General features: G+C 40.8%; 5 protein-coding genes and 1 long non-coding RNA gene across 19 annotated transcripts; 5 read left to right on the forward strand and 1 right to left on the reverse strand.

Annotated features, from left to right (window-relative positions):
* Nucleotides 1–22,130: 22,130 nt before the first annotated feature.
* On the forward strand, nucleotides 22,131–349,516 carry TNIK (TRAF2 and NCK interacting kinase). Of its 11 annotated transcripts, none has more exons than XM_020793810.3 (32): nucleotides 22,131–22,175; nucleotides 85,208–85,273; nucleotides 179,612–179,668; nucleotides 188,027–188,152; nucleotides 195,481–195,591; nucleotides 202,269–202,359; nucleotides 204,074–204,204; nucleotides 215,243–215,297; nucleotides 216,575–216,653; nucleotides 229,092–229,267; nucleotides 232,064–232,130; nucleotides 235,813–236,017; nucleotides 257,520–257,630; nucleotides 260,585–260,671; nucleotides 263,158–263,367; nucleotides 275,984–276,148; nucleotides 278,933–279,172; nucleotides 285,361–285,467; nucleotides 291,357–291,520; nucleotides 292,005–292,102; nucleotides 307,886–308,070; nucleotides 317,088–317,214; nucleotides 322,449–322,613; nucleotides 328,051–328,165; nucleotides 331,268–331,438; nucleotides 332,268–332,411; nucleotides 335,665–335,799; nucleotides 339,392–339,492; nucleotides 342,169–342,318; nucleotides 343,936–344,095; nucleotides 344,371–344,510; nucleotides 346,611–349,516. In XM_020793810.3, the coding sequence occupies exons 1-32, from the start codon at nucleotides 22,146–22,148 to the stop codon at nucleotides 346,692–346,694; spliced, it is 4,053 nt and encodes a 1,350-aa protein (XP_020649469.2). In that variant the 5' UTR covers nucleotides 22,131–22,145; the 3' UTR covers nucleotides 346,695–349,516. The 11 variants fall into 11 exon arrangements, with proteins under 11 accessions (XP_020649469.2, XP_072852289.1, XP_078245781.1 ...); XM_072996188.2 differs by lacking the exon at nucleotides 22,131–22,175 and adding an exon at nucleotides 23,119–23,319 and having other exon boundaries at nucleotides 257,523–257,630; XM_072996187.2 differs by lacking the exon at nucleotides 22,131–22,175 and adding an exon at nucleotides 23,120–23,319.
* On the reverse strand, nucleotides 311,081–315,584 carry LOC144587939 (uncharacterized). The gene is made up of 2 exons (XM_078389659.1): nucleotides 311,383–315,584; nucleotides 311,081–311,200 (listed from the first exon to the last, which is right to left on the reverse strand). The coding sequence occupies exons 1-2, from the start codon at nucleotides 314,606–314,608 to the stop codon at nucleotides 311,193–311,195; spliced, it is 3,234 nt and encodes a 1,077-aa protein (XP_078245785.1). The 5' UTR covers nucleotides 314,609–315,584; the 3' UTR covers nucleotides 311,081–311,192.
* Nucleotides 349,517–363,556: 14,040 nt separating the features above from the next.
* Nucleotides 363,557–388,412, forward strand: SLC2A2 (solute carrier family 2 member 2). 2 transcript variants are annotated; one of them, XM_020793813.3, is made up of 11 exons: nucleotides 363,557–363,887; nucleotides 376,027–376,122; nucleotides 377,747–377,937; nucleotides 378,849–378,973; nucleotides 380,398–380,513; nucleotides 381,091–381,253; nucleotides 382,085–382,275; nucleotides 382,970–383,074; nucleotides 385,040–385,141; nucleotides 386,769–386,972; nucleotides 388,106–388,412. In XM_020793813.3, exons 1-11 carry the CDS (start codon nucleotides 363,855–363,857, stop codon nucleotides 388,307–388,309), a joined length of 1,530 nt encoding a protein of 509 aa, XP_020649472.3. In that variant the 5' UTR covers nucleotides 363,557–363,854; the 3' UTR covers nucleotides 388,310–388,412. The 2 variants fall into 2 exon arrangements, with proteins under 2 accessions (XP_020649472.3, XP_020649475.3); XM_020793816.3 differs by having other exon boundaries at nucleotides 363,879–364,018.
* Nucleotides 388,413–409,926: 21,514 nt separating this feature from the next.
* On the forward strand, nucleotides 409,927–420,616 carry EIF5A2 (eukaryotic translation initiation factor 5A2). 2 transcript variants are annotated; one of them, XM_020793806.3, is made up of 5 exons: nucleotides 409,927–410,063; nucleotides 412,705–412,884; nucleotides 414,993–415,097; nucleotides 416,631–416,762; nucleotides 417,548–420,616. In XM_020793806.3, exons 2-5 carry the CDS (start codon nucleotides 412,720–412,722, stop codon nucleotides 417,605–417,607), a joined length of 462 nt encoding a protein of 153 aa, XP_020649465.1. In that variant the 5' UTR covers nucleotides 409,927–410,063; nucleotides 412,705–412,719; the 3' UTR covers nucleotides 417,608–420,616. The 2 variants fall into 2 exon arrangements, with proteins under 2 accessions (XP_020649465.1, XP_020649466.1); XM_020793807.3 differs by lacking the exon at nucleotides 409,927–410,063 and adding an exon at nucleotides 410,518–410,695.
* Nucleotides 420,617–423,428: 2,812 nt separating this feature from the next.
* Nucleotides 423,429–428,984, forward strand: RPL22L1 (ribosomal protein L22 like 1). 2 transcript variants are annotated; one of them, XM_020793791.3, is made up of 4 exons: nucleotides 423,429–423,536; nucleotides 426,025–426,117; nucleotides 426,885–427,006; nucleotides 428,656–428,984. In XM_020793791.3, the coding sequence occupies exons 1-4, from the start codon at nucleotides 423,528–423,530 to the stop codon at nucleotides 428,798–428,800; spliced, it is 369 nt and encodes a 122-aa protein (XP_020649450.3). In that variant the 5' UTR covers nucleotides 423,429–423,527; the 3' UTR covers nucleotides 428,801–428,984. The 2 variants fall into 2 exon arrangements, with proteins under 2 accessions (XP_020649450.3, XP_078245786.1); XM_078389660.1 differs by lacking the exon at nucleotides 423,429–423,536 and adding an exon at nucleotides 424,102–424,290.
* Nucleotides 428,985–446,518: 17,534 nt separating this feature from the next.
* On the forward strand, nucleotides 446,519–454,735 carry LOC140706067 (uncharacterized). The gene is made up of 2 exons (XR_013543202.1): nucleotides 446,519–447,163; nucleotides 447,732–454,735. It is a non-coding gene; the product is annotated as an uncharacterized LOC140706067 (long non-coding RNA).
* The last annotated feature ends 59,444 nt before the right edge of the window (nucleotides 454,736–514,179 follow it).

Here is a 514,179-nt window from a genome sequence, read left to right on the forward strand (position 1 = left end):
CAATCCACAACCAATATGGAATGATTGTTAGTCTTGCCATGACCCCAGGGTTTACAGAAAAATAAATATTTAGGCAAAAATTAGGCAGAGTGCATGTTCAGTGACAACAGAATTATGATTTTTAGGAGCAGAGAATGGAAAACCAGCAGGAAGGAAAAGTTGAATGGAGTATCCTAAAGGAAGAGACTTCTGGCTGAATGGAACCCTGAATATTTTTGTCTCGGGTTCCAGCCACTGCAGCTGGATGGTGTTGCTGCCATAGCACCATAGCACCAGGACTAAGAGGGCTTCAAATGAAGGAACTCTTAGGCTGTCACACAACCTCCCATTCACCATTGCATGTCTCCATTAACAAAGTGACAAACACAAGTTATGACTAAATTTTACTATTTAAGATCATGTCAGGATTTGTCTGTATGTGTGTCAGAGAGAGAGAGAGAGAGAGAGAGAGAGAGAGAGAGTCTTGGAAAAAACATCCATTTTGTGAAAGAAAAAGAGAATCGGATTATTGCTAAGCAACACATTACCTGCTTTCTTTGATCTCTTAGTTTACTCTGTTTTCTGCAGATGACATTCATATGGTACTTCGGCTTCTCATATCCATCAACTATGAAGAACACAGATTGGCAGACACCCCCTTCCAGGATGACCAGTCCCCCCATTCTGCTATGGGTGTGTCTCCAGTATGAAATTAATTAAAAATGTGACAAAATGGCACTTACTCAGTTCAGTTTTAATTCATTTGGAAACACATCCAAGCAAAACAAATGGAAATGAATGGGTTTAGTTTTCATTATCCAGTTTTTACCAGTGTATGACTTTCACTTTATGACTCAATGACCTATTGGGAGAGAAATGGCTGCCCTTTTTGTAGGATTCTCATATCTTTACCCTGAAGTGGAAAAATCCAGTTTTCTACCTCGTGACTCTGCCTTATTCTCCTATAGGTTTAAATCTGGGCCGATTAGAAGACCTTAAAGCTGTGGGGTCATAATGTCATAATGTACAGGAAACACACCACAGAATCATAGAGCTGCACAGCGGGGAGGGAACCCAAAGGTCATTAAGTCCAACCCCTACCAAAACAGGAATGACATAATGCTGTAAATCAAAGGCCTACGCAGTTCAGCATTCTGTTCACAGAATGGCCAACTGGCTGTGGATGGGGAAACCTGTTAGCTGAGTATAAATACAACATCACTGTTTGGTTTGTCCTGTCTACCAAGTGATACACAGAGGTACTCTGCTTTTGCTCACATTGATGACACAGAAGTCCTGACAAGAAGCCCATTACAGTACTCTTGCTAAAAATCTTCTATAACTTGGCTTTAGCAAATGACTCCAGTATCTAATGAGAAAGAAAGCAAAGTGTTTCCCCTTATTTGCCTTTTTTTCTCCTAAGCAAAACAACTCCAAGCACACAGGAGTTGCTCCGATATAATTTGGGTTGCCTCTTTCTGATTCTTTTCACAGGTCATTGTGTCATTGTGTTTGTGCCTCATCCACCCACCCACCCACCCACCCACCCACCCATCCATCCATCCATTTATTCCACCCAGTAGCCATGCCCCACTACACTGGGTGGCTTACAACAAAAGCATCCACAATGCAAAGCAAGATTCAATAATAAACAGCAACCAAGCAATAAAACAAAAAAGTAGACAAAACCTCAAATTAAATCTATAAGAAGATACACAATGGTGACAGACTAGCCATAAAAATGCAGGTCATCAAAAGTTAAGAGAGACAAAAAGAAAAAAATAATTAAATTAAACATATTTGTATAAAGAAGTCAGAGAATGAGGAAAATAATCCATTTGAGGTTGGATCTGCTTCTTCTTGTAGGAGATTTGACTATGCTGTGCCTTGAAGCTAGCAGTTTAAATCGTAATATCTCCTTACTAGATTGTTCTGCACTTCTACTTTAAAAAAATAAACTCTGCATCCCAGCTACCTGAAGATATTTTGTTAAAGTTTAATTTGTTTTAAATGTCAAATCTATGCATTGAGAAGGAAGCATCACCCCATAGTTTGATTGTGTGTACCCTAAATAATGCACAGGAGTGCCATTGTATTATGTGCTTAATTGTGAGTGTTTGGATGCTGGTGTTTTATGACAGAATTTTTAATTTGAGAGTTAGCTCCTATATGGGAGAAATAATAGTAAAAAAAAACCTAGAAGCAGGTAAATCTGCCCTGAGGTGTTACAACGGATTATCCAGGGAAGGGATGGCTATGAAGGTTGGCACTAGGACCAGTGTTTCAAAATTTTATTTATTTCACTAAAATTCCCGGAAACCCTCAGTTAGCATGAAGAGTGTCTGCCTGGCTGTCTGCGTTTTGGGAGTTGTAGTCTGCAGAAGTAATTTAATGATAATATTTACTACTATAGTCAGTGTGTGTTACCATGTAATCGTCTTGAGCATCCCCAGATTAAAATGCAGTATAAGAATGCACTGAGCATACATTTTTCCTTAAAGAAAGCTCACATCCAGGTAAATGCGTTCGTGATTGCTTGATGGTTTATTTGCATTAGAAAATGCATCTGCAACATGAGATGAGATCAGATCTCATATCTGGGAATGCTGCTGGGAAGCAATTACGATCTCTGAAGACAGTTGCAATTGTTCGTTCCACGAATATAAAGTGTGAGCAAGCTTTTGCAATGCTATTTTTCTAACATACTTCCTTATATAAAGAAGGGCTCATTATTTATGATGAAATGCGCCATATAACTTTCTTGTTTGATCTTAAATACAGTCTTTAAATGCTCTTCCCAGAAGACTGGATTCACTCTCAGATTATGAGTCACTGGAATACATAATTCTGTGCCCTACATACACACACATCAAAGCGTTCTTAGGGCCTACAATATTATGACATCAGTTTTATTTTAAAATATTCTCACAAACCTGTTTTCTGCAATGGGATCATCAAAGAAGGAAGTAAGATCTCCTGGGACTGGGCCTCATCACATGAGGGAAATTTCCCTAGTTATATTCCAGTTAGATCATTGTATAAATTTCAGGTTACACAACATATGGCCATTATTGTATCATTTTCCTGGCCAGTAGTGTAACAGTGGTTTATTTCCACTTCACTAGTTGTGTTATTTAGTTCTGATGCCATATCAGACAATTCCTTACCAGTATTGCATGTGTGAACATCAAGCCCACTAGGGATTTCCTTCTTTGAAATGTTGTGGCCGGCTACACTATAGGACTGATTTATTTTCTGTCTTGTCTCCTGGGGTAGCACAGCCCCTTACTTTATACATTTTTAAAGTAAATATATATATATTTACTTTATATATATATATACACACACACACACACAAACAAACACACACACACACACACACACACACACATATATACATACATACATACAGTGGGGTCTTGACTTGAGAACGTAATCCGTATTGGAAGGTGGTTCTCAAGTCAAAAAGTCTGTAAGTCAAGTCTCCATTGACCTACAGTGCATTGAAAACCGATTAATCCCGTAACAAGCCGTTTTTGTTCCATTTTGTTTTTTTTCTGGTCTGTAAGTCAATTCTCAGGCTGCAAGTCAAACATAAATTTTGCGGCCAGAGAAGTCTGTAACTCAAAAAGTCTGTAAGTCAAGCTGTCTGTAAGTCAAGGGTCCACTGTACATAGATAGATAGATAGATAGATAGATAGATAGATAGATAGATAGATAGATAGATAGATAGATAGATAGATAGATAGATAGATAGATAGATAGATAGATACATACATACATACATACATACATACATACATACATACATACATACATACAGCGGTGCCTTGCTTTACAATTGCCCTGCATTACAACAAAACCGCATTACGATGATCTTTTTGCGATCGCCATTGCGATCGCAAAACGATGGTCTGAATGGGGGTTTTTTGCTTTGCAATGATCGGTTCCCTGTACTGTATATGTATGTATGTATGTATGTATGTATGTATGTATGTATGTATGTATGTATGTATGTATGTATGTATGTATGTACATACATACAAAATAATTGTTTTGTGAACAAATGGTTCGTGAAGCAAGGACCTAAAGCGAAAAATCCCCATAGGAAACATCGTTTTGCGATTGCTATAGTGATAACAAAAAAGTCATCGCCCTGCTGTTTCATCATTTAGCGAGGTAATCGTCTAGCGGGGCACCACTGTATACTGAAAACGTGCAGGGTCTCCTTAAAGTCATATGCGCACACATACACTCCTGAAATCCACCAAGCACAGTCAAATACTTTTCTTATATTTACACTAAAAGAACAACACTAGTCAAGCAGTATATAGTCCCCCGCTATCAATCCCGTTAAAGGGGAGCACCTGGTTCTACTATGTCCGTTATCTCTTTTTCCTTGTTTCCCTCTTTGGCAAGCAGGTGCATAGTGGCTGCTGCCACCCCATTCACTCAAAAGACCTGAAGGAGCACCCCTTTTAATCAACTAATTGTGGGGTATCTCTTTCCCTTCCTAGAACTAGGAGAACCAATAACCCAGTTAATAAAGGCCGGCTTCCCACCTTTATTAGCTGGAGAAAATCTTGATACATTGATACATATGCAGAGCAGATAAGGAAATGGGCAGATTTACTTATGCCCTTGAGGCTGTTTTGTCTTCTGCTGGCCATTTTCATAGTATCTTCTCTTCGTCCTGACCTACTAAAAAAGAGAAAGAGGATAAGCCTGCATTAGCAATATCATTACCTTTCTCACGACAGTAGGCCTTTCCTGGCATGTCACAAGCCTGTAGCATGAAGAAGAGCAATTCCTTCTGTTCATGTTGCCACATAATGGTATGGCTGAATCTGTTCCAAAAACGCATGCAAGAGATGTTTGAAGAGAGGTTCCTATAATCAAATTTGATATCGTTCTTCTTGCGTGTAAGGTCTGGGCAGGAACAGGAACCTCACATCTTCAGACTCATAATTGTTTCTATGGAGAAAGTACCAATGAAGGAGAGGGGGTGAGGCTTGGCATTCCCCTGTAATCACATTGACTATACTGGATCTGTAATGTAGTCGGACTAATTTTGAGCCTGCCTTCAGATCACTGTTTACCTTGTGGGTCATCATAGTTTTATTAATTTTGTATCCAAACTTTTCATCAGGGCAACACTCACAACTATCCTCCCTACTACGTACAACTATATTCACACAACAGCCCTATGAGGTAGGTCAGGCTGAGGGAGAATGAGGCAGGTGTGCCTTTGAATAAGCACTTTTGAAAGGTGGGCATACAGAAGAATCCTTCACATCCTGGAGATGGATAGAATAAATTATTTATTTGTTTGTTTGATCTTATCTTTATACCACCCATCTGACAAGTGATTGCTCTTGGCAGTTCGCAGACAATAACAGTAACAAAATGAACGTGACATAATAAAGTGCACTCAATTAAATTAACAAATTAAACTGAACAACAGACATTTAAAACAAAGCTATAGCCAGGCAGCAAATGGGAAAAGAGTGATGCTCTTAAGTTGGCAAATATTGAAATACCTGACAAAATAAAAACGTTTTTAGACGTTTCTTAAAGGACATTAGGGTGGGGGTGGGGAAATCAGGTTAATTTCGGAGGTAAGTCATTCCAAAGGTGGGGTGTGACCTCTGGTAAAGGTAAAGGTAAAGGTTCCCCTTGACAATTTTTGTCCAGTCGTGTTTGACTCTAGGGGGCAGTGCTCATCCCCGTTTCCAAGCCATAGAGCCAGCGTTTTGTCCGAAGACAATCTTCCGTGGTCACATGGCCAGTGCGACTTAGACACGGAACGCTGTTACCTTCACACCGAGGTGGTCCCTATTTATCTACTTGCATTTGCATGCTTTCGAACCGCTAGGTTGGCAGAAGCTGGGACAAGCAACGATGCTCACTCCGTCGGGTGGATTCGATCTTACAACTGCTTGGTCTTCTGACCCTGCAGCACAGGCTTCTGCGGTTTAGCCCGCAGCGCCACCACGTCCCCCACCATGTGACCTCTGAAAAGACCCAATTCCTTGTCCTCTCCCTCTGGGCCTCCCTCAGAGTCAGTGCCCTCAGCCATCTAGCCATGGAGATGTGGGTAAGGCGGGCGGTCTCTTTTGGGAGAAGGCGTTCAGCCATGTACTGAGATCCCAAACTGTTCAGTGTTTTATAGGTCAAAACCATCAACCTTGAGGCTTGAAGAGATACTTATTTGGTCAGGAACACAAAAAGAACTAGAGCTGGTTATTAAGAAACGCAAGCTATCATATCTAGACACATAATTCATCATGACAAATATAATACATCGCAATACATCAATCAATGAAGGGAAGATTAAGGTAAACATGGAAAAGACAAAAGACAGATTTCTTGGATGAATGACATCAAAGACTGGCTGGGCTTTAATAGAGGAAAACTAATTCACATACGTAGTGAGAGAAAAGTGGAAATATGCCATGATGGTAGACACCCTCAACCACTGAGACAGCACCAAGAGACAAATGGTGGTGTGCAAGACTGGATGCAATCTATTTCAGTTTCCTGTGTTTTTAGCTTTCTTTTGTAGTCTCTGCAAAATCTGTTTAACAAATATCTGTTATCTTTTGAATTGTATAAAGCTGGCATGCAAGCAAAGAGGACACACAGAAAAAAAGGAGGTGGGTGCATTATCCCTGCTGATATGAGAGATGCTCAGATACTTCTTGTATTAAAGTCACAAGGATCTAATAGACAGCACCTAAAATTAAAACACACTCCCCACTCTTAATACAATGTGCCCTTTCTAGGAATGTGTACTATTCAAAACTTTTAAGTCAAAACTCAGTACTTTTGAATTGCTTGTTTAGTCTAATATTTACCCAATCCTATGTTTCCAGAAAAACATGTACTTCTGCTTCATTGACTATGCAAAAGCCTTTGACTGTGTGGACCACAGCAAACTATGGCAAGTCCTTAAAGAAATGGGAGTGCCTGACCATCTTGTCTATCTTCTGAGAAACCTATGTGTGGGACAGGAAGAAACAGTTAGAATTGGATATGGAGCAACTGATTGGTTCAAAATTGGGAAAGGAGTACAGCAAGGCTTATTTAACTTATATGCAGAATACATCATGTGGAAGGCTGGACTGGAGGAATCCCAAGCTGGAATTAAGATTGCCGGAAGAAATGTCAACAACTTCCGATATGCAGATGATACCACTCTGATGGCAGAAAGTGAGGAGGAATTAAAGAACCTTGTAATGAGGGTGAAAGAAGAGAGTGCAAAAAACGGCCTAAAACTCAACATCAAAAAAACTAAGATCATGGCCACTGGTCCCATCACCTCCTGGCAAATAGAAGGAGAAGATATGGAGACAGTGACAGATTTTACTTTCTTGGGCTCAATGATCACTGCAGATGGAGACAGCAGCCACGAAATTAAAAGATGCCTGCTTCTTGGGAGGAAAGCGATGACAAACCTCGAAAGCATCTTAAAAAGCAGAGACCTCACCTTGCCAACAAAAGTCCGAATAGTCAAAGCTATGATTTTTCCTGTCTTGATGTATGGAAGTGAGAGCTGGACCATAAAGAAAGCAGACCTCCGAAGAATTGATGCCTTTGAATTGTGGTGCTGGAGGAGGCTCCTGAGAGTCCCCTAGACTGCAAGGAGAACAAACCTATCAATTCTAAAGGAAATCAACCCTGAGTGCTCACTGGAAGGACAGATCCTGAAGCTGAGGCTCCAGTACTTTGGCCATCTCATGAGAAGAGAAGACTCCTTGGAAAAGACCTTGATGTTAGGAAAGTGTGACGGCAAGAGGAGAAGGGGACGACAGAGGATGAGATGGCTGGACAGTGTCATCGAAGCAACCAAGATTAATCTGACACAACTACAGGAGGCAGTGGAAGACAGGAGGGCCTGGCGTGCTCTGGTCCATGGGGTCACGAAGAGTCGGACACGACTAAACGAACGATGTTTCTCTGGTTAATCCATGCTCTCTTTTCATGAATTTAAAAGTCTCATGCCCCCTTAGAACCTACCTCCTCCTGAAATATAATTATGCATACATTCAATTATACTTGAAATCATTATGCTTGACATTTGAAATATTATAACATGTGTGAACTTAAAAATATGAATTTAATACTTTATAATATTATAATTGCAGTGCAATTCAGAATCAAGAAAGAACAATCAGTTAACTATCGCATATCACAGGAAGATGTTATAATTTGTACAGTAAGAAAGCAGGAGATATACTCTTTTTCTCCTGTTTTTTGCTAAGTAAAATAAATAAATAAATAGCCTGTCTTCTCCTAGGCCCAGTGAGAGTAGATCTATTAACTCAATAGGATTTGTACAAGTAATGAATTGCCATTCAACAATTGATTGAATATGTCTGCTCTTAGTTTTCACTAGCAATAGGGTACTGGCCTGTATTGCAATACTGGTCAAAATTGAGTTGCTTAGTGTTGTGAATAGCACCAGAATAGGCCCATTGAATCAATGTGGATTTAGTGAGATCATTCCTCCATAGGTTCAATTGACTCAAATGGGCCTACTCTAATGGTGACTTGCTATAGGAAAGCAAAGCAATGACTTGAAATGACTTTTAGGGTAAGTGAAAGGAAAAAGTGTAAAAGCAAGACTGCAGGTGAACACTGAGAAAACAAAAATGACTATAGAACTACATAATTTTAGCATTGACAATGAAGAAATTGAAGTTGTTAAATAAATTGTACACTGTACCTTGATTCAATCATCAGTTCAAATGGAGACTGCAGCAAAGAAATCAGAAGACTTCAAACTTGGAAAGGCACAATGAAGGAATTAGAAAAGATCATAAAGTATAAGGATGTGTCACTGGAGACCAATTACTGTATTCCCAATTACTATATACAGGTGTGAAAGCTGGACAGCGAAGAAAGCTGACAGGAAAAAAATTGATTCGTTTGAAATTTGTTGCTGGAGGAGAGTTTTGTGGATACCCTTAACTGCCAGAAAGACAAACATGTGGGTCCTAGGTCAAATCAAACCCAAACTATCTCTAGAAGCAAAAAAGGCTGAAACTGAGGCTGTCCTACTTTGGGCACATAATGGCAAGATTCTCTGGAAAAGACAATAACACTGGGAGAAGTGAAAGGAAACAGGAAAAGAGGAAGATAAGATGGACTGACACCCTAAAGCAGTGGTTCTTAACCTTTGTTACTCGGATGTTTTTGAACTGCAACTCCCAGAAATCCCAGCCAGCACAGTTGGTGGTGAAGGCTTCTGGGAGTTGCAGTCCAAAACTCCTGAGTAACCCAAGGTTAAGAACCAGTGCCCTAAAGGAACCACAGGCTTGGGTCTACACAAGCTGAGGACACCACATTTTGGAGGTCTCCCATTCATGGGGTCAGCATGTAACAATAACAATGTGCCACCAAGACTTTCACAATTTCCCTTAAGGGCGCATAAATCAGCAATATGATTTGGGCCATTTATATAGCCCACTTCAGATCCATGGAATCTCACTCAGAATTCAGAGATATTCTTGATGCCTGTCACTGGAGGTGTGATTGTAAACAGTGAGGACAGACAGTAATCCAATGCAGAAATTAGTCACTATGTAAGTTAAGTTACACATGCAGGATGGTAAAAAACCTTCATCTTGAGTCAGGCCTCTGGTGATAGACAGAAATCTCTTAATGAATTGTAGCTCAGCAATGCAGTACCATATTGGCCGGGCTTGTCCCTGGAAATTGATTATCCATTAATACTCTCCACTATGAACTGTGCCCTTGTTTTCAGCAGGAAGAAGCCAGAAAACAAATACAGTCAAAATGGCCAGAGTAGCAAAAATATCAGGCAAAGTCTGTGTTTGACCTTTTCTCCAAGAGAAATGGCGGTTTGTGTTTCAGTGGGCACAACAACGGCATGAGGCAACCCATCATTTCAGCTCTACTGCTGCTCAGTTTTCGCTCCCTCAAAGTGGCTTTCAATCAATGTCAGACGAGCTCTCCCCTCTTTCCATCATTGTTTGTGGCCTTGTAAATCAGGCCGGTGCATGGCGGAGTATCAAACGCTTTCTCCCGATCCAAATAAATTATAGCCACAGTTTCATCACTTTCTGCCAACTGCTCCGTGTGCACGCCTGTGCATTTTGTTACATAAGAATTTCCTTTTAATGCAATGAGGAGAGCAGTACTTGACTAAATTATAGCAGATATTTCTCAGTATTTAGTAACCTAAATCCGCCAGCTGTACTTTTTCGGGCTCACGATAACTATAGATAAAGAGGATTTTGTGGCTTGTTCCTCAGCATTAACACATCCAAACCTGGCCAGAAATTGTATTCTCTCAGTCACACTGATGCTTTTGCTGCTGACAATTCTTGTGTCTTGTTTTAAGTATCTGCTTACATTTTTTGCACTAAGGCTGCAATTCTAAGAGGGGATTTAATATCAAAGTCCCAAATCTATCCAAAGCCTTGTTAGGTCATGGCTAGCAGGACAAAAGAGTGGATAGAGCTTTTTTGATCTTTCATACACACGCACTTCACCATGGGCCACTATTTTACTTATTTAACAAAAACAGCACTGGCAAAGCTCTCCCACTATAGTCATTTAGAATGGTCCTTCCTATATGGGAGCATGATTTGTCCCCAACATGTCACTTTTCTTGCAGCCTAGAGATGGAGCCACTGTGGAAACTTCTGGTGACATGGAGGGGACAGATGTTTGGGTAACCAGAGATCACAGCTTGTTTAAGAGCCAAACTATATTCTACAGATAGCAAGTCAATGGAAGAGGGAATTTCTTAAATGCTGAAAACATCTCACAGCTGTTTTGTATCTCTTCTAGTTTGGAACTTGCCTTCTTTTGTGATTGGTTATAGGTTTTATCTTATTTATTTATGAATTCATTCATTTGACTTCTATAATGCCCATCTTGCTGCCGAGGCCACTGCAGGCAGTTTACACATTACACATTACGGTTTACACATTTCCAAGTATAATTCACAAAAGTCTGCCGCAAATCACTTGACCTGAGCTTCTAATGACATCCTCTGTCCAACATACAGTATGACTCCAGGATCTTGAAGCAGGAGTTTCCTTTTACTAATACGGGCTGAGAGACCACATGATGACTCTCTAAAATGTTTGCATTTGTGTCGTTCAGTTAAATGTTACTGGGAATAGCTTGTAAGGTACAAATAAGGCAGTAAAAACAGCCATCCATGAAAAACAGCGTATCTAGCAGCTGTAGCCTCTACAAAAGGAACTAAAAGCCATTATAAAAACAAGAGGGTTTTGCAAACAGTGCATTAACAGTGCAGACTGTTTCTCCCTCAATACTGTATTCCATTCTGCCATTGCCAAAATAAGCACCATACTGTGAGGTTTCTGAAAATTTCCAGTCGTCATTCAGCTATTTTTTGTGTCTCTGTATGGTCCCCTTAGATACCCTCATCCCATAATTTGTTGGACCTCTGCATTTGTACATCTGCCTCGTTTAAAACAACAACAACAACTCCCAAGTGATTTTCCAAGTCAGAGCCATTGAGGCCTCTGTGAACAAGCCTCTTTTTAATCTGCTATGACTGATCTAGTCTTTATACAAAAGACACCTGTGTGACCCATTCATAGAAGCAAAGTTGTGTCTTACACAACACTTTTCATTTGGATGACAACACAGCTACAAATAAAGTTTTTAGTTCTCCAGAACTCTGCTTCAGGCAGTGATCGTGTAAAACTTGGGATTCAGGAAGAAAATCCAAAAGCTGGGCCAGATAGGGTGCGGATGGCTCATGTAATAAGGAGGCAAAATAGAGTTGCGGGTTGGGCATGAGACTGAGGAGACAGATTATGTGAGGAAAACAGGTTGGGTAAGACCTTAACCATTAAAGCCATCTGGACTGCATGCTGTCTTGATGTGTACTGGGGAAGAAAATCTAGCGTTTCAGCCTTCTGTAGGCTTTCTTGTTCCAAAGTAAATCTAGGGAACAGTCTGGCTGAAACCCAATGCCCAGTAAACACCTATTAAAGAACCTCCAAATTTCCCCCCAGTTCATCTTAGGACAGCATGCAGACTACATGGGTTTAACATCAAGGCTCTTCACCGTCTTCCCTTGCTGCTTGGTCTTCGCCATTTCCTACCTTAATAAGAGATTTATGGTTTCAAAAGCTTGCACAGAAAACTTTGTCACTTTTTAATTGAACCAATTGCACCAATTGAGAACCAGTGTGGTACAGTGATAGACTCAGGAGACCAGGGCTTGAATCTAAGTGTGGTCATGAAAACATGCCGGAGGGGGAGGCAATGCTAAAACCACCCTTAAATATCTGCTTGCCTTGAAAGCCTTATCGAGATCTGCAACAGAGTTGGACATGACTTGAGGGAACAACACAACAAAGGTATGACCAAAACATGGGTTTCTGGATTTGTCTTCTGGCAAATACAGACATTCCAACACTGTCAATAATACATTCTAATAGTACTGCTGTTTATTTTGTGTTATTGTTAGGAGTGCCTTCCATTTTCTTCTGATTGTTTGCATTCACATATGAATAAAATATGAATATAGAATGTTTGCTTCAAATGCTAAACTAAACCAAAGTACTATATTGATTAAAGGTACAGGAATACACAGCACACCAGGCTAGCTCAGTGGCAACCTGATATCTATTGCCCTTTGTCATGACAATGGATTCATCTGTGTCATTAGGTAGCAAAATATGTCAAGAGTCCTAATACAGTGTACTAGAGGCTTACAACATACATATCTGGAAAGGATGGAAAGAGTTAGCATATGTCTGAAGAAGTGGACTTGTGCTTGAAAGACTACAGTTTAAAATACAACAGTCTTTAAGGTGCCACAATGTCGGTTTCTGTCTTTTTAATTTTTGATAATTTTTTTGATTTTGCCTGATTTACATCCAAATAAAGGAGTAATTGAGTTGGAAGGTGCCTATAAGGCCATCAACTCCAACCTCCCCTGATCAATGCAGGAATCTGAATCAAACCAGATCCGGCAGAGGGTTGTCCAATTTTCTCTTGAATGCCTACAGCGTTCAAGGGTAACACCATGGATGACTCAAGAGGCATCAGCCAACCAGACTGATTGCAGGATTCTTAAGTATCTCATGAAAGTCTCCTTTCTCCTCCCTTGGATTTTCCTCTTTCTCTCTGCCCATGTGGGAGAGTGGATCCCCAGAATAATAGGAGCTGAGGCACAAGGATATCTTGTGAGTAGAATCAGGGCTATTCAGAGTGACTCACATTAAGGATTATGATTTGGTTTGGCTGCACTGACTCTCCAGAATGCCTACATGCATTTTCTTGTTCTTATGCCATTTATGCAAATGCTAAGTTTTTGCCCAGAGACCTGTCTCTGTGACTTTTCTTCCTTGCACACTCTTTTTATTTTAGGAACTACCGTAATAAAGATTAATTCCTTCATAGAAATAATCCAGCTTGACTATTGCCTTCTGCTTGGATCATATACCAGAAAATTCCTGAGTTAAGGAGTGGAAAAACAAACCCTTGGCTTGGACTATTTTTGGCTTGTGCACTACACTTCCTCATAGCCTTGAGTTTACACGAGATGAGCAGGGCTGTGGAGGACAGGACATTTTGGAGGTCACTCATTCATGGAGGCACTATAAGTCAAAGGGGATTTGATGGCAGGTAACAAGAACATTCCTGTATCCAGGTAAGGAGACAGATCCTCAGCAGATTTCCCCCCACCTGCTTGAAAATGAGGGGCTCTGTTCATTTTGGTTACATGAAGGAAGGGGAAGAGGTGGCAGCGAATAATTCAAGTTTTTATTTTACATCAGAAAACTTCCCTGTCAGCTTTTCACACAAGCTGGCCAAGAATATAAACTTTACAGCCTATTCAGATATTCTCAGCATTGCTTTAAGGAGCACCATTGCTCCAAAGGTCCATTCAGTTGATCTCTAGGAGGTCTGGGAATATCTTTTCTCGGCTCTGCATTTCACTTTCTTCCAAGCTGTACGGCAACAAAAAAGTTCACCCGAGAGCACAGTTGGAAAATGTGACTTCCCCCTCCTTTTTTGTTTTCTTCCTGTTGCACACAAAGGCAATGTTTTTGAACTCTGAGATGTATGCCAATAAATCCCCTGGCAATCATTTAAAAAATGTCTGAGAACCGCTGGGCTAACAGATTATTTGGCGATGAAAAACCTGCTGGGAGTGAAGGTTATCTCAGGTTGGCTCAAGTATCATGAAGTCAGGAAATGGGAAATTAAGGCTGATGCTTTCACAACATAGTTCTTTCAAATTTAGTACAGTATCTGAAGTCCTATACAGTATTGTCATCCTGTATCACTTTATCAAAGAAGCAAAATACCCAGAGAAGGAACCTTATATTTTTTTACAAGCATTCTGTTATTACAGCTATCATTTTCAGTAACTTGGTAGGTCATTAGAAGAGGGGATTAGGAGCAATACAACTGGTTCAAAGTTATTATTAACCTGCCAGAAAATCATAGACAGCTAATCCCTGGCAGGTAAATTTACTAAATTTAGACTACTTTGAATTGGAAGGCCTTATCAGTTTCCAAGGAGATTTGGGGGGAAGGGAAAAAATGTCTTAGTCTCTTTCTTTCTCAGATTGCTTTCTTCAGGTGAGTCCAGACCAGTGATGAAATAGGTAAGTTCAAAAAGATACTGATCACTCAGGGATGAAACAGGCAGCGTTGTCTGCAGTTGATATCAAAATGTGTCTCACTGGAGAGGAGGAGGAGAAAGAGGAGAAGGGGATAAATCAGAGATCCAGTGGCAAGTTTCGATCTATCCCTCTTCCATCAGCAGATCTGAGCTTTGATGGGCTATTTCTCTCTCTCTCTTTCCCTCTCTGGAGAAGAGGCATCATGGCAGGGAGGTTAATTGACTGAGCTACGATGCCTGTGTTGCTAGTGTAGTTTGCTTCTTTTTAAAAAGCATGGAAATGTGCTATCTGATACATAATGCATAAGGCCTTCTAATGCTAGGCACAATGTAAGAGGAGGCTATCAAAGATGACATACATGTCAGCCCTCACATAGGAACCAAAGGAGGGCAGCTATGTGGATGTAATTCAAGGCAGGCCCACAGTAGCAAAACACCATGCGTGCTTCTTTCAGCCTTCTTTGCCAGATGGCAATCTGGCTCCCACTTCAAGGGCCACTTAACAATCTTTTGGTCTTGGGCAGAGGAAAGCATCGTTTAAATTTCCAGAGTGAGATCAGGAGCCTAATCTACACGAGGCAGCAGAAGACAGACATGTTGTTTCCAAGTTGTTGGTGCAAAATTCTGGATTGGGTAATAAATGTACTGCCTAATTTAATTATTATTATTATTATTTTTTAGAAAAGTGAACTTTGGGGTTTTACAAAACATTTCATCTTCAGGTATACTGTTTTCCCAAAAAATAAGACCCAACCTGAAAATAAGCCCTAGTATGATTTTTCAAGATGCTCATAATATACGGCCTACCTCAAAAATAAGCCCCAGTTAACTGAAACCCCGCCCTCCACCATTGTGCAGCAACTAGAAGAAGATGACATGACTGTAAAATGAAACAACCCCTGGATTTAAGCTCTAATATGTTTTTTAGAGCAAAAATTAATATAAGACCCTGTCTTATTTTTGGGAAAACACAGTAGCCGGGTTTGAAATGGGATAGAGGTAGTGGGAGAAGAGGCAAAAAGACTCAATTGTATTTTGCCTTGAATCAGGCCAAATTTTGGGAGGGACCTTTTCCCTGAGCTGATGCATAGAACTTGATTTTGAATGGGTATTTAAGACCTCCTGGCTTTACAAATGCCCTGACCCTGTCAGAGATAATACTGCTAGGACTGATTTATTGATATGGATGAACACAACAGGCTCTTTTTTCTTTTTTTTTTAAACTTTTCTCAGAGTATGGCTATGGAAATGCTTGTGATCAACACCTGTACTTCAAACTGTACCACCTAAATGTATCACCCTGCCTTTCTCAATCTGGGACATAAGAACATAAGAAGAGCCCTGCTGGATTAAGCCAAGGGCCTATCTAGTTCAGCTTCCTGTATCTCACAGTGGCCCAACCAGATGCCTCTGGGAGCACACAACTAGCTACCTGTCTCCTGATACCCTTCCCCTGCATCTGGCATTTTGAAGTACCTTCCTTTGAAGCCTGGAGATCATACATCCCCATCATGGCTTGTAACCTGCGATGGACCTTTTCTCCAGGAATCTGTCCAAAACCCTTTTAAAGACATGCAGGCCAGACTCCATCACCACATCCTGTGGCAAGAAGTTCCAGAGACTAATAACACACTGAGTAAAGAAATATTTTTTGTCTGTTCTCATTTTCCCAAAACTCAATTGGAGTGGATGTCCCCTGGTTCTGGTATTGCATGAGAGGGAAAAGAGCTTCCCTCTATCCACTTTATCCATCCCTTGCATCATTTTATACGTCTCATAATTTAATACCCTAGAGAGCTGTAGCCAGTCAGAGTAATAACTTTGGTGCAAAGGGCCTGAACTGATTTAATGCAGCTTCCTGCACCACAAGGTTTGGAAACGTCCCAATTTGGCCAGTGGCTGGCAAGTTCTGGCATTTGTAGTCCAGAAGAAGAACCTTCCCTAGCTCTAGCTAAGATGAAGCTCTTAACTCTTTTGCACTTTTCTCATTGCTTGGTAACCTATAGCTGAGTTTAACCACAGTTCAGCTCATTCTGTATTTATTTAATTTAGTTATTTATTTCTTTATTAAATTTGTATCCTGCCCATTTAGACAGCGTCTACTCTGGGCGGCTCACAATAAAATGGAATAAAAATAATCCCGAGGAAGCACTTGTTACAAAAGTACCAGGGCCCAGTGGCATAGCTTAGGTGGCCAGCAGACAAGGTGAGCATTGCGGGGTGTGGGTCATGTGCCGGCTCTGTGACACAAGGCGTGGGTGGGATGGGACATGGGGGAGATGTGTTTGTGGTGGTGCCATGAAGTGGATGCAGAGCTGCTCGAGGTCCGCAATGGTGGCACTGACGGCAGCAGGGGCCCCAGGACCCCAGACTGTGACTGCCAGGAGGGGGAAGAGCACGAGGAGTGGTGCAGCTTGCTTGCCCCCAATAACTCTGCGCCCGGGGTTGACTGCCTTTGTAGCCCTCCCCCACACTATGCCACTGCTTTGCACCTCCTAAAATTTTTGCACTTGGAGCAACCACCCATGTGCATGCGCCCCCCCCCCATGCTATGCCACTGCCAGAACCTGCACTGATAGTTTCACAACATCCATGCTCTGGAAGGCTTGTAATGATATGTCCATTGCTTTTTTCCTGTGCTTTGCCGTGTTTTTTTATTCTACCTGAAGGCATGGTTTATTTTGCCCTCGGGTTGTTTTCTGGAGGATGGCACTTCCTATGAAGTGTATTTTGCATGTCAGTGCTTTCCAGCTGGAAGCTTTTCATTAGCACAACCTTATACACTACAGAAAAGAAGTGGATTTCTAACAATGATTTCAAAACTCTCCTGCAGAGAAGCAGTTGCTAAAGACATGGCTTTTAAAAGTTCAGTTTGGATACTGATCCTGGTAAGCCCCCAAATCCTTCATGACCAGCATGGAGAAAACAGGAACCAAGGGAGGTGGAACTTTTGCCTCATCTGGAAAATTACAACAAGGACAGCTTCTCCATGGTCATGTACTTAGGCTGACCGCAGAAACTGCCTGACACACAGAGTCAACCTGATAAAGTTATCTGAATAACTTCTCTCCCCATGCCAGAGGTCAACTAAACCCCTCTCAGAACCTGCTGTTAAAAGCACAGAAATCAGAATAGGCTACAAAACAAACAAAGAAAAAAAACAACACACAAATTCCCGACAACCAGAATATTCTGGATTGCTCAAATGCTCAACAACCAAAATATTCTGGATTGCCCAATTAGTATGTAATTGATCGACATGCTCGTACCCTATCTCTCCGTCATTCACAACTTGCTAGATTTCCAGAGCACAATTCTTGGCACAGACTGCAGACTTGCAAATACAGTATTGTTAAGTGTGCCTTATCGAAAAGATGTCTTCTTTTCAATGGTGTGTATAATCTTGAAGAGATAGGCCCAAAAACCCACTGCTGGGATGCCGCTGTTGGTCAGCGGCTTCTCTCGGTGACTCAGTGATCAGCACTAATGACCATAATAAGATGCTGATTCAATCCCAAGGTTTGCAAGAGCCTGCCCTGAAAGCTAACACAGATACAATACAATTTCCAAGAGAAGGGAAAAGACTCGAAAGAAATGTTTTAAAAAAACAGCTTCTGTTCTTTCTGTCTCTGCCAGATTATAGATGACATGACTAAGGCAGAAAAAAAAAAACCCAGAGATCAAAGTGCTAGCTCATAAGGACGTCACCGCCATTTAAATTCATGTATGGGGACTGTCTTAACTATGACCAGTAAAAATGCTCGTAAAATGTGCAAGCTTCCAAGTTCTCCAGAACTCTTAATCAGGCTAGGTAATAAAAAGGTGGGTGGGTGGGACTGGTGTATTACCCCCCCCATGCCAGTTTTGGAGGCACCATGCTAAATCTAAAAGCATCCCCCAAGGTTCAGAGTGAATGTGCTGTACTGCAAAGCAAAAACAAGAACTACCTAGTTACACAGTGCCACCACCTTAATAAGGCATTTCATGGCCTTGGCTGTCACTGGGAACTTCCATCTCTTGGATTCCTGTCTTGTCTTCTCATTATGTCCCCAAAGTAGGACAGCTTCAGTTCCAACATTTCTGCCTCCAAGGAAAGTTGAGGTTTGCTTTGATCTCTAGGACCTACTTGTTTGTCTTTCTGGCAGCCTAGGGTATTGACAAAGCTATCTTCCAGCACCACATTTCAAACAAATCAAATTTTTCCATGTCAGCTTTTTACACTGTCCAGCTTTCCTATCTGTACATAGTAAAAAGAATGCCATAGTGTAGATTACCCTCACGTTGGTCTCCAGCAACACATCCTTGCACTTGAGGGGGGTGGGTTTGGGGCTCCTTCATAGCCATCCTTCTAAGGTTGTCACCACCAAGCCGAACTGGAGGGATTCAGCTTTGCTGCGGCTTGATCTACAGCCTATTTTACGCTTCCGTTCGAATTGGGTGATCACGCAGACAACACAATGCAGATTGTTTTGGTCTTTGTGGCCACAGTGGCCCTTCGATCTGATGTGGTTTGATCTGTGCCACACAGCCCCTTTTTCCTTTGATCCTGCCCTTTGCTGATCCCTGGCTCTCCTTTTATGGTTCACTGTAGTGGTTCCCAAACTATGCACCACAGTGCACCGAGGCACAGACAAACCCAGTCACGGGCACCGCAGAATTCTTGGAAGTATTTTTGTGGTATCCGTGGCCCCATCTGGCACCACTGTCCTTGCAAGCAGCCAGCCGGGATGCCTTGTGTGTGTGTGTGGGGGGGGGGGGGACAGGGGAGACTGAGAATGGCCCTGTTCATTTTTTCCTTCTCTCCTCCGCCCCACACAAAGAGATCATTCCAGCTTTCCTGTTCCCTCCTTTTGCAAAAGAGGCTCCCCTAAAAACAAAACAAACAAACAACAACAAAACAAAGTAATACCTTCCAGGCTCCTCCATCCTATCTGAAATATTTTGTTAGGCTATCTCTATTCAATGGCCTCCCTGAGGCTGTGCTAATGCACCTGCTGCTCGGTGTTAAGATCCACCTTCCCCTCTTCCCAGGACCCACTGGTGGATGAAGGGAGAGAGGGAGGGAACATAAAACAATCTGTCATAGTCTCCCCAGTCTCTAGGGAAGGAAGGAGGCTGGGTAATGTGGCTGCAAAGTAGGAGGGACATGGCTTTTCTCCGACAGGGTGGTGGCCCTCTAGGCTTCAGGAATCTGCAGAAGTACTATTTAGGCCGGGCCTCCCCCTCCTCACCCAGAGAATTGCCTTGGGGGAGCCACAGTCAGTGGCTAGTAAGTCAAGGGAGCCAAAAGTCAAAAACATTTGGGAACCATTGGTTCATTGTAAAACAACTGGGTTGCTCTTCAATGGCACTTGGGAAAGGGGATAGTTTTCCAAAATTCTCTTTTGTGTACGAACACATACACATGTCACAGAAACATGGTCACCTGCTGTAGTTCATCAGAGTTGTTTCTATCTATCTTTCTATTTATCAACACATATATTGCTCTATGCAGAGGTAATCTAGCACTAAACTAGTACATCAATGTTGTGATAAGGTGATCTAGCGCTAAAGTAGAAGGGGGAAGGAGGAAACTGGGGAGACTGACCTGACTAGTGGTAAGTCAATTGTACTGTATCTTTGTTCACCTCCACTGATATTGCCAACCAAGGACTGTTCCAGATTATATGCCAGCCTGATTGGCATGGGAGGGCAGCCCACAAAAGCTTAATATGACCCATCAGTGCAATGTGGCTGCAAAAAAGGCAAACACTATTTTAGGATGCATTAACAGAAGTGAAGTCTCCAAATCCAATGAAGTAATAGTTCCCCTCTATTCAGCACTGCTTAAGCAGAGTTTTGAGTACTATGTCCCATTGTGGACACAGCACTTTAAGACAGATGCTGATAAACTGGAACAAGTTCAGCAAAGAGCAACAAGGATGATCAGGGGACTGGAAACCAAGTCCTATGAGGAAAGATTGAAAGAACTAGGCATGTTTAGCCTTGAGAAGAGAAGACTGAGGGAAGATATGGTAGAACTTTTCAAATACTGTACTTGAAAGGTAGTCATACAGAGGAGGGGCAGGATCTGTTCTTGATCATCCCAGACTGCAGGATACATAATAATGGGCTCAAATTGCAGGAAACCAGATTTTGATTGACTATCATAAAAAACTTAGCAGTAGGGTAATGGGACCAATTACTCTGGGAGATGATGAGGGCTTCCAAGAGAAGACTACTTCCTGTCAGATATATTTTGACTCGGATTCCTGCATTGAGCAGGGGTTGGACTCAATATCTTTATAGGCCCCTTCCAACTCAATTATTTTATTATTCGGTATCATAGACGTTTACATTATTTTGCAATTCTTTATCATAGAAGTTTACAATTCTATGCACACTTCCCTTAGAATAAGCTCCACGGACCTCTCTGGATTTTCTTCCAAGGACTGTGCTATAAATATAGGTTGCAGTATTTAAGAATAAATTCAAATTTAATTTAGATTTCAGCTTATAATGTCTTTAGTAGTTGGTGCTTCGGTTTACAGATAAGTATTAAACCTTTCTGAATTATAATCATGCACTCAGGACTACATTAGAAAAATAAATAATTTGCACTCTTTAAAAATCGATTCTGGCTTCTCTCTCTCTCTCTTTTGGCTCATGGAAAAAGCAGAAGTACTGTAATTATGTTGCTTATTTTTATTTAATGGCATCTATTGTCTGATAAAACCTCTGTCCTTCCCCCAGCAATTCCTATCAAAAGTTGAAAGTGGCTGCTTTCCAGTGCATAGTGTTGGCATCTCCAAGTAAATTTATAAAATAACACAGGGAGAGGGGGAAAATGCAGCTGGAGCGAAGTTGATTTGTTATTCAAATCAGAAAAGGTCAGTTTGCAACCGTTGACAGTTTTGAGAAATTTAAGAGTAAACTGGAGGGCTGGGATTAATGAAACGGTTGCTTGTTTTCCCCCCTCCTTTTCGCTTGGTCTTAATTTGAATTTCATAACTCGCCGCCTCCTACACATTTAAGACCTATCCTCTCGCATGCAAGGCTCCCAAAGCAAAAAGGGGAGGGAAGCAGGCTGCTATTAACGTGAAGCATCTAGGCAAATCAACAAGCCTAATCCCACGGGTCTACTCGGAAGTAACTCCTGAGAGGAGTGGAAACTATTTGTAAATAAAGATTGCAGCTTTAGCCTATTCTTGGAAGTTCACTCCGATCGGTCAGCAGAACTTAAGCTTGCTAACAGCGGCTGTAATGTATATGGCGAAGCGGCTTGGGAGTAAGTCTCAGTGACTCTGCACGGAGCCTCCTTCCGAGTAAAACCGTTCTCGGCGTTATGCTCGGCCATGCCGGGCTCTGGGCGTGGAGGCTCCCTCCAGATCCACGCCCCGCGAACGGACTCTCTTCGCTTTGGCAATTCGATGGTTTCAGGGCCAAGATCTCGGATGTGTTCACATGTATTTGAGCATGACGTCTCCTTTTTTTGGACCATACCACGGCGACTCAAAACCCGGATTCTGTTGCCATGTCTTGCGGTTTCAAGGCGACGCGGCAGGTAGTATCGTTTCCAATCCCACCCTATGTTACATTTGGGTACAACCGGGACACCTCCACAAAACACGACGCGCTCGGGCTCCGTTTTATTCATTCCCAAGATTTTTTTTTTATTTTTACTATTCGCCGCCCTCGGACAACATCCCCCCCCGGCTCCGCAGGCTATTTTACCTTCCCATGAAAGAGCATGCCCCACAAACACACAGAGAGACATGCACACACATGCACCCAGTTGCCCGCAAAGAATTGCACAGCACCACCACGGCCGCCGCCGCCGCCGCCGCCGCCTGACTCTCTCGCGTCTAGAGGGAGGCGCAGGCGCCGCCCCTCGAGCGGCTCTTCCCTCCTCCCAGGAAGGCGCCGCCGAGAGAGCGAGGCGGCGGCGGCGGGTGGCTTTCCCGGCGCTGCCTCCGCGCGAGTCAGTCGAGGAGGAGCGGATGCGTGCGCGCGCGCGCGCCTCGTGAGAAGAAGGAGCCGAAAAGCCGCCGCCGCTATCCGGGGTCAAGCGGGCGAGGAAGCATGTCCTATTTAAATACACCCCCTCCCCGGCGTCAGGGCGGGCACCTTTAGCCCCGGGGGTTGTTGCTGCTGCTGCTGCTTCGCGTTGCCTCCGCCGCCTTTCTTTCTGACACCTCCCCAAGGAGGACACCCAAGCTCCGGGTGGTCGTGGGGAAGCGACAGCGCGGGGTCGGCTTTGCATCCTTCGCCCTCCACCGGGAAAATATAACCCACCCACCCCCCTTCGAGGTTATTCAGCTCTCCCCACATCGCTTTCTGCCTTTTTTTTGCCGAGGGACTGCCGGTGAAGCAAGGAGGGGAGGGGTCGTGTCTCCCCCCCCCCTTTCCGTGGCCATCGAGCGCATGAAGAGAGGAGTGAATTAGAAGAGGAGGGTGGAGGAGAGCCATTCTTCCCCCCCCCCCAAATACTTCTTTCTCTCGGCCTCTCCCCTTCCATCCATCCACCCACCCAGTTGGGAGCCAAAGACGGACGGCGGGGGCCCAGGGTCGGGCGGAGACGACGGTGCTGGGGCTGGGTGGGCGCTTCTCCCGAGGTCCGCTTCCCCATCGGCTGAGAAGTCCCCGTCAACATGGCGAGTGATTCTCCGGCGCGGAGCCTGGATGAGATCGATCTGTCAGCCCTGAGGGTAAGCAAAGCAGGACGGCGGGCGGAGGGGAGAGGAGGGGGAAAAAAACAACACCACCCTCCCTACCCATCGCCCTTTCCCCCTTGTGCCCCATCATCCGACACGGGTTCCCGTTTCCACGTCCACCTTGCGCCCCCGTCGCTTCGTTTTCGGAGCAGCCGAGAACTTGACGAACGGGGGAGCTGCTGGTGGGTATAATACGGACATTTAACGCTACATTATTGGTGCTGAGCATATATATATTTTCTCACCAAACGCACGCCGATGTAGGTTTGTCTCTGCTCGCTGAAGAGTTCTGGGGGTGGGGGACGGTTAAGTGTTGATGCTCTTGGGGAATTAAAATTGGTGGCCGTGGTGGGGCTAAAACGGGAATAAACCTAAGATAGCTGGAGCAAAGACCGACTCTTATCTGGTGTTTTTCCTCCTTTGGTTCCCTGGCTGCACATATGCCAGATGTAAAATGGATGGAAGGGTGGTTTGAAATGCAGCCTGTTCCAGGCATTAATTTGTCACCTTTTGCAAATTTGGAAGGCAGTTTAATTTAACGCTGTACTTATGAATCCAGTTTTCTCCCCCTCCCCCCCCCCCCGCCCCCATCTTCCACTATGGCTCAGCACCAATAAGCTCTGGATTTGAATTAAGACACATGTGATGTTTCTAGGCAGCGTTTTTATTTTAAGCGGGTACAAGCACAATGTAACGTTCTGTCACTTGGAAATGCTTTTAATTCCCTGTTAGCCTTGGTTAGCTTCCCCAGTCTCCACCACTCTCTTGACTGTTGCATCTTAAGCTTATTTGTGAAAACAAAAGGAAAACAACCCTCTCCATAATAGATAAAAGGAACACAAATGTGTATTCCTCTGTGGGGCTAAGAGACATGCCATTGGTTTAATTTCTCAACAGTCATGCATAACCATAGATTATGGTGTGTGCAGTAGCATGCTCAGATGCTGTTGCTCCTGCGTGAACCTTCAAGACTGCTGTAGTGTCCATTTTGATGGTATTGTGAAATGGGATGCTATGAACCTATTAATGATCCTTTTCCATTTCTCTTGAGGGGAGGGGGTGCCCCTCCTGGCTATTCTAGCCACCTGACATACTGCATACATCATATTATGGGCTGGGCAGAATGGATTGAATCAATATATTGTCACACAGGCATCAGATTGATGTTATGCACAACCTTTTCTGCAATGGTCAGGCTGCTCACGACTTCTTGGCTCTTTAAAATAGAACAGGACCATAAGTGTGTGGTCCTCTGTTGTTAAGCTTGATGCATCCACCTCTCTCCTTGCAGGACACTTAAAGGTGCTTAGGAAAGGTGCTTAGGAAGGAAGCTGCCCTATGGGTCCACTGGTTGTCCAGGGTGCCAATTCTGACTGGAAACAGTTATTTGGGATTTCAAGCAGAATTCTTTCCCAGCCATGAACCTTCTGCATGCAAACACATGCTCTACCACTGAGCTACAGCTTCTGGCTGGCTTGATAATCAAGTCAGACCATCAGAGCATCCAGTCCAGTACTATGCACCTTGGACTTTCCGGATCCACTTTCTTTTCTTACTAGGACCACATGTTCTGTTAACTGAAACCTTGTGCATAAGGTGTACCCTTTAGCAATAAAGGAACATGTCCTGCTCTTTTGTAGTGTTTTGTTTTGTTTTCAGATTACGTACTGCAACTAATGGCACAAAATTTTGCTCCTTGTTAACGAGATTATAAAGAAAGATACAAAGGCAGGGAAAGGGTTAATTTGTTGCATCTATTGTGAAAACATCGATCTTTGCTAATATTCTGCACATCATCCCCAAATCTGTTAGCAGATCCAGATCTTCCGTGATCCATCACTGTTATTTGTTCTTCATTGGCTGAAAGTGGTTTCATAGGGTTACAGGGAGAAGTCCCTCCCTGCCCCCCGAAGTGAGGAAATAAATGTGGGACCTTCCGTGTAGAAAGCATACGTTCTACCATGGAGCAGAAATGCTGTTCTTACTCACCCTTCTAAAAATAAATACATAATGTGAATTCTTCATTTGTAGAATTATCTACATGTGATGGAGGAAAGGAGGTTTCCATTCTTTGGACTTCTGACTTTTCAACGACGTCACTGAGCCCTCTGGTGTTTACTTTCAATGGAGGGTTTGGTCTGGTTTCAGCCCTGGAAATATGTGGAGTAAGGAATGCACACAACATGTGTATCCCTATTCCCTGCCCTATAGGATTAGAGAGAGGATTTAGGGGGCACATTGTTTGACTGCAAATAAGGTATGGTCACTTTTGATCAAGTAAATGAATGGACCAAGTTTTGAATTTATTTATTTATTTATTTATTTATTTATTTATTTATTTATTTATTTATTTATTTATTTATTTATTTATTTATTTATTTATTTATTTATTTATTTATATATATCCCACCTATCTGGTCAGTTAAGACCACTCTTAATAACTGCGTCATCATGGCATTATGTCCTGTTTGTGACTGGTGTTGGTCTAGTGCAGGGGTTCCCAACCTTTGAGTCCCCAGACTCCCAGGATCCTTCATCACTAGCTGTGCTGGCCAGAATTTCTGGGAGTTAAAGAGTCAAAGAACATCTCGGGACCCAAGATTGGGAACCGCTGGTCTTGTAGAATGGAGGAGAGGAAGTGCTGGTGGAACTGTTTCTTGAGACATGGTTCCAGTCCTCCTGCATTGTGATTGCGCAACCTTATACTGGGGTTGATTTCACAGTGAGAAGTGGGGGCCGGGGATGCAGATAGAGACTGATATAGAAAAACAGATTAAAATAAATGTAACAAAACTGTGATGTAGTTGCTCCCCTTCCTGCCCTTGGTGCTGTTGTTGTGCTTTGCTTTGTAATGCAGAGAACCTCGCTGGGATATCAAATCTTAATAAGAGTTTCTTCTTCTGCACTCCCGAGTGCCATTGTGTTACTTACGTTCTCTTCGTTGTGCAAAAAGGAAACAAATGGGAAAGGGTTTGTGCGGTGTTTCATGTTTGTAGACCACACAGACCATTGTTTGTTTGGAATCTTATTTCTTCTTCTGTTTAAGCAAACTATATTTTGTCCAGATGTAAAACAAAAATGTACCTTGTGTGTGAAGTGCCATATGTATTCTATTATTATCAAACACATTTTTATTTATGATGCTATCTGTCTTCAAACGAGTTGAATGATGACATTTTCTTACCTCAGTGGTTTTTCAAACGTGCCTTAGAAATTACCTTACTGCTTATATAGTTCCACCCATTTTATACATAGGAACTCTGTCATATACCAAGATAGGCAATATATCCCAGACACAGATTCTTCCTATTATCCAGATTTTGGGAGAATTGCTTTTTTTTTTAACTTAAAGCATCCATTGACTGTAAGTGATTCTGGGAGTTTTGGTAGAGCACAAGTAACTTTTCCAAGCTCTGCTTTCACTAACTGAATCCTTTTAAAATGGAGAAGCAGAGGTTCAAAATGGGTGTTTCTGATATTTTCTGCTGAAATGAAGGAGTAGGCCTTAACGAGATGGTTTTTTGGGGCCAAGTTGTGGATCAGTCAAGATATGAATGATCCCAAGTCACAGATACTGGCACTCCAGAAGGCAAGTAGACAACATCTCTGCCATTTATACAGAAAAATCTTCCAAATAGAAGGCTTTATTGGGAAACAAATATTTAACTGCATACTTTCATATATTGTAGCTGCAGGTGCTGGTGTTGCATTTCTTCTTGCTACATGACAGGTGATAAAAAGCTATTCCATAGTGAGATATGTTTTGTTGTGAAAAGGTATTTTTATTTATTTATATATTTATTTATTCGATTTATACCCCACCCATCTAGACCAATGGTCTACTCTGGGCGGTAACCGGCGGTTTGCATCTTTTTGGTAGTGGGGAAGCTGGTGGTAACTCAGATGTTACTTACTTAAATATGGTTTTAGTTTGCTTCTGAGTAACCGTTAAGCTGGAATTCAGAAGTAAAGCTAAAGGCAGTTCAGTGGGACAAATCTCAGATCTGTAGCAATCCCCCCCCAACAATTTTAGTTAATTCAGGATTGTTCTTTTTTCTCAACAGCTTTTTGATGGAATTATGCTAGAGTTTTTGACACTAAAGTATGTGCACCATTCTGTTGATTTTTTTGAGGATATAATGGTTAAAAAAATCTGTGTTCTTGTTTAGCCGGCTGCAGACCTTGAAGGTTGCCAGTGTGCTACAGTTACGTAAATGTGATAATTGTGAGCCTTGAAGTTGATTCAGACTTATGGCAGCGTTTCTTTGGGTTTTCTAGATATAAAGTACTCAGAACGTATGTACTAATGGGTTCAAGTTACAGGAAGCCAAATATTCAGTTGAATATCAGAAGTGGTTTCACCAGTTCCTTCTTCTTGGGATGATCTGGAATCATGTAGTTTTCTCAGGGCCACACAGAGTAGCTTTCTTTCTTTACAAGGCATAGCGAGGAATCAAACTCCCATCCTCTGGTTTCACTACATCCAGCACTTGTCTGTGTAAACTTCTATTGTGTTAAACTTTATTTATCTTTCCTTTTCTCCGGTGAGTTCAGGCAGTGTATGTGGGTTTTCCCTCAGTTTATCCTCATAACAAATTTGTGACATAGATCATGTTGTGGATGGTGTGGGGTACTCAAGAAAAATTGGCTCAGAGTCAGGCATGAGAATTTTGGATTTATTTATTTATTTTTACCACAAATTCTATAATTCTCTATTCTGGGTACTTAGCCTGACCAGCCTGTGCCTTTAGACACCTAAATCTGATTCACCTGGAGAAGAGGCCTAGTTGGGAAGGCTTCAAGGCTTAGCATAAACTTAGCTCCCACCTAGTATTAGGCAGACTTCTTTCTGCACAAGAAGCTAGAGCAGAGCTAGGCCTTCCCTAGGTTCTGACCTTTCTAAACCTTTTCTCCAAGTGAGCCACATTTAGGTAGGTGGGGTTTGTCACGTGGAACTCCCAGAACAGAGTACAGTACTGTATTGTGTTGTTTGTAGTTAAAAAAAAGAGATATACCTATTCATCATTGAGGTCTGTGGCTTGGTGGGAATTTGAGTCTGTATCTTGCATATCTCCATTTACCCCTTCACTACGTTTGCTGTTCTTATAGCAGATTGGGATATTTGTGAAAAAAAAAAGATTTAGCGTATATAGCAAAAGCAAACTCCTGGATATTCTCAAGGCTGTGACAAAGGGTGGCCTTCTCAGTTGGCACATACCAGGAGATGGTAACAAAGAGATGGCGCAGACCGCTCTATAACCTGTGTCTTCTAAGTGAACCCCCAGCCTTGAGGAATGATGGAAAATGCTCTTCCTATCTTAGTGTAGACCAGGGGTGTCCAACCTTCCCTGGGCCACATTAGAAGATGAAAATTTGGTTTGGGCCACACATAAATTTGGTTTGGGCCGCATGGGGGGACAGCCCTGGCCGTCCTACACAGCCCCGCTTCAAGCGTGCATACCGGCAGCTGCGACCTCAGACAGCAAAGGCTTCCAGCTTCGACTCTGGTGGCTTTATAGGGCTGGGAGGGGGTCCACCTATTGACAGGGACAGCACAATGCAGTCACGCAGCCCCCTCTCCCCTCCCCTCCTACTCCTTCCTTTCTTTCCTCTCTCACCCCCCTACCGTTGTGACATGCCCCGGCCGCATTCCAGCCGCAAGCGCCGGCAGTGTAACTTGAAACTTTGGAATTTCATTAAAAATAGAAAAATTGCACTGGGCTGCATTACGAGCTGACCTGGGCCGCATGCGGCCCACGGGCTGCAGGTTGGACAAGCCTGGTGTAGACATAAGGTCTAACTGCTGCTTGTACACCAGTGTTGAAGTAACTTTGGAGTACTGGTCTAGCCGCCCTGCCTACATGGAATTGAAGTCCCATCTTAGGTGTTTGCCTCAAGTAACAAAAAAAATTCTTGGCTTGACTTTGTCCTCTTGTCACTGACCTGTAAATGGCTTAGCACCTGGCTGGCTGTGGCAGTGATTCCCAGCCTTCCTTATCTTATTTCACACAATTCTTTCTCTCAGAGAGCCTGGCTCCCACCACCTTGATAGAATTGTTAAAGAAGTCTACTCTCCCCAAGGAATGACTACAGGCATTTGATTATTATATTTATCATTTACCGTGAAGTTGAAGGACATGAAATCCAGTCATATCGTGTGGAAAAAGACAATAGTTCTGTTAGTAGGTGAAAACTGTAATGGTACCTTTGAGTATAAATTTTACTGCTGTGGTAGCTATAAAATGCAAATATAATAAATGTGTACTAATTGATATGAAAACCTAGCATCCCATCTGGACTGTTTTTGTGTCTCACTGACAATATATTCCTCACTGGTTAAGAACCACTGACTTAAGAGACTGTCTGTCTTCTTATGGATCAGCCCAGTTGCTTGGATCTTCAGTGGAAACTGTCTGGAGGAGAGCTTTGCCTGCAGAGGCTCTTGTAGTGGTGGACAAATAGAATATAGGACTTTATTCTTTTGTTGCAATCAGATTATGGAATGCACTATATTCAGTTTACAGTCAGTTCCTGCACTTGGTTCTTGTAGGAAAAATGTCAAGGTACATCTTTCCAGCCTACCAATTTGAATTGTTTTAATGTTTTTATTGTTCTGAATTTGTCTTAGTGTTTAATGCTGTCTGTCTATTGTTACCTACCTTGGGTACTGTTTTTCTTTGGAAATACAAGAGTACATGTACCATTAATAAATACAGTGGTGCCTTGCTTGACGATTACCTCGTTAGACAAGGAAATTGCTTGATAATTAGTTTTTTACGATTGCTATTGCGATGGCTAAACAATGATTGAATGGGTTTTTTCGCTTAACGTTGATCAGTTCCTTGCTTCGGGAACCGATTTTTCGCTTAACGATGATCAAAAACAGCTGATTGTTGGGTTTCAAAATGGCTGGCCACTGGGCAAAATGGCTCCCGCTGTGCTTTAGGACGGATTCCTCGCATTACAGGCACCGGAAAATGGCCACCCCATGGAGGATCTTTGCTGGACACTGAGGTATTTTGCCCGTTGGAACACATTGAACCAGTTTTCAGTGCATTTCAATGGGCTTTTTCATTTCGCTTGACGAGGATTTCGCTTAACAGCTATTTGAATGGAACGAATTATCCTCATCAAGCGAGGCACCACTGTAGTAATAAATGTAGCATATTGTTAAAGTATGAGACATCAAAGGATTAGAACTAGCAACTCCGCATGATCCATTTCACCATATATAACCTATAGAATTATATTTTTATAAGCAGAAACCAGTGACTACTTCATGACACTCTATTGCAAAATCTTTTCTTTTGAAGAAAAGTACAGATTTTGAGATATATGAACATAGTACCATAAAATAGTGTCTAGCTTTCTCCAAAAAGAATGTGGCTTTGTGGTTTAAGTGTGATTTGTATGAGTTTTATTGTGAGATCAGCCAGCTGGATCAATAATTTTCAATTCTGAATCTTTCTCTAGGGAAGAAAGGTAAGGGAAGAATAGGCCTCTAATCTGTAAGAGTATATAGATTGGCTTGACTAAACTCACTTAGCACTTATAATAATTGTTGAAGGTGTTGTATGTGTATGGTGAAGTAATCCAATCATTTTTAGAGCTTTGCAATCAGAAATCAATAGCAAATTCACTGCCTGAGCACAAAAGCATACAGCTGGGAGGAATGTTATAAGTAAAACAAATTTTGGTTATTAGAAAAGTGGAGCAGGTCCACAGGGCTGTTTGTCAGGTGTGAAACTGAAAATAAATATGTCACCAAATCTGAAAAAAAAACAAAACAGAAAACAAGCCATGCTGACGAAAATGTTTGCAGTCTAAAACCTGAACAGGAAAACCAAAAAGGAATTGAGTGGAAGATGTTTACATCAGGTTTCGTTTCTTAGAATCTAGTTTAACGATCCCATAGTCATATGAGTGAGACTTTCAGCTCAACCCCTGCACATTTATTTACTCACAAGTGGGGCTCACAGAATTTAATGGGTCTGGAGTGGCAAGGATTACAGTCTTAAAATGATTAAAAGAGGTGAATGGGATGCTGGAGGTATCTCAAAAGATGGCAGGATTGCCCTTTAATGATCCCTGAAGGGGATGAGAGAAGATTTTGGACCTGAAGTTTTGTTTTCAAAAGAAATAAAACTGAGGGGCTGGGAGATGCGTGTTGCACACCCATAGTTTATGTATCAAATATCAAAGCAGGTTGCCTCATTGTGAGTCCGACTAATGGTCTGTCTAGCTTAATTTCCAATACTTCAGACCCTGGTGCATAATCTGGCCCTCCTAGCATCTTAATCTTGTCCTCTGGAGTACCCAAATTCATACCTCCTTCATTTAATGAAACCCTACCTATTCTAGGCAGTTGCAGTGCCTCAAAGTTTACTTACTTTCAGTAAAAGCTTAATGCTTAAATATGCAGCACCCATTTGCTGAAATGAGGCCCCCAAACCTTCTACAGTTTTGACCAGATAAATGTTGTCTCATTGTATAAAAATGCTTCATATATATAATATATAACAGCAAAACAAGCTTAATCTTTTGGGGTACTAGCCGCCTAGAGTGGTCTTATAGATCGCATGGGCGGGGTACAAATCAAATAAATAAAAATAAATAAAATGTCAACACTTTCTGGAGAAAAAATAGATTCCTTTGAAATTGAACATTAGACACCCATTATCTTCAGCAGTTTATGAAATGTCTGGCCTTTTTGCATTTATTCTAGGCAGTGTGTGTGAAGCTGAATGTTGCTATGGGTTTGTCATGTACCCGGGAGTTGGATGCTATCCAGCAGTGTAGCAGTGTATCCCCATAGCCCTGCATCTATAGGAACAGTAAATTTTTCAAAGGCCATTTGTTTATATTATAGCTAATCCTTTTCAATTAAGATAAGATGCTTGTGGGCTAAACAGAATGCAGCTCTTGCACTGTTGCCAATGCTCCATCAGTTCCATCTGAATGACAAATATATTTAAGATGGAAAAGATGTAGGGACGAAAAAGAGGGAGGGGAATTTAGTGCATGTTGCATTCTTGCTGCATTTACCCTGGGGCAAAAGCTTTCTATTCTCAGATTGTGCTGAGGAGAAACTAAAAGCCCAAGCTGAGCCCCTGGCTGGCTTTCAGAGAGCTGCTCTCTAGTCTGCATTGTAGAGGTGCAAATTTAGAGACAAATGTGGCCGTTATGTATTGAAACTGTAATCAAGGCCCTGGAGTCCTAGCTAGACCTTGGCCATAATCACACTGCTGGCTTCAGTCGAGTTAGAGCTTAGCGCCATGTTTCATGCTGATGTTCTCATCCATCAGGTTGGAATGAATTTTAAAGAATGGGGAATTGGTTGTTAGATATCACATTAAGTTTTTTAGTTGTCATTTTCAGTGTGGAGCCTGTTGCTCAGAGTGTTTTTTATGGTTTATATAAATAGTAACATGCGATAAATGTTATGTGTGCATAAGATCCCCAGAACGCTTTGGAATGATATACATTGCTGAAGGCTGATAGCAGCTGTTTCAACCCACTGCCCTTGTATAGTTCAACAAGGGACTGCCTGCCTTTTTAAAATTTCATTTGCCGGATGAAAAATTTGCTTGCCAAATGAGAATTCCCCTCACTATATTTTATTTAAACTTGCCAGTTGAAGACCTGTGGGTCCTCTGAGATTGTCTGATCCATAAATCAAAGAAACATAGAAAAGGGGGGGGGGGAGGAAGATGCTCCTTTCGTAAGCAAGCAGATTTACCTCAGTTTCATTGAACAGAAGAGGGACAAGTTTAATTGTCAAATCAGTTTGTCAGTAAAATAGAACACCCATTGCAAACTGTGAAAAGTGATTTATCATAGTACTACTGGTTTGGTGAAGGTAGCTTGATAAGTGAAGTAAATGTAAAAAGCCAATCCTCTTTTTTTTTTTTTTTTTTGGTGTGTCCCTGAGTCCTGTTTGGCACTCTGGAGATGCTGCCCTGCTTTGTCTTCATCATCCATCCCCTTTCTCTTCCATTTTCCACGGTCAAGGACCAGATCCTCAGAGAGCTCAGATGAGGCCTGAACTATTTCACATTGTGAGCCCCACCCTAACCCAACCCAACCCATTTGGGAAGAGGGTACAAATTATTCTGATGTAATGAATGCCATGTAATTTTTTTTTTAATTTGTGGAATGCATGGGCATATAATTTTATTTAGCTTTACAGTATTTTTAGGCTTTAAGCTGAGGTGAGGGTCCCTGTGAGGGTGAGGCCTAGTCAATGGATGAGGATTATGGAAGACATAGTCTACAACTTTGGAAAGGCCCTGTGTTCCCTTCCTGGTTCAGATGATGCACATGCAACCCCACATCTACATTTTTTGAAACAGTCCAAATTGGATTTTTTTTAAAAAAATTTGAGGTATAATTTAAATTATTTTAAATGCTGAAGTGCTAATTATTTTAATACCAAAGTAGCAGTGATTAAGAACAAATTTTACAATTTGTTGGGTACCTCCAACAGTTTTTCAGGCTTCTTGGAGGCTCTCCTGGCATTGTAGAATTTTCTGCTGGTTATTGCCACTTTGATATTTAAAAAGATTACTTTTTAAAGTAATTGGAGTGATTCCTGCAAGTAAAAACTCACTATCCTTTCTGGAATATTTCAAAAATGGTCTCAGGGCGGCATGTAAATCTCTGGATCAGTTTACGTGTTAGAATAGGGTCTTTGGATAAATAGTGGAGGAGAAAGGTCAGCTGTTTCCTCTGCTGTGATACTTCATGCCTAATGTGAACGGTATCTGTGCGTTTTTGTAAAGCCTTGTTGCTGCTGCTGTTGCATGTGTAAGATGTTATTGCAGATATGAGCATTTCCCGGCCTTTTTAATTTGCTAAATGATGGTTTTGTCCTTGAGTACTACTGCCAGCACAGTCACCAAAGCCAAATTCGTAAGTGCTAACACAGAAATTGAACATTTTTTTTTAAAAAAAAAATGCTGTCAGGAGTATGATGTCTACTAGTGAACAATACCCTATCTTGAGCAAAGGATTCCTGAATTTAGAATAAAGATTTAGGAGTTTTGAGTGACTTCTGCTGAAAATGGCAGCTGTATGCCTCTCTCTCTTTTCCCAACTTTTCCCGTGACCTCTATTATAACTTTGATTCCCATTTCCTTATCATTTGGCTGCCCCAAGGCAGAAACATTCATGGCTTGATGTCACAACATTGTGCAACTTGTAAAGTACATGTTTTGCATCCGGTTTGATTTCCGATACTTGAAGTTAGATAGAGATGGTCTTGGGTAAAAGGACTGGGAGAAACTCGTTGACCTAAGATCCTGGATTTGACATGATCTGCTAGTTAGAGCAGACGATACTGGGCTGGGTAGATCAATGATCTGGCTTGGTGTAAGATAACTGCATACCTTACTGCATGTTGATAGTGTAGATATTGCGGAGAAGGAGAAGAATAAAAAATGGAATGGCAAATGAAAGATTTCTGATTGATGAACCATGTTTGCTTCTGATGACCATTTTATTTTACTTGGTATGAAACTGCTGGTGCAGCTTTCTTTGAGGAGGTGTCTCAGAGGGAAAAACGTACTGTGTATAGATTTGTGAGTTTGAGTGTTTTCCCTGTAGTTATTTATACACTGGATAGTACAACATTCTTTTTCCACAGTGTGGAAATTTCAACGGAAAGGCCACAACCCCAAACTAAAAACCCAATGAACAAACCAGTATTTCTCTTTTCTTTCATCTGGGTCTTGGGGATTAATAAAGAATAACCAGAGACCAAACCTGCTAGTTTCTGGAAGATATCTTTCTGGATTTTCCCTCTCAGATAACACAGGCCTGCTCTGAATGCTGTGGAGATATGAAGTAATGGCTTGAGCCAAAGGTCATTGCAATTTATAGAAGCAGTTTTGCCAGATTTTGTATGAGTGGCCTAATTATGACTTCCTTTAAAGGGACAAGAAGACTGTTGGGCTTGCGGAAAAGACATTTATCAAAGGGAACACATCATAGTTCGGTTAATCTTCTGTGCCTTGTCTCTGTTTAATTATAAATGTTCTGAAAGCAACTGCCATTAAAAAAAATCTCTTCTTCCCTTTGATTTCCCTTTCTCTAATCCAGAATTTGATTGTTAATTTCCTGTATTACTCACACTTTCCCATACATGCTGGTTTTGCCAGCCCCTTGATCTGTGTTTATAACAGCTATGTAGGGAGCCATGTAACTAAAAAATAAATAAATGAAGTGGCCATTGCTGTAGCAGCTGAAACGATTTATAGTCTGTAATAGCTCAGCAAATATTCTGTTGGTCTTCTGCCTACAACTTTAAGCGGTGGAGAAATGAGTCAAATACCAATATTTCTATATCCCCCCCCCCCCGCATAGCACAACAGAATTTTTTTATTGGCACTGCAGTCCAGCAGCTGCCCTCCCAGTGGACTTGTATGCAACACTTCAGTATCACCATGTTCTGTGGTAGTCTTGTCTTGGTCTATCATTGCCTTGTAGTTGTAAAGCATTATAGAAAATGACTGTTGTAGTTCCAGGTATGCACAGGTCTGGGTTTAAATTCACACTTGGCCATGACGCTCTGGGTACCACCCAGGGACCAGTCGTACTCTCCTAGTCTGACATACCTACCAGGCTTATTGTGAAGAAAAGGTGGGGAAGGGAGGAGAACTATGCCTAGTGCTTATTGGAAGGAATATGAAATGTAAATATAATTAATAAATAAAATAATAAAGTGTGCTGCTTATTCACCACCCCATAGCACTTAAAGCACTCTCTGGGAGATTCTGTGTGAACCCTCAGACTTGATTAGATCACTTTAATTAAGCCGGACAGTTCCAAAGCGGCCTAAGCTTGCTAGCTCCCGGCTTGCTAATGTAGCAGCTGCACTCAATAGGCTAGATAGAAACCCTGCGGTTTGAAAGCATGTAAAAATGTGAGTAGATAAATAGGTACCACCTCGGTGGGAATGTAAACAGTGTTCCGTGTCTAGTCACACTGGCCATGTGATCACAGAGGATTGTCTGCAGACCAACGCTAGCTCTATGGGTTGGAAACGGAGATGAGCACCGCCGCCTAGAGTCGGACACGACTGGACAAATTGTCAAGGGGAACCTTTACCTTTAGGCCATGTCTAGTCGCGCTGGCCATTTGACCACAGAAACTGTCTACGAACAAACGCTATCTCTACGCCTTGGAGACGGGGATGAGCACTGTGGCCTAGAGTCGAATACGACTGGACTAAATATCAAGGGGAACCTTTACCTTTACTAGGCCAGCAGAGAAGGATGCTGTCAGGTTGCCATGGATACAACTTGGCTTTTGTGTCTTCCTGCTCCTTGGATTCTTCGTTCTTAACTTTTTGATTTGTTGGTGCTGGGCTTTAAGTTTGGATTGTATCTTGGAAAAGGTTACTTTTGTAGTCTAAACCCCTGTTCCTCTTCTTTTAAAATGGTGTAGGCTGCTTTTAAATGATTTAAAACTATAAATTGGGTATTTATCTTCATTTCCTAATCCCACTTTATAGTGTTAAATCATTTAATCCCTTCATTCTAGTTTTACTTCCTTTTTGGTGTGTTTTTCTAGGTATAGCTGTTTTAAATGTATTTTGTAATCCTCTACATCCCGTGAGAGAGCAAGGCAGGAGATGAATGAATGAAAGAAGATGATGAAATAAAATTCAGGTGTGACAGAAAGAGTTCTGCCTCTGCTTTAGCTGTTGTATAAATATGGTGCCATTTGCGGTCTCGCTGTTGCTAGCAGCTTTTGCTTAGCTGGACATTCCACTTCTAAGTTGATCAGAGTTTGGAAAAGTTACTTTTTTTTACTCCATCTTTGAGAACTACCCAGCCAGCATGGCCACTAGTTTATTTCTCAAGCATTCGCCCCACTTTGCACAGTGTTTTTTTATTTCAAAAAAAAAAATAGAGTGTATCATGGGTATTCTAGCAGATTAAAAAAAGCAACTGTGGAAGATAGAAACCAGCCCATCTAGATAAGGTGTCGCCAAAAGGCTATAAATTGTTTCATCAATGGCACTGAACAGTACACCTGTGATGGCTTCATAGAGTTTCTTGGCTTTTGAGTACACTGAACACGAACACATTGGTTCTTGTATGTTTTTCAGGCATTGTTCAAATGTTCGTCATTACTGCCTTTTAACAGAGCTTGGAGAAGTTACTTTTTAAGGCTGTAGATCCCAGGGCCATGATCAGTAGGGAAGTTGGAACTTGTAGCTCCAGAAAGTAACTCTTCAAAGCTGTGCATTTTATGTGCTGGTATCTGGCTGTTCAAGGGACATGGTAGTGCTGCAGGCTAAACCGCGGAAGCCTGTGCTGCAGGGTCAGAAGACCAAGCAGTCGTAAGATCGAATCCACGCGGCGGAGTGAACGCCCGTCACTTGTCCCAGCTCCCGCCAACCTAGCGGTTCAAAAGCATGCAAATGCAAGTAGATAGAGGGACCACTTTAGTGGGAAGATAACAGCATTCCGTGTCTAAGTCGCACTGGCCATGTGACCACGGAAGATTGTCTTCGGACAAAACGCTGGCTCTATGGCTTGGAAACGGGGATGAGCACCGCCCCCTAGAGTCAAACATGACTGGACAAGAAATTGTCAAGGGGAACCTTTACCTTTACCTTTTATCTGGCTGTTCAGCCAGAGGCTGGGAATTTGTTTCCCCACTGTGCTTCCTGTGAATAGAGCCAGCCTGTGTGGCCTTGGGCAAGCTGCACAGTCCCAGGGTGTCCCCAGAAGAAAAGAATGGGAAACCACTGTAGCGAACAGCCCTGCCCTCACCTGTCCGTCACAGCTGAGCAGTGGAGAAGGAGCCAATGAGTGGACGGAAGGCGGTGCCAAGGGGGGAGGGGTTTGGATATAAAGGCTGGTGTATGGAGTATGACAGGAATTCAGTGAGTGAGAGAGATTCTGGTAGTGAGAGACTGTGTGAAACTTAAGAGTGAACTAAGAGAGAGTGAGAGATCTGTGAGAACGCTGAATGGTACAGAGAGTGGATAGAGCTTTAAAGTGAAAGTAGTACTGATTCAGATTAAAGTGATTAGCAACCTGTGATTTACCTACTGTATATTAATCAGATGTTACCCTCCCTGATCAAATAAATAAGTTAAGTTTCAAAAGTACACATGTCTCCTTGAGTGAATGATATTGAGACAGCAATACCTGGTGGCAGCGAAGAAGGAAGAAGAGCGAGAACCTCGTGAAGGCCTGGGGGAATAGGGGCTTCAGAGGAGATTGCCACAACCACTTCTGATTATTCTCTGCTTGGAAAACCCTGAAAACGGTCTCCATAACTCAGAATTGATTTGACAGTGCACACGTGTGTGCACGCACACACACACATTTTAGCTATCTAAACTACCTTTCCTCTCTTCAAGATGAGTGCTTGCTGAGACCATTTAATTAGGTTTTGCTTGTAATCATCCCATCATGTTTCTTTGATTTTATTTCTGTTCTACCTTTCGCTCAGTGTGGAAGCTCAAGGTTGCTCACCGTAATGGATAAATTGGACTGTTTCCAGTCTTTGTCAGTTTTTTTGTGCGTTAGTTCATAAATCTTTTCTGTCTTATTCCTTCATCAACTGATAATTTACAGTATTTTATATAGATTGTCACTTATCCATATATGCAGTTTTCCTGAAAATACGAAAATATCTCAGTAGGAGCATTTTCAAAATAATTTCGTCTGTGCCTTTTTTCTATGCATTTTTGAGCCAAAAGTTATATCACAAAGCTTGGAAGTTTTCTGTGGAAAAATAGCAGTGTCTTCTTTAGAGGCTGAAATAGTCATTTTTATTTTGGATGACAGCTCCCAGAATTCATCAACCAGCATGGAGTTATGATCTAAAAAAGTAGCATTTCTAAGTTGTTTCTGATCAGTGTAGAAAATGTGATTTAGGTCAGTTTGCTTGAAGAGGTTGGCCAGGCAAGCATGCAAGCAAACAGTAATAACATGACCTGGAATTGGGTCTTGTCCATAGCAGCACCCCCATTAGAAAATTCTTCCACCCTGAAGTCTTGTCAATGAAAACCCTTTGCTCAGCCATTTCTCTTAGTAGGTTTATTTGCTTTATAAATACATAAATGCAGCTTAGAACATTTTACTTTGCCGATGAATAAGCAGATGATGGGCAAATGAAATTTCCCATGTTGAGTATATTGAATCCCCTGCATGTTTCTTCCTGTGTTAATGGTCAGAATTCTGTCATAAAATTGAAACTAATATTGTTTGAGCTTTTATGTGCACCAGTTGTGCTGTGAAGATGGAGCAGTTTGAAGGACAGAAATGAATGTGTGAAGGTAGAAACAGGTCCTTTGGTTCCAGATTGTTTTAAAAAAATCTTTATTGCGCCTCCTTTCTCCAACAGAGCCTTCTTTATATCATATTATCAGATTACACTGAAAGTTACATATGAGGTTGTCAGTGCATTTATTAGTGGATCCTCTTTTGCCCTTGGCAGCAGCTACATCTGCTGACCTTGGCACGTGCTAATAAAACATTGTGAAGGGATGCCTTTCCCCCCAATTTAGGTTGATGATAGAGGCCTGGTTAGGCTTTAAGACAGGGGTGTCCAACCTTTCACCTTCCCTGGGCCACATTAGAAGATGAAAATTTGGTTTGGGCCGCACATAAATTTGGTTTGGGCCGCATTGGGGGGGGCAGCCCTAGCCATCCTCCGCAGCCCCGCTCCAAGCGCGCTTACTGGCTGCTGCAATCTCAGACAGCAGAGGCTGCCAGCTTTGACTCCAGTAGCTTTATGGGGCCGGGAGGGGGTCCACCTATTGACAGGGATGGCGTGATGTAGTCACACAGCCCTCCTCTCCTGTCCCCTCCCGCTCTTTCCTTCCTTCCCTCTCTCCCCCCCTACCGTTGTGACGTGCCCCGGCCGCATTCCGGCTGCAAGTGCCGGCAGTGTAACTTGAAACTTTGGAATTTCCTTTAAAATAAAAAATTTCACTGGGCCGCATTATGAACCTACCTGGGCCACATGCGGCCCTTGGGCCGCAGGTTGGACAAGCCTGCTTTAAGAAGAGCCTTTCTGGTGGCGACGTGGTGGTGTTGCGGGCTAAACCGCAGAAGCCTGTGCTGCAGGGTCAGAAGACCAAGCAGTCGTAAGATCGAATCCACGCGACGGAGTGAGCTCCCATTGCTTTTCCCAGCTCCCGCTAACCTAGCGGTTCGAAAGCATGCAAATGCAAGTACATAAATAGGGACCACCTCGGTGGGAAAGTAACAGTGTTCCATGTCTAAGTCGCACTGGCCATGTGACCACGGAAGATTGTCTTCAGACAAACGCTGGCTCTATGGCTTGGAAATGGGGATGAGCACCGCCCCCTAGAGTCGAACACGACTGGACAAAAATTGTCAAGGGGAACCTTTACCTTTACCTTTTTCTGGTGGCACTGGCTGAGCTGTGGAAACTCCCTTCCTTAGAAAATATGATAGTGTCTCCATTGGCATTTCTGTCATTTTTCTAACACTGTTTGATCATACGCAAATATCAGTAACAGAGAATAAGTGGCCCTCCAGAAGCAGTTGGACTGTCCATCATCCCCACCATTGACTATGATGACCAAGGCTGATGGGAATCAAAATCTGATGGTTCATACCATCCTGTCTCCTGGTACATATTTATGTTGTCAAAATTCAGCAGTGATCTGGTGTGTGTGTGTGTGTGTCTGTGTCTGTGTGTGCATGCATGCATGTGATGTGTGTATGTTGGTAGAGGTGGCTGACAAAGTTGGTTCCTGAGAACTGCTATTTGCTGTGTTGTTATATTTTTATTTCTAGGGTGGGGAGAAATGCTTGTGGGAATTTTTCACCAGTGTGCCTGGACATCTTGGTTGGCTCTAAGTATGATGCCTCTTGACTTGGGTGAGTGGCAGGAACTATTTGCTTCTCTGGCTGCAAAGTATCTTGGAATCAACCCGCAGGTGAATCCTGAGCCTGTTTTGTATTTGTTTTCTGCAACGTATTTGTCTCCTCCGACATTTTGCCGTCAGCGCTCTCCTTTTGCTGCTGGGTTCCTTTCTTTTTATCACAACTGGCCCATGCTTTCACAGTTTTGCTCCTCTTGTCTTGAAGAGCCTCGCTAATGAATGGAGGAAAGGAGAGCCTAGTAAGCAGATAATCTGAGAATAGGCATCTCTTTGTTTAGAGGGGCAATCATGTAGTGGTTTGAATGATGAATTGTAAAAAAAAAGCACAAGACAAGCAGCATGTGCTAAAGATTCCACTAGTTAAGGTTTGGAGGCTATGTCAGAAAGCCAAAACAAAATCTCAGAAGAGCTCAAGCCTTAAAGTCATGTTCAGAAAATTAGAAAGGCATGGGCATATTTAAACATATGCACAGTGCCCTTAAATGGGCTTCCTTGTTCTTCATGGTCAGTATGATATAAATCAGGTTGGAGATCATAAAGTCCACAAAATGTTGTTCAATTCCTGCCAGCCGTAGCCGCCTTTCCCCATTTTCATAGCTGATGAGAATTGTAGTCCAGTTTTATTTGTTTTTTGCTTTAAAGTTCCAGTAACAAATACAGTAAAATCTGTAGCTAAATGAATGGAACAATAAAAACAGTAAAATTCTTTGAACAGTTCATTTTTTTAAAAGGGTAGCTTACAATGTTAACAATTAGGAAAGTAATAAGCAAATGCCTGCATAAACAAAGAGGCCAGGCTTCTTTTGGGGTAGTGGAGATATTCAAGAGTGGAGCCTACCCAATCTGGAAGGCGCCAAAATTTTTAGTTCTGGTTCAGACGAACAGTTCTAGTAATGCACTTTTTGTTTGCTTGTTAGATGCATTTGCCACCCTTTTGCCTCACTTGTATCACAAGGAATTCAAGACACTGTATAGGGTTCTCTGCATCTCTACTCTTTTTACACTCGCAGTTACCTTGTGAGGTATGTTGGGCTGAGAGACTAGGCTGATTGAATTCCTATTCAATCAACAAACTTGTTGATCGAATAGGAATTTTAATCAGGTCTTCCCACATTTGGTTGGGCACTGATCCACCATTCTGTGTTGGAAATAAAACAAAGCAAGGCTGGCTAGATAGCTCAGTGGTTTAGGTATCTGACTGTGGAGGCAGAGGTTGTGAGTTCAATTCCCACTGTGCCTCCTGTGAGAAGAGCCAGCCTATGAAGTGATAGACAAGCTGCAACATCTCAAAAGAAGGGAATGGAAAATTATTTCTGTTTATTAACTACCTAGAGGACCCTCGAAAGGGTTGCCATGAGTCAGAATCGCCTGAGTGGCACATGATTAAGCTGGTTGGATAGCTCAGTGAGTTAGGTATCTGGCTGCGGATCCACGGGCTGGGAGTTCAATTCCCTACTGTGCCTCCTAGGAGACGAACCAGCTGGGCAAGCTGCACAGTCCCAGGATGCCCTCAGAAGAAAGGAGTGGTAAACCACTTCTGAGTACCATCCACCTGTAAAACTCTGGAAAGAATCTCTGTAAGTCAGAAATGATTTGATGGCACACAAGACTTTGTACGGTTGGGGTGGTGTTCTGAGACAGTGTGAAGCTCTGTCTTACTTTCTTTAACAGTTATTGTCAGTCTTCAAGGCTTGCTCAAGGTTTTGTACTTTTTGAGGTAGGATAAGAGCATCTCAAAGTCTGTGTGATGTCGTAAAGGATTCTGGACTGACATGGTGGCTCTGAATAATGGGAGGCGGCACAATCTAATGAACAGATTTGCATCGGTGGATCTCCCTTGTGGTAAGTTCTGCATGCAGCAAATATAGAAGGGCATAAAGAGCTTGCTCTTCTAGCAGTTTTCCTTTGCGGAGTGTGGTAAAGGTAGAGATACAAGGTTTAAGGAAGGCAAGAGGCATGAAAAGCATAGACGTCTTTTTTGTCTCACATGTAAAAATGTCCAGACAGTGCCTCACTGGTATGATGTAAAGAAGTCTGTTTCCTCTTTTGAAACACAGGTTTCACTTGGCTAGGTCTTAGGCTTCTGTTGTTCACATGAGAGCCAATGTCCTGTAGTAGTAGGATTGGGAGACCATTCTCCCTCAGCTATAAGCCATAAAGCTCAGTGGGTTTACCTTATGCCAGTCACTATCTCTGTGAAATAGAGCAATACAACAGTGAACTGATTACCTCAAGAGGTGGTGAGTATTCCAGTTTCAAGAAAAACTGAGACAACCACCTGGCAGACATCCTTTGATGTGTATTCCTTCATTGAGCAAGGAGTTAAACTCAATGGACTTATAAGCCCCTTCCAAATTCGTGATTCTATGAGTCTATGAAATATACCTATCAGGCTTGTTGTGAAGATAAAATGGAGGGAAAAGACCATGTTATTCTTTGGTGGTAGACTTGGGAGTTGGAATATAAATGTAGTAAGCAGCATAAAAACTTGAACTCTAGTGCAGCTTTGTGTATCCTTTGAATTGTGCTACTGGATCAAGAGTGGGCTACTTTGGTGGGCCAGGGTCACAAATTTCTACCTTTAATACTTGCCACAGGCGACAGTGGGATCAGAAATAACTCCAAACATACTGACAACATCTTAAAAAATCCACCTGTGCCTTCCTACATAAATTCAGTAGAGATGTGGGGCTGGACTCCTGATTTACGTTCTGGTCAGTGATGCTCACTTGCCAGCAAGTAGGTTCAGGTTACGATATAATCAGACAGCTAATGATTTTGCACTCAGTCTGTTCCCATTTATCTTTCTTGCTTAGCTTTATCTATGTTCTCTGTCCCTCACTCCACCCTTTCCCAGTAAAGGACTCTGTTCTTTCGATATTTTACTCTACCATTTCAATGTTACGTTTAGTAAACAACCCTCCACAGTGTATGAAAGGCTTGCTTTTCCAGGTTCTAAGAGACAGGAAATTCCCCTCTTGAAGAAGTCCTCGTAAAACATTATCCTTGTTCTTGCACTGCTGTGGCGATTTCATTGAAAATGTTATTGCTTCTCCAGCCAACCTATTTCTGCTTGTATCAGAAATGAGCCTCTCCCCGCTGGCAGTGGTGGTCTCCTCTATGCATCCAGACTAACAGATTTTTGTATTGCCTGCAACCAGTGTGCAGTGTACACAAAAGTGGACTTGCAAATACCCATCTTTCCACAGTGTGCTGGCCTTTGGTGGCCTTTAGAACTCCTATGCCCTGAGAAGCATAGGAAAAGAACTGAGCTTTCTGTCTGAGGAAACTGATGCAGAGATGCAAGGAAATACGAGGAAGAGAGCAGGCCGACAGAAAGAACCAAACCATGGGTGTCTAGACTTACAAACAAGGAAATCGAAAGAAAGATTAGGGAACTATGTTGACAAAGCAAGAATATTACTGTTACCTAGCCTGGAGCTTCTCTGTGTAAGGTCAAAGAGAACCATAACTTCAGTTCTTTGTATTAACGTGCAGCGTCTGGATATTGTCCTTGTACGTTGTGCGGAAAGGCGACACTATTGCTGCTGGGGTCTGTCAAGTGCTGATTGTGTTTTTGGCTTTAAAAGAACGGAAATGTAAGCAGCAAAAGTGCTGGTAACTGCTAGAAGTGCTAGAACTCTTTGATGGCAAACTACTGTGCAATTTGTGGTTGGCAGGAAAGCCCCACTTGCATTACATTTCCTAGCAATCGCAGCACATGTTTTGTGCAGGCTTATGCAAATAGGAAATGGTGCGGTTGCAAAACATTGAGACATCCTTTCTAAAGGCTCACGTTGGTTCCTGTCGCAAGCAAAGAGCTTTGTTTGTGCTCCAGCATCTTAAAACACTTGTGTTCCATACTTCCAAATGGAACTGGGACTTTCCTACGGGATTCCACCTTAAGTGGCCACTGGAATTCAGCCGTGTGTTTCAAGCCTGTATAACTTTTGTTTCAACCCCTTACCCCTTGTCTGTCTCTTAACATTTGGATGCAATAATCAGGAAATATTTACAGTACATCCAAAGTAAAGTATCATTCCTTAGAACTGGCATTGCTTAAAGAAGCAGCCCTTCAGGCGTGGATCCCAGTGTTCCCATCATAATATGACCATCAGAACCAAATACTGTAAGTCAAAGGTGGTAAAAATGGTTCATTTAATGTTGCAATTGCCTTTGTGTTGAAATTTGGGTCACTTGCAGCCAGTAAATTAGCAGAAGGAGTATGTTGGGGCAGAACTGTGTGAGTAATTTGGTTTCAGCCAAGGTGTCTGCCTGTCACCCATATCAGTTTGGTCCACCTGGCAAATCAAGCAGAGATCTCCCAGTAGGTCCATGTCTGTCTTTTGTACAGTATACTTATGATAAAGGTCACATAAAAATGTTATAAGAACATTGTGGCATCTTCCGGAGGAAAAATATAAAAGAGGTGAGTGAATAGTGGATAATCCAAAAGACAAAATGCTTAAATAGCCTGTGTCACAGAAAATTCCTTTGATTATGAAGTGAAGTGCTCTGGCTGCAAAGGGATCAAGGCTGCAAATCACTCACCCACCCTGTCCCTCTTCCAGATTCCCATTGCTGTAGCTGTGGGCACAGAAGGAGAAGTAAAGCAGGCAGATACACTTCCATTGTGCCTATTCTTCTGGAAACCAGGCACTGAACTTATTTTTCCCCACCTCTCCCCACATACTTTATTCTTTCTGTGGCTTGACTTACATTCTTAGATTAGGGTAAGCAAAGTATGGCCCTGGGGTTGCAAATGACCTGCAAAATGGTTTTTCTGTCTGTCCACCAGTCCCTTCTTTTTTTAAACAAAACAAAACAAAAGAGAGAGAGTTAAAGTTTTGTTTCTGGGAGCCTGCAGGGGTGGCAATTCACTTTTTAAGCAGGTCACTTGATGTAAAGTTCAACACATGATCTTGGAATTATAGAAAAGTGAAGTTGAAAGGAGGCTACAAGGCCTTCCAGTCCAGTCCCCTGCTCAATGCAGGAATACAATCAAAGCATATCTGCCAGGTGATTATTTTAAGTTTTTGTTGAATGCCTCCAGTGTTGGAGCACTCACCAACTCCCAAGGTAACTGGTTCCACTGTCATACTGCTCTAACAGTTAGGAAGTTGTTCCTGATATTCAACCGAAATCTGGCTTGCCTTAACTTGAGTCCATTGTTGCGTGTCCTGCACTCTGGGATGATCGAGAACAGATGTTGCCCCTCCTCTGTATGACAGCCTTTCAAATATTTGAAAAGTGCTATCATATCTCCCATCAGTCTTCTTTTCTATTCTAAAATACCACCACCACTCCACAGACTTGTAGCTATTTCCATTTACAATTTTTGTGGGTAGTAGTTCGGGCAGTTTGAACAGTTTTAGAGGGTTCTGAGGGCAACATTTGAACCTATCCAAGTTGCCCAACCTAGTTTTGGACTGTAACCTTGAAGCAGACGGTCATATTACCGATACTGTAGGTCATTTCAGGATCCTTTTTTTAACTGAAGGAGAGTTTATGAATGTAGCACATAAACAAATAGCACACTAAACTGATGTATTATTTCTGATTAGTAGGCAATCATTTACAAATTTGCATATTTTAAAAGCATCTTACCTTTCTAGAGTTTAACCACATTGAGAAAAAACCACTTGCAAAACTTTACACCAGTGTAATCCAGATTAGATGCCAAAAACATTTAATTCAAATTCATAGAAAGTTTCCTATCCCTATTTTGGGAGATTCCATAGGGCTTCCTTTTGTCCTAGGGAAATCTCAGAACTTCAGGATAGGGACTGTTCCATGCTTGAAAGTCACTTGTGGATCACAGCACCAGCAATATGGCAGTGATTTCAGACTTTTGAAAGTAGCCTTCCCATCCCAAGACTCCCACGGGTTTGTCTCTGTGCAAAAGGGAGCCTTAGGGAGCCTCAGAACTTCTGGAGGGGAGAGTCATAGGAAGCTTTCGTTTGAATTAATTATTTCTGGTGCCAGATCTGTGCAAGCTATGCCTATATGTCAAAAGGATGTTCCCTGAGCAAAATCCTATTGTGGAAAGCCACATGTTTAAGTATAATTGCATATGCAGTTTTTGTATTTTGCCAGCTGTCAGTCATGCCGTTGATTGCAAAACCAGAAGACGACAAGGTATGGGAGAGTCTAGGAAATACCTCCAAACATGCGTTTACATGATTATGTAACCCAGTGTTTTCCAACCTTGAGTAACCCATGTATTTTTGGACTGCAATTCAAAAAAAGCCTTCGCCACCAGCTGTGCTGCCGGGGTTTCTGAAAGTTGTGGTCCAAGAACACCTGGATTACCTAAGGTTGTGAGAACCACTGACATAAGCAAAAGAATTCTGGCTTCTGAATTTACATGTTGGTTGATATATTTTCTCTTTTTATTACTACCTGGTAGTTACCTTTTAAATATATTTTTGTGCTTGGAATGGACGCTTGTGATTTCATAGGCGTTCGTTCATTTTATTTTCCCCTTTGGGGCCGCTTTCTTTGCAATCATGTGCAATCCCTAATTGGATAGAAACACTGAAACCATAAATTTAGAAAGGACAAAGAATCTGCAACTAGCAGAGACACTGGTACGAATTGGAATGTGTTTGGTGCACCTTCTCTGTTCATCCAAACCTTCAACTATGGCACCAAATGCTCTGTTCATTCCAAGTGTTAATGAACAAAAAAAATTCATTAAGCAAATGCATGTACTGTACCTTTGCCAAGGTGTAGAGAAAGCTGTGAAATAAGGATGAGCAAGCTCTCAGTAGGAGTTCCAGATTCCCAGCTGGAGGAGGGGAAGGTGCCTGTTTGTTAGGATTCCTGGCACGATATAAGGAAATAGAAGTGGAAATTCCTATCCAGGACAGCTAAGTGAGACAAAGCGCTTAAAATCACTTCTTGTACATAATGATTTGCACCCAGATGCCACTTACTTGATTTTCACCATACATGGGGAATAATTTGGTTCTTATAACTGATGTGACATAAACCCACATCCTTCTAACTGCCCGCTTCCTCCTGTTTTGTTGTGCCTAATGATTGCACTGTAGGTTTTTGAGAGGGCCCCAGATATATTATGAACTCATCTCAGAGAGGATCTAGAACCTTGCAAAAAAAAGGCTGTAAACAATGAGTCAGTCAGCTTCAGCTGCTACATGTCACCCTTGGAAACCTTCTTACATTTACAGTATGCTACATATTCGGAATCACCTAAAATGCATAATTTTGTTTGGAATTGTCCCTGCATGGTAAGGAATCTGGATAATTATGAGAATGGACCCTGCCACCGTAAAGTAATATAATAGCTGGCTGTATAGCACAGTGAGCTCGATGTCTCGCTGCAGAGCCAGAGGTTGGGAGTTTGATTCCCCACAGTGCCTCGTAGGCGAAGAACTGCTCTCTCTATCCTTAGTCAAGCTGCACAGTCCTAGGGAAACCCCAGAAGAAGGGAATGGCAAACCACTGCTGTATATTTTATGCCTAAAAACTCTGAAAATGGTCACTATAAGTCAGAATTGACTTAATGACACATACAGTCGTGCCCCGCTTTATGATTGCCCCGCATTACGACAAAACTGCAATACGATGACGTTTTTGCGATTGCTTTTGCTATCGCAAAATGATGGTCTGAATAGGGTTTTTTCGTTTTACAATGATTGGTTCCCTGCTTCGGGAACCGATTCTTCGCAAAATGATGATTTTCGGACAGCTGATCGGCGGTTTCTAAATGGCCGCCGGGTAAATAAAATGGCTCCCCGCTGTTTTCTGGGACGGATTCCTCGCAAGACAGCCACCGAAAATGGCCACCCTATGGAGGATCTTCGCTGGACGGTGAGTTTCCAGCCCATTGGAACGCATTGAAAGGGTTTCAGTGCGTTTCAATGGGCTTTTTATTTTCGCATTACGACATTTTCTTTCTACAGCGATTTCGCTGGAATGAATTAACGTTGTAATGCGAGGCACCACTGTAATTATTAGTACTGTAGGCCTATCCCTTAGATCAAATGTAGAGAAACTCAAGTTTCAAGAAAGTTCTCTGAGAATAGTACTCAAGTTGTAGGTAGAGTCATAAACAAAGAGAAGAGACTAAAATATTAGCATATTTTAGCTTAAACCTCTTACTGGCAATAATTAATAATAACTGTGTGTCATCAAGTCAGTTTGGACAGTAACCCTTTTCAGGGTTTTCTAGGTAGGAAATACTCAGAAATGGTTCCCTTCATCTGGGGGCAGCTTGCTCAAGGTCACACAGTTTGGCTCTTCTGAAATGCACAGGGGAGAACTGAACCCACAACCTCTGGTTCTGCAGCCAGATACCTAACTCACTGAGCCAATAACTAAGCCTGTACCAGAAACCTACACAAAAATGGGAAAAGTTGGGAAACCACCACATATGACCATGAAGAGAGAGGGAAACTGAGATTTGTCCCTAGTGGCCTTAAAGTTTCCCATCCTTGCCTCCTTTTATGGGAGCTGCCCTCTACATCTTGAATCTGGCCTTCAGCACACCTACAAACACTAGCAGGTGATGCCTTCTGCGCATGTGGTGTTTTCCATACTTGATGGAGATGGGTATTTATCTCAGTATAGCATTGAGCCAAAGTCAGCTATCTGCTAGTTGTTCAATTGCCTGAATGGACACAGGCTTGGCGCAGCTGTACTAGTGGTCATGTGCCACCAGAGATGACTTACACTATCAGCCTCACAAACTAATGTTGAACATGTAAGCGATGTGGTTGCTGGTTCCACTTCATTCGGATGGATAAAGCACTTGCCATTTTCCGTATTCCATTTCCTTGGGAAAGTATCTGCTGTCAGAGGCCATATCTGCTGTCACTGAATATTGTTTTGTGGAGATGATATCTGCTAGTGAGCTCTGTTATCTGCTACTGTAATTGTTTGCTTCTCTCTTGCTTGGCCCAGGGTGAGGAAATTGGTTGCATTGCTCTTTTGCGGAGTTTGACTTGGTCAAATTTAATAGTGACATTTTTCCGCGCGTGATACAGATTGACCTAGTATTGCAGAGGAAAATGGGGAACAGTCTACAGAAGTGTAATCGAGGAGTTCTAGGGCGTGATTTTACAGGGAAAAAGATTGCAATTTGGACCACTTGTGGAGTGGTCTAATGTGATCTGTTTCTCAGCAATCACATGATGCTCTCTAGCTTGACCCTGATCCCTGTAGGGTTTCTACTTTTGGGGAACCAGACTGGAAATCACTCCCATTTTGGTGACACTTTCCAGTTCAACCAGGCGCATTCACTTGCAGCTGTCCGATCAAAGCCTGAGTTTACTGTTCTATATGGCGTGCTAATGTCTGGAAGGCTCTAAATAGAAAACATTTAAAACTACTGTACTTCTTCTTTCTCTCTCTCTGGGGTTGAATTGTTTCCATATTTAGGAAACTGACTGGAAACCTAGAAGATGGTCAGAGGTCATCTGTTCTCAGCAGTAGATATCATCTCTAAAAAAAGTTCTTTTTAAATTCAAACTAACATTGCAACATTTCGTTGACTTAATGAAGTAAATTGGTTGTAAGAAGGTTATCTTACTTAATTAGGCAGATGACTAAACAACAACAACAAAAGCATTAAGCTTGAAGTAGTGCTGTCCAAATCAGCTTTTATTATTAGGTTAAAATATTCTGTTGCGAGTGTATCATCTTTGTTTAACTTTTACATAATATATGCACATGATTTTGGTAATCATCATCATCATAATTTAAGGTAAGCCACTACTCTTAGCCCATCATTTTGGGATGGGTGGTGATGTCACGAGACTGCTGGCTTGCTCCTAATCCCTCATAATCCCTAGCAAGGGTGTTGACATGTCTTTGGGTTAGAGTCCAAGTCTTTGGTACGGAAGTCCTGAGTCTGAAGCCCCAAGGCCAAGCCGCTACTAAAAACAAACTTTTTCCCCCCAGAAAAAAGGGAGGGGTGAGTGGGCTCTGAGTCACCAGTAAAAGTCATTGGGAGAAAAAAACACAACCTGAGTCAAGTCCATGTCACAGGTGTGACTTATGTCAGGCTTGACAGCAAATCTTGCAACTTGACTCCCCATCTCTGTCTCTTAGTGAGTTTTTTTTAAAAGCTGAAGTCAAATTTTGGATTACCATTTCATAGCTGAGAGGGCTGCAGTCAGTGTATGTTATGGCCAATGATGAGATGATGTGGTGCAACATTTTCCCCCTACGGTATGTAGGGACCGCTTAATTGCAAAAGGCCCATGATGTGACATTTGTTTTGGGTTGAAAGGGAGCACCGAAACACCTAGTGTGGTGTTGGTTCACTTGTTTTTAACTAATCGTGACAGAAGAACTGTGAAAATGGTAGCCCTATTTATAGAGAAAAGAAAAGTTGGGGTTCTGAACAAAAGATCACAGAAACCAATGGCCAGCAGAAGTGGCAACATGGCTAATGGACATGGGATTATGGGAGCTGTAGTTCAACCCACCCCCATATCTTTCCCATCTCTGGTTAGTTAGGGCAGTGTGTACTTTGTTCTTTAGCTGCCCTATTATATGCCAAATATTGAGATGGTAGAATGTCATGTACTGCTTTGGATGGTAGCAGGAGAGTCACATTTTTGAATGTCCTCTTTCATTAAAGAAAGAAAAGAACCTGTAGGTTTTATTTGTTTGTTTGTTTAAATCCCCCCCCCCCCCCCGTGCATCTAATAGCCAGGGCCACTTCCCTGGGTGGCTTACAACACCACGTCATATACAGAAATAAAACGGAATAGTGAAATTCAGTAATAAACATCAAATTAAAAGTGCAAACAACAGAGAACCAACCCCATGCTTAGTATAAACTATAGTAGGAAGAACCGCAGTAAGGAAAGGGCTGCCCTAAAGTTTTGTAGCCGTTGTGTAAATTTGCAGGATGTCTCTTCAGATAGTGAGCATGGAAAATGGCATCCTTCCTATTTAAAGCAAAGCAAAAGCAAAGCGTGCTGCTTATATACCGCCCCATAGCGCTTCAAGCACTCTCTGGGCGGTTTACAATTTAATTATGCAGGCTACACATTGCCCCCCCCCCCCAGCGAGCTGGGTACTCATTTTACTGACCTCGAAAGGATAGAAGGCTGAGTCAACCTTGAGCCGGCTACCTGGGATTTGAACCCCAGGTCGTGAGCACAGTTTTAGTGTTGTAAGTGTTCTGCAATCTCTTTCTGCTATAGAAGTATAAGCTGCTTTGTATCAGCTCAGTCCAGAGTCTTTTATTCAAGCAGTGGTTGTTTGGGGTCTGTGATGGGGTTTTTGACCATCACTGCCTGCTTGACCTTTTTTAACTAGAGAGCTTCGGGGTCAAAGCAGGTACTGTTGGCATGAAAAGTATCTGCTGTGCCACTCATTCTCTAAAGCAGGAGTTGGCAGCATAGAATGCAACTCTTACTGCCTTCTCCAGTGGTTACGCTACCTAGGGCGGAGAGGAGTTATAGCTGAACATCTGGAAGATTGCAGGATTCTTGCCTCTCCCCTAACACCTACTGTAGGTCGTAACCTATGCACCTCTGGACATAGCAGAATAGGTTGAAACATATTCTGGATCTGGCATTTACTTCCGGGAAGAGTTTCAAGGCTTCTGTGCCAGCAGCTTGTGGCTGGAGCGGGGCCAGAGCAAAGTATGCTTGGCCAACTGTATTGATTCAGACATTGTTCCGACTGTGTGAAGCACAGCTCAATTCTAGGTATATTCACTATGGGATAATCCCCAGTGTAACAGCTTTCTAGGCTGCAAAACTGAGCTTAATTCTAGGTATGTTTACTCGGAGGTCAGTTACCGCCTCCTTGGCTGCCAAGTCAAGTTGAATTCCTTGCAACAGCTGTCCAGGCTGCAAACAATAGCTCATTTTTATGGAACAGCTACCCAGAGTTTAAATACTTTCTTATCTCTGGCAACAGAAGCCTGCAAGCCGGATGGATAATGCCCACAGACCAAAGTTAATGCTTGGACTGGAGATTTTCCATCCCAGTTCTAGAATACATAGTCAGTTCACAATTTGTACTGACCAGACCGACTGAATCTCATGATGCAGAAATGATTGATAATCAGAATGTTGTTGGAGAGGAGGCAAAGCTGAGGCTTCCAGTTGTGCTGGATAGACTGAGTGATGGTCCAGGAGGCCTGGGGTCAAATCCCCACTCAGTTGTGAAAGCTCAGTGGGGTTTTGGAAGTGGAAAAACCACTCCTTAAATATCTCATTTACCTTAACAGCCCTGTTCAGGGTGCTGTAAGTAATTTTGTTTAGGTGTACTGTGTTTCCCTGAAAATAAAACAAGGTCCTATATTAATTTTTTTCTCCAAAACATTCATTAGGGCTTATTTTCAGGGAATTTCTTTTTTCATGTACAACAATCTACATGTATTCAAATGCAGTCATGTCATCTTCTTCTGGTTGCTGCACAATGGTGGAGGGCGGGTTTTGACTTAACTGGGACTTATTTTGGGGGTAGGGCTTATATTACGAGCATCCTGAAAAATCATACTAGGGCTTATTTTCAGGTTAGGTCTTATTTTTGGGGAAACAGGTAGTACTTGCTTGCTGGCTTCTGTAATTCTTATTTTATTTATTATACCAAAATTGTATGTTAATCTAGTAATTTTGCATGCAAAAGGACATGGTTTTGTAGGACGACCAAAAAGATTTTTTTAAAAATAAAATAAATATATTTTGAAAACCAGGGTCAGTTTTATCCATCAGATATACTTTTGTGATTGTCTACAAACATAGGAATGACATTTCCTGTCTGAGAGTACATTAATGTGAGAAAAACCCTGGAGGAAGAACAGTTGCCAGTATTGTAGAGGTGAAAAATGTCTCTTCTTTATTCAACATTTCCTTGAAAAAATATATATATATTTGTGAAATACTGGTGAAACTCTTGCCTTTAGGAAAACACATGTACACCCACAGCATGCAGAGTGTTGTCATCTCCTGCAAGGCAGTGGCGATTAATAAAAGATAAATATTCTTGTCTAGTAGCAGAGCACTTTTGTTGCGGGTATGGTTTGTCCCATTTTAAAGAAGTGATGATTTATGTTAGCTATCCCACCTCGGTGGCCTCTTTGAAAGGTCAAGTGTGATAGCAGCCAAGTGTGAAATACGAAACCATTTTTTACCCTGCACCTGCAGCTGATACTTTATGCTCCTCCTTCCCCCAGCATCTCTGCCAAAAAAAACCATCCCAAATTTGCTTTGGTATTCTTAGGGAAGATCTCTCTCTCTCTCTCTTTCTCTCATGTGTGTGTCTGTGTCTGTGTGTGAAAGAAGTTTTCCTTTCCAGAGAGACTAGTACAGTATTCTGAAAACAAGATAGAGCTGCCATTTATGCATCTGAGGCTTGTTTAAATTTGATAGAGCAATTTTATCTATCTATCTATCTATCTATCTATCTATCTATCTATCTATCTATCTATCTATCTATCTATCTATCTATCTATCTATCTATCTATCTATCTATCTATCTATCTATCTATCTATCTATCTGTCTGTCTGTCTGTCTATCTGTCTATCTGTCTGTCTATCTATCTATCTATCTATTTATTTATTTATTTATTTATTTATTTATTTATTTATTTATTTATTTAATATGCCGCCCACTCTACCCAAAGGTCTTTGGGCGGCTTACAACAATTAAAATTCAATCCAATAAAATTTAAAATGATTAAAATACAATTAAAATACGATTAAAATACAATTAAAATTGGCACCTTCAAGACCCACAGTTAATGTTATTTCAATTAAAAGCCTTCTGGAACAGGAAGGTTTTGACTTGGCGCCGAAATATCATCAGTGTCGGCGCCAGACGAATTTCAGTCGGGAGGGCGTTCCATAGTCTGGGGGCAGCTGGTGGCTCTTTCAAAAGGGCCCCCTGGCTAGATCTTAACAGCCCCCAAGAAGGCTTAACCTCAGGAGTGTTTAGCAAATCAAGTTACAACTTATTTGTTGTCTCATTTGTTGGCTGGTAAAAATGTCTTTTCTGAACCAAAACTGGAAGCCCATCTAATCTTATTTCTCGAACGCAGTATTGGGCAGTTGAAGTTTAAAGGGGTTGCGCATTCGCATCCCTGGACCTTGCAAGATCACACAAGCTCCTGCAATGTAATTTTTTTTAAAAAAAACCCAGGATGTGTGAAGTGTCTCAGGGTTGTTCCTTTGAAACACAACAAAATTGTCCTTCCTTAAGAACCGCAAGAAGAATTTTAAAACTAAAACATTTTAAAAATATTTTGGGTGCTGGTGGTCAAGGTTATGTCTTGAGCTCTGCATCTCTTTGAAAACTAGTCAGAACTTCGTATTGTTCAACATGGGGCAGCTGGTTTTGTTGGCTGCCCCCATCCCTTTTTGAGCCTATTACTTACTGTAGTGTATTTAGCTTTTCCTAGTTTCCATACATCATTCCTAGTGCTGGTTATTACCTGTAAGGCCATAAACACTAGTTTTAGGGTTAGATTATTTGAAGGTAAAATGTGCCTCAGACATATATAAGTCAATTGTCTTTTTGCTGTGTAGGTACAGAGATCATATTGTAGATAGTATCATTTTAATTGTTTGAAGCAATGCAGTTTTGTAGTATATGGCATTGTTGATAGAAACTGGAATTGTAAGCATTATCTCTGAGTTTTCGTCTAAGTTATGGTAATAAGAGAAACTACCTCAGACAGGTTCATTTGATGGCCTTATATGAAGTATTACACTGATATGCACAGTTTTTTTGTCTGTCTACTGAATTGTTATGCTGCCCCTTCTTTGTTTCTTTCTCAACATGTTGTAATAAGTCTTCAATTGCCATGTTCCCTGCTTGATCTGAACTCCGTGGTTATGATTGCTAAAAATGGCTTGGTTGGGATAAACCTAAACCAACTTAAACTGTCCTGGGTTTTTTTTTGGGGGGGGGGAATGCCTTCCTTATTGATCTATTTTGTTGCTGGCTTTTTCTTTGCTTAGTTCAACTGCTTCGTTCTTCTGTCAATAATCTTTTAAAGCCTCCTCTCTCTTGTGATGTTTCTCGTCTTTGTGCTTTCCCCCCCGTACAGCAGCGTTTTTTGTTTTAAAAGTCTGTTGGTTTCTTCCTTTGTTTCACTTTTAAGGAGCTTACTAAAAACTCATTTTTCCTGACTTAGTTTTTCATTCTGATGTACCGTACTGATGTACCCTTTTCTATTCTTAGGTTAAGTATTCTACTTTTTAACTTTCCTTCACACTCTTTCTCTCAGCTTGACCACCATTTCCTTTCTTCTTCCAGTTCTCATTTTCTCTCGATTCATGTTTAGATGCTAACTCTGAAGGCCAAAACTAATGCTTTGCTTTTTTGTTTCTTTGATTTTTGCACACTAGCTAGCATATATTCATTTCAGTATTAAGATACAGCTGCACTGCACAGTTATATTAGTTTGATAATACTTTAACTGTTACGTCTTCATCCTAAGGTATCCTAGGTTCTGTAGTTTAGAGATGGTGCCTATAATTTTCTGCTAGAGAACTCTGCATCTTCCTCTGAACTGCAGCTGGGGATTCTAAATATCTCATCAAACTACAGATGTGAAGGTTCCCTTGGGTGGATTCATGGTAGTTCAAGTGGAATCAAATCACTATACAGTGGACCCTCTACTTAAGGAATTAATCCGTATTGGAATGGTGGCTGCAAGTCGAAAAGTCTGTACGTCGAATCTCCATTGACCTACAATGCACTGAAAACCGATTAATCCCATAACCAGTGGTTTTTATTCTATTTTTATTCCATTTTGGGTTTTTTTTTTGGTCTGTAAGTCGATTCTCTGGCTGCAAGTCGAATCTAAATTTTGCAGCCAGAGAAGTCTGTAACTCGAAAAGTCTGTAAGTCGAGCTGTCTGTAAGTCAAGGGTCCACTGTAACTGTAGAGGGGCTTGACCCAATGATCCATAGGGTCCTTTCCAGCTCTACAGTTCTAAGATGAGTACAGATACATTTTCCTCTGTTGCAACAAAATCACTGTGGCAAGATGTTGTTTTTGTTATCATTCCTTTAAAAAGGTCTCTCCCAGGGGCAAAATAAGACCTGTGACCTTATGGAAAGGGATGGGGGGTAACATAATTGGTTGCAGATAAAGAGGGGACAAGTGACATATGTAAGAGTGCTATAGGGTGAGATACTGCCTTTTAAATGACCCACTTCCCACTGTAAGATGTAATCTGGGCAATTCTCCCTGGTAAGTTGAATGGCTCAGCTAATGGTTTTCGGAGGTCCTTTTCTTCCAAGTGTGCATCCCTTGTTTGATTCTGACTGATGTGTAGATTTGGGTTTACTTATTTATTTTTACTCTGTTAATTACTCCCTTCACTTGATTAATATAACTTGAGAGTTCTTTCACAGTGGGATTGCCTGGCAAGTGGGGCTGATGTTACTAAGGTCTTAATAGCTGCTACAGGGACCTTTAGTGACAAGAAAGGCAAGGCCAAAGATAAAATACAATGCCAGGAGGCTGCCTTCAAAGTCACAAGGTAAAAACTTTTCATTATATTCCAAGAACATAATGGGAATGATTCTGGCCTAGTGCTGGAGGTGACGAACATAGCCAGGATCAAATGGGGAGGGGGGCTGCAGGAAAGATTTTGGCCTGGGGGAGAGTTCTGTGTTGTTTCTTCCCACCCTCTAACCTTAAGAAATTAAAGTGTCATTTTTAAAAAAAGTATCATTTACCTACAAGGAAAATGAGCAGTCAGTCTTTCTGTGCATGTAACATAATTTTTTATTTTATTTCTGCCTAAGGTATATTCTACTAAACCGTTTCTTTGTTTACTAAAGACAGTTTGTGCTTTTCTGAGGTTCTGGAAAATAACTGGTATAGATTGCAACTATGTTATACAGTGGCGCCTCGACTTACGAACGTCCCTACTTACGACCATTTTGAGTTACGTCTATCTTCTGGAACGTATTATGGTTGTGTAAGTCGAGGCACCACTGTACTTGTTGTTACGTGCCCTCAAGTTGCCTCTGACTCATGGTGACCCTATGAATGAGTGATCTCGAAAATGTCCTGTCTTGAACCTCCCTGCTCAGCTCTTGTAAGCTCAAGATTGTGGCTTTATGGAGTCAGTCCATCTTATATTTGGCCTTCCTCTTTTCCTGCTGCCTTCCACCTTTCCCAGCACTACTGTCTTTTCTATAGAATCCTCCTTCTCATGATGTGCCCAAAGTCAGACAACTTGAGCTTAAACATTTTGATCTAGGACCCACTTGTTCATCTTTCTGGCAGTCCAGGGTATCTCTCCTCCAGCACTACATTTCAAACACATCAATTTTTTTCTTGTCAGCTTTCTTTACTGTCCAGCTTTCACACCCATACATGGTGATTGGAAGTACAAGAGTGTGGATGATGGTCAAATGTAAGGGACCCATCCTTACACTTGACCATTTTATCTAATCCCTTCATTGCTACCCTTCCTAAGCTAGTCTTCTTCTGATTTCTTGGCTGCAGTCTCCATTTGGATTGATGTTTGAACTAAGGTATATAAAATCTCTTAATTATTTCAATTTCATTGTGAAAGCTAAAGTTGGTTGTTCTGGGTTTTTTGGGCTGTTTGGCCGTGTTCTGAAGGTTGTTCTTCCTAATGTTTCACCAGTCTCTGTGGCCGGCATCTTCAGAGGACAGCAACCTGTGCACAAGCGACAGGGGCTCACTCCATTGCATGGATTCGATCTTAAGACTGCAGGTCTTCTGACCCTGCAGCACAGAGGCTTCAGCGGTTTAACCCGCAGTGCCACCACGTCCCCTTGGGATGTTGAATACGGACTTCTTATTTTGTCTGCATTCTGGAAAGCAAAGGGCCACTGTCAGTCTTCCTCTTGAGGAACCTTTCAGGAAGCACACTCACATCTTGGAATAAAGGGAGGTCCTGTACTGATGACTTCATCTCCGTGTTGATGTTTTTTGTGTCCCTGAGGTCCATCACTAATACATGACCTCCGTTTTATAATAGAGTGTGGTCATTCACAATGTGAACAGATCAGGATTGAGATCTGTTCTTTCACTGTAGGGGTTAAACTGGCTAGAAGAATTGTGACTGGCTGTAAGTTTTTTGGATTCAAATTGCCATCATCCCTGCTCACTGACCAGGGATCTGGAGCCCAGCAATATCTGAAATACTTTAGATTGTTCACTCCTAGTAGAGGCAGCCCCAGTAAAACAGTAACTGGTCATTTCTGCATTTAGCAGAGTTTGGGGATGTCAGAAATTAATTTGTTGAAAACCTCTAAAAAATTTATCAGCTTATGAGAAGAAAAGTGGATAGTCCTGTGAAATAAACTCAAGGCTCCTTGGAGGGAGATAAGGATGCATAAATAATGAATTTGGCACTAGATCATGATGTATCATAGCAATAACCACAATGATTAGAGACCTCTGTGCCCTGAAATGAGAAATTGAACCTGTTAATCCATCACACACACTTCTCTTTCCCCTTTCTGAGCATTTCCAAAAAAACAAACAAAATATTAATCCAGCCAACCCTGCTGTTTTCTCAATCCCGAATGCCACATGAAGGTTAAGTGACTCCAGCTTCATGCTACTCACTGACTGGAAGCCCCTTTCACTTTGCAGAGAACGGGGGCCTGTCTGAAGTGTCTTAAGCGCAGGCTTTGGATTTTGTTGAGGTTCAGGGTACATTCCTACTTTTAATGCCAGTGTAAATGCAGAAGTGTGTGGAACCTCTTTCGGTTAACATCCTGCTTTTCAATTTTCACACCTAAAACACCATTAATAGTTTAAGGAAACAACTCCCCCTTAAAAGGCCGCTGAAAGAACAGGCAGGTCAAGGAGGTCTTCCTGCAGGAGAGAAATGCACAGAGGGTGCTGTCAACAAATGCAGCCTTCCCCGCCATGAACAACACACTTATGGACATGCTACATTTGTTTAGTTATTAATGGCATAAGATCGCTTCTGTACCCAGCACGGATTCTTCCTCTTTATCTTTCAAGCTCTCCATGACCTTGGCCCACTTTCTTTGGGCTGTTGTTTCCCATGTATATCATTGCCTGTGACCTTTTTCCTTTCCATCTTATCAGCATTAGGAACCCACATGTCTCTTGTTTTCTGACTATCTCATCTATTCTCCTTTGCTTTTTTCCTGTGTGTGCAGTTTCTTCTCTGAAGGAGTCTCCCTCCCTTCCTCCTTTCACAGCCCCCATTTCTTCCCTCCTTCTCAGCTTCTCCCTCTCTTCACCCCCATCTTCCAACAGGACAGAATTGCTTTTTAAAAAAGCTTCCAATGGCATTTTCAGAACCTTAAAAAAGGGCTATTTGCTGCTTTGAATGGGGGCAGACTGTGCAAGAAACTGTTACCTTTCTAGTCATATCCCTCTCCTAAAAAATTATTTCATGTGTATGGAGATTGGCTGCATGCGAAGAGCAGAAAAGGGAAATTATATTTGTGCAGGCTAGAGATGCATGACGTCTGCTTTTTATCACTTGCTTTCCTTTGGTCTCTATTGCAGCCTAACCCCTCCCTTACTGAAGGCTTCCCATAATGGTTCTCCCCATTTGCTTTTTTTCTTCCCCAAATACCCCTCTTAGCATTCACATTTTTTCCCTTGAATCTCCCTAATATTGTTTCAACTGGAGAGTTACTTCCTGGTGCTTTCTATTAAAAGACAAGGTGTAACTATTCCATCTTTTTATCTTCACCAGATGTTCTATAATAAAAAGAAGACAGAGCTCAGTGAATGATACTTATTTCAGCATTCGGCTAAAATTGGGATAAAAAGCCAACTTAAGCCTTTGAGGGAGGGTATTCATGTGGCCCTTTTACTGTCACCGGCCTGTTTAGTGACAGTATGAGAGAGGTCCTTTTTAGTGGCTGCTCCCAAGCTGTGCAACAAAGGAGATTAAGCCGCCCCTCTTCCATGTTGTCCTTCCACCTGCAGGCAGAGAATTCTTATTCAGAGAAGCAGTAGGCAATTGACTGGCTGCTAAAGAAAAGGCTTCTAATGGAAGGTGCTGCACTTTGTGTTTTGTTCTGTTTTGTATTTTAATGTTGCTTTTAATTTAGCTGTTTTAATGTGACAGTCTGTTTAATAGTATTATCATTTATGGTGATTTTAGTTGTATTTGTTTTTTAAATACATTATAAGCTGCTTTGAATCCCGAAGTTGGAAAAAAAGGCAGAGTATAAACTAAATAAATATACAGCACAATTGGCTTGCAAGCCCAACATGCAAACTTGTGCAGCTTTTCTGGTACGTGGTGGCGCTGCTGGTTAAACCGCAGAAGCCTCTGTGTTGCAGGGTCAGAAGACCGGTAGTCGTAAGATCAAATCCATGCGATGGAGTGACTCCCATCACTTGCCCCAGCTCATGCCAACCTAGCAGTTTGAAAGCATGCAAATGCAAGTAGTGGTGCCCCACTTGATGATTACCTCGTTAGATGAGGAAATTGCTTTACGATGAGGTTTTTGTGATAGCAATCGCAAAACGATGTTTAATAGGGAAAATGTGCTTTATGATTATCAGTTCTCTGCTTTGGAAACCGATTTTTCGCTTAACAACAATCTTTACAGCTGATCGTCGGGTCTTCAAAATGGCCGCCCGCTGTGCAAAATGGCTCCACGCTGTGCTTTAGGACACATTCCTCGCATTACAGGCACCTATGGAAAATGGCCCTGTGACAACCCCAGACCTACTGGGATATGTCACCCACTTTCACTAAGCTGCCACCAACCATTCCCTATAAGAAGTCACACAGACCAGGGATGGATTTTTAACAAATAAAAGAACAAGGTTTATTTACATAACACACAGGGAAAATAAAATGATCAAATGAATAAGATACAGTAACGTGGCTTAGTCTCAATCATACATACACTAGTTTGGTTCACACAGAACGCATTTAACTAAAGCCCAGACCCTGAACCTATCAGTTCTGGCTAACCCTACAGACACCTGAACCTATCAGGTTGGTACTGACTGACACACAGTAGTACCCTGTCTGACACACAGACTCCCACTCAAGCTTCTTCTCTCAGCTCTTCTCCAGCTTCTCCTTCACACAGGCTTCACATATATATACAGTACAGCCCCTCCTCCTGATGTCCCGCCTTCCACTCCCCATAGGCTGGAACTTTCCCTCCAAACCCATGACAGACAGGTAACATCAGTGCTGTATGTAACAGGCCCTATGGAGGATTTTCACTGGACGCTGAGTTATTTCGCCCATTGGAATGCATTGAACCGGTTTTCAATGCATCCAGTGGGCTTTTTTGTTTTGCTTGACAAGAATTTCGCTTAACAGTGATTTGAACGGAATGAATTAAACTCGTCAAGCGAAGCAACACTGTAGATAAATAGGTACCTCCTCAGTTGGAAGGTAACGGCGTCCCGTGTCTAGTCACGCTGGCCACGTGACCACAGAAATTGTCTATGGACAAACGCTGGTTATACGGCTTAGAAACAGGGATGAGAACCGCACCCTAGAGTCAGACATGACTGGAGTATATGTCAAGGGAAACCTTTACCTTTACGTACCTCTGGTATGATGCATGAATGTTTTATATAGTGAATAGTACAACTTTAAATATTAAACAACAGAAGATTAAACAATTCTGCGAATGAGGCAGAGTTGCTGAATAACAAACATCTCAGTTAAAACCACATCAAATGCATATATCTATAATTTTATTTACTTGCATTCTTCCTTTATGTCCTCCTATCTCTCTCCACACTTGTTACATTTCCTGTTTATCTGTAGCAATTTCCTTGCTAGTCTTCCTTCTTTCTCTGTCTCCCCAATTTATGAAACGCTGAAAAAAGTTATATGCACTGAGAAGGTGATAAAAGAATGCTATACTTAAGAAACTTCAACTTGCTTATGAAAGGTTGTAGTTTTCCTCGCTTTTGTTAAATTGCAGGAGTAACAAGGTAAAGCTTATAAAAGCCCAGTGGCAAACATTACTGTTTCATTAAGAAGGCTTATGAAATGTGATAAGGGGATATTGTGCCTCGCACACATATATTTAACCTCTAGAGAGACAGAATCATATTTGGTATTTATGTCAAATCTTAAAAATTGCTTTAATCATTTTGCAGCTTACAAGTTTAGGCAATAACATTTGTTTAACCTGAATTCCTACTCAACTTTATGCAACACAAAGAGTGTAGGTTGATCAATGACAGCATGGATGGCTTGTGTGATTTCCTCCAATAGGAAAAATATGGAAACTGTAGGTGCTTCTCTATATTTTCCATTTTCTGGACGCAATGGCAGATGATCACTGTTTTGTAACCTGGTGCTAAGGTGCTTGTTATGAACCAGCTGTTTCAGGGAATGATGAAAAGTGCTGAGAGGTATCTGGGAAGTACAAGAAATTTAAAAGCTGCCGTTTTCTATATGCAGACGATACAAGAGAATGTAACACTGTATTTGAAATATTTTTACTTCAAGGACCCAAGGCACATTACATCATTAAAAGACAATATTGAGAGCTAAAAACAATGAATATTCAAATACAGTGGTGCCTCGCTTAACGATGATAATCTGTTCCAGGAAAATCGCTGTTAAGCGAAAACAAAGTAATGTGAAAATAAACCCATTGAAACGCATTGAAAACTCCTTCAGTGCATTCCAATGGGGTCAAAACTCACTGTCCAGCGAAGATCCTCCACAGGGCAGCAATTTTCGCTGCCTGTCTTGCGAGGAAGCCGTCCCAGAAAACAGCGGGGAGCCATTTTGTTTACCCAGTGGCCATTTTGAAACCGCTGATCAGCTGTTTAAAAAACTTCGTTTTGCAAAGAATCAGTTCCCGAAGCAGGGAACCAATCATCACAAAGCAAAAAACCTCCATTTATACCATTGTTTTGCGATTGCAATTGTGATCGCAAAAAGATCATCGTAATGTGGTTTCATCGTAATGCGGGGCAATCGTAAAGCGAGGTACCACTGTACAAAAAAGAATCAAACAAATATCACTCTTAAGAAATGATGAACAAAAGCCATACTAAAAGCCTATTCAAAGCAGTAAGGCACAGCAATCCATTTAAAAATCGCACTCGGGCAGCCAGTCACTGAGAGAAAGCTCGCCTGAAGAGAACAGTCTTGGCCTGATTGTAGAAGGACAGCAAAGAGCCCCCCTCCCGCCTGGCCTCCTAGGGGAGGGAGTTCCAAAATCTGAGAGCAGCCACAGAGAAGGCCCTCTCCTGTGTCCCTGCCAAACATACCTGTGAAGGTAGTGGGGTTGAGAGAAGGTAGTCTCTTTTGATAGTAACACCTGAGCAGGCTCATAATGGGAGAATACTCTGCCATGGGAGATCAGGATGGCTCCTTCCCTGTCATCCTTCTGAAAAAAAAAAAGCTAAAGACCCATCTCTTCAGTCAGGCTTTTAACCGTTAAAACAGAATCCCTGAACCCCATTTCAGCAAATAATTTTAATCTTTCCCATGTTTTAATCTTTTAACCTTTTAATTTAATTCTTAAATCATATATTGTGTAATTTATCTTTTAATATTTAACTTACTGTGTTTCTAAATTGTGTGTATTTTTTAATGTTGTGAGCTGCTTTGGGTCCCTTGTTGGGAGAAATGCGGCATATAAATAAATCTACTACTAATAACAATAATGTGTCACTTTCTTATTTAGAAAACTTTCTTGAATTTATCAAGAAAGCGAACAGGTTAACTGCCTGTCTGCCCTGTTAACCCGCCTCTCATGGCTTTTTTCTGGCTTCAGAAATGGCATTGAAATTTGTCATAGAATAATTGCTTTGGAAGGGGCCATCAAGTCCAACCCTGTTTTCAGTAGAGCAATCCACATCAAATTGGATCTGACAGATGTGCAAGGTGTGGTTTGCCGCTTCTATTTTGCTTCAGCTACAGTAGTTTCCAAGACTAAGTGGGGTTTTGAACCTATGGCTTTTGTGTCCTCGTCTGACACTCTATCCACTATACCACACTGGCTGTCCTATACCTTTGTCAAAGTATTTTGTATCTTAGAAATGTAAATTTTTTGAATGTGTTCCACCAAAACTAATATTTTATGTAATTTGTTTTTAGGCTGTATAATAAACAAAGTTGTGAAACTCAGTGAATGATCTGGAGCCAGGGATTCTCTATCTCTTAGTCTGACCTACTTTAAGTTATGGTGGAGAAGCAACATTTACACCATCTTGGACTAATTCCTGGAAAGTTGGAACATCAACGAAACTAATAAAATGTAAATAAAATCCAATAATAAGTTGCAACTAGAGTAGACCCATTAAATCAGAGGAGATTTGTTGAGATAACAGCTCTGTAAGTTCCATTGACTCCAGGAATGTACTCTAGTTATGACTTACTACTAGATTTCACCCGATTATTTGTGAGATCCGTTCATGGAATCTTGTCTGCTTCATCAGATGTGTAGGTAGGGGTTGGGAGAGATATTTTTTTCCCTGTTGAACCAGAGACAATCACATTATTGCTTGAGTTTCTAGTTCCTTTTCAACACTGCTATAAATAACCTGTGTGTAATATGGGGCTTGAGAATAGCTGATAAGCAGAATACTTTTATCAATTGTAGTATGAGATGTTATCACTAAGGAGATAAACCAGTTTGCACTGCTGATATTAAATGATGGAGATAAAAGTGTAAACGAAGTCTGCTAGCATTTGCCAAACACAGCATTTGTTACCTTTTTAGAAGTAATGTTTTGCCATATAATTGCCAAATGTTAATAAGATGTTATTTCTTGACTGACTGTTTCTTTTTGGATCTGAAGACAGAAAAATTACACTTTAGAAGAAAACTCCTATTTACTATTCCATGTAAAATGTTGTGAACTTTGAGTGTCTTTTTGTGAGTGCTTGCATTGTCAGACTATTGTAGAAAATGCTGTAGGGAGAAGGAAAGGCAAAATATTCCATTTGAGGGAAATAAAAGCTAGAAATTGCTAGTCGGACACCTGCATATTGCACTGAGTTCATGTGCTTTCTGCTTCATTATGCAACGTACAGCCAAAGCAACATAGCAAAACACTGACATGAATCTATGCACAGGGTTGCCAGACGTCCGGCAAAAGGAGGACATGTCCTCCTTTTTATCCTAATGTCCTCCATCCGGCAGGCAAAGCTAAAAACCTTTAAAATGTCTGGCTTTTGTATCTCTGCCCCCCTCCCTGCACGCACGACAGGTATTCAAGGTAAGCGGCGAGCCTGAGAGTTACATGACACGCTAGGCTCTCTCTCTCCTTTTTCACATCAAGGCGCTGGAAGCTGGCCCCTGAGGGCAAATGTGAGGCACCGCTCAGACCACTAGCCCTTACCTGCCTGCATTCCATGTCATGTGTGTATCTCAAGTGGGGGATCAGCGATCTACCTCTGTTGCCTTCCTGCTGCCTCGATGTCTGAATGCTTGCCTGCCTTCACATGTGCATGCATACCCACTCTTTCCCATTGCCCCCTTTGGTTGTGCTAGCCACCCGTTGTGCATTCTGCGCTACCCCACAAGCACGGGTTGGTGCTGCTCGCATGGTGACGAAGCCCGATCCAAACAGAATCCCCGTGTGACAAGGTGGTGGCAGGAAACTGAGTTCTCCCAGCCATGGCTGGAGGGTGTGCACCCTTCCTTGTGCACCTTTTCCTTCTTCTCTTGCCGCTAACATGATTTTGGGGTAGTCTGAGGCTTACCTTCCTCCTCAGGCGTCAGCGGCTGGGGTGCACTTGATCTGAGAGACTGGGAATGATGCAAGTTCCAACCCAGCATGTCTGAAAAGCACAGGATTCGGAGGGCTGAGGGGAAGGGCAATTCTTTCCTGCAGAAACTCAAGCCTGGGGCTTTCCCAACCCCGTTATGTAGGATTCTTTTTAGCTGGAGATGGGGTGATACAACTGATCCTGCAATCTTCTTTATACAGATTGGCTCCGTTAACTCGCCCCATTACTCTGGACCCAGCCTCAGAAAGTCTCGCACTGGGTTTCGTGGGCACAACACGCCCCCACAAGCATAACTGGACCTGGACTGAAGTTACCTCAGTCAGGCACAAGCTAAGGGAAGCCATTTTAGAGACAGCCCTTCATCTCCAGAGCACAGTCATCTGAAATCTAATAGTTCTGAGGTAAAAGTTAATAAGGCCCTTCATTTTGGGCCCAAGGCCAGTAAACAATGTTATGTGTGTGGAGAGAAAGGTCATTTTTGGGCTAGGGATCTTAACCAGCATAAAGGTGGAAATTCCAGTTAGCCTAAGAAGGTGTTTTGTGTGCAGGCAGAGCACAGCAATTGGGAGTTGAAGTTGAGGCTTCTTCTTGCCACAGCATGGTTGCTAAGGAAACGGATTTGGCAGAGTGCCCAGACATTCCTGAAGCGAGAGTGATACAATGTTTCCTAATCCAATACAATCAGGATTTTTTTGAGCAACTCTGCAGATCCTATTTTCATTGATAAAATAAAGTATTTGGGTCTGAAAGATACTGTTCATGTTCCCGAGTTACTATTTGTCACTCAGATATCATTCCTGAAGAGAATATGTTAGAAAAAATCTCCCTCAAAGGCTCAGATGCCGTGGTGCTGCCAATGGCCAAAGTAGCAGTCAGATACCAGGGGTGGTCTGGTATATGGGAAGGTTGCAGTGTCAGACCAAATCCCTGCTCCTTGTTTGATTGGTTTAGATTTAGACAAGCCTTTGCAGAGTGTTTTAATAGTAACCTGCTCTTGGGAGGCAAAATAAAGCCTCTGAAGGAAGTGCTGAAACTCTTGATGAAAGACCCACTTTAAATGAGCATCTTGAAATGAAAGAAACAGCTGATTTAGTGCTAATGAGAAATCCTAGTAGTTCCTCCTTTATTAATGAGCAGAAGGAAGATGTTACCTTGAGTGATTGCTTTGGAAAAGTTAATGAGAATCCCATTCCACTGACTCCTGAACACCCAGAGAGGTATTGTGTGGAAAAAAAGATTTATTAGGTTTTTATTAGGTTTTAATGGCACCTCATTGGGGGAGAGGAGCCCACAACAGCTAATTGTCCCTGTTAAATACGGAGAAAAGATTATAGAAAAAGCACACAGAGGTGTATTTGGGACACACTTGGGAATCTCTCGCACCAAACGAAAAATGGCGCAGAACTTTCATTGGCCTGGAATGGGGAAGCAAGTGAAACAATATTGTCAGACGTGTGATACGTGCCAAATGAGTGGTACTGGGGATGACAAGACGAGGGCTAAGCTATGCCCATTGCCAGGGATCTTGATCTCTTGCCAATGTGTAGGTCTGCAAAAGTCCTTAGAAATACAGTAGCAAGGCAAAGCTTGAGGACTGCTCATGAAAAGCAGGGGCTGGCGTGATGAAAAGGCTCAGGAAAGAGCATTTTGTCCCAAGAACGTAGTGGAGATGCTGAGGGGAGTGAATTGCAGTTAGCAGGGTCAGGTCCTGTGGATTTGTTATGACAGCACCGGAAAGCTGAAGGGACTAGTATTGGTAAAGCTCCACATGCAGTTGCAAAAATCCTGAGAATCTTGCAGAAAAAAACCCCTACCTGAGAAACCAGAGATTAAAGGGATAGAACCAGATGATAAAAATCTCAATACATCCGAAATAAACCAGGTGTTTGAGATTGCACTTAAAAGAAACTTGCCTGTGAATCTTGAGGTGCCCCATGATAGTGGTTCCCCACATATGGAGAGCTTTGCGACAAAAGTATCTGTGGGCGAGTTTATGGGTGAGGGTAAAAGCAAGTGCAAGAACATTTCAAAGAAAAATGCAGTCATGGCTGTTCTGGAGGAGTGGAAGAAACTGCCTACCCTTTCCCCAGTTGAGAAAGTGAAGCCACTAGTAGAGTGGCTCTGAGCCGCCCAGAGTAGAATATGTCTAGATGAGCGGCATATAAATGCAATAAACAAACAAACAAACAAACAAACAAATAAATAAATAAATAAATAAATAAATAAATAAATAAATAAATAAATAAATAAATAAATAAATAAATAAATAAATAAATAAATAAAAGAAAATGGGCTTCACCGGGAAAAGGCGAGCCGAGGACATCCACTGGATGGTTGTTGTAGGTTTTTCGGGCTCTTTGGCCACGTTCTGAAGGTTGTTCTTCCTAAGGTTTTGCCCGTCCCTGTGGCCAGCATCTTCAGAGGACAGGAATCAGAACTCTGTCTGTGCTCTGGTATAGTTTGTTTGGATAGTTGAATATTTATAGCTGTGGGATCAGCTTTTGTCCTTTTCTGGAGATTGGGTGATTATTATGATCCCTGTGTTTTTTGTTGTGGGTGTATTGTTGTGATAAGGGGGAGAGGTGATCTGTCACTGTGATTGATGGGTAACAGTTCATCTCCTGTGCACAGACACTGAAGAAAATTATCCGTGGCAGAAATGGCAGTAACACGCTTCTGCTGACCTTTCTTCTGGGTTACAGCTCTCTTTTGCACGCAAATAGCTCATAGACTTGTTATGTTGCCATTAATTTATAAGTGGCAACTGTTCTGTAAAATGACTTGGTTTGCCTTACATGCCTCCCAAATCAGAAGGCTGACTGCAGTTAAGGGATAAACCAGGATGTTTTTTTTTTGTCAAGGAGAAACAACTGGCCCTGTTTATTGGGGCTTTTAAGGAAGAGTGGGGGAGAAAGCAATAAAAAGGAATTGTATGTGTTTTTCCACCTTTGATGGACTTAACTGGCAATTGATTACAGGTTAGGTCATTTCTCTCTTTTTGCAGTGAGCTATTTAACGTTAATTGACAGTTTCTTTTGTGTATGAGAGACAGTGTGCTAGAATTGTTAAATGTCTTAGGCTACGTCTTCACATGTAGTGGCAGACTGAACTGGGCATAATTCAGTAGTAATATATTCTGACTTGTTAGATTCTTGCCAAACTCAGCCCTTTTGCAATCTAGAAAAGCAAAACAAGTGAGTGTTGTTTATTGAATTGCTAATGAGCTGGTACATAAGAGAGTAAGAAAGAGAGAGAGAATGAGAAAGAAGAGGTTCAGAACCTTTTATGAACTAAGGAAGGGATTGGAAATGCAACAGAATTGAGATTTAAGAGTTTTTATATGTTTAGTTTGGAAAGGATGATCTTCAACTGTGTCTATCAAGATACACATGACTGAGCTGGATTGTATCAATGACTTGATTTTTCATATGGCTAATCCATATGCTTTTGTGAGCACACCCTCATTTATCCCATTGATTTAAGTGGTTTTTTCTTTGTGTGTCTGCGTCCTTGCCCAGTCCAAGCAAATAGACAGCATCACAACAGTTATTCATGAATAAATTCACAGGTAGAATGTGCAAACTTTATAAGGCAGGCAGTAAATATTCCCTGCAAAATCAATGAGCTGCTAGCGATGTTCATGGATGCTGGACTGCAGAACTTTTTCTGGACACAACAGTTCCATACCATCATTATTGGAGTCATTATTGGAGTTTGCAGTCTTTCTACTCACAGGTAACCTTTCCATACCAGCTGGGAAGATCTGCCATATATTGGAATGTACACAACCCCAGACTTTTTAGGGGCTGCTGGACCATACCGTTGTCAGAAGAGGGAATGAAAGGAGGAAAGGATTGATATGTATGGGCTGTTATTGAACCTATTATGGTATCCGCATACAAAAGCACTATCCAGATAATCAGAAAATTGTGAGGAGGGAAGGTGGAGGATGGACGGTCAGAAGAGGAGAGTCTCTCCTACATAAGGAGCTTCCCCATCCCCACCTTCTCTTTGTTGGGTGGGGGAGGAGGGTCCAGCCTTTCCTTCCTCCTCACATGTTAAAATTAGTACTTTTCTCAGTGCTTGAACACAGCTAAATTGAGGCCGGAATTTACTCAATTTTTTTTCTGCAGCTGGATATTGTAGCAAATGGTTTGGTAATAGTGGACATGGTTTTTAGAAACCTAAGGGAACAAGCAGTTTGAAAACTTGCTATTTAGAAAGTCTTACTGAAGAGTGACATTGATGTAAACCTACTTGAAGCTAAAGCAGATTGTAGAGGGCAGGTGGATTTAGTGTGCTGTGTAAGGGAGTAGAAGTACAAGCCTGAAAGAAGGGGAAACCCTTCCAATGGGTTTAGTTTATTTGTGAATGTGTATTTGCAAAACATCAAACTTATTAATATAGTGGAATGTGTACAGAATCAGTTGCAGAATCAGTTTTTCACACTGCTCCTCTTCAATTCAGTAATAACAATATCTAACTGAACACCTGCGCCTGTTTGCCATGGAGTTTATTTAGTTCAGGATGGAGTTGCTTCCCTGTATACAGAGGGCATATCTGAATCATTATTTAATGAACCAGTAAGTGAACAAATTGGCTTTTTCAAGTCTCTTAATGAAATTTTGCTTCATCATCTCAGGTGCCTGTTCTTTTCCTCAGAGGGCAGAGCATTGTTCACAGTAGCCCTTATCCTGGGTCTTTCTAGTAAAATACCATTTGTTTTGATTAAAGCATTATACAGGGGAAAAATGCATGTGATTTATATTATTATTTGCATATGTATGCCTATGTTACATGCAGTCAATTTTATTATTATTTTGGCCTGGGGGTGGTCGGGATTTATTGCTTGGTTGCAAAAAAAATATGAAATGTTGCCACTATTACTGCAATATTTAGCTGTTTAAACGTTTCCCCAGAATCAGCTGTTGTGAAACAAGCCCGTCAAATGGTTCACATTGCTTTTCTTGGGATTTGCAGTAGTGAAACCTGCTGAGGATTCTGTCAGAGATTTGGAGCCTTATTAGAGAGCTTCAGGTGTTTCTGAAATAAGGAGTGTTGAGATAGATTTCAGACTGTTGTGCAGGTATGGCATAAAGGGTCAGGAACCTTTGGCCCTCCAGATGTAGTTGGACTACATTCTCCACAATCTCTTGCCATCAGCCATTACTCCATGTTTTTCTGCTCTGAGCCTAGCAAAGATTTAAGTAAGCATTGCTGTAAGGAGCTCTACGTAAGGACAGGGGTCCAGGCCAGGCTTTTATATGCAGATATGGTAGCTTCTTGCGGAACCTGAAAAAAATCCATCTGCCCTTGCTACAGTCCAGTTTCAAGAGCTGTGGGCATTACATCTGGTCCAATTTCGAGCTATTTACATTATAAAATAATATTCATGTGCTGCCAAGTCAATGCTCACTATGGCAACCTTTTTCAGGGTTTTTCCAGGGAGAGAATATTCAGAAGTGATTTACCATTCCCTTCTCCTGGGATTGTCCTGGGACTGTGTGGCTTGCCCAAGGCCACACAGGCTGGCTCTATTCACAGGAGGCACAGTGGGGAATCGAACTCCCAACCAGATAACTAAAGCACTGAGCTATCTAGCCAACCATAATCATATGCCATCAAGTCTAGTCTAATTTACGGCGGCCCTTTTCAAGGTTTTCCAGGTAGAGAGTAGTCAGAAGTGGTTTATCATTCCTTTCTTCTACCATAAGTCCATAATTTATACCAACATAACTTATACATTCCTTTCTTCTACCATAAGTCCATAATTTATACCAAAGAGTCCTTGAAGACTTAAAGCTCGCCTTCTTCGTAACTTTTCAGCATCCAACAAAATGATTACCCAAATCAGAATTTTCTTGTGGTAGGTATGCCCTCCATCTTTCTTCTTTGGTTGTAATAATGGAGAAGGTTGTCTACTTAGTGTTACATGTCTTCAAGTCAGAACCAACTTATAAGGACCCTAACAGGGCTTTCAAGGTAAGTGAGATATTTAATGAGTGTTTTTACCAATTCCACACCCCCATTTAGTTTCCATAGCTGTATGAGGATTTGAACTCAGACCTCTTAAGTCCTGGTTCATCACTTTGTCTAGAGCACACTGGTCTATTGCAGAGGTCATGCTAATCTCTTAACATTATTTGTTGGTTCTGCTGATCCTAAACCAGTTTAAATGTATTTTTAGTTTATATATTACACAGATATTTATTTATTTATTTATTTATTTTATTCAATTTATATGCCGCCCACACTACCCAGAGGTCTCTGGGCGGCTTACAATAATTATATAATTGCAATTTCGATATTTAGTTGATGGCATGAGAAGGAAGGCCTGTTGCTATATGCTGGCGTCATTTTAGATTTCTGCTTCTTAATTATTTTGACATGTTTTGGGATTCAGCTTCTAGAATCCCTGAACATTGCTGAAGTTAGTAATATCTCCTGGGAATTTAAGTCCAGAAAGAAAGCAAAAAGCAAAAAGTTGAAGACCAATAGCAAAAAATCCTGTTAGTTAATGCCTGCTGGCTTAATAGTAGCATTGTAACTTTTCATGGTGAATTGTCATATATTAAGATGTTAACATTGGCATTTCCTTTTGCACAGAATCATCTGCTTTGGGGTGTGATAGGAAATGCTTACTCTGATTTCTTGACTATGGGCAATTTTCACTGAAAGTTGCACTGCTGGTGTTGCACCAGCAGAAATATACAGTAGTATTCTGGCAACGGCTTTAAACGTATCATACGTTATGCATAGTATTTCCTCCCCTCAGGATTATAATGTATGACTGTATGTGTAAGTGATATTATGTTTATTGGGCAAAAGTTGTGTAGGAACAGAAGGTTTGATTTCTGTTTCTATAACATTTTAGGTCATAGGGCTTCTTCATGACAGTGGTTTGACAGGCAGCAAGAGAGAGAAAGGGACTGCATTAATTCTGCCAGAGTTTCCACTCAGTCCCATGCAGAAACCACTTTGTCCTGTTCATCTACCTATCCCATACACCAGTGGTCCCCAACCTTGGGCCTCCAGATGTTCTTGGACTTCAACTCCCAGAAATCCTGGCCAGCAGAAGTGGTGGTGAAGGCTTCTGGGAGTTGTAGTCCAAGAACATCTGGAGGCCCAAGGTTGGGGACCAGTGCCATACACCATCTCACCTTCTTCCCATGTGTTCTCTTGTGCAATTGTGAAATATATGTGACATTCACTGTGCAACTGAGGTGGCACGTACAAGTATCACGAGATTCCTAAGGATGATTCCTGAGATGGAAGTAGGAAACTGCACATTTCCTGCACATGACAGCTATACTGTGCATGAACAGAGGCATTGTATGAAAATATAAGACATAGTGAAGTGAGTGCAGTGGTGTAGTGGAGCCAGGCCTCACAGGATCAAACCCTCAAGACTTTTTGATGAGCAGGCAATATGACATCATCTGTCACCCCCTGCCCCCTCTGAGGTATACTGCAGTCTTACATATTGTTTCCTGCTGCCTCTATTTTAATGTAAAATATTTTGTGTAGCCTTTTTAATTTTGAATGGGCAATTAAGAGCCATTTGCTGTGCGAAACCGTTTAATAAAATTATCCTGTCATGATGAGCACTTGCACTTCCAAATTTACTGCTATGCCAATGAGTGAATGTGATATTCAGACCTAGGTAAGAAGGAAGTTGAGAGTTACATACTTTCACAGATATTTCACAGACAAAAATGTAGGCATGAATTTGAGACCTTTATTCTATTCAGCTTGGTGTGCTGTTGTCCTTTTTGTTTCTGATCATGGGGCGTTCTTGGCAAAGATACTGGAGTGGCATTGCCAGTTCCTACTCTAGGTGGATTGCGTTTAGTCGGAACTCTCCACTATGTCCTGTCCATCTTGGGTGTCCCTGCACGGCATAGCCCATAGCTTCTGAGTTACTCAAGCCCCTTCGCCATGACAAGGCAGCAATCCATGAACGGGCAGCAATCCATGAAGGAGGCAGCAATCCATGAAGGGGAGAGACATCACATTGCCAACAAAAGTCCGAATAGTCAAAGCTATAGTTTTTCCTGTTGTGATGTATGGAAGTGAGAGCTGGACCATAAAGAAAGCAGACCGCCGAAGAATTTATGCCTTTGAATTGTGGTGCTGGAGGAGGCTCTTGAGAATCCCCTGGACTACTAGGAGAACAAACCTATCAGTTCTAAAGGAAATCAACCCTGAGTGCTCACTGGAAGGACAAATCCTGAAGCTGAGGCTCCAGTACTTTGGCCATCTCATGAGAAGAAAAGAGTCCTTGGAAAAAACCTTGATGTTAGGAAGGCGTGACAGCAAGAGGAGAAGGGGATGACCGAGGCAACCATCATGAATTTGACACAACTCCGGGAGGCAGTGGAAGATAGGAGGGCCTGGTGTGCTCTGGTCCATGGGGTCACGAAGAGTCGGACACGACTAAACGACTAAACACGCACACAGTGCTGTTGTCCATTGGGTCGTGAAGAGTCAGGCACGACTTAACGACTAAACAACAAAAAGTTGAAAGATCGTGTCCTATGTTTCTGTGGAGAAAGTCTGGAAGAGGATTTTCATTTAATCTCTTTGAAGGGCTCAATTTTTTATTTTATTTTAAACCAACCTAACTTGGACAAGAAAGAGGTGTCCTTGTATCAACACTAGGACTGAGTCACCTATCTTCCCATCATAGTGGCTTCTGAGGATCAGATTGAAAGCTACCTGTTTTGTATTATTCTACCACCTAGAATTATTTGGTTTTTCTCTGATTTTGGAAGCCATGAAGGATTTGGCCTGATTAGTACTTGAATGAGTGACCGTCAGGTAAACCAGCAATCGATATATAGGCTAGTAAGATATAAAACTATGGAAAGTATAAAACCATGGAAAGCTGTTGCCAGTTATCATTCACAGTACTGTTATATGGGCTAGACAGCATTGTAAAAAGCAGAGACATCACCTTGCCGACAAAAGTCAGCATAGTCAAAGCTATGGTTTTTCCAGTAGCAATGTATGGAAGTGAGAGCTGGACCATAAAGAAGGCTGACCGCCAAAGAATTGATGCTTTTGAATTGTGGTGCTGGAGGAGAATCTTGAGAGTCCCCTGGACTGCAAGGAGAACAAACCTATCCATTTTGAGGGAAATCAACCCTGAGTGGTCACTGGAAGGACAGATCCTGAATCTGAGGTTCCAATACTTTGGCCATCTCATGAGAAGAGAACACTCCCTGGAAAAGACCCTGATGTTGGGAAAGTGTGAAGGCAAGAGGAGAAGGGGACGACAGAGGACGAGATGGTTGGACAGTGTCGTCGAAGCTACTAACATGAATTTGACCAAACTCCGGGAGGCAGTGGAAGACAGGAGGTCCTGGCGGGTCACGAAGGAGGATCTATGGGGTCGCAAAGCGTCGGACATGACTTAAAGACTAAACAACAAAAAGTCAAAGACAGTGTCCTATGTTTCTGTGGAGAAAGTCTAGAAAAAGATGTCCTAAAGGACTCCTGACACCCCCCCCCCAGTATTCTGATTCATAGCACAGAACAACCCATTCTGAAGGCAGTTTGCAATGTGCTTCTGCTATATGTGCATCTTAGTGGGGGATTTTAGTGGGTGGGGAGTATTTGGGGATTTTTTATGTGTGTGAAATGCAGGGAACAACAACAGCCACTCTTAGTGGCCTTCATAGACCTTACAAAAGCATTTGACTTGGTTAGCAGGGATGGCCTTTTAAAAATACTTCCTAAGATTGGATGTCCTCCTCGACTCCTTAGCATCATCAGGTCCTTTCATGAGGGACTGAAGGGCACTGTAGTTTTTGATGGCACAACATCAGATCCCTTTGACATCCGAAGCGGAGTGAAACAGGGCTGTGTCCTCGCACCGACTCTGTTTGGGATCCTTTTTGCTGTCATGCTGAAGCATGCCTTTGGAACTGCAACAGAAGGTGTCTATCTCCGGACTAGATCAGATGGAAAGCTCTTTAATCTCACTAGATTGAGAGCAAAGACCAAAGTTCAGCTGAAATGCATGCGGGACTTCCTCTTTGCTGATGATGCAGCCATTGTTGCCCACTCTGCCGAAGACCTCCAACAACTCATGAATCGTTTTAGCAAGGCCTGCCAAGACTTTGGACTAACAATCAGCCTGAAGAAAACACAAATCATGGGCCAGGGCGTGGACTCACCTCCCTCTATTACCATCTCCATGCAAGAATTGGAGGTTGTTCATGAATTTGTGTACCTTGGCTCAACGATCTCTGACACTCTTTCCCTAGATGTCAAGCTGGATAAACGCATTGGCAAAGCAGCTACCATGTTTTCAAGACTCACAAAAAGAGTATGGCTCAATAAGAAGCTGACAGCATACACCAAGATCCAGGTCTATAGCGCCTGTGTCCTGAGCACACTCCTGTACTGCAGTGAGTCCTGGAGCCTTCATGCACGGCAGGAGAGAAAGCTGAACACGTTCCATACGCGTTGCCTCTGATGCATTTTTGGTATCACCTGGCAGGACAAAGTTCCAAATAGAGTAGTCCTAGATTGAGCTGGAATTTTTAGCATGTATACACTACTGAAACAGCGACGCCTGCATTGGCTCGGGCATTTTGCAAGAATGCCTTATGGTCGGATTCCAAAGGATCTCCTGTATGGAGAATTAGTGCAGGGAAATCGCCCCAGAGGGAGACCACAGCTGCGATACAAGGATATCTGCAAGCGGGATTTGAAGGCCTTGGAAATGGACCTCAACAGATGGGAAACCCTGACATCTGAGCGTTCAGCCTGGAGGCATGCGGTGCATCACGGCCTCTCCCAATTTGAAGAGACCCTCGCCCAGCAGGCTGAGGCAAAGAGGCAATCACGAAAGCAGCAAAATCAGGGAGCTAGACGGGGCACAGATTGTATTTGTCCTAAGTGTGGAACGGATTGTCACTCTCGAATTGGCCTTCTCAGACACACTAGATGCTGTTCCAAGTCCTCCATGCAGAGCACGATACCATAATCTCTTGAGACTGAAGGATGCCTATGATGATGCATGTAGGTCTGGTCTCTGGGTTTCTGTGTGAATTTCATTGTATGGGTATACTATGTATATACTTACAATGACAATAATTTTTTTAATTTAATTGAGCCACCCTAAAGAACTGCCTGCATGGGGAGGGGGGGGAAGCACACGACTGCTTGGAGGAGATCATGCACAAGGCAGCAAAGCGTCTTGACACCCTAAATGACCAAAGTTGGTGTGAAGAAGCCTGCAGGAATATGACCTGACCTTGTGCTTCCCTCCCCTCCCTCAAATTTTTGCATAAAGGAATATCTATTTAAATCTTGGCTTGTCCATTTGACAATTCAAGCCTCAAAGTTCATTTTAATTAATTAATTCTGGATTAGTGGAACAGCAAATGCTATGGTTTCTAATAAGAACAGGAGTGGAGTTTTATGAAGGTAGTGGCTTCCTCAGCTGCTGGTCTGGATTGGAAGCATTATAGTACAGCAGCCTAGTCATTTCAGTATGTGAGTATAAGTCACTTTTTTGTATACTATTGATTTTATCTTCCTTTTTTCTTTCCTGGACAAAACACCTTGCTTTTTATTTTGTTGCTTCTTTGGAGTAATCGTGGCTACGTTGTAGTTTGGGTAGGGTTCCCAGGGCAAAGTCTGGACAGGGATATAAAGTACTGATTGATACTGATAGAATATCATAAAATACTTTGGAAGAAAGTAGAATTGTACTGCATAGTGTTAACTTAAAATGTGATGAATAATGAAATAAATAAATTTTGAAAAAAATGCACTTGTTTTCAGTGCAAGAGAGAGATTACCAAATACCACCTTGGTCAGAGGCTTAATGGAGGCAGGGTGGCCAGATGGAGGCCAGATAGAGTGTCCTTATAGTACGTATCTTCTCATTGGCTTCATTGTGCTTGCAGCCTAAGACTCAACATGTAGTCATTGATTACTGCTTCTGTGTGCATCTGTGGGGTTAATGTGGGCACTAGCATTTGACATGTTTTTTGCCCAACAACTTTGAGGTACCAGATTGCATCCATTCTGCTCTCAACCTGAACAGGAAGAAATTGGATGATGGGTAGTGAGGAAAAAATAATAGAAGTGTTGGGAATGGAAAAGTTGTCATGGTTTAATGTTATTCAGCTGGAATGTTGAATTAGAGAATGGGTGGAAAGAAAAGGTGAATGGTATTACAGAAAGCAAGAGAAAATGTGAGTAAAAGAATGAAGGGAATAATATGTAAAATTTATAAAATCTTAATAGCAGAGGATTAAAGAGGTTTAAAAATGTTAGGGGAAGCCGATTTGAGAAAGGAAATAAGTATTGAGAAATGGAAGAATATATGGAACAAAAGAATTAGAAAATGTATGTCTGTAAGAATAAAAGATTTTTTTACAAAGTAACACCAGTGAAATAGGATGGTATAGACAAAAAATATTCCAAGATATGTTGGAGATGTGAACAGGAAATTGGAACCTATTTCTACATGTGGTGAAAATGTGAATACAAAACAAAGTTTTGGAAGTTGGTTTTTAAAGAGAAAAGTGAGATGCTAATGCTAAATTTAGGAATACTGTATGTCCTAGTATAGCACTTCTGTTGATATTTGAGAGTAACAGTGGAATTCCTACAATGAAATAATTGACCACAAATTTAATATTAGCAGCTAAATTAGTAATATCAAATACTTTTAATATTAAGTGTGATCTCCAATTAAATGAATGCTTTAAAGAATAAGATTAATATATCTATTAATAATAAATTGATATGTAATATCAAAGTAAGGAAATTACTGTCAAATAAGAATATGTTTAGAGATATATGGGGAGAATGTATTGATTTTGCACTAAAAAAGGGAAGAGTTGTGTAACTTCACAAGAGTCGTGTATTTCTGGAAGGGGAATGGGACTCCATAAAAGGAAGAAAATAGAACATCTCCATTGTTTTTTTTGGGGGAGAGCATACTGTGTGTATGTACTTTCTGAAGTTTTGTTTTATTTTTACAATTTATTTATAATTAAAAAAGAGCTCTGTGGGGCCTACATTGCATTTGAATTGCATTTCTGTGCAAATGGGTGACTTTTCTTCTGGAACTTGAAACCTCTTGGTAGCGGTTCAGTGTTTTATTATTATTAATTACTACTGTATTTATACTGTGTCATTGCAGAATTACAAAGTCAAGTTGCTGCTTCCATGGAACTTGTGTTTTATAGTTGTGGGAGGGGAGGAAAGAGGAAGATGAGTGGGAAGAATATGGGCCAATGCTGTTACATGTACTTAACGTTTCCTGCAACCGACAGCGTTTTGTTAAGAAGGTGAGCTTAAGGCCATGTGGAAAAGGTGGGCGCTGAGTAAGGAATTATGTCAGTCAGAAGGAAGCACAAGACTTGTGTTTGTGTGAGGGGACCTGCTGTTGCAAATGACTTGTCACTGAGCTGGGGGTGGGATGGGGTGGGAGGATGGACCAGACATGGTTATGTTTAAAACATGTCCCTGTTTTGTGTTTTTGAGTGTGCTAGCTTTTGCAACTGCTATTAATGTGTCAGATCTCCAAGTCTTTTGGTGAAAAAACAAACAAAAATAAAGATATTATGCAAGCAAATGCAATGATAAGCTCAGCTGGACTTGCATGCAAAATGAAAAAGTTGTGGGGAGAAGGGGAAGGGAAGATTTGCTGAGTGGAGGATTGCACGTTTCTAAGCAGTTGGAGTCCTAAGTTCCATTATCTATAAAAGTGACTATATTTGGCCTGAGATTATGCGTTGCTTATCCTGCATTGGTCCCCTTTTAAGCTTTTCTGAATAATTTAAAGGATCCGTTCAATGCATTTTTATTTTGATTCTGAAATGTCAAGAGAGCTTTTCCTGAGCTATTTCGGCTCTCCACATCCCCATTTGGCTGAGCTCTATCTCCGCTGGTCTGGTCTCTGTAATTCTTGTTTGTAACATGGAGCAATTTTAAAAAAGTTCAGACAAAGCAACAGTGGATATAACTACCCACTGCTTCCATTGATAGACATCCTACTGGGTTATATGTTAAGATGCCACACTGGTGTGGCTGGTACTTTCTGTTTTATCTCTTCCTTTCTTAGAAGTGCAAGGGGTCTGTTCTACTTGATCATTTTCACCCTCCCCAAGACCTTAGAGGGCTGGGTATGCACATTTTTCAAAACTGGAAGCAAAAGGCACTTTAAAAAATGACAGTTCCAAAATAACCTTTTGTGTCTCCTGGATCTTTGGAAATACGATCATCTATTTTTATGCTGAAATACATTTTTTTTTAAATGAGGGGGTGTTGGGGCATGCATACTGAACTGATTATTTTTTATTGCATGAGAATGTGATATTGTTTAAGCAGGATAAGATGAATTGATGTGTCTTGTGAATGAACAGAACAGAAGGATGTGTGAGAAGAACAGTGTCTTCCATGTTCACAAAATTGCCATATTTATCTGAAACTTGGGTTAACAGTATTCCTTTTTATACACAGGGTATGGGTGGGGGAGGTTTAGGGTTCATAAGAATCATTGTTCCTTCTGCTAAATGCTGTGTTCATAAAAGCAGAATCAAGGACTGAGCCATTGTTGGTTTGAATGAAGACCATTTTTTTCTTTTCTTTTTTTTTAAGTTGTTAATAACTAGCATTCCATGCCGGTTGCCATGGCTTTGTTGAAATAGCAGCTGCTAATGCTAGCAGCAGAAAGAAATGCCAGTTACTGACATAAGCTGTTAGGCTACTTTGACTGACTGTGGATATGGAAAGCAGGAATAAATGATTCAAAGAGAGAGGGAGCGTGTACACAATGCAAAAGCTTTTTTCAAAATTGGCATTCAGTTCTAGGAAAAATGGATGCGTAGGTAGAAATTCAAAAAAGCTCAGTACTGAAGCACATGCTTTGCATGTGTTCAGTCCGTGGCAGCTCTAGTCAAGAGGATGTCTGGTCATTGAGGAAGGCGGTTAAACAACTGGTCAGCCACAGCTCGTGAGCACAAATAGTGAGCTAACTGGACCACTGACCAAACTCCCTATGGCTGCGCTCTTCAATTGAGTCACTGGTTCCGAATGTACATTTGACATATGAAAAAGTGGGCAGCCCTCATTGTATAGCCGAAAGCTAATGCTGTACACAAGAAGTCTTTGGAATGATGGTTTTTGGATGCTTACTAACAAAAATGACTACACATCTCTGTAACTTTTATTGCACCCTTTCCCTCCCTCCCCTGCACAGGTGGCATGTGCCAATGATAACATGTAATGTTGAGGAGCTGTATTTGTGATGACCATTGTTTGATTATTAATGTTGTTGAGTTTGGTTTGATCACAGGTAACTAGGTTGAAAGCCTTGACCAGGTATCAAGTTGGCTGGCAAGCCTTGGGTATGAGTCAAGGTTTTCCACTGGATGTCTTTATTGGACAGTAGGTGGAATGCTCACAGTGAACAATCAAGGACTGTGATAGGGACTGCAAGCCTGCTTTCTGCTGAAGATAGATTTCCTGTGGCAGGTTGTCTGGGCATTCCCTTAAAGACAACCGGATGCTTAACACACACTTGCATAAATGGAAGACAGTGAATGAGTCAAATGCTGAATCATATTCTTGAGATGCCCACATATATTCACAGGAACATAGGAATCTGCTCTACACTGAGTTAGACCATTGATCCATCTGGCCCAAGAATGAGCAATGTGCAGTGCCCTGCAGTCAGTTTTCTATACCACTGACAGGATACGAAAAAAAAGTAAAAAAAAAAAAGTCCTATACCACTAACTATGGTTGCCCTTCAATATGGACTGTGCACCTGTTTTCTCCCAGTTTTTATTCTCCTTTCTTACTTAGCTCTAGAACCAGCAAAGCCTCAAAACACCCCAACCGTTTTCTACTATGCATCAAGGCTTCTGCATAAGAGCGGTGTGCACTGACTCTTAGCAACAGCATCCTGTTGCTGATCTATATTTAGAAAGAAAGCCATTCTTTCCCTGTATCCATCCACTGGTCCTCAAAGAAGTGGATTTTTAGTCTCGTTTCTACTAGCCTATTCCTTACTGGAAAGGTATTCTACTGATCTGGATCTTAATAACAGATAGATAATAATCCATTAATTTGGCAACAATGGTTTTTAGTAGCTTTTTTCTGCCTAATCTATGTCTCGTGCAGCTAGATAAGCTACAACTTCACAACAAAGAGCTGCTGCTGCTTTTAAAAAATTGTTCCAACAACCATCTCTCTGCCAGTGGGAACCGGTTGCTCTAATGGCACAAAAATGCCTTTTAGGTTATAGGAGCATCCTATATCTTTGTCTAGGTTGAGCTGTGTTCCTCTGCATGAATGCTTCTGATCCAGCTGTGCTTTGCATTCTTCTCGGCCCTGCAACAGCTTTCCAGCTTGGAGGCACTTCGATATCTTTATAGTTTAATGTTTCAGCCAAGCCCTGAGAAACTGTTCCCCAATCTTATGGTTCTGCCGAATTTAAAAAGTTGGCCTGGGTACCCTTTGTTGTGACATGACACAGTGATGGCAGCTGGCACACAGGTTTGCCTTGGCAAGGCTGTACACATATCCTATTACTGTATTCCATAGAAGCCTAGAGTTCCTTAGAAACCTGTTTCACAAAACAAAAACAATAAAAATGAAGTCTAGTGACATCTTTAAGACTAATGGATTTGCTTCAATGAGAGTTTGTATTAAGCACAGTCTACTTGAGTGAAAAGGCTGCAAACTCACTACTTGAATTCACAGCCTTTACATACAAATAGACGCATTCATGGTGGGAAATAGTGATGCTGGAGGAAAACGAGTAATGTGTACATGTATTATGAAGACTTGTTGTTGTAGGAGCTCATCAAACAGTCTGAAAGCCTTGCTGATCCCTGGAAAATGACTCTCAGATTTATCAGTCAGTCCTGATCCACCTTCTGTGCACTCTTGTTCTAGGGTTCTTAGATTATGTGGGGTCAACAGTGATACCCCAAGAGTTCCAGTTGCCATTATTACTACCACGGCATAGCTGACAGAAAAGAAAAAGGAAATCTTTGCCTTTGAGCAGCGTGTTTCTGCATTAAAAGAAGGTGTATGAGGGCATCGGTTAGTGCTCTTGGGAGTATATGTAATTTTCTCCCAAGCAAGGCATGCATTTCTTAGCACTAAGGGATCTCCTGCTTTGAGTAAGTTTAATGTTATTAAGCATTTCTGTGCAGTTGAAGGATGGAAGGTGGGTCTAATTTTTTCAGGGGGGAGCAATTGCACTTGTAATATCCCATTGCTTTGCAAGCCCTGGTAGACAAAATACCAATAAACAAAGATTTTGGAGACATATATCTGTCATGTTACTTAACAATACATATTAAACACTGAATAGAATCCCAGCAGGGCAGTTTAGAAAGAACAGAGTCATGGCTCGATATCTTTGTTAGGTGCCATGTGATGGTTTTTCTCAAATACCTGTTCCTGATAGCCATTGTGGTCTAGTGAACAGAGTGTTGGACTAGGGTTGAGAAGACCAGGGTTCAGATTTCTGTTTGGCCATGGAATTCACAGGGATAGTGCTTCTGGTGGTAAGCACCTTCTTGAACATGTCAGCAATACTGCAAGCAACAAGGATCTTGGAGTCATTCTAGATCACAAGCTGAATATGAGCCAACAGTGTGAAGTGGCTACAAAAAAAGACAACTGCTTTTTAGGCTGCATTAAAAGAGGTATAGTCTCCAAATCCCTTTAAGTACTAGTTCCTCTCTATTTGGCACTAGTTAGGCCTCATCTTGAGTACAGTATCCAGTTCTGGATACTGCACTTCAAGAAGGGTGCCAGAAAATTGGAACACTTTCAGAGGAGGGCAACAAGAATGGTCAGGGGGCTGGAAACCAAGCCTTATGAGGAAGGCCTTATGAGTCCTTGTGGCTGAAATAAATGGCCATGTTTAGCCTTGAGAAAAGAAGACAGAGGAGAGATATGACAGAACTTTTCAAATACTTCAGAGGCTGTCATACAGAGGAAGGGCAGGATCTGTTTTCAATCATCCCAGAGTGCAGGACATGCAACAATGGGCTCAAGTTGCAGGAAGCCAGATTTCAGTTGAATATCAGTCCTAACTGTTAGAGCAGTGTGGCAGTGGAACCAATTACTTCGAGAGGTGGTGAGTGCTCTAACACTGAAGACATTCAAAGAGAAGTTTAGACAATTACCTGGCAGATATCCTTTGATCTGTATTCCTGCACTGAGCAGGACGGTTGGACTCAATGGCCTTACAGACCCAGTCCAAATTCATGACTATGATTCTATGAAATACCTGTTAATTGTACATATCTAATGTTTTTGGTTTCTTGTTCCTTCTCTCTTAGGATCCTGCAGGCATCTTTGAACTTGTTGAACTTGTTGGCAATGGTACCTACGGACAAGTCTATAAGGTAAGGAACTGGTGACATCCTGATACATGAGCTTGCCTGCCAAACATTGTTTGCTTATCTACCTTAAGTTTTTATTAGTTTTAGAATTTAAACAGCTGGCTAACTTAAGATTTCCCCTTCCTGGTAGTACTTGCTTTGAGATGTATGATAAAAAAAGAATATGTATGTCAATGTGTCCTTTTGTTACTGTTTCTCGAGAATCTTTTTTTACATTAATGCACACCTTTATTACAAGATGAAATCAAATCTTCCCAGGTTAATGGAGAATGTTTTGGTCTGGTTCCTGAACTGATAATAGTTACAACAAGCTGGAGAGCACACATGTCTATAAAAGTTTTGCAGATCTCAAAGATAAATACACTGTGTTTTTCGTCTGTCATTCCACCCGTTTCTGCATGTAGGGCAAAATGAGTCAGCCTTTCTCCAGGAAAATGGGTGCTGAAGGCAGACAAAGAGATCAAGATTGGGATGGAATAAAGCAACTACTTCACCTGCTCTTCTGGTGCTTTTAAGGATTCTTGCATTGTCATGTCCTAGTCTTAATGGCAAGTTGTTCAATATGTATTTATCCCAAAGGGTATAGAAGTCAAGGCATTGTTTTCTCTTACTGTGGCCATGTGTCCTACTTCATAGGCAGCGCACTAGTTGTCAAAGAAAGTCCTCTCTCTGAAGGCAGCCCCCCTATCAGGCAGCTTCCTGCCTTCCAGATGTTGTTGGACTGCAGCTCCCACCAGCCTTAGTAATTGGCTGCGGTGGCTAGGGCAGTTTGACAACATCTGGAAGACCACAGGTTACTTCTGCTTTATTTGAAGAGCAGTCTAGTCCGAGTTCAGTTTAAAGATTAAAAAAAGATAGGGCTTTGGTGTCTCTTATTAGCAAGTAGCACCTGGATAATGGACTAGATCCATTGGATTTCTGTTTAAATAACATAAAATAAATAGTTATATCTGAATTTCCATCTGTAAATAAGCTTATGGAAATCTGTGTCCATGATGTACTGCATTTCCCTTTCCTTTTTTGTCAGTTCATAGTTGGTGTCTGCCTTACCATTTGGTAGAGATCAGGTTACATGCCCCAACATGTGCAACACCCCCCCACACTTTTATATAGAAGAACCATGAATTGCATTGAAAACATTGACTTTTATGCAACATTGAAACCTTTGATTTTTTAAAAACATTCTGTGTATTTTGAAAAAAAAAAGCGTCAATATTTTCTATCCAAAAATGCAGTATTTTTTTTTATAACAAAACCATTTCCATTATCTTTCTTTTCTCTTTTCTTGGTGGCATGTAAAGGTCAAAGGGGTGGACACGTTTTCCAAAAGTGTGTCATGATTATTTTATGATGAAACTAATTGCACAATGTTAATAACCAGTAATCCATGCAGCCTCTCTTTTACAATTCTGGGATTTCCCCCACTTTCTTAAGGAGGTGTTTGTAAAGGTGATCTTTTCCTGTGTTCATCTTTTGAAGGTGAAGCAAAATTCCCCCTTCTCCACTCCACAAAGAGAAGAGAGGAAAGTAAAAGATGATGCTGATCTGTCAGAAAATATTTATTCTGAGTTCTGGTTTCTACATTTGTCCTATTGCTGTAGGCTATGCCTTTCAATAAAGATAATAAAAGAATACAAGTGAACCACAGTTGAATTGAAACATGTGGACTTCTCCAAAAGTGTGAATTTCCAAAGTAGTATTAAATCCTTGCTAAAGTTACATATCCGAAGAAGCTCCCTCTTTAAAAAAAAAAAAAATAAATCTTGGGACAGAATATGTTTCTACTGACTAGCTATTTCCCCCATTATATTGTTTAATTCCAAAACTGCTGTGCCCTGGTTCACTGAGGCTAAGAGCATTAGAACGATGTCTAAACAGTTCTCTCTGCTTGTAAAATAACTGCAGAGGTTGACCTAGTTCTAAACATGTGCATATTTCTAATAAGTACTGCTGGAAAATGTGACTACCGCGTCCTTTTGAAGGCTTAATGTTTCAACAGAAAAGCAGAATGGGAAGCCTTATCTCTCAAACCTTATGTTGATTTCCCCGCTTTATTGACATTTTGCTATTTACTGTCTGGTGAAATTTTGTTGGTATAGCTGCAATCAAAGTCTAAAACATAAAAAAATTAAGTGTTGCCTTGCTTGTATTGAGAGCTGCACAAACACACCGTTCCTTGTTTCTGGAGGGTGTATGTGTGCATGATTGTGTGCATGCACATGCCCTTTCCATCTCTGGTTGTGACAACACAACTTTGTTCTAAATGCATCTGTTACGACCACTGTAGCATGTTGCGGTAACATTTGCCAAGGGCATTTTTGGGAATGGAAGAAGATAATAGAATAGCTACCGCAATAGAAGTAGGATGTGGGAAAGGAAGATTAGTAGTGAAATTTGCAGAAGATAGTGCCTCTTTCATTCCTCAAAATTTCTTTCTGTCCCCATTTCTTTCTTTCTTTCTTTCTTTCTTTCTTTCTTTCTTTCTTTCTTTCTTTCTTTCTTTCTTTCTTTCTTTATTTATTTATTTATTTATTTATTTATTTATTTATTTATTTATTTATTTATTGAAAGTATTTTCATGCCACCTTTCTCCTTAAAAAGGACCTAAGGCAGCCTTTGAAAACTAAACAAACCCTTTTTCAGTGACAGTCTGGTGTTTCATTTACAGTGGGGTCTCGACTTATGAACTTAATCCGTATTGGAAGGTGGTTCTTAGGTCGAAAAGTTCTTAGGTCGAATCTGCATTTCCCGTTTAATCTGTATCTACTCTTTTCCATCCATAGAAACTAATGGGAATCTGCTATTCCGCCTTCTGCCACTGCAGGGGGATATATTTTTATTTTTTTCCCTTAGGTTCAGGAAACGAGGGGGAAGGCAGGGAACAGTTTGCAAAGCACTTTAGAAATCTTTTTTTTCAACGAAGCCAATTTTAAATCATGTTTTAAAGCATGTTGTGCTGATTTTTTCAGCACAAAGACACACAGGCAGGCTTTTAAGATGCTGAGCAAGCCTCCCCAAGCCTCTTCAGAGCCAGCCCATCAGCTGATAGGCGGGGAGAGGGGGGGAGCACAAAATGGCTGCCAGGCTCCCTTCTGGGTGTCGGCTTTTAGCTGTTTCCTGCTCTTTTTCCTGCTGTTTGGGGGCTACCAAGACCTGGTAAGTGGCTTTCTTTTATTTATTTTTAAGTTTCTGACCCTTTTTTCCTGTACGTAACTCGAGGGAAGTTCGTATGTCGAGTCCTTATTTCCCCTATAGGGTGGGTTCGTAAGTTGAATTTTTCGCAAGTAGGGTCGTTCGTAAGTCGAGACCCCACTGTAACCATTTGCAACTTGAAAGATTAAAGCCCTGTTTGTTTGTTATCTAAGCAAGTGGTGTCTACACGGATTGAGGAGACCGTGTTAGGCCTGCTCTCCTGTCCACCTTTGTTTTCAGTTAAAAAACCTGACAACCCGAAGTCTTTTTGTATCTACCAGGCAAAAGCAAAATAAAAATAAAAAATAAAGAAGAGAAAAATATTGTGACACCTTAAAGACTGCTATATGTTTATGTGAGCTTTCATGGACAAATCCACTTCCTCAGACATAATAGTGTGTCGTTTCTCCATGTGAGCCAGAATCTGGAAAAAAGTCTTACACCTTGTTTTGAAGGGATTTCACAAAACCAGGGAAAGAAATCTGGTCTTCCGAACACTTCGTTACAGAATTGGCTGAGCAGGTTAGACGGCTGGAGCAGTTAGATAGAAATTTGACTCCATTTAAAATCCAAAGGTTGCCTTGGATGTTGTATTTCATTTAACAAACCTAAGGAAATACTTTTCGACAGACATATGGAGGCACACGCAAACATGCTTCTTATGGCCTCAGTTTTACCAGCCAGAAGAGCAAGCAGGAAGGAGGACAGTCTTTCAAAAAGAGAATTAGTAACATACAGTAATTGCCAAATCGATCTGTCACAAAAAATAAAGATTAGATTGCTGATACTCAGTTCATACTGGAGATCAAAATACTTGCCTGATTGCTGAGGCAAATAGTATAATCAAACTGAAATTCATACTTTTGAATCCTAAGTATAGGCTCGTAAACCCTTTGGGGAGGACTGCGTTTCTTCTGTTTCTTGTACAGCGTTCTGTGTGTGTTGGAACAGAATAACTTTTTGTACATTTCCAAATATTTGCATTTTTACATTTAGTGCTCTTTTAATCAATTGTGTGCAGAACTGAACACCAGCATGGGGAGATGGGCCTTTCTCTGGAGCCTTTTCTCCAGTTTAGCCATGGATGCAGCCGGAAGAAAGACGAATTGTCCATGAATAGTAGGAAAAAAAATTCTCTCTTGGCTGGAGGTGATCCCTTAAATGCGTGGCTTAGCCACAGGTTGGCCATTTGAGATCGGATGAATGAATTCACATTCTTTCTTACAGCACAGCTTAATTGGAATAGTTTTTACTTGAATGAAAACAGAGATTGGTTGCTGCCTATCTTTTTTGAGTAAATGAAGCAGTTTTTTTAAAAAAAGTTGTGCATACATCTCTAATTTATTTATGTTAAATTTCCAAATTTTTAAAATTAATACGACAAAATTGAAGGAGAACACTAGGCTATATAAATGTTTTTGTTCGAAGAGGGGTTGGGCATATTTAAAACAGCAACAATTTATTGAGCCAGTTCACATTTTTTAAAAAATTCTGGATTAACTGAACCATGTTTGACCCCTTTTGATATGCTGTGGTGATTTTAGGGTAGCAAGTACATTAATTGCAGCTTGATATCCTATAGGCAGTAATTTTTGCTTCTTGTCTTTGGCAAGTGGGAGGAATTATTTAACCTTGGAGAGAGATTACTTGGGGTGTGTTCCTAGGATTGTGTTTGCTTTTCTTTGTTTCTTCTTCCTCTTTAAAAAGCCTTCCAGTCCCTTAGAACAAGTGTTCTCAAGCAATAATACAGGCCTCCCAGTGAAAAGCCTGGGCAGTTGTTGTAAAAAGGTCAGACTTACGGAGGGATTCCACTTTTCCGATTATTGTTGTGATTTTTCACAGGAGGTAGCAGCTTGTTTTGAAACATCATGTTCTTCATCCATCACCCACATACTCATAATTGGTACTACCTCAGTTCTTATGAGATCGCCCCCTTCATTTGCAACTACTGCTTCAGTTATTTCAGAAACCTATTTTGCTTTAAATAGGTTTTCTGAAAGGCTGGGCACGCCCAAGCCATTTTCCAGATATGCCAAACTGATAACGTAGGCGGTCCCTTGATTATTCTCCCTTTTCTTTTCAGTAGTTGGATCAGCAAAATTCTGTGTGATGCCTGTTCACTGAGGAGTACATGAGGCATGCTGTGAGGACTTCAGGAAGGAGAAAAGTGTTGTTTTTCAAGTCATCTGGAGCAACAATGCTTTTGAGCCTTTAATAGAGTAAAATAAAAATCCTCATGTGGTGAGGTCTAGAAACTTGTTTGCTGACAAATACCAAAACTGTCTTTTTTAAAAAATCTTGATAGCTAAAGCTAATACTGTAGTAAATGTTGACAACTTGTGTCTCTTCAAATTTGTTGGCCAGCTGCACTTTCGTGATACCTCATCATGGACTGTGTTGGCTTGGGGTAGTGGACGTTGTAGTAAGGTAACCTCTGAGTGCCACTAGTTAATGGTTGCAACTTCAGATGAGGACGTCTGAATGTGAGGAGGTGGAAGACTTGACTTTTGGGAGGGATGACACTTGCCAGAATCCCACAAACAACATGGCCCATCTGCGCATGTGTGAATAAATCACTGCGGATAACAATATCAAAGAAGCTTTTATGTCATGCTATCTTAGCATGTGTGTAATGCTTCTCGGTGAAGTCCATTCATGAAGTTGGCTGCCAGGGATCTGACACAAACAAAGCCAGCAACATCCGTGAATGTGTGAACCAGGTCTTTAGATAAGCTGTGTCTCCTCTCCCCCCCCCCCCCCCAAATAGTTCTCATTTGGGAATAGACATTGCAGATTGTTGATACTTATTAGCAGGACCCTGGGGAGTTTGAAAAGCAAAGATGGCATTAATTGTTTGAATAATCAGCTGTTTCATTATCTCTCTATCTGAAAGAGTGATGGTGAATAGTTTGCTTAATCACAGACTCTTTAGCTGACTGGAAAAAATAATTAAACTAAAAACATGGCATGCTTGTTTCCTGGGGAATGGTGGTTGAAAAGAATCAAGTGTGGCCTTCTGTTTTAAAACCTCAGCCTTCCACAATGTACAGCTGTGAGTTTTTAAGGGTGGATCAGATTCCAGTGCTTGTTAACATTATATACTTGATCTGAAAGCATCCGCAAACCCCATCTTTAGAAGGGAACTACAGTGGTGCCCCGCATAGCGACGTTAATCCGTTCTGGATTAATAGTCGCTATGAGGAAACATTGCTAAACGGATTGAAAAAACTCATAGGAATGCATTAAACTTGGTTTAATGCATTCCTATGGGGCCCAAACTCACCGATGAGCGAAGTTCCTCCATAGCGCCGCCATTTTCGCGCCCTCGGTAAGCGAGGGCAGGGCGCGAAAACACTTGCGGCGGCCATTTTGGGCCTCCGGTGGCCATTTTGGAACCGCCGATCAACTGTTCTAGGAACATCGCAATGCGAAGATCGGTAAGCGAAACGCTTACCAATCATCGCAATGCAATTTTCACCCTATCTAACCATCGCGATTCAGTCGCATTAGCGATCTAAAAAAATAGATCGCTATGCAAATTGTCGTTAAACGGTGCGCTCGTTATGCGAGGCACCACTGTATATCTAGTTCAACAGGTTAATTATTAACACATAGAGGATTTTCTTACCTTACTGTATTAAGACAACCATTATCAGTAGACGGACATTGAAATTATTTTACTGCACTAAAACAACAATGGCTGAAATCCTGTTGCACAGTTCTGCCTGTGCAATGGGAATGATGCAATTGACAGCAGCAGTTTGTCACATTGTGTATGAGCCATGACTCTGATGTTACAAAAGGAAGCCTTTAATTAGTGTGAAAGTTGCATGTACTCTGAAATCACAAAAAGAAGCTTTTGATCAAAAGCAATACGCCACTGCCATTGACCTAATTAATTCCTTCCCCTCAGATAGACCCTGCCTGACAGGATTTTAGCCGTTGTAAAATAGGACTAAAGCAACTCATAATATTTACGAGCATTGCTGTTTTTTTTAAAAAAATGTAGTTACATAGTGATGTATCCTCTGTCAATACTTTAAAATAATTTATTAAAACTTTATTTATTTTCATTTATTTATTTTTAATGCAAAGATTTGTACTTTTGAACTACAACTCCAGAATTCACAAGGCAGCAGAACACACACACCCTGCCCAGGAATGCAGGAAGTTATGATTCAAGAGCGAAAGAAAGAAAGAAAGAACAAATCTACATGAACTGGCACACTTCTGCGTTTAACTATGCCCCCTTAAAAGGAATCAAGCACCACTTGAAGAATTTGTTGAAAGCAATCCCTTTGATTTCAATATGCTTCTAATAGTTTGCAACATTATGGCTAGAATCTTAGTGGTGTTCACATGAGGCTGGAGTAATTTGCTGTGGCTAATTGATGAGAGACCTCACACATCTAAGTTGTGCAGTCATCCGTGTGATCATGCACATGACCGAGATGTGCCTTGGCATCCTGCCAATTAACTAGGACAAGTTGTTCAAGCCTTATGCCAAAGCCAGTAGGGTTCTGGCTGGTATCATTTGGCAGAAATGAAAAGCTGGATGGTTAGAAAAACTTATGTCAAAGACAGAAAACATGACTGATCAGTCCTGTTATTTCTGATCTCCATACATCTCCGGTACCAACTATGTTTGTCTGGAGATAATAGGCCAGATTGAGAACTGCACATTTTTTCTGATGGTATCTTTGAGTATTAGATTGAGTATTTAGGGAGATAAAGATTAATCTATGTGGTATCTTATGGAACTCCACAAAACTGAAGCCTCAGTCTAAGCACTATTTGGACTCTCTTTACAAACCCTTAAAAGAAGATTGTATGAATGTGTTGTCACATAATACAGAATTAGAATCTATAATTCGGTTTCTTAATGAGATATTTGAACTATAGAACCCTGGAGACTGATGTGTCATCAGCTTGTATCTGATTTATCATTAGGGAGGGCTTTTTGGGGGAAAAAAACAAAAATCATTTTAACAATCAAAGACAAAGAGAACTGCTGGATAGCTCAGTGGCGGGTTAAGTACTTCGATTCCCCACTATGTGCCTCCTTGATGTGGGCTGGACTCGATGATCCATTGGGTCTCTTCCAAGCTCTGCAGCTCCAAGATGATGACGATGAAATCCAATTTAGGTTTTTAAACAACTGTGCTTTTGCTTCTTCGTTTTAAAATTGAATTTGCGCGCACTCTGGTCCATGAGTGACATTAGGGGGAAAGTACACTTAGTTAGCGTGCGGGAATTACAGGTGGTGCAGAATGCGGTGGCCAGATTTCTTAGTGGTGTGAAAAAACACCAACATATTTCACCCACTCTGGCTGCATTGCATTGGCTGCCCATCCGATTCCGCATCGACTTCAAAGTGTTGATGCTTACCTATAAAGTCCTAAACGGTTTAGGGCCTCGATACTTGGTGGAACGCCTACTCCCACCAAGATCTACCCGTGTCACTCGTGCGAGCCAGGAGGTGAGGCTGAGGAGCCTAACGCCGAGGGAGGCCCGGAAGGAAAAGACAAGAAACCGGGCCTTCTCGCCGGTGGCTCCTCGCCTCTGGAACAACTTACCTCCTGAGATTCGCGGGGCTCCCTCGCTGGGTACTTTTAAGAAGCAATTAAAAACTTGGATGTTTCGGCAGGCCTTTCCATCACATAACTCATGACCTCTTACTTTCCTTCTTTACTGTTCTATGTTTTGTGTTTTGGCATCGTAATGTAGTGTTTTTATTATTTAGAACTGTTTATTTACATTGTTTACTGTATTATTTTTAAGGTTGTTAGCCGCCTAGAGTGGTCCTCGCTTGACCAGATAGGCGGGATATAAATAAAATAAATAAAATAAATAAAAAATTAGTGAGAAACCCAGGTTTGCTTTGGTATGTAAGGTGTGGAATGTCGTTTTTGTCTTCCTGCCTCCCTCTTCCAGGTTGTAAATAACCTGTAATTAAGCATATGCTATATCTCACTGAAAGATCTTGAAAAGACCAAACTTGTTTTTTAGAAACAAATAAGTTGCACATATGCTCCAGAACTGCTGAGTTCATAGGTAGCTAAATCTTGCCTTGGGAGAACTGTTCAATTGATATTTGAGAGAAGGGGGAGGGTTGTTACCAGAGCAACTGGTACATTGTGTGCTGCTTGATTTGTGTGAAAGATACAGCAGAATTCTGGATGCCAGAGAGAGAGGGGCAAAGAAGCCAACCCACACCCGCCTGCATAGCAATATGTCACACTAACATTTGTGCTTTGTGATCTCTTGGCGGGAAAGGTGCTGTTACCCTTCTGTCCTTTAAAACTGCCTCTGGGTTCTAGCTAAAAAGATAAAATAAAATGAGAGATATGTATCTGCCTGGCTCTTCTTGACCTTTCTTGAGCAGTCCGATCTTATTGGTGTCTTAGATAAGACTATGGCTGGACCACCTCTTTTGCTGCATCCAGGTTGCCACGTTCAGTTTCGGCTGTCATCGGCTTTAGTGTGTGTGATGCATGCCTCTGCGATGCAGTTTTTCACATCTTGTGAAGATGGCTGTTCCTCTTTGACATACTTCAGTTGTGCTTTTTCAATATGTTCATTTCTCCAATGTATTGGAAGTGCTGCTGGACTTTATAGTGTCAGTTTCAGTGTAAGCAGATTCATTTTACTTTAATTATATACATCTAAGTGTAACTAAGCAACAGGATTTTGGCCATATATGTAGGAAAAGCTGTACAACTGGCACACAGAAAGGCAAAGATGATCCTAAAGTAAGAAAAACAACAGAAATGTTTCTGTGCCAGAAGAAAAATCAATCCTTCCTTCCTTCCTTCCTTCCTTCCTTCCTTCCTTCCTTCCTTCCTTCCTTCCTTCGCCATCTTCAGAAATGAAGTCTGATCTGTGATTTTCAGAATATTGTCCTTTTGCTGCTTCTAATTGCTTTTATTTTGGAATGCCAGATTGGATATTGTTTGATCTGTTCATTGCTAACTTCTACTCTTATTGGAGTTTTTCAAAATCCCTGACAGACATGCATTGTAATTCTATACCAAATTGTTGCTGTTATGTACTGTCAGGTCACCTACATGTAATATGTTCCGCATACAGATTGAAAGATGAAATACACCCTTGTCTGACATATTTGCCTATTGGAAATCATTCTGTTTCTCTGTGTTCTGTACTAAGAGTAGCTGGATGTTCCTTCTACACAGAGATACGGTGTCTAGGATTATGTAATTCCCTGGAAACAAAGAATTGTCTTCATCATGTTGTTCATCAATTAAGAATATTATGATTAGCAACTTGGGAAGGACCAACCTTTAGGGGTGTAAGTGGAACAAAAAGCCACTATACTCTGAGAGAAGAGGCTTTCTTCCCTCAATCTTTTTCTGAAATCTTGGTTCCTGATCCCTTGCCACGAGAGAAGGATTCTTCCTCTCCCTGACCCAACCTCCTCTCAACAATTCTTCCTACTGAGCCTTTCTAAGATTTAGGAAGAGGTTCTTCTGTCTCTCTGCACCTATGGGAAGTAGCATTTCACATTTCTGTGTTGGATTGGGTAGTCATATGTTAATCATAGGGCAGTGGCTGTGTTAATTATATTTTGATTTGCAATCTTTGCTGCCATATAGTTGGGGATTCTAAAAGTCAGGAGTGGGAGGAAATTAAGTGCTGCCAGACACCACTTCAAGTGGCTGCTCATTTTATAAGTCTTGATTTTGCATGCCACAGAGAGTTAGTCTAAAAAGTTAATTTAGTTTGCTCAGGATCATATTTGTTTAGATAGCATCAGCGAGAGTGGAACCATGACTTACTTTTGCATGGGACGATTTCTGTATGTTAACAGTTGGTTTGATTTTGGTGAATGTTATTGTTTTCTTCATGGAATATTGCTCTTCTGATTTCTACTTGAACATGTTTAATCTGTTTTGAACAGATAGAAGGCATTCATAATTTCTCTCTGTCTTTTGTGTAAAATTTAAATAAATCTTATCATCAGTTGTACCTGTAAGTGGCATCATGTCATTTCTGGTTATGCCCTCCTGTTCACTGGGATTAAAAGGACCTCATTTTTCACCAGGTACCAAATTGTCTGGGAGAAAACCCCTTTGAACCTAGTGAAATGTATCACCTGTCTATGTGTTGTATTGCAGTGTGAGGGATGAAAATGGCCAGATAAATGATGGCTATACCAAAGAAAAAGCCTAGTGTGATTGGAAGGCATGTGACAGGTACTGGGGCTACAAGGAAACACTCTTACTTATGCCTCTGTGGAATTTGGTCCTTTACGGAGAGCCAGTCTGTATCTAGATAACCCTAAATGCTTGCCAGTTGTGGAGGGTCAGGTCCCTGCGTCTGTTCCCCTCCTGACAAACTCCCAATCTTTCTCTCTTTGAGTAGAATGGAATGAAGATGGTAGAAGTCACACAAATGTCTGAAGGAATACTTGTTCTAACCCACCCATGTGCCTATGCATGTGTACATGCATGTGCATGCACTCACATGGCCAGTTTTTGACTGGTGTTGCCTCTTGTACCCTTGGTTCTGCCCATCACTGTCTGCTATGCTTTCTGTCCCACTAACTGGAGAGGGAACGAGCCACCATTGGTATTTATCTTACAATTATTAGTCACTGTGCTAACAAGAAAAAGTGCTCACGGTGAAATTCAGGCTATCTAAACTGATCAGATAAGAACAGTAAAACAGCCAGAAAAATGTGCAACCCTTGCTGAGCAAACAAGCAGAGGTCTTGGATAGTACTATTTCCCAATCACAGAACTGCAGATTTTATCAACTTCTGGTTCTTCTTGTAGACAGGGTGGGGTATTTGTATAGTAAATAAAAAAATAAAATGGCAGTGCTAGGCATTGAACCAGCGGTGTCAGTGAAAACTGGAGTTGTCTCCATACCTCACATCCATTTTCTTGGAAATCTTGGCAACATGAAGGTCTCTGTTATTCTGCATCATTAGCTGGGGTTCAGATGATTACCAGCTTCTCAGGGTCACACATTTTTAGATGTGTACCTAATCAACCTCATCATCTTCACCATTTGTGACATATATGCGAGTTTAACAACAGTACTTCTATAGGAACATAGGAAATGCCTTGCACAGAATCTCGTAGCTTCATGTTATCTACTGTGACTGGCAGTGATTCCACCATTGTTTTAAAAAGAGTCCTTTCCATGGCCTCCCTTGAGATGATGGGGATTGCAGCTTGGACCTTCTGCATATAAATCATGCAAACATACACAGGGCTACAGTTCCCCCCCTTCCCCAAGTTTACAGAGTTGAGTCTAAAATTTTACGACTTACATTCTTTATGTATAGCTAAAAATTAGAAATAAATAACATCCCTTAATTTATCTTTCAGTGAGTTACGTCAGGCTGATTGATCATAATGTGTTTCCTATCCCAGTGGAGACTTAAATCTGGATTTCCCAAACCCCATTCTGATACTATAACAATTGTACATTATTGTATCCTTTTTTACACCAATCTGCAATATTTTGAGAAAGAGTAGCTAGTAATTATTTTTGCCTTTTTGTTCACATTTGTGAAAACCTCTACCAGCTGAGTCTACGAAGTGGCATGCAGTTTTCAAAAGGCCCTGGTACCCAGTGTGGTGTACTGGATGGAATGATAGTCTAGCAGAACCTCTGGAGACCAGGGTTCAAATCCCCTATCAGGCATGGAAATTCATTGGGCAAGTGGAACTGGTAAAACCACTCATTACATACTGTATCTCCCTTACCATTAAAGCCCTATTAGGGTAGTTATAAGTCAGTTCTGACTTGACAGCACATAACAACAATGATGGAAGGTCCATAATTTTTTAATCTGCAACATAGGAATTTCTTTTTATTTGTTCTGTGTGTAAGTAGATTGTACCATTTCTTAACCATTTCCCCTTCCTTGTATCCCTCCCCCTCCTGTCATTCTCTTTAAACAACAATATTGAAAAAAATACAGTGGTGCCTCGACTTACGAAAATAATCCATTCCAGAAGATGGACGTAACTCAAAATGGTTATAAGTCGAAGCCCCATTTCCCATTGAAATGCATTGGAACGTGATTAATCCGTTCTAGCCAAAAAAACAAAACAAACCAACATACAAACAAACAAACAAAATAAACCACACAGCATGCCCCATTGGAAGGTGCTGGGACTTAAAAAACACACCAAAAATAAAGCAGACAGCAAGCCCCATTGGAAGGCACTGGGGCTTTAAAAAATATAACCAAAAATAAACAACACAGCAATGGGGCTGAAAAAATAAATACAACAAAACACAGACAAAAATCACAGCACAGAAACATAATCCCCCCAGCCCAAACCCACCCTGCAAAGCCCTGTAAATGTACTTACTCAGAACTAGAAAGCAGCACCAGGCAGTCCGGTGTCCTCCAATGCACACTCTAACCATTGGGGTGAAAGAGCCACAAAGAAGCTCTTCGCCAACCAACAGTTAGCCCTCTAATTTGAATTCCCCACTTTTTCCCTCTGCCTCTTTTGATTGCAACTCGAAGCTCCAGCTGCAAATTGAAGCAAAATTTTGCACCCGAAGCTGGTCGCAACTTGAAATGGTCATATGTCAGGAGGGTCGTAAGTCGACGCACCACTGTAGAACATTTAAATACTGCAGGTACAACCCTGCCTAAGTTAACCTATTGACCAACTAAGATTGGTGCGCTGATGAACTCCAAAATCCAGTCCAAATCTTCTGTTCCTAACCTAATAAACTTCTAGTGCTGTGGCAAAAAAGGTTGGAAGGAGATGTGGGTTTGGCATTCTAGCTGTGTTTTCTGTTACAGTGGGGTCTCTACTTAAGAACTTAATCCGTATTGGAAGGTGGTTCTCAAGTTGAAAAGTTCTTATGTTGAATCTGCATTTCCCATAGGAATGCATTGAAAACCATTTAATCCGTATCTGCTCTTTTCCGTCCATAGAAACTACAGTGGAACCTCTACTTAAGAACTTAATCGGTTTTGGAATGGTGTTCTTAAGTTGAAACGTTCTTAAGTTGAAGCAAAATTTCCCATAGGAATGGACTGAAAACCAATTAATCCGTTCTGGCTGTTTTTTTGTTATGTAGAGGTGTGTTCGTACATTGAAGCGTTAGTTCCCATAGGAACTAATGCAAAGCTGGTTAATACATACTCTACCACTAGGGGGAGAATTTTTTTTAACCTAAGATGACCTAAGGTTAAAAAAAAGAACAGGAAATGTTTTTTTTCCTGTTCTATCTTGGATTTCTGTTCTCAAGTTGAAGCAAAATTTAGCAAATGGAGCTGTTCTTAAGTTGGGTTGTTCTTAAGTAGGGACATTCTTAAGTAGAGACCCCACTGTACTCTCTTTTGCTTCCTCCATTTGGGATGCAGGCAAGTTAATAATCTTGCAAAGATGTAGAGATAGGCTGAGACACTCTAATTGTTGAGGCAGAAAATCCAGAGGATCCCCTCCTTAATGTGGAGAATATATGACAATCAATTATTTACTTATCTTTCAGAATTTGCTCACAATGGACCCTTGGAAAGGAGCAATGTGTGATGGAGGATGGATAAAAATCAATGTTTTTTTAAAAAAATCTATTGATTTAAATCACTATTTAAATCATGATTTAAATGGAAAAAAACAACAACCTCTAGTGTTCCTTTTGGAATGGTTGTTCCAGTGAACTGATGGCTAATTTTAGACTTCTTGGTGAGAGAAGGTCCTCAGAGACTTACAGGGACTTCCTGCTTGTGCTTTGCCAGATATGGCAGCTCTGCAAACCCCAGAATTCCCAGAGAGCATGGCTGGGTGTGGCATTCATCATCATTATCATCATCTTTGAACTCCACAGCTAGAAGGGACCATATGGATCATTGAGTCCAGCCCTGTCAAGTAGGCACAGTGGGGAATCAAACTCCTAACCTCTGGCTCCACAGCCAGATGCCTAAGCCACTGAACTATCTAGCAGAGACTTGTAGTTTTATATGTGGTGGGCATTAGATTCAAATCAAGTTCCAGGTCACTTTCAGAGGAGACTGAACAAGCTGCTGCTGCTGAAGAGCCTCAGTTGAGAAGTTCTTTTTCCTCTTCCTCTTGTTGTATGGATGGGAGGACACTGCATCCCTTAGTATTGTTGGAGCCTATGGCATTAATACAATCGGTGGAGGATCAAACAAGCATTCATTTTTTTTTTTTTAAAGTATTTCACCTTTAGAGTAGATGTAGTCTAGATGGACGGGATACAAATCTAATAAATAAAATAAAATGATGGCACTTTCTTATTGTACTAAGGATGCCAACAGCAGCTGCAGTGAAGGGTTCTGCAATCCTTCTTTGCAGGAATTAACACCAGCTGTGTGCCAACAGTTTTATAACAGCTGCCAGACATGTTTGTGTAAGTGGGATTTCTGCAAGAGGCAACAAACTCCTAACAAAGATAACTCATTCAGATGTCTTATCTGAAAGTCACCTACTTGGATTGCATATCTCCAGCATGTAGCTGCCTGGTTTCTTATCTGCTTTATGTTAGGCAGACATGCACATGTGCACTTTCAAATGGCACCTGAAGCAAAATGTGGAGTAGTTTAGTCCAGGACGCTAGCCAACCAGCCATGCCCTTTCCCAGCATTCTCCGGCTTGCTATCCAGCCACAGGCAACATTCTGTCATCACTGAACATGCAACAGTCCACATTCTGCTACTTGACCCCTTCAATGCTACAGGGCATCCTCTCCTAAAGTTTTGTTTTTATACTTTTGCAAAATTAGGGAATCTGCCTCAAGCCTACAGTAAGTGTGATGCCTGACACTCAATGTGATGCAGTGGATAGAGTGACAGACTAAGGCTCAGGAGACCTGGGTTCAAATCCTGGGTTGGCCATGGAAATTCCCTGGGGTGTATACAGCATATGTGAAACTGGTAAACCCACTTCTTGAATATCTCATTTTGAAAGTTCAGTTGCAGTTGCTACAAATTGGTTCTGACTTGATGGCACGTAACACATATGTACATGCAAGCCTGCTGCTACCTCCCTTTTGTGTGGTTGATTGTATTTGGGCTACAAACATGCTTGTGTCTGAAAAAGGGAATTGCTGTTTGTATCCCAGAACAAAGGTAGGGAACCTCTGGACCTCACTGAAAATAAAGGTTCCTGAAGGGGAGCCATGAAATTTCACTAGACTACACTTCCTGTTTTAAGTTGTGCCCCCACCTCCTGACAGTCTAGCTGTTGCACTCCGTAGTTATTTTTCCAAGTTCCTCTGTTTGTCTTCATTGCCCATGACCGCTTTCTCTTTTCCTTGTTTTTCTGTGCAGGAGAGCTAGATAGAGAGATAGAGATAGAGATAGAGATAGAGAGATTAAGGTAAGCTGGCAGGCAGATCTGAAAGTTCTGAATGGCAACCATGAAATATGGCCGATAGAGCACTGAGAACATGCTAGCTGTTGTGCTTGGCTTTCTGAATTAAGGTCTGACACCTGGCGTGCTCTGTGGGTGTGCGTGAACCTGCTTCACTTCTTCTGGTCAGTAGTTATTTCCCTGTTTCTTTTTCTCAAGACAAAGAGGGAAGCAAGCACATGGGATTTTGCAGGGCAGATGGCTGGAAAAAAATAAAGCTTTAAGGAGAACTGATCTGCTTTCAGAATACAAGTGTTTGCTGTTATTAAATGTAGCCTGATAAAATAAAAAGTCCAAATGTCATCAGAATATTGCCTTCATTAAGATCAACCAAAGACTTTTATGAGTTTATTTTTATGAGTTTACTTTTATGACTCAGTAAACCTTGTGTCACTTTTCAGGATAGACAGACAAGAAGAGCAAAAGACGTAAGTAAGTGCCATTGTAGAAAAGGCCTACTGTGAGCCATGGTGTACTTCCAAAAATACGGACAATAAGATGTCTGAAATGAAACAGGTCTTTTTTATATATATCAACTGAAATTATATATATGTGGGAGTGGGGCCATGTTGCAAATTTGGGTGGTGTGCACCCCCAGAATTACTTTTGAGTGCCTGTTTGCTAGTAATGCAATTTTGAAGGTCTGGATCTTTAAAAAAAACATTGATTCCATGAAGTCTGAAATCACACTGAACACAGAAAATAAATAATTCCTTAGAAATGTATGACGTGGCTTCTGTTATGTTTTGCATATTTGTAAATTGTTTTATGATACTTTATTTAGCTAAGCAAGCAACTAAGAAAAAATCTTATGTCATCTTAGGAAAACACTGCTCTCACATAAATATTTTCAGCAGCAGTCAGAAAGACAACACAGCGATGGCAGCATCCAATTATCAGTCATAAATCACCTGTGATTAAGAAAAACCTTCAGAAATGATTTTAAAAATACCACTAGAAGCTGTACAGATGCCTGGCGGATCTTCTGAGCTGGGAATACTAATAGGGATTGTATTCAGAGGGAGGTGTAGCACTCTGATGATAATAGGAATTACTTTTCTACCCTGACTCTGCAAGTATCAGTGGAGGAAAGCTGGTGGGGGATTTATTGGGCTTCAGCTTTGAAAAATGTTGGGGTGTGGGAACACAACATATGCCTGCTTTTTGCAGTGAATAACAGTGGACTACAGTTTTTTACACTGCTTTTTAGCAAACAGGAAGTGGCTTGGAGTGTAGTTCAATGTATTGGGTGGTTTCCTATTGCACACAGTCTTGAGAATGCGGGGGTATGTTTTCTGCTTACATGCTTCAACCTACCCTTGGTAGGTCTTTTTGTACTTCTGGTCTGTCTGGCTTTCCCCCCCACTCCAATTTCAGAATCTTGCTTTTGTTGCACTGCAGCTATGTCTTCTAATTTCCTGCTTAATCTGAGTACTTCTTTAGTACATCTTATTCTTTCTCCTTGCCATTGACTGAGCATACATTCTTAATGATATGTCAGTAAAATGGTGTGGAGAACACAACTGACTCTGGGCATATGGCTCTAGACTTCAGTGCCATTTTCTGGCTTCATGATACAGTATATTTGACAGTGTGATAACATGGAAAAGGAGCATGGTTTTATCATGAATTACCACACCCTCTCACTACCACTTGATCAGCATTGGGATGAAAGAATGATTGTGAATTGCATGCAACACACAAAAGGGTAGAGATGCACTGGTGACTCTTAGGTGTGGCTTAGCTTGCCATGTCACTTAACATATGTACATGGAAGTAGTGGATGATGGAACAAAAATGCAGCAAGTTTTAGATAAAAATGCAGATGGGGTAAGTGGAATGGAGGGGGAACAAAGCACAGTGTGGTTGTAGTCAATCTCTACTGAAAGGGAAAGCAATTTGCATATGGCTGAAAGTGGAATGATAGTGACCAGTGTCTTTTTCCCCAATATCACTTTGGGAATGGGGAGCATAGGCAGTAGTCTTTTTTAAAAAATCCCAGGTTTGCATGTAGAAGTGTAGATATGCAACAGTATTAATCTGTTGTGTTCTTTTCTCTGTGGATGTACAATCCTGATTAGCAGAGTCCGTCTGGAAAAGAAAAGGATTTTATGTGGCTCATTGGAGCAATCAATCAATCAAGCAAACAAGCAAATTACCTGCAGGCACTATTGAAAGATTAATACAAAGAGAAATGCAAGCACACTGCCCTTTTCTTTTCCATGTTTGACCTACCTCTTTCAGTGAAATTACTCATGTTCAGAAAACCAGAGGTTGGATTGACCTCTATTGAAAAACAACATTTTTGTCAACAAAATAGTAAGAAATAAGCTCAAAGAAATAGTAAGAAATAAGCTCAAAGAACATTATTTTCTCATTGGCTGTTAGAACCTAGATTTAATGTATTAATGTATTATCTAACTACAGTGGATGTAGAAGCTCTCTGCACCAATAACCCATGCAGAGGTGAACTACAGGATGTAAGGAATACAGTTTCTTGTACAGTATCAATGTTTTCTGTGCACTGTTGGGCTCCTAGACAGATAACACTTGAAGCCAAGACCAAAGAAGTAAGCAAATGACCACATGTTTCTAAATCAGTATTTAAAAATACAGTATGCCAGATATTTACAATTCAGGCTGCTTTGGTCTTCTTTCAGTGAGCAGCTCAGATGACTAAATGCACACTTAGTATAATTGTGAAGCTGTATGTTTGAAAAAAACATTTTTTCTAAGAGCTCTACAGGAGGACTAATACCTTCTGTTGCAGTATCCAGAATGCAGGAGTAAGCTAAAGTGGTTTTGGTTGTTGTAGGTTTTTCAGGCTGTTTGGCCATGTTCCGGAGTGGTTTTGTTTTTAGAATTTGTTTCCCTGCAGCATTATGCCTATTCTTCAGGGGGCGGGAGTGGTTCTGTGCTAGCCAGTGATAGTACACGCTCAAATTGGAATTACAGCATTTTAGAGATTAAGGATCAGTCAGTTACAGCTCACTGGGTATGTATGCCATCTGCTCTCTGTGTCATTTTGATGGCAAAAGTTTAAAACACTAAAATGATAAATGTCCATCTCCTCTTACAACATTTGAATGCATAGCATACCAGTGCCAACTTCTCATCTAGCTGTCCGTCTGTCTGTCTGAACATTTTTGTTCACCAACTGCTTGTAAAATTGCTTGTTCTTTCCCATTGTTTTACTTTCATTTTTATTGTTGTTTTTTGTCTTGCTTTGTTCCTGTTTCTGCTTTTATTTTCTTATTTTTTTCTTCATAAGATTTTGCACACAATAAAAAAATAATGAAAGATGTAGACCATGACTGAAATCCAGCAGCATACAGTGGTACCTCGCTAGATGACGACCTTGTAAAACGATGAATCCACATGATGATGAGGTTTTGCGATCGCTATAGCGATTCACAAAACAGTAATTCCAATGGGGGATTTTTGTTGGACGATGATTTGATCTGTGCTTTCCGGACCGTTTTTTTTGCAAGACAACGATTTTTACAGCTGATTGGCGGCTTCACAAAATGGCTTCCCTGTGTTTTCGGGACCCATGCTTCACAGGACAGCCATTTTAACAGCTGATCAGTGCTCGCAAAATAGCTTCCCTATGGGCAATCTTCGCTGGACGACAACTATTTTCGCCATTGGAATGCATTAAACAGGTTTCAATGCATCCCAATGGTGAAACGGTTTTCGCATGATGATAATTTCGCTAAACAGCCATTTCTATGGAATGAATTATCATTATCATGTGGGGCACCACTGTATTTTACATCGCATAAAAGGGGGGACGTGGTGGCACTGCGGGTTAAACCGCAGAAGCCTCTGTGCTGCAAGGTCAGAAGACCAGCAGTCGTAAGATCGAATCCACATGATGGAGTGAGCTCCTGTCACTTGTCCCAGCTCCTGCCGAACTAGCAGTTCGAAAGCATGTAAAAATGTGAGTTGATAAATAGGTACCACCTTGGTAGGAAGATCACGGCATTCCGTATCTAGTTGCACCAGGCACGTAACCATGTAAACTGACTTCAGACAAACGCTGGCTCTATGGCTTGGAAACGGAGATGGGCACCGCCCTCTAGAGTCGGGTATGACTGGACTAAATTTATCTTAGCTTTTAAAAGCCACTGTGTGGCTTTTTAGAAATCAAAAAGGTTGCCACTTCTGAGGTCATTTCTTGGAAATTAAAAACTTTCTATCTGGCCCTTGGCTGCCAACAGCGAGGGGAATGGTTTAGGAATTTTTAATTTCTTGGGGGGGGGCACAGCTATGACATCATCAGCCATACATGGCATAAGTTACACTGCCTGGTTTCAGCCTGTTTCTTATATATATGACAATTCTACATCAAACTCCAAATAGTGTATGAATTGAACAAATCAAAGTTTAGTGTGGAGAGAGGATCATAAGATTTGCCTGTTCTTCCTGCTTTTAAAAGTTAGTGCTGCACCAATCTTTCTCTCTCTCTCTCTCTTGCTCCTCTCCTCCAGATCTGCCTTGCCTTTGCCTTTGTATTAGTCTCAGGCATGTCTACCTTTATCTGTCTCATGACACCTCTGAGAGTTGCCTTCAAAGTCCTCCCCCGTACTGTATCCATCTTTTCTATGGCACTCTTTGCTTTTTGCTTTAGTCTGCCCTGAACAAAAATAAAGTCTTAAGGGTATGGTCATAATGTGCTTTATCTAGCATTTTCAACCACTTTTCTCATGGCCAGGTTCAATTTGTTTTCTGGTGACTAAACGACAATAGTAATGGCGAAGCAGACCGAACCTTTTTCAGGATTATCTTCTCCTTGGATCACTTGCAAGGGACTTTTTAAAAAAAATCTTAGGACAATTAAGTTCACTCTGTTTTAGTTCAATTTCTGACATATGTGACCACTAGTACTGATTTGAAGGGAGAGGTGAGATATTTATGTTTATTAAAAGAATGACGTGTTTAAAATGTTTGAGAAGCATTGCCATAGATTGTAACCCCATCCATTTCCTTTGGTTTGCTTCTTTGGCCATGTACCATATCATTAATGATGCTGCAGAAATAACAACAACACAGAACTGTCAGTTTTCCCATTGAAACAAAATCTAGCATGCTGTCAGTGTGAGGCACAGTGCAAAATGAATATTTGAATACAAACATTGGGCTAAAAGTTGACCTGAAAATCTTGCCAATTAACAAAACATAATCTCTTTTCCCCTCTTGCAGATTCTAAATGGAAATAACTTTTTGGAACATGGTGTCCAAGCAAATCCTGGTTACCATTTCCTGTGGTCTGGCATCTGCGTAGCCCTGGCCATCTGCATGAGCTTCAACCATTTGCCAACTTTGATCTTACCCATCCACTAAATGAATTTGCATTTCCCTTTCTCTCCTGGTGCTTTGGCACTGAAAATGTGTTCTTCTGTGCTCTTCCACACTGTCAGATCTAATTTATCACTATTAGAGTATTGTTAAAGGTCTTTTGTTTTGCATTTTGCTTGGCTTTCTCCCTTTGCTTTGAGATCAGCCATCTTATTATCTCCCTCTCTACTCTAAGTCCCACATGCTAATTTCCCGCTTTATTAAAGAAATATTTGAAATGTTAAGACCTCTATGTTGGACAGAAAGAAGGCATTCCATGCTATGACTATAGGACCTGCCTTTAACATGGCTTTTAAAATTAGGCAGATCTTTTGTAGATTTTGAAGTTGTATGACTAGTGTATTTGTTAGTAGAGGTAGGTGGGACTGTCGTTTTGATCTAGTGTGGCAGCTATGTTCTAAGCTGGCTTTGTACTGAGACAAACTCTGGACGGCTTCCCCCTCCCAGCAAGAATCAGCGGGCACAGGCTAACCAAAGATACCTCACTCCTGTCCGCCTCACCATGAGAATGTTTTGTCTGTTTGTGGATGTTTGCTTGTCTGCTTACCTGGCTGTGTGTACCTGAGAATATCCCACTTTGTCCCTGGCGTTCTTTGTTGCCCCTGGTTCCACCCTCCTGCGCTGTGACTGCTGGCCCATCAATCAGAGTGGACACCATATTGGTTGGAAGTTCTGCTGCTGCCTCTTCCGGACCTTAACTAACAAAAACGAGCATTGAAATGCCACAGATGACGGTGAACTCTACAGATTACTTTACATATTGTAAAGGAACAGATAAATGGCCTAAGAATTCAGTAAAAGAAAAATCGGTGGATGGGAGAAAGGAGAAGTGTCAATTTCTGCACAGAAAAATAAAGCATTGTATTAATTTCACAGAATATGGGCACTCAAATTACTGTCTCTGCATGTTCCATAATAGATGCGGAGCAAATAGTCTTGTGGGTTAGTGATAAGATCTCCTGTGGATCTTTAATTAATGGAAATCAACATGTGTGGGAAGCTGTTGCAACCAGAATACATTTCACAGTAATCTAATTGTAACATTCTGGGAAGGACAATCTTTTGTTCATGATAATTTGTAGATCAGGATTTAGGGAGATTCTTTAGCTAAAATAATTCAGTGTTTGGTCACAGTGGCTAAAATCCTGTTGCTTAGTGTAGTAAGTCACACTAGAGTAGGCCTTTTGAATCATTGAGGATTTGGCATGTCAACTTCCATAAGCTCCATTAATCAAATAGACCTGGTCTAGTTGTGATGTACTGCAGCATGATAAGTTGCAGCTAGGGCGACCTATATCTACTCAATGTCCTGCTTTAATGTGGAGGTCCACATCAAAGCAGGACCTGTGAAACTGTGGGTTATGCGGAACGTGTAGTTCCTGCCTTTATTAGTCTAAAAAGATAAGTAATTGAGGACCTTAAGTGGTTATGCTGTGTTTGTGGGACGTTATTCCCAGAAGCTTGGATTCGTTTTCACATTGTGTGGAATATTTCTGTTTCACATACTCTGAAGTTCTAAAAGCACACGTTGGTTCTTTTTATCTCTTATTTACTGCTGTCCTGTTAAAAACATGTTTCCCATGTTGTGTGTTTTTACATGTTATATGGTTCCTTTAATTGTATACAACCCTGATTGTGAATAAATTTTATAAAACGCTTGAAAGAAATACCATTTTAAATAGGTATTTGGTTTGCTAGCTGCCTTTATGTTTTTGTTTCTTTTGTTTATTTGTTTGTTAGTTACATTTATATCACACCTTGCCTTCAAAAAAGTCAGCTGTGGAATATGCAGCTTATTCATTCATTCATTCATTTATTCATCCGTCCGTCCGTCCGTCCGTCCGTCCGTCCGTCCGTCCGTCCGTCCGTCCGTCCGTCCGTCTGTCTGTCTGTCTGTCTGTCTGTCTGTCTGTCTGTCTATACCCCGCCTATCTAGTTGAATGACCACTCTAGGGGAAAAAGAAAAAGAAAAAAAAAGAAAAAAGGTGAAATATAAATATATATAAAGAAAAATGAAATCAAGTACAGTATTAACTGGAGGGAAGGCCTGTGTAAACATCCAAGTTTTCAGTTGGTTTTTAAAGATGCTCAGTGAAAGGGCCACACGAATCTCCGGAGGAAGGTTATTCCAGAGTCTTACCTTAACAACAACAACAATTTTAAAATCACAGAGCTGCATATCTTATCTTATATTTTTAGTGGTCTTATGAACCTGAGGTAGAGTTACTGGCCCATCATCAGGCACTAAGTTTCATGACTTAATGGTGTTAGAAACCGATCCTCCTAAGAATCAGTCAAAAATTCTACTGTCACAATGGCTTTTATGAAACCCCCATTTCGGCTGCAATGACTAACCATGAGAACAGATGTGATGGCCTTTGCTTTACAACAAGTAGAGAACACCTAAGCATTATCATAGTATATTTATACAGTTGTGTTCTCACTACCTTGAAAGGTAGACAGTTTAAATCTGGAAAAAGCAACTGGAACCCCAGTTCCCAGACAAATTGATGATCTTAGGAATGGATGCAGCAGTTTATGAAAAGATGGCAAAATGGCAAAAGCAGCATCTAAAAGAGATTACTTATATTATGTAGAAGCCATTAATCTTGGAAAATTGGAAACGATACATAAGGCTTGAGAAGAAGCAATATTGGATTCACTCTCATTTCATTAAAATTAAATGCTATATGCAAGTCAGTAATGCCAGTGCAAAAGTATCCTAGTCTGCACGGCTGATAATCCATAAGCATTTAAATTCTAGTTGAGATAGAAAATATTTTAAGGCAAACGAATAAGAGGGAGGTTTTATTTAACAAAGAGAGTATGCATTCACAGCTTTGAGTGTGAAATGGGATAATTTCAAGAAAAGTGCTCTAAGTAGCTTTTGCTGCAGATAGCGGCTATATATATTTGAAGAAAAATGGTGTGACTTTCTGTTTCAGGATTCTTCTGAGATAAATCAAAATCCATAGGCAGTATGTTTTTCTAACACTTAACCTGAATGGGTTCCTTGAACATTCCAACTGGGATGTGACTAACCCTAGAGAAATATGCATGTGTTATTTTTGGATGGCAAGTCCCACAGTAGTGCAGCCATTGTGGCCTGTGGTCATGCTACCTGGGGCATGGTGGGATCCTACCCACACTAAAAAAAAAAGAGTAGCTCCTAACAGTGACCCCAAAAGTCATGAATAAGGATCACGCTGGCTCGCGATGGGCTGTATGTCACATGGTTGCTGGAAAAAGGAGCAAACCAACCTGTCCCCAAAGCAGACTAAACTCTGGACCAAATCTCTGCTTGATTACACCCTCTGACATTTGCTTCCTATCATGTTTTTGTTTATAGTGCCGGAACACAATATGGCCCAAATTCAGCAAATGGTATTAAAGATGAATGATATTCCCTGTGTCTCTTCTGGAAAGGCAGAGCCCCATTGTGGTTTGTTGAACCCCACTGTGAACTGAGCAGAGAACAGTTTATTGTATTTGCGAAGGCTTTCACGGCCGGGATCTAATGGTTGTTGTGGGTTTTTCGGGCTTCTTGGCCGTGTTCTGAAGAGAACAGTTTGCCCATGACTGGTGATTTAGGTTGATAGGTACTGGGAGATTAAATTTTACATCTGATTGAGTTCTCAAGGAAGAAGACCCTGGTTTCAAAAGCTTCTAGGACCGTCATCGGGACATAGCACAAGCCATGAAGACGGTCCTGATGGACGCTGATTGTGCAAAGTTGTCTGATGTGTTCAGGTCGCAGATGAACAAAAGGCTTTGCTTTCAAAATAGTGTGTAGCTGTTTAACAGCCATTGTCTGTTTCCAGACTTAGTGTAACCTAAGCTTTTGTAGGCAAAGTCTTTCTTTGTTAGATTGATATAATAGTCGAATTGAATATAGAAAAACAGTAAGGCAGCTGTGAGTAATGCCGTTTTTGGTGGCTGGAAGTATGAAATGTGCCAGGAGGATCAGGTGCATGCTTGATCTTTTGTTCATTCTGAATACCAGTGACCTGGAAAACTAAATGTGAAAAGACGCCATGTGCTCTCTGATAAGAAATGTGTTTAGGTGATACTGAGAGAAAAAAGAGAGGGAGAAAGAGGTTTGATTATGCAGTGTTGCTTAAGGCATGAGGAAGGGCTTTCTGTGGAGGGCCAGCTGATGAGGGAAAAATGAGGATCCCTCCGACTGCTCCAGTCTTTGGTCATGTGTCTCTGGTTATGTCTGCGCTCTGTATGAGAAAGGAGGCTACTGCCCATTTTGAGTGGCAAATGACAGATTATGTGAAAGTATGTGATGAAACCCAGATAATACTTTCCTTTAAAAAAAAGAAAAGAAGAAGAAGAAGTAGCTCAGGAAGCCTGCAAAATTCTGGGAAATTTAGACCAAAAAAGGAACTTTTCCAAGTTTTCCCTTTGACAGACAAATTCATGAAGGCTGAATTTAAACGCTGCAGGATGAAGTTTAAAGCCATCTAAATTGGCGGCCTTCTCCATACCTCAAGGCAGTGGATTTCATAAATCTATTATGTGCTGCTGTTAGCCTTTCATGAGTAAGAACTAAGTTCTCTAAGTTCCTTTTGAGAAATATGTGAAACCAAAGCCGCTGAGCCTTTAAAGCCTGCTTTTCTCGTGTGTTCTTCTGTTTTTTCAATGTAGCCTTTATTTTCTGCTTTACTCAGTTTGAGTCCTAAACCAGCAGACCTTGAAAAAGACATTCTTGAGAATTAAAATTTATAACCTTGTTAAAATATGATGAGTAATTACCGTAATAGAGATCTGGGGTTTCTGGGGTTATTAGAGCTCTTGATCATTACCTCTGGCTGGTTAATGTGTTCATACAAATCTATAGTGTAAAACATGAAAACGTTTATGAGACTGGTTTTCACCATTTTGTTTTTCTGATGAAGAGTTCTATGGAATTATTAAAGGGTTTAAAAGACAAACAAACCCCTGTTTAGGCTCTGATTTACCCATTCTAACTGACTTAAATTTCCTTGTCAGATAACAGTAAATTACAGTGGAAGGGAGAATTTGCCTCAGGTATGAGTGCTCATGCCAGTCACACCTGTATTTTAAATGTCCTATAAAAGCAGGATGGATATATTATAGTTTTTCCAGACTTTGCTCAATGAGTGTGATCCTCCTTCTGTCAAGTATATCATCTACAATAGTGTGTAGTCCTGCCATGTAGTGTGTACTGCATCAGCATATCATTGTGTTCATATCAAGCACAAAGAACAATGAGGATCCTCAGATTTACATCTAAGATAGAATCAGTAAGAAACAGCATTCCCCTCCAGGGATCAGGTTTGAATTTTGGAAATGCTCCTTCATCTAGGTCTGTTTTGCTTCATGATATTCAGATAGTGGTTATGGCCATGAGTTCCTTACCGTAGCTTCTCTGTTTTGGATTCAGTCCTGGAAAAAGTACATCTGTATGCTGTCACATGTACCTTCCTCTTATTGAGATGGGATTACTTCAGTCCACTCTGTATTCAGTTCTGGAATACGAAGCTGTGTTATTCAGTTCTGGAAACAGTACATTTGTCTGCTGTCACATATATCTTCCTCTCATCAGGATAGGATTACTTCAATTCATTCCTTGTGGGACTGCATCTGAAATATATTCAAAAATGTCATCTGTAGTAAAATGGAGGAATCACAAGATTATCTGAGGTCTGTTGCTAGGAGCATATAACTGCTGATATTGTTCTGTCTCAACTGATAGCTGTTAGCTTTGAAGTACAGTTAGGAAGCATTGTCAAAAATCAAATACACTTGTATTTCAATGGATTTGTAATGTGCATCATGTTGTTTTATTGCTGCCATTTTCAGTCTATTAATATCTTTCAGTCTTCTGTTGTTTTTTGTTTCTGCATGCTGGATATATCACTGCTGCTTTCAACATACAGTGGTGTCTTGCGAAATGCATTTCCCCATAGGAATGCATTGAAATCTAATTAATGTGTTCCTATGGGCAAAAAAGTCAAATTTGGTTTACAGAGGGTTTATTAAGTGGTCTTTAAAGCCATACATATTGTGCAGATGATTTCAAAAATTTCAATCAAAAAACTTTAACTTTTTAAACATCATAGAAAAACATTTAAAAATTAGCAAACATGAGGCAGGAACAAAAAATGGAAAACATTTGTCTTGTGAAGCATGGCCATAGGAACATTCGTCTTGCGAGTCATCAACCACATCATCAAAACCATTCATCTTGTGAGTTTTTTGTCCCACGAGGCATTCGTCTTGCGAGGCACCACTGTAGTTACATCTGCATTTCTGTTAGTTATACTGTAATTTGAGATTTCTTGGTTATGCTACATGCAGCTCTAAGAACGCTAGCAGAAGACTAGAATAAAATACGTTCATTATTTCTACTATTGTTACGCATGATGTCATTCCTGTTTGCTAGGACATAGGACCAAGATATTTGAAGAATAGCTTCTTCCTGTAAAAGCCTGGCCACTCATCTGCCATGATAGTCAGAGGCTGTGTATTATATCCCAATGCTATCAGCAGTTCTTTCAGACTAACATTTTTTTCATGATCCATGGTTGAAGTCTTTGCTATAGTCTGTTTCAGTCCACAGTTCTTCTTGCTCAGACAGACAGACAGACAGATGGACGGTTGGTGGGTCGATTGATTGATGATTGATTGATTGATTGATTGAAGAAACAGATCTTGGAAAAAAACTACTTTTCAGATTACAGCTCCCAGAATCCCCTAGCAGTAAAGCTTGCTGGGAGATTTTGGGAATTGTAATCCCCAAAGTAACATCTCCAATGTATTCGCGAAGGCTTTCACGGCCGGGATCTAATGGTTGTTGTGGGTTTTTCGGGCTCTTTGGCCATGTTCTGAAGGTTGTTCTTCCTGACGTTTCACCAGTCTCTGTGGCCGGCATCTTCAGAGGACAGCACTCTGAAGATGCCAGCCACAGAGACTGGCGAAACGTCAGGAACAACAACCTTCAGAACATGGCCAAAGAGCCCGAAAAACCCACAACAACCATAAGATCTCCAAACTCAGTCAAGGGAGGAGTGAACTTGTGTACTACATGAAAAGGGTCTCACTCAGAAAAAAAATAGAAAAAGGGAGGGGAGGTGAAAGGAGGAGTCAAGTGGAATATCCTGGAAAAGGGCATGGTCCTCTGGCTGAAATAGTAGCTAGAGCACTTCCTTCTCTTAGGACATGAGGTTAAAATCGTATATGAATACGAATATCCCTGCACAGGTGGCATTAATAAGGGTCCGGCCCCATTCACTGATCCGCTGCAGATGCGAATGGTGTGATTCTATGAATGGCTTCACAGCGCGTGATCCGCTCACCGATTCGCTCACCACTCCTATCAGGATGCGGGAGGACAAGCCTCACTGCAAGGTTGAAGAGTGGCAAGCGGATCGTGCGCTGCAGAGCCATTCATAGAATCGCGCCATTCACGTCCGCAGCGGATTGGTGAGTGGACTGTCTGGCCATATGGGGCTGGACCCTCATTAATGCCACCTGTGCGGGGATATCTGTATTCGTATATGAATACACATGCCCCCATCTCTTGTTAAAATCCAAGATGCTCAGTTTTCACTTTTAATGCTCTCAAATTAGATGTTTTGGGGGGCAAAATCTGCCCATTAAAATATAGCTTTTCTGTACTTTTCTTATGCTTCCCTGCTGTGGATTATTAAATCAAATGCTCCTCTTCCTGAAGGGTGAGCAGACAGCCTTTGCAAGAGCCTGTAATTGGCCGATGTGGCCAGAAAGAGGAGGACGCCTTTTGTATAACAATACAAGAGGGGAAACTTAAAAAGCCGGATGGGGAGGGGCATGCAGGATTTCTTGTACTATTAATATTGCTCATTTTTAATTTACTTTTGCCTTGTACCAATTCTTCTCTTAAATAATTGGCAGACAGTACATCTCTCTTTTTATGTTTCTCACAAACCTAGGTTGTCGTAGGATTGATGTGCTGAAGCGAATGGACATTGATTGGAGTTTTGAAATCACTGTAATTTTTAACAGTTGTTGCATGCAGAATATTTTCCTGATCAGAGAAGAACATTATTTGAATTGGCAATCCAGCCTTTTAGTGGGGCTTCTGGGTTGTGGCAGCGATCCTTTATGGGGTGAGATTTGGTTCAGAATTCAACGGTATGCAAATATTCATTTTTCTTTCTTTCTGACAGGCAAGTCTGATATATATTTCAAAAGTCTCCTTTCTACTAGCCAGGATTATGTAAATTCTTCTGCATTCTTTGCACTTCCGCAGTTTTCTGCAAAATGTTGGACTGTGACTCCCATCATCCTTGGCTAGCATGGCTGAGAATGACGGCACTTGTAGTCCAATGCATTGGGCAGTGTCCCGCCAAGGAAGGCTAGCTGAGGCAGAGTAGTAGCTATTGCTGCCAAGTCCTGTGTACAGATCAGCTTCTAACGTGGGCCTCTCGCCCAAACAGGTTGCTTATCCCTTCTTTGGGAACTGCTGAATCCGGCTGTCGCATAAACATTTCATAGTGGTTTCTATGCAAACCTACTTTGCTTCCTGCATCTCCCATCCTGGCAGATGAATGTGTTACACCACATTAGGTTATTGAGCAACCCTGAATGGGGAAACAGCTGGCCCGAGGCTGCATGTCAGTGAAGGGAGTAAGTGTGTGGGAAAGATAGGCTGCTGAAATAAAAATTGGAAATTAGTTTCTCCAATTACATTTGCTTAAGGTTCAGCCAGACCTGCTCATCTAGGACCCATGCAGTGTGACTAAGAACTATATCTAATGAGTTATTTAAAATCCAGCTTTTCCCCACTGCATATAAATTTTCTGCTTCCAAGCTATTGTCAGTTGTCCAAGTTTTTCTGAAACAGAGGAGTTATGCATGTGATTGAATTCAACGTGTGTTGCTCTGTGCAATCATGTAGTAATGTCTTCCCAAAAATAAGTCCCATTGAGTTCATTGGGGCTTATGCCAGGTAAATAGTTACAGAATTAAAGCTCTAGTGTTTCTCCAAAGGGCAAGGAAAAAGGTAAACAGCCCAGGACTACACAGATGAATGTTGTGGATTTCAGAGTTTCTGGTCACAAAATGATATGCATTTTCTCATGTATATAATTTGCTGAGATAACCCTATCAGAGCTTGGAAAAATTAGTTTTTTAGATTGCGGTTCCCAGAATTCCTCAAGTCAACTTCAATACTGTATTAATGTTTCCAAGCTGTGAAACGTTGCACAGTTGCTATGCAGTACAGGCATGTTGTGGGGACTGGAGTGGGCAATTTGTTTTTTCTGCAACATCCTGGACCTGTGCAATTTGGAGAGATTTTGCAGAATTAAAATGGCAACTACTTAGGTCAGTTCCCTAGTAACCCTCCTACTTTTTGATCAAGCAGTCAGAAGTATATCCCCAGCAAACAACTCCCAAATGAATTAACTTTCCAGATCTTACATCTTAGATACATGGATTTTTTTTTTTTAAAAAGAGAGTATGTGCTTTTTTGCATGCATATATAAGGACAAGTCTGCATTGGATGGCCAAAGGATATATTACAGATAACACATGTTCTGAAATCCTGTTGTTGCAGGTCCAGGTGCACTACGGTGATGATATCAACAGTAGCAGCAAATTGCCACTGATTAAAGGCTTCCTTTGGAGATTTCAGGGTGCATATGACTTCATCACATTGTGTATGATTTATGTGCGCCCTGAAATCTCCTGTAATCAGTGGTGATTTGTCATGGGTGATGACATAATCTCCAGTGTGCACACAGCTGCACAACAGGGTTTTAGCCATTGTTTAGAGATGAAGTCATGGTCCAAAGACATGATTTGGGCAGACATTGTTGTTTGAGTAAGTGCAACTGAAGATCAGTTTTTAACCCACAAAACCCAAGCATCAATCTTGTGAAGTCAGAAAAAATCAAACTCAGTTGCTTCCAAAGAACACTCTGTTCTGATATCAGATTAATACATGCTTCAGTCCTGATGTAGAAACTCTGCATCTGGTACCTACCTCCATTCCAGACAGGTATTGTGAGGTCATGAATGCCAAAATTGACTTCCTAGTTCTTTTTCACCAGAAGGATCTTCTAGCTCCTCTGCCTGGGTTGCTTAATTTTAGTAGTTTATTTTCCTGTGTTTGTGTTTATGTACCTTCATAAGCAACTGGAAGTCAAAACTTGTTGCAGTTCTGTTGGAAATCTACCAAAGATGTATTAGTAAATTCTCATCTACCATGTTATATGCTCTCAGTAGAAGTGGCCCATTGGCCATTCATCTTGTGCCATTATTGAGTACAGAATGGAAAAAAATGTATTGATGAATATATATATCTGGTAGTGCATAGGGCCTATATAATCTCTCTACAATGAGAGGTATACAGCAGAGGCTCTGTTAAAAGTCTTACCATGTTAAGAGGCTAGAATGATGAGTAAACAAGAGAGGGCTTTCTCTGTAACAACATCTTGATTGTGAATTCTCAGGAATTCGGTCTGGCTCCACCTCTATGGAATTTCAGACGGCCAGACAAGCTGATATTGTTCCATATAGACTTTGGCACAGTATGTAAAACTAGTTTTGAAATTAACTCTTGGAATTATTTTTGGTATGTTCTTCAAAAATGGTGTGTTGTTAGAAATGGGATGTGTGAAGTGCGATTAAAATTGTTTTAAATCTGTTTTCAAATAATGTTTTTATCTATTTTGTTGTACATTATTTTGGGAATCTTTGTGGGTGGAAAAGCATTCAATAAATATAGGAGCGGCTGCAATATGGAGTAGGGTTGTTTTGGGAGCCTTCTTTACTGTGGTTGGCAATAAAGATATAAAATGAGTGTGACTAGATCAGTTTGGAGGTTCATCGGAGTGAGCATTCAGACCAGTGACCAAGCGAAGTCTCTCCAGGAATCTTGTCCTCTTGCTGAGGGAAGCTTGGTCAGCATCCAAAAAATCCCAAGGTTATTTGAAGCAGGTTATTTGAAGGTTATATATTGGGCTAAATAAAGACTGGTGCTCAAAGATGTTCCACAAGAGCAAAACCTGGGCAGACACATCTACTTCATTAGTTTGGGCTGCTCATATTTATTTCATAATTTGCTACTTAATTTGTCATGCATATTATGAGAGCCGCAGATAGTGTCTTGTGCCACTATGTCAGTGTGTTCATAGAATTAGAAGTTTAATGTCAGAAGGGTGGGGAAGGTGCTTTTATCAGACAGCCATTGTGGAATTGGGTCCTTGGAGCACCAGATGCTTATCTAAAAAAGAGAGGGGGAAAACCTCTCGGAATGTAGGTCATGCTATAAAAATGAATTAGATCTTGCTTCATGTTTTATTGACTTTCCACTAGTCTTTCATCCAGACTAGCTTTTAGTTAGCAAAGGGTGTTTTGTCTTTTTAATGATATTTTAAACAAAAGGCAGATTGCAAAATATTCTTTTTGCTCTATGTAAGGTTTCATATTTTGAGTAATCAGAGCGCTAATGAATACTACTTTCCCACTCTGTGTCTCTCTTTTTAACCATTCATTATAAAAACTGTTTGAACCTGTGCCTCAGATATGCTATCTGAGAAGGCAGAATTCACTTGCTCATGTACATCAAGATTGTGAATGATGGGAAGGCTGCAAAACAGCAATCCTGGAAGCACTTGCTAGGAATCCTTGGCAGCTGGAGCATTTCTTGTAAAGGCTCTTAGGGTTATGACTTAATTCATTGGGTGCCATCTTGTGTTCTGGCGAATTCTGTGCTTCACTGGAAATTTTCAGAGGCTTCTTGATTAGTAATGGTGGACCAGTTCCTAGGAAGACATCTTTCTTACTGTTGCCAGTACACTTGTACTGTGTACTGTACACAGTCACTTGTTGTGTGATGTGCGGCCACAGGACAGGATTTGGAATATTCACCTGGATTAGTTTCAGTTCACTAGGCAGAGTATTGACGACAATGATGTCTAGTCAGTGCTTAACATAATCTAGCTTTATATACTTAGTTGCCTGCTAATGACCAAACAGAGATTTGTGGCAGTGGTGTGTATTCTCTTCAACCCCATTCTAATGATCACGGAGTATCTTTGTTTAGTTCTAAGATGTATTGGTTGACCTATAGCTTAAAGCTCTTGAGACAGTATGGAAGGGGAAACATAAGTAAAGCGTGTGGGAAGTCCGTTGAAGTCAAAGTGTAAAATAATTAAAATGGCATTCATTGGAGAGCAAAAGGAACTAAAACAAATTTCATAGGGAAGTTCTAAAAATTATTATTATTATTATTATTATTATTATTATTATTATTATTATTATTATTATTATTATTATTATTATTATTATTATTATTATTATTATTATTATTATTATTATTATTATTATTATTATTATTAATTTGATTTATACCCCGCCTATCTGGACCGATGGACCACTAAAAATAGAATAGATATCATACTCTTAAAAAACCACAAGCATAGCAGCAAAAATGGAAGAGTTTTGGAAGGCCAGAAAAAATAAAATGATCCTTGACACTGAATAGGAAATGAAGTGGATGCCCAAGAGATCTACAGTATATGAGGAGGATATTTCATAGGTGGTGGTTAGTACTGGAAAAGCTTGGTTCTGGATATCAACTAAGTGCACATGATCCTCCAAGTGCATCTGTTTCGTGGCTTAAACAGGATGTTTTGTAGATACTGTAACTAAAAGGTCACAAAGGGTGTTAAAGCTGTACTTTGAATGGGGCCAGGAAATTAACTAGTAGCCAGTGAAGAGAACACAACAGTAGTATAATATGCTCAGAATGACATCCCCCGTATGCTATCACCCAGATTAAGAAATTAAGTCAGTTTTGGCCTCTACATGAGGCCTTTTCAGTTAAAACAGATGCACCCAGTTTATGTAAGAAAATGGGAGCGGTTTCAAGAGTGCATATGGCCCTCTAAAATACTGTACAGGAATGGACGTATGCAGTCCCTAAACCTCCCTCCCCCCTACTGAAATGCTAGTCCTCGTTTCAGATAGTTTTCTCCACTTCTGTGTGAAGGCTTCAGTTATTTACCCTAAGTGGAAAGTCTGAATGAATGAATTTATTTATTACAGTCAGGTGACCCACTCATAAAATATATTTATGGCTAAAATATACAAATTGCAGTTTAAAAGTGTACAGCCAATTCATAAAACACATTATATGGTTTAAATATGTATGTATGTATGTATGTATGTATGTATGTATGTATGTATGTATGTATGTATGTATGTATGTATGTATGTATGTATGTATGTATGTATGTATGTATGTATGTATGTATGTAATATATGCTATTTTATATTGTCTTTTAAAATGTTTTTAACTGGCAATGGTGCGGCTAAAAATATTGTAAATAAATAAAAAGTATACAAGAACTAATTAATTGTGTACTGATCGTAAAACATGTGGAAAGTCAGTTGTTGCTCATGTTAACCATAGAAAGGCACTGTTTCTGCTGAGTTGTTCTGCAGTTTTTGTGTGTTTTCACACTTACCTCTCTGTTGTGTGTGTGAGAGAGGGATTCAGCATTTCTTACCATAGTATTGTTCAGTTTGGAAAGGTCAATGTTTATTAGTAATTTTTGCACCCTAGCTCAGGTATCTTGGCCTTAGAGAGATAATCCAGTAATTTGACTAATAATATAAGATTGCTGGTAAAAGCATATCAAAGAGAATTATTCTCCCCTCTATTTATTTTTGAAATATAAAAACACTGTTAGTAGTCTTGAACCCTTGAAGGTAGAAAGGCCACATATACCAAAATGAAAGACTAGACTAGCAAGCTGCTAACAGAAAAGCCGATGAATCTAAAAGGAGACTTTGAATCTTATTGATTAAACATATCTGGCTTCTAGCTCTCTCCTAAAGAATGTTTGGAGAATCTGCAATCCATCCTGCATTAACATATTTTTGTTGGTCCACTGAAGATGATAGCTGTTTTGTACTGAGAATTAACATTTCAGTAATAAAACTGAGTTTCCATTTTTTTTTACTTCGGTCTCCTCTAACACCTTTTCTTTCTTTTTGTTCGCTAGCACAAGCTTACTTCACTTCAGCACTAATGTATGAATCTGTATGACAGAAATGCATTCTCATTTTCTCTCTCTCAGTAGGAACACAAAACACAGATTTGCTACTAGTGTCATAAAACTTCCATAGCACAGCGGTACATCTGAAAATAAAAGGAGACTTTATACAGCTGACAGTAGTACAGTTCATTTAAATCACACACTCTATTTTCAAAGTCATTTCAGAAAATAGGAGAAAAGAGCAAAAGGGATAGTAGATATCTGTTTAGTAGGCAAAAAGCTATCTTACACTATGTAGGTCAGGATTATATCACAGTTCCTCATGCAAAACAGGGTGGGGGTGAGATAGATAGATAACAAAGAAAGGAGAAGAGATTCAGAGAACTGTATGAGCAGAAACAGTGAAATGCTGATTATTTTTCCTTCGGGGGCAGCATGCATTTTAAAAACCGGTCAAATTTATCTAAAATATTCCACCCCATCTTTCTTGTTAAAAAGAACACAAGGCAGCTTCCATCAATAAAGCTAACAACGATGAGAATAGAAATACAAAAAAAGGATCAGACAAATACGATACTAAAAAGAAAATAAGCAAAACCAAAACACATTCAGAGCAGTAAACCATCCATTAAAAACCCCTTCAGGCACAAAAACCTGCCTGCAGAGGAAAGACTTTGCCTGCTTGTGGAAGGACAGCAAAGATGATGCCAGCCTGGCCTCCTGTGGGAGGGAGTTCCAGTGTCTGGGAGTAGCAACAAAGAAGGCCCTTTCCTGTGTCCCCACCAAATGCACCTGTGAAGACGGTGGGACTGAGAGAAAGGCCTCTCTTGATGATCTTAACCCTTGAGCAGCCTCATAAAAGGGGAGATGCATTGGACGTATATGAAAATAATGAATAATCAGGGTGGATAAAATCAGCTTGATTTAAATCACAATTTAAATAATGATTTACATTTTTTAAAAATCTATTTTTTAAATTTAAATTGTCAAAAAAAAAATATCCTTTTTTGAGAAGTGATTTAAATCAATTTGGTTTAAATCAAATCCAACCTGCCTGTAGTTAACATGACCATTATTACAACATTTTTTCCCAGTTGGTTGTAAAGTTCAAATGAGGATATAATACTGTTTGCCAGATCCCACATTTATTGCTCTCATTTACAGCACCCCAGTCTATTTAGCCACCCGGTTCAGTGCTGGCTAATATGTCATCCAACCCATGCACAATGTCCTAGGTTGTTCATGTGAACTGGTGTATTCTGGGAGGATGTAATCCAAAGAAGTAACGTTTCCAAGTTATAAAACAAATGTGTAAGAGTGGGAAGAGGGTTGAAAACAGCCATATTTCACTATCCATTTGTAGGAATGTATTTTCTTTAGCTCTACATAGTTGTAAGGGAGCTTCACTCTCGATTTAATGTTAGTTTCAGGTAGTTATAAAAACTGCCCCAGAGTTTTGGGTTACAGCTATACAGAGTCACATCTGCTCCTATCTCCCAGTGCTTCAAAAACAGATGGCACTTTGGCAAGCAATAGGAGACTTGAAGGGCAACTACCATTTGGAGAATTTTGGACTACAGTAATATGTTCCAGACTGTAGTGAACACCAGGTGATATGAAAACTGTCCTCTTGAAGTCACCTACCTATATACATAAATTATTCCCTGCTATACCGTATTATCCATTTGTATTTGAATTCAAGATGGCAGGAACCTTATCATGTTGCAGTCTTTGATCTGGTTGTCAATGTATATTTCACTGATTTTTAAAATGCTGTTTGGAATCAGAGAAATAAGATAATTGGGGTGATAGAAGGGATCCCTCAACTCAGGGCTGGGGGACCTGTAGCTCTCCAGATGTTGATGTATCCCAAATACCATCAGCTCCAACCAGCATAGCCACTGGTCAGGAATGTTGTCCAGATCAGCATCTGGAGTACCATAAATACTCTTGTTTCTGCTTTTGGTTAAATGAAACTAAACTTTGAATTAGTTCTTTCCTATAACAAAAATAGATGCCTATGAATGAAAAGTGGAACACATTCATCAATGGAACATATATGGGAGAACATATGAAAGGGAAAGTAGGTTTACTTTGTGGAACATAATAGACCTGGAGCACAAAAGTCTCTTCAAAAAGAGACTCACCACAACACGTAACATACAGTTTGAACCAGGAAGCACCAGAACTTGCTTGTGATATTAAAATTATTCAAATTAATATGGTAAATTTATCCCTGTGCATTAGACCTATAAACTTTTCCATTTTGCCTAACCTAATAAATCAAGCAGCATTCAGACATAAATTTGTGTGTCTGTAGAAAATGCACATAGAAAAGAGGTATTTTAAAAGGTTTTTCACTCACCGACTGTTAAATGTAATCCTATGTCAGAGGGTGTCATCCTGGGGAGAATGGAGTGTTGAGAATGATAAATAATTCTCGGAATAAAATTGCCTGCATTCAAGATGGGACACAATAAATCAAAGCCATTATCTGAGAGAGCTTTGCCAGGCAAACCTCTGAAAAAACAATGCATGCTCAGCAACACAAGTACATTTGAGATTTTTCTTTGGGTGGTTGATTAGCCTCTTTTGTAAGAGACTGCTCAGAGTTGTTTCAGGTTTATATATATATATTTTAATTCTACTTTAATTTTTTTTAAAAAAAAATACAGTATATGATTATTCATTATCCTGTGATATAAAGTAAGCTTGACTGGATGGTGTTGTGTTTGTATGCATGTGCCTGCCTGCTAGCAGCTCAGTAAATTGCAACTAGATGGTCTTTATACTTCCATGGATGGAGAGAATGCATATTTTTCTTAAAACATGCATAGATGTTTGCATTTAAAGCTGATATGAACTATATTGATGCACTATATAGTTCTTGGTGCTCAGCCCGCCACAATGCCCTTTCTTATGGACGTGTATGTGTGTATGTAGAAGGTGGCTTCTGATTCTGAGCTTTTATATCCTAGTAAAATGCATGCGGCTTAATAAAATTTGACATGCCAAACCTTTTCTGGTAGCTATGTGATAAGCCAAATATTGAATTTGGATCTCCCATATCCAGTATAGATAGGTACCTTGAAAACACACATGCACACAAACACACACAAAGGCTTTATTGTTAGAAAAACTGTGAATATTTCATTCTTCTGGGTTTTGCCAGTTAATATTGATCTATCTTGTCAAACTTGACACCCTGTTGGAAGCAAGATTGCAGGTCAGGTTGGAGTCATATGCCTGTGATTCGTCATTCTCTCCCATGCACATGCAAATATATGTATCAGCAGTAGAGATGTCGGGATGAAATGGACCTCAAAAGTCCATTCAATGTATATCTGCACAATAGCCTAGCTAGGAACAAAGGAAAGGCCCCTGAGTTGAAACAAATTTGAGGAAGAAAACATGAAAGGGTATATCAAACGGGATGTTCATTATGGGTGTCAAAATGAGTTACTCTTTTATAACATTAGCTTCCTTTTATTCAGGGTGAAAAGAGAATAGATCTTGCCAATGTCTTTATTATTACATGTGGTCCTGTTTTCTGTATATGGGTGAAATTGGGTCTATTTCCTTTGTGTATGTAATCTCTCTTTGCCTTGTGCATATCAGCTTCCAAAAGCTGGTTTGATTCCTGAAATTTCATCACTTCCAGCCAATTCTATGAGTCTGAAATTGCATAATCTCTTACTGTAATAGTCCCTTCCATTGATAGCTCCCACGCCTAGACATAAATGAGAAAAGCTGAATAGATCAACTGGAGCTGTAATCCAGGCCTGTGAAGTGGAACTGGGTCACTGATTAGCATTTGATATATACAGGTCAGCGATTATTGGAGCCAGTGTGTCAGCTCTGATATCAGCCTCCTGTTGGTATGGCTCTCATGCTGGGGGGGGGGGAGAGAAAGGAAGAAAGACCTCTGGCAGTGGACAGAATGCTTTTGACTTGCCATTAGAAAAGGGGGAAATGGTTTAAAAGTAGCTATCACAAATGCAAGCCTAAAGCATATAACATGACCTTTAAGGAGGGTCAAGGGAAGATTCGCTCAGGATGTGCACTTTGATGAAAATCCAGGGTGAAGTCTTTTTTCTTTCTCTTCCCCCTTCCCGAATTAAGAGCAGATCCAAAATGGGTCAGGTAAATTGCCATGTGAACAATCCATTGTGACTGAAGTGAATGGGGACAGATCCTAAAGTTGTACGGAGCCAGTGGTAGGCTGGTGGGTCTGAGGCAGGCCAGAGGCTGGCTGGCAGGCAGCTAGAAGTCAAAAAGCTCAGAGGTAAGAATGAATTGCTTTTCTTCAGCCGTGTACTTGCCAAACTGAAGGATATTTATACATCCACTAGTCTTGATAGTGACACAGGATTGCTCTTTAGTGTCGCCAGGCCTCCCTGACCTAGAAGTTCCTGGGTTGCTGTGGGGCACTGTTATTTGAAATGGCAGATGTCCCAAACCCAGGTCTGGAGATGGTTTTGTACTACAACTCCCAGAAGGCCATACCTATGAGAGCTTCTGGGAGTTCTAGGCCAAAAATATTTGCATCCACAGGATTGACAGCCAACCACTGGGCTAGACATGCACAGTGTGGACCAAGAATGATGTGTAGTTGGCGGTGGAGAAATTGAGATGGGGTGGTTATGAGGCAGATTTTATTGAGGTTTGAGGCTAGATAGGTCTTATTTGGTGATTCTTCCCAGTGGCAGGTAGCTCCGACTGATTTAGGTGTTGGGATTTTAGAGATGTTGAGGTCTTTTATGAGGCCATATGATGGTATTCAGGCTGTTATTGAAGCCCTAGAAGTCTCCCATTGGCCCAAGAGCTTACAATATTACCTTATTATGCCTGCTTTTTTTTTTTTTTTTTTGGTGGAGCCAAACATGGCTTAGAAATGGTGCGGACATGTTCAGACTAGACTGTTGAAAGACAATGATTGTTTCCGTTAAATTAATAAGATAAATTTATCTAATTGTCTGGTGATAAAATTGTTAATTGTTTAATAACTAAATTTTTAAACAATGGAATGATTGAAATGCGGGAAAAGCCACCTTTGTAATTTCCCTGCAAAACTGATGCAGTTAAACAATGTAAAATGTTTCTCACTATTCCCAAAATCAATGGAACTTACTGACAAAATAGTCATTTAAAAAATTCTTGTTGAAATGAATTAGACAACTACCTACCCTGCTGGGTTGTTTTTAATATTATTCTTTGTTGATTTAATGGTTTTAATGTTTCAAGTTGATTTTAATGGTTTTTACTATAGGGTTGGTGTTGATTTAATGATTTTACAATTAAATGTAGTTTTACTCTTTTTTATTTCGAAGATTGCTTGAATGCTACTTTCTAGTAGAAAAGCAGGGTATAAATGTAACAAACAAATGGAAAAATAGTTTATTTTTAATAAACTGTTACCAAACTCTGAATAAGAGCTCTGGTGGGTGAGTTTGGAAGCCTTGGTTCAAGGACGTACATACCATATTTTCCCATGCATAAGATGCTCCCATGTATAAGAGACGCCACCCCACTTTTCTAATCCAAAATTAAGAAATATAAGTGGGGCTTAGCAAGTGTAGGGGGAAAGGGATCAAAGTGCTGCAGGATTGCTTTGATCCCTGCTTTCCTCTCCACTTCTTTTTGTTCTCTTCTCAGCTTACTTCTGTGTATAAGACGACCCTCAATTTTTAGTCTAAAGATTTTAGACAAAAGTATAGTCTTATACACAGAAAAATATGGTACTCCTAGACACAACTAATTGTTCCAAAATCTAATCAATAGGAAGCACCGTTAGAGCTCTTCCATAGTGCCTGATAGGAGTTTGGTGACTCGGGACCACAATAATCTGTCCTTGTGACACTGAACTAGCAGGCCAGTGTTGACTCTGACACATGGAGATGTAAATAAAACTCTCAACAGAGTGTTAAATCAAAAACACAACTAAAAAGACGGAATATAAGATATGTTTTCACATTGGTCTGTAATGCAAAAATGCAAGAGATACAGCTTTGGGCTTTTTGTGTGTGTGTGTGTGTGTGTGTGTGTGTGTGTTGTTTGTAAAACCTTTGAGAATGAAACTGTAACTTTTAGGGGCATGGGAAATGCTGTCTTTCAAGATAATGTTCTTGCAGCAGCAAATTGTTCCTAATATGTTGCTCTGCAGAATTAACAAGGGATGGAAAATTTTAACTGACTCAGACAGACAAAAAAAAGTGCACTGGAAAACCCAGAATTGCTGTTTCTGTTGTTCAAATATTGATGCAAAATAACTCCGCAGTACATTAAGTGTAGGAGTTCTGGGTTAGGCTAAGATATATTTGGGGAATCTCACTTGTTGCTGTGCTCTGTGCAGTGAAAAATGTGATTGTTTTGTAGACTTGATGCTTAAATTTCTATCATTGGACCACTTTGTCCAGCTTTGCAGGGTTTTGGTGTTCAGTGGGAAGATTAAAAGAAGTGGCAACACCAGTGGAGCTGTTAAACCTTACCAGAAAAGCATTGTGTGCTGATGTTGGGCACAAGCAGTGGTTGCACAATATAGTTGTTGTGTCTTGAAGATAGGTGACAAATCTAACATGGTTCAGTGATGTGTATGACTTGTGTACAGTTGCTGCCAGCCTTCTACAGCCTCTATCCTTCCTTACTGCCTATCAGTAATATAGTATCTGCAGTTCCTTTCCTCAGGTCAGTGAGATTTGTTATATTCCAGTATGTTCAGTCAATAGTATTCAGTGTGCATGCAATATAGTTTTCTGTTGAATGAGTTGCAGTTCCAGGTAAGAGGAAGACTATTTGACATTTTCAAGGGTGTGGTTACAACAACAGATGGCCAGTGGCCTCTGGAACAGGAGTAAGTGCTGTTGATTCTGCTAGATGTAGTAATCAAAGCATTGTAGAACTCCCTCCCGCCTCATGTTTTTTACTTGTTTATGTTGCCTGTTTCTATCTGACCTTAAGTGTAACAGGATTACATGTTGCAAAGGTACTCATGTGAATACGTACATAAACTTTCCAGTGAGTTCCCCTTGACACACATTTTCAGTGAGTCATGTCCAACTCTAGGGGGCGGTGCTCATCCGTGTTTTTTTTCAAGCCATAGAGCCAGCGCTTGTTCGAAGACAGTTTCCATTGTCACGTGGCCAGCGTGACTAGGGAACGCCGTTTTACCTTCCCACCGAGGTGGTCCCTATTTATCTACTTGCATTTGCATGCTTTCAAACTGCTAGGTTGGTGAGGAGCTGGGACAAAGCGACGGGAGCTACCTCTGTTGCGTGGATTCGATCTTACGACTGCTGGTCTTCTGACCCTGCAGCACAGGCTTCTGCAGTTTAGACCACAGAGTGAGTGTGGGTGGGGATAACGCTTATCTGGTTGGCCCAGGGTCAATAGATGTTATGCTTTTGTTGTGTTAAAATGCAATGAAAAATAAGTTCTTTAAATTTCGGACAATAGTTGTGTAATGCATTCTGTCCTTCCTCACATACTGCTGCAACTGCTATCACAATGCCATGGTGGAAGGTGTGACTTGTGTAGCCATACAAGGGACATATCCTTTGCCACACAGAAAAGTTCTTGTGGGATGTTTTGTCCACCTGGTGTTTATCACTCGCTCTTGTGCACAGCTTAGAAAAACTGTAACTTCCAGAATCCCCAGCTGGGCTGACTGGGTTGTGGAAGTTGTAATTTAGAGAAGCAACACTTACAAAGATATGTTTTATGACCCAGCCTTCCAGATTTTTTTGGTCTATGTTTTCTGAAGGTTCAAGAACATTTGCTGTTGAGAATATTCCTCAGCCCCACTGTTCAGCTAAGAAAATGTGTTTTCCTACATGCAAAAAGGTTAGGTTTCTGTGGTAAGAACATTTCGATACTGCTACTTGTGTTATAACTAATTACAGTATGCAATAATCTGTTACAAGCCACATTACTCCCTCTTACACTCTTGTTTCCCTGGGGAAATGGAACATGAGTATAGAAGGATGATTACAGCAGGAACAGGGTGACTTTGGCTGGAAGTGATTTTGCACACAGCACACTTCAGAAGTGCTGGCATAGTCTGTGATTCTTTTCTTTTGCGTCGTCTATTTTTAAAAAGCTTGGCTGCTATTTCTAAAATGTAGTGGTGCTGCCTACACTATCTAAGGGTTCAGCACTTGCCCCATCCTCTCCAACCAGGAACATTGAATTTCACAACAGAGCAGCCAAGGCTATTTTTAGCTTTGCTGGAATAGCCAAGAGTAAAGGACATCTTTTGCATTCCAAGGGCCTGCTCTTCACATAGTGCTGTATGTTGCTCCTTAGAATAGCTGATCTTTTTGAAGTGGGCTGAGCAACTTCAGCAGGGCCACTGGCTGGGCCCGCCTTTTCTCTCCTAGCACGCATGGTGGCCAGCATCAGCCCTGGCAAAGGCAAAAAAGTCAAACAAAATCAGACACACACAAAAATGAAATGGAAGGGTCTGCAAGTCCATTTTTAGTTTTGGTTTTTGAGCATTTAAAGGTATTTGTTACAGGAAAGACACACCACCTCCGGAGACACTTTTCAGGAACCTAAAAGCACATTAAGAGAGAGAGAAGCTGTATATCTCCCACAATCTTAATCTCTATATTTACTATATTTGCCTGTTGTAAATGACTGGCGAACCCTTACTGGTTATCCATTCCTTGCCAGACTATGTAAATACAGGAAGGGAATCTTGAGTTCCTGTATTGTATGGAATCGGGCATGCAGCTGTTGTGGCTCATGCTAAGTATAATTCGGACATCTAGTGCTGCAGGGCTCAGTGGAAGGATCTGGTAAGTTAGTCATGGAACCACTGGCATGTCGGTGGGCATCATATACCAGCCAATTAGTAGACCTGTCACTGTCTTGGATAGCTTTAAATGGGCTCAGACCAATTCACAGAGGCTATGAATGGCTACAGTCATGCTGAATGTATACTTTCTTCAGTACGAGGTATAGTATGTCTCTCTGTACAGCAGTTGCTGGCATGCACAAATGGGTGGGTGCCGTTGCGTTTACATATTGCTTGTAGGTTTCCCATAGGTAACTGGCCAGTTCCAGTATGAATAGAATGGAGTATCGAACTCCTTGGTTTGATCCTGCGTGGCTTCTGTTACGTTCTTATGGGCAGTCTCTCGCTTTTTTAAATGAAGGAGCTAGGTTTTCTGCTGTCTGCTATGTGCTTTGTAAACTGTAGGGCCTGCAGCTGTCTATATGCCTTGTTGCTAAGGGAAACCGTTTAGCTGCTGTGCTGGCTTTTGCAAGAGGTAGTTTTAAAACTTCCTGCCTACTGGAGCAGTCTTGTCTGTCACCGTATTTTGGACGTGTCTCCGGCGTGCGACAGGCTATGCAGGGAATTGATGGATAAGCTTGGTTTAGGCCACTTGGGCCTCACTGTGAACGCAGGGCTAAAATAAATGTTGGGATGCTTAACTGCAACCGCAGCCATCTTTGGTGGTGGGGTGCTGTTCAGATGTGTGGTCCAAGGTCAGGAGAGGTCTACTGTTGTTGTTTTTTTTCCTTGTGCAGTGTGTGTGGTAACACCCTGCCCGCTGCCCCCAGGCTGCCGTTTGCTCTGACAGCAGCATCAGTTGCCTGGAAAGGCTTTGCCCCAAATACCATATAGAAACGGTATCAATAAATTTTTAAAATTTAGAACATGTTATGTTTTTTACTTAAGGGGACGAATAGCCCTGGGAGACATTTCCATTTCATTTTGAATGCTTCGTGGCTGCTGTTAGAAAGACGTCCAAAGGGACTGAGAGGCATTCATGCATTTCCATTTTTAATGTGTACTTTGGACGGAACAGTGTATTTTGTGCACTTGGCCGTTCTCCTGTGGCAGCTTTTTCCAAGGGCAGGATTGGTGGTAGCAGGCAAACTGCCTTTCATGAGAGCAAATCTGGTGATGTGACAAGCTCCTAGCAAGTTTTCAAGGAATTCTAGAGTTTAGAAGCCACTCTGCTCTATCGGCCTTCTCTCGGTCTCCCAGGCCTAACCAGCTGCCTACTTTTGCTTTGTCTTGCTGCCTGGCTTTATCCCTAGTTGTCATTTTATGTTGCTGGCAAGTACTTTGGCCATTCACCCCACCTGCCACAGTCATCTCTCTGTCTGTCTGTAAGTGCCTGGCTTTGCAGAGGCCCAGGGAAAGTCTCTGTGACATGGCAGGTGTTTAAATCATGCTTGAAAGCTCTTGGTAAAAACATAAGCATCTGCGTGTGTCCATCTGGCAAAGTATAGTTTACACCAAAAATAGGAGATGTGTGCCTGCCAGATGTTGTTGAACCGCACACACATCCCATGATCCTTGGCTGGCTTTGGCTGGGGAGAGTTGCAGTCCAGCAACAGCTGAAAGGCTGCACGCTAGCTGCCCATGGTTTCCCCGCATCTAGAGCAGGCATCTTTCACATCATACTATAACTAGTCATCCAAGAATTACTGACTTCGTCAATTTGCTTTGACATCTGATTTGTTTACACATTCAGTGGATGAACTGACAATGAATTATAATTTTGTTTAAATAAAAAGTTGCAGTAGAGCATTCTGTTCTCAGGCTGTGCTGCACCCAATGTCATGCATGACGAAATGTTGAAGCTTTTCTTTTTAACCAGGAAATGCTTGCGCTTGGCAGATGAACCTGGGGGTGAGTTCAAGCTCTCTTGCCTGTAGTAAGCATTCCAAAGGTGCAGAGCTTGCCCTTCCTTCATCAGTCTAAAAAGAGACTTAAATACAGCTACTTTTAAGGACACTGCAAAATAATGTAGCAGGACTGTCAAAGTGTCCTTCTAATCTGGCAGTGATGATTGCTGATCTAAAATCTATTTATAACTCTTGCAGCATGAGCACCTCTTACTTCACATATACTTAACTTTGCTGGACGGACACCTCTTGCTTCATACAGATAGATGAATGAACACTGAGTGTAATTTGCTGTTAGTGGAAGAAAATAAGGCTATACAAGTTGTGAGCTTGTCAGGATTTATTAGGGAATGGCACTACAGAATTTCTTCTCCCCCCCCTCCCAGAGAAGGCACCCAGTTTATCTCCTAAAATAATTTTGGGGTGGGAAGCATAGTAGTAATGATAGAAGGATGACAAAAACTCCCCCACCCCATCCCTGCAGCCCACAACTAGAAAACTGTAGTTCAAAAGCTAGGATCTGAGATTTGAAGGCCATTTTGAACATTATAGACCTGGGTTTGCTAAAGTACAATATATATGAGAGGGAATGTTTCTGGATTAGATTCAACGCTGCAGAGACCCTTGGCAAACCGCCACCCATTTGGCTGCCTTCCTAAAATGCCCATGTTAACTGCTTGAGAGTTCTTGATATTGTAGTTAAAAAATTTCTTTCCCCCCGTAAACTCTTAGAGCTTATCAGTTGTCTTTAGTTAATTGATGATTGGCTGTCAATGTAATTTGGCAAACTTGTTATTGACTAGTTCATTAAATAAGCCATATGAAACTTACTATAGTTTCAGCTATTTTATTAATGTAGCTAGCAGGCTGAACATTGGTGTGATTAATGGTACCATTTGCATATAAATATTTTAAATAAATATTGGCATTGACTCTAAGACTGTATGAAACTGTAAACAGCTGTAAATGTTGAAAGTGAAGCAAGGTCATAATTTGGTGAATTGCATAACTTCTTGTGACTCAAGACCACCCGGTGAGTAAGTATTTCATGGGCCATTGGTCTGAACCTTCAGATCCTCTATTATGACACGAGTGCTCCCACCATCTAGTCACAAGTTAGTCTTGCGGTTTTCCTTTATGACTTTGCATTCTGGACAAAAATGTCTGCTGAGATGTCATCTGAATCTGCGGTTGTGTGACATTTGTGGTGTTTTGTAACATGGCAGACAACAGGCTCGTGAACCAAAACTAGTGTGGAAAGAAATACATCTTGGAAGCCTGTGGCTGGAAAACACGGGAGTCTCTGCAGTGGATATAGTGTTATGCGTGGTTATGGGAGATCTACAAAACTTTTTTTTTTACTTAGCTTTGCTTAGTCAAAGGCTCACTGGATAGCCCCCCTGTGTATACAAACTGAGCCACATTTTAATCCACATTTTGAACTGGATAGTAGTTTCATATATGGTACAGTAATTTATATTTAGTTCTTTGAATGGTTACCTGTAAATGTATGTAAGGCAATTACTGCAGAGCATGTCTATTGCTAATTTGCATTGTTGCAGAAACATCCATGTGGTTTTCACACTGCAGAGCAGTGACAGGCTGTCTCATCAGCTTTAAAATCTTCCTAAGTGAGTGCTGACACAGTGCACCACAAGGACCTTGATGTCATGCCAGGTCAAGGAAGGCCTTCCAAGTCAAGGCTCTTTCAGATTAAAGGCTCTGTAAGCTTCTGCTGAAACTGTATATGGCTCAGCTTTGAGTGTCCTGCTACATGGATCTTAGTCTAATAGGAACTGGTTGGGACTAAAATGAGTAAAATGACGGACGGACGGACGGACGGACGGACGGACGGACGGACGGACGGACGGACAGACAGACAGACAGACAGACAGACAGATAGATAGATAGATAGATAGATAGATAATCTCCCATTTTATTAAATGAGATATCAAATATTAGGCTGAATTTGCCCATAAAAGATATTTAAAAAGATAAGAAAAAACTCTTTAAACATAGATCCCATTCTAGTCAACAAATACACAGAGAGAGAGAGAGGGAGAGGGAGAGGGAGATGATTTTTCTACAGTTTGTAAATAGTTACAGAGCTCCTCTTTAGCTTCCCTTCTTCTCTTTTTCTTATTGGTGATCTTGTCATAGGTAAAGGTAAAGGTTCCCCTTGACAATTTTTGTCCAGTCGTGTTCGACTCTAGCGGGCGGTGCTCATCCCCGTTTCCAAGCCATAGAGCCAGCGTTTTGTCTGAAGACAATCTTCTGTGGTCACATGGCCAGTGCGACTTAGACATGGAACGCTGTTACCTTCCCACCGAGGTGGTCCCTATTAATCTACTTGCATTTGCATGCTTTCAAACCGCTAGGTTGGCGGGAGCTGGGACAAGTGACGGGCGCTCACTCCGTTGCGTGGATTCGATCTTATGACTGCTTCGTCTTCTGACCCTGCAGCACAGGCTTCTGCGGTTTAGCCCACAGCGCCACCACGTCCCTTGTCATAGAGTAAATAGCAAATCATTTGTTTGGAGTTTTGGATGGAAAATTTCAGCTGTGCTTACAAGGGAGAATGCTAGAAATTGCACCTCGCAGTTGACTTTACAACTTAACTCTGAATTCACCTCATAGCGGCAGACTGAACATGAACATCTGCCATGAATTTTAAAGATTGTAATCTGCAATAATGCTTATTTTTCTGCATTCCCCATTAAGTGGTGGTGACCAGCTTGAAGAAGTAAGGTTTACTCATGAAAGCTTACAATGTGTTTAGTTTTTTTTAGTGGTTCAATAAATGTATTCACTTACTCTTGAATTTGTTAAATGGTATTTTACTTTTTCTTACCTGTATATAAAGTAAAATACCATTTGCAAAACAATGAGAATTCTCCAGTTGTGTCATCGACTAATAAACCTGTTGGCTGAATATATTTAACAAAGCATTTAACCTTACTCTTCCTGATAGGACTACAATGGTGTCAATACTGATAGTATCTGGCACTTTTTGTTTTTCCTGCCAGCTGTACTGGGGTGCCTGCCTCCTGCTGAGGCTGGTGCATTGTGAACTTGGAGCCCTGCTGATCAAACACAATTTTCCAGGGTTGTTTGTCAAAGGAGGGAACTAAAGGCATTTCCACTTGTTGGGTTATCACCAAAATGTTCACCGATTCCCCATGCCCTGATTAATGTTCAGAAACTTCAGGGTGTCCTACATGAGTAGTAGCCGCCTAGAGTGGTCTTTTAGACCAGATGGACGGGGTATTAAATAAATAAATAAATAAATAAATAAATAAATAAATAAATAAATAAATAAATAAATAAATAAATAAATAAATAAATGTAATTTCTGCCTCCTTTGCTTGCTACTTTTTATGCATGTTCCAAGGAAAAATGAGTTTGGTGGTGGTGGTCTCTGGTGGGAAATTTATGCATTTTATTAATTACATTTTAGACCCTCCAGGGAGTTGAGGGCATCAGAAATGGCTTTCTCTCTCATCACTGTATGTTTACTAGAACCACAAGAGGATGGCCAGCCTGAGAAAGTATTTGTATGAATGGCCAAGCTCATCCAGTGACAAAGCTGTAACCAGGGTAGTGTGATGGGTGCTTTGATGTAGGTGCTGCAATTTAGATGGTGTAAAATTTGCTGCTGAAAGGGTGCCAGCCTGTCATTTTGTATTCGCTGAAGGGGCTTAAACCCACCCACCTGAGCACATACTGTATACTGATGCCAACCTCTCCTTTCTGACCAAAAGGAAGCTGAAAAACAGGCAGGCTCGGCTCAGAACTGATGTAGTTATCACACTGTTAGACCCAGGCATTCCACCCTGTTCCTCTAGCTTTCTATCATGTATTGCAATCTTGTGTGACCTCATCTTAACCCATAGGAAATCAAAGTCTTGGGTAACAACATTCCTTGTTACAGCTTTGCCCAGTGAGATTCATAGCTCAGTGGAAACTAAAGCCAAGTTTATCAAGTTCCAGCACTCTAACACACAGTACCACATTGCCTGTCCAATGATAATAAATATGCAGTCACAGTCTGAAAGAAAAGAAAGAATTAATAGTCGTACTGAATTTTAGTTCCATGGATAGAGAAATAATCAATTAAATAAATATCAAAGCTTAGAAGTGACTAGTTACTTTTGAATAATGAGTATTGTAGCTAGTAGTTACAAAGTAATTTCTCAGAATAAGAAGTGAATGAGAGCTGGTTGGATAGTTGTATAACCTGCAGAGCTGGAGACTCAGCATTCAGTTCCCCACTGCGCATCCCAAAAGAGCCAGTATGGGAGCATAATAATCAATTCAAATCAATCAATCTAATCTAATTTGTATTTTTATAAACATTTCCAAGGTGTAATATCAGAATTCACCGCTAAGAGGAAACAGAAAGTATTTATCTGTATTTTTTAAGTCTGTTGTTAATGATAGTGCAATCTATTACTACTGCATAAGCACAACAGATTATTCATGCAATTGTAACAATCTTAATGGCAATGTTGAATGAATGAATGAATATGGAACCCTTTTGAAATGTTGTATTCCAAGCTGTGATTAATATGTAATCAAACAATAACTTTCTGCCAACTGCCAGTAACCAACAGATAGTGTGATAAGGAGTTACCAATTACTGTAGATAGGAAAAGTGTTGTGGCAGAATTACCACGTTACTTGTAACATTTTCCAGTGTATTAAAAATAAGAAAACACCAGAAATGCTATTCACACTGAAGTATGTCTTAGGCAACAGACAGCATTGACAGAGTTAGCAGAATTTTACCAGGATTTTTACCAGAATTTTACCGGCAGAGTTCCCAGTGAAGTGCAGACACAGTCAGCAAACACTCTTGTAGCAGAAATACTTGGTTTATATGCAGAATATTTACAGATATATACAGCTTGTTCTTGTCCTATACACAGCAGTTTCACAGTCACAGAGCCTTAAATCAGTGTCACAGCCCAGTAAATAGTCATATACCATATAGTCAGTCCATTCAGCCAGAGTTCCACTCTCCAAGCACATAGGTACAGCTTCCTCTGAACTCTCAGGCACGGCTCCACGGCTACAGCAACGCAGCATCAACAACCCAACAGCAACCCACACTGTTGTATTCTAGGTCTCCAGCTATATACCAGAGTTAGCCAGTCATATTCATCCTTCTGGTACATTCTAACACAGCTGTTTATGCTTGTGCTTAGTTTCACTCTCTAGCTCTGTTTCTTACAAGTACTTACATCTCTGTACTTAAACTGCATTTAACAATTTCAGGTTTATCCAAACCCTGTCAAGCCTTGCCAAGGTTGACCTTTCCCCTGTTATTTTGTTATATTTAGTGTCTGGAACATGTATTTTAGAAAAGGTAAGCAGTCTGTGCTTTTTTCCCCTTGAGGTCTCATCCATCAGTCACTTTTGTCACCTGTTTAGCCTCTTTTTCCAGTTGTACAGGTGCCTCCATTAGCCTATAAATGTCACTGCCAGTCAAATATGTGATGGAGGGCAGCCAGCTTTTACAAATGCTGTTCTGCTGGATTTGCACTAATTCAGTTGTGTGCTTTAGAGCAGGGGTGTCCAACCTTTCACCTTCCCTGGGCCACATTAGAAGATGAAAATTTGGTTTGGGCCGCATGGGGGGGCAGCCCTAGCCATCCTCCGCAGCCCCGCTCCAAGCGCGCTTACCGGCAACTGTGATCTCAGACAGCAGAGGCTGCCAGCTTCAACTCCGGCCACATTATGGGACCGGGAGGGGGTCCACCTATTGACGGGGACGGCGCAATGCAGTCACACAGCCCCCCTCTCCCCTCCCCTCCCGCTCCTTCCTTCCTTCCCTCTTCCCCCCCCCCCCCCAGGTTGTGACATGCCCCAGCCGCATTCTGGCCGCAAGTGCCGGCAGTGTAACTTGAAACTTTGGAATTTCTTTAAAAATAAAAAATTGCACTGGGCCGCATTATGAGCCGACCTGGGCCGCATGCGGCCCTCAGGCCGCAGGTTGGACAAGCCTGCTTTAGAGGGTCCTTTTACTTGCCGAGTTGTTCTTAACGTTTGAAGATTTGGGTGAAAATGTAGCAACCATGAACAGAGGCTGATGGACAAAACAACAGTGAAACAAGATCCTTATTGTTGTGAACATGTAAAAATAAAAATGGTGTGGTTAAACTTTTATGGCTTCAGTTTTGGCATACTTAATGATGGTGCTTTCTGATTTTTTTGGGGGGGGACTGCAGCTTCCTGAATTTGCGCAGAATTTCTCCAGGCAAAAACATACACTTACAGGGTTTTCATTGCCATTTTTCACCTTTCCAAGAAAAATGAAACTGCCCCAGTGGTGGCAGGGAATGTCAAGTCTCAGGAGTTCATGGGACAAGTAGTCAAGCTGCCTATTAGGCTCTATAGAAGGATCTTCTCAAAGAACTACCATCCCATAAATCCTTCTGACTTCGGTGGAGCCTTGCCACTTCCAGCTACCACAGGGACAGTTACCTTCCTCTTTAAAGGGCAATAATGGTGGTGGAAGCCCACATCTAGGTAATGAAAATTGCTCAATATACTTGTGGTTTTGGTTTCATTTCCCAGAATTCTGCCTGGGGGGTTTCTGGGTGAATTCTGGGAGCTGAAATCTAAAAACTCCAAAAGTTCAATCGTTACTGAATGTTGACTTATGGATACTGCACCATATCACAGTATGTGATGTTTCAGATTTTCAGGTTGAAAATGTCCTTCAGGACATGAATTTAGAGTTTTTTAAGATAACTCTTTCCAATTTCTTTCTGTATTGGCTTGGTAACAGTTGCATTGAACGTCATATTTTAAATGCCAACTTTGTGACAATGAGAAAACAGAGTTGATGGTGAAGAAAATAATGAGAACTAAAAGGATTTTTTGAGCACAAGAAGCAAAAATGTATATAATACAATATACATATATAAATACATGAATTTGCACCAAATGATGGTGGTTGTTGCTTTGTTTCATGGACTTCTACAAATCAGAAGCAGGATGTGTACATTAGTGTCACTGACCGGACACTAATCTAATTAGCAGCATCGGAGAGGTTGATTGTGTCTCTTTCAACAGTCTCCCTTTGTACGGTGCTTAAAGAAAGGACATAACATCAGTACGATGCTGACAGTTTGTGGAAGTTGTGGTGGGGGCGAATAGTATTCCATGTCTCACTTGCATCTGCAATATCTTGTCAAAGTGTCTTATTAAGTCCAGATAGTTGGAATTTCTGAGAATAAAGAATTTAACATGTATTCTTTATAGGCCTACTCAGAAGAAGGGCAAATGTTTCCTTCCTTTTTCTAAAATTTGCAACACAATCCTATGAGGTTGAGTTGGTTGAGAAATACAGGCAGTGTCTCTTTGCAAGTTTACAGTACAGTTGTAGGGAGCTGTAAGGGAGCTTCTGAAGGTTTGGAGATTTGGATCCTAGCTTCTTCTATTCTAGACCATCAGTCTAACTACTACAATGGTGGTTCTCAATATTGGGTACTCAAACGTTGTTGCAGTAGAACTCCCAGAATCCAAGGCCATTGTATTTGAAGTTTCTGGGCACTGAACTATAACAATATAAATAGGGCTGAACGTTAGAAACTATTTCATTGCAACACACTAGCTGTCAGGCAATTACTCAGCCTTTAAATATATTCCAGAAGCTGTCTTCTTGTATAAGCTGTGCTGTAAAGTACGACTAAGAAAGGCTCAGGAAATACAGGATTATTCGAAATCACTAAAGTTTTCTTTTAGAATTCAGATGTGATTTGTAACATCACTAGCACAGAAACAGGCACCGCCATAAAGGACACTAGTCATGATACAGAAAATTTGCCTACATTGTTAAGAGAACTTGAATCAGAATAGCTCCTTTTAGAAGGAATTTAATTTGCCCATCTCTCACCATTATTTATATCTAAAAAGCAATTCTTCACTGTTACCATCGCCAATGATTGAGAAGCTACTTTTTGAGTTGGTTCGTTATTTTTTTTAACCATCTTTTCTTATTTGTATGTGCGGGTGATAAACCCTTAGGATCGATTAGAATTTGGCATGAAACTTGAAAAATTGTGTCAAAATGTTCCTGAAGTTGCCTCTTAAAAGTAACTTTTTAAAAATAACAAGACATGTTAATCATGCTTTGTTATTGTTAACTTATGCCCCACTCATTACATCAGTTTTTAAATGTCACTTGTTACATCCCTTATTACCACAAGAGGAAAGGCCAGCTCATTACAGTTGTTTATGCAACTTGTTACTTCCAAGCTCTGATTCTGAAAAACTACTGAACATTGTCAGGCTTTGTATTGGAACATCTTGTCATAGTGATTCACTTATTCAGCTAGAGTGACTCTGTCCCCAGAGTTAGAAACTGTGATAATCAAGGCTTTTTCTAGCAAATAGCATGGAGTCTGCTCCTGTTCAGTTATCTGACCTCACTTTGCCTTGTCTTGATGGCCGGCTGGCTGCACCTTATTAGGGGAATAAGTTACTGCTTCTCATATTATTCCCTGGCCTTCAGTCTTTCATGCACTTGCTGAAGCAGGTGATGAGGGAGATGATCAGGTTGAGGAAGCAGGATACAACTTATTCATCTCCTCTTGCTTTGTTGTGTTTGGAAGACAGGATTTTAAACACACTGGAATGGAAGTAATCCAATGAATTGGAAAAATGTTAATTGCTCTTGCAGATATTATAGATATTAGGTCAGAGGATAATGCATGTGACAGCCTTGCTTCCCCATCATCCTTGTGCAAGCCAATTTTTTTCCTGGATAATTTACAAAAAGCAGAATGGGTCATCATAGACATCACTGTTGATCTGTGGCCCAAGCTGAGGTGCCGACTGCCACTCACATGAGCCAGGAGACAGAAATTAAAGGTCTCCAGCGAAGAGATAGACAAGGTAAGGTAGACTAAGATGCAGAACCAAAACATACTCCCATGAAATAAGCAAAAGATCTGAACATACTGGAGGTCTGAAAGATCTCCCTTGTTTAAGCCACATCTCAGCTTTAGAAGGAAGCCAAAGGAAGCCTGGTGATAACAGCCAGTAGTTAATGAACTTGGGCAAAACCACTTTAGAACATGGACATTCTTCCCTGCCCAGGGAGAAGTTTAACATGTGACTCATCTCCTTGGATAGATGAGTTTTCAGCCCAAATTTCCAGATGCTAACCCCAGGAGATCTTGGCATTCGGTTTTGAGAAATGTCTGTGCTCTCTTGAGGCAGTTTGTTTTTGTAAACACAGAGGGTGAGCTAGGGATGCATGCTAGAGTCTCTTTAATGTCACCCCCAGCCTTCCCAGGTTGATGCAGAAGGTCTGCAGAGAAGCACGGCCTGCACTGAAATGAATAAGGTTCATACAATCAGAAGCTGTCCTTATCAGGGTTTTTGAGTGTATGGAAATCGCATTCAAAAGAATGGTGTTCTAGCACATTTTCAGGCCTATCCCAACAACAAAAGGGTAGTTAGGTGTGGAAAGAAAGGCTGGAGCACATATCTCCTGCCAATAGTATAACGGACTGAAAGCTCACAGGATCAAAATTCCAAGACTTTCTGAGTAGCAAGGACTGTGGCATCATCTGCCACTCTTCCCAAGGTTCCTTGTTTCCTCTGAACTTAGCTGTGATTCCCAAAGTAGCTGGGGGAAAAATGGTTTATCCTAGAAAGAGGATTTGCCTGCAAGCTATCATTATTGTAATATAAACTATTAGATCAGTCTTCTTGTTTTTGTTGATACCTGCTGTTAGGTTGCTTCCAACATATGGTGACCCTATGTATCACTGACTTGCAAAAGGTCCTGTCATTAACAGCTTTCCTCAAGTCTTACAAACTAAAGGCCGTGTCTTGCTTAATAAAATCAACCCATCTTCTATTCGGTTTTCCTCTTTTCCTCCTATATGTAACTTTTAAGGTGTAGCTTAGAAGTTGTCTACCCAGGTAAATATCGGGAAGTATATATATTTATCTAGCTCCTTTCCACTCTATCGTCTTGTTTCTACATGTGAAAAGTGACCAGTCTGCAGAGGAGGTGTTCCTGCTTGCTTGTAAGCTCTCTCTATAAACAAGTTAGTCAAACTTCTTGCTTATGTGTAGAGGTTAAACCTGTACAGAAACATCTCTTCTGCAGAATTGACAACACAGATCTAGTTGATCCACTATAAATGTTGTGGGTGTGTCTGGACAGAGGATGACTGAGTTCTACGTAGGTTATTGCTGAGGACATAATGTGCTCCAATACTAGAAGCACTGAAGAGGAAATTAGACCACCGTCTGTCTGATATAATTCAATTTGGATTTCTACACTGAGCAGAGGGTTGGACTCGATGCCCTTATAGACCCCTTCCAGGTCCATGATTCTAGGATTTTAAATAAATATGCAAATAGGTAACTAAAAGAAATAAAAAAACGAAGCATATTCAGCCATTTGTAAACAAAAGTCAGAAATAAGGTTTAGAGAATAATACATACAGCTTTGTCCAAATGGTGACAGCATAGATGACAAGCAAATCTTCGTGGGGCTATGTCTCCCAGAGTCCGTTAAACACACCCGTAAGACACCTGCTTGTGGATAGCATTTCTTATGGCGTGGATGTGAGGAGGAGAAAGGAGTGAATAAACAGAACAAAACAGCTGGTGTGGGAATAAAGCTGTGCTCCTTTGCATGAGGAGCAGAAAGGAACTCTCAGTTGCTCTGTAAAGATTTAGAACTTTAAAAGCTAAACAGTAACTGTATAATTCTTTAAAATAATAATTGGCGAGTCTTCTAGGCTAGCTGTGCTGTATTCCCTCCATCCTTCCTCTCACCCTCAGTTTCTTGCTCTCTCCTCTTTTCCTTCTCTTTCACTATTCCTATAGGGTTTGGGCTTTAATCTAATGGTTCCAGTGCAGCCGTTGTAGGAAAGAGAGAAAAGAGTTTTATATTGCTTTTCCAAGAGGACTTTACTGTCTCTCCCCCCACCCCAGCCTGGAGTTAATCTCCCTGTGTGACAAATGTAATGTATTTTATGTTCTTCCTCCCCTCCTTTGGGCAACACTGCCATACGAGTGTGCAGTATCATGAGGCAGAATGCTCCGGAAGGCTCCAAGTGATGTAACAACTCAATAAAAGACTGTTTTACTCTGGTGCTGAGTCTCATGAAGGACTGTTTTGCACAAAAAAACAATGTTGCTGTCTATTTTCTGGGAGGTGTAAAAAAAAAAAGTCCTAGGCATATCCGGGTTCTGAACCTCCTGTTCCAGCTATGGGAAGATGACACCTTATTTACACAGCCTAGCGAACAGGACCAACTGATTTAATACCACAGACCTTTCCTGTGGGAAAAGATAAAAATGATGAGAACATGACATTTTGTGTTGAACCACTGAATGTAAAAGCAACTGGGGTATTGAGAACAAAGATAGGACAGAGAGAGAGACACACACACATGACCTGGAAGTTGCAAGTTCAAAATATCAAGGTTTACAGTATTGCCCACAGTTTTCTGTATCAACTTTGATATTAAAAGACATAGAACCATTACATACTGCATTTCTATTTTATGAAAGTCCCTAGATACTGGCCAAAATCCTATTGCTTAGAGTAATAATTTGCACTGGAGGAGGCCCAAGCCGGAATTAAGATTGCCGGAAGAAATATCAACAACCTCCGATATGCGGATGATACCACTCTGATGGCAGAAAGTGAGGAGGAATTAAAGAACCTTGTAATGAGAGTGAAAGAGGAGAGTGCAAAAAACGGTCTGAAACTCAACATCAAAAAAACTAAGATCATGGCCACTGGTCCCATCACCTCCTGGGAAATAGAAGGGGAAGATATGGAGGCAGTGTCAAATTTTATCTTTCTGGGCTCCATGATCACTGCAGATGGAGACAGCAGCCCTGAAATTAAAAGACGCCTTCTTCTTGGGAGGAAAGCGATGACAAATCTTGACAGCATCTTGAAAAGCAGTGACATCACCTTGCCAACAAAAGTCCGAATAGTCAAAGCTATGGTTTTTCCTGTCGTGATGTATGGAAGTGAGAGCTGGACCATAAAGAAAGCAGACCGCCGAAGAATTGATGCCTTTGAATTGTGGTGCTGGAGGAGACTCTTGAGAATCCCCTGGACTGCAAGGAGAACAAACCTATCAGTTCTAAAGGAAATCAACCCTGAGTGCTCACTGGAAGGACAGATCCTGAAGCTGAGGTTCCAGTACTTTGGCCATCTCATGAGAAGAAAAGATCCTTGGAAAAAACCCTGATGTTAGGAAGGTGTGACGGCAAGAGGAGAAGGGGACGACCGAGGATGAGATGGCTGGACAGTGTCTGCGAAGCAACCAACATGAACCTGACACAACTCCGGGAGGCAGTAGAAGACAGGAGGGCCTGGTGTGCTCTGGTCCATGGGGTCATGAAGAGTCGGACACGACTAAACGACTAAACACACACACAGGCCCATTCCATCTATGAGGATCTGGTGAATCAAGAAGTTAAATTAATTCAAATGGGTCTACACTCATTGTGATTTACTTTGGCATAGGAAATCACTATTACAGTGACTCAGTGTAACCAAAGGAGGAGTTATTTCACTAACTCCTCATTGATTCAGTGAGGTTACTCTAGTACAACTTATTACACTAAGAAATAGGATTTTAGCCATTGAAGGTTTTTAAAATCAAGACTTTGTAATAATTTAGTTAACACATTATATAATAACTATAGAAATGGTTTCAGAGCGGGAAAAAGGGAATAACATTCTATTTCTTCACAAAAGAGCGGCTAATTCCTGTCTTCTAAAGGTCACATATTTATAGTGGTCAGAGATCTTAAAATAGGAACATTCTGTGATATTGTTGGCCTACAAATCCAATTAAGAATATCCCCAATGCACCAGATTCTGGTTACTATTTCATGTGAACTAAAAGACACAAAATATAAAAATCAGTCTGCTGACTATTTGCACCAAAGTAGTTACTCAAAACTACAGAAAAGTTTAAAAAACAACCTAGCTACTGGACCAAACGAACATCAAGAATCAAATTAGTGTTCTCCATCCGATAGCCGTAATAGAAAATGACTCATTCTTCTCAAAAGTATGAATGACTCACACTTTTTATTAGGTTTTGTGTGTTTTTGTTTTACCCGTAATTGATTATAAATGACATAAGGACTTAAATATAACTGGGAAGACATTTCCACGGACCTGAAAAAACAATTCAGCAAAGTTGATTAATATGTACCTCACCAGTTACTGGTGGCACTTTGAGGTGCAATCCTGCTATCTTTTGATGGAAAACAGGTCTTACAGGCATCAGTGGTTGAAGTCACCATCTTACCAAAGCCTCTGCTTTTATTGTTGAGAAAGAGAAACAGAACAAAATAACATGAAGGTTTTCTCTCCAAACATTTTCCCTTTGAAATGCCAACAGCTAACGTGTCTCTGACATTTCATTCAATTACATTTCTGCTCCTTGCAGACGATAAAAAAATCGTCTTAGAAAACGTTGCATGTCTGTTGTATCAAGCCCTATCAATAATCCTTTGGCTGTTCAGTTGGAGCTCCTTGCTCTGAACAATAAGAGAGGTGTAATAGAAATGGAGTTCTTTGAATTGCTCCACTTTTTGTCCCTTAGGCAGTTTTATTCCTACACATCATCTCCCTCAGTTTCTTGACACTTTGTAAGAACTGTTCTGCCTTCATACAGAGCACAGGTCTAATGTACTGATAGACCAGAGGTAATGCTGGTCCTTTGTGAACTCATGGTTTGCAAATTGGGTGATTATAGCTTCTCTTTTACAAAGGACAGTCCTCTGTTTTTGAAGGTTTGTCTAGTATCACCTGATTTAAAGATAGCAAACCACAGCAAGGAAGACCAGGGAGTTTCCTATCCACAATGAGTACATGGTCAGCAGATCAAACAGGCATATAGCTTAGCCTTTCACAGACATCTGTACTTGAATAATGTGTCCTGTAAGCCTATGCAAATTATATATTTTTTCGCATTTTGTATTTGTATATGTAAATTAGTATTTTCAATTTTATGTGGATTTGTCTCCCCCCCCCTTTTTTTTTAGTTATCTTGTAGAAGGGGTAGCAGTGTTAGTCTGTGCAAGCATTATAGGTAAAAACAAAGGTAAAAAAGGTTTTTAAAAAAGACAAAAACATGGTGGCACCTTAAAGACTAACTTTTATATTTTCTTAATGTGAGATTTTGTGGACAAGTTTCACTTCATCAGACATATGTCTGATGATGTAGACTTGTTCACGAAAGCTCACATTAAAAATATAAAAGTCAATATTCAAGGTGCCATTACGTTTTGGTCTCTTTTTTAAAAAAAAAACCAAACTTTTTTTTGATGATCTGTAAGTAATCATCGTTTTTGCACGCTGTGAGCTAACAATGGGAATTCGTTTTCCCTCTCTTTCCTGTCAATCACGATTTACAGAATGTACATTGAACCATTGGTTCAAATGTTTTCTGAAACTGAAATCTTGGTTTCTACTGGGCTTGCATAAGCCTTAAGGTAACAGCAGTATATAACTTTTAAAAACCCATTTCATGAAGGAGCAAGCTACTACAAACAATTTATCTTGTTTAAAGACATGCTCCAAATGTCTCAGGGACTTAGTAATTTATTCTTGCATCTGTCATTCTGTGTTTTCCTTTCTCTATGGGGTTGCAAGCCATTCTACCGAGGTAACCTTTTTTGCAGATTCCTCATAGTTTGTGTCATAACCTGAAACTAAGGCTAGAAGGAAAAATTAAACTAGCTAAAATAAGCTGGTATGCTTTTTTTAAAATCGCAAACCTCCCCTTGGCATGTTAACCTGTTCATATCTTCAGATCTCAACAGGGCTGAACAGATTATTTGGGGTTTTACTTCATTCTTAGCCATTCTAATCCCTACCTAAGATAATTCTTAGCCCATAGAGAAATGAGTGTAATGAGAAATCATAAAGAACATTTTGTTGTGGATGACTAGGAATGGTGAACTTTACCCCATAGAAAATTGTTGTGAGCTTCATGGCTGTTTGCTGTAGTATATTGTATTGGAGTAGGCCCACTGAATCAGTGGGGATTTGGTAGATCCGTTCTACCATACATTCCATTGATTCAAGTGGGCCTAATCTAGTTGCTGCTTTTTCCACTAAAGTAAGTTGCAACCAGGATAGACCATTTGAATCAATGAAACTTTTGAGATGACTCACCAAATCCCCTTATTTTAATGGGCCAACTCTAGTGCGACTTACTAAGCTAAGTAACAGGATTCCAGCCATTGGGAGAAAAGTGGCATAAAAAACCTAAAATAAATATGTATTACTGTTTACATCTAAAAAGCATATTTGCAACTATTAGTTCTTTATTCATTATTGTTGTTGCTATGTGCCATTAATTAACTTCTGGCTTATCATGATTCTTTGACCTCCAAATGGCTGTGTCATCAATATCAGTTTTCAGGGCTTACAAACTGAAGGCTGTGGCTCCTTTTGGGGGCAGTCTGCCTCACGCTGAATCTTTGTTGTTTCCTGCTGCTTTCCACTCTTTCTAGTATTATTGTATTTTCCAGTAACTTTTGTCTTCTCATGATACATCCAAGGTAGAATTGTTTCAGTTCAGTCGTCTTAGCTTCTAGAAAGAGTGTAAATTGATTTGATCTATCACTCTGCTTATTTGTCTTTCCGGTAATCTGTGTTATCTGTAATGGTCCCCTCCCCCAATGTCACCTTTTTGAATGATTTTTCCTTCTTTCACTGTTCACTTTTCACTTTTGTACATAGTAATCAGGAATACTATAGCATGAAGGATCTTGGTTGTGCTCTCCAGTGACACATCCCTGCATGTAAAGATATTTTCTAGTCCTCCATAGATTAACTTCTAAGTGTCAGTCTTCTGATTTCTTCCTCTATATTCTCCACTTTGATTGGTGATTGAACCAAGTACATTCATTGACAACACTAAAGTTACTAATCCTTTTGTGATCATCCATTTTGTCTTCGTAATGTTTAACTACAATCCTTCTTTTGTCCTTTCTTCATTATTCTATAACTTATTACCCATAAAATAATTTGGTACATGTAACTGCGGTTGCTTGTGTTGTGTCTCAGTAATTATTAAACTCTGCCAATAAAACTAGCACCATCAGTTTATCTGGACTGTCAGCAGACACTGCATCTAAATTGTGGAAGCAAATTCATATGGGAGACTGACCAAGACCATGCAGAATGTCTTCCATTAGAAAGGTGTTGCATCTTAATCCAAAAGAGACATTATTTTGATTTTCATCTATCAAGACTAGATGTTTTAGCCTTCTGGAACCATATTTCGTTCTGCAAGAAAATGTGACTTTTGTAAGGTAGACCTGTACCTGCAAGATAGGTCTCCCACAGTCTTATTCCCTGAGGAGCTGTAAAGAATATTGCTGAGTTTCAGCTGCTAGCCATGTATCGTTTTTTCTTAACAGACAAAAAACGACTGTAACACACACACACAAAAAAAAGCCGTAATGCTTTGCTTTGCCACTGAAGTATCTTTTGCCAATGCAATATGTAGGAACAAAAAATGCCCCACACCATTTTCCCACAAGTCATAGTTGCCAGTTGGGCACATTTCAAGAGTGGCATTGAGATTCTCTACAATTTCAGGAAATAAAGACTATATTTAGCTCTAACCTTGATACATTGGAATTGTCATAGCAGGGGGTTAGATATACCCCCAAACTCACTCAGTGAAAGGGTTCTTGGCTGGTTGACTTGAATATGGAACTAGCAAACCATTAATATTCACCCCACCTCTCATGTAAGTCTTCTGATCTGTATTGAGCCCCCAGCATTTTATTTAAAATAAACTAAGAAAAACCAGATTGTTAATATAATATCTGCTTTGGCTCTCAGAGTTCAGATGCACTTTCAGCGAGGCCAAACAGGCAATCAAAAGTATGTTAAGAGCAGGTAGGCATTTGAGTTGTATTTTTGTATTGATCCCACAGGATGAGCAATATGACAGAGCTGCTCTTCTTTTTTTAATAACGGCAAACAATTTACTTGGGTGTTTATTAGAAGGGTTGTTTACAGCAAACTATAAATATGGATTTTAAAGGAATAAAATACAGCAGTAGCAGGCCAACAAATGAATTCAAATTATTCCATTTGCACTCAGAGAGCTCATGGTGCTCCATTGTATTATTGGGCGATGGTTTTAAATTGAAATTGACTTGTTTACATGGATTTCTGTGTTCCTCTCATTTTTCTGCTGTCTTATAAGAGCTATTTTAGGGGGAAGAGGTGCATATGGAAATGTTAGGGTTGCAGTCTTATTTCAGAATCACCACCCTGCCAGGGGCTGAAGGTGAAGAAAGGGTATAGAATCTGGAATAATCTGTGAGATTCGGATGGAAACTTGATGGAATCTCACCTATGGCAGAGTTTGAAAATACTCATTACTAATAATTAGTTGCTCAAAATTAATTTATTTTGGTGAGAATTAGGCACAACTAATAGACATTACTACTGTAACACAATTAAGAATAACTTCAGTCTTTTTGTGATGTAAAGTAGCGTTTGCTGCTTCTAAGGTTACAGGATGTGTGCGGCCTCATTACCTAACGTGTGTTGTACCATTCTGATTTTTTACAAACTCTTGCACCAAAAAAATATTGTAGTTACTCAGCCTAATCCTGTTCAGTATTTACACATGCACAGAACTCCAACTGCAGAGGGTGCTATGGGAGTCTGATGCTATGGCTTTCCCACACAAGCAGGTACACAAACAGCAACTGCTCAGATAAGCTCAGCAGCTTCTGCATTTCAGAGTGCAGTGCTGGTCAGTACTGAACAGGACACTGGTCTTTGTTGCACGATCCACATAGAATTAGATCTGCAGTGTAGACATTCTATGACATAGTTATTTGAAGAGTTGTAAACCAGACCAGCATTCCTGCGCTCGGGGGAGCCGAAAGCCTTCTGCCTTCTACAGGTCACTGTGTTAGAGGCTGTAGGACTGTGGTTGGGTTGCTGCCGGCTGCCAACTTTTTTTCCAAGGGTAGCCTGGCTCAGTCTCCCTCTGCTTTGCAGGACTGGGCCCTGCTACTTCTAGCTGTCTCACCCCCTCCTCAGCATCAGCCACCTGGCTGGCAGGGTTTGGGGAGAAGGGGCTTTAGAAGTTTTTTTCTTTAAAATTGTGATTATTAATTGCCATCAATTAAGAGAGAGCCACAGTGGATTTGAGGGAACAGGAAGTGGGGAATGCATTGGGGGGAGCAGCCATTGAGGTGGTGCTGGGTAGGGGATGAAATGGCGGTGGGGGTAGAATATGCCCACGTAGGAGAAGAGAGGCTAGATATCCCACATCTATTCCCTCCTCTAGTCCTACCCCCAATCAGATGGTATCAGGTGACCATATCAGCAAACCCTCAAGCCACACGGTGCTGTTGATGAACGCCAGGTCAGTACAAAATAAGACTGCCCTCATCCATTATGTAATTCTGGATGAGGGTGCTGACCTGGCGTGCATTACTGAGACTTGGGTGGGAGAGGAAGGTGGTGTTCCCCTCTCCCAGCTGTGTCCGCCTGGGTACTTGTCCAGCACCAGTGTCACTCAGAGGGTTGGGGAGGGAGAGTTGCTATAGTCTATAGGAGTTCTATCTCCTTGACCAGGCTTCCTATCCCTTTGAGAGGAGGTCTTGAGGGCCTGTATTGTGTGTTGGTGTACCGCCCACCCTGATGTGTACCAACGGAGGTTGTCTCAGAGCTGGTGTTGAGGACTCCCAGGCTGTTGATGATAGGGGACCTCAACATCCATGGCGAGGTTGCCTTGACTGAGGTGGTTCAGGACTTCATGGCAACCATGGGGCTGTCTCAATATGTAATCTGCCTGACACATGAGGAGGGCCATACCTTGGACATGGTTTTCTCAACAGGACTGGAAGATGGTGGTTTGGATGTGGAGGGGCTGGTTGTGACCCTATTGTCATGGTCAGACCACTTCCTGGTCAAGTTTAGTCTATTAGCTTCTTCTCCCCTCTGCAAGGGTGGGGGAATCTATTAAGATGATTCTCCCTCAGAGACTAATGGATCTAGATGGTTTCCTGAATGCTCTGGGGGATTATCCATCTCATATGGTTGGCGCTCCTGTCGAAGCTCAGGGCACCCTATGGAATAGGGAGAGGACCTGGGCAGTTGACACAATTGCGGCTAAGCGCCCTCTCCCTGCACGCAGAGCCCAGGCAGCTTCTTGGTATAACTGTGGACAATGAAGCAAGAGGGGAGACAGCTGGAGCTCAGGTGGAGGAAATCCTGATTGAACACGACTTAGAGCCCATTATCGGGCCTATTTCATTGCAGTACGGCTGGCGAAATGGCAATATTTCTCCAGCCGTATTGTTTCCTCGGAATATCATCCAGCAGAGCTGTTTCGGGTGGTCTGGGATCTTCTTCAACCTGGAAATCCTTTGGAGATCCTGGACTGAGTTTGCCATTCATTTTGAGGGAAAAATCACTCAGATTCGCAGTGGGTTGGACTTCACCGTTACTGCAGAATCAGAGGATATGTCCAGTGTGCCGTGCTTAGATCAAGTATTAATGGACGAGTTTCAATTGTTGAGACTTGATGATGTGGACAGGGTGCTTGGATCTGTCCGCTCTACCACCAATCCACTCGACCTTTGCCCATCTTGGCTAACTAGAAGATCTGCCAGAGGGGTTCACATCTGGGTCCAGGAGGCCGTGAACGCCTCTTTGAGAGAAGGAGTGGTCCCTACCACCTTGAAAGAGGCGGTAATTTGGCCACTCCTAAAAAAGCCTAACCTGGACCCAAGGCTAGTGGTTAACTACCAACCAGTGGCAAACCTCCCTTATTTGAGCAAAGTGTTGGAGCGGGTTGTGGCCGGGCAACTCCAGGCGCTGCTGGACGGAACAGATTTTCTGGATCCATTTCAATCAGGTTTCAGGCCAGGTTTTGGTATGGAGACTGCCTTGGTCGCCCTGTATGATGAACCTTGCCGGGAGAGAGATGGGATAGTGTGACCCTGTTGATACTCTTGGACCTGTCAGTGGCTTTCGACACCATTGACCATGGTGTCTTTCTGGATCGGCTGGCTGGGTTGGGAGTTGGGGGCAGCGCTTTAAGGTGGTTCCGCTCCTTCCTAGCTGACCGTGTCCAGAGGATGGTGCTGGGGGACAGTTGCTCTGTCCCATGGCGTTTATGTCATGGAGTTCTTCAGGACTCAATACTGTCCCCCATGCTATTTAACATCTACATGAAACTACTGGAAGAGGTCATCAGGAGGTTTGGGCTGAGGAGTCAGCAATATGCTGACAATATTCAGCTGTACCTCTTGTTTTCCATCAATCCAGGTGAGGCGGTTTCTGTGCTGAACTCGTGACTGGATCTGATAATGGACTGGATGAGGGTTAATAAATTGAAACTCAATCCAGACAAGATTGGAGTGCTGTTAGTGGGTGCTTCGCCGGACAGGTTGGAGGGCCATTTCCCTGCCCTAAGAGACAAGGTCCGCAGCCTGGGGGTAATCCTGGACCCCAATCTAACTCTGGAAGCCCAGGTGGACTCGGTGGCCAGAGGCGCCTTCCTTCAGCTGCGGAAAGTATACCAGCTACGGCCCTACCTAGACGAGTAGAGTTTTATGACAGTTACACATGCACTGGTAACATCCCGCATAGATAACTGCAATGTGCTCTATGTGGGGCTGCCTTTGAAGATGGTCAGGTGACTGCAAATGGTCCAGAATCGATCTGCGCAGTTTGTGAGTGGTGGGGCCTCTAGGGAACACATCAAGCCGATTCTGTTGAAATTACATTGGCTACCAGTTGCTGCCTGGGCCCAATTCAAAGTGCTTGTTTTGATATATAAAGCCCTAAACGGCTTGGGCCCTGGATACCTGAAGGACCGCCTCCTTCCATATGAACCCACCCTGCAGTTACAATATAGCCAGGGGGCCCTTTTGAAAGAGCCGTCCCTCAAGGAAATAAGAGAGATGGCTTGTAGACAAAGGGCCTTTTTGGCAGCCGCCCCCAGACTATGGAATGCCACTCCAATTGAGATTTGTCTAGTGCCGACGCTGATGACATTTCGGCGCCAGGTCAAAACCTTCCTGTTCCAGAAGGCTTTTAATTGAAATAATACTGTGGGTCCTGATGGCAATTTTTAGAGTGTATATTTTAATTGTATTTTAATTGTTTTATCTTTTTTTATCGTATTTTAATTGTTGTAAGCCACCCAGAGACCTTTGGGTAGTGTGGGCGGTATATAAGTTAAACAAACAAACAAATAGATAAACAGTGTCTCCAAGTTGTAGTCATTGACTATGTACAGTCTTTTTAGACAAACAAAAAAACCAACTAAAAAACCTGGAACATAAATTGTCTCAAGAAATTGTCCCAAATGTGTTTTGCCACTGGGATACTTTTTTTTTTCTTGTCCCGGTCATTTTAATGTACTGTATTGGGACAAAAATGGTCCCATGCCATTTTGTTCACTTTGCTGATAAAGAGACATAGATCAGTAGGTTGGCCCATAAGAGGAAATACAAAACATGTACATTAAACCCTAACATTAACCACAATCTTACTGCTAAATTCTTAAGATATTGGAATTCTCATGGGGTCAGAATATACCCCACAAGTCACTCAGTACTACGTTGTTTTTTACCCCTTTCATACTAGTGAATGGGGTTGAGCTATTCTAGTTACTTTGGAACAACAAGAAAAGAGAGAATTGATTTTTTTTAAAAAAAACCTATAACAACAAGTAGTCACTACTTAATAATTTAATAATTTACTTTTAAAAATAATTTTTGAAGGTTTTGGTCATAGAGGAACACAAGGAGGATCTGGAATTTTAGCAGAATTTATATTACTGGCTTTTCTGATTTTCATATTCACTTTTCAAAGAATGGTTTTAAGTGGTTAGACTAATACATTCTGGCTAATCAGCAAGCATAGGTAACACAGAAAATGCTTTTTCTGAATTAGGGGAAATGTAGGTGTCCCTTCATAGCTGTCTCCTTTATGAACTTAGGATGGTTACATGACTGACCTCTTTTTTGTAATCTTCATATCCTGTCTTCACGCTCATCTCTAGTCTCAAGGTAGTTTAAAGCATGAACCATTAAATTCTTCTCAGAAATGTGGAAATAATATATGAAATCCTGTAAAATAATTATTAAACACATTCAGTCATAGAAGTGTAGTTAGTTTTAAAAAATTTAAAAAGCTAAAACATAGGAGATGAGCAAGAACGCTGAGGCTTTATGGAAATTGAACTTTTCTGGTCTAAGAAAGTGTTTTTCAGATTCATTAGGATTCCAAGAATGCATTCGATTGAGATAGTGCCTAACAAACAAGTACTAAAATGTGTGAATAAAGATCAAATCATAAAACGTAGAAAACCAGAATACTTTGGTCACATAAAGAGAAAGAAGTAGTGCAGATTATTACAGCTGATCATTCATTGTAAAATAAATGGGAAAAGAAATGTAGGAAGGAAAATATATTAGTGAAAAACCTTTGGCTGAACATCACTGTTACATACAGCACTGATGTTACCTGTCTGTCATGGGTTTGGAGGGAAAGTTCTGTCCTATGGGGAGTGGAAGGCGGGACATCAGGAGGAGGGGCTGTACTGTATATATGTGAAGCCTGTGTGGTGAAGTTAGAAGAAGCTGGAGGAAAAAGCTGAGAGAAGAAGCTTGAGTGGGAGTCTGTGTGTCAGACAGGGTACTACTGTGTGTCAGTCAGTGCCAACCTGATAGGTTCAGGTGTCTGTATGGTTAGCCAGAACTGATAGGTTCAGGGTCTGTGCTTCAAGTTAAGTGTTCTGTGTGAACCAAACTGTGTGTATGTATGATTGAGACTAAGCCACGTTACTGTATCTTATTCATTTAATCCTTTTATTTTTCCCTGTGTGTTATTTAATAAACCTTGTTCTTTTATTTGTTAAAAATCCATCCCTGGTCTGTGTGACTTCTTATAGGGAATGGTTGGTGGCAGCTTAGTGAAACTGTGGCATATCCCAGTAGGTCTGGGGTTGTCACATTGATTGGTGTCCAGCGTGTGGGATACTACTGGTCCAGTTGTCCAGTGGTACAGCAAAGCCTTGGCAAGTGTGCCCAGAGCAAGGGGGGTCTAGTCAGGGACAATCTGAGAGCACGTAGGTAATCTTCTAGGTGTACCTCACGGGGGGGGTGCGCTAGTAGAAGAACGTGTAACCTCAGATTGGGGACTAGATTAGGGAGCTCTGAGGCAGCCTGTTTTGGCGGGAAAAAAGCTGAGGCAAAACTGTAAAGTAACAGTGATCTAGCCTGTCTGCTGAGAGGCCTAGCAGAGGGGGGTAGACTCTGGCTCGCAACTGTTGGAAGTTAGTGCTGAAGAACAGCAGTAATCTATAGAAAGCTGGTTCTGAGGCAAAAGAAAAAAAAAAGTGGTCGCTTTATTTTGAGGCTTGACTTTTGAAAGCAGCCTGTTCGGGGGGGGGGGATTATGCCCTTGACTCGAAGCCAAATGGCAGAAATGGGTGAAGTGAAAGACCCCCAGGCTGACCAAGGTTCTGAGGATGAATTTGGCTCAGTGCAAGGTGACAGCACGGGAGAACAGAACCCAGAACTCAGAAAATTGCTCATAGCCCAACAGCATGAACTGAGGATGAGGCAATTTGAAGTGGAGGAAAGATTAGAGAGAGAAAGAAGGGAGGAAAGGGAAAGGCAATTTGAAATGGAGGAAAGGGAAAGAGAGAAACAAAGGCAATTTGAATTAGAGAGAGAGAGAATGGAAAGAGCAGAAAGATTGGAGAGAGAGAAAATGGCGTTTGAGTTGAGAAAATTGGAACTGATGAATCAGAACAATAATAACAATAGGGATTCTGAGGGAGGCCAATTGTCTAAAGCTGACCTGAAGAAATTCCCTGTGTACCACAAGGGAGATTGTCCTGAAGTGTTCTTTTCCCTAGTGGAAAGAGCGTTTGTGGACTTCTCAGTAAGGGAAACTGAGAAGATGACCATCATGCGATCTTTAATCAGTGGCAGCCTTGCAGAAGTCTATGCAGAGATGCCAGAGGAACTGATGAAAGATTTTGCAGAGTTTAAAAAACTGGTGTTTGCCAGACATGGGATAAATGCGGAACAGCTGAGGCAAAGATTCAGGTCAATCACCAAGAAACCAGAGCAGACTTTTACCCAAGTGGGGGCCCAATTGGTGAGGCTGCTAGAGAAATGGCTATCTCAGGAGGGGACAGAGAGCTTTCAGCAGCTCAAAGACTTGATAGCGCTGGAACAGTTCTATTCAGTCCTGCATGGGGAACTGAAATTCCAGGTGAGGGAAAGGAAACCGAAATCTGTGGCCGAAGCGGCCGAGATCGCAGATTTTATTTCCCAAATAAGAAAGCCCTTGGGTGAGGGGAAATCGATGGGGAAACCTAAAGAAACCTACAGCAAGTACTCTCAGGGACCAGGGAAAAGCCAGCAAGGGGGAGGGGCCCATGGTGAAGGGAAGCCCTCAGACATGAAACCAAGACCTCAGATTTTGGAGGGAAAACCAAAACAAGATGAGAAAGACTCAAAATATAGCAGAAAATGTTATTTCTGTCAGGGAAAGGGCCATCTAATCTCAGAGTGTGAGAAATTAAAGCAGCTAAAAGGAATTGTGCCTCAGGATTCGAGTGGAACCAAGCCAAAAGCTGTGTTCTGTGTCCAGAAAGAGCAAAGCTCCTTGTCACTGAGGGAGCCTGTTGCCATGGCTACTCAATCTGGAACAGTTACATCTGCTGATCAGGCTGAGGAAAATGGTCCTCTTGTGGAGGTCAAGCGCTGCTTGCTCGTGAGAACAGATTCTCAGTTGTTTGAAACCGCAGGGGTGGACGTAGGAATACTTGACCATCAGTATCGGGGGCTGAGGGACACTTGTTCCCAGGTGACCCTGTGCCATCCAGATATTATTCCGAGGGAATATATAATCCCAAATGAGAGCATGAAGGTGGCAGGGATTGAGGGGCAGGTGATCTCACTGCCAGTAGCGGAGGTACCTGTGAACTTTCAAGGCTGGAGGGGAGTTTGGCGGCTAGCGATTTCATCGACTCTGCCAGCAGCCGTGCTCGTGGGAAATGACCTGGCTGAACATGTGAAACGGGTGCTAGTGATTACACGTTCACAAGCCACCACGGGGACAGTTCAGGGGGGTACTGATGAGCCCGAGACGGAAGCAGAGGGGAGTTCAGAAGCTGTGGTGGAAACCTTAACCACAGACAGCCGATTTGGCCAAGAGCAAAAGGCAGACGCCACTCTCCAAAAGTGTTTTGAACAGGTGACTGACGCCCAGCTAACACCTGAAACCCCAGTGAGATTTCTAGAGAAAAAGGGGATTTTGTATAGAGAGACCCTGAGGAATATCTCAAAAGGGGGAGATGGGACCCGAAGTCAGCTAGTGGTACCTGAAAAGTATCGCCCCATGATCTTACAAAGGGGGCACTCTGACATGTTTGCTGCGCACTTAGGGGTGAACAAGACACAGCAGAGAATCACACAGATTTTTTACTGGCCTGACATAGGGAAGCAGATCAGGGAGTTCTGTAAAAAATGTGATGTGTGTCAGCGGCAGGGGAATAATCGTGACAGGACCAAAGCAAAGTTGTGCCCTTTGCCTGTGATTGACACTCCGTTCAAATGCATAGGGGTGGATATTGTGGGACCTTTGCCCAAGGCCACAAAGAGGGGGAACAGGTTCATTCTCACCATTGTGGACCATGCCACGAGGTACCCTGAAGCCATACCCTTAACTAACATTGAAACTAACACAGTGGCAGATGCCTTGGTGGGGTATATGTCCAGGATGGGATTTGCCTCAGAAATAATCACAGATTTGGGCGCATCGTTCACATCGAAGCTCATGAAACGGTTATGGCAAATCTGTGGAATTAAGCACAAGGAAACCACTGCCTATCACCCTGAAAGTAATGGGTTAACTGAGAAGTTCAATGGGACTCTAATACGCATGATTAGGGCTTACTTGGCAGAGAATCCAAACAATTGGGACCAGAAGCTGCAATCCCTTTTGTTTGCTTATCGATCAGTGCCACAAGCCAGTACCGGGTTCAGTCCGTTTGAACTTTTATTTGGGAGAAGGGTGAAAGGGCCCCTTAATTTGATCAAACAAAATTGGGAGCAGATCACCCAGGATGACCCACAAGACGTTGTGACATATATAGACTCTTTAAGGAAGGACCTAAAGAGAAACCTAGAGCTAGCAGCAGAGACCCTGCAAGCTCAAAAGGTCAGAAAGAAAACTTGGGATGACCAGGAAGGCAGGGAGAGGCGCTTTAATCCAGGGGAGGAAGTGCTTTGGCCTAGGCTCTGCAAAGAGAACAAACTGCAGCTGGGTAGCCCAGAAATAAAATACTTGGGTCACATAGTAGGGGGAGGAGTAATAAAACCCCTAGAGGCCAAGATAGAAGCAGTTCCTGATTGGCCTAGACTCAACACCAAGAGAAAAGTCAAATCATTTCTTGGGTTGGTGGGCTACTACAGAAAGTTCATCCCGAGGTTTAGCGAGATTGCGGCTCCGCTGACCGATCTGACGAGGAAGAAGGCTGATGACCGCATCCCGTGGACCAGCGACTGTGAGGAGGCGTTCCAGAGGTTGAAGCAGGCGCTCATCAACTATCCAGTGCTGCGTGCTCCAGACTTCGACCGGGAGTTCATCATCTACACCGATGCGTATAACAGCGGGGTAGGAGCAGTTCTTTGCCAGGAGGATGAGAATGGTGACCAGCATCCAGTGTCCTACCTGAGTAGGAAACTCCAGAAAGGTGAGAGACATTTGGCAACTGTGGAAAAGGAGTGCCTGGCCATAGTCTACGCGATCCAGAAGGCCAAGCCTTACATCTGGGGAAGACATTTTATTCTGTGCACTGACCATTTACCACTGCAATGGTTAAAGACAATGAAAACCCACAATAGTAAACTTATGAGGTGGGCTTTAAACCTGCAAGACTATGACTTTGAAGTGAAGGTGGTCAGAGGGTCAGTGAACTGTGTTGCTGACGCCTTGTCAAGAAGACCTGAAGAATGAAGACGGCGAAAGAAACATGGACTATGTATATATTTTGATGACAAAAAGTCAAATGTGTCTGTTTATTAAACATGTTGGTTTGTATGAATAAAGGTAACTTGATGTATTGTTAATGGTAAATGTTTAAATGCCTAATAGAGTGTAAGTATAAGTAAGTATGGTATTATATGTTATTATATGACTGTTTTTGTTTGTTTTGGGTCCAGGTTGTTTTTTGGTGAAAAGCACCTTAGCTTTCCCCCTACAAAACAACTTATAAAGAGGGGAGGTGTTACATACAGCACTGATGTTACCTGTCTGTCATGGGTTTGGAGGGAAAGTTCCATCCTATGGGGAGTGGAAGGCGGGACATCAGGAGGAGGGGCTGTACTGTATATATGTGAAGCCTGTGTGGTGAAGTTAGAAGAAGCTGGAGGAAAAAGCTGAGAGAAGAAGCTTGAGTGGGAGTCTGTGTGTCAGACAGGGTACTACTGTGTGTCAGTCAGTGCCAACCTGATAGGTTCAGGTGTCTGTATGGTTAGCCAGAACTGATAGGTTCAGGGTCTGTGCTTCAAGTTAAGTGTTCTGTGTGAACCAAACTGTGTGTATGTATGATTGAGACTAAGCCACGTTACTGTATCTTATTCATTTAATCCTTTTATTTTTCCCTGTGTGTTATTTAATAAACCTTGTTCTTTTATTTGTTAAAAATCCATCCCTGGTCTGTGTGACTTCTTATAGGGAATGGTTGGTGGCAGCTTAGTGAAACTGTGGCATATCCCAGTAGGTCTGGGGTTGTCACAATCACTTCAGTATTCAGAATTTCTGCATCCAAAATCAGAGTAGCCAGAAGGAGGAGGAGAAGAAGGTCAAATAGGCCAAAGATACCAGATTTGCTCGGGAAGAGTTTGTACTGCTTTGAGGTTGGGGGAGATCTATATCTGATACGGGTGGATATAATTAAACGAGAGCCCCAGAATTCTTCCAAACCAGTCACAGAGTAGGAATCATGTTTCTTCTCAGGAGGCACTCTGGCTGCGACTTTGCTGGCTAGACCCATGATGCTTTAGATTTCTAACCCTGGTAGTACAGTATTTGACATCCTCCAGATTTTGAATAAATATATTTAATTGGTTCTAAATAGATCATTTCATTTTTTGTAATGGAAACAGACAAGAAGTAGGTTCAGTTTTCAGTTTTACTTTGTAACCCTTGGGCAATTGGCTAACTTGGAGGGGGGAATCCCTAGATACTACAGAACTTGGACTTTCTGGTTTGTCAAGATGTCCAAACTGATTACAAGTTGGTACAGTGGTGCGTCGCTTAACGAGCGCACCGTATAATGATTAAATCGCATAGCGATCCGTTTTTTCGGATCGCTAATGCGATCGCACAACGTTGTTCCAATAGGGAAAAATTCGCTTTGCGAAGACCGGTAAGCGTTTCGCTTACCGATCTTCGCAAAACGACCCCCGCCGATCAGCTGTTCGGCGGCCAAAATGGCCGCCGGAAGCCAGGAAATGGCCTAAAATGGCCGCGCGCAGCGTTTTCGCGCCCTCGTTAAGCGAGGCGAGGGCGCGAAAATGGCTGCCGGCCATCCTGAAGCTTCGCTGAACGGTGAGTATTTGGCCTATTTGGAACGCATTAAACGATGTTTAATGCGTTCCAATGGAAATCGCTGCCCCGTTCAGCGATGCTTCAGCATAGCGAAGGTTAATCCGGAACGGATTAACCTCGCTGTGCGAGGCACCACTGTACTTTGGCTTCTTTTTGATGCAGCTATCTAGGTTTTGTTTTCCTGCCTTGCTGCCAGAGTTGTTTCTCTCATTTTCTGGAAGAGAAAGATGCCAAAGTGGTGGTTCCTGCTGGGCCAGTATGTTTAATTGCTAGTGTTTGGCATGCATACACAATAGCAGACCGCTCAGGGACAACAAGCAAGTGTTCTTCTTCAACTCTGGGTTGGTGTAATGGGCAAACTGGGTTAAGAAGCAAAGCTCAGATAAATTGTTTTTTTCAGACTGGGGAATTCTGGAAGACGTTGTGCCAAAAGCTGTTTTTGCACGTTTTGATAGGAATGTTCATGGAAGGGACATAATTTGCTTGAAATACAATTGCTGTGGTATTGACTGGTTCAGCCTTGGTTTCTACACTGAACAAACCAATGGCATTTCTGTTCTGTTTGTAAGGTTGCAAACCTTTCTGGTTTGTAAGGTTACATAGTAGACCTTACTTGTGTATCTTTTGGATGGAAGGCTTCAATGTGTTGTACAATGGTGTTATTCCACCTTGAAATCTTGAATAGAATTATGTTAAATTAGTTTTACATGTGAGATCATCATTATAATCACATAATTTACCTGACTCTGAACAGAGTGGATTTGATTTAAGTTATGGTATTTTTTGATGATTTAAATTTTAATACTCAATTTTTTATTTAAATCATGATTTAAATTAATTTTTTTAAAAAAATCATTGATTTTATCCACCCTTCCTCTAAAGCATTAACGGATATGACATATTTATGAAATTCATGATTCTTGAACTGGTTCTTCATTATTCCCTCTGCCCCTTTGATTTGGTTGTTATTAAGAATGAATCCCTTTAAGCTTGTTTTATTGCTCAAGAAAGCTGTACCTTATTGATTGTGTGTTAATATAGGATCCTTAGAAGTTATACTGTGCTGGTAAGTTCTCTAATTTTATGGATAGTCAATTGACCAAATGAATGGTTGAGTTACAGACTGTGATTATTTGAAAGTTAGGCATTATAAGCTAAATTAGTCAGTAAGTCAGGTAACTCAGAGGTCGTCAATCCCTGGTCCGCGGCCTGGTGCCGGTCCGTGGCCTGAGCTGGGCCGGGCCGTGAAGACAGACCTTCCGGCCCCTCCCGCACACACTCCCTTCCCCACAGCTGCTTTGTGCACGTGTACGCATGCCAGCGCTGGCATGAGCACTCCCCACCCCTTCACACATGCGTCCCAGTGCCCGAGCGCCACCGCAGAGGGATGGGCGGGGGCGCTGGTGGGCTTGCAGGTGCCTCTGCACATGCGCAAAGGGGTGGGGGAGCGCTCACACTGGCATGGGCGGACAGGCGGGCACTCCCCCACCGTTTCGCACATAAGCCTGAGAGAGAGCGCATCTGCGAGGGGCGCCTTCCTCGGAGGCTCAGCCAGTCCGCAGTCCTAAAAAGTTTGGGGACCGCTGATAACTGATACATGTAGGGGGATTTCCATTTTTGGGAATAATAATTTAAGGATATACTAGCATTTGATTTGTTTTAAGGGTTCTTGTGTGGCCCTGTATGTTTCCCTGTCCTTAGGAATCAAAATCTTATTTATTTATTTAAAATATTTCTATCCTACCTTTCTCCCTAAAAGGACCCAAGGCGGCTTACATCACTAAGACAGTATAAATAAAAACAGTAATATTTTAATACAAATATTAAAGCAAGAATTAAACAAGTATTATATTAAAATTGTAACTAAGTATTAAAACACATTTAAAACAACATAACACAACAGTTCCAGAGTCTGGGAGCAACATGGGAGCAACAATAGAGAAGGCTCTTTTTTAATTTTTAGTTTTATTTTTATTTATTTATTTTGGTGCTACTAACTGCTGATGCTTTCTTCCAGTATGAACACTGCATTTTCATTGGCCTCCAGAATGCTGTTTGCAACCTGAGGGGTTTGCTGCTAGATATACCCTGGCATTATTCTTCAGATGGACCCTGGTCAATAAATGCTGTGTTGTTGTTTTTTATAACAGCTGGTATAAAAGAGTTAAAGTTATGGAACTTACATATTCACATCTATTCAAGTGAGTCTCCTCTGATTGGGACTGAGAACTGGATTTATCTAGACAGCCAAAATCATATAAAGAAAAGCCACATGTGCAAGAGCAGTTATTTGGTGGTTTCCCCTCTCCTCCCTCAAAATGAAGATTCTTTCTTGACACAAGATGCTTGAAAAATGCAGATGTATTATAATTATTTGGATTATAATTATAAATTTATTAATATGGAAATGCCAAAATTCTGAAGATATCATTCTGAAGATATCAGTTGCAACCAAAAGAGTTTGACAGCTTTTCAGGAGCTCAACATTACAGTTTGATTTCATCTGTGGAAAGCTCTGTATGTCACACAAATTATCCAACAGAAAATTAAAGTAGGGGAAGGTTGGCTTTCTCTCTTTCTCTGGTTTCTTAACAATATTTGCTATGCAGTGTGAAGACTAGAGCATAGTGTACAGGACCTAAGTGTTGGAATTAAAGCACACATCATGAGGCATTCTACAAAATGGTGCCTCCTTCTGTGAAGTTCTGTATATTAGTATCAGTAGTGATGCCCCAGACTGTTAGATGGCACCAACTTTATTTTAAAAGATGAATGGAATGCCTTTTTCTGTTCGTAAGTGGAAGCTCCGGTCGCAAGTCGAAGCAAAATTTTGTGGCCGGAGCTGGTCGTAACTCGAAATGGTCATATGTCGGGACGTTCGTAAGTCGATGCACCACTGTACTTATTGTAAGAGATTGGGAACCGAATAAAGTGCACTTGAAGAATTACCTGAGGCACAGAAGAGTTTTAGAGGCAGATTAGTGACTGGCTGCCTGAATGAATGGGGTATTGAAATGGATTGTTGTACAGTATCTTATTGCTTTGAATGTGTTTTGAATTTGCTTCTGTTCATCGTTCTTTTAGGGTGGCATTTGTTTGATCCTTTTCAGTATTTGTATACTCACTGTTGTTAGCTTTGAATACAGTGGGGTCTTGACTTGAGAACTTAATCCGTATTGGAAGGCGGTTCTCAAGTCAAAAAGTCTGTAAGTCAAGTCTCCATTGACCTACAGTGCATTGAAAACCGATTAATCCCGTAACAGGCCGTTTTTGTTCCATTTTGGTTTTTTTCTGGTCTGTAAGTCAAATCTCAGTCTGCAAGTCAAACCTAAATTTTGCGGCCAGAGAAGTCTGTAACTCAAAAAGTCTGTAAGTCAAGCCGTCTGTAAGTCAAGGGTCCACTGTACTATATTTAATGATGTTTAAGCCACTTTGGGTCCTTTTTAAGGAGAAAGGTGGGATAAAAGCAAGCAAACAAACAAGACTTTGAATAAAAGAAAACAGTGGCTGAAATTCTGTTGTGTAATAAGGCACAACTGAAACAGGCCCATTGAATCAGAACTCTTCCATAAGCTCCATTGATTCATGGGCCTACTCTAATTGCAACTTACTGTGGTAACCAACAAGATTTCAGCCATTATTGTCACCCACCCACCCCGCCCGGAACAAGAACAACAGTGACTGTGTTACTGTTTGGATGACCTGTTTGTTTATTATGAAGGGCCAACTATTGGCTTTAGGTTGTTATTTTTTTGAGCTGCAGCTTTTTAGTCCAATTGCCTGTCCTAGATAGGTCATGAAATGGTTCCCATTTTGTATGCCCCATATGGTGGCAAACCTGCTGGAGAACATGAGAGCTGGAAAAGAGGGGAAAACAGAGGCCAAGCTAGACATGAAGCTATTTGCTTGAATTAATTCATTCTGTTAGAATATTTCCATACTACTTGGCATTTTAAAATACAATTCCAAAGCAGTTTCTAATAATGCAGTGTTTAATATCATAAATAAATAAATGAAATCAGTTGATTAAGTGGTGGAGAGAATCACATGGCTTATTCCTGCCATTATAAACCCATCATTGTAAATCTTGGTGGCTAATTGCTAGTTAAGGTATTGTTGGTTATACTTCCTATTGCACACAAGTCATGTGACTTGACATGTGACAGCAAATGCGAGCACTGACTTTTTCACTAGCAAGACTTTGTGATTGAAAAATTTGCTGCTGGATATACCCTGGCATTATTCTTCAGGGGGTTCCTGGCCTTGCTGTCTGTTGCCTACCATAAACAAGTAGGTCGGTCTATGCCATACACTAAAGTTCCAGATGGAATCTGGTTAGATAGTGATGAAACAATACTGTACAGTATTAAACTGAAATCACTAGGAGTAGCTGAATAGGATCTGTTCAGGAAAATTGGAGATATTAGAGGAACATTTTGCGCAAAGATGAACATGATAAAAGACAAAAATGGGAGGGACCTAACAGAAGCAGAGGATGTCAAGAAGAGGTGGCAAGAATACACAGAGGAATTATATCAGAAAGATTTGGATATCCCGGACAACCCAGACAATGTAGTTGCTGACCTTGAGCCAGACATCCTGGAGAGCGAAGTCAAGTGGGCCTTAGAAAGCCTGGCTAACAACAAGGCCAGTGGAGGTGATGGCATTCCAGTTGAACTATTTAAAATCTTGAAAGATGATGCTGTTAAGGTGCTGCATTCAATATGCCAGCAAGTTTGGAAAACTCAACAGTGGCCAGAGGATTGGAAAAGATCAGTCTACATCCCAATCCCAAAGAAAGGCAGTGCCAAAGAATGCTCCAACTACCGTACAATTGCACTCATTTCGCACGCTAGCAAGGTTATGCTCAAAATCCTACAAGGTAGGCTTCAGCAGTATGTGGACCGAGAACTCCCAGAAGTACAAGCTGGATTCCGAAGAGGCAGAGGAACTCGAGACCAAATTGCTAACTTGCGCTGGATTATGGAGAAAGCCAGAGAGTTCCAGAAAAATATCTACTTCTGCTTCATTGACTATGCAAAAGCCTTTGACTGTGTGGACCACAGCAAACTATGGCAAGTTCTTAAAGAAATGGGAGTGCCTGATCACTTTATCTGTCTCCTGAGAAACCTATATGTGGGACAGGAAGCAACAGTTAGAACTGGTCATGGAACAACTGAGTGGTTCAAAATTGGGAAAGGAGTACGGCAAGGCTGTATATTGTCCCCCAGCTTATTTAACTTATATGCAGAATACATCATGCGGAAGGCTGGACTGGAAGAAACCCAAGCCGGAATTAAGATTGCCGGAAGAAATATCAACAACCTCCGATATGCAGATGATACCACTCTGATGGCAGAAAGTGAGGAGGAATTAAAGAACCTTGTAATGAGAGTGAAAGAGGAGAGTGCAAAAAACGGTCTGAAACTCAACATCAAAAAAACTAAGATCATGGCCACTGGTCCCATCACCTCCTGGGAAATAGAAGGGGAAGATATGGAGGCAGTGTCAAATTTTATCTTCCTGGGCTCCATGATCACTGCAGATGGAGACAGCAGCCCTGAAATTAAAAGGCGCCTTCTTCTTGGGAGGAAAGCGATGACAAATCTTGACAGCATCTTGAAAAGGAGAGACATCACCTTGCCGACAAAAGTCCGAATAGTCAAAGCTATGGTTTTTCCTGTCGTGATGTATGGAAGTGAGAGCTGGACCATAAAGAAAGCAGACCGCCGAAGAATTGATGCCTTTGAATTGTGGTGCTGGAGGAGGCTCTTGAGAATCCCCTGGACTGCAAGGAGAACAATCCTATCAGTTCTAAAGGAAATCAACCCTGAGTGCTCACTGGAAGGACAGATCCTGAAGCTGAGGCTCCAGTACTTTGGCCATCTCATGAGAAGAAAAGAGTCCTTGGAAAAAACCTTAATGTTAGGAAGGTGTGATGGCAAGAGGAGAAGGGGACGACCGAGGATGAGATGGCTGGACAGTGTCTGCGAAGCAACCAACATGAACCTGACACAACTCCGGGAGGCAGTAGAAGACAGGAGGGCCTGGCGTGCTCTGGTCCATGGGGTCACGAAGAGTCGGACACGACTAAACGACTAAACACACACACAGCTGAATAGGATAGCTAATAGGAAAATCAGTCTCATGGAAAATAAACAGATCTTTATAGGCTGAAACAACTGGGCATGTTTAGCCTCGAGAAGAGAAGACTGAGGGGAAGTATGATAACACTTTTCAAATACTGTACTTGAAAAATAGTCATAAAGAGGGAGGGCAGGATCTATTCTCAATTATTCCAGAGTGCAGGACATGTAATAATGGACTCAAGGTACAGGAAGCCAGATTTTGGCTGAATATTAGAACAAAAATTTCTCAACTGCTAGAGCAGTACAACAATGGAACCAATTACCTTGGAAGTTGGTGAAGGCTCCAACGCTGGAGGCATTCAATAGAAAATTGGACAGCCATCTTTCAGTTCTGTTTTGATTTGGATTTCTGCACTTAGCAAGGGGTTGGAATCATTTGCCTTATAGTCAGTCCCCTTCCAACTCAATAATTCTGTGATTTTAAATACAGTGGTGCCTCGCATAACGAGCACCCCGTTGAACGATGAATCCGCATAGCGATTCATTTTTTGCAATCACAAAAGCGATTGCATTGCGATGTTCCCTATGGGGAAAAATCAGTTTGCGATTTTTCCCCATAGGCCCCCGGCAGGTGCTTCGGAGCGGCCGCGGGGGAGGGCTCCCCCGCCATCGTTCCGAAGCACTTCGGCTGGCCAGCGCTTCACAACGATGGCAGGGGAGCCCTCCCTTGCGGCCGCTCCGAAGCGCCGGCCGGCTGGCTGTGTGAAAATGGGGGCTTTCCCCGCGGTCCTCCCAAAGGCCCCATTTTCACACAGCTGATCGGCAGTATGGAGGATCTTGGCATAACGGTGAGTTTTCACTCCATAGGAACTATGAGGTTTTCCCTCCCGCATTGCGATGTTTCCGGATAGCGACGATTAATCCAGAATGGATTTACGTCGGTATGCGGAGCACCACTGTACCTTGCATTAGGAGCCTTCATAATCTCAATGGGGAGATCATTCTGCTGGATAAGTGCCTGAGTAGAGTACTCTATCCTCCACACTGTTTTTGTGGAGAAGCTTCTTTCTTGGGGAGAATAGAAATTTTGGGGTAACTTTCACTTCAACCATAGTGAGAACTGCTCTTCAGATACATGGAGGTCTTTGTGTCATCCTGCTGTTATTTTGGTTTAAAAATTGAGTCACAATAATTGCATTTATGCAACTAGAGTCATGCCTGATTTATCCCTGATTGGTTCAAGATGATCTAGAACACAATTTTAATGTTAAAAACTGATATATATTTTTAAACGAGTTTTCCTGGAACACTGAGGGATGGAGTAACTGAAAAATTGATATTATTTCCTGTCTTCTCTGGATTATGATTGTCATCAAATAAAAAAGAGATAATTAGAAGACAGGAATAGAACTGATTAGTTATGGCACTGCATGGGTTTTCTGTAGAGTAACAGAGGTCTTTTATTAACAACAGCCTTCTGGTACCTTAAAAACTAAAATGTTAAAGAGCGGGGAGCACTTTTTGGACTGTAATCTCATCTAATGAATTGGGCTGGAGTCCACAAGAGCTGAAGCCAGATACTGTACAGACCTCTTTAAGATGTGACAAGATTCCTTTAACCGACCAGAGTAGACCTTTGGTCTAGATGGGCGGGATAGAAATATAATTAATTAATTAATTAATTAATTAATTAATTTGTTGGTGGTGCTTCAGTAAAGTAGCTTAGTTACTCCTTTCCCAGAAAGTTATTAAATTGATTATTTTGCTTAGAACAGCTTTTAGGAAAAAGGTGTTTTAAATATCCTTAGTAGTCTGATTACTCATGTTTTGGGAGATGTTCTTAATTTATGCTACATGTCTGTCGTAGTGCATGTGCTTTGTACAGAGAAGGTCTCAGGTACAATCCTGAGATCTCTAGTTAAGTGAGTGTTGGTAACTGTGTTGGGAAAGATCTCTGCTCATGATCACGGTTGGCATAAAAAACTAAATTGGACAGGATTGGCCAGTGTTCCAACTTAATAGAGGACAGCCTAATCTGTGCAGACGTTCCTTGAAATTCACCATCATCATGTTTTTGGGTCCAAAAGCAAAGTGAACTTCCTCACGTGCATAAAGCATGATGTGTATGTATGTGCGCACACCACCAAAACCAGAAGTAAGATTCAGCTGAAAATGAATTTCATTATCTCCCCTAGAATGCCTTAAGAAAAAACACATTATATAAATGTTTTGCAAGGACTTGTCTTAAATCAAAAGTAAATAGATTTTTTTTACAAAAAAAAAATCCTGAAAGTGCAGATATGAATCAGACGTATGTTAATTTGATTCTGTAAGCATTCCTTATTGTTTCTCTATTAAATACACCTAAGAGATACTCTCAGAGTAATGTATTTTCATGCAACCAACAAACGTGCTGTTTTTTAAGAAAGGAAGGAAGGAAGGAAGGAGAGAGGAAATATATTTCAGATCTGATGGCAAGCAAGACTTGGGGCAGAATTCACAACCTCTTGCTTGTTCCCTTGGGGTTTTGGTTCTGTTTGCTGGATAAGAAAAGGTTACATTCTCCATAAAAAGGTTGTATTATGGTGGGGCCTATTGTGACCAGTGCTTCATCCTCTTTTCTTTAGTGTTCGTGGCGGGGTGGCGGTGAGCTGTTTGCTCACCTAGGAGAGGTACAGAAAAGGTCAATCCAAAATTATCAAATAGGTTGGCTGTATTCCAGAGTTCATGTGATGGGTTGTAAGCGCATTGCCCACTCTCACCTGTCTGTGGAAGAGGAATATGAATCTTTCAGCAAGGAACTGCTATCTTTCCTGCACAGTATTCCCTGGAAAGGGTGCGGAGCTGTGTGGGATTTGTGTGTTTCTTGCAGAAAAGAACAGGTAAAAAGGAGCAACAAAAATGAAAAGCAAACACAAAAAAGAAAAGAAAAACAAGACCAGGAAGTTTTTGTGGGAAGGCAGAACATCTTGTTAGTGCATGGAGAGCGTTGGTGAGGAGTGTGACATAGTGAGGCTCAGAAATTTACAAAAAGTTGCCAAAAGGATTTTAAGGGATGTGGTGAAATCCAGGAAAGTCATTCAAAGAATATACAAAATTAGGCTTTTGGGGCCAATAATCTGAGTTGGTATAAGTAGCTTCTAAGCACGCCCTTAATTTAGTCAGAGACTGAAAATAGTACATGATGTGTATGTTTTTTATGTTGTCTTCTGGCTGGGAACCAGAGGCTGCAAAAACAGACTTGAGATTACCTGTGGTTCAACATGCTTCATGACTCCTACCCCAGATCTATTCTGGCTTTATAACACTGAGTGAAGCACAGCATTTACACCACAGAAGCATGTTCCATTTTGACTTCACTCCCATCTTTTTTTTTCCTGGCTGCCTTTACAAAGTTTCTTCTGCTTGAAATACCTACCTAGAGTATGTACAGTTCTCAAGGCCAAGAGCCTCTTTGAGGTTATGTGTAGCACCGATAATATTTATGAGGAACACACATAATCTTCAGAACTCCTTTGCCTCAGAAGGATGAATCTAGATTATTTTGGCTTTTGTACTTTAGGGGAGCTCAACCGGCTTTATTGGATGCGTCGAAGGATTTGAGACTGTTGTCAGATTTGTGGCCAGGCTCAAATTCATGAGAATGAGGTGAAATCACAGGATCTGCCTTTAAAATAGGAAGCAGGCCAATTGGCATGGTTTCAGTTAGGAAAGTAGATTTAGGAAACAGCAAAAAATAAAAGAAAGCTATAGTAGTGGCAATTTATATTACTTTCCCAATGTTGAAGTTCTTTGTTGTGCGATCAGATTATCTGTTTAGATAATTTATTCTATTTGCAATAACAAATATTGCTTTGTTGAAAAACCTAATTCTGTAACTAGCTTCACAGTTTCCTTTCCTTTCCTTTCCAAGCAAAGGTAGTTATCCTTTTCATATATGAAAATAAAGATTAACAAGTTAAGCAGTGCTTGTGAAGGAGAGGGCTCATAGTGTGTGTGTATATATCTGAATTTTGAGTGGATCAAAATTGGGAAAGGAGTACGGCAAGGCTGTATACTGTCCCCCAGCTTATTTAACTTGTATGCAGAATACATCATGCGGAAGGCTGGACTGGAAGAAGCCCAAGCCGGAATTAAGATTGCCGGAAAAAATATCAACAACCTCCGATATGCAGATGATACCACTCTGATGGCAGAAAGTGAGGAGGAATTGAAGAACCTTGTAATGAGAGTGAAAGAGGAGAGTGCAAAAAACGGTCTGAAACTCAACATCAAAAAAACTAAGATCATGGCCACTGGTCCCATCACCTCCTGGGAAATAGAAGGGGAAGATATGGAGGCAGTGTCAAATTTTATTTTCCTGGGCTCCATGATCACTGCAGATGGAGACAGCAGCCCCGAAATTAAAAGACGCCTTCTTCTTGGGAGGAAAGCGATGACAAATCTTGACAGCATCTTGAAAAGCAGAGACCTCACCTTGCCAACAAAAGTCCGAATAGTCAAAGCTATGGTTTTTCCTGTCGTGATGTATGGAAGTGAGAGCTGGACCATAAAGAAAGCAGACCGCCGAAGAATTGATGCCTTTGAATTGTGGTGCTGGAGGAGGCTCTTGAGAATCCCCTGGACTGCAAGGAGAACAAACCTATCAGTTCTAAAGGAAATCAACCCTGAGTGCTCACTGGAAGGACAGATCCTGAAGCTGAGGCTCCAGTACTTTGGCCATCTCATGAGAAGAAAAGAGTCCTTGGAAAAACCCCTGATGTTAGGAAGGTGTGACGGCAAGAGGAGAAGGGGACGACCGAGGATGAGATGGCTGGACAGTGTCTGCGAAGCAACCAACATGAACCTGACACAACTCCGGGAGGCAGTAGAATACAGGAGGGCCTGGCGTGCTCTGGTCCATGGGGTCACGAAGAGTCGGACACGACTAAACGACTAAACACAAATATATCTGAAGCTGAGGTTTGGAAGCTGGGTGTGGTAAGTATGCTGATGGTCCCCGGCCCTGTTACTCCTTCTCATCAGAATCAGGTGATGCTATGCAGGTGTTGGCGCAATGCCAGGGTGGTGTAATAAGTTGGAGGAACTCCAATAAACTGAAGGTGAATCTTGATCAGATAGAGTCTCTGTAAATTGTTGGGAATTGTCCTGAATGGGCTTGCAGTCCCTTTGAAAAAACAGATGTGTTTCTTGAGAGGATTGCTGGATGCACATGGTCTCAGTGCCTCAGAGTGCTTTTGGTCAGCTTCAGTTGCTCTTCTCTCCATAATTGTTTTAAACCTGGCCAGATTAGCTAATGCAGAATGTTATATTGGGTACAACAAACCCCACTGTGGTGGGGCTGCCCTTGACGATGAACCAGAAACTGCAGCTAGCACTGAATATAGCAGCTAGATTAATATATTAAAACATAATCGTCCATCAGTTGTAAGGGAACTTAACACATCTGGTCTCATGACATTGGGAGTCCTAGATCAAATGAGCCGCAGCCTATGAAAGCTTATCAGTCTTTAAGATGGATATGAATCAAGCACTAGATGCCATGTTATATATTTCAAGAGTAGGCTAAATATAGACTCCTTAAATATCTCACTTACCTTGAAAGCCATATTAGGACTGCTGTAAGCGAGTGCAGCATAACACACGCGTCCCCGTTTTAAAAATAAAAACTTTTTTTCCAGTCTCCATCCCCTTCTGGTTTCTTCCTTCATTTCCCCCCCCCCCCCCCATTTTCAGGTGCTCTTTATAGCAGCCAGTGGGTCTAATTGAGAGGTAAATTTGCCCCCAGATCTCCAAAACCTGCCCTCACCCCTATATGTGAACAAGATGAAAGTAAATAGCTTTAGTTGGGTCTTTTATTTCCAACAGCTTATTTGTTTTAGGAGCAGAAGTTTCTGTGTTCAGGTTCTTTGAATTGTTAGCTGATGATGAAAACTAGGTAGCAAGTGACATATGCGTGTCATCTGGGAACGGGCAATGCACAAGTCAGCTCAGTATTCTGAAATTCACTCAGATGACCTCAGTTCACCCTGGACTCAGGGCTGCTTCTCATTAGAAGACATTTTTTTTGCCAGAAGAAGTATATTGGTACGCTTTGCACAATTTGTCAGCCTGTTATGCTGTTTCAAGAAAGTAACACGGACCTAAAGCAAAGCAGTGCCACTCTGCTGGAATGCTAAGTGGCTTTTAGGTCATCTGTAAAGCCACATGCTTTACAGTTTTGATGTATAAATTGAATGTGAGTTATACAGGATACGACTGACGCTTAACTGAGCATGATGCCCCCTCCCACCTATGGAAGCATAAAAATGACCGTCTTGTGCATCTAGTTTATCAGTAGCTGTTCCTATATTCAAAGGCATTATTAAACAATAATTTATAGTATGGATATTTGTGCATACACAACATAACATGCAGTTTGAAGGTATCTGATGTTGTCTTGCTAGTGAAGTTGCAACACTTTAGTATACTGAACATTCTGCTGGCGTACGTTCAATTTGTTCCAGCCAAACAGTACATGTCACAGAGAAATACAGTGGTGCCTTGCAAGACAATTGCCTCACAAAACGACGAATTCACTAGACAGTGACTTTTTTTGAGCAATGTTGTGCTTCCCAAAACGATTATTTCTATGAGCAATTTTCACTGGATGATGTTTAGGTCCTTGCCTCGCATTAGTATTAGCTAGGTGTTCCTCCCACAATCCTCTAGTGCACAGGTATTAGCGTATGCTAATACCTGTGCACTAGAGAATTGTGGGACGAACACCTAGCCCCTGATGTGGGTCCCGCAGGGCACCCCAAAACACCGAGGAGCTCTCTTGGCCTCTGGCAGGACTGGGGCTTTGCAGCCCTGTACTGAGTGCTCTCCTTTCTTTACAAAAGATAGTAGCTGAAAACATCTAATCCACCTCATCAAATTCTTGCTGTAACTCCATGCCTTGCCTATATGGAAGTGTGTTCTCTGGCAGACTGAATATAACACTGTTCTCTAAGGAACTCTGGGTTCTTCTCCAGTGACCTAGTTTTGTTCATTTGCACAGTTCAGTACCAAACACAGCTTAAGATTTTACCCAGTGGTGATCCGGAAGGACAAAAACCAAGAAGTTACTGCCATCTCGGATTGTCTCCTGTTCTCATGTGGTGAAAAGTGTTGTTGCAGAGGGTCAATAGGGTTGTCTGTTAGTCAGCCCAAAAATAGTTGACCAGCAAAATCACCTGTCCCAGATTCTCCTTGTTATTAGGGAAGATGCTGCAGATGATCGAGCTATCCAGATATCCAGCATGTATAGGAAATTCAAAATTTAAGCCAAAATACATTTGCAAACAAGTTCTGTGGGCATTTGATAGAGAATATTGCAAATCCTTGTCTTTGATTCATTGTTCTAAGAGGTTTTATAGTGTGGTGATCCTGTGTGTAGAGAAAATCCATAGAAAAGCCTACTAGGCGTAATTTAGCTATAAATCCCTCGAACCAAGAACTGATAAAAACATTTTTTTGTAAGAAATAAAGTTAACTTAAAGATGGGTCAGCGCACATCACAAACAACCCTTAACCAATACCAAAAGGCAAGAGACCAAGCTTTGCACTCTAGAGATATGAGGCTGGCTTCTAGTTGTAGTCTTATAAATGAAACACACCTAGGCATTCCAAAAAGGGAGTGCAACAGGCTTGAGAGCACATTTTCAAGATTTTCAAGTTGAATTAAAACCTTTAATCCATAGTGGAGTACCATGTAACAGCTGAGATAGATCTTTGACCTTAACTATCTGCAATGCAGCAGAGATTAACTGTGCCTCCTTGGTGTTGAAAAACCTGAAGAAACTGCTTTATTTGTATTCTGTGCTACCTGCACTACAGACTGTGGCTCGTTTAAAAAAAAAGATTGGAGGAGAAAACAATGCCTTGGTATTTAAACTTCTTAATCTGCTCACTCTGCTGTCCATCGATTATCCACTCCTTTACTTAAGTGCATCTAGTAAAAGCTATGAACTTGATTTTCCTAAAATTATCTCTTAGACTTGTTTTAGAGAGTGACATAAGAATAACGTTGTCTACATATAACAACAAAGGAACCAAAGTTTCTACCAATTTTGGCACATCCTCTTTACCTTCAGGATTCAACAGGCATGTCATTTACCAAATATCCATTCAGGTTGATTTTCTTGGTGAACCATGTTTCCTGTAATAAAATCACATCGTAAGATCTAAATAAGTCCATAACTCCCGAATCTCCTTGCACAGGATGCCAGCCTGCCATGTTCCATGAAATGATTTTAAACTGGTAGTCGTTTGTGATCAGTTCTTTCTATTTAACCCCAGGCCAGGTATTAAAATGAGGATTGGATGTTCCTATTGACTGTTCAGCTTGATGTTCAATCAGCCATGTTCCACTATCTGATTCAACTCTTGTCTCTCATCTATCAAAACAGGTCCGTTACCCTTCTGAGGCTTTGAATAAGGTTTATACCTGTTTCCCTGAAAATAAGACCTAACCTGAAAATAAGCCCTAGTAGGATTTTTCAGGATGCTCGTAATATAAGCCCTACTCCAAAAAAAAGCTCCAGTTAAGTGAAACCCCACCCTCCACCATTGTGCAGCAACCAGAAGATGACATGACTGTATTTAAATAAATGTATATCGTTGTACATATCGTTGTAGCCGCCTAGAGTGGTCATTTGACTAGATAGGTGGGCTGAGGCTGAATCTGGACAAGACAGAGGTTCTGAGGGTGGGTGGCCCCGTGGTTGATGGCTTGGGTGACTCTCTCACGTTTGGGGGGGGTGACCCTGGCCGCGAAGAGTGGGCTCCGCAGCCTGGGCGTACATCTGGACCCAACACTCACCATGGAAACCCAGGTGGCGTCGGTAGTCCGCACCGACTTTTTCCACCTCTGGCGGATTGCCCAGCTGCGGCCCTATCTCGACACGGGAGCATTCACTACCTTGGTGCATGCGCTCATTATCTCAAGATTAGACACTAACGCACTTTACGTGGGGCTGCCTTTGAGGCTGATGCGGAAACTTCAGGTGGTGCAGAATGCGGCAGCCAGACTCCTCACTGGAGTGAGAAAATACCAACATATTTCTCCAACTCTGGCTGCATTGCATTGTCTGCCCATTCGTTTCCGCGTCGACTTCAAAGTCTTAATGCTTACTTACAAAGCCCTAAACGGTTTAGGACCTCGATATTTGGCGGAACGCCTGCTCCCACCAAGGTCTACCCGGATCACCCGTGTGAGTCAGGAGGTGAGGCTGAGGAGCCTGACGCTGAGAGACGTCCGGAAGGAAAAGACACGAAACCAGGCCTTCTTGGCGGTGTCTCCTCACCTCTGGAACAACCTCCCTTCAGAGATTCGTGCGGCCCCTATGCTGGACATCTTTAAAACCCAATTAAAAACATTGTTGTACATCCAGGCCTTCCCTCCAGTCAATACCTGATTTCTTTTCTATTCCTTCTTATTTTATTCTCACTCCATTTTATTGTAACTGTATCAAATGATTATGTAATGTTCTTGTGTTTTATTGTTTTATCCTATACTAGAAGCTGCCTAGAGTGGTCGAGTAGACCAGATAGGCGAGGTATAAACAGACAGACAGACAGACAGACAGACAGACAGACAGACAGACAGATAGGCAGGGTATAAATGCAATCAATCAATCAATCAGTCAATCAATCAATCAATCAATCAATCAATCAATCAATCAATCAATCAATCAATCAATCAATCAATCAATCAATACGTGAAAAAAAGTAAAACATCCCCTGAAAATAAGCCCTAATGCATTTTTTGGAGGAAAAATTAATATAAGACCCTGTCTTATTTTCGAGGAAACAGGGTAATTTATCACTATGCCTCAAGGGGTATTCACATTGTCCCAGATCCTCTGGGCTGAGATAGGTTTTTTTGAAGCCATTCTGCACTCGTCATTGATTTCCTTGAAAGCATGCTAGGCTGGCAAATTTAAAGTCAGAATGTTTGTATGCCAACCTATTTCCCTTGCTCTTCTTCCTTTCCTACTGTTCTGCTGTCACATGGCTATTTATATTCATCAAAAAAAAAAACAACATCATTGATTGCTGAATCTTTTGTCAGAGCCTTTGGTGAGGGTGAGGGTTCTCTCTGTGCTGATATTCTATCAATCATTACATCCTGAGTCTGATTAGATAAAGCCAGAAAAGTCCTTAATAATTTCTTCTCTTCAGGGTCATGAAAGAGATCGGATTCCTTTGTTTGATATACTGGTTCTTGTTTCCAACAGAGTTGTCTTGATTGCATGCAGTGATGGGGGATGGGTTCTGAACATTTTCTAAATTAATAAAATTATCAAGTCTATTATCTTTGGATTCAGATTTAAGTTCATCATGGAGCAAGGTTGCACGAGTAGTATTCTCAAAAAATCAAATCAGCAGCAATCCCGTCCTCCGGAATTTACTCTTTTGTCAGTATACCTCCTTGGCAATGCCGCTTACAGCATGTGTATTAAGGAAGTAATGAAACAGATATTCTATCTATATTATATCCTTTATGGTAAACCTTGGAACAAGTAGATCTACAAGATGCATAAAATGAATCTTACATTGATATTGGGAAAGTCTGCCTTTGGGCTTAGGGAAATTTTAATAAGCTAGCTTTTTACAATTACAAATAATTTCCTATTTTGGCAATGTTACTAAGTTTGTTTCTTCTTGGGTTATGTTAGGTTTCTCAGATATTAGACCTAGTTCCTCACTGGAGAAATACCATGGAACTTGTATGGCATCTGCAATAACTACTGGTTTATTTGTTCTATTTGTGGGAATAGTTAGCTTTGAATTGTCAAGAGGTATTGGACTGATATGATTAAGTTGTAGCGTGTTACATTTAGAGCTTTTCTTCTAAGGCAGTTTTGATGAATTTTGTGCAGGGTCACCCAGCAATCTAAAAACTCATTGGAAATTCATTTTCTTGGACTTCACAGATTGCTATACCTAGTTTTCCCCCTTTTCTATTTGTTTTAATATTTTTACTTATTTATTTTCTGTGGGTACTTCTGTCAGTCGTTCCCAAAATTAGTTGAGAAGTAAAATGTTCTATGCCAGATTCTTCTTGTCATTTGACAAGATGCTACAGGTGATCAAGTTATCCCAGGATCCTTGTGTTAAATATGCTAAATAGAAAAGAACTAACTATGAGCAACTTGTTCTTTATTTTTATGAGTTACTTCCAGGCTTTGCCATTCAGATATTCATTTTCTGCATGTTAGATTAAAGTTGACATTCTAAGCGGATGTACTTTAAGTATATTTAAGGATTTGCTTGAGTAGGGAAGGAGAAAGAAAGAATATAACCAAGCTGCAGAAATATATTGATGAAATTGTATATTTAAAATATAATATCCAAACTACCTGAAGGCAAAAATCACAGTCAAAATGATTTCACGGTGTTGCTGTTCATCTGTTCCTTGGATCAGTGCACTTTTCGCATACTTGTTTCTCTTTCCATCTAAATAAATGTGAGAAAGGTCTTGTAATATTAGAAATGACCCTTTGTGCTACATAAACAATATATCTGCCTTAAATGTGAACTGGAAAATTACAACGGTAATACGTGATATTATTAGCTGGTTAATCAGTTTGGGTTCTCATTCCCAGCTTCCCCTCAGCTTTTTTTGGCCAGTAATTTGAATTCTAACATGATTTGGCATTTTCCCCTCAGTAGGAGAAATGTGACACTCATTTACATCTTCTCTGAAATTGTAAAAGCTCATCCTGTCTGAAGGTGACAGTTATGCTGTGTTACTGCATTTCATTCCATGGGGAATGAGACTAATCTACTAATTCTTTAGCATCCAGGACCTTGGTTAACTTCAGAGTGTCAGCTCTGAGGTGTATTACTTGTGCATTCAGCTGCAAAGTAAATATGCTTTTGACTAGCTGAATAGAAAAAAATCCAGAGTAAGAGTACAATCATTTTAAAAGTATTTTAAGTTATTAAGAGTCTTTTGCACATCACACAAGGTAAAAAATGATCCTGAAAACATAGAGCCCAGCTGGCAATATATGAAATTGTATTTTGTGTATCTCTGTTTAAATAAAAAGAGCAGCTGGAGGAAGGCGTTTATCCTCACTTCCATGTAGTCCTGAGTTAAAACCCATGGTCTTTGACAATGCTGTCCTCTCAAGGTGGGGAATCTTTCTTTGCCACCAATGGCACCTTCTTTGACTCAACAAATGGCAACTTGGGCTGATGGTGGTAGTGTTTATCTGGACTGCACTGTGAGAGAAAGACCGCAACATAAAAAACCACAGGTGCCTTCACATTCTGCCACACCTCTGATTATGATTGAGATTCATGCAGCTGGTTTTTTTAAAGATGATATTTGAGATGTTAAACATTTAATGTAATTTTATTTTGATCCACGGGCGAGCAAGATCCCTGCTTTGATATTAATGTTTGTCGGTGACATGGTCATTTTTGTTTTTTGTCTTCTTCCATAAAACCTTTAATTAAAAACATGCTTATTCTTATGGATATATATCACACTTAGCTTGGATGCTCTCTGTCAGTTGGATATGCACTGTCTGGGATTTGGTAAGTCATCTCTGTAAATTCAGTTGATTCAAATGGGCCTATTCTAACTGTGTTTTACTTTAGCATAGTAGGTTGCAGTTGGAGTAGGTCCATTTGAATCAGTGGAATTTATGGAGGAAGTGACTCACTAAATCCCCCTTGATTAAATTGACCTACTCTAGTGTAATTTGCTACACAAAGCAACAGGATTTTGATCACTGTCTGATATTGTGCCATGCTGAAGTACAGTATACACTCCTGATGAATAATGAAGTTATACCACTGACTACTAATTTTGCAGAGGTTTTTTTTTTCAGGAAATTATGCCTCTCACTGTAGATAGTAAGCTGTATTAGACAAAAAGGCATGACAGAATTCACCACACCTGTTGGATTAGAAGCAGTTTGTTGAATTTTTGATACCAATGTTTAACCACTTGCTTGTGTGTTCTATTCCAGGGTCGTCATGTTAAAACAGGGCAGCTTGCAGCTATTAAAGTTATGGACGTCACTGGGGTAATGTACTCTTCTTATCTTGCTTTTTAGTTGCGCATCTGTTTGATTAAAGCATTGGAAAAAGATTGCTTAAGAATTTGAAAATATCTGTCTCTATGTTAAGGTTTTCCCTGAAGTATAGGCTACTTCAGTTGATCCTTATTTCTAAAACTCACCCATCTCTGTGCCTCTGTGATGAGTACAGATGGGGTTATTCGTTTATGAATACAAATACCCCCCACAGGTAGATATAACAAGGGTCCAGTCCCATGGGGCCGGACCCTCCACTCACTGATGTGCTAATGCCACGGGGTCTGCACTGCCGTCCTATCGCTCCAGAGATCCCGATCACCAAGCTACTCCTGGCAGGAGGTGGGACGACAAGCCTCTCTGCCAGGTTGAAGAGTGGCTCAGTGATCATGATCTCCGGAGCAATAGGATGGCAGCATGGATCCCATGGCACTAGCGCATTGGTGAGTGGACTGTCTGGCCTCATGGGGCCAGATCCTCGTTATCTCCATGTGTGCAGGGGTATTTGAATACGAATACCCCCATCTCTAGTGATGAGCCATGACACACATTCCCTTCATGGGGAACACTGGGTCTTCTGTGGCAATTACTTCAGTGCTTCAGCCACAGAGTTCAGAATGGATACTTACATATCAGCAGTGACAGAGGATCTATATTTTTAGGTAATCTAAAATTTCTAGTCTCCACAAGGTAACTGGTAGACCATTCTTCCTTTTTATTTTCTCTTTTTTTTCCTTGTGTCATTCTCTTATCTTACTTTTCTCTTCCTCTTCTGTTTCTTCATGGCTATGAGTTCAGCATTTGTAAACAGCAGATCATTGCACGCTCTATTTTGGTTTACAAATGTTCCCTTGAATGGCAGAACTCAGTCTGTTATATTTATACAAATTGTGGCAGACATTATAGAGTTTAGAATTGTAGGGGGAAAGAAAGCCTGGATCTGTATCTTCCCTGCCAGCAGAGACCTGTCAAGAACCATCTTTATTTCCTGCTGTCAAGTAGGGAATATCTACTTTTTCCTTTCAAAACATGCCCACTGCTTGACTTCTATGTAGTGTTACTGCTGGTTACTGAATTGTTTGCATAAAATAATGTTTTTGCTTTTATTTGAATTACATTGTTGTAATATATTTACTAGAAGCAACATGAGCTGCAACATTTACTGTAGACTAGTGACCTAAGAATAGGAATGTGAATATGCTAATTTCCTATGGGTTGAATGAATAATATATGTAACTGGCTTCTTCACAGACTTGAAAATTTGCAAGACAGCTTTGTTAAATACTTTCTATTTATGGGTTTCTTGAAGAGGAGGAGTGTGGGGTTGGGGGGGGGGTGTTGCTCCATTGTGTTAGCTGTTTGTCTAGTAGCAAAAAATACCTAAAGGGAACTACGACAGTAGAGAACCTGTGCTCCTCTCAATATTGAGGAATTATTCCTCCCATCACCCGGAATGGCTGGAGCTCATAGGAACTGTAGTTCAGCAGTATCTGAAGGGTCGCAGGTTGCTCAGCCCTGTCTTGCACACTAAAATGGACTTGTTTTGCAATATTTGAGTGAAACCTTACTACTTTGGGTACGATCCATCAAAAACTATAAATGGAATAAATAGGTGGATGGGTGCAGATTAATCTCGCGCACTAGAATAGTACCTTTTAATCCCCCAGAGCCACATTTTATTGAAGGATTCATATTAAAAACTGGATTTAGACATTCTGTAGCATTCTCACATGAGAAATTGTAAACTATGTCTCCAAATTTCAGTCACTTGTCATCAAAGGTTTGTTTGTTGTGATAAATTTATTTTATTTATTTATTTTATTTAATTTATATCCCGCCTATCTAGTCACGGTGGACTACTCTAGGCGGCCAACAACAAAGATAAAATACAATAAAATAAAACAACAAATTACAAAACAATTAAAATAAAGAAACAATAAACAGAATAAATAGACAAAACAAGCACAAAGTCTCGACAAAATCACTTACTTTTTGACATTTGTGTACCATTGACAGGGTCAGGAAAAGAACCATGGCATTTTTAAAATTACTTACTTACTTACTTACTTACTTACTTACTTACTTACTTACTTACTTACTTACGTACTTACAGTACTTACAGTACTTACAGTACTTACAGTACTTACAGTACTTACTTACAGTACTTACTTACTTACTTACTTACTTACTTACTTACTTTTGTACCACCCATCTGGCTGCCACTCTGGGTGGTTCACAACTTGAAAACAAATAAACAATAATATAAAAACAATAAACATAATCAAAATTAAACATAAAATAAATAATCCACACAAAACTAAAAACTAAAAATAAATTAAGAGATTTCAAAGGCAAGGTGGCAGAATGGGCCGTATAAAACACTAAAACAGTCACTGTGTTACATCTGTGAAGATTCTCAAGTTATTTGGGTGAGGTTATCTAGAAAGTGAGTCATGGCAACTGGAAAGACATCCAGTTGCCGTGTCTCCCCTTCCACACCTTCCACTTCCATGTTGTAGACTCCCGGAAGGCCTGCCTAAAAAGGCCATTTTAATGCGTTGAATACGTAATAGATGCAAAGAAATATAATAGATGTATTCTGCTTGTCAGTATATTGATCCCATTTGGGTGTTGGGAACAGTCTTAATTTTCAGTACACTGGAAATCTTATTAGGGACAGAAATACCCTGTGATTCAGTTAGCTCTAGTTTTTTTTTTTTTAAGAAAATAAATAAAGTTTAAAGAAATGAGAAACAGTGACATCTAAGAATTTGTCAGGTCTCTCAAAACTTACTGAGAAGTTACAGATGATTTAATTTTCAAGGAAATTGTGCTTACTTTGCCTACCAGTTCCATTATTCTGGCTGGAAGGTTGGGCGGCCATCTTTAAGTCTACATACAGTCCATTTCTTTGTTGCTCTGCCCCTTACACAATCTTTTGAAATACAATGCTGGCTTTGAGGAAAGATGCTCGTCTAATATTTTCTGTCATTTCTCTCCTGGTACTAGTCCTCAGTGCCTCACTTTACTAAATGGCAGCTTTCCAGACTGGATTAGGCTGGGACTCAATGAAATCAAGACATGCTATTGTGGGCTGACTCATTTTGCCAGTATTGGGAGAACAATGTATGTTGCACCTCTCTGAGAGGAAACTATTAAAGTATTGAATTCTTATTATTGTGTTTTGCCTGATTCAGCGACACATGAGCATGCACAGAACTGTTGTATAATTAAGAGAATGACCTACCAAAAATGCATAAATATGGTGACTGAGAAATTTACATGACAAAAAGAACAGGGATTTTCAAGATGTTAAACTTGTTGTTCCTTTAATAGAAGGAGAGAAATTACACTTGCCAAATTGGCAAAGTTGAAGAAAGTATAAAATTACTAATGCTTTCGGAAATACTGTATAAGCACATTGAGGTTTACTAACAAGAGTCTCGATTCACGAAAAACTCACACACCATTTTAAGCCTTATTGTCAATTTTCTTGCCTGGAAAAACAGTGTGAGATTTCAGAAAGAGCTTGTCTTTAAAACACATTTAAATGTAGGATTTAAGCCAATAAACCAACTTCATTTGCTTTCAGTTCCATTCAGCAGCCCCTCCACCCCCTATATAGGCCTCCCTTTCAGCCTCGCTTCCTCTGAAAAACTCTACTGTTTGGTTTTCCTCTTTCTGCTGTTCCAGTTTTCCCAGACTTTTTCTTTTCATTTTTCCGTAGCCATTTTTCTTTTGAGCATATACAGAGACTCCTTAGTAAGCGGAGATCCATGTACTGACAACTGGTCCATAATTAAATGATATATTTAGATATGACGTTTAAAATCTAATAGCTCTAGGAATAAATACTTAATTTTCACTGGACTGGGTGTCCTTCTCATAAAGATCCATTCTAGGTCCAAGCTTCAATGTGATGCCACTTTGTGTAGGTATCAAAACATGACCCTCCCCAACAGAGAAAATCCTCTCCAAGCTAGGCAATCCAGAAGGATGCCATGAAGGGTAACAATATCATAAACATCCTGTGTATCTCCATGGTACTATACTATGGTTATTGAAGATAGCCGTTTCCAGATTTTTAGGGTGGTTGTGTAACCCTGTATGGGTTACACAAAGGGTAAATCCCCTCCCCTTTTAGTTGGTTTCTACTGAACTTTCTGGGTAGTGGTCATGTGGGTGTGTATATTTTAAGTTATTAATTTTAATTTCTTACAATCAACAAAACTGAAGCTATGAGATATGTGTGGTGCAAATTTTAAATGGCTGCTAGAGCCATCTGTCAACTGCTACTTGGTATGTCAAATAGGTGTGTGTGAGGACTTAAAAAGCCAGGATAGAAATCATCTGTGGGCTGTGCCAGGACACCAAGACCTTGATAGTATCCCTACCTAGGTATGGGTCGAGCTGTCTTATGATCGTTTTAATTTATCTATTATTGTTCAAATGTAGTAATTTTAATTCAGTCCAGGGGAATTCAGAGGGTGACTGTGTCCATGGGAAAGCTAGGAAAAACAGAGACTCACAAGTGAGTTTTGAGTCCTGATAATGGCCGTCTCTGAGGACATTCTCTGAGTTAGCTGTGTGGGAGGTATCTGCCACTCTGGTCAGAACCATTCCAGCTTGGTTGAGATTATCAAATGCCTTCAAAGGTCATGGGTCTTGGAAAATTTACTGCCTATCACTGTACTTGCTGATAGGGCTACTCTGCCAAGGTTGACTTGCAGTGGTCAAGGAAAAATGAAATCAGCAGACCTTCCTGTTTCTGGTGGAGCTGGGGGACTTGGTGCCAACAGACAGACTGCATTTCTAGCAGTGGTACTAGCTCTTTAATGCCCTGGAGTTAACTTGTAATGGCCAATGCAGAAAATGTTGAGGAAGTTTTGAGTAGAGATATGGAATTAAGTAAAAGAAGAATGATAGCTATGGGAGAAAGGAACAGTGGGAGACAGAAAGGGCTCTTTCAGACTGAGCATTATTCCTTGAAATGCATGTCAATACTGAAATTATCAGTACAGTATTTCAACACTGTGCATATATCACAAAAAGTCTTATCTTGGTTTGAACAGAGACTAATTCTGTGACTTTGCAAGCCTTTGTATCCTTTCCTGAAGGCATGATTTGTATAGTTTCAAGTCTGCTTAAGATGCTGTAGCAGGGTTTGGCACAACAGCAAAAGATCACTCATTCATGTTTTTTCCCCACCCTGCCTTACCCTCTTTCCTCCCTCATCCATGCCCAGGAACCTAAGCAGCCAACTCCCCTCTTCTCTCAGCATTTCTCGCCAACAGCATATCCTGGCTGCAGCCTCATCAAGGAGAGTCCACTGGCTAGAAGGAGGGTAGCAGAAGCTGCCGCTGCTACTGCTGCCACTGCCCGTTTTTAAAATAGTCTTTAATACTTTTAAGCACTCTTAAATACGGAACTTCATAACCTGTCAGACCTTGTCCTTGTATTTGCTTGTCTTCCGAGGCAAAAGAGCAAGCTGCTTTTGTAGGAGTGCTAATCTCATTAAGTGCTACATTCATTCATTACCATGTAGACGAAAGGGAGATAGAGCTTATCCCAACTGGATTGGCTCAAGGGTGATAGTAGAAGGAGGACACTGGGGGAGAGAGCAAGAGATTAAGAAACATGGAACAAAAGGCCAAATGCCTATGTCCTTTTACTCTCTTGTTGATGTTTGTAAATTTCAAACTCAATTTAGACATCCCAGGAGAGGTGTGTGTGCATGTTTTGTCCTTCATCCATCTGCTGCCTCCTCTTTCCTGGAGAACTCCTACCTGAAGAACTGTCAGTTGGTTACAAGATTGTGTCCTTACTGAGAATCAACTCTTCTGCAGATAGCTGTTGCCATCTTCCCCTACTGCACAACTCTTGGGACTGAGGATATATAAGCTGAGCTGTTGTGAGGGTGGGGGGTGCCCCTTTAGGGGCAACACAAGGCAAAGGTCAGTCCACCTGTCTAAATACTATGAGAAAGACAACAGACATTATTCATGGGCAGTTATCTGCCTGAGTTGTTACCTGTAATGTAAACATGTGGTTGTAAAGGGGAACTGAGAGAGGCCATAACTATTTTACAGGATAGGAAGAGACATGGCAGTTATGGGAAAACAACAGGTACCCAGAATTTCATCCTTCACTAGCATACCAATCTGACCTGTGTTATGGACTGGATGAAGCTGGTGAGTTAATCTCTGTCAGCTTCATCCATTACAGCATAACCTGGGGGGTATGGAGGCAGAGCTGCAATGGTCTTCTGTGATTCTGTTACCCTCAACCCCATCCTACAGTCTACTGGTTGTGAGTATATCTATGTGTGGATGACTAGGAAGAAATAAAGATTCTGTTGATATATCAACCCTGCTCAACAGTCTCCCTTCCTAAGTTTGTTGAGCTGGTCTCAGGATTGGTGCTTGAGTCTTCTTAGCTAGTGATGCTGTGGGACTTCATGCCATGTCATGTGGCTCAAGACTTCATGTCCTCCATGATGACCATAGTTTAGTCCCAAATGGTTTCAGACTCCACTTATGAGATGGAGTGCAACTTAGGCCTGTTTCTTTGTGCTGGATAAGGTCATGGTGATCTGGATATGAAGGAACTCTATGTAGTCCTAACTGATGGAGCTTAGAGTTTTTGGGACTTAACAGCTTCTGCAGGCGTGAGAGGCAAGTCTCCACCCAGGAGAAAGATGGATCTGGGCAGTTTCTTGATAACACTTGGAGAATGTCCTGCTGCCATGACATTTCTGTTGAAACTCTGGATGATCTCTGAAAAGGGCAAATGGCCAGGATAATACGAGACATACGTGTGTGCCCTTTCCCACAGAGTGAAGCCAGGCTCACTTCTTACCTTACAAGGGAGTTGGCAGTGATGAAATGAGCAGGACAGCAAACAGTGCTGAAAACTCAGAAGTCTGATTGAACACAGGCTACAGCTCATAAGAAAGCCTTTGCTGTGACACTGTGGGCATATTAAAAAGTATTTTTCTCAGCATAGAATGACATCTGCTTAAAATCACTCAGCAGAACTGTCTTGAGAGGTCAAAAGCCTATTATGATTTGAACAGTTTGCAAGACACTTTGGAGATTAGACTGCTCAGATTCACTCTGAATCAGATGCTGTTAATGAAACAGTTCCTTTGGCACCCGCTTTTCCAACAGTAATGAATAATGTTCTGTTTGTACAGCATGAGGACGTGGACCAGATCCTTAGAGAGCTGAGGTCCATCGGACCTTTGCCCTTCCTGGCTCATTAAAAAGGCTGTGGTAGTGTGTTGGCTGGCTGAGGGAATAAAGAGTGTGAAGAGTATCTCTTTTCAACAAGGCAGAATTCTAATTTGCCTAATTGGGGTGGTTGTAAGACTTCTGTTGAAATCTTGGGCAAAGCGCTTAGAGCATCCAGTGGCAGCCCAAGGTGTTCCTGGATAAGATGGCTTATCCAGATCCTTTTCAGTATGACTTCAGGTCTGGGTATGGGACAGAAACAGCAATGGTCCCCTTGGAGGACGACTTACACTGGAAATGGAATAGAGATATAGTAATATGTCTCTGTTGGTTCTGCTGGCTCTTAATGTTATTTGATGCTGTAGACCATGCAGTTTTTATGGGCTGCCTCAGTGGGATGGATCTTGGGGCAGTATCTTCAGTCCTTCCTGAACAGACTGTTCAGAAGATAGTGCTAGACATGTCCTATTTTACACCTTGGCTAGTGACCTGTGGGGTCCCTCGAGGTTCTGTCCTGTGCCTTAATCCTGTTTAATATTTACATAAAACCACAGGGAGAGGTTGTCCAGAAAGTTGAAGTTCAGCATCATCTGTATGCTGGTGTCATCCAACTCTTCTTCCTTCCTATTTAAATCTGAAATAGGTGTTTTGGTTCTAAGCCAGTGCCTGGCATCAGAAATGGGCCTGCATTCACAGGCTTCAGCGGTAGACTGAAATGTATAACGTGAATACCTTATGAAGCAGGCAATAAGTTCTGTCTTTCCACTGTTCATTTAACAAATTTAGTAGTATAAATAGGATGTATACTAGTGTGGTTTTTTTCTTTTTTGAGAATGCTGTTACATTTTATTACTATTATTTTATCATTTTATGCCTTTTATGCTTGTTTGTATGCATTTGCACGAGATACCAAATACTGTTTTATGATTGGTTTAATTTTATGTTCTTGCATATAGCCTGACAGGCTACAAAACGTTAAAGTATTTGATTTGAAAATTAACAAATGAATATCTTTAAAAGAATATATATCTTCAGAAATAAACAATGAAGAGAAATAATACCTTAAAATAAGTCTTTTGTTGATTCAGTGACGCTAATTATTTTTCTTTTAATTCAGGATGAAGAAGAGGAGATTAAACAAGAAATTAACATGCTAAAGAAATATTCACATCATCGAAATATTGCTACTTATTATGGTGCTTTCATTAAAAAGAACCCACCAGGAATGGATGATCAGCTCTGGGTAAGGGGTGTTTTTTTGAAAGTAATTTCCCCTTCAGTCTTTGTGATATTATATAATTTACCTCTTGCAATTGGTATTCTGCATTCCTGTACTTCCCTTTTAATAGAGGCAGGGAAGTGCAAAGTATAATGATATTAGGACATGTTGTAGGTTGTTACTAGAGTAGGCTCAGGAAATCATGGTCTATGAGTGGTCCATATTCCACTTTGCCTGGCATACCAAAGGCTATAGCTCAATTCCCACCTAAAGTAAGGTGGAGAAAAAGTCAGCAGTGCATTCCATGACCTAAAAGATAGCAGAGGGGCTCTTAGCTTCTTTCCTGTCTGATCAGCAGGTATTTTAAATTTGTTCAAGCTTATTTAGGGGTTAACTTTAATTAACATTTCTTTTAATGTAAAATTTTGGGTTTTTTTTTTTACCCTATTTGACTTAAATAACTCAGGAAGTCTTCACTAGGACTAAAAACTCTGTAACGTCCTTCCAAGATATTTCATGGTTGGAAATCAGGCAATACTTACTCTGAAGGAGGACTTCCTGAGTCAGTTGAGTCAGGAGATACCCCACCTTCCCCAGTTTGGCATAAAAAGAAATCCTGAAAACAACCAAGCAGCTTCAAACAAGGGAAGATACATTTGAAATACTGCAAATAAGGCAGAAAAGCAGCTAGGGGTTAACACTGCTTTTCTTTTGTTGGTGGATCATGCCAATGGTTTATAGGCATTCTTTAAAAAGCAGCAACTGGGGAGGTCTTGAAGGGTGATGTAATTTGGCTTGGGAAGCTGCATGTAACTCTTGGGCAGCATGTAGCAAACTCATTTACTAGACATTATTTTAAAAAGGTAATTTATATATATATATATTTCCAATTTGGGCAGCACAGTGAGTGTGATTCACGGCTGCTATTTGTGGATTGTAAGTATTAGCATAAATATATATTGTACAGTTCATATATCATTTTGTTACACATTCAGAACTGAGACAAAATAAGCATCTTTCCCTGAAAGTTTGTAGTGTATTACTCTGTAGCTGAACATTAAAAGTGCTGGCATGGATCAGGTTTAACTCATTTTTGGGGCTCTGAGCAAATTATACATTCTTAATGTGTCCTTGGGGCCACATTTGAGAGCAGCGTGGTGTGTTTTGTCCTTACTAAATCACTTCATTTTAGATGCCTGATTGCATTAGGACTTGTGAGAATTCTTCCTTCTCCAGAGATAAAGGCTTGTTTATTTTTCAGTGTCTTCTCTGATGGAATAAATCTCTTTGCTGATAACACCCCAGTAATTCTCTTTATCAAGGCTGCTTGAGGTGATATGGGGAAATAAAAAGTCGGAGCTTTTCAATACAGATTAAGATCTCTTTAAAACAAGGCAGGTTTCTGACATGCTGTATTGTCATCATGCTTGGCGTGTACCATACTGTTTTCACTGTGCATATTGGTCAGTAACAGAAACGAAGCCAATCAGGTCTGTTAAATATAGCTGTTTTCCTCAAATCAGAATACTATGTGATGCTAGCCAAATTGTTCTGCTGGCAAATCAGATGCTGTGCCACAGTTAAGATCCTATGCTGGATTAAATCAAAGGCCTGGGTAGTCAAACATTGTGTTCACACAGCAGGCAGTTGGTCTTTTGATCTAAAGAGAACTGGGGATCAGTGAAGCTTTGCCATAATGCCCAGCATGTCCAGAATTCTATGTTTGTTTTGTTTTTGTTTTTTGTTGTTTTTAGTGAACATCCTGTAGAAAAATCAGTGGCAGTGGTGTAGAAGTTGGAAAGTGGGAGATTGTCTTGTGGGCTATGCCACAGCTATGCAAGCCCATGCAGAAGGTGGCTAATTTGCTCACCTCTCTCAGGACTTCCATAGTGTTTTGTTCTGTTACACACAGAGCTGGAGATTCTTCTTCAATGAACAGGTTCTGGTTATTATGACTGTTTTGTCTATTGATTTTATTTGTAGTTTTTAATGTTATGTTTTATAATTATTTTTGAAGGAGTGGACTTGTCTACAAAAATATAAATAGTTAAAATATTAGAATGTAACTTTCTTTAAAGTATCGCAGGGGTTTTTTTGAGTTTTTTTATCTTTCATTTTTCTCTGATATGTTTAAGAACTGAGATTGCATTGGAAGCAAGGTGCCCATTTCCTTAATCAATAGTATATGTTGTGGAACCATAATATAGTGCAAATACTGAATGTTTATATGTTTACGAGCTTCCAGTCTCTAGGGAGTGATCAGAGAGGCTCAGTAGGAGTACTGTATTTTGTTGCTGCAGTTGATCCATGCAACACATTACATAATAAAGTGGGCATCTGAGTAGTGAAATCTTCAGTGTTGTACACCATATGTGTGCTTCAGTGTCGTTTAAAAAAGAGATGTCATGTCAGTTTGTAGAATATCTATTTACTATAACTTCAAAACAGTCAATTTTTCCCCTGCTAAGACAGAAATAGTGGGAAACCACAGCTTAGTTAAAATTAGATAATGATAATAGGAGCCACACAAAAATTGTTGTAGAGGTTGAACATGTGTCACTGATACCTATTCTTTTGTGTGGCTAAAAGAATCTACAGCAAAAGTAAAGAACAAGTGGCTCTCCAGATGTTGCTTTACTGCAACTCCATTCAGCTATCACCATTGGATATTTTACCTAAGGTTTATGGCAGTAGCAGTTCAACAACATCTGCAGGGTTGCACGCTCCCACTCTTGAGCTAGATGGAGATGGGAATATTGCTGTCAGGAGTCAAGCAAACAGATTAGGTCTTATGTTTTGAGGTCCAGCTTCACTAACAGCATCCCTATCTGGTTTCTGCTGTAGTCAGAATCATTTGGGACCTTACTCAACTGGATGTTTATCATCTGTCCTCACTGCCTAGGGCATGACTTGTTTCATCACCACCCTGCCTTCACTTCCACTTTCTCATTGCATTACATTTTTACTTACTCCAAGGATTTTTGTGCCTGGCTTGGAAGAGATTCATTCTTACAAAGTGATTCAGAACTTGTGAAAAGCTGCAGATATTTACATTAATTGCTAGAAATCTGGAGAATTCTGCAACTTGAAGGAGCAGGACTGCTTGTTGGGAGTGGTTTTGAAACATGGAAGAGAAAAGAAACAGGAGTAGTTATTGATATTGTATGTTTGTGTGTGCACGTGTACATTAATTAGTGCTTTAATTTGATTCATTTAGTCATGTAAACTTACAGCTTGTTCTATCTCAAGGGCATAGAGAACAATACAAAAGGAAATACCTCTTCCAGAGATTTGTGATGTTAAACAGTCATTTATTTTCATGGCTCAACAAAGGCAAATCTCTCCCAATGAGTATTTAACTTCCTGTATATCAGACCCTTCACCAGCCATCTCCCTATTTTGCTATATGTTGATGTTTAAATAACATACTAGCTTTCTCTCCTCCAAATGATCACATTTGGCTGTTGTCCCAAAGTGGAAGTTGGGGGGTTGGGAGAGGAGGAAGAAGTTACTTTATCCTTGCCCAAGATCAAGTCAATTCAAACCTCTTGTCCTAGTTTTCAGAAATCATTGACCTACTTGGTTACTGTCTATCAGCTTCTGGGAACGAGCTTTTCTGGACTCCACATCACCATAGCACTATGCATCCAAGCGTAATAACCAAAATCCTTGTAGTGATGTGAATTCTGAACAATAAGAAACAGTGTAAAGAAAGAATAAAAATTTAAGACCCATCTTCTTTATATTGGCATTCCAAAGTGAATTCTGTAATCAAACCTATGGAGGGTTTCTTTACTTTCAGTATGTTAACACAACTACACATCTGTGGGGGTAGGGTAGGTGCCACTCAGCTGGATGTTTGTCATCTGTCCTTACTGACAAAGGTGTACTGAAGTGATTAACTAGAAGACGCTGCTGGGCATTTACAATCCAGTAGCTTTTTCTTGTGTTTTTCTGCTGATTGTGGGGTCTCGATATATCCAGTATTCAGGAATAGAGAGCTCTGAGGTTGGGGAGGGTCAAAGCACTGCTGACAGAGCCATTCCCTGGAGGGGAAAAATGTACCTGATTGTTTCTGTAAGGGTGGCTTGTTTCCATAGCAACCCTCACCATTAAGATTCGGAATGGTTGGTAAATATATAATGAAATGGTGAACTGAAAGTTGAGGGAGAAGAAAATACATATGCAGATCTTGCAGCAGAGATGTATTCTTGCCAGGATCAGGGAAAATGTTAAAGACAGCTGCCCCAGTTTCATTTTGGAAGTGAGATGCCATTTTTTCAGTGATTTTGCCCGAACAGCATAGTTGCTAGAGATGCTGTTAGGCAATCTACTGTTTTCAGGATAATGTGAATTCAGAAACTGAACTTGGCCTATCCTCTGATTTTGTTGAAAAGTTGAACGATTGAGTCAAAGTTGATTTTTTTTTTAAATTAAAAACTCAATGTTAAGGTGGTAGAAATCAAGGACAGGATGCTATGGATGGTTGAGCTGGTAGCACCAATAAGACAAACCTTCAAATTAATGGATGAACCTCATTCTGTTTCTAATGTTTGGTCCCACCTCTTTAATATTGCATGATTGCACTGTGTCAGAATAATGCACTCCCTTTTTAATTATGAATCATATGTATGTCAGAAGGGTGCACTTTTGGCCTTTTTTTAAAGGCTGTATGGTTCTTGTCCATCCATTTAGTTTTTCATATGACTGTGCTCTAAACAGTAGTGATTGCTTATTGTGAAGTACACAGAGCTCCATGGCATTTTTCAGCTTTACAGATTTTGAAAGCCTGATTTTATACTTCATTGAAATGTATTGGTTCAATAAATATAGATCATTTAAAGCCTCAAAAAGACAGATTCCCATGTTTGTTTACTCATTTGAATCCAACTGAACCAATTGCCAAGAGCTACGTATATGTAAGCTGACTGCTGGTCCAGTAAATGGTTCAACATTTGCCCAGATTGCAGCTCATGCCTTTTAAAATCTTTGAAAAAAATGAATGAATCAAGGTACTGTATGCTCAGTTGTGATTTCTTGGCCCAATTCTCATGCTTCTATAACCTATTATGTTATAGCTTGCGGAGGGAACCTCCAATCTGCCATGCAGTAAAAAAACCTGGATTTTTTTTCTGATGCTCTAAATAGTATTAGCTGATTTATTGTGTTTGGTTTGTTGTTGAAGATTATTAGTAACAGAAGGCAAATATGTACAAGTCAGGTATAGCCATGAACTGCTCATTTTCTGAACAAGAAGGAGTAGTCATACCTTATTTTTAAACTTCACCTTTGGCAACTGAACTCTAGATTTTCCAATGTTTGCTTTAGAAGAATAATTTACAGAATATTTTATATTTATCCTATCTAACATGATTGACTGTAGTACAACAGCTCAGACAACTATATATAAATCCAGATACATATTACTGTATGTAGAAATATTACAACAAAAACATAGCATCAGAAACCTTTCTATGGAAAATTTTCTGCCCCACATCTCTGCCTCCCTGGGAAAGCTGCCTTCTAAAGTGCTGCTGGTCAGGGCTCCAGCCAGCTGTCCAGTCATGCCCCTCTCTAGGATATTTTGTTCCCTTTCTAGTTTGGTTTTTAGTCTTCCTTTTTTTCTCCATAGGCAGCTAATATTCTCTACTCACTAGGCATGCTCAGTCCTTATTAAGCAGCTTAATGATATGAAGCCGACTGGTATCTCACGCTTGTGTTAGAGTTTGGCTGTTTGACTCTGTAAGCATCATTTCAGAGAATGAGATCAAGTATAGGATTCATGCATCCATTACATGCTCTATTCTTGTGGGTATTATAGTCAAGCCAGCATCAGTTGCCACAGAGAAATAATAATTGATTCCAGTGTGTAGTGCTTTCACACTTTATCGGTGACATGGCATGCATATGAGTGATGGAAAAATTGGGGCCTAAACACATATCAGAATCTACAAAAGCCAGTTCTGTGTATTCAGGTGACTTTTTTAAATTAAAAAAAACCCCACCTTACTCTAGCTGTTCATATATATGTTTTCATTAAATAAATTAATTAAATTTTATTAAATTTAGTTTTAATTAAATTAATGTGAACTCACTTCAGGAGGCAGTGGAAGACAGGAGGGCCTGGCGTGTCCATGGGGTCACGAAGAGTCGGACATGACAACGACTAAACAACAACAAAATTGGGTTTATTCTTTTATTTTTTTTTCAAGCTATTGGTTTTACTGTAGATGTTTTTATTGTATATCACGTTTATATTATTGAAATGAAAAGTGGTGTAAAAATGTACTTGAATGAATGAATATTCAAGTTTAAGGCACAGTTGTTACATAGGAGTGTGTTTAGAAGAAAGAATAGAAAGACATATCTGGAGCAAACATGAATACTGTATACTCTTATGTTTGTTCAGGAGGAATGCCGTACATGGGGTGGAGGAACGCATCTCTTCTATAGATTTAGGTGAATAGGCCTGGCTTTCATTTAAAAAAAAGGTGTAGCACTTGTCAAAATTTTCTAAAGGCAGTTAATAATAGTCTAGTTATGGCTAAATCAGCCAGGATTCAGAAGCCAAGTTGACTTGTTTATATCCTGTTTCGAAAGTAATGGGAACCTGTGATGGTTAGCTGTGGCTTTGTGGTTTGTTCTGTAACTTATATCAAGTGAGAGGTAAATGTGCTGCATCCTGGAAAACATAGATTAAGCATATCCTAGTTCATTAAGCTAGGATTTGATTGTCCAAATAAAAAGATTTTCAGGACTCTCATAGAAATACATTTGCTTCCAAACTAGGTGGGGTGTAAACTTTGTTCACTTGTATGTTATGCTTCTTTCTTTGACTATTCCCATACTTCAGCCTGCATTTCTCATTCACACATGCAGTGGTGTACAAGCAGCACTGAATTTAACAGGAACTCTTTAACCTGTATGCAGATTTGTTGTGAGCCATTAACTCCACGGGAGACATGAGTATTGCTGTCTCTTGGCTTTAGTTGGTGATCAATTAAATGGAAATGATTGTTATCCATTTCCCTGCATTGTTTCAGGGAATGAACGAGAGAGGAATTGTACAGTCTTGCATACTTAAATGATCTAAACAGATAACATCTAACTAATCATATTTTCCCCTTTCTCAAGAAAATGGTTCAGGCACCTTCTTTGAATTCTTTTAGCCTTTAAAACCTTGCAGATGAAGGGAGACTTGAAAGTAGAAAGACTACTATTGTTTGACAAATGGTTTTCTCTCTTAGCAGCAATGCCCTTTGCCAACTGCAAAATGATGTTCCGTGGGGTCATTGCAACACAGGATGCTTTCCGTTTAATTATAATAATTGTACTTTTGTTTCCTTTGCCAGTTGGTAATGGAGTTTTGTGGTGCTGGCTCTGTCACCGATCTGATCAAGAACACAAAAGGGAACACTTTAAAAGAGGAGTGGATTGCCTACATCTGCAGGGAGATTTTACGGGTATGTATCCAACGTTGTCTATCCATCCTTCTGCCTGTCATTGACAGCATATGTTGCTTAGGCCTGGTGTGGAAGCTGTGCTGTTTCACTCCAAATTGTGTTTTTCTGCTTCAGGAGCTGGGGTTGAGAAAACATATTCCATGCCTCTCTTGGAGAGTTCACTCTCATCTTCCTCTTGTCTTGATTTAGACGTGGTTAAGAATCACATCTGTGTTGGCCGTCTAAGACTTTTGTTAAGATAATCTCTTGTTTTCTAAAGCATTTGTTTATTACCCTTTATCACATCTGAACCCCCAAAGTGGTTTTCTGCAGATTAAAATGATTTTAAAAACTGATTAAAACATTATCCTGAAAAATCCTCGAACAAATCATAATCCTGGCTCATATTAAGCAGAGTTACTAAGCTCCACCACAAATGCAGCAATGTCATCAAGACTTGGGGTGACAATGGAAAGGAGTAAGAATCTGCACTTGAAAGAGGAGAAGCAGAAGGAGTGCATATTCCCAGTGCTGACCTCTCTGCAAATCAAAGTTTGCAGAGAGTCAGCATTACCTTTGTACCAGTCATTGCTCTGCTCTGAATTTTGCCTGCTAGAAGATGGCTTCTGAGTCTTTATGTGATAAAAAGAGAACTTTTTAAGTGCCTGTAGGTATGAATGATTCATGGTCACTTAAATATGATATATAATGAATGAGTGACCATTGATTATCTCTTTTCTTTGCTCCTTTTAACTCCACTGTTTCTTTAAGAGATAAAAAGAGTGTCTTTAATACTGATGGGAGCAAAGGTGTATCTAACTTAAAAGTTCAATTTCCTTTAGAAAATAGTGAAGTGAAGAAATGCCTTATTAGTGATGGGTTCAAGGGGAATGATATTTTTGTTACTTTAAAGATGGACTTAAAGTTCAATGACATTGAATGAAAATTAAAGAAGAAAGTACCAAAGTAGTTGAACATTAAGAAGACAGAAACCGTGAAGGACTACATAACTCTAATGTTGAGAATGAAGCAACTGAAATAGGGATTTTGTACACTTAGCTTCAACCATCAATCAAAATAGAGAGTGCAGCCAAGAAATCAGAAGAAAACTAAGACTTGGAAGGACAGCAGTGAGGGAATGAAAAAAAGATAATCATATATAAGGATGTGTAACTGGAGACGAGAACCAAGACCTTCCACTCTCTTGTATCTCCAGTCACCCTGTATGGAACAGATTAAAATTATTTTAAAAACTGATCAAAACATTATCCTGAAAAATAATCTAATGGATCATAGTCCTGGCTAATATTAAACAGAGTTATGTAGCTTTGCAGCAGATGTAGCATTAAACCAAAACTCTTGGTGAGGAGGAGTCCATATTCCCAGTGCTGACCTCTCAAGCTGTTGAACTCTGTACAGTAAAGAAAGTTGTCAGGAAAAAAATAAGTTATGTTGAAATGTGGACTGCCAGAAATGCAAACAAGTGGGTCCTAGATCAAATCAAGCCTGAACTATCCTTGGAGGCAAGAACGTTGGAACGGAGCCTGTCCACTGCGCTATAAGGCTCTTCTTACGTTGTGAGAAGAGAGTTGATTAGGCATCCTTCAGTCTCAAGAGACTATAGTATCATGCTCTGAATGGAGGACTTGGAACAGTGTCTAGTGTGGCTGAGAAGGCCAATTTGAGAATGACAATCCCTTCCACACTGAAGACAAATCCAATCTGTCCCCCGTCCAGCTCCCTGGTTTTGCTGCTTTTGTGACATCCTCTTTGCCTCGGCCTGCTGGACAAGGGTCTCTTCAAATGGGGAGAGGCCATGATGCTCCGCCTGCCTCTGGGCTGAACGATCAGATGTCAGGGTTTCCCATCTGTTGAGGTCCATTCCCAAGACCTTCAGATCCCGCTTGTAGATATCCTTGTATCGCAGCTGTGGTCTCCCTCTGGGGTGATTTCCCTGCACTAATTCTCCATACAGGAGATCTTTTGGAATCTGACCATCAGCCATTCTCACGACGTGCCCAAGCCAACGTAGATGTTGCTGTTTCAGTAATGTATACATGCTAAAAATTCCAGCTCGATCTAGGACTACTCTATTTGGAACTTTGTCCTGCCAGGTGATAACCCATATGGAATGTATTCAGCTTCCCCTCCTGCCGTGCACAAAGGGTCCAGGACTCACTGCAGTACAGGAGAACACTGTTTATAACACTGCCTTGTCCATATTTGGCAAGAAGACCGAAAAGACGGCAGACTGGATCGGAGGAGTTGATGCCAGCCAGTGAGGATAAGAGGGGAGCTCTAGCAGTACACAAAGGCTGTCCTAGTGAGTATAACTTGCAAGGTCTTCGAGCTGCTCGTAGCCAAGTCCAACAGGCTGCCAGGACATGAGAAGACAGGAATCTCTGGAAAAGACGATAAAGATGAAAACGGAATACAAGATGGATTGACACCCTAAATGAAGCCACAGGCTTGAGTCTGCAGGAGCTGAGCAGGGCTGTTGAGGACAGGGCCATTTTGGAGATTGCTCATTTGTAAGTCAGAGACAACTTGACTGCCCATAACAACACATATGGGCCAATGTCATGGAGCTGCATTAGAAATATTGAACTGTGGAGGTGGGAAGTCAGCAAGTTGCTATCATTTGTAGCTCAAATTACAGTGGGGCTGAAAACCAGGGTCATTTAAGTATGTTATTGATTTCTTCACAGAAGGGGCTCTATTGAAAGAAGCTGAAAAATCCAGCTGTAAATTAGGATGTATAGCTGCAGCGAGAAATTTATGAGGAGCATTGTTATGTGTTATTATCTCTATGTGGTTTTCCTGCAATTTCCATCAGAGAAATCCATAATATGTTGACCTTCAGACTAAGTCTCCTGCTGGAATTTTCTCCAAGGAGTACACAAGTCTAAAACCAAATGAAACCCAGACTCAGTGTTTTAAACCAGACACAGACCATTTCAAGGAGTTAACACTTTTAAAAAGCATATTTGAATGTCTACTGATTGAGTAATTACCGAAGGTAATGACACAAGCCAATGAAATAAAGATTAGTAATTTTCAAGCAATTCTCCCTGGACTAGTCGGGCTTTATTGACTCTTGCTGTAGAACAGTTGTGTGCTTTCTGTGTCCCGGAAGTCAGTGACTGCTGCCCCAGGGTTATCTGGATCTTCTTCTTCTCATCTGTGCAGTGTTTTATATTGCAGTTGTATCATCCATTTAATTGCAGTGGCCATGTAGTACCCAACCTTGCAAGCACAGTAATTTTATGAGGTCAGCAGTAAAGAACATAAGAGTCAGGAGTACTTAATAGAGTCAAGCTAACAAAACACTTAAGTACTTAACTTTAGCACATGAGTGATCCATGGGGCCATTTTGATGTTGAAAGTGCATTCTTTTCTGCTCTCTGCAGAGTTGAGTCATCTCAGATACAAAAGAAAGCAGTAACATCTTCAACCTGCAAATGAAAAAGAATCTAAAACAGTCCCAAACTATGCAGTCATCTGAGGCATGTTGTCATCATAATCATGTGTGAAGCGAGTCATATTTTGAATCAGCAGCTCCCACAGTTTGCAAGCAGTGGCTGTGATTGATAGAAACAATATTTCAGCCAGTGGCTTGGTGTAAACTTCCATGCTAATTTGTTCAACATCAACTAGGACCACCCGGTGGGCTTTCCTCCATCTCTCAGCACACCTCATAGGCACACAGAGCTTGGGAAAGTTGTTTCTTTAGACTACAGCTCCCACAATTTCCCAAGTAGCATGGCCATCCTTCACAGAAGAAAATGTCAAACTTTCCTTGTCTGCTATCTTGTAGGCCACAGTGCCTAAAGAGGCACAGATGGATACTGTCGTCTACTTTTAAATAAATAAATCAAGCAAGCAAGCTAATCACCTAAATGAAATAAATAAAATAAATACATAAATTCTTGGACTTTCACAGGCCATTGGCCGTGCTGGTTGGAGGATTTTGACAGTTACATAAATATTTTTATTGCAAGTTCAAGAAGTTTTCAGTGTCCAAGACATGTAAAGATAGGAATATGTACAGTCTGTGAAACAGTGTTCTATCCAGCAGAATATCAAACAGAATATTAAAAGTGTATAAAATTAAGTAACCCTTACTTCACTTGTAAGTACCCTTTGAATAGGATACGGAGCCTATAGAGAACCAGCTGTGATTTTCATTTATTCTCTGAATCCACCTGGTTTGTAAATTTGCAGAGTTTCTGTGTTTAAATTTTCAGATGCATTTATGTAGTTCCCGGGTTTGAAAAGAATCTTCAACAAATGTGGAATGGGCAGCAGTCTGCTTTGCTAGTGAGGCATTAGTGGCAGCAGTGATGATCACCTACATCAGGGTTTGATGCCCATTGTGGTGTCGCGGATAAAGTGACTCAGGAGACCTGGTTCAAATCCCTGCTTTGCCACGAGAACTCTTGGGAGTGGATCTGGTAAAAACAAATATCCCACTTATCTTGAATGCCCTGTTAGAGTCATTATGAATGACTATAAATCAGTTCCAAATTGACAGAACATAGCACAAGAAGATGGTAATTGGGTAGCATGTGAGCTTCTGGATGTTGTCCTGACCTCCTACCCATGATACCAAGTGGGTTGCGGGAGTTGCAGAGAACTACCTGATAACCATTTGTATTGCTGATGATCAAATTAGAGAAGAGGAAGGAAGACCTATTTCTTTTGGGCTATTGTCATCTGCTCCTTACTGACTGTGCAGAATTTCATATACTGTATTTGATAATTTTGTGTGCCAGTGCAGCTGATGATTTCTGCATCTGTTTTTATAATGTGTATGCTTTGGCACAATTACTGGCTGTTCGCACAAGTTGGCAGGGAAGAGAGATCCGTATTTGAGCCCATTGTTTGCAAAGTAAATACCTGGTTCAGTTTCTGGCATCTCTGGTGAAAATAATGAAGCAAAAGCTTCTTTGGAGAAGAACTGAATTAGATGGACCAATACTTGAAGATGAAGTGACTTCATGGTCTCACGTATTAAAGGATATATACTGTATATATAAACCCAGTATTGTAGCTATAAAATAGAAAGCCTTTTGAGGAAAATGCAACTCAGATGTAATAACAATCAATGGTAGGAGCTGCTGGAGAAAATAATGTTGATTTTGAAAATTATGAATGCTAATGTGAATCTAAAGCAGAAATGAATTGAGTCATAAAAACAAACCATAGTTTGGTAGGACTGCAATTTTTAGGCAGATATTATTTTTAAACTTTTCTGTGTGAAGTAAAAACATCTTACAAAAGGGAGAGAGAATTAGTGACCTAATAAAAGGGTACAGTGACAACTTAGTTTGCTTCTAGCCTTCAAAACAAGCTTTTAATATGAGCTATGATTCGATTAGGGCAGTGCTCAAACTGCATAGTAATTTGTGTTCTTGTGTTGGTATCCCCTCCTTCCCACCCAACTCACAAGGATTTGTTTCAGCAATATATCATGGAATATGGAGTTTCAGATTACATGTAGTGAGAATAACAAGATGAAGCAGTAATTTGCTGTTGTGAAGATCCTTTGAAAGGTGTGTGTAGCATTAAAACACATAATTACTACTCTGCCATGGAGTGAGAATTACAATTACTCTTTATATTTGACTCAAACATGAAGTATACAGTTTCGTACATATTAGCAAGGATTATAGTATGGTTATATGGACATATATGTGTGTACGTGTGAACACACAAATACACACACATATACATATTCATAATGCCAATATTACAATACCTGGTATCATTTCATCAGAATTTATTCCAGAGCAGATTGCAATATTTGAAAATATAAAACCCACACAAGGAAACAAACAAACCTGTCCAGCTTTTACTGGTAAAACTATTAACCCCTTACTCCTGCCTTATAAACACTTCAAATTCTCCTCAGCCTCCAAAAAGCTAGGGATTTTCTTCCATTTTTATAACCCACATCAGTTAAAAAAAAAATCAAAGAATAAAGTACGTATGGCCTGTTACTTACTTTAACTGAACCAGATACATTAGTTTATTCTGCTGTGTTTCTATTGTGTTCTGAAGGATGTGCAGTGTTGTGTAGTGGGTAAACCAGAACTCAGGAAACTTGGGTTCAAATCCCTGCTTGGCCATGGAAAGTGACTGGGGCAGTGACACCGGAAAAATCGCTCCTTAAATATCTCATTTACTTGAAAAGCCCAATTAGGGTTGTTATAGTCATTCCAGCATTCTGATGGGCAACAATTTTGTGAGATACACTCAGAGTTTAGCCTTTGCCACATGAGATCCTTAAATGGGAAATGTCAGGGTAATAAATTGGTATGTACACTTACTGTGTGTGGTGTGGTATATAGGGATTACTGAAAATGCAGCCTGAGGAAAAAGTTTTATGTTTATACCTACTTATTAACATGACAGCCACTTTTCTTATATTTATATTTATATTATTTATTTAAACTTCTGTCTCACTAATTTTTCATGTGTTTAATAACATTTTGAATATATGTATAGCAGAAATCCTATACTCAGTTCAACAGGCTAATCTAGACAAAGAAGAACAGTAATGTAACCAGTCTCCCATTATGGTATGGATGGATGGGGGTTGTTGATGAAGTGGAGAGAATAGAAAATGAATGTATTATTCTTTCCATCCACCTTTTAAAAAACTCTTGAAATGTTTTTGTTATGGTCTTGTTTAGGGTTTAAGTCATCTGCATCAGCACAAAGTAATCCACCGAGATATTAAGGGACAGAATGTTTTGCTGACGGAAAATGCAGAAGTAAAACTAGGTAAGAAAACACAACTATGCACCACATCTGTAACTTTTGAAAGAAGCAAGGACGTGTTGGATCAGGCTGGGAAAAAATCCACTGCCCTGCTCTGTTAAAGAATAGGACACATGCTGAGAGCTTTTCTGAGACAGGGGTGTGCCATTTGTGGTCATTCATATGTTATTGGACTGCAACTCTCATAACCTTTCACCACAAGTATCTCCCTGATCTAAGAAGTACAATGAGACGTTGGCGTTAAACTAGTGTATTTCATTTAATGACATTGTAAAGAAGATACAAGAGTCTTCATGGCAAGGATCACTCTTCAGAATGCAGAACAATGTAGAATCATAAGTTCATAAAATATTGAAAACAGTGATTTTTGCTATTTTAAGTTTCTTAAGGTTTATTTATTTTATTTATTTATTTAATTTATACCCCCGCCTATCTGGTCGGTGAGGACCACTCTAGGTTATGGAGAGAGCCAGTGTTGTGTAGTGTGATGCTGGGCTAGGACTCAGAATATCTTGTCCTGTTCAAATCCCCACTTGGCCATGGAACTGCACTGGGGGATATTTCTTCTTTGTTTATGTCTGAAACTTCTCAACTAACTAATAAATGTATCAGATAGTTTCCCCCCAGTAATGGGCAACATCAGAGCATTTCGAGCATCTAGCATGAGATCTTCCATATCACATGTTGAAGAGCATAGAGTACACTGACATAGGTGTGAAGCTGACTGTTCTCAACATGAAGTGTGTAGATGTCAAAACCCTATTGGCCAGTAGCAATGGCAAACCACTCCTTGAACATCTCACATACCTTGAAAATTATATTTCGGGTCGCCATTAAGTCAGAAGTGATATGAAAGCATGTAAGAAAAATATGGTCACAAAATAAACCTATGAAAATCCTTACCTTCTGCTAAAAGAAAAAATAGAATGTGAAGAGTTTCTGACTAGAAATATCAGTGGTCAAAAGTTTGGGGTTGTTTCCATTCCTTGTGGCTATAAATCTCCCCTAGGTAACCCTGTCAGTGTTGTAGATGCATTTATCCTCTCCCTGCTTGCACTTCTTTGCACAGTGGAACTATTCTTACCAGGTTCCTAGAACTTGTTGATGGATGGGGAACGTAAACAAATCAATTTCCAATGGACACCTGAAGGATTTGGCTAGGGTGACAAGGGAAGAGAGAGACTGAAAACTAGCTAGGAAAGGTGAGCAGGTCCCTTGTACTACCATAGTTTATCTGTGGAGCACACTTGAAGGCCTGCATGGTGAAAGTTAGTCTGAAGAGAGACTGCTTTTGAGTGTTTTATCTGGCAAGGAATGGCATATGGTCCTATGGGCAGTTGGTCCAGAGGTACATGTAAATACCAGCCAACATCTTGGATGGCCTTAGGTAATCAAAGTGGGCCAAGAACCCCATCATATACTAAGTTCACCTCCAAGAAGGAGAGAGACAATTGTGAAGATACATTCTGAGGCCCTCAATGATGAGTCCTGTACTGACTTGATCCAGCCATTCTCAGGGCTGAACTTCTGAAGCATTTTGTGACTTCTCACCCTTTTAAACTAAGTGGAACATTCATTGCTTCAATATTCATGCGTATAGCATCAATCTTTGCTTAGCTTCACCCTGTGTGAAATTTAATGTGACCTAACTTGTATTTTCATCTTTATATGACATGAATCAGACCAATTTTTTTAAAATATGTTTTTAACTTTACAGTGGATTTTGGAGTCAGTGCTCAGCTTGACAGAACAGTTGGACGAAGAAATACATTCATCGGAACGCCCTACTGGATGGCCCCTGAGGTTATTGCCTGTGATGAAAATCCCGATGCCACTTACGACTTCAAGGTACCTCAATAATTTGGTTTGTGTCATCTTCTGGAGTCAGTGCTGAATCATCGATAGGTTCAGGCACTCTTAACATGAATAGGGCTGGGTCTAGATAATACAATATACAGAATAGTTCCACACATGGATGGGTATAGATAGAGGATGATACCGGTGCCTTAAGTAGAACCAACAAGACCCAACTTGCCATGAAATAAAGTGAGGGAGCTCCCTTAAGCTACAGACATGAAAAAAATGACAAATTATTATTGGTTATTTGTGGCCAGAATCCTACTGATGTTCATTTAAGCTTTGTGTAACTTGCCACATTGTGGCTAATTCCAGAATGTCATTCTGCTTTTTTGGTTACTTAATTGGGAGTGGAACCAGGCCTGCTGCAGAGGCATGTCCTGGTACCTCAAGAATTAGCCTCAGTTAGTCACAGTAAGTTACGCAAAACATTTGCATTTACTAAGAGCTATACAGAAGAAGCTATCCATCCATCCATCCATCCATCCATCCATCCATCCATCCATCCATCCATCCATCCAGCCAGCCAGCCAGCCAGCCAGCCAGCCAGCCAGCCAGCCAGCCAGCCAGCCAGCCAGCCAGCCAGCCAGCCAGCCAGCCAGCCATTCATTCATTGGATTTCTATCCCACCCATCTAGACCAAAGGTCTACCCTGGGTGGTTTACAAATTTAAAAACAATAAAACCAAAAACATATATTAGATCTTGTGGGATTATCTTCTCCAGTTGTCAAAATAATTCCCCTGGCTTTGGCAATTGGATGCTGTGCTCCTTAACTTGGATGGGTGGATGACTGCCAGCCTTGAGTACCAGTGAACTACTCAGTAGATTGCAGTATGTTTATACCGAGAAGGACTTTGCTCCTGTTCTTAGTATTACAGCCATAGCTTCATACAGCTCACTAAAATGGGCATCATTGTAGTGAATCCCAATTTCCATCCCATCCAATCCTGGCAGGATGTTTCAGTGTAAAGCACAGTACATAAAGTAAATGAATGTTTTCTCTGGAGAGCTGCAGAATTTCAAGGCCAAAAGGCAGTGACTTTGCTAATCTATTTAAGCAAGCGTACTTAACTTGGCAACTTTTAATTTGAAGAGAATGTAAGCGTAAGGCTCTGAGCCAGCCTATGTTCCACGTTGAGGCCCTGTAGGAGTTTTCTGTTGAGAATATTTTCTACTGGGCTCTTATTTGCACATAAAGGTACTCATTGCAGTAAACATGACTTTGAAGAGCAAGAAATACCGAGGAGGGTGCAATTTTTAGCAGAACAGGACCAAAGGCAGTTTACTTTTAGAATATCTGGTTGGAATCAGCCTGTCACAAACCTGCTCACTTCCAGGCAGACAGCAGAGGCAGTTTTTTGCGTGAGTGAAACCTGTCAAAAGCTTGTCAGTGAAGGTTCTCTGCTTTGCCAGTACCAGATTGATTCTCTGTTGTTGTTTTTTTATGCTGAACACAAATCTGGAGGGTTGAGCAGTCCATAAGGCAGGCAGTCTATGGAAAGTGAACTTGATATTCGTTAGGGATTTGTCATTGTCATTAAAATGTTCGATTTCAAGCCTAGTGCCAGATGGTCCTGGACTACAGCCAGCTGTATAGAACTATGCACCTTACCCTAAGTTCTTTTTTTTACACACACACACACACACGCGCGCACACACACACACACACACACACACACACACACACACACACACACACACACACACACACACACACACACACACACACACACACACACACACACACACACACACACACACACACACACACGCAAAATAGAATAGAAAAACTAAATAGGTGATGCAATTTCTGCAGTTAGGCTCCTAATCTGTGTTAATGGTATAAGACAAAGAAGGGAAATGGAAGAGAGCAAAATCATATAGTAGTGGCATCTTTTTCAACTATCACATACAGAAATGAGTTTTCATCTGGAATTTACACAGATCAGACATAGAGAGAAACCCGTTGCCCTCCAGATCTTTTTTTTTTAGGTTGTAAATCCAATCATCCCTGGCAAATGACTGGGATGGCTTGAGCTCATGGAAGTATGCGCCAATGACTCAAACGTTACTGGTTAGTTTTATAAGTTGCAACTTAAGTACGTCCATTGAATCAGTAGGGACTATGTGGTCCTGTTCTTGTTGTGACTATCCTAAGCAATAGGATTTCAATCACATTTCCCTTAACCATGATACAGACTGGTAGAAGGAACTAGATTAATATGCAGAGGTGAGATGGCAATAGCAGTAGTAAAGATTGCCATTTACTGTCTTACACTTGTGAACACAATTTGGCCTCAGTCCTTTCCACACTGAAATTTCATGTGATTCAGCTGGTGCTTAGAAGGTCCTTCAGTTTATTTTAACTCAAGTTTGCAAAGGTAGGGCAAAGGGTTATTTTGCATCTTGATGAATAGTCCCAAAAAGACTGTGTGGAGAGGGAAAGAGAGGCCAGCTCTTAAAGGAGAAGGATGGATCATTTTAAGTAGAAATACAAGTGGACAAGGCATTTTCGCCCCATGCCAAACAGTGCTACCATATATCGTAACTATAAGCCAGTGCAGATAGGTTCTATAATTTAGATTATGGTAGTGAATTCTGTATCCTTGAGACTCTTGGGGGCTGTGTAGAAGCTGTAGGTATTGCAGAGTGTGGTGTTTTATTCTGGGGTCACAAACAGCATATAACTCCTTCTTTGCACTGAACTTTTACTAGCTTCTGGGCATTATTCAGAGCACCAATATTAATCTAATGAAGGCCTAAATGGCCAAGGTCTTTCATAATACAGTCAGTTCTTTTCTTGAGTATCCTCGTCACCCTTCCCTGAACTCAGATGAGGAAGTTCTGCTTCACATACTTGCAGGGTGGATTTAAATCATTATTTGCATTACTGCAGGGTGGATAAAGGATTTTTAAAAAAATCTTATTTAAATAAAAAAAAATCCAATATAATTTTTTTTAATTTTCTTAGAAGAAATCAGATTTTTATCCACCCTACAGTGATTTAAGTCATGTTTTAAATCAATCTGGCGAGAGTATTGGAGCCTCAGCTTCAGGATCAGTCCTTCCAGTGAGCACTCAGGGTTGATTTCCTTCAAAATGGATAGGTTTGTTCTCTTTGCAGCCCAGGGGACTCTCAAGAGTCTCCTCCAGCACCACAATTCAAAGCATCAAGTCTTTGGCAGTCAGCCTTCTTTATGGTCCAGCTCTCACTTCTATACATCGCGTTGACTATGGAAAAACCATAGCTTTGACTATGCGGACCTTTGTCAGCAAGGTGATGTCTCTGCTTTTAAAGAAGCTATATAGGTTTGTCATCGCTTTCCTCCCAAGAAGCAGGCATCTTTTAATTTTGTGGCTGCTGTCACCATCTGCAGTGATCATGGAGCCCAAGAAATTAAAATCTGTCACTGCCTCCATATCTCCCCCTTCTATTTGACGGGAGGTGATGGGACCAGTGGCCATGATCTTAGTTTTTTTGATATTGAGCTTCAGACTATTTTTGGCGCTTTCCTCTTTCACCCTCATTAACAGCTTCTTTAATTCCTCCTCTATTTCTGCCATCAGAGTGGTATCATCTGCATGTATGAGGTTGTTGATATTTCTTCCAGCAGTCTTAATTCCACCTTGGGATTCATTCAGTCATTCCTTTCGCATTATGTATTCTGCAAATAAGCAGGGAGACAATAGACATGCTGGTAGTGGGATTCTATTGTAGGCCTAAATAATTTCCCTAAATGTTGGGAACAGCACATGATGCAAAAGACTGCATGAAAAAGAGAGGTGGTATGCAAGTATTCTGAACAAGAGTCTGGAAACATAATGGGCTGCAGAGTGGAATCTTTGTAGTGAGCCTTTGAACAGGTGATGAGGTAGAGTTGTGGAAGTAAAGGTCCTAAGCTATATGCTAGGCCATTAGAATAGAGTGATAGTTGTGAGAAAGGTGGTATGAACCAATAAAAGCTTTTATTATATTCCCTAACTATAAAATTAGAAACAACAATCTTGGAATTGACCTTCAGTGTGATGGTAAGCTTCTTTGGGTGGTCATTTATGGCTACGTTGGGTAATCTATGAAGTTCCACTTTTCCAGAATTTCTTAACACAAGTTGAGGTCAGAATTGCCTTTTTGCGCCTAAGGAGCAAATAATTTTATTAGTCTAAATCAATAGGTTTAGACTAGTTGCTCAAGTTAAATTTTGACAGGAAGTTTTAGATGCATTATGATGTGATTTACATAATGGTTGCTGGGTCCTCTTTAAACAGCTGCCTTTGGGGGGGGGCACAACAAAGCAAGCTGCTAATTATTTTAAGGCATTGAGATTGGATCCTGTCATATTCAGCCGCTTGGCTTAAAATAATAAACACAAAAGCCTTTGTGACTTAATAGGAAGAGGAAATTCCAAAGTATGTAGCTGCTGAAAGTAAAGTGCCTCTAATCTCCCTGTATTTTTTAAATCAACCAAAGCCAACCTCTTAATCCTCAAAATAATACTGTAAACACAGTAGAGACAACACTCCATAACACAAAGGAGATATACAGAATATGTCCTGTAATTGCTTTAGCTTTCTATTCTGCCTCCTCTTTTTTTCCTAGAAAGCTGCAAAATTTACTCAGAATCAGAAGGAAAGATATTAGTTTTGGGTAGAACAAACTATGTAGATGTGTTAGCATCTTTTCTTCTTAAAAACAAGACTTGGTATTTCTGCCTCATTTCATTTCATTTCATTCATTCATTCATTCATTCATTCATTCATTCATTCATTCATTCATTCATTCATTCATTCATTCATTTATTTATTTATTTATTTAACTTACATGCCGCCCACTCTACCCAAAGGTCTCTGGGCGTCTTAAAACAATTAAAATTCAATAAAAATACAATAAAAGATAAAATGATTAAAATACAATTTTAGATGTAACGTCATAGAAGACTAGCAGTACAAACCAACTGCAAGCATGTACATTTCTTATTTTGTTATTTTCTTACGTGCGGCACATGGCTATGGATCCATTTTGTGAAACTTTCAGGTTCGATTGACAGTGGAAGTCGTTGAACTTTAAAAAAACATCATTTTGTAAAATGAGTTTTACAAAATGAGTTCAATGGCAACGGCTCTCCTTTCTCCTCCCACTGCAAATATGTTTGGAAGTGGACCCAGGAGACAGTGTGAAATCTCCTTTTAGAGGAGAGGGGATTGCTATGAAATATGCTGCATGAGATGAACAGGTGATCATGTGGGTTGGACATTTACCATGTCATTTCCAGATATGGTTTTGGCATCTTGCATGATTTTGTAGTAAGCTGCTACAAAAGTAAATAACAGTAAGTATGGCCTGTCATAAAAATAAACAAAAATAAAACCAGTGGAAATTTAATGGTGAGAGGGTTTGAAAAGGACACTTGTTGAGGCTGAAGTAAAGAGTCCATTGGCTAGGAGTTTGTGGGAAGAAAACAAATCAGTGTAAAGAAGGAAGAAGGAGAAAGGCTAAAGAAGGAAATGTTGACTCTGAGGGAAATGTAACATATACCAAGAACTCAGAACACAGAATAAAACTTATTAATAATAATTTTGCTAGCTGGATAGCTCAGTGGTTTAAATGAGGAGCCAGAGTTTGGGAGTTTGATTCCTCACAGCCCTTCCTATGATTAAAGCCAGCCTGTATGGTCTTGTAAGCTGACACACCTGCTTTGGCTCTTTGGTATTTTAGAAAGAGCTTGGAAGGATGCATTCACTTGCTATAGAAATTCCACTTAAAGGGAAAATCTTCACCCTGCCCCAATCATGTTACTACTCCAAACACACCCAAACATGTCGGAGTTTAGCAGCTAAAGAAAGTTGAGCTATTTGTTACTTGGACTGGGGACTACCAAGGAAAACTGGAGATCTCCACATAGGGCTGGGAAGAATCATGTCTAAAACCCAGGAGTGCTGCTGCCAGAGTTAATCAGAGTTGAAAGTACCAGGCTACATAGACAACATTCGGACTCAGTATAGGGCAGCTTTCCAAGTTCTACCATTCCATTTCAAAATGTTTATGAACACTGAATTCATACTTGGCTTCATCATTTTATGAATACTGTATAAATATATGAACCAATAGCCACTATGGAAGTGGAATTTCATTGCGGTGCTTACTATATAATATGGCTGAATTCCAAAGCAAGAGCTTGGGGCAATGCTGGCCTGTAGCTCAAGCAGGGTAGCTGACCATATCCCAGATTGTTGGGCTCAAGTGTCCCCTACTCAGACTCCATGCTTCTCTTGTGTTTGAGTTGGAATAGGGAGGAGCTCACAATGGGCATTACTATAATTATTGATATCTCCTACTATGATTATAGCATATTGCCCAACCTCCAGAATGTCAAGGCTTAAACCTTGGACATCTGGCATGCCATTCAGGTATGCCTCTTTCACATACTGAAGATACTGCCTCACCCAATTAAAAATTGTTAACAGTACCATCCCACCTGAGCTGAAGCTGAAAATACAGAAATTAATCTGTTCTATTTATTTAATGTTTCTGGTACTGACTTATTTTTTTAATGCAATTTGTCTTCTCAGTTCATGGCTTAATGGCCCTACTTGTGCCTCCTGTGTAAATACTGAGAAGTTACATTTTAAGTCTTTATGATGTTTTTTTTTCATTCCCTCTCTCTCACAGTATGTGACTTGAGTTGTTGTTTTTTTGAAATTTAATCTTTTTCCCCCCTTAACAAAACATGACTTTTGATGTGTGTCTAATACCCTGGCTTTGGTGAAAGAATTGTCTGTGATGGACAGCAGCATTTTCAAGGCATGTTAGAGTTACTTAAAAGCAGTTAGAAATGTCACTTAGCAAAGTCAGTTATTGCTTGTAATTGGATGAATGTGAAAAGAAGGACTTAGAGGGTTTTTAGTTATTTTTAGCTTTGGTATTTGCTGTTAGTTACTACTAGCATCTTATAGCAGTTATAGCTTTTTGAGATCACAAGCAATGCCCTATTCAGACTGGAAGGACGTCTGTATCTCCCCACTCCGACCCAACTCCTACAGACTCCCAGTTGCGTGCCCAGTCTAGTACTAGTTGTGATATTGGTCACATGACGCAGTGAGAAGCCTGCCAGAGCAGGGAGAATGCCTATACAATTGCCTTCCTCTCTGAATAGGATCCTGGCCAATATCCTCATTTAAAGGTGACAGTCTTTGGCTGAAATGCTGTTACTTAGCGTAGTAAATTGCACCAGAGCATTGAATCCCTGGGAGATTTGATGACTCAGCTCCTCCATAACTTCCACTGATTTCAATGAGCCTACCGTACTTAGGACTCACTACTCCAGGTCACTTTCTGGTGTTAATCTAAATCAATCACCTCTCTGCCTTCCTCTCCTTGGTCTCCCCTTTTCTTTTGTCTCTTCCACATTCCCTTTCTTTGCTATGTTTCCTCACTACCTCTGTCCTGCCAAACTTTTCTATCTCTTCTATCTCTACTGAGATCCTTTTTTGGGGAGTGGAATGCCACTTCTTTCTATTTTTATAATTGTACTTTTTAATCTCACCTTTTCAACAATGTGCTCAATGTAACTTCTTCCTCTGCTTTTTATTCTCAAACCTGTGTGGTTGCCTGTACTGCAGTGAGTCCTGGACACTTTGTGCCCAGCAGGAGAGGAAGCTGAACACCTTCCATATGCGTTGCCTCCGATGGATTTTTGGTATCACCTGGCAGGACAAAGTTCCAAATAGAGTAGTCCTAGAACGAGCTGGAATTTTCAGCATGCATACATTACTGAAACAGCAACATCTACGTTGGCTTGGGCACGTCGTGCGAATGGCTGATGGTCGGATTCCAAATGATCTCCTGTATGGAGAATTAGTGCAGGGAAATCGTCCCAGAGGGAGACCACGGCTGCGATACAAGGATATCTGCAAGCGGGATCTGAAGGCCTTAGGAATAGACCTCAACAGATGGGAAACTCTGACATCTGAGCATTCAGCCTAGAGGCAAGCGGTGCTGCATGGCCTCTCCCAATTTGAAGAGACCCTTGTCCAGCAGGCCGAGGCAAAGAGGAAGTCACAAAAGCACCAAAACCAGGGAGCTGGACAGGGAACAGATTGGATTTGTCTTCAGTGTGGAAGAGATTATCACTCTCGAATTGGCCTCCTCAGCCACACTAGACGCTGTTCCAAGTCCTCCATACAGAGCATGTTACCATAATCTTTCGAGACTGAAGGATGCCTACATAGTTTTACCGATGAGGACTGGTCTCAGGTTACACATCTCAGTTGGTGACTAAGGCTGTAACTACACTGGCAAGCCAAATTGAAGCAATTCAGCTTTGCTGTGACTTGATTTGCAACCTATTTTGCACTTTTGTTTTGGTGTCAGTGTCCACACTGGACCCTCAGGCTGATGCAGTTTGAGCTGCACCACAGCCCCCAGGCCCGCTTCCTTTGATCCTGCCCTCTGCCAATCCCCAGCCATCTTTCTATGGTTCATTGTAAAGCTGACCGGCTATTTAAAATGTTGCACAGCATGAGAGGAAATGGACCATTTTCCAGAGTTCTCCATATTCTACAAATATATGCAGACATACCGCAGAAACATAGTCTGCTGTAGTTTGTCAGAGTTGTATTTATTTAATACTGATTTTTATCTGTTTTTGTTTAGTTTACTGCTAGAGGTAATCTAGCACTAAAGTTGCATAACACTGTAGTGATAAGGTGATCCAACATTAACTAGGCAAATTGTTTCAAAAATACATCAGGGTGACTGAGAAGAAAGATCACAGATTGTTGTCCAAAATATCACAGCCTGCTTCGTACATCGCCAGAATATCGACCACAGTCACATTGTCCACCCTTTTGGGGGCAGGCGATTCAAATCATTCTAGCTTAGGAAAAAAAATTGATCTTTGTTGGGAGCAAAAAGGGATGGACTGATTTGAATTGGCCCTTCTGTCACGTGATCAGTTAAAAAAAGAGGAGATGCATCTATTTTGCACCCACAACAAATCCCATAGTATTTGACTGTGTAGTTACAGCGATTTTCCTGGACTTTGGATTTTCTGTAGGCATTTTCGAATATACATGAAATATACTGTTCACCTCAGAGATGATCTTCCACTTGTTCTGTCCTCTGAACAAGAGCCCTGTGAGATAGAAGCTGACTCAAGGGCACCTACTGAACTCCAGGGCTGAGGAAATTTGAATCTACTCTTCCTGGCCCTATTCTAGGACTCTAACCACTATGTTGCACTGTGCATTGTATTTTTATTGTGCTCAATTAAAAATATTTATGGTGCATGAAGATCCATGTTTGACTGCTTGCAAGTATATATTATACACCTTGACTTCAGCAAAACCTTTGAGAAAATAACTCAGGATATTCTGATTAGCAGGGTAACTGAGTGTTGCCTGAATAACACAAGTGTTGAGTGGATACACAGTTGGTTACAGAATCATACTCAGAGTGTGCTATCAATGGCTCCTTCTCAGAGAGGAAACAACAAGTGGGGTACCACAAGGCTCAGTCCTGGGCCTGATGGTCTTCAACATTTTTATTAATGACTTGGATGAGGAAGTGCAGAGAATATTTATCAGATGTGCAGATAACACAACACTGGGTGAAATAACTAATAATTTCGAAGTCAGGAGCAAAATTCAAAATATCTTGATAGGCTCAAGCACCAGGCTGAAAACAACAGAATGAAATTTAGCAAGGAGAAGTGCAAACTGCTATACCTAGAGGGGGGAAAAAAACAAATTCACAGTTACAAGATGTGGAATACTTTGCTCAATACTACAACAAGTGAGAAGGATCTTGGAATTGTTGTAAGTCACAAGCTGAATATGGGCCCACAGTGCAGTGTGGCTGCAAAAGAAGGCAGATGCTATTTTAGGCTAAATTTACAGATGTATACCCTCCAAATCCCATAAAGTACTAGTTCCCCTCTGTTCGGCACTGATTAGGTCTCATCTTGAGTACTGTGTCTCAGTCTGGACACAGCACTTCGAGAAGGATGGTAGTCCCCATTAGCCGCCTAGAGTGGTCTGGTAGTCCAGATAGGCAGGGTACAAATCAAATCAAATCAAATCAAATCAAATCAAATCAAATCAATCAATCAATCAATCAATCAATCAATCAATCAATCAATCAATCAATAAATAAATAAAGGATGCCGACAAACTGCAACATGTTCAGAGGATGGCAACAAGGATGATCAGATGACTAGAAACCAAGTCCTATGAGGAAATCCTAAAAGAACTGGGCATATTTAGCCTTGAGGAAAGACTGATAACACAAGTTGCAGGAAATCCGATTTCAGTTCAATATTGGGGGAAAATATCTTTACTGTTAGAGCAGTACAACAATGGAACCTCAAGAAGAGGTAAGGGTTCCTACATTGGAGACCTTCAAGAGAAAATTGTGCAGCCAGCTCTCAAATATACTTGTATTTGGATTCCTGCATTGAGCAGGGGGTTGGACTTAATGGCCTTATAGCCCCCTTCAACTCCATTATTCTATGATTCTATTTTAATGAAAGTCTTTTTGCCTCTTAGAAAAATTGTGCTACCAAGCTCGAGAGAATAAGGATCTGAGAATATTGGAAGGAGGGGGGCACAGCATATGGGACTAGTAGACAATTGCCTCTTGCTTTTGAAGAAAGATTAACTGCCAGCTTGTTTGGATTTTTTTTTTTACTTTTCAAAGAGTTATTCCTTTTTATTGGAAAAGGATCATGTAGGATTACATAGCTTCTGCGTTCTTATTTGCAAATTGTTCCCCTCCCCTCATGGGAAAAGAAACCAACTCTATATCTTCAAGAATGGAAATAATATAAAAGCTGGTGTCTGAAAGATCTGAATCTTTTGAGCCTGGGAGATCAGAGACTGATTCAGATAATACAGATCAAACTTTTAGCACTGAAATGGCCAAGACCTTTTTCGATGGTAGTCCCCATTTCCCCGTATGGTTCCCAGTTTTTTAAGGGGGTCAACTAATATTGCACATTTTTAACAACTTTGTTGGTTGTTGTTTCTTGCAGAGTGATTTGTGGTCTTTAGGGATAACAGCCATCGAGATGGCAGAAGGAGCTCCCCGTGAGTACAATCATAATTTCATGCTTTATCATACTTCAGATTGTTAAAATTCATTATGCACTTGTACTGAGTCCAGTTATGTATGAGAAACTGTAGACAAATTATCTCCAAGCAACATGGTGAAATGTTATAGATGCAGAATATATGAAATAATTAGCTAACAAGTTGAAAATAAGAAGAAACATTGCCTCTGTCTTATTTTAAGCCAACATCCACAACATTCCAGTACTCTACCATGCATGACAGAAAGCAGAACACACAAGAAGGCTGGATTAACATGCATAGTCTGACTTCTTTTTCACCAGGGGCCAGAAACAAGTTTAGCTTGCAGTTGAAAAGTGTCCCTTTACTTTTTGTTGAATAAATCAGAATATGCCATCCATTCCTTGGGGTGCCAAATTTGTAAACAGTACTTCAGTTGGGTGTACTGGCATCCTCTAGGATATGACCATTAGAAGTGGTCACAGAGGACTTTTCTGTGTATTTGGATCTGGTTGCAGAACTTGTTTGCTATTTTGAATAAATGAGATAGACTTTTTAAAAAAATAATTATTATAACTTTAACTATGTTGTCTAACAAACTTGTGGAGCAGTTTTTTCTCTCTCTGTGATGTTCATCCTGGAACAGGAGACTCAGTCAGCGGTTGGGAGAAAGGATAAAAGGGAGCCTGATCTCCCGAAGGAGAGCATTTCACAGTCTGGGAGCTTGTCACATAGAAGGCTCTCTCCCCTGCCCACATAAGCTGTAGTACTGATAAGAGGACCTTCTCTGATGATTTTAAATGCCAAGAAAGCTCATATGGGGTGATACCGTCCTTCAGATAGTTAGGGCCCCATGGATATTAAACTGTGTGATGCTGATTGGCCCACAAAACTAGCCATTGTGCACGGGGCTCTGGATGCTAGCACTTGTGTGGGCCTTATATGAGACCTCTGTGGACCCACTAACTGCCCAAGAATGCCATGTGCTAATGGTGCAGTCTCATACAATATGAGAATGGCCCCAAGATGTGAAATAGAGATAAACCAATGGTACTATAAGCTAATGCAACAAGCATTTTTTAGCAGAAATCCCTCACTGTGGTATATTTTCTGTCTTTGAGAGCAGAACATGAATTAAAAGCATGTTAATGAACAATGTAAACGTCCTGTATCACACATGCCTATAAATAGAATGCCATGTGGTCTTAGTGTAGAATTGAATGTCTTTGATAGGATATCCTGTGTTTTCTATCAAGTTTCATGTTACATCTGATGCTTCTTTTATGATTGTTCAGCCCTTTGTGACATGCATCCCATGAGAGCTTTGTTCCTTATTCCACGAAACCCGGCCCCCAGGTTGAAATCAAAGAAATGGTGAGTAGGTCTGTTCTCCAGCTTTCACGCAGCTTTGGATTTGCATGCTGTAGGAAGCTGTTCTATGTTACTTACAGGCTGTGGGATGTAAAAATAAACACACGTACTCAGAATGAAAATACAAACACCTCTAGAGCAAATGTGAAACAGTGTGTGACAAAAAATTTGGAAATGTCAGTAGTGTGAGGTTTTTTTCCCTCTTTCAAGCTAAGGCTGTATGGATTTGTTTGTAGCATGCCGAGCCAGAGTCTGGATTGACACCTTCTGTAGCCTCTCTGTTATCTACAAATAAAGTAACTGTATGTTATAGATGTTACATACAGCACTGATGTTACCTGTCTGTCATGGGTTGGAGGGAAAGTTCCATCCTATGGGGAGTGGAAGGCGGGACATCAGGAGGAGGGGCTGTACTGTATATATATGTGGAGTTTGTGTGAAGGAGAAGGAGAGCTGAAGGAGAGCTGAGAGAAGAAGCTGGAGTGGGAGTCTGTGTGTCAGACAGGGTACTACTGTGTGTCAGTCAGTACCAACCTGATAGGTTCAGGTGTCTGTATGGGTAGCCAGAACTGATAGGTTCAGGGTCTGTGCTTTATCTAAAGGTGTTCTGTGTGAACCAAACTGGTGTATGTATGATTGAGACTAAGCCACGTTACTGTATCTTATTCACTTGATCATTTTATTTTCCCTGTGTGTTATTTAAATAAACCTTGTTCTTTTATTTGTTAAAAATCCATTCCTGGTCTGTGTGACTCCTTACAGGGAATGGTTGGTGGCAGCTTAGTGAAACTGTGGCATATCCCAGTAGGTCTGGGGTTGTCACAATAGAATCATAGGATGTAGAGCTGGAAGGAACACCACTAAACATGTGGCTCAACGGATAGCTGATGCAGGAAATCCATACCTGAAGTAGCCTTGATATATCGAAGCCAATTTAAAAAGGACTAACCAAGGAGAGTCTACCACTTTCTGAAGCAGTTCATTCCACTGTCATGTGAACAGGTCTAAGCAGAATTTAATTCTTGTACAGTGTATCGTTAGAACTTCGAACGTTGTCATTCTGTTCTTTGGGTTCTGTAGTACCCTAATGAATTTGACCAACATGAATTTGGCCAAACTCCGGGAGGCAGTAGAAGACAGGAAGGCCTGGCATGCTCTGGTCCATGGGGTCACGAAGAGTCGGACACGACTTAACGACTAAACAACAACAAAAGTACCTTAATGTTATATTGTAGCCTAGCAAAACCTGCACACCCACTTCTTGTACTGTATGTGTGAACCAGGAGATAGGCCGCTGCACTCTGTGTTAATGCAATCAGAGCATGCTAAATGCTACAACAAGGCCTTCTGGTATTTAGACAGTCTTGAATTCACGTTAGAAAGCAACATTTTAAATGGGAGTTTATTCAGAGTCTGAAATCAGCAGCTGTCTCCTGGGTTCTGTGGTTCCTGAGTCCAAGAAGAACACTATCACACACTCCTATTAGAATGTGTGATAGTGTCTAGCCCAGCATGCTGTAAAGCCCTTGGGCTAGAGAACACTTGTTAAAGACACAGAAAAGTGGATTACTCAGTGCAAGACTCCTGAAAGCTGAAGGTGAAGAAGTTGGTGAAATCCTCTAATAAGTAAGGAGAGGATTTGGAGCCTCACTTGCTGCTATGAATTGGAGGAAAAGCACTGGGAAAATATTGCTTTGTTTTATTCTTTCCTTGACATCTGTTTTCAAATCACCTTAACTCACTTAAAAGCAAAGGACAGAGTTGTTTCCTTGCTACCTTCCCCAAATCAAAACTAAAAAGTTTTTGTATTGTTATTTACAAGTAGAGTTATATACAACCCCCACCCCCTAGTTTGGTTCAGGGACCATTTGGGTGATTTTGACTCAGTTGATTTAGAAATAGGGATTACCAGTTTTCCCATGTTTTGCACTGGAAAGCCAAAATGGCTATAACTTTTTTGGTTCCTCATATATGAAATTCAGAGCCGCAACAGAAACCAAAGAGGGGAGTAATCTATTGCATTTCAGACGGGTAGTGTCATGGATAGAGATGGGTGCGAACCACAAAAATGGTAGTTCCAAACTTTTTAAACAAATTGAACCACTGAACAGTTCATTTAAAAAAAAAGTTTGTGTCTGGGGAAGGAGAAACTAAACCCCCAGTCCCATAACCTGCCCCTGCCCTCTTCCCTCTGCCCCAGTTGCCTCCTTACCTGGTCCTGCCTCCTCCTCCATCGCTGCAGATGGGTGATCCGACACAGCGGGGTCCCCAGTTTGGCCCTGCACCGTGCTGGATTGCCCTTTTGCAGCCCTGTAATCTGCCCCCGTCACCTCCTGTCCCGATCCTGCACCTCCTCCTGCATCACTGCAAATAGGCAATCTGGTGCCACACGGCCCTGATCCGGCACCACGTGGCACTGGATTGCTCATTTGCAGCCCGCAGCCCATGACACTTCCCTACCTGGACCTATTGCCTCCTCTGCCATCTTGAAAGACAGGCCGAGCTTCCCTCCCAGAAGCCAGGCCTGCTGTCCCGGTCCATGGACCCGCCTACAAGCTGATAGGCGGCAGCTTACACAGAGACGGCAGGCTCATCTCCCAGAAGGGAAGCCAGGCCTAGTGGGTCTCAAGATGGCAGCGGAATCTGAAGAGGAGGAAGCAACAGGACCAAATAGGGAAGTAATGGGGGCAGTGGGAAGGGAGCAGGAGGCAGGCTGTGGAGCCGGGGGGAGGGAAACAAACCAGGAAGCTCATTAAATTGTTTAAAAAGTTCATGGTTTGGGGCGGTTCAAGTTTGTTGGTTTTAACAAACATCCTGGTTTGTTTTTTGGTTTGTTCCCATCTCTAGTCATGGATGTGCACATTGTTGTTATTTCAACTCATATACAGTGGTGCCCCGCATAGCAACGTTAATCTGTTCCAGGATTAACGTTGCTATCCGGATACATCGCTATACGGAATGTAAAATGCCATAGGAACGCATTAAACTCCGTTTAATGCGTTCCTATGGGGTGAAAACTCACCAGTAAGTGAAGATTCCCCATCCGGCCACATTGGAATCATCGCAGTGCGATCACATTAGCGATCGCAAAAAAGCGTCCTTATGCGGATTTGTTGTTAAATGGTACGCTTGTTAAGCGAGGCACCACTGTACTTATATGGTGGTGAGGCACTCTGTAAGTGGTTTACGACATAAGCACATTGACGCCCAGTGAGCTACTGGGGGTGAGGTACTTGGTATTGGGGAGCATAATGTTTATTAAAAAAAAACACAAAATACTAATCTTCAAAGCATGTACCCCTTTTTTGTTCAGTTTATCCTATTCATGCAGCTTTTGTCCTACTGTTGACACTACCTTCCAAGAGCCTGTAGAAAATGCCTACACGAGTAGTTGAAGAACTGCACCAAACAGGAGTCAGCAAAAACAAAGAAAGAGCTGGAAGAATCAGTTTTGCATGAAAAGAGTATAGAGGACACTGGACAAGCAGACAGGTAGCAGGGAGAACCCAGGAAAAGATTGGGGTGTGGGGGGGGGATTTTGACTGAGATTTAGGCGCTATTGATTTGGTGGCCTTTAGCATGGTGTTCATCTCTCTCTTGATCCTATAACATGGGTGCAATAAAACTATGCTATCTCAAAGAAGATAGTTCTAAGTGTCACTTGAGATAATTTATGTGGAATGGAGGGGTAATGTGTTTGCAATATTTTGGATACTTGGGGAAGGTGTTTAAAAACAGTTGCTGTAGGAGGTATGTTATCAATTTCTGGGTGACTCTTACTACTTCAACATTGCTTTGCATTGCTTTTTAAAGCAGCAGGGGCTGGATAGCTCAGTGATTTAGGTATCCGGCTGTGGAGCCACAGGCTGGAAGTTCAATTTCCCACTGTGCGTCCTGAGAGAAAAGCCAGCTTCTGTGTCCTTGAGCAATCTGCACAGTCCCAGGGTACCCACAGAAGAAGGGAGTGTTAGACCACTTCTGTGTGTTCTCTACTACTGTATTCTGTAAGGCAGAATTAACTTGCAGCGTGCAGTTATTTAAAGCAGTAGGAGAGGGGGGGAAATGTAGGCAGTTTGGTTTTTAGAAGTATTCAGCAGCAATTGGACAACTCTATGTGCCAGATAAACACAGCTGTGTATCCTCTTTTATTACTCCATTCATCATAGTTTGCCATAGGTAGGTTGCTTGAGCAGGAGAAAAATGACAGGAGGGAATTACATTGAGGGTGGAGTAAAGGGGAATTAAGTGTTTACACATAGTCTTCATAGAGGATGAACTTCCTGTTTGCTCGTTCTGTGGAATTTTAGAGATGCTGACACACAAAAAGAAGTCCTGTTTGTTAGCCACTTTCTAATTTTCCTTGATTTCTCAGTGTGCTTCTTCTTCTAACTGAACCTGAGGATAGTTCTCTTCTCCCTATTTGTTCCTTTATGGTGGTTTCTTTCTCCTGATTCAGGTAGTAGCCCTTGCACTATAGCTTATATACCTGACAGTTTTGGCAGTCCTTGAATCCAGTAAGGTAGGAAGTGGATGTCTCCAGTTCAGATAACATGCAGCAGCAAATGAAATGCAGCTGCCTGCTCCGTGGACTGAAACGGGGAACATTTTATATTTGTAGGGTACACATGCTAAGAGTTACAGATACCTTAAACAATTTGGCTAGAGTTGAACAGAGATTCATTTAGTGTTGAAGTGCTTGCACACTGAACACACACAGTCTTGGATCTTGTCAACTTGAGTTGTGTGTCAAGTTCTTTGTGTGCATGCACACATTCACTGGGCTCTCCCTGAAGGTCTGATGGTTGATCCTTGTAGGTTCCTCCAGAACAGAGTTGCACAGTTTGTCAGTTGGAGATTCTGTTGCAGTGCTCTTTTGCCCAGATCTTAACGAATGGGAACTTGCAGTGGGGTGACTTATGAAGAATGCACCTCACCACCCCATATGCTCTTCAGTGTGCAAGGTCTCTTATCACCCCTTCGCTGTGCATGCACATATAATAGCAGACCATTTGCTACAACAACAGCATCATGCCTCCTCCTTTACCACCACCACCACCACCTACCTATTCCTATGCAAAAGAGATCAGGGAAGCATATATACGTCATTATTTTTTTAACCAGGATGAGGAATGTGTTGTTGGACAGTAGATGTTCCCTGTATCGCCAACATATCCAGTTGTGAATGATGGGTCCAACAACATCTGGAAAGGCACACATTTTCCATACCTATTTTAATCCTTTCAACAGCCCTTTGATTAGATAAGGTTACCAAGTACTGTGACTGAAAATAATTGTTTGGTAACATGCGAGCCAGAGAATCCAAGCTCTTTTTGCAACAGAATAGATATATGTGCCTAAGTGTAACACAGAGAATTTCTTCCATTTATTTGGCTCCATAATATTAATTTATCAGGTTAGAATCTTGTAGATTAATGTTTGTGGATTGGTATCAGTGATTGCTTCTTTGATTTATACACTCAGGAAATTATCTATTATAGGTTAAATTAAACTAAAGATTAAAACACAAACTTTAAATCATGTGGAATGTTCAAGAATGTTTAAAAAGATAATCCACCGCAATGCAACTGGAGCTTGCGATCAGCTGCTCCAGAGCTGTATTCATTCAATTTTTTTACATCTGTTAAACATTAACAGTCACTTAGCTCCTAACCAATTGGTATTTACTGAAAAATAACAGGCTTATGAAAGTATCCTGTAAAATTGGTGATTAAAACATATTGCTTTGGGCATGCTTGCTTCCATAATAGGCTGCAGATATTCTGCACAAATGTTTGTTTTACACAAACAGATGATATAAGATAAAATTGGTCATTTTTGGCTGTCAGGTTGGTAGTCAAGTAGCAGTAGATCACCTCTAAACATTCTGAGAAGATAATCATTTCTCTACGTTTTAGAATAATTTGAAACAGTTTCTCACTGTTAGTTGCACAAGGGCACAAGAGGACCCTTTCCTTATTTCTCCCACAGCATCCCTTGAAGGTTTTCCCTTGTTTTGACAACCTGTTTGGAAGTGGGACTTCAGAGTCTTAAGGCTACATTAACCAATGAAGGTTTTCAATTGATTGAATTTTAGTGTAGATTTTATCCTGTGCGGTTAAGGGTTAAATGTATTACTGTTACATTTTGACTGAGCATGACTTCAAAGAAATGGTGTAATGTACACGTTAATTAGCCCACTCACCAAAGACCTTGATAAGGAAATGATTCCTGAAACTTTAGTATCCAGACATTAGGACTGTTGAATAATAAACAGAAGTTGTTTCAAATATTCCTCAGTATCACAAGACAATACCTACATGAACGAGTAATGACGATACAGTCTTTTATAGATAGATAGCTGTACAGACCTGACAGATACTACATCAATTCTACCGGTGCTACAAAAGCCCCAAAAGGGATGAAGACTTACATTTCAGAAGTTTAGGTGTTCAGGAGTTTAGATGTTGTTGTTTAGTCGTTTAGTCGTGTCCGACTCTTCGTGACCCCATGGACCAGAGCACGTCAGACCTTCTTGTCTTCCACAGGAGAGTTTAAATACAGCACCGGTATTCAAAGTTGTCAGTGTGGTACCTGCTAACCTTATTTAAAGTTATGTGTAAATACTGTACCACTTACCACTGGTCCTTGGGGTTAACACATGTTTACTTCCTGTGGGAGAAGCAACAGTATAGATTATCATAGTCAAGGTCAGTCTGATCCTACATTCAAGATTTTATGGTAGAAGAAAAGTTAGAAAGTGACCAGAAGCTCCATTTAGAGACTTCTACAATGTGATTTATGCAATTGTCTTGGAGGAAAGCCCAGACCTCCCATACATCCAATATGACTACCATAAATTGAAGCGGAATTTATCATTACAAAATAAACTGGAAAACAGATTGTGCTCATTTCCTTGGTTCATTGAAAGGTCTGTCTTAAGTTCTAATACAAATAAAGGAACAGGTGATATCTTTATTGGACCATTAAGAAAGGTATAACCTGTTCGTGTATTTGTATTGTTTTGAGGACCATATACCCTTATCCTAATGTTTTTTTCTGAATCAAGTTCTAATGTTACCATGAAAATTGATTTCTGTCTCTGTGCATGTGTGCACACCTATGTACTGAAACACATATCTCTGTAAAGAGATTGATTGAGTCTTCTTTATTATTGTTAATTAAGAATGTACTTAATTTCCCTAAGCAATTGATTATTGCTTAGGGAAAATAAGTAAATATTAAGAGATAATAAAGAAGTCATTTTTCAAACCTGGGATGTTATGTTGTTATTCAAAATCCTCTACCACACATTTAGCTACATCTTTGTAACAGGCAAGCTCACGTTCTAGAGTATAAACTTGCTAAATTCATGCACTTCTCTCTCTTTCTCTGTGTAAACTGTCCCCATAGTTCAGCTTAATGTAAGGCACTAAAAAGTTGCCTTCTTTGTTGCATGTCTGATGGCCCATTCAGTACTCCAAGTAGATGCTTGTTAGTGTAGTCATTAGGCATGTATATGTGAACCAACCAATGGATTAAAATTCTTCTGTGCTTCCTCTTTTCTTACTAATGAATATGCCAATAAATTGCTGTTAAGAGTGAGATGTGTGTATTCTGATGTTTATTTATCTGATACTGAATACAAAGATACTTTATCTCAATTACCGTTTTGAGAGAGATGTCTATTATTGAACTGTCAGCTTTGGAAGATAAAGCTTATTCATTTATATTGTTGTAGAATTCTGGCAATATGTGCCAGCTTCTGGCACTAATTTAAGTCAGTGTTCTCATTTACCAAAGCTGCATCCTGCTTTAGAGTCCATCAGAATGTCTTTGTAGTACTGCTACTCTTCTCTGTTTTATAACAGAATAGAAAGAGTTGTGACAGCTTGTGATCCAAAGAAGAAGAGCAGAAGGAAACAGTTGGGAAGATTTAGATACATGGGTTGGATGGAATGCCGTTTGTCCATTTGCAGAGGTGGGGGCAGCAGCAAGTAAAACCCTAGAAGTAGTCCAAGGAAAGAGAGCCAATGTAGTGTAGTGGATGGTGGGATGGATAACGGCTTAATAATCTTCTCAAATATAAGACTGCTACAGTAGGGCCAAATTTGTCATGATAAGGCCATTGTTCTTGTGTCTTCACCATTCACGCACCAGGCAGGGTGGCAGTCCTACTTCAGTAGGGCATTTCTACTTCCGAGTGTGTGTGTGGCAGGTTTTCTGAATCCTCCTGCTGAAATGTCTGCTTATCTCCCTCAGATTTAATTTGCTGCAAAAGGCAGACAAAATTGAGATGATGTCTGTTATAGGATTAAACATGTTGGTGTAGTAGGAAGTTGCCCAGATTTGTAGTGGGTGGGGGAAAGAATTACTAACAAGAGTTTTGTGCCAAATTAAGTCTGTCACTAGAAGAGCAAGCAAAGCTCACTGAGCTTGTGCCTGGATTCAAAAGCAGGGGCTTAGCATGCTTGCCACTGGTAGATATCCAAGCTCCATGGTACAGTTCATGCTCAACATGAATTTCCAGTTCACTCTAACTTCCTCCATTAAAGCCAAAGAGTTCCCCTGCTTAATGAGATCAAACGTGTTATCTAGTCAAATAATTCTGTTACACAGCATGCGGGTAGTGGCATATGGGAAGTCCACCAGTCTGATTACAAGAGTATCAGAGGCATACTAGAAATAATATTTTTCATCTTGACTGGCAGCCATTGAGATGGGCCCTCGTCGTTGTTGTTTAGTCGTTTAGTCGTGTCCCACTCTTCGTGACTTCATGGACCAGGCACACCAGACCCTCCTGTCTTCCACTGCCTCCCAGAGTTGTCTCAAATTCATGTTGGTTGCTTCGATGACATTGTCCAACCATCTCATCCTCCGTCGTCCCTTCTCCTCTTTCCCTCACACTTTCCCAACATCAGAGTCTTTTCCAGGGAGTCCTCTCTTCTCATGAGATGGTCAAAGTACTGGAGCCTCAGCTTCAGGATCTGTCCTTCCAGTGAGCACTCAGGGTTGATTTCCTTTAGAATTGATAGGTTTGTTCTCCTTGCAGTCCAGGGGACTCTCAAGAGTCTCCTCCAGCACCACAATTCAAAGGCACCAATTCTTCGGCGGTCAGCTTTCTTTATGGTCCAGCTCTCACTTTCATACATCACTACTGGAAAAACCATTGCTTTGACTATTCGGACTTATTTGGCAAGGTGATGCCTCTGCTTTTTAAGATGCTGTCAAGGTTTGTCATCGCTTTCCTCCCAAGATGCAGGTGTCTTTTAATTTCATGGGCCTACAAATCCTCAATTGGAGTTGTCTGATTATCTTTTAAAACACCATTATATTTTGTGGCAGTGAATTTGAAAGGTCCTGGACTGGGTGAAAAGGTGCTTCCTTCTATCTGTTCTGAGTTGCTCATCATTCAGCTTCAGCAACTGAGTCCAGGTTCTAGTAAGAAGGAGAAAAGCTGGGTGGATTTGTACAAGGGTGGTGTAATACCGGCAATATTATTATTAGTGCCATGTCTAAATATGATCAATGTGAAAACTGCCTTTTTGTCAAGCAGCCACACATTTATTTGACATTTTAATTGAACTAACTGATAATCTTAAGATTCTTTTAATTTTAGGCTCATGTCTTATCAGCGTACATTGGAAGTTGGGCTTATTTGCCCTGATATTCTCACTCTATATCCTCTCTTTAATCAAACAATGCAGTACAATTCTATGCATGTGTACTAACATACAAGAAGTAAATACTGTTGAATTTGATAAAAGGTTACCCTCATGTAAAGGTCGGTCAGTTCTCAGGGGTCTCCCCTTGTTTTTGTGCCACTATCATCGGGATGGTGCTGTCAGCAGCAGCCACAAAAATTGCCTTCGGAAGCACATGTGACCTCCACTCCGAGTCTTGTCCACTCTTGGTATATAGGATGGCACTTTGCCCAAGTCGGGCAGCAGAGGTATGAATGGAGATCTCTTCTCTTTGGAATGCTGATGGTGCATCAGAAAAAGGATCCTGTGTTCTTAAAAAGTATTGATGGCTTACAGAAAGAAGATGGCAAATATCTACTCAGCCTCTGTCTTCTTACAAAAGCAAAACAACATTCAGTCATAGTACAAGAAAAATAAAGGAGTCAGAGAGCAGGCTGGTGCCCAAGATAAATAAAGTGGCAGTATGGGAGCACAAGCAGAGACATCACTTTGCCAACAAAGGTCCACATAGTCAAAGCTATGGTTTTTCCAGTAGCGATGTATGAAAGTGAGAGCTGAACCATAAAGAGGACTGACCGCTGAAGAACTGATGCTTTTGAATTGTGGTGCTGGAGGAGGCTCTTGAGGGTCTCCTGGACTGCAAGGAGATCAAACCTATCCATTTTGAAGGAAATCAACCCTGAGTGCTTACTGGACGGACAGATCCTGAAGCTGAGTCTCCAATAGTTTGGCCATCTCATGAGAAGAGAAGACTCTCTGGAAAAGGCCCTAATGCTGGGAAAGTGTGAAAGCAAAAGGAGAAGGGGACGACAGAGGAAGAGATGTTTGGACATTGTCACTGAAGCTACCAACATGAATTTGACCCAACTCTAGGAGGCAGTGGAAGACAGGAGGGCCTGGCATGCTCTGATCCGTGGGGTCACGAAGAGTCTGACACAATTTAATGACTAAACAACAACAAAAAGCCACTTTAAATGAATTCAAGTGTGTGGGGTCAGAGTAACTAACTACATGTAAGGGTACTAAAAGGACTTGCAGGTGTAATCTCAGAGTTTCTGTCTGTAATCTTTGAGAATTCATGGAGAATAAGGGACTGGAGATAAGCAATTATTGCCCCTATTCTCAAAAAGGGGAAAGAAGAAGATCTATGCAATACTGGCCAGTCAGCTTGGCATCAATAATAGGAATGGCTCTAGAACAGATAATTAAACATTTGTTCTGTGAGAATTTAGAAAAGAATTTACCGATTAATAAGATGCAGCACTAGTTTCTCAAAACAACAACAACAACAACAACAACAACAACAACAACAACAACAACAACAACAACAACAACAACAACAACAACAACAACAACAACAACCAGGTTGGACTGATCTTATTTTTTTAAATCACAGGCTTAGTAGATAAAGTAAGTGCTGTGAATGTGTTGTATTGTGATTTCAGCAAGTCTTTTGACAAGGTCTCTCACAATATTCCTGTGATCAAATGTGGCCTTGACAATGCTACTTACTATTAAGTGAATTTGTAGCTAGCTGACAGGTCATGTCCAAAGAATGCTTGAGAATGGTTGTTCATTATCCCAGAAATAACTCACAAGTGTGGTGCCATGGCCTGGTTTGGTTCAACATCTTTATAAATTACTTGGATCAGTATGTGGAGGAAATGTTCATAAAATTTGCAGATGACACTTGACTTGGGAGGGGTAGCTAATACTTTGGAAGACTAGAATCTGGATTCAAAATAGCTGGAGCAAATTGGAGAAGTGGGCCAAAACAAACAAAATGAATTGCACTAGAGAAAAATTCTGAATGCTTGTAGGAAAACATCTCTGATGTTTCTAGATCAAATACAGGGTAGTTGACAGCTGGGTTGGCACTACAGTACCATTGAAAAGATCTGGGAATCTTAGTAGACTACACACAAAAAAGCATGAGTCAACAGTGTGATTTAACAGCCCAAAAAGCAAATGCAATGCTAGGTTGCATCAAAAGAAGTATACGTTTAGATCAAAAGACATAATAGTACCACTGTGTTCTACTTTGGTCAAGCCTTGACTAGAATGCTGTCTCCAGTTCTGGGCTCCGTAGTTTGATGGGGCAACAAAGACAGTAAATGTCCAGAAACCAAGTTTTATAAGGAACAGTTGAGGGAGTTGCATATGTTTAGCTTAGAAAAGAGAAGGGTTAAGAAGTGATGTAATAACATATTCAAATATCTGTGGTGCTGTCATGTGAAAGATGAAACAAGTTTCTGCAGCACAGGAGGACATTATTAGAAACAGTCCATCCAAATTACAAGAAAAAATATTTCAACTAAGCATTAGGAAGAACCTCCTGGCAGTATGGCTTTTTTCCACAATGATGGAATGGACTTATTTAGAAAGTAGCAAACTCTCCTTTGTTTTGACTGTGGAATACTTGCTTTGTAAGGGAATTATACTCAATGGCCATTGGAGCCCCTTCCAGCTCTACAATTCCACCGAATGTGGTTTTCTCAAGGTTCCTCAAGGAGGCTTCTAAAGTTAGACTGGCTTTTTGTTTCTGAGCTTAGCTGATTTTCCAAGCCAGTTTGATGGGACCTGGGAGAGAATTGCCCATCTAGATGTACTATTCTAACATGCATATCAAATAAGTAGCCTTTTTAGTAGTGATATATAATTTTCTTTAGGAACAAAAGCAACAGTACTTGTATACATTAACATAAGTCTCTTCTGTATATTTCCTCCCTGATTTTGGTAGGTCAAAAAAGTTCCAGTCCTTCATTGAAAGTTGTCTTGTAAAGAATCATGGTCAGAGGCCAACCACCGAACAGCTGATGAAGCATCCATTTATTCGAGATCAACCTAATGAAAGGCAGGTTCGCATCCAGCTCAAGGACCATATTGACAGAACAAAGAAAAAACGTGGAGAAAAAGGTAAGTTAATTTTGTTCTAAGTGCTGTCTGCAAGAGAAACATAGTATTGGTCCAATGCATAACTTCAAAATGCCCCACAGCTGTTCCATCTTTTGACTTTTCGATAAAGGCGGAGAAGAACTCTTAGAAATTGAGACAACTCCCAGCACCTGTATCCCCCACCAGCACTTATCTTTTGACAGATATTATGCTCATCTGTAATTTGGAAGGAAAACTAGCAGTTCCTTGGAACTAAGAAAATTATCAGTTCAAACATAGGAATCTCACTTATACTGATTCAGACCATTCATCCATCTAGCTCAGTGTTTGCAACTCTGATGGGCAGTGTCTTTCTGTGGTTGTAGAGAGGATTCTTTCTGACCCCTTCCTGGAGATTCCTCATTATCTCCTTTCCAAGTACAGTACTAATTGGGTTGCCTTCTGAAATCCAAGATTGGGTGTATTCAGAGTGCAGTGTGATGGAAAAGAAAGCTGGAAAAACTATTCATATAAAATGAAAGAGAAGATTCTTATTCTTATGCCACTTGAGATGGGGAAGCTACTTTCAGGAGAATATCCAACATAGTGTTTATGTTGTTTAATTGGTCACTTGAAAAGCAGCAGGGAGACCAGCCTTGAGTTGCCACTGTGAAAGTGTCAGCTTTAAGATAGTGCAGCTGTATTGACTTTAATAAATTTTATTTTTCAGTCAGAGTAAATTCAGGGAGGATGTGTGTGCACATGTGTGTACAATTTACACACAATCTGCCAACCATACCACATCTAAAGCTCTACACTGTTTGAGGCTATTAACACTTGGACAGAAGTATTCACTCCTCTGTAGTTAGTCAAGAGGAACATCTTGTCTTGTGGGCATTAATGATATCCCTGAGTGCATCGTTTTACTTTTCTCCCATATAAATCAATGGGAAAAATAAAGTTAGTGTTATACTTGGGACAAAGCCTTTTCTCCATACCTGGATTAGTCTAAATTGGCAAGGGCCCCATTAACTTGCTAAGTAAAACATCATAGAGGAACTTGCTGTGTGGCCTAGAAAACCTCCCCCCCCCCAATTCTAACGTAGGAAGCAATTAACACTGTGGTGACCTTGGTATTTGGTCTAACATATTATGTAGTGCATTTAAATGCAGTGAGGTGTTCAAAGAGCAATGGAAATACATGTTAAATGAAGTTTTATCTTACTGTTTTTTAACATGTTTGGGTATATTTTCATTTTGTTAAGTTATTTTGGACTGTAAAAGGAGTCTGAACATTTCAGGAAGCAACAGACAACAAAAAAATCAGGTTTATTATACCATGTCACAATATTTATTAATGTCTTAATATTTATTAAAGTCATGGGTTTTTTTAAAAAATAGATTTAATGTTGATTGAACAAGCTCATAAAATGAAATACAGTATCAGAAGAAATGAGTTGACTGGATGTATTTCCAGTCTGCTAACTTCATAATATACATATATTGAATTTTTATAATGCCACCAAAATAGTAGATAAAATACTTTAAACTAAAGTAATATTTCATGATTTATTTTGGCACATTGTGGTTATTATTCTTTTGAAATGCTAGCAAATTTTGGCTTAAATCATGAGGGGAAAGATGAGGGCTTTAAATTAAATCCACCTTCTGAAATACCTTCCAAATTGAGCAAATTAAGCCCCTCTGTAGCCATCTGAGAAACAGTATCTGGAAGGTACCTCAAAAGATAAGAGAGCCACCTTCCCACAATGCAAGCATTCATACAAGTTGTATGTCATACTTGAGTTATATCAGCACAGTCCAAAGCAGATTTTAGTTTGGGGTTAGACATATTTTCTTTCACAAATGAATGATGTATGGTAGAGTTACCAAGTTACTTGATGAAACGGAGTTTTTCTCATGTGATAATATTGCATGCCAAGAGAAGAGCTTTGTCTTCCCTCAAAATGTTCTAGAAAACAACATAATAGGTATTGTACATATTGGCTGTGAGGAAATATTAAAATGACATTATACCAGTTTACTAAGCCCAAGGTGTCTCCATTAGCAATGAACATCTGCCATGGTCTCAAGCAAAACTCCTGATTCTAAGACCAGATATCCTACCCTTATGGCTTGTTGTAAAGATTTCAGGGACGTGGTGGCACTGTGGGTTAAACTGCAGAACCCTCTGTGCTGCAAGGTCAGAAGACCAGCAGTCGTAAGATCGAATCCATATGACGGAGTGAGCTCCCATCGCTTGTCCCAGCTCCTGCAAACCTAGCAGTTTGAAAGCATGTAAATGCGAGTAGATAACTAGGTACCGCCGTGTTGGGAAGTAATGGCATTCCATATCTAGTTGCGCTGGCCACGTGACCACGGAAACTGTCTACGGACAAGCGCTGGCTCTACGGCTTGGAGACGGGGGTGGGCACCGCGCCCTAGAGTTGGACATGACTGGACGAAATGTCAAGGGGAACCTTTACCTTTACCTTAAAGATTTCAGACTGAAAGATTTCAGTCAGAAAATGTAGATGAAGCTCTTTCAGTGTGTATCAGCTTTGGAAAATATGCCCTCCAAATTCAGAGAATAGGGTCTGCCCAATGGAATGCAATTATGCTTTCATAACCTCCATGGTTTTTATCTTTACTTAAATTCAGGTTCATTTGGTAGATTGTGAGGTGAAGTCAAGTCATTCCTGAAACAATATTGATTCACATGCTCCCAGCACTAAAATGAAAAAAAAATCTGTTCTTACACAAGAGCCCCGGGGCCTTCATCTAGCAGAAAAATGAATCGTTTCTGTAAAGGGCACTGACATTCGATTATGTTCCTAGATGAGACTGAATATGAGTACAGTGGAAGTGAAGAGGAAGAGGAAGAAAATGACTCTGGAGAACCCAGGTAATGACCAAAGTTCGTTTCTGATTATGTCCCTGTATATAGTGCTCTAAGTAGCACTGCTAAAGGCACACTGATTGGAAGAATATAATAGAAGGATGTGTAGGTTGAGCTTATGGGTCATGGGGTGATAGGGGGGATATGTTGTCCTCATAAATTGGGGTGGAGGGGGCAATTCTCTCTAAAATTGGAGTGTTGCTTGTGATTCACCCCTGCCTCTAACTAGTATCTTTCACTGCTGGCTCATATCCAGTGTACTTACAAGCATTTGAGCAGGTGCATAGCTCTCTGTTCTACTAATTCTGAGAAAGATATGATGATAATAGACTAGGATGGACAGCTTCCAGATATCTGCATACCAGACTTCAGAGGGTGTCCCTGAGGTTCCCTCCCTCCCTCCCTCCCTCAAATAACTCACAATCTCCAGGCAGGCAGGAAGGGAGCAATTTCAAATTGTGCTCCCTGAGCTACTGTATTGTGTTTTTCAAACTTGGAAGTGACAAAAAAAATTTCCAATTTAGAACAAAAATATCCTCCCATAATTCTAAAACAGCCAGGGTGCAAAAACATGATTTAGTTGTCCCTCCAGACTTGAGGAGATTTGATTAAAAATATTTTATTTAAAGGGGTTCTTGGAGGCAAAGGGACGTTGGAGGGTGCATTTGAATGCAGGTTTGCATCCAGTTGTAGAGGATATTTGTAGAAAAATCAACTGTGCGTCATTCTGCACTGTATTGTTTCAAACTGCATGTGTGAATTTCATGAAAGGTTCTGTGCATGCAGTAAAATTACATTGCATAGAAAAGACAAAGCAGACTTTTGTTTTCTCTGTCTTGCTTTGCTGTGCATAGAGAATTGTAGCTGCATAACACATTGAATATGGCAATACAGTGGTGCCTCGCATTACGATGTTAATTTGTTCCAGCGAAATCGCTGTAGAATGAAAACATCGCAAAGCGAAATTAAAAAACCCATAGAAATGCATTAAAACCTGTTTAATGCATTCCGATGGGCTTAAAACTCACCGTCCAGCGAAGATCCTCCACAGGGTGGCCATTTTCACTGCCTGTCTTGCGAGGAATCCGTCCCAGAAAACAGCGGGGGGCCATTTTGTTTACCTGGTGGCCATTTTGAAACCGCCGATCAGCTGTAGGAACCGATCATCACAAAGCGAAATTCCCCCATAGGAAACATCGTAATGTCATTTCATCGTTAAACAAAGCGATTGTAATGCGAGGCACCACTGTACTTAAAATGGGAGCAGCTCAATAAAAAATTTACAACTTTTAAACTGGACTTTGCATCAGCACCACATTTGTTGTAGCAGACAGTCTGCTCTTGTTTTGTGCCAAATCTGAGGATATTTGAACAATGGGTTTTTTTTAAAAAAATTAAAAAGTAAGCATGTTTTACCCACTCCCATTGAGAAATAGGTCACCTCAAACTACCACAGATTTAAAAGAGTGCACATAAATTGAACAGACTAATCATGTTTCTCTTGAAAGAGAGTTGTTGGCCATACCTGATTTCTTAATTTGGAAAATAATAAAGGCTGTAGGGGCTAAAATATTGGTGTCCCCCCCCCCCAAGGCCTTTCAGATGGGGAAAAACTGTGATTTCTTATAATACTGAGCATGCCTGGTATTTACAGGAAAAAGAGCTTCAGCAAAGGCTACAGCTGCAGGGAGGCAAGGGAGATAGATATTGAGAGAAAAGGTCATGACCCATATTGAAAGTAATTAGAAGAGTCAAACAAGAGGCTTGCTTTAAAGAACATAATGCAGTGATTGTCTTCCAAAAAGGGGGACATTTTGCTATGCATCTTCGGAGAATTAGCATACAATTTTGTAAAGCATATTCGAAATGTTTCTGCATACCTTACAAAAGCACACAACATTTGTGTTTGTCCTAGAGCAGATGCTTTCAGTACACATTCTCTCAGAATTTCTAAGACCAGCCTGCTAACACATGTTTTCAAAGAGGAGATTCGCTGTGGATCTGGGGCAATTTGAAGTTTTGAACCTGTCATTCATTTAGCTGACTGTCAGCAGAACATTTTAACTTTTTCCTGGCCAAACAGGAAAAGAGGATACTCACAAGAGGATTCTGTGTCTGGCTGAAAAAATTCAGATACAGATATTTAAAAAGAATTTATTTATTTATTTATTTGCTTGCTTGCTTGCTTTTTGGCTTGAAATGGTTTTACTCAACATTAACAGAACTTTCATGCCTATATCCTATTACAGTCTCTAGTTAGTAGTTCTAATGTTTGGTGACTGTATTGTGTTAAAGACCTCAAAATGTCATATCATTAACAAAGCTTGCAAATCCACAGCGAGGATCCATATGGAGTCTCATGTTAGATCATTCTCTTTTCCTACTGTCCTCCTTCCTTGTTTCTTCCTGTAGGTTCTGCTCAGGTGTTGCAACCTAACAACTATGGATTTGATGGTTGTTCTGGGTTTTACGGGCTCTTTGGTCGTGTTCTGAAGGCCAAAGAGCCCGAAAAACCCAGAACAACCATTAGATCCCGGCTGTGAAAGCCTTCGCGAATATATTAAACTATGGATTTCTTTATTGAAACAATCTGTCTTATGTTAGGTCTTCCTCTTTTCCAGTCAGTTCATTGTATGTGCAAGGTACAATAGCTTCAGTTTACTCATTTGTGCTCTAGTGGGAGTTCTGTCTTGACTTGATTGAGCACCCACTTTTATGTCTCTTTGACTGTCTGTGGTGTTTGTAAGACTCTCCTCCAGCACAGCATTTCAAATGAGTTGATTTTTGTCCCATCTTTCTTCTCTGTCCATGTTTTATATAGTATGGATTGTTTTGGCCTTGGTTTCCAGTAACAGACTTTGGTAACTCTCACTCCCTTTTTTTATTTCAAAAGGGAATGGGGCATATTTTAGAAAACATGTGGGCAACATGTTCATAGAGTTTTGGGTGCTTTTTTAACTTCTCTTCTTTTAATTGCCTACACACACAAAAATGATTTGGAAATTGGAAAACACAAGGAGAAACTTGTAGTTTCAAAAGAAGGCCATGTGGAAGGTTATATGCATAATGCCTGAGCTTCTTTGTTTGAGAAGATGGGGTGTGATATACAATCAACAGCTTCCTGAGCTGTAACTTAAAAACTACACCTCCAGTGCCACTTGTGCCTTTTCTAACTTACCTCAAAGAAACAAGCCTGGCTCACTAGCTGCCATGGCTTTTTGGGATTCAGTTCTTTGTTGCACTGATAAAACTCTGGTGCATGCCTGAAGAAATGGCCTTTGATCCATGAAAGTCAGCAGATTGTATGATTTTCAAAGTGGTCTAATAAAAGTATCACCTACTCCTGCATTGTTCCCAAGATTGAAGCTGCCCTTTGCAAAGCAAAGCTTGCCATCCTTTTTCCTGCTAGCAGTGCAATCACGTTATTGATTTCAATATTGGGGCATTTCCCGGTGTTTTGAATTGTGGACAGAGAAGCACAATATCCCATAGTCATAAACCAGAGGCTTCTGAAGAATTAAATTTTTACATGAAAGACTTCAAATCTGACAACCTTCAGACACAGCCTAAGGTAGTATATTCTTGCAAGAGCACACTGGGGATTTGACTCTTCCCAGCCCTCTGAATGTTAGATGAAGTTCTGTGCAGATGTATCTGTGGACTCATACAAATTTATCTTTCCCTGAAGCTCCATCCTAAACTTGCCAGGAGAGTCAACATTAAGGCGAGACTTTCTGAGGCTTCAGCTTGCAAATAAGGAACGGTCAGAGGCCCTCCGTCGGCAACAGCTAGAGCAACAACAACGTGAGAATGAAGAACACAAGCGACAACTGTTAGCAGAACGGCAAAAGAGGATCGAGGAGCAGAAAGAACAGAGACGGAGGTTAGAAGAGGTACGTCTTAGATGCTGAGCAGCCGGATTTTCGAGAAGGGGCTGCGTTCTAGAACCCAATTGCATTAGCAATTGTTTTCTGTAGTTAGATTCAGCTTGGCTGTCATTTCAAGTATATGTTTATTTGCACATCGTTCAATCTGTGTTCAAAAATCTGACTTCCACATGAGTAGCAATAGAAGGTCATGGAATGAATGACAAATGAAAAGCCAGATCTAATTGCATAACCCAGGTTTAGGATGTCATAGCCTGATGGCAGGAAGGAAGGCCTAAGAATTTTGTGTCATTTACTAAGGCAGTGTTAGTCCAAGGAGGACTGTTTGGTCAATATCTTGCTATAAATCAGCATTCTTTCCTAAGCATTTGATTTTTAAAAAGGTAAAGCCAAAACTGCTTATTTGGCATGTGTGAGAATACTTTTACATTGCTTTATAGAAATTGGGCGTCTTTTTTGGAATGGGTTCTAAGATGATGCCATCATTGTCCATACTACATTCCTTTGCTTCATCTCACCTCCAGCTAATGTGCCCATCTGAGCCAGCCAGCTTCATTGGGCTTGGAGCCTCACCAATTGGAGAAACAAGGCAAAGTAAAACCGGTTTTGAAGGGTGTCAACTAGAGGAGTACTTTTCTAACTGGAATATCTACCAGGGAGCTGGATTTGCTTTCCTGTGTCTTTTCTGCGGCAGCCATTTAAATTTCACCAGAATGCAATGCCTAAGGCGTATGACCAGAAATTAAAATAACTGCTCAGTCTCATTGGTTCATTCTCCTTTTATTACTGCTACCAGGGAGGTGATTGAACAGGCAGCACAGAAGTAGCTCTGCCAGAAGTAATGAATCTGTGAAAGCTGGACTTGTCAACACCGTCACCCTTCAGCTCCTCACAAAACACATCATTGTGGTGGAAAGTAAAATGGCTGCCCCAGATGCAAAACATGTAATTCCAGCCTGATACTCCTATCATAAAACAAGCACTTTATGAAAACAAATGAAAGGGGATTGCAGGTGCCCAGCATCTGTAACGTTTGCCTGACAATGGTACTGGATATTCAAGTGACTCATATGTTCTTTATTGCTCAACATGGGACATATCTCAATTTATCCCATTTACTGTTCAGCTGCAAATAGGCAGTTCTCCCTGGTGTTCACAAGTCAGTTTCACCCTGTCCAATTCACTTGCTTGTTATTCAGGCCACTTTATTCCCAGACTGAAGAACGTACTTACAAAGGGTGGCCCATTCTTCGCTGGTGCTCTCATCACCACTCATACATTGAAGTCTTCCATCCTGTTTGAGAGAAAGACAATTAGCTGTCTGTGCCAAGAGGTCACGAGATAAAGGGCTTGAACAAATGGATCTTCCTGTTACATGGAAGGAGTCATTTTGGTCTTTCTATGCAGCCAGAGCCCCCTTTTGTTCTCTGGGTTTCTAGGCAATGGGCAATGAAGCCCAAGGGTAGTCATTTAAACATAAAAGAATGTCAAGCTTCTGACTTCCTGCCCTCTATGGATAGTCAGTGGTTCTTTTCTAAGCCTGGTGTCTGCAGCCCCCTCCAGGGCCGTAAGGAAAAGGCGAAACATGTATCAGACAACAGCGTCAGTCCATCTGGCCAGTACATGACGGCTGCTTCAAATATTACTTTGTATTACCACAGTGTTGGTTGTAATCCATAAGAATTAGTCTTCTGTTTATCTTCTCTTTTTCCTTCATAGTAGTAAAACCTGGATGCAGAATCACTCAAAGGAGCTTGAATACAGGTTGTTTTCATATTTTTAATTCCCCATTTGATATCCAGGGCTCTCAAACTCATTTCGAGGTTGCATTAAAATGCTTGTGTTTTTTAGTACTACTTCACTACTGTATTTGCATGGCACTTTCAAAACCAAGTATGAGGTTATGGCCAGATTTCAAAGCATCTTACCCATGATTTGACAAAGAAGGACACAGCTGTCAAGGTGTCACAAAGAGCCCTACTTGTATCTGTGTAAGATATGAAAGCCCATGATGTTTACACCCCATTGGGCAAGGAATGTTGTAAAATTGGAGCCAAAACTGAGGAGATCCTCAGCTGTTTATTACAGAAGAGCTAATTTGGCTAGGTCTGTACCTGGAACACATACTGAAGTGGTAGACTAAGATCTGCCACTTCAGATTACAGATGGCAGACACCACTCTTTAGTAATTCCCAATAAATATAGAGAAAAATAAAACACCCTTCTTTCGAACAAGCTTGAGATAGGGTGTATGATTTGCTCTGAAGGGGGAGGAGGTCTGTATAAGGACTCTCAGAAAGCAGCTTATGCTCATTTAAGAAGGTTGTTTCCATCCCCCACTCCCACACTCAAGTAACAGAGGTAGTATTTCCCAACACCTCTTTGTTATTTTTCCACTCCTAGCTGCGTGAGTGTCTAAGATGGTCTTGGAATCATGTATTTCCTAAGGTCCTTTTTTGCAACCTCTTTCGCTCTCTAAAAACCAGCTGCCAAATTGCAGCAGAAACCATGAGTAGTGGGTCCTATTCAAAGTCATTTGCTTTTAGTGCCTGATTAGGGAGCTGTTGCCAAAAATATGGCCAGCACGGCCAACACTGTTCAGAGCAATAAGACAAAAATATGGGAAATATGGGAAACACTGCTTCAAGCAAACAAGTGCTTGTTCTCAGAGGCATGTGACATTTTTCTAAAGAGTTTTGGCCTGATACATCCACTAAAATGGGATTGTCCCTGGTAGAGGCCAAATTTCCGCAGCACCATTGGCTGCCCCACAGTCAAGGGGCAAAAGTCATCTCCAGAGAGCCTAAGTTTTCTCCAAAACCAAGGTTAAGAACATAACACAGAGGTAAAATCAGAAAACAAAATTCGCAGTAAATATAATTTTATGCCTACAATGTACTTTAGAAAAGTTACATTTTTGGACCAAAATTCCCACAATTGTCCTAACTAGCAGGGCCAGTGGAAATTTGGCCAGGTCAACTGTAATGAAGAAAAACAACTTTTTAAAGACTCTGACCTTGAACTGGTTTAAAAATGTGAAATCAGTGGAAGAATATTATCCTTTGGGTGATAACAGATGTGAAATTAGCTGCAGTCTTGTGTTGTGGGATTGTGTGGTCAAATGTCTTTTTACACCAAAAGAAGTCAATCTCTTCTGCTGCTTATCTTCCTCAAAGAAGTTTTCATTTGTGAGCAACCTAGTTTATTTTATTGTATTTTATTTATATCCCACCCATTTAGACCGAAGTCTACTCTGGGTGGCTAACAACAATATTAAAATAAAATAAAACAACAACATTATTAATACAATAGAGGATGGCAAAATAACGTATCTGTTTATTTGGCTTCTGTTCATTGTAGGGGAAAATAAGGAGTTGAGAATGCTTAGCAGTTTGCTGGATCAGGCCAGAAGGGGAGTAGATAACTAAAATCTAGCCCAAGACCTGCAGGAAACCTCTTCTTGATTCCTCTTGTTTTTTCAACTACTCCTTCCTCAATGCTGTGCTGGAAGTGGCTGGCCTGACGTGCACTGTTCCTTGAATGACTTTGCTGATATCATTTAAATTTTTTAAAAAAGAGCCTGTAGTTGTATGCATGGCACTGAGAAATTGATGTTCATGTTCCAGATGATTGGAAAACTCACCCCAGGCTGCTTCTATCATGACTTCCTTCTCAGGCAATCCACCCTATTCCGATTCTGATTGACAAACTGCCCCTAAATAATCTAAGCTCTAACAGTGTGTCAGTGAGACTTTGTGAATGTCACACACACTTTAATTTCGTGGGGTTTTTTTTAAGGAAAAAAGATGAATGGATGGGAGACAAGATCAGGGTTTATAATATTATGTATGATGCAGTGGAAGTGGATAGAAATACTTCTTCTGCTTCTTGCATGTCACTAGAACCTCATCCCATGAACTGGACTGATGAAAGATTCAAATTTGGGCTTTAAAAGGAGATTGTGAGGTTTCATAGAAGGCTGGGCTCTCAATGGCTAGTAGTTACACATTCTTCCTGATCTGCATCTGGTAATTCAGTGTGTCTGTATTACAATTTTCTGGAGAATAACAGTCATTCCCCTTTGGGTTTTGTTTGTAGACTTCACTGAAGTATCTGGTTGCCCTGTTGTAGAGCGGCTTTTGGCCTGATTCAGTGTGGCTCTTTTTTTATCAGCATGTCCAAAGCTGACCATCTACATGGAGACTTCGTCAGTTCCAAAAAAAAACACCTACTTTCAGACTCCGTGCTGGTCAACATTGCTTTGCAGGAACGTCTTTTTCCTGCTTTTCTTTTGTTATTGTTGCCACTGGGAAGGTTGGCATCCACAACACCATTGGAAGGATATCAAGGCCTTTTCTGGCAAGCAGTAAAGTGAGAGATACAGTTCTTTCCAGACTCTACACCACCAGGATCAGGTCTGGAGGTTCCTCTTTTTTCAAAGACTTTACACATGGAAAAGTAGACGGGAGAGAAAACAGCCCAGCATGCACCTTGATCAGCGTGTATATATGATAAATTTTGGGGTAGAAAAACACACGGTCATGTGATTGCCACTTAGTAGTGTGAAGTAGTGCAGTTGTGTAAAGTTCTAACACCTCTCTACTGTATGAAATAGAATTTGTGTGTGTGTGTGAAATAGATGGGTAATGCTGGTGTTTTAATAGCCCTACAGTGACATTTGTCTGTTAGCCCCCACCCTTCCTTGTGTCTTCTTGATATTAAAAATTACGTAAAACACGTCTGTGCTCCAAACTGCCTTGTAATGAATCAAATTGTTCAGCTGGCACAGCACTGAATCTTAAGTCCCCAGATCAATTCTCACTGCAGGAAATAAATGGCGGTTGCTTATTTTCTCACCGAATCTAGATTCCTTTCCTGCAGGGATGCCTCTTATGACAGTGTCCAAGCATTCAAACTGTATTATACTAAGGGAAATGTTTTTCTTTCTACCACTAGTAAAGTTGTTATAACTGGAAGTGATTCTGGCATCTCGCTACCCAAGAGCTATGGGTACCACTTGGCTAGTTTCATGACATCACGATGGCTAGTGATGTGTGGGCCTATGTGAGACTATCACCCCCGTCTAATCCTAGTTCTGTTACTTTTAACCAGGTAAAGGCTGCCTTGCCTGAGCATCATGAAAGAGTAAGGGCTCTGAACTGCTCATCATATATCTTGATCAGAGAAAGGCCAAAAAAGTTACCTAGCATAAAGCTAGGGGCTTAGCATCTTGGCAGCGTATCTCACCCTTTCAGCTGGTGTTTCCAGCATGAGACTAGTGGTTTGCTGGATCAGAGCATGACAGTGAAATTGTCTTCTCCCTGGGATTTCAGAAGAGTTAGATAAATAGCTTGACAGTTTGACTGCAGTTGTCTGTTGGTTCAGCCGGTTGTGAATAAATTTCATAAGTGCTGTTCTTCAAGGGTGGGTGGTAGAGGTCTGACCGTAGATTATGAACTTATGCCTTATGGTGTTGGATTTCAGCACCTGCAGAGGGAATTTCAACAGTGCATTTGTTCACAGTAACAGCAGTCCATGTGCACCAGGATTAAAACAGAGCACACTTCAGGATAATCCTTTGAGATGTCCCATTCCATTTGCTGAAGAGGCAAACCTCTATTCAGCTACAATATTAATTAGTTTTCTTCAAAATATGTTTAAAATCTCAAAGAAACTGCCAGCTTTTCAGGCATTCTACCTCAAACTCTTTATTGTTTCTAAAATGATTTAGTGGAGCCTTTTAGGGCTACAAAAGACCACTAATGGTGCTTGGGCCACAATATAATAAGCACAAAAATGCAAAGAAAATAGGGTTGAATCGAAACTCTACAGGTCACTTAGTGAACATGTTGTTGTTTGTCATCGTCTAGTCGTTTAGTCATGTCTGAATCTTTGTGACCCTATGGACCAGAGCATGCCAGGCCCTCCTATCTTCCACTGCCTCCTGTAGTTGGGTCAAATTCATCTTGGTTGCTTCGATGACACTGTCCAACCATCTCATCTTCTGTCGTCCCCTTCTCCTCTTGCCTTCACACTTTCCCAACATCAAGGTCTTTTCCAAGGAGTCTTCTCTTCTCATGAGATGGCCAAAGTACTGGAGCCTCAGCTTCAGGATCTGTCCTTCCAGTGAGCACTCTGGTTTGATTTCCTTTAGAATTGATAGGTTTGTTCTCCTTGCAGTCCAGGGGACTCTCAAGAGCGTCTTCCAGCACCACAATTCAAAGGCATCCATTCTTCGGCGGTCAGCTTTCTTTATGGTCCAGCTCTCACTTCCATACATCACTACAGGAAAAACCATAGCTTTGACTATTCGGACTTTTGTTGGCAAGGTGCTGTCTCTGCTTTTTAAGATGCTGTCAAGGTTTGTCATCACTTTCCTCCAAAAAAGCAGTTGTCTTTTAATTTCGGGGCTGCTGTCTCCATCTGCAGTGATCATAGATCCCAAGAAAGTAAAATCTGTCACTGCCTCCATATCTTCCCCTTCTATTTCCCAGGAGGTGATGGGACCAGTGGCCATGATCTTAGTTTTTTTGATGCTGAGTTTCAGACCGTTTTTGCGCTCTCCTCTTTCACCCTCATTACAAGGTTCTTTAATTCCTCCTCAGTTTCTGCCATATGTTGTTGTTATATGCTGTCAAATTGCTTCTGACTTGTTCTGGATGAGTGATCTCCAAAATTTCATGCTGTTTTCAACAGCACTGCTCAGCTTTTATAGACTCGAGGCTGTGGCTTCCTTTAGGGAGTCAGTGCATCTCGTATTTGGTCTTCCTCTTTTCCTGATGTCTTTATATCCTTTTACAGAGCATTATATTCTTTTACAGAGAATCCTGCATTCTCATGATGTGCTCAAAATAGGACAGCTTCTTTTTCAACATTTTTTTTTCCTCCAGAGGTAGTTCAGGCTTGATTTGATCTCAGGGTCACTTGCTTGTGTTTCTGGCAGTCCCAAGGTCTGGCAATCCAAAGCTCTCCTCCAGCACCACATTTCAAACAAATCAGTTTTTTTTTACTGGCAGCTTTCTTAACTGTCCAGCTTTCACACCTATACATGGTGATCAGAAATACAAGAGTGTGGATGATCTTGGCCTTTGTCTCCAGTGACATATCCTTACACTCGACAATCTTTTCTAATTCCTTCATTACTACCTCTCCTATTCTCAGTGTTCTTCTGATTTCTTGGCTCTCTTTTATGATCGAACCAAGATATACAAAATCTCTAACTATTTCAGTTTCTTCATTGTCAACATAAAAGTTGTATAGTTCTTCTGTAGTCACGATTTTTGTTTTCTTACCCTCTAACTGAAGTCCTGCTTTAACATTTTTTCTTTCACTTTGCCTGAAAGACATTTCAGATCATTGCCGCTTTCTGCCAGTATAGATGGTGTCACCTGCATATCTTAAATTATTGGTGGTTCTTCCATCAATTTTTACCTCTTCATCTGAATCTAGTATGGTTTTCTGTATGGTATGTTCTGCATATAGATGGAATGGATAAGGGGATAAAATGCACCCTTGGCTGACACCTTTGCTTCCAGGAAACCATTCTGTCTCTCCATATTCTGTCCCAATGGTAGCTTCTTGTCCACAATACATCTGCTCCCACAATACTCTATGCTGTATGTGCTGACTTACTATGTACTCAGTTCAATATTGGAGGTCCCCTTCATCTGCCAGCGGACTGACAACAAGGCCTTGTCGGTAGCGTGGAATGTTTGTTCCAGCGTCTGAATTCCCGTCAAAAGGCTGTGCTAATTTCTCTTCAGCTTTTGTATACTCTCTGGTTTCCGCTGTGTTGCTTTCATGTTCGTGATTATAATTATTTTCTGTCATTGTATGCATTTTTAAATTAATAAACCATTCTGGCAATTTTCCAGAGACTTGGAAGAATGGAAGCTGCAAGCATGCGTTCCGGACACATTCTAATTCCTCCTCCATGGGGGTTGGTTCCCTGTTATCTAGCATTCTGATGGAAGCATTCCAGACTGAGCTCTTTACAGATCCAATCAAAAGTAGCTTTTGCTAGTGCATCGTTTTCTAGTAACAGTGATGTCTCTTTGTAGCCAATCTGATTTGGATATAGGGTGAGGTTATTTGAGGGCAAACAACTAATTCAGAAAGAACAAGGCACTCTCCTGCCTCTGGATCATCTTTATTTACTCTCCTTGACTTTCATATATACAAACTTTGCTGCACATAATTATTCATACAGAGATCTATTTTTAAACAAAAACATAAAAGCGGTGTTGAAGCCAACTGAGCCTATGAATAGCACCAGAGGTCCTTCAAGGAAACATTTTGACCCAGTAAAAGATTCTCTTTCGTGCAGAAAATAACTATTCCAAATATTTAGCTTAGCTCTAAAAGTTGAGGAGATTGTATGAAGCACATGCATAATTGAACTAACATAAATGGAACTTCATTTGGTTTAACCATGTTATTGTCAGATCTTGATACTTCTGCATAGAGAAATAAGAATTAATTCACTGGAGTTCTAATTTAGAAAGAAATCAGAGTGTATTTTCCACTTTTCTTGCTTTCTTTTTCTAGTTTTGCTCCCTTGTATCACTTTAAACATTTCTTCTTCATTCATATAATTCACAGTCTCTATTAATGTCTGTGTGAGGAATAACATATGAATATAAGGCAGTCTGTACCCCCATTCGCTGCATTATAAGATATGCACTCAAACAGAAAACATAATTGGAGAAAGTGAGGAACTGGTTGTGTGGTAGTAGAGATGGGTATTAGTAGAAGACACAGAGCAGCACTGTTCCCATGGATTTCCACAGTGAATAATCAAAGTCATTGCCCAGAGCTTAGAAATGTCACTTTTAAAAAATTAGATTTCCAGAATCACCCAGGTTAGTTCCCATGTTGGCCTGGGAATGGGGGAATAGGGTGCTTCTGGGAGTTATCTTCCAAACAAGTAAGTTTTCTGAGCTCTGCCATTGCCTGTTAAATAGTTTCTGTTTGCATTAAATGTTCTTGAAAATATGTCATATTGTTACCCTTGGGAAATTATAATTTCTGTGCATGGGTGACGTGAAAGAAAAAGCAGTGTATTTCATTGTACTACTGAAATGCAAGTGACTTTGGTTTCATTTGGAAAGCATATTAGAAGAGTCATAGGAAGCTGTCTTACTTGAAACTTCAACTATTGATCCATTGGATTCAATGCTGTCTATACACTGACTTGCACCAGCTTCATAGTAGCAACTCTGTGGGAACCAGGATATGCCCAAGACTGGATGGAAAGTGTGTGCTGTGCCACTAGTGTCCTCCTTTAGTCTTTCAAGAAAACTGATTAACATACAGATGGATCTATTAGATGATTTCTTGCTTAATCTTAGTTTTAGAATCATAGCAATGGAAAGCACTTCAGAGGTCAAGCTCATGCTGATGCATTGAATTGATGAATTAACACATACAATTTAAATAGACTTGTTTATCATAAAAGTCTTTGTGAGATGCCTTTTCTGAGAAAGCTTACAGTTTATTCAGAGCTCCAAAAATAGATGAAAAAGGTTGAGTGAGATTATCTTTTGTGGGGGGATTTCAGGTTGTAAACTGGCATTTGAAGGACTCTTTATGTAGAAACCATATTGATTAGAGAATTATTTTGAGGAACTTTGGTTATTCAATTAGTTAGCAGAGTATGACATAGAAAAACAACAACAGCACAGAGAAAACATGGAGAAATCAGCTCAGTGTCAGCCCCTGCCTACCCCTTTGGTTTCTTTTCCACACAAACTAGCACTTTGGTAAGATAAAAGTATTCTAGAAGCATTTAAAGTAAAAAAAGACATCTTTACTTACAGTTACCATTGTGGTTATAGTCAGTAGAATTTTAAAAAAAGGAAAAATAGCATCTCCGCCGTGTGGGGAGAGCCTCCCATGCTTTTTGCTTGGTTGGAGGTTAAAAGACAAAGAACAGTAATCAACAACAAAGACAATGAAACTAAGTAAACAATCAGGAAGCGGGGGCAGGGGTTGGCTCAAATGCCAGAAGCAGGAAAAAGAATTCTACCAGTAAAGTTAGTGGCAAAAGACAATCACATTAGGTTGTAAAAAGCCCCCCCCTTCATAGCCAGTGTTAGTGCATGCAAGGTTGCTATTTTCTAAATAGTATATGCTACACGACTGCCCATAGCACTTGGAAAATCTTTGGGCTAGTTCTTAAGTATCTGGTAACAAGTGCTGTGGCATAGACAATCTTGATGGAGCAATTGAAAAAAATTCTTGTTCTCAGTGATTTTGAAAGTCTTGCCATGCCAAGATTCCCGACCAGGACTTTCTCCTGCACCAGCAAGATTTCCCAGATCCCTGCAGAAACAAGACTCTGATTGCATTTCCACTCTTCTCTTCTTTTATTTGATTTTTTAATCTCTTGTCCTGCTCAGGAAACTGCCAAATCCTGTGCTGCTTAATGCCTTTTATAAATAAATAGGAAATGTGCCACATTATGTAGAAATTGCCATGATCCGACACAGCTTGGTGTATCTTCTGCATTGTCTTGGTGAATCATGTACAGGAAATATCATTTGTTCAATAAACATAATAATCCTATATTGATTGGCTCTACTTTAAGACAACATCACCACAGAATGTCTGAGAAATCCTGAAAGAATTCCCACAAGATATTTGGAGGAGAGTAATCCCAGCAATCCTATTCACCATGGTGAAAGTTAGTGGGAATGGCAACCCAGTAACATACGAAATATCACACATTGCCCCACCCTGCAATTTAAAGCAATTCTAGTAAAATGAAGAGAAACCAGGAAGGTCTTGTGGTGGCCTGATAGCTTCGAGTAGTTTGCCTTTCCTTATATAATAGCGTTTCAGAGACTAAAGCCATTAATGGCAGAATAAGAAAAAAATGTGCTAATGTGACATAAATCTAAGAGTAGGAGGTTTGTCTGATAAGTGGAAGCTGGAGGCATTCAAAAGAAAATTGAATAACCATCTGTCAGATCTGCTTTGATTTGGATTCCTGCATTGGACTTGATGGGCTTATAAGCCCCTTCCAACTCCATTGTTCTATGATTCTATGAAATTTAGATATTATAGCATATCCCTATAAGGTTAGTGAAATAAAGGAGTCTGCCAGCTTTGCCTCTGCTTGTTCCTTATCCAGCTGTGGCACCTGATATACATTTGAAGTGAAATAACACAGAGGGTAATAAACTTGCATTTGGATTGAGAAAATAGATGCTTTTTTGTTTTTCTCACCATTGGTTAGGTAATTATAATTTCACCCTTCAGGACAATTGAATCATAGACTGTTCTTTTTTGTTGTTGTTATTGTTAGCTCTAATGCTCATGTCAAAATGGGGAAAGACACAAAATATACTGAGTGCCCTGGACAATGTAAAAATGTTTCACACTTACTTTGTACTCCTGACTGACCCAGCAGGCTGAGTTACGTAGGTAAATCTGTAGCACAAGATTTTAATCTGCCAGTTAATCAGTAAATTGGTTTTAGATTACTGAAATTATACTGAAACTATGACAAACAGGACAGACTTGTGCCTTGGAACACCCTTGATTTTTGTTGATTAAGTATGTAATAGCATACTTATGTTTTTATTTTGCCCTTTTTCCAATAGATCAGTGAGGCATGCATATGAATGAACCACTTTTGACCTCACAAAAGCTTTAGTACAGCTGGAAAGCAAGTAGCACTAAAAGGTGGTCCCACAATCATGAGGGAATCTTTCTGAATGAAGGGTCTCCTTGTTTTAAATTCAACCTTTTTGCCCTTAGAAAACAATAGCTCACATAAAAGAAGGCAAGACTGGGATACGGATACACTTTTAATAGACCAAAATTTGGGTTGTCAACCAAGAAAGTTGACAGCTCTAGTGTTTTTGTGGGGAATCCAATAATAATAATAATAATAATAATAATAATAATAATAATAATAATAATAATAATAATAATAATAATAATAATAATAATAATAATAATAATAATAATAATAATAATAATAATAATAATGGTGATGGTGATGGTGATGGTGATGGTGATGGTGATGGTGATGGTGATGGTGATGGTCGTGATGATGATGATGATGATGATGATGACAAAACAACAACAGCAACAGTAGTAGTAGTAGTAGTAGTCGTCGTCGTCGTAGTAGTAATAGTAATAGTCGTGTCTTGTCAAGTCAATTCTGACTTACGGCAATTCTTTTCAGGGTTTTCTAGTTATAGAGTAATCAGAAGTGGTTTGCCATTCCCTTTTCCCAGAGGTACTCTGAGACTGTGTAGGTTGCCTAGGACAGGCTGGCTCTTCCAAAATGCACAATGTTAAACTGAATTCCCAATCTCTGGGTCCTCACTCAGATACCTAACTCACTGAGCCATCTAGCCAGCTGTTTACTTGGCATCAGATTCATGTCTGGGAGGAAAAAGGGAGGGCATTTTAGAGTCTTAACTGGAATTCTGTTGCACATATACATTCAATTTTCTCTTGTACAACAGCCTTATTAGAAAAGGCCTGGGATCTGCATAACAAGCATTTCTTAATGACTTGATCTATCCCATGAAGTGGAAGTAATCTGTAGTTCCTGATTATTAATTTTATAAAGGATTTAGTTATTGCTAAAGCTACAGCATTAATTAAAATTTTTAAATATTATGTCTCTTGGGATACAAAATTGTTGTTGTTTAGTCGTTTAGTCGTGTCCAACTCTTCGTGACCCCATGGACCAGAGCACGCCATGCCCTCCTGTCTTCCACTGCCTCCCGGAGTTGGGTCAAATTCATGTTGGCTGCTTCGATGATGCTGTCCAACTATCTCGTCCTCCGTTGTCCCCTTCTCCTCTTGCCTTCACATTTCCCCAACATCAGGGTCTTTTCCAGGGAGTCTGCATCCCCAAGACTTATTATGGCTTCAGACGGGCTCCCTCATCATTTAAAGCTTGTCATCACGTATATGGTATAAAGAAACTGCTTTTGCATCTTGAAACAATAAAGTGGAAAGGGTTGGGAATGGAATGATAGGAGACAGCTTTAAGCATTGCCTGTAAAGTTGGCTAAATAAGCCTCATAACAAATTTGATGACCTTGTCGGTGAATACAGGATGTGTAAATCAAGCAAAATCAGGGAAATGTTTTCACATTTAAAAAGGGAGGTAATTGTTAAATAATGGATGTTAGAAGACTTCGATGAGATTATGTTTTTATTGGTGTGTGCTCTCAAGTCACTACCAGCATAGGGTGACCCTGTGAATTAATTATCTCCAAAGGACCCTATTACAGTGGTGCCTTGACTTACGAATGTCCCTACTTATGACCATTTCAAATTACGACCAGCTCCGGCTGTAAAATTTTGCTTCGACTTGCAGCCCGAGCTTCCAGTTACGAACACAAAAAGGCAGGGGGAAAAAGCGGAAAATTCAAATTTCTAACTGTAGGTGATGACGAGGCTGCTTTTTTGTAGCTTTTTCACCCCGGCAGTTAGAGAGTGTGCAATCGGAGGAGGCTGCCTGGTAAGGTAAGATGGTGTTTTCTGGTTTTTAAAAACTGTTCTGGGTGTTTTTGCAGCGTGGTTTTGGGCTGGGGGGGTTATGTTTCTGTGCTATGATGGGTCTTGGGGGGTTTGTTTGTTTTTTGCTTCCCCCCCACTTCCGATGGGTCTTGGAGGGTTTGGTTGTTTTTTGGGTTTTCCCCCACCCCATTTCCCCTGGGTCTTGCATGCTTCCCTTGTTTTTTCCTTTGTTCTCTTTGCATTTCCAAACTGCTCCCTTTGTTCTCTGTGCATTTCTGACCTGGTCCCTTTGTTCTCTGTGCATTTCTGAACTGTTCCCTTTGTTCTCCGTGCATTTCCGATCTGCTCCGTTTGTTTTCTGTGCATTTCTGATGGGTCTTGCACACTTGGTTGCTTTTCCTCTTTTTTTTTTTTACCCCTTTGGCCGAAAGAAATTAATCAATGAGTCTTGCAGTGATTTTTTTTTTTGGTGATTTCTTTCTTCGGCCAGAACAGATTAATTGCATTTCAATGCATTTCAATGGGAAATGGTGCTTCGACTTATAACCATTTCGAATTATGCCCATCTTCCGGAACCAATTCAGTTTGTAAGTCGAGGCACTGTATTAGCAAGATTATTTATCGTGGTTTATTTCCCTTTGAACCTGTATCCGTACCATTAACATATTCCAGGGACTGAAGTAGAAAAGAACTTTTAATTGTATTAGAGCACAACTAGGTGGGGAAATTTGGAGCAATCCAGGTTGCAGTTAAAAGGCTCTCCCTTGAGAAAGCTCCAGATAGGACTTCAGATTACCCTTTACTGATGCCCCTTTCCTTCCTTTTGTCATGGTTGTCATTCTGTGGGCTGCCACGACTTCCCTTTATTGTTTAATTTAGTAAGTGGCATAGCGCTACAGTGGCACATCAGCCTAGCATGGATACTCCCCTATATCTGAAATGGAGCTACATTACTTAGGGGGGGTATTAAAAAAAATTGTGAGAAGAACAAAGCAGAGGAGAAGGTTTCCCCACCATCCTTTCCACTGTCACAACCCACTGAATACATCAAAGGGCTGTCACCAAAGAGAATGCCACCCACAGCTCTACTTTAGGAGGGAATTAAGCAGCCACACAGACTGTAGAATGGGATGGTCAGGAGCACTCCCAGTTGCAAACCAACTGTAGCTTTAGTGCGGTGCCAGAAAGGAATGGAGCAGCTTGCAAAAGGGCCAAGATGGATTGTTCTTGCTTAAAACACATGTGGTCAGTGGAAGATAGGGTGAACCAAATGCAAATCAAATAGCAAGCTCTATGTTTATCTGATCTCTCCTTTAGAAACATAAACATTCCTTTCTGACCTTTGTTAAAAGTTACTGAGAATTTGACATTGGGAAACGTAGATGAGAGATAAGACTGTGTTGTACTAGTGTGGCCATGTATCTTGGTTTTGCAGAGGACAGTCCTTTATAGGCTTTGAAGGTCTATCCAAATCCACTTTAAAGGGGGGAAAGGCCATAAAGAAGAGCAGGGGCTTTGACCTGGCTCATCAGCACCAGCATCTGGACACCAGCTCAGTAGGCATATACTTGTCACAGTCTTCCCTAGTGTGGTGAAATATGCTGGATTTCTGTTTAAATTATGTTGTTTCAAAACGTGTGCTTATACATGTAATTAGCATGTGTTTTTGCTAGTGTATGTCTACTTTTAGCAACAGATGTCTCCTTTTTTGCTCTTGCCATATGTTTGTTTGTTTGTGTGTGTTTTTAAGTGTAATGTCTTTATTTTCCTATAGAAACAACGAAGAACATGCAGTACAAATGAAACTGCAAATAAACATGCTCATTAAATGCATGGTGCCAGTAAAGAGGGGAAAGAATTGAATGAAACAGGCAATTGCATCTTTCCAAGCTTTGTACGACGGTCATACTCAAAGTAGCAGAAACCCTGTTGCTTAGCATAGCAAGTCGCAAGAGAGGAAGCCCCATGAATCTATGGGGATTTGATACGTTCCATCAATTCAGATGGGCCCACCTAGATGTGACTTACTATGGAGGAGTTGGTTTACCAGATCCCCACTGATTCACTGGGCCTACTCTAGAGTGGCTTACTACGCTAAGCAAAAGGATTTCAGCCAGTGTCAATTTAGGCCAAAAATGGCAAGATTTCATCTGTAATTGTTGTTGTTCTTTAGTTGTTAAGTCGTGTCCAACTCTTCGTGACCCCATAGACCAGAGCATGCCACGCCCTCCTGTCTTCCACTGCCTCCCGGAGTTGGGTCAAATTCATGTTGGTCGCTTCAGTGACACTGTCCAACCATCTCGTCCTCTGTCAGCCCCTTCTCCTCTTGCCTTCACACTTTCCCATCATCAGGGTCTTTTCCAGGGAGTCTTCGTTTCTCATGAGATGGCCAAAGTATTGGAGCCTCAGCTTCAGGATCTGTCCTTCCAGGGGCAGATCCTGAAGCTGAGAAACTACAATTCTGTAATTGTAGTTTCAGTTAAATTTCACATTTATGCTATTTCTTTTGATTGCATTCTAATTTAACATGCCTTTTTATTAAATTCTTTGTTATACTTTCCTTGTCAGTTGCAAAAGTGAGACAGTGAGTGGAACTGCAAAGCTGGTTTATCCACAAGTTAGAAAAAAATTACCATTTATTTTGGTTAACAGTCCTTCTAATATGACCTGACGTGAGTCCTTTGTTGGTTGGTAGGAAAGTGTTTATCTCTGTATCTTTCACGCTATGCGAACACATAAAAATTGGCTTTAGCATTTGGAAAAGGCCAGAGAGTTTACACATATTAATATTTTATGCTGCAGATGTGCTATTAAGCAGGAGAGGATCAGCATGATGTGTGGAGTCTTCTGGAGGTACAGTCCAAGAAAACAGTGTGTGGCTGCAGTTTGCAGAATAGTTAAGACTGAAGACAACTTCTTTATGATGATTTCTGGTTTTCTGAAACTTGAGATCAACCTATGACCTGAACAGATGGCGGAGTGTTAGAAATTTGATAGTTCTCTTTGCTATTTTTTCCTCCTAATGCAGTCAAACTTGTTGTGGCAATCCTTATGGTAGGCAATGTGTACAAGAAGGGCTTGCGTGTTCCAAAGAAGTTTAGAATGTTCAAAGTTTGGAAATTGTAGTTTATAACGGATTCCCCCCCCCCATTTCTTTTGAGAACTAGTTCATTACTGTTTTTCGTTGTTGGAAGTGTGCATTGATCAATTACTTCCTACCAACACACTTTCTGGCTGCTTTTTAATATTACCTTTAAATACACATATAGCTACAAAAATGGGTAAGTCTTGGCAAAAGCAACATTCTATTCAAATGTGACTCATTATATCAAATCAAAATAAATTAAACACACATCCATCTTTATGGTAAAAGTAACAGTATTGGTAGTAGCACAACCTCAAACATAATGCTGCAAGTCACCTTGAGTCCTCTCGAGGAGAAACACATGCTGTAAATGTTTTAAACAAACAAATAATAATAAACACAATGTATTGTAGGTTACCTATTTCCTCATAAGGTACTACTTTCAGGCTTTAGGGGTGCAGTGGATCTTCTGTGACCACTGTGAACATAGAGACATTCCACATGCACAGCAGCTAGGATATCTGTCTAGCAAGTGTCCAGCAGTTCAGTGTTAGTGGTACAGTGTCTCTTTCTCAGTAGTCATACAAACCATGTACTGTATACAGAAAAGAAGTACTGGTAGTAGTATAGGACTGCACTCAGGAACAGAAGTGAATTGCAAGCTAAACTGGTAATGGGGGTGGTCGTGGTAGTTCAGACTTTTGGAGAACAGCTAGATATAACATATGAGGTTATTTTTTCTCATAATTTTAAAGAGATTAATGGCAGTAGTGAAATGGGTGATATCAGGTGAGGAGTGTGGCACCAAAAAAGGTGGAGTTCACTCTTTTCCTCTCGACATGTTTTCCAAATATAAAACTGTCCACGTAGAAATTTGTTTCCTAAGTACACAGCCATAAAACAAATACAGTGGTGCCTCGCATTACGACGTTAATTCGTTCCAGCGAAATGGCTGTAGAACAAAAACGTCGTAATGTGAAAATAAAAAACCCATTGAAACGCATTAAAGCCCATTTAATGTGTTCCAATGGGCTAAAAACTCACCGTCCAACGAAGATCCTCCATAGGGCAGCCATTTTTTGTGGCTGTCTTGCAAGGAATCTGTCCCAGAAAACAGCGGGGAGCCATTTTATTTACCCGGCGGCCATTTTGAAATAGCCAATCAGCTGTAGGAAAATCATCGTTTTGTGAAGAATTGGTTCCTGAAGCAGGGAACCAATCATTGCAAAGCGAAGAAAGCCTATTCAGACCATCATTTTGCGATCGCAAATGTGATCGCAAAAACGTCGTAATGTGGTTTTGTCATAAAGCGGGGCAATCGTAAAGCGGGGCACAACTGTACTACTGCTACTCCTGTTACTGTTGATGCTACTTGTGGTGGTTGTTCCCTGGGTTTTCTGGGTGTAAAGTAATTACAATTGTTTACCCATTTCTCCTTCTGGTGGTCACTCTGGAACCTTACAGCTTCAAGACCACACAGACTGGTTCTTTTCCCAGAAGATGCGGTGGAGAATCAAACCCTGACACCTGGCTCCATAACCAAGTGCTCCAAACCACTGAGCTGTCCAGTCAGATTACCCATATTATGCCTCTGCAGGTTTTCCCTCCAGTGCAAATAACCACTTTGGCTAGAGGGATTTTAATTTGAAGAGAAAGCCTTAATCCCTTCTCTCAGCAACAAGTCTGGTCTTTTTAAGGCTCCCCCATGACTGTTTTTTATTTTATGTTAATCATAGAAGAATCCTAGCCTTGTGACAAAGATGGCCTATGAACCCCTGACATCTGTGCCACCTCTGCGCTGTTTTCCACATGACTGCCCTCTAGTGGTTGGACAGTGTCATCGAAGCGACCAACATGAATTTGGCCCAGCTCCGGGAGGCAGTGGAAGACAGGACGGCCTGGCGTGCTCTGGTCCATGGGGTCACGAAAAGTCGGACACGACTAAACGGCTAAACAAACAAACAAGCCCTCTAGTGACCACTGTGTTCCCTCTTCCTTCCATGTTATGTCCACATGCAGAGCCTGCCCTATTTGCATTTGACATCCTTTGTTATGTGTTCTTTGCACAGGATGAGAAAACTAAGCTTCAGTTGCATGTTAATTTCGATTCGTCTCTCCAATCATCATCAGTAGCAAAATATCCTGTACTGTTGTAATGAATTTATTTGTTCAATTTAAAAAGAGAGAAAGAGAAAGGGTCAGATGAGCCCTCAAAGTCCCGCTTTGTAGAGTGGGGGTGAAGTGTATAACTGCAGAGAAACTGCTAAATCAATAAACTCTTAAAGATTCATGAAATAGCAGGAAAGAGTAGATAAAATTTTAGCAATTTTTTATTTTTTTTTAAAAAGGAACTGCTCATGGTTCCAGCAGTGAGGATGCATCACGAGAAGGTATATGCCATGGCAGGCTTGTTACAGCATTTTCTCAACCCACACCACTGACTTATTTTGACTCAAGGAAAACTGAGTGATGAAATGTAAACATATTACACTAAAAGCTGGTTTTGGTGGAAAGGCAGTCACTTTTTCAGAAAAAGCTATGAGTATCATGCTAGTAAAACTGCAACATTCTCTTAGCAGAAGAGTGAGAACATGATCAGAATCTGATTGGAAACGTACATTTTAGCTTTAAAAAAAAACAGAATCCAAGCACCACCCACTCAGCTGTGTGCTGCTATCATCGGCCAGACTGCTTAATGCCACTACTAATGAAGGATTTTACACATCTTCATTTCTCTTTCAAGGCACACAGCCTCATATGTAGACACATCTCATCCGTGGCTGCAATCAATACTGAGTATGCCTTGTGCTGCAGACCTGAGTAGCATGTAATTATGGGACCGTATTGATTTCTGTGCAAAGAGGTTGCTAATATACAAAAAGCTGCTTGACTTTCAAATGACTGGCCTTTTCTTTCCCTGAGCAAATTAACATGGCTTAGAGAAAGCCATGTCTGTGTTGGGATTTCAGATCACATGGTAGCAACAACACGAACAATGTGTCAGTCCTCCTCTTTTTATAAATCTTGATCACTCCAAAAAAATTTTTGTCCATTCTTTTGTGACTGCCCAGGGAAAGTCTTGGACCCCCAGTCCAGGTGGCTGAGCCCTCCAGGTGGTTTCCTGTTGGAAGCAGCTTCTTTTGCTGTCCAGCAGGTAACCACAAATTCAGTGCAAGAAATTGAGAGTGGAAAAACCACAGGCTGCTTGCATGTTAATCCTAGCACAATCCATTAATGTAAGCATCAGTGTCTCATGGTCCAAGCAGCGGAGAACATGTCCACCACCCTGCTCAAACAATAGGCTCTTCTGAAATTTATGCTTGAAAAAAATCATCATCACTGTGGCTTACTTTCAGAAACACCATGGGTTCCTTGTGCAAAATCCTGAAGTTATGCTAAATTCCAAGGAATGCTCTGTTTTTTGTCTTCAGTGTAAAAAGTATTCCATAGATTTTTTTCACTTCCAGAAGTCTGAGATACAGTATCTCCTGTCCCCATGTCAAATGGCTGTTCAGGACTGTACTGTACTCTTCATCACTTTTGAGAGATTTTGTATTCTTGATTTTGGGACAATCAAAGTCAGTGTGCATTCTTTGGAATCCAGTAAAAATGGTCCTCATTATTTCCCTTGAAGCCACATGGTTTGCTCTGGTGAGAAGGATACTTCTACATAGAATCTTTGCATATCGAATTTAATAGCTCTTCCGTGTTATTTAAATTGTACCAGTGACTATTAGCTGTGGGACCTAAAATGGATCTCCACATTCAGATGTAGCTTGCTGTTGAATACCATTTGCTGGCAGACATTAGCAGGAAGAGTGTTTTTGTGTGCTACTTCAAAAGGACCTCAGTCCTTTCAGGAAATAGCAGAGTAGACTAAAGTGATGGGTGGCCTGATGTTTCTGTTCAGCAGAGCGACTCTTCATGTGAGTCCATAGAATCCAGGATGTCATCCATCAGAGATGAACTAATTTTAGTTATTCTTACTAATTTAATCTTACTCATTATTCTAATTGTCCCGAAATCTTAAGATCCTTCTGTTGGTTGGTGTCCTGCCTCTTCTGGATCCAAGTGGTTCTATGTTCACTTAATTTAATCTGCAACTAGACTTTATGGTATTCGAAGCTCCTTTATGTTATTTTCTTGTTTAGGAAAACATTTAATTTGTTCCTAAATCAGTGAATCAGTGAAATGTACCAAAGGACTCACTGATTCAGTGTAACAGGTTTTCATGGATTCAATATGTCTACTCTAGTTGGGACTAATCAGTGGATTTATGTGCATGGAATCTACTCAACATTGATGTGGTTTATACACTCCTATTGTCTGACTAGAACAGAGTGATGTGGATCTATCATAGGATACATTTTTTTTTAGTTAAACTTCATTTCTTTGGGAGATAGGGATAAATTATCTGTCACAATGACATTTGAAGCTCTGTTGCTGTGCAGGGATACTCTTCTAATGAAACAATAAAATCTGAACAAAACAAAAGCAGTAGTTTTACTGTACCTTTAAGGCTAACATTTATTTCACTGTGAGCTTTTGTGGATAGAATCTACTTCTTTAGATGCAAGGAATGCAAATCTGAGCTGTAGTTTTAATGCTTTATTCTCACGACAGGTTTGCTACTCATTTGGAGGTTTCTAGCTTGATGCTTAATCCGATCAAACTTCTGTACTATTAGAATCTTCAGGCCAGATTGTGTTTCATGTACTTGAAAAAAAAAATTATATCCATGAATGTTCACTATTCATGAACTAAAAAATGTGTTAGTTCTAAAGGAGGCACAGTATTTATTTCTTTCATATTGTTGCTGAAAGAGACCGATACGACTCCGTCTCTGAAGCTTGTTCTTACGAGATCTTCTGTGTATACTGGCCAAAGATTTTACCAGATTTTTATAGAGTTACACCCCCCCTTCTCTTACAGCAGCAAAGGCGGGAGAAGGAATTAAGAAAGCAGCAAGAGCGAGAGCAGAGACGGCATTATGAGGAGCAAATGCGCCGAGAAGAGGAGAGGAGGCGGGCTGAGCATGAGCAGGTAACTCACGCAAAGCTCCAACTTACCAAAACAACACATCAGAAAATCTGATGTGGCCTCTTGGTGACAATATCAGTTTACCAGTGATTTAGAATTATTAGTTAATCACTTCACTGAATTTACCACTTTTTGGAAGGCATGTGGGTGGTTACCAAGAGCAGTGTTTTTCTGTGGTGGGACTAGCTGTGCAGAGTCACATTTGTTTGCTTGATAAAATGTCTTAAGATACGCAGCCAGTGGGTCTTAATTGTGACTGGTCTCCGTTTATCCACTGCAGTGCTGCGGTTTAGCAATTTTATTTTATTGAATTGGTGCAATAAAGCACATGCCTGACATGTAGAATGTCCAGGTTTCACCTCTGGATTTCCAGTTCAGATGGAGCCACGTGGAAGATAAACCCGCAGAGGATTACTGTTCTGAAACCCCAGAGAATATCAATAGTGCTGGGCTAGACAGAATAAACTGACCTAGATTCTTAGGTAACTTACCTTTGATGTGGATTTAATGGAGGAGGAGAATATATATACTGTATATATATTTAAATTAAGTGTAACACATAAATTCGATTCATTACATTTGTTTCTTCTGAGGACCTTTAAATTAAGTGTAACACATAAATTTGATTCATTACATTTGTTTCTTCTGAGGACCTTTTTTTTCCGACCAGGCAACTTGTAAAATTCTGGGAGCCAATTCATATTTATTTGGTCCCCTGTCCTTCATTACTCCCTTCTCCTCACTCAGCTAAGCATGTAAATGATGATTGTGTCACTTCAGCACTGTATCTTCACTCCCCAGTTTCAGTTGAGTTCTCCCACATCCTTTTTTGTTAAAAAAAGTTTAGTTTACAAAAGTTGTCCAGGCAGTGATTCCAAATTTTTCCCATTCAGCTCCAGCTTGCATTTCACAGTTACCACTGGATTCATTACAACTGATGCAAAACAAGTAGTTAAAACTCTTTACAGGGCAATTATAGAACTCTCTAGTCAGAAGTAAGCCCCACTGGGATGTACTTCCAATTAAGTGATTGCAGTTTAACTGAGTTTGCTCTTTGACATGTTAAGATACCATGTTCAGTTCATTACACTTTAGTTGTTTCCTATTTCTACTTCTGAACAGTTAAGAAATTGTTGTATGTTGACTATATATCAGTAAGATCAATTAATACAAAACTGCGAGATACAGTAGATACTTCACATCCACACTTTCAAAAAGTTTTGGTGATTTTGTCTCCAGATCCTTTCTAGCTCTCAGTGCCTGAGCATAGGTACTCACCCCATCATTTTAGAGTGAACCCCAAACCCCATTCAAACTACAGGATGTTCTGATTTTTGCTACATCTAAAGAATATATAGGGTTAGGCAATGTAAATAGAATGTACAGTATTAGTGTAACTGTGTTGGAATATCATAAGAAATCACAGTGTGGTGTTATAGAAATGAACTGTGGTGAGCCTAAGGTTCACATGTTTCCCTGGCTCTCTCCCCTCTGGGATGGCTGTAACGAGGAGATTAATGGTTTGGTTTTGTCCCAAGACAAAGTTTAGGATTTGTTAACAAATATAGCCTGCAACTACCATGAATTTCCTATTTGGATTTTTAAAATTTATTATTTGAAATAAGAATAATGATGTGGAAATGGATTGAAAGTGTGGGATCATGCCTGTTTATGCAGTTTAGGGTGGGGGAGTGAAGTATTCAACGCTTCGTAGGATTGCCCTGCAGTTTACCTAAGAGGAGCAAGAGGAGCACCTCACCCCAAAGTGATAAAATGAAGTATTCCCCCCCCCCCGCTCAGACCAGAGGACTCTGGTTAGAGTTAGGAAATCCAGCATTCATCATTGCCCTACCAGCCACTCACATAAGCACTGATGTAATAAGAGATACTCAGAAAATGATGCACATCTGCCCAGTTGAAGCAGGGTTATGCTTCCAGTTTTCCTGGTATAAACAATGGGTCCCAGCCCAGTCTTGGAACAGAGCTTTAAAGAAACAGCCGCTCTGAATAGTATGTCTTTTCTCCTACAGTGGGGTCTGGACTTGAGAACTTAATCCGTATTGGAAGGCGGTTCTCAAGTCAAAAAGTTCTCAGGTCAAATCTGCATTTCCCATAGGAATGCATTGAAAACCATTTGATCCGTATCTGCTCTTTTCCGTCCATAGAAACTAATGGGAAGCTGCTATTCTGCCTTCGACCACTAGAGGGGGATATTTTGTTTCTTTTTTTCTTAGGTCAAGAAAGGTTCAGGGAAGGCAGGGAAAATACAGTCCAGGCACTACAAGTACAGTGGACCCTCTACTTAAGGAATTAATCCGTATTGGAATGGTGGCTGCAAGTCGAAAAGTCTGTAGGTCGAATCTCCATTGACCTACAATGCATTGAAAACCGATTAATCCCATAACCAGTGGTTTTTATTCTATTTTTGTTCCATTTTGGGTTTTTTCTGGTCTGTAAGTCGATTCTCCGTCTGTAAGTCGAATCTAAATTTTGCAGCCAGAGAAGTCTGTAACTCGAAAAGTCTGTAAGTCGAGCCATCTGTAAGTCGAGGGTCCACTGTATTTGTTTCCCAGCAGTAGAATAGGAGTGGTCAAAATTTAATTGGCTTTTCATGAGCATGTTAATCCTATAATGCGCCCCTGCCTCTTTTTGCAGAACTTGAGGACTTGTGGCCCATCATGTTTCTTCCTCTTTTAAAAATACTGGGCTGAGGCAATCCTGAACATAGCAGTGTCATTTATTTTGTGGAGTATCCGCCGCAATTTGTCAGAGTGGTATTCAGCTGAATCTATTGCACTGTGATAACATTACAATTCATTCTGTGCCTTGTCCTGTCTCTTCAGGGTATCTGGAGTTCTTCTTCCTTGTGTTGCTATTTCTTTCTCTTTGGAATTACGGTTCTTTCTTTTCTCTCTCTCTCTCTCTCTTTTCTCTGCTCCCCGCTGCCACGTCTCCAGGAATACATCAGGCGGCAGTTAGAGGAAGAACAGAGGCAGTTAGAGATCCTGCAGCAGCAGTTACTGCAGGAGCAAGCGCTTCTTCTGGTAATGGGGAGGCCGGATCTGTGCCTTCAGCCTCTGCGCAGTTCCATTTTGTCTGTCGCAAGATTGCATGCTATCTCCTACATGGACCTGTGCCTTCAGACTTCCAGGGTTGCCACATGTACTAAAGAACCATTCTTCCATATCTTGCTAAACTTCAGTAGCTTACCTTCATTCAAATATTTGGGAGATATAACATTTGGAAGCTTATGGCAACTCTATAAAGTAATGTTGTTAACACCATGAAGGAATGGTGTTAACACAACAGACCTGGTGCCATTAAATGCCTTTGAGAATCCTTAGGGGTGACAGAGGTCTAAAAGGTGGTTTTTAAGTCACGAGGAAAGAGTGTGGCCAAGAGTTCATTGTAATTATCTGCACATAGGTTCTGTTGCAGGAGTTAGGGAGAAAATGGTTTGAATGTACTACATTACTGAAGCTTACCTTGTAGGAAGGTGAATAGATTCTCCTTCAGTAGCCATGTATTACTAAGGCGGTGTGGACTGCTTCAGTTGGAAGTATGCTTTAAACAAAAGCAAGCAAGATAGCCAGGCATCAAAGCCCCTTAAGTGGCAATCCTGAAAGGCTAGGCCAGTGGGGGCATGGAAAGTTGTTCGGTTAATGTATTTTGCCAACTGCTATCCTGGTATATCCAGCTCCTGATAGGTACAATGTAGGTTTCTTTTGAGAATGCAAACCACAGCCAGAACGTTTGCCTTGCCTTTTCTGTCAAGTAATGGGGTGGGGGGTCACAAATTAAGGATCCCTTACTATGCCCGCCTTTCTTTGCTTAGTCTGCTTCTGGAATATTCTTCAGTTTCCTGACAGAAACAGACTTCTTGTGCATGCTGCATTTCCTGTAGAGCTATTAATTGAAGGTTACTGGCAGTATGCGTGCTGGCATATAATCTTACTAAAATGTATTCGCTCCCTGTAAGGTCTGCTTGGTTTTATGTAGAATTTGATGGCATATTTCATTTCCAGGCTGCTTAGCTATACTTTCCTGACAGAAATACTTTGGCATTGCTTTTTCATGCTGTTTACAGTTTTGACATATTTTTATTGCCAAGCTGCCTGCACATGGACTTCTTCCCTTTCCTCCTCTAAGCCAAATTTAGATATTGCTGTTTCGGATGTCAATTGCTTTCCTTTTTATTATTATATTTTTTCAAAAATAATATTATGTTTGTCAGTGCTGCTGTTGCATTCATACCTTATTTTCTTTCTTTCCAGTAGATCTCTTAACTATTGGGACTGATTATGCAAACTCTTTCCTTTTATAAATATGAAACCAGTTTCATAATCCTGTGTTATGAAACAGTAAAGCCTGGAAACTAGCTAGTTAACATAGTTACTGTAATTAATAATAAGGCTCTAATGTTACATTTCAAAAGTATTATACCAAGTAAGAGTGAGAGCAGATTTTAAAAAATGTATGACAAGTAACATTTCCTAGTTCCTTTTGACATTTTTAAAGGGTGATTTATTTTAGAGGTATTTTGAGTAGAATTTTTGTGCCATTCTACTATAAATCCTGACTTTTTAATAGAAAAGTAGCAAGTAACATAACAATGCACTGTTGTTTTCATATGCATTTGTAGTAATTAATTATTTTACTTTGCAATGAGATACATAAGGAATCACTTCTAAGAAGTAATTCACCAAGCTCAGTGAAAAGTACTTTTATTGTTAACTGTTAAATGCATAATATAACAGGAAATAAAATGTTTTCCTCACCAGAAAATAAATAGTAGTTTTGTGACTATTTTCCCCCTGTGTTCTCTCACTTGATATAATACTAACTGTGTGCTCTCAAGTCAATTTTGACTTAGGACAATCTTCCCAACTTTTCTAAGTACAGTATAAAGGACTCAGAAGTAGTTTACCAGGCCTTCCTTCTGATGGTGCTCTAGAATGGTGCAGATTGTTCAGTGCTGTATAGGTGGCAGGGCACATTACCCCATCAGTCACCCATGCTGCGTGTGATCTTGGCTGTCTCCTCTCTCAGGAAGCACTGTGGGGATTCAAACTCCTGGCCTGAAGTTCAGGAGCCAAGTCCTCCGAGCCACTGAGCTGTACCAGTAATTGTGCTCTTGATGTAACCCTGATTAAATGAAAATGGAGTTCTCTGTTCATCAAGAGACAGTGAAAGCAATGTGAAGCATAAAGTTTAAAAATATATGTAATGAAGTACATGGGCATGCATTTGTGTCCAAACAGAATAAATTAGACCTCTCTTAAATCAGAGCCCCTGAGCAATTAATAGCATCCAAGAAACTACATGGGGCATTAGAATGCTGAAACGCATTTACTCCACTGTGTACAGGGACCAAGGTTCACATCTTATATGGAGATGACTGCATCTTTAATATTAGGATTAATGTTTCTACTTAATAACTTGTTTTCTCAGCACCATCCAGACTGTATTTTCTGTGGCTTCATATTGTGGGTTCCATTCATTGACGTTGTTGTATCCTATATCTCGGTAGGAATATAAGCGCAAACAGCTAGAAGAGCAGCGGCAAGCAGAGAGGCTACAGCGGCAGTTGCAGCAGGAACGGGACTACCTCGTCTCCTTGCAGCAGCAGCAACAACAGCAGCAGCAACAGAGACAAGAGCAGAGACCAGCCGAGAAGAAGGCCCTTTATCATTACAAGGAAGGGTTGAATGCCAGCGAGAAGCCAGCATGGGCAAAAGAGGTAAGGGATGGACATTTTTCTTCTTTCTCTCTTAATTATGCGGTTGATAGAAGTTGCAGCTAAACAAACTCAGGCTCCACGTGTTAAGTAAAGCCAAACCCCTCACTTTCTCATCCTTCTATGGATTATTCAGTATTGCTACATCTTTGTTACAGTTTGATGTCATCTAGGTTCCTGTGCTGAGCAGGTCTGATTAGATGATCTTCAAGTCTTTTCTGTTTCCAAGCATCTAGAAAGTCAAATCTGCCTAGTATCGTGTCATGCTATTTACTGCACAATTCCTGATTACTGTATTTGCCAGCGTACAAGACAACTTTTTGGGCCCAAAAAACATGCCTCCAAGGGGTCGTCTTGTACGCCGGGTGCACTGAATGACGTGGGGCTGCGCTGGCTGGGGAGGAAGGCAGGCGGCCGGGCAGGCAGTCGGTCTGTATGGAGGGAGGGAAGCACAGCTTGCCATGCCTGAGCGGCCAGAGCCCACCGCCATGCTACCCGCCGCCCCGTGCCACTGAGCCAGCTGCACACTCACTCAGCCTCTTGCCTTCCTCTCCTTCTCGCTGCTGAGCCAGCGCACTCTCTCACCGGCCCCCCCGCCCGTTTCCCTTTTCCTCCTCCTCCTCAGCCTCTTGCCTTCTTCCTCTCCCTCTTGCTGCCCCGCGCTGCTGAGCCAGCAGCGCGCTCGCTCGCCCGCCACCCCCCCCCCGTTTCCCCTCTTCCTCCTCCTCCTGTTGGGGGGGTCGTCTTATACGGCCGGTCACCTTGTGTGCCAGCAAATACGGTAAATGGAATCCTCCATATTCCTGAAAGCTGGAAGCATCTGTAGAGTGAGAATATTCACACTTGTGTTTTTAAGGAAAATGCATACTCTATTGAAATTGCTGTTTAAAACTAACAAATAATCAGTGCAGCACTGGTGGAAACATTGTGTACTATATACTTTAAGGGGGAAACCCCAACTGTTTGATGAAATATATAAGGAAAACGCTTTTTAAATTTTTAAGGCAAAATACAGTTGCAGAACAAGCAGACCAGTCTTTAAACTGTCTCAAACCACTTTTTCCCAATTACATTTTCATCATGAGTTGATTTGGGCTAATAAAGAACCCTGCGTCCTGCAGAGTATTTAATAGTAGTGGAACAGAGGTCTTGTATTACTTGAAAGAGCAGGAGTGCCACCTGGTCTAGTGTTCATGCATGAATTCAGCAGAAGAGGCTTTTGACCACAGCTGATTCCCCCGGGAAAAGTTTCACTTTGTTATAGAAAAAAGTGGTTTTGTGAACAAAGTGTAACAGATGTCGGGTGAATGGGCTATCAGATCCAAGTCACAAGACGAATGGGAATCCATGACCGAGGAACAAGCCTTCATGAACATCTCTGTGAATGAATGCCTTCAGTGTGCAGATCTGTTACTCAGATGGCACAATCTTGAATTTTTCAACTATTCCTGGGATCTCTTACTCAGTGGTACCTATTGTCAATCTTGTATTTGACATGAACTAGACCATTATATTCAGTCCTACAAAATACCCAAGAATTAATGTGCATGTCTTATTCAGGTTGCACTATTTTAGAGAGAAGAGGCATTATCTCTTCATGACCCCATGGACCAGGCACACCAGACCCTCCTGTCTTCCACTGCCTCCCAGAGTTTGGTCAAATTCATGTTGGTTGCTTCAATGACACTGTCCAACCATCTCATCCTCTGTCATCCCCTTCTCTTGCCTTCACACTTTCCCAACATCAGGGTCTTTTCCAGGGAGTCTTCTCATGAGATGGCCAAAGTATTGGAGCCTCAGCTTCAGGATCTGTCCTTCCAGTGAGCACTCAGGGTTGATTTCCTTCAGAATGGATAGGTTTATTCTCCTTGCAGTCCAAGGGGCTCTCAAAAGGGAAATATTTATTTATTTATTTATTTATTTATTTATTTATTTATTTATTTATTTATTTATTTATTTATTTATTTATTTATTTAATATCCCGCCTATCTGGTCGGATCAGGACCACTCTAGGCGGCTAACAACATGAATATAGTGGATGTCTAATGCTTCTGCCCTGTACAATTGTCCATATATGCCCATAGTTTCATCTTGGCTGGTCCATCTTTGGCAACCATTTAAGAATAGCAGTTCTTTTATAGTAAATATTTTGTTTTGTTTTGAGAACTACCTCAAAAAGAACATGTCATAGCAATTGATTTACAGTATATCCTAAATATCTGATATAACAGATAAGCAGTGAACCAGAGTGAGTGATTTTGAAACCTTTCCCACATCAGAGTAATTTTACTTGTTATTTCTATTTTAATTTATAGTTTATTGTGTTTTTACATTGGTTTTAGCTGCTTATACACCACCCAGAATAGTGAGTATGCACTAAAGGGGCGATGTATAAATTAATTAATCAGTCTATAAATAAAGTGCTGAGGTGCTTCTATACATCTATTACAAAACCTTAGTCATGTTCTGAGTTGCCCATTTGGTTAGTGTGGGCTATTATGGTCTAGGTCTAATGAGTTTCAGTTCTTCCATGAGAACTATGAACTGAGAGGGCAAAGATACCCAGTTCCCTTCTTGTAGCTAAAATGTTGGTAAATTATGAGGAAACAAATGTTCAGGGAAGCTAGTATGCATTACTGATCTTCATAACGAGGGACCCAAGATTCTGCCATGCAGTGTGAAAACCACCAGCTAAGACCATATTAAGAAGCTGCGGTCTGCCCTCATACATCAGCTCATTCAGCATGTCATGGTTCTTCTGCTAGCAAGTTTTATTCACTGTCTGATAGGCTGCGATTTTGTATGAAACTCTTCTGTTGCACACTGTGCTTCATGCACTCCATAATCACCTCTTTTGACCCTGGTGTATGTAATTGTCTTGACAGCTGCTTATTTGTCAACACAGTGAAGTGAGAGGCAGAAGGGGGGCATGGAAGAATAGAATAAATCCCTGAACACCCACCACCATTTAGTTTTTGTAGCTTGTTTATTACTGAGGCACGCTACAAACAGGTCAGGGTTGAAAGCAGACTGCGCTAGTGTCCTCTGTAATTATTATAACAGTGCCATCTGTTAAATGAAAAACTGGCATGCCCACATAATGCAGTCTTGTTGAAAGAATGGATTGCCCATTCAGAAGAAAATCACAGGTATCGCAGAAGCATGGTAACTGCTTTCGATTCAAAAGTTTCTTTTTTCTCTAACAGATTTGATGGTTGTATGTGTGACCGATGCACGGGGAAGTTTGCTTTATGGTATTAACTTTAGATACCTGAAAAATCAAGTCTTTTTTTTTTCAAATTTTATTTTCTCTCTCTTAAAAGTAGAGATGTGCACTGGAATTTCTTCACTAGCTGCTGCTGCATTGCTGCCGCGTGCCCCCCCCCCCCCACACACACACCTTGCTGCTACTCAATATCCACTGCCCACTGTTTAACTCAGAGGTCAGAGAGGTTTGCTAGAGTCCTGGAACCAGTTATCTTGAGAGGTGGCGAGTGCTCCAACACTGGAAGCATTCAAGAGAAATTTAGACAAGCCACCTGGCAGAAACCCTTTGATTTATATTCTTTCATTGAACAGGGGGTTGGACTCGATGGCCTTATAGACCCCTTCCAACTTTATTATTCTATGTTCTATCATTCTTCCACAAGGAAGCAGGTCTGTAGAGAAGCAGGGTTTTTTGCTTACTGGCCTGGGCCACTGCTTCAGGCTGAGAAAAAATATGTTTCTCCCTCTATAGAATTTCCCCATCCACCTAGACTATCTCCTCATTATATCCTCTATTATTCCAACCAAGACTTGGAACACTGGGATCATCTGGCTAAGGATGACTGTCTTCTCACTAAGGATCTGTGTTGCTCTCTGTGAGCTTTGCAGGACAAATGCAACAGGTCCCATCTTTATCCTGGCCTTGAGGGTTGCCCGATGTTTCCACCTTGCACCAGTGACATGCAAGGAGATACAGCATGTTTTGCATCTTAGCTGCTTCAGGTGTCACTTATAAAATGTACGACCTGTGACCTGGCCAACTTTTGCTATACCAGGTTGCCTGACACCCCAATATAAATCTGGCTCCACCCTGTGGATAATTGAGGTGCCAGTTCTGCCACAAACCTACGGAAACCAGTGTTCTCCACCAGAGAAAATGGGTAGTCATCCAGGGCTATCACCTCCTGTAGGTGATAAGTAATACTAGAATTTTTATGTATGCAGAAAGTCTTTTCCTGCACCCCTCCAAGCTTCGCCACGATAACCTGGAACTTATTCTTGAGATGTGTATGTGTAGTCTTCTGCCTTCCACCTCTTGCTATTTGCCCATCCACCTCCCTGCTTCTCTGGATGACTCTTACTCTTCACAATAAGGAAGCCACTGTTCCCTACAGTGCCCACTCTGTGTGTCAGTAGCAATGCTCTCTGCCGAGTCTTCAGGTTGTTATTGGAGAGGTGGCCCAAGTCCTGCCCATGCTTGAGCAGCTTCTTGAAGTGCATGCATTCAGCCACGTAAGCTTCTTCCACACACTATTAAAAATGCTTCCAGATTATTGACATTTTGGGAGCTCCAGTTTTTTACTGCTTGTTCCTAACAGGGATTGCTAAGTTGTCATCCCTGCTGTTTCTGGCAACTGGTGGGGTAAGCACAGCTGGAGAGCAGAGGTGATTTCAGTGTCATATACTACTGAAATAGTGCCCACCTAAGTCTCCTCAGCCTTCTCTTCCCTGCCTCATATATGTATATACTTGAAGATGAGTTTCCATCAACCACAAGGCTGCTTTGCACGGGAGAGATTTGCTGGAAATGGGGGCTTGGGGTAAGCCATTCCTTGAATATGATGGAGCAGCATGGCATGGATATGGACAGCAATGTCTGGTTCTTTTCATTCATCTCTCAAAACCACAAAAGAAGCAGTGCTGTTGCTGCCCAAGCTGACAGTGTCAGTCAAAATGCTGATGCCTTCCTTGTTAGCCAGAAAATCAACTCCTCCAGCTTCTGGTTCAGAAGCGTTTTGTGACTGAATAGTAGCTGTTTGTGGGAATGAGGGTAGTGCATAGAGAGAGCTGATACTGTGCTTTGGGTGACCTATTTGGTCAGCCACTATTTGAAACAGTACACTGGACTAGATGGATAGTCTCTGCGCAGTTAAGCTTACTGCGGAAGAATGCTTGTTTGTGTGTGCTGAGTGACCTCCTCTCATCTATGAGTTACCTTGCTGTCATCATAGATTGGAAACAAGGATTTCCCAGTAAGTTTTTTATCAGAAACTATGAGTGGTCGGGCATGTTTGACAATTACATAACCCCTGTATTATTAACCAGAAAGTGTTAACTATTAAAATTTAATAGTTCAATTTTTGTAATCCTGCTTCCCCAGGTGCAGCACCGAACTCTTAATAATCTGCCTGTTCTTCCTGCCAAACAGACTCATAGTTCTTCTCCCAAGCAACGGGTGCCCTTCCTTACTGACAAAGGTGCAGTTCACCAATCCAACTGTAATAATTTTTCTAATATTTCCAAACCTTATGGTAAACAAATTCAACAGCATCCTCAACTATTAGACCATCACAGAAATGACTTCTTAGCTGCTGCCCAAAAGGGAATGATGTTGCCAATAATTAAAGTTTCCATGCCAAGTCCACAGACAGATCTGAAGAACGGACCCATTTGGATTGACTCTGAAACCAGACATGGTTTTCATGAACAGTGGAAGATGAATAATCGTGTGAAATTGTACAAAGGGTCTCGGTCACAAGGGTGCAGTCCTGAGAGACAAACAAGAATGGAGATCAGGTGTACGTCTTCTCCTCATCTTTCTGACAGAGGTAGGCCACCACTGCCTCCTTATAAACTCAAAATGAACTTCCGGGAACACAATGAAGATAAGGAAAGGAAGTACCTTTCTTCACATCTAGACCAAGGTGTCATTAGTTCTTCAAGGAGTGTTCCCTCCTTAAGCAGTATCTCCTCAACACCCGGTGATTTAGATCTAAACGCTTCGAGCCCAGCATGCTTCTTCAGAAACAGAAAGATACGAGTTGATTTGAAGACACACCATGTATCTTCAGAGAGTGTCTTTGAAAATCACCAATATATTGCTGACAGTTGTCATGCACAGAGGCGGAGAAAAATAATAGGACGCAGCACAGAACAGCTTTTTGTCCCTCCTCTGGATTTTTCTCCACAAATATCTAAGTTGAATATGTCTGGCTTGGTGCCTTTGTCTTCCAGCTCTCGCTCAGCCTCTTTAAATGCCCTTTCGTTTTCTTCCAGCTCTAGTCTGATCTAGTCTTCTAAAGTTTGCCAGAGTAATCCTTCTTCTGGTGTCACTTCTCAGGTGCGTCTTGGATTATTATCTAAGCTTTCTTCTTTTCGTTCCAAACTCTTTCTTCCAATAACTAACAAGAAACGGGTTTTAGGCGTGCATGTGAAAAATTTCATATCTGTGTCATCAAGCATGTTTGGCCTGCTTTATGCTGGATGACATTGCTTTAAATCACATTAAGTGGGTGAATTCTCTTGGTGTTGTGGTACCAATAAGCAGGAGCATTCTTGCCATTATATTAATTAGTGGTGGCTTGCTAAGGGGCTTTTCTTTTGATTGAAAGAAAACGAAGTGAACAAGAAAACTGGGTGTTATTCTTCTTTATAGCAAATATATCCAAGAATAGATGTTTTTCTCAAGTCACCTAAATGTTTATAACATACATCTGGTGACTCTTTGGATCTTCAAAAGATTTTGAGGAAAATGGACATAAATGTTCAGAGACTTCAAAGTTATTCAGTTAATTGGTTGGATTAATCAAAGTACTTACAAAAACCACAGAAGACAGGTGGCATCTTAGAACAGGCATTCTTCCTCATAGTATACGCCAGCATGCATCATCTGAAAAAATATTCTATCTTCAGAAATACTGTTTTTATTGTCTAGGGGGGCGGGGTAAAAATCTAATAAATAAATAAATAAATAAATAAATAAATAAATAAATAAATAAATAAATAAATAAATAAATAAATAAATAAATAATTTATCATATTAGTAGAGAATCTGTTGGCTAACATTCATATGATTGGCCCATGATTGGGGCATTTTATCTCTGTCCTAAAGATATATGAATATGATACATATAGCATATGATAGCCCAGAACACATTGACAAGATTTAAAGTAAAAAATCTTCAATTTCTCATCCAAAGGGCTATATTTATGTGAATGGAACAGCTTGTGTATGCCTAATAGATTATTTTCAAATTTTGCATTTTAAAACTGTTGTTTTAATAAGAAAAGTTCTTTAAAAACCATTTTTTTCCTATTTTGATCAAGCAGTGAAATGAATATAACATGTCTGCCAAATGGATGTCTTTTTTGAGGACATTCCAAAATTAGGAGTGCCACGATGGAGGAGGCCTTGTAGCTGAGATTAGATAGATGTTAGTAGGCACACACAGAAGGTTGTCATTTCACTGTCTTAATGTAAAACATCTTGAAAGTTTTACTAACTTCCTTCTTGAACCTTTGATTTTGGCTGAAAATCAGTAATAAGTCACCACTTAAGTAGGCCCATTAAATCGGTGGTATTTGATGAGTCAATACCTATGTAAGTTCCACTAAAGGGCCTAATGCAGTTCTGAATTACTACTTGGTTTCAGCAGTCAACGCGGTCATCTTTTCCATCTGTGCTCCAAGAATTATTTTTATTTTTTTCGGAAAGCATTATATCATGGACTAATTACCTTACAATCTTCTACACTTTCATGCATTGAAGTTTTTAATCTAATTTTCCGTGAAAAAAAATCCTTACTGTATATGTTTTCAAATGTTCCTTTTCAACCTAGTAGATTTTTTAAATTTTTTTACTTCCATTAATTTTTGTATTTAGTTTTTGCCTTGAGTAGTGGGGTTATATGATTAGTTGAGGAACGTTGCTGTTTGAAAAGCAGCTCACCATATAGCACGTATAGCTGCTTTTTCTGAAGCAATATGTCAGATCGCTATGGGATGTTCAGAATGCTTTGTATGACTCTTAAGGTCCGGTCCTAGAAATGTAAGGAGCAACTTTACTTAATTTTTGTGACTTTATATAAATTGAAGTTTTAGCTAGAGGGAGCTTTAAAATATAACAATTGAAAATAGTGTTGGATGAACAAACTGGTTCTCTTTCAAAAATCAGTCAGGCATCCTGAACATCATTTATGTACTTTATCAAGCACTCGAAAGAACCTGTTTCCCTCCCTTGCCGAAAGGAACTGTATATACAGAAGCATGGGGTTAGGGAGAGAAATATGCTTTACATTTATTTCATATTCCCAATTTAAGAGAAGTAGGCAGAGGGTTTCTTTTTCGGTTGACTGACTCCCCAACAAAAGTTACAGATTAGAATACAGTTTTCAGTAGTTTAACCTCTCTTATGAACGTATAAAGAAAGAGATGTGTAGTCACAAAGCATTCTAATTCATATCTAGCACTAGTAAGTGACAGAATCCGATATGTAAAGATTAGTAAGGAGATAAATAAATAATGAGTTTTGGGTTTGAGTAGTTGGGAAGAAACTCACAGTTCCAATATAAAACTGCTACTCTGCCCAGTGACAGTTGAATGGTCATTTATTGCATATTGTTAATAAAGAAGCTAGCACTAGTTCTAGACATACTAGCTGATGTGGAAGGATGAGTTGATTTTATCTCCCTGTTTTCTGAAAACTGATCTGCTGGCTTTCAGAAACAAGTCAGTCTGACTGTTTATGAAATAAGGCATTGTTCCTTCCTCTCTGGAAGGAGTTATGCCTGATTTCAGGAAGGATGGCTTATGATACAAGGACAGAACCCTTTGTACAGCTTTGAGTTGCTGCATTCTTAAACACTGGATGAAATTCCAGTTGAGAAGAAGTAATCATGTTTAAAAAATTTTTTCAGAGTATTATTGATTGATATAAAAAAGAAATTTAAAAATTGCATTCTGTTTGTAAAATATTTTCTATCTTGAACTTATCAGCTGACAATGGTAAGGACCATGAGAACTTTTGTATCCCCAATGTAACTGAAACTGATTACATGAATAAAAGGTAAATGAATGTTACTCCAGAGTATGTTCAGCTTCTTTTCTTGAACTTTACCCGATCTTAAATTTACATGGAAAAAACCCTTCTTTAATTTCAGTTGTTTATTTGTACTCAAGTCTAGCTCTTTGATAGAAGAGTTCCGGTTGTCCTTACAGATTTGACACGTTGAACATCTGATGTCATGAAACCCACAGATTTTGTTCATTTGTGGAATTGTTGACATAGTTAAAGTTTGGTTCAAAATAGTCACTTCAAACATAATATGGGTAAATCTTATACTACATTTTTAAAAAAAGAAATCAGTTTCCAGTTTCTCAATTTGCTGCACTATTCAAATTGGTATAACGCTGGTGAATTCTTCCTGTTGTCTTTAGCAAGAGAGAGGTAAAGACTTTGATTTTTTTAAAAATAATAATTTTGGCCTTGGTTTGAATAATAGACGTGTTCACTGATGTTCCTGGGAGACAGACTGACATAAAACTGTCACCAGCTGGATTGCATCCCCATGTTTATGTAGAAGCATTTTTATCCTAATACATGGTATTTATTTTCTGCCTTCCAACTCACCTTGTGTTGTTACTTAGGATTCTTAAGGCACCAACAAATTGATTCTAAATAACCCTGCACAGTTGAAGTGATGTAAAGGCAGCATCTTGGTTGAACAGTCAGATGCTCTTGGTGACCAGCTCTAGCCTTGAATGCCCTTTTTGATCCTTCAGGGAGAAACACCTGAAGACCTATCCAATTTCTTATTATTCCGACTGCCATCTTGAAAGCAACTATTGATTTAATGACATATAACTCTCTTCCGCATCACATTAATTTAACAACAAAACAGTTGACTGCTTGGTGGAGACATCCAGTTTACTTTAATTCTCTTGGTCTGTGCCTGCTGCTACATAGAAGCAGGTCTGGATTACATGTGGAATTATCTGTAAATGAACTCTGTGTTTCCTCTGGGATCAGAGTACTGTACAAAGAAGAAAGGCCCAAACACTTTGGTGGCTGTATCTGCTATCTTGTTTTCATTTGGAAGACTTACTGTAAATCAGAAATAGGGAACAACTGTACCACAGTGTCAAAGCGGATTTTCTGAAGGCTCGTGGGTATTTATGGAGGCCCTCACAGTTATACAGATTTCTAATTCTTTGTCATCCCAGTTGAAATTTATAGCTCCAGATTGAAGGGTGCGCATAGTGAGGCATCTCACAATCATTTTTCAATCGTCAACATAGAAGATAAGTTATTTCAGAGATAGCAGATGGAGAGCTTTTTACTCCTAGACAAACTGCTTCTGAATGATCTTCTGGATTTGGGACTCTTTTTCAAGACAATGCAGAAGAAGCAGCCAGTCCTTTGCCATCTGCCCTCAGCTTCACCACCCCTTTCCACCATTCTATGTTTTCTCAGTTCTCCTTCGCTTTTGGTATAGATCTGTCACGTCTCCAGTATTTTTGAGAACACTTTGCACACTCACTCGCCTGTGATTTAATAACATAATGGCAACAACCAACAACTCATCAGAAATAGCCCACTATTTCTCTTTCTTGAATTTAATAAGGTTCTGAAGACCTTATTTTGTATGTGTGTGAGAGTGAATGTGTGGTGCAAACTAAAGTAACTGTAGTGCTTGTTTTCCTGCTTAATGCCTTTATAGTACAGTCTTAAGAACATCACCGAAGTCTGGTAAGTATCTCATGGTGATGGTGATAGTGATTTTAATATGCATAAAAAGATATGTAAATTCCTGGAATTAATGGTGTGCTGGTTTATTTGCATTTGATTCAGATCTGTATTTATACTCTGAATTGTTTCATGGCTTTAGTATGTCTGTATCAATTTAATGTCATTTAATCAATTTAATCAAGCTACATCATTGGACTCTTGTGTTAATAATTTCCTAGTCTTACATTGTCGGCTTGTAGTCTTATGCCATCACTTTGTGAAATCTCACCTAAGGCACTTTTGTTATTGATGGTATCAGAAGAGGTAAGAATCCTCTCAGAATGCATATAGTGGTCCATGGGTTCTATAGTGTCTAAACTGGTGTTTCCAAACTGAGATCTTTTTTTTCCTGAATAAAATTTGAAGAATAAGAATAACTTGTAAGACTGAGAATTCCTTTCCCTTAGGAGAACCTGTTCACTTTTATTTCTTTTTTGAGTTCAGGATATGCTGCATCACTGCATATTGGAAAGGGGGAATAGGTCACTAGTGGATCAAATGCTTTATAAGCAGAAGGTCCGAGGCTCTCAGACATGCACCTCCAGTCTGAAATTCTGGGAAGGACCCTTGTCTGAATCCTCAGGAACCCCTGGCAACAGATAGATCAGAGATAGGCAGACAGCAGTCTGATTCGGTACAGTGTAGCTTCCTATATACTTGTGCTGCATCAGGAGCAAGTGGCCGATCAGCAGAAGCTGGCTGGTAGAATACATGTCCTGAACAGGAAAATGCAGAGATTCAGAGATTACACTTTTGTGGATAGGTGCTTTGGGTTCATATCTAGCTTTAATTATTTAGATAAAGGTTCTTGATTCAGTTTGGAAATTACCTAAGATCCTTTTTTTGTGGTGAGTCAAACATTGGCTGAAAACCTGTTACTTAATGTAGTAGAATAGGGCCACTGAATCACTGAGCATTTGGTGAGTCGAGTCCTTTACAACTTCCATTGATTGAAATCGGTTTACTCTAACTGCAACTTACTTTAGCATAATAAAACACATTTAGACTAAGCCCATTTAAATCAATGGAGCATACCAAGGAGTTGACTCAATAAATCCCCACTGATTCAATAGGCGTACTCTAGTGCAATTTGCTATGCTAGGCAACAGGATTTTAGCCAGTGTCTTCTTGATAATATGCCTTTTGCGCTTGCCTTTCTGAAACTGAAAACTGAGGTTACAGTAGTAACCTTTAAGTTGTATACTGGTTTCATAATGCTGCATATGCTGCACCTTCTTTGTTGAGTGTTTGGATTTTTGGATCCTAAAAGTCAAAGAGGGTGTTCCCTGGGAGCAGCCTGGCATTCTCTGTCTTTGCATGCCCTCCTTATCAGCTACCCACTTCTATTTCCATGGGACCTGCTGGGCTTGCTGTAGCTAGCGCCATGCTTGGAGATTTCTAAAAGATATGGTTCAGGTTTTGCAAATGACAGCAATCAATAATCTTTGCATAATCATGGCATAAAAATGCATTTTTCTGGCCTGTGATCCATAATCTTCTGAAACAATATAAATATTAGCAATCTGCTTGAATAATGGTTGGAGGTTTATTCTCTTGATGTAAGTAGGAAATTGTATGAAACCTGTATAGCTGTCTTTATGATTAAATGGTAGATATCTAAATTAATATTAAAACATTCCAATCATCTCCTTAAAGTATATTTGTATCAATTTGATAAAATTAGACGACATTCCTTGAAAACTCTAAGGAATGTATAAGCCATAGAAATTGCACTTCATTGTGTTATTTAGAGAACAAGAGAAAATGGCTATACAGGTTCTTCATACAGGTGAAACGTTTTGACAACATGACTTCATCAAGTTTTTTTTTCTCCTCTTGCCTCAGGTTGAGGAACGTTCAAGGCTCAATCGGCAGAGTTCTCCAGCAATGCCTCATAAAGTGGCCAACAGGATATCCGATCCAAACCTGCCTCCTCGTTCGGAGTCCTTTAGCATTAGCGGGGTGCAGCCTGCTCGGACACCACCCATGCTCAGACCAGTTGATCCACAGGTATAGTGCCTTAGTGGTGCCTCATTTTCTTTGCTGGCCATAGGCAAACCAAAGATGAATGTCGAGAAGTTCTTCTCATCCAAGGTAATGCACCATCTATGCTTTTTTTTTCATCCCTCAAAGAAGAGATGCATACCACCTCACTAACATGCTGAAGATCCCACTATGGGTGATAGTGACACTGAGTTGAACTGTATGTCTCCTCCACCCCATCCCACACCATTCATTTGGACATACTGAACTAATTTTCTGAATATTCAAGCACGTTCCAGTTTTCTACATTCTGGTTCAGTCCCATTGCTTATGGTCATGGTGAGGTAGTACAGGTAGACATTAGTTCTTCAAACCAAAATCATCTAGAACGGGGAAGAGAATCTTTTGGTTTTTTTTTTGTCATGACAAAGCCTATCATTTCTTGCGATAAGGTAAGTGGACACATTAAGAAAAACACAAGAAGGGCAATAAAGGTCTTAAAAGCCAATTAAAAACCATTAAAAAGGAGACTTTGGGGTTTTTTAAAATGCAGTATTTTCCTCATTACCTAGCAGCAAATTCCTTTTCCCTGCCTTTTGTAGTCACATGGGGGGGGTGCCCCTGAAAATGCTGTTCAAGAATGTGTCCAGGATTCACAGAACAGCCAGAAGTTGGGGAAGCCTTCATGTGAGAACGTATTTTCAGTTCTCCTTGCTCTTCCATTAAGAATGTGGTGGGCAAGGCAGGTAGCTTTGGAGGTCACATTATCAAGTCACTGATAGTATTGTTTTTTTGGGAAGGTGTGTAAGAGGGAAGTACAGGAAGCTACTAGATAAACAGGTAGTTTGAGGCAGCCACATGTTGTAACCAGGTACAGTGGGAACACTACACATGGGCTGGAGCCAACTCATAGAAATGTTGGTTAGAAATGTTGGCAAGGAAAGTCATTTAAGCACTACAATACTGACTTGGTGCTACATTGTATCTTAGAGAAGAGTGCATATAGTGAATTCAGATAATCTTGCTCCAGTCGACTCCCACTTAACGTTCTGTAGCCTGATAAAAATCCAGCAGTTGTGGCCAAACCGTTGTGCAGGCATTGAAACTGTAAACTTGGCCATTATTCTCCTCAGATTTCAGTAGAACTGTGATCCAGAATCTCTTTACAGAGCATATTAAAGAAGGAATAAAATTAATGCACCTTTGGAAACATTTGTCATTTCTGTGCAGCTGTGAGAGAGCCAAGATTGGCTGCAAATTACTCTCAGGTATATGCTCTATGGCAACCCTGAATTTTCTGTCCTGCAGTGGCCCTGAGAACGTGGCTTAAAATGAATAATGATTGCATATATGAAAGTTTGGGGAGGAAAGCAGAGTCTTCACATTCACATGGTTCAATTCATAACCTGACCACAAGTTCTGTTGCAAATCATTGCAAATCATCTGTTTTCCTCCTTTCTTCATTTGCATGGCCTCCACATAAGGCTCCTTCCTCTGAAGGAAATATAGGATATTTGTGATAAATATCGTCCCCTGTCCCACCTTTGGAACCATCAAGTCATAGCTTCCATGGGAAAATATTTAAAAGTTGGTCTGTTCCAGTATGGCAATCCTTCTGTTTCAATTAGAAGCTTTTACAGCCAACTAAACTGAAAAAAAAAAGTCATGATCACCACTGTTTGCTATGATGCCGTCCCCCTTTTTCCCTATCTGGCATGCATCATTAGTACTCACTTGTTTTGAAAGTAATTTCTCCAAAGTCATGTTACATTCAGGACTGGAGAGAGAACCGCCAGCCTTTTGCCAAGGTTGGTGCCACTTAAGCACATGGGGCTTAAATGTACTTATTGTAACCTCATTGCAATGAAGGTATACAGTCTCTTTCCAAAAGCAGAACATGAAATCTTTCAAAGAAGCAAACTGCAGTGAGACTTGCCGTAGAATCTTCAATTCTTATAGTCAGTCAGCCAGTTCCAGAGTATAAAAATTCATGCTCATAACTTTGCATAGCTTCTTCTTAATCATTTTATTTTATCCTTCCTTCCTTCCTTCCTTCCTTCCTTCCTTCCTTCCTTCCTTCCTTCCTTCCTTCCTTCCTTCCTTCCTTCCTTCCGTCGGCAACTCAGTGCAACCAAAAAAGAGGAGCACCAGCTTTACAAAAACAAAAACAAAACTATATAAATAGTTTATCACAATTATGTTACTATAACAGTAGAAATACAAAAACTGCTAACAAATTTTGGCAAATCCTCAGAGCCTGAACTCCTGAAAACAGCCATTTCTTCTTTGTCTTTTCCCCCTCCTTTCAAACAAGAAGCAACGCCTCAAGGAAGTTCTATATCAATAATAGTTAGTGCCTTGTTAAACTATATTTAAAAAAAAAAACCTGAGAAAAATCAGGTCTCCTCTGTTTTTGGATATACCGGAAACCGTAATACCAAGCAAAACAATTCATTTCATATGTAATTTTCTTAAATCATGTCATAAGTAACACACAATTGTAGAATTGAGAATTATAACAGCTATCTAGAGAGGAAAATACAGTAATTAAAACACAATGAGGAATCTCATCATTGGCATTTCCTGACCTCAATCTCTGTAATGTTAGAAGCTCTAATTTTTCTTATTATATTTTTATGGAGTTCTGAAATATTAAAAAACAAGAAAAAATCAGTACCAAAACTAGAAATTTGGGAACAAGGTTTTTAATTTTTATTTTATTTTTGAATAAGTATTTTGCAGTCATTTAAATTTTTTAAATCATCTTTTTACCGGTTTATTCTGATGATTTTGTTTTAACTTGGTGCATAGATTCCACATCTGGTCAGTGTGAAATCCCAAGGACCTTCCTTGCCTGCCTCTCAGTCACTGCATGAACAGCCTACAAAGGGAATGGCTGGGTTTCAGGATGCTCTGACGGTGACCTCTCACCGCACTGAGATACCAAGGCAGAACTCGGACCCAACCTCTGAAAACCCTCCTCTCCCCCCTCGTGTTGAAAAGTTTGACCGAAGTTCTTGGTTACGACAGGAAGAAGACATTCCACCAAAGGTAAAGATTGGGTCGCTGCTAATTTGCAAGGTTTAAATTAAGGAGTAGTTCAGTTCAGCTACATTGTCTAAAGTGACCCAGCTGACACATCAGATGTTGCACTGATGTTCCTGCAGTATATGCACACGTGAGTTAAATGGATTTCTGAGAACATGAATGAGGGTCCATTTCTGAGAAGGAATGCAATTCAGGGGTGGAGCACATTTTGAGTGTAGAATATCTCAGGTTCAGAACCTGCCATTGCTAATTAAAAAAAGGATTCAGATAAGACATGATGTGAAGGTCTTCCTGAGACCCTAGAGAGTTACTGCCAGTCAGAGTAAGAGATACCAACAAGTAGTCTGACCTGAAAAAGGATGGCATCATATTTTGCTTGATGAGTTCTGGCTCCCTACCACATGTCCACTACAAAATTAGAGAAATCTCATCTGCCAAGTAAATTAAAAATTGGTTGTTTGGTAGGTAGCACCCCCATATCCATGGGATCAGTATCCATAGTTTCAGCTATTTCAAAGTCTGAAAATATTAAAATATTAAACAAAAAACCCAGGAAACTTTTCACATGTATTACCAGAAACAGCCACTAGAGGGAGCTAGAGAATATGTTATGAATACTTGTTAGTGAAGAATACATAGCATGGTCTCTGTCACCCTCTAGGAGCCAGTTCTGGTACAGCATGTGAAAATAATTGTTTTTCTTTCTTTCTTTTCTTTCTTTTTTCTATACAATGTTTGCTATTATCCATGGTTTTCAATATCTGTGGTGGAGCTTGGAACCAATCTCCAGCAGATATAGTGTCCTACTGTAGTTATTTCTATTGGACAGAAACTCACATGGAAACAACGTGAATGTTACTGGGGCAAGGAAATAGCAAGCCAGAAAGACCGCCTCTGAACATTAGCCATTACTTTCAAAACTTGGCTGAATGAATTAGCACAAGAACATAAAAGATCCAATGCACATATGTGGGTAATTTGGGCACTTTCTCAGACACCACAATTATCCTGAAGTTCACTGGCTTCCAAAGGAATTACATCTAACCATGGATGTGTGACGTTCACAGAAAATGTCCAGAAGTAGATGCTTACAACTTTCTATGTATCAGCTGTGGAAAGAATGAGTGTCCTTGCCCAAAACAGGATCTTTTATAAAGAGCTTCCCATGATGGCAAGGAGTATGTTGACCCTTAGGAGCGCTACCTTGCCTTGTGATTGATCAAATGACTCCTAGGGATGATGCACCCTGGAAGGTCTGAACCCTGTCAGCAACAGCACTCTTGTGCCACAACAAATACAAGTACTGACAGGGTTGCCTGATTTGATACTGCAGTGTCACTGGGGCTGGAACATGCCTTGGTCCAGATATACATTTTATGTCCTTTTGCCAGAACCCAGTGCTGGAATGTAATCCTAGGTGTTCTGATGATGGAGAACAGGAGGATATTTCATGAAACTCAATTATGCTACCAGCAGTAAAACACTAAAAAAAGAATTATTAGCTCATCTTTCTGGCATATAGTATACAAAATGTTGTTAGTCCCTAAGCTCTTTACTGAAATAAAAATATAAAAAATGAAAGGAATGCTATGTTGACTGTAAGAGAAATTCCAATTTCTGCAGTGATATGTTTATTAAACCAACTAAAAAAAACACAAAAGTTTCAAGATACCCTGTTTGGGGGAGGGACGTTTGATGCTCAGGCAATATAGTCGGTATGCTGCCTTAAGATGTAAAGGTTAGAGGTACTAAAGCAGGGTTTGTCAGGTGTTAGATTTCATCCTGACAATGAGAAAGCAAAGGAAAAGCAATACATTTTGAAGCCCCATTTTGAAAACTCAAGTATCTTATTTGAAACCCATAACTATGCTGGCCCACAACCACGTTAAAAGAGGAGAGCACAGCTTTAGTCAGTTTTTGTTATTTTACACTGTAGATCTGGTACAGCAGGTCAGTAGATGCCAACATGAGTGGGTTCACCTCGTGTTGAAGGGAGAGAGATTCAGTACCTCTTTTTGGCTTCCCTGAATTTTACTGATAAAGAAAATGGTTGGAAACGTAAAACTTGCCATACTGGATCAAACCTGTAAGCTTTCTAGGCTGACATCATCCTTTCAGATGTAATCAATACTTAATGGAATGTTTCATAAGCATGCCAGGAGCTTTGTGGTTTAATGATGTGCAACAAGTTTTTTTTTTAATTTGCAATGGAATCCTAGATGTGTGTCTTAAGAAGTAAGCCATATTGATTACATTGGGGCTTACTCCCAGGTAAGTGAGTGTACAGCTGGTGTATTTTAATATGCTAATGTAGTTTTGTTGTTTATAACCTTTCCTTTCGGATAAATTGCAGTGTGGCTGTTAAAAGTTTCTCCTGTGCTGAATCAGCTCTTTGCCTCCAGTTGCATGGCTTTGGAGAGAGAAAATATAGCTAATTGATTAGATGCTGTAATGTCGGCCACAGTTTTCCCCAAAGATTTAAAGGCAGCAAAGGAGTCACTTACTCTGGATTTAAGAGACACTTATTAATGTTTTTTTTCTGTAAGTAAGCCGCAACAGTGGTTCATGGTCTCAGCCTTGCATTGCTTAACTCCTAGCAAAGAAGTAGCTGTATTACTCAGTCTCAGCATCTTGGCAGAATTAGTGAGGTTGGGGCACAAAATATAGTTATTCTTAAAAACTAGTGCTTAGTTCGGCATGAACTTTCATGGATCATACCTTGAAAACTCTCACTGAAACAAATCTTTTAGTCTTTAAAGTAGCTGGCTGGGTAGCTTAGTGATTTAGGTATCTGGCTATATAGAGCAGAGGTTGGGAGTTTGAGTCCCTGATAGAGATATGGGTATTTTTCCCCCCGCACAGGTCGAAAAAAATGAGGGTACGGCCCCATGGGGCTGGACAGTCCACTCACCAAAGCGCTAATGCTGTGGGGTCCATGCTGCCATTCTGTCGCTCCAGAGATCATGATCGCCGAGCCACTTTCGCGCCTCCTGCCAGGAGTGGCTCAGCAGTTGCAAGCTCTGGAACGATAGGACGGACGCATGGACCCCATGGGGCCAGACCCTCGCTATCTCCACCTGTGCGGGGGTATACGAATACAAATACCCCAATCTCTAGTCCCTACTGTGCATCCCAGAATAACCAGCCTGTGTGGCCTTAGGCAAGCTCCATAGTCCCTGGAAACCCGCAGCAGAAGGAAATGGTAAACCACTTTTGTGTATTATCTATTTAGAAAATCCTGAAAAGAGTCGCCATAAATCAGAATTGACTTATAATTAATCAAAAAAAAAGGGGCAGAGCATTGTTGCTGTTGTTTAGTTTTTAAGTCCCGTCCAACTCTTAGTGACCCCATGGACCAGAGCATGTCAGGCCCTCCTGTCTTCCATTGCCTCCCAGAGTTTGGTCATATTCATGTTGGTCGCTTCGATGACAATGTCCAGCCATCTCATCCTCTGTTGTCCCCTTCTCCTCTTGCCTTCACTCTTTCTCGACATCAGGATCTTTTCCAGGGAGTCTTCCCTTCTCATGAGAGGGCCAAAGTATTGGAGCCTCAGCTTCAGGATCTGTCCTTCCAGTGAGCACTCAGGCTTGATTTCCTTCAGAATGGATAGCATTGTTCTCTTTGCAGTCCAGGGGACTCTCAAGAGCATTGTGGTGCATAATTTTTACCAGTCTTTAAAATGCCACGATGCTCTGTCCTTTTTTTTTAAACCTTTTAATTTTCCCAACATATTCAGTACTACAAATAGTTATAAAATTCTCCCCAAATTATCTAATTATGAATTTAATATGCAGGTTAGATAAACACAGTGAATATCTCATTTGCTGTGAAATTTACAGAAAGTTTGGAATTTTTAAAGGACTGTGGTAAAAAGGACAGTGTTATTTGGAGATAATGAAGCAACTGAGGAATTCGCCAGAAACAAGGTTCCCTCTAGGGTGTGCACCTGTGCTATTCCACCTCCCTCCGTGCAGCTTTCCTCCTCTTCCATGCAGCCCCTTTAGTTCCAGTCGCAACAGAAACCCTTGTTCATGGGATGGAATAGAGTCTTGTGCCTGTGCAAGGGGGAAGTTGAGACAGAGAGAGGTGGAGCCCTGCCCAGTGGGGCTGAAAATTAGAGGGTGTGTTGGCCAGAAAGTATTTCTGTGTAGGAATAACGTGAATCTGTGTAAAGGTTCACATTCTGTGGTTGCGGGTGCACAATTTTGCTATAGGTAAAGGTAAAGGTTCCCCTTGACAATTTTTGTCCAGTCGTGTTTGACTCTAGGGGGCGGTGCTCATCCCCGTTTCCAAGCCATAGAGCCAGCGTTTTGTCCAAAGACAATCTTCCGTGGTCATATGGCCAGTGCGACTTAGACACGGAATGCTGTTACCTTCCCACCGAGGTGGTCCCTATTTATCTACTCACATTTGCATGCTTTCGAACTGTTAGGTTGGCGGGAGCTGGGACAACCGACAGGAGCTCACTCCGTCGCGTAGATTCGATCTTACGACTGCTTGGTCTTCTGACCCTGCAGCACAGGCTTCTGCAGTTTAGCCCACAGCGCCACCACGTCCCTAATTTTGCTATATCATGCAGCAAAATAGGCACTCTTTCAGCTGGAATACATGAAGGTCTACATCGTGTTTCATACACAAAGTGCTTTCTGTGGGAGTTTTATTACATTTGAAGCAACCCCAAAAGTGGCCATTTTTGGATGCCAAACTTAATCCAAGGCGTGCCCTGGCCATATACAGTAAAACAGTGCTATCTTCATTCTTCATTCCGTTTAGTTTAGACTATTTATTGTTTGAGCCACAAGACCTACCAAGTTCGTATAAATATATGGCCATAATTGAAAATTTCATTTGACCAAGATGAAGAGTGTACAGATAAAACTGCCAAAAGCCATGAATTCGCATTCTATAAAAAGTAACCTTTTGTGCAAGGTGTATGAGTGCCTGTGGCATTTTATTTTTATTTGGCCAAGGCTGATGCTAAATGAATAAACTTTGTAGCTGATGGTGGAGAAGGGCTGTAGCTGGATAATTTAGCACCTTATTCTTTGTGCAAAAAAGAAAATCCTAAATTCGATACTGCGCCTTCTCAACCCATGTAGGGCTAAGAAAGATGCATAGCTACAACCCTGGAGGATTGCTTCCAGACAGTTTAGATCAAGAACAGAAACCACTCCCTCCCCCAATACTGGACTTCATTTCTCACAACCCCTCACTGTTCCATTAGTCTATTGCAACAAAACTGGTATTGAGTCTAATGGCAGCTTAATAGACTAAGAAGTTTTAGTTGGTATAGTTTTTGTGAACTATAACCTGCTTCTTCAGGTGCAAAGTGCAGTTCTTTATGTTATGGTGATCTGAACCTGTAAAGTGCATTTGTGTTTCTGTGATTTTGTTACGATTTTGTTACGATTTTTTTCAGTCTTTTTGAGAATTCTTACTCAGCAGTCAGTGCCCCATATTCAAAGATCTAGTTTATTGGAAAAGGATAGGAATCAATCATTTGAACTGTCCTGCAGTGCCAGGTATTTACCCATTTACCCATACTAAATTGCATTTGGTTTTCATTCCCTATGTCGTCAAACAGGTGACAGAAAATCTGAGCATATGTGTAGGGTATGGCTTTCTGAAATTCTGTATATCTATTCCTTTGGGGCTGACACTAGAAACTGTGGAAAGATGAACAGATGTGCTCTCCCATACACTGCCACTGTACCTCTTACATTGAGAACATCACTGATGCTGTAATGCTATAGTGCTTCATGTTTCTGTGCAGAAGAGTTGTGCAAAGTGTATTGTGCCGCTGCACAGCACCATTTGAGAGAGCTTTGTGATATTACATGATGGTATAGTCATTCTAGGCACCCCTAATCAGAAATTGCTTTATAAAACATTTCTGCAGAATATTTGGTGGAATATAATAATTGTTCATTCACTGCCATAGGGAATAAACTTCTTAAAATGAAATCTTTCTTATTTTTAAAGAAGCAAAATACTTGTGAAGGGGGCTTAATGCAAACATGACTGACTCATAAAAAAATATTTTCTGTATTTCACTAGGTAATTAAAACAACCCTCAACCTGGCAGGCTTGCCAAATGCTGGTGATTTCTCAGTTTATTGATGTGAACTGTGTGGGGACCCAGTTTCAAGAATACAGCCTCAGTAGCCCATGTGATTCCATTTTCTTGCAGGTGCCTCAACGAACTACTTCCATTTCACCTGCATTAGCTCGGAAGAACTCTCCCGGGAATGGGAATGCATTGGTTCCTAGGCCAGGATCACAACCCATAAGAGCAAGGTAATGTTAATTAAAGAGGATGTCTTCAGGGTGTACACACACACACACACAGAGAGAGAGAGAGAGATTGAGAGAGAGAGAGAGAGAGAGAGAGAGCAGCAAACTACATTTCTCTTCCATTAAATAGCCTACTCATATGTCTAAAATACTATATTTAATCATGGCCTGTTTCATCTCTACCTGTAAAATTTTGGATATAGGATGAGAAGGGGACAATAAAGTGATCTGAACAAGGAATTCCTTGTTCTCTTTCTCTGTGTATTGGAGGAAGGGGCAGAGACACCAGAAAGTATTTTTGCACATTTCACAATTGAAAGGTGAGCATACCTGCTTATAACTCCCCTGAGCATTTGCTATTAGGCTATGCTGTGGTGCAAGCCTGCACTACAGCAGTTTTCTCTGTGCCCTTTTCTGAACCCTCAACTTACTTTTTCATTCTCTGCATCTCATAGTATATTGTTTACTTAACACAGTTAGAAATAAAATTTAGGGTTAGTGGATTCATAGAGCAATAGGGAAATATTATATTAAGTTTAGACCCCTTTGGAGTATATCAGGAAGGGGAATAAGATTTTGTTGTATATAGAGAGAGATATTAATAGATTTTGTGTATATGTATGTGCATGTGTGACTTTCAATGGCAGGGTTTGTATTCTGCTGTAGCAGAATAGAATACTGTTCATCTTTGGGCAGAGCCTTCAGTACACGGAGTGTGGGTAAGAAGAATGCAAAATTATGAGTCAAGTCTATGTCCTCTAAATCTCTGAGAGTGCAAGACAGGTCCTTAGGATGACTGTGGGGAGACATCCATCCTTAGCCAGGTGATCCCAGTATCCCAGGGCTTAGTTGCCATGATGGAGGCCATAATGAGAGTCTGGGTGGATTCCACAGAGGAAGAGCAGCTTTTATTTCTGCCCTAAAGTTGTGTCACTGACTAGCAAACTGAAAGGACTGTTCTGCTACAGGTTTGTGGAGACAACACTCTTGGACCACTGTATTGAAAAACATGGCAGGGGCCTTTCCTCTAGAGACACCACCCCAGAGAAAGAACATGCCAGAGGCAGAGATAGAAGCGTACATGCAGGAGTCCTGAAAGCCGAAAGAAACTAATCCTTTGTTTTACTGGGCTGAGAAGGAGTCTGTTTGGGGAGATCTGGCCAAGATAGCAGTGGGACTGCTGTCTTGCTCATCAACTATTGTTTCCAGTGAGAGTGTTCTCTCAAGTAGGGACATTGTCAGTCCACACTGCTCATGCCTGGCATATGCCATCATCATGCAGCCTATGTGTATTGGAGATGCAGCAGTCTCCGTCAAATGCCAGAGTACCTACAAAGCAGCACGAAGTATGGATCAGCTTTAAGCTCATGTTGCTCAACAAAGCACTTACAAAGAGTGAGTAAATCCCAGCTTCATCTAGCAGGCTCTGATTTTACTGCAGCTGGAACTGTGGATCATAAGAGGTGACTAGACTGCAGAAAACATGCTGCAAATATTTGTATTGCCTTGCAATAGGGAAATTTTTTGAGAGATTTTTCTCTTTAATCTTGTCTTCTAAACAAACATAAAATGATCCCAAGTGAAAAGAACATTCTTTACTATTTATTGCATAGAGATTTTGCCTAGGAATGAATGTGTTCAGCCTGCTTCCACCTTTGGCTGTATCTTCAAAGATCAGAAGCAGCAACTGCATGCCCCTGCCCTAGCCATTCAGCCCAGAACTTGAATATGTTCCCTTTTTTCCTCTTACAATGCCCATGATCCTACAAATAACTGTGCTGCTGGAAGAATGCTAGGAACTGTAGACAGAAAAAGTATTTCTCCCCAGTTCTGTTTCATCCAATTTTCCTAAGTAGAATAGACAGATTGTAGATTAAGTGTACTTTCAGTCTGTTTCCTATGCAGATGTGCTTCCTGGGTTATAAATTTAGAGCTCAAGTTAAACATTGGAACAGCTGTCAAAACCAAAGCCTACAGCTACTGTAATGCATTGTTCTTGACCAGAAGGATTTTAATTCAAATCATGGCACCTTTTACACAAAATGCAATTAATAGGTGATAAATAGAACACACATGTAATAATCACATTTTCATCCCACTTTTTTGGGGGGGGGATAGACCTTGAATCCAGGTGTTTAGCTCCAATCCAACATTCTACACTGCATTATTTCTCTTGTTTGATTTTTGTATGTGCCTTTGTATTGCTGTACAGGGGCCCTTCCTCCCTTATACTTCTTCATTTACTTGTAATGAATTGTCTCAGATTGATGTTTGAGGCTGGGTAATGTTCATGCTCCTTTCCATCTCTTGATTCTGTGAGGAGTCGACAGCTTTCCCTAACAACTATGTTGCTAAAATGGAAACTAGGAGTAAGGGAAAGGCTGCATACCACCTAGCACAAGTGCTTAGTGCTGTTGTTGCTAAGCTGTACACCTGAAAAAAGTCTGTCTGAAAATTCCTGTGAACTTGCACCTACCTTGAGATAAGCCCAACCATGCAACTGGGGGGGGAGCTGCTCAGGCATAAAATCTGACAGTGGTGTCCAACCTTGGCCTTCCAGATGTTCTTGGACTTCAACTCCCAGAAATCCTGGCCAGCAGAGGTGGTGGTGAAGGCTTCTGGGAGCTGTAGTCTAAGAATATCTGGAGGGCCAAGGTTGGACACCACTGAGAAGCAGAAGCAATGTGACACTTTGGAGGGAGCTGCAGAAAGACACAGTACATAACTGGCAAGTGAGGTGTCAGGTATTAGTGTGCTTGCAGCTTGAAATAGCTGAAATGTGAAACCCAGAAAATCAGGAGATAAGGCCTCGGCAGATGTAAGCCATTGTCATATCTGCTGATGAATAAATGTTTGGCCTTGAAAGACTCAACCTACAAGCTCCTGATATACTTAATTATGTGCTTGTGCTTGCAATACTATAAATTAAGTTCATTTTGGAGAATGCTGTTCTGCCTGAATGTGGAGACAAGCTCTAAGCTGTGTCCATTTAACTGTCCAGATTTGAACACAATGACATACATAAACATGCCCCTTCTCGAGCATCTTTGAGGATCTTTAACAGAATTTGCACAACCTTCACACAGCTATAATTCCCAAGATGCTTTCCATGCTTTCTGAAAAACAGCTCTGAGTTGCTTTGGGTGAGAAGTGGTTAACTGATGAAGCTTAAAGGATTTTCCTGTGTGAGTGGTAGTGAGCACAAGAAGGTATCCTGTAGACCAATGGTCCCCAACCTTGGGCTTCCAGATGTTCTTCAACTACAACTCCCAGAAGCCTTCACCACTACCTCTGTTGGCCAGGATTCCTGGGAGTTGAAGTCCAAGAACATCTGGAGGCCCAAGGTTGGGGACCACTGCTGTAGACTGTCTTGACTGTTGCCATTGATGTTGTCAATTTTCAGGTTGCCCTTTGCTGTGTCAAATTTAGCATTCTTTCTCCTGCTGGCAATGTGGGCACCATTTTGTGCAACAATATTGGGCCGTTTCCTGGTGTTTTGAATCATCGATACAGAAGCACAATATCCCACATCTATAAACCTGAGTATTTTGAAAGATTGAATTGTCATTAGCTATAAATATCACTTCAGAGCTGCCTTAATCTAAAAACTGCCAATCACTGTACCTATCGAGAATGCCAGAATGCCTTTTGGATAAAAAGCTCAACTTGATGGAATTCTTGCCTGAAGACAAGAAAGAAAAAATGTTTTTTTTTCTTTAGAGTATCTGGCAACACCTCCTGACAACAAATTAGGTCTATTAGAAATGCTGTGGAATGTGCATGAAAAGCTTCGCTGAATGCTGTTACCTTAAGACAATCTTGGATCTTCTGCACTGCCTTGTCTTAGGATGACTGAATTAAAGTCAAAGATATATCCTTGGCATGTCTAAAACCTGATTCTTGACCCAAGCCTTTGGAAATCTTACCCATTGTTGATTTTATTTATGAGGTAATTTTGTGTTGTCCCCATGATGTTGATTTATTGCTTAACCAGCTGTCTTAGCTTTGCTATCTGGAGACTTTGTGATGCCTTTTAGAGAAGAGATTTTACAGGGGGGTTCTCATTTTTTGTATGTTTATTTTTGTACCCACCCAGAGTGTTAGCTTGTCACTTGATGGCAATGGTATAAATCTAACAAATAAATGAGACAGAAACCACAACCTTTCCAATGGGCTTACATCAGGCTCATCACAGTACTGTCAGTTTATCTGGCCTAGATTGAGTAACCACCACCGATACCAACTTGGAACTTGGAACAGCTTTCAAAACTAGTTTTCCTCAATCAAGAAAACGTCCACCTTCTCCCTTAGTTCCAAGCAACTCCAAATACCTAGAACGACTCTCCTTTTCCACTCCAGGACCACTTAACATCATATCCCACATAATTTCAGATCACTAAGTGCTTTTCATCATCCAGTGGGGCTGTCAAATACAATTCAACAATTTCTCTCACAATACAGTGTTGTTGTTTTTTTAATCTCTACCTCGACAGCCCTACTAGAAGCGGGTATGCAAGAGAGCTACAGAACCAGTATCTTACTGTCAACAACATATTGGTTACTATTCCAAAACTGGATGGGCTCTTTCTCCATTTCTTCACTTCTGAGGTGTCAATGAGTACACAAGAACAGAGCATTTAAGTGCTGTCTGCCTCTGGTTGTCTTTCCCCTCCTACAGGAAGATAATTGGTTTGTACCAACTGTACTTCCGCACAGTAAGCCATCCATCTCATTGCAGGTACAGTGGTGCCTCGCAAGATGAATTTAATTCGTTCCGCAGTTAATGTTGTCTTGCGAAAAATTTGTCTTGTGAAACGTGTTTTCCCATAGGAATGCATTGAAATCTAATTAATGCATTCCTATGGGCAAAAAAAGTCAAAACAAAGTCACATTTGGCTTACAAAGGGTTTATTAAATGCTCTTTAAAGCCATGCATATTGTGCAGATGATTTCAAAAATTTCAATCAAAAAACTTTTAACATTTTAAACATCATAGAAAAAACATTTAAAAATCAGCAAACATGAGACAGGAACAAAAACAGAAAACATTCATCTTGCAAAGCATGGCCATAGGAACATTCGTCTTGTGAGTCATCAATTCCATCCCCCAAACCATTTGTCTTGCGAGTTTTTCGTCCCACGAGGCATTCGTCTTGCGAGGCACCACTGTACTTCCATTTTGCCCTAATTAATTACCTCTTTTGACACCAAATCCTGACCTTCAGTCTTTCAGCAGCACTAAGGGGTTATCTCCGGACAGACAGGACAGTAAGCCTACAGAAAAAAGACATAATTTTATTTCATCACATTGACATAAATTGATTGTTGATCCCATTTAATCTCTCCCGCTGGATTACATGGATATCATCCTTACTCTGCTCCATGAGCTGACTGTTTCAAAATCAACAACCCATGTGTCATCCAACCCCAAATAGTTACAGTCCAACAACATCCTGAAAACAAGCAGATCCAAGCTTAGATGTAACAAGGAATGTAGCAGTTAGAAGTAAAAGTTTCCAGCTCCTCAGGGGTGGGAGCGCATAAGCCTAAGGCTCTCCACAACTCATTCTCAGAGGAGCCGTAGTTTTCCATTACATAGGAAGTAGATTGTGGGTTTTCTGTTCATTTAAACCAGCTTCCGTCTCTCTTGCCACCTCGTAAGTCACAGGTTTTCATGTAAGAAAAACTCAGTCCTGTGTGTATGAAGGCAGGTCAAAAAGTGATTTTCACCACTGTGTTCAAACATTGCACATCCATGAAGGAAACAGTATGTGTGAGTAAGAAAAGGACTTGCTACCTAGAAAGGTAGTAAGCAATTTTCGTCCTTCCACCAACTTTACAGATTCTGAAAGAATCCCAAGAAATATGACACCCGTTCTTTCTCCTTTCTAGTAACCCTGACCTACGGAGAACAGAACCCATAATAGAAAACCCCTTACAGAGGACAAGCAGTGGAAGCTCTTCCAGCTCAAGTACTCCCAGTTCACAGCCTAGTTCTCAGGCAGGCTCGCAACCAGGATCCCAAGCTGGGTCTAGTGAACGTAATCGAGCAAGAGGTGAGGCGTTTCTCTTTTTGCCTTTTCTTTTCCAATTCTACAAATAATCACCAGCTTTTTGGACTGGTGTCTGCAACTTTTTAAAACAAATAATGAAAAAGCTTACATTTCTCTCTCAGCTGTGAAACCAACTCTAGCCCTGAAAAAAGAAACCTCTTGTTCCTGATTTGAGAATCTTACAATTTGCATGTTGTCTGTCACTGGGAAGGACGTTCAGTTCCCCTGCCCCCCATTTCTGCTTTCTGGGCTGGCAGGGTTTTTTTTTTGGGAGGGGGGCAGATAAACCCTCTTCCTTCACACAAGTTAGTAATATCCATCTCCTTTGAGATTTATGTCTGTAAAGAGAGAGTGAGGAATTAGTAATTACAGTTGGGTTTGAAGCAGATAGATAGAGAAAGGAGTAATGTGCTTTTCCTCTCTGTCATGATCTCCAGAGTCAGAACAGTCCTTGATCTCCTTTATGCTTCTTTTACTCTTTGGCCAGGAAATACCAAGTCTGAAGGATCACCCATACTTCCTCACGAGCCAGCTAAGATAAAACAGGAGGACAACAAGGACATGACGCGGCCAAGCCGACCTGCTGTGAGTCTTAAATATGTTTTCTGATAAAATGCTGTCAAACAGGAGCTAGCTGAGTTTTTCTCTGGGCCACAACTTTGTCACAACCTTGGTAGCAAATGAAAGGATTGTGTTTATCCCCCCCCCCCCATTTCAGATGTGTAATGTAGAAAAGACACCAAATGACAGGAATTTCTTTTTTAAAAAAGAAATGGTTTGAAGTTGTTCCAGCCCAGAAAAGAACTTAAGCTTAGGAATACTTGAAAAAATGATTTCTAGCAGTGATAGTAGTAATTTCCATGAAATAATTTTGTCAACAGAGTTTATTCACATTCATAAGTTCTTTGTCGACTCTGGTCAGCACAGTTGGCTAAGTCAGTCTTGCAAAGCCAACTCTTCGCCTGGGACAAAAGCCCCTGTACTCAGCGCTGTGCTTCGTTGAAAGAAAGCAGATCACCCACCATTGTCGCCAGATTGCAATGCTAGGTAGAGAAGAACATCTTGATGGGTCTGCTTTCCTAAACGGGATAATAGTGGGTGAGGTACCAGTGTACAAGTAACAGAAAATCTTACTGGCAGGAAATTCCAGACGCCTGAAACGCATCTACAACATAAAAAGTATTCAAAGTCATCTGTGTCTTGATTTGAGATCAATAACAGAGGGCAAGAGGAAGTGTCATTAGGGCACTTTCCTAGTCTATTTGTGCCTACTTACTACGATGGCAAAGTTAGTTGATATACACACGTCATAGGATGACAAAGGCTTTAACAACATTTGTTTTTCCTGAGAAGTTTCATCAGACCTCATCCAATGTTCCTTCCTGGTTTGATTTGGTGATTGCCGTTTTGTATCATTATAGTATCATAGGGCAGGAGAGAAATTTCCTCTGAATCTCTTTTGAATATGTATTTGTTGTTCTGTTGATATTTTTTATTATTTCCTTTACACTCCACAGCACTGAGCTAACATATTTGATTTTATTTTTAACCTGCTTGCCTTTCCTCTGGCATTTTCCTGTCCTGATCTGTTTCCTCTGATGCTGATTAATCTTCCCTTACTCCCAGAGCTATAAGAAAGCGATAGATGAGGTTAGTGACATCTTTTCTCAGTTGGTCATGCCTTTGCAAGGGTGACTAGTTAGTGCTTAACATCAAGCCATATTTTCTTGGTTGCTGAAATTCAGAAAAGTGGTTCTGCAATTGTTATTCTGGATAAAAGAATGTATAGAGATCAGAAACTGGAGACGTTATAAATAGAAACAGGGAATTCCTCCATGAAAAAGAAAAAGGTGGAGTATGATGTGGGGGATGCTAACATTTATTGTGTTTTGTTACATGAAATCTAACTGCTTACTTTTTGCCCGCCTGAAGAGTAACTCAAGATCTGCTGAAGTTGACATTCATATATACCAATATTTGGGATCACAAAGGAAAACGTTGTGTAGTAGTAACAAAAGCCCCTGTTTCTGAACTTTTGTTGTGTGGAAAGTACAAGATTACACAATACCAAGGTCTAAATCTTATAGCTCTGCCTTTGTACAGAATCTTATCAAGTTATTTACCACAATCAGATCATTTCTCAAATTCAGCTTTGGGGACCAGAAAGAAAATCTATAAGATTTAATTGTTGTAAGCCGCCCAGAGACCTTTGGGTAGTGTGGGCGGCATCTAGGTTAAATAAATAAATGAGATGTACAGAATTTATGTCTAGTTCCCAAATTTTCAGGTTTTCAGCCTTGGCATTTTATGCTAGAAGAGCTGAATAAAAACATGCGAGGCACTGGTACAATCAAAACAGGTTTAAAAAAATTAGACATGACTTGCAGGTATCTACAATTTCATCACAACACCACCTTTCAAAGGGAAAAAACACATCCAGAGGGGCAGCTGGGGTGGAGGTGTGAAGGAGACGGCATATCCCCTGCTATAGATTTGCCCTTTTCCTAGGAGTTCTTTCCGCAGTAGGATTCTAAATGTATAATTGTCCTTTGAGACCCAATTATGAGTCCAGAAGGCATGCTTGATTCCACATTATGCAGGATTTTGTATAAATTCCAAGCAGAAATTTGCCATGACTGTAAAACAAAGCTAATTTATTCATATATGTTATTACCCAGATTCTAGACAGCCCTCAGTAGAATGAACTCCAGCAATTCACACAAGGTTGAATTCCTCTCTTAGTATCCAGAAGTATTGCTCTAAAGTTGGCAGCCGGTCATGTGACTACTTATGTAGGGAGGTTGTGCTAGAAATATCAGTTGATTCTGAGTTCCTTCTGAGTTGTAGATACCAAAGGGCTGCACTTTTGTCACTACAGTTCATGTGCACTGGTATCATTAAAATACATGTTTGGCATAACTCTGTCACCAGATGTAATGAGGCATTTGCTGTGGAGTGCTTAAAGTCAGCGTGTTTTAAGCACGTTACCCCATGAAAACAGTCTTAGGACACCTCCATTCCATAAGGCATGCATTCATGCTGCATCTTAATGGCCCAAATCCTATTGTAAAATAATGTGCATGGTAACAGCCTAGCTTCCACAAATTGCCAGCTGCCAGTCATTTACCCAGTTGTGCACCTAGTAAAACTAGAGAACAATGAGACATGCAGCTGGCAAATGGTTTCCTATTGCTTGTGGGATTGCTTTTATCCATCCCTACCCATCATAATAATTCTGGCTAATATTGGCTCAGTATTTTCCGGAAATGATGGCTGAAGTCTTGGTGAATAACTACGCAGGCATAAATTGTGATGACACCATCGACCCATGACATTATGTTTTAACTCAATTAAATTAAAGCTTCCTAAAGCCTCTTTCAGCCCACCGAGGTTCAAAGAGTCCCTAAGGATTCTGTTTGACCTTTGGGAGCCTTGGGAAGGAAGGCTTAATATTTGAACATTGCTGCCTGATTGCCACAACCAGGATAGGAACCAGCTCCCTCCAGCACCTGTCCTGAGGCTCCCCAGAGCTTCCATAACTCAAAGAAGGATCTCCAGGGAGCCTCGGAACATGAGGTGTGCTTGTTTGGTTGGGGTTTTTTTTTGGGGGGGGGGAGAATTAAATTACATTGCATTAAATTAAATTACATTACATTAAATTAAAAAGTAATGCCAAGGGATGATGATGTTGCAGAGTTGCACCAACTGGATTTCAGCCAGTGTGTGTCAAGGATTGCGTGACTTAATCATAGAAGTGAAGTATGGCAGAAAATTAATTATAATTAAAACTATATCAGAATTCAAGGGGAAAGCTGTTGCAATCTAACCAGCTACAATAAGGCAAGATTTGGATGTCAAATTGTGCATATGTGATACTTTGTGGCAAGGCTGAAATTCCATTTGTAATACAGTGGTGCCCCGCATAGCTACGATAATCCGTTCCGGAAAAATTGTCGCTATACGGATTTGTCGCTATGCGGAAGAAAAAAGCCCATAGGAATGCATTAAAACACGTTTAATGCGTTCCTGTGGGCAAAAAACTCACAGTTCTGCGAAAATCCTCCATACGGCCGCCATTTTCGCTACCCGGTAAGCGAGGAATGGGCGCAAAAATACTGCGGGTGGCCATTTTTTTTAACCTTGCGGCCATTTTGGAACCGCCGATCAACTGTTAGGAAAACATCGATATGCGAAAATCGGTAAGCAAAACAGCTTACCGATCGTCGCAAAGCGATGTGTTACCATTTAAAACATCGCAATGCGATCGCAAAAAAAAACATTGCTATGTGGATTCGTTGTTAAACGGAGTGCCCGTTATGCGGGGCACCACTGTAAAATTTCTTAAAGCTTTATTTAAAAGATTATAGTATTATAATTATAATAGAGTGATTTACTCTACCAAGCAATGGAATTTTGGCCAAAATCACATTGTTTGGCATAGTAAATCACACTAGAAGAAGCCCATTGAATCAGTGGAAATTCAGTGAAATTAGTGGCCTCCCCCATAAGCTCCATTTATTCAAATGGGCTTACTCTAAATGCAATTTTTTATGCTATCGAAGGAGCATTTATTGACAGTAATTATTGTCATACATAGAAGTTGAAAATTTGCAGTCTAAAACTGTATAGGAGCGCACTTGGCCTCTTATAAAGACCTCCCCTGTGGATCAGAGGATTTCTGCTCTCATTCAGCTGAAGACAGAAACCTCAATGTAATCAGGAACCCCGGTATATCTCTGTTGCATCAACGCTTACCCAGTCAGTAAAAAGGCCTGTAAAAAGCATTTTGAAATTATTCCTATTCAACATGGGAAGGTCTTCAGAAAAGTATAACTAGTATGCCCATGGGTAAGGGGAGGCATGTGTACTATTAAGATGCAGTAGAGCACATTATATCATTTTTTAAATGTGTGAGACAATCCTAAGGAAAAATACACAACACACTAAAAGCTGCCATCATTAATATCTGCCCATCCTATGAAAAAAAAGCTTTTCACTGCAAACTTAGATTAGTCAACAGCTTCCTACTGTTTGGAAGAAGTTCCATGGGGATTGCTTCAAAGTCACCACCACAGCATGGAAAAACAGCTTTTATGGTGTGCAATATGCTGGCTAGGTTGGCTTCTTGGATTTGTAGTCCCAAAAGGTAACTAACTATTCCAGGTTTTGTAGTAGCAATCACTGATTCACAAATAATCTTTCAACTACAGCAGTTTTCTAAGTGGACTAGACTTCATAGCAGGGCTTGATTCTGACACACTCCTGTCTATCTGTCAGTCAACTTCCAAACTGGTGGCTGCTAATTCAGTGACATTCAAGGGAACAAGGCTCAGAAGTGAACAGGAATTACCTGCATCCCTTGTGCTCTTTTAATAGTCTTAAAATGCCAGGCACAATTTTCAAAAAGGTACATGCCATTCAGAATGGTCACTTTATGATGGTGTGCCCTTTGAAGGACTGGTAACATAGCAAGAGGTGGGGAAAACCAGATGTGACAGAGGGTGCAGTCAGATGGGTATTTGTCCTGTGATTTGATCTGGGTTGGGGAAGGGCCAGTTCTTTTCTTTTCCTGGTGGCCATATGATATACTTGTATCATGAACCAGGGCACCTCCAGTTGATGCCTACCTGTATATTTTTGGATCCTTGTCAGGACTTCCTGGGTTTCTCTTTTTTGTTGTTTTGTTTTGTTTTGTGGGGTTAGGATTACTCTATTTTGGTTTGTTTCCAGTGTGTGTAATCACTGGGATCTAACCAAAGTATCTAGCTTAAGCTGTCCCATTGTTTAAGGCACTTAACAATTTTGAGAAATGGAAAAGATCTTTTCTTCATCCCTGAGGAGGGGAAGGAAGAGGAACTTCTCCATTTCTTTATAATCGTTGCTAATGCATCAACAATGCTTTGAAAGGGCTTCTTTAAAGCACCACTGATGCACTGTATCAGTTAGCAACAGTCAAAAAGATGGAAAACGTCTCCTCCATTCCCCTCCACAGGGGAGTGACAAGGAAACTTTCCATTACTCAGGATTGTTAAACAGTTTAGGCAAAGCAAGGAGGAGGAGGAGACAGGAGGGGGGTAGTTGGTTGTTTTTGTTTTTGTTTTGTTTCCCTTTAAAGGGAAAAAAATACCAGAAGGAATCAGTACATCCAACAGATCTAATCCTGAGGAAAAACTACAGTCCCAAAATGTAAGAATATATATTACACTTTATTTCAGTCAGTCTCAACAGAGCCTCATCCTTGCTTGTGTTGAAAGCATCTATAGCCCCCAAACTGTAAATTCTTTACAGAATGGTTGTTTTTCATGTAATAGCTGATTAGAGGGGTTCCTGGTGTTTTATTCCTAATGTTGCCAAGATATGCTTCCCTATAACACTTCAAGGGCTGTCTACTTGTATCCAGAGAAGCAATATGTCAACCCCATTCACCTATAATACAGAGGATGATGCCTATTCTTTATACTGAAAGAAGTGCTTGGGCAGAGGCAACAAAAACACCTTTCTCTGCCTTATTCGATGTACTGTACAGTTTGGAAGGCAGTTTTCTCCCAGTCAAAAGGGTCAGCCTGTTAGGAGACAGTTTCTTAATGCTTTGCAGTTTGATGAGGGAGCAGATGAGATACTTCTCCATCTTGGTTTCTATCTGTGTAGAGAACAGGCATTCCACCTTATCTATAAACTGACTAAATATGTGTATAAACTAAATTCTGTGATATTAAGTTTCCCTTAATACCCTGTTTTCCCGAAAATAAGAAAATAAGACCTAACTTGAAAATAAGCCCTAGTATGATTTTTCAGGATGTTCATAATATAAGCCCTACCCCAAAAATATGCCCTAGTTAAGTGAAACCCCACCCTCCACCATTGTGCCAGAAGATGATGACATGACTGTTTTTGAATAAATGTAGATTGTTGTACATGAAACAAATAAAACATCCCCTGAAAATAAGCCCTTCTGCATTTTCTGGAGCAAAAATTAATGTAAGATCCTGTCTTATTTTCAGGAAAACACGGTATTTACACATTTTTTTCACTATGTGATTGAAAAAAACTTGAAGAAAAAATTGTGTTTTTCATTATGCTTCCATGTGTTGATACTAAATACATACTGTGTATTTAATAACTGTGCACCTACAAGTATCTAGAATTCTGACACACATACCCCAATATGTTTTTCTTTCAGTCTGTTGTGTAATTGTTCTGTATACATTTGTATGTTTTTTAGCTTAAGGTCAACATGAGAAGAGGAGACAGTTTGAAATAGATCAGTCTCTAAAGTGGATACATATTTTTGTGTGTGTCCAACTGGTTTGTTTTTCCCTTTGTTTTTTGCCCGTGAGTGTGGTAGAAGATTGACATAGTCATATGGGGTTCTTATTGTCAGTAAATAATATTGGGAGAAAGGCGGCCTATAAATTAAAAAAAATTAATAAAAGGATAGCATTGAATGCCAACATTTTATCAAATTTCATACCGTTCTTCTCAAAGTGTATTGTTTATTAGCTAATGTTATAGTTGTGCCCTTGGAGTGCCCTTTTAAAGGTAGAACTGCCAGTGTGTTAAAAGACTTGAGACTTACTATTCCCAAAGTTGCCCTTACTGCTCCTCTGTATCGATCCAAATAATAATGTTTGGGCCAATCTGGGTGTGTTATAGGGAGTATATTCTTAGAGTTCAGAATTCTGAGCAGAACATGTGACAGATTTGTGATATAGAGACCAATGCTAGTACCATATTTTTCCATGTATAAGACTATACTTTTGTGTAAAAATTTTAGACTAAAAATTGAGAGTCGTCTTATACATGGAAGTAAGCCAAGGAGAGTACAAAAACAAGTGGAGGGGAAAGCAGGAATCAATTTTTTCCTGTAGCGCTTTGATCCCTTTCCCCCCACTCTTGCTAAGCCCCACTTAGATTTCTTAATTTTGGGTTAGAAAAGTGGTGGGTGTCTTATACATGGGTGCATCTTATACACGGATAAATATGGTAAATCGTTTACATACAGTCTGCTATGTAAATGGCACGCAATGAGAGTGGGGCCAGGAACAGGATGATCTGTTACGCAGACCACAGCATGAAGTTGAACCGGCATTCTTGCCAGTTTCTCCAAGGTCAAACTGCTCACTAAGTGGTCACAGAGCACTAGAAACACAATCATCCCAATACTGAAGGGTGTCGCCTTCTTTGGACCAAGAATTGTGGCACATCTGCTGAAATGGACTGTTTGGTTGAGCCACAAACCACCTAAGCTTGAATTCTGAGCCAGCCTAAGTAAAACACTCTGGCTTAACACTTTTTGTAGGTAAAACTAATAGAATCTACATTTCCTCAGTGAAATATGCTTTGCTGTTTACATTGTATCAAAGATGGAAAACATCTGGTCCTCCAGGTGTCATTGAAATGCAGCTTCATGTTCCCTCACGTGGTTAATTCTGGTTAGAGCTGATGGGAGTTGCAGACCAGCAACATCTGGAGGGCCACATAATTCCCCACTCTTGCATTGTATATTCCAGTTGGTAACTGTTCTGAAGGTGGCAAGTCACTTTGTCAGGTAGGTGTTTACTCATTTTCTGTGGGCCACGTTGTCAAGACCAAGTGGCTTGCCAGCAGCCTGAAGAGCATGTCCTCCCCACCTATTTCTGGTACTTGAACTAGACAACGTTTCATGGAGAATGGAGGAGAAAGATTTCTGCTGTTCACTAGTTCTTCTAAAGAAGCCAGACAGCAATAGATAAAGCTGGCCTGAGAACATGACTAATCCTTCATCCTATTATATGCCATTTTCTTGGCTTCCCTTCTTCCTGGAAGGAGACACTTTAGATGACACCAGTGAGAAGAGATCTTCTCTCCTTTATGTCGCCCAGTCTGGATTTTCTTGCAGGCCTTGACTGGCTTACCTGTGTGGAAACCAAGAAAGGGGTGCTCCAATGAAAGCAGATTCCTTCTGTCCATGCGCTCCAGCCTATAATATCTCTCCCTTCTTTCACATTATTTCCAGAGAATTGAAAGGGACAGAGCATTATGGTATCTAGCAGAGACTTGGTATGGCTCACAAAAGTGTAACAGTCAAGGTTGATCTGAATATTTGGGGGGTGGGGATGGCATAGCCATCATTGTATTGGCATTCACATCCAAAATTATCAGTACCTAGAATATCAGGAAGGTATCCAGTCCAAATTTTATTTATTTATGCATTAGAATTGTGTATCTACTGCCTCTGTCCATATAGGGCAGTGATCCCCAACCTTGGGCCTCCAGATGTTCTTGGACTGCAACTCCCAGAATCCTTCACCACCACTTCTGCTGGTCAGGATTTCTGGGAGTTGAAGTCCAAGAACATCTGGAGGCCCAAGGTTGGGGATCACTGATATAGGGGACAAAAGATGGCTACCAACAGCTAAAACTATACAACTATTAACTGTTTTTAAATATCACATAAATATTAAATATTAAAAAATCACATAAATACTATAAAATATTACATGAATATATAATAAAATTGTTGATCATCTTATACATGTATATATATCTCAAGATGAACAACAATTTTAAAACATTATAAAAACATTTTAAAATCTCTTAAATTTAATAAACAAAGCATTCCTGAGACATGTATTGCTCAAAAAGGAAGGTCTTTGCCCAATAATGGAAAGTCAAAAGGGAGGGAACCAGCCTTGCTTTTAGGGGCTGTGCTTTCCAAAACCTGGGAGCAACCACTGCAAAGGCCCTCTCTAGTTTTCTCCTTGACTTACACACTTCCTAATATAGTGTATTACAGCCTTTCAAGCATGCAATCTCTCACTTACATTGTGAAATGATTGTGTCACAGGAAGGGATGCCATAGAACCAGTCTGAACATACAAATTTCTTCTCAATTCATATGTGCCAAATGCCACCATGTACTTTATATTGAGAGTTATAATGGCTATTCTTATGTGTCCCTGGAAGTCTTGAATTAGATATTTGAATCTACTTGCAGTCTCTCTCATTCTCTTGCTCTAATAAGAAATAGTAAAGCTAAACTCTAGTATAACTCAGTAGATGAGAGCTTCTTATTGTAGATCCATGGGTCAGTTCAAATCTCTACAATGCCTCCCAGCAGCCAGCCAAGATCACGTGGAGCATGAGTGGCTGACAGGGTTCTGCACTCTTTCACTTGTACAGCCTTGGGTGAGTTGCATGCTGGAAAATGGGATTAGTAAATTCCTTCTGAGTACCTTTATACCTAGAAACCATAGTAGGATTACCATAAATTGTAATCAACTTGATTATTATTAATAGTAAAGCTGTACTTTCTATACACAAATTGTGGTAGCCTTAAAAATGCTGTTAGAACATATAGTCCCATCTTTTACAATCCTAGTTTCCCAGTTAGTAGTGTTGGGAAGATAAGAAATTTAAAAGATGTACAGTGTAATGCTGTGGGGAATTGGAAGCAATCCAGCCAGAATGAATGAGTCACTAATTATTGGACTTCGAAGTGCATCTTATGTATGCCTTCATGCTATCTGAATCTTAATTGAACTTTCTCTTGACTTTGTGGGCACTCTCCCCAAAAGCAATTAAAAATAAAGGAATTGATCTGGCAGTAATGAAAATATTTCCTTGGATTTGGCCAGGTGTTAATCATAAAGTTTGCTAGTAGTGGAAACAAATTCGTAAACCCCACATTCTTTCCAAAAAAAGAACAAAACAGTACTTTTAATTTTCATTTAAAATGGGAAAGCAAATCTATTAGATACTTATGATGAAGGTCCTTAAAACAGCTATTAGCTAGAAATATTTGGGTGATATATGGTTGCTCGTTTTTATTCACAGCTTCCTCCCAATTGGTTAAAAGCAATAAATTGATCAGGATCCTACTGATGCCCAAATAAGGGTTTGTGTAACTTGCCATGGTTAATTGAACTCAAGCTTGATTATGTATTCAATTGCACAACCAAGATTTGCCCTGGCATCTCATCAATTAGCTGTAGTTAATCACAGAAAGTTACACAAATCTTAGGCAAACACCAGTAGGGTTCTGCCCGGTTTATTGTTACTCACTTGTCCTGAGAAATGAAAGTTCATATCCTTCAGAAATAAATTTCCTGAATTAAAAAAATCTGACAAGTTGAGAGTGACCTAAAATGGAGCGAGTATGACCAAGAATACTTCACTGTACCACTTGCTGCTCTGAGCTGCTAAAAACATTAGATAACCAAACTGCTAGTTTCAACAGTCAGTTGCATTCATTCCACTTTCTTTATGTTATTTACATGTCTGTATAACGAGGCTGAATTATATGCACACAGTATACCTTAACAAAATAGTTAACTAGTCAGGGTTTCTAGGGTGGATGGGGTTTACTGTAGTACTGTGTTGCAACACGAATAATAAAGCCACGTATGAGACCTAAAAGACTAACAGGTTTTATTTGGCACAAGTTTTCATAGCATGTGGCCCACTTCTGATGGTAATAATTATTATAACCATGTGCCATCAAGTCAATTCTGTCTTGGAGAAACCCTTTTCAGGGTTTTCTAGGTACTCTGAGATGGTTTACCATTCCCTTCTTTTGGTGGCATCCTGGGACTGTGCAGGTCTGGCTCTTCTGGGATGTCCAGTGGGAAATTGAACTCCCAACATCTGGCTCCACAGCCAGATACCTAACCCACTGAGCTACCCAACCAGCACATCTGATGTTGCAGTGCATCAAAGTTGAAGGGGTCTAGATAGACAAATGATTTTCATGATTTGATGAGCTACATCTGATGATGCAGTCTATCAAATCATGAAAGCCATGTGCATATTATCCAAACCCCACCCCACCCTTGATAATGCCAACTCCTACCTGCAGCATCAAGACTGCCCAAGGGACATTAAGAAAAGGACTGCATGAAAGAGTAGCTTGCAACATGGTACCTTCTGTTTTTAAGAATGAGTCTCTTATCCTTCTGTCTTAGTTACTGATACACTTGTTAAAAATGTGGAAAGTTTCCTTCTGGAGACAGTATGTGCTATCTCTTTTAATTGGGGTAGCAGGTGGTCATCATGGTTGCCACCTACAAAACAACAAAAAGTGAAAAAGAGTTATCATACCTAGTTGTACAAGAACTGTAACTGCAGGGCAACACAAATATTAATAAGGTCCATGAAATATTAGAATTAAATTGTCTCGAGTGGGCCTCTCATTTAGGTTTTATTTTATTTCTCTTGAGTTTGATACCCAAGCTGCATTGTCTACGAAGTACAAATATTTCTGCATTATATCTACTGACTGAAATTCTGTTCAAACTCTCAATTAACAAGTCAACCATTGGGATTCTATGTGGTGCCTATGTTCACTGGCTTAGCATTCACCCAGGAATCCTGATAGGGACTCGTTAATTGCCAGGTGGAAGCGACTCTTTGCCTTCTGCGTCCATCACAAAGCAACAGGATTTCAGCTAGTGCATCCCCAAGCTATCAATAAGTAGACGTTATTTACAAGCTGAGTAGTCTGCAAGATCATCCCAGAGCGCAGTTATATAATAATGGGCTCAAGTTACAGAAAATCAGGTTTATGCTGGATACATTTCTTAACTGTTAGAGCAATATGACAATGAAACCAACTGCCTTTTGGAGATGATGAGTGCTCCAACGCTGGAGCCATTCAAGAGAAAATTGAACAGCCATCTGTCAGATCTGCTTTGATTTGGATTCCTGTACCGAGCAGGCGGTTAGACTCAATGGCCATATAGGCCCTTCCAACTCAAATATTCTATTATTCTAACTGGCTTTTGTTGGTAAGGCTGCAAGTTAATGACACCTGTGCTCAAGACTCTTTGGGTTATGTGGCATTGCTGCAAAATGTGTAATGAAGTATCCCTCCAATAAGAAATTGTAACTCTGGTTTGTTGAAGATTTATGGTCTGAAACACTCCCTTTACTGTGCTAAGAGGGTACTGATGTGAAGGATTTTTTGCTGTGTATATTCCATTGATTGAAGAATCACTTAACAATCAGGGAATGAATTGGCTTAAAATTCTTAAATGGTTGAAAGCTTTAATATATAACACTTTCAAGAACAAAGTGCTTCTTGTACGGTTTGTCCATAAAGATTAAGAAAAACAGCAGAATGACAAACAATCTGAACTAAAATGAAAAATGCAGTTAACGTTAATGATCTAGGACAGAGACCTAGGTGTTGATCTTCTCTGCTCTTTATAACACGTCGTTAAAGTATGTTCAGTCATAGGCTTGAATCTGACAGTCAGATTGCCCATCAGTTTCTGGTAAAATCATATGTGTCTGTTGGAGCTCCGTTGGGATTTAGTTCCTTGGGTTTTTTCCTTTAATGATAGGAGAGGTGGATTTTTAAGAATCGGTGCAGGGCCTCCTTCAGGTCAGTTTTGTTTTCACCAGTAATTGGGGAAGTAGTAAGAAGCATCAAAGAGAGAAAAATGGCCATGAGAACAAAGACAAAATGTGGAGATTAGACTTTTTTTTCAATGAGTTTCTTTCTCCCTAACCCTTTATCTCTGACCGAATGCATTGATGGCTTCCTCGGTCATTAATATAGGGGGAAATGGTAAGACTGACAACTGCAATTGCTTTGTTCATCTTGTGCATGCCTTATGCAATAAACTCCTAAATCCATTCTAATTAGAGCTCTCATGCATTTTTATTTTTCACCTTAATGCTTCTCCCTGCATTGCTATAAAAGCATGTAAGATTATAATAAATCTATTTCTTCTACATGGTGCTTGCAGTGCCTTTTGTCTTGAAATAATATTGTCAATCTATACATGTGAAGTCCAAGGTTTCATCAGTGTCATAGTAAACTGAAAACACTTGTGTTTATTGTCTGCTAGTTAGTCCGAGCTTCTCCTCCCGTAAAATGTATCTATAATTATTGTAAGTCATTGGGTTTCCTTGTGCAAAGCATCAAGTTGCCAAATCTCTAGACTGACAACCCCTCCCCTGAGATTGCATATGTTCATGTCATTTTTGTGCCCCCAAAATGCACACCCTGAAGGTCCCCTTCACCGTTGCTGCCAAATGTAACATCATGGTGTGAAAAGCACTGATTTACTTTTGTGAGGGTTTGGTTTTAGGTTCCTCTTTCGGTTCAAAAAATTCAGTAGATTTTTGTTGCTTCAAAACAGGTGAAAGATTTATTGGTGCATTTAACAGTAAACGAGTGTCTGTGACATGATTATGAGTCTTTTCTCCTTCTGCCAATGGATCTGGAAGGGGTCTCCAATCTTCAAACAGGAACGGGTTGTTCCATGGTCCCGGTAAATCAGCAGGGACCTAGTCTTTCACGGCCTGCCCCATCGAATTTTCCAGCAAGGGCACGGTCTCGTCCTCCCGATCAACATTTCACGGGGTTGACGTCTCGGGGTCTCGATCCTCCCAGGGTCCTCCCTGTAGTTCTTCTTCCTCATCTCTCTTATTCTCCATTCTAGCCTCTCTCTCTCCTTTCTCTCTCTACTCTTTCCTTCTCTTCTCTCAACCTCCTCCTCCACTCTCCCACCTTGGCTTCTCCCCAATAAGAGGGTCTGGGGGCAATCTCCCTTCTTCTTCTGTAATCTGCCTCCTCTTTAGGCACTCCCAGCCTCTCCCATCATCCTGTCCAGGGATCCTCCATCCACACCCATTCCCAGCCTGGCGGCAACTGACTCTCCTTCCTTTTTACCTCCACTGTTCCTGCCTCAAACTCCACCTTCTTCTTCCTTTCTTCTCCTGCCATTCCCTCCCGGACCTCTCTCATTCTCACACCCTGCAAGTTCTCGGTCAACTCCTCCATTTATGTCCTTTGCTGAGCTTCTGCCTCAGGTTCTGGTGCTGGCTGGGGACTCTCCTCCTTGTTGTGGGGGAGGGACGGCTCTCGGGCAAGTGGGGCATCCCTCTCGCCTTCTGTCTCACAACTTTCCAAAACACCTTTTCCTCCTTTAAAACTAGACCTGTACTCTTCACATACCTTCTGTAAAAGCAGATCCACTTTCCTTGGAGCCTTCCTGAAATGTGAATCTGCATGTAAACGAGGCACAGGGGAAGCACATAACCAGTTGCAAAGCATGAAAAAAAAGAGTCTATAAAGGTAAAAGCTCTGCTTATTTTAATGTCACAGCTGCAGGAAAATTGAGTGGGAAGGTGTACAATTTGTTCCCCATCCCTGCTCTAACGTCTGAAGTTAGAAAGCGGCAATTCTCTAAAGCAAGAGAATCTTCTGGAGGAGGATTTGCCTCTTGAACATTGTGGGAATTTTGTTAAGTGGTTTCCAATTGCAGAAGATATAGATGCTTGCCCTGAAAATTACAGAATCTATTCAATCCCTCTCAGGTTCTTGAACTTTTTATCTTATCGTTTGTCTGTCTGTTTTTAAGAGCAAAATTGCAACTAACTGTTGTAGGTTGAAGGGAAAGACACATACCCAGAGTCTACTAAAAGGGGTCAAAGGTAAAAAATGAGCCCAGTAAGCCAGTTGGTAATTCACATCTTTGTGCTGATAATTCCACCCAACCTGTTTCTCTTTCTGTGAACACTACCAAGGCCTTTACACACTGAAATACCAAATCTCCCACAAATTGTTGCTATCTTACTATATTCCTTACAGAAAATTTGGGCCGATATCTATACAATTCACAACTTTAGCTCTTGCACAGCTGGGGGTTCTTTAACAAAGCAAGCCAAGGGAAGTGAGATTGGGACTATAGTGTGCAGGGAAGAGGGATCACAATCAATCTTTGCCCCCACCATAATACGAGTCCAACTTTTTCTTTCAAAATATGGGTGTTTTTAAATCAGATATATTGACGTCTATGACCAGGGGTGTAGGATGAACAGCCCATTAATGTGATCCCTGTTCCTGTGGCAAGTGAAACATCCAGACTAATTCAGATACCATATAATTTGAAGTGTTGAAGTCATTCAGTTCCTCTTACAATATGTTTAGGTTCAGGATCTGTAGCTATGAAGTTTCACAGAAATTACTGGAATTTTCAAGTGTGAGAATTTAGGGTTAAGGTAATAAGCATTCTCCAAAGATAACATTGTTTTCCAGTTTACTATGATGGTGACTGAATACCACATTTTTAAAATTGTGTATAAATGTGCTGCGTCTGTACATAGATCACAAATTGATATGGACACACACCTGTGTGGTCAAAATTGGAAGGTTGGCTGTTGAATTTTCAAGTCTAAGCCGTTTTGTTGTTGTTGTTCAATGAAAGCTACATGCTATGTTGTCTTATATTTGTCCATGTTTGTAAGAATACTTTCTATTTATTATTTTTGGTTGCTCGTGCTCTGCAGTGTAGCTTTCAGTCGGATAAGTGTAACATTTTCCTCCCTATGTTTTAGATGAAATTCATGTTGGAACCCATCTTTTACTTCCCCTTGTAGGATCTGACTGCCTTAGCAAAAGAACTGAGGGAGCTGCGGATTGAAGAAACCAACCGGCCTCTGAAAAAAGTTACGGACTACTCCTCCTCCAGTGAGGAGTCAGAAAGCAGCGAAGAAGAGGAGGAAGATGGGGAGAGTGAAACGCAGGATGGGACTGTGCCGGTCAGCGACATTCCTAGGCTTATGTAAGGCACATTTCAGTTAAGATAAATCTGTGCTAATTACATGTTTGGAGTTGTGAGGGGAATGAAGCATGTCTGTGTGAGAGTAGGTTATGCTGAAAGAAACATCCTTCATAGCAGACCCTCCCTCATGTCATGCAGAAAAACCACTCAACTTTCCCATCACATTATAAAAATGTGTTTCTCTGTTCCAGTCAGCAGAGGTAGGGAAACATGCAATTTGGCAACCTCTCACCTATGGACCAATCAGAGCCGTATTTAAGTACAGTGGTGCCCAGCAACCTACAGACTTTACTTTGCCTTTCTCTGTCCTAGAGAGACTCTTCTGTACCCAATCTTAATAACTGTATATGAAATTAATAATGCAATGCCTTTTGCACTATTGCACAGTCTTAACTGCCCTTCAGTATTCTGAAGATTAACGAAGTATTGTTGCTTCCAGCTGAGAGCATTTGGATCATTATTAGAACTTTCTCTCATCTATTTCTCCAGGCCTTATCTGGGTCAGTCTCTGCCTCTTGGCAGCATTACGCGGCTGCTCTTTATTTTTGTTGTCCTTCAAATATATCTTACGGGTAAAGTTTGGGGAGATATTTTATTTCTATTTTGCTTAATGTGATTTAAAATACGCCATGCTGTGGCTTCTTGTTGTGCCCTTGATCTGTAAGGTCTATATGCTGTCTTTCTAGTTTAGTCTTTTCAGACAGTGCTGAAAGCTTATTATCCCAGGTTGCACCAGAAACAAAAATGTCAGGGTTTAGCTGGTAACTTCACTGTTATCAGGGGAAGGCCATTGAAAAAGTGTCTTCTTATGGCAACTATTGCTTGCCTGTGAGTCTCCCACTTTGCATCGTTTCTGTTTTTTTTTTCTAAATAAAAAACGGCATCTTACAAAACTTAATGGCTTTTTAAAAAACTCTTGTGTTCACAGATAATAATGCTAATAGTTTGCACTTTTTGACCACAGAGCTAAATTAGAGCTTCTAATTCACATGTGTGTGACTGGTCACACAATGGATATTCCACCACAGGTCACAAAAGACTTGACGTAATAACTGTTCCACATATATAGATTTTCGGCAGATTCTGGTCAAAGTGAGCTGTCCTATATATTTCTGTGTTCAACTGATATGAGAGTAGGGTTGCCAGATGTCCGGCAAAAGGAGGACATGTCCTACTTTTGAGGAGTATGTCCTCCGTCCGGCAGGCAAAGCTAAAAAACTCCAAAATGTCCGGTTTTTGTATGTCCACCCCACCCCAACCCCCTGCAGCCCAACCGCTCCCTGTTGATTCCTTGATTGCGGCCCTTGTAAATCCTCCAGTTCTTGCAGAGAGCTTGTGGATGGCTGCTTCTGCCTGGGAGCTGAATAAGGCAGGAAGGTGCGAGAGAGATGGATGGATGGATGGAAATGGACAGGAGTGAAGTGAGTGCACTTGCTTGCCTGCTGGAGGGGAGGCTGTTCTGGGGTTTGGGGTGGTGGAAGTTCAAAGCCAGAGAAATAGGGGTCGGTCCGATCCTTCCTTCCTCCTAAAGCTGGGGAACAGGAGGGACTTTTATCCCCGCCTTCTGCCCTGACCCCCCCCCAACCCTGGGGCATGTGCAGAGTATGTTTCCAGGTCCAGGAGCATATGCAGAGTTATCCCCTATGCTTGTGGGAGCTGGAATACATACATACACACACACAAGCAGATTTCTCTTAGCTTGAGAAATTGAAAAGGGTGGAGAAAATGGCGTTGTGTGTGTGTGTGTGTGTGTGTGTGCAAATCCATTTTCTCCACCCTTTGCATTTCTCAAGCTAAGAGAAATCCATGCCTTCTGTTTTCTTTCCTGGTTTTAATAAAGTGTTTCAAATCTGTCACACAACTTTTTAAACTCTTTATTTCACTTTATTATGCTTTTATTAAAATAAAAAATCAATAAATAAAACAAGGGGGATGGGTCTCCATTAAAGGAAGGAATAGATTGTCTCCATTGGTCCTGGGAGTGTATATGTAGATTTATTTTGTTTTGTTTTTATTTTTAAACATTTTTTAAAACACGAAAAGACAGTGGCCAGTGGATTCTGAGTTTTGTAGTCCAAAAATGTAACTTTCCCAGTCTTGACCCTTCAAGACTGAGTAGGTTGAATGGTTATGGTATTGCCCCATGATCAAAGAGCTATTTTCCCCAATACCTAATTCCAAAAGTGACATGCCCCCCGCCCCGCCCCAACCCATGCACAGAGTCCCCTAATATGTCCTCAATGTGACAAACCCAGACCTACTGGGATCTATCACACAGTTACTAAGCTGCCACCAACCATTCCCTATAATAAGTCACACAGACCAGGGATGGATTTTTAAACAATTAAAAGAATAAGGTTTATTTTAAATACAAACAGGGTAAATAAAACAATCAGGTGAATAAAATAAAGTAACGTGGCTTATTCTCACACACACAAGCATACAGTTTGGTTCACCTAGAACCTTTAACTTAAAGCACAGACCCTGAACCCATCAGTTCTGGCTAACCCACAGACACCTGAACTTATCAGGTTGGTACTCTGACACACAGTAGTACCCTGTCAGACACCCAGACTCCCACAACAGCTTCTTCTTCCCCAGCTGCTGCTTCGTCCCAACCCAGTGTCTCACAGTCTGTCTCAGCATCTCCTCTTCACCACACAGGCATCACATATTTATACAGTACAGCCCCTCCTCCTGATGTCCCGCCTTCCACTCCCCATAGGATGGAACTTTCCCTCCAAACCCATGACAGACAGGTAACATCAGTGCTGTTATGTAACACCTCCCCTCTTTAAAAGTTGTTTTGTAGGGGGAAAGCTAAGGTGCTTTTTCCCAAAAAACAACCTGTATAAAACACACAACACCAATTATACCTACCATATTATACTTACTTACATTCTAAGTTAAACATTTCAAATAGGCATTTAAACATTTACCATATACATTACATCAATTTACCTTTATTAATACAAACCAATTTAAAACCAGGTACATTTTAACTTTTTGTTTTCATTATATACATATAGTCCATGTTCTTTCGCCGTCTTCAGTCTTCAGGTCTTCTTGATAAGGCGTCAGCAACACAGTTCACTGACCCTCTGACCACCTTCACTTCAAAGTCATAGTCCTGTAGGTTTAAAGCCCACCTCATAAGTTTGCTATTGTGGGTTTTCATTGTCTTTAACCATTGTAATGGTGAATGGTCAGTACACAGAATAAAATGTCTTCCCCAGATGTAAGGCTTGGCCTTCTAGATCGCGTAGACTATGGCCAAACACTCCTTCTCCACGGTTGCCAAATGTCTCTCACCTTTTTGAAGTTTCCTACTCAGGTAGGACACTGGATGCTGGTCACCATTCTCATCCTCTTGGCACAGAACTGCTCCTACCCCGCTGTTAGACGCATCGGTGTAGATGATGAACTCCCGGTCGAAGTCTGGAGCACGCAGGACAGGATAGTTGATTAACGCCTCCTTCAACCTCTGGAACGCCGCCTCACAGTCGCTGGTCCACGGGATGCGGTCATCAGCCTTCTTCCTCGTCAGATCGGTCAGCGGAGCCGCAATCTCGCTAAACCTCGGGATGAACTTTCTGTAGTAGCCCACCAACCCAAGAAATGATTTGACTTTTTTCTTGGTGTTGGGTCTGGGCCAATCACGAACAGCTTCTATTTTGGCCTCCAGGGGTTTTATCACTCCTCCCCCTACCTTGTGACCCAAGTATTTTCTTTCTGGGATACCCAGCTGCAGTTTGCTCTCTCTGCAGAGCCTAGGCCAAAGCACTTCCTCCCCTGGGTTAAAGCGCCTCTCCCTGCCTTCCTGGTCATCCCAAGCTTTCTTTCTGACCTTTTGAGCTGGCAGGGTCTCTGCTGCTAGCTCTAGGTTTCTCCTTAGGTCATTCATCAAGGTGTCTATGTAAGTCACAACGTCTTGTGGGTCACCCTGGGCGATCTGCCCCCAACCCTGCTCGATCAAATCAAGGGGCCCCTTCACCCCTTTCCCAAATAAAAGTTCAAATGGACTGAACCCGGTACTGGCTTGTGGCACTGATCGATAAGCAACCAAAAGGGATTGCAGCTTCTGGTCCCAATTGTTTGGATTCTCTGCCAAGTAAGCCCTAATCATGCGCATTAGAGTCCCATTGAACTTCTCAGTTAACCCATTGCTTTCAGGATGATAAGCAGTGGTTTCCTTGTGCTTAATTCCACAGATCTGCCATAAGCGTTTCATGAGCTTTGATGTGAACGATGCGCCCAAATCTGTGATTATCTCTGAGGCAAATCCCATCCTGGACATATACCCCACCAAAGCATCGGCCACTGTGTTAGTTTCAATGTTAGTCAGGGGTATGGCTTCAGGATACCTTGTGGCATGGTCCACAATTGTTAGGATGAACCTGTTCCCCCTCTTTGTGGCCTTGGGCAAAGGTCCCACAATATCCACCCCTATGCATTTAAACGGAGTGTCAATCACAGGCAAAGGGCACAACTTTGCTTTGGTCCTGTCGCGGTTATTCCCCTGCCTTTGACACACATCACATTGTTTACAGAACTCCCTGATCTGCTTCCCTATGTCAGGCCAGTAGAAATTCTGTGTGATTCTCTGCTGTGTTTTGTTCACTCCTAAGTGTGCAGCAAACATGTCAGAGTGACCCCTTTGTAAGATCATGGGGCGATACTTTTCAGGTACCACTAGCTGACTTCTGATCCCATCTCCCCCTTTTGAGATATTCCTCAGGGTCTCTCTATATAAAATCCCCTTTTTCTCCAGAAATCTCACTGGGGTTTCAGGTGTTAGCTGGGCGTCAGTCACCTGTTCAAAACACTTTTGGAGAGTGGCGTCTGCCTTTTGCTCCTGTCCAAATCTGCTGTCTGTGGTTAAGGTTTCCACCACAGCTTCTGAACTTCCCCCACCTGCTTCCGTCTCTGGCTCATCATTACCCCCCTGAACTGTCCCTGTGGTGGCTTGTGAGCGTGTAATCACTAGCACCCGTTTCACATGTTCAGCCAGGTCATTTCCCACGAGCACGGCTGCTGGCAGAGTCGATGAAATCGCTATCCGCCAATCTCCCCTCCAGCCTTGAAAGTTGACAGGTACCTCTGCTACTGGCAGAGAGATTATCTGCCCCTCAATCCCTGCCACCTTCATGCTCTCATTTGGGATTATAAACTCCCTAGGAATAATATCTGGATGGCACAGGGTTACCTGGGAACAAGTGTCCCGCAGCCCCCTATACTGACGGTCAAGTATTCCTACGTCCACCCCGGCTGTCTCAAACAACTGAGAATCTGTTTTTACCAGCAAGCAGCGCTTTACCTCCAGAAGAGGACCATTTTCCTCAGCCTGATCAGCAGAGGCAGCTGTCCCAGACTGAGTAGCCATGGCAACAGGCTCCCTCTGTGACACTGAGCCTTGCTCTTTCTGGACACAGAACACAGCTTTTGGCTTGGTCCCACTAGAATTCTGAGGCACCATTCCTTTTAGCTGCTTCAATTTCTCACATTCTGAGATCAGATGACCCTTTCCCTGACAGAAATAGCATTTTCTAGTGTATTTGGATTCTCTCTCCTCTTGTTTCGGTTTTCCCTCCAAATTCTGAGGGCTTGGTTTCATGCCTGAGGGCTTCCCTTCACCATGGGCCCCTCCCCCTTGCTGGCTTTTCCCTGGTCCCTGAGAGTACTTGCTGTAGGTTTCTTTGGGTTTACCTACAGATTTCCCCTCACCCAAGGGCTTTCTTATTTGGGAGATAAAATCCGCGATTTCTGCGGCTGCTGCCACAGATTTCGGTTTCCTTTCCCTCACCTGGAATTTCAATTCCCCCTGCAGGACTGAATAGAACTGTTCCAGGGCTATCAAGTCTTTAAGCTGCTCATAGGTCTCTGTCCCCTCCTGTGATAGCCATTTCTCAAGCAGCCTCACCAATTGGGCCCCCACTTGGGTAAAAGTCTGTTCTGGCTTCTTGGTAAGGGACCTGAATCTTTGTCTCAGCTGCTCTGCATTTATCCCATGTCTTGCAAACACCAGTTTTTTAAACTCTGCAAAATCTTTCATCAATTCCTCAGGCATCTCGGCATAAACCTCAGCCAGGCTACCACTGATTAAAGACCGCATGATGGTCATCTTCTCAGTTTCCCTTACTGAGAAGTCCACAAACGCTCTTTCCACTAAGGAAAAGAACACCTCAGGACAATCTCCCTTGTGGTACACAGGGAATTTCTTCAGGTCAGCCTTAGACAGTTGGCCTCCCTCAGAATCCCTATTATTATTATTGTTCTGGTTCATCATTTCCAGTTTTCTTAATTCAAACGCCATTCTTTCTTTTTCCAGAGCAATTTTCTCTCTCTCTAATCTTTCTTCTTTTTCCAATTGCCTCATCCTCAGTTCATGCTGTTGGGCTATGAGCAATTTTCTGAGTTCTGGGTCCTGCTCTCCTGTGCTGTCACCTTGCACTGAGCCAAATTCATCCTCAGAACCTTGGTCAATCTGGGGGTCTTTCACTTCACTCATGTCTGCTACTTGGCTTCGAGTCAAGGGCATACCCCCCCTCAGAACAGGCTGCTTTAAAAAGTCAAGCCTCAAAATAAAACGACCACTTTTTTTCCTTCTTGCCTCAGAACCAGCTCTCCCTAGAGATTGCTGCTGTTCTTCAGCACTAAATTTGCAACAGTATCGAGTCAGAGCCTACCCCCCTCTGCTGGGCCTCTCAGCTGGCAAGCTAGATCACTGTTGCTACGCAGTTTTTCCTCAGCGTTTTCCCGCCAAAACTAGGCTGCCTCAGAGCACCTTAATCTAAGTCTCCCCAGTTGGCACGTTCTTCTACTAGCGCACCTCCCCGTGAGGTACACCTAGAAGATTACCTACGCGCCTCAGACTGTCCCTGACTAGACCCCCCTTGCTCTGGGCACACCTGCCAAGGCTTTGCTGGACCGCTGGACAACTGGACCAGTCGTATCCCACACGCTGGACACCAATCAATGTGACAAACCCAGACCTACTGGGATCTATCACACAGTTACTAAGCTGCCACCAACCATTCCCTATAATAAGTCACACAGACCAGGGATGGATTTTTAAACAATTAAAAGAATAAGGTTTATTTTAAATACAAACAGGGTAAATAAAACAATCAGGTGAATAAAATAAAGTAACGTGGCTTATTCTCACACACACAAGCATACAGTTTGGTTCACCTAGAACCTTTAACTTAAAGCACAGACCCTGAACCCATCAGTTCTGGCTAACCCACAGACACCTGAACTTATCAGGTTGGTACTCTGACACACAGTAGTACCCTGTCAGACACCCAGACTCCCACAACAGCTTCTTCTTCCCCAGCTGCTGCTTCGTCCCAACCCAGTGTCTCACAGTCTGTCTCAGCATCTCCTCTTCACCACACAGGCATCACATATTTATACAGTACAGCCCCTCCTCCTGATGTCCCGCCTTCCACTCCCCATAGGATGGAACTTTCCCTCCAAACCCATGACAGACAGGTAACATCAGTGCTGTTATGTAACACTCCTTTGTCCTCCTTTTTGGCTTTCTATGTCCTCCTTTTTGTACACATGTATCTGGCAACCCTATATGAGAGGAAGTCCACAACGAAGTGAAATGTGACACAGTGAATGCTTAAAATCGTTACCACACAGTCAAAGTACGACGCTTGCAGTGGCAATTGTATCCATTCAATTTCTTCCTTTTCTCCCCATAAGAAGAGCCTCACCCAACAGGCTGTGTGAGATGGTAGCCTTATTCAGGCATTCAGTAAAAGGGTTGCTTTAACTCACGAACAGATGGAGGAGGCTAGCCTTACCATCCTTTATGTTAGCCATTACATGTGAAAAGCTAAATTTGAATAGAGCAGTCTCTACATACAGACATGATACAGAACTGTGACTGTTCAGGCTTTTCTGATCGCGTGGTGAGACCCAAGTGACAGACTCGTCTCTTCAGATTTAGCTCTGCACATGTGTGCAGAGCTAAATCTGAAGCTCTAATTTAGCTCTGCACACATGGAGGTGGGGCTAGTCCGCTCCCAGGTTAAAATTATCCCTTCTATTGAATGCCTGAGTTGGGTTATCAGATTTGAATTTCTCCAAACTCCATTGGGATGATCCCAATCTAGGAGCAAACAGAAGAAACTCCTTACGCAACCATGTCATGCCCCCTATTTCCCCTTTCCGTTACGAAGAGGAAAGTGAGAACTGCATGCCGGATGGTCACTTCTGTGAACACACTGTGTGTATGGAGTGTAATTGTGCCCTCAGGTAATATTGTTTAGAAAACGAAATCTTAGAATCACAGAAAAGATCCTGTAACTTCCTATCCTAAATTTTCATGTAGGTAGATTTTAAAAATGAAAACATCACTGTGGTCATTGAGTCTGCAAAGTCTAATTATGTTCATGTTTTATGAGATAGCAATTTTTGCTGTTGTTTAGTCGTTTAGTCATGTCTGACTCTTCGTGACCCCATAGACTAGAGCACGCCTGGCCCTCCTGTCTTCCACTGCCTCCCGGAGTTGGGTTCAATTCATGTTGGTCGCTTCAGTGACACTGTCCAACCATCTTGTCTTCTGTCGTCCCCTTCTCCTCTTGCCTTCACACTTTCCCAACACCAGGGTCTTTTCCAGGGAGTCTTCTCTTCTCATGAGATGGCCAAAGTATTGGAGCCTCACCTTCAGGATCTGTCCTTCCAGTGAGCAATGTCCTTCCAGTGAGCACCTATCCATTTCCTTCAAAATGGATAGATCTGTTCTCTTTGCAGTCCAGGGGACTCTCAAGTGTCTCCTCAGCACCACAATTCTGAAGCATAAATTCTTCGGCGGTCAGCTTTCTTTATGGTCCAGCTCTCACTTCCATACATCACTACAGGAAAAACCATAGCTTTAACTATGCGGACTTTTGTCGGCAAGGTGATGTCTCTGCTTTTTAAGATGAGATAGCAATAGATGACCTCAAATGATATTGTCTCCCCGCTCCCTTAGTTTCTAAATTATTGCTACTAATATTTTGCAGACCAACTGGAATGTCGGGAAACAACGAGGCCTACAACCTAGGCATGGTATCAAGTCATGGGCTTGAGTCATCCCAGACTGAAACATTTAGCAGTATTTCAAGAGAAGGAACTTTAATGATAAGGGAGGTAAGTGGGTGGTGACTATTTTCTGTGCAGCGTCTTTGAGAGGTTTTGTCTTTGTAAGCTATGAATAATAATTACACTGTGTATTCTGAGAACAAAGTGATTGATTAAACTGTGCTTGTTAGTGGCTGATTAATATAATTAGAACATCTAAACAAAAGAGGATTCTCCAAACTGCGAACAGCAGAGAACGCGGTAGGACACAACAAGGTTACTGCTGGATTCTCATACTTTTCCACCCTGGCTGAAAGGAAGAAAGACTGCTAAATGGAAATACTTGCCTAAGAGTTACACCATTACAAGTGACACTGAAACCTGGCCCGTATACTTCTGCACTAATTTCCTCCTTAGCCATCTGTTGAAGATGCTCAGCCGCTTTGGCTTAATTGTAGCTCTCTGTCTGAATACTGTAATGACAATGTGTTCACAGGATAGAGAAAGATTCAGATCAATTTGAGGCCAGCAAAATGTGACTTTTTCTTTCAAGGGTTTGTGTAATTTTGCATACTGATAGTGGTGGGGGTGGAGGAGGGACATGTAACATCGCAGCCCCTCAGGTACATCTGCAGTATCTATGAAACCCTTCCCACAACAGCTTTAACACTTTGTGGAGAACCATCACCTAAACACTAAAACTATCCCTACCAAACAAACCTTCCCTAACTCCATGCAGAACAGAATCATGCAGAATGGCTTTGCAGAAAGCCACTGGCCATGAGTCCTTGCTGATTAAAAGTCTTCTACAGAGGCAACATTATTACTTTCAAGTGTTTTTACTATTATTGGCTATTCACAGCTATACCATGTTAAAAAAAACATAGTGGTGGCTGCCCGCCCTGTTGCCAGAAGTTACCATTATTATGATGGAAAGTCACACTGTCGGAGACACAATTTAAGAGAGAATTAGAGAGTCTTTTTCTATTGCCGGTATCGTATTCTTTCTAGGATGATCTGTCACGTATTATATGCCAAGGGATAATGCTATTAGAATCATCTAACTTTTTCTGATCCATTCTCTTGCTTGATTTCTGTCTTTCTCTGAATTTCATGTGCATGCACAGACCATCCATAGATCCACATGAATACACTTATCAGTTTTTGTTCTCTTTCTCACACATAGAGGCGATCAGATGGGTATTTGTTAGACATGGGGTATTTGTATTCATACCCCTGGGGATAGAAATACAAATATGGGCATCACAGGTGCCATGGAAATCCATTCCCTCTCCCACAAAGCGGCTGGTCCACTCACGAGTCATTTTGCGGCGCTCAGCTCTCGTCCTCAATTGTGGAAGTACTGTAGGCTGCCTGCCTGTTCCCCACCTCCCCACGTTGCTGACTTCTCCGGTGAAGAGGCGGGATGGGGATTCTCCTTGCTCAGTTGTTGAGTGGTCAGCTGCGCAGGGAAGCTTAGAAGAGCCAGCCGGGCTGCTTCGGTGATTGGTGCAATGATGAGGATGATTGTCACACTCATGGACCAGCATGTCTTTAAGAGTAGTGTGTGCAGTGGACCACAGTCTTGAAAAGTAAAGGGAGAATATGGTTGCTTTTGGAGAAATAATGGACAAAAGCAAATCTCTGCCTTATTAATGAATTCCTTGTTTGCTAAAAAGTCTGAAAGGGACCTTAGACTTGACAAACCTCAAGATTCATGCTGTGATGAGTACCATAGAAGGTAACTGTGTTCCATGTCTGTTTCCTAAAATAAATTATTCTTTGCCGTCTGATGAAACTGTGAGTTTTGAAGAACAGTGGCAGATGCTGCTTATGCAGCCAGGGCTAATCTCTTTCAGGTACATTACCCTTCTTTGGCCTTTTCTTAATAGGTGACACATTAAACATAGACAGCAGTTTGCTCCAGTTGCGACATGTTGCTGATTATCTCCGACAGGTTTGTAACTCAGCAAAAGAAGCATCAGTGATGACTTTTTGCGCTTGAAACCTGTCAGTCTGTTTTTGTCAGTCGGCAGCAGAGATAAGAAGAGGGAACAAAGTGAGGTTGTTTTTACTGAATTTTGTTGCATTTCCCCAGCTCCAGATAGAAGAGGCTTTCTCCTCTCTGCAGAGACACATAACTCTCATTGATGCTAGTGTGAGCGTGCATATCAGAACAAAAAAGAGTTCGATTAATCTATGCAGGGGGAGAGCTGCTGCTGTTCACTGCCATACTAAATCACATACATTTACCCAATCCAGTTTGAAATAAACACGAGGTGGCAGTGGCTACTGGCTTTGATAAGGTCTAGATTCTACATATTGAGACGTGAGCAGAGTATTCTTTTTCCAGACTATGATGCCTAGAAACACTCTGGCTGGGGGATTCTGAGAGTGGTAGTTAAAAAAAAAAGTAACTTTGCCATGCTGATTCTCTCTTTTGCTAGCTGTGCCAAATGGTAAAATCTGCAGGCGGGGATGGTTTACCTCAATGTAGCAGTTAGAAAATAAAAAGCAAAACAAGAAGACAACTTAGACAGGCTGAAGATGGGAATCAAAAGTCATATAATACCTGAATCTGAAATTAAATGTTAATTTAGGCAGCATTTTCCTTCCATTTTGGAATAGCTGTAATATTTTAAAGGTGGAAAATGAATCTGAAATTAAATGTTAATTTAGGCAGCATTTTCCTTCCATTTTGGAATAGCTGTAGTATTTTAAAGGTGGAAAATGAAACGCTAACTATCCATTTCCAATGAAGCTTGATAAGAGTATAAAGCCAAGCGTCTGGTGCAGCTGTAGCTTCTAAGTGGCCTTATGCCTGTAATGAAGCCCAATGTAGTAAGATAATTTGCCCATTTGGCTGATTTGAACATAACAATCCTGGTTTAATAAACTCAGATTTGTCAAACTGAAAGCAAGCTGTAGGTCTGTTTGCTTACCCACACGTCTCCTGCTCTGTCCCACACTTAGCCTTTGGCAATTGCATTTTCATTTCATCAGTCTTGTTGTTGCATGCAGAGCAGAAGATTCAGGTTTCATCTTGCATAATAAGGAATGGTTTCGTATCTGAGAGCAACCCAGTTCCCATTCCAGGCATAATAGGTTACTCTTTTAAAGAAACTGTTCTGCAGATCCTGGAGCTAACAGTGAGAAGGTGGGAACTTGCAGGCGCAGCACTTAAGTATTGGCTTAATAAAGCATGAAGTTTCCAGCTGGGATCAGTATAATCGAGCTTGCTCAGGACTCAAAAGGATACATATGCCATTCTCTCTTCTCATTCCCCAAGGAGGGCAACATAACATTCAATTAACGCCCCAGGCACAGAAATGATTGGTTCCAACACTAATTGGTACCATGACTCTGTGAGGCAATTAATACCACCCGATGAAACAGAACCAACTAGGAGAAGCCTTTTCTCCTTGCAAATGGAGAGGTCCAACCTAGCCTTTGTCTGGTGTAATGGCTTTCTGTACATGGAAATTGCCACAGAAAGATACACTGGAGCATTCCCATATGAATGCATAAAGTCAAGGAAGGCTTTTCTGTTCCATTTGACTGAAGATGAGAAACTGGCCCACCCCCCCTAAACTATGAACAGGGCTTCATTTCTTAAGAAGCACTAGATAGAAACTTTTGCTATTACAAATATCCCTTGAAGCTGTTCCTTCTTAATTGGACAAAAGGTGGGGTTTTTGTTTTGTAATGTTTTTTTCTCTTCTTTTTAATTAAAATGCAGAGGTTGATGGATATATGATAGGAACTTCATGAACTCATTGATATTTATTTATTTAATTTATTTATTATTAGATTTTTATCCCGCACCTTCTAGACAAAGTCTACTCAGGATGGCTTATATAAAATCATTCATAAAACAATATACATATACAGTTAAAACAACAATTTAAATTAACAAGATTAACATTGGTCAGGATGGAAAGAATAAAGAAAACTTAAATGAAAAGAAAAATCAAGTATTGATAGGAGGGAAGGCCTGCTTAAAGAGCCAGGTCTTTTTGTCAACCCACTACACAAACTTGTTTTGCATTACCTCATATTTGTAGGTTGTAAAGAGAAGATGATGTGGATCAGAAAGTAGACTTGGTTTTACAGAATTGTCTCTCCTCCGTATGCTATACTGTACATTTCAAAAGTGGCACATTTCAGATTTTTAAAAGCACAATCTTTCATGGCACAGAAAGAGCATGACTATATGTCTAATACAGAGGGATTTTCCCTGCTTATAAAATGGGTGAATTCAAACTACTTAGCACACAACACAAAGGCTGCTTCAAATTAATCCAGCCCTTATTTGCTCCCAAATCACTTTTTCTTCTCTGCTGCTGGGAGGCTTCTACTTTTTTCAGAACGATACAAGCAGGCTTTCCCCCATGCAGTTAGTTGTGATACATTCTTGTAAAGATGTGTGTGTCTGCGCACACCTGTAGGTGCTGTTTCAGTGGACACAGGCAGTTGGGGCATGATTTTCAAGCCCGGGGTGGACATGCAAAACCAAAGCATTATGATTTTAATATGGGGTATCAGTCTAGTCCTAAATCCTGTCAGATCATGTGAAAAGGCCCTTTTGTTGTGAAGGAAAAAAATATAGTCCTGTTAATTAGTTAAATGACAGGTCTGGAGGTGTCATTAAAATCCCCTCTCCCTGCCTTCCTTTCAAGTAATGCATGCAGGAATTACCTCATCTCTCTTCACATATGATCTTAAACAATTGGAATAATAAACTGTGACAAGAACCTTCATAGCTACCTATGGGAAGAAGAGGATTAGCCAGTGAGGTTACAGTGTAAATAAAGACCATATAGAAGCTAAGTATGGTCTCTTACATCATGACCGCCTGCAAATGGTGTTCATCGTATGGATAACATCTGTGTTCTGGGTCATACAATTGGCGCTACCATATGATAGCTATCAGCCCCCAAACAGTTCAGTTGGTTCACATGGGTGTTGTCAAATATCTGATTCAGATAAGAAACTTGTGTTGACTCAACTGGTCCTATGAATTCTCTTTCATGTTCTCTCATTTGATAGCACTCACTGTTGGTTTAAGTAGCATGGAAGAATCTCAAGAGGTGGTTTTCACCTTGTGGCTTTAAGAATAACCATAATTATTCTTTTGTTAATGTCTAAGCAGAGTGCCACATCTTTCATCACTGTAAATATGTTGACAGTTGCTGAGATTGCATGTTAAGATCAAGATGTTTGTGTGTCTCCTTTCTTCAGTATGTGAGTTAAGGTGGTGATGCAGGTTTTTATTTTCTTCTGTTTTCCTTTTAACTCTGCAGACTTCCAGTGACAAAAAGCGTTCTGGCCACACAGCCAGCAATGGCTTTCCAGGCCATGTCAACCTTCCAGATTTGGTGCAACAGAGCCATTCGCCTGTGGGCACACCAACCGAGGGCCTAGGGCGAGTTTCCACACATGGACAAGAAATGGACTCTGTGGCTGAAGTAGGTACTGGAAGCCTCTTAGTGAAATGCCTACACCATTTGATTTTCATTTTCCTGTATTAAGATCCTGCGATTAAGAGGCACACTTCCTGATTTTTGTTTCCCCCTTTTCCAGTATATGGTTATGATTATAGAAAGAGTTGGATTTTATATCATCCATTTGTTGCTGGTAATTACCATTGGAGGTATATGCTTCCTCAGCAATGGTAGCAACAAAAGCAAACCAGAAAATACCACCTAGGAAATGCACCTGTTCCTCTCAACGTGTATGTCTTTCCCAGTGCAGATCATGCTATTTCATTTTAATGAGCTTCTATAAAATAAAACACAGTTTGTGGGAGTATGTTGTGCCAGCATCAACTCCTGTGGAGATTTGGGGGGTGCACATAACTCATACACAATGCTCCAAAGTTGTGTACACTCCGGGATTGCCAAAGGGAGCCTTTAACCATAGTTTGTAGAAGGGGTAGCCGTGTTAAGGATTATAGGTAAAGGAAAACAGAAATAAAAATTTTAAAAAGACAAAAAAAACATGGTGGCACCTTAAAGACTAACTTTTATTTTTATTTTTTAATGTGAGCTTTCATGGAGAAGTCCACTTCACCAGACATGAGAAAGAGAATCAACAGGGCAAATATTTATACATAGCACCAAAATATAGATATCAACTACAGAGATAGTGGTTGGGTGGTGGGGAAATCAAACGGTGGATAACATTATGGTGATAACGTCTTTGATATGCAGGTCTTTCCTTGAAGCATTACATTAAAAAAATTAAAAGTTAATGTTTAAGGTGCCACCAATATTTTTGTCTTTTTTAAAAAACTTTTCTGTTTTGCTTTTACCTATAAATTTAACCAGCAGATATTCATTCAGAGTGCAGATGATGTCATTCCCATTGTTCATCTGGAGCTGCACTGCAAGATTTCAGCCAATATCTTACAGACAGGGCTGTAATACATCAGAGTTCCACACACGAAGGTGCATACAGAATATTTCTGCTTTTTAGAAGTTTTCCTTCAAGAAAGCAAATTTCTGGCCCTTTGTAGATATAAAGAAATAGCTTCACAGTTACTGTAGAAGTGAATAATTCTTATTGAATTCTCAGAAGGCTGTAGACTGATCTAATGAGCTTTCCTGAGGTCGGAATAGAGCTTCACTGACTGAAGAAGCTCCTTGAAATTTCCCAAGTGTAGCAGAAGCAAAATAAATTAGTAAGGAAAGACAAACCATGAAAAATTGCCTAATTCTTACAGGCAGTTTATAAATTGTAGAATTGCTATTAAATTGTTATGTCACTAGATTTAGGGAGCTGGCACATCCAACTCTTAATAAAAATCTCAGGAGAGCTAAACACTCGCTCTTGAACTCATTAGTTTAATCCTTTTTTTGACTTTGCTAAGAGATTGTTCTGCGTTTTTCTGGAAACTCAAGTGGTGGCCTCAGAATGCTGCAGGCTTACATGTACCTTAAAGAGTAGCAGACGCTTTCATGAGGCTGGTTATCTTCTTACAGCCGACAGGCTAGGCAATTATCCAGTGTGACAGCTGCCTAGCTCTGACACTGGCTTTCAACCTGGATCACAGGCTGGTTCTGGGCTGTAGTGGTTTTGAAGTAAATCCAAGGAGAAGGCATAAAATACCAATGATGGAAAGGTGTCTCCCCCCCCCAGCTTCTTTCTGTTATTATAGCTTCTAGCAGAGGTAATAAATATAACATAATGTGTGTAAATACCATAGCAGAAAAAGAAGTGGTTTAGCTATTGGGGTGGAAGAAATCTTATCCCCTATAGCTATCGAGAAGAATTTAGCTGTCTCTTAAGAAAAGACCTTATCTTTGCTTGGGGGCATTAGCGGAGCCACAGATGTCCAAAGAAAACAGACTAAATATTGGAAATTCATTATCCCCTGTTTCCTACAGAATCAAACTCCAGTTTTACCATGCTTAGTAATATATTACCTACCAGGATTTTGATTGTTACCTTTTTAGTTGCCTTGTAAATGCTTCAAGCAAAGTGTCTGGCAAAAAGCCCCCTCTCAATAGTTGCAGATTAGAATAGGAGTTTTTTGACAATTTAAAAAGGGAAATGAAACATTTGAGCCAATCTTCCAGAGGGCGATTTAGGCAAGTGAAGATGAAGAAGGCAAACTTGTGAATGTGAGTGCAGCTTTGAAGAATCAGGGTGTGCATACAGAAATGTGTTGCTGCCTAATATTGATAAAGGATGTTTTCATCTTGACCTTTTCTTAATACATGAATACGAAGATATCTTCATATGTTATCTGGGCAGCTGCACTTAGATTCTCTACATGTGCATCTGGCCACATAAAATAATTTCTGTGTTGTTACATCTAGATGCAGTTACTTTTGTGAGCATATGAAGAGAGAGAAAGAAAATATGTATACTTATATCTTTACAGTGAATGTCTGAGGTTTGGTATCTAATGAAATTTGGTAGCTGTCTACATTAACAATCCCAGACAGATATACTAGATATATTAGAAACGTTGATAGGAAACTAACTGTGAGAAAACGGTATTGTGCGTGCTCAGAAGGAGAGTGAGGGTATGGTTCTATATTTTGACATTCAGAAATTTGTGACTCAGGCTGTCATCACTTACCTGAGTCAGCTACCAAACTATAGACATTTATTGTTGCATATATATTATTTAAGCAATTATTATATGCAGCAATTTTATACATTAGAGTTTACATATCCACGGTTTTCAGCATCCACGGGGGAGCTTGGAACGGATCCCCACAGATACTGCAGTCCTACTACACATTGGTTTTGCTGCAATACTCTAAATATATCAAGTAGAGTACAATGTAAAATGTTACATACATACATGGTACATTAATTTGAGCATTACCTCCCAAAGAGTTATGCCTAAGTGGCACTGGATTTCCCCTGATGTTTCATATAGTGCCGTAACTTCCAAACCACACTGTTCCTGTTCTTCAGTGTTGTCCAGGAAGTATGGAAATAGTTCAGTACCTCTTAAATGTTTGTGCCGATTGAGAGAATGGCATATCCAAAGTCTGAATAGAGCATTATCCCAACAAGCAACAGCTTTATTAGAAATCTTAAACCAGGGTTTTGTTGGTGTGAATAATTAATATAATTCAGAAGGTAAGATTAAGGGCTTATCCTGACAGAGCTAACTATTGGTTATGGTTTGTCTCAGAGGAATGCAAGCATAGCTGCGCTTTGCATCCTAATTACAGTATATAGTAAAAACTCAATTATTTGTAAATTTTCCCTTTTCCGGACACCTTTGAAATCTTGGGAGGAAAATCTTTATCAGTTTACTTTCTTGCTGGAGTCTTGCCTTTATAGTTATTTTGTTTTCTTTTCTTTTCTTGTCTTGGAGCAGGTTTTTTCTTTTTCTTTAGATGCATGCTCACATAACTGAGTGTTTACCTATAGAAAAGCACATTTCTATGCATAGAATCCCACCATGGTATATATGCTCATGAAGGGATATGTATATGTGGTATCACTTGCAGCCTGAACAGATCTTTGTCCCAGAACAGGATTGTCACCTCATCTCTGACTCTGGGAATTAAACCTGTTCAAGATCTTACTGGGGTGTTTGTTTTGTTTTGGGTTTTTTTTTTCATAGTAGCATCATCATGGAAGTGGCAGCAACTAGAGTAGATTAATTAATGAGGTAATAGTTGTGTCGCTGCCACAACTTATGATTGCACTACAGAGGAAAAAAAACAAAAGGATTTGGAGAGGAGAGTGCTTCTAATCATATGCAGAATGTGTCACCCTTGGGCATCTTAAATTTTGCAGGCATGGGTGGTAGCCAAGTTGGGTGCTTTGTGCACCTGGTTTTCTTTCACTTTTAACAAATGGATCATACAGTTGAACAAACATATTTTCTGAAGATGTGAATCAGTCCCAACACTGTATAAAGCATTAACAGGTGCCCTGTAAAAAATTTAAGGTGACAGAGGCTTAAAATAGAAAAAATAACTTTGTGAAGGGAAGGGAGGAACAATCAAATTGGAATATCACTTGGGATGAATATAACATTGGTACTGATACGAGATACGTTACAAAAGGCAGTTATGGTGCCAGGGTCCTTCAGGATGTTGGGAACCTCTGGATATGAAGGACCCTTTAATAGGTTCTTTAAAAAATCACAACTGCTGGAATTGGGACCTCCGGTGGCATTTTTTTAATGTTCAAAGCTTCCTCCCCCACCCCCACCCCTGAGGCTCCCAGAGGCTTCCCCAGAGCAAAAGCCATAGAGGGCCTGAGAACCTGAAGGGGAATGTAGTGGGACAGGGAACTTTCCATGAGTTTAAATGAGACATTTATGGCACTCAGACTGGGTTACATTGGCACAGAGTTACATAACAGTATTTTGCCCAGTGTGTTTAATCATTAAGAACCTGCCTTGAAAGATATGGAAGTATTATCCATGATATCTAATCATCCGTGATCCATCCACATCTGCAAATCATCATTTGATCGTCTAAGTCATTTAGTGATGTACAATACGAGACTGTGGCCTCTGGGAACCAAAAGGCTGCATTAGGGTCAGTTGTGGGGTCACAGTAGCATCAACATGCTCAAATACCTGCACGCAAAAATCCAAACATTTTCCCGAAACAGTACAAGGAAAGTAAATAGCGTTCCACCAGGTTTGGGGGCTGGAGGGAGATTAGCCAAGGTCCCCATGTACGCACCTGTGGAAACTGACTCTGAGCATCCAAGAATCCCTTTGTTCAAGGATGGGCCCCATATGTCCTGTCATCTCCTGGGTCCTCCACTGCTAGAATGCTTTTTTCCAAAGAAGAAAAAAGGGGCAAGAGAATTACACCTCCGAAGCCTCCAAAGCATAATTCTCTTCCAAAACATGCTGCCTTGTTGTATCCCCCCACCCCGACAGAAGGCTGAAGTGTCATCACTTCTACCTTTGCTTCAAGGTCCTAGAATACCCTTCAGCTGACCTGGATGGCAAAGGATGGACCTTAGACTCTCCAGTGTTGCCTGTCCTGGCATTAAGTTAAAATATCAAGCAATAAACGTAAATTGCCAACTATATGCTAACCACACATTGTGCTGCTAGTTACAGTCTGCACTTTAAACATGCGATCTACAGTGGTGCCTCGCAAGACGATTTTAATTTGTTCCGTGAAAATCATCGTCTTGTGAAAAAATCATCTTGCGAGGTTCCCTTTGCATCGGTCTTTTAAAAAAAAATCTTGCGAAGCATTGGTCTAAAAAAACACATCTTGCAAAGCATCGGTCTCAAAAAAAAGTCTTGCGAGGCACCATAGTGATCGCAAAAACCAATTGTCTTGCGGATTTTTCATCCCACGAGGCAATCATCCAGCGAGGCACCACTGTAGTTGGAAAAAGAAAAAACTGTCTTGAATTTTCTTTGCCCACATCATCTCTCTATTTCTCACTTGATAGTATGGCATGGGAAGTAGCACGAAAGCATCTTTCACCCCATTTGTGGATACCAGAGTATATCAGACCTCCCCTACAGATGAAGATGAAGATGATGATGAAGAGTCCTCTGCCACAGGTAATGTAGAGATTGTTAGCAAAGAGAAAAGTGCTTTGGCTATAAGATCCTTCAGGCTTATTTGCACATACATTGGACATGTGTTGGCCCAAAGAAGAGGTGTTTATGAATTCTGCTAATTCCTTGGCTTCCAACCCATGGCCAGCTGGCACTTGATGAGTTCCCGCTGGCACAGAACTTACATACGCCATCTTGGGAGTGCCTGCTTTAGATCTGCGTGGAGCTGGGACAGGTGTTTTTCTAGCTGGCTCCTTAACTTGGCTAGCTGGCACATTCAACCTTGGGCAATCTCGTCGCAGATGAGATCCACCACATTCAAAACATTTAAGAGGTGTTTTACTCTGGCTAGGAGCTAGGCTCCTGCGTTGTTCAAATGAACTTTGCCTGGGCTCATGAGAAAAAGACTTTCTAAAATCAGGCTGACTCTGTCTCTTAGGCACTACTGGTGCAGTCTTTGCCCTAACAGCAGGTTCAGGCCTTTTAAAGGAGAGAATTTCATCAGTTTTTAAAGCAAGGGTTTGCAAGTCTTTGTAGTTTCTCTCCAACAAAGTACTCCTTATTTCTGAAGGCACTAAATTAAGAAAATGCTCCATGTACAACGCAGTTCTTAAATCCTCAAAGGTACTGACGCCCAAGGAGCTCAACCACTGATCACCTAGATGTTCTATCTTGTCAGCTAGTGCAGAATAACACTCATTAGGCTGCTTTTTCAGTTTTCTAAAGTTCTGCCTCAGTATTTCCGAAGTAAAACCAAATTTTCTCTTTACCACCTCTTTAAAAATAGGCCAGTCAGTGTCCTCATCAGATAATTTGACTACAATGTTGGCAAGTTGCCCAGAACACTGAGTACGCAATAACTTGAGGTACCAGGCCTCAGGTATACTAAGATCTCTACACGCTTGCTCATATATAGATAAAAATGATAAGATATCATCGCCATCATGGTAGTAAGGTAGATTGCTTCTATCAACACTGGCTATTGAGTTCTTAAACTCCTCTTTTTCCTTCAGCTCATTAACCAAACGCTCCACCTTTTTCTCTCTGTACTGCTTCAATAACTGATCAGCAATGTTCTGATTATGAATAGATTGAGTGTGACAAGCAACAAAATCTGCAAACATCATTGTTAACTTATCCACTGGTGATAGACTCTTGTTAGGATCAGGCCCCTCAGCATCGGCTGCTGCTGCTGCCACTCCTGCTGTTTCATCAGGAATGTCTCTGGCTGGCACTCCCCTCCCTACTGGAGTGCTGGCACCCGCCATTTCCTCTGCCTGATCCATCTGTCGCAACCTAGACCAAGTCTGATCTGGATCAGATCCAAGTAGGTCCTGGATATCCTCAGTTGTGAGACTGTACTTAATTCCACCTGTTCACAATCCCCTAATCTTAATTGTCCTCTGAGTCACAAACTGCTCTCCAGGCAACTCCAAAAACTCTTCTCCTTCTAAGTGTTGCTCCATGCAAGCTGCAACTAACGCAGACGGCTAGTTGACCAAAAGGAAAATCCTCTCCCTGCCCCTGTAGCCGAAACTGTAGGGCGAGGGCAAAGCCATAAAACACTCTGGCAGAAAACAGCCCTACCCTGGAGCTTCAGAAGGGTGACCGCTTACTTGCATGAAAATGTCCACACATTAAACAGCCCAATTAAATAACCAAAGCATTAGTTCTTAACAAACTTCGCTTAAAGCTAAGTCTTTCTTTAAGACCCTTAGCTGAAAAGAAAAATGCAATATAGCTGATTTATAGCCCTTCAAAGTAAAAAGCGTGGAAGAAACCCCTCTGCCAAGGCTTGGGATTTCCCAGCTGTGAAAAGCACATGCATCGAGATGCTTGCTGCTTTCAACTTAAGCAAAAGTAAACGCAATAAATCAAAGCCTGTGTTTCGTGTCACCGCTGCCAACCATGTAAGCAGCCCCTTATCTCCAAAGAGATTTATGGGGGTGCCGGAGACTGGGATGAGTCCGAAATCCAGACAAACCTCTGACTGCTGAGCAGAGCCACTTAGGTCTCAGCAAGGTCCTGTCTAAACTTCTTCCTCAAAAGCCAATCTCCTTTATTAAGAAAGCAACACACACAGACAAATCCATGAGTTATACTCAGAATAATCTGGCTCTAAATCTTTGGTAGCAAACACACATGGCCAATTAGACATTCAGCTAGTCTGTACAAGAACCAATGCATGCAGATCAAATCATTACTGCTTTATTGAAAAGAATTGCTTTAGAAAAGGTTTCAGTTGATGGTAAAATAGTTCAGTAGGTACATTTTCATATCAAGACAAACGGAATACTCCCCTCCCCACTCCAGCTAGAAAAATAAAGAAAAGGAATTATGCTGACTAATAAAAAGCATAACACAGTCCATCTCACGTGTCTTGGGTCTTCATAGGCTGACGCTAGATGAAATCCAGTTAACTTCCATCAGTCCATGGTAGGAAAAATAGTCCAAAATTATAATCCATTATGGGAAAAAGCACATGTCTGACCTTTCTCAGTCCAACTCCATCTTTTTTTCAACTCCTTACCAACTTCCTTCTTCTTCCCAGAATTCTTCATAAGGAACACCCCCTCCTGGGTCTTGTTGGCCCGCCTAACTTTCTCATGAGAGCTTGAGAGTTGTTATCAAGTTTTGTGGCAGAATTATTTTGACTACGAAAGTCTCTGCTCTCTACTCATCTTAGCAACGAGATAATCAGAGAGCGAAGCTTCTCTGAAACAGCATGAAAAACTTTCCTACTACAGAGCAGACTTTAAATCAAGATGGATGCTATTGGGACAATCTTAGGACTACATATCCCATTCTAATACACATAAAAACACAAATCATCACAGGTGCCATTTCTGGGCCTGGTGTGGTGCATGCTGAATGCTGGGTGAAAATTTGGCTCCTTTTGGGAGGGCAGAAAAATACTCTTGGCTGCCGTATGTAGCCTATGAGCTGTACTTTGCCCACCCTGATCTCCAGTTTTCCACAGAGGTGTGGTGAAGCTTTGAAAGGCAGTTTTCATCTCATTGCAGAAATGTATGAATTAGTCCTTAGCTGACAAAATCCTTCTTTTCTGTATTTGTCAAATGTACTGCCTTGTGCTTTCTTTTCTAGCATTGTTTACCAGTGAGCTGCTGAGACAAGAGCAGGCCAAACTGAATGAAGCAAGAAAAATTTCAGTAGTAAATGTGAACCCCACCAACATTCGTCCTCACAGTGACACACCAGAGATCCGAAAATACAAGAAACGCTTCAATTCAGAAATCCTTTGTGCTGCTCTCTGGGGTATCGGTTAATGATATTTTAATAGGATAAATGAAATTTACATGTTAAGAATAAAACAATAGTTCTAGTGATAGTAGATATTTGCACAGCATTTATTGTGAGACTCTGGCACAATATTATAAGGCTCAGAGACTGACTGCTGCCAGTCTCAGGCAGGATACTAAATAGTTTGTTATAATTTGTGTCTATTAAATCTCAGAAGATTTATCGTGTTTTCTTTCTTTGGTGTTCAGGTGCCCCGCCATTCCTTAGATTACTGGGGTTTCAGCTGGAGCCCCGGTAGACAATATGTTTATTTAGTATGATGGGGGATCAATTTTCTAGCATTAGAAATAACATTCATGGGTGGACTGAAAATAAAATATATCTTGCCCCATTCTGTCTCTTCTTTCCAGGAGAAAGAGGAGTTTTTAAAATTTCCCTATATTGTGAAGTGGATGGGAAATTGACAGCAAAAAGCCATGTGCTTTAGCTTCAGTCCCAGAGAGCAACACCAAGAGGGACCGGTCCTACCCACACCTGAAAAAGAATAGTCTCTGTTAGGAAGTCAGAAAGGTGGGGATAAGAATGCTCTGCAGATAGGCTGGTTCAGGCTGGCACTTAAATGTCATGGGATCACTAGGAAAAAGAGTGAACCAGCTCCACTCCAGAGTGGATTGAACAGCATGACAAAATCCCTATGTGGGTGCACCCTTAGTTACTTTATTTGATTCCTTTGATCCAGTTTGGACTTTAATTTGATCCTTTTTTTCATGTTTGCTGAAAACATCTAATTTCAACTAATCCAAATCATTATTTCATCAATCTTCTCTGTTTATTTGCCATGCAGGTGTAAATTTACTGGTAGGAACAGAGAATGGGCTTATGCTGTTAGATCGAAGTGGACAAGGAAAGGTGTACAATCTGATCAACAGGAGACGGTTTCAACAGATGGATGTGCTAGAAGGATTGAACGTCCTTGTAACTATCTCAGGTATGACCTTGAGCTTGTATCGTTTTGCTCCTCGTTTCTGACTGCTGTCATACCTGGAGCAAAAGAAAGATAGAAAAGCAAGATATTGATTGAGAAGAAAGATATTGCATTTTCCTCTGTTTATGACTAAACAAATCGGCTTGTTCTTTGAAGGGCAGTCAGAATCCAAGTTGCGATCTAAAGAGAGGCTGTTTGCACCCACTGGCAGCCAAGCAACAGGCTTTGTTCTAGGTACTGAGCAATGGATGGTCGATATTGAATAAAGAGGCACTGCATAGGCATGGCAGAGACAAGATATACACTGAAAGGCAGACGTAGCTGAACTTGCAGAAGATAGTACAATCGTGTGCAACAAAAAGAGGGCATGAGAAGTGACACATATGAAAGTCAGCATAAAGTGGTTTTTAATAAAGTCACACCAAGCAGTGAAAGTAAAACTTATGTAAAACTGGAAGTGACATTCACTCTTGACATGTTATTTGGCTGTGTGCAGAGAATCTCGAACAGTAGAGAAACGATAGTTCATCTAATTCTTCTATATTCAGTTGATCTCTGAGATTTTGTAAATGCTCAGCTTTTTGTGATGACAACATATTGAGGATTGCGGGAAGCAACTGAAAATGTGTTTTTCCAAATCTGTCCCAACTGTTTAAAAAATTCAAAACATTATTGGCATGTATCTTCCTGAAGACATGCCATAAACTTTGGACTAGCCCCTCCCTCTGGCCCAGTGACAGAGTCAGATTAAGCTGATCCTCTGCAAAAGGGGAGCTGCTCCGCCCTCTCAGACTAGGTACCTGACTCCCAGCATCCACTTTAAGTCCTGGAAGATTTATTCCAAATGAGCTTTATTTTTGCTTTTGTTTACTTTTATTTTTGTTTAGGGCAGGCTTGTCCAACCCGCAGCCCGAGGGCCGCATGCGGCCCAGGTCAGCTCGTAATGCGGCCCAGTGCAAATTTTTATTTTTAAAGAAATTCCAAAGTTTCAAGATACACTGCCGGCGCTTGCGGCTGGAATGTGGCCAGGGCATGTCACAACAGTAGAGGGGGAGAGAGGGAAGGAAGGAAGGAGTGGACAGGGGGGCTGCATGACTGCATCGCGCCATCCCCATCAATAGGTGGACCCTCTCCCGGCCCCATAAAGCCACCGGAATCGAAGCTGGCACCCTCTGCTGTCTGAGATCGCAGCTGCCAGTAAGCGCGCTTGGAGCGGGGCTGCGGAGGAAGGCTAGGGCTGCCCCCCCATGTGGCCCAAACCAAATGTATGGGTGGCCCAAACCAAATTTTCATCTTCTAATGTGGCCCAGGGAAGGTGAAAGGTTGGACACCCCTGGTTTAGGGGTTTGTTTGTTTTTTGTTAATGCCAGCTGCAGGCAAAGGTAGCATGTTCAGGATTGGATTAAAGACCTTAACAATAAGCTACGACTAAACCAAAAGAAACATTAATTTTAAAACGTTAATAATAGCTGACAAAAATATGCTGATAAAAATGTGTTGCATCTCTTGACTATAAAGTAAAATCCTGAAGGGCATTTAGAGGTTAAAATGCCTACTTAAAAAGGAAGGTTTTCACCCCGTGGCAAAAGGACTATGAGGAGGAGATCAACTTAGCCTCATGAGGCAGGGAATTCCACAGGCTAGGAGCGGCTACTGAAAATAGCTTCTCTCAGGTTCTCACTAAACAAACCTGGCATGGTGGTGGAACCAAAATAATACAGCTTCTTTGGAATTAGATAGAAAGGAAAAATAGTGTTGGGTGTAATCAATATACTTATGACACTGAACCTCAAAATCCCAGCCAACTACTCCCAGCAGTTTTATTTAAATATTAAACAGTATAGGGATAAAACAGAACTCTGAGGTACATCACAGTCTAAAGGCCAGGGCAAGAAACAGGAGTCCCTTATTACTACCTTCTGAGTTCCCTTCAGGAACAACCGGAAACCACTCCACAACAGTGAAGCTTCTCAGTGATTCACTGAAACTTTCAGACCATATATTCAGTTGAGGCAACCACTCATCGTATTTTTCTGTGTATAAAACACCCCCATGTATAAAACACCCCCCCCCCATTTTTCCAAATCAAAATTTCTTCGTTTGCAAGAAAGTGGAGGGGGGCAAGCTCCTGCTTTCCCCCTACATTTTCATTGCAAAAAGCAGTTCCCCCCCTCCAGGTTTTGCAAAGAAAATGCGGGGGGGGAGCAATTTCTGCTTTCCCCCTACATTTTCATTGCAAAAAGCAGCTTTCTGCCTCAAGGTTTTGCAAAGAAAATGCAGGGCAAAGCGATTTGCAATGAAAATGTAGGGGGAAAGTAGGAATCGCTTTCCCCCTGTATTTTCTTTGCAAAACCTGGAGGCAGAAAGCTGCTTTTTGCAACTAAAAAGTAATGGGAAAGCAATAATCACTTTCCCCTTGTATTTCCCATGTAAAACCAAGAGAGGGGGAGCTGATTTTTGCAACGAAAATGTAGGGAGAAAGCACAAATCGCTTTCCCCCTGCATTTTCTTTGCAAAATGTTAAGGGGGAACAGGGATCAAAGCACTTTGATCCCTTTCCCCCTTACTTCCGAGTATAAAATACGACTCTCAATTTTTCCTTCAATTCTATACAAAGAAAAAATACGCTACATATTCCTGTTTATACAGCTTTTACGGTTTAAACATTTCCAATTTTTTTACCCAATAGAGATTTCTAAGAGTAATTGTGTTGTTATTGTTATTGTTGTTGTTGTTGTTGTTGTTGTTGTTATTGTTATTATTATTATTATTATTATTGTTATTGTTGTTGTTGTTGTTATTATTATTATTATTATTATTATTATTATTATTATTATTATTATTATTATTATTATTATTATTATTATTATTATTATTATTATAGGAAAAATATACATTTGTTGGATTAGAATTTTTATATCCTACCATTTCTTCTGAAGGGCTTCTGCCTCCATACAGCCAATAACAACAATGAAACCAGAAACCTTAAAGCATTTTAGCATACTGTATAAGAAGGTTACGGGAACAAACACAGAAGAAACCTTCACTCACGTGGCTTCTCCGCAGGTGCAATGTTAAAATCCCAGTCAGTGTTCCAGAAATAAACTTACTTAAACAGAAAAACACAATAGTCAAGCTGATAGACAAGATATGAAAAGGACCAGCAGTACAGAAACCTCATGCAGCTGGATTGATTTACGCAGAGGATCAAGATTGCATTTTTGTTGATTAAAAATGAAGCTCAATGTTTCAACAGGAAAGAAGAACAAACTACGAGTTTACTATCTTTCATGGTTAAGGAACAGAATATTACACAATGACCCAGAGGTAGAAAAGAAACAAGGCTGGATCACTGTGGGAGATCTGGAAGGCTGCATACATTATAAAGTTGGTAAGTAAAAAACCTGATAAACAGATAGAATATCAACAGAGGAGGTGGTGGTCTTCACAAAATCAACATACCTACCACTGAAAGGCACTCTGGAATATGCGAAGTCCCTCACTTATTTCAATAACAGGTTGAGGCCTAATAGAGTTGCTCGTGGTGGCATACTAAAAAACAGGGAACACTACAGAAAATTCTTATTTTCTTTCCCGATTTCTCTGTAGCACTAAAATCATCACAAAGGATATAGTAACCCAGGTTCATCTGATGTTACTATATACATGATCTAACCATCTCCCACCTGATTTTGGGGGGTAATCGTTGTACGGATGGTTGTACACACATTAGAGTTGTCAGCCAGGGGCAAGGTCTGTGTTCCATTGTGATACCTAATTTACAGATGTGAGGTGTGGTCAGGATTAGAATGAGCCAGCATGACCCAATTTCCCCACTACTCTTAAAACACAAATTATGACTTTTTAGTTTTCTGCCAGTCAGATGGATGTCATAATGGATTGGTTCCAGATTTATTTGAGCTGAAATCAGTGGGACTTAAGTAATTAATGTTTACTTACATCCCACAGATTTTAATGCATTTGTTCCTAAATGTGGATCTATTCACTGCATTTTATTTCTTTTAATATGTTTTGGGTGCCCTTCTGGGCTAAATCCTGTCCTATTCAGAAACAAGCTCCTTTATGCATAGTTCACCTTGATTTATTAATTTATTTTTTACCTGTCTAGAGGGGCGGGGTATAAATCTAATTAAAGTGAAGTAAAGTATTTGGCTCAAATCAAGTGCTAACATTTTTAAAAGAATGCTGATGAAGTTGAAAAATGATAGATGTTTGAGATACTACTGAACAGAGCCCCCCCCTTGTGTGTCTCACTACCCCAGAAATCTACATGGATTAATACAGGGCTTTTTCTGCAGAAGCAGCTCAGTTGGTGAACTGCTTCCCAAGAGAAGCCAGGCTTGCTGTATCCCTTCTGGCATGCAAGACTGTATAGTTTCATATGGACTTTGGTGTAAAAAAGTAGTTTTAAAGTTTGCTTTTACAGTTTATTATCTAATTTGAAAAGCTGCTACTGTTAACATTGGTTTTTAAACATTTTCCCCCTGTTCGTAAAGAATGTTCTTATCTTTTTGTAGTTGTTCATTGTCTGGGCTAGGAAGCAATTGTTTCAGTAAATAAAATAAACTAATAATTAATAATTACCTTCTAAGCTTAAACAAGAAGTGATGAAGAAGTGTTTTTGCTATGATATATATTGAAGATATCAATGACATCCTAAGGCAGAGATGAGCAAGCCAATTGCTCCACATTCTTTTGGACTGTATTATCTCTCACAATTTGCTATTTCTTGCTAACACTGATCCTCAGATAGACAATTGTGAGACAAGGTGACGCTTTGCACATGTGATGAACCAACAAGATCAACTTCCACAGTTACAACTTCTGATTTATTTCATGGCTTCTGACAGGCAATGCTGTGTAATGGAATTTGTTCATATATTTATTGCCAGTCATTTTGTGATGAGAAATATGTGAGCAAAATCCACAGAAAACATTTTCCGGAGATGAAAGGTGCAGCTATATTAGAGCAAGCTAGTGTGGACTTCTTTGGAAAGGTCAGGCTTGATTAGATCTGATTTATTATATATATATTCTTTGCCTTGCTTATTGAGATGCAAATAAAAGGGTTTTTTAATTATATCTGACATATTGCATCAACGATAGTTTTAAACAGACTATCCCCAAAGTGATTTATTTGCCAGTATTCAGAAGTTCTCATTTATTAACCACTTCATATTGCCAACTTGACCCTGGAGCAGTCTAGGCACATCAAGTAAACCATATTTATTTGGACCAATCCTAATCGTTTCAGATAAACAGTAGACTGCAACTTAGGACCAAACTGATGGATTGGTCCTGATTAGGAATGATTAGGAAGACTCTAACAAAAATATCATGTACAGTTTTTTAGAGCAATACCAACTGTTCCAGCAGGGGGCTGCAAAGTGCAATAAACGCCCATGCAGCCAACCTCTGAGATCCCCAGATGTCATTGGACTGAAATTCCCAGAAACCTTCACCAATACAGTGGTGCCTCGCTTAGCGATGTTAATCCGTGCAGAAAAAATCGCTGCTAAGCGATAACATCGCTAAGCAAAAATAAAAAGCCCATAGAAACGCATTAAAACGTGATTAATGCATTCCTGTGGGCTAAAAACTCACCTTTAAGCGAAGATCCTCCATAGCGCCGCCATGTTCGGTGCCTCTAAAGCAAGGTATCCGTGCCTGAAAACAGCGGGCCGCCATTTTGTTTACCCAGCGGCCATTTTGAAACCGCCGATCAGCTGGCTGAAAATTGGGGCTTTGCAATTATCGCTTCCCTGCGATCATCGCAAAGCAAATTTCCTCCATAGGGACCATCGCAAAGCGATCACTTTTGTGATGGCAAAAAGTCCATCGCAAAGCGATTTCGTCGCTATACGGAGCGATCGCTATGCGAGGCACCACTGTAGCTGTATTGTCCAGGATGTCTTTGAGTTGTACTCCAAAAACAGCTGGGGACCCAAGTTTGGGAACCACTGTTTTAGATAATTAAAAAATCCTATATACCTTCGGTACACGAACACGAGCTTCCACGTTTTAACAAATAATGGCAAACAATAGTTAATAGTGCCCTATTTGCTCAAATTAATAGAATAAAATCTCCTGTACTTAACTGCTTTAGATGTTTTTTTTCCTAGTAGGAAAAAACAGTAAGGACTTATTGTATCGTGCTTATTACTGTGATCCCAAACATTTGCATTTCCAAAATGTTTCGATATTCACCAAATGTAATTAAGTTATTGTGATGATGTTCCTTAGTAAATTGATCATCCTTGAAAAAAAGGGTCTGTATTTGGAGACCAGTGAAATAGCAGTGTAAACAGAGCATTCCATACACACACACACACTCAAAAACTTTGTTGCCTAAGAAGGAAAATCATGTTTCATTTATCCTTCAGTCCAGTAGCCTAACATCTGGTAGGAAAACAAATCAAACATTATCCCATGTTGTTTGTATATAATTTACCTAATATTTCACAGATGCTGCTATATTTTCCACTCATTAAACAGAGAAGATAGAGAAAATTTTGAAACTTCGAAGTTCTAACTTAAAAGTAAAATCCTAATTTTTTTATTAGGAATATTAGGGAAATATTAAGGAAGGGTCATATAACCACATTTATCTTCAGAGTTTAAATCATGTAATGGCAGTTTCTTCCCAGACACACTTATACTTTTCACTTGTATGGTGTGGGTAAGTCTAGTTTGGAAATACAGGTGCTGCCATCTTTAATTTGCTTTGATGGTGTGGTAACCATGGTGGTTGCACAAGTAAACATAAGGTGGCAGTTCATATGTCTAGATTGCAACAAGACCCTCAAGTTGAGTCTAAATCACAAGGGAAATTCAGCAACTGGATTTATTCTCAAAAACATTTTCCTCAGGCAAGACAGTTTCATCATCTCTATCTTAAGATATCATTTAGTTTTGTCTGAGTGAATTGGATGTTTTAAAGATTAGTTTTATTTCAATTTTAGTGAAATATGAGAGAATCAAGTTCTTGGTGATTGCCTTAAAGAATGCTGTAGAGATATATGCTTGGGCTCCTAAACCATATCACAAGTTTATGGCATTTAAGGTATGTTTTGTGTTATTACAAAAATATAAGAATTACTTATGCATTTTTTTAATTTTTATTTTTAAATTATTGATAAGGAAATCTGTGATTCAATTTTGTGGTGTATTCAACTATAGCATAACAGGGAGCTGAACCTATATTTCTGTGCAGAGAACTTTCCAAGGAATTATTAGAGATGGTGTCAGGACGTCTGGTGCCTAAACAGCTACCTAAGAGTCCTGCAGAATTTTATAGAGCTCTAGGGAAAATCAGAAGCCTGTGTTTACATAGCTGACATCCCTAAAAGAGTTAATTCTAGTATGAACCAGATAGCCATTTCCAATCATATCAGTATTCATCTGTGTATCAAAGTAAAAGTATGTTCCTTGTTTGAATGTTATGCAATATCAGCATGTCTGTTTCTACAAGCGTTATTCATCTACATTGCCTCTATGCTTAAAAATCCTACTATTAATACAAAGAGTAGCAGGCTACATGCCTGCTACTCTTTGATGTCTCTTACCTAGTGTGTTTATTACTGGCATTTGGTGTGTGTGTTTGGCATGGCATGTATGGGTCTCTTGCCTTCCTATATTTATATTTCTCTCATTTGTTTACATTTCCCTCCAACTGTGAACAGCTGAATTTTGCTAGCATAGTAACGTCCTGTGCTCTATAAACAGACCATTTCCAGTTGAAATCTCTATTGCTTTTGCTTGTATAGCAAAATAAAACTCTCATTAATTATTAGTCTGGCAAGTTGCCAGCATGGCGTATCATTGCTGTTACTTTGATGAAATGGGTCCTTGCACCTACAGGGATAGCAAACTGGGCCCATCGTTTTTTTACCTGGGTACTGTTTTAATAGGTAGGCAAAATGCCAGGAGTGTTAAGTGAACAAATTTAGTCAGGTACCAATTTCCTGTAACTCTGTCTCAACACACCAGGACTTTTTCCCCATGGTTTTACTTTTCTGATGTTATATTTTCATTTTCCTTATCAGTTGTTTACATCCATGTTCAAGTGCCAGCTCACTATGAAATAATTTGTTTGCAAGGCAATGTTATTTTATATTGATCTTGCTTTCCCTCTGATAGCTTGGATGGAGAGCTGGCTGATTGTCTTGCAGTGACTTTTAGCAAAGTGCTGTTCAAACCTCATTTTTAAAGCACAATGTGTATTTGCAGGATTGCATTTTTATTGTCCCATTAATTATTTTAGCACTTTATACATACAAAATGTCAAACCTTGACAGTAAGTTTTCCTATTTTAGAGAAACAAGCGTGCTCTTGAAGAATGCAGATAATTAAGGCCTAGGTCAGATGGACTCCTCTTTGCAGACTAATGGTGATTTTTGGCCCTCCATATATTTTAGACCACAGCTCCAGCGTTTCCCTACTATGGGATGCACTGGCTGGGCCTTCTGAGAGTTGAAATTCAAATCTTCAGGGCTAAAGGCTCTCTACATCTACTGAGGAGCCATTTGTAATGGAGTAGTCGTCACATTTGCTTATTCTATCATCTACGTATGTTGCCACCAACTGGGTCCACCCAGTTAATTGGGTTAGCATTTGTATTGGGTTTACATTGCTTAATGACCGTGCGCTTCAACTGTGCAGTTATTTTCTAGATTAAAATAGTTCAAAGCTATAGGCTTTAAGAATAAATGTAAAATCTAAACAACAGTCACATCCAACTCTTGAGTTATTGATTGGACCCAGAGGCTGGTAAGTGAGCAATGTTGGTCCAAGTGAAGCCTCATAGAGAGTATCACCTGGGCCAAATCTAAGTAAACTTTTATCAGTTTCATCCAGATTTTTCAGCTATATTTAAAAAGACCTGGCTTTTTCCTAACACTTTTTTCATATTTTGTTACACTTAAAACAAAAGTTAAAATTGAATGAATACATTAAAATGTTCTAGAGAAGATGGGAAAACTGAATAATCCTGGGTTTGGATGTGAGTTTCTGTAATTATTATTGTAAAGAAGTGAATTTTATAAAGCTTGAATCCTTCTGTAGTTTGGATTTAATGCAAAAAAAATATCTTGTCTTAACCCTCTCTCAGTCCTCACTGCAGTCTATAAAATCGTCCTTTTCCATTGTCTCAAAGGCAGCTTATTAATTAATTTATTTATTTAATGTTTTATCCCACCTTTCTTTCCTAATAGCAATGTCAATAGATAAAGATAGGATATAAAATATTAAAACCCACTGAGAATCTTCACAGATATGTTAAAACCCACAGTTAATTAAAAACAAACCAAGTAAAATTTGAACTAAGTTACTGGCTGGACTAGCAATGGCTAGGCAGAACTTCCAGCCATGGGAGGGGGCAAAGGAAACCACTCTCTTCTTTTGTCCTAGCACGCTTGGACAAAGCTTTCGTGACTTTTGCAGAACGCAATTTACTTGCAAAGTCTCATCTACTCCATGTGTGGAATAACCCCACTTTCAAAATGTCTTCTACTTAAATATGAAAAAAGCCCAACTGGATCTTTGCTTATTCTTTAGCAATGTCAATAGATAAAGAGCTAAAACACTGTCTAAATGTATAATAGTAGAGGTTTTAACCAAAAGTTGGGCGGGAGAGGCAACTTTCTTTTAAAAAAATTGCATCCTTGTATACTTACTTACTAAAGATTTATGGGTTTTCATTGATAATGTACCAGAAGATTGACTGAAAGGATTTTAAAAGTCTTTTGCAGATCTCCAGCACAAACCCTTGCTTGTTGACCTCACAGTGGAGGAAGGTCAGAGGTTAAAGGTTATCTTTGGATCCCACACTGGTTTCCATGTTATTGATGTGGATTCGGGGAATTCTTATGACATCTACATACCATCACATGTGAGTTTGAAACAATGTGGTAATCATACTGTATAAATGACATGATCCAGTAGGTATCTCTTTCAAATACCAAATGGGAAGTAAGAACAGTTGTATAACAATGAGCTGTGGTTACTATTCACTCCATGTCTTTTGGAGAGATGGTGTTGTACATAGTGTCATCAAAAGAAGCTAATTTGCTTTGGATCTCTTAGGGCCTTTTCAGTACAATGGTGCCCCGCAAGATGGGCACTCTGTTTAATGATGAAATCGCATCATGATGAACTTTTTGCGATCGCAAAACCGATCGCAAAACGATGTTCCCTATGGGGGAATTTCGCTTTGTGATGATCGGTTCCCTGCTTCGGGAGCCGATCATTGCAAAGCGATGATTTTTTAACAGCTGATGGGTGGTTTCAAAATGGCCACCAGGTAAACAAAATGGCCGCCCGCTGTGTTCGCACGGATTCCTCGCTGTACAGGCAGCAAAAATGGCTGCGCTATGGAGGATCTTCGCTGGACGGTGAATTTGAAGCCCCTAGGAACGCATTAATCTGGTTTTAATGCATTTCTATGGGCTTTTTAAAATTGCATCACGATGTTTTCATTCTACAGCGATTTCGCTGGAACAAATTAACATCGTGATGCGAGGCGCCACTGTACTTGCACTGCAGCTTTGGCATATTCTGTTTTTGGAAGCCTGTTGCATACTTCAGTTTATAACTTCTGAAAGTTAAAACAATTTTAGTTTTGCAGTGCATCCAGATCTTCAAATTGGAACATACATTGGAGGTCTTTTAATTCCATGGCCACAATTTTTAAATGTTAGAAAAAGATAAAATTTCAAAGCACGGGGCTGTAACACAACACACTGGTAGTTTTTCTAAGAACCTTACAGTGGCCAGAATCCTGTTGGTTAATTGCGCCGGCATAAGTGCAATGATGTAAATTGCACCAGTGAATTACTGCTGCTTAACAGGTCACTGATTGTATTCTTTATCATGCGTCAAGTTATGTGAATTGGTACACAAAGAGAGATACAAAAGGCAACACATTAACAAATGGCAGTTTACTGCCATAATTTCCTCTATTGCACCTGTGCTGGCGTAACTAACAGAATTCTGACCAATATTGCTGTGTGTTTTTTAAATGGACCCTATGTTTTTTACTCTGTCATTTTACACGTAAACTGTGAGTTTTTAGATTGGCAGAATAAATCTTATGAAGATCAATACAACCAAAGAAAGAATTTAAGCAATAGAACTTACTCATATCAAAGGATTTTTATATACACAAATGTACTTCATCAGTGGGATGAAGAGAGCTTAATTTGGCCTTCTCAGTTTAGATCCTGAGAGCTGCTTGTAGTTTGTGAGCCATGTTTTTGCGATGTGTTAGATAATCATAAAGCTCCTGTTTCGTAAACAGGACACGGTACGGCTTTGCCGAGCACCTAACGTGCCATAGGACATAGATCTTGTGTCATGTTTAATCGTGGAAGTATACTTTGGAAATTTAGGGGGGATATGTTTGATGGCGAGCATTGGTATAATAATTTTCCAAGAGCAAAATTTCGTCCTTTCTTGCCCTGTGAATTTGATTTAATGCTGGCTTGGGGGGGTTCTGTTCTGTGTACAGATTCAGGGCAATATCACGCCTCACGCCATTGTCATCTTGCCCAAAACGGATGGAATGGAGATGCTTGTGTGCTATGAGGATGAAGGGGTGTACGTAAATACCTATGGACGCATAACAAAAGACGTGGTGCTCCAGTGGGGAGAAATGCCCACTTCAGTGGGTATGTCAGTTCTACCTCTTCTCCTTAGTTGTTTATACCTTCAGAATGAGATGAGAATTCTGAGCTAGAATTGGCCATTTTACTAGTTACATTAGTCCTCTGTGGAGCAGATAATGGACCCTGGATGCCCATCAGAGGCTTGGATTTCCACACTTAAGGCATTTACATTGTATGCTGTAGCTTCCTGCTAGGTGTGACATTTGACAAAACTTGCTTTGGTCCAAGTGTCTTTAGGAAGAAAGTGTGGGAAATTTTTATTCTTATTTATTTTGCAGCCTACATCCATTCCAATCAGATAATGGGCTGGGGCGAGAAAGCTATAGAGATAAGATCAGTCGAGACTGGCCATTTGGATGGAGTATTTATGCACAAGCGTGCTCAGCGGTTAAAATTTCTATGTGAAAGAAATGATAAGGTATGTCTCTTTTCAGACTTGTATGGGTTCATAATAGGTCCATGACAAGTGTCATCTGCTTTATCTTCATGCTGAGTCTAATTGCTTTATGTATTGCACTCCATAATTGAAACTCACATAGGTCCAATCACCTTTAAATTAATTTGTTTATGACATTTGTATCCTACCCCATTTCCATAGAACTCAGGTTGATGTGCAACTATTCATTTGAAGATAAATCAGGGAAAGAATATGATTTGACTATAAGCTGCTCAGTAAGTAAGCTTCATGGCTCAACAGCAACTGAACTGAAGTTTTCCCAGTCTAAATTGAATATTGCCTAAGACAGCAGCAATGGATCAGCCCTTACTAATTTATATAAGAAAAACAGAGTTTTCCACATAATTTATTTCCATTATTTATTTAAATTTTATGGTCTCTGACAGAATATTTCTAGGTTTGAATTATTGAATCCACTAATTTTTAACACTTACAAGAGGGCAAAAATAAACTTTTTTTGCTATCTCTTGCTTCTGAGAAAAGTTGGACAGTGGGACATTCCACTCTCCCATTTTTCCCCTTTTACCAACAGTGTCTCAGGATGCTATCAAAATACAGTGGTGCCTCGCTTAATGATGTTAATTTGTTCCAGCGAAATCGCTGTAGAGCGAAAACATCATAAAGCGAAAATTTAAAAAACCCACTGAAACACATTAAAACCCGGTTAATGTGTTCCAGTGGGCTAAAAACTCACTGTCCAGTGAAGATCCTCCATACGGCGGCCATTTTCGGTGCCTATCTAGCTAGGAATCCGTCCTAGAAAACAGCAGGGGGGACATTTTCTTTAGCCAGTGGCCATTTTGGAACGAAAAATTGGTTCCCGAAGCACAGAACCGATCATCGCACAGCTGATTTTGCCCATAGGAAGCATCGTTTTGCGATCGCAAAAAAGGCATCGTTAAGTGGATTCGTCGTTATACGGAGCAATCATAAAGCGAGGCACGACTGTACTGCTTTATATTACCATTGCTTGAAACAGCAAGAACATTTTTTCAAGCAAAAGAAAGTCTGTGAAGCTTGCCACTACTTTCTTTAACATGGCAAGCCACCACCAACCCAAAATAACCAGAATTCCTCATATCCTACCCTAGAGTCTCCAGAAATGCCTCTTTCAGCAGAGATGGGTGGACATTTTGATACCAGCTGTGCAAAGTGCATGTACAGTGCAATAAGAGCAAAGCACAAAGGGCTCAGTTCAGCCTATAGATGATTTTAGGTTCTACTGATAACGACAAAATCTGTTACAAGTAAAATTCCCCCAATAGCTTAATCTTAGTCATTAAAACTCATCTCAAATAAAAAGATGTCAAAATACTTTCAGAACGTGATCATGATATCTTCTCTTGGCAGGTATCAAAGGAACCCCTCAGTTGTGGAGTAGACACCAAAATGCCTCTGTATATGCCCTTCTCATAAGGATGGGCATGGTCAGCAATTTGGTACAAGGCTACCTCTCATTTTCAGACAGATCTTAAGTTGCCTGATAATATGTCAAATGCAATTAACATGGTTGTTGTGGGTTTTTCAGACAACCATTAGATCCCTGCCGTGAAAGCCTTCGCGAAAAGCAATTAACATGCCTTTTTTGACATGTACAGCAAATCCATAAAAGTATAATCCAAATGTCCTATTCGTCTCCTGGTCATAGCTTCTTATCCGATAACCTGCTGGCCCTGGAGATGCCTCATAGATTGTTATTCTTATGTCTTCATATGAGATGGAGACAATTTCCCGGTGCCTGTGTGACTGGCATTGTTTATGGCCTTCCCGATGGGCTTAGTTTCAGCATAGATGATATACTTGATGCCTGTACTCTGTCTACTAATTTTGCTAAGCAGTGTTTAATTTGGGGCCATTTGATACAGAATTTCCTTGAAGACCTTGGGACATGTGGAGGGGAGAAAAATAAAAGTTCAGAATTCATATTGGCTAGCTGTGGAAGCTCTGGTTACTTAAGTTCCGGAATGCATCAGTTTATGAGGAAACTAAACAAATACATTTATTAAAAACATATTGCTGAACTTACCATTTAATAAATTGGAATATTTGCTTCCCAAACAGGTATTTTTTGCATCAGTGAGATCTGGAGGAAGTAGTCAAGTTTTTTTCATGACCCTCAACAGAAATTCCATGATGAACTGGTAACAACAGGGCACCTGGTGCTTGCTTCGATGCCAAGATTTTTTAATTTGAAAGGACATTGGAATATGCAGACGGACACTGTAGAGGCAGGAGAAGAAGTCATTGTTGAACACGTTGCTTCCTTCTGTGAATGCAATCACACTCACTCAGACACGCTGCAAGAACTCAAGACACATTTCCTACTGTGGTTTTGGAATGAAGGTTTACTCAAGAATCCCACAAATGCAACAGTGTTTATGGGCAGAAATGGACAAATGCACAAGATGTTTAGCAGATTCAGATGAAGCTGTGATAGAGTCAGTTATGAGTTTTGTTTTTCATTTTACCTTTTCCTTGTCCCTCTCTTTGTATGAATGGGGACAGATCTAAGTGTCAAACAGAATCTCTGTTTTTAATCTTGTCTGCCTGCTAGCATCAATTATATAGTATATTGTAAGGCAGTTTTCTTTAACCTGCTGCCCTTCATGTGCATTGGCTGTACATCTAGAGGGCAGTGGGTTGGGGGAAACTGTTGTAAGGTTACCAATTAAAACTGGTGAGAGACAGCACAATAAATGTACCATTTTCTCTTTGTGGTGGAGATCCTAACCATAGAGCTGGCTAACTTTTTAAAAACCTTTGCCTTTACCAACGTTGTGTTACTTTTGCAAACAGGTTGACAAATTTCCAATGAGAGGATCAGTAAGATTTCCCCCCATTCTTTTGGGAAATTGATTCTTAATGGCTAAACTATTAGCCTTAGCCTCTAATACAATTGTGGTACATTTTTAAATGGTCAACTTGTCAGTTCATACTTCTGTATGGATCTACACATACAATGGTGCTCATTGAGACAAACAGCAGTGCCATCCTTCCCAATCATTCCCAGTGTTGGCCTTAGTATTATCTTGCCTTTCTCTAAGTTGTGGCACAAAAGGTATCACAACAAAACTGAAGGCTAAGAAGTGAGATATAGCAAGCTTCTGAAGATTGGCTTAAAAACTCACCTCATGATTTGACAAGTGAAGCATCAACTCAGATGCTTCAAATCTGGGTCCCACCTACTCTGTACAGCTGTATGTTCTTTTTTTGGGGGGGGGGGGAAATGACCTTTGTAGATACTGGTGTGGACTTTTTTCCTCCATTAAAATCACCAAGAGCCAGCATCAACAACATTGATAAGGAAAGGCACCTGGCAGGAGTGAGAGACAGCAGATGGGAAGGAAAATCTCATTGACCAAGACATTGATGCTTAGACTTACCCTTCCACCCCCTGATCTTTTTTTTTTTTTTTTTGCTGCCTATCTATAGAGAAAACACCAAAATGTGTGCAGAAGTATATATGTATTTAATTTGAGTTTACCTGTGTCCTTATATGCTTTATTCAAATTATTTCCAATTCTGAGTAAGTTATGTGCAACATTTCTTCTGTCTTCAAGCATGGAATCCCCCCGTTAGTCTATGGATGTAACATAATTGGATCTGTGTTGCTGTTTTAACCTACCTCATTTTATTTTTCTTTCAATTAACTTTTCCTCTTTACCTCCAGTGGATACCCAGAGAGTTTGACTGGCCAACCCAAGAGCAATTAAATAAACAGCATTGGCAAAACCAGCCACATCTTTTTAAAGAAGCCTTCAACAGTTCTCCATGGGCCCGGTTGATAATAGCTGCCAGCTACCATGTCCTGGCTGATAAGAGCAGGGTGGCCAGTAGACTTTCAAACAAATTAGAATCGCACAAGTCACTGATTGTATCTACTTGACTCTCTGTGTAGGAGCTGTCACAATTTGCCCAATTGCAGACACTCAAAAAGATTTACTAAACCTGCCAGTCACAGATATGCATATACCTCTCATATGAAGTATGATCCCAGCTGGGTCGCAAGCCCAATGGGATGCAACCTTCAGAGGTCATTAAGTTAGGCAGCAGCTATATGAATTGGTCCCATCAAGCAGGTTGTTAAGAAAGGAAACATTTTGAAGATAGGGGAAGCAAAACCCTTGCTCTTAACATTTTTCTGGTTACTATTTTGGAAAGGAGAGCTATCAGTTACTCACATCCAACCCTACCTCACTGCTTAGTGCTACAGTGGCAGTATGCCTGGCCAGATAAACCATCAGGCTAAGCATACTCTACCATAGGTACCCAGCCCCATTGGTTACATATTGGCTACAACATATTCATCTAAGATGATCTCCTTGAAAGGAGCATGCATGCTTTGGTCCTTTTTGTCTGGACTCCCTTTAAAATGTCCCATTGTTTGGTGGCCTGTCTCAAGATAAAATAGGCTTGAAAGAATCTGTGAACCTGTTTCCCATATGTGGAGGAAATGGATCATTTTTGTTTCAAACCTTTAAAAAAGGGCCCAACTTCCAACTCCTGATGGGTGATCTTCAAAGCACACAGCACAGATTCCCAGCAGGAAAAAAATGCATTGAATCTATTCCAGGCTACATTTGCAATAGGAATAATTAGTTCTTCTTTGTGGCATCTGTGAATGCACACAAATGGATTAGACTGCACCTGCGCAGGACTTCTCGGAATATTCTAGAGCTTAAAGAAATGTGATTAATAGGATGTTTCTCTGTAGTGCGCATGCTCTGCCTGCCCATAATATCTCAGTTCCTTCTTACCACCACTGCAATCGGACTCCTTTGCGACATCTAGAGTGAACCTCTCTTTGTATTTTGGACTTTTTGACTTTGGACTGTCTATTTATGATTTCTGGATCACAGACTTTGTCTCTTATTTCTACGGTTTGATTTGATCTACAGTATTTGATTTGGACTGCTAATCATTGACATTTTCCCATGAGTTATTTCCCCCTTCCCTTTCCCGCCCATTTTATGGCCTCGTCAGGCCCCTTTAAACGTTGTACATCATGTGCCAACAAGATTCCCTTTACCAACGGCCACAATCACTGCTTATTTTGCTTAGGGGAAAGACATCAGACACACTCCTGCCCAGAGTGTAAAAAATTGACCAAGCCAGCGCAAGCTCTGTTTCCAGGAACTTCGTTTGTGCTTGTGGGAAAAATCACTCTCCCCCTCAAGCTCAGCTATTATGGAGCCTACCATAGCTTCTGCGCCTCCTGCTCCTTGTCCCGAGTCTGCTGTTCCACCGATTCCTGCTACTCCTTCTCTGAGGTCCTCTTCTAAAGGGTCGAAGTCCAGGACTCCTTCACTATCAACCTCCACCTTGGTGTTGAAATCGCCATTGAAAAAGGACCCTAAGAAAAAGAAGGAGATGGTTAAGCAAAAGAAGTCCAAGCATCCTTCTAGACCAGCTCAGACTTGAGACCCTCCAGCAATTTGGGTTTCCCTCCTGTCCCCGATCCTGGAGGAGTCATCAAGGGAGTTACCAGACCAGGATTCTCCTAAGGTGGGAGATTCTGTACCACCTCCACAGGCTCAGGTTTCGGTATCGATACTGAGCCTGTCTCCCAGATGCCTTCATCATGAATTGGGAAGATGGTCTCCCTCCCATCCCACTAATTCAGCGGACATTAGTCAGGATACACCAGCTATGCACCAATGTCATTCTAGTGGCCCCATGGTGGCCTCGGCAACCTTGGTTTACCACCCTCAAGACCATGGCGTCCGAGTTCCTGAGACTGTCTCCCCAACTATTTCTTCTGACGCAGGATGCTGCAGGGTCTGCCATCCTGACCTGGAGTCGCTCCACCTCACAGCTTGGAGGATTCCCCCGGTATAGCAGAGGTTTTGGAAAAAGCCAGAAAACCCCTCCACCAAGCTGTTGTATTCTTACAAATGGAACATTTTTTCTAAGTTCGCTGCCTTTAGAGGTCTGTTACCTGTTCCAGTTTCGTTGGATACTCTTCTCTACTTTCTGCTCTATCTATTTGACCAAGGACTGGCCCATGCTATACTAAAGGTTTATATCTCCGTTATTGTCTCTTACCAACCTATGGGTTCAGAAGCCTCCCGCTTGTTCTCACACCCAACCTTAAAGATGTTTTTAAGGGGCTTATGTAATATTCGCCCACCTGTCCAGCTTCCATTGCCTCCATATTATGAGCACTTACTTGCCCTCCATTTGAGCCAATGACTTCTTCAGACCTTCGACTCCTCTCTTTGAAGATGCTACTTCTTGTAGCAATAACTTCTGCATGATGAGTGAGTGAATTAGCTGTCTTTTGGGCTGATGCCCCTTATACAGTTCCACCCAGACAAGGTCGTCTTATATCCTGATGTCTCCTTTCTTCCCAAAGTTGTATCAAGTTTTCATGTTAATCAACCTTTGATTCTTCTGACGTTATTCCCTGATCGGACATTGAGCACATCCTCTATTCCTTGGATGTTCGTCGTGCCTTAGCATTTTACACTTCTAGGATTAAAGATTTCCGCACTTCCCTTAGACTATTTGTCTGCTTCCATAGTCCACGTAAAGGCTCTCCTGCCTCCTCACAAGATTTCTAGGTGGATTGTGTCTACTATCACTTTGGCCTATGAACTGGCTGGCAAAGCTCCACCCGATGCATTAAAGGCACATTCCGCAAGACCTATGGCTATTTTGACTGCTTTATTGCGTGGCATTGATGTTTCTGGCATTTGTTGAGCAGCCACTTGGTCCACACCATCAACTTTGTGACACACTGCCGTCTGGACCTCAGGGCCAAGAAGAAAGCAAATTTCGGAAGGGCTGTACTGATGTCATTGTTGGCGTGACGGCCCTCCTTCTGGTAAGTGAGCTTGCTGGTCACCCGTTTGTGTGCATTCACAGAGGCCATGAAGAAGAAAGGGAGGTTGCTTACCTGTAACCATGGTTCTTCAAGTCGTCCTCTGTGAATCCACACATCCCGTCACATTTCCGTCACTTACATTTGATCTTTGCTATGGCTGCAATCTGACAGTGGCGGGCATTTCAGAACTGAGGTATTGCGGGCAGGCGGAGCATGCACACTACGGGGAAACGTCCTACTAATTACATTTCTTTAAGCTCTAGAATATTCCAAGACGTCCTGTGCAGGCGCAGTCTAACCCATTTGTGTGGATTCACAGAGGACCACTCAAAGAACGATGGTTACATGGTTACCTCCCTGTTTTAATATTTGTGTTTGGAATCAGCAGGCCCTGTTACATTAACTCAGATTCTGAAGAATGAATCACTAACATACAATTTAAATATTAGCATCTGTTTACTTAGTAAGTGTAATCAATACATAATGAAAACACATAAGTAATTTAAAACAATATATTTGGACCACATTGTTACCCAAGGTCTTTTATTACCCTCCAAAACACACACCAAGTAGACAGTTGTTGGCACTGTTGCTCTTTATAAGGCCCTTAAAAAGAATGGACTGGTAGCTGCTTATAACTGAATCCCCTTCACCAGGTGGGAATCTATACAGATTCCGAACAGATGGTTTGTGTACAGAATCACAACATGAGGTTAAAAGGGCTGTCATAGACCAGCCCACCCCTGACTTCAGAACATGAAAGAAAGAAAGCAAAAGGCACCTTTATTTTAACTGTGTGTTATTGATGCTGGTTTCGTGGATATGTTCTTCCATAGGAAGATGTAAGAGAAGCAGTAAGACTTAAGCAAATACTGCCTGTACCCTGCCTTCCAATATACATTTGTCTAATTTTATACATAGTTGTCAAAGATGGTGGCATTATTGTAACAAATGACAAAAAAAAGAAGGCAAAGCCAACCATTAGCCACCAGCACTTTAATAGCCACAGTTCTATCTATGCTGGAAATAGATAGAACTGTAAGGAAAGTCAGCAACAACAGTTGCCATAGACTTGTCCAATGGGGTGTGTCTTGCCGTCGAATGCTATGAAGGTTAGTGGTTCTTAGAATGGTGAACCCCCTAAGCCCCCCTTCACTCATTGTTCGCCATGTATTCATGAACCCTTGGAGCTGGAAGCAGAGTAACAGAGATACACAGAGTTTAGAAGGCTGAACTGGCCAGTCAGAGAGATACAGAGGAAGACATGCTCCTGCACGTTCTGAACTCATTAGGTCTCTGTGCAGAATGACTAATGCTTCAATAGGGTTAAATTGTAACCAAAGGTACGGCCCCTGGCTCTGATGGGAGAATAAATAAAACTACTCCATGAGCTGGATCAGAATTGGGAAGGGAGGAACCAAGAGCCATCTGCCCACTACAGCATAGACAGACAACGCCCTTTCAATACATTGAAACAATCTTTTTTCAGAGGGAATCTTATATTTCTACCATAATTGAAATGGGACAGTTTGTGAAGATGAAAAAAAGTGTTAATTCACAATTGAACCCCAGAGATGCTACTAAAAGCTCAGGAGCATTTCCCATCTAAACTAGGCCAGAACAATGGGTTATCTGAATTAGTGACACCACTACCATCCTGTTTACTGTTGAAATGAGATACAAGCCAGACTGAATCAAAGTTATTCACTCCCACTTTCCATCAGTATAAGATTTACTGGAGACAGGAAGATAGAGGATGAATTTTTTGTAGCCACCCAAGGGCATTTTGACTGAACTCTCCTGTGAGAATGTCTCCAGACCTGCCTCACCTATTTTCTGTCCTTGTCCTTCCATTGCCGACCCTTCTACAATTTCCCACACCAAATGAATTCAACCAACTAAATGGCGGAAAACTATTATCTTGGAACAGTTTCAAACCTATTGCCTCCAGTTTCTGTTCCCCATAGACTCCTTGTGTTTTTTCCTACTGCTGTAATGAGAGGACCATATGAAGAAAAAAATATGTATATTCAGTACATCCGACTGAGCAATAACATTTCCAACTCAGTTAAGTCACTACTTTGTAACTGCTGGGGATTGGTATGGGTAAGACCAAGCTTCATGGCAAATGGCAACTGCCACCAGCTCTTCTATGTCTTTGCTGTGGTTACCTTTGAAACCAGAAGCTTATTAAATTATGTTGAAAATGTGAGCTCTCTGTTGATCTTATTTTATTTTCTTAAAAGGTTAAGTTTCAAGTTTACAGTCTGAAACAGCACTATCTTCATGAAAATAGGGGGGTGGATTTCTATCAATGAAGCAAAATTCTGGATTACATAATACCTTTATTGAATCACTAAAAATGTACACACATATTTCTTCAAGAGTTGATGGTACACAAATTGAGAGATAAAGGAACCAAAAAAAAAATCCCTCAAAGCCAACTCTGGCCAAATATGTAATGGTCACTGTTCTTGAAGAGAGACTGCTTCCAAAATGGAGATCCTTCCAAGATGAAGACCTTCTTTTAGGTCCTTGTCAAGCACAGATCACGATGGGTAGTCACCTGATATCAGGATAATGTTTCCTTTATATCACTGCATACTGTTGTAGCTGCCTTCTTCTCTCCCCCCCCCCGAGTTTTTTATCACTCCCCCAACCTTTGGTTAATTTTGTGTGTGTCTTTGTTTCCTCTGGCATTGGGAATAGGAGAATCAGCTTGTGGTCAAGATAACAATAAAAACTAGTTGATCTGATGCTTTTCCACTAAAAAGCAGAACAAGGAGGAACAGAGCACAGGCCTTGACTGGAAACACCCTGATTAGAAAGCAAAGCCTATTCAGCCATTATATCAGAAATCAAGAGTGGTGAGATGGGGGTGCATCAAAGCCTTGTCCCCATCTCCTCTTCACCCAAACATCAGTTAGACTTTTATAGGAAGAACTCAAGGGTTGAAAATGAACTCTATAAGTGCTTTTAGCCAAACAGAGTCCTGATGCCAGTATGGCCGATATAAAGAAACCACGAACTCTATAGTGGTCAACTAAAAGGCCAAGATCAGCCCTCCATGCTGATACTATTGACAGTTGTGTTGTAATGACTGCCACCTTTGATGATGGGTCTAGATCACCTCTTCATTGTATTTGCCATGGTAAGTGTTTATTTAATCAATATCCTGCTTGATGATTCCTGGGGTATCCACATCAAAAGTTCACAAAGCAAAGTGAACTCTTTTTTTGTCAGCCATTGACAATTCTTCTATTCAAAAGCTTCACTTTTCCTTTCAAACAATTGTGGCTAGTGGTGACATTCCTATTATTATGACTCTGTGATCTGCAATTATGTTATGAACTAAAGTGAGGAACTGTAGTCGTATTATGAACTGTGCTTGCTGGAAGCCTTGCAAACAGATACGATATGCACCGTGATGAGGACCATTTATCTCCTCTGACATTGGAAAGTTCCCTGACAAACCCTCCTTGCTACCTATGATGATGGGGAACTGTTTTCAGTTAGCTCTAACTCAGAGCTTTGAACGCTTTTTTTTTAAACTACAAAATCTCAAAACCCCAAATTTGGTATGGAAGACTGTTATTAAGATCATGTATATATGTACAAAATATGTGTGCAAACCTTCCTCTGTAGGAAGGGCTAGGTAAAACAAGAGAAGGACCAGGAAAAGGCGTGGAAGTCCAAATACATGGCTGGTATTTGGAGAGGTGCAAAGAAACCACAGTCCTTATATATAGCAAATCTGGAGATTTTAGTTGTAGAATTAAGCAAAAAGAGGCAAATCAAGCTGGATGATTACTGAGTCCGGATGTGATCCCTTGACACTACAGATTCTGGATTTTTTTTTAGGCTGAACTTTACAGGAACGATTCAAGGTGCTGCATTCTATCCTCAAAATGGGTTTTTAGCCTCTTGGACAGCTTCTTTAAACTTTTGGGTGAAACCTGAAGCAGATTCACTGCCCATGTGATATGCTGATGTTACTATGCATCAGAGTCTCAGGGTTGTTGGGCTGGATGGAAACAGATTGGTATCAACAGGACCCATTTTTCAGTTAGACTGGATAAGTAGGAGAAGCAGTCTGAAAGCAACTCTGGCTGAAGAGCCACTCTGAATTATTTTAAATTGACCTTGTGGAACCCTATTGGTATCTTATGGCACCTGACCCTTGTTAAGCTGTAGTTCAGCTTCCTGCTGACCATCTGTAGCCCCTGTGCTTTTCAAGTTGCTCTTAAGACCATGTCAAAGAGGTTTTCAAACAGAAGAAAAGGGTCGTCTGCTTCTTTGAATACTTATATGGATGGGTTGGTAAATAAGTGCAACACACGTTAGATGTGTTCATTCAGTGGAACATTGTGAGGGTTCTTTACCTGTCTCGGGCTGACTCTGCTTTGGCTCCTTGTTCCGATCAAGTAGTGAAGACACATTAGCCAGACTAGAAATCAAACTGGATGGGACACAAGTGGCTTCAGCCTTCCCCCTTATCTCTTTTCCTGCTTTTTCCCCAGCACCCCTTTCCTTTCCGGAAGAACAGCAAATTTTAAAGCTGTCTAGTAGGCAGACTGCAAGGAGAACAAACCATTCTAAAGGAAATCAACCCTGAGTGCTCACTGGAAGGACAGATCCTGAAGCTGAGGCTCCAATACTTTGGCCATCTCATGAGAAGAGAAGACTCCCTGGAAAAGAACCTGATGTCAGGAAAGTGAGAAAGCAGGAGGAGAAGGAGACGACAGAGGATGAGATGGTTGGACAGTGTCATCAAAACTACCAAGATGACTTTGACCCAAGTCCAGGAGGCAGTGGAAGATAGGAGGGCCTGGTGTGCTCTGGTCCATGGGGGTCACAAAGAGTCGGACGTGACTAAACGACTAAACAACAAGTAGGCAGACACCAAAGCCAGTTGTCTGAAATGTGCCATGTTTTGTCCCTTCATTCAGAGTTGATCTTGTCTCTACATTGAGCTCTGACCCTCAGTTTGAAGTCTACAACTCTGTTGTAGCCCCTTTAATTGTCTTCCTCCAAAGTCAGTGGAAGCTATTTGCTTCTATGCATGAGGTGACATGCAGTCTGTCATATATAACAAATGGCATTTCAATAGTTAATAATGATTATTTGTTGCCATGTGAGGTGCTGCTCTTTTGAGGAAGATTGAAATCGCATCTCGCCGCTACTATATCTGGACTGTGTAGGCAAAGTTAACGCGGCAAAATCAGATTAATAGCTTTTATGGCCTTGAGGTAGCTTTTGTTATCAGTGCAAATATTAACTTGGCAGGAAAGCCTCTGATTCAATCTGTGGCTGTGATGGGAATTTGATCGTCTTAAATGAACTCTTTCATCTACGGATTATCCATTCTTGCTTCAGTCGGGGAATGGCAAACTTTAAACCCAGCTGGCTCCCTGTGGCCAGGCTAAGAAAGAGTGCTGTTGTTTTCAACTGGAATGCTGGAGGAGGTGGTGCTAAGCTGCACTTCTTTTTACAGTAACTTAGTAATGCGGCTTTTCATTCACGTGCTTGTTTTCAGACTTTTCTGTGCTGCATTTCAGCATGCAAAGAAAAGGCAAGTCATGTATATAAACAGAATCTTGGAGATGAAGGACATCTAATTAAAGTAAGCGTAAAAGCAAGAGCCATGCACAGGTATCCTGGTCTGGAGCCTGTCTGGGACTTCTGAAAAGATGTCTGTTTGGTTTACAAAGTCTCCATTGATGTGTATTGGGAAAGGAAGCGATAGGAGAAGTAGGAGGAGACTTCAAGATGCCGGAGCCCAGGTGGCAGGAATACCAGGAACTGGGAATCACCACCACCGGGACTACCTCCTTCAGAGAGATAAGAATGCCCATTCTCAATTTCAGCAGGTTCACCACTGATGCACTTTTACCATGAGGTGGGCCTCAAACTGTTGGACTTTACTGTTTATGGACCAAGAACTCAATCTCATTCTCCCACTATTATGTGAGGAAGAGAAAGCTTTCATTCTTGTCCAAATGTTCAAAGTTTCTTCAAGTTACCAGAAATAAATGTTGGAGGTTTGAATCCAACTAGTCCAGAGACAAATTGATTTCTAGATTTGCTTTGCTTCACTGAGGAGCCAAGTCTCGCCATTCTGCTCTGATTCAGCCCCTGACATAATGCCACAGGACTCATGTCCAGAAATCAGGTGAGCGGCTGCTAGTCAGTGCAACAGCGCTAGGAGAGCTAATGGTCTGACTCACTCTCAGACGTAAATGTCCTCTCCAAATAAGCTTTACTTAGTTCCACATTAAGCTTCTAACACATGCACTTTGAGGAGTGGGATTCAGTAGGAAGAATTTGGCCAGCAGAGCACTAAAACAGTAACAGAGGCATTTTCCAGGGCACCAGAGTGTGTGGTGTGTGCATGTGCTGATTGGTGTGATGATTTTATCGACATGTAAATATTAAGACACAAAGCTGGGTTGCAGCTTAGAAGACATCTAAATGGATTCTGCCTCAATTTACAAACTACACAGGGCACAATTCTAGAGAGAATTATCCAACCGCTGAAATATTTCCAGTGAAGAAGAACCCACCACCTCCCAAGTCAGGCTGTTCTGTCATACAACTGAGACTATTGACAAGCTTTTCCCAATGCAAATTCAACAAAGAATACAGTAGCAGCTGAAAAATCAACATACTATCTGGCACAAATGTCTGTAGCCTGCACCCAGGTAATATTTGTTAGTCTGTCAAGGATTCTGATAGAAGTACAAGACCCTTTTGTTGTTGTTTTCCTGCAGCACACTAACATGGCTACCTTTCTGGAAATTTCTCCTCAGGTACAACAGAAGTCTTTCCCTCCTGTCACTCCAGGCCCTATTGTCCTACCCTCAGCAGGAATGAGAACAAGTCTCTTCCACCTTTGCAGTGAAATATTTTCAGATGTTTGAAGACAGCAACCAGCTTTCCCTGTGATCTTCTGCTCTCTGGGCTAAAAAGCGCAAGCTCTTGTGGTTGAAACAGAAGAGTCGACCATCGTCCCTGTGCTGCCATTCCTCTGCTGTATGTCAGCATTCAAAGGCAAGAAGGTGGACATAGAGCGTCCTGTTGCCAAAGCACCCCATCTGCCTTGGCAACAAGACATTTCTCAGACATTCCTCAGCCAGCTGTGTGAATAATACCTGGTTCCAAAGGTTCTTGTGGCCAAGGCCTGTGGGAGGAGCGGCCAGACTATTGCCTGTGCCATAAAAGAGGTCTCTCTTTTTTCACAGCCCTTCCCACAATACCTCAGCTGCAATCATACATACAGTAGCTGGTCCAGAAGCAGCTGTAGTATGAGAGAGCGATTCCGCGAAAGAGGGTACCCTCGGCAAAGTGGCTCAGGTGGCAGTGAGTGAGTTGACACTGGTGACTGTTTCCGGTGATCTTAGATTACCTCACCTGGACTAAAATACCCAGTTCTTTCAACTTATGGGACTTGATTTCCAGACACATCATGGTCCTAAGCATGTCTTCTGCAGAGGAAATATCATCTGCTGGACATTTCTTAGTGTCCTTAACATGTGGCACCAAGAACTGGACACAGCACACCGGATGATACTATCAATCATCTCCTTATTTCTCCAGTTCTTAGAAAAGAGAGGGGAGTCTTTCTCATCAGCCTCATAGCAGGTACGCTGTTTACTTTCAATTACATTGAATTATGAGGTAACACCAAAAGTCTTCCTCCTACTTTTCATTGTCTCAACATCTATTCTGTCCATGAGAGCAAAACAACCGTAGAGTTCCCCGATCCCATTAGTGGCAGCTAGATTAACAGGAGATTCTACATCTGATACAGCTAATAGAGACAATCACGTTGTATGCCAGGACTTTCTCCATGGAAGGAGCATGAATGCAATCCCTTACCAATGAAAGAAGGGGTGTGGGTGCATAAATGATTAATTAAATCAGCAAACGGTCAGCCCATTATTACCCTTTGCTATCAGGTTAATGTGGAGCAAATTCCAGCAATGAACATAAGAGCCCACGCTGGAGAGGAGCAAAGGCCCGTCTAGCCCAACATTCTGTGCCCAGACTCCCCCAGGAACACTGCCAAGATATTAGTGCAGTAGGCTCTGCCCATAAGGACTATAGGTAAAGGTTCCCCTTGACGTTTAGTCCAGTCGTGTCTGACTCTAGGGGGGCGGTGCTCATCCTCGTCTCCGAGCTATAGAGCTAGCGTTTGTCTGAAGACAGTTTCCATGGTCACGTGGCCAGCCCAACTAGGCATGGAACGCTGTTAAGGACTATATGTGAAAGCAAATTAAAAATACAAAGTAAAAGCAGCCCCAAAAAGTGGTAGCACCTTAAAGATTAACTTTTTTTTAAAAATGTGAGCTTTTATGGAAAAGTCCACTTTATCAGACATATGAACTTGAGGACATATACCTCAGCATGCTGTGTTGTGGGGAAAGACAGAAGGCTCACCCCACATGAAGCAATGCTTTCTCAAGAAGAGATGGATACTGTAATAGGCATCCCAGCCTATTTCTTGAAATAGTTGGCTGAGGTGCTTATTGTTGAGAGATCTCGAAACATCACCATTGCTTCTCATTCAACATCCACTCGCCTAGCTAATCTCATCCATATAAGAAGCTGGGAAGCGATGTTGCTAGGCTTTCTGCTGGTCACTTATAGTCTCCCGTTGGCTACATTTAGTTTTGTGTAAATGCTCCCCCATCTGGAGCTTCATTTGGGAGATGGGGGGTGTTTGCCCTAAAGTCATTTGTGCAGCACTTCTTTCAAATGTGAGCTGTAAAGACACAAAGGCCAATGCCAACACAGGAATCTGGGCAAAGTTTGTGTTAGCCAAGTAATGGTCTGTGCACCATAACCCCCACAAAACACTCATTCCCATCATTATATGTACTGTAGCAACAAATATTTTCTAAAAGTGTGCAAATAAACAGAAGGCCAACAGGCTTAGATGGAACCAGTGGATCACATTCAGGAAAAAAAAAATAGGGATACAGCCGTTGGAATCATGCTAAAGACCAAACACACTGTGAAGGCAAACTCCAATGAATATGTTCTTTGAGTGTTAATTGCAGGTATGATGTTCTCTGTTCCCAATCAAGATGGAGCAGAAAGGGTGCTTTATTCTGCCCCTGTGTCATTCTTGTGACCTTTACCCCAAAAGCTGCTGTTTGAAAGCAAATGTGGTGTAGTAATTAGCCTTAGGAGACCTGGAATCAAATCCCCAGTGTGTCATGCAACTCATTGGGTGACCTTTGGCTGGTCATTCTCTCCCAGGTTGGCCTATTTGTCAAAGTTGTTGTAAGAATTTTTTTTTTAAAAAAAAAGATTCATTCTGCTGAGGTAATTACACCTGGTCGGGCACCAAGATCGCAATCTTAGGTACTCTTCCGTAGAAGTAAATACTTAACGGGATTGTGATCTGGAATTCAGAAAGGAAAACATAATGCTTTGATTCCATTAGCAACACCCCGCCCTAGGCTTACCTTGCCAGTTGGGAAATCAACTGGCCTACGTTTAGGAGTGGACTTTTCTCCATAAGTTAAAGTTTTACTTGGAGCCAGAGCAAAGAACAGTCCGTCTGGTCTGGTTAGCCAAGTACATTTTGTTTTTCATGTGAAGAGTGCCTGATAGACAGCAGGGCTGATGTGTGGTACAGTAAGTTCAAGACAGAAAGGTAGTCATTGTAATTTGGTTCATGGTATTGAATTTCCACCAATGTCTTTGATCTAAGTGGGACTTCCTTGAAGGGTGGAGCTAGACAGAATTTCGGCACAAGAATGATTCTTGGAGTGCAGCCTGTAGCGGAGTTTGCTGCCCGTTGACTATGATGATGCATCACAGATATTTTCAGAGGCGGAACATTCTTGACAATTCAGGCAAACACCAACAAAACCGCTACCAGCCAGCCTATACCAGATGAGCACTAATGACCCAGAAGAACCCCATCAGACTTTATCCCCTGTAGCTAATTATGCACAGCATGGTTAATGCTATCCTCAGAGAAAACAGGAACAGCAGGGCTACTGCTAGGAGCTCCTTTATTGCTTTTAATGCAATGATGGAGGAAACATAACGGGTGACTCTGAATCTTATTAGCAATGATACATCCACAAGTTAATGTGCTGACCGTAGTTAGAACAGTACTTGCAAGATATAAGGTCCTCTTTTCCCCCCTGCAAACACTATGTTAACACTGTCCATAATCCAGTAAATAGTAAACACTGAAGATTACACGCTTTGACATGTTTATTCAGAAATAAGTCCATAGTGGGGTTTACTCCCAGGTAAGAGGGTATAAGATTGTATCTTAAGTCTGCAATTCTGTACTCACTTATCCGGTTGTAGGCCCCATTGAGCTGAATGAGGCTTACTTGTAAAATATGTTGCACTTCAAAAGTCATGCTGATTTTAGTAAGGTTTAGGTAAAGTTTCCTCTTGTCCAGTTGTGTCCAACTCTAGGGCGTGGTGCTCATCCCCGTTTCCAAGACGTAGAGCCAGCATTTCTCTGTAGACAGTTTCCGTGGTCACGTGGCCAGCGTGACTAGACATGGAACGTCGTTACCTTCCCACCGAGGTGGTCCCTATTAATCTACTCGCATTTTTACATGCTTTCGAACGGCTAGGTTGGCAGGAGCTGGGACAAGCGACAGGAGTTCACTCCTCATTTGATCTTACAACTGCTTGCTCTTCTGACCTTGCAGCGCAGAGGCTTCCCTGTTTAGTAAGGTTTAGAAAGTGGTCTCTCCATTATACAAACACTTCTAAAATCATGAATGTATGTTTTATAGGTCTGAAAAGGGAAAGAAAGATGGCAAAAGAGTGATATTATCAGGTAACCAGTTTTAAAACAAAGGTAGCAGAATGTATCATTTTCAACTAAAATGCTACTGGACATTAAGTCTTCTATTAAATTTGTTAAAGAGTACTATGGACGAGGTGGAGAACTGGGCTTTGTAGTAAATATGGCTGGCTCACAGAACTGGCACATTTTTTGGATAGCAAACAGAACTAATCTTGATTATTTCTGACCTGGATAGCTTGGTGAGTTAAATTCCCCATTGTACTTCCTCCAATAAAAGTCAGCCTACGTAGCCTTGGGCAAGCTGCACAGTCTCCCAGGGTGCCCCTAGAAGAAGTGTCCCTAGAAGAAGGGAGTGGCAAACCACTTCTTGAGTATTCTCTACCTGGGAAACCTAGAAAGGGTTGCCACACATTTGAATCCACTTCTCAGCACACAATTATTGTTAACTACAGTATATTGTTTTGAGGGTATTCAAGCGATATTATCTGATAAAAGACAAGGTTAAGCTGATGATAATTTGATGAGACTGATCTCCCTTCATGTTAAATTATAATGGTGCACTACTTCTGAGTATTCTTTACCTGGGAGGATAGCTGTAGTTTGAATTGATCTGTGACCATATAATTATTAGCAACACAATTCTATAGAACTGCTGGATAGTTCAGTGCTTTAGGTATCTGACTGCAAAGCTAGAGTTTGGGAGTTCGATTCTCCACTGTGCCTCCTTGACAAGGGATGGACTTGATGATCCATAGGGCCCCTTCCCATTCTGCCATTCTAAGACAATGCCTATGATTTACTGCTGCTTTTCTTGTTAGGCAAAATTGTGTGGCACCTAATTCTTGGCAGCAAATGCAGTATCCATGTGTAACCTGTAAACATGTGTAATTAAGTTGTTTCGCCAGATAAAAGATTATCAGTTTGGCACTCTCTCCACTGGGATTCTGGCTCACCCCTCTCATTCCTCCCTGTACTATTAATTTCTTTTTGTTTTGCTCGGTTTGGGGACTTGCTTTGTTAAATTATTTAACCAGAGAGTTTGTTTTGCACTTTGGAAAATCGCCAAACTGTTCTGCATATTGTTACGAGTATTTTGTTGCATTTTTATCTGTCTACGTTTTATCTGTCTTCATTCTTGTTCTTTCGGCCGTCAGCAACTTTGGATAGCCACTGTTAAAAAGAGAAGCCAAATAATGAAGTTTTCAAGTAAAAAACCTAAAATGTTTTGCATCTCTTGTGCTCTTGTGTTATCACACCATGGATTCCGTAACAATGCCAAGAATGTCTCACACTTCTTGTGAGGATTTCAGTTCATTTTGGTGGGTTTATCAATATACATACTCCTTTGGCCTTTGCACTTTTTCTATTTAAACAACTGGGGGGCGGGAGGAGAGAGAAGGCATATCTTGGTTTTTCATTAACATAAATGATTAATTTATCTTCTCTTTGGCCACAAATAAGCTCGTCAACCCCTCCCACAATCTCTGTCTCTGACTACCCCTCTCCCCCTCCTCCTCGGGAATTATAAACTTCATAAGAACTAGTATGCCTGCCTCAGTTCTCTAAGTGACAAGCCCAGAAAAAAAGTGATTTTTCCCCTTTCACTAATTCTGTTAAGCAAGTAGCTACAAGCTTTTTTTTCCTTTTCCTTTTGGCTACCTAGACCAGTTGGTAAAGACCCAAGACCATGAGGAAGAAAGCTAAGCGTGGATTACTTGAGGTAATACTGATTCCAAGATCCTTACCGGACTTCCAAATTGGGATTTATGTCCAAAATCTGAATTACAGTGCAGGCCTATGCATGCTTACTGAGAAGTAAAACCCACTGTGTACCATGTGACCAATTCCCAGGTAAGTGGGTAATGGATCGCAGCCTTCCTTACTAACAATTTTCACTGAGATCATTCGTATTACAGGCAAGAGTGCAACTTTACCATTAGCAGTGTACTTGATGTACTAAAGAAATTCTGTTTTTGCCTCCAAGAACCAGAACTGAAGAACTAGCAAACAGCAGAAAGGAAATGGTCCCTCAGACTTGTTTTTTTTTGCATCTGTGGAATGTATCTCATCTTGTGGTTAAACTGGGGTGTGGACGGATCTCATCCTCTAGTTCATTTATTACCTTCACTATCAAGTATCTATGATAGCAGTTCTCGTTCTGCTTTATGGTGTTGTAGACATTTAGATGAAAGCCAGTTCTATGGGATCCCCTTATTTCTTTTGCTCACCAAAACCAAAATAGGACTTGGGTGGATCCCTTCAGGAAAAAAAACGAAAAAAAAACTTGTGTAGGTTTAACAGCCAACGTGCTCTCTGAATTAGTTGTCATCAATATTTTATTCTAGGTTTAATCCCAATGTGTGTGTTTTGTTTAGAAACTTCAGCTTGTATCCAATCATGTTTTGGGATAATGCATCCCGGGATTTAGGCAAAGCATTTTTGTACTAGTTGCTACCACTTCGTGCTATTAAGCACATATCCTACTGGAATTTTTTCCAATCTACCACATTTCTTTCTTTCTCCCTCTCTCTCTCTCTCTCAAAAAAAATCACAATTTCTTGAAGAAATAGATGAAAGGTCTTTCAAAAAACTTAAAGAAATACTTGAAGGAAACCTCCAGAAGTCCTTAAAAACCTCTAAAACGATCTTGTCTGCCTGATCTCTCTCCCTCCTGCCCCACCACTAGCAGATTAGAACTAAATTGAAAAGTCCTGATGGCAGTGAATATCTCCTGGTAATCCATCTAAGAGGACAGCTGCCTTCAAAAATAAATAGGGTTTCATACTTCTGAAAACTCTAGAAATGACCTTCTGCTGGATTTTTGCTTTGGATGTTATCGGGGCTGTTCATTTAAGTGGAGAAGCGAAATACTGATGCTAGGGGGAAAGGGTCTTTGACTTACAGGTTCTTTTAGCTTTTGTCTTTCTGCTTCCAGTATTAAGCCCTTCCAAACTGCTGCCAGTCTTGCAGGGTGCAACACTAGTGTTGTTGTCTCTATGGTACTTCTAGAAGATTAATAGGAGTATTACTTATCGGAGTGCCTTTTCCCAAGGGCATCTACTCATGCTGCCAGATTCTCCCAGGCAATGCTCCTTCGGGCGGCCACTCCAAATGAGGCCAGAAAATAAACTACTTGGCCTTCTTGGTACTGGCACCAACATTTTGGAACTTAGTTCCCAGTTGATCTGTGCCTGGTTCCTTCCCCCTTAACCTTTAGGAGATTGCTGAAGGGGTTGCTCTTCCGGGAGGGAGGCCTTTCAATGCAACCCTGCTTGACTTTCTTTGCCTTATGCTCTGGCTCTGATGTGGAAATATTATGCCTTCTTGACTGCATGGTTGAGTTAATCTTCCTGCATAATTTGTTTTATTTTATGATTTTATTGCTGTTTGCTTATGGTTTATTTCATTTCACTTTGTTATAAACTGCCCAGAATAGTGCATTGCACTAATAGGATGGTACAGTATATGCCTTAAACAAGCAAACATTTAGACTGGACAAGCTGTGCAAAAGCTTCTTTTCTAGCATTACTGCTCTGAGCCATTTGAGGAACCAGCAGGAAAATTATTGTTTATGTCTGTTGTTCATTGTTTATTGTATATTGTTGATATTTTTATTTGCTATATATATGTTATTGTATTTTTGCATGTTTAGAAGCCGCCTAGACCAGATAGGTGGGGTATAAATAAATAAATAAATAAATAAATAAATAAATAAATAAATAAATAAATAAATAAATAAATAAATAAATAAATAAATAAATAAAAGCAATAACCTCTTATACATGGATGACCTAAAACTATATGCCAAAAGTTCCACGGAGATAGAATCACTACTAAACACAGCGGAAATATTTAGTGAACATATCCAAATGAAATTTGGAATTGACAAATGTGCAGCTCTGTCTATACACCGTGGCAAGATCCAAAAACTAGATGAAATAGAGTTTAAAAAATGGCAAAATTATAAAATCACTATCAAGTGATGAAAATTATAAATACAGTGGAATACTAGAAGCGGATAACATTGTGCACACAAAAGTTAAAGAACTGAGAGAAAGGGAATATATCAAAAGACTGTGGAAAATCTTAAAATCAAAATAAAATGGTGGAAATACAATCAAAACCATAAATATATAGGCAGTTCCAGTAATTAGCTATCCAGATGGGATAAGAGACTGGACTCAAAATGAGTTAGAAAAATTAGATTGAAAAACACAGATTCCAATGAACATGCATCACACACTATATCCAAAAAGGGATGTGGACAGATTATATTTACCACAAAAAAATCAGACGCCGTAGGATTACTGCAAATACAGCAGGTAGCAGAGGAGGAAAAAAGAAGCCAAGCAGAGAAGAATTAGTTAAGGCAGTTTAATAATAATAATAATAATAATAATAATAATAATAATAATAATAATAATAATAATAATAATAATAATAATAATAATAATAATAATAATAATAATAATAATAATAATACCTTTGAACTGAAATGCTGGAAGAGACCCTATAGATCATCAAGTCCAGCCCATCAAGGAGGCACCGTAGGGAATTGAACTCCCAACACCTAGGCCAACTGAGCTATCTAGCTGTTCAATCTTTTATTGATAATTGTTCCTGGTTGTTGTTAGGGATAAGCATGCAGTCTTGATTATTTGGATAGTGTCTTTCATCTCAGAGGTCCATAATGTGCTTAACTGTCAAGAGCCCTGTTGAGATTTACAGGGCAAGTGTAACTGTGCATGGTGCTGAACTATGTTTTTGGTTATGCATCAAGTCATGCAACTGGTAAATGACCAGGAATGGTAGCAGAAATTCATTAATTGGTGGCAATTTGCCACAGGGCTATAACTAGGGCAAACCAACTAGAACTTTGCCCCAGGGAGCCAAATTAAAGGGGTACAACCCCTTCCCCCAGACTTTCAGCATTGACCTGATAGACTGGTCTATTGACATCAGAAAACATGTTAGAAAGGGCTTCCCATGTGAATTTTTGACAAGTCAGCAGGGAAAACAAAAGAAAGGCGATTGATATTCCAGGCTTCACTAAAGCACGAGTGGTGTATCCAGAAGGAGTGGCGTCCAGATGGAAGGCTAGTCTCACTGGACCATGGGGAAACCAGGCCTTTCATTTTGGAGGGCATGTCTACTTGGCTCTCAGTGGACCCGGCTGTTGGGATGGACAATAAAGAAGTCAGATTATTCATATATATGGTATGCCAAACTACACACACAGAGAGACAGACACAGACACATGCACCCCTTATTTGTCTCTGTGGCTCTGGCAGTATTGCTGAGGAAGGGTGATTCTGACATCCTAGACTATTGACTATGACATCATTGACTATTTTCACAGCCCAAATCACCACATTTTACTGCTGCTTTCCCTAGGTGCAAAAATGGCTTGTTACAGTTGTGATTTAGCACTGCAGTTTACACAGTGATACTTATACCTGCATAAATCCCTAATAGGGACCTTTACCTACATTGCCCTTGAACAAATTACCTTTAAGCAGAGCTTAGAAAAGCCATACTTCCAAGCTCTGTGTATTGTGCTCAATATTAGGTCACCTGCATCCATAAAAGGACACAGAATCAGGGTGCTACTGACCTGTTCCAGTTCAAGTATGTTCTCTCCAGTGGTGTGTGATGCATATGTATTATTCACAAAGCATATTTATTACATTTGTGGAGGTAATGTTTAGTCTTGAGAAAAGAAGACCGAAGGGAGATAGGATAGCACTTTTCAAATACTTGAAAGGTAGTCATACAGAGGATGGGCAGGTTCTGTTCTTGATCATCCCAGAGCGCAGGGTATGTAATAATGGACTCAAGCTACAGGAGGTCAGATTTAGGCTGAATATCAGGAGAAACTTCCTATTAGAAAACTCTTTCGTTCTGAACTGGGAGGTGGTGAGCACTCCAACACTGGAGGCATTCAAGAGAAAATTAGACAACCATTTGTCAGATTTGGATTCCTGTTCTGAGCAAGGGGTTGGACTCGACGGCCTTATAGGTCTTTTCCAACTCCATTATTATTTGATTCAATGATTCGATTATGCTCCATCCCCAACCATTATTCCATAAATGAGTCCTCCTGTTAGCTAAATCTTGATATATACACTGGGACATCCAACCATGGCTGTTATTTTAGAGAAGGGTGGTGGTACTGTGATCACATGCGTCTGCATCAGTGAGTTGTGTAGTACAACACATGGTGGATGAAGAAGCATATAAAAGAGCAAAGATGGGTACCAGCACAGCCATTAGGCAGGCATCTCAGGGTATCTTAGGTGTCATCTGACCCAAATGGGTGGATAGAAATGCCAGTTGCTATTCTGCTGTTCTGTCCCAGACAGCAAAATATCTTGGGCCACGGCTGTGTATAACATATAAGGAAATGGAAGTGAAGGGAGGAGGGCAAAATTAACCTGGAGATGATCCATGAATCCTGAATGTTCCTCATTTCATGAGGCAGGCCACATGCTCTTTCTGTTTTAGAACATTTTATTCTTTTCATTCATTGGCATTGTAAAATCCCAGGCAGAATGCTAGTTCTTTCGATATCTCTGTTGGGCCTCAGTCATAGAGAACACAACTCATAAATAACAGTCAGTTGCAGATGATCACCTTCTGTCTGTTCTAAAGCTCTGTTACGTCAGAATTACCTTCAACACATTCAGCATCCACCTAGATGGGCATTTCAACAAAACTGAATTTGATTTGACTTCCAGAGTGGCTAAAATGATTTCTGAGCAAAGGCTGATGGTGTTGCCTTAGTTTTGGCAAGTCAAGGCTCATTTTTGGTACTGAAAACAGGGCCATCACTGTACAATGTAGAATCAAATATTATTCCCCCAGACAGTATTTGATAATTTGGCTCATACTCGTTAGCCAAAGTTTCCCAGTGAAAAGAAAGATGAGTACATGCAGGAAAACTTGATATCCCCTCTTACAGACTTTGTTAGGTTTCATAAAGTCACTTCAGATTTATGGTGACCTACTAGCTGTGGAAACTCACTGGGGGTGTGGAACTGGTAAAGATACGCCTAAAATATCTCATTTATTTTGAAAGTCCTATTAGGATCACTATAAGTTGGTTCTGACCTGAAGGCACAAAACAAAATACCTTGAATATCATCACTTCAGGATATTGAATGCTTCCCCTGCTCTTCTGTGGAGGAGCAGGGGAAGGAAAATTACCCTTCATGTGTGTGTCTCTGTTGGCCATTGCTAATGCACTGAATCACTTAAAACCACTTAAATTTTAAAAAAATAATTTGTTTGCCTTTGTGTGAGGTGCTGATCAAAACCATGGCTGCAGCGAGGTTCTTGACTGACACAACACACAAGGCAAAGAATATTTTTGTTACTTTAATCTAAGCAATTTAGTGCATCAGTAATGGTCTGGCAGAGACAAAAAAATAACTTCCCCTGCTCCTCCACAGCAGAGCAAGAGAAGTGTTCAATTTGCCAATATCCTGAAGCGGCTCATTTATGAAACTACTTCATGTTACCAGAAATTGAAAGTAGAGTGAGCAGGACTAAATAGGGTTGCCTGAGGGCAGTATGCTATTTGGATGTAAGGATCACACCAAATGGCATATTGCTCCTCCCCTCAGCTTCAGGTTATCCTATTTAGACTGCATCAGCCAAACGTGTCACCATGAATTTAGGAGTCTTTAAGGTATCAGAAGACTCTCTAACTTTAGATTAGATCAGGCATCCTTCAGTCTCAAGAGACTATGGTAATGTGCTCTGAATAGAGGACTCAGAACAGCGTCTAGTGTGGCTGAGAAGGCCAATTCAAGAGTGACAATCCCTTCCACACTGAAGACAATCTGTCCCCTGTCCAGCTCCCTGATTTGGCTGGCTTCAGGACTGCCTCTTATCAGAAGACTCTCTAATTAAAAAAAAAAAACAATTATTATCAGGTATAAAAAATAGAGCATGCCTTTTTTTACTTGAAACATCCATATTTATTCCCTTTACTTGTGAGCTTGAAGATTGCCTTATTACTTTTAAAAAATAATTATGTCATTGTATTTGCGAAGGCTTTCACAGCCGGGATCTAATGGTTGTTGTGGGTTTTTTGGGCTCTTTGGCTGTGTTCTGAAGGTTGTTCTTCCTAACGTTTCGCCAGTCTCTGTGGCTGGCATCTTCAGAGGACAACACTCTGTGCTCTCAAGTGCTGTCCTCTGAAGATGCCGGTCACAGAAACTGGCAAAATGTTAGGAAGAACAACTTTCAGAACATGGCCAAAGAGCCCGAAAAACCCACAACAACAATTATGTCATTATTGTTCCAAGGCTCCAAAAGTAGACAGCTACAATTATAATTAATTTCTTAAAAACTTTATTTTTCTACTTTCTCATAATTGAAAGTTACTTGTTAGTTACTTTTGAAATTATCTGAATGCTACAAACCACTGGCCTGTGGTTCAAAACATATTCTCTCCCTGTCCACCTTGTTGCTTCAGCATATCCACTGGTGTACAAGGAGACAACAGTGCTTGGCAGAAGCATAGCAGGGCTTGAACTGTGTGGTATTCCTCCTCCACCATTTAATGGGGACACGTCTCTGTAACTGTCAATGTCATACAAAAATTATCGTTACACCACAAAAGAAGTTACTCCCTCATTTACATAAAAACACTAGGTAATATTAAGTATTGAAATTAGTTACAAGTAACATATTGTTACAAGTACAACACTGGTTTTGAGCTAGTTTATTGACTCCTAGCTTTACCATGGAGATTTCAGAATTCTTCTATGATGGGAAGGCTAGGAATTTCTAACTCGGAATTCTCAGCCCTCTCAAACTTACATTTCTCCCAGGATTCTTTGGGGGAGTCTCAACGGCAGAAAGATGGCAGTTACAGAGGTATCAAGCTCGTCTTGGTTTGTGATCTACCTAGGATATTAATGGCTTTTTTTTCCCCAGCTCTTGCCATTTCTGCTTTCTAGAGAGTGTTTTTGTTATGCTTAAGACCTATTAATTTCATGATCCTTAAAAGCTGGCTGGTTTCCTACTGCTCTCAGATGTAACTGCTAAGAGGGAGGGTGGGCTGAAAGAAAACAAGAGCATAGATTTTTCTCTCATATGCTGTCCACCCCACCCCCACCTCCCCGAATTATCTTTCTGACCTATGTGTCCTTAGTGGGCATCGTTGTGATTAGATCTTGAGTTGAAGATGGGCAATTTCCTTTTAAAAAATCCTAAAGTTCTGAAAAAAGTAGTATTTTCATTCCTTTTTAGCTCATTTTTAAACCTGTCAACTCATAGAGCAAAAAGCCATTCCCCATTTCAGTGGGGGAAGACAAGCTGAATATCAGATGGGTTACTGTGATGACCCCACACTCTTGAATTGTTTTAACGTTTATATACAGCATTTGAAAAGAAGACATTTAATTGTCTCTGTGTAGTCAGAGAACATGCAGCAATATATTGAGGAGATATAGAGATGATGTCTTTACAGTGCTGGATTTCAAATAGGCGGTTGGATTCAGATTCCAGCTTTGTCGCAAGGTTTACTAGAAAAATCACAGGCATCTATTTTAAACCACTAAGTGGGGGAAATTCACACACACATACAAAAATAGGACAATACCTCTCTTTCGATGAACTCAAAGTTACTGTATTCACAGCACAATCCTGAATATTTGATACTGGAAGAGAGAGCTAGGTGTCATCTACCATACCCCATATTCCTACTTAGGGTAGCCAAGAAAGGAGGGTGGTGTCTCTTTTCTCAGCCAAGTTCCTCAAGGGCTTAAGATTTCTCTGTTCTTATCCAGAGAAATAATATATTTTATTATATATGCCATCTTTCTGTGTTATGACTTCAAACTGGCTAACTACAATAAAATTGTCTTGTGGTGCTGTAACGAATCACACATTTTAATACTATAACTTCTCATGGACAAGAGCCTAGTTTATCTAAATATCTCAGAGGGGCAGGGAGGTTTTTGAGTTCCAGGTGTTTAAAACTTCAACTTCCAAATGCCCCCAGTCAGTATGGAAGAAAGTTATATCTCCAAGCTTGTTACTCGAATCAGGTGATCATTCACCCCTTATATTGCAGACAGAGGCAGGATGTAGCTCATCTGAAGAAGGTTTGGATGTTCCTCCCCCTCCCTCTCCAGTGATGTAACCATGCATGAAGGGGTTTGTGAGTTCAGATGACCGAGGCCTCAACTGCCATCACACCCATCTGCCATTGTAATCTCTGCTGCATTGGAAACCCTAATGGGACAGGCACCCAAAGATAGTTGAGCATGGCATTGTTGAAGTCATTTTCCTCAAACATAAGAGAAGCTCAGCATTATTTCCCTCACTACTGGGTGCATCTTTCTTAGAGTTGCCATCACTCAACCATCTGGGGGGCTTCTATTCCTTTAAGGTTGCCATGGCAGGAAGAAATAAACAAGGCTAAGCATTCTAAAGAGATGCAGTGGCAGTTACTGAAACATGGGGGGAGGTGGTTGTCAGTTATGAACGTTGGACCAGAAGGGCGAAGTGACTCAGAGAAGGCAGCACATACTGAATCAGTACAGCTAGAAAACACCAAGTAGTTTCGTAGTGTTATTTTCCCATTTTTAAAGACAAAAGTGAGTTGACGCCAAGTAGTAGCTGAGGGCACAACCCTTCACAGATGGCATTCTCTGAGGTATGACTGGGGCATGACACACAAGATTCAACATTTGGAAAAATAAGTTTTTTATAGATTGTAGCTCCCCAATTGGCTCATTATATCCTAACTGTAGCTATGTTGGCTGACTGGGAAATTTTGAGAGCTCTACTTCAAAAAGAAAAGTAACTTTCCCTAGCTTTGCAAAACACGTCCCCCAAAATAACTTTTCCAAGGTCTGAAATTACATTCAATTATGCTACACATAATTCCATCCCACCACCCACCCAAAAGTATTACCTAGATGTGTGTAGATTCATGTTTTTGGACCCCCAGAAATCTCTAGGTAACATAGTTTTTAAGAAGACAATTGCAGTCTTAAAAACAAGATCTTACAGAATGGAAAATGGGGCGAGGGTTGAGATCATAAACATGAGATGCTTCAAAATGTGCTTTATCAATGCTCAGTTCTCTTGCCCTCTCTGTCGTCTTTTACAATTTCTGAGTCCATCAGAGTAAAACATTTGCGAGTGTCTTCTTAATTATAATTGAAGGGACCACAGATTTTATTTGGGGTGATGGAGCCCCCTGTAGTGATAGATAATCCATGCTTCCACCAGATGCTGAGTGAAGGAATGTTTCTAAGGAAACACTTGATGGGTTGATGGTTTTGAAATATCTGAGAATCAAAGAGTTGGGAGTGATACTGGTTAATCTTTGCTGCTCCTGCCTAATTCCCATCAACAAATATGACATGAGGTGATAGGGTGGTAATTTTTCTGCTTTATAGAGGATAGTAATTATAGTAATCCTTTCTAAATGGTGCTTATGCCTATATGTTAACATTGCACAGATAATACCTTGTTTTGTCCTACTTGTTATTGATGCATTTCCTCTTTTTAAGAGTCATGTAAATTGTAAGATTTTGGTTATATGAGTTCATAGTGAGTTCTAATGGCCTGAAAAGGCTGCATGCCACCCACCCCTGGTCTAAGTAACAACAGCCTCTGAAGAAGCCAGTTCAGACCATGGATGAAACTCTTGAGAAAATAATCTTCCAAATCAGTTGCTACTATAACCATTTAATTAGCATCTGGAAACAACTCACAAAAGTCAGTGGCCATGAAGGCTGGAGGGTTGTGAGAACCATTGTCCAAAAATTAAATATATAAATATGCAAAATCTTCTGGGGAAAAGAAAAATTCCCTTTCAGCCTAGAAAATTACTTACCGGTACTCTTGACCTGGCCTAAATTTGTGTTGTTACTATGACTATGTCCATTGACTGAAAGGAGGTTTGAGCCTAGTGTAACTATGCTCCTCCTTACTCTAGTCCTCCCTGTTTTAAGATCTTTCTGCCAACAGATCTTAGCCAGCAGAGCAGTTCCCTTGGCAGATCATTCTGTTGGCCAATGTATAAGATCAATGGGAAGAACAGGGAGGTCGATGGGATAACAGTTAGCAGAAAAGCCTTGTGCCTAATCTTGTATAGCTACCTAGTGCATCTGTGAATTAGGATTGCTTTGAATAGCTGCCTCAGCTCTGAGTTCTATAAGGAAGACCTTTATTTCATTTTCTGCACTCTTGAGCCACATGTTTGGCAGTGATGCACAACAGAACCTCCTTGGTGGCTGCTCCTGGGCTCTGGAACTTTTTCCTAAGGGAGGCTAAATTACCCTGTTGACCTTCAGCTATTAGATAAATACCTTTTTATTCAGGCTGGCTTTTGGCAACTGTCTGCATGGGGCAGGGGGGTTATATTATCTTTGCTTCCTACTGGTCGCTTTGAAATTGTGTTTGTTAATATTTGAACTTGTTTTCTATTTTAATTGTATTTTTATTCAACTATCTTGTGAACTGCTTTGAGTCTCAGGTGGAAAATAAATCAAACAAATACAGTAACTAAACACACTACAAAAGCATATTCATAATCACAGGATCATGCCTGTTGCAGAGTCTGGTTTTAATGAAGCCATAAAATGGCTGCCGATTATTGTTACATGATTTAGCTCTTCTGCAGAAAAACCTGTACAGTATTTGGGTAAATAAGGAATCCACACAAGTCATTGGTTTTGTCTGTTTCAAGCACACCTAGATTTAGCAAACAGGTGACTCAATTTTGATAACTTCCACAGATATTACATATTAATGAATTACAACATTTGGCAAGATTAAATACTTCTGCCTAAAGCAGTTGTCATGTCTTCAGGAAAGCGGAGATGATTCTGGCCTTGTAATTCTGGAGAAGTTGAAACAATAGCTCATGTTCTTTTGCATTGCTCTTTTTATATGGATATTTGGAAAATTTATTCAACCTTGTTTTAAATCATTTTTGGCATGGCATTTCTTGGTCACTCGGAGACATATTACACTCTTTTATTGCTTTTAGGGAAGAATATAAGTACCCTGTGTGTAATGTAGTGAAATTTTGTGCTGCTGCAGTCAAACCTGGTGAAGGAAGTGTTGTGATAAATTTATAATTAGTATTAGTGAACAACAGCATTCTGCTAAGAGGGGAACACATCCAGGTACACTTCTCCCCTGAACTTGGTTTGAGCAGTGCAGTTTTGGTTATACCTGGAGTTTTTCAATAAATAAATTGAAAAAATATATTCAATAAATAAATATTCAATAAATACTGTGCCCCTGACCACGCAAACCCCATGAGTTCAACATCAAAAGTGTTGAAGTGATTTACTTGTCACCAAACACAACATATCTAATTTGGCCTCCTAATGAGGGGGATTGTAAGGACTTTTAAGGCTTATTACTCACAATAATGCAGGGAAAGGATTGTCAAAGCTGTGGAAGAGAACCTCGATAGAGAGAACTGTTCTTTGGATGTCTATGAATCAACTGTTTGTGCTTTGTAGTTATGCTTGAGGTGGCATAAGAGTTATACAGTACACAGATTTTGAACTACACAGGTGTCCAGGACCCCTAATCCCAGTTTTGTTGAAGGGAGAAGTGTACTAATTATGCCGCTGGGAGATTTTTAGCTATTACAATGTCATGTTTTAGAGTGACAGTCGTGCAATTCCTTGAAATGACACATTTTATTTATAAATGGTTAATTTGTATTTTCGATATTGGTCACTGACTGTAATGAAGTGTATGCATCCTATCTAATGCATATCAGTTCTCTCCATTCTCTACTATTCCTAGCTTTGAACTCGCAAAAATGCAACAAAATGATACCGTATCTTCTTGTATTATCCACATCCTAGGATGTAACAGCTACCCTGTTTTTCTCTGTCTTCACTGCTGTGCTGGGCTTCTTCCAGTATGGATACTGTATTGGAGTCATCAATGCTCCACAAACGGCAAGTAAAGCTACTGTTTCCATTTTTTTTTCTATCAGACTTTCAGTTCCTTAATATGTGACCTCTTTTGCAATCCTCAGGCCAAGGGTACTCTTCCAGATTTCCCCAGAACATATTACTTCTCCAAAAAATAAAATAAAAAAGGTTAGGTATGAAATTACTCTAATATGGGCCTCATTCAGTCATAATGTTATTGTGGTTTAGGGTTACAGGTACGAACCTGCTCCTCGCAGAGTTTGGGAGCTACAGTATTTGTTACAAGCAACAAAATCATGTGCTGCCTGTTACTTCTTGGGAAACAACCTCAAATCAAATCAAACCTTTATTGGCATATACTGGAAACAACATTAATAACATTGTTATGTTTAAAATCAAAACGTGCCAACTGGTGGTACCGTTGTCGCTTTAGGACATAAAAAGTAAAGTTTATTCGTTACTCCTAAAACAGTGGTTCCCAGTCTTGGGTCCCCAGATGATCTTGGACTACAACTCCCAGAAATCCTGGCCAACACAGCTAGTGCTCAAAGCTTCCAGGAGGTGCAGTTTGAGAACATCTAGGGACCCAAGGTTAGGAACTATTGTCCAAAAATATTGACCATCAGTGATGTTTCATATGACAGGAATATAGTTTCAAAGTTCATACCAACTACAAATATTAAAGATTTTTCTAATAGAAAGCGAACATGCTTCAAGGCATCCAGCCAGAAAAAAGCCACCATGAACATACCTACTTTATATACTATAAAGACTTGCTTCCTGTATTGCATCAGCAACATTTAACTGACATTACTAATTCCTTTCTTCAAAAGATGCAATGGCATACGACAGGCATCTGAAAACATCAATTTTTGTTGGACCACATATAGTTTTTAATCGAAAGGCTGCTATCCTGATCAATTCATCGTGCCTGTAACTCTACTGCTGTAGCTTCTTGCATATTTGCATTTATGCATGTGGTAAATTGAAGCAAATACTGACTGAAGAGATTTCAAGTGTTGAGACAAAGGCATGTTCTCATTGTGTGTGTCTACGTGTCTGCTTTTTTAAAAAAGTATCCTTAAATGTAACATCTGAGTGGGGTGAACACGTTTCGAAATGTGACTCCAAAAGGCACACTAGCTGACGAGCCAGGATCAATTGTAGCTCCCTCGGGAATGTGTACTTCAAGGATGAGCTATTTTAATGAGTCTAGAGATCAATTTTCTGCTTTTGGAATCTTCTGGGGGCTACACAGACTGGGGGGGGGGAATGAGAAAACAGGGAAGAATGCTACTACACACCACCTACGGTTTTGAAAGATGAAGCTAGGGTAACACCATGTTACAACCTATTCATGAAGGTGAAATATTGCTACTGGAATTGGATCATCCTCCCCCCCTTTTTTGCTGGATACCCCCCCTTTTTTGTAGAGCAGCTGCAGAGTGTGATGGTCTGGTTCAGAAAAGTAGCCATGAAGGGATGCATGCCACCTCCACACTATATTACACCCAGATTTGGTACACATTATGCCAGCCAAACCCAAGGTGGCCACTATAAACTGGATGAATAACTCCTAGCATTGAAATAATAAGAATCTGGGATCCTTAGAGTCAATGACATTATCCATGTGTTTTTGTCACCACAGATCATCATGGTCCACTATGCAACAGTGCTGAATATTATAACTTCTGATGAAGCAAAAAACAGCACTGTGAGAGAAGACATCCAGAAACACCCTAAAGTCATGATGCTTTGGTCTATGTCTGTGGCCATGTTTGCAGTTGGTGGAATGATTTCTTCCTTCACTGTTGGGTGGATTGGGGAAAAGATGCCCAGGTGAGGAACACTCTGCTTTTGTTTCTTTTGCAAGTCACCTGCCAGGTGGATCTCAGATCCAGTGGAAGTTGGTGTCTCTGGCATCATGGAGATAGCACATCTAATTCTGGGTTTCAGTTTGAGCTCTCCAAGGTGCTGAACCCACTGTGGACAACTTCTTTAAAGTTTCGTTTCCACTCCAGAGCACATTTGTGAGTCCCCTGACATTGGAGTCCCCAGCAAATTCAGGGTGATGTCTTATAGCTATTTCCCCTTGGCTAGCAGGAAACTTCACATTGTCTTCATCAGCATTTGAACAGTACATAGAAACCACCAAGTGCAGCCTACAAAGACACCGGCATTCATTCCAAACCTGTGTAGCGCCTATTACAATAATATTCATGGGAACCATTAAAATGTTTTAAATTAAAATCTAGCCATTGCTTGTAACACATAATTGTTCCTCAGGCTGGCATTTAGAAGAGAGCAACCTACAAGCAACATGGTGTTGTGTGATTTTTTAAAAAAACCGGTGTGGTAAGCACTTTCCTTGCCCTATGGAGCTATGTTTAAACTAAGTATTGTAGGCACAATTAGCATTGAACACAAGTGATATTCTAAATCAGATGACAAAAGCAACAGCAACCACATAAACATAGCCCAAACTACATACATGTATGCTCTATGACTTAGAATAAACATGCTGGACTAGACAGCTGTTTGGTCTCATCCAGTTTAGTGTTTCTCCTGTTCTCAGACACATCCACGGGGAAAAGGCTGGTCTCCTGGAGAACAGCAGCAGTCAGAATCCAAAAATAAGGAAAGACAGTATCTTTATTAGACTACCAAGATATCCCGTCCCTGAGGCTGACTAAGCCTTTTTCGTACTGATATTGAATGAATGTTCCTCTTTTTTAATATAATTAATCCAGAGTTAAAGCCATGCTAATCGTGAATATCCTTGCTGTTGCTGGGAATATTTTTTTGGCCGTGGCCAAATTCGGACCGTCGCATGTCCTGATTATTATAGGAAGAGCTTTAACTGGACTGCACTGCGGTAAGTGGGGGGGGAGAGGTTCTGCTGAGACTATCACTTCCCTCTAAAGTTCTCAGATGTTTTGCCTGACCACTTAGAATTGTGATTAGTATATAAGGTGACATGGCCAGAAGGAGAAAAGAGAAGAAGGGGGGGGGAAGAGAAAGAGTTTTAATGAGGTAGAAGAAAAGAAAAAAAGAGGGGATCGGGGTAGGCCCAGTCTCAGCACCTGACATTTTGGGGCACCCGCCTTTTATCAGGCAGCAAGAAATACCTGGGAAGCCTCCACGTTAAAATCACCATGATGTCCTATAAGCCTTCTAAGGGGCACTGACATTACTCAGCTTTGTTGAGGTATCCCTCACATCTGTCACTGGCCCAGGGCTTCAGTACAGTTCTGTAAAATGGCTGGGCTTTTCCACCATCCATCATGATAACACGAGAACATTAGAAAAGGTGCCAGCTGTATAGGGAAAGCAAGAATGGGAGGGCAATGTGCAGCAATGTGGGGTTGGTAAAGTATTGGCAGAGTTTGGAAAATTTCTTTCCTAAGGGAATCACTAACATTACTGGTTCCCGTTTCAAAAATCAACTCATTTCAATTACACATAACATTCTAAAAAAAAAATAGTTTGTGAAGTTGTTAATTTTTTTACTTGTTTTTATTATGTTTTAGCTTAGTTTTTTCCACTCCCCCCTTCCATTCCTTCTGATCAGCAGTAAGAAAATGGCTTAAAATCTGGGGGTGGAAGTCAGATTTCTAATGAATATCAGGAAACAATACGCTAGTGGAGCCAATTACCTTGGCAGGGGGTGAGCACTCCAATGCTGGAGACATTCAAGAGAAAAGTGGACCCCCATTGATCAGATCTGCTCTGATCTGGATTCCTGCATACAGCAGGGGGTTGGACTCGATGGCCTTATAGGCCCCTTCCAATGCCATGATTTTATGACCTTGTGGAGATCACTAATTCAAATTCATAAGTCAGACACAATTTGGCAACAGAGAACAGTAACCACAATGACATAAAATTATGAAACTGTGCAAAATAATACAGAAAGCATAAATAAATGAGATACCCAGACAGTGCCAAAGCTGCGTAGCAATGAGTAGTTGTATCTTTCCTCCATCCTTGCCATACGGTGGATGCAAATGCAGAGCATCCTCGTTTTTTGACACTTGAAACAGAGACAGAAGTCCTGACTTTTTTTTTGGTATATGGTTTCCTTCTTAAGAGAGCTTGAAAAGTTACCTTTTTGGACTACAAGTCCCAGAATCCTGTAGCATCTTTTTCTAAACTCTGATTCTTAATGACCATCCATGCCTAATGCCCTTAAACATCAGACTTGTTTCGAGACCATCTAAAGATAACTGGGTGAATTTGTTCATCTTGTTACATGGTTGGTGTGACAAGATCACTGAGTTTTATGCCTGTTTTCCCTAGGACTCGCATCTGGACTTGTTCCACTGTATGTTGGAGAAATAGCACCTATTGCTCTTCGAGGGGCTCTTGGATCATTGCACCAACTTGCTACAGTTATAGGTATTCTCATCAGCCAGGTAGGCTCTTAGGGATGTATGAAGACTACGTGACATCTTGTGTTCTGATAATGCATTAGAGAAGGACACAGTAAGATCACTCTCTTAGAAAGCTGCACCCACTGCCCTCTGCCTCCTGTCCCCGCGGGGACGGGCGGCAGAGGGCAGCGGGGAGGGGCGGCAGAGGGCAGCAGGTGCAGCTTTGGAAGCCCGGGATTTTGTTTTCTTTAGCTCAAATGGATTAAATGGTTTTCAGTGCATTCCTATGGGAAATGGACCCTCGACCTACAGATTTTTCGACCTGCGGCCACCGTTCCAATATGGATTAATTCCGTAAGTCGAGGGCCCACTTATATATGGACTTCTTGCTGTAACAACAACAGGCATTTAACAAACTCTGTGCACAGGATGGATTTGATTTAAATCATGACATAAATAAAAACAGATTTTGATGATTTAATTGTTTTTAAATGATTTTTACATTTAAACTGCAATTTAAATCAATTTGATTTTTAAAAGATCATTGATTGTTATCCACTGTGCCCACACACATACATATGCAATCACACAATATATTCGCCGGTCCATATTTTTCCAGGTTCTCGGCCTAGATGTCCTGTTGGGCACGGATACCCTGTGGCCGCTACTTCTTTGCCTGTCTGGCATTGCAGCCGTTCTTCAGATTTTCCTGCTCCTCTGTTGCCCAGAGAGCCCTAGATATCTTTACATTAAATGTGCAAACCTGGAGGAAGCCCAAAAAAGTAAGTCCGTTTCTATATTAACTTGCACCCTCTGATTCCCCAGCTTCCACCTGTTGCTTTGGCTTATTCAAATCAGATTTGGGAGTGGGGGAGGAGTCATAGATTCAGGAAATTTTAGTTTGAAAACCCAATCAATGGCAGTTTTCCCCAAGCTGTGGAGGGAACAGGCTGCTCCTGCTAAGGAATATTCTCTTATCCAAGGGATTTTCAGAGAAGAGTCTTGGATGAAGTAGAAGATTGAGGGAGGGAAAGAGAAGCTATGGACTGTAGAAGGAGCCAGAATTGTCAAGATTTATCTGGCAACCTAACGAAGGAAGAAAGAAACTCAACCTGTGGGCATTGTCCCTCGATGGCTTGAGGACATTCATACATGCACGCACATACATGCAGAATGTATTACCTGGTGGAAAGCAGGGAAGTCACAACTGAACATAGGCAAGGCACATTTCCATTTCAGACTTAGCCAGCCCTGCCATCAAAAAATAAAATAAAATAAAAACATCTGTGACCAAATTTTAAGATTCTGGAGTCACATAACCATCATTGACTGGTGAATGTTTTGCAGCAGCTTTTAAATCGAACAAACACCACATGATTCGGAAATTCTCCACATAACATTCGAAAGCCATATCCTTATGGTTTTGACCCAGATGAATATTTGTCACAAATGGGCTTTGCAAAATTTCCTAATTCCCCTTCCCCCAAAAAAATTTCTAGGAGGACTTGCCGTTAGCCTGTCGCGGTGACAATCAACACCATGTATCACCTTGAAGACTTATAATTTTATTTTTGTGGATTACCATTTTTTGTGTGAATTCTTTTCCTTTGCAGGCTTGAAGAGGCTGAGAGGACAGGGCTATGATCCGTCCAAGGAAATAGAGGACATGGAGAAAGAAAAAGAAGAGGCGTCTAAAGAAAAGCCTGTCTCCATTTGGCAACTTGTCACCGCTGCAAACTACAGGCAGGCCTTCCTGGTGGCCATTGGAGTCCATATTGCTCAGCAGTTTTCAGGGATCAATGCAGTGAGTATTCCTCAAGATCCACCCTAATTGCTAAAGACATTTAAGGTGCATCCTATAGTTTTGCAAGTGGCCCTTACTCCTGAACTCACACGCAGGATTTTGCTGAAAAGTGAATACAGTGGGGTCTCGACTTACAAACTTAATCTGTATTGGAAGGCAGTTCTCAGGTCGAAAAGTTCTTAAGTCGAAATTGCATTTCCCATAGGAATGCATTGAAAACCATTTAATCCGTATCTGCTCTTTTTGTCCATAGAAACTAATGGGAAGCTGCTATTCCGCCTTCTGCCACTAGAGGGGGATATTTTTTCTTTTTTTCCTTTTAACCTAAGATGACTTAGGTTTAAAAAAAAGGGGGGGAAAGAGTTCGTAACTCGAATCTAAGTTCGTAAGTCGAGTCCATATACTCCTATGAGAGCGGTTCGTAAGTTGAAACGTTCGTATGTCGAGCCATTCGTTAAGTCGAGACCCCACTGTAACTGTGTCCAACAGGACATCTAGGCTGAAGCCAATTGAAAAGTATTGATGGATGGTCAATATATTCTTGGTCTCAAATGGTTACCAAGGTATTCCAGATAATCTATGCATTATTTTGTTCTGCTTTTGCCACTCTGGGTCCATATTGGCTTACCTCATGTGATGAAAGGATAACCAGTCATCAGAGCTTTCAGCACTTCATTCTTTTCTCTTTTGTTAGATCTTCTACTATTCCACGGATATTTTTAACAAGGCTCGAGTCAGCAACCCTGTCTATGCTACCATCGGAGTGGGCTTTGTGAACACTGTGTTCACTGTTGTCGCTGTGAGTAAATTGAGATTTATGTGTATTGTGTGATGAGCTTAGGCTTGCTCGTGTCAGCCATAATTACTGAATAAAAGATTTGGGTGAATCTCTATCCCATTGCTCTATTGGCAGGTAATACCAGATTTTGTCACTATGTAGGGCTATGCCTGTTTTATCTCAACCACAGGTCACCATTTTGTTAGGTTAATAATGGTTTGCCCCATTTTTTCAATGGGATAAAAATTATCCTTTCGTGGTTCTTTGATTTTTCTTTTGTTTTAAGCATTGTGACAAGCCAGTTGGAAAAAAAATGTTGCCTTTGCAGGATTGCCAAGATTAAAAAGCATGCAAGGGATACTGAAATTGGAAAATCTATTTTTGGGGTTCCCTGTCTTAGATTTTTTTCCCAGCTATTCTTGCCATGACCCATGCCTGCTGGAGGACTGTGCAAGCTGCAGGGTAAAATTTAATTCATCTCAGCTCTGCAGGAATGCTAAGCACTCATGAACAGTTTCAGGCTTCCCATACAGAACAGAATGCTGAACTTGATAGGTCCTTGGAGAGGGGGGATTTACTGCTTGGGTAACAGCCTATCCTCCATACTACTTTACCCAGGCTTCATGCTCTGGAGAGGACACTTCTCGATACAGAGCATGTTACCATAGTCTCTCGAGACTGAAGGATGCCTATGATGGTCTGATTCAGTCAGGTCCTTCTTTTGAATGGTAGGACTTGATTATATGAGGGTAGGATACTGAGCAGCCAGGGACACAGACAGGAGAAGCCTGCCTTGTGCAAATTCATACCAACAGACTATCACGCTGCCAGTTAGTGTCTACACTAACTGGCAGCAGGTTTCTAGCAGCTTTCATCTGGCTTTTGTCTGAGTAAACGTGGTTAGGAATGTTACGGTTAAGAAAAAGAATGACCGAGGTTTTTTTTAAAAAAAAAAATTGGATAAGACGTCAGACATGTCCAGTTGGTTAGGCCATGCTCTATTTCTTCAAATTATCATAGTGGCAGTTTCTCAGTAGGGTCTTTTATTTGATATCTGCAGAAGACATGCTAGGTTAGCTCCCATCAGTATTTGCTCTTCTCTTTTATGTCCTTTAAAGATCACTCAATGTTAATCAGAAAGTCAACAACTGGTGGAGTCAAATCAACAGGCCATTTGAATCTATGTACTGTATATATGCATTTGTTTGGACCTTGGCACCAAGGTACAAGAAAGAGCAATTGCAATCGTGTGCAGGAGCAGGCCAGCTGGGCAGAAGAAAGCCAGAGGAAGGGCCCCTACATACAGATAAACTTTCCTGTGATAGTATTGTTATCCTTCTCCATTCCCCTGAGGGGTGTGAAAAATTCCAACCCAGGACTGAACTCCACAGTTTCCTTAGGACAAGAGGAAGCTCTTGGAACTTAAAGGTTTTCCCCTTTCTCATTTGCTCTGTTTACATATTTATTAACACAGCAGGAGAGGGGGCAATCATACTTCTTAAAGGAGAGGAACACACACAGACCCAGACAGGAACAGGTCTGTGACTCTATCCATCTCCCAGTTTTTCCCCCCAAGGAGTCATTTTTGGAGAGCTGTTAGTGTAATGTGGCAAAAAAAACACAACAATCTTTATTTTCTTTTATGCCTGCAGGCGTTTGTGCAAGTTGATGAGACTTAAAACCTTTTAGTCTTTAAGGTGCTCTAGGGTTCATTCTGGTTTTCAAGAAACTTCCCATTCTCTCCCCGAAGCCCACCTAGCCAAGGCTTGTTACCTAACTCAAAAAATCTGCCAAAAACTGGCTCCTACTCCAGGTAGACTACTTCCAAAGCCAGTATATTGGCTGGCTGGATGCTAATCCAGGTTTTGTCAATCACACGTTGGACACAAAAAGCTTTGTGCAGCTCCTGGATTGCCTGGTTTAAAGCACTTTTTCTGCCGACATAGAAATACAAGCCCCAACTCACTCTTATTTTTCTATGGACAGGTCTTCTTCGTGGAAAAAGCTGGACGGCGCTCCCTCTTTATGGCTGGCCTCTTTGGCATGATGGTGTGTGCAGTAACAATGACCCTCGGCCTTGTGCTTCAGGTAAGGCTCTCATCCTTGAGTGTTCAAAGATGACTGAAGCCACCAACAGGTAAATTTGGGGAAAAAAACTAATGTCCTCCTAGCAGTAAGTTTCAATTAGATGAACATTAACCCTGGCTTGAATTCTGTTCCTTATTTATGTGTGTGGAAATTAAATTGATTAACTCAGCATGGCGAATTACTACTTCTAACAAGGCACCAGTCATCTGGCCAGAGCTGGGCCAAGATATTGTGCTGCCTGAGCAAAGGACATGATGCCACTCCTTCCTGTTTCATGCTGGCCTGAGGGGCAGTTGAAATTTACTTCAACATTGATTACAGTGGTGCCTCGCAAGACGAGCGCCCCGTTTAACAACGAAATTGCATCACGATGAACTTTTTGCAATCGCAAAAGCGATCGCTTTACAATGTTTCCTATGGGGGAATTTCACTTTGCAATGATCGGTTCCCTACTTCGGGAACCAATTCTCGCAAAATGACAATTTTCGGCCAGCTGATCGGTGGTTTCAAAATGGCCGCCGGGTAAAAAACATGGCTCCCCGCTCTTTTCTGGGATGGATTCCTCGCTGCACGGGTAGCGAAAATGGCCACACTATGGAAGATTTTCGCTGGACGGTGAGTTTCAAGCCCATAGGAACACATTAATTGGGTTTTAATGCGTTTCTGTGGGCTTTTTTATTTTGCATTATGACGTTTTCGTTCTACAGCAATTTTGCTGGAACGAATTAATGTTGTAACGTGAGGCACCACTGTATGGGGTTCCTCCTCCACCCTAGAGGACAGCAGCTTAGCTGAAGGACTGCAGGGCAGGCCTCACAGGTTGGAGTTTCACTCCCTAGCATCAGCTGCCTGAGACAACTGCTTCTTTCTGTCTGATGGTAGGGCTGGCCCTGAATCCGGCTTGTAGCATAGAGCCAGAGCACCCTCCACATCTTCTGTTCCTGGCCCAACCATGATGCAGCAATACATCCTCTCATATGATCTATACTAGAGATGGGGATATTCGTCTACGAATACAAATATCCCCGCACAGCTAGAGTTAATGAGGGCCTGATCCCAATCACACATCTGCCACTACCACTGGCACCACTCATCCTTCCAACTGCTCCCGAGCGCCGTTCTCTTCTCAGTCATCTAGCCACTCCTGGCAGAGAGAGGGAGGACGAGTCTCCCTGCAAGGCTGCCGAGTGGCTAGCCGTGTGGTGCTCCGGAGCAATTGGAAGGACGAGAGGGGCCACCGCTGCTGCCGGATGTGTGAGTGGATGGTCCAGGCCCAGGGGCCGGACCCTCATTAACTCCAGCTGCGCGGGGATATTCGTATTTGTATACGAATACAAATAGCCCCATCTCTAATCTACACACGTAAGATCTTGCCCATACAGAATAAAAATAGAAGAGTCAATTAAGAGATAAAATTTGGAATGTGTTTATAACCAGTGAGGCTTAGGCACATAGGCTGCTCCTTGTATCCATGTCAGAGGATGGTATGCTGGTAGCACATAATGGGCTAAACTGGCCCTTTTCAGGTATCACTCAGATTTACTCCTTGACTGAAGAGAAATGCTTGAGATTCTGTGAAACCTCTGATGTTGCTAATACGGTCTTGTTTCTTTGCTTCTGTTTCCAGCCAAAGTTTGAATGGATGAGCTACATCAGCCTGATTTCCGTCTTCCTATTTGTCAGCTTCTTTGAGATTGGGCCTGGACCAATTCCCTGGTTTATTGTTGCTGAGTTATTCAGCCAAGGTCCTCGCCCATCAGCCGTTGCAGTGTCAGGCTTTTGCAACTGGTTCACCAATTTCTGCATTGGAATGTTCTTCCCCTACGTAGCTGTAAGGCCACCACGATGTTTATTGCATTTATGACGGGGACTGCTAAATGAAATGTTCCAGCATTCATGCATTTGCAGTTTAATGAGGAAAACAGAACTGGGGTGGAAATCTAAATTGGGCAAAGGAAAAGTATATTTCTAGACCTTAAAATTACAATCAGGAACTCAGCAATTCTGTGGCCACTGATAGCATAAGGGGCCGCAGAGACCTGCAAACTGGGCATCAAAAACGTGTTAGGTTAGACAGAACTTGGAAAAGTTACTTAAAAAAAATAGAATGCTTAGAATATTCCAGGCTGTGGTGGTTGGGAGATTCTGAATAGCACCTGTGCAGCAAAGGGGGAATTCCACATTCAGGGGCAGAAAAAGTGTACTAATTTTGACCAAGCTGGACACTTTTTGCAAGGTGCAACTTAGAGTAAAACCACAAGGAAAGACTCAAATAGTGCACAGATCTGAAAGCATGAGTAGCATTCTTCAAATGCTTGGGATTAACTCCAGATTTAATTAGAGCAGAGCTACTGCTCTTGCTAATTATGAAAAGACAAGGCTTAATTATTTCATAGGTGGATGTTGAGGTTGACATGTTCTGGGGCATCCTGGGATTTTTTTGCTACTCTCCCACAAAAACAAAAAACAAACCTGAGATGGAAGTAGCCAGACGTCTCCGATTTTTTTCAAATCCCCTTGTGGATTTCAGGGGATAAAACAAAGCGTGTGAGACTTTCATTGCCTTTTCATTTTTTAAATCCTTGTTTTATCCTTTTTTTTAAAAAAAAAAACAACTCATTTTTTTCAGTGGCATAATCCTGGGCAGGTGACACCCATAGTCTGTGGCCACGTATTATCCACCCCAGTCTCCATTAAGGATGACCACATTTGGCTTGAATACATGGAAAACCAAAAGTTTTCTCCTAGCACTGACCTTCCCCATCGCAGAGGCACCAGGCAGATCTCTCTGGAGAGGGTATTCCACAGACAGGGTGCCACCACAGAAAGGACCCCGTCCATTACGCCCACCAATCTTGCCTCTTTTAGGTGGATCCTTGTGGTGGGTGGGTCTCCTACGATGACCTTAGAGACCAGCTACTTACATCACATGTCTTCTCTTTCTGTTTTTTTTGCCCATCACAGAAACTTCTCGGATCCTATGTGTTTCTGATCTTTGCCGGTCTGCTCATCCTCTTTGTGGCGTTCATTTACTACAAAGTGCCAGAAACCAAGGGGAAATCATTTGAAGAAATTGAAGAAGAGTTCCGTCGCCGAACCAAGGACGCCATCAAAGGTCCCAAAACAGCAACTGAAATGGAGTATCTCGGCGGCAGCCAGGAGGCGTAGAGGAACCCCCTATGAGAAGAATGCTGACAAAAATGTCTTATTTATGCTTCTGGGAGAAGTGCTGCAGAAAGCAATTTTTAAAATGTAAAAATATGGAAAATAATGCTGGTAGGTTGAGTCTGTTTTGTGGCATTGGGTATCCGTTTTCCCTGCTTCCCCAGAAGCTTGCTTTATCTTGAGTTCCACTGCTTTACACAAAAGAAACACAGGATGGAAACTGGAGTGATCCACAAATGGGAAAACCTACACCCTGGTTAAATCTGATCTATGGGATTCTTTGGATTGAAAGACTGAAAGCTCTGCACATCTGATGCACCTTTGCTTAATAGGGAAATTGTGAGGGGAGCACTAATGCCATCCTGCCAAAATTCGATGGGGAAGCAGTGAGAGGGTTTAAGGGGCTCAGAGGTGGATTGGGAAAGGACAAGGGGAGCTGACTCCCAACTAGTAAATTATTCACCTCTTTTCAGTCTTATACAGACAGTTGCATGTTCCACTCAGATCATAAGTAGCAACTGAGTGGTAAGGGTGGTGGGTGGATGTTCATACTGGAAGAATGAGGCCGGAAAATGAGGTACCCCTCCTGTGGTGATTGCAAACCTGATCCAAACTGTGGGAACCTGGGGCCATAGGGAACCGTTCATCCCAACTAGATTAAATTCATTGAATGAATGGAACTTTTGCACCAACATCTAAGTAACTCCCATTGACTCAACAATTTACTTTAGCTGGGACTCCAAATGGCAACATTTGTTAATTTCTTTTCATGCAAACACTTGATCCTTTCCTAAAGGAGCGGAGTCTCTACTCCCATCCCTACTCAAATCAACATTGAACTGCAGGGATGAACACACGCACACTCTAAAAATATTTGGGGCTTCCTTCTTTGAACTACGACTGGCCATGCCTACCCCGACCCCGGAAGATCTTTCCAAACTCTCCCTTCCCACCACCCAAGCAGTTCTCTGGTGCAATGTGCTGAAATCAGAGGAAGGTAAACTTGATGGAATTTTGAAATAATTCCTTGAAATGGGCGAAATAGGTTCGAAGAACGTGAAATAAGAATTAATTAGTGCTGTGATAAGGATCAGGGTCAGTACTGGAAAATTGTGTAGGGTGCGGTCCCAGAAACTAACATATGGGCCTGTCAGATGTTTTGGACTTCAGTGGCCATAATTCTTTACTATTAGCCATGGGGGTAATTTACTCCATGACCAGAGGTGCTACAGTAAAGAAAGTAACCTAGAAGGCCAAAGGTTTTCCATGCTTGACTTATGGGATGTCTCTCTTGATGCTGCTTCTGATGTACAAAGTGGGAAGGGCCACCAAATCTGTGTAGAACTATTGTCCTGTCTTCCAACTGTATCAGGGCAAATTTACATTGGTTTCATTAATACATCTTTCTGTGTTTCTTTTCACTATAACAATAATTCATGCACAGACTTTACAGAAGCTGAGAAACCACAGGTTCTTGGAACATCATTTGTTTTTTTTTAGAAAGCAATTTGAAGATCTTAAATGCAGACATAAAAACTTTACATAGACGGTAGAATACAAACATGGTAAAGAACAAAGCTTCAAAAACTTCAGTATTTTATTTTGCAGTATTATAGAATCCCACACCAGCATATACACAGTCCAATCTGACTGATGAATGATAGGAACTGCAGTCCAAAATTAACTTTGCTAACCTTGAATATGGAGATACCACGGGAATATGCATCTATTTTACATATTCAATATATAGTCCATCACTAGGGAAAATTAAATTTGGAATTCAGAGTTCAAATTTGCAACTAGCCATATAAAACATATGAAAGTGCTTTTCAAGTATCAGTGTTGGTATGCAAGTGGGTAACTCAAGTTTCTAACCTAAGGGTTGAGGCAAGCCCCTTAGGAGCAGATTGTACCACAGCCTTGAATAATATGAATTAAAAAAAGCTTTTTGTTCAGTAGCCAATTAATGTCAGTTCCATTGGAATTTTCAGGATTGCAGCATCCTGGGATTATTGATCAGAATTCCCCCTCTGAAACCTTTGACAAGCCTCAAAGGTGGAGATCTGTACCTGGGAACTTCCTCCTGGCTCTTTCCAGCCACCAGTAAAGTGTGGAAGCATGTGGGGAGGTCGTGCATGGACAAGGACATAATACCCTGAACGTAAAGTAATTTCATCAGATTCTAGCAGCTGAGGAGAATCAGAACTGGTCAGTACTCAGATGGGAGACCACTAGGAATAGTAAGAATCTCTAGGAAGGGGAAAGAAATGCTCCTGCCTGCCAGTCAGAGTTTACAGTATTGAATTAGATGGACCAATAGCCTAAAACAGAGGTCCTCAACTCCCAGTCTGTGGCCTGATGCCGGTCCATGGCATGAGCCAGACCGGGCCCCGGAGACAAACCTTCCTCCTCCATCCCTGCACAGTCCCTTTGCGCATGCGCCCGAGCGCCCACCCTCCCGCTCCTTCATGCATGTGCACGAGCATGTGCCCGCCTGCACGAACACCCTCCTGCTCCTTTGTGCATGTGTGCACGTGAGAGAGAGAGAGAGAGCTCCCGCTCCTTTGCGCATGCGCACAAGCATGGGGGCGGTGGCCCGCCTTGCCCCACCGGTCTGCAGGGTTAAAAATGTTGGGGACCGCTGGCCTAAAACACATGAAGAGGCAGCTTCCTATGTGCCTTCAGGCCTCAGCCATACCCCCCACCCCATGTAGAGGGGGATTAAGGCCACCTCTGAAGCTGGTCAAACTGCCCCCCTCTTTGCAACACTAACACTGACGGTGCTGGGGGCAGGGGATCTGTTAAGTTCTAATCCAAAACAGTGAACGTTTCCAAGCTCTTAGTTTTGCAGTAGGAAGTAACTATATGTCAGGAAAAAAAATTTTCAAAGTTTTGCAAGGAAGAAGATGACTGATGGTTCTATTATTACTTAATGATATACACCCTTCCCAGTATGAGCTCAGTAGGGCTTTGAAAATATGAAGGGATCCAACATCAAAATGCAGCATCATTGGGTTTCTTCTTTTTAAGATTTCAACCTAAGCCTGGCCTTAATGTGCTCACATCAAATGGAAGCAAAATCATTTGAAAAGGTATCACACATATAACAACTTGCATTAACCCCCAAGCACCTGGGCAGAAAACTTTCATTGATTGAGATATGGATTGTTTTCTGACCCCATGAGAATTCCAGTACATTATGAGTTAACAGTAGGGTTGGTCTTAGAGTTTAGATTTAGTTTAGATTTAACAGAAAGGTTTAATGTACACTTTCTGTATTTTCTGACCCGACTGAGAGTTCTTGTACAAACAAAGAGTTTGGTGTGGATTCTGCAACAACGGACCTGTCCACATTGGTCGTTTTGGGTGTGAGGTGGATGGTGTTACCAAAGGTCTGTTCAAATCTGGGTGAGGAGTGATGTGCCATTTGGCAGCAAACAACCCCTTGTAGTCTGATCAGCTGTCAATTAAGCACGTCCCCCAGTTGTCCGTGGAGGGTCAAGGGAATTAACTTTTTTACAGCGCTTTTTCCTCCCTTTGTTGGTGCCATTTTGTTTTCTCTATTTCCCCCCTTGCTGCTTCCCTTCCCTCGTTTTCCCAACAATTTTTCACAACACTTGTTGGAAGCTGAGGCTGCTGGGGGCTGCTATCTCCCAGCTAAACAATGAGAACACATACCTTACTACTGGGCCAGAAAGGTGTGTGGCAGCTCTTAAAGGGGGAGGAGCAACAATTCTAAGTAGAAACTTGTGGGCAAGGTCTTTTTCCTCCCTGATCCAAACCAGAGATCCATACATTATATCTATATGCCAGTGTGGACAGTCCCAAAGTGTGATTCTTGGGGACTAAAAAGGTCCCATCTTTATATGTTATGGCTGAAAGGCACAGTGTGTTCAGAAGCTTCTCTCAGTGTCTACCCAATTGACCTCCAGCTTCTCAGCTCATCTTACCGGAGATTCAGCAATGCCTCAAGTCAAGCCCTCAACTTCAACTAGGGGATCAAGTGATCAACTGACCCCTGTTCTCCCCTATCCAGCACAAGTTATCTATGTCAAGAAGCAAATCAGGACTACATTCCACAAATCAAGATTTTGGCCTGATCAATGCTCTCTCTCTTTTCTTTTCTGGCGTTGGAATGTGCATGCGTGTTCTGAAGTGTTTTATGCAATTATAAGAACTAAGAACTCTGGTTCAGGAGGCTATTATTTGTGCAGTGCATTGATTTTGAAACTATATAGTTCCAACTAACGTTCCTGCATGTTAAATAATGGATAACAGAACAGCTGGCAAAACTAGGGTGCTTTGTAAATAAGGCAATTTGTCTACATGTTACTGACCATTAAAGTACTTTTATGCATTTTTTTCAAAAATGTTTTTTCATTATAGATATTTGCCTATGACTTGGAACACTATTTTTTTTAGAATTATTTAATTCCTCTTTGATAGGGATTGGAAATGTGTAACACACCAGATGTGGCTGGATTTCGACTGCAATCATCCCCAGCCAATACAGCCTTTCCTCTTTTAGCCTGTTGTACTTTGTAGGTATGGTATGCAACACAACGAAGTGTGGGAATTTAAACATGGACACATTTCAAGATCTTTCCTTGTTGGTGTCAGAAGCAACAGCATAAATTAAGAAATATATCAGATAATTTCCACTCATTAATGGGTAACATCAAGAGCGTTTGGGCAGCTAGCATCAAGTCTTCTGTGCTATACATTTAGGAGTATACAGATATATGCATGCAATTACCTGTTCTTCTCTACACTTGCCTAGCCTGTGTGATCAGGGGCTAGATTTTCCTAGGATTCCATCCATTTTAACAGGTGAGTTTTTCTTTCTTTCCACATTATAGTCCTGGCATTCTCTGCTGTTCCTTTTAGATTCACACATGTTCTGAAAAAACGTTTTCTTGATTTGAAGGTGGGAGAGGCTGAACAGCGGTTAGTCATTGAGTATTCCACTACAGTATTATCTGCCACCTCATTTTGTGTGTCACTGGGAGCAATGGCTACTTGGTAATTAATAGATTAACGGGGGTGGCTTCAGGCACCCAGTGAAGATTCTCTAGCTTTCATTGAGTGCTGTGTTTTGCACAAGGATGGACTGTATCACACAAGGCTGGTACTGTATATTCATCTGCAGAATAGAATGAGGCCAAGACTGTAATTCTCAAAGGCTGTGGTTGTGTTTCCCAGCTACTTTCTGATAGCTTTCTAAGAATGTTCTTCCATGTAGAGACCTTTTTGTTTTGTGTTTTTGACAGTGTTTCTTACAGGCCAGTGTATAATCCAAAGTATGACCTGGATATTGGGGGGGGGGGGGCAAAAGAGTAATCTAGCTGGATGCCATTCCTGGTAATCTGAAATTTCTGAGATGCCTCCTTATTTCTCAGATGAAAGGCACATATTTGAGTCTTAGTAGGGTTGGCTTTAAGTTGATTTTTATTATAGTTGTTGCCCAATTCTTCTAATCCATCTATTAGCAGATGTTCTACCTTCTGAAAGCTATTTGAGCAGCAAGCACAAGATCATCAGCATCAGTCCAAATTTTGGTGCCTTGAGATAGCAGTTGTTAGAATGGATGCTAAACAAAACAGGGGCCAGTAGACAACTCTGGAATAGACCATAGACCATCGATTTGAATCCCCCATCAGCTGTGTTGTTTTTGAAAAATAGCCTTTAAAAAATCTGCTATTCTGCAAAGGGGCGCTACTGCTTGTGTTATAGCCCTTACTTAGATTATAGAATTTTTGTAGTGATTCTTAATGATAAATAGTGTCATGGGTAGCCAGCAGGTCAATAAAGGTTACCTCTTTCCTTCATATGGTTAAGAATCACTCTTCCCAGGATTTTATAGAGATGACAAAATAGAGTAGTAAGAATGGTCTGAAGCTTTTGGGGTCCGTAGGGTATTTTTGGTTCGGTTTCAAATTAGGTTTCATTTGTGACTTTTTACAGATTTTCAAAATCCTGAGAGAGTGAAGACAATTATTGCAGAAATTAAGGAGCCCCTTTTTGTTACTGTGACAAAACATTTTGTCTGTTGTACATGGATGTCATGCAGGCTTGCATCGTCATTTTTATAGCTAGAAATAGCTTTTTAAAAAAAAATCTCTTAAGCTGAATGGTCTTGTAAGATGGTCGCCAGCTGCTTATTTCTTTCAAATTTTAACTCTAATTTCCTATTCTGATATTCAGATCTGCCATTAATGAGAAGTTGTGTGATTGGCTGAAATGTTTTCATGTGTAGGGCCTTGAGTTTGGTTGATGTTATGGCCCTTTAATAAAGTCCAGGCCTTCTAATTTTTAATTGACATGTTCATTTTTTTCCTTGAGTTGTATCCAATTATTTCTGAGACCAAAGAAATTAATCAGTGCCCATCCAAAATGGTTTCTTTGCTCAGGGGATTTTGTTCAAATAATTAAAAATAATTATTCATTTGAGTGACTATTTTCTGATGTTTGGCCCTAGAGGTAATTGGTTCAGCATCTTGAACAGTCAGGAAGCAGCAGCAGCTTTAAGGTAAGCTCAGATAAGGCCTATCTGCCTTAACCTGAACTCTTTAAAGTAAACATGGAATGTGGGTGTGATGATTTAATAGGCAGCTGCTTCTGTATCACTGCTTTTTATAAACCCAATCAGCTTTCTCATTGGGAAATTGTTGCAGACTGTGTTTCTGGATTCAGTCAGCCTAGCATGAAAAAAATATGAGAACACAAGACTCGGATCCATGATATGCCGGAATCTGCAGATACTATAATCTCAGCATTCAATAGTGATCATTGCAATCATTTAAAAGGAGATATGCCGAACATCAGGGACGTGGTGGTGCTGCGGGTTAAACCACAGAAGCCTCTGTGCTGCAAGGTCAGAAGACCAGCAGTCGTAAGATTGAATCCACGCAACCGAGTGAGCTCCCGTCGCTTGTCCCAGCTCCTGCCAACCTAGCACTTCAAAAGCATGTAAAAATGCGAGTAGATATATAGGTACCACCTTGGTGGGAAGGTAACGGCATTCCATGTCTAGTCGTGCTGGCCACGTGACCATGGAAACTGTCTTCGGACAAATGCTGGCTCTATGGCTTGGAAATGGGGATGAGTACTGCACCCTAGGGTCGAACACAACTGGACTAAATGCCAAGGGGAACCTTTACATTTACCTTTATGCCAAACATCCTGGGAAGCTGTGAGGTCCCATGGTTTATCAGTTAGACACACTACCTATATGGTTGATTACATCTATATCCCGCACTTTGGTGAGCTCCAATGGTATACATGGCTCTACTTCTCCTTAATTCATCTTCATGAGGATCTTATAGAGTTGTTCAGCCTGAGAGAGAGTGGGGAAAAGAGAAAAGGAGAGAAAGATAGACAATCTCAGGGTCACCAAATAAGTTTCACGCAAATGTGGAGAAAGTTACTTTTCACACAACAGGTCTCTGGATGACTTTGGACCTGCCATAATCCTTCAGCCTAACTTATCTAAAAGGGTTGTTGAGAGGATAAAAGGGAAATATATGTACCACATAAAAATAAAACCGAATCTCATACAATGCCCTGAACGTCACAGAAGACCAAAAGATTAAACCATGCCCATTGTCACTATGCGCTCCATTCCGAAACATATGGCCAGACTGGAAAAACTCATTCATAACCTATCTGGGCCTCCATGAAGCTTCCAGGGGAGAATTTGTGCCCAGTCACTATAAGTTTCTTCTGTCTTGCAGAAATCTTGTGAGGATAAAATAGTGAAGGGAGTGCTGTGCATGTTACCCAAGCTGCTTGGAAGAAAGACAGGTAGAAGAACATTCCTTCTCAGCCCTTTGGCTAAGATTGAGTGTGTGTAGGTAGAAGTATGATAAAGGAAATACAGCCGCTCTGGACTCAGAGCTTGGATAAGTTGTTTTCAGACTACAATTCTAAGGATCTCAGTAGCCATGCAATAATTTTTGTAAAGCCTTGTTTGAATTTGGGATTGCAGGAGCCAAGTTTCATGTACTCTTGTGCACTCAGGCGCCCCAGTGGTCTGCACACGTTCCACAAAATTTTGCAATGGTAATTGGCTTTTATTTGACCAAGCCATCATGCACAAATTTACAAAGTTTCTTGCTTTCCAAATTGAAACGGCCTCGGCACCGTGTTTGCACAGATTCATTAAACTAAACTGTTTACTGCTCTCTTCTGTGCTCAGCAACTTGGCAAGAAAAACATCTGCAGTTTCTCTCAGTCTGTTCCATGCAGTGCGGCTGAAACTCGTTCCTGTAGTACAGATGGTCCAGTTGTTGGTTTTTTTCTTCTTTTTCTAGTCTCTCAGCGTTACAGTTTGACCAGCCTGCTAATCATTAAAACAAGTCCAATGACCAAGCCATTTGGGTCAGCGAAATGGTTGCAGCACTTTAGCTGAACAGCCAAACAATGTTCCAGGACCATGTTTAGTTAACAACACATTATAATTAATAAAGTTTATTAAAAGGCTCTTGTCAGCATGGCTCCGATGGTGTTTTCCTAAAGTGTTAAAATGACAGCTCTTAAAAGAGATCATTACAGAGTCAGATAAATGGTCGACAACACACACGTCCCACCCCGGAGATGAGATTGGTGTCCTAATGCAACAACTGTAACCCGTGTGATGCAATTACCATTTTCTGTACTGCTCTATTATGGCTCTTTCTGCCTCACTTCATGCTGTTTTTTCATTACGCCCTCCAGACTGGATACTCTATTACGGAAGAAAGGAGTAGCTGCAGGGGAAAGAGAAAGAGGAATGAATGTGAACAAGAGAAGCTATGGCATCAATTGGGAGGTCTCATTTTATTTTTATTTTAAAAATGCTTTTACTTCACACATACATTCATTTTGCATATAACTGAGGGGATGTACAAAACAAAATTTTGGGACAAATTTCTTCCCCAAATATGGCCTATCTCTTTCTTAACGGTCACTGAAGTGGATTAAAACACAGACACACACACAGACACACACACAGACACACACACACACACACCTACCTTGCATTGACTATTATGAGTTTGATTTTTCAATCTCATGGGAATTCCAGTATATTGAAATGTATCCTCCATACAAAGATGGCCGAGTTACTGGTAATCATACAGCGGTACCTCGACTTGCGAACGTCCCTACATACGAACGATTCAAGTTACGAATGGCTCTGTTCACAAAAATTTGCTTCGACTTGCGAACGGAGCCTCGACTTACGAACCGGAAAAAAAAGTAAACAAACCTTGCCTTCCCTTTTTTTGACTTGAGTTCACCTTAGGTCAAAAGAAGATTTTTTTTTTAAAAAATGCTCCCCCTAGTGGTAGACTGCAGATTAACCGGCTTTGCATTAGTTCCTATGGGAACTAATGCCTCTAAAACAGCAGATAAGGATTACTGTAAATGTTTTTCAATGCCTTCCTATGGGAAATGGTGCTTCGACTTAAGAATGTTTTGAATGTAGTCCCAATACAGATTAAGTTCTTAAGTCGAGGTACCACTGTACTATTTGTATGTTGTCTTTTTTCAAAAGTTTCACCATGTGGTCCATGAACCCTTTGATGTATGGCAAAAATACTTTATTTTGGGTGGCTGTTTTTCCTCTTCAGTTTGGTGTTGTTTTCTTGGTTTGATGGCTCATTTGATTTCATTCTTGGAATAGCCATTCACCTGTAGGACCCAATTCTGATGGTTAAGTTCGGTGCTGAGAAATTGAGCTTCACAGTTCCTATTTGCACGGTCTACCGGAGTTTTAATTATGCCTCTTTTTTGTCATGGGTGGTGGTTGGAGTTTTTGTGTAGGGACCGATCTGTGTGCATGGGTTTTCTGTAGACCTTGTGTCCCAATAGGATGTCAATTTTGTGTATGACCATGACATCTAAGAAAGGGAGTTGGCCCTCTATTTCTTTTTCCATGGTGAATTGTATATTTGGGTGGATGCTGTTAAGATGGTTTAGAAATTCTTGCAGTTTGTCCCCGGGCTTGAGTTTACTTTACTTGCAGTTGCTTGAAATTACAGGCCTGTGTATTCTGCTTTCTTTACTGCACTCATACTTAGTGGCCAATTGAACTGATCAACAGCAAACAACCACTTCCAAAAAAGAAAAGAGAGAAAAGAGACAGGAGAGAGATGGGGCTTTTTTTGAAATAAAAAGCTGGAGAGAAGAATTGGTCAGTGCTATACTGTAGAAATAGACCACCACCCCAGCCTAGAAGAGGTCCTCCCAGTCACATAAACTACAGATAGCATTTGAGGCTGCAAATAACACTCAAACAGTTTGGACCCTCTTTATGGCAGGGTAGCAGTTACTGGGATGTCCTCAAGAGCACCTGTGCTTCCAGATTTACTGGCACACAACTTACTACAACTCTAAACATACTCCAGCTAGTATGACCACTGCCCACAATGCCCAGGGAATCCTGGAAGTTGTCATCCTTAAAAGGAACTTCACCCTCTCTGCTTTTTGTCCATGACAGATATGTATAAATCTGCACTGATTTTTATTTACGGTTTTAAAAGAGGAATGAAGGTTTGCTGGCAAGCAGTCATTTAACTCCCTAACCATTGCAGTGCAATCTTAACATGCAGGATAGCCCCTAAATAAGCCGCATTACAGAACTGTATTTGTGAACCATATTAAATCTATGCAGTAGCTATAATGAAAGATAAGAAAGAAGCCTGCATACAGCCACCATTCAATATTATTGAATCTTGTGACTGAACAACAAATTATAGATAAGATTTAATTCTTTCAGCAAACACAAAATAAAGTACAATTAAATTAATATTAGATCCATTACTGATTTTGCCATTCTGTTTGAAAAGCAGAATTACTCTTGCTTGGGGGTAAGAGATGGAAAATTATTTCTGCACTATTAAGAAATGGATTTTAGAAAATGTGTTGATTTCTTTTTAACAAAGGAAGCGACCCTGTAAGTAAAGATCAGCTCAAAAGAATTCCACAGTGTGTATCAAGAACAACGGACCAGAATATTGATCTGGGCCGCTCCTCTATTCGAACGAACAGACTGCAAAAATGGTTCCCACTGTTTCCAAAAGGGAGGTTGATACACTCCCAAGAACAAAACACACTCCCAAGAACAAAACGCAAAGCTTAGACATGTTAATTTTTTGAATTAAGATTCCTAGATACCCACACTGGCTCAGGAATTCTAGGAACGGCAGGTTTTTTTTAGAAAAAATCCTCGATATAATGTGTGCATTCGGTTCATGTTATCAGCGCTGCATTACGTATCCAGTGATCTTGTAAGAGGTATCCTCGCTAGTAGCAGCAGATGTGAGACTGGTGCAAATTGTATAGCTTAGTTGTTTAGTCACTGAAAGGTGAGTAGGCAATTGAGGGAAAGATTAAGTTCAGAGTTGTAACTGGCAATGTTGGCATCTGGTGCTTTGCTAGCCTATTGATTGAGCTTGGTTGACATGAAATTGGCACACCCAAACCGAGGACAGAACAGCAGGAAGGAGCACTGGTGACCAAGCGTGGATCAGCGATACTGGTTCTGCATGGAACCAACTGTTTCATGTTTCTTTTCACTGCGGAAGAACCAATGGAAATGGTAAATACATCTGGGGCAGGTAGATTTGCCTCTTTCAATAGGAAATTTTAGAAGTCAAAGCCCTGGTTGCCTTGCCCCAGTCATGGCTTTGACAAAGACTGATCCTATAAGCAAGTCCTGCGGAATGTCTCATATGTAACACCATCGCTGTTTATTATTGGAATTTTTGCAACCTCTCGTGTTGCCTGTGGTTTGTGTGGCTGGAAAGAACATTTCTGGGCTGGGGTGACTGTCAATCTATCCAACATTAACCAATTGTTCTTGCCCACCTCGGATTTCATAGAGAGACCTGCCCCTCTCTTAAGTGTCCCTTTCCCTCTCTTTAGTCTGTTCAAGTCATTTGCTACTTTGCTGTTATCTATTCAGAACTGCAAGTAATGAAACGTTCTCATTCTTTCTCTTACAAATGTCTCAGAGTAAGTTATTGAGACCTTAAGTGCCAGTTAATGAGAAATAGATGGACTATCTGGGGAACTTGTAGCTATTCTACTCTGTGGATCTCTGTGCTTTTACTGCACAGCAAAGTGAATATTACTATAAATTCAAAACTCTGCCACATTTTCCACCTCAGATACAATATGAGGTTAACATAAGTTCTCACGGTTATTCAGATATCATCTAAGATGCTTACTGAGGTCACAATGAGATGAAATGCAAAAAACAGTAGACAATGACAACAGTTACAGTTGAAATGGTTGGTGCTACTTTAGTTGTTTCTAACGGTGCTTTTTGCATTTTATTTCCCTCTGACCTGATAAAACATCATGCATTTCATGAGTTAAAATTTGCTGGTCTTCAATAGGTCTCTTGCTTGCCTTCAGGAGATTATTTCAATAAGGTATTTCAATATATCTGGGCTGTGAGGGAAGGCTATTTCCCAAAGGGTGGAGGAAAATGCTGCAAGATAGCCATAAGCTGCACTGTTGATAAGGCTTGGATCTCAACTGCTGTTACTTAACCCTTTTGAACTCATGCCCTTTTTGATAAACATGAAAAGCCCCTCATGCTGTTTTTCAAACCTACCTCCTCCAATAGTTTTATCTGAAATTTAAAACATCATGACTCAGAACAAGTCAAGGCACTTATAAATTAAGGAGAAAATATGTGTTATTGTCATCTTTTATCGACATTACTTAAGGTGCACTCTTTCATGTCACAGAATTATGCAAGACGTTGCAAATGAGGTTGTGTGATGTTGTGTGCAGAACATCAGACTAAAACTCAGGAGGGCTGGTTTGAACCCCAGCTTGGCCATACAAACTCACTAGTGGAGTAGCGGTGGTAAAGGTTCTCCTTGACATTTAGTCCAGTCGTGTCCAACTCTAGGTCGCAGTGCTCATCCACATTTCCAAGCTGCAGAGCCAGCGTTTGTCCATAGAAAGTTTCCATGGTCACGTGGCCAGCACGACTAGACATGGAACGTTGTTACCTTCCCACTGAGATGGTACCTATTTATCTACTCACATTTTTACGTCCATTTGAACTGCTAGGTTGGCAGGAGCTGGGACAAGTGACGGGAGCTCACTCCATTGCGTGGATTCGAACTGCTGGTCTTCTGACCTTGCAGCCCAGAGGCTTTCTGCAGTCTAACCCACAGCACCACCATGCCCCTAATGGTGGTAAACCACTAATTTAATAGTTGTTGTGGGTTTTTCAGGCTCTTTGGCTGTGTTCTGAAGGTTGTTCTTCCTGACGTTTCGCCAGTCTCTGTGGCCGGCATCTTCAGATGCCAAAGAGCCCGAAAGACCCACAACAACCATCAGATCCCGGCCATGAAAGCCTTCGAGAAGACACTCCTTAAATACGCCATGCACTTTGCAGACCCTATTAGAGCTGTTATAAGAAAGAAGTACAGTGGGGTCTCTACTTAAGAACGTCTCTACTTAAGAACAATCCAACTTAAGAACAGCTCCATCTGCTAACTTTTGCTTCTACTTGAGAACAGAAATCCAAGATAAGAACAGGAAAAAAAACCTTTCCTTTTTAACCTTAGGTCATCTTAGGTTAAAAAAATTCTCCCCCTAGTGGTAGAGTACATATTAACCAGCTTTGCATTAGTTCCTATGGGAACTAATGCTTCAATGTACGAACACACCTCTACATAACAAAAAAACAGCCAGAACGGATTAATTGGTTTTCAGTCCATTCCTATGGGAAATTTTGCTTCAACTTAAGAACGTTTCAACTTAAGAACACCATTCCAAAATGGATTAAGTTCTTAAGTAGAGGTTCCACTGTAGTTTCTATGGACGGAAAAGAGCAGATACGGATTAAATGGTTTTCAATGCATTCCTATGGGAAATGCAGATTCAACATAAGAACTTTTCAACTTGAGAACCACCTTCCAATACGGATTAAGTTCTTAAGTAGAGACCCCACTGTAACATGATGAGAAATAGCACACATACTTGCATTTTTTTCCACATTCTCAAATTAAAAATATACTTTTGAGTAAATTGTTTTCAAACAACACACATCTTTTCTGAAATCTTGAGAGAGATGCCCTAGTAGTTTAGGCCCACAGATCTAAACTACAAATAAGCAAACAAAGAACCCTTAGGGTCACAATGGGGAATTTATGCTAGCAAAACAAACCATCCACAGCTGCAGAAGGTTTGTCCATAAATGCTATTTTTGCAATTTTAATTTTTTCACAATTACCCTAACTTTTAGAGCTGTTTTCTGTATATCACCCTTGATTTCTGTTGCTTGGCAGCGATTAAACCGGGATGGTGTAAATAATAGTATGCTTTAAAGTGATTTTCTTATATGGCTGCAAGCACTATAGGCACCAGCTAAAAGAGTGGTTTTAATAAAGCGTTAGCTGGCTGCCCCACTCCCTGAACATCATTAGGTTCCATTTGGCAACTGTAAAAATAAGAGAAGGTCTGCCTTTTACAGAAAGGATCAAGCCACATGTACAAATTAGCCACTGTATTGAAGAAACAATGACAATGGGAGGTAGCTCTGCTGATAAAGTAAAAGGGGAAAAATAGTTTTATTTGATCCATCTAAGTCCTTCAAAGGGGACGTGATGGCGCTGCGGGCTAAACTGCAGAAGCCTGTGCTGCAGGGTCAGACCAAGCAGTCGTACGATCGAATCTACGCGATGGAGTGAGCTCCCGTTGCTTGTCCCAGCTCCGGCCAACCTAGCGGTTCGAAAGCATGTAAATGCGAGTAGATAAATAGGGACCACTTTGGTGGGAAGGTAACAGCGTTCTGTGTCTAAGTCGCACTGGCCATGTGACCATGGAAGATTGTCTTCGGACAAACGCTGGCTCTATGGCTTGGAAACGGGGATGAGCACCGCCCCCTAGAGTCAAACACGACTGGACAAAAATTGTCAAGTGGAACCTTTACCTTTACCTTTAAGTTTTCAAAAGCAGCAAGCACGCAAAGCTTGGAAATGTTGCTTTTTGGGACCATAGCTCTCTTGGCTCGGGGATAATGGGAGTTGTAATCCCCAAAACTCACTTTTTAAAGCTCTACAAGTCAATTACTTTGTTCTTCAGAAATCACGTTCTGCTTGACATGTCTAGTTCCAGCTGCTCCCAAATCTGTGTACCCAAATCTTCTCTGATTTCATCTCCCAGAAATCAGAGCTTGCACAGCCCATTGTCAAAATTCTGGAAATGGGAGTCTGGAACCACCAATGTGAAATGGAAATAAAGCAGTAGTCCTTCATCCAAAAAATGTGAGGGCCCATTTTTTTGTACATGTGTTTCCAAGATACATTATGACTCACTCATCCACAAAATCTGTATCCACTGGTTTACTTATCCATGGTCTGAAAATATTAGAAATGTTAAAAGAAAAATCCTAGAAATATATATTTCTAAAGAGGAAGTCGTAGAACAAGTAGCCATGTTAGTCCACACAAGCAAAAAAAGGCAAAACAGAAATAAAGAAAAGAGAGAGAGAGAGAGAAATATGCTCCTATGCCAGGCGAAGTGGATTTGTCCATGAAAGCTCACATTAAAGAAATATGAAAGTTAGTTTTTAAGGTACCACCACGTACTTTTCTTTTTCTACTTTTTATTTTATTTCTATTCTGCCTTCAGCTCTAAAGTTGAAGTTACCAGAACTGGCCACTAGAGGGAGCCAGAGACCATACTACACATGTACCCTGTTTCCCTGAAAATAAGCCCTAGTATGATTTTTCAGAATGCTCGTAATATAAGCCCTACCCCAAAAATTAGCCCCAGTTAAGTGAAACCCTGCCCTCCACCATTGATTGTGCAGCAACCAGAAGATGACATGACTGTATTTGAATAAATGTAGATTGTTGTACATGAAAAAAAATCCCCTGAAAATAAGCCCTAATGCATTTTTGAGCAAAAATTAATATAAGACCCTGTCTTATTTTCAGGGAAACATGGTATAATGGTCACTTTTAAAATAGTGGTTGCTGTATTCCACGTTTTTCAGCAGTACAGCTTGGAACCAATCCCTTGCAGATACGAGGACCCCTATGGTACTAGAAAATGATTATGGATACGCATGCATACATTTACCATCTGGGAATAATCAAGCATTAGTTTAGATCTGTAGACTAACTGTGGGCAAAGTGTAGTGAGAACGCTGCATGTGCCCTCAAGGGCCCGAATGTGCCCCCCAAACCAATGTTTGAAAAGCTCAGAACTCCCATTAAGCCCTTTAGGGCAGGGGTCATCAATCCCTGGTCCACGTCCCGGTGCCAATCCGTGAGCTTGCCAGAACTGGGCTGCGGATACAGATCTCCACACCCCTCCCCACAAATGTGACGGGCGTGTCACGCTCGCGGGGGCGTGTTGTGCCTGTGCGGGTGGCGTGTTGTGCCTTCAGGGGGGGTGTTGTGCCTGCAGGGCAGTGACACGCCCACCGCGCGAGCGCAACACCCCCCCCGCAGGCGCGACATGCCCACCGCACAATCGTGACACGGCCACCAAGCGTGACATGCCCCCTGCACGAGTGTGAAATACCTCCCGCGCAAGCGTGAGAGTCCCCCCGCCCACCCTCACAAATGGAGCTCGCTTCCCCCAGTCAGCCCACGGCCCAAAAAGTCCACGGTTGGGGACGACTGCTTTAGGAGACATGGACAACAATTTCCCCAAGTTTTGAGCCCTCTCAGCACACCAGACCCTCTCTTCAAATTGTACATTTGTAAAGTTTGTTTGTTTGTTAAATGGAAAGGCATAAGGAGGCTTTTTAGGCCCTTTAAAAAAAATCCTTTGCACAGAATAAATATTTCAGGCCTGGGCAGGATGCCAAAGCAGTAAATGGGCACACCATATTTGAGGTTTCTTTATCAGCATGTTTGTGTGTTCCTTATACAATACATAGTGGTGGGTTTGTTTTTTTTTTGCTGTCTTTGAAAATGGATTTGAAGAGAGATTATATTTTTTAAAAAAAACACTACATATGAATGGGTGTGGTAAAATAGCAACTTACATGACAGTTTTCTAAATCCATCCTGCACCAGAAAGTAGCCTCCTAAACTTTATCTCCTCCTTTTCTCTCAACAACTAGGAGACAAGCTGCTGGGGTCAGGATGTGGTGCTCAAAGGCACAGGCCGGGTCCAGCAAATCTTTCCCACCTATCCCTTCTCGACATGAAACCACCCTTTTTGCCTTCCCTTTACATCTGTGGCATCAAGATATGTTCTGAAACAACAGTTTGCCACCCTCAAATCCAATTATACAGGGGAGGAAAAACGGCTCGACTTCCAGATGTTGTTAAACTGTAACCCGCACAAGCCACAGTTGGCGCAGCTAATAATGAAGGATGATAGAAGAGGCAGTACATCAACAGCTGAAAGTTCCCAGATTTCCCATTGTTCGGTTTGACCTTATGTTTTGCTTTGTGTTACGGTCTCAAGGTTTTGGGATAAGCCAGCCAGTGCTGGAGAATCAAAAATCATTAAGGAGTAGTTTTTGTGCCTCCAAATGGAACATACATTTTTCATTCTGTTGTCCCTCTGAGGCCTTTCTGGAACTTGAATGGCTTGTTTTCTAATCTAATTAAGCATCTGCCCAAAGTACTTGTGTACATCCAGTATTGTTTAACATTTGCTGGCTAAGATAAAAGGTTATTGCCTTGCTTACATTATTCTGCTCTATTTTTAGTTCTAAATGGGCTTTTTCTGTTGTTTAAAATCACCAGCACCATCTGCTGAAGGAAAGCATGAAATACATATCCCCACAAGATGACCCTTTTGGCAGCTATAAGCTGGTTTCCGTACTACATTTGTTCGCTTTAGTCCAGTGGTCCCCAACCTTGGGCCTCCAGATGTTCTTGGACTTCAGCTCCCAGAAATCCTGGTCAGCAGAGGTGGTGGTGAAGGCTTCTGGGAATTGTAGACCAAGAACAACTGGCGGCCCTAGGATGGGGACCACTGCTTTAGTCTATGGCAGATTATGAGGAATTGCACAACTGTTTTCATTCCATTTTCATCATTAATAGTAATTATACGTTGTCAAGTCAATTCTAACTTATGGCAAACCATTTCAGGGTTCCCCAGGTAGAGAGTATTCAGACATGGCTTACCATTCCCTTCATCAGGAGTTGCCCCGTCCAGATGTCCGAGACCACACAGGCTAGCTCTTCTCCCTGGAAATGCAATGGGGAGTCAAACTCCCAACCTCTGGCTCCACAGTCAGATACCTAAACCATGGAGCGATCCAGCCAGCATTTTAATCATTACCAATTTATGTTTTAAAGGGAATGGAGCTTGGGAATTTTGAGTAACCATCCACTGGGCTGAACTATTAGTATGAAATACCCATCCATACAATTGGGGTTAATAGTGACCATCCTTAGTGGTTAGAACAAAGCTTACAAAAGTGATTTTTTAAAAGATTATACTTCCCAGAATCATCCAGCTAGTAGCCATGTTGGCTGGACTGGAAAAGTTACCTTTCTGGACTATAACTTCCAGAAACCCATATTGTAGTAATGATTTAGGGGAGGGGTTTGCATTAAAAAGTGACTTTTCCAATCTCTGGTAATTCATCCTGTGGCATTTACCTTTTCCTTAATGGTATCACTGAAGTCACCAAGGATTCCTCTGCTTCATATTCAGCATTCTGAATATGCGTGAGGCTGTGTGATTCTGTCAATTCACTATCGGGTACAAAATTGTGCTATTAAAACCTCTACATTTGTTGGAGATCACAGCTGGATGTTTGTAAAGAGTTAATTTTTTAAAAAAATCTCCTCTCTGTATTTTACAGGGATGTCAAAAGGGATAAAAAACATTCCCACCACGTCCCAGTCCTCAGCACTTTAATACTAAGAAATACAATCTGAGGTTCAGACAGATAAACTGTATATAATGCATCAAAGAGTGTTGTCAAGAAACTGGAAAACAGAGTACTGTATTATGGTTTCAGTTGCCATTTTGAAATACAGGGCTGTCAGCTTGTGCCTGGGATGAGCAGGCCTGGAGAGGGCAGAGAAAAGTGTTCATTAATTGGGAGGCCATACCATCTGGCCTAACCACTGTGAGAAGGAATCTCCTAGGCTCTCACTCACTGCTTGGCACAGAGCTCATTAGCAAAGAATGGTTTAAGCTGAAGAGAAGGGAGGGGGGAAAGAAGTTACTTTTGGGGATTGACTTATTTCCTCAAGAAGAGTCGGGGAATCTGATGCCTGATTAGAGCATCCTCTCGAAAAGTCTAGAAGGTGGAATGACGGGTACAAAAGTGAGGGAAATTACTTAGTTTTAGCTTTGTCTAGTATCTCTAGGGAGACTGCTATGATCATCTGTTGCTTTGCTGCCTGACTTATTACTCTGTGTATCTCTGGAACCATGCTGACATTCTCCTACTATGCAATTATTAAAGTATGCAAAATGTGCTGCTTATATACCACCCCATAGTGCTTCAAGCACTCTCTGGGCAGTTTACAAGTTAATTATGCAGGCTACACAGTTACTGTAGCTGTATTATTTTCTTGTAGGAACTCTTCCAGAAGTATTCTTGGCCCAAGCCTTTCTGAATCCTTATTTGCTCCACAGCTTTTTTACTAATTGGTTGGAAACTTTACTTTTTTGCCTTTTCTTTCAATGTTTTTAATAAAATATATAATTTTACAACAGCTTGGTTATTTTTGTGAAAGGGGGGTTTGGTACTAAGGAAGGCCTTGCTTTGATTACCTACTGTTTAGGCATCTTTTGGTCTCAAGAGACTGTGGTAACATGCTCTGTATGGAGGACTTAGAACAGTGTCTAGTGTGGCTAAGAAGGCTGATTCGGGAGTGACAATCTCTTCCACATTGCAGACAAGTGCAATCCGTCCTGTTAGCAGCTGGGGACCGCCCAACGTAAGGCCACAAGGCAGTAGAGGTTTGAAATTGGAGTTTTCCTTCTCCTAGATGGGCTGCCTTCCAAGGCTGATGAGCCCTACCTACCCGGCTCACCTACTGTATGCTTTTATATTTTGTGGGTATTTTGACATTCCTACCTTGTAGGTTGGCCTAAAGGTCAAAAGTACTTAAAAGTCTTGATTTTTTGTAACTTCCTGGAGCACTGAATCATCAGAGTGATTCAAGGTATTGGGAAAGGTACCAGGCAGGAAGATTATCCCCAACTATCAGCACATCGGGGCCTCCTGGAGCTTACCCAAATCAGAAAGGTCTGGACAGTGTGTCTTGAGTGGTTAGTGTGGGCCTTTGTGACTCAGCCATAATCTTGACAGATGTCTTTTGCCTCTTTTCAGAAGCTTTCCTGCATTTATCTGAACAGGTATTTATTTGGATTCAAGCTCAACAGTAAAAAGCCAGTCTCCTCAGTATTTTCATGTTACTGTATGACATAGGTTCTTACATCCTTTACAGCAGTGGTCCCCAACCTTTTCCGAACCATGGACTGGTTGGGGAGGTGGGGTTCGTACACGGGGGAGGGCGTGCGTGCGTGCATGCAGGGGGCAAATGTTTCCACAGCCCAGTCCTACGAAGGCCACAGACTGGCAGCAGGGACCTCTGCTTTACTGCACAAGCTTCAGCTATCACCCCACTGTTAAATACTGACTTTCTTAATAATCAACCACAATCTCTGTATCTTGATGCCATGTACAAATATTTGCCAGGTTTTATCTCTCCCTTATGGCTGAGAAAGTGGATTTGTCCGTGAAAGTTCAAATTAGAATGTAAGTCTTTAAGGTGCCACCACTTTTGTGTCTTTTTAAATTTGTTCTTTTATTATTTTGTTTTTAACCAATAACATCCGAACTTGTGAACAGTAATAAGAATTTCCTTCTTCCAGGGTGAGCATCCATTGCAACATCCTGTTGCAGGTTCCACGTGTAGCAGCAATAAGTAGTAAGAATAGCAACGCATATAATATTGTTTCCTTTCAACCAATTATAAATGCGAGCCTTAATCACATAAAAATCATTGCCATTGCTTTGGAGATCTCAATTATTTTTTCTTCTCAGAAATCTAGTCGTGCTAGCACAACGTAACTTGAGAGCGCTGTTCTTAACAGGCAGGAGAACCAGTCGTCGGGACGATGGGACTTGTCCTCCAAAACCATATAGTGGGGCACTTGCTCTCTTCCCTTGCCACGGAAGCCGCCAGGTGGGAGCGGGACCGGTGGGTGCAAACTATCGAATTCATTCAGTCGTGGCACATCACCGTCAATGCCCAAAATAGCCACAGCCTTCCGGCTGCGACAAGCCCACACATGCACTATTAATGAGACCCCCCTCTCATTAATAGTGCATATGTGGGCACTGCCTCTGTCGTCATTGGTTCGCGCCGACCCTGTTGGGCTCGTGGGAGGATTTCTGGGGGAGAAATCCTCCCACGAGCCCAACAGGGTCGGCGCGAACCAATGACGACAGAGGCAGACGCGTTTAAACAAAAAAAACTTATTAAGGAGGAGGAGCAGCAGAGGTTGATCACGTGGAACGTGAACCCTGCGTAGAGATTTAGAGCCGCGCGCCCGGTAGGCGGGTCTTTCATTTCAAGCAGCCAATGACCGATAAGGATACCTTACGGTGAATGGACTGGAAGGGGGTTGGCTATTGGAAGGCTGTTCGGGAAGCACGCTGTCCGCGCGCACTCTTCCTTTTTAACTCTTTAAGTGGCACACCGGTTAGTTTCTTCGTTCGCGGCCTTCCCCCCCCCACGGGCTGTTGTGCGCGTGCGCGTTACTGCGACGCTCCTTCTGCCTTTTTTTGCCTGTGCCGCCGAAGGTAAGTCGTCGCCTGGTTGCGGGCGCGTGAGGCGCCGGGCGCCTTCTTCGTGCCAGCCGTTGAAGGGAAGCCCAGTGAGCGGCGTGGGGAGGTGGCGGGCTGAGGGAATGGCCTTGTGGCGAGGAGAACGGTGTTTGTGTGTGGGGGTTCCTCCCTCGCCGTCCAGGGAGCTGGAAGAGCCGGGCCGGCCGAGACCGGCTTTTGAGGGCTTCAGGCGCCCCTTCTCCGGCCCTCTCCTCAGCCTCCTTGCCGCCTTTTCGACAAGGCCCAAGCGGGGGCTGGCCGAAACCCAGTTCCCCTCAGGAGGGGCGCGTCCCTTGGCTGGCTGGGGGAAGAAGGGAAAGGAAGAAAGAGGTTGAGCGCCGCCCGAATCCGTCTTTCTTCCAAGGAGCTCGAGGCGGCATAGGCGGCAACGGGATGGGGGTGTCCGTCCATGAGGTCTCATTCAGTCCCAATGGAGAAACTCCTGCTCGCTTTACTTCCGCATCGTGGTTTTTATCAAGGGGGCATCAAACGGATTCCCGAGGAAAGACGAGACGAGATTTCCCCCTGCTCTCCTTTTCATGGGTTTTAGAAAATAAGGGACAACCCCCTCCCCTTTTTTTCCACCCCGATTCTTTTCCCTATTACTGGTACGTGTCTCTGGGCAGCCCTGTGCCATCTGTAACGTTTGTCTAATTCCCAAGACAGCTAAAATATAAAAGCCTAGATCCAGTCCCTTGAATCAATTGTTGAATGGCGAGTCCCCACTTATGGAGATCGTGTTGGTTTAATAGGTCTGCTGTAGCAGGGGTTACCAAGTGGATTCAGCCCAATTAAGTTCCTCCTTTAAAAAAAAGAACAACTTTATTTTATATTTTAAAATAAGCAACATATAGCAAACTGATAGTGTTTTAACTGAATGTAGGAATATAATCTCGAAGGTTTTCACGGCCGGGATCTGATGGTTGTTGTAGGTTTTTCAGGCTGTTTGGCCGAAAAACCTTTGGAACACGACCAAACAGCCCAAAAAAACCTACAACAACCATGGATATAGGAACTTTGTATAATCACACAGAAAGTAACACTGTACATAATATAATTATCAATATTGTATTAGTTCAAGAGATTTTTCCATAAGGCCACTTGATTTCTCAGTTGCTGTGGTTCTGAAATGGTCATGTTTGTGTGGCTTATCAAAGGAAACCATATTTGATTAAGCCACCATGAGTGGTTTCTCATAATATTGTATAGCATATAAAGTACAGTAGGTCTTGGTTTAGGTTGTGTGTAATTTGGATGGCTGACATGTACTGGTCTGCCTTATTCACTCCTCCTTCCCAACAATAGAGAAACCTGAACTTGGGGCAATTTCCGACCTAGGGTGAGGAAATTGCCCCAAATTGGGCATAAGCATAGAACTCCCATTCATGGAAGGAAGATCCTGAATTCAGCCTAGTATTAGGACATACTGGCTGAAATCCTGTTGAGGTCAGCATAAAATGTAATTAAACCTGAGAAACTGTACAGGACATCACACCCAGGCACTGTACATCATGTAGTTTGATTGTACAATGAGTTGTCTGATTCACAATGCAACTGTTGTGCAGCTTGTCTGTGGAAGCCATTTGTGAATATCACATCTGCTTTTGCAGTTTTCTCTATTGCTTGCATAACTTACACAACAGAGATGGGGTCAGCCTGGCCTCTTGTGGGAGAGAGTTCCAAAGTCTGAGAGCAGCAACGGAGAAGGCTCTAACCTTTGTTTCCATGAAAAGTACCTGTGACAGAGGTAGCCTTGAGAGAAAGCTTTCTGAGCATCTTAACATCTGAGCAGGCTCATAAAAAGATACACAGTTCTTTCTTGTAGCCCCTGTCGCCTGCTGCTTTCCTTCCTTCTCCCTCTCTCCCTGACTGGGTTGAGATATATTGCATTAACCACAACATAGAATTTGTGTTTATTAAAAATAATGATATTTTACTCTTTTTTTTTACTAGCGGCAACACATGCCAAGGTCAAGGAAATTTATGTTTATATGCAGAATGTCTTGTAAAATCTGTTTGGGTAAAATACAGTGGAACCTTGACTTACGAATGTCCCTACCTACAAACATTTCAACTTCCGAACTGCACTGTTCGCAAAATTTTGCTTTGACTTGTGAATGGAGTTTCGATTTACGAATGTAAAGAAAAGTATTCTGTTTAAAAGATGTGCTCCTGGCCTTTTTTTAAGCTAAAAGGTGCTTGGTTTTGTTTAAAAGGTGCTTGGGTTAAAAGGTGTTCTGTTTAGAAGGTGTTCCCTCCCCCCCTCCTTTCCTGCCCTTTTTTTGACCTAAATTCATCTTAGGTCAAAAGAAGAAAAATTCTCCCCCTAGTGGCGGAGTATGGATTAACCAGCTTTGCATTAGTTCCTATGGGAATTAATGCTTCTAATTGCAAACACCACCTCTAGATAAGAACGAAAAACAGCCGGAATGGATTAAATGTTTCCAATGCATTCCTATGGAAAATTTTGCTTCGACTTACGAACATTTCAATGCACGAACACTGTTCCAATATGGATTAAGTTCATAAATTGAGGTTCCACTCTACTGTATTTGTGTTATATAGTTATGTAAAATCTGTAAAGTACCTGACTACTATAATTTATAATATGTGCTAGAACATATTTCATGCTATGGCTGATGAAGTTGATTTCACCACTGGAGATGCTGGTGCTTCTGCCACCTACCCAATGCAGTGTTCTGCACTCCGCAAGAATGGCTTTGTGGTGTTGAAGGGGCGCCCCTGCAAGATTGTGGAAATGTCTACTTCCAAAACTGGCAAGCACGGTCATGCAAAGGTATTCCTCTTTTCTCCCTCCATTACTCAAATGTTGCCTTTCTATGAGTGCTGTTTCATTAATGCTAAACGTAGGTGTTGGTTCCATTAGGTGTAGAGTCAGTCTTACATGATTTGGCACTGCTTGTACTTTCCTTGCATTGTAGTCCTGTTAGTCTGTTCTCATGCACTGTTTCTGTTTATGGTGTGTCCTTCTGCTTGAGGCAAATGCTCTAGTTTAGAACACCTCTCCCTCACCCTACTCTCCAAGGTAATGATGCTTCTCTGCTTAATTTCATCTCACCAAATTCATTCTGAGAAGGTGGTAACTCAGAAATAGGAGATTTGGATGAGGATTAGACATGGGGAATTCATCTTCATCTCCCAAGAAAGATGAAGATGAATCTTGTTGGCACAGGTGGCTGGCCCGATTAACACCCGCCCCAGAGCCCACCAGTCCACTTACCTCACGGCCCATATGTCCAGCATCATTGACAGTGTGCAGTTGTGGCAATATCCCAGGTAGTGCCGGCCCACCTCCCTGCTCGGATGGCTACTCTGTCAAGGGAGCAGGATGATGAGTCTCCCTGCTCAGCCACTGAGTGGCCATCTGAGCAAGGAGATGGGGCAGTGCCAGCTGGGCTACTGCTGTGATTGCGCACAGTCGATGATGCTGGCTGTGCAATAAGTGGACTGTTGGGTTCTGGGGGGGGGGGTGTTAACTGGGCCGGCCACTTGTGCTGGCGAGATTCATCTTCATCTCCCCTTAGAGACGAAGAAGAATCTCCCATGTCCAATGAGGACAGTTCACATTTCACTTCAAAAGTTGTGTCTTTGCACATTTATCTCATCTAGATAGGCAATGCAGTTTAGTTTTATGTTGCTGCCTAACTAAGTCTGACTCCAGATGCAGTACAATGCTGCCCCGCTTGATGCTTACCCCGCATGACGTCGAAATCGCTTAACGATGGCTTTTTTGCGACCACAAATTGATGGTTCCAGTGGGTTTTTTTCGCTTGACGTCGATTAGGAGCCTGCTTCGCGAACCTTTTTTTTTTTTTTTTGCTAAACGACGATTTTTTTCGGCTCCACAAAATGGCTTCCCTTCGTAAAATGGCTTCCCTCCCTTATCAAAATGGCTGCTTTCCGGACCACTGCTTCAGAAGACAGCGTTTTTAAACAGCTGATCGGCAGTTCTCTATGGGCAATCTGCTGGACGATGAGATATTTCCCCATTGTAACACATTGACCAGTTTTCAATGCATTCCAATGGGGTTATTTTTTCGCTTGACAACGGTTTTGCTTAACAGCGATTTTTCTGGAACAGATTATCATCGTCAAGCGGGGCACCACTGTATTCCTTTCAGTTCTTACGGCACCTTGGAGACTAAAAAGGTTTTATTTAACATACGTTTTCAATGTGTCTTTGTATATTGGCATAAGACTCTACATTGGTTTTTTTCTAACAGACTAAAATAGCCACCTTCTGAAAATGGTAATCAGTGGTAGACTAATTTTTACTATCAGTCTGGTCTTATGGACATGGTTGGTTTTTCACAGTAATTCTCTGCCACTGAAATTGTAACAATAGCATGTTTTACTGGAAGGCTTAAGATACATTTTATTAGTACTAATCTGGATTGGGTGAAATGGTTAAATAAAGTAAATTACTGTATTTTTCTGTGAATAAGACACCCTCATGTATAAAATGCCCCCCCCCTTTTCTAACCCAAAATTTCTTTCTTTTCAAACAGCTGCTTTTCTCTTTGCAAAAAGTGGAAGGGAAAGCAGGTTTTTTGCAAAGAAATGAGGGGAAAGCACTTCCCCCACAAAAAATTGAGGGGAAAGCGATTCCTCCCCCCTCCTTACTTCCATGTATAAAACAACCCTCAATTTTTCCTCTAATTATTTTAAGAAAAGGTGTCGTTTTATACATGGAAAAATACAGTATTACTTTTTCTTAATCCAGCACTTGCTCGAGTTTTAGTCTTCTAGTGGAAGTATGTTAACTGCTACTAATGACTCCCCCCAAATACAATTTAAACAAAAATAAAGTAACAGAACAGAGGTAAAATTTCCTTTTACATAATATTCTTGGCAAACTAAACATGTAACTAAATATTCCTCTAGGTCCACTTAGTCGGTATTGATGTGTTCACTGGTAAAAAATATGAAGATATCTGCCCTTCTACTCATAACATGGATGTGCCAAATATCAAGAGAAATGACTATCAAGTAAGTATAGAATTTGAGTGCCCATCTGGTTTAGGGAACCTAGACCATTTGATGTTTGACTCTAAAGCTCGATGACCATGGCCATTGGACATCCTGCTAGGGCTTATAGAAGTGCAGTTTACCAATATCTGGAAGGTTGCCAGCTACTACAATTGACAAGAAATCCTACCTAAATTGTGATCTTCAAATGTGGCCATTTTGCTAGTGTTAGGAGCCTCTTATTCAAAGTCTCATCTCAATGTTTGTTTTATTTAAACTCTGCCTTTCTTCCAAAAATGGGATTCAGGGCACCTAATGATAAAGAATTAATAAAAACAATTCCGATTCATTCATAAATCGTTGTTTAGTTGTGTCCGACTTTTGGACCAGAGCACTCCAGGCCCTGCTATCTTCCACTGACTCCCGGAGTTGGGTCAAATTCATGTTGGTTTACTCGATGACATTGTCCAACTATCTCATCCTCGGTCGTCCCCTTCTCCTCTTGCCTTTACACTTTCCTAACATCAAGGTCTTTTCCAAGGAGTCTTCTCTTCTCATGATATGGCCAAAGTATTGGAGCCTCAGCTTCAGGATCTGCATTCATAAATAGAACAGGCTAAAAGTAAACAAAATATATCAAAAGAAGAAAAATTCTCCTGTATCAAACCCTTTTCTGTAGCGATCCATCTTAAACTGCCAAAGGTCTGTCCAATACCTGCTGGTGGGAGGATAATAGGGCCAGGCTAGCCCCATTCAGTAAGACATTCTGTAGCTGGGGTGACTGAAAGACAAGAGTTCTTTAAAGATTTCAGAGCAAGGATATATATATAATTGCGGGTTTTTTAATTTCTATTCTGTTTCCTAAAAAAAACAATCCAAAGTGGTTGTATTGGAAATATTGTCCCTCAGGCCCAAATTGTATAAAGCTTTTTTTCTGTCAAAGTTGTTGCTTCAAATTTTCCTTAGAAGCAGATCATCAGCCAGTGAATTCCATTCCTCTGTCTCATTGCATCAAGTGTGTTGTGTGGGCTAATGGATTTATAATTATGCCAATGTAATATTTCAATATAAACTTGATCCTGAGCACTGTAGGATGAGGTGCTTGTGAGAAGGGAAACTAACAAAAACTATATCCAGGGGAAAAGTAAAATGGAATATGAGAAATATATTGGTGGAAGGGAGACACTGCCTACAAATTTAAAATATTCGTAAACGTGTATTGTTAAGCACTGTATTTATACATTCTGTCTGATTACAGTACTTTACTGTAAAACACTAAATGATTGTACATGGTCTGTTTGCAGTGACCAAAAGTCTTTGCGTAAATTATGCCATGATAATTTAAATAATATCAACTGTGGGTTCTGATAGCAATTTTTAGAGTATATATTTTAATTGCTTTATTTTTAGTGGGCGGCACATAAGATAGATAGATAGTGAGTGGGTGGGTGAGTGAGTGTGTGTGTGTGTGTGTGTGTGTGTGTGGATGATTGAAGCAGGAACTCTTTAGTTACCAGCAGTCTAAATAAAAACTGTCTTAAAAATTTTCTGCAGCTGATCTGTATACAGGATGGCTACCTCTCTTTGCTCACAGAAAGTGGTGAAGTTCGAGAGGATTTGAAGGTGCCAGAAGGTGAATTGGGCAAAGAAATAGAGGGAAAATACAACGCAGGTGAAGACTTCCAGGTAAAATTTTAGTGGATGGAATATGGTGACAATATTGGTTTTGTGCCGATTCAAGATATCTTGATAGGGTTTTCCATTGCTTTTCAGAATCATGTTATGAAACTTGCATTATCTTACAAAGCTTTTAAAATGAGGATTGATGAAGACAGGTGAAAGAAATATAAAGGGACTGTTTCAATGCAAGCCCTATTATCCTCTCTATGAAATGGGGATGTGTCCTTAGATTCTTTCATTCCTGTGTTCATCATATTCTGCAAGCAGCCAGGGGGAAATGAATAGCTGCATTCGTTTAATGTTTTGTAGCTTAGTCATAAGTTGCAGGTATATCTGGAAAAACTTTGGATACTGCTTCTCTACCTTACAGTTGCCCAAGAAGATGTGGACCTGGCCTCTCAAGGCTGTTCTTGTAACATCTGTTGTTAGAGAATAAGGATACCTGATGCAGTCTTAGACTACTGCTTTAAAAATTCAGTATTCAGATTGACTTAGAGTGGTAATGTTATGATATTTAGGTGCCACTGAAATGGCAATACTAAATTATTCAGATAAACAATTAGATCTGTGTTTTGCATTGGTTTTTAGCTTTGTAATACAGTATTACTAGGAAGTGCTATGTGGAATTCATGCTCCTATTATCTTAGACAGTAGGGTTTTTTTTTATTACAAGCTGCTTTTGCTGTTTTCTGTTTGCTGTTAAAGGAGGTTTAAAACAAATACTGGTTTCAGAATTCAAGTAGCTCTGAGCTACTGCCATAACCTAACAATATTGCTTCTTTCTCCTGTAGGTGTCCGTAATGTGTGCAATGAGTGAAGAATGTGCTGTGGCCATAAAGCCTTGCAAATAGGACCATCTAGACTTGAGCAGCTGCTTGGGTCCCAGCAATCACGGATCTTATATTTTAGTTCTGATTATCACCAAAGCTACAACCTTCACTAGCAACCTCGTGTCTTTGTTTGAAAATTAGCGCTGGACTAATGTTGCAAGCCATTTGGCGATACTAGAATTGCTGAAGCTCAAGTGCTGACAGGAATGGCAAGGCAGTCAAAACTGTCATTTTTAGATGGTGAGGTATTAAAAACTAGTATGCTTTGCTCAACTGAGGCTATATAGCAGTGCCAATACCAAGATAGAACTAAGTTTGGGTTTAAATAAGAATAGTGTGTAAGTACAACATTTTAAACAAATGAAAAGAACCATTTTATCTTAAATATGGTGTAATGTGGCTTGACTAACTTGCATATAGCCATTAAGTTAGGGGGAAGGGAACTCATGGAGTCAAAGTTTTGCCAGTATGATGACTATGTACAACAAAACTGTACATCTCTGCAGTCTTACTGGCGTACTCTTAATGTGTCACCATTTGCCTGTGATGCAAACATCCAGAATATTGGGTGCTTTCATACTCTGGTTAATAGTGCTCAAATTTCTGATGGGGAAAGGGTGGGTGGGAAATTCACTAGAGGCCTTTGATTTCAACATGGAGTCCAGCTATTCTTTAGTTTAAAAGAAGGGCATGCCTCAAGTGTTTCAGTGTTAAGTATACCTGTTGAGGATTTTATCTCTTTAGTTTTGTAGCACAAGTAGACCTTTATTTCTTTATCGAAATTTGAGCAAAAATGCACATGCTGGGAGTCCTTAGAGAGGCTAAATTTGAATGCTTTTCACTCTACTGGGTTTAGGCCATGAGTTGTTTTTGTAAAGAACTATAGCAGAGTGCTCTGTCAAATGCATAGAGTTACTCTGACTCAAAATCCTCTCATGCACGACTTTATTGTAGAGAACAGCTAAATGCCTAATCACTCATAGATGTACTGTCTGCATGATCTTCCACTTGTGAGCTCATACTTCTGCTTAATTAGCATTTGGGGGGACCTAATTACTTAAATTTGCCTTAAATGGTAGCAACTGAAAAACTTGAACTAGTTGACTGGTTTATTAAAATGCATAGTTCACTATTGGCAGTTCTTGTGGGTCAAAGAAGAGGGTTTCTTAGCTTCAGTTAGGAGTATGGTTGCCCATGGTCGATGACATTAGACTAAAGGTATAAATATACTCCCATAAGGGTCTTTCAGTAGGCTGTAGATTTAATTGAGCAGTATCTATGCAGAGAAAGGGCACAAAACAGATTGGTTTGGCAATAAACACTCTTGAACAAAGCACAGACTTGGTATAACGATAAATAACTACATGTTTCAAGATTCAGGTCTACTAGAAAGCTAAAGTATTTTAGCATATTATTAAGTTACCAGTTGTGTGAGTGTTGCTGTATAGTTGATTGTCAGTATTCATGGTAGGGATGGGAGAACCAAATATGAAACATAGACTCTTTATCTAGTATTTTTAGTCATGGCCAAATGTTTTATAGCAGCTATTCACTGTGCCTAAGCAGTTCAGATAATTACTGTTGTCCCACTATCTGAAGCAATCTAGTAACATCTTACTGCTTGTGTAAGATGTATGTAATTTGAATGCATTGGGGTAACTGGTTTATGGAAATAAAGGGATTCTGTATTCCTTCAACTCCACCCTTTTTGGGAAAGGTGAAATCTTAATTTTATCTTGACCTTTAACAGCTTGGATCTACAAGATATCAAGGCTAGATGGGAAAGGTAGCATCTGCTAGGTAGGTCATATATAGGACGCCATTTGGTATACAGCTGTGCAATCTCATTATTTTATCATTAAAACTACAGTATTTACAATAAGACAACAAGAAAGCCATTTCACTTTGTAGAGGGCAGTCTGCTACGAATCCACTGGGTTTACAATAAACTTTGCTAATAAAAGACAAATGCTGTATCTTTCAGGTTCTTTAAGCTATTTCAGGGTAATCATGTTTCTCTAAATCCACTTTTCAAACACTTTCATTGTTGGGGGGAACAAATTACATTTAGTTTACAGGAACAGACTCAAACTTTTTGAACAAACTGTAGACTAAAATGAAGGATAAACTGCTTTATCCTGCTCTTATTATGTAATGGTGCAAGATTTATTTTGGGTCCATGGATGTTTTTGTTCAGTGTGCTGTAGGTTTTTTTTGTCTCAAATGTTAGAAATTTCTATTTTAAACACAAATATACCTGTTGATGTATTGTCTTGTGTCTTTGTGTTCAACAAAACCACTGCTAGTTGAGCCATGACTTGAATATACTCTTCTCAGGGCTGCTCTTGTGAAGAATTAAAAGAGCTTGAGTTGATTATTTTAACAAAGCTGCTTGAAAGTCTTACAGGGTTTTGTATTCCATGGATTTATAGCATGCCTACGATGCAAGTAGAATTCTAGTATATTTGAATGTTAGTCTAAAGCAGTCAAACATTTTAACCAAGCTGCTTTTGTGACTAGTTGACATAATTTGACTGCAGTAAGCTTTAAATATTGGATCATCATGTATCTGAGGACTTTAATAAAACAAGCTGTGCATAAATGTTCCTTTCTGTGTAAAGTACAAGACTGTCAAACGTTATAATGAACCTGTTTCAACAGAATAATCCATAGACTGATCTCTGTGGCTTTTTACTTACATTGTGATATCTAGGCTTTGTAGGACTCTGAATTCTCATCAGTGACTGTTCCATTGAAAACTGGACATGTTACTGTAAACAAACAAGGAACAGATTTTTGTATTTGTCACATGTGGATGTTCAGATACGTATGCAATTTACCTACTGGCTAGTAAATGGGTGCACTGCTCATTGAGTGACCTTGACTTTAAAAGAAAAACTTGAAAGGTTTGTACTTTTTTGCATTTCTGTAACAGTAAGGTATTCATGTGTTATAAGAGTTCTTGGCTTTTAACTTTTATTGAAATGTTGAGTTATGATCTGGGATATGGTAATGAGAATAAAGTCTAAAGGCAACTTGTCTTGCTTTCTCTGCTACCAGCTGTCATTTTTCTGCTACCAGCTGTGCCTGGTCCTACAAATGTACACTAGTGCCAAATGTATACTAGTACTCCATATGTACCAAAAGGTTGCCACAGTAGTTCTCATTTAACTAGCACACAAGCAAATATCTTCCTTGTCTTTTCACAAAATAATACTAAACGGCATTATGTAGGTGTAGAGAAAGTGATTGATCATACACACTTGTCAGATAAGAGCTTTTTTTAAAAAAGGACTCAAAACAGATTTTTCTTCACAACTTTCTGCCTGCTGTGTTGAAGAATAATTGGTGTCGAAACCTGTGCAGCTCTTACAGACTTGTTACCTGAATATACTGAAAATGAGGGCCTGTGTCACATATCTGCCGCTAGTAAAAAAAAAAAGAGTAAAATATCATTATTTTTAATAAACACAAATTCTATGTTGTGGTTAATGCAATATATCTCAACCCAGTCAGGGAGAGAGGGAGAAGGAAGGAAAGCAGCAGGCGACTAACCCATTCTGGCCCGTAAAAGCTTACACAACAGTGGTTTTGTTATCTTTGGTTATCACAATAGCACACTAATTGAGAATGATTTTTGGTATCAATGAGGTTGAAAAAGATACTACTGTATGTATATAGTAATAATTTCTGATCTTCTCCATTCTGTCAGTATTCAGAGTGATTTCCAATAATACCATAAACTATAAGATGCTGTTCTGTATCAAAAAGTAAAATGGGGAACTTTACAACCCAGAGACTGATAAAAATTTAGTGTAACAGTGCGGCTTTTATTAACTCCAAAGACTGCTAACCTCCCGGTGAGATCCCAAGTTGTAGCACAGCTGTATAAAAGACTCCCTTGGGTGATAAAAGACATAATAGAACTTTAGATGAAGCACATGAGCATTGGGCTGGTTCATATAGGTCAAGGCAATTTTTCCAGTGTTCATTAATTGTGTTTCTCTTCTACCAGACTTTGGATGTCATTATTTGGCTATTTTGACTTTGGATGTGGCAGTTCCCAATGTGATACATTCAAACCAGCCTCCAAGGTTTCCAATAAGTTCCTTCCCACACTATTTTTCCTGTTTTAACTTGAATTATCAACTGTAACAATCTTAATTTTTCTCATTACATGCCTGAGGAATTCTAGTTTTCTGCATTATGCATTCTATTATTTTGTCATATTCTCAATCCAAGAATTCAACAATTTTTTGATGGATTATTGTAATTCGTCAGACGATTTAACACAACATGGCACAAATAGATTTTAAAAACCTTTTTATCTCACTGTGTCAATCAGTTTATCAAGCAAGGTATTGGCACTGAAGTTTTATTTTATTAATATGCAATTTTCTTTTTGCATTTCTATTCATCCTGGCTCTACAGATTTCAGTCATGCACCCTTTAGAGTTTCTCTTATACTAGGATTCAACAAGACTTTATGTGCCCACACATGCTTTAATAAAGCACATCAATAGCAGGATACCCTTCGTCAAGAGTTAAAATGATTTATATGCTGGTTCTTTTTGGATTCTTTTTCTTCATCCCTCATGCATATAAATATACTATACTGTATACAAACAAGTCTGTGCACCATGCAATAAAATTGCTCCAAACGTTTTGGATTTTAAGACTACTGATTCTGGTACATGAAACAGACTAATGTGCTATCAACCTTAAATTGGTAAGAATTGCAACTGGCCCTGCCCTACACCCGCTGTGGTAGTGTTCCTACCAAATTGGTAGTTGGCATCCAGGCATGAAAAAGTTCTCAGCCTGTGATTTAAAGGCACAGTAAACCTACCTAAACATTCTATTCGAATTAGAGAGGCAACACAAAGCTACTGTCCTTGGATTTTAATTGATAGAACAAACCTTTATTTTGGTGCATCTTCTGTCTCCTGAAGGTATTTGTTTTTGTCTGACCTTTTGGCAGTCCCCTGTCTCTTCACTATATTTTAAAAACACATTCTTCTTCACTTCAGTTGTCCTACACATGGAGGAATTGGAAGAGGAAGAAAGAAATCTTTTTTTTAAGGTACAGAAAACCATTGAAACCAAAGCAGACGTTGTGTGGCTATCGGGCTTCAAATATAAGAAGCTCCAGCTATTATGAGCAACAATAGTCAGCAGTTCGTGTAGTTACAACCTTGGATGCCTGTGAACCCAAAATTGGGAACCACTTAGATAGACTAAGAGACACGTTTGTTATTGTGCCATCAAGTCATTTCTGACTTAAAGCAACCATAAAAGAATTGTAAAGGCATGGCAGATGTTGAAGACATAGTTTGCTATTGCTGCCCCAAGGACTTTCCATGTTTGAATGGGAATTTGAACCCAGGACTCCTCCATCTTAATCTGACGGTCTACTATGATATCCTGGCTCGCATTTTTAAGATCACACGTTGATTATTAGATTGCAGTTGCTTAGGTTTACGGCCAGTTCCACCTTTATTTTTTAGGCCAATCAAAAGATTTTAAAAAGCATGTAGAGGGACACAGAATTGAGAGGCTACTCTTCATCTGGCAGATATAGAAAGTAAGCATGATGGGGGGAGAAAGTGGCGGTTGTGGGAGAAACTGAGTGTTCATATCCTTGTTCTCTGCCTGTTGTTTCAGAAATGAATTGACTCCCTAAAGGAAGCCACAGCCTTGGTTTGATAAGAGCTGAGCAAGGCAATCTTCTCAGCAGCAGTTTGAACACTGGAGGTTTCTTCGCATGCCTAAGAAAACTGGCAGGAAATAGTAACGGAAATCCGGATCGCGCGTAACTCTTTCCATTTCCTAGCTCTATCTTTGCTTCCTCCGTTTCACGCTGTACGTAACGCGTCACAGCTGGAGCGGTATAAAAGGAGGGCCGCGAAGTGGTTTCTGTCTTTCGCGAGGCCACGCTATCATGGCGCCGGTGAGTTCTTTTGCTTGCGGGGAACGTGTGGCCGAAAGCGGACGGTCCTGGGAATTCAACTTACTCTTTTCGGCCAAAAGTTTGGCTACAGTGGTTCTCTATAAAGCTGCGTCGCCTAGAAATCGGGGTGGCCTTTTCGGAGCCAGCCTCTCCCTCACTTCTCTTCGGAGGAAGCCCCATTGATTTCTCAGGGCTTTAATTCTTAGGAATTTCTGATCGAGCTAAATTCTTTGTTTTTGAAGGAATTTGTGTATTGGGTTCCTGGGTTTTATCCGTGTACCGCTAAGGTAGGCTGAGCTTTCAGATCACGGCTGAAATGTTAGGGTAGGGAGTTTTGGAGGTGGGTCTCCCCGGAGGAAGGATCACATATATAGCCATTTAGGAAATAATATAGCCTCCTAGTAGTTGGTACATTGAACACACACAAGGGTCCTTTCCTGGCTTTTCAGTAGGGCTGACAAGACCATAAACCCCAAAAAGCTTCCTGGTGCAGTGGTTAAACTGCAGTACTTCAGTCAAGACTCAGCTCATGACTTGAGTTTCATCCGAACCGGTTCAGGTAACAGGCTCAAGGTTGACTTAGCCTTCTGAGGTTGGTAAAATGAGTACCTACTCCTGTTCTCTGAAGATGCCAGCCACAGAGACTGGCGAAACATTAGGAAGAATAACCTTCAGAACATGGCCAAAGAGCCTGAAAAACCCACAACAACCATTAGATCCCAGCTGTGAAAGCCTTTGTGAATACGTAAAACATGTTAGTTTTTTTAATGCCACAGCATTCTTCATAGAATCATGTAATAACAGTTGGAAGGGACATATTAGTCTGCGGAACTCCTTGCCACAGGATGTAGTGTTGCCGTCTGACTTAGAAACCTTTAAAATGGGATTGGACAGAACTCTGGAGGAAAAGTCCATTGCAGGTTACAAGCCATGATGGGGATGTATAATATCCAGGCTTAAAAGGAAGGTACTCCAAAATGCCAGATGCAGGGGAGGGGTATCAGGAGACAGGTATCTGGCTGTCTTGTGTGCTCCCAGAGCTATCTGGTGCCAAGGCCACTGTGAGATACAGGAATCAGGACTAGATCCAACAGGGCTGTTCTTATGGCACATAAAGCCATTGAGTCCAACCCCCTCCTCAAGTGCAGAAATCCAAGTTAAAGTATTTCAGACAGAATGTTTCTAACAGTGGAGCTCATGATCTTCTGAAATAGTTGGTTCCATTTCCTTGTTTTGTAGCAACAGGTCAACAGGACTGCTCCTTCACAGGTATAGTTACAAGGAAAATTTTGTTTGTTTGGACAGATGATCATATACTTATTTGCTACATTTTTGGCTCTATTAAGCTTGAGATAATATTTATGGCTCTCTTAATCCTCACAATAACCCTGTGAGTTAAGTCTGTCTGAGAGAGAATGAGTGAACCACATCGACATGTCTCAGGCTGATATGTCATCCATCAGACAAGAATGAGTAGACAGATTCCTTGGTACATGTTTGTATTATGTTTGCAAGGTTGTTTCTTCTGCTTTGTATTGCTTTTTTCTGTCTCTTCAACCCATTTTGACAGACCATTGTAAATCCCTCCAATGTAATTTGCATGCCTGTAGCAAGGGAACTGGTGGCTGTCATCTTGGTTAGCACAGGGATACAGTGAACCACTTTGCCAAAGCAGAAGTGGGGAGCATGAAGCTTTCCTAGTGATGAATTGTGAGACCCATCATCCCTAAGAATTCTCAGGGCTGGCTAGGGCTACTATTAGTGTCTGCTCAACAGTGTCTGGAAGGCTACATATTCTTCACCCTTATGGAATAAGAAGATGCCTCTCAAATCCCAAATTGATCTCAACCACTTAATACTAGTACTCTGGAAGGTTTCCTGTCTTTATTGGATCTGGCTAAGTCCTGAGCTGTTTTAATTCAAGGAAAGACTCCTGTGAGTGGTATAGGGCTATGCATACTTGACATGGTTGATCAAATTCCCAACCTCTGCAACCACATGCCTCGATCACTGAAGTACAGGGGCTGGACTCCAGCCATAGGGTCCCTTATAGTTCTGCACTTCTAAGATGATAATTATGATAATCATAATCTGTCCTAATCAGCTGCTTTGTGTTTCCAAACTCGCTTTGTTATTTAGTACTGTGGCAACAATAGTGGTAAGTTAGCATTTTTCATGTCTGATTGGCAGTACTGTACTCAGGTGGACCAGTTATTTCACTCAACACAAGTCAGTTTTGTACTATGAAAGCAAAATTAGTGATAATTATGTGTGGAGTGTGCTGTAGTGGAAGTAGGGAAAGGGTCTTGATAGTGGGCATCTGGTGTTCAATTTCTGTGTTTTACATGATGTAGGTGGTAGTTTTTTAAAATAAAACTTACAACAAGCTCAGTTGAATGGAGAATCCATAAGTGTTTGCAGTTGTTCTGAATATCTAGGCTCAATTGTCCTTAAATGAAGATCACAAATATATTTGGTTTTCTTTCAGCAAAAAGACAAGAAGCTAAAAAAGTCAGCTTGTAAATACAGCCTTGATCTCACCCATCCTGTAGAAGATGGAATCTTTGATTCAGGAAATTTTGTAAGTACTTTTGTCATTTATTGTTCTCTGATCTGGTTATAATGATGAAAATGGCAGTATGTACTGAACTTTGACACAGATGACACATTTTAATCCTTCAGGTTTCTTTTAATAGGAAGAAAATATTTGTGAGTTTTTAATTAAATGTTATGTTATTTAACCAAACTAACCTATGAATAGGACCAAAATTGTAAATTCTTGACTCATTAACTCAGTCTAGCCTCTACTTTTGTAATTAACCTTATTTTATTAATAAAATAAGAGAGAATAAGGTTACTGATTCCTAGGCTACTGATTCTCCTACATTGGCCAGATTCATTCCCTACCAAATGACTGCATAGTTCCTTAATGTTTTCTTTACATCAAGGGCTGGTTAGAATCCTTTTGGTTTTAATGTTCACAAGCAAAATGTGGAAATCACAACAGTTAACTAAACAGTTAACTAAAGCAAATCAAGTTGCAAGGTCCTGTGATGAGAGGTGTGAGCAGGACTTTGTTAACTTGCTACTGTAACTACCATGTTTTTGCTTTTGCATGCATAAAAAACCAACAGGATTTTGACCTATGTATTGAGATTTACAGTAGGATCAACATTTTATTGACAAGAATATTGTGTCTTGCTCAGCTACAATTTCTTGTTCTGTTTGCATGATTTCATTACTTTCTGTCACTGTAATAACAAGGATTATCTGGCTAGGGTCCCTTCCCTAGTTCCATAGCTAGGGCAACATTCCCTAGTGTTGCATTTTTGTATTTTGTTGGATTAGGAACAATTCCTGAAAGAAAAAGTTAAAGTCAATGGAAAAACAGGAAACCTGGGAAATATAGTTCACATTGAACGTTTTAAGAACAAGATCACCGTGTCATCTGAAAGACAATTCTCAAAACGGTATGTGTGTTTTCTTTCATACAGTACTCTTTTTGATTTGTTTTTAGCTTCATTCTAAAGATGTACAGTAGGATGAGCAATAATAATTGAAATGTTTCAGAAATACTTTGGATCTGATGTTGGCTTTGCATTAGTGAAAAGTGCCATCTTCTGGTCTACTTAAGCCTGCATCACTTATGAATGATTCATCTGAAGTTGCAGGACTATGTGGGAAAGAATGGGATATGGCACAGAATATCAAGGAAAGGTGCTAAGGGGAGCCTTTAGCTCTCCAGGTTGTGTTAAGAGTGCTGCTCCCATTGAGCACTGGCTGTGCTGGATGGGGCTAATGGGAGTTAGAGTCCAAAACTATCTGATGGGTTCACAGCTTGCCTACTCTTTTGCTAAGGGAAGGCCATTCCCCAAATGCTACTGGGTAGTAGTGAGGCATTTTGATTATGCAGTGTTGCTAAGATTGATGTATCTCTGTGTTTTGAATAATGTTTTTGTCTTACTTGGCATTCCACTGACTGTTCTCAGTTCCATTCAGGAGTGGATCAGCCTTTCTAAAAGGATAAGAAGATAGGTGGTGCTTTTATGTGTTACGATGGCGAAGCAATTTGGTGTTATCCTAAGCAGTTTGACTTGTTTAAAGGAAAATTAACTGATATCACCTGTATATATGTTTAGGATTGGGATTTTAAATAGTTTTCCTATTACACTTTGGCCATACGTGGCCTAGTTTTCACCAACTCTGATGATTAAGTATGTCTTTTATAGTACCTTATAAATAATTATCACATATGTTGACAGTGTTCATATAGTGGTTGTGAGCTAAATTCAGTTCTTAGTCCTAGCTGAAAGAGACTTACAGTGGTGCCTCGCTTAACGATGATAATCCGTTCCAGGAAAATCGCCGTTAAGCGAAAACATCATAAAGCGAAATAAAAAAACCCATTGAAACGCATTGAAACCTGTTCAATGCGTTCCAATGGGGTAAAAACTCACAGTCCAGCGAAGATCCTCCATACGGTGGCCATTTTCGCTGCCTGTATAGTGAGGAATCCGTCCCTAAACACAGCGGGGAGCCATTTTAATTACCCAATGGCCATTTTGAAACTGCCGATCAGCTGTTAGAAAAACGTCATTTTGCGAAGAATCGGTTCCTGAAGCAGGGAACTGATCATTGCAAAGCAAAATTCCTCCATTTAGACCATCATTTTGCTATGGCAAAAAGATTGTCGTAAAGCGGATTCATTGTAATGCAGGGCAATCAAAGCGAGGCACCACTGTACTAAGTCAGCATGTATGTATAGACTTTTCATCCAGTGGTCTGCACTAGTTGGAACTAAGATTGGATTTCACCCATAGGAATCCAGAGTACTTCATATCATTAATTATAGTTCTTACGACTTTTATCAAGATAAGTCTGATTTATCCCAGTGTAGCAATTCGGGATGCAAGATCATAATGGCTTGCCTAAGCACTTTGGGGTTCACAATTGAGTTTCATAGCTACTCTGGTAGCCTAGCTTTGCATAAGAGTTAGTGATTCAGTAGATAGTCACTGAGGATTTTAGAGTCATCTCAGACTGCTGTCTTGTATCTTTATAAAAAGCTTCAGCTCTGATGACATTATGTGCATAAATTATTTGGCTTTGTGTATTAAAGGTATCTGAAGTATCTCACTAAGAAGTACCTGAAGAAAAACAACCTTCGTGACTGGCTGCGTGTGGTTGCATCTGACAAGGAAACCTATGAACTTCGATATTTCCAGATCAGCCATGATGATGAAGACTCTGAAGCTGAGGACTAAGATGTGCTTTTATGTAGAGTGTTATGTTCCTTGACTACCGGAGTGTACAGATGAACATCTATAGAATATATTAACTTATTATCAACTAAAGAACTTGTATACTCTATAAAATCTCCGATTGCTGTGGGCAGCTGAGATTTTTTGCTTCAAGGCTTCATTAAAAGTATGTCCTGATAGACTGCAATCTGTCATTGACTTGTGAAATGACATTTCATTGAGCGTATCTTTATATACAGATACTTCTCAGTAATATATTAATGTTTAGTGTGCATATCTTGTCACGTGTAGTCAATCAGTTCTCAGTAGAACTGACCAGGCATGTTAGTTTTTAAAGAAGGATTTGTCCCGATATTTGTTGTAAAACTAAATGTGTGCTGTACATGAATAACCTTGCTGTTAAAAACAGGTTCAATTGGCAATAGCTGGCTTTTCTGGTTAGAAATTAATCAGAAGAGAATCATACTTTCAATTCTACCTTTTGTGTTGTAGCAAAATCTTTATGTGAGTGGATAATGCCTTCTGTCCCCAGACTTAGGAATTGGTATGCTTACAGTAAGAATTTCAACAGAATATTAATTCTCCAGATGGCATTTAGAAGTTCTATTAGCCTTCACTTCACCCACGTGTGTGCAGAATGGTGGTTTGCATTCTTTGTTTCCATGCCAGAGATAGCAAGTAGATACTGAATCTACTATTGAAGTAGTATGCTCCATTTTTAGCAACAGTAACTCAAGATCATGGACAAGGGATTCACTGGCAAAACCAAAATTAACATTAGAAGGGTGTGCGGTATTGTAATGCCTTCAAATCATAGCCCGTAGAAAAGTTTCAAATACCCTTTGGCATTTCTATTTGTAATATACCTCAGGTGGCCAAAAGTCAACCAGGCCGTAATGAAAGGCAAGGTATTAAATTGTGTAGGCCAAAACAGTAACTTACACAAAATTGGTAAAATGAAATATTTGTTTTTCTAAACCTCATCAATAGAAGGGCAAATTTGTTTCGGATGGAAAGCCCACGGTAGAAAAGGGTCCTGTATCACTTTGTAGTATTTCTGACAATCGGTGAAATTGTCAGGATCATATGGAGGAAGAAATTTCCTAAGAGATGTTGATCTCATGTAGCTTCTGTTTTATGCATGTTGGAAATTAGCCACCAAGTCGGAACACTTTTAGTGCGGTGTGTCATGCAAATTGATGGCTATTTCATGTGACTGTTGAGTGCTTGCACATGCAAGGCAGAGGGCGCTCCTGATTCTTTTGAACTGGTGGGTACATTTGCAGTTTTGAACAAGCATTATGAGGTCAGGAAGTGCTGTCACAGTGGGCAGGGCTAATCACAAAACACCTTACAGAATGGTAGACAGGTGAGGCTAATAGACAAGTAACTTGTTGAAGAATCTGGAAACACCAGGACTTGATTCTGAGTGCCAAGCATGAATCCATGCTTTGAGCCTATAGTCTCTTATTGTTAATCATACTCTTCCCCCCCGTCACAGCTGATTTGATTCACTCGCCACAATTACTCATTTCATGGTCGCTTTCTTGCCACTACCTCAGAATGAAAACTCAGACTTTCACTTCCTCATTGAGTTGGGAGGTCTTGCAGAAACCTTTTGCTCTCTGTAGCAGATGTCGGGTTCATTCTTCCCACCCAGCTGTAATCTCCCAGTTGCCTCGGCACCTTCTCTTCTACCAGATCACCCTACTTTTTTCCAGTAGGGGCTGGAAAAAAGTATGCCCTTCTTGGTGTTGTTAGGCTAGAGCTGTCAGCCGGACCCAGTGTCAAAGAATGCTGGGAGATAACGTACTGCAACGGCTATGGGCTGTGCTTTACCCATCAATTTTCTTCTGGCAACAGGGTCTATTGTCCAGAAAGTTGGGAGTTCTGCTTAAAGCACTGATCTCCACCTGCTCACGGATTTTTTTTGCTTCCTAAGAATGGCCCTGGATTCCTAGGGAGCCAAGTGGAATTCTGAGGAATTAAGACTTTGCAGTTCAGTGACCAGAATTCACTTACCTTACTGGAGATTTTGGCAGGTGTAACCCCCCCCCCAAAAAAAGTAATTTTCTTTTTGTTACTTAAACAAAGGTAAGGCTGATAAAAGATCCACCCAGTGTGTTGCTAATGTTGTTTGAGCTGGAGAAAGCATGGACACTGATAAAACCATGTTCCGTACATAGCCACTGGGAGGTGCACTAGACCATGTTCTGTTTACATGAGCTGAACAGCAGGTTGCAGTATATGCTAGATAATTATCTTAGAACAAGCTGTTTTTTTGGCGTATATTATTGTTACATGCTGTCAAGTTTTAAATGATTTATAGCAACCCTAACAGAGTTGTCAAAGTGATATTTAAGGAGTGGTTTTACCAGTTCCACTCCCCTATCAATTTCCATGCTGAGTAGGGTTTTGAACCTGTTCTCCAGAGTCCTAGTCCATCTCTCTAGCCACTAAAGCACACTGGGAACTTATGATATATAGAAGATGAGAAAAGTGTGTGTTAGGATAGGTACATTTAACCTCATAACACAGCTATGTTTCTAATGTCTAAGTGTACCACTTAGTTTGACTCAAAATCTTTGCTAGATACAAAACATGCTAAAGGCTACTGAAACAAATTAACACCTCTCTCCATTCAACAAAAATAAAATGTAGCATTTACACATCTGGGCCAAGTGCTGAAACTTTGGTTGAAATCTTGTTGCTTTTTTAAATGCACACACAAATTGTTAATTGCTGGTTAGAAGCGTGCTGGCTTTCCACATGTTTAAAAACACACCAGGATTTCAGCCACTGTGATGTAATTCAACACTCTTCCAAGTAGCTCTAGGCAGCTGCCTCTAACCATCCTTTCGATCTGGGGCTGAAATCAGAAGAGGGAGTAGGAGAAGCCATCTCCAGGCATACACTGTATTAACAGTGGAGCCAGCTGTAGGCTCTGGCGGTTGCTGACGGGTGTTGGGTATTGGTGACATCCTAGGCCTGGTGGTCTCTGGGGTTTCTCGGCCCTGTTTCTCTGCTGGCAGTTCCATCCCTGTCCTGCCTTTTCAATCTATATCACAACAAGACCAAATCAGTTTGGTTCCGGGAACAAAGGTCAATACAGCATTCCTCCCCCAGAAACTGGCTTGAGTGACAGGCGAAACTTCCACTGAGACTTGGAGTGCTATAGTGTCTTTCACTATACCAGAAGCAATCATGTAAGGGGCCTGCCCAGAACTGGATGTGTGATACAATAGTGCTCTGTCCTCAACAGCAGAAGAGCTGGAGAGTCTAGGAGTAACAGCAAGGGGGTTGCTAACACTTCCCACCCACATCTGACACTTGAGGCAATGACCTCACTCTACCTAAAGCATTGTTTAGTCAAGTCGTGTCCGACTCTTTGTGACCCCATAGACCAGAGCACGCCAGGCCCCCCTGTCTTCCACTGCCTCCTGGAGTTGGGTCAAATTCATGTTGGTAGCTTCAATGACACTGTCCAATCATCTCATCCTCTGTCGTCCCCTTCTCCTCTTGCCTTCACACTTTCCCAACACCAGGGTCTTTTCCAGGGAGTCTTATCATGAGATGGCCAAAGTATTGGAGCCTCAGCTTCAGGATCTGTCCTTCCAGTGAGCACTCAGGGTTGATTTTCTTCAGAATGGATAGGTTTTTTCTCCTTGCAGTCCAGGGGACTCAAGAGTCTCCTCCAGCAACACAATTCAAAAGCATCAATTCTTTGGTGGTCAGCTTTCTTTATGGTCCAGCTCTCACTTCCACAGACCGCTACTATTAAAACCATAGCTTTGACTATGCGGACCTTTGTTGGCAAGGTGATGTCACTGCTTTTTAAGATGCTGTCGAGGTTTGTCATTGCTTTCCTCCCAAGAAGCAGGTGTCTTTTAATTTTGTGGCTGCTGCCACCATCTGCACTGATCGAGTCCAAGAAAGTAAAATCTGTCACTGCCTCCATATCTTCCCCTTCTATTTGCCAGGAGTCTAATGCTTGAGCCAGCACTAACCTATATGCATTGCTGAAGTGTAGGAAACGTGCATGCACGTACACACACACACTCTCTCTCTCCCTCTCTCTCTCTCTCTCTCTCTCTCTCTCTTTACAGAGTATCTGGGTGTGTAGCCAAAGCTTATTTACATCTCAGTGCCACATAAAGCAAATGGATTGCGTTAGATCAATTGATTTTAATTTCAATTAGGCCTTATTAAGGCAGAGTTTCTGCAAAAGAAGCAGATTTAAATTATCTTGAATTTTTGTTTCACTTGGAGGAGATTGCCCAAAACAATATTGTGAGTGGATAAGCTTTCCTTTTTTGTGTGTTTTTAAAAGTTTGTTATTATTTTTAACTATCACTGTACTGTACACCTCTTTTTTGATTTTAAGCTATCACACGTCTGACAGGAAGCCAACACAAGGCCAAACATTCTGATTACATTTTACACCCTTGTAGCAAACCAGACAATATGGTCTTTGTTTTTCAGACTTTATACAGCTTGCTAGTCAGGCAACATTTGTTTAGCCCACGTGTAACACAATTTATCGTAACTCCAATGCTCTGAAAACAAAGGGCCCACAGTGTTGCCTTTAATCCGCCTCTACTGATAAGGCTCACTGCAAAGCCACCAGTGTTGCCTCTCTTTGTTGACGTTCACATTCCCAAACTGATATTTTAACGGAAGCTCTAATTGCTTCCTGGGCCTTATTCCTGTGCTTGTTCCTGATAACAGAGTGGAATGTTTCCAAAGCCAGTTTTTCCATGGCCAAGGCAGAAGTGTCATCTTGTCACATGTTTAAATGAAACAGCAGCATCACCAGGTGGATTTAGAGTTCAAAAAAACAAATATGTTTCCCCCCAAATCAAAATTGAATTATTAGATTGCGACATCATTAAAAGAAAACTGACTATAGCATAAGCAAATTTGATTTAGTGATTTAGTTTATAGCCTCTCTTCTTTACATAATTTGAGATTCAAGGTGCCTGACAATAAGATTTAAAACAAGCAGCTAAAAAATGTTGCCATATTTCAAACCTAATTAAATGTATTATAATACTGAAACAAATTTGAAGCCACCTCTTCTAAAACTACAACGACAAAAGGCACTGAATTTAGCCAAAAAGAGTGGAGAGCCATCAAATGCATGAAGAAAATTGCGCAAGTACAAACAGACATCATGTTCCTCACAAAACAGAAACAAGACTACATCTCCCAGGGACTTAAAGTAAGAAATCCTCACATTCCACATATGCCACAGATTATCGCGAAAGACTGTGCGTGCTCTGCTTTCTGCTTTCTGTCTCCTGTGGGAATGTTTACAATAGAACTTAATACCAGACATAGGTCACAAATTATGTAACCATACACCCAAGACTCTTAAAGCCAATGAATGTTTTGAATGTTTTACTTGTGATTTCTGTATTTCATTTCTCCCCCATATGTCTGAATAAGTGGACATGATTTACGAAAGCTTCCATTAAAATATGTTGTTTAGTCGTTAAAGTCATGTCTGACTCTTCATGACCCCATGGACCAGAGCACGCCAGGCCTCCTTTCTTCCACCACCTCCCGGAGTTTGGTGAAATTCAGGTTGGTCGCTTCGATGACACTGTCCAACCATTTTCATCCTCTGTTTTCCCCTTCTCCTCTTGCCCTCACACTTTCCCACCATCAAGGTCTTTTCCAAGGAGTCTTCTCTTCTCATGAGATGGCCAAAGTATTGGAGCCTCAGCTTCAGGATCTGTCCTTCCAGTGAGCACGCAGGGTTGATTTCCTTCAGAATGGATAGGTTTGTTCTCTTTGCAGTCCGGGGGACTCTCAAGAGTCTCCTCGAGCACCACAATTCAAAATAATCAATTCTTCGGCGGTCAGCCTTCTTTATGGACCAGCTCTCATTTCCGTACATCGCTACTGGAAAAACTATAGCTTTGACTATGCGGACCTTTGTCGGCAAGGTGATGTCACTGCTTTTTAAGATGCTGTCTAGGTTTGTCATTGCTTTCCTCCCAAGAAGCAGGCGTCTTTTAATTTCGTGTCTGCTTTCACCATCTGCAGTGATCATGGAGCCCAAGAAAGTAAAATCTGTCACTGTCACTTTAAAATATAAAAGTGCCACATGTTATTGCCCTTTTGTTTTGTTTTGTTGGAGTTTGCTTGATTTCTTCTGTGACCCACAAACAAATGGATCACCTGTAGTGTTACGATGTCAGAGGTGGCTTCATAGACCTTGGCAAAAGTTGCAGCTGTAGCAACAGATGACCTTCTGATGACACTCTACATTGCTCAGACAATTCACTGTTTCTATCCTGACTCATGAGTGGAGAAAGCAGCTGATGAAGCAACCCTGAGGCACTTTTGCCATCTGTGTAGTATTGTTTCTTATGCATAAGGATGGTGATTTTTCTCCCTCTCCCAGTAGGTGGAGCACTGCCTCTACAATGCTGGTGATTTTTTAAAAAACACTCAAAACTGTCTATCCCACACCTTGCAAATTAAAAAAGGCCATGGTGTATTGAATGCAGCCCATTTCTGAATACAGTACTGTATTGTTATCAGGAGCATTACTATGGCTCTGCAAGATGTACTTTTTTTGTCTATAAATGATATCATTTTGAGAGCTATTGTTGCCATCATTGTTCTGAGCCACTCAGGGCATATACTTCCATTCTGCAAGGAATACAATGCAAAGTCTGATTTGCATAATGTACAAGCCTATCACAGTACAATAGAAACAAGTTGTTCCTCTCTCTCTAAGTAATGTAGAAGATATTTCAGAGTAGCTCTTCAGGATTAGGTTTGTTAGATCCTTCAGGGTTGGAGCTGACTTCTCAGGGTTAGAACAAGAACAACAAAAAAGAAAGAGTTGATATGGCCCTGAATGTTATGCAAACACAAGAGTAGGTGATGCCTTTTTATTGGACCACCGAAAATTAAAACAAATAGCAAGCTTTTGTGGATAAAATCCATTTCCTCAGGCTCTAGGTGCACCCCCTTCATGGATGACGCAGAAATGGATGCAACTTACCTAGGAGATATGTAACATACTTGAGGTTATAATCTCTTCCAAAGGAGGTTATTCGATCGCCAAAGGAATGAGTTAAATCCATATTAAAAATGAACAGATTACTTTTGTTTTGCTTCTCTTTTTTTAGCAATTTGCTCTATGAACCACATCTACTCATCATGTTGATAAGTACCAGAGGCAAGTTCATACTCTTCCCTTGACTACCAGCTACTAACCTCTGCTGGCAACAGGTTTTGCTGCTCAGTCCAGTTCTACCAGACTACACCCTCCGATTCTCCAAATCCGACCAGACTCCACCCACTTTAGCTTCCAGGCTGTGCCCTCTGAATCTCTCCATCTAGGAATCCCATTCATGGCTATCCAGGGGAGTGGTTAGGAGAACATTCCGAACTAATCTATGAGTAAGGGAAAGGAAATAAGATCTTCGCACACTACTTGTTGGGTACTATGGTGGCCAATTGGAATCAGATGAAGAATACTTTCCTCCCATGTCACTTACTCAGTTCATGATGAAATGCCATCCCTGCTTTTTGTCATCATGTAGGCCAATATGCAAAGGGACGTGGTGGCGCTGCGGTCTAAACCACAGAAGCCTGTGCTGCAGGGTCAGAAGACCAAGCAGTCGTAAGATCGAATTCATGCGACGCAGTGAGCTCCCGTCGCTTGTTCCAGCTCCCGCCAACCTAGCGGTTCGAAAGCATGCAATTGCAAGTAGATAAATAGGGACTACCTCGGTGGGAAGGTAACAGCATTCCGTGTCTAAGTTGCACTGGCCATGTGACCACGGAAGATTGTCTTCGGACAAACGCTGGCTCTATGGCTTGGAAACGGGGATGAGCACCGCCCCCTAGAGTCGAACACGACTGGACAAAAATTGTCAAGGGGAACCTTTACCTTTTAGGCCAATATGGCTGACTGATGCACTCCATATAAGTGTATATTTTGACAGGGAATAATAATAATCTTAGAATGCAGAGCTGGAAGGGACCCTATGGATCATTGGCTCCAGCCCTTATCAGGGAAGGACAGTGGGGAAATGAACTCCCAACTGCTGGCTGTGCGCTCAGAAACTTTAACTCACTGAACATGCTGAACATAATGTTTTGTTTCTTACTGGCTTCCCTTCCTTTCTGTTTAATTTTAGGTTTTTTTTAGTCCCCATTACCTAGTGCTAAGTTTCAGGGTTTTTTTTAAAGTCCCCATTACCTAGTGCTGTTTTATCATTGTGATTCTTGTAAATAAAGATAGTTGGAATTAAACATGGGACCTTCTTTCTGCAAAGCATGAACTCTACCATTAAGTTACAGTATTGGTATCTATATGACGGCCTAATGGCTCTGCGCTCCAGATTTTCCCTCCCATTATGTAGGTGTCAGACAAGGCGATGTGGATGGGCTCTTGCCTCCTTATGAAAATATGCTTGCTGAAATACAGCTACACACCTGATTTCTAGCACTGTGAGCAACCAAGCATACAGGTGGGATCAGAAGCTATGCCAGATTGCTTTCCTTAGTGCATCTCAGCTGTCAACAACTATTTATTTGGATCTTGGCTGAAGGTGACTAGCTGGAGGTGCAGAAAGGGGAAACTCTGACAGGCCACAGTCTGACCTGATAGTGGGTCTCAAAAATGGAGTCCCCATCCCTGCCATTTACAGGTGTGCTTGCTTTGGTAAGAGACAAAAAACAACTGGGACAAAATTGTCACAACAAATCCTTTTATTTTGTTTTATTTATTTATTTATTTATGGGGTACTTCTGTGTCCAGCTGGTAGAATGTATCAGGACAAAAAAAAAAAACACCTCGTACTGTTTTGTGTTTTTGTGTGTGGAAGAACTATGATGTCAGGAAGGAGAAACATCAAACTCTCATTAGTCCTACACTTGGGGAATGAGGGAATGTTAGAATTGTCAGTTGGTTCAGGAATACAATATGTAAATTTAACTGAAACGGTAACCCTGGACTTAACCACAACCACTGTAACTCTTCTGCTAATACTTAATATGTTGGGATTCTCATAGGGCCAAAAAAGTACCTCAGAAGTTATTCAGTGCTCTTTGTTTTCTTTAAAAACAAATCCTAGTGGATGAAAGTAGTTTAAATTGGCAAAAATGAGCAGCAGAAAAAGTGGATGTAATGCAGATCTCATTCATTAAAGCAGCTCCATTGTCACCTTCTTTAGATTAGTTATGCTATCCAGTTTCATTAGGGAAATAAGATAGGGCTTGTTCAAAATAATCAGAATGCAGTTTGCGTGTGTGTGTGTAGTAGTAGTAGTAGTAGTAGTAGTAGTAGTCGTCATCGTTGTCGTCGTCGTCGTCGTCATCGTCGTCGTCGTCGTCACAAGATCTGTTCTGCCGCTTTCAAATGATAGCCAGTGGCTCGCTCCAAAACCACACCACTTTTTCAACCTTCTTACAGGGGTGCCTGAACTGGAAAGTTGACAGGTGCCAAAAATAACATCCTGATCAGCAATTTCCCATAGAGATCCAGTGTATACAAAACAAGAGGAAGAAGCCAGGAATCTAATAATAAATACAACATGGTGCAAAAACAGAAGAATTGAAACCATATGAGAACTGAGTCTTAGTTTTGGTGCAGAAAGTCAAGAGATATATATTTCTTTTCTCTCTCTCTCTTGTCTTTGTTTTTGGACAACACTAGCATTAAAACATTAATTGAGTCCCATTCTTTGTTCACCCCACAAGCCACTTTCAAATTGGTTTTGGAATAATAGCCCTGGTTATCAAATGAGTCAAGCTTGATTAGATAAATTAGTACTTCTTACATTAGTTAAAGCTCCTCCTTACCAGCATGAGCTGGAGCTGGGGGAAAGAGTGTTTATTTGATTTCTACAAGTGCCTGCCATTGATAACATAATATATACTATTAGACTGCCAGCAATTAGCCTTGTAAAAAGAAAATGGCATCTCTACAGAGCAGTTGGGTTCTAGCAGTGAGTCAAGGGTTGCAAGACAGGGTCCAAAGCAACGGTGATGCACTTGGCTGTCAGAACTGTGGGATGTTGTGATTGGCTGTTGTCATTGCTTTTTTGTAGTACACATTCTTTGAGAGTTAGAGTGATTTGAACTGCTGGATTTGTCCTCTTTGTTCCTGTTTCCTCATAAAGGCCAGGCTGGGGTTAGGGTTAGGGGTTACTTATGGGTGGCCATTTCTGTGGAGAACTTTGGAAGGTTAGTTTTTGGACTGCAGCTTCCAGAATCCACAGCCAGCATGGCCACATGTAATAATAATTTAATAACAACAATCTTGGAACTGCAGAGCTGATCCAAGGGACCCTATGAATCATCGAGTCCAGCCCCTGTCAAGGAGGAATAGTGGGGAATGAACCCCCAACATCTGGCTTCACAGCCAGAGACCTTAACCACTGAGTTACTGTTCCTGTGGCCAGTCTTGGATTGTACTTATCGCCAGCTCAGGGTTTCCAAGGTCAACAGCCCAGGTTGTGATAAAAGAAGGCAACATTGCTCTGTTGGCCAGGTAAAGGTAGAGGCATTAGACAAGGCCTAGCTAGGCCAGAGGCTTTATAGCAGTGGTCCCCAACCTTGGGCCTCCAGATGTTCCTGGACTACAACTCCCATAAGCCTTCACCACCACCTCTCCTGGCCAGGATTTCTAGGAGTTGAAGTCCAAGAACATCTGGAGGCCCAAGGTTGGGGAACACTGCTTTATAGGGATGGTTGCCAGGTTAACAACCTCTCATCTGAGATTTCCATGCCAGAGCCCATGGCCAGGAAGCCAGGCCTTTGAGATGTCACAGGAACAGGACCTTAAGATATCACTCATATGTGGAGTTATATTCAAGCTTTGCACTCGGCACGAACTATAAGAAGGTTTATGATTCATGACGCCAGTGCTCCACTCTCGCTTTTGCTCCTAGTGGTATAATGGGCCCGATGTTGAAGTGCCAAAAAGTTGGAACAAGAGGAGGAAATGAGAGCCAACAAAGACACACAGGTGGGCCTGTCATACTAGCTAGAGCAGCAGGCACACACAAGAACTTTCAGGCTGAGTCAGGGAGCCTTCGTCCTAGCTGAAAAGTTGTTGATATGGATGCCCAGCCTTTCAAATTACCTCACACACAAACATTAGTTTCCCCTTCCCCAATGCCAATCACACTGAGATTTTTCTCTCTCCGGAGAAGTGTAGTAAAATCTGGGAAACTTCAGCTGGCACTCTGAGCCCTGACAATCATAAAGACTGGTGCAAAAGATGATGCTCCCTGAAGTAAAGTTCTAACCCTAACCTCTTTTCCATTCTGTCTACGAAAGATGCCTCCAGTGACAGATGAATCTTAGAAGCCATTGTATGCCCCAGCGAAAGATTAGTTTGGTGACTTGCCCTCAGTTTTAGGCAGTGTGAGCCAGCCTGTGTGATCCATAGCTCTCTCTTCCAAAGAAAGGAAATGGCTTGGATAATTGGAAGGAACAGCTGGGGAGCTGCCACTTGTGCCCATCAACATCTGTTGCCTAAGGCCATTGGCTTAATCTGCCTAATGGAAGAGCCAGCCTTGTTGTCGGTGCCTGGCAAGACCAGAAGTTGTTGTCAGCCAGCCCTTCCCAGCATGGTGCTCAAATGTTTGTAACTACAACAGTCATAAACTTTAGACAGGACAGCACTGGCCATATTAGTTGGGGATTATTGATGCTGTCATCCAGCATATCTGGAAGGCGTCAGGTTGAGAGGGTCTGTACTGAACCATGTGGATAAGAAGGTTCACGTTACAGATCTGAGGAAATAAAATTTCACAGAGAGAACACAATGATGAAGGCCTTGAAAATACAAAAACTAAACACGTAAACAAAAACAGACCACACCAAAGATTCAAATAAGATCTTTGCTCTGAAAAGAACAGCTCATCCTAAAAAAGAGCCCTGTCTTCTATCGGTTTCAAAATAACCTCTGTAATTATGTTCTGAGGATTGAGAGGACAGGCAAATGCCACAGGATTGTAATTAAGGGCAGTTCACAGAGAGTATGATGTGTTGACAGTAAGACGTGCTGTGCTTTGGTATTTCCTATAACCTGCAGAAAGAGGTACCGAGTTAGATGACATTTTATTCCACAGTGAAAGTTTAGTTTGGCGTCTTGCATCTAGTGACTCTTGTAGAGTCATCTGGCACTTAATATTTATACATCAGCAAAGCTTATACTTTCTTCCAGCCGTTTAAGGAAATAGTCATACAAAATTGACATGAAAATAACTCATTCTTTGGGGTTGGGGTCTGGACTAATGGACTTGTTCAGAGGGATTCTACAACACAGCTGTTTTAGAAATATACAGTAATTAGTTATGTGCCATCTAGTTCATTCTACTTGCAGCCATCCTTTCTATGGTTTTCAGGTTTTGAGTACTCAGAAATGCTTTACCATTTCCTTCTTGAGGGGCAAGACTCTGATACTGTGCAGCTTGTCCAAAGCTACACAGATTGGCTCTTTCTCCCAGGAAGCATAACGAAGAATCGAACTCCAGGATCTGGCTCCGCAGTCCGTTACCCAATTCGCTGTGCTATCCAGCCAGATGATTTAGGAACTTGATGGTGCATCTTTGCTACACCGCTTTGCTACCTTGTGAAGTGTCATACGTGAACCCTAAGGAATCTTGGGGTTTGTAATTTGGTAAAACGGAATTCTGTCCTATAGTTCAGGAGCATGCACTACATCTCTCTAGCAGATAACTCAAATTCAACCAGCCTATAAATGCCAGTATTTCTTTGGCTGGAGCCATGTCAGTTGAAAGCTTTAGGATTATAATTTCCCCAGTGGTAGCTTTTTCTCACATGATTTTTTAAAAATTACAACATTGTTTGAACCTGCAGTCCATCATCTGCATCCAGATGATGGTACAGTTCTGGAAATTGTGGTTGTCTATATTAATCCTAGTGCAGAGTTTACCTTCTCTTTTGCTGTAGATGGTGGGGGAAAAGTGGACTTGAAATCTAGAGAAGGCAATCTCCCTATGGGCTCCCTCATGAAGAAACTATAATTATTACCAGAATATTATGTGATGTGAAGCGTTTCAGCATTATGGTGATGACAGGCATGACAACTGGAGTAGCTCTAGAGATGGAATATGAATTTAGCTCCTTATCTAGTAGTGTCTCTGACCTTTGACTGTGTTGATTTGTTTCACTCACTTATTCATTTATACTATCATTCCAATTGTACCACAACCTTCCTTCAAGGAAGTCAAAAAAGTATTTATGTTCTGACTAGAATTCATAAGAGTGAACTATACAGTAGTCAGCTGCAGCTTCCAACAGTTGCAAACTCCAACTATAGCTGAGGTGGCCATGTGTCCTAGTTTACAGAGGGTGGTCCTTCATTTAACTTTTATGTACCAGGATGAGACATTTTAGTCTCTCAGTGCCATATTTTGTCACTGACCCCCTATAGAACAAAGTACACCCGCTACAATAATGTCAGCTGAAGAGAGTTAAAGAACTCTCAGCAATTAGCCACGTAAACCTCTTTTTAACTGACAAGAGTTGTCTCAAGAAATTGTTGCTTTTTGCCCTTGTGATGCTTTTTTATGACAGTCAATGTAACATATGGTGACAAAAAATTAATTCTGTTTTTTTTATATAATGCCAAGAAGGTGAAAGAACATATTCTTATTCAACCCCTTTGCATTTGGTGGACATTTTAATTCTTGGTGGGTATGAAAAATAAAAGACATTACCATTTTCAGGAGTTATAAAATATTTCCCTAACCATCATCCTAGCCATATTGATAAGCCTTAGTACACTGGAATAGCTTTTTCCACAGGCTCAGTGAATATTCTTCAACCCAACAACTTTAAAAAAAAAATCCCAGTGGATAAAGTTTAAAGGTGTCCTTTATTAAAAGGTAGTCTAATCCAAGTCTAGTTTAAATAATCATTTAAAAATGGGTCTTCAAATTGCTTTTCACTAGCTCCTGGAGAGCAAATGGGGTAGGTATAGGGTTACCTGCTCAATGTCTTCCCTAATATAGAAATATAACATTTCTACTAAATAACTATTTTGCAATTTGTGTATATGTGTGTGTGTGAGAGAGAGAGAGCAGATTCCTATCCAGTTGTGCTCAAGCATACAGGTGGGAAGCACTTTTCCACAGATGTGAAGGAAAATGAAAATTTGGGTCATACTACCTAATGGAACACACTCAGGAAGGGAGTTAAAGAGGACACAGAAACAGTCAACAGCTTATACACAGGAACTGTTTTAATAATTATGAAACACTGTTTTCAGGGCTTTTGTTTTGTTTTGTTTAAAGCATTCATATGGGAGAGTACAACCTGTGATGCAGGAGGAATAAAGGGAACCCTCCCATCCTGTTTCCATCTCTCTCCCAGGCAGAAGGATCAGAAAATACAGGGGATTTTTTAAAAAATGCTTATATCAAGTATGTTCTACATCTCTCATAAATATTGCAAAATTCATGTTGAACCCCATAGATATGTCCAATTGACATGTTGTCTTCAGCCTATGTATCTTACATATCCTCATGAATGCAACAAGAAATTACAGATTTCCTAAAAGAACAGACCTATGGAACCATGATGATAGTGGGAGCACCATTACAGTGATGATGGTGTATCAAGAAGCATCCAAGACATTTTGCTAACTGACACAGGCTATCACACACCACCTCTATTCCCTGTAAAGAAGGTGAGTGGACGGGCCACTGAGCTGTTTCCAAACACTAGCCGTGGGGAGAGAATCCTTCACCACACCTGAGGCGAAGGGGCCAATTTAATGGATGCAGAACAGAATATGGGGCACACACAAATTTGTCCTCCAAGAGAAAAGAAAGGCCAATGGTGTGAGAAGGAAGGGGGGGGCTGGGAATGATGCATCTACTGTCTGAGGTAGTAGCCTTATTCTGCTTACTGAAGGGCCACTCCAACAGACATTGGGTTTTATTATTATTATTATTATTATTATTATTATTATTATTATTATTATTATTATTATTATTATTATTATTATTATTATTATTATTATTATTATTATTATTATTATTATTATTATTATTATTATTATTCACCCTTTTCCTATTCAGTGTGGTCTGCAACTAAAACACAGCACCAGCTGCGCTCCTGTGCACATCTACCTGCAGTAATGAGCCACTGAATGTAACAGGACTGATTTCTGAGTCAAAATAAAGAGGATCATATGCTTAGTGGCTCCCCTTGAGAAAAATCTGCACACTCAAGCATGTAATTAGAACATTCCGAGGAGGAATAATTCAGGTTTGTTGCCACAGAGAGCTTGGATGGGTTTCATGATTCCTCCTGCTTTGTTCTGAAACATAAAAATGCTATCATATAACTTAGCAGTAATTAAAATAAACCAGAAAAAAGCATAAAATTATGAGGAAAAGTTAATTGTCCAGGTGTTTTCCAGATGTGAATGTAACAGTTTCATAGTTTCCCACAGATGAGCATATATTTTCCTGGACGCTAGCCTTGGGTGAACAGAAGAGGGAGGTGGATGGGAGGGACAGAATAAGTAAACAGTGCTTTTGTTTCGTTTTAAAAATACTTCTTAACTTTCCCCTACCAATTAGGCTCCTTGATATATATTCTGAATTGTTTCCATAGAAAATACAGTTAGGAGCATGCCTATCTAAGTGGACCCAGCTCCAAATCTGGACATCATTTGGTCAAACCGCCCTTGGCATCTCCTCCATATAAGCATCGTGCTCCTCTGCTGGGAGTTGTGGTCCAAAAAGCAGAATAGAGACTCTTGTTGGCCGTGAATGGTTTGAAACATTCTTTCCCCATCATTTTCTAATGTTTCCCAAAACCTGGTGGTTGGAATTGGTATTCTATCTGCAGTCAGATGTTGCTAAGGAAAGCACGCCGTTTGGGCGACTCAATAACTATACTAAAGTAAAGAATATGGAATAAAACATGTTGGTGGGAGCAGGAGGTTGGTGTTGCTTGGCAACGCCCTATCCCATTTCTTCCAACACTCCTCACCTTCCCCTGAGGCCAATGAAATGTGGGTACTCAAGTACTTCAAAAGCAAAGGCTGCAAGTTAAAGCCAAACTGCTTGGTAAGAGGGAAAAAAATTGTGAAGCCCTGTGGATCTGAAGCTGCATATTGTATAATCAGATGATTTAAAGATGGTCACCCATGATCTTTTGCAGCCAATGGTTCACTTCGGAGGGAGAGAGAAAGAACTGGTACCCCTAGAAGCCTTGCTGAAGTGTGACTTTCCTTTAAAACAAGGTGCACACTTCTTTGCTCCTTGTTTCAATCCAAAAGGGGGTTTCATGAAACCAGAAGTGGACTTCCAGCTTGTCCACTTCTATATCAACAAGCGAGGGCCTTCAAGCCTTTGAACCCAGCAGCAACAACCAGATCTTTGGCAATAAATCCCACATTTATTTATGTTTTGTTCAGGAAAGGGAAACTGAATAAGGGACTGCAGGTGAGAAGTCAAAGAGGTGTGGTGATTAGAAAGTTAGACTAGGATTAGTCTGGTCTGAGTTCAAATCCAACAATGTGGGTGACAACATGACTCTATTCCGGTGCTCCGTTGTTGCAAATACATATCACGTGGGCAAGATAACACATGCACTGCTGTGATGCTTGGAAGAGTATGTGGCGTGGGGTTACTGCCTCTCTTGTGTGCTCATTTGCCTCAGGGACTTTTGCCAATGATGGTCTCTGTCCCTGCTGTGCTTTCCTAGGTTTTTATCATTTTATTTTTGCTATATTTATAGCCTGCCTTTCCTGCAATGAGTTCAAGGTGGCATACACACACAGCTCTCTTCCCCCATGCTACACTCACAACAACTCTGTAGCTCAGGTTGAGAAAAAATTGCACTAAACCAAGACTACCCAGTGAACTTCATGGCCACATGAGGATTTGAATCCTAGACCACTGCTCTAATCACTACGCTACAGTGGATCTCAGAGTCATTTCCTAGACTGCCCTTCAAATGGAGGATTGTGCTTTATGATGTAAAACACACACCTCCTCTACGTACCTCTCTACAATCAGCTTGCGAAGTTTCAATTGTCAATGGCAGCAAAGAAGAACAGTTGTTTCTTTTGAACCTTTTCATTTTATATTTCTCATTTATTTCTTACATTTATGTCCTGCTTCTCCCCAGTGAGCTCAGGGCAGTGTACATGTTTCTTCTCTTACTTTTATTGTCCAAATCACTCTGCCATGCTGAGAAAAAGAGACAGAGAGACCGGTCTAGACTGCCTCATTTGGTTGTAGAGCTCTGGGTGGGCTGAGAATCTGGCTCTCTCCCTTCACCATCCAACTCTCTAACAACTATATCACATGGAATGCATCTCCCATGTCAACACTCTTAAAAAAGGGAAAATTGCAAGTATTTCCCCAAGAAAACAGAAATTATAGCTTGTAATTTTCCTATTTATAGAAAGAATATGGAAAACAATACTGTATGTTATCCTCTAGTCATCTCTGTGGTACCCAGTGTGGTGTAGTGCAGTGGTTCTTAACCTTTGTTACTCGGATGTTTTTGAACTGCAACTCCCAGAAACCCCAGCCAGCACAGTTGGTGGTGAAGGCTTCTGGGAGTTGCAGTCCAAAACTCGTGAGTAACCCAAGGTTAAGAACCAGTGGTGTAGTGGATAGTGTGTTGGACTAGGACTCTAGAAACCAGAGTCTGAATCTCCACAAAAACTCACTGGGGGAATGAAAGTGATGAAACCACGCCTTAAATATTCCCCCTACCTGGAAAGCCCTATTAGGGTCATTATAAATTGGCCCCGACTGGACAGCACATAACTTAGTTGTTGGTATAGTACATCGCTGAAAAACTTGGAAGTATTGCCCAATTGGAACTTCACTTTTCTCCCTGAGAGAAGTTTTTCCGTGCAGCACGGCATGTGGAAATTCAACGGGTGAAACTCTTCGAGATTATACATGCAGCTGAAAAAAATCATTACTGAATTCCTATCTGCCATGCAACTGTTAAAATTAAAAAATGCAGGAGCTGTGTTGGTCAAGGGGTGGGACAGAACAATGGTAACCCTCATAATTTAAAGTATTACTATCTCTACATTTTAATCGTATCTTTCTTTCAAGTATTGTAGCCGTAATTCAATACAGAAGAGGAACTTCATGACAGAATAAAAAACTCAGGGTTTTATTTTTGTTTTATAGCATCTTCATTTTTCTCCTTCTAGGCTCCAACTTACAACATGGGCTCTGTAGGCCAACAGAAATTTCATGTATTGTTTTGAAGAGGAAATTGCTCCCACAAGGATGGAAAAGATTGCTTTAATTTCACAGTTTCTGCCCTCCATGCAGTTACTTCAAAATCAAAAGCCATCAGAGGCCAGCAGAGGTAATTCCAGTTTCTTTTCTTGACTGCTGGTGTTTGAGGCACAGAGAAACATACTAAGTGGGGACCAAATCCATATCATACTATAAGCTGCAAGTAATTATTTCAAAACACAATGTGGATGGAGACTTTATAAGTCTGTAGCAGGGCTTCCGTCTCTGGTTTTCAAAGTGCAATAATGGGGTGCATGTTATGCTCTGAAGAATCTTGGTTTCCATTTTTATGTGGATCAGTTTTCTAGCCCTCATGGCTGTACTATTCAATCTGAAGAAGTAAAGTCTGCCAGGGAATCAGAGATATGAGGGGATTCCAGTAGGAAAGGAAGAGTACCATCACTCCTTATGCCAGGTTTTCTCAGCACGACCTTTAAGGAACATTTCTCATTTCTTGTATATAATGAAGCAAGGCTTTGCCTGGTCCAAGGGTAACACAGGAAAAAAAAGGGCAACACAGGAAAAAAAAGGAAACACAGAGGTAGTTTGAAGTCTGAGAAACTGTACATAGCTCTGCAGTTCTAAGATTTTTCAATCTAGCTCAGTTGTGTCTACTCTGACTGCTACTTGGTCTCCAGGTTCTCTGTTAGAAGAAAGACTTTTGCTGCCACCAGATATTTTAGACCAGAGATGATGGGCATCAAAACTTGGGACACCTGGCAAGGAAACATCGGCTACCTTACTCAGCTGTAGTGCCCCATAAAGTAAGTCTTCTATTTATTTATTTGATTTATACCCCGCCTATCTGGACCAATGGACCACTCTAGGTGGCTTTCAATATAAAATTAAACAATAAAATGCAACAGATACATGGCTAATACAAAACAACTAGAATAAACTAAAAAATATGAAAAGAAGAAGAAGAAAATCAAGAATTGGCTGGAGGGAAGGCCTGAATAAATAACCATGTTTTTAATTGGGTTTTGAAGATGCCCAGTGTAGGGGCCGCATGAATTCCTGGAGGGAGATTGTTCCAAAGGCGAGGAGCCACCGCCGAGAAGGCCCGGTTTCGTGTCTTCTCCTTCCGGGCCTCTCTCGGCGTCAGGCTCCTCAGCCTCACCTCCTGACTCGTGCGGGTGATCCGGGTAGACCTTGGTGGAAGTCTCCTGGCAACAAATTTGGGGAAGATTATTTTGGAATTCTTGGAGAACAACTAACCCTCAGGGTAGGTAATATTTTGCAAAGGTGAGCCAACATTCTGCACTGAGGTAAAGTGACTTTAGATGTAGTTATTTTGTTGAATGATATAGCTACAGGTTTATGCACAGCTACCCTTGCTTAAGCCCCTTGTGAGATCAAACAGCCTGAATCGTGGCTTTTTGCTAGATTGTGGCTAGTAAAGTTTCATGAGCATTGGAGTGGAAAGGATGTAGTATTTCTATGATCATTCTATGATGGTTATTTTGGTGCATTTTCCCATCAAGAAGTCACCCTGTCAATCAGCAACTTGCACTGTCCTTTTCTGTCTAAATTCATAATACATGTGGCAAAGATTAACCCAAGATAAATCTTGAATTTCACACCATTTCCAAGGCATGATAAATCGCTTCTGCATCAGCCATAGAATAAAACAGGGAGGCCGTAAACCCATCAGCTAATGGAATAGGTATGTGTTAAGCAAAATGATACATATCCAATTGCTGCCTCCAGTGAACAGGTGTGGTAGCTTTTCTGAAATATACCATAACTGTTTGCTCAGAGATTGCTTCAGGAACAAATGAAAAGCATATTTATGTGATGCCACTCCTTTTATCATGCAGCTTTCAGGTTTCCTAAAACTATCATCTGTCTTGTGGGAAGCTGGTGCTATCAATTTTGTGAAATGCTAAATCCATGTCAGGTTTTAGTTTGAACTTCACAGGAGCTATTTGAACCTAGCCTTACTTCTAGGGGTGCACAAATATCATCTGCTTCAATTTAGCCTGAATTATTTGTCCTACAAATCACAAGACACCTTGTATCAAGCTGTTGCCCACCCACTTCAATATGTATCCAAGTATTCAGAAATATTTTATGTATTTGTCTGAATGGCAAAAAAAAACCCACATTAATATGCAGCTCTGATATTGGGCAGTGGTTAAATTCAGCTCCATCAACTACTGCTTGACCTCCCATGTGCAGGTAAACCTCTTTCCTTTCTTCCCCAACCCTGGCCATAAAAGCTGTGGAATTTAGACAGCTGTGAATGGTACTGTGACCTACCCCTCTCAAAGCCTGCATGACAGTACAAATTCCACACACAGAGGAACTCAACTGATTGGACTGAGATCCTGTAATCTGAAAAGAAAAATAAGAGGAAAAATTGTGCAATTCTTCCTACATCCTCAAAATGAAAGTGATGCAAATCTCTCTCTGTTTTGGACATGATGCCCTCACAAAAAAGCCACTGATCACATAAAGAGAAGAATTCCCTCCTTCTACTTTGGGCTTCCTGGTTCTTTTATTTTCCAAGCTTCCCATTTTTTGTTTTTTTAAACCTGAGCTCTATTAAACCTTGAAATGCCAAAATAATTTTCAGTGCTTCAGATAGGTCTGCTTCAATTTGAATGCCTCTCTGGGTTCCCTCACTTCACTTTTGGAAATGGATAAATACCCCAACTTCACTTCAGAATCTGAATAATTTTTAAAGACAAAGCACATCCCTACTTACTTTTAGCAGAAGTTAAACAAAACAAGATTCCCCTTTAATCATAGAATCATAGAAAAGTGAAGTTGGAAGAGGCCTACAAGGCCATCAAGTCCAACCCTCTGCTCAATGCAGAAATACAATCAAAGCTTATCTACCAGATGATTATCTAAGTTTTTCTTGAATGCCTCCAGTGTTGGAGCACTCACCAATTTCTGAGGTAACTGGTTCCACTGTCGTACTGCTCTAACAGTTAGGAAGTTTTTCCTGATATTCAATGGAAATCTGGGTTCCTTTAACTTGAGTCCATTGTTGCGTGTCCTGCACTCTGTGGTGCCACATGGACAAAACCAGCATGAACCTCCAAACTGAGGTTCGTGCCCATTTCTACTCCCATCCCAGGAATTCCCAGTCCTTGATCTGACCATGTCCCCAATATGGAGAATATTTAGACCAGCACTTTGCATATACTGTATAAGAAAAATAACTCTCTTGGATTGGTGGGTTGTGGGAGTTTTTGTCTAAGAAAATAACTTTTCTAACCTTTGATTGCACTATATACCTATTTCATTTAAATGTATGTATTTCTGTGAAGATTTTATCTCAAATATGGAAGGTGACATGGATGAGCTAATCTATTTGTGGTCCAAGTCAATTTCCCATGTGTTCATCCATAAGTCTTCTTTCATCTATTTCCGTATTAATTTGCAAAAAACCTACAGGAATGTATTAATATAATTCCACACCTAAGTCACAGACTTAAATTACAATATTAATTTTATCAGAAAATCTGCATTTAAAAATTGTTATCAATATGCATTTCTCAAGTATTTTATCCTAAAATACATATTTTTAATTTTCATTTTGAAGTAAAATTGTGTGTAGGGGGGAAGCCCTGGAGATAATGATTTTCCATTTTGCCTATTAATCCTGGAGTTATGGAGCAGATCAGGGCAGTTTACAGCAACATTCACAAATATTAAATTTCTCAGGCAACATCCTGACTAGCATTGCTAAGCAAACAATAATTCACACAACACACAACAGCACCTTCGTCCTATTGTATCTAGCATTCTGGAAAACCTGTGATATATCTCTAGTGCTATGTTTTCATTGCTTTAAAAGTTTGCTAATAATTCCTCTGCCTGTTTGTGGTGTATTCTGTATTGTCTGATGGCGAATTAAAGAAGAAATTTGATATACCTTTTACAAAATTTTAGAGCTGGCTAGCTAGCTCAGTGGATTAGGTATGGCCAGGATCTCAATTACTCACTGTACCTCCTGTGAGTAGGGTCAGCCTGTATCGCCTCGGGCAAGCTGCACAGTCCCAGGGTGCCCTCAGAAGGTAAATGATAAACGACTTCTGAGTACTCTCTACCTGGAAAACTCTGAAGGGGGTTGCCATAAGCAGAACTGTCTTGATGGCACACAATTATTATTTTTATATTTTCCACATTTTAATTCTTTACTATAATTGCACATATCTCCAAGCTTTTAGGGGAACGGACTATTCTAGGCTTAAACCAGAATTTGTAAAGGTTGTTGTTTTGGTTTACAACTCCCGGATGTCCTGCCTGAGGTATTCTGAGAACTGTAGTCTTTTAAAAGTAACTTTTACAAGTCTGGGTTGAACAGGCAGCCTTGCGCCAGCTAAATTTGCTTTTTGCTGACAACGTGGATCCTATTCTTTTTTGCTTCTTACATAAGAAAGAAAAAGAAAAGCAACACAGACCCACCAAATATTTTTCTGGCAAAACATTGCACCAGCGAGAAGTAATTTGAGACCCAAAGATAACAATGGTGTTGTTTCTGCTTTCCTATCATCAGAGAACCTGTCGATAGCAAATGGGAAGAAAAACAAAACGTTCATTTAAATTGTAGGAGGTGTTGTATTTGCAGCAATTAGTTCTCAACTTTCTCATAACTTGCTGTTCTGATGCGGGGGCCCAACCAGCTTTCCCAGGGATCACACTGTGTGGGCTGGAAGAAGCTGCAGAGATTTTAGGCTTTTGTTGTTCTTGTTACACTTCATGCAGCCGTTCTTAGATAAGCAAGGACCAAGGCCATCGTTTACTGGGGTGGCATTCCAACCCTCTACAAAAGATGTACAGGTGAAGGGGAGGGTTAAGGATGGACTTGAAACAGTAAGCATTCATTGGTTGAGTCATGAATTCCAGGGCCTTTGCGATGAATCACTGCAAAACAGTATGGGAAGCGCAGGCCGCTTGTTGCAAACGATTTCTAGGAAATTTCTGCAGAACATGCAGGAGATGATAATTGTGAAGCTACAACGTTAGAGTCATTTAATGGTATGAAATAGTCTAGGGCTCGCTTGGTTGAGTTTTCTCACACTAAGAGTTTTTGCAAGGTAAAAACGCTTCTACATTGAACACAACTTCAGACAAAGGGGAGTTTTGGTGGCCTGGCTACTCTGAATTTCACTGGGAGCTAAGTAGGAGGTTGTGATTTGAGGCCATTTTCACATGTTGACATGTTACCTATGCCACAACCATGCATATTAATTGAATAAGTTATCTGAAGTCTAGTTGTGTGTTGAGGCCAGTAGCTGGAACCCAGTGAGTGCAAGAACTCCAAGTAAACATTTTCCTCTAAAAAAATCTGCATCTCAGTTGAGGAGCTTATTTTCCTTGGGTCAGACAATCCTTTCTAGGCTCCCTTCCTTTTCACAAAGTCGACAGTCTTGGATCTGGAGTTAGCGTCCTCCACTTATGAAAGAGTTCATGCCAGGGTATGATCCTACAGTCAGTCACCAGGAATTATGTAGCTTTTGGAGGACAGTACGCTATCCTGGTGCTTGAGCTAGGTTTGGAGGCTCACATGTCTCTTTAGCAGTGCTTGAGCCGCATCTGCCTCTGTTGACTCCACTGGTTTCCTAGTCCCTCAAGTCTCTGCCCAGTACCAAATTCATGATGTCTTCCTACATAAACTTGTCAACCATCAACTTTATTTCTCATCGGAAAACAGAAAGGACAATGTTCAACTACCCTATTTCCCCGAAAATAAGACCTAACCTGAAAATAATCCCTTATTTCCGTAGGCGGGATTTTTCAGGATGCTCGTAATATAAACCCTATCCCCAAAATAAGCCCCAGTTAAGTGAAACCCCGCCCTCCACCATTGTGCAGGAACCAGAAGTAGATGACATGACTGTATTTGAATAAATGTAGATGGTTGTACATGAAAGTAATAAAACATCCCTAAAAATAAGCCCTAATGCGGTTTTTGGAGCAAAAATTAATATGACCCTGTCTTATTTTCAGGGAAGCACAGTACATAGGCGTGTTTCCAGTCATGTCATTTTATTAGTGTGCACAGTTATACTAGTGATTGAGCATTTTTGGAGTCAGTGCAATTTCATATAGTTTTTATTGTGCAAACAGGTGAATTAGGGGTTGCTCAATAGTGTAATCTAGTGCAACTGTAGCAGTGTGGCTTTTCACTTTGTTAGTGCTGTGTTGAATTTAGGTTGTGCAAGGAAACATGACTACTTCATTTTTATACCAGATACATGGTGTTTGAGAGAACTAGTGTGGTGTAACAGATGGAATGTCAGATGAGGACTCAAGAGATCTGGCTTCTAATCCTTGCCTGGCTACAGAAGCTCTCTTCTCTACAGAAGAGCCTTGTGGCACAGTGGTTAAACTGCTGTACTGCAGCCAAAACTGTGCTCATGACCCAAGATTCAATCCCAGGTAGCCGGCTCAAGGTTGACTCAGCCTTCTATCCTTCCGAGGGGGACAATGCGTAGCCTGCATAATTAACTTGTAAACTGCCCAGAGAGTGCTTGAAGGGCTATGGGGCAGTATATAAGCAGCTCACTTTTTGCTTTTCGGCGGAGGCAACAGTGAAGCACTGTTTGAACATATCACATACCTTAAAATGTCTATTAATAAAATAACAACTATGTACCATGTAATCAGTTCTGACCTTTTGGGGGTTTTCCAGATAGAGAATATTCAGAAGTGGTTTACCACTCCCGTCTTCTGGAGGCACCCTAAGACTGTGCAGCTTGCCCAAGGCCATGCAGGATGGCTCAATTTGCAAGAGGCACAGTGGGAAATCAAACTCCCAACCTCTTGTTCTGCAGCCAGATAACTATATCGCTTGGACAGCTTTGTTGTTGTTATGTGCCATCAGGTGGAGCCACCATAAATCAGAATTGAGTTGATAGCATATTGTTAGTATTGGTATTAGTACCAACTCCAGGTCTCCAGGCTTGAATGGAGGTAAATTGACCCAACTGAGCTGGCCAAGTGGTTGCAATAGGTTAGCCACAAATTCATGTGTCTGTAACTGGACAATTCTTTGTATTCCCAACTGCCACGTTAATTGCATTGTTTGAACCTTACATCAAAGCAAATAGCTCATTCATTGTTGACTTATGCAAGTTAATAGCATAAGGGTATTTTATAGGAATTAATTTATTTGTAGGAATATCTCTTTCCTGAGTTGTTGGAATTCATTGTTGGCATCTGCAATATGGGGACAAAATGCTTGCTTGTATAATCAAAAGAAAAGAGGAAGACTTTTCTCTGCTGACAAGATTTCAAAACTTTGAATGCTTTTTAAATGGCAATTTGGTCAGTCATAACAGAGATACGGACAACTGTGGGTTTTAGTATTTTCTTTCTTATGTACTAATGCTCAAGCTAAGCTTTCCTGTTCTCCCATCTTTCCAGAGCTTCCCAATTGTGGTTCTTATCACATCTGTTGCTGGTAGGATGCCTGTCATGTTGAAGACTACGGTCAGAGGCCACCGTCCCTGTGAGTCCCGTCTATTAAATGCTTCCAGAAAGATCTCCTTGTTATTTTTTCAGAACCATTGGGGAGCTCTCTGGAATGTTCCTGTGGCTTTATGACAGCCTTCAGTAAATCTCACAGAATCTTACCTATTTCCAGGACGGTTTGCTATGTGAATGTTTGGTATTTTAAAAAGCTTAGTTTTGTTACTGAAATCTCCTGTCTTCAATCCCCCTCCCCCCCCCCGGCCATGGTGAGAATCCATGTTACTCTCGATCAGGCTGGGGAACATGATCTTTGAGGGGTCCCGTGTTGGCAGTGGGATGGGCTAAAGCCAGTAGTGGGTGGGGCCAAAATAAAATATGAGCAGGGCTGCCCCTATTTTCTATTCTGGGCAGACCCATGTGGCTCACCTGGGAGAAATTACTAAACTTGAAGGCTTTTGAGGCCTAGCTAAGACTAGTTCCATCTAGCTTCCTTTTCAGAAAGAAGGCTCCCAGCTAGCACCAGAGCAGTAACAGAAAGCCTGGGCAGAGCTAGGCCTACCTTTAAGCCTTTCAGTTTAGGGCTTTTTCTAAGTGAACCACATTTAGGTATCTGTAAGGTGTCTGCCTATCAGATAGAGCTCCTGGAAAGAATGATGGGATCTGTAGTCCAAAAAAGCTCATCCCTATTGCCCACCTCTGGAAATGTCAAGGAGAAGGGATTCCCCTGTTTTGATGATTTCTAAATGTTCTTTCTTCGGGGAACTCAGTCCCTGTGCATCTTCTATGTAAACTGCAATTTAGTTATGGCTAAATTTCTTTACTTTTCCTTCCTTGGTTGCTAACTGGCTCCCAGGTGCTTTTATATAACAGAAAAGCTTGGGTTTTCAATGAAACACACTCACATCTGTGCTTGTACAAAGCAACCGTCTCTGCCATGGCTTAGAATGTATTCATATGGATGCAATGTGGTGATGCCCTCTGATGTCATCCAGATCATAGAAGGCTGGGTGGGGAGTCATTTAGCCCTCTCTATCCAACCTGCCTTTCCCCACCCCTGCTATAAGGTACATCAGTGCCTAGGAGGGGTCTAAGACAGAGCAGTTAACATAGAGCAGTGGTCCCCAACCTTGAGCCTCCAGATGTTCTTGGACCTCAACTCCCGGAAATCCTAGCCAGCAGAGGTGGTAGTGAAGGCTTCTGGGAGTTGTAATCCAAGAACATCTGGAGGCCCAAGGTTGGGGGGCATTGACATAGAGCCACACAGTGAACAGAGCTGTAACTAGCAATTTTAACACCTGGGTCAAATGATACAGTCTGCCACCCACTCTGCCTTGAGCCATGTGCATTAGCCTCAGCTGAAAGGAGGAGGAGGTGGTGGTATCCCTACCCCCACCCCAGAAAACCCACAAAATTAATGTTTTCCAAAAAGGGGAAGATGAAAGGGTGGGAGATGCTTATCTGCCTAACTTTCATGAGTAGATTCAGCACTAGATTTCAGTGCTCTCTAAATTTAGGTAGGTTGCCCCACCCTAGTTATAGCCCTTGCCAGTGTGTTCATGATTGAAGCAGGATTTGCACAGGAATCAGCTGAATCTTTTAACAACTGTGCTACACCACTAACATCTCCTAGGGAGGTCCTTCTCTCTGTCCCACCATTGAGATCATTATGTGGAGACATGAGGGAGGTCTCTCTTTTGCTATAGCATCCCAACTGTGGGATGCCTTCCCCTTAGAGGCTCAATTGATACTACGATTGACATCATTTTGGCACCAAGTCAAGATGTACTTACTTATTCGAGTCTGGAGTTGAAGGTTGCAGCTTGTGTAGATTTTTAGTGGTATGTTTTAAATGTTTGATTGTTTTAATTCTGTTTTGTTGGATTTTAAAGTTTTTTTAAAGTTTTTTAAATATCTTACAATTAAAATTGTTTTGTAACGCACCCTGAGATCCCATGATATATGGTGGGCTATAAATGTTAATCAAACAAACAAATCAGAAAACGGCCACATGGTCTCCAAAGCAATACAAATGCAGGAATAGGTGATACATTTATTAGACCACTAAAATAAATAAAATAAACAACAAATAGCTACTTTAGATGAGAATTCGTCGTCTTTAGGCTATGCACCAAGTTTCTTGTGGGTAGTTCAATGAATTCAATGCTTTTATTAATTCCCAAAGTCCCATGGCCATTGTTGGGGCAAGGTTAGCTTCTTAGATGGAAATAGATGCAGTCTGTAAGAGGCCCGTGGGGGAAAAGCATGTGTCTTCAAACCCCTCCTCAGGCAGTACAGTGGGGTCTCGACTTACGAATGGCTCGACATACGAACGTTTCGACTTATGAACTGCTCTCATATGAATATATGGACTCGACTTACGAACTTAGATTCGAGTTACGAACTCTTTTTTTCCCTTTTTTTAAAGCTAAGTCATCTTAGGTTAAAAGGAAAAAAGGAAAAATATCCCCCTCTAGTGGTAGAAGGCGGAATAGCAGCTTCCCATTAGTTTCTATGGACAAAAAGAGCAGATAGGGATTAAATGGTTTTCAATGCATTCCTATGGGAAATGCAGATTCGACTTAAGAACTTTTCGACCTGAGAACTGCCTTCCAATATGGATTAAGTCCGTAAGTCGAGACCCCACTGTAGTTTGGAATTTATCACTCAACTCTTTTAGCAAAAAGGTTACCAAGCACTCTGTGTCCCCCTCATCTCCCCCTTCCACCTTCTTTTTGAAACTCCAAGAATCTCTTCTTTGGCAAGAGAAAACAAGGTAACACAGAAGCATGGCAAGCCTCCATCAGAGTTAGATTAAAAATTGAATTCAACCACCAGGAACAGCCAGTTTTAACGAAATTACGGCCAAATCAATAGTTTTACCTGGAGGATACTTTTCTCAGTATGCAATACTGCTTGTCTGGTGTCAAGAGACAAGAATAAGAGTAGAACTCAAAATCTTGACTTTGTTTCTCATGTTTTTGTTATCCAGTAATGTTATTGGCTAATTAAGGATGTATTAAGGTTTTTTTGTTTTTGGTTTCTACTTTTCAGCAAGGTCTATTGTTGAAGAATCACATAAGGACTTCTATTTCTGGCCTATCACTTAGATATTCCTTGAAATTTAGCATAATCCAGCAAGGTCACAACATTGCAGCAGAGTCAGATACACTTAGAAGAGTTATTTTATTGCCATATCAAAGTAAAATAAGAACTGATGGTTCACACATCTCTGTAGTTATAGAAACCTCTTGTGATCTCAGGGTCTCACATGACTGCTGTTCGCATCTCTCGTGATCCAGTCACCAATGCTTTATTTAAGAACAAAGTCTCCACCTTGTATGCATTCCTGTTAGGCTTTGAGTGGTGGAAGTAGCAGCTAGGTTGGGGGGGGGGGGGAATCCTGGGGTTAAACTTTTATTTCCCAATTATAGAAATACCATCTGTCAAAAAAGTGAAAGAAATAATGACATGATTATGTATGATGGCAGTTCACGTCATATGAAGGCAAGTCATTTTCATGTACATTTTACAGAAACACACAAAGCTGTCATGTACTAAAATTAGGGAGCAGCTCAGACTAGGTATGAGTCTGAGCTGCTCCTAATCTTGGTTAGAGAGTCTTCCGTATTCACATCCCTTTCTACTCAATCAAAAACTAGGAACGGAACCCAGGACCTGCTTCAAGCAGAGCATATGCTGTGTCCTTGGGCTACAACGCTTGTTCCATGCATTAGATTGTATTCCAAATTTTAGAAACATTTGGAGGTTGGGGGCTACAGATCCTAAAACACCCAGCATGGCTGTTGGCTGAAGACTTTTGGGGGAAAAACAATCTTCCACTGTCTGTCTATGATGCAGCATACCGGCAAACAGGTTTGTTATGAAATGCAGATTCCACTGAAAACAGATGGTTCACAGAGATATCGGTCTTCTTAATGATCTACATTTGGCTCTGTGTTCTCTGCTATGGGTGCTGAACTGTGAGAAGAAACTAAAAGTCAAAAGATACTGGCTTCAGAGGAATGCTTTATTTAGTAGTCCCGTTCACTTTTTTTAAATCTAGGCCACAGTGATTAAGATTTATCCTGTAAGAACAGAGGATAAAGAGGGAGAGACTTAGGCTGGCCTGTCACTTCTGTTTGCATCAATAGCAGAGGTGATGCTATGGCAGATGTCTTCAGCAAGACTCGTTTTGTAAACGTTTCATGCTTCTGTTCACTCCTCTGTATTAGCTCTTGCATCCAGTTCTGACTCAGCCACCTTATCACTGTTTACAATGTCTACGTTGGAGTTACATTTCCTGGCATTATTCCTCAGGCAACAGGCTGTTTTCTGAGTCAGAATCTAATATTGTCTATCCAGAGTGCTCCAAGTCACTCAGAAATATGGGATTCAGATTGTCCTTGTGATTAATGTTTCACCTACACATCATACAGAGTTCCTTTGTTGGTTTTTGAAAACTGAAGAGCAACCTTGGAGTATTCCAAGACTGGAAGGAAAAGAGGCCAGCAGAGTGACAGTCTGATCCTTCCCCTTTCAGATCTTTTGTGTTATCTGGATTGAAACCCCACCTGCTCTCCCGTTTGGTATCGGTCCTCCCTCTTTTCCTTCTAGTGACTAAGAAAGCTGCTGAGGGAAGAATGATTTGGGCTGACTTTCAGTCAGACAGGAAAATGTTAAGCAGTCCCTCTCTGTCTCTGTTCAGATAGACAACTTGTTGAATTGATTTTGGTTAGAAAAAAAACACTTTTCCTTCATAGATATGTGGAATCTGTGAAACATATGTTGTAGTGCTGAGATCACAGATTGAGGGAGCAATCTTTCTAGAGGTTTTGGCTTGTTTGTTCCTTGCATTTCATCCACCAAACAGACAGCATCTCAACTTGATTCCTAATCCATAGGCACTCGAAAGTGTCTGTACATTCAAACAAGCTGACTTGTACAGAAACTGAACAATCCTATGGATAAGTGGAAGTACAAAAGGAGATGGCATGGTCTTTACGCTTGCATCTCACTTAAACATGTTATACATTTCCAGTTGAGAAAAACTATATGGATATATCCCTTCCTCCACTTCGCTTAACTGCGTAGATGAGCACCTTTTTAAAAAAATGCACAGCCCAAAGCAAGCAGGTTGCTATGAATGCCAACTCTGCTAACCTGGGCCATATACTTTCTCAGGTAAGTTATCTATTCATGACCCATCACGTTCAGGGGATTGTGGTTTGGCACCAACACCTGAAACGTGAGAGTTACTGGTGGAAGGGGCAACAATGTGAAAATCTGCCAGTTTTGATTTTGTTGTAGTTATCTTAATTCTGCTTGACTTCTTGGCCTGTCCTTCGTTCATAACGGTTCTGAGGTTCCAGAAGATCTGTAAACTAAATGCTTATGGGAATGCAGTGGTACCTCCCTCTGGAGAGCTGATGTGGAAGCAGTAGATTTGCTGCTTCATAGGCTTATGAAAATCCATGTTGGTTATGTTAGGCCGAATGCCAGATTGGAACTCAGAAGATCTGGGCTCAACTCCTTGCTTAGCTATGGAAACTCATTGGAGAGTGACAGTGGTTAACCACTCCTTGAATATCCCGTGTATCTTGAAAACCCTGTTAGGTTACCATAGGTAGAAAGCAATTTTAAGGCACATAACACAACAGGAGCCTTTGCTGTCTGTCTCCAGTGGTGCTCAACCTGGATATTTGTAAAAAATAAAAAAAAATCAGATTAGATCTAGTGATCTATTCTCCAAGTGAAATTAAGGACAGACTATCAATGATCTTAATTTTCTCATTGCTCAGGAAAGTGAGGAATGACTACCATAGACTGAAGGTTAATAGAAATCTGTTGGTGGACTCCCTGATCTTTAATAACTCAGGTGTTATTTCGTACAAATGAAGTATTCAACTCATACAGTGCAATAGGTCACCACCCTCACTGCAAATTCCTTCCTCTCCATAGTTTTGCTTCAGGCTTTATTTGATGGACCTGATGGTTCAAGAAAAAAACCCAAAGAAAGGAAAACTTATACTTAGTCAGCTCTTTGAACCATCTAACCCCATATTGTCAACTCTGACTGTTAGCATCTCTCCAGGGTTCCAGGCAGGCTTTTTCCTTCGGCCTGCCCGAAGATGCCAGGGTCAAATTTGTAACCTTATACATGAAAGCTTGTACATGATTACTGAGCTGAAAACCCTCCTGTGTCTATCTATCCACTTACAATGTATGTCCTGCCTCAAGTAAAATGTCAGAATCACTGGAGTCATTCAGTTTGACAGATGTTTGATGCTTTCACTGAGAATCCACTGCATTTGAGACCGGGTCAAGTAGTGTTATGAGCTTCCAGTTAATCTTAATTCATTCAGATGTTTGAGTGGCACTAAGCTATGAAGCTTCTAGGCTGATTTGCCAAAACAACTCATGGTCACTTCTTAAGATGACTGGCTTGTTGATGCACCTCCATTCTATCACACAGCAACTGACCTGAAGGAAAATGTGACAGCTGAAGAGAGCTGGCGTCTGGGTTTGAAGCATTGTGTTTAACAGCCCTTGCATATAAATACTGTGCTCTGTAAGGAATTTATTTTCTCGAGATTCTTACCTCTTCTTTGTGGTCCTTTTCTTCAGTAATTTCTTTTGGTTTATCAGCTTTCTTTTGTATGTCGTCCCACAGATATGTAGTATTTTGCTTGGATTTCTCAAGTTTATGCATCATTCTCAAATGCTGTTAAGACCTATCTGACAGAGTCTCTAACTGGGTTTTCAAAGTATGTGAGATAGTTAAGGAGTGTTTTTACCATTGCTACTCCCAAGGAATTTTCATAGTTGAGCAGGGATATGAACCCAGGTCATCTGAATTCTACTCCTACATTACAATTGGTGCAGCAAGTTTATATTTTCTGCAGAGTAAAATATATGAAAGTGATCTGCCTTGGGTCCTTTTTAGGGAGAAAGGCAGAGTGAAAATATTATGAATAAATAAATATTTAAATAAATAAAAAGTACAAACCAGTTATTTGCTTTCTTGTCTGCAGCAGCATGTATAATCTGCATTTCTCTCTAGGAACAGAGATGTTCAAAGCAGCTATGACAAGTATGCAGAAGAAAAAGTCATCCAATCAATGAAAACATAACCGGTGCTATAAAGTAACAGCTCACTAGAGCTTTTTTTAAAAAAAAGGCGTTGAAAAATAAAAACAGGAAACCTAGAGCTAACATAATAAATTTACAATAGCCAAAACAACAATTTTTTAAACTGTTGGAAGTGTCTTCTGATTCTGGAAGAACAACAATAAAATTAAAAGTGCATCCTTCAAAGAGGAAATGTCTTCAGTGCCGAAAGCCTCTGATTATTACAACTGGAGCTTCTCACATCACCCACAGTTTTCAAAATAATTTGTGTTGTTTTGCAATTTGTGTAAACAAAAGCTTTTTTTTAAAAAAGAAAGTTCATTTTCCTAGATGCAAAGCAGGATCCTACCTCTTGAATACTAACAGAGCTCCTTATAGGATAAGCACAAATATACAGGTACATTGAATAAATAAAATGGTGTTTAGCTTTGGCCTCCTTTTTTTATCACCAGTTTTCCTGATTCTCCGAGTTGTGGTTCAAAGGAAAATAAATCTTAGAAATAGCAAGCTATAAGCCAACTCCAGCATGAATGTGTTCCATTTTTATTTTATTTTTTTACTTTATGCAGCTAGTGGCTCATGCTATCTTGTTCTCTGTGCTCATTTGCACCAAAGAGCTGCCTTTTAACCCTGGAATCGAGTCCAAAATGAGTGGCAATTCTGGTTTATCATTTCAGGTAATAAAGAAGTATGTGCTGATCTGTTCTCTCTCTTTTTCTTTCTCTCTATTTCACTGGGCTTAAGCACAGCTTCTTCTGCAAATAGCTAATTGGATAGAAAATGTCTTTCCTGGAAATATACACAGCAGAGCTGAAATGAAGCCGCACTAGGGGACACTTTTAATTAAGCCACATCAATAGAATGTTCCCTTTGATGAAATGCCAGGGGTCACAATGGCACAGAGGGAAGAGAGAACTTTTAAGGTGAAAATTACACTGTGCACCCACTGGAAGACCATTTGATGAATCAAGCAGCTCAAAGATATTGCATCATGCCCTCAAAAGGGAAACGAATCCCCTCCCCAAAACATCTCCCCATATTCACATAATAGCTGCAATTCTGCATTCATTTGTATGCCTGAGAAAATTTGAATTTCATAGGTTCTCTGATGTTTGAGTAGGAAAGAGTATAAACGAAGCCAATGAAATCTCATGAGTATCCTATGTGTGAGGAATTCTAGATTTCGTGCAATGCAGAGGAATTACAAAGGACATAAATTAACTTTGCGGCTTTGTATGCATTTATCTGCTTTGTTGGTTCAGAAGTATAAGGATTTCTTTAAGCTGTAAAAATATTTGATGTGCATGTCAGCATATTGCAATGGGTCATGTTGAACATACTGCTGTAAATCAGGACTAACTGCTCTGGATGCATGGAAATGAGCTGTGCTTTGCATGCCTGAAAACTATTACACTGGGATTTATTTCTAAGTAGAAAAGCATGAATTGAACTATGCTTTGGCCATGCTTAGGAAAATGTCTAAACTATTTTACATCTACCTCTGGTCCAGTGGTCCCACCCAGTCTGGTTAGGCATTGCCTGACACCTTTAGAACACCACTAGCTGAAACAGAGCTCTAAGACCCTTACCAAATTTGAATTTGGACCCATGGCAAAAAAAAAAGTTCCTCACCCCTAGTTTAAAATTTCAGGGCCAAACTGCATGATCTCCACATTAGAAACAGTGCCCTGTGAAATGATAAAAGACTTGCTACTGTACACATTTTTTTCACCTTTGTATCTTGCAAAATAACCTTCTTTAAAAGTTGCTCATTGGAAGTAAAAACAGGTTGTAGTTGCAAGTCTGATTGCTCAGGCATGCAGCTCTTAAGAAATACTGTTCCGGAGCCATGGCACAGACTTGTCTGTCCAAGCTTGAAGCAAGCAGCATCCAGGATAAACTTATTAAACAATCGTATTCCTGCACAATGCAGCATCTGCATGAGAATTTTTTTTGTGGAATGGAGCATTCATCCCGAAGAAGAGCCCTATAGGAGTCAAAAGCTTTCCTGTTTTTAATACTTTAATGGTGTAATAATTTTTTGATTATACTTTTTTTTGGTCTTGAGACACTCCTGTCTTTCCACTTTTTGCTTTTATAGGCAAGGAAAGCAGACAGATGAATGGCAGATTTGTCACATCTAGTCTAGCCCTCATTCAACACAGAATGACGGGTCAGTGTTTCGGACAACAAAAATCTTGAACAGGATGTAGAGGTCATTAAGGGCTCCATAGCTGACAAGCCAGTGGATAATAAATTCCCGGCAGGCAGAAAGTTTGAGATCCCTTAGAGATTTTTTTCCCCTGCAGAAAACACAGAGCAGCCACTTCCAATATCGGTTGTGACAGAAACAACCCGTCCAGATATGGCTGACCCATGCAGATCCAAACGCTGCTGCCAAAAAAGCCATCTAGTTTTATTTTCTCTCAATTAAACCTGAGCTTTGCTGACTCAGCAGAAAAGAAATCTGTTTAATGAACGATTCATCAGCTAGCTCAGCAGGGGCTTGCCGTAGAAATCAAGAGTGACATGTAACTCAGGATGGCGTGCTTCCTTCTGCCCAACGGGTCTGTATCCTGATTCAGCAAAACAGCTTGCAAAGAAGGGGTGCATTTTGGGAAATACCTGTTCTGGTATATTATCCTTTAAGCCCTGTAACGTCGTAGATTTCAAAAAAATAGCAAAATGGAGTCATCTTACACAGCTCATCTGAATTAATGCCTGTCCATTAAATGAACTGATTAAGAATGGGATGTTGCAGCCTATTAACCCAAATATTTTATCCACACAGTTGCACAGGACCCAGTCAAAATCTTGAGGCAAGCAAGCATGCAGCTAAGTCATGCTCTTTTTTTTTTTTTTTACTTCCGTGCAAGCATGGAGGAAGCCACTTCAGATCAGGACCACCGTGCTACAATAGGGGAGGTTTAAAATGCCCCTAGCCTCCAGTCTCAAATATGCCCCCTGCCCAGATGCTTAGAAAGAGGGGAGAAGAATCCAGTTGACATCAAAGGAAGTATCCTTTGGGGTAGCATCAACTGTGGCAGGGAATTATAAAACTCCTCTAATGACATACAGTGCTTATAGTTTGGGTCAGCCACCTTTGTGCTCCCTTGGTAATGAAAAGGAGAGTAAGGTCAGCTTACCCATTTGTTCCTAACTGCTGAAATGGGATAACTCGTGGGAGAAATTGTAGTCTAGTTTTTACCCTCCATTTATACACACTACCTCTGTCTGATATTTGTCAGGTTGCTGAAAGACTTCTCAGAACATTTGGGAGGGCATTTCCACCCTCAGGAGAATCTTTTTTGTGAGATGTGGGGGAAATGCAGGGGGCTGCAATGGAAGTGGGGAGTAATCCTTACTGTGCAATTGAATTTCTACTTAGGCAACGTCAGAAATGAACCACAGAAAACAGCAAACAAACAGACAAAGAAAGCCCCAAAGAATGAACTAGTGTTTCTTAGCTTACAGCAAAACTATTATTTTTGTTTTGTTTTGTTTTCCTTCTCTTCCTTCTTTCCTTCCATTGATCCATTCGTCTTGCTTTCTGTATCTCTAACCATTTTTTTCTTCTCTAAACAGTCCATTGTTTTAACTTTCCCACAAGGACACATTTAATTGCAAACTCTGACAATATTTCCAAATGGATCTCAGTCCCAGGATTTATCTCTTTCCAACTATGGACAAATTGTGGCATTGTATTCGTTTTCCCAAGATGTGTTTGTGATTGTACCTTTATTTTACACACAAGAACAAGGTAGCCAAGATTTGAAAGTCATTCTACAACCTTCTGGTTGTCTCTTATTGTTAATAAGTTTGCAACTAGCAAGCCAGTTTCGTAATCATATATGTGGACAGTTGTTTTTTTGAAAATCCCTATCTCAGCAATATCTTTATGTAGTCATAACCTTTCATTCCTTCAGAAGGTTTCTTCCTACATTTTATTCTCCCTGTAACTCTGTCAGACTGAGTGCATGGGACTTGTTCAAGGGTTTCATGACTAAGGATTTTTTTTCTCCTGGACTTTACTCCAGTAGTCTAACTACCATACTTCACTGGCTCTCAAAGAGGCCAACTCAAAGTTATAGCATAGTTCACATGTTTTTGAGGTCATTGGGCAAGAGAAGGTGAAGGGAGGTAAACAAAGCAAGTGAGAGGCAGTGTGTGTAGTGGACAGAGTGTCAGAATGAAACTCAGGACACCTGAGTTCAAAACTTTTCTTGGGAACTTACTGGGGGAGGCAATGGAGAACCACTCTGTGAACATTTCACATAGCTCAAAAACCCTATTTGGGTTATCATTAGTTGGAACTGAGGGCACCTAACAACAACGGACAGAACAAAGGGAAGTTGTTGGTTGTATGAAAGTTTGCATTTGATGGTGGCAGTAACAGCACCCCGCCTTCTTTTTCTTTGTCTGTTGTTCTGTTTGATGGAGAGATGTAAAGAACTCAGAAGCTTGCATGATAGTTTGTTACAAGAATAAAGGGCAAGACAAAATTTTAAAAAATCACATGTAGCCTTATTAGTTAGTTAGTTAGTTAGTTAGTTAGTTAGGCATCCTTCAGTCTCGAAAGTATGGAGGACTTGGAACAGCGTCTAGTGTGGCTGAGGAGGCCGATTCGAGAGTGACAGTCTCTTCCACACTGAAGACAAATCCAATCTGCCCCCTGTCCAGCTCCCCGGTTTTGCTGCTTTTGTGACTTCCTCTTTGCCTCGGCCTGCTGGGCAAGGGTCTCTTCAAATTGGGAGAGGCCATGATGCAATGCCTGCCTCCATGCTGAACGCTCAGATGTCAGGGTTTCCCATCTGTTGAGGTCCATTCCTAAGGCCTTCAGATCTCGCTTGCAGATATCCTTGTATCGCAGCCGTGGTCTCCCTCTGGGGCGACTTCCCTGCACTAATTCTCCATACAGGAGATCCTTTGGAATCCGACCATCAGCCATTCTCACGACGTGCCCAAGCCAACGTAGACGTCGCTGTTTCAGTAATGTGTACATGCTAAAAATTCCGGCTCGTTCTAGGACTACTCTGTTTGGAACTTTGTCCTGCCAGGTGATACCAAAAATCCGTCGGAGACAACGCATATGGAAGGTGTTCAGCTTCCTCTCCTACCGTGCACAAATGGTCCAGGACTCGCTACAGTACAGGAGTGTGCTTAGGACACAGGCTCTATAGACCTGGATCTTCGTATGTGTTGTCAGCTTCTTATTGAGCCATACTCTCTTTGTGAGTCTAGAGAACATGGTAGCTGCTTTGCCAATGCGTTTATCCAGCTCGACATCCAGAGACAGGGTGTCAGAGATGGTTGAGCCCAGGTACACAAAGTCATGAACAACCTCCAATTCTTGGATGGAGGTGAGTCCACACCCTGGCCCATGACGTGTTTTCTTCAGGCTGATTGTTAGTCCAAAGTCTTGGCAGGCCTTGCTGAATCGATTTATGAGTTGTTGGAGGTCTTCAGCAGAGTGGGCAACAATGGCTGCATCATCTGCGAAGAGGAAGTCCCGCATGCATTTCAGTTGGACTTTGGTCTTCGCTCTCAATCTAGAGAGATTAAAGAGCTCTCCGTCTGATCTAGTACGGAGATAGACACCCTCGGTTGCAGTTCCAAAGGCATGCTTCAGCATGACAGCAAAAAAGATCCCAAAAAGTGTTGGTGCAAGGACACAGCCCTGTTTCACTCCGCTTTGGATGTCAAAGGGGTCTGATGTTGAGCTGTCAAAAACTACAGTGCCTTTCATTCCCTCATGGAAGGATCTGATGATGTTAAGGAGACAGGGTGGACATCCAATCTTGGGAAGTATTTTAAAAAGGCCATTCCTGCTAACGAGATCAAATGCTTTTGTAAGGTCTGTGAAGGCCACCAAGAGTGGCTGTTGTTGTTCCCTGCATTTCTCCTGCAGCTGTCGGAGGGAGAATACCATGTCAGTGGTGGATCTATTAGCTTGGAATCCACACTGTGATTCTGTAGCCTTATTAGGACCAACTAAAACTCCACACTGATGTCCAAGCTTGCACATTTGCCAGCCTAAGTGGGAAAATGGAGGAGGGTGGCTAAAGGACCATGAGCCCCAAAATTCAGCTGAGTGTATTACACCATAAAGTCTATGGTTAAATTCATTTCCTAGAGATAGGGGGAAAGAGCATGGACCTAAAAAGTCACAGGCATGTGTACATGTACTGTATTTTGTAACCTTCGTGTTAGTCCAGTAAAGATATTGGGCTGGTATAGATTTTATCATTTTATTTTGGAATGTTCCATCTGAGTTATGCTTTTCTATTTATTGGCGGTTGTGGCTAAATAGCATTGCATGAGCGGAATGCTAAGTCTCTCCACTGCCAGTGATAATATTTGTGAGTGACTGTTGTTGAGAACACACTGTGCCCTCAAAGAACACAATTAGTACTGGAACTATTCCAGAAAAAAAAGGCTTCTCCAAATATATATATATTTCTGATAAGAGATGGGGTAGCATTCAGTAGCTCAGTGGTTTAGGCATCTGACTACAGAGGCAGGGAGTTTGATTCCCTACTGTGCCTCCTTGATAGAGGCTGAACTCTACGATCCATGAAGTCCCTTCTGCAGTTCTAAGATTTACTCTCCACACTAAATACACCTGATTACACCTGATTTCTATATATATATATATATAGAAATCTGGACGTGATGCACCAACTGTTTGACTCCATATACAACAGCTTCCTATGTTTCTGTGTTAAAATCTCTTAAGTGCTTTTCTCTATCCTCAGTGGTAAAACACAGTAATAACAAATTTGAGAACTAACAATTTGCTGCCTTTTTCATGATACGAAAAGCTACTGCTGAGGCATCTCCCTCACTGTCACCTAATGGCAGGGCTGGCCTCATGCCAACTTATGAGTAAGACTATAAGAAAGAATCTGGAACTAGAATGCCACCTGCAAAAGGAAACAGAAGTATGTTTTTTTTACAGTTGGATTGTGAATATTTCTTAAAGAACTGATACTGTTTTGAAGGGCATGCTAACCTCTGGATGCTGACCCAATTTCGTTTGGTGCAATTGTACATTTATTTTTAGATAAAAATGCTATCTCTGATGTGTCTCCATATGTGGAAAGTAGGCCTATAAAGGAAGAAGTGAGGGATCCTTTTTAAAAAAGAAAAGAAAATGAAAATATGTTCCTCTTCAAATACATGATCTACGGGAAGAATCATATCTGTGGGAATTACCTCAGGAATATTATTCCTTGAATATTCAGAAAACATTCTTTCCACACAACAGAATCACAGGTTTGAGTGAAGATCAGCAGACTTTCCATCACAGTTGAAGAAGAAAAAAGCAGATTTATTTGCAAAAAAATTAATTGAAACTTTTCTAGGATAGAACATGTTCCTCTTCAAATACTTGTCAAAACATGCAAAAGTCCTTTCGTTGTGCTTGGATATTTCATGCAACTGCAGCCAGTCCAAAACATTTTGCTGACTAAGGTGGAACATCCAGTGGTGCTCTCTCCAAATTTAAGATACTGTACATAATGCCTAAAATCATACATAAAACCAACCAAATAATTTTGCACCTGGGTGAGAAAATCCCATGTGTACCTTGTTCCCCTTTTTGGAAGCGTAATATGGCAGAGCTAGGAACTGTTATTTTGTGGGAATACAACTCCCAGAATCCCCCAGCCAGCCTGGCCACAGAGCACAAACTATATTAACCAAGGTCTGGGACACAGGAATATTTCAAGCACTAGCGTGGCACTGCTCCCAATTGTTTAAAATAATCCTTTCCCACCCAAATAGCACCTTTTTTCACAGCAGGTTCCTAATAACTGCATGAGAAAGATTTATAAAATTGGCCCAGCCACCTGGATGGAGTATTCACACATACTCACATTCCTACACACGGCAGCCATTTGGCATAGCCATACAAAGAAGCACATTCTTCCTCATTTAGTATTTGTTTAAAGGCAGCTTTTGCCATGTCGGCTTCTCTGAGGCAAGAGGGAAGAGGGTCCACTGAGAAATCTACGTGCAGAAAAAGGAACATCCAGCTTGGCCCTCTTCTATATTTATGAAACACACAGCTCACATGAATCTTGCATAGCTCAATTCGTCACGTGGCAATGGCTGATTCAGACTTGGAGTACATCCATTTATTTAGATGGCTGTAATCGACTTAATGCAACTTCCAGGGAGAAATATTGTTACAGTCTTCCCTTATACTGGTCTGTGCCGCCTTGATGAATGTCCCTGTCGCTCCTCTTTTGGTTTTGAAATGAAAAATATATTTCCCACAGTGAATCAAGTAAGGAAATGAAAAATGACTGTATTCAGTGATACAGTGGAGCGAAGGATGACACAGCAGGGATGTGACCCTCCAGATGTTGTAGTTTTAGAAGAGGTAGCCATGTAAGTATAGATATCGGGCAAAAACAAAATAAAAATGAAAATGTAAGAAGACAAATATGGTGTGGCATCTTAAAGACTAACTGCTGTTTTTTAATATGAGCTTTTGTGGACATTTCCTTTTTGTGCACATGTCCATTTCGTCAGACATAAGAGTCATTTATTTATTTATTTATTTATTTATTTATTTATTTATTTATTTATTTATTTATTTATTTATTTATTTATTTATTTATTTATTTATTTGACATCTACCCTGTCCATCTAGAAAAAAGGTCTACTCTGGGCAGCATTACAAATTTTTAAAAACAGTGAAGCCAATAAACATATATATGAATCCAAGATGGCAAAAATGTCAAAATTTAAGATGAGGCAGGAGGGAAAGCCTGCCCAAATAGCCAGGTCTTAACTTTACTCCTGAAATCATCCAGAGAGGGAGCCAGGCGGATCTCCAAGGGCAAGTTATTCCAGAGGTGAGGGGCCACTGCCGAGAAGGCCCGGTTCCTCATTCTTTCCTTCCGAACCTCGCTCGGCATTAGGCCCCTCAGCCGCCTAGCCTGGCTAGAACGAGTGACTTTGGCAGAATTGGGAGGGAGGAGGTGCTCTGCCAGATATCAAGGTCCTAAACTGTTTAGGGCTTTTTATGTCATAGTTAAGACTTTGAAATCAACACGGAAACGAATGGGCAGCCAATGCAAGGCAGTCAAAGTGGGGAAAATATGGTGGTACCTTTTCACCCCTGTAAGAAGTCTGGCTGCCGTATTCTGCACCATCTGAAGTTTCTCAAAGGCAGCCCCACGTAGAGTGCATTAAAGTAGTCTAATCGCCAGACTACGAGCATGTGGACCAAGGTGGTGAGTCCCCCACATAAAGATAAGGATGCAGCTGGGCAATCCGCCCAAGGTGGAAATGTGTGGAACGGACCACTGACGCCATCTGGGTTTCCATGGAGAGTGCCAGGTCCAGATGTACACCCAAACTGCGAACCTCACTCTTAGTGGTAAGAGTCACCCCTCCCAAAAGAGAGGGAGTTTCCCAAACCACTGATGTCTGGGCCACCCACCCAAAGGACCTCCGTCTGAGGGTTCAGCCTCAGTCCATTTTCCTGCATTCATTTCTGAACGGCCTCCAGGCAGCGCTCAAGGGACAAAACAGCATCCACTGTTGGAAAAAAGGAGATGTAGAGCTGAGTATCATCAGCATACTGATGACACGAAGCCCCACATCCCCTAATGACCCCTCCCAGCAGCCTCATATAGATGTTAAACAGCATTGGAGAGATGTTTGAGCCCTGTGGAACACCACCATTGAGGCTCCACAGGGCCAAGAGACTCTCTTTCATGTCTGAGGAAGTGGACTTGTCCACGAAAGCTCACATTAAAATTGAGAGTTGCTCTTCAAGTTTTCTACAGATGTTGTTGGGCTACATCTCCCATCAGGTCTAGCCAGCATCACCAGTAGTTAAGAATACTAACAGTTGAAGTCCAACAAGCTCAGGTGAACCACACCTGGCCTGCCGTTTGCTTCTGAGGCAAAATTGCTGGTATGTTTTGTTTAACAAGGACAATTGTCACAGAGAAATAGATTGTCCTGTGGAAGTTAAACAATGGAAATTTTCCTAGCTTCACTACCTAAAGTCTCTTCAGGTCTAATACCATGTTTGCATTACCAAAAATGGTTGTTTTGAACATACTGGATGGTCCAACATATATTCACAAAGATAACAGCCATCTCAGCTAAATACTAGCAGTGCAATATAAGTAGCCCTTCCCTCAGGCATATGATGGTTGTGTGTGCATGTGTCCATGGTAGCTGTGGTGGTTGGGTGTATTGCTGTGAATTAGCTTTGTACTGGAAAAATCCTAAGTATTTATAGATACACATGTACTCTTCAATTATGTTCCTGAGGATATGAATTCAGCTGATGGTCAGTGTGGGTGGATTTCATTAGCTTTCACCATTGCCAATAGACATCATCTTCAGGGTTGGATATGTGAGCACATGCTACCTACCATTCAATGGTCATGAATGTTTCCTGCACTCATACCCATTCCAAGCAACCTTGCTTTTGGACAATATGGTCAGATTTTATCAATGTATACAAAGTATACAAGTAGATCATGAGTATGCCCTTTTCTATTCTTCTCTTTTTTAACTTTTGCCCCCCTTTATCCCCCCCTCCAAACTATGTACAATTCAAAAAGTCTAATACATTTAATTTAAAAAAACAAAAACAAAGTGAGGACAGTGACCTCATGATTTGATCTGATTTTCCCAAGCCAATGGTGATGAGTGGTGATTCAGATTTCATGGGAATGTCATAAGATTGCTTCCATCTGCTCCAGGTTTTACTGTGAACCTTACAGTGCCTACCAAAAGTTAAGGTCCTTTTTGGGGGGAACAGGTTCCAGCACCTTGGATAGCTCATATAAAGTTCAGACAAAAACCCAGAGTGAATATTTTTAATATTTGTATACTTGTTGCTCTTGGCTTTAACATTGCATTTTAACGATACAAACCACTATTGTGTACTCATTGTTTCCACCTTTAAATATTGTCTTTCAATGTTGTAAGCCTCATTGGGTTCTTTTCAAGAAGAAAGGCAAGATAGAAATATTTTAAGTAAATAAAATAAATAAATTCACTGCCCATGCAAACTGAACCATTGGCCTCCACTTGGTTGCAGTAGTTGAGATTGTGGGCAGATTTCTTAGCAACCACATGTTGTTGTGAGTTATCTGTTACAATGCAAAGTGTTTTGGGGAAGGCTTGATCTTGAATTAAGAACCGTGAGCTTCATAAAAATCCTGTTCTGGTTATAGATTAAAACAAATTGGCTGGTTGATACATTTTGGATTTTTCTTGGGGTTATGGCTATGAGGACCATCCTGGTGAGTGCCTGTGTTTCCAAATGAGCCAGTTCACCACTGTCTATAATTCCAGTGTTTTTAAAAACATAACATTAACAAAGTCTTCCACACTAACTTGGTTCTTGCAAACTGCAGTGGTAAATTCACTTCCCTGGGACTTTCCAAATGCCACCATACAAAACATTGTTTGGAAGGAACCAGCTTCTTTTAAAAAAAGAAATAATGAAAATACTTGACTGAGCAAAATGTTCATTGGCAAGTCATGTTCTGTATTCAGACAAGACCTTCCTCTCCTGTTAAGGATTATTTTTTCATGAACCATCTCCTAACACCTTCTTCTCTGTTGGATCTGGTTTCCATGGCAACTCTCTCTTTTATCACCTAGTGGGATTCACCAGATTAAAATGGCAGCCTCAAGGCAATTAAAATATATGAAACTTCAGTGTTATTTACATTTCTGTGAGTGAAAAAATACAGTACTTGAATCTCACTGGGAAACAAGGATCTCTGAAAGGCCACAAAGGAGGAAATGAAAGCTTTCAGCATTTGATTTGGATGTAATAAATAACCATTCCTCAGAAGCACAGAACCATTGCAGATAAAAGATGGCTCAGTTCAGAATCACCAGCATGGGGAAAAATGCCAGGTGGAGAATCTGAAGTTTGCATAGAGAGTTGAAATAAATACAGTATATTTAAACATATTTTTCTTAAAATAGCACAAAAAGCTGCGAGCGTCATAATTCTGCAGCTCCAAAATATATACTGTATTTGGGGAATACTTTTATCAGGACAACGAAAAGTCATTCATGTGTAAACTTTGGGTTTGACCAGAATTCTTCATCAGGCAGGATAATTAATAGGACAAGATGGTGGTAAATAGGACAGGGGAAAGAGGCTGTTCAATCTTCTTTCACCTCAGGGTATCCCTCCCATGCCATCTTGAAATTCCTGAGTCGAAGAAAGAATTCTTGAAAGGATTAAGAAGTTTAGATCTGATCAGATTGGTTGGGCCTTGCCCTGTCTTCACATGAGTGGAGACTACATCCCAGCTCATTGGTGCTTCCAGGTGTGCTGACAACATTGTTTTTCTTTGCTCCCTTAGAGTAGTGGTTCCCAACCTTGGGTAACCCAGGTGTTTTTCGATTGTAACTCCCAGAAACCTTCACCACTATCCAGGTTTTCTGGGAGATGCAGTCTGAGAATACCTGGGAACCACTGCCTTAGAAAATCTCTGAGAAACTTCCATAGTAGCAGGGGCACTTCTACATGACCAAAAATAGGAAATGCATTACCAAAAAGAAAAGAAAAAGACTGAGCTTTACATAAAATTTATCCGTGTCAATGGCAGTTGTATAGCTGGCTGGATAGCTCAGTGGTTTAGGTATCTGGCTGTAGAGCCAGAGTTTGGGTGTTTGATTCCCCACTGGGCCTTCAGGGACAAGATCCAGCCTGTGTAGCCTTGGGCAACCTGCACAATTTCAGAGTGCCCCCAGAAGAAGAGGACTGTGAACATTTTACCTAGAAAAACCTGAATTACCATAAGTCAGATTTGACTTCTAGGTATAGACGATGATGAATCACAGGTGTAAATTGGGAAGAATTGCTCTAATTTCAATAGAAGAGGAAAATATATATCTATACAGCAAGCATTCTTAGCACATGAAACTTTTCACGTGTTTTGCACATACCAGTGTGTGCAGGTTGAAGTCAATCTGGAACTGCCCTTCTAAACGTGTCAGCCATCAAACCTGTCTCTACCTTGAATGTACCTGAAAAATATCATTCCATGTTACTTCCCTTCATGTTCTGGAATTCTTTTCCTGAGTCCCTGTGAAGCATGACATCCTTGTGGGAGTTCCGGAAGGGATGCAAAGAATAATTGTTTCGGCAAGACTTTGAAAGCTAGGAACGGCTATTCCATCCCTCGTGGGGCAAGTGTTTTTATATAATAATACTGTTTTGGTTGTTGCTAAGTTTTATTGCATTTTATCATTTATGTAAGATATTTTAGCATGTGTTACGTTTCTGCGTGTGTGTGTGTGTGTACTTTGTGTTGTGTGCCATTCTGATTCGCTTTGGAGAGAAGAATGGCATATAAATGAAAATAATAAATAAATATTAATAAATATTGATACCAGACACCATTCTCATATAGGGTGATATAAAGGCTGGACCTGCTGGGGAGGTTATTAGCATCAAACCTGTTTAGCTCTTTTTGTGCTTTCTTGGTTTTGCCTTTTGAAGTGTGGTATCCCTAACCATGTAGCTCTAAGCATTGCAACCCGAACAGGCTGTGTTGAAGCCTGCCGTTGTGGGAAGACCTGGAATCATGTCCATATAGCTTTCCACGTTCCTAACTAGGACCTCCAGGGACAGGCCAGTCTCACTGGCAAAACTCTCTTCCCTCTTTTGAGGGTTATCTGTGCCTTCCTTTAATCTCTTTTGGGTGTCTGTTAAAGGTGGTTAGCATTGTTCCGCTGTTGATGAATCCAGTGACACCGCTAGTGGGCTGAACTGCACCTCAGCTCCAATTAACTTTTTAAAAATGTGTCTGAATGAAATAAGACAATGAAGAATGCCCTGTTTAGCATGGCACTTCCTGCATCAACAGTTCTCATATTAAATGCCAGTAAAGAAAAAAAAATCTGCTTTCAGGCCCTGGATGATTAATCTTAGTTCTTTTAATATGTACTGTGGCAGAACTAGAGACTGAGAACAGGAAATTATATCTCAGGACAAGCTGTTTAAAGGAGCTAGAAGCCTGTAGCCAAAGCTTCCAGTCAATATGTGAAACTGAACCCCTCACTCTGTTCTTTATTGCTACATTGCCTTTTTTCTTTTCTTTTCTTGATGCCTGCCTGAGCAAACTAATTTTCCAAGTGACTGGGTGCAGGAACTTCCTGGCTCCACAGGTTTAGGTCCCTTCTCCTGCATAGGATATAGATACAGTGGTGCCTTGCTTGATGACGTTAATCCGTTCCAGCGAAATCGCTGTAGAGAGAAATTGTTGTCAAGCAGGGAAAAAAAGCCCATTGAAACGCATTGAAAACCAGTTCAATGCATTCCAATGGGCTAAATACCTAATCGTCCAGCAAAGGTCCTCCATAAGGCGGCCATTTTCCAGTGCCCGTACAGTGAAAAATCCATCCTAAAAACAGCGGGGAGCCATTTTGCGCAGCGGGTGGCCATTTTGAGAGCCACTGATCAGCTGTTTTAAAACCATTGTTAAGCGAAAAATCAGTTCCTGAAGCAGGGAACCAATCATCGTTAAGCGATTTTTTTCCCATTAAAACATTGTTTTGTGATCGCAAAAGCGATCGCAAAAACCTCCTCATCAAGTGGATTTGTCGTTTAATGAAGTAATCGTTAAGCGGGGCACCACTGTATTTTACCTTTTTTGGATGACAGCCTCTGTGATCACCTTTCATACTGACTGGAGGATTCTGGGAATTTTACGCAACAACAAATACCAAGTTCTCTTCCTACCCACTACCAAAACCTGTCTGTATGTGTTTGTGTGTTGCCATCAAGTCAATTCCAACTTATGTTGACCCTTTCCAAGGTTTTCTAGCTAGAGAATACTTCAAAGTGCTTTACCATTCCCTTCTTATGGGGTTATTCTGGGGCTGTGTAGCTTGCCCAAGGCCAAACAGTCTGGCTGTACTCAGAGGAGGCACAGTGGGGGATTGAACTCCCAACCTCCAGCTCCGCAGCCAGATGCCTATTCCATGTTTCCCTCCCAGCAGGGAGTGTAATTTCGGCAATATCCAGTTAGCTATCAGAAATATAACAGTAGGTCCCCTGGGAGCTGATGCAACTCAATCTTCACTTCATGGAAGTCCAGGATGGGGACACTTTGCAGCTTCCTCCCTCCCTCCCTTCCACCGGCCAACCTTCCCCTTATAGAGAAAAGGAGGGAGGACCAAAATCCAGCTGCATTGTTTGCAATCACCAGAGCTGTGAAGGTTTTGCTTCTGTGCAGTAGGCTGGGCGAACCCAGTGACCTTGTTGACTCTGCAGTGCTCAGTAGGCATGAGGAAAACCACAGAATCTGTATTGTAAGTGACTCAACTACTTTGCGAGATTAAGTTCCCTTTTATCCTTCCAAGTAACCTCCTGCAAGAAGTATTGTGGGGGTTGGGTTGGATTGGGTTGAGGAATATTACTGACAATACAGCAGAAATTGACGCCTCTGGCACATTTCCACCAAATCCATTTATTATAAACACCTAACTATAGGGGAAGCGAGGGCATATATTACAAGATATGTAATAGTATGTTCTAAAAAAAAAATAAAGACATAACTTACCACATCAGGACAAGGAGGGGAGAGAGAGAGAGAGAGAGAGAGAGAGAGAGAGAGAGAGCGCACACACACACACACACACACACAGACACACACACACACACACACACACACACACACACACACACGTGTGTGTTTGTGTACGTGTATAGTTAGGCATCCTTCAGTCTTGAAAGACTATGGTGACGTTCTCTGTATGGAGGACTTGGAACAGCGTCTAGTGTGGCTGAAGAGGCCAATTCAAGAGTGACAATCTCTTCCACACTGAAGACAAATCCAATCTGTCCCCTGTCCAGCTCCCTGGTTTTGCTGCTTTTGTGACCCTCTTTGCCTCGGCCTGCTGGACAAGGGTCTCTTGAAATTGGGAGAGGCCGTGATGCACTGCCTGCCTCCAGGCTGAACGGTCAGATGTCAGGGTTTCCCATCTGTTGAGGTCTATTCCTAAGGCCTTCAGATCCCGCTTGCAGATATCCTTGTATCGTGTATATGTTTACTTATATCTATCTGTATCAATATTGATCTCTCTCTATGTAATATCTGAATAAAAGCCATTCTGTGTACTAAGGCTGACAGGCTTGACAACTGAATGCTTCCTTCAGCATCCTGGCAATGGGACGGCATCCTTCACCACAACCACAGGCAGAACGGTAGGTTAAAGGACAGGGCATCTGGCTCATATGGCTCTCTCCTTCAAGAGGAGACAATAGCTACTGAGAACTGGTAGAATAGCTTGGGCACACTGCAGCAGCAGGTGCCTTCCCTCTGCATCTGCTGACTGAGGGTAGTCATTTTACTTTGCCTTGTGGTAAAACCAGCCCTGAACAAAGCATCATAAGCTTTACAAATGCCGCCGGATATAATAGGACTGTACAGCTGATAGAACTTGTCCTATTAGTGAAATCAGGAGGACAGGAATTCTCCCTCAGGGGACGCACAGCGTCTCTTTCTCCAGAGAGCTAGAAGACCCACAGCGTGACTGTTGAGGTGTTGTGGAGGGCTTCAAGGGGACAAAAGGATGGCTGAGGACTCAAATGGCATTAGATTTAGGCCAACAATCATTAAACATCTGAACAGGTGCAGGGTGAAGCAGTTGAGGCCAAATTGGCATTTTATCAACATGTAATTTAACAGGATTCATGTGAAATGTAAATAAGCACAGAGGACACTGTCCAGATGTATAGCCACATCTGGCAGCTACACAGGACCTGTGTGACATTGTTATTTGTTAAACTACCAAAGTAAAATTGGAAGTGGCAGTTCCTGTAATGTCTCACTGAAGGTCATTGTCTAATTGACATCTTAATTATATTTCGCAATTAGCAGTGTCCATTGACAAACATACATGGTTCTTGAGAAATGTTTCAGTGAGTCACGAAGCCTGCACAATCTAGTTTTCATCATCATCAATAACAGCAACAAAATTCCTGCTAACTAAGCCGCTGGTCTGTACTTCATGAAAGAACCTAGCAAGCTGTTTCTAAGGAACCAATTCAACAGGGAATCCACAAATGATCACCCCACATAGTCGAGTACTTTCTTGATTTGCGTCAAATGAGATCTTGCAAAAGAAAACAAAAATGTCGGAAGAATAAGTAATACAAATGCACCAAGTGTAGGAAAAGCACAAGCAGAGTCGATGCAGTATTTAGAACATTAAACAGAAGGCATAAAGAACAGTATGAACAAAGTCTGATCAACACTCGGAATCAATAACGCTTTCTTGTTTTCTCCCCTGGTTTGCTTCACTGTCAAAGGATCGGCACATGCAATACATCAATGTTTGGTTTAAAGCAAGGGAAGATGGACTGGCAATTGCTCTAATGGATGTGAACAACATGAGCAAGATGCTTCTAGATAAGCCTTCTATTGTGTAGTCTCCATTCCTACCTCACTCACAGAATTTTACCAGGGGTGGGTGGGTAGCAGGGAGGCATAGGCAGACATCATCATATTTCATTTGCAACCTTCACTTGTTTTCCCATCACTTCCTCCAACCACATTTTCACCACAGCAATTCTCTTCAGGCAAACAATACTAAACAGCTGCATGATGCCTTTGGATTCATAGGTTGAGAAACACTCCATCTAAAAACTTATATGAGAAAAACCCAATTAATCCTTAATAACAATTAATAAGGGGTTATACTAACCACAACTCCAACTTTCAGCTGCTTTGCTCTTGTTTCTCTGACAGGTCTTAGCTGTGAAGTAGACCTACCTCCCTTCAGCAAATGAGCCCTTCTTTCTTCTGATTCTCTTGTTTATTTTCTCTTTCTTTTTTCCCCTTTTCTTCCTCAGATTTCCTTCAGACTTCTGATTCTCTCTTCAGCTATCACCAACCAACTTTTTCTCCCAGTATTCTAATCCCCTTCATATTTTTCTTGTTTTTTAAATTCATTTTGTTTATGTCTTGTTACTGTATGCCCTCAAGTCATCTTCAGCTTTTAGCAACCCTATGAATAAGCCACTTCCAAAATGTCAATGGCTCTACTCAGGAATTGCAAATTCGGAAGCTATGGCTTCCTTTATGGTGTCAATCCATCTCATATTTTGGTCTTCCTCTTCTCCTACTGCCTTCAACATTTCCTAGCTTTATTGTCATTTTCCATGAATCTCATCTTCTTGCAATCTGCCCCAAATAGGACAGCCTTAGTTTTATCACTTTTGCTTCTAAGAAAAATTCAAGCTTCATTTAACCTGTTTTTCCCCTGTTGGATTTCTTTACTATCCAGATTTTACATCCAAGTATCATTTCTATCTTTGCTTTCCATGAACTTGATACTCTCAAATCCACACCCAAGGCCCTAACTACTACACCACACAGGCTCTGTGTAAAAACAAATTCCATTGTGTGCTTGTGGACTTGGTGTGATTTGAAATCTTTCTTTTCGCAAAATGCTTGGTTAGGAATACAAAATTTATGTGATTCGGTCAAAACAAATTGTAGAAGTAGGAAACATTAGGGTTTTTTAGTACATTTCCCAGAATCCCTGAGCCAGCATAGCCCCAAACACACATATACTGTATATACATGCTTCACTTATCAGAGGCTGGAAAACCTTTTTTTTTACTACAGTTCCCAGAATTCCCCACCCAACAGATCACTGGCTGGTTTTGTTTGGGGATTCTGGGAACTGTAGTCAAAAATAATTTTCCTGTGTTTTGACAGGCTGCACATGTTTATGCCATCAACTGAACCTTGACTAGTTGGGGTGGAGTCTCGTACCATGATTCTGCCCCCCCCCCCCATACTGTGTCAATAGGATGGTTGCTTTAACCCACTCTTTCCATGACCAGCTCTTACAGGGCTAAAGACACTGAAATAAAATATGCAAAATATATACATGAAATTGAAGTCTGAACACAAATCTTTAAACTGGAAAGGAAATGTGGTAAATACGATCCACAGCCCTGAATAAAGCTGTGGTTGACAATCCAGAAGAAAGTATCCCTAATGCTAGCAAAACTTGAGAGCTATCTTTCTCATGTCAAAGCTGAAATATAAATTTCTACTGCTATACGGACAAGAAGGAATTAAGGGAAACTGGATTAGTCATCTTTTACATAAGAGCCACAACTGCACAACAAAGCAAATGGACTGCTTCAAGAAAAGCACATCTCCTGTCTGGTCCACAAATGGAATTCCTTTGGCATCTCTTTTGTTAGAGGACAGACAGACCTCACGATATCGCCAGTCATTCTGGGGAGAAACAGGCTACTTGACATTCTATGCACGTCAACAAAAGACGGCAAGAAGGATGCTTTTGCTTCCCACAGTCTGACGCAGGTTTTATTAGGAGACCAGTTGCTAATAACCTCTTGGCATCACTTGCTGCATCACAACGAGATCTGATGGTGCTCGGATATAAGAGCCAACAAGAAAGCAATACGAGCTAGTAAGTGGCACTGTATGACATATGATCAATCATTTCAGTGCAAGACTGTCTGAAAAAGATGATCTCGCTCAGAGACAATTCAAGAAGGCAATTCCATATGTGGCATTCTTGCTCAGGCATGTTTGATTTTTGTTTATTTATTTACTTGGGTACCACAAGCCCCTGTGGTTTTCGTTAAGCTACAAATGAAATGACCCCTAAATTCATGGAAGGATAATAATCCCCACCTCCTTTGGGGTTTCACATATAGCAGAAGACTTGATCTCACCTTCATATCCATATGTTGGTTTAATCCACAGAAGATTTTTTTTTTGGATGGATTTAAAAGAATGCAGTTATCCCATTTTTAGAACAAAGAAAAGCACAGAGAGATTTGCTCCTTTTTGCCTCCTCCTTTGGAAAAGTTAAAAAAGGATCAGTCTGGATGCTTCTTGGTTGAAGAAAACAAAGAACTTTTGCCTACAATACATGACTTTGGTCATATACGACTTCAGAAACAGCAGACAGACGGTATGGAACTATACTTTCACATGTCTATCTTCTTCAGCAGGCAGAAAAGTAAGGTGGCTAACAAAGGAAGGAACGGGTAGGAAGGTGCAGTTTCAAAGATTCTGAAGCGTGAAAAAGCTCAAACTTAGTAGCAGGTACAGAGCCTACTTCCCACTGACACCAAGAAAAAGCAGGCACATCAGTTGTGACATGGTTTTATCAATGCCGACTGGACTGCATTTAAACCAAACTGGGAGGGGTAGCTAATACTCCACAAGAGATCATAAAGATTCCAAAAGCCTAAGCAGAGAACTAGGTCAAAACAAACAAAATTAGTTTCAACAGGGGAAAGTGTGAAATTCCGCATTAAAGCAGGGGGGGGGGAAAGATGCCCAAATTTAAGATGGATGCAGTGCCACATGTGAAAAGGATCTAAGAGTTTTAGTAGACCACAAGCTAAATAGGAGTCAAGAATATGATGTGTCAGCACAAAAATCAAATGCAGTGCATGGCTGCATCAAGTAAGTATAGCCTCTGATTCTTGTATGTACCACTCTGTTCTGCTTTGGTCAGATTGGACTATTGTGTCCAATTTTGGGCACTCTGATTCAAGAAGGATATTGACAAGGTAGACCAGGCAATAAAAGCTCTGGGGAACAAACCCTGTGAAGAATAACTGAGGTTGCTGTGTGTGTTCAGTCTGGAAAAGAGATGATGGAGAGGTAAAATGATAGTAATCTGCAAATACTTGAAGGGGCCATCACATGGAAGATGGCAGAACCATTCTGTAGTTCCAGTATATTCTGTATTAAGACCCACAAGGAATGGATTCAGGTTACAATACAGGAAATTTTTCCTAAACTTTAGGAAGAACATTTTAACAGTAAGAAGTGTTCGACCGTGGAATGGCTCAGATTACCTTCATTTAATGTTCCAAATCTTCTTCATGGATTGCTGCCTTGTCGTGGCGAAGGGGCTTGAGTAACTCAGAGAAACTATGGGCTATGCCGTGCAGGGACACCCAAGACGGACAGGACATAGTGGAGAGTTCTGACTAAACGCAATCCACCTGGAGTAGGAAATGGCAAGCCACTCCAGTATCTTTGCCAAGAACGCCCCATGATCAGAAACAAAAGGCTAAAAGATATGACGCTGGAAGATGGGCCCCTCAGGTCGGAAGGCGTCCAACATGCTACTGAGGAAGAGCGGAGGACAAGGACAAGTAGCTCCAGAGCTAATGAAGTGGTTGGGCCAAAGCCGAAAGGACGCTCAGCTGTGGACGTGCCTGGAAGTGAAAGGAAAATCCAATGCTGCAAAGAAAAATACTGCATAGGAACCTGGAATGTAAGATCTATGAACATTGGGAAGCTGGAGGTGGTCAAACAGGAGATGGCAAGAATAAACATCGACATCCTGGGCATCAGTGAACTAAAATGGACAGGAATGGGCGAATTCAGCTCAGATGATTATCATATCTACTATTGTGGGCAAGAATCCCGTAGAAGGAATGGAGTAGCCCTCATAGTCAACAAAAGAGTGGGAAAAGCTGTAATGGGATACAATCTCAAAAATGATAGAATGATGTCAATACGAATCCAAGGCAGACCATTCAACATCACAATAATCCAAGTTTATGCACCAACCAGCATTGCTGAGGAGACTGAAATTGAACAATTCTATGAAGATTTACAACACCTTCTAGAACTGACACCAAAGAAAGATGTTCTTCTCATTCTAGGGGACTGGAATGCTAAAGTAGGGAGCCAAGAGATAAAAGGAACAACAGGGAAGTTTGGCCTTGGAGTTCAGAACGAAGCAGGACAAAGGCTAATAGAGTTTTGTCAAGAGAATAAGCTGGTCATCACAAACACTCTTTTCCAACAACACAAGAGGCGACTCTATACATGGAAATCACCAGATGGGCAATATCGAAATCAGATTGATTATATTCTCTGCAGCCAAAGATGGAGAAGCTCTATACAGTCAGCAAAAACAAGACCTGGAGCTGACTGCGGCTCTGATCATCAGCTTCTCATAGCAAAATTCAAGCTTAGACTGAAGAGATTAGGAAAAACCACTGGGCCACTCAGGTATAATCTAAACCAAATCCCTTATGAATACACAGTGGAAGTAAAGAACAGATTTAAGGAACTCGATTTGGTGGACAGAGTGCCTGAAGAACTTTGGATAGAGGCTCGTAACATTGTCCAGGAGGCAGCAACGAAAACCATCCCAAAGAAAAGGAAATGCAAGAAAGCAAAGTGGCTGTCCAACGAGGCCTTAGAAATAGCAGAGAGGAGAAGGGAAGCAAAATGCAAGGGAGATAGGGAAAGTTACAGAAACCTGAATTCAGACTTCCAAAGAATAGCAAGGAGAGACAAGAGGGCCTTCTTAAATGAACAATGCAAAGAAATAGATGAAGATAACAGAAAAGGAAAGACCAGAGATCTGTTCAGGAAAATTGGACATATTAGAGGAATATTTTGCGCAAAGATGAACATGATAAAAGACAAAAATGGGAGGGACCTAACAGAAGCAGAAGACGTCAAGAAGAGGTGGCAAGAATACACAGAGGAATTATATCAGAAAGATTTGGATATCCCGGACAACCCAGACAATGTAGTTGCTGACCTTGAGCCAGACATCCTGGAGAGCGAAGTCAAGTGGGCCTTAGAAAGCCTGGCTAACAACAAGACCAGTGGAGGTGATGGCATTTCAGTTGAACTATTTAAAATCTTGAAAGATGATGCTGTTAAGGTGCTACATTCAATATGCCAGCAAGTTTGGAAAACTCAACAGTGGCCAGAGGATTGGAAAAGATCAGTCTACATCCCAATCCCAAAGAAAGGCAGTGCCAAAGAATGCTCCAACTACCGTACAATTGCACTCATTTCGCACGCTAGCAAGGTTATGCTCAAAATCCTGCAAGGTAGGCTTCAGCAGTATGTGGACCGAGAACTCCCAGAAGTACAAGCTGGATTCCGAAGAGGCAGAGGAACTCGAGACCAAATTGCTAACTTGCGCTGGATTATGGAGAAAGCCAGAGAGTTCCAGAAAAATATCTACTTCTGCTTCATTGACTATGCGAAAGCCTTTGACTGTGTGGACCACAGCAAACTATGGCAAGTTCTTAAAGAAATGGGAGTGCCTGACCACTTTATCTGTCTCCTGAGAAACCTATATGTGGGACAGGAAGCAACTGTTAGAACTGGATATGGAAAAACTGAGTGGTTCAAAATTGGGAAAGGAGTACGGCAAGGCTGTATATTGTCCCCCAGCTTATTTAACTTATATGCAGAATACATCATGCGGAAGGCTGGACTGGAAGAAACCCAAGCCGGAATTAAGATTGCCTGAAGAAATATCAACAACCTCCGATATGCAGATGATACCACTCTGATGGCAGAAAGTGAGGAGGAATTAAAGAACCTTGTAATGAGAGTGAAAGAGGAGAGTGCAAAAAACGGTCTGAAACTCAACATCAAAAAAACTAAGATCATGGCCACTGGTCCCATCACCTCCTGGGAAATAGAAGGGGAAGATATGGAGGCAATGTCAAATTTTATCTTCCTGGGCTCCATGATCACTGCAGATGGAGACAGCAGCCCTGAAATTAAAAGGCGCCTTCTTCTTGGGAGGAAAGCGATGACAAATCTTGACAGCATCTTGAAAAGCAGAGACATCACCTTGCCAACAAAAGTCCGAATAGTCAAAGCTATGGTTTTTCCTGTCGTGATGTATGGAAGTGAGAGCTGGACCATAAAGAAAGCAGACCGCCAAAGAATTGATGCCTTTGAATTGTGGTGCTGGAGGAGGCTCTTGAGAATCCCCTGGACTGCAAGGAGAACAAACCTGTCAGTTCTAAAGGAAATCAACCCTGAATGCTCACTGGAAGGACAGATCCTGAAGCTGAGGCTCCAGTACTTTGGCCATCTCATGAGAAGAAAAGAGTCCTTGGAAAAAACCTTGATGTTAGGAAGGTGTGACGGCAAGAGGAGAAGGGGACGACCGAGGATGAGATGGCTGGACAGTGTCTGCGAAGCAACCAACATGAACCTGACACAACTCCGGGAGGCAGTAGAAGACAGGAGGGCCTGGCGTGCTCTGGTCCATGGGGTCACGAAGAGTCGGACACGACTAAACGACTAAACACAAACACACAATGTTCCAAATTGTTATAATAACGGGTCCTTGTTATAACAATTTGGAAATTGTGAAGAGGAACCAGTCAGTACAGTCAAACCTAGAAGTGAGCCATCCCCTCAGTCATCTAGGGTGGAAGGAGTCAACACCACCTTGACTGTACTACCATCTATTGTTCAGGAGGACCTAATTCTAGCGGAAAGTCACAGAGCAGAGGGAGGGGGAAAGAAAAAGGCGGGAAAGAAACAACCAATAGTGGAGGGTTTCTTAATGACAGAGAAGGAGCGGAAGAGAAGTGACACAGGAGACGGAGGGAGGAAGAAGAGGAGCTGGGGCTTAGAGGAGGGGGAAAGTCAAGAGAGAGAAGAAGGGAATGAAGGATTGTGATTTAAGTTTATCTGAGAGGGAAGGGTCCCTGGAAGAAGGTGGTGCATCCAGATCCTATCCCCATGGATTGGACACCTCCTGAGGGAGCCTGGACTCATCACCCCTGTTGCGGGACTATTTGCGCAGTGAGGAGTCAATCACTGAGGAAACCTACCAACCACAAGAGATTTGGAATGCCCCCTCATTGAAGGACTTTTTGGTGATGGATATAATTATACCATGATAATTTATTAGTTTGAACTTTAACTATAATCTGATCCTTCAATCTCATTTTAATCATCTAATCCTTCAATCTGGCAACTTTTTTTTATCCTTAAACAAATCAACAAAGCCCTTCAAAGTTTACTAGGAAATTTTCTGTTTTGGTCTCTAATTTTAGTGGTGAAGTTATGGGACATAACTTCTTTTTTATATCTGTTCCAGACACTTAACATGTTTCTTAAGAAGGGGTTGTTCACCTGATTTATTATATTTCTTTTTACTACATTAAACAATATTTTTCAATATTCCCATGTATCTCTAAGGATTCCATATCCCACCAAATTAATCTTCCTTTGTTATATATAATATCTCCAATAAATTTTAGTTGATTCGTGATATAATAATTTTTTATATTAGGAATACCTAAACCTCAATTTTTTGAGCTTTGTAACAATATCTTTTATTTATTCTTGATTTTTTATCTTACTTACAAAATGCATTAATTAGTCCTTGCCAATACTTAGAAGATTTGAAGAAGAAGAAGAAGAAGAAGAAGAAGAAGAAGAAGAAGAAGAAGAAGAAGAAGAAGAAGAAGAAGAAGAAGATTTTAATTGTTGGAGTTTTTTTCTTCCTAACGTTTTGCAAGTCTCTGTGGCTGGCATCTTCAGAGGACAGGAGATAGAATTCTGTCTGTGTTCTGGTGTAGTGTGTGGGATTGTTGAGTATTTGTAGCTGTGGGATAACAGTTTTTGTTCTTTTCAGGTGATTGGGTGTTTCCTGTGATTGGGGTGTTTTTTGTTATAGGTGTTTTCTTGTGATAAAGGGGGAGATGATCTGTCACTGTGATTGATGGGTGTCGTTGGCTAGTCTTTTGTGTGCAGTGATCACCGGTCCTTGTGGCTGGGTAGAGTTCATTGACCTTTTGCAGACTGTATTTTTCAGTGCTGGGAGCGTAGCTGTGTTGATTTTTAGACTTTCTTCTTTTTTGTTGAAGTTGTGATGGTGTTTGTGGGTTTCAATGGCTTCCCTGTGTAGTCTAACATAATGATTGCTGGTGTTGTCCAGTACTTCTGTATCTTGAAATAGGATTTCATGTCCAGGTTGTTTCACGGTGTGTTCAGCTACTGCCAATTATTCCAGTTGTTTTAGTCTGCAGTGTCTTTCATGCTCTTTGATTCTGGCCTGTCAAAGAAGACTACACAATCTTCTACACTTTCAAACTCTACCCTGTGGTGGGTTGCCTATGGGGACTGCCATGGTGAGTACCTGCACTTCCAAATCTACCACTACTTTACTGCTTTTTGTTTCCTCCCTTCCTTATCAAACTCTATTTCCCTCCCTCCTTCTTTGTACTTCTCTTTGGCCATAAAAAAAATCCTAGTGATAAGTGGAAAATATCCTAGACAAAATTTCAAAACTTGGAATGGGAAAGGCTCAGTGGTGTGTGATAGGGGACAAAGTGATGAATTTATTGTTAAAAAGGAAGGAAGGAAGGAAGGAAGGAAGGAAGGAAGGAGGGAGGGAAGGAAGGAAGGAAGGAAGGAAGGAAGGAAGGAAGGAAGGAAGGAAGGAAGGAAGGAAGGAAGGAAGGAAGGAAGGAAGGAAGGAAGGAAGGAAGGAAGGAAGGAAGGAAGGAAGGAAGGAATTGCAACAATCAGAAAAGAGGGAGTACAAATGGTGGCCATGTGATTTATGAGTAGAGATGAAACACAATTTTAATAGAGCACTAAAAGCTTAGAAATAAAGTTAGCTTCAAGCTCTTTTCTCCAGAACTTCGTTTCAGACTCACAGTATAAGATTTGGGGATAGAGAAAGAAGGATAGAAAAGAAGATGCAAATGTTCAAAAATATCTTGCCAGATGTAATGGCTGTTGTTCCTGAAGGCAGGCTGCATGCAAGGAAAGTTGATCATTATTTTAAAATGATCAAACCTCCAATACATTTTCCAACTTCCAAGTAACCGAAAGGGGTTGTTTGCTTTCTGATTTGCCATTTTGCTTTGAAGCCTTGGAGGATCATGACACAATATGTTTCTCAGTGAGTTATACAACTGTTTTTGTGTTTTTGGGGTGTTTTGATTCCCAGTCTTTCTTGTGTTGAAAGCCAAAGATAGAGGGAACTGTCTGGGGGGGGGGGGAACTCCAGGAAAAACAAGGAGAAGACCATCTGTACTTAAAAGATGAAAAATACAGACTCTGAAGTCAAAAATACCATCTGTACAAACAGGCGTCAGTGTCACAGAATACAATTTTACTAACACAACAATATGAGCAGGAGGCCAATGTTTTATCTTCAGTACAATCATGTTTAACTTTTAGCAAAGCATGCCGAAGTCCAAAGTAGTTGTGGGAGAAGGAGGGACTGCAAAAAAGATGGCAGGAAGCCCAAGATGTTGTTGGGCTGCAGGTCTCCTCCATCCTAGCGACAGATGGCAATGGACAAACATGATGGAAGCTGTAGTTCAGTGACGTCTGGAAGGCTACACATTCTCCATTCCCATTGGTAAATCAAATAAACCAAGATGTTACTGAATTAGGGATATGGATCCCACGCCAAAATGCATTGATATGGGTGTATGTTTGGGGGTGAGTGGGCTTTCCCTTCTGCTCCCACCCCAGCTAGATAGTTTGCTTAAGTGTAGTCAACATCAATAAATTGTAAACCACTCAGAGAGTACTATGGGGCGATATATAGGCAGCACACTTTGCATTGCTTATTCATTAGATCCCACTTTTCTCTTAAAAATACTGCTCAAGGCAGCCAGCCACATTAAAATGTAAGAGAGATTTAAAAAAAAAAAAAAAGAAGAACCACCCACATACTAAAAACCTACTTCACCAAACAAGTTAACTTTGAGGTCCAAAGGCTTTCTGAATTAAATCCTCCTTACCTGATAGCAGAAAAAATAATGAAGATGACACAGTTCATAACACAGTTCAAGATCAGCATGACACAAATAAATTAACCAGGTAAATCTTTTCCCTGATTCTGCAACAGAAAAAGAGTCACAAGTTGAGTGTGTATCGTATTGTTAAAAGTATTGGAAGAACAATATGGGTGAGTGGGTGGATAGGAATCCACATTGACTCCTTGATCCATGGACTGACATGGTCCCACGAACTAGCACATTATAATGGATTCCCTAGACTGCCACTAATATTGAACTCTCTGCAATAAAAATAGCAGTCTTATTGCCCATTAAAGACATAGAACTAGAATCCTACTGATGATTTACACCAGTGTAACTGCAATGGCATAACTGTAAGAACGAGTTGCACTAGTCGATGAGTTGCTGCTTGCATACCTCATCATGTGCTAGTCACATGACTTGGTGTGCAACGAGGGATACAACTGGAAGCTGTGGGATTCACAGTTGTGCTTTATGCTATTTCGCTCAGGCTGGCATAAACAACCAAGAGGATTCTGGCCTTTAAGACTCAGCAGCTTTCATGAATGGTAACCCACTAATGTTAACACCAAAGGCATCAGTTAATTTTGAAAGTGCCACAAGATTCTCTTCTTTGCCTTTGTCTGTGCCTCTGCCCTGCCAATACTTCTCTCTACACACACATATACACATAGTTATTTTATACACTATAGCTAGAAGCAGAAGATAAATACCTCATCTATGTTGGGAAATTGAAATACAGCCATCAATTCTCATTTATAAATTCCCCTTTCATAGCCTGCAGCACAAACACACATGACCACACATAGTGGAAACTCTTTCACAAATGCATGCTAGCATATGTAGCAGGAGGAGACAAGGCATTCAAATTGCTCTACTCAGACATGACAACAAAACAGAAGTCATGTATTTAAATACAACCACATTTTTAAAAATTAAAAATTAAAAACCAGATTAGAAACATAATTGTTCTGTTCTTCCAACAAGTGAAATCTAGTAGGGTTTTCAAGGTATGTGGAATGTTCAAGGAGTTATTCTTGAAGGCTTTCACAGCTGGGATCTGATGGTTCATGTGGGTTTTTCGGGCTCTTTGGCCGTGTTCTGAAGCTTCAACCTTCAGAACACGGCCAAAGAGCCCAAAAAACCCACAGCAATTGTTCAAGGACGTGTTTATCATTGTCACTTCCCACTTAGTTTTCATGACTGAGGGTGCAACTCCATTGGCAAGCCAAATTCAAGTGATTTAGCTTTACGTCGGCTTGATTCACAGCCTTTTTAATTACTGTATTCAGTTTAGGTGACCACACATAGACCCCAGGTTGTTTTGGCTCTAGTGCCCATAGTAGCCCCTCAATCTGATGCTGTTCAATTCATGCCCATAGCCTGCCTTCCTTTGATGCCGCTATTTTGCCAATCCCTGGCTCACCCTTTATAGTCTGCTGTCAAGCTGCTGAGACTGTTTAAAAAGTTGCATGGTGGTATGGGAAAAGGGACAGCTTTTCAAAGTTCTCCATACACATAGAAACATACACACATACCACTGAAACTCTATAGTTGGCTGGAATTGGTCAGAATCATTTTCATGTTATATCAATTTTTATCCTTTTTTGTCTGTGTGGAACTGATCAGCACTTAACTAATATAGCGATATAGTGATAATATGATTAACTAATGCAAGACTCAATAGTTTATTCGGGGGCAATTAGGGAGAATGTTGTTTCTGAAGATGATTTGTGGCTGGCTGCCTCCATCTCATCTATTCACATGTGTGTGGTGAATTTGGTTGGGTTATCCTACACAGAAGTTGCCATTCCAGGTCATTTGTTTCATTCCAGTGGGTTTTGTTTTTTTTGTAATAAAAGGTTAATGAAAGAACAATACACATTGAGTTTGAGGTCTAAAATATTGTTTGGATAGTTGTCCAGCACATCTTATGGGTTTTGGCATCAATTTTTATTAGGAAGTTCCCATTCCATTCCATTCCATCCCAGGTTTTACCCAGTCCCTGTTCCCTCTTTCACATATTCCGAGTCATGCAGCACTGGTTACTCAAGCTAATGACTAGAAGCTAATTAATAGGGTGAGCGAACAGGATATTTTGTGTAGGATTGGTGAAAGAAACAAGACATGATGAGGCTGTGTCTGTTGGCTTGAAGCTAATTTTCTGTCTGGATTGTTTGGGGTTTTTTGTGGTTCGTTGATTGCACTTGTGGGCTTTGTTCTCAACATGTGGTGCTAAGGAGAGAGGCTTTATCTGAGAGGAAGTGAGGAGCTGACTTTGTTGGAAGAGGAGCTAGCAGCTACCAGGTCTATAGCTGCACTCAGAGGCCCTGAAAGTTGTGAATAGGAGTTTGTGAAAACCACGATTAAAAGGGGCATTTTGTGGAGCAATTTGGACAAGGATTTCACTACTTGCCTAGGACAGGAAGGATGGATGTGAGCTGCAACACCTGTGGTATGTCTTTCTTTCTATGTAGAAATCAACACCTGCAACAAATGCAAGCTAATTATTAGAAGAATGCCCTTTGCGTGTGAAAAATCCCAGGATTCTCTAAGAATTCCTCAGGTATAACTATGGGAGTTCCAGCCAACCAACACATACCTGCACATATCTTCATTTCATTCACCTGGACAAGTGGGAGGCTTCTTCAAGATCTTCTTTTAAGCCTTCATTTGCTTCTTCATTCCTTTATGGGGAAAAAGCTGCCCCGATGCTTCCTGGGGGTGGTAGTCTTATTGCTCTTTATGCTTTCCAGCAGTGCTTCTCAATCTTGGGTCCATAGATGTTTCTGGACCAAAACTCCCAGAAGCCTTCACCATTAGCTGCACTGGCAAGGATTTCTGGGAACTGTAGTCCAAGAACATCCCAACGAAAGTTGGGAACCACTGCTCTACAGAGTGCTGAAGAACCACCCCAGGAAATATTGTGGCAGGAAATGAAGGCTTAGATGAAGGAAACCTTAGTCTTGTTCAGGTAATTGAAATGAAGGTGGTCTGCGGCTATAAGTTTGTGTGCTAGAACTCTCCAAATTTTGCCTGGAGAATTCTTGAAGAATTCTGAAATTAGGAGGAGGAGGAGGAGGCGAACAACACATGAAAGGCACACCTCTATTAGTTGCCCTGCTGGGAAAGAAGGTGCAGCAATTTGAGAACTATCTATTCATTTGTTGGCTCTTCAGGGAAAAATGAAGAATTTATGGACAATGCTGAGCATACTTTCTTGAAAGAGCAACAGAAGGGGGAATCCCTCTAGGGACAAATGAGAATGTCAAGTGCAGAGGGCAAGGACTTGGAAGAAAGTGATGCAGAGAGGCAGGACTATCAGGAAGCATACTATGCTCTTGAAACTACAGAATCAACATCAGCTCTCACCTTGGACTGTGATTCTGAACCGCAGGAACAAAGGAAATAGCACCAGGCCCTCCCCATAAATGGCAGTTCTGAGTTGATGGGAGATAGGAGACAGCAATGAAGTGGCAGGGGAGGATTCTGGGGATAGAAAGATTCCTGTCACTTCCCAGAGAAGGAAGGGACATATGGTGGTGGTTGACTCCCTCCCTGGGGTGAGGGAGCTGGGACAGAGACAGCAGTTTGAAGACCTTCTGATGTGTGCTGTTTCCCTGGTACAAAGATCCAAGTTGTGACAGCAAGCTTGCTAAGACTCATCATTTCTTCCTTCAGATCCCAGTGCAAACAACTGATGCTGCTTGATATAGGTTTCAACATATTGCAAGAATGGTTGAAGGGTCTGGGATGTGTTTGGCCCAGAGAACAGAAGATTAAGAGGGAATAGGGCAGCCATCCTTAAATATTTAAAGAGTTCTCATGTGAAAGATGAAGCAAGAATGTCTGTTGCAGCAGGGCAGGTCCTGAAGCAAAGGATTCAAATTATGAGAAATGAGATTTCATCTGAACATCAGGAAGAACCTCCGGACAGTAAGAGCAGTGAGGGAGTGGCCTACCTTGGAATATGGTGGGTTCTCTTTCATTGGAAGTACATAGTTTAACAGAGGTTGGATATCAATCAGTCCAAGATGTTTCAACTGTGGATGTTCTTCTTTGTTAGGAGTTTGGACTTGATGAACCTTTGGATCTCTACCAGCTGTATAATTCTATGATTATTTTAATCTATACTGTGGCACCTCTCAATAGAAAGCATAAAGAACAGCAATGACATGATAATTATAAAATGATAGTTTACCAATCAGAGCCTAATAACAAAGAAATATGATGGTGCTGATGGGCTGGTGTCCCACTGGAACCAGTAAGCTGCCTTCTTTGAATGAATAATAGATTTTTAATAGAATTCTGCAGAGGATGAGCATAGGAAAAAATTGAAGTTTTCAGCAAAATCATGTGAAAAGTCAGTGTAATTAATTACTGTAATTGAAGGGATTAAAATTTCATAGTCCCATTTACACTGGAGAGAAAATTGCATATTCTTTCAGGAAAATGTCAGACACTATGAAAAAAGAGAGAGATACAAGAATACGTGTTTGACATTTTATCTGGGAAAATATGCAAAGCATGTTTGCAAGGAAAGGTGAAGATAAAGGCGATACGCCTTGTCTAGAATGTGAGAAGTCTAATAGTCTGAGGATTTGTGGCTGGAGTAAGTCCAAGATATTTTGTCACCAGAGGGAAAGAAAAAACGTGTTGTATGTATGCCCTTCCCTCTGCAATGTCAACATTAAGAAATATAATACATATTTCAACTTCTGCTTATATAATACTTCAAGAATCCCAGGATGAGACAGTCCTGAACAAAACAAGAAATAGTGCTGGAATTTGAGACTCCCAGGTCAATTGGTTACTGGGAAAGATTAAAGAATAAGCGTGAATAGCACTGATGCAACTGGATTAAAACAAACAAACAAAAAAGAAATATATAGTATCTGACGTACAAAGAGGCAAAAGAAAGGTATAGTGTCATATGGTGCATGTATTTGAAATATAGATTGTGAGAAATATGAATCAAAATAATTTTGATATTATAAAACAAGAAATGGAAGAAATGGAAGATTTAAGCATTGCAATATTTGGTGTGTGAGAACTAAATTAATCTGTAATGGGGCATTTTCAAGATTATTACAAAATCTTTTACTCTGGAAACAAACAAACAAAAAACCCAGAAAAAATAGTGTGACTCTAATAGTGGGGTGAGACACAGCAGAAGTAGGAAGGGCATAATTCAAAGAAAGCCTGGGTAATATTTTGTGGATAGAAAAGAGAAGAGTGTGACTTACTTTTTACTAAAAACTAATTTACAATTTGAAATCAGGAGAATGAGATAAAGGTAGAGAGCTGTAGTAACATTTGGAGAAGCTTCAACCAGATCCTTACAGTAAATTATATTCAAACTGCAATATGAAGAAATTTGCCCTGATAGGTCTCAGATCGATTACAGAAGTGTTCTCCAAGTATAATTGGTCTATTGCCCTCCCATTTCTTTCCAAAACCCCAGCACTTTAAAAGGATCTTTAATTTTGGCCATTCCACACAATCAAATGCCTTTAAAATATCTGATGATAAAATACCTGCCTTTGATTTATCTTTTTCTATATTATATATAATATTCAAAAACCCACCTAGTTTCCATTTGTCTTCCCTTAAAAAAAAACCATTTTTGTCCTCTTTAATATATTTTGTAATCAACTTGTTAATTCTATTTGCCAAGATTGCATTAAATATCTTTGCATCTTGATTTAATAATGAAATAGGTCTATACAAATTTGAGTCTGTCAAATCTTTATTGGGTTTTGGAATAAGAGTTGTTAATGAATATTCCAAGAGTCTGGTATTTTCTCTCCTTCCAATATTCCATTAGAAAGTATTTATAAGTTGGGGATTAGTATTGATTTAAAAGCTTTATAATATTCTGATCCCATTCCATCAAAGCCTGGAGTTTTACAATTTTTTAGTTTGTTAATAACTTTTGTAATCTCTTCAGCCTTTATATCTTTTTCTAATTTTCTTTTATCATTCTCTAATAGTTTACTCTTTTCATTTTCTTTAATATAATTTTCTATATCTTCTTTCGATGTACTAATACCTTTATATAAATTTTGGTAAATTTCTTGTAATATCATTAATTATTCCTTCATTAGGCTACAGTTCTTTCCTGTTTTATATCTGGTCACTCCAAATGTGTTTTTTTGATCTTTTAGTTTGAGCTACCCTAGCTAGAAGCTTTGAGTTTTTATTACTATACTCGAAAAAAATTCTCTTCAAGTAATCCCTATGGACCTTTTCTAACTCTATGCTTTCTAACTCTCTCCTTTTAACTTGAATCTATAATAGTTTCTTATTATCTCTATCTATAAAATATTTACTGTCTAAATCTTTTAATGATTCTTTTTTAATATATTTTCTTCTCTCAGTTTTTTTATTCTACATGATTTTCTTATGGCAATTCCTCTTATAATTGCTTTCATAGTGTCCCATAACACTCCTATTTTACCCCCACCTGCTTCATTTATTGAACATATTTCTATCCATTCTTTCTTAGCTCTATCCATTACATCTGTATACTGAAAAATATTGGAATCTATTCTCCATCTTCTAGCTTCTCTGCAGTCTTTCCTAACTTTCATCTCCTTCATCGTCAATGCATGATCCATTACTTTTATCACATTAATATTCGTATCTACTACTTTGGAAATTAAATTTTGAGATATAAACATAAAATCTATTCTTGAATAACTATTAAGTACAGAGGAATAATACGTAAATCTTCTTTCATCTCCCTTCAATTCTCTCCATATATCTTTTAAATCCGTAGTTTTCAATATCGTACTCAAGAGGGTACTTCTTTTATTCAGCTCATCCTTTTTACATTTGGTTTTATCCTTTACCTTATCTACAACCATATTAAAATCTCCTGCTATAATGACATATCCCTTTCTATCCTTCTCCATCTCTTTAATGATAGTTTTATAAAATTCTCCTTGATTCACATTCAGTGCATAAACATTTACTAACGTATAATCTTCTCCCCCCCCATTAGTCCCTGTACTATCAAATATCTACCATTACTACTGTATCTTTTACTACAAATTCACAATGTTTAGAAATCAATATCACTACACCTTTGGATTTGGAAGTCCCAAATCCATTTTCATAAATGTGTATATTTTGTAATTTCAGTTCATTAACTCCATCCTTTGATTGATGAGTCTCTTGTAGGTAAATAATATCCACCTTGTTCTTCTTCAATAATGTTTCTATTCTCTTCCTCTTCGTTACAGACCCTAGGCCTGTCACATTTAAAGTAGCTACCCTTATGTTTTTCCCCATATCCATTCTATATCCCATTTTTTTGGTCCCGTTGTGCATCCCACAAAACAAAAATACCAAAAAAAACCCAAAACACAACACAACCAAATTCACATTGTTCCCTATCTAATCCCCTATCCCTAACTTCCCAGTCCACGCTTAACCTCTTTGACTCCCCCCACTTCCCCGTGCCTCTCTAAGGTTTGACGCAAGCTCCGGGAAGGAGGGAGACACCACCCACACCAGTCTGGACCACAGCCAAATCCTCATTCCTATTTCACCCTTCTCTGTTCCCCCCTTAATACCTCCCCTTCTTTCATTTGACTTGTTTCTTTCTCTTAAAGTCCTTATCCCTTAATCTTTCCTCTCTCTTCTCCATCCCCACAAAAAGAAACAAAATAACCAAACAAAACACAAACAAAACAAAAGGGGGATGAGGGATGGTGTAAAAAACCTTTAAAAACAAAAAATGGGGGGAATGGACAGCATAAAAATTAAAAAGGGGGAAAAAGAGGGAAAGAGAAAAGAAACAGAAAAAAGGGGGAGGGGGGAGTCTTCAAGCATCAAATGGTTTCTCTCAGTCCAAATATCTTCGCTTTCATGTTTTGCTTGCAGGCCTACTTGCTTCCGCCTTGGTCATCTTGATCTTCTTGCCATCAGCACCACGCAACTAACAAGTCCTTGCCTTCTTCAAAAGAGAAGATTCTGAAGAGGACTCAATCTTTCCATATTTTTAAAAAGATTGGGTGACCCCAGTTGTATCTCCATCCATTCTTGATTAGAATTGATGTAATGGGTTTCATCGTTTTTCTCCGCTGTATTGATTCATTGCTTAAATCCTGATAAATATTGGGTTTGACCTATTAACTAATAATTCCGTTTTTTCTTTAGTGACCTTGAAAAATTGCCCTTTTTTAAAGCATAGTTGAAAAATTACAATATTATAGGTCTTGGCCTCTTATTTCTGGGGTCATCAACAAAATTGCCACCCAGAGTAGACTATTTATCTAGATGGGCAGGGTATAAATCTAATAAAATAAATAAATAAAATAAAATCAGTTCTCTCTATATCCTCTTCAGCCACATGCTGGGAGTTCATAATAATATAATAGAATTTATCCAGGACACCACTTCCTGCTTAAGGTCAGCTCCTTTTTGCAGCTCAACATTCATTATTTTGATGTTGTTGTGTCTTGAGCTATCTTCCAGATAAATCACTTTCTTTTGCAAATTGTCTATCTTCTGTTGTTGTGCCTTTGTTTTTCCTTCATTCTGTTTTGATAGATCTTCCATTTGCTTTACTCTTTCCTCCAATTTTACTATGCTTGCCTTCATCCCCTGTACTTCTCCCTGGACTGCTTTCATGTCCTTTCCCATCTGTTGACATTCCTTCACTAAAGAGTCTATTTTGGAAAGAACCTTTTCTAGTTTTCTGTCAATCTGGCATGGTATCTCTTTTGCCAGATCTTTCACATAAGTTGTTAATCTGGCAATCTTTTTTCCATGCTGGCTTCAATGCTCAGAGAGGTAGCCCCTCCCGCCTCCTTTCCAGCCTCTTCCTGAGTCTCTTTAGAAACTTCTTTAGGAGCGGGGGATTCCTCCTCTATTTGTCTTAAGCGTTCAAGACTACGATCTGATGGGTTTTTTCTCTGACAGCTGTCGTGTCCAACTTTTAGAACTCCTATCTCTATTTTTTCTCATAAGCAAAGCAAAAGATTCATAGCACAGGAAAACAAAGTAGTTTTTTACAGCTCATTTGCTGTTCAACTTTCACTGCCGTTCTTCTGAACGAAAACAAAAGTGTATTCCCCAGATAAGCAGCCAGGCTTTTAGAGTTTAAAAAGCACTTCTATCTCTGCTTGAACTTTTCACAAAGAATTTAAGCGGATTTACTCACATTTCAAGAAGGGAAAAAGGCATGTAGCAACTTATTTACATTCAGCCGGGCGAGGAGACGAAGACTCAGCTGTGCATCCCGTCCTGGTGGAAGTGACGTCTTATGTTTGCAGTTTTATCATGCAAACACCAACTTTATGTCTTTCATGCCAGGCCTGGAAATCATGCAGTGTCAGTGTGTGAGGCCAATCTTTTCTCCACATGCCTCTTCCGCCTTCAGTGACATCTGTTAGCATTTTTAATAGCAGCCAAAGAAGCATTAACCCTGGAGAGTGCCCATCAGAGAAAACGATCTGTTCATCTTCCAACAAGCTTTGTTGGGGATGATTAACAAGATCCTGCTAATCTGTTCATTGCTATCTGGCTTCAGCATGATTAAGGGGGGATCGTTCCCTGTGGTATCAAGAAGTATCTATTTCTGCTTATTGAAAAGGCAAATTAATTTCAGAAAAATGCACACCTAGGAGTAGAGATGGAGGTATTCATATACAAATACGAATACCCCCACGCAGGTGGACATAATGAGGGGCCAGACTGTCCACTCACCCGTCCGCTGCTGCCACTGGCTCCACGCTCCCTTCCAATTGCTCCAGAGCTTGTCATCGACTAGCCACTCCTGGGAGAAGGAGGGAAGATGAGCCTCCCTGCCAGGCTGGCGAGTGGCTAGTCAACCACGAGCTATGGAGCAATTGGAAAGGAGCATGGAGCCAATGGCAGCAGTGGATGGGTGAGTGGGCAGTTATGTCCACCTGTGTGGAAGTATTCGTATTAATATATGAATACCCCAATCTCTACCCAGGAGCAATGCTAATTATTCAACAGATGTGGAAGGCACTAAAAATTCACACACAAAAACAACCAATTTCAAAAATATTATATGATGTGAATTTTTCTTGCGACTGAAACATAAACATATTTATGTATTTATAAATATATGAAAAATACTAAAAATATTATTTTACAGTAAAATAATGGTTACATAATTTAGAATAATTAAAGAATAATCAATTTTACCAGCATATATAGTAAAATAATACAGTACAATAATGGTTACATAATTTAGAATAAAGAATAATCAATTTTACCAGCAATTAAATTCCACTAGACTCAATGGGACCTGTTTCTGAATACAGTAAATATATATAGGATTGGTCTCCGAGGCACTGTAGATTGAAAAGGTATTTCAGTATACGGTGGCAGTAGAACTATCTTGGGTGCATAAATATTTTCTGTAATTCTGTCTGTAAAGAAATCTATTACGATACCACATGCATTCCCGTGTTATGCTCTAAATTGGGTTAATTCAAGTGATCGATGTACCAAGAATAATTCAGCCTAATTCGACATGCTGGCTAATTAACTGCAGTCTGCTCTGAAACAACAAATGGTGACACATGTTTGGTGGCTGTTTTGCATCATTCCAAATACCAGTTTCTGCACTTTATTTCTTTATTATAAATAAAGATCAGACCACATCAGAAAGAACATGCCAAATAGCATTAACAGGGTAGAAGGGGCAGAGGGCTACTTCACGCAGGCATATCCTGAGCACATCTTCCTGATGTTTGGGTGTCCCCCTTTAGATTTCCTGTTTTTACCACAGGAGATCTATAAGTACTTTGCGAGGCAGAGTATGTCAGAATGAAAATAAGGAGAACCCAAAGGACTTGGAACAGAGGAATGGCCAGCAAAATGGGGGAAGGAAAGCGTTCGTCCTCATTGGGTTTGCAAATGGACCACTCTCACCATCTATTCTAACATTTTCTTTTCTGGAAAGGAAAGTGCAGCACATTCTCATGTCATCATCCAGCAGCTGAGCTTGAACTAAACTTGATTTCATGTACAAACATATGAATCTGCTTTACACCAGGTTAGAACACTGGTCCTTTCAGATCAATAGATTGTTGGCATTGACAGCTGCTTCCTAGTGCTTGAGAGACCATTGTTGGTTAACAGCCTTGGGTCCCAAGATGTTCTTGGACTAAAATTCCCAGAAGTCCAATCCTGGGTTGGCCAAGATTTCTGTGAGTTGTAGCCCAAGAACATCTGGGGACTCAAGATTCAGAAACACTGTCCTAGATGAACCTGAATAATACACTTAGAAGCTTCCATATATAAAGCATGCATTCTGCCTCTAAGCAATAGCTCTTTCCTAGGACCCAGAAAAGTTCCTTTTTTGCACTACAGCTTCCAAACGTCTCTGGTGAGCATGGTTCGAGTTCTGCCATCCCTTATTCCACTGCACCAGTCCATTCTTATTGTTTCTACTTCCAGTTTTTCTGTTATGAAAAATCAGAACCATGCATCCTGACAGAAGATTTATCAGGCTTATGCTTCTTTCAGTGCTCCGGGTGGGCTTCTTTCTCCCCTTTTTTTTAAAGGCACCACATGATTCCTCATGTATTTAACCATCTGTTTGTTGCCTTGAGTGTGTGATGTGCTGACAAGTCGGAACTGAGTTCATAGCAACCCTATAAGGGGTTTTCGGGATACATGAGATATTAAAGGAGTGGTTTTTACCAGTTCCATACACACACCTTGTGAATTTCCATAGCCAATCAGGGGTTTTAATCCACATCTCCTGAGTCCTAGTCTGTCACTCTATCCACAAACACCAACCCTTAGTATTAAAAAAGGGAAAATAATCTTTCAAAATTGAGTAGTGCTGTGGAGATTAGATTCATGTTTGTTTGCTTTTGTGACATGAGAGAAAGCCAACCAATCAGAATCAGACACAATTGGATTGTTCTCCGAAATTGCAAAAGAATTTTCCACTTCTCCAACCGAAGAAGAAGACTATGTGAAGTTAATGAGGATATCTCCACACTCACTGCTGTTCCAAGCTAAAAATAATAACTATATGTTGTGAAGTCAATTCTGGCTTATTGTGACCCTTTTCAGGGATTTCAAGGTAGAAGGTACTCAAAAGTGGCTTTCCATTCCCTTCTTTTGGGGGATTGTGCAGGATGCCCAAGGCTACACGGGGTGGCTCTTTTGTGGGGAGGCACAATCAGTAATCAAAGTAATCCTAATTATTAGAGATGGGGGTACTTGTATTCGAATACGAATACCACCACAAAGGTGGACCAAACAAGGATCCAGTCCCCAGGGCCATACTGTCCACTCACCTTCCACTGTTGCTGCTGGCTCCATGCTCCCTTCCTATTGCTCCAGAGCTTGTAGTTGACTAGCCACTCCTGGCAGGAGACGGAAGGATGAGCCTCGCTGCAAGGTCAAAGAATGGCTCGTAGACCGCGAGCTCCAGAGCCATAGGAAGGGAGTGCGGAGCCTGTAGCAACAGCGGAAGGTGAGTGGACAGTCTGGCCCCAGGGGGCTGGACCCTTGTTATGTCCACCTGTGAGGGGGTATTCGTCTTTGTATATTCCCATCTCTACTCCTAATTACTGACTCTGCAGCCAGATACCTAATGCACTGAACTATTCAGCCAGCTGTTCCAAAATCATCTTGCTTTATGTGGTTCATTAGAGTCTTAAGACTACTCTGGTCCTTTGTAGAAGATTGAAAACTGGTAAAGCCGTGCCAGTGAAGATAAGGGTAATTGACTCTCTCACTCTGAGATGTAAAGGAATCTTTGAAGACAAAAAGGCAAATATAGTCATTGTGTTAATCTGCTGGGTTTATTTCCCCCACCCACCCACGTATGGAAGCAGTGCTTTGTATGTTTTCTACAATTCACTAAGGATTAATCTGGCTTGTCTAATTATGTTTTTATTTCTTACTTACAGGCTGAATATATTAAGAAACTATTCCCTCCTTTATTCTGAACACATGTACACCAAATTCTACTCAGTGCACATAAATAATGTTCCCCACTTTTAATACTTGCTTTTGGATGAAGAGAGCAACCCTGGATTCTTTGTTGCTGCTCTCAGACTTTGGAACTCCCTCCCACAAGAGGCCAGGCTGACCCCATCTCTGTTGTGTAAGTTATGCAAGCAGTAGAGAAAACTGTGCAAAGGCAGATGTGGTATTCACAAATGGCTTCCACAGACAAGCCGTACAACAGTTGCACTGTGAATCAGACAACTCATTGCACAATCAAACTTCATGATGTACAGTGCCTGGGTGTGATGTCCTGTACAGTTTCTCAGGTATAACTGCATTTTATGCCGACCTCAACAGGATTTCAGCCAGTATCTCCTAATACTAGGCTGAATTCAGGATCTTCCTTCCATGAATGGGAGTTCTATGCTTATGCCCAATTTGGGGCAATTTCCTCACCCTAGAAAATTGCCCCAAGTTCAGGTTTCTCTAACCTTTTGTATAATCACACAGAAAGCAACACTTTATATAATGTAATTATCAATATTGTATTAGTTCAAGAGATTTTTCCATAAGTCGACTTGATTTCTCAGTGGCTGTGGTTCTGAAATGGTCATGTTTGTGTGACTTATCAAAGGAAACCATATTTGATTAAGCCACCATGAGTGGTTTCTCATAATATTGTATAGTATATAAAGTACAGTAGGTCTTGGTTTATGTTGTGTGTAATTTGGGTAGCTGACATGTACTGGTCTGTCTCATTCACCTCTCCTTCCTTCAGCAGCAAGCAACAAAAATGAGGAGGAGACAAATGTTTCTTCTGGAAGAACCCTTAGGTTCATCTCAGCTTTAATATAATTTGATCATCAAAGATTTGGATCAGGATTGGTCTACACTGTGATTTCAATAAGTGGATGGCAAGGAAATGTTGTTTTGGTATTTGGAGTGAGAAACGGCTTGGAGTTTGGAGAACCTTTGCTTTGTAGACTCTTTCAGAGGCAGAATGAAACCCGGATGTTCTTGTAGAATCAAGCAACATCATTCCACTGGAGATTTGTGGCTGATTATCTGACTCCATCCCCTTCCCCCAAGGCAGCTGCGGATGGGAACAGTTTTCAATATATTTAAAGCAGCAGTAGAGATTATGTGTTCAGCCTTTCCCTCACAGCTCTGTTTTTCCAATCAAAATTGTGCATGCAACACGCAGACACACACACAAACACAGACACACACACAAAGAAACAAACAGAGAGAGAGAGAGCGAGCAAGAATCTTTCCAAACAGCTGCTGTTTTTTTTACCCTAAAGGAAAAGGTATTGGTACCTTTGTTTGCTTGGGACAAAAACAAACAACTTCCTTCTGTTTTGAACAATTTTGCCCCATGTTGTTGCTGTTGCTGCTGTGAAAATGGAAGAACAAGTGACAGATCTCTGCTGCAGTGCCTACGTTGACTCTGAGAATCAAGTTAGATGATACAGATAGAAGGAAAAAAAAGATGTTCATTGCTGAAAAATTCTGATCAGAGTGTGAGGATCCTTTATGTTCTGTAGCATCAGAAATATTTTGCTTAATGTTGTAGTTGGTCATTGGGAAAATAAACACAGGCTTCATTTGCCAGCCTGATTGCTCAGTGATGCATTGCATGTTGGAACACTAGGTAACAGTAGGTACCAGATAATACAGGAGGGGGGCAGCCTCCAGAGACCAAGTGGGGAGGACGAGGACACAAATTGCCATCCCTGGACCTTAAATGGCTGTACTTCTGCAACTCTCAAGCCCTGAATTTATATTTATATATATTTAATTGAAAAGTCATCCTTGTGGATTAGTAGGCATTGGAGGGGGTATATGGAGCCACAGGAATTTTGGGTGCCCCTGAAACATGATGAAATGGTTCCCTGACAGGGAATTTCTTTCTTTTTTTTAATCTAAGAAGTATAGGGGTGCTCCTTCGGCAGTCAGTTGTGCATGTTTCCCAACATTGACCCTCAGTCCTTTGAGAATATCCTCAGACTGCAGAGCTTGTGAAGATGGCATGCAGCTAGGCCATTGCTCCCTGATCTGGGAAAGAAACAGGTGGAGGCAGGAGAGTGTGTGTTCTGTAGTTGCCTCCCAAGACTTTGCTGAGTCATGGAAGTAGGAAAGGGCAGCTTTAGAAAATTTGCCACCTAAGGCAAAGGTATTGCTTTCTCCTCCAAGTCCCTTGCCAATTGAGGGTCAACTGGGTTTTACTTTGGCTCTAGTGATAGAACGTGTCTCCCACCACCCTTGAGGCAGAGGAATTTAGTCATTAAGGAGCAAGAAGTGCTTCTCAGGGAAACAGAAGACCCAAGTGAAAAAATTCACCGTAGCAATAAATGGAAGTACAGAAATTCAGCAGCGGCACTTGAAGGGGAGCAGTAAATTGCAGAATAGCCGTGTTCCTTGTTTTACACACAGAGCACTGAAGTATTACTTGTTGCAACAACATCTCCCAGAATGCGCCACCCAGTATGGCCAATGGTTCTGGGAGGTAGTCCAAAAAAAGAAGGAACTTTTCAAGCTCTAATTTACAGAGGGCAAAACGTCTATTTGGTGGCCTGTCTGAGAAAATGTTGTCTTGGCCTGCCTCGTCCCTCCAGATATCTATCCAGTCCATACCAAATTTATAAGGATAAAATGGGAGATCAGGGATCTGGTAGTGCAGAATCTGTGCCTGAGCAGCAGGCACATAGGTTGCTCGGTCACAGTCTTCTCCATTATAGTGAGAGATTATTATAATAATAACCACTTACCGCTAAGTCAATTCCAACTTATGGTGACCTTTCCTGGGATCTTCTAGGTATAGAATACTTAGAAGTAATTTACCAGAATAATTCTCTTCTTCTGAGAGCACTTAGGGACTGTGCAGCTTGCCCAAAGCCACCCAGGCTGGCTTTCCTCCTGGGAGGCACCGTAGAGAACTTCATTCCCAGCCTCCGGCTCTACAGTCAGATATCTAGCTCTCTGAATATTCCAGCCAGCTGAGAGACTGTAATACTTCTATTGGAATTATAGCAATTATTTCTGAATTGGCATTCATATATGCAAAGCAGCACTTGCCAAATACATGCAAATCTGTGTCTTTTTCGTCTCTTTTTTGACTGATGTATTTTTAATTTCTTTTTTTTGTTGTTGAATACACCCGAGGGCCAAATTATCCTTTATAAGTAGGTCATCATTGGAAGCTTGAAATCCATGAGATGTGATTCAGACAGACTTTTGTGTAAGCAAACATACTATAAATGAAACCCGTGCTTACTTCCCAGTGACCAATCACAGAAAAAACGACACACATTTGCAAACTACAGGAGGTCTGAAAACCTCCTCTGGGTTTCTAAGCACTACAGGAATTCTCATTTCCAAACATGGGTTATTTGCAGTATATATATTTCAGCCTCTAAGTGATCCCCCTAATTCATCTTCTAACTTCCTCTGCCTCTTTCCTTCTTGAGAGGCTGCCAGGAATCTGAACCTGAAGACACAAGAGAAATTCGTAATATCATATAAATCTGTCTCTAAGGATCTGGAGTGGGGAAAGTGTGTGTGCTTTTGAAACCAGTTCTTTCACTTTGACTAGTGAGATCAGCTTATTCCTGGCTTTGCTCTCAAACACAGCAGATGCAGAATCTGGACAACAGGCACGAACCAATAAATTCTGCTGGTTAAAAAAAGATGTGATTTGCTGAGTTTCTAGAGAGCTCACAACACAGATTATCCATTCCTGCCAGCAAGAGTTATGAGAATATGGTGAATGTGGCCAATAAATTAATATCAGACTGTAGAAGACCTAAATGTGATATGTAACTGATACTACTTTCCACACATACATCTTATTTAAAAAATCCATAGAGAAGATTACCGTTTAGGCCTGAAATCCCAAATTCAAAATAATTCATCTTTTTCTAGTTCTGTATTATACAGTGACAGATTTTATTTATTGGGCTCCATGATCACTGCAGATGGGGACAGCAACCATGAAATTAAAAGACATCTGCTTCTTGGGAGGAAAGCAATGACAAACCTAGACAGCATCTTAAAAAGCAGAGACATCACCTTGCTGACAAATGTCTGCATAGTCAAAGCTATGGTGTTTTGTGTAGTGTATGGAAGTGAGAGCTGGACCATAAAGAAGGCTGACCATCGAAGAATTGATGCTTTTGAATTGTAGTGCTGGAGGAGAATCTTGAAAGTCCCCTGGACTGCAAAGAGAACAAACCTATCCATTTTGAAAGAAATCAACCCTGAGTGCTCACTGGAAGGACAGATCCTGAAGCTGAGGCTCCAATACTTTGGCCATCTCATGAGATGAGAAGACTCCCTGGAAAAGACCCTGATGCTAGGAAAGAGTGAAGGCAAGAGGAGAAGGGGACAACAGAGGACGAGGTCATTGAAGCTACCAACATGAATCTGACCCAACTCTGGGAGGCAGTTGAAGACAGGAAGGCCTGGTGTGCTCTAGTTCATGGGGTCACGAAGAGTCGGACACGACTTAAAAACTAAACAACAAAATTATACTATGAGCTGTCAACTTTTCCATCAGTCCCTGTAACTGACTGTAAGAGATGATTGCAGGTGAATATACAGTGGTGCCTTGCATTACGATCGCTTCATTTAACAACGAAATTGCATTACGATGAACTTTTTGCAATCGCTTTTGCGATTGCAAAACAATGTTTCCTATGGGGGAATTTCGCTTTGCGATTATCAGTTCCCTGCTTCGGGAACTGATTCTTCGCAAAACGATGATTTTCCAACAGCTGATCGGCGGTTTCAAAATGGCCACCGGGTAAATAAAATGCCTCCCCACTGTGTTTAGGGATGGATTCCTCGCAAGACAGGCAGCGAAAATGGCTGCCCTATGGAGGATCTTTGCTGGACGGTGAGTTTTTAAGCCCATCAGAACACATTAAACAGGTTTTAATGAGTTTTTATGGGCTTTTACATTTTGCTTTACGATGTTTTCGTTCTACAGCAATTACGCTGGAACGAATTAACATTGTAATGCGAGGCACCACTGTATATGGCCCTCATATGCCAGGATATTTTTTTCAAAAATCGTTGCATTAGTTGAATTGTGGGGTATTTTCGGACCCAGAGGAATTCCAATGTATTGATGGTTACCAACAGGGTTAGTGTTGTGATGTAATGCATGTTTATCCTGAATCTCTCTGATATTTTCAATATCCTTCAAACAGAATGTATGAACCCATCAACAAATGGAATATGTCTTGTCTTTATCTTACTCCATAGTTGGCCAAAAAAAAAAAAGATGCAATTTTTAAAAATCCCAATATATTATACTGGCTGGAATGAAAAGCTCTCCAAAGGCAAAAATCAACAGGTTTTTCAAACCACTTTTGTTCAGCTGTGCTTTTTTAAAAAATTCTGTTAAAAATTGTGTACATGGCCAGTAGCTAAAACTCAGCAACACTGTTTTCAACACTTCAGGTGACAATGTTGTATAATCTTTGTAGGTTTAGTTGTTTACAAATCCCACAGCAAAACATCATTCCGGGAGAGTAAAATGTTTTGTCTTGGGTGAATGAAAGTTAAGATGTAGGCAAAGATTCCTAGGCTGACCCTATGTGCTTTTAAGAGTACAGCAGAACAGATTAGGATTGGAGTGAAACAATGCCTCTAAATCCCATTCCAGAGAAATGGCCAGAAAGTTACCATGGTTGAGGGTATTGAGAGCTACTGAGAGGTCCAGCAGAACCAAGAGGGACACATTCCCACTGTCCTGCTAATGGCACAGGTAATCCACCAAGGCAACGAGCCTCCAGCCCATAACCAGGTCTGAAGCCAGATTGAAATGGGTCTAGATAATCCATCTCATTCAGAAACTCCTATAGCTAAGAGGCCATGATCCATACCAGTACCTTGCCCAATAATAGAATATTAGAGAGTGATTGGTAATTATCCAGTGTTGTGGGATCCAACGATCACTTTTCAGCAATGGGCTTACTATTGCCTCCTTTAAGCATGCTGGGATCCTACCCTACTGTGCCACTCCTCTACACCTGATGCTTCTACTTCCCTTATCTTGTTAGGAAGCAATGGGAAATGTCTACACTTCCCCACCACACATACACAACAGACTTACCACCACTGAATTCTGTGCTTCTCCACAAATCCTTAATGTTCAAACATCAATTTTTTTAAAATTATTAACCAGCAGCCTTATTAGAATAGAAGTTGATTGAACTAGAAATTATTAGACAGCCCTGGATGTGTTGCTTTGAAAGAGAATGGAAGCAACCAGTTACAGTTCCTTTCCTCAACTAAGGTATAACCACATTTACATTATTGTAACTTGCCCAGGAACACATTAACTTGATTTGCAATGTAAGTTTTTAATTACTTTTACAGTTACAGACGTATGGCCTCACTAAAGGTCAAAGCAGAGTGTAACTGCTCAATCTTTGGTGCATAGTTGTGAGACACCGAAGTCATCTTGTTTCTAATTGCACAACAAGACAGTGATATCTACTTGCGTAAATTGTGAGGGAAGTAGTATCCTATGTGTAGCACACATAAATCTGTAGGAAAACAAACAGGATTAGCCCTCTTTGTTCAGCAGGAACATGATCTGATTTCCAGTTGCTGCTCTATCTTGTACAGATTCTTTGTGCTCTGTTTGACATTCTGAGTCAACAATAAGGAGGATGCAGGGAGAGTGTGTTCTATCGCACAGACTAGTCTTGCATTCTGATGTTTTGATAAAGTCCCGTAACTGACTATTCCGGTTACATTTGAGAAACAGAATTGCCGTGCATATTAATAGTACCACATGAATACAGAAATTCTTTGAGCTACTTTCTAAAACCTGCTAATGATAACAGTAAGTAATGGGAGGTGTTTGGAAGTGGAAACAGTTGTTATAGTTACAATTTCTGAAACGCAAATTTCTAAACTTGGCAGAATTTTTTTAAATAGCTTCCAGAGAGAGAAGCATCCAGTCGCCTTCCATTGGAGGCTACAATACTCCACACACTAACCAACATGCTCTGCTCCATAGAAGGAAAATGTGGGCAGTGGCATGTTAACTGACTATTGTTATCACTGGCTTCCATACTTCCCGTTTCTTTCTCTCCTTTTGGCCTGGCTCCCAGGAGTCTTCTTGGAGCCCAGGTAGATGGAAGGGATGTCTTTACCCCTGTTCTGTGTGGTCTTCAAAAGAACTTGTAGAAAGTGGGTAGGAAAAAAAAGAGGAGGACCTACAGGTCTAATGTAGGTGGTTAATATGCTGCCATCTCACTTTTCCTTTTTCAATGGCTTTCATGCAAGGAAGCTTGTAGAGTGTGGATTGTGGTAGTGAAGTGGTGGTGGCTCCTTGCTTCCTATCTGAACTGGTACGGCAGCTTGGAGCGTCTAAGCTTGGAGCTGCAGCCCAGTAGCATCTGGAATCCCACACTTTGCCCATCCTTGATACAACCTTCTACACAATTTGAGACCTGACAGTACAGTATTGGAAAATCTCTGTAATATCACTCCTTCACAATCTGACATCAGGCTTACTTCCTACATGAAAAGGGGATTGAACTAAGAACATCCTTTGGACAATACCAGATGTATAGTTATAATTTTATTATTTATCTTCTATTAAACATATTGAACAATATGCACCAAAGTAATCTTTGCTCCCTCTGACTACATCAAGACTCAGAAACTACCAAAAGGGAAAACAGAAATAAACCACTGGAGAAAAACTAAGGTAAAATTGTCCTTTTGAGAACCTAATTGCTCAGTAAACCTGTTTAGAGACGAAGCGCAAATATTATAAATCTTTAGAGCCTACATTTACAATACTTTCAAGTGGCTGATCATCCCATTTCAGAGATAAGAATAACTGATCACATGAGAACAGAGCTTCTTCGAGGCTTTGTTCTTTTCATACTTAAGAGTTATTGATTTAGTTGAAATAAGCTTTGTTGCCTGATCCTCTCAAGAGAAAACAATACAAAACATATATACATCTTTATCTTTATCACTCCCCAAAAGGTTTGGATGTTTTCCTTTGGTTTTCTATGGAAGGTGCTCAAACTCCTTCAACAAAGCAGTTTAAAAAGCACCAGAAACATGAGGTGCATTCCTCAAGTGTATGAGTCTTACACTTGTTCCACATGGATGCTTCACAGCTTCCTTGTAATTTCCAGCAAATGCTGCAGAATATTTCCCTTAGGTATTACACATCAAACAGCACTTCCTCCTATGAATCATACCGTTCAGAGAAATTTCCACACCAGGAGAAACTTTTATAAAATGATTTGTGTGTTGTACTTGGTGAAGAATTATCATAAGGAGCACCCAGTGGGAATAGTTTCCAGAAGGTTAGGTCTGTTAGTGTGTTGAAGGAAATATAATGGAGGCTCTGCTGATATCTAAATGCTAGCAAAATTGTTATAGTCAATGTGTCATGGAATGCTATAAAATGCATTTGTGTTTAAAGTGAACAGGTTATATGTGTGTGTGTTTGGCACAAGATATCAACATAACTACTCGTTTTGAAATTATTACAATGGAAATACCCAATTTAGCTACATGTCATGGAAACCCATCCTCAGCTACATATGGGAATGGATTCTATATAGTATATCTTTGTTGTTTTCATTGGTGAGAAAATATATACTGTATGTCTATATTTGGCGGTTGGAGGTACCCAATAAATTGAGCAGCTCAGGAATGAATGAAATGGTCATTATAATGGAAAGCAACATAAATCTAGCAGATATCTTTTTTAGTCTTAAGAGCAGCTGATGGGATTCTGTAGATGAAAATATAGCTCCATTTAAAATGTTCCTGTCCTGAGCTACAAGAACTGTAACCTTTTGCTCTGGATAAAATATTATACATAACGTTGAATAATTAAATATATTGTATAATATTCCAACCAAAAGAAAGCAAGACACAACCTCTTCCCCCCCCCCCAGACTGCACCATATATTAATCATTATGCCTTCCAAAAGGTCATCATGAACATAGGGAGCAGAGTGTTCAAGCATTCTGGACACAAGTCCAAAAACAAGTCTTTAAAATCCAGACTTCTGTGTGGGCTTCATCCAAAAACACAGTGCAAAGGGTGACCTGAAGCAACTTGGTCCCTCAGTTATTCTTCTCACTACAATTTAAACAAATTAGAGTAAAAGCATTGGCCCAAGAAACATCCTGACTCATCAGACTTAAAGAACAGGCTGCAACACTTAATCATGTAATTGTTCCTGGCATCTCCTCTACACAGTGACTATGCATTTAAAAATAATTCAGACTATAGTACGTAATATGGAGCTGAGTGAAGCATCCTGCACAAAATTAATAATTTGATAACCTCTCCCCTCCCCCATCTTTGCATTTAGAAGACATGGAGGAATGAACAATTTCACAGGCTGTTCACTGGCTATGTAAGACTTTGGCTGGTTGCCTAATAGTCAACATGGAGTCTTTTCTTTTTAGATGCTCACTCCATTCCATACAGTAGGGTAGGTTCCATAAGAACATACGTTCAAGCCATGTGTTGAGTGTTAATGAGGGGAGAACCATTAAAAGAGTGGAGGGGGGTGACCGTTGGTGTCAGTCATTGGCAGATACTGTAACATAGTGCTTCCCAGTTTTTGGATCCAAGGTGTTTTTGCATTTCAGCTCCCAGAAGTTCCAGCCAACATGGCCAAGAGTGGGAGATTTAAGGACCTATAGCTGAACAGCACCTGGAGACCCAAGTTTGAGAAGCACTAAGATAGCAGGTGCAGGTTTCAAGGAGCTGAAATTGAATTTTGTTTTTCAGGACCTCGGAGAGCTCCCAGGGAAAGCAACGGTTGCTTTTTTTTTTGCTCAAGTGGACACCTAAATGGCCAAGCAGTCCTGTTGAGTTCTCAGTCTTTACACTATCTCATTTTCTAAGTATTTTCTACACTGAACTAGCACATAACACATGCAAAGACAAAAATCTCACAGATAAGACTGAATATAAAAAGTGAAAATCCAAGGAGGAAAAGCCCCAGACATATACATAGGTCCACACCTGGAATCAGGATTTTAGCTGTAGTGATTCATTGAGTATTCAGATCCATTGGGAAATGCAGGCTTCCTTTCTTCCTTTCTTCCTTTCTTCCTTTCTTCCTTTCTTCCTTCCTTCCTTCCTTCCTTCCTTCCTTCCTTCCTTCCTTTTTTGCTGTTATATTCATATGTGGCATTGTGTGTTTGCATGCATGGGGGGGCTGAGGACAACTTCATGAAGCACATTAAATTTTATCAGATTAGCAACAAACAAGCAAAAATTTAATGCAGCAATAAAACACCTGTTTGAACCAGCAATAAAGCCAGCAGTTAAACGAGCAACATGAGAACTAAACCTTCCATTTAAAAAGTGTAGGTGGAAAACCTGGAATTAATACAATGTCAAGAGCAAAAAAAAAGGGGAACTTTTTGGGCATAGTCCAAAAACAAAAACAAAAAATAGAAAAACGAATTTCCCATCTTTGATCTTTCCCTCCCACAACATTTCCATGCTAATTTTCAGATGTTTCTACCTAGCTGAAACGTCCCATATATTTTCAGTCTCTATACACATCTAGAAATATTTAGAACACAGAACAGAATTCAGAGAAAGGGTCAAAGTACAGCACTCAGGGATCAAAAACTAACTGCTGCATGCAAATCAGAGATCAAAGATGAAGTCTTGTTTATTGTAGTTCACATTCATTAAACACAGAAAAAAGAAAGCTTAGCACCAACAAGAAGATGAAGATAAGAAGAGGACAAATCTGGAAGGAGAGTATCAGAAGCACAAAGCAAACTGAAAAAGAGCACTATTTGCTATGGGCATTTGTTTATGTATCAGAAATGCAACTTGACAAGTAAATAGAACTAGCACTTGTTAAGTCATTATAAGCTGTCTGACAGATGTGATGTTCTTATAGACTGCACAGCTGTCTGAATGAGGGAACAATTTCCCTTGAAATGTTGGGATGAGGTGCTCTGTCTGCCCAGTTCAAGAGCCACTAATGGAATTGTGGTGCCAGAGGGCCTCTTTTAGGCCATGTAGCCCAGCTTCTTGCTGCATGAAAATCCAGAGCCCACTTGAGTATCATTGCTGCCCTAAGTGTGTTCATCAATAATGGCTTGGCTTAAAGCAATATTCCCCAACCTGGTGTCTTCCATATCATTGCCTGGAGAGTCACTTCATCCCAGTGAATATAATAGCATCTATTACAGGCTATGAATTATATGATCTTTCAAAGGTCACTTATTCATAGGATCATGATAAGTTAAAAACTACTTGATAGCATATAAGGAACACAACACAAAAATATCAGGTTTTTGCATACACAGAGTGTTCGAGTTCCAGTCTCTGATATTATATGGGAAGTTTGGTTGTACCTTTATAGTTAGAAGAGTATGAGGTAGAAAAAAACAGCACAGAAAAAAAATGTGGAAAGATAAACTCCCTCTGATCACCTGCCCCCCTCAGTTTCTCTTTCACACAAACTAGCTGTTTGCATGCTAAAATTACTCTAGAAAGATTTAAACTAAAAAAGGCCATCTTTACTTACAGTTACCAATTGTATTTACAGTCAGAAGAACAAAAAGGGGGAAATAGAGTTTCCACTATTTGTTTGGTTGGAGGTAAGGTGATGAGACTGAGGCCATCAACCACAAAAGCAATGGAAACGAGCAAACAAACAGCAAGAGGGGAGGCATGTGGGCTTTCCTCAAATGTCAGAGGCAGGAGAAGAAATTTACCAACCACGTTTGTGGCAAAGGGCAGTCATATTAAGCTGTAAAAACCCCTCCCACTGACCTCAGTGTTAGTGCATACATGATTGCTATCATCCCAACAGGCATCTCCAGGTACAAAAGATCAAGTAACAGGTATCAGGAATGATCTGTGATCAGCAGCTGCCTGAGCAGACAACACTGCTCTGGATGGGGAAACAATCCCAGATGCTGAGAGGTAGCTTCTT

This window comes from Pogona vitticeps, chromosome 3 (genome assembly GCF_051106095.1).
Source record: "Pogona vitticeps strain Pit_001003342236 chromosome 3, PviZW2.1, whole genome shotgun sequence".
NCBI lineage: Eukaryota > Metazoa > Chordata > Lepidosauria > Squamata > Agamidae > Pogona > Pogona vitticeps.

What these genes read in the sequence shown, in the direction of transcription:
- TNIK (XM_072996187.2), top strand. Translation starts at nt 23,263, where the DNA reads ATGGCGAGTGATTCTCCGGCGCGGAGCCTGGATGAGATCGATCTGTCA. An exon ending in CTGCATACATTATAAAGTTG is followed by an intron (nt 335,800 to 339,391) that starts GTAAGTAAAAAA and finishes TTTCAATTTTAG; the next exon opens with TGAAATATGAGAGAATCAAG. An exon ending in AGAAATGCCCACTTCAGTGG is followed by an intron (nt 344,096 to 344,370) that starts GTATGTCAGTTC and finishes TTTATTTTGCAG; the next exon opens with CCTACATCCATTCCAATCAG.
- LOC144587939 (XM_078389659.1), bottom strand. Translation starts at nt 314,608, where the DNA reads ATGCCCTTGACTCGAAGCCAAGTAGCAGACATGAGTGAAGTGAAAGAC.
- SLC2A2 (XM_020793813.3), top strand. Translation starts at nt 363,855, where the DNA reads ATGAGGAAGAAAGCTAAGCGTGGATTACTTGAG. An exon ending in CCTGGAGGAAGCCCAAAAAA is followed by an intron (nt 381,254 to 382,084) that starts GTAAGTCCGTTT and finishes TTTCCTTTGCAG; the next exon opens with GCTTGAAGAGGCTGAGAGGA. An exon ending in CTGTGTTCACTGTTGTCGCT is followed by an intron (nt 383,075 to 385,039) that starts GTGAGTAAATTG and finishes TTCTATGGACAG; the next exon opens with GTCTTCTTCGTGGAAAAAGC.
- EIF5A2 (XM_020793806.3), top strand. Translation starts at nt 412,720, where the DNA reads ATGGCTGATGAAGTTGATTTCACCACTGGAGATGCTGGTGCTTCTGCC. An exon ending in TCAAGAGAAATGACTATCAA is followed by an intron (nt 415,098 to 416,630) that starts GTAAGTATAGAA and finishes AATTTTCTGCAG; the next exon opens with CTGATCTGTATACAGGATGG. An exon ending in ACGCAGGTGAAGACTTCCAG is followed by an intron (nt 416,763 to 417,547) that starts GTAAAATTTTAG and finishes TTTCTCCTGTAG; the next exon opens with GTGTCCGTAATGTGTGCAAT.
- RPL22L1 (XM_078389660.1), top strand. Translation starts at nt 424,138, where the DNA reads ATGAGTACCTACTCCTGTTCTCTGAAGATGCCAGCCACAGAGACTGGC. An exon ending in TCTTTGATTCAGGAAATTTT is followed by an intron (nt 426,118 to 426,884) that starts GTAAGTACTTTT and finishes TTGTTGGATTAG; the next exon opens with GAACAATTCCTGAAAGAAAA. An exon ending in GAAAGACAATTCTCAAAACG is followed by an intron (nt 427,007 to 428,655) that starts GTATGTGTGTTT and finishes TGTGTATTAAAG; the next exon opens with GTATCTGAAGTATCTCACTA.